Source organism: Zootoca vivipara, chromosome 10 (assembly GCF_965207765.1).
Source record: "Zootoca vivipara chromosome 10, rZooViv2.hap1.1, whole genome shotgun sequence".
NCBI classification, from domain to species: Eukaryota; Metazoa; Chordata; class Lepidosauria; order Squamata; family Lacertidae; genus Zootoca; species Zootoca vivipara.
The window spans coordinates 10,646,699-11,223,414 of NC_142593.1; the positions used below are offsets into that span (position 1 = coordinate 10,646,699).

The 576,716-nt window shown below is 44.6% G+C and overlaps 7 protein-coding genes and 1 long non-coding RNA gene across 22 annotated transcripts; 5 read left to right on the plus strand and 3 right to left on the minus strand.

Annotated features, from left to right (window-relative positions):
• The first annotated feature begins 70,430 nt into the window (after nt 1-70,430).
• On the plus strand, nt 70,431-86,238 carry S1PR3 (sphingosine-1-phosphate receptor 3). Of its 2 annotated transcripts, none has more exons than XM_035100262.3 (2): nt 70,431-70,670; nt 81,587-86,238. In XM_035100262.3, the coding sequence occupies exon 2, from the start codon at nt 81,748-81,750 to the stop codon at nt 82,864-82,866; it is 1,119 nt and encodes a 372-aa protein (XP_034956153.1). In that variant the 5' UTR covers nt 70,431-70,670; nt 81,587-81,747; the 3' UTR covers nt 82,867-86,238. The 2 variants fall into 2 exon arrangements, with proteins under 2 accessions (XP_034956153.1, XP_088508860.1); XM_088652734.1 differs by lacking the exon at nt 70,431-70,670 and adding an exon at nt 70,689-70,828.
• Nucleotides 86,239-90,917: 4,679 nt separating this feature from the next.
• Nucleotides 90,918-158,796, minus strand: SHC3 (SHC adaptor protein 3). Of its 2 annotated transcripts, XM_088652911.1 has the most exons (14): nt 158,673-158,796; nt 157,738-157,843; nt 136,862-137,718; nt 119,258-119,328; nt 118,262-118,325; nt 113,277-113,396; nt 109,916-109,969; nt 106,213-106,264; nt 103,440-103,566; nt 101,504-101,660; nt 98,971-99,067; nt 97,210-97,404; nt 95,230-95,519; nt 90,918-91,996 (listed from the first exon to the last, which is right to left on the minus strand). In XM_088652911.1, the coding sequence occupies exons 3-14, from the start codon at nt 137,381-137,383 to the stop codon at nt 91,868-91,870; spliced, it is 1,878 nt and encodes a 625-aa protein (XP_088509037.1). In that variant the 5' UTR covers nt 137,384-137,718; nt 157,738-157,843; nt 158,673-158,796; the 3' UTR covers nt 90,918-91,867. The 2 variants fall into 2 exon arrangements, with proteins under 2 accessions (XP_088509037.1, XP_060136104.1); XM_060280121.2 differs by lacking the exons at nt 157,738-157,843; nt 158,673-158,796 and having other exon boundaries at nt 136,862-139,262.
• Nucleotides 158,797-159,425: 629 nt separating this feature from the next.
• CKS2 (CDC28 protein kinase regulatory subunit 2) lies at nt 159,426-161,670 on the plus strand. Its single transcript, XM_035099985.3, has 3 exons — nt 159,426-159,585; nt 160,903-161,030; nt 161,245-161,670. The coding sequence occupies exons 1-3, from the start codon at nt 159,527-159,529 to the stop codon at nt 161,295-161,297; spliced, it is 240 nt and encodes a 79-aa protein (XP_034955876.1). The 5' UTR covers nt 159,426-159,526; the 3' UTR covers nt 161,298-161,670.
• Nucleotides 161,671-166,086: 4,416 nt separating this feature from the next.
• On the plus strand, nt 166,087-192,841 carry SECISBP2 (SECIS binding protein 2). 4 transcript variants are annotated; one of them, XM_035099938.3, is made up of 18 exons: nt 166,651-166,961; nt 170,101-170,246; nt 172,148-172,409; nt 174,245-174,350; nt 177,113-177,348; nt 178,522-178,585; nt 179,145-179,290; nt 180,984-181,139; nt 183,294-183,395; nt 183,854-183,994; nt 184,145-184,274; nt 185,879-186,048; nt 186,763-186,904; nt 188,593-188,752; nt 189,499-189,719; nt 189,927-190,081; nt 191,013-191,217; nt 192,547-192,841. In XM_035099938.3, exons 3-18 carry the CDS (start codon nt 172,221-172,223, stop codon nt 192,609-192,611), a joined length of 2,388 nt encoding a protein of 795 aa, XP_034955829.1. In that variant the 5' UTR covers nt 166,651-166,961; nt 170,101-170,246; nt 172,148-172,220; the 3' UTR covers nt 192,612-192,841. The 4 variants fall into 4 exon arrangements, with proteins under 4 accessions (XP_034955831.2, XP_034955829.1, XP_034955828.1 ...); XM_035099937.3 differs by having other exon boundaries at nt 166,651-166,769; XM_035099940.3 differs by lacking the exon at nt 170,101-170,246 and having other exon boundaries at nt 166,087-166,769.
• Nucleotides 192,842-197,622: 4,781 nt separating this feature from the next.
• Nucleotides 197,623-344,736, minus strand: SEMA4D (semaphorin 4D). 10 transcript variants are annotated; one of them, XM_035099543.3, is made up of 20 exons: nt 344,216-344,736; nt 327,529-327,571; nt 271,853-271,975; nt 249,289-249,668; nt 246,797-246,942; nt 246,005-246,067; nt 243,916-244,014; nt 241,738-241,831; nt 241,051-241,164; nt 240,158-240,309; nt 236,650-236,825; nt 236,403-236,559; nt 228,482-228,704; nt 227,462-227,577; nt 227,064-227,236; nt 224,695-224,741; nt 219,111-219,317; nt 199,755-199,958; nt 199,015-199,112; nt 197,623-197,908 (listed from the first exon to the last, which is right to left on the minus strand). In XM_035099543.3, exons 4-20 carry the CDS (start codon nt 249,377-249,379, stop codon nt 197,879-197,881), a joined length of 2,190 nt encoding a protein of 729 aa, XP_034955434.3. In that variant the 5' UTR covers nt 249,380-249,668; nt 271,853-271,975; nt 327,529-327,571; nt 344,216-344,736; the 3' UTR covers nt 197,623-197,878. The 10 variants fall into 10 exon arrangements, with proteins under 10 accessions (XP_034955434.3, XP_088509039.1, XP_088509040.1 ...); XM_088652913.1 differs by lacking the exon at nt 344,216-344,736 and adding an exon at nt 344,029-344,184; XM_088652914.1 differs by lacking the exon at nt 327,529-327,571 and having other exon boundaries at nt 344,216-344,393.
• LOC148684365 (uncharacterized) lies at nt 262,809-265,804 on the plus strand. The gene has a single exon (XM_088652915.1). The coding sequence runs from the start codon at nt 262,904-262,906 to the stop codon at nt 264,677-264,679; it is 1,776 nt and encodes a 591-aa protein (XP_088509041.1). The 5' UTR covers nt 262,809-262,903; the 3' UTR covers nt 264,680-265,804.
• A 50,927-nt stretch (nt 344,737-395,663) lies between the features above and the next one.
• LOC148684366 (uncharacterized) lies at nt 395,664-399,416 on the minus strand. The gene is made up of 2 exons (XR_015945978.1): nt 399,278-399,416; nt 395,664-395,872 (listed from the first exon to the last, which is right to left on the minus strand). It is a non-coding gene; the product is annotated as an uncharacterized LOC148684366 (long non-coding RNA).
• Nucleotides 398,533-400,735, plus strand: GADD45G (growth arrest and DNA damage inducible gamma). The gene is made up of 4 exons (XM_035100250.3): nt 398,533-398,797; nt 399,011-399,142; nt 399,331-399,544; nt 399,950-400,735. Exons 1-4 carry the CDS (start codon nt 398,745-398,747, stop codon nt 400,058-400,060), a joined length of 510 nt encoding a protein of 169 aa, XP_034956141.1. The 5' UTR covers nt 398,533-398,744; the 3' UTR covers nt 400,061-400,735.
• Nucleotides 400,736-576,716: the final 175,981 nt, after the last annotated feature.

Genomic DNA, 576,716 nt, shown 5'->3' on the forward strand with positions numbered 1-576,716 from the left:
TTTGCCGAGCCACGACTGAGCGGGAACCAGCAAAGGCAGCAGCCCGCCGCCGGCTTGGAGCTCGGCAACGTGCGCGCTGCTGCCTTTGCCAGCTCCCGCTCTGTTGGAGCTCGGCAAAGCGCCGCTGCTACGGTACCTTTGCCGGCTCGAGCTCCAAGCCGGCGGCGGGCTGCTGCTTCGCGGCTTCTCCTCCTCCTCCTTCTCCTCACTGCCGCCTTTTTCGGGCTCCAGCTCCTTCTTCCCCACAGGCTCCTCCGCGGAAGGCCCGTCCAGCAGCTCGGCCTCTGAGTCGCCGCTGCTGCTGCCGCCTCTTTCTCCTTCTCCGCCGCCGCCGGGCTCTCCTCCTCCGGGCCCCTCGTCCTGGGCGGGAAGAGCGGTGGCGGGGTTCTCGGCGGCCGCCAGGCTCTCCTGGGTCTCCTGCCTTCCCGCTCGCCTCACACGCGCGGCACACGAACAGGCAAGGCGGCGCGCTGGGCCGAAAAGGGGGAGGGAGGGGGGAGGGTGAGCGCAGACGCGCGCGCAGGGGAGGCTCCCTCTCACCGGGCCATGTGCGCGAGAGCGGACCCGGCGGCGAGTCTCGCGAGAGGGGGCAGGGAAATTGAGCGGGACAGCAGCAGCCCGCCGCCGGCTTGGAGCTCGGCAAAGCGCGCACTGCTGCCTTTGCCGGGTCCTGCTCATGTCTTATTTTTGGGGTATGCCTTATATTTCGCAAGGTCTTGAAAATCCTGCCATGCCTTATTTTTTAGGGATGCCTTAAAATATGAGAAACACGGTAAAGTATTTGTGTTCAATTTTCTTTTAATTAAACCATTTAAGTAAACAAGGAGTTTTTTTCTAGTCGGCTGCTACCGTGTTTCTCCAAAAATAAGACACCGTCTTATATTTATTTTTCCTTAAAAACACACACACTATGGCTTACTTTCAGAGGATGTCTTTTTTTCCCTCTCCTCCTCCTGCCGTGGCCGGCATTGCTGCTGCCCCTATCACTATGTCTTATTTTCGGGGTATGGCTTATATTCCTTGAATGCTTAAAAATCCTGCTATGGCTTATTTTATGACTACGTCTTAAAATAGGGGAAACAGGGTATACAGAACCTTGCAATGAGAAGATTAACGGCCATTTTCAAATCTCCGTTAAGGAGGGAACCTGTGAAAGCAAAAATAAGAAACGGAAAATAATGGAGGACCGCATGAATGCTCTTCTACCCTTACTTCTTCCTTGCCTCCTCCAAGTGGAAGAAACCTGGGCAGTGCTGAATGTCACATCCATTGCCAGGTGTGTCCTGCTGGAAACAGAAAAGGGCTTTCCCCTTGGCCTGCCTTGATATCCACTCAGTTGCCAAGGGCTTTTGTGACATCACAAGAAACCCACAGCCAATGGCAACAGCTGGTTCATTGCTTTGAACCTCACAATGGCAGGTGGACCTATAAATGATTGTGTGCTTGTTTATTCGGGATGCAGCTGGTGCTCTGGTCTAAACCACTGAGCCTCTTGGGCTTCCCAATCAGAAGCTTGGCGGTTCAAATCCCCATGACAGAGTGAGCTCCCGTTGCTCTGTCCCAGCTTCTGCCAACTTAGCAGTTCGAAAGCACACCAGGACAACTAGATAAATAGGTACTGCTGTGGTAGGAAGGTAAACGGCATTTCCGTGCACTCTGGTTTCCGTCACGGTGTTCCGTTGTGCCAGAAGCGGTTTAGTCACCCTTGCCACATTGTTGCCTTTGACTGAACTTAACCATCCAGGGGTCCTTTCCTTTTTTATATATATACCACAGCTCTGTTTACTCCTGCTGCAAATTGTGATCTGCACATGTTCCGTCAGTGCTTGATTTACAGGTGGGTGGCATAGGGGATCTGTTCCCATTTCCTTTGGTGATGGTTGTCCATTGCTACAATTTTTAGAAGGCTGGGGAACAACACATTTCTGTTATAACTGTGGAGGAGTCAGAGATGAGGCTTGTGGGTTTCATTAAGAGCTCAGCTATCTCCTGTCTCCTGGATTTTGGGAGCTACTACCGGTATGTGAAAGACATGCAGGAAGAGAGAGCCTCCTTCCCTCTGGATGAAACCAAATGAGAAAGTTGCAAGGAGCTGATTCATAGTAGACCAGTAATGGATGAACTTAGAATTTCCAGAACTGCTTAGCTGGCACCACAACCTCTGGCACCGCGTCAGTTCAGAGCTGTATCATTTTCTGTCAGGGTATCAAGTCCCAGCATGGTTCTAGATTTTTCTCAAGCAGATCAAAATAGGCCTAAGTTTTTCTGTTCGCCTCTCTCTCTATGTCTATAACCTTGCTAAGTAGCTTGTCTGAACATACAAATGGGTTCTCTGTTTCTAAAAAAAATATTTTGTTTAAAGGCAATTTATTTCTGTGGTTAAATTTCCGTCCACCTCATCTGCTTTTCATTAACAAGCTTGTAGCCTAAAGGCAAGATTACCTCATTCCAGTTGGGATAAAGTAAGTCAGGATCTTTCCTGGGATAAAGGCACAGGCTTATTAAATATAGTAACCCCCTCCCCTCTCAATGCATAGGTTATAAAAATGTGTTTGGATTTTTAGCTAAAGGGTGAAATCTACCAATAATTTCTCAACACTGCTGGAATGAGAGGCAGTGTTGAACTATTGAATTCATTGTCATAGGATGTAGCAATGGCCGCCCACTTGGATGTGGTGAATTTTTTCTTCATCTCTGATAATACTGGAATGGGTGGTCTCGTGAAGCTGAAGTGTGGGAGATTTGGGACAAAGAAGAGGGAACCTTCCTTTACACAGGTGCAGCACATATTAAAACTTTGAAATTCACTTCCACAAGATGTGGTGATGCCCATTGATGTAGGCTAGATTCACATGGCAGTTTATTCCATTTCCCTTACTGTTAATTTGAACTGTTAATAGTTGAGATTTCACACAACATAGACGCCTCTTCCAGAGAGCAATCTCAGCATTCATTTCTGTGTTGTATGCAAATAGGTGCCCCCCCCCAGAAGCAAACAACACATAAATGAGGGTCATATATCCCACAATATTTCTGAAAAGGACTTTAATGTTGTGGGAAAGCTCAAGTATAGTGGTACCTCTACTTATGGACACGATCCATTCCGGGGTGCCATTCATACCCCAAAAAGTCCGTAAGTAGAGTGCCGCTTCTGCACATGCACGTGACACGATAGAGCGCTCCTGCGCATGTGTGAAGCGCGCAGATCGTTACATGGAAAAACGCAATGTGAAGCAAACACAACTCGAGGTATGACTGTACAATGCAGACATTAACATATGGTAACTACACGTCCCCGTTTCCTGGGGACAGTCCCTGGATTTACAAATCTGTCCCCGGACAAAATCCATCCCCGGAATGTCCCTGGATTTCATTTAATGTCCCCGGATTTATATTTTAAGTGTAGATTTATTAGTAGGGAATGAATTTTGCGTGATTGGTTCAACGGCACAAGACACATCATAAGGGGACCTCCAGCGAAGCAAAATGGCAGGCCCCATGGCAGCGAGCAGCTCCTGAAGCTACCAGGCTGAGACTGCCGCTGCCTCTACCCAAGGGGAACTGGGGACGCCTGGCGCATCAACTGGGGGAGCCGCTGCCCCCTCCACGACCCAAATCAAGCCAGGAGCGATATTGAAATAATAAAGGACAGTAAGAAGTTTTTTCTCATCTTTATACTTCCTGGGCAACCAGCCGGGAGCCACTGACAGCATTCTGGGACCTCCCCACCCCACCCCGGCCCATGTGGATGTGCCCCAGGCACCAACAATCCATGTTATGCCACTGGTCAGTGGGGAATAACAGTGGAAGAGGGCTATTGCCTTCCTGTCCTACATCTGGGCTTCCCAAAGGTATCTGGTTGAGTACTAGAGAAAGAGGGTGCTAGACTAGATAGACTATTGGTCTGATCTGACAGGGCACCTCTTCTCTTCTTATGTTCGTTCATTCTACAGGTATATGGTGTAGGAATTGGGCTAATGAACTACAGCAGCAATAGAAGGCAACAAACCAGCCAAGCAGGTCCTTTACAGGTGAAACTCTACCACACCTTGCCAAGAATCCAAGTAGAGCTCAACTCTTACATGTTCTGTGATGAGATGTCCTGCCATTTTGGCTCCCTCTCTAGCCCTCTCTCTCCAATGCATCCTCACCCCAGGCTTGGATTTTTGCAGCTTTCGCTTCTACCCAGCAGTGGAAAAGAGACTCAGCTTGCCTCATCTTCCAGCACAGCTGGCTTTCCCATGTTCCAGTGGACTTAAATGGGCATAGAACTAGGCTTTCGGCTAGCTAAGCTTCTCAGAAAAACAAAAACAAACATTTCAGCTTTGGCAAGGCCACCTTGTCCCAAACCATGCCCATGTGTCACAGGCAATATGCGCTTCTGCAACAGGCAGGGTTATGATTATGGCATTCCTCACGTATATTTGAAGAAAACAAGCCATAAAATATGTTGGCCCATAGCACATATTGCCACAACAGTAATTATATGCATGGTAAGGTTGGGAGCAATTGCATTTGGTGTATGCCCACGTCTTCTAGAATAGGGAGTCCTGGTTTTATGCTAGAGTATAATTTCTTCGCAGGGAAAGTTTTATTTCTCTGAGCTGCGCTGCCTGTTTCTTGCCATCCTTCAGGCTGCAGCAATAGCTGAGCCGTGTGGGAAAATCTCTCTCGGTGTATGCACTGAACATACAGGCAGAAAAGGGGATTGCTAGGGACTTCAAGAACTTGGGGCACACACTCATGAGACAAATAAATAGATGATAGATGATAGATAGATACAGTAGATAAATGATAGATGATAGATAGATACAGTAGATAGATGATAGATGATAGATAGATAGTGTAAGGGGAAGAGAGTATAGAGAACCTCCCCCTCTCATCAGAAGCAGCTCCTCCCCAAGCAGCGATGGCAGCAAGGACGCTGAGGAGACCAGTCAGGAAGTGGGGAGAGAGGGCCAGGGCCCTGGCAGCACGGGAGAGCCCCTGCTACACAGGAGGGAGGAAGAGAGGGGGCGAAGGGGGGAGAAGGAAAACATGGAGCGTAGACCCTTTCCTCCGGTTCCGGAATTACGCAGGAGAAGGAGGGGAAGGAGGTTTGCTGTCCCAAGACTCTTATGTTGGAGGAAGTCACGGGGCGGTTCAGTGCCGGATTCTGCATCGTAATGAGCAGACATGCTTTTACACACCTGTCTCACTGTAAATAGACTGCACTAATAAAATATGTTTTCAAACCAGCATGTGGAACATCGTTACTCTAGAGTAGTCGCAAGAACCTCTGACAGATAGAGAGATAGATAGATACAGTAGATAGATGATAGATAGATAGATGATAGATGCCCCTGGGAAATTCAGGTGGCGGGTCAGTGGGGTATCACTAACTCTGCAGTGTGTCTGTAAACAAATAAATAGAAATTCAGTTTAAATAAGTGGGAGGGCAGGAAATCTGGGGCTCATTCCCCTTGGGCACCCTCCTAACAATGCCTCTGGCTCGTGCTTTGATAATATCTCTTTTGTCATTAGAAACCCCAGCTTTCAGAGAGCCTTTCGACACAAAATGAGAATATACAATATTGTCAGCATTTACTTATTTTTCTGCACCCCCCACCCCCCTTGTATTTTGTTGTTGCAATAGCACACATAAATCCACTGATTTGAATGTTGGGGTTTTTTTTTTTTTTTGCTATATCAGTTAGTGATATGAATGTATATTTGGGTGTCAGGTACAAAAATCTGATCCAGATTTAGTCCATATTATCTCCTCCTGCACATCAAACTTCTAGAGAGGCTGTGGAATGCTAGGCTTGAATCAACATATGTGGTAGACATGCCGGAAAGTGGCTCCGTTCTGGGAAGGAAGGATTTGTTGAAATAAAAGTGATTACCAGGCAATACTCCTCTGAATGTCCCCAGCTGGCGCTGTTCAGTTATTTTTACAGGACATAACGCTAACGTAGGGTTCAAACCCACAATAAGTTATCTTTTACTAGTAGCCAGACCCTTAATAACAAGATATTGGAAGAACTTGGAGGGTGTTTCTTTGTCAAATTGGTGCTATAAAGTATGGAGAACAACACTTATGTAAAATTTGACTAATAAAATATAAGTTTGAGGGATCAAGACTCTTTCACAACTGGTATTGCTTTATGAGGTACATGAATAAAAATGAAAAAAAGAGAACTCCCCTTACAGGGTAAAAGCTTTTGGTTACCACATATTGTCTTCTTTGCACAGGGTTGTCTGAGTCAGGAACTTATTGTTTTATTTGGATGTCATTTCTGAGGCATTGCCAAAATGTCATCTTCTAGCTTAGGGTGGTAAATTTGATTTAATTGGAGAACTGCATTGCAGAATTCGGAGAAGTGTCAATTTCAAAGGATCACTGTGTTTCAATTTGCATGTTGGCTCAAAAAGTGTGAATTAGGATTTTAATGAAAAAAATACCTATTTCTCTTCTCCCTCACCTCCCAGTTCTTAGGCACAAACACCTGAAGCCACTCAGACCTGGACTGGATCCTGCCCTGATCCTGCCCTGGTTCCATGTGTTGATCATTTAAGTAAATTCAGACTAGTTTGGGGGAGAGGGGAGAAGCTCAGACCCTCCAAGTGTCCTTATCCCTGATTTACAGGACATCCCTGATTTACAGAAGCCATCTGGGTTTCTGATTTGATCCCGGAATGTCCCACTTTCCCCTAGGATGTCCCTATTTTCATTTGAGAAATGTTGGAGGGTATGGAGTTATCTGACCCCTGAGCCATCTGAAGGCAAACCTATATAGGGAAGGTGGTTTAAAAAAAAGTTTAATGTTTTATTGTGTTTTTAGATATGTTGGAAGCTACCCAGAGTGGCTGGGGCAACCCAGTCAAATGTGTGGGGTATAAATAGTAAATTTATCATTATGGAATGGGACGTCCCTATTTTCATCAGAGAAATGTTGGAGGGTATGGAAGCGTCAATAAAATAATGTATCCTGCCATCCAGATCTTTATGGTGGCTGAAGCTATGATTTCATTGGGCATTGGTGGGAATCAGTGAAAACCCTGGGAACAGCATGATTCATCCTAAATCTAGCTCATGGTTTTAAGATCCCTATGATGAATTCAGTTCCCATCTGTGTGAGAACCAATGCATGGGCTTTAAAATGAGACAGAACTTGCACAAGGGGAAAATTGTACAAGGGGTGGAGGGAGTGGAGGAAAGGAATTGAACCTGGCCTGTTGGGAGTCGTATTACTAAAATTACTCCCTACCAGAGCACTCACTCAAAACAGCTGTCCTCAGAATTCCAAGGAACCGCATGTCTGCTTTCCGTTCAACAAAAGAAAAGGAATTCCCCAAAGGATTCAGAGGAATTCGTGATGTGTTTTCTTACTTCACATCTGAGCAATGTCCCTGTTGACTGCTGCTGTGCTGAAATGCAAACAGATGTATGTCTGAGACTCTATCCTAGATCTTGGTTGGCCTCCTTCACCAGCTTCAAAGGGATGCTGCCTCTCTTTGGAATAAGCAGAGCTGTCCTCGTAGGTAAAATAACCAGAAAAGGAGAATGGATCAAGTGTCTCGCCAGGTATTTGTTCCTCACGTAAAGGGGACTCCATGCAACAACATGAAAACACCAGTATCCTATCCATTGAAGCATGTCAGCTGTTTCTATAGTGGATGGTCAAAATGATGAAACATCTGTTATTGATAAAGAGGAATTATGTTACGAAAGCCTGGAGTTAAGGGCAAAGGTCATATACCTTTATCCCATAAAAATGCACCCCATAAACATAAACAAGCCAGTGCTCTGACACTTTCCTCTACAGTAAAAGGCTTCCCACAATGACTCCTGATTCTCCAGAGGCAAAATCACAAAATCTTGTCCTAAACCAACTTTTTTTAATGTATTAATTGCATAGAACAAGATTGCTGCTTATTTACAGTTTCTACAGTCCATCACCATGCCTGAAGAAACCTGTTATGTCAGCCTCTTATGGGAAGGAGAAGTTTAATTGGATTTCTTTTCCCCCTTTCCCCCCCTTTCCCTTTAAATAAATACAATATTCAGTCTAGGGCAGGCACCCCCAAACTGTGGCCCTCCAGATGTTTTGGCCTACAACTCCCATGATCCCTAGCTAACAGGACCAGTGGTCAGGGATGGTGGGAATTGTAGTCCAAAACATCTGGAGGGCCGAAGTTTGGGGATGCCTGGTCTAGGGCATTACCTTCAAGTTCATCATGAAGAATGTAATCTAAGAGAAGCATGAGGTCAAACTGCCCAGAGATATATTCTGAGGCAGCCTTCAGCCACTAGCTAGGGCTGATGGGAGATGCAGTCCAAATGTCTGGAGGACACAGCTACCTTCACTTGAGTTTAAATTCACCTATTCCTACTCAAACCATCTACAATGTTTCATAACAGCACGGAGAGTATCATTCCCTCAACTCCACCCCGAGAGTTGTAGGCTGGTCTAGTGCTCAAAGGATGGGGGAAGGGGTAGGAAGGCTGTATTAACTATTTCCCCCCTTATAGGTCCCAGTGTCAGGAATAAATCACTGGAGTAAGTGAAGTTAACGCTTTATTAGAGGAAACATGGTCAGCTCAGGAGTGCCAGCAACACTTCTCGGCAGTTTTTGCCTCTATGAGGCAGTTGTGAAGGCTGAATGTCCCCACCTTCTCACAGCTGGCTAAATCTCATTCCCAAGCAATCTGAGACTACGCCGGCGACGTGCCTGTCTCTGCTCCTCACTCTTCATGCCTCTTCTGGTTCTGGGAGACCAGTGGGGATGGGAGCTTGTTGCAGTAGGAGGGGGAGACACCCTGGCTTCTTCACCGGTCTGGTTCATCTCTGTCTCTTGACCTCCTTCCTCTCCTGCCTCTGATTCTGATTCTGGACTTATCTCTGCCACAGACTCTCCCTGATCATTAAACCCTGCAATGCCTTCAGCTTCTGGCACCTCCTCCTTCCAATCTTCTCCCTCTTCCCCCTCTGACCAGGTAGCGTTGTCCCACTGCCACACCCCAGACTCTGAGACTTCTTCCTTTGGGAGTTCCCCAGCTACTGCCTCCCACCATTCCTTTGTATTCAGCCAGTCCGTAACACCCAGCTATGTGGGGCAATAGCCACCACAATGCTTTCATAGTGAGAATCAGGTTCCGCAAACCCTTGTACAGTGGTACCTCTGTTACGAAGTTAATTCATTCCGGAGGTCCATTCTTAACCTGAAACCATTCTTAATCTGAGGTATCACTTTAGCTAATGGGGCCTCCCGCTGCCGCCGCGCCGCCGCCGCACAATTTCTGTTCTCATCCTGAGGTAAAGCTCCTAACCCGAGGTACTACTTCTGGGTTAGCAGAGTCTGTAACCCGAAGTGTTTGTAACCCGAGGTGTTTTTAACCCAAGGTACTACTGTAACTGTTTAGTGGGTGGGATATTCGTAGCAGCTGCGTGCACATCTAGTTTGGCTTTAAATATTTTAGCATATCCATTCATCCCGACGAGAAGTTCACAGAAAGAGCAAATACCAGTGTGTATGGGTTGAAAATAAAATAAATAAATGTCACTATCCAGAACTGCACTGACAAAGTTTGTGGAGAAACCAGATGTTCTTAAGGAGTCTTGCTAGAATGTGCCCAATTTACGAGGTGCAACAAGACATGACCTTGACTGTGTTATGGAAATAATTGGCAATAAATATTCAGCTAAACATTCCTAGGGCTGGTTTTAAGTGTGTGTGTGTGTGTGTGTGTGTGTGTGTGTGTGTGTGTGTGTGTGTGTGTATCTCCCCCAACAGGCATGAGAAAAGAGATTCCCAGCTTGCCTGCCCATTTAATGACATCAGCTAATATTTGCTGGCGGGCACTGAAACAATGAGCTCAGTGAGCAAGCACACAATTTACTGCTTCCATCTCTGGCCTCTCTGCTTAAAAGGATCAGGTACCAACTGATGGGAAAGATTCCAGCCTGAGAAGCTGGAAAGCCGCTGCCAGTCAGAGTAGGCCATATTGGGCTACAGGAAACCTACTGAGGGGCGGGGGGGGGGTGCTCCTGTGTGTGTTTGTTATCAAGACGGGTAGACAGCCGCTTCATGTTTCTTATGACTGATTCGAATTCCATGACTTTGCAGCGTGAAAATTCACAGGAAGATGCACACTCTCCCCCACATCACCCACTTGGTTCATTTATCTCCTCTGAGTGACGGTGCTTCTCCAGAGTCCTCAGAAAAGCCTTTCTCGTCTTTCTTTTAGAAGGCCCCTCCCCCCTCCAATCTGCATTTGGTTAAGGTAAACTGCGGCCAATGATATCCTCTTAATAATGCTGTTTCATTGTATGGCTTTGACTTCAGTTCTAGGGTGCTTTGTGAGAATCTCTGTCCCAGAAATAAAGAATGAAATTAGCAGATAACGAACAAAGGCTCAGAACCCAGGTGCAAGCGGGCAGCATCAAAGGGCACTTGCAGACAGGCTGTTTCTCATGTCAAAGGGTTGTTTATTTGCATACCATTTGGCTGTTATTTTGCACTTCCTAATGCAATTACTTTTCTAACCACGAAAAGGGCCAGTTAGAAACACGGTGTCAAATTGCTCTGGAATAACAACCACTAGCTGGCAATGTCATATAACCTTCATGCAAGTTTGTGTGTGTGTGTGTGTGTGTGTGTGTGTGTTCGTTCCTGTAGAACCGACTATTAATCTCCCACGTTTAGTTGTACATATTCGCACAACAAACTTCAGGCATTCCGAATCAGGAATGTTTGGGGGGGGGGGGCTTCTGTCACATCTGGCTTCTTTCCTTTAAGTGGAATACCTTGGCGTTGAAACCGATAACCTCTGTGAAACATCAATCAGAGGGCAAGGATCTCTGGGATTACAGGGAACCAGGCATGTGGAATTCCAACCTTTGACATTCTGTTTAGCGATGCCGAGGATGTTTTTACTTTGTTGCTGCCTGAAGATGGCCCCTGCTACTGAGATGTAAGCTACTTACCACTTTTCTGTTTCATGAGCATCCCATGAACAATATGAGGCAAAAAAAAAGCCTTCCTTGCCTCAATGCTTATAGTCAGTTTAGATGACCCCCAATGCATTCCATCACATGTATTAATTTTATTTATTCATTCATTTATTCATACCCCGCCCATCTGGCTGGGGTTCCCCAGCTGCTCTGGGCAGCTTCCAGCAAAATATTAAAATACAATAATTCATCAAATATTAAAAGCTCCCCTAAACAGGTCTGCCTTCAGATGTCTTCTAAAAGTCAGGTAGTTGTTTATTTCTTTGACATCTGGTGGGAGGGCATTCCACAGGGCGGGCGCCACTACCAAGAAGGCCCTCTGCCTGGTTCCCTGTAACCTCACTTCTCACAGTGAGGGAACCGTTAGAAGGTCCTCTGAGCTGGACCTCAGTGTCCAGGCTGAACAATGGGGGTGGAGAAGCTCCTTCAGATATACTGGGCCGAGGCCATTTGGGGCTTTAAAGGTCTGCCCCAACACTTAGAATTGTGCCCGGAAACGTACTGGGAGCCAATGTAAAAACATAAAAAGAGGCCCACTGGATCAGACCAAAGGCTTATCTAATGCAGAATCCTTTTTCCTGCAGTGACCCACCAGATGTCTACAGGGAGCTCACAAAAGGCATGAGGCCAACAGCATGCTTCCTCTGAATCTAGTTTAAAGATACAGCTATCATAATTAACAGGCAGAATTTTTGTCTGTGCAAATAGAACCCAACACATGCACCAAAACTACGTGGTCAATTACTGGAGTTTTTCTGGGGACCCCCCCCCCCCCGCGTGGATATGCATCTAGACCAGGCATCCCCAAACTGCGGCCCTCCAGATGTTTTGGCCTACAACTCCCATGATCCCTAACTAAGAGGACCAGTGGTCAGGGATGATGGGAATTGTAGTCCAAAACATCTGGAGGGCCGAAGTTTGGGGATGCCTGATCTAGACTCATTTTGAATGTTATGTTCTCACAGGGATGTGAAAGGACATCGGTAATGATGTGCTCACCTCCATATTATAGGTTATATTGTGGGGAGCACACTTATCATCCCAACCAGAACCTGCATAGCGGGAGAACTGTCCAGCAGGTTTCTCTAAATCCTAAATCCCAAATCCGAGAAAGTTAGTCTCGGCGACGTTTTCTGCGTCACATAGCTTTAAAAAGATCAGAAGCTCCTTCAGAGACCAGAAGCCAGTTGTTTAAAGGAGGACATTAATAACAAAGCATGTTTTACTTGCCATAATTCTTTGCTAAGGAAGAAACCTAGTCATTTCCCCCTTTTAAAAGTGCATATTTCTCTTTCCCGCATTCTTTCCCGGGGACAGACCCCGGATTTACAAATCAGTCCCCATACAATGTCCACTGAAGTTGAAAAGTGTCCCGGGATTCATTGAAAAAAATCTGGTAACCTTAGTATATGCCGTATCTGACTAAAACGGTGGTATAGATCTTTTCTTTTTCTTATTCAGATCATGCAAATCTTTTACTAATTGCTACTATTGTACTGAAAGTTGCTGCTATATGCTGCTGGTGTAGGAATGCAATTTTTATTCTAATGTGATTTTGCTGTTTTTTTAAAAAAATAAGCAATTGTATATTCTGTATTTGTTGATTTTATGTTGTGGGTCATTTTAGGCTTAATTTTGATAAAGAAAAAAAGTGGGTTAGGGGTTTTTTTAATCCAAAAAGCACCGCTGAATATTCGGATTGCTGTGAATATTCCAGTCTGCATTCATTTCATGTCAAGCAGTGCTTGCCATTGTTGATGTTTCCTTTGCAAAATGATGCAGGCCATTTGTTGAGGGTCAGGATTTACTTGCAACAGGACATGGCATGCATAGTTGATGTAGCTTTGATTTCCTGTGTGCTAAAATGTTTTGTTTTCTCAGCATGCCAAACATAATATGAAACTGGAACAACTCCAAGAAATGTTTCTTGTTCTTTGAAAGAAATGGATCTTGCCCTCTTTTTTGGAAGACTTTATTAAGTGTTCTTGTATGTCCATTATATACATTGTATTCTGGATAGTTCAGCTGGAACAAGACATTGCTTTGGAAGATGCATTCTAGGAGAACTCTTAAGATGGCATGAATTTCATGTACCAAATGTGATAAATTTACCATTGCGGCTGTGTGTTTGGCAGGTGCTTAAGTGGTTGAACTTAACCACCATATGGTTGCCATGTGAGCCCTCTTCAGCTATTACAGCCATGAATAGGCAACCAAAAAGTTCTATGGGCATGCCTTTAGCCTTCCCTTAGCATCATGCAGCTCCTTCCCAGTGCTCAACAGGGAACATTTTCTACTTAATGGAGCCCCCCCCCCCCCAATGCAATTCAGGACCATCATCTTCAATTGTTGTGCCTAGACTTTGGAATGCCGTACCGAGGAAGAACGGTTTTGCTCCTTTGTTGGCCTACAACAGCATTAAGACTTTCCAGTTTGGGAAGACATTGGCCATTAGTGGCCATTTTGTTATTGCTTGCCTGTCATAATTATACATGTTGTTGTTGTTTTCTTTTTTACTCCTACTGTTTTTAATTGTTTTATTGCTAGCTTATTTCTCTGCTTTTCCTTTTCTGCGTTCCTCTTCTTCTTCTTCTTCTTCTTCTTCTTCTTCTTCTTCTTCTTCTTCTTCTTCTTCTTCTTCGCTGCCTTGAATTATATAAGAAAGATGGGGTTAAAATGAATGTTTAAAACAGGCAATGAAATAAACAGATGCAGAGGGGAGCCCTTCTCTGTGCAGGGTGCTTTGGTCCACAGGAGCTGTAGATTTTCAAATTAGTTTATTTCTCATGGCACAATACCCCGTGGAGAGGAACCATACCTCAACGAGAGAGCATGTGCGTGCAGAGAATCCCAGGTTTAACTCTTGTTATCTTAAGGTACAAAAGTCAGGTAGCAGCTGATGAGAAAGGCTGCTCTGTCAGAGATCATGGAGAGTTGTTGCCTGCCAGAAGCTAGATGCACAAATAGTCCGACAAGGGTCCTGATGTTGCTGCACTCAAGTACTGTATTTTTCGCTCCATAAGACACACTTTTTTCCTACTAAAAAGTAAGGGGAAATGTCTGTGCATCTTATGGGGTGAATGTGTGGTCCCTGGAGCCGAATTGCCCAGGAGCTAAAGGCAGGTCCTGCTTTTTTTTTTTAAGAAAGAGCTAAAGGCTAACAAGAGGGAAAGAGGGGTGTTGAAAAGAAGCCGCTCAGCAGCTGATTGCAAGAGATCTGGGAGGGAGATAAGGGAAGCTAACTCTCTTCCCGGCTCCACCCCCTTGCCCAGGCCTCCATTGTTGAATGTTCTGCAGAGGGAGGCTATTTTTTTCCCCAGCGCCATGTGACTGGCTGATTGGATTATCTGGCTGATTAGATTATCAGAAGCTGCAGAACTGTGAGTTGAACAGGAGTTTTTCCCTTTGCAAAGTAAACTCAACAACTTTGAGCTGATCCTTTAAAAATGGGGCTTTTCCTCTTTGCAAAAGAAGCTGCACAACTGTGAGCTGATCCTCCAAAAAACAGTTTTCCTCCTCTGAAAACTAAGTGCGTCTTGTGGTCAGGTGCATCTTATGGAGCGAAAAATACGGTGCTGCTTGCAAACTTGCTACAGGCATCTGGTTGCCGACTGTGAAAACAGGATGCTAGACTAGATATGCCACTGGCTTGACCCAACAGGTTCTTCTTTGGTTCTTCGATCCCTCTTCTTGGTATTCTCTCACAGCACATTAAATACTCCCTGAAACATATGGAATCACTTTTGTACCAATGTACTCCCAGCTGCATAGGGTTAAAAGGTTTACCAGAGTGATCTTCTCAAAACAGAAAGATCTGGACAATCTGCCTCCGGAAATAGGACATAGGCTGTCGCTATTTTGTATGTAGGACTCAATTACATACTGGTTGTGCGCTTAAGGCGGACTTGGCTCTCATGTGCAACAAACCCACTTTGAAAAATAACACACTTTTCCAGTAAGGACAGTAATGGCAATAAACCACCTCTTTCTACAATCAAGCTGTACTGTACAGTATATGAATTTTATTGAATGAAATATGACCTCTCCCAAACAAATCAGAACGAATCCTCAATAAACAGGAGACATCATCCCATAGCTCCCAGCTGATTTGCTTTTGGCCCAGAGAGAGCACCCCGGCAAAACTGTATGGCGTCAGCAGCACAGTCCGTTGCTTTCAAGGGATTTAGCTCTGCGACTCATCTCTTACTGGATTGTGCCCCATTATTTCCTCAATAGGAGCAAAAGAGTTCATCGCTGGGATGTAAGCAAAGTGATACCATTTTCATAAACAAAGCTTAACATCTTCCACTGCCTCTGCTGATTCATCCGAGCCAGTGATTATTTCTGCAAAATGTAACCAGTTCAAAGGACATGGAGAAACGCGGGGAAGCGGAAATCTGAAAATGGTCAAAGATATGGATAGTCATGGCCTTATAAAGTAGTTGTTGCTAAGTGGGAAGGAGATGAATTTTGTGTGTGTTGGGGGCGGGACATTTTTGGGTTAATGCCTCATATTTGTTTTCCTCTACTGTAAATTGAACTCTGTTATTAAACAGCTGTACATCTTGCAAATTCTGAGTTAGCTTGGCTTACAAGGGAAATGAAGTGGTGAAACTCTGTTTACTTTAGAGAAACATTAATTTATTATGAGCCTAAGTAAAGGAAAGCGGATTAAAAGGAAGCATAGCTATGGTTCCTATTTATAGGTTACAGGTAGGTAGCCGTGTTGGTCTGGGTCGAAGTAAAATTAAAAAAAATTCCTTCAGTAGCACCTTAAAGACCAACTAAGTTTTTATTTTGGTATGAGCTTTCGTGTGCATGCACACTTCTTCAGATACCATTTATTCCTATTTATAGTTCCTATTTATAGTTAATGACATTGTATTGTAATTTTTGATGTTACAAGTCCTTGTCATCTTACATAGGTAAAGGTAAAGGACCCCCTGGATGGTTAAGTTCAGTCAAAGGCAACTATGGGGTTGCGGTGCTCATCTCACTTCAGGCCAAGGGAGCCAGCATTTGTCTGCAGACAGCTTTCCGGGTCATGTGGCCAGCATGACTAAACCGCTTCTGGCACAACGGAACACCATGACAGAAACCAGAGTGCACGGAAAAGCCATTTACCTTCCCACCACAGCAGTACCTATTTATCTAGTTGCCCTGGTGTGCTTTCAAACTGCTAAGTTGGCAGAAGCTGGGACAGAGCAACGGGAGCTCACTCCGTCATGGGGATTTGAACCGCCAAGCTTCTGATTGGGAAGCCCAAGAGGCTCAGTGGTTTAGACCACAGCACCACCTGCATCCCGAATAAACAAGCACACAATCATTTATAGGTCCACCTGCCATTGTGAGGCTCAAAGCAATGAAGATGATGCCTCCCCAGCTGTTGCCATTGGCTGTGGGTTTCTTGTGATGTCACAAAAGCCCTTGGCAACTGAGTGGATATAAAGGCAGGCCAAGGGGAAAGCCCCTTTCTGTTTGCAGCAGGCCGAGGGAGCTAGTGTTTGTCTTTTGCAGTTTTCTGGATCATGTGACCAGCATGACTAAATGGCTTCCGGCACAACAGAACACAATTACAGAAACCAGAGCGCACAGAAATGTCGTTTACCTTCCCGCTGCAACAGTACCTATTTATCTACTTGCCCTGGCGTGCTTTCAAACTGCTAGGTTGGCAGGAGCAGGGACAGAGCAATGGGAGCTCACTCAGTCACGGGGATTCAAACTGCCGACCTTATGATTGGCAAGCCCAAGCCCCACCAAACACAGCATCTTCTTAAAGTCAATGGACTAATTGTTATAAGGGATATCAATTAACTAGCCTCTAACTTCTGTAAGTTCATCTTTAAAATACTGTGGTGTCATGGAGTTCTGAGGTTTTCTATGTGCTCAGGGCGAATGTGGCAGCAGCAGAATGCAATCAGTGCAGTTTCTTGATGGAAGTATGTGTCGAGAATATTGCTGGATTTTGGGGGTGAGACCTTGCACACATAGTTGCCATGTGGAGCAATTTAAAACAATTGCTAGGTAACTGCTTGATTGTGTGCATTAGTCTTAAACTTATCAAATACCACAACAGACTTTTGCTCCTTTGAAGGCTGACAGAAGAGCTAAAAATAACGTGTGTGTCTAAACACAAGCTGACAAATCATTTGCCCAGAAGGGATCTGACCACGACAGGAAATGAGTACACAAAATTTACTCTGCACCAGTTCTTGGGTAACGCTTTCTTCCATGGGAGTGCATTTTGGATGATTCCTGTGGGAATCATCTGTGGAAAATGTTATGTGTGAACTGAAAGTCAACAGGATTTTATGTCATACAAAAGAGTTTATGCCTCGTAGAATCAGGGTTATGTCTCATGGATGTGCTGGAAAAGTACTGTATTGTGTAGAGTTTTGTAGAGTCTCTGCCTGGAGCTTATAGGAGGGATGTGCACTCACCATAAGATTTGGTTTAGTTTTAAAGTTTTAAAACTTACTAAGGCATGTGGTCTGTTTGGAGAGGTAGAAGAGAGGATGCTCTGTTAGCAGATTAAATGGGATATTAAAAGGTTTATCAGTCTCAATCCCCACACTGCACGGCTGTTGGGGGGGGGCATATTGATGACCCAACAACTAGGTCCCTGCATCCGCTCATGCTGCCTCATACAGATTCTGATTCACCTTTAACAAGACCAAATATCCCCTGAGACACTCCTCCTCGACTCAGGTTTACATGTCCATAGCTTATCCTTTTTTCATGGTGACAAAGATCAGAACTGAGGTCTAAGAGCACTAACAGGAAGTGGTCTGCATATGGCATGAGCCAATACTGGAAGGGACAGAAATGAGGTCAATGCCAGCTGCTTCAAATTTCATTCAGAGCATAGGAAGCATAAACACCCTTGGTCTGGTGCGAAAGGGTCAATCCAGATGCAGGAATGAGTAGGGTTGCCAGACTCAATAGAGGACAGGACTTCTGTGCCTTTAATTGCCCTGTTCTCTTTTTAGTCTGGAAACCTTAAAGAGAAACCAGCAGACCCTTTGCTTGGAAATTAAACAAAGGGTCTGCTGGTTTCTCTTTAAGTCTTGTTCTCTATTGAGTCTGGCAACCCTAGGAATGAGTATGAGAAACAGTATGAGAAACAGGGGAAGGAAGCAAAAGGCATACAGACAGAAAAAGGAGTAATATTCGAGGGCATGAGTAGAAGCTGCTAGACACAGACATCAGGCAGGAAGTAACACTAGACAAAAAAAAAACCAGGCAATATATCCTTTTCAGTCAGGTCAGGAGATTTAGGTCAGGTCAGGGGATGTCGGCAGACCCGGGTGAGTTTATACCCAGCATGAGAGAGCTGCACCCAAGCCCCTACCTCAGTGGGAGAAAGTCAAGCAAAGTAGTAGTGTAGCCATTAGCTTCAAATGCAAACTGAATCAAATTGCTCTCCCATAGCTCCCCAGGAGCTACATTGCCAGTGCATCCAGACAGTTTCCAGCATCATCCCACTCAAGCACATTGTTTATGTAAAATTCATCCCTCAGGGACCTCACTCTGCTGTTTGTGAAGTCATAGACCCCATGGAAAATGAGAATGAAGCCTGCCTACTGTGGTCTTAACCACAGAGCCTAGGGCTTGCCGATCAGAAGGTTGGCTGTTTGAATCCCCTTGACGGGGTAAGCTCCCGTTGTTCAGTCTCAGCTCCTGCCCACCTAGCAGTGCGAAAGCACATCAAAGTGCAAGTAGACAAATAGGTACCACTCCGACGGGAAGTGCGCTGCTCTGGTTCACCAGAAGCAGCTTAGTCATGCTGGCCACATGACCCGGAAGCTCCCTCGGCCTATAGAGTGAGATGAGCGCCTCAACCCCAGAGTCATCCACAACTGGACCTAATGGTCAAGGGTACCTTTACCTTTACACCCCATTGTGAGTTGGGTCAAGCTGGTTGCCCACAAGATTGTTAAAGAATAACCTGAGAAGCTGTGAAAGAAGCATTGGCCATAGTAGCAGGAAGAGAATATATGTGGGCTAGCCAAAAGTAACTAGAAAGCCCCTGGATACAAAAAGGTGGGCGCGAGTTCTGCTTTTGACTACCTTAAGAACTGAACTGTCAAATACCACTTTACTGCTGTCCAGTCATATTTATTATTGGAACTCATTTTTAATGTATTTATTACTAATTCTGTATATGGTCTTGTGACTGATTCGATATGCTGGATGCAACTGCTATGTGAAACCATGACTGCACATTGCAATACCTGGAGAGCTCAGTTTTTTGTTACTTTCTAATATGTATAGCCCACCCTGAACATTTTTCTTAGGTGGGAAAGGTGGGATACAAATCTTCTTAAGCAAAATATATCAGGAATGGGGAAGCTGTGGCCCTCCCAGCAGCCTCAGAAACCATGACCAATAGTCAGGGGTGGTGGAAATATTTGGAGAGTCTTTGAATTACATTAAGCATGCTTTGAAGAGGGACAGGAAGTATGCACAATGAGAGGCACTCTCTTCTTCAAGAAAAAGCAACCATGGCTGTGGTCCCAATTCAAATTTTAAAGATTAGGGATGGGTGCTCCAGGAAGAGGATTTATTTGCTTTCTACAACAGCATCCGGCAGAATATCCACCTCCAGCTGTTTTTTGCCCTCGTAGGTGCTGTTAGCAGTAAACAGCATCTTTGGAAGGAAATAGCAGTCAGGGAGGGGCAATTTCCATCTGGAAACTGGTGTGAGGAAAGGGTTAACTATCCTCCTCTGTATTCACTGAGATCCTGGTCTGTGAAATTTGGTTTAGCCCTTGGTTTCCTGAAAGAAGAGGCGGTTATGTGCAGTATATAAACAAACTGATATTTAGAGGAAACTATTCCGTTTGTTTTAAAACACTTGGATAAATTTATGAATTATGACTTTGGGGCTTAGGGAATGCTTTTGAACAATAATCTTGGGGAGTTTCTGCAAGCTTCTACTGGGTCATTGGGAGTTTCCATAACTAAAGACGAAGGATGGATTTTGCCTCATACAGAGGGGCCAAACGTTTTGGGGAGCCAGGATACTATCCATGAGTAGTATTTGATCCTGGGCTGCAAGGTGGCTTCTCTGTACAATCCCAACCACATCTGCTCAGAGGTCCGATTAAATTCAATGGGTCTTACTCCCAGGTAAGTGTATTTAGAATGGATTGCCACCTTGATCAAGTACCGTATTCTGGAGCAATATGTTCCATATATAAGGAGTATTGGTTTAATGCAGGGATGTGGTGTGGGAATGTTTAGGATAGTAGGAAAGGATATATTGAAAAAGTATTATCCTTCCTTCACTCACACTAGTAAGTGATGTAGTAGAGCAGATTCCCCTCAATATAGCTGGAAGCTAATTTGCAGATTTGTTTTAATATCTTAAAGGTAAAGGTAAAGGGACCGCGGATGGCTCTGGGGTTGTGGCGCTCATCTCGCTTTGCTGGCCGAGGGAGCCGGCGTACAGCTTCCAGGTCATGTGGCCAGCATGACTAAGCCGCTTCTGGTGAACCAGAGCAGCGCACAGAAACGCCGTTTACCTTCCTGCCAGAGCTGTACCTATTTATCTACTTGCACTTTGACGTGCTTTCGAACTGCTAGGTTGGCAGAAGCAGGGACTGAGCAACGGGAGCTCACCCCGTCGCAGGGATTTGAACTACCAATCTTCTGATCAGCAAGTCCTCTGCTCAGTGGTTTAGACCACAGCGCCACCCGCGTCTTAATATCTCAGTTAAGATTATTTCCTGGTGCCCCCTTTTATCCCCCCTAAAAGAATAAAGACACAAGAGTCTTTCTGAGTAAAGTAACAAAAAGTTTACTCACATTGCAGTTCACGATATGATCCCTGAAAGGCAGGCTTTACTTGGTAGTTACATAAAGAAACAGTGTGAGTTCGTCTCATAGGGAGACTGAGCTCATGTGCTGCTGGCTGAGAGCCAGCAGAGAGCAAAATTACATCAATATAACAAAATGGCTGCAGGGGAGCAGTATGGCAGCAAAAGAAGAGCAAACAAGTGAAAGACAAAACAGGCTGAGGAAATGGCTGCAAGACTGGGCTCATTTATGGAGTCAGCCAGAGACATGCCCACATCCCAGGTCACATGCAGGGAGAGGATGCTGCAGTCAGCGGATCAGGAAGTTACACTGACTGGGTGTCCCCCTTGCCTGTGCCCACTCCAGGGAAATAAGGAATGTTGCATTTGACTGTACCAGTGAATTACATTGCACATGTGGAACCTGAGATATTACTGGCTTCCTGCTCCTATCAGCCACAGCAACATGGCCAATGGCCAAGGATGAAGGGAGTTGCTGTTCACCAACCTTTGGTGAGCCCACGGTTCCCCATGCCTGCTGTTGGGATTCTGATATGCAGAAGGACTTGATTATCTTTTGGTCCTTTGAGATCAGTGATAAAATTATCTTGACCCAGAAAGGTCTGAAAGCCCTGAGTCAGTCAATCTGGACCTGAGCTGTACCTGGAGTGGAGACCACCTAAAAACCTCATGCTCCAAGTTTCTAAGAGCAAGGATGGGATTTTTAAAATACTAAATTACACAGTCCAGACATTTCTGGATGTATCTTCGGTGTTTTCTCTGAAGAGATGTGAAAGGGCTTACTGTTTATACAAATTTCCATCACATCTCATTTAGCACCCAGTGTGAGCAGTTGGTTAATACTCTCAATTTCCTTTATAGCAGCTTTATTCTACTTTGAAATTTAAACAGTCAGGAGACTCCAGCAGCAGTTTCTGGAAGACATCAGCCTGATGAGTCAATATTTGGCATTCTCCAAGCCTAGCCAGCATTTGTAGACCCTCAGAGAAAAGGGACGCGGAGGGCAGAACAGAGACAGAAGTCTCAAGGAAAAGAGACAGATTGCTGACCTTTACAAGGGCAAATAATGAGTAAAATATTGTGTATTTTCTCCCAAACCAAGTCAAAGTTGAGGGATTTTGCTCTTAGGAAAGAGGGTCACTGTGTCACTTCAGGGAATTGTAGCAAAGGGGTTCCGAAAGAGACAAAATTTAGGAGTAGAAGACGGCAATGCAAGATAGCTGTTGAGGGGTGAGTGAATAAGGTCAATCTGGACTCGGTCTACAATCATGTGAAGGCAACTTGCAACTGCTGCTTTCTCCTGTTTTCTGGCAGCACTTCAGTGATCAAGTTTTTGTTCCTACTAAACCAGGTTTGGCAAGCTCCATTCCTGGATATGCTTGAAGGAGATGATTTCAAGCAAAGCAGTGGTTAGGAAAAAGAACCCTCTCAGCCTTCACATTCCTCTCCCTCCTCAGATCTCTCCCTCTCTCTCACTTCCTATCCATATGTCTGTTGTAATCTTGCAACCTTGCTGGGGGGCCAAGATGGAGATAGGGAAACAACAAGCATCTGGTCGTGACAAGTGGCCCCTTAGGTTAAACATCTTAGCTATAGCGGTTCAGCCAAGGAGCAAGCTGCCTTTACAGAGAGCTTGGTTGCCAGCAAATGGAGAGAGGAAAGGCCTCGGGTTTCCTTTCTTGCCGATGGCCAGGAAAGGAAGGGCGCATGGCCAGTTCTGCCCACGCCAGGTGTTGGGGCTGCAGGGCAGTCTAGAGCAATTGCATTTTTATACACACGCACAGACGAAAACGCTGAGACAAACCATACATTAACAACCTATTTAAAGCACCTGACTTTCCACCAAGCATCATGAGTGCTGGGAAATGCAGCTCTGTGAGCGGTAAACTACAGTTCCCATGATTCTTTGGGGGAAGGCAGGTGCTTTAAACGTGCCATACAGTGGAATCTCGGTTTATAAACACCTCGGTTTATGAATTTTCGGTTTATGAACGCCGCGGACCCATCTGGAACGGATTAATTCATTTTCCATTACTTTCAATGGGAAAGTTCGCTTCAGTTTATGAACGCTTCAGTTTATGAACAGACTTCCGGAACCAATTACACCCATGCTTCAGTTTATGAACGCTTCAGTTTAAGTACTCCGCAGACCCGTCTGGAACGGATTAATCCACTTTCCATTACTTTCAATGGGAAAGTTCGCTTCAGTTTATGAACACTTCAGTTTAAGTACTCCGCGGACCGTCTGGAACGGATTAATCCACTTTCCATTACTTTCAATGGGAAAGTTCGCTTCAGTTTATGAACACTTCAGTTTATGAACAGACTTCCGGAACCAATTGTGTTCATAAACCGAGGTACCACTGTAAATGGAGATGGTTCGTCGTCTTCTTCATTGCAGAGGCTACTCTGAGGAAGTGCTGCAGAAAAACAACCAGCTGGCAAAAGGAATCAGGACTAGCAAGACCACAGCTGTAGAGTTACAAGAGGACAGAGATGGGGGGAAATGTGGTTGGAAACATTAGCACAGAATTGAAGGCTTTACCCAAACACAGGGCTGAGCTTGTGTCATGTTCAGTTGCTGAAGTTAAAGAGATGCAGAATGGCATGCAGAAAGCACTTCTTTATTGACCAGGCAAGATTAGGAGGGCATTCCTGTTCGTACCAGGTCTTCCGGAACCAATTGTGTTCATAAACCGAGGTACCACTGTAGTATAAACAGCTGAAAGGGAGTGGAGAGAGAACAGCAAGACTATTCCATTGCCTTCCTTGTAAATCATGTGCAGAGTTTGGTCTCATATTTATTCATTGTATAATAATAATAATAATAATAATAATAATAATAATAATAATAATAATTTATTTATATCCCGCCCATCTAGATGGGGCTGGGCCTCCCCAGCCACTCTGGGCTGCTTCCAACAGAACATTAAAAACATGATAAAACATCAAACATTAAAAACTTCCCTAAACAGGGCTGCCTTCAGATGTCTTCTAAAAGTCAGATAGTTGTTTATCTCCTTGACATATGATGTCAAGGGCGGGCGCCACTAACAAGAAGGCCCTCTGCCTGGTTCCCTGTAACCTCACTTCTCGCAGTGAGGGAACTGCCAGAAGGCCCTCAGAGTTGGACCTCAGTGTCCGGACTGAGCGATGGGGGTAGAGATGCTCCTGTTGTATTTATATCTTGCCTCTCCTCCAAGGAGGTCAAATTATCTAGCTTCACCCAGTGTTATCCTGTGGCCAGGTTAAAAGGCGATAGAGCGGAAATTCAGTGTTGTGCTAAGGTGATTTATTCTTGCGGAGTCAGCATTTTGTCTTGCCAGGTGGAAAGATTCCTCGCTCTCCTCTCCCTGTGAGTCATTCCAGGGGTTCTCCCAACCTCTCCAAAGCCAGTTTTGAGGGGTCTGGGGATGTGGTGGAAGAAGAGACCCATTGTGCAAGTCCTTGCTCAGGAATTCCACCAATGGGACTCAGGAGTAAAATCCCACTTAATGATTGGACCAAGGGCACTCGGTCACCTTTAGATCAGAGAGTACACACCCTAAGATACCCCAAAGCACATGCCTAGCAACAACTTGGAGACATGGAAGGTAAAAAGGGTAAAGGATCCCTGGAAGGTTAAGTCCAATCAAAGACGACTATGAGGTTGCGGTGCTCAGCTCACTCTCAGGCTGAGGGAGCCACCTTTTGTCCACAGACAGCTTTCTGGGTCATGGGCCATGTGGCCAGCATGACTAAACCGCTTCTGGCGCAATGGGACACCGTGTCAGAAACCAGAGCTCACAGAAACACTGTTCACCTCCCCGCCACAGCGGTACCTACCGGTATTGATCTACTTGCACTGAGTGTTTTTGAACTGCTAGGTTGGCAGGAACTGGGACAGAGCAACGGGAGCTCACCCTGTCTCAGGGATTCGAACTGCTGACCTTCTGATTGGGAAGCCCAAGAGGCTCAGTGGTTTAGACCACAGTGTCACCCGCTTCCCGAACAAACAAGCACACAATCACTGATAGGTCCACCCACCATTGGGAGGCTCAAAGCAATGAAGATAATGCCGCCCCAGCTGTTGCCATTGGCTGTGGATTTATTGTGATGTCACAAAAGCACTTGGCAACTGAGTGGATATCAAGGCAGGCCAAGGGGAAAGCCCTTTTCTATTTCCAACAGGACACACCTGGCAATGGATGTGACATTTAGCACTGCCCAGGTTTCTTCCACTTGGATGAGGCAAACTGGTGAATGGAAGGAAGCAATCCTCTGGCAGTGGGATGCTAAGGAGCAATAATAAGGCAAGTTTGCTTGCTTGAAGACTGTTGGTATCTGTGATTAGAAGCTGGCGAACGTCTCATGATGGACCTAACAGTAGCTTCTGGCACAATGGGACACAGTGACGGAAACTAGAGCACACGGAAATGCCGTTTACCTTCCTGCTGCATTGGTCCCCATTTATCTACTTGCACTGGTGTGCTTTCGAACTGCCAGTTTGGCAGGAGCTGGGACAGAGCAAAGGGAGCTCACCCCGTCGTGTGGATTCAAACCGCCAACCTAGAGGCAACTGTCTTATTTTGTCTTATAAGGCACCTCTGCCTGAACACGCTGCCTCCCCTCAATTACTTCCTCTATTTGAGAATGACATTTTGAGGGTGTGGGAAGCAGTTTGCTTGGTGTGAAAAGCAGGAGAGTGCTGTGTTTGTGACTTGCTTGCGGGCTTGGGCACTGTGGGAACAGAATTCTGGGCTAGATGGTCCTTTGGTCTGATCCTACAGAGTTCTCCTTATGTTATCCAACTAGAATATAAGGCAATATCTCATATCTTCGCCCATGCTCCTCAAAGGACTAGAAGTAAATTGCAGCCAGACTTCCTACCCTCCCAAACCACTAGGGTATTCTGTCCCAGTCTCCAGTATTATCTTGCATTGTCAAGCAGGTTGTATGGCAGGGTTTGGAGTTCCCCGTTGGCTGACTAATTCCTTATGCTCCTCACACATGGAAAAATAATAATCTTAAGTTTAACCTTTAATGAGAAGGATCTGGTGACATTATAAACCCAGAACAGGGAAAAAACCAAGAATGGGTTTCTTCATGTCACCACAACCTCAAAGATAAAATCAAAGCTTGCTTGGATGAAAGTTCGGCAAGCGGGGAAATAAAAAATGAGCAAACTGCTATGGCAGAATATGTGCTGCTCCTAGAACAGATTGTCACAGAGGACCATGGGAACATCGAAATATCCTGTATCCACTGATGTCATATTTTAAAAAGCTAGTATTCAGAACATGGCTATGAACGGAGATGGACATCGAACTGCAAATCTTTTGGCCCCCTTGAGCTGCCCTTTTATGCAGAGGCACAAAAATGCAGCCACGTCCAACGGATAGCTCAGTTGGTTAGAGTGTGGTGCAGATAATGCCAAGGTTGCAGGTTCGATCCCCGTATGGAACAGCTGCATATTCGTGCAGGTGGTTGGACCAGATGATCTTCAGGGTCCCTTCAACTCTACAATTCTATGATTCTACGTACCTGACATCTTCCAGATGTTGGACTACAGTTTCCATCATTCATTATCATTGGCCATGCTGGAGTCCAACAACATCTGGTGATCACTGGTTGGGGAAAGCCAGCACATAGCAAGGGCATCATGCCTGATGTTACAAGATATATTAAAAGTCAAGTACCTAATATGTGAGAGATTTTACTTTCTTGGGCTCCGTGATCACTGCAGATGGTGACAGCAGTCATGAAATTAAAAGACACCTGCTTCTTGGGAGAAAAGCAATGACAAACCTAGACAGCATCTTAAAAAGCAGGGACGTCACCTCGCCGACAAAGGTCCATATAGTTAAAGCTATGGTTTTCCCAGTAGTGATGTATGGAAGTGAGAGCTGGACCATGAAGAAGGCTGATTGCCGAAGAATTGATGCTTTTGAATTATGGTGCTGGAGGAGACTCTTGAGAGTCCCATGGACTGCAAGAAGATCAAACCTATCCATTCTGAAGGAGATCAGCCCTGAGTGCTCACTGGAAGGACAGATCCTGAAGCTGAGGCTCCAATACTTTGGCCACCTCATGTGAAGAGAAGACTCCCTGGAAAAGACCCTGATATTGGGAAATATTGAGGGCACAAGGAGAAGGGGACGACAGAGAACGAGATGGTTGGACAGTGTTCTCAAAGCTACCAACATAAGTTTGACCAAGCTGCGGGAGGCAGTGGAAGACTGGAGTGCCTGGCATGCTTTGGTCCATGGGGTCACGAAGAGTCGGACACGACTAAACAACAACAACACCTAATATGATGTACAGGCTTGAAATGACCTCCATGTGAGGTTTTTGGTAATCAGATGCATGCCAATGCCTCTAATGAATGCCACTGGTACAGGTCCCACAAGTCCCTGCAGAGCATGACAACATGTTTCATTTTTATGTATATAGGAAGATATTAAAACTGAATCTACTTTGTGCCTGAAATTCCCTACCCTATTCACAGTGTGTGTGTGTGTGTGTGTGTGTGTGTGTGTGTGAGAGAGAGAGAGAGAGAGAGAGAGAGAGAGAGAGAGAGAGAGAGAGAGAGAGAGAGAGAGAGCCTGGGGAGGTGTAGAATTATCCAGACATTCTGAAAACTGTTGCTTTCTAATTTTGGCCTTGCTCTAGTTTATTTTACAAGGTGACTTTCATTATGTAAAATACAAAACAGCAATCTCTACCCTGAAGTACAATATGGGAATATTTCATTCATTCATTTTTTGTCCAATAGTGGCTCATTAACCTATCTTAGAATTAAATATATATGTGTGTAATATGATTATGGAGACTTTAATTTTTACATAAATTCACAGGTGTTATTTGTGTTCGGATACCCATTGCTGGATATTGCAAGAGAGGAACGCTCTGTTGTACTCAAGTCCTACTAGCAGGCTTCCCATAGGCAGCTGGTTGGCCACTGTGAGAACACTGTGAGTTGATGGGCCCAGAGAACTGATCTTAAGTCCTGATGTTTATTTTTGGTGGCCCAAGTAATGCAAGTTGCTTATTTATCTACGTGCAGAAACAAAATTGTACTCCTTCATCTGTTTGAATTGTAAATAACTTACTATGTGATAAACCGAAGTAAAGTAGTATCAGAGTTATGAAAAAGATGCAGGCAAGTAAATAGGCTCAATGGAAATCTGGCACACTTTGCTTTGCAAAGTGTATTTAGCAACGTGTATTTAGTCAGTGTCGGCAATGTTTAAATAGTATTTTGCCTGACACAGAATGACTTGGAACTCATTCAAGTTGGCATGTTAGTCATGCAGGTTAAGAGGACCTATGCAGAGTTCACATAAAAAAATAAAAATAGATACATATACTCAAGTATTCATATGATTACTTCAGTATGTAGCTACCCAGCTCACAAATCCTCAACCTCTGTTTTCTGCTCCAACACTCAAGCATTTTGGCAGCTTTGCGGTGTCATATTAAACATGGCCCAGGGTGCAAGTAGCATACCTGGTAAAACATAAACTCAGAGCCAGCCATTTAACACATACAGTGGTACCTCGGGTTACAAACGCTTCAGGTTGCAAACACTTCAGGTTACAGACTCTGCTAACCCAGAAATAGTACCTTGGGTTAAGAACTTTGCTTCAGGATGAGAACAGAAATCGCGTGGCAGCAGTACACTGGCAGCGGGAGGCCCCATTAGCTAAAGTGGTGTCCCAGGTTAAGAACAGTTTCAGGTTAAGAGCGGACCTCTGGCTTCTACACCTGAGGATTCCTTGGTGGCAGGGGGATCTTTGGGAAGGGGGTGGGGGAGGGGGCAGTATAATATATGTAAGAAAAATTGAGTTAAGGATTGGAAAATATGATAAAGGATATTGCTAAAGAAGGTTATAAATTGAAGATCAGAAAGGGGGGAAAGGGGAAGTCTACAAGAGATAATGATTTGAAAAATTGATGTTTTAAAGTTTGTTTTTTCTTTTTTAATTTTTTCCCCTTTTTATATGTATGTGTTGGTGTATTTGTTATATTGTATGTTTATTTGCTTTATTATGTTTTAAAGAAATCCAATAAAAATTAGTATTAAAAAAAAGAAAAGAACGGACCTCCGGAACAAATTAAGTTCTTAACCAGAGGTACCACTATCCCCGTTCTTTCAGTGCTAATTTGCTTGCGCAAATTGGCGTTTAGCAGGGCAAAAATGGAGCAGCCTTCTACTCACGGCTTTGTGGATAAGCCACAGTGAAATTCGATCTTCACTGAATGAATAAATAAATAAATAGTTACCCTTCTGCTATGGAATTCCTTGCAAAAACTAGTTTTCCTATCATGTCCTTCAGTTTTCTGAATGTATGTCAAATGTAGCGTGGAAATCGTTTTCTCTGGCATTCTCACTGTTCTGGTGAAAAACAGATGAAGCGTTTCAGAATGCCTTTTGCTGTGGGGTCCTAGCTATATAGCCTGACATGGTTTAGCGCTGAGCTTTATTCAATTTCATCTTAGGCAGAAACTCAGATGCTAAGCAGATGTGCTCATAAAAGAGAGAGGAGGGGAGTTCTTCAACGATTTCCTCTGAGAGCGGCTCAGCTTGCGCAGTAAATCCGGACGTTTCCAAGAGTTAATTGAAAGAATCTTGCCATGCTAAGCTTTACTTCTTTGTTTAGAATATGTTAACAATGAATTTATGTGTGTCGTCAGCAAAGGGTCTGCTGGAGAAAAATTATGAATGTTTCCAAAGCATCTGAGCGTTTTGCTAGAAGAGACTCAAACACTGATCACCTATGACAGCACATCCCGGGCAGATTGTTTTAAATTATAACTGGATGTAAAATGTGCAATTTCTACACTTAAGAGAATCTGTGAGAACAGAGTCTGCTGGGCCGCTCTGTCTTTTAATGCCTCTGCAGTTCCCACCAGCTGCTTTAGGGGGTGCTGAGAAATATGACCGCATCGTCCTGCCTCCATCCCTCCTGCCTCCATCCTTTCCACCAGCCAGTCTAGGAGGAGGAAGAACAGAAATACCTAATATGATGTTCTCTTCTCTTTAAACATAGGAGCGCAGGGAGCTGCCTGATACTTGGGAAAGCCTGAAACTCCAGCTGGTAGCTGCTCTCCAATGCTACCAGTCAATGCATACTGATCTAAATGGACCGATCGTCTTACTTGGTATAAGATTCCTGCATGGAACCTGCTTTCACATGTGCCTCAATCTTGCTGTACAGTGGTGCCTCGCTAGACGAATTTAATTCATTCCACGGGTCTTTTCTTATAACGAAAAATTCGTCTAGCGAATCCCATAGGAATGCATTGAATTTTTTTTTGAATTTTTTCCCCATAGGAACGCATTAATTGAATTTCAATGCATTCCTAGGGGAAACCGTGATTCGCTAGATGAATTTTTTGTAAAACGAATTCGTCTAGCGAGGCAACCTACGCTTGAAAAATCCTTTCGTTAAGCGGAAATTTTGTTAAGCAGGGCATTCGTTAAGCGATGCACCACTGTATTATTATTTTATGGTTATTTATTGAATTTACTTACCGCCCTATACCCGGAGGTCTCAGGGCGGTTCACAAAAAAGATCACAATATATAAAATCAAAATGAAAACAATAAACCAATAACATTTCCCCCCCCCCCAAAAAAGAACCACATTTTAAAAGGGTATACGATGTCAATCAGGTCAACCAAAGGCCTGGTTAAAAAGGAACGTTTTTGACGGGCACCTAAGGTGTATAATGAAGGCACCAGGCAGACTTCCCTGGGGAGAACATTCCACAGAAGGGGAGCCACTGCAGAGAAGGCCCTGTTCTTGTGTTGCCACCCTCTGGACCTATCAAGGAGGAGGCACGTGAAGGAAGCCCTCAGAAGATGATCTCAGGGTGCGGGTAGGTTCATATGGAAAGAGGCAGTCCTTGAGGTATTACAGCCCTGTATCAGGTTTTGAATTGGTGTAATTTGACTGGCCCATAGGGGAATTTATGATAAAATATATTGATCACCAAACTAGACAATATACCAGCTTTTCTCAACATTGGATCCCCAAATGTTGTTGTTCTACAACCCCCATCATCCTGAGTGAATATTTTTAATATTTTGTTGGAAGCCGCCCAGAGTGGCTGGGGAAACCCAGCCAGATGGGTGGGGGTATAAATAAATTATTATTGCGTGTGTAGACCTTTTAACCACCCCCCGAAATGAATTCAGACAAGACTCAAATTTTTGGTTTGGTTTTTGGCAGAATTTAGGCCACAACTTTATGGATTACAATCAAGTGAGTGGTTGCATAGGCTCTGGTTAGACTAGCTCCCTGCACCCTTGCAGGCAGCGCTGACCCTGGGCACCAACCATAAGTCAGCCTCGGGTGAACACCTGGGACAGTGGCAAGCAGGAACCCTGCTAGACCTCTACCCAGATGTCCCCTGGACTCAGGCTACGCCAGGGCACAACCCCTCACAGGTAAGACCAACCATGAGTCCGTGGATTCCTTCTTAAAGGAATAACCAAAGCATAGGGATGGCTAGGGTGTCATGCCACCCCTATCACCTGAACCAGAGCCTATCCGCAACCTTACAAGTTGTGACAATTTGCTACGCAGCAGGTGAAACCCAAATGGGACCAGCCAATCAGCCAAGTGGGGAAAATTCCTGCCATGCCTAAGATGAAAATACTTTCCAGAATGTACAAATTGTTGCTAGAGTGGCATACGAAAGATGAACAAACAAAAAATGCAATGATTTTATGGGCAAAAGATGTGGGACATAACATCATGATGGAGGAATGGGAAAAATTGTGACATGACAATATTAAGTTTACTGTGTGTAGTTTATTAAAGGAAAATGTAATGAAGATGATGTATAGATGGTACCTTACACCAGTGAAATTAGCAAAGATATACCACAACTATGATAACAAATGTTGGAGATGTAAGAAAGAAATAGGCTCATTTTATCACATGTGGTGGACATGTCCACTAGTGAATGACTTCTGGAATAAGATTTATAATGAACTTAAGAAAGTGTTGAGAAACACATTTGTCAAGAAACCAGAGGCATTCCTAGTGGGCATTGTAGGAAAGGAGATTCCCAAGAAGAAGATATCTTTGTTTATGTATGCCACCACAGCAGTGAGACTTCTGATAGCTAAATACTGGAAGCAACAAACATTACCAACGATTGATGAGTGGCAGATGAAGATGATGGAATTTATGGAACTGGCTGAGATGACCGGACGGATCCGCAACCAGGGAGAAGAAGCGATGGAAGAAGAATGGAAAGACTTTAAATTATATTTTAAAAAGTATGCTAAAGTAATATTTTAGATTAGAAATTAAGAGGTAAACAAAACTGTGGACTAGGTGAAGATGTTATTTAGAAGGGGGGGGAAAGAGGTCTTTAAAAGGTGTTTACTTTGATATAGAATTTGCTATCTAGAAAGGTATATAAGAAACACAGGGACGGGAACCCGTGGAGGTCCCAATTTACACTGTGAGGGAGATAAGATATAAGGTTTTATATGTTTTTTTTTGTTTGTTTTTTCTTGTGTATTTTTGTGTATTTTTGTATTTTGTACTTTGTTGTTGTTCTTTCTTCTTGTTGTTCTAATCTTTGTTGGAAAACTAATAAATATTATATATATATAAAAAAAAGGAAGGAAGGTTTCCATTCATGCCAATAGAAAATTTCCTGACAATATAATTAGCAGGTGCAGGGGACTCAATGTGGATTGGGACCATAGCAAGAGGGCAGAGATTTAAACTCCTATACCCACTATCAGATCCTGACACATCTCTGACATGCAAAAAACCAACATCCGCTCAATTGCTAATTGCATGAATTGCATAATGTCTGATTGGCTCTGCGGCATCGAATCAAGCCTATACAAATGTCTTGGGGTTCTTCCTTAATCGTTTGATATGTTCAGCAAAAAATATTTTTGTGCATCCCCACATGGCAGTAGATAAAAAACGATTGGCAAAGTGCAGATGTACACATGTTGTTTTAATCCGGACCACTTGAACTGCTCGCAAACAGCACCTAACTATTTAGAAGTGTATGATTTCTAAGCAGCTTTAAGGACAATGTACACCAGATTGCAATATATGCTTGGCCACTTTCCTGTCACTAAATTACACACTACTGAATTCATGCTCTGTACTTAAACTGAGAATTATAGTGCTGTCTTACTGACCGGTGCAGGCAGAGAAGGGAACGAGACCAGATCTCTTCAATTGTTCCATTCATGTTTTTCGGCAACAAAGATCATGTCACCCTTAGTGATTCATTATTCAATTCTAAGTTATTTTTAAACTGGCAGTTTCTTAGAGAGCAGAGCAGTACAGAACAGCCAGAGAAGTATTAAACTGTCTCACTGTAAAGCAGAAAGCAGCAGGAACACCAGAAAACAGCACCAGAACCATACAGGTGCCAGATGTTTATTTACAGCCATAGGCCCATACAAAAAACACATAAATGGCAAACTTTTACAAAATAGATACATCAACAGAATATCATATTGCATACCACAATTGTCACAAATGATTTTAAAATAAACATACATTTACAGTAAAATTAAATATTATAAACGGGTTGTGCAATAATCCATTTCATCGCTTTGGGGAGAGAACAGAGATTAAAAACCTTGCCACTTGCAAGGTTGTATGAGTGTCATTGTCTTGCAAAATTAGGGCGAGGTGTGTCTCTACTGGGATACCAGCCAATTCCTGGATTCTTGGACCCAGTAGATTTGCCCGTGCCACGCTATGCAGAGGACAAGCAAACATTATATGCTGGAGAGATTCCACCGACACATTGTCGCAGACACATAGAGCAGAGACTTGGCCCTTGGAAAACCTATGTCTCAGAACATTGGAGGGAAAAGCGTTAAACCTCGCTTTGATGAAGGCAAATCTATGAGATGCAGTAGAGAGGGAGGAGAGGTAATTATTTGAACCATTATTCCACACCAAGTTGGAATAATGCCAATGTTCCGAGGTGAACAAACCATACAGGGTTGCCACTGAGTAAAGCCCCAATCCTACCCACACTTACCTGGGTGTAAGCCCCACTGAATTCAGGAGGAGTTACTTCTGAATAGACAGGGTTAAGATTGCACTGTGGTGCTTTGACTTTTTCCTCCATCTATAAAGGAGACTTCTCTGTGCACCTGGTAAGGCTCATCTATGCATGGAAATCTGTTTTTAACTTATGGACATGGATGAGAGCTAACAAACTGAAGCTCAATCCTGATAAGACCGTTAGTGGGTGGTTCCCTGAACTGGATGGAAGTGAGGTTCCTGCTTTTGACTGGGTTACACTCCCTCTGAAAGAGCAGGTATGTAGCTTAGGGTACACCTGGATCCTTTTTTAAAATAATAATAATAATTTTTATTAACTTTTTCCAAATAAACAAGCAAAACAAAACCAGTTTTTTATGCAATTCATCTAATATTCACCCATCTCAGTTCATTTCGCTCTGCCGAGCTGTGACTTCCCACCCTCCCGTCATTCGGCTTTATTTCTCACTCTTATCTCGTAGTTCCTTTTCACCCACAGTTCGTAGGATTTATTTCAGTCCTGCAAGTGTCTTTAAACTTCTCTACAGGTCTTCTCTATATAGTCAATGAATTTACTCCATTCCCTTTGGAACTTTGTCTCTCCCTGGTTGCGGATCCCGCAGGTCAACTTTGCTAACTCTGCATAGTCAATCATTTTCGTCTGCCACTCCTGAATCGTCGGCATCTCTTGTAGTTTCCATTTTTGGGCTAATAGAGTCCTTGCCGTGGTCTCCTTTTGCTATCTCCTCTCCCATTAGTCCCAATAGAAAAGCTTCCGGTTTTGGGGGAAAGGTATACCTAAACATCTTTTTCAATTCATTATATATCATTCCCCAAAATCTTTTTACTTTTTCGCATGTCCACCACATATGATAAAATTCACCATCCTTATCTTGACATTTCCAGCATGATTTGCTAGGGTACTCCTGGATCCTCGGCTGTCGCTGCCTCGGCAGCCAATATAATGTAAAGGGGATTTCATAAAATCAGTGCCTGTTGCTGCCAGGAGTGCCAACTGCTGGCATCAAAAGCTGTTCACTATGGCATCTTTCTATGCAGCAAACAACATTACATTACTGGCCTGAAGACTAGCCATGTCGGAAATGACAGGAGTGCCGGCAAACACAGCAAGTGAACTGGGTTTTGGTGCGAGAATTAGGTCAATTGTTTCTGCCAAAAAGGCAGGTCAGCATTTCCCACGATGCCAGCAACCACGGGCGTTGTTCACTGTGGTCACCAGCAGATGAGTCAGACGTGAGGCAAATTCTCTCCCAGAAGCTGAATGGGACATTTCCAACTGATGCACATTTCCTGTGGAAACCCCCCCCCCCCCGCTGCTTCACAGGGATGCCTTACAAAGAATTGCACTCAGATGCAAACTGTCCATAATAATAATGGAACTAAAAAATTTTTTTTTGCCACAATACACTTTATATACTGGGATAGGGAAAACATCTGCAGAGCATTTCTTGTTTGCCAGCATTGCAAAGTCTACAATTTTTCAATCACTGTTAAGTAACACACACAAATTCTCCAATTCTTTTGGGACGTCTTTGGCCGGCCGTTTCCATTAGCAATTTGGGGGGAAGTACAGAGTCTTTCATTGACAAGGGCTGCATTCCCATAGACTGTTCCAACTTCTATGAAATCAGTTAATGAAAATACGTCTGGCGCTAGCTCCCCAAATGGAATGGCTCTATTGATTACCAGACAACTACCCACTAAGACGAGGAGCCTTTCCTAAGGATTATATACCACAAACAGGCATAACAATGGTAACAGCAACCAGATGTCTGTAGCTGCAGAATGGACTGCTTAGCTCAAGTTAATATGGGATATTCTGCTCTACTGTGTCTCATTCATATTCTAGAATGTGTATCTAGCAATCTTTTGTTCCCTGGCCCATAGTCCAGAGCCCTCTAAATTTCCCTAGTGCACCCACTTCCTCCTACATCTAGGGCTGATCTATCCTTTTGCCTACTTACTTCTCGTATCCTTTTCTGAACTCTGTCACCCCATCAGTCATTGTTTCTTTCAGCTTTCTGTTTTTTTGACCCCTGCCTATTTTGACCTACTTTGTTTAGTCCCATTCTTAAGCACTTTATTTTCTTTTTTCCTTATTTATCCTTTGCAAGTTTATACATTTCACCAATTTTATACATTTCACTAATTTTACAATCATTTTGACATTTCAAGATGTGACTTCCTTCCCCCTCTATCTGTGGTTCCTTAAATTTGTCTTTAATATCTTCTGCATATCCAAATTAACTTAATTTGCTCATTTATTCATCTTTAAATATATACTCTTATAAAACCGCAGGTTATTACAATAATCCTGCCAATGTTTTTATCTGTTTATAATTTATCTGTAAATATTCAATAAACCATTTCCATTCTTTTATTTAAAAAAATTGTTACCTTGATTTCTTATTTTTCCGGTAAGTTTCACCATTTCTGCATATTCCGTAAGTTTTTGTATCCATTCTTCCTTTGCTGGGACTTCTGCTTCTTTCCATATTATTAAGCACTTTCTCGCCTCACTGAATTCTTCCCTTTTCCTCAAGTTTCATTCTCTACCTACCCTTCCTCCAGTTTTCTCTTTCTTACACTGCATCAGCAACTTTGTGATAGTCTCCCTTCAGATTCATTGACCTTGGTCTCTGCAGTCAGTTGCTTACCTGCCCTTCCAAGTCCTCAGCCATCCCCTATGGGAACTGTTAATTCCAGCCAAACTAATGACTTTCATGTCTCTCACAGAAATTGGACCGTAACAATCTCAGCTATCACCCAAGTGATAGGGCTATACAATATAAATGAAAACTGTAATGTATTACTTGGATTACATCACAGATGAAATGGGAAGTTTTATCTTTTGCACATCAAGATATGGAGGCAACGTGTGGGGATGGGATTTGCACATGATATCACTCTTTTCCCTTGAGACCACAAGAAGTCTTGGTGATTTGCTAGAAAAAGTTCCATTCCTGTACAGTCACGTTGTGCTAGTGACATAACGTATGCAAACACAATATTATTAAAATTGTTGATCTGTAAGAGTATCTCTGAACCACCAACTCATTCAAAAAAAGTGTGGTTGTGTACAATAAAATCATTAAAAAACATCACAAAATTATACAGCCATAAAACACAGAAGAAATGACCAACACTATATGAAATTAATTCTCTAAAAGCTCCTTTTCATCTGGTGGAGAAACATCACAATTTCAGTTGTTTAAAGTTACTTCTATATAAGGCCTCATTCACACTATACAGCTATATTGATTTCATACCACTTTAATAGCCAGGGCTTTTTTTAATAGCCGGAACTCACCAGAGCTTTCAGGTGGGTGCCATTGCCATTATAAGAGAACAAGAGAGGTGTTCATAGTGAGATTTGTAGATGGGATGATAATGCCTACATTGGTTTCCCATGGACTGTAATAAATTGTAATCCCATATTAAAATAGTTTTATGGATCATTTATGTAACAGATGGCCCCCCATAATTTATGCTTATACAAATCAAACCATCTATTCCAAGATGCAGCTGAAAACCCATGGCATTTGGGGAACTGAATGAATTTATTTTGCTTTGCTTGATGCAGTCCTTGAGAAATACACACTAAACAACTGCATCTGGAATCGGCACACCAACTCTGCATGATATGAAGACGTAAGACACTGAGAAGGCCTTGTGGATGCGGATAGCACAAGTTGTTCCTTTTCGTCTTCAGAGGGCTTTGAACTGCCTTGGCAGCAGTAGATGTTCCTCTGAGTGCTTCACCATATATGCATCAGAGAGAATTACGCTTCCCAATAAAGATGACAGGAAAAGAACATAAACAGATGCTAAGTGAACCAGGAAGCATCGTTGGAAGGGGACAGGGTGTGTACAGGAAGGGGAATTGCAAAATTGAGAAATTAAAGAAGTTCTCTTCCAGTGCTCTGCCACCGTGTGAACTATAATCCCACGAGGGAGGAGAGGAGGCTTAGGGGAGAAGTGAGTTCTGGCCCTCCAGTGTCATTCTCACTGGTCTCCATAAGTTAACCAGACAGCCTCCTCTCCTCTGAATTTAGATATCTTAACCAAGACATCACAAAACATTTAGCTAGTCTTTGCCATATGGAGGTAGACTTTTTGATTGTCAAACCCACACAGCCCTGCCAATCTTTACAGCAGGAAACCTATCATCAGGTGTCTGGGGCAGGATTCCTCTGAAGAACGCCATCACCAGAAGCCCTGTGTAAAGGATTCTGCTTGCACAACAGGGCTCCCTCCCTCCCTCCCACCTTTCCTTCCTTTCTCCACACCCCCTACCCCCCCCCCAAAAAGAATTGATGGAAGGGTTAAGAGAACAGTATTCATGGGGAGAGGGGGTCATTATACCCAAAACTTGTAATAGCACGAATTTAAATTCCACCCTGTGTCTTCTGAGAGCCAACAATGTGGAGAACGTGTGGCTCCTCCAGATGTTGTTGTTTTACCACTCGAACCATCCCTGACCACTGGTCATGCAGATGGGAGCTTGGAATCCAACATCTGGGGAGCCATGGGTTCCTCGCCCCCAGGGCCGGCTCTACGGCCAGGCTGGGTGGCGCAAGCCCGGCCACCCGCCCGTCGCGCAGCAGCGCCCTCGACGGCCACGCTGCGCGCTGAGCCTACCTGCCCGCCCGTCGCGCTGGATAACGGGGCGGCGGGGGGCAGCGGAGGGATCCATCGCACCACGGCGCCAGGGCACCAATGGTGCTTAAGACGGCCCTGCTCGCCCCTGTCATAGACAAGGCACATTGAGACCAGAAGGGGCACTGCCAGAATCTACCCTGCAAAAGTTATACAATGCCACCAGTACAGTACATGTGTGCTGTGCCAAGGGCAGGAGGAAGCCATTACTGAAGTGGGTTGTGCCATAGAAAAGAGGAGTTGCAGTAGTGTCAGTGAAACTGGCCATTGAAGTGAAGTATATGGTGCCATTGTACCACGGGATTTAAGTTCTATCCTGAAATGTGTTATCAGACTGGCATTCTTTGAGTGAGCTATTAAGAGACTGGGTGTGTGCATGAACCATATAAACCCTTTCAATTTAATTAAAACCATATTATATCTATTATCACTTTTAGAGTGTTTAATCACAAGTGAACTTTCTTGTGTTGCCAATTTTATTTGCAAGGTTCACCCCAAGTTTGCCAGAGTATTATTATATCATGTTTTCTCCCAGAATTAAAACCTATGAATCCTGTGCCATTGCCCATGAACTGCCTAGAATAAATTTTTGTGTGGGCTTCCATAGCAGCTGGGTGACCAGAAGGTGGCTAGCTTTCAATGAGTCACTTGCTTCTCTGGGAATAAGTCATCCAAGTATTCCAGTGTGGGTCATTAGGTTCTCCAGATGTTGCTGGATGACAACTCCCATCATCACTGACCACAGTCCATGCTGTTTGGAGCTGATGGGAGCAACAGTCCAATAACATCAGGATCCCTGCTGTCAATACAACAAATGATCACATCAACATCAAGAAGAGATTAGTGGTTCAGGCGTGTTATCTCTCCTCAGGTTACATTTGTTTGCCAGGTAAACAGCAATTATTGTGAAGCAATAATTTAATTACAGCGAAGTTTACAGAACTCCTACATTCCCTATTTGCAACAGAAAATAATGCATTTTCCATGGATGGTGTATGAATCATGTAGAACTGCTCTCTTCGGCTCTTTACTCCTACCAGTTTGGATGTCTTAATTTAATTCCTCTGACATTTCAGTTTTTCTGTTACCCATTATGTATGAGCCAAGGAACTCACTGGGGTGGCTAGTCAAAGAGCTGTTTCTCACAGTGATCTAATGCTTTGGTTGCAAATTCACCTCCCACTGATATGTAAATTTTGAACTAAATACAGCCAGTTAGATTTACAGCCAGGCTATTAATCCTGTTACTTCTCTAGACACACTTTTGACAACAACAAATATACTAACTCTCCTGCTACTCAAATGAGAGACAAGACTTGCCTCATCTCAGAATTAAAGAAATCCCACTGAATTCCTTCCAAAGAACTGGATTTTGATGGGAATATTGTTTTATGATTGCATGGTGGTTTCAAGAGTTACACTCCAAAACGTGGGTACACACACAAAAGGAATGAAACAGTTTAGGTTTAAAAAATTGGTTCATTTTTTAATTGATATTGTTTCATTTTATTAACTCAGTGGAAGGAGATAGGGTCAAAAGTTAGACACACAGCAGATACAGAAAGCCCCGAATTCAATCTTCAACATCCCCACCTAGAAAGGTCTCTGCTGGAGATGTTGCCAATCAGTAGACAATAATGGCGCTCAAGGACTCATCACGGTGTCCCGTTGCACCAGAAGCAGTTTAGTCATTCTGGTCACATGACCCGGAAAGCTGTCTGTGGACAAACAGCGGGTCCCTCGGCCTGAAAACGAGATGAGCGCCACAACCTATAGTCCCCTTTAACTGGGCTTAACCGTCCAGGGGTCCTTTACCTTCACCCTTCATCTCCTTGCTGCAGTCTGAGATGAGCTCTCCAGATAATGTTTTCACCAACATCTGCCAGCTTCTGTTAGGTTTGCCAGCTTCCAACCATGGATACCAGCAGCCTTTAAGCAAGCAAACTTGCCTTAATATCGCTCCCCAGCATCCCACTGCAAGAGGATTGCATTCTTCCATTCAACAGTTTCCCCCCTGCAGGTGGAAGGAACCTGGGCAGTGCTGAATGTCACATCCATTGCCAGGTGTGTCCTGCTGGAAAGAAAAAAGGGCTTTCCCCTTGGCCTCCCTTGATATCCACTCAGTTGCCAAGTGCTTTTGTGACATCACAAGAAACCCACAGCCAATGGCAACAGCTGGGGAGGAATCATCTTTATTGCTTTGAGCCTCACAATGGTGGGTGGACCTATCAGTGATTGTGTGCTTGTTTATTCGGGACATAGGTGGTGCTGTGGTCTAAACCACTGAGCCTCTTGGGCTTGCCAATCGGAAGGTCAGCGGTTTGAATTCCTGAGACAGGGTGAGCTCCCGCTGCTCTGTCCCAGCTCCTGTCAACCTAGCATTTCGAAAGCACATCAAAGTGCAAGTAGATAAATAGGTACCACTCCGGCAGGAAGGTAAACGGCGTTTCCGTGTGTTCTGGTTTCCGTCATGGTGTCCTGTTGCACCAGAAGTGGTTTAGTCCTGCTGGCCACATGACCCGGAAAGCTGCAAAGGACAAATGCCGGCTCCCTCAGCCTGAAAGCGAGATGAGCGCCACACCCCATAGTCGGCTTTGACTGGACTTAACTGTCCAGAGGTCCTTTACCTTTACTGCTCTCTAATGGCCTAAAGGGACATAGGTGGCCTAGCTGAGGGACCAATGGCTAAAGCTGCTTTATATGATCATAAAATAAACCCATTGTAACATATTGGAGTGTTGAGAATGAAACAGGGACAGACAGAAAAGCAATTAATCCTTCCTACTAAGCTAGCCTAAATAGTAAATGTTCCACCTGGCTGAACATTTGCCTCCTTCCCCACAGGGTCAATTTCCAACCCTTCCTTCACTAAGGGTCACTATTTAATCCAACCTCTCATTTCCTCCCTAACCTTACTTATGATGCCGCAAGTACATTATTGGCAACTGATCTTAAAATGTGTCCTAAATTTTCTACAGTTACCACCCATTACTCCGTGAGCAGAGGATCCCGGCGCTCCAGCACAACCACCGGCAAACCACTCCGTAGCGCACATGCGCAGCCCCTGTAGCGTGCATGTGCAGCGTTGCTATGGAGCGACGCATGCGTCGTACGGAGCACTGCTGTACATGTGTCGTACAGAGTGACGCTGTGCATGCATGCTACGAAGCAGGTTGCCACTCCGGGTGCCAGAGAGGCTTGCTACGCCACTGCATGGGGCTCTAAGATATGTGAGAATTTTACAATGACTTAAATTTTGTAATGGATGGAGATCACTCCTGAGAAAATGATAAAAGCAAGAATCAAGGTGAGCTGCGATTGAAAGAAAGAAAGCAGAAATTTCGGAGGAGCGCAGTTCATACTTTGAGTACTGCCTGAGCTAACATAAATCAAAGATCAATTCTCAGTGCATGAATATTTTACGCACCACTAAGTAGAGTCCTATTAGGAAATTAATGCAGCCTTCTCTCTTGTCCCGTAATTCCTTTCTGCCTCCAGGCAAGCGGGTGACACACAGGGGAAATTGCCAGCGACTGCCAACAGTGGATGTGTCAGCAGCATTTTATAGGCTGTAACATTGGTTATTGGTCTTTCATGGAATTATAGCATGAAAGACTCCCCCAGTTCTTGAGAAGCGTCTTGTAAACTGAATAATAAAAAGTATCGCATTGAGAAAAACTGCCTCATTGCTTTAAAAGCGTAGAACCTTTCTCATACCTCCCTCGCACTCACTTATCAAGATCCACATCCTTAAAAAAAGAACCATGTCATCATCTACAATGTAAGGTAAAGGTAAAGGGACCCCTGACCTAGGTCCAGTCGTGACCGACTCTGGGGTTGCGCGCTCATCTCACATTATTGGCCGAGGGAGCCGGCGTATAGCTTCCAGGTCATGTGGCCAGCATGACAAAGCCGCTTCTGGCAAACCAGAGCAGCACATGGAAACGCCGTTTACCTTCCTGCTGTAGCGGTTCCTATTTATCTACTTGCATTTTGACGTGCTTTCGAACTGCTAGGTTGGCAGAAGCTGGGACCAAGCAACGGGAGCTCACCCCGTCACAGGGATTCGAACCGCCGACCTTCTGATCAGCAAGCCCTAGGCTCTGTGGTTTAACCACAGCACCACCTGGGTCCCCATCTACAATGCATCTACATACATCTACAATGTATACAGCAATAAAACTTCTATGTATACAAGAGTATACACTGGTGATTGGTTACTCTGTCCTCAAATATTTCATTGATTATAAGCAAACATACTGTAACAGTTTTTCAGAATACATCATAGCTGCCAAGTTATCCCTTTTTTAAAGGGATTTTCCCTTATGCTGAATAGGCTTCCTCACGAGAAAAGGGAAAACTTGGCAGCTATGGAATACATAGGTAGGGGCCATGGGCGTAGCCAGGATTTATGTTATGGGGGGGCAGGATACTCACCTGTCATCATTGTCTGCCTGTCTCTGTCTCACAGATTCGGAATGAAATGTCTCAACAAGTTGTTTCCAATTATGTTCTTTTGACCCCAGGTGCTCAGAAAAATCTCTCCAAATCTTTCCTAGAATGTACCACAGCATCATCATCTTTTTCAGCAGGGGGCCGGTCCACTGTCCCTCAGACCTTGTGGGGGCCGGACTATATATATATATTTTGGGGGGAGGGTATGAACGAATTCCTATGCTCCACAAATAACCCAGAGATGCATTTTAAATAAAAGGACACATTCTACTCATGTAAAAAACACGGTGATTCCTGGACCATCCACGGGCTGGATTTAGAAATTGATTAGGCCGGATCCGGCCCTCGGGCCCTGGTTTGCCTACCCATGATCTAAGTGACCTCAGCAAGCATTTTGATTCCAAATATTCTGATTATTTCTACTTTTAGTTAAGTATTTTTATTTATTTACTTGATTTAGGGGGGCAGCCGCCCCCTGGCTATGCCCCAGGTAGGGGCAGGTCCAGCCCCATTATTAGGCAGCGTGGGGTGGCTGCCTCCAACAGCTGGTTTTGAGTGTTGCGAAAGAGTATAAAACTGTTATTTAATTTATTGGTACTGGGTTTTTGTTGCTGCAGAGAGGTGACAGTGGGATTTCCTGCCCCAGATCCCCAAATAATTTGACCTGACTTAGGGACGATGTTCCTCAGCTGTGGTTGGGGGACACAATCAGGGGCGGCTGCTCCATTAGAGAGAATGGGGACACAACTGGAATTTGTGGGTTCTGCGTGTCATTGGTTCTGGTTTTATCTACTGTTGACCTCCCTGCCTTCAACCCTACCAGTCCAAAAGGCACCAGCTACTCCTGGACATCATTTGCCGTTTTACTGCAGGTAGCAAAATGTGTTGGGCTAGCCCTGGGTGGGAGGTTTCGAATAAAAAGTTGAACATGTCATGGCCATAGCTGCCAAGTTTTCCCTTTTCTCGCGAGGAAGCCTATTCAGCATAATGGAAAATCCCTTAAAAAAAGGGATAACTTGGCAGCTATCGTCATGGCTGATTTCTTGGAGTGATGCATGTCTTAAAGCTTGTGGTTTTGAGTCCCTTCCCAATCATCATTTTTATCATCAAGGTTTTACCTTCTTTCACACGGCTGAAAAAGTTCACACAGCAATGCTACATATGTAGAAAGCAGCTGCAACGTTCAGCTGACTGATGTAGTTTCTTTTATAGGTAGTTCTGGAGCAGATTGGGACCAGACCCATGAGAAATCAGCTCCCACTCTGTGCTGGCAATTGTCAAGGAGAACTAAGATTCTCAGCAGTTCAACCAAAGGCCACGCAAATAATTAAGTTGGATAGCTGCAGTAATTCTTAGAAAGTAGCCTTGTATGAGCAAAAATGCGACCCGTTTTTGGAAACACAGTGTCGAATGTCACCCCAATCTCTGAGCGGTACAAAATTCCAAGGGTACCAGGGTTCAGTTTCTTCGAAACGAGGGACAGCAGAGACCGTTGTGTCTTTAGGATATATGGTTTATATAGACAAACTGAGTCTACGGTGGAGGGGCTCACTGCATGAACACCCCAAAAGGGTATTTTTTCTCCAATAGCTGCAGCCTTGGATTCAAACAGAGATCTGGCATCTCTCTCTCTCTCTCTCTCTCTCTCTCTCTCTCTCTCTCTCTCTCTCTCTCTCTCTCTCTCTCTCTCCCTCCTGCTTTGCTTCTAGGTCAAATCATGACAAAACTCATCTCTAAACTCAGGATTTTGCCCTTCGAACTATCTAAGAATTGAAGGAGGGCGCCCACCCATTTCCCCTCTTACCTTTGTTCTCCTAATGGTCCATCACCCAGGCAATCGCCTCAACAGGAAGCTAACCTGGCTTGATTAGATTTTGACCCTTGCTGGATCCAGGGATCAGAAGGCTTGATGAGATCCACAAACTCATAACAGCATTGTTAAAATAGCCTTTTCCCAAACAGAAAAAGCTTACATAAACTTCAGAACATGCTCTGCTTTAGATTCTGGCAGCCTTTAAATAGAAAAAAAAAATTTCAGAAGTGGGATGCAGGGCCCTTTAAAGATAAAGCCCAATAGTTTGAATTATGGTCAGATATAAATTGGGAGCCAGAACAGAAAAGCTCCATCTGCACTATCTATTTTAAGCATCCCAGCAGAAACAATTGTAAACCGAGGCTCCATCTTCCACCATTCATTTGATATTGAAGTACTACCAGTCAGGAAGAAGCCTCAAACAGCAAGGGTCACAATAAACTAAGGTGCTCGCTTGCCCATCACCCAAAAAGAGAACAAGAGAGAGAGAGCTTATTTGCATAAAATTATTATTTAAATTTGCATATGGCCCTCCATCTCAGAGTGGTTCACAACATAAAATGTGCATGTGCTAATTCATATGCAAAGCTGCAAATCTAGAAATTGTTACTGTAACTTAAATAGAAATACTATCCAACTCACCATAGTAGGAAAAACTGTGACCAGGTGACATGCGTTCAATCTGCCGCCCAGCATTGTTGATGGGCAACTTCAAAGTCTCCACTCTTCCTTCTTACAATTACCTTTAAATCAGAGATGTACTGGACAGCCCTTCCAAAAAGAGGGTACTTTCATATAGGAGAAATATCCTTTGACAGCCACTCAAATTAGAGGAGTATCTTCTATAAAGTAGAACACTTGGGCCACTCTACAATCAACTATAAATCACCAGTAAGCACAAGTGATTGGAATCTAAAGGCCTGTTTATCTTTACTGGGGGGGGGGGGGTGTTCTTATTTTCTAAACTCCATGAACTTTGAAGCTAACCAAATGACCACAGCTGTTTTTAGCAAGTACATTTCCTTCAGGCATATTGGCACTGGAGACCAAAGCATTGAAACCAAACATGCGGTCATTCTGATTGTTTGGATAGAAGTCATCCTGCAAGACATTTATTCATTAAAAGCTTCATCCTGCTGACCTATTCCTCAGAGAAAATTCTTCACAAGGACTTCACATATCCAAATTCCCTTCCTTTCCCTCTGTGTTCTTGCTTTGTAGTTTCGTGTCCGTGGCAGAGAAGCGATACTGGCATTGGTGCCAATTTCGGGTGAAATGTTGCCTGATTTGGGTGTGATCTCACCAAAATCGCATGAGATCTTGTATGCTCCACAAGATCTAAGATTACCTCACTGTCCTGCTGATGGGAACTCTCACTACTCAGAGAAATGGGGTAATATTAAGTAGGTGACTACGTATTTTAATCCAAATGCCAAAATCTAAATTTAAAGTAACATTTTAACCCAGCATTAGAAATTTACAGAGATGTGGTAAGTAAATGTTGTTTTTGGTGCATACTTCTTCTTTGGCGATCACTGGTAGCTGAGTAAGATTGTCTTCCATGAACACCGTATTAAAAGTGAGTCCGTAAGTGGCTGTGGAGGCCAGCTCTAGATCCAAACATCCTTCCACAGTGGGGACATAGGTTTCTGGGTGGGAGTTGATCACGGTGAAGGTTTGCCAAGCGTGCCTTCCTCTTAGCGCGCTTCTCCCTTGCATCCTGAGTTCAAGTGTGTTCAAAGCCCATGACACCTTTGGTAAAGTGTGTTCTCCAATTGGAGCGCTTGAAGTGCCAGTGTTTCCCAGTTGTGAGTGTTTATACAGTGGAACCTCGGTTTATAAACACCTTGGTTTACGAATTTTCGGTTTACTAACGCCGCGGACCCATCTGGAACGGATTAATCCACTTTCCATTACTTTCATTGGCAAAGTTCGCTTCAGTTTATGAACGCTTCAGTTTATGAACAGACTTCTGGAACCAATTACACCCATGCTTTGGGTTAAGTATGCTTCAGGTTGAGAACTCCGCGGACCTGTCTGGAACGGATTAATCCACTTTCGATTACTTTCAATGGGAAAGTTCGCTTCAGTTTATGAACGCTTCAGTTTAGGAACAGACTTCTGGAACCAATTGTGTTCATAAACTGAGGTACCACTGTACTACATTTTTAAAGATTTGCCTTGAGAGAGTCTTTAAACCTCTTTTGTTGACCACCAGCATTACGCTTTCTGTTTTTAAGTTCAGAGTAGAGTAGTTGCCTTGGAAGACGATCATCAGGCATCCGCACAACATGACCAGTCCAACGAAGTTGATGTTGAAGAATCATTGCATCAACACTGGTGATCTTTGCTTCTTCCAGTACACAAAGATACTGCAGGGCTTAACAGGGGATGGGGAGTGAATCCAGTAGAGGTGAAAGAGGCTACTTTATGGCAACACGTCCACTATATTGGCTGGGCTCCAAAGAGCCACTCCTGTATGCTGAGACTTCTCCTTTTATTTCCCAGCTGCAGCTTCTCTGTACTGCATCACAGATTCCTCCTTAAGGTCTCCCATACCCTCCAACACATCTCCAATGAAAATAGGGACATCCTATTCCATAATAACAACAACAATTTTATTATTTATACACCACCCATCTGATTGGGTTGTCCCAGCTGCTTTGGGCGGCTTCCAACATATATAAAAACATAAAAAAATAAACATAATAAACCTTCCCAGATGTCTTCTAAAGGTTGCATAATTACTTATGCCTTTGGTTCGGGGGGGTCACATAACTCCATATCCTCCAATGAAAATAGGGGTGTCCTAAGGGAAAGCAGGACTTTCCAGGATCAAAACAGAAACCAGGACAGCTTCTGTAAATCTGGAACTGCCCCTGAAAAATAGGGACAATTGGAGGGTCTGGTCTCCCGAATTTCTAGATTTGCTGTTAAATACAGCACAGGAGTCAAAGACAAGGCCAGAGTGGGGAAGAGTTAGCTCATGGCCAAACAGACTACCAACAGAGTCCCTAAGCAAAAGTCTTGAAGAAAGTGTTGCTTAACATGCTTTCAGATGAAAAGAGACCCATACAATAAAGAAATCCAAAGACAGAGGAACATTCAAGCCAAAACTGCCGTTTGAGTGCCGGCATGGCAAGCAGCAGATGCAGCCACTAATTAGTGTTAATTGCTTCTGTCTAGACACCATGTGAAGGCCAAACCATTGCCTTTTGTTTACCATTTCGAAGTTACCTATATCTGCCAACGGCATTTTTAGGACACTCTCGTTTGGATCGTTTCATTGCACCGAAATTACCTAAACCAAGAATTTAGCACATATGAATCAAAACTGTAGCAGTTCAGCCCAACTTTGAATCAGTTTATCTGCAAACTCACTAATAAAGCAACTAGAAAAATCAGACAAAAGGTATCTAAGAGCATTAAAAATCCAAAGCAAAGCCTTAAGGGACCTGCTAATTTTATTGGGGTCAGACACTGCATTCTGGTAAGCTTCTTATTAGGATGTATTAAGGAAGTAATTAACAGTCTGATCTTGTGCATATTTACATTAGAGGTAACCCTCTTTGCTCAGTGGGACTTGTTTGCAAGTGAATTACACAGGTTTGCATCCCTGACTACCGTATTTATTTAGTTAATAACCTACTCAATCCCAAAAGTCGAGATACCTTTAAAAAGCATGTTAAAACAAACTGATTATAAAATATATTAAGTGTAAAAGATCCCCAAATGTCATTTAAATCAAGCTGAACCTATTTGTCTTAATTAATAATAATTTAATAATAATAATAATAATAATAATAATAATAATAATAATAATAAACCTGACTTTGTATGCTTCCAAAATATCAGGCATTGGTTTTCCAGACTGCCCCCTGCAGTGAAATTGTCAGAGACAAATGTTCCATTTGTTTAATAGATACGGCAAGATGTTTCTAATGCTTGTTGTGAGACATCCCTGGGAAACCTCTGCACTGTTATTCACTAGTTCAAACATATGGGGCTCATCGGGAGAGCATGAGTTTTTAGGAGAAAATCCAAGAGACACCATACACACAAACACTTCATACACATACACAACACCCGTTTGCAACTGTATGTCTTTTTAGCATCAGCCCTTGCTTAATTCTGCAGGCATCTCTCCACCCCTCTTGTCACCTTCAGGCCTGTAGCAACAAGCCATCATCCGTTTTGGACCAAGTCCTCTGGAAGCCCTCTTATTTCTCTTTTCTCTCTAAAACAGCTTCAAACTTCAGAGTCCAAGCTCCTAGGGAAGGGGTGGAGAGCCTGTGGCCCACCAGATGTTGTTAGCTGGGCCTGGAGATGGAGCCCAGACAGTGGCGTGGTGTGAGGGATGGTTGCCCAGAGCACAAAATTGTTAGGAGCACAAAAGTTCAACACCCATGCTGTCTCAGTAAAGCTGCGTGTGTCCGTCACTGGGCTCTGTTGAAAACAGCTTCTCCAAGCGAACCAGGAAGTAACCTCTCCAGACAACAGAATGACTCTTTTTCTTATCTCTGCAGCTGTGATCGCCTTAAAAAATAATTATTATTTATACTTTTCAGGTTTATACATTTCACTAATTTTACTATCATTTTAGCATTTAAAAACTTGACTTCCTTCTCCCTCTTTCTGTGGTTTCTTAAATTTACTTTTAATATCTTCTGCATATCCAAATTAACTTAATTTGTTCATTTATTTGTCTAAATATATACTCCTATCAAACTGCAGGTTATTACAATAATCCTGCCAATGTTCTTGTCTGTTGACAAGTTGTGAATATTCAATAAACCATTTCCATTCTTTTATAAAAAGTTTGTTATCTTGATTTCTTAGTCTTCCTGTAAGTTTCACCATTTTTGCATATTGCGTAAGTTTTTGTATCCATTCTTCCTTTGCTGGGACTTCTGCTTCTTCCCATTTTTGAGCGAGCAACATTCCTGTGCATCTGTGATCTCCTGGGTGATGCGGATGCCATTAGACCAGTGGTTCCCAACAGGTGGTCCGGGGACCCCCAGGGGTCCGCGAGCTATGCCAGAGGGGTCCGCAAGATGCTATTAAAAATATATATTAAATATATTTCAAATGATAACAGATTTTTTGTTTTGGCCACTTCCCGCATGAGCAGGTAAAGGTAAAGGGACCCCTGACCATTAGGTCCAGTCGTGACCGACTCTGGGGTTGCGGACTCATCTTGCATTATTGCCCGAGGGAGCTGGCGTACAGCTTCCAGGTCATGTGGCCAGCATGACAAAGCCGCTTCTGGCAAACCAGAGCAGCACATGAAAACGCCGTTTACCTTCCCGCTGTAGCGGTTCCTATTTATCTACTTGCATTTTGACGTGCTTTCGAACTGCTAGGTTGGCAGGAGCTGGGACCAAGCAACGGGAGCTCACCCCGTCACAGGGATTCGAACCGCCGACCTTCTGATCAGCAAGCCCTAGGCTCAGTGGTTTAACCACAGCGCTACCTGGGTCCCTTAGCAGAGTCTAGCGCAAAACTAGAATTAGATGGAGGCAGTAGTTCTGCTGTATGCAGTTAGGTGGCACTTTACAAACACTACTGTTTTGCAAAGAGGCAGCGCGCACATTCTACTAATGCTCACCTCCCCAAGATGCTTTGCGCGCGTCGGCTTCATTTGTGCACTACTGCGCAGGTAGCCTGTCTTCTCCATTCCCTTCCCTCCTCCCTGGCGCGCGCTGCCTCTTTGCAAAACAGTAGTGTTTGTAAACAAAGTGTTGTTTTTCGCGGAAGCTACAGTTCGCGTAGTTAAAAATGGACCGTTGGTTAAAAAGTGGTTCATTAAAACGACAAAGGCCTACAGATGAAGAGGAAGATAATGCATTTTATGTTCAAGCAAGTAAGTCAGTGACTCTCGAACCAATCTTGTCAGTGTCCATTGAACCTAAATTGTCGGCGTCCCTTGAACCTAACCCTTCCAAGATCAGTGTTAAGCTTACTGGAAAAATTAGATTAGGAATTTGTAATTAGATTTAGGATTAGGAATTAATGGGGGTCCTTGTCACAATAGCGGCTCGATGAGGGGTCCTCAAATTTTTTTTGTTGGGAACCCCTGCATTAGACAGTTGAATGTGCATGTATACTCTGTCTATTTCCCTCCCTCCCAACTCCACCTCCACGCAGCCCTGGGCACTGGCAACCCATGCTATGCCACTGAGTCCAATAACATCTGAGTGGCCACTTCTGCTACACTGAGGAGAGTACTATTGTGGGATGTAATCCACTGGGAGCAGTCAAATACAACATTCCTTATTTTGCTAGAGTGGACATGCAAGGGAATGTTTGGTCCAGCCAGTCGAAACTTCTTGTTCCTCCTGGCCTGGAGCATCCTTCCTTGCATGTGACTAGTGGGTGGGCATGACCTTTCCAGATCTGGTAAAAGGCCAAGGCACGCTGCCTCTCTCTCTCTCTCTTTTCCATCTTCCTTTCGTCCTGCAAACTTCCCAGATTGCTAACTGCAGTCATTAGGTCAACCCACATATGGGGTAAACCTGTTTGTATATGCTTGTAACTTTAAGTCTTATAAGCCTGCCTTCAGGGATCAAACTGTGCTCTGCTTCATCGTGAGTAAACTTTCTTTTTATTGCTTATGAATAAGATTGTGGTGTCTTTATTCTTCTAGGAGGGATTCGAGGGGTCTTACCAGGAAAATATTAGAACACATTTCGATCTGGACAAGCCAGATTGAATTGCGTATTGTCTTAAGAAACTCACACGAGTTTGCAACTAGTTTTCTGCTGTGTAAAGGGGAATGCACTCTGCTAAGTACAGTGGTACCTCGGTTTATGAACACAATTGGTTCCGGATGTCTGTTCATAAACTGAAGCGTTCATAAAGTGAAGCGAACTTTCCCATTGAAAGTAATGGAAAGTGGATTAATCTGTTCCAGACGGTCCGCGGAGTACTTAAACTGAAGCGTACTTAACCTGAAGCGAACTTTCCTATTGAAAGTAATGGAAAGTGGATTAATCCGTTCCAGACGGGTCTGCGGCGTACTCAACCTGAAGTGTACTTAACCCGAAGCATGGGTGTAATTGGTTCCAGAAGTCTGTTCATAAACTGAAGTGTTCATAAACTGAAGCGAACTTTCCCATTGAAAGTAATGTAAAGTGAATTAATCCGTTCCAGATGGGTCCACAGTGTTCGTAAACCGAAAATTCGTAAATCGAGATGTTCGTACACCGACGTTCCACTGTAAAGGAACTTTCTAGCGCAAGTTAGGAAGGATATTAATAAACAATATATCTTCTCCTGCCACCCTGAACATTTCCACAACTATCACACACAGGTAATACTAGTGGGCTTCCCATAGGCTCATAGGTTGGACACTGTGAGCACAGGAAGCTAAACCAGATGGGCCCCTGCCATGACCTAGCAGGGCTCTTAACAAGGAATGTCCCCAAGCCATAGCATTTGAAGATCTGAAGTGCGTCAAGACTGGCAGCTATACGTTAAGAAATGTTTGACTACCATGCCTGCATTCAGCTGAAAAGTGTTTCCAAAATGATGACAATCTTTTTTGGCAGTGAAGGAAAAAACCTGGAATGGATTTGTCCAAGGTCGCACAGGGTTGAACTATCTCTTCTGGGATTGGGATGCAAATGTTTTTAAACCATAAAGCTGTAACGTTACTTGACAGCATGCTATGACAAATCATCTATAACCTATGTCATTTGAACTGCTGTATGATTTACAGCTTCTAGAGCTACACTGAATCATGTTGACTTGTGCCCCCCCCCTGCTTTGCATTCTGCTTAATTTTAAGCACAGTGGTTCGTATGTCATTTCTGAGATGATCTGCATTTGAAAATACAGCTACTAATGGCCCTTGCAAGTTTTTTAAAAAATGCTTATCTGAATACTGAGCTTGTCGTTGTCCATCTTGGAACTGAGAGTAAAAAACAGAATGAAGTTTTGCTAATGCTTCCGACATGAGAGAGCTGTATGTGATGTAGTTTTACAGAAACAGAAGTCAAGAACTAAAGTCTAATCTAGCATTTTATCTTGGTTATATTAAAATGGGGCCAGGATGCCACATGCTTCTTGATAGAGAAGCGGGGGGGGGGGGAGTTTGATAATACATATCTTAATATAAACTTCCATGAGGGTGTAAGTTTCAAAGAAAGCCGTAGAACCAGAGGTATTGGCCTTCGTCATGTCAGAAACCCTCTTGGTAAAATGGTTTCTTATTTTGCTTTCTATTTAAAGCTATTTTAAAATCTGCTTAATTTTTTTTTTAAAAAAAATTTAAAAAAAATCTTGCCCAAATCCCCCTGTACCCATTTGTCTGAAATTTGGCAGGATTCATCCCCTCAAAAGGGATGGCTATGTCTGCCAATGAATAACAGAGGTTTTGATTGATTGATTGTAAAAAAAAAACTTTGTCAGGTTTTAAAAACTCCTTGCACACACACAAAAAAAACCCCAACAACTAAGTGCCTGAAATTTGCCAGGCATCAAACTCTCCGATGATGTTGCTGTGCCTGAAAAGTTATATAAAAAATAAATAAAAATGTGATAGCCATTTGTTGATTTTCCTACTGAGAAAGACATCTGCATTGATTCTTAGCTGAGAATTCTCTCATAGCATTACATTCAGGAATGTTTGTAGCAAAGCTATCGTTACATCAGCAGCGAAGCATAGGACCGCGCTGCCCATGGCACGTGCGCTCCCGAGGGGGGTTGGGCACGGAGGGTGCCCTCCCAGGCGTAGGATAGCCGTTCGGGTGCACGGAGCAGTGTGCGCGCCCTGCAGCCAGGGGCAGAGCGAGCCGCCCACGGGCACAGAGCAAGCTGCTGATGGCAGACATTCGGCGTGCCGCCCACCTGCGACTCTCAAGCCTTCCCCAGCTCTCAAAATGAAGGGGGAAGAGGGGAATGCTGCTGGCAAAGTGGCACAGCTCCCCCCTTCTGCGTACAGCTTCCAGGTCATGTGGCCAGCATGACAAAGCTGCTTCTGGCAAACCAGAGCAGCACATGGAAACGCCGTTTACCTTCCCGCTGTAGCGGTTCCTATTTATCTACTTGCATTTTGACGTGCTTTCGAACTGCTAGGTTGGCAGGAGCTGGGACCAAGCAACGGGAGCTCACCCCGTCACAGGGATTCGAACCGCCGACCTTCTGATCAGCAAGCCCTAGGCTCAGTGGTTTAACCCACAGCGCCACATGCATGCAAAAATAGCCTTGTTTCATAAAGTCATTCCACAGAAGGTGCAATGAGTAACATTTGCCACCAGGGGTTGATTCTTCTTGCTCGTTTTCAAAAAGCTGTGTCAAAAAGCTAGATTTCCCCTTATCTGCTAGCCAAAACCCACTTCCATCTTTCCTATCTGATATAGCCAGTGAAAGTAAGCTGGGAAAGTCCTTGCTGAGATTCTAGCACCTGATCATATAAACTGCCATCCAGGAAGAAACTGGAATGGATAAGCCCTTTTTTTATCCAGAGTTGTTGAACTTTTTTGCTTGTTTATTTTTCAGGAAAATTGCCAAAAAACAACACTAAAAACAACATGCATCCGGATTTTCACGGACATTTTAGTGGTTTCCACCCAGCCGCTGCTTCCAGCTGCAGTATTCCAGGTATGTCTGGGAAATTCCGGACGTATGGCAACCCTATTAAATCTCAAAATTGCCTTCACATTTTAAGAGCTGATATAGGATTTGGGGGTTAGTTTGGATGCCTATGGATCCCAACCAAGTATGTGGTTTTGCATGCATGCAACTATGTATTCAACATCCAATGCATTCAACATCCAACTATGTATTCAACATCCAATGTAAATTTGGCTCAAAGCTTTCTATGAGTACACACAATCCATTTGTGGGGTGATGAGACTGAATGATACCCTTGGATTCCCCTTAATGATGTCTGTGTACAGTGGTACCTCAGGTTGCAAACACTTCAGGTTACAAATGCTTCAGGTTACAAACTCCGCTAACCCAGAAATAGTACCTCAGGCTAAGAACTTTGCTTCAGGATGAGAACAGAAATCGTGTTCCGTCGGCGTCGGATTAGCTAAAGCGGTGCTTCAGGTTAAGAACAGTTGCAGGTTTAGAACGGATCTCCGGAACGAATTAAGTTCTTAACCAGAGGTACCACTGTACTCAGGGCCGTCTTAAGCATAGCTGGCTCCCTGGCGCCCTGGCGCGAACTATCCCTCCGGCGGCCCCCCCCCCCCGGTTTTCAAGCGCCGGCGCAACGCGCAGCAGCACAGCCCCCCCTTGGTGGCCCGGCGCCCTGGCACCTTGCACCACCCAGCCTTGCCTTAGGGCTGGCCCTGACTGTACTACTGCAAGATAGAAATGGAATATCCTAGAGACTCTCTGAATATCCAAGCTTTGGAACTTAGCTGAAGTCAGGAGTCCTGAAACTTTATCATAGTAAATCACCCCTGGGGGAGGCGGGAAGTCCCCTTTGAAACGGTGTTTCTCCCAACGGTATGGGCATTTCCCATTTCCAACAGCCTCAGGCAGGAAATAGTTTGTATCTGCTGTGTGGGCAGCAGAAGTTGCCGCACTTCCTTGTTTTCAAGAACAAGACCATCTCATGGGACAGGCCTGTGTCAGAGAGAGCCAAAGGCAATGTCATGTTTCCCAGGCCAGGCACTCAAAACTACCTTCTCAGGGAAGGCTGAGAAGTTGTTATCAGCATCCATTGCATAATGGCAGTATTATCTTTTGGTAGCAGCTGAAATGGGGAAAGCAGAATAATGGCAACATTTGTTCAAAGAATATTAAGAAACTTCAGGGTGTGTGTGTGTGTACACACACGTTGGATTAAGACCTTTAGAAGCCCTAAAACAGGGGTCAGCAAACTTTTTCAGCAGGGGGCCGGTCCACTGTCCTTCAGACCTTGTGGTGGGCCGGACTATATTTTGAAAAAAAAATATGAACGAATTCCTGTGCCCCACAAATAACCCAGAGATGCATTTTAAATAAAAGCACACATTCTACTCATGTAAAAACACGCTGATTCCCGGACCGTCCGCGGGCTGGATTTAGAAGGTGATTGGGCCGCATCCGCCCCCCGGGCCTTAGTTTGGGGACCCCTGCCCTAAGATTTTTTGGGGGGCCCGTATATATCTAATTCAAAATATAAACAATAATAATAAACATTAATAAATAAAAATATTATTTTTCTGAAATGAAACAAAACATACAATAAGATGGCAAATGATGTTTATTTTTGTACATTTGTATAAATAATGTTTATTTTTTATTTACATGTCCCCCTTCCCAGTGTGCTTATTTTGCTTAATGGTTAATCAACACACACACACACACACACACACACACACACACACACACACACACACTGTATTTCCCAAAAATATATTGTGCTCAAAGCAATTCACAGAAAAGAGAGAGCTGTTATTATTTCTATTCATTTTTATTTATCAAGCACCACCTGCTTGTTATCCAAAGGTCTCCAAGTGACTTACATTGGGGGGGGAGTTAATATGTAAATGCATGATACCATAGAAAAAACACCTAGATTTTTATACTTGTTTGAGGCAACACTGTCCACTCTGAGAGCTAATGAAAGCAATGTTTTCATGCTGTGAATAAAGTATTTTTAGCACATAATTTCAATAAAGCTTTAAATAGCAATGGATGTGCTCTCAGGAAGTGCCCATGGGTATTTTTTTTAAAAAAAAATATTATAATGATCTTGGGACACAATAGATATTTAATAGCTTTTCGGGTAGGTGCGGGGGAGAGCAAAAAAATATATCTGTAGATATAGAACATTCTGTGTCCTTTCTATTGTTCAGTCCAAACAAAAAAGCAGACTAAAGGGTAGAGCTGTCTCTCTCACTCCAATTGGTTCTGTGCAGCAGCTGAGCCTGTCTTTCCCAGACGTTTAGACTAGGGGTTGCATCCAGCTTTCCGTTTTCTGGAGTTCTGTGGGCGCAACAAGATTTCCATTTCCCCTCCTCTTTTCTGCCTACCCCGAAGCGAACTTTAGGTTTTTTTGTTCATGTTTATTTTCCTATCCAAAGGCCAGGACAAACTTCTAGCAATTGTATTAATACAGTCGTACCTTGGAAGTCGAACGGAATCCGTTCCAGAAGTCCGTTCAACTTCCAAAACATTTCGAAACCAAAGCGCAGCTTCCGATTGGCTGCAGGAAACTCCAGCCAATCGGAAGCTCCGTCGGACGTTCGGCTTCCAAAAATAGTTTGCAAACCAGAACAGTCACTTCCGGGTTGGTGGTGTTCGGGAGCCAAAACATTCGGGAACTAAGCTGTTCGAAAACCAAGATATGACTGTAATGTAATTTTAAAGCTTCCATTTCTCTTCCATAAAGTGCTGAAATCCGGAAATGAGCAACTTTAGAATGAGCTGTTGGCGGAACCTGCTTTATAGTTGGAGGGGGAACCTGAGCTTTTTCCAAAGGGCAAATGGTCTCAGAACCCAGGTTTCTAAGAACCCAGGTCCTAAAGACTTGATCCAACAACAGGGTGATAGCGGCAAGTGGAACCAAACTTATCTTTCTGATCCTATGTCTATGATTTTCCAGTTCAGTCGTACCTTGGTTTTCAAACAGCCTAGTTCTAGAACATTTTGGCTCCCAAACGCCACAAACCCAGAAGTGACTGTTCTGGTTTGCAAACTAGTTTTGGAAGCCAAACGTCTGATGGGGCTTCCGTGGCTTCCGATTGGTTGCAGGAGTTTCCTGAAGCTGTGCTTTGGTTTTCGAACATTTTCAAAAACCCATTCTACTTCTAAGGTACGGCTGTACACTACACTCAGCAATGAATGTGGACAAAATGTTCTTCTTGAATTCCAAGGGTTTGGGGTATTCAATATCTCTCAATTTCTGCACACTGTCACATCTGATTGCAAGCAAGGGAGAAATGATTACAGCTGTCTTCTGCAGTAACCTGAAGGCTTCGCCTCCGATCAATCCCACAGGGGGTACCATGAACCAGGTGGAAAAGAACGCATCTGGGAAAGCAAACAAACGGTACTTAACATTCCCCACACGTGCATTCCCATAATCATTTCACATGCTCAAGTTCCATATTGTTTGAAAGATGGAGAACTGGATCAGAGAAGGGTTTTTTTCCCCCTTTTAAAAATGCATTAAAGTCCCTGAACACATGAGATTGATTAGGTGAAGTCCATTTGCCGGATTTTGTTTCCAAGGGAAATGTGCAGCGATTATGGTGAGTTCCTGCAGAGCAACATTCATCTAAAATTCTTCTCAGGCTCATTTATCTCCAAACAGCTGCTAAATGGATATCCCTGGAATAAAGCCACATTAAACAGCAGCTCTTAAGACACAGCATCATTTCCTTTTCTTCAGGGCTAGCAATTTTTATTTTTTATTTTTAAAAATACACTCGAATGCTGCAAAGAAATTGGTTGAAACATATTCTATTTTAAGACACACCACATCACCCTCATGTTGTTGTAGGGTTCTATAACTGATATGGCAGGTTCAAAAGTTTGACTAAACGCTCATGAAATAAGCTTACTTTATTTATATTGCTCATAAAGGAATTTAAGACTCTCTGGCTAAGGTCTTGTGAGCATATTACATTTTTGCAGTGATTGACAATGTGATAAATAGCATTTTCCCTGAGGGTCGTTGCCATCCTTTCCATAAATAAAGATGGGTTGCAGTTTCTTGGGGGGGGGGGTTTGCTTGGTTACAGTGAATTGCTTCCAGGTCCTAATTTGGACCAAACTAAACCAAATAACCTTATTGTACTAGCCATTGGCCTTGACAAATCTGAATCAAAAAATAAATGCACGTGAAGAAATGTAGTGCCACAAATAATAGTCTCTATTTAGATCTCTGCGTCTCCCTTACAGTTTAATTAGGACAAAAGGTATGTTTCCTTGAAGAAGAGAAACAGTTACTTCTTGGTGGAGCTACAAGAAGCAAACTCTTAATCAGAGGTTTGTAAGTGCACCAAAATACATACAGTGGAACCTCGGTTTACGAACGCAATCCGTGGCACGGAGGCATTCGTAAATGGAGGCATTCGCTCCCCGAAGGCATGCTTTTGCGCATGCGCGAAGTGCCGATAGAACACTTCTGCACACGCACGTGCTGCGCAGATTGCTTCTGCGCATGCGCAAGCTGTGCAGATTGCTTCTGCACATTGCGCAAGCTGCGCAGAAGCGATCTGTGCATCCGATGCCGTGGAACCCGGATGTAAACACTTCCGGGTCCGCAGCGTTCGTAAATGGAGGCGTTCATAAATAGAGGTAGTTGTAAACTGAGGTTCCGCTGTATAGGGACTTAAGGTGGCAGTCAACTAAATTTTCTCACTACCACAAGGATTAGTGCTTGAACAAGAGGATTTTCTGACCCTCTCCTCCCACCATGGGTGCCCCCAAATTTGCCCCAAATCGTCCGGTGAACCCCCAGAACAGATATAGGGGGTACAAAGGGAGAGGAGAGAGGCAGAACGTTACATTGTGCAAGAAATAAATCCTTGTGCTGATGGAACGTTCACCTTAGTACCTTAGCACTATATTGAATTACAGCCCTTAATTTAATCCACTTCTGCTAAAGGCTTGTGTTATTAGATCAGATCAGTACATCAGGCAAGCTGTGGGTTGAAGGATAAGCAAATACATGAGAAGTTAAATGCATGGCTAAGCATGAGCTAAGAGGTTGACCCAACAAGTTGCATGTCCCTGAAGCTTCCTTTTGAAGAGTGGGGCAGAAACAGCTCCTTGCATAGCAAGCAGCTGGTGTCCCAAGCTGGGCAAGCAGGCATGCCCTCCTTTGAGTGGGATGGCCCTGTGAGGCATGTTTATACTGGACTCTGGCATCTCCATGTCCCTGGAAATGGAGGCACAGTTGGGGTCAGCTCAGCACTAGGCTTGCTCTCAGTTGCCTCCTGTCAGGAATGAGCCAGCTCCGAGTGAAGGTTTGCAGCCAACTGCAGAAAGCAGCCAGGAACAGAGAGGCTTAGATGTTAGTCAGGCAGGGGAGAGCCGGCAGCTGCAGACTTTGGCTCTTCCTGACCTTGACGGACTGGCTGATAAGGCAGTAGCTGAGAGCAGGCTAGAACGCAGTCAAAGCTCACAGGAAGCACAAAAAGGCACAAACAGTCTCAGAGACAGCTTCTCAGAAAAGGAAGATGTGGGAGCTGATCCACTAAGTCTGAAGAGTCGGTGAATGGGAGGGCTGTTAGACAGGAAGCAAAACAAGAGACATAAGGGTCATAAGTTCGATATCTTCTGTCATTGCTGGAAGGAGTCTTCAGAAGGGTGATCTTGAGTAATGATGCCAGAGGCTTTGTTAGAGCCATCCGGAGCTATCTGTTTGTTTTTGCAATAAATCCTCCTTTTTAATTACCTATGCTTACTGTGTTACCAAGCGGGGAACCTGGACTCCTGACACCTCCCCTAAAAGTGGAGCCTCCTCACTCATGAGGAGGCATCAGTGTTCTTAATAATTTGTTGGGAGCTGCCCAGAGTGACTGGGGCAACCGAGTCAAATGGGTGGCATATGAATAATAAAATTATTATTGTGTTGGTGTTGGTGTTGGTGTTGTTATGGAAATGAATGGGTAGAATACTGAAACTCTATGGGAGCACAGGCAATACATTATTGAAGAAAATGTATTAGTGCAGATGTTGTACTCAATGAGTTCACTGAGAGTTGCAAGATAAAGTAACTGCCATTGGCCTGGCTGCTCTGATATGGAGAAAGGTTTCTTATAAATTCCAAGGTCCACAATCCGCTGACATAAAAATATACCGCAGCATGCTTAACTCTAATTAATGCATGCAGGGGTTAAGACCATAGAGTAAGCTGTCCTGCTAGGCTTAGCTAGGTCACACCTTGGGAGGAAGGGTTACTAAACTCTTTGTACAGTCATACTTTGGTTTAAGTCCACTGCGGTTTGAGTACTCTCGGTTTGAGTACTCCGCGGACCCGGAAGTGTTTACTTCCGGGTTCCGCAGTGTGCACATGTGCAGAAGCGATCTGCGCAGTGTGCACATGCGCAGAAGTGCTCTATCGGTGCTTTGCGCAGATGTGCTAGCGCCGCTCCATTTAAGTACTTTTCGGGGAGCAACCAACTCCCCGGAACCAATTGTGTACTTAAACTGAGGTACCACTGTACTCTTTTCCCTCCCACCATGTGAACCCTACCAGGAAGGACGTCTGGGCTGGTTGCTCCAAGTCAGGACCGCATGGCTTTAGCGAGCCATATTTGTATTTCTATACAAATATTTTAGAATTATAGACTCTTAGAGTTGGAATGGACCCAAGGGTCATCTAGTCCAACCCCCTGCAATGCAGGAATCTCAGCTAAAGCATCCATGACAGATAGCCATCCAACATCTGCTTAAAAACCTCCAAGGAAGGAGAGTCCACCACCTCTCATGGGAGTCTATTCCACTGCCGAACAGCTATTACTCTGAACAACCACAAGCAATATGTCGGCTAATAATATACTGACAATATTTTTATAACACTATACTGTATCAAAATTCATAAACAGGAGACATATAATATGTGCATGGAGTCACAAACTAATAAGAATCAGATAAATGTTCCATAACCAGGAATGGTAGGATTGGTAAGTCACTGTCAAGGATCACTGAAATAGAGGCAAAATGCCTTTCCACAGTCAATATCCTATCCAAAATATAGTTGGAAGTGAGTTGGAGCACAACACTACAAACATGAGCACTACATACAGCTCTTACTGGCGGAAAGCTTTTCTGAAGGTTTAGTCGGAATCTCCTTTATTGTAACTTGAAGCCATGGGTTCAAGCCCTACCCTCCAGATCAGGAGAAAGCAAGCAGGCCCCCCTCTTCCCTTTGACAGCCCTTAAGATATTTGAAGATGGCTATCATATCTCCTCTCAGTCTCCTCTTTTCCAAGCTAGACATACCCAGCTCCTTCAAGTGTTCCTCCTAAGGCTTAGTTTCCAGACCCTTGATCATTTGGTTGCCTTCCTCTGCACACGTTCCAGAAACATTTGCCATTTTTGAAACTAAGTTATCTGCCCGTCTTTTCTTCTTGCAGCTGTATAGAAAAGCACGTGAATCTGACCTTTGAAGAGTTTGTTGAGTAAGCCATTTCAAACTTACTAAACGTGTGGTCTCTTTCTAGGCTAACAGAAGTGGGTAACTTTGGAAGAAATGCAGAAGGGGATATTTTAAAGGTCTAGCGGTCTGTATTTCCAGGCTTTACTTTGCTGCATGTTTTCTGATTTAAAAATCTCTGCTGGGGTTCTCAAGAACACTTGCCCCAAAACCTGGATCTAGGCATCCTTTTATTCTTTAGCCAAACTATCAAAACCCAACTAGGCAGACAACTGTCTTAAGATAAATGGCAAAGTTAAGCACTAGCAAATTGGGCCTTGGAGAAATCTCAGTGTGTGCTGCTTTCTGGAACCCACAATGGTAGCTTAATTCAAGGAGCTGGAAAATGCATACCACAAACCACTTCATTTAGGACAGGCAATGTTCCAACAGTATCACAGCTCTCTAGATTCCAGTGCCAATTCTCTATTCTTATTCCTGTGTCCCCATTGCATTCTCCTATCTCCATCCAGATACTTGTCATTTGATTTTATTTCCTCTGTCCTTTGACTATACAGCTTTTGACTTCCTAAACAACTCCTATTTCCAACAATCACACGCTTCCAATGTAACATTTTGTACTCACTCACTGATCGATTGGCTTTTGTATCTCCCTTCCCAAAGAGCTTTTAGGAGGCTTTTAAAAGGAATGACACAGGCACCAAATACATGGAAATGTCACAAGGGAACTGTAACATTTCCCCATTGGATTCATACCTATGACCTTAGATTTCTGTCAGGCTCTGCCCTTTGATACGCACCAAAGCAGTTCAAAATGTAAGTGGTCAATGGATGTGGTGGTATGACCAGAACAAATAGTGAACTCAGAAAAACCAAGGCTGAAGAGGATTTGTGTACGTGTTGTATTTAGGACTCCCCCTTCCCTGATCTGATTAGGGGCCTGATCTGGGATTTCCAGCTGGGAACAGGTGTGTACAGCCAAAGCACAGTGTGGGGCTATTTGAAAGTCCTTTTGTCAACTGCCTCTCCTTCTCCCCCACCCACCACACCTGAGGGTGACCTGGGCTATCTCAGTCCAACTCAGCTGAAGCCTGATTCCACCTGAATCGGCTCAATTCTGTTCAGAATTCAGCTAAATCTGGTGCACAACCAGTACTATTTTTCTAGAAAAAGAGGTGCCAGAGCTCACCATGAACTTCTCCCTTGTTCTCTTATAATAGCAGTGGCTGAGAGGTGCCAGAACTGATTTCCGGTGAGTTCCAGCTGGAAAAAAAAAACCTGTGCACAACCCTAGATTTATTTGCCCAAGGCTCTGAACCCTGCTTTCGTCAAGGACTGGGGTTGCAATCATGTTAAGTAGCCTGGTGGAGAAAGAGGAAGAAAAGAGAATGGAGAATAATTTCATAGAATCATAGAATCATAGAATTGTAGAGTTGGAAGGGACCACAAGGGTCATCTAGTCCAACCCCCTGCAATGCAGGGATTTTTTGCCCAAGGTGGAGCTTGAACCCACAACCCTGAGATTAAGAGACTCCTGCTCTACCAACTAAGCTTGAAAACCTTCTCTCTCTTGAAGTGGGTTTTTGTGAGCCCCCGAGGCTCTTATCTGAACTAATAGCATTTCTCTGGGACCTTTCAATTAGCCAGGTTACTTAATACAACACCGGGCTGCTAGATGGAGCCATGCAGTATTCTGAAACACCCTAAAGAAAAATCAAGCTTTTAAAAAGGTGAGTTGCTGGAGCTCTTCTGCAGCTTCCCATTAATCTGCTGCTTGGGTGGGCTTCTGCAGAGGACATTTAAAGGTAAAGGACATTACGAAATGGCAAATATTAAGGAATAACCTTGCAGAAGGAAGGGAACTTGCAATTCTGTCGGAATTAGCTGCTTGACCATCTAGTCAAGTCCAATGCAATTAAACTGAAGCAATTTTAGAGATTTAACTAGTTTTTACTTTTGGGCGCTGCATCTTGTAAGCCGCTTACAGAATATTGTAGTTAAGCAGTATATAAATTGCTCAGATAGATGATAGATTAGATAGATAGATAGATGATAGATAGATTAGATATAGATAGATGATAGATAGATAGATAGATAGATAGATAGATAGATAGATAGATAGATAGATGATAGATAGATAGATGATAGCACAGTCTCCCCTCTATGCATGCAGGTTGAACTTGTGTAGCAACCATAGTGAAGATGGTCAGGGCCAGAGTTTCCTGCTGTGATTCTGCTCGCCTCTATGCTTCTTTACATTATGTGCATAGAAAGGTGCTCTGTACTCACAAATACCATTACGTCTTGCCTCTCCCCCCCCCCCCAATTACTTCCTGTGGAGACCAGGAGACAACCAGAACAAAATTCCTTTTTTAAAGGTGATGGGGAAAAGAGCATTTTATTTGGGATTGGAGATCCCAAAGTGGTGACTTATCAGGAAAATGAATGGGCGTGATTAATGGGTTGAAACATCATTTGTGCCGTACAATGGCCCAGCGTGTCCACACAGTAACACTCCCCCCAAAGGAGCCCTTTAGACAAATTCACACACTTTGCAGCCGCTGAGGCAGTGATGCATTCTGCTGGAACTGGTCTCACTGTGCATCTTTTCAGCCGTGCTGTCAGTGTGCCCGAAATCTGTGCAGCCTTCCCAGAATTCAGCGTCCCTAACACAGTCAGCTTGGCCTCTGGCAAGGGTCTACTGTGGAGTAAAAGTCAGAGACTAGCAGTGCATTGGCTTCCCTCTGAGGCTACTGTTTCAGCAACAACAACAGGCTAAAATAGCAGCTTCGCACATGGTATTTGTGCTGCCCCTATTGGCCCCTTGAGATATTTCAGTATAAATGCAAGAAGCAATGCTAAACTCAATGGAGGCAGCAGAAAAGTGCCAAGAATTGAACAAACTTTTTGTTCTGTTCTGGTGTGTGTGTGTGTGTGTGTTGTTGTTGTTGTTGTTGTTGTTGTTGTTTTAAAAAACCTATTGTAGCTATTTCTGATTTTTAAAAAACCAAAAACATTTAAATGGTTTCCTTTAGTTCAGGGTTGACTAAACTGCGACCCTTCAGATGTGGCTGAACTCCAGCTTCCATTGGCCCCATTCAGCATAGCTGATGGTCAGGGGAGATGTGGTCCATGCTTTTTAACCACCAGCTTAAAACAATATAAAGATGACCAATGCTGGCTGAATCAAACCAGATTCACACAGTTTTAACAGCAGCAGCTGGACCATAGCTGCCAAGTCTCCTGTTTTTCATGGGAAACCCCCGGATTTTAACCCGTTTCCTGCTGTTATCCCGAATAGAAAAAAATCCCGGAAATCCCCCGGATTTCCTACCTGCCAGGGAGGCTCCATTTCAGGTGCCGTTCTGCCCATGCCTGGGCACCGGAAATCGGGCAGAGCGGCACCGGAAGTTGCTTCTACGCATGTCTGGACATGCGTAGAAGCGACTTCCGGTGCCGCGCCGCTGCTGAGTTCGCATTTTTCAGTGGGAGACTTGGCAGCTATGAGCTGGACTGATTTGAGGCAAAGGTTTAAAGCAGGGGTGTCAAACTCAAATTCATCGGGGGCCGCATCAGCAGTTTGGTCACCCTCAAAGGGCCGGTTGTATCTGTAGGACTATGTGTCCACTCTTTATTATCATAAATTATTGTCACTGCATTCAATTATTGTTTTTTGTAATAATGTAAGTAATAACTAACATAGTCAGAATAATGGCAAGTAGATATTCAAATGTACAATTATTGTACAATTTATTGAAAAATGATTTTTGGTAACTGCACTGGGTGGTGGAGGCTCGCTAGGGTTTCATGCAGGAGCTTTGCAGAGCTACTGGTACCTGGAGATGCTGGGGTCCTTCTGCATGCAGGACAGATGTTCTGCCCGTGAGCCACCACCCTTCACCAAAGGGACTGGCTGAGGTTGACTCACTGGAGCTGTTCTCCTGGATCCAGGGTTTAAGGGCCAGAAGTATAAAGCAGCATCCTATGTTTCTGAGGAGAGGGAGAGGGAGGGGAGGGGAGGGAGGGAGGAAGGGAGGAAGAAAAGAGGGAGTGGGAGGGAGAGAGGAAGGAAGGAAAGAGGGGAGAGAAAGAAGAGTAGGAAATAAGGAAGGGAATCAAGAAGGAAAGAAAAAGAAAGAGGGAGAGAAGACAGAGATAAAGGAAGGAAGGAAGGAGAGGGAAAGAAAGAATAAGAACGAGAGAGAGGAAGAAAGAAAGGGAAGGGGGGTCTCTGCCTTGATTCAGTGCCAGAAAAGAGCGCGAAGGGACCCAAGGGACCCAAAAAGCATTTCCCGTGCAGCGTGAGGCAGCGGGTGTCCGTTTTAGGAGATGTGCGTAAAGCCTCAGAGTTGCACGTTCGTGAGGCTGAGCCGCTGCTGAGCTCACGTTCATGAGGCTGAGCCGCGGCAGGAGGAGGAGGAGGTGAGGCAAGAGGAGGAGGAGGAGGCGGCTTGCCGGTTCGGTGCCCAGCAGCGCCGTACGGAGAGTCCTGAGCCTCTGGGACGCAGCAGTGCTCTGTAGCACTTTGAATCCTCCTCCTCCTCCACGCGGCGCGCTGCTGGGTGCTTTGTCTGTGCTTCAGCAGCAGCAGCAGCAGCAGCCGCCGTTTCCAGGCGCCGAGCCGTGGCAGGAAGAGGAGGATTCAAAGTGCTACAGAGCACTGCTGCGTCGCTGAGGCTCGGGACCCTCCGTGCGGCGCTGCTGGGCGCTGACCCAGCAAGCTGCCTCCTCCTTCTCCTGCTGTGGCTCGGGGTGCTCCACGCAGCGCTGCTCCGGCCGCCTTTCTACCCCCCCAGGCCCCAGCTGTTTGTTGGCACTTTGTCGGCGCGGCGCTTCAGCAGCAAGGTCTCGCTGCTGGGTCCCACTGGCTGGGGCGCTCGGCGGGCCACATGACGAGGTCTGGCGGGCCGGATTTGGCCCCCGGGCCTTGTGTTTGACACCCGTGGTTTAAAGGGACCCAAAAGAGGTGTCGGGGAATGGAAGGAGGAAGAAGCATGGTGCTGATAATGCCAAGGTTGCAGGATCAATGCATATTCCTGCACTGCAGGGGGTTGGATTGGACCAGGCTTCCTCAACCTCGGCCCTCCAGATGTTTTTGGCCTACAACTCCCATGATCCCTAGCTAGCAGGGCCAGTGGTCAGGGATGGTGGGAATTGTAGTCTCAAAACATCTGGAAGGACAAGGTTGAGGAAGCCTGGATTGGACTCTACAAAATGAGGATGAGAAGAAGAAGAAGAAGAAGAAGAAGAAGAAGAAGAAGAAGAAGAAGAAGAAGAAGAAGAAGAAGAAGAAGAAGAAGAAGAAGAAGAAGAAGAAGAAGAAGAAGAAGAAGAGGAGTTTGGATTTGATATCCTGCTTATCACTACCAGAAGGAGTCTCAAAGCGGCTAACAATCTCCTTTTCCCTTCATCCCCCACAACAAACACTCTGTGAGGTGAGTGGGGCTGAGAGACTTCAGAGAAGTGTGACTAGCCCAAGGTCACCCAGCAGCTGCATATGGAAGAGCGGAGACACGAACCCGGTTCCCCAGATTACGAGTCTACCGCTCTTAACCACTACACCACTACACCACACTGGCTCCCTTCTAACTTCTCTTCTCATTATGAGGGAATAATGAGAAGAGAAGTTGGAAGGAGAAGTTCCAGGTTCAATTTCTGGCACTTTCAGTTTAAAAAGGAAGCAGGTATCAGAGGGTGGGAGAGACCCTCTGGGCCTGAGACTCTATTATCTAGAAGTTAAGATAGGCAATACTGAGCTATAGGACCTGCTACAAGACCAGTTCACGTTTCTGTGACATACTAAGCCAACGTTGCTTTTACATTAGATGGAGGTGCCACACAATCCTAATACTTTACTCGAGTTCAGTGCAGTTTATGAGCATCAGAAGATTCCTGTTGCATCAGGCCAAATGTCCAGCCTCATGATCTCACCATGGCCAGCCAAATGCCCATGGGAAAGCCAAAAGCAGAACAGGAGCACAATAGCACTTTCCCTTTCTCTGGTTGTGCCGTCCCAGAAACTGGTACTCAAGAAGCTACTTGCAACCTTCTCCCTAAATTTGTCTAATCCTCTTTTAAAGCCAGCCAAGTTGGTGGACATCACTGCCTCCTGTGGGAGCAGATTCCATCATGCCACACTATCTGCCGTGTGAAGAAGCAATTCCACCATGCATAATTTTACACAACCCTATCCGGTCTCCTAAAAAGCTTCTGATTGTGGCTACCTTTCCTCATAGAGGAGTTGCTCCAAACCTTGATCTTTCTGATTGCTCCCTTTTCAAACCTTCCCCAGGTCTACAATATCCTTTTCAGTACTCCAGATGTGGTGGCACCATAGAATTTCATAGCGATGTTATGATACCAGCAGTTTTATTTTCAATTCCTTTTCTGTGCCCCTGAAGGACCAGGTGCACAACCTGGGAGTCATTTTGGACTCACAGCTGTCCATGGAGGTACAGGTCAATTCTATGTCCAGGGCAGCTGTCTACCAGCTCCATCTGGTACGCAGGCTGAGACCCTACCTGCCTGCAGACTGTCTCACCAGAGTGGTCTAGTTATCTCTCGCTTGGACTACTGCAATGTATTCTACATGGGGCTACCTTTGAAGGTGACTTGGAAACTACAACTAATCCAGAATGCGGCTGCCAGACTGGTGACTGGGAGTAGGCACCAGGACCATATAATACCAGTCCTGAAAGACCTACATTGGCTCCCAGTACATTTCCGAGCACAATTCAAAGTGTTGGTGGGTGCTGACCTTTAAAGTCCTAAATGGCTTCGGCCAGTATACCTGAAGCAGCGTCTCCACCCCATCATTCATCCCGGACACTGAAGTCCAGCTCTGAGGGCCTTCTGGCGGTTTCCTCACTGTGAGAAGTGAGGTTACAGAGAACCAGGCAGAGGGCCTTCTCGGTAGTGGCGCCTGCCCTGTGGAACGTCCTCCCATCATATGTCAAGGAGATAAACAACTATCTGACTTTTAGAAGACATCTGAAGGCAGCCCTGTTTAGGGAAGTTTTTAATGTTTGATGTTTTATCACTTGATGATGGTGGCAGTGGGAGCCACCCAGAGCGGCTGGGGAAACTCAGCCAGATGGGTGCAGTATAAATAATAAGTTGTTGTTGTTGTTGTTGTTGTTGTTGTTGTTGTTGTTGTTGTTGTTATTGTGCTGCTGCTGCTGCTGCTGCTAATGGTCCATGCCTTTATCAAGCTAGCCCCTATGACCTGTTCCTGTTCTCATTCCTGGGCAGTTCAGACCCCAGGAACATATCTGTGAAATTAAGGGTTCATCTGTACATTTGTTTGACCCATATTTTGATTGTGCTGCGTACCAGTTGCTTTCCCCATTCCCCCATCCACTGTCCGAGAGCTTCTCTGAAACTGTGCCTTGCAAAAACCTGATATTACCTGTCGAATCAGATCCTACCGTATCAGATGCATGGGAAATCCAAAGAGAGATTTTGCTTTGCTGCACTTCAGTTCAACGGCGCAAGATTGGATTTTGGGAAGGCACAGTCAGAGAGCAAAATGGAAAGCCCTTGGGCCTGGGGGAATTCACTGGTACACAATATGATCCAAATGCAACTCAAGGAAAAGTGTGGATGAACCCCAAGATTCTTTACCCAGCCATGCGTCTTGCCTTTGCCATTTTACCTGTTCACATCTTCGTGCAACTATCTATTATCTTCCACAAACCATGAATTTGACAAATTCATGAAGGAAAGGGCTACCGAAAGCTACTAACCAGGATGGCTAAGATCTGCCTCCACATATGGAGGCATCAATGCATCTGAATCTTCTTCTTCTTTGGAGAACACTCTTAGCCGATTAAGATTGTCTTCCATAAACACGGTTTTAACAGTGAGGCCAATTCTGGAGGCCAATTCTGGATCCACACGTCCTTCCACAGTGGGGACATAGGTTTCCGGGCGGGAGTTGATCCTGGATGTTTAACTAGATGGGCTATTGGGTTGATCCAGAGGGCTCTGTTCTGGTCTTCCTAGAATCCTCTCTCCTAGTTAGTGCTTGCCAGCTCCGACCCCAAAAGGATTGCTCAGTCAGTGGAGCATGAGACTCTTAATCCCAGTGTTGTGGGTTCAAGCCCCACTTTCGGTGAAAAATTCCTGCATTGCAGGGGGCTGACTAGATGACTCTCTCTGGTGCCTACAGTTCTATAATTCCCTGGTTAAGTGTGCATGGGATTGCTGCCTGAGCTGGGAGAGCCTCGCAGGTAGAAACTTTTCCTTTTTGCACCCAGCCCCGCTAACTTGCAAGGGGGGCTCCCTTCCCAGTCCATGCGCCTCGGGTCCGACAGTCTTCTGGAACTGCTACGGATGGGAAACAAGAGAGTCGAGCGAGAGCGACGGGGGTGAGACAGGCGAGCAGGGGGTGGGCGAGATGCGATCCTGGGAGGCGCGTTGGAGGAAGGGAGGCTGGCCGGAGAAAGAATGTAGACGGAGCGCAGCAGGGAGCAGAAAGGGCCGAGATGGAGTGTGTGAAACAGGACATGGAGCGGGGGCGACCTCGGGAGGGAGGAGCCCGAGGAGGGGGCGGGCGGGCGGGCGACGGCGGCAGCAACAGCAGCAGCAGCTTCAGCATCTCCTCGCAGGCTCTCGGGGAAGTTGGCCACGCTTGCACGGGACGGCGGGGTCTCCAACAGCGCAGCGCCCGCGGGATCAACTGGATCCACGCTCTTGCCAACAGCCGAGAAGGGGGAAAGGGGGCGATCGGCCGGAAAGAGCGCCGGACTCCGGTACTATATAAGGCGCTCCGAACGTCCCAGGATGAGGCGCGCCGGGCAGGGAGCCGCGTCCGAGCGAGGTGAGCGGACTGGAGGCGCGCGGGATGGAACGCCGGGAGGCTCCGCGAAGTTTGGGGTGCTGTTTACACGGCAGTGGTCTGTAATCCGAATTCGTGTGACCCGCTTGGGGATGAAACGCCAGGGGACTCTCTGCTGACGCTTGGGGTGCCGTTTACATGTCAGTGTTCTGTCTTCCGAATTAGTGCTTACCGGTTTGGGATAGGGATTTTTTTGGGGGGGGGGGAATCGTGAGTCCTAGGGGTCTGGAGCGGGGCGATGGCCAGCTCAGCATTGCCCTCCTGCGATGTGACAAGGACTGACCATCCTTTCCCCGCAGAGTGCTTTTTATTGCCATTTGCCTCAGGAGTCTGTAAAAGTTTGCAGCGCTTCCCGGGGGGGGGGGGATGCCTCTGGATTCCCACCATCGTCAACTGCTGGGAGACTTAACTGGTGGCGGTGGGGCGGTGGTGATAGTTATAATAATAAACTACAAAGGGAGAGAAAGCAGGGGCCTCATCTAAAACTTTCCTCACTCGCTTTCTGCTGCTTCTGTCCAGTTTGTTCATTTGACTTGTAGAAGTTGAGTTGCATGCGCGCGCGCGCGTCTCTTTGGCTGCAAAGCTGTTTGTCTTGGAAGTTGGAAGACATCGCCACTGAAAGCAATGGGGATGGTGACTGATGGATCTCCAAATTACTTGAGATGCTGAAGAATCGCGCTGTTAAAAAGGATGAGGGAAGCCCAACGAGGCTTGCCCAGAGCTTTTATGTGTTGGAATGCCGAACCACAAGGAGAAGCAAAAGTAGCACCCAGTTTAGTTGTATGTTTAGTTAGGTAGTTGGGGGGATATCTGCTTCTCTCCTCCCTGCCATCCTGGAGCCTTTTGTGGCAGGAGGGGGCCTGTGGGGAGGGGGCACGAAGAAGGTGGAAATTGTTGGATAATCTGATTAAAGAGTAAGAATTGAATTTAAGAGTAAGAAACCCGCTATGATTAATATTAGGAAATTATGAAAGCCAGGAAGAAGGGATCTGAGGAAGTCACTAAAACAATGTTTAACAAAGTAAGAGATTGGAAAATGAGATATTTTAACTGTTTGTTTGGTTTTTTCCTTTTTGTGTTTTATCTCCCCCCCCCTTCTTTTTCCTTTTTCTAGAATTTAATGGGATTATATATAAATAGTTGGGGGGGACTCCAACCTGTATCTCTCCTTGTCATCCTAGGGCCTCTTGGTGGCAGGGGGAGGCTCTGGGGGAAGGGAGGGGGGTGAGGACAAACCCATCTATAAAATGGACTACATTTGACTCTCATCGTCCACGGGATTTCCTTGTGGCAGAAGGTGTCTGGTGGGGGGAGGGAGAGAATGTAGATGGATATGTTCTGTATGTCCTTGTTTTTTGTGTTATTATATAAAACCAATAAAAATTAATTTTTTAAAAAAAGTAGCACCCAGTTTGGTAGAGCATGAGACTCTAAATTTCAGGGTTGTGGATTTGAGCCCCATGTTGGGCAAAAGATTCCTGCATTGAAGGGAGGTTGACTAGATGACCCATGTGGTCCCTTTTAACTCTATGATTCTATGATTATTATTCGTTCCTAAAGGGTGTGCTGGATTTACATAGAAGCTAAACAAGCTATAGCTTAGGGCCCTCACTATTAATATACTTCTTAATTGTATTTCAGTTCAACAATTACTTTTATAAAATACATACAATGTTACCTCTGGATGCAAACGGGATCCGTTCCAGAGCCCCGTCCACAACCTGAGCAGTGCACAACCTGAAGCGCCGAATCTGTGCATGCTCACAGCGCAATTCGGCACTTCTGCACATGCGTGTGGCATCATTTGGCGCTTCTGCGCATGTGCAAATTGCCGAACCCGGAAGTAACCCGTTCCTGTACTTCCAGGTTCAGTGCGTTTGTATCCCGTGATGTACGTAACCCACAGTGAACGTAACCAGAGGTATAACTGTATTTTGTTATGTGCAAATGGCTTTGGATACCTATTAGGTCCATAAATTACCATATAACATATTTTCCACACAAGAAACAGCAACAATTTGTTGTTGACAAAGGACAGCTGGACATATGAAGGGCCCCCATTACCTTCAGTAGCTTAGGGCCTCATCAAACCTAAATCCAGCCCTGTTCATGGGTCATCACTATGGGTGCTGAGGTGTGCCCTCTGCCTTTGAGCTCTTTGCTCTCCTACTTTCAAGGCTTGCTGTGTTCTGGGAGAGGCGGGTCTGGAATGCTCTCTAAAGACACTGAGTCCGTCAGCTGTCTCTCTTCTTTTTCTTCTTTTTCTTTTTCTTCTTTTTCTTTTTCTTCTTCTTCTTCCTCCTCCTCCTCCTCCTCCTCCTCCTCCTCCTCCTCCTCCTCCTCCTCAAGGCAGCAGGAAAGGTTACAGCACCTCCTCTCTCCCCTTTTGCCCATAATCTTAAGTCCTTTTCTTCCTTTCTTGTCACAAGATAGATTCAATCACTAGAAGATCAAGGATGTTTCCTGTTCAATGAGTTGGGGAGTAGTTCTAGTTCATATTTGGTACCAGCATTTTTTTTGGGGGGGGTGTCTATTCCTACATATTTGTACTCCATAGCATAGAATGCATCTCTGGCCTTTTTCTTTCTTTCAATACAGGCAACGACCCATTTATGCACATCCAATTGATGTGTGACTGCAACCGCACATGTCACAGCAACCTGGAAATGGCTGGAAATGCGGTTGGAACAGGGGGCAGAACAGGGCAGAACAGGCTTATGCGTGCTCCACCAACATGTGTGGAGGTCAGGGATGTAGCTTCTCCACAGATTGGTCATTTCCTGTACAGTGGTGCCTTGGTTCTCAAACTTAATCCATTCCAGAAGTCTGTTCCCAAACCAAAGCGTTCCAAAACCAAGGTGCACTTTCCCATAGAAAGTAATGCAAAATAGATTAATCCATTCCAGACTTTTATAAACAACCCATAAAACAGCAATCTAATATGAATTTTACTATCTAACGAGACCATTGATCCATAAAATGAAAGCAATAAACAGTGTACTGCAGTCAGTCAATCAATCAATCAGTAGCTGAACTGGGTTCCACACTGTTGTTGTTGTTTAGTCGTTTAGTTGTGTCCGACCCTTCGTGACCCCATGGACCATAGCACGCCAGGCACTCCTGTCTTGCACTGCCTCCCGCAGTTTGGTCAAACTCATGTTTGTAGCTTTGAGAACACTGTCCAACCATCTTGTCCTCTGTCGTCCCCTTCTCCTAGTGCCCTCAATCTTTCCCAACATCAGGGTCTTTTCCAAGGATTCTTCTCTTCTCATGAGGTGGCCAAAGTATTGGAGCCTCAGCTTCACGATCTGTCATTCCAGGGAGCACTCAGGGCTGATTTCCTTAAGAATGGATAGGTTTGATCTTCTTGCAGTCCATGGGACTCTCAAGAGTCTCCTCCAGCACCATAATTCAAAAGCATCAATTCTTCGGCGATCAGCCTTCTTTATGGTCCAGCTCTCACTTCCATACATCACTACTGGGAAAACCATAGCTTTAACTATACGAACCTTTGTCGGCAAGGTGATGTCTCTGCTTTTTAAGATGCTGTCTAGGTTTGTCATTGCTTTTCTCCCAAGAAGCAGGCGTCTTTTAATTTCGTGACTGCTGTCACCATCTGCAGTGATCAAGGAGCCCAAGAAAGTAAAATCTCTCACTGCCTCCATTTCTTCCCCTTCTATTTGCCAGGAGGTGATGGGACCAGTGGCCATGATCTTGGTTTTTTTGATGTTGAGCTTCAGACTGGGTTCCACACAGTCACGCACAAAAGAGCCGCAAAAACAAAAATGCAAAATAAATAGCAAAAACAGGCAGACCTCAGCTTAACACTCAAATTGGAAGTGTGGCACTCAAATAGGAAGCATAACACTCAAAACAGAAATGTTGTGCTCAAAACAGAAGTGTGGCATTCAAATTGGAATCGTAACACTCAAAACGGAGCATGTTTGGCTTTCAAAAAAAGTTTGCAAACCAGAACACTTACTTCCAGGTTTACAGTGTTTGGGTTCCAAGTTGTTTGAGTACCAAGGCGTTTGAGAACCAAGATACCACTGTACTAAAATTCTAACTCAGAGAGCTGATCAGTTCTCTGTGAAATCCAAAATTTGAATAGGGTCTCTCCAAATGAGAGGAATAAACCTCTATTGGAACACTCTCCAAGAAACTGAGAGGCAAAGTGGATAACTGCGGTGTTTGCGCCTTTGCTATCAACAGAGAACTGGCCAGCTTGCTTTCTGACTACCTACCCAGTGTGCCTCTGGGGGCCTTCAGACTGTCTGAATTTTGTGGCAGGGATTCAAGTGCATACTGGAACTTTCCGTTTGTGTATTTTAAAGTGGATTAAAGGGCTCTGTCGCCTGAGCGCAACAATCCTCCCCCCACTCCACCCCCACAAAAAAAGCCCCAGACTTTTTGAGGTTTAGAAAGTGATGGAGAAATGCATTGAAAAGTGTAGGATGAACAAGTAAGTAGCCAGGAAGACATGCAAGGAGCCTGCAAGCAAAGCACGGTGAATGCAGGATGGATGTCCGTTGTCATATAACCGTTCCGCAAACAGATCAGAACGGATGCTCCCCAGGAACTGGGTACAATCTAGCATCCATGTAAGCTTTATGCAACAAATCAAAATGAATGCTCAATGAGCTGAGTATCTGGAAGGGGCTTGAGTCTTCAATGGAAATGCTTTACTTTGATGCGTATTGCAGTGGATTCCTGCCGGCTAGAGGAGTTGCCTTGGCAACAGCAGTGAACCACTTCCTTGCCACAAACACTGTCTATTCATTATTTTGGTTTACCACACAGTTCTATCTAGACTCACCAGCAGGTGCCCGAAAGCTAACAGATAAGTGTACTGTACTCTACTGTGGGTTAAACCACTGAGCCTAGGGCTTGCCGATCAGAAGGTCAGGGGTTCGAATCCCTGCAACGGGGTGAGCTCCCATTGCTCGGTCCCAGCTCCTGCCATTCGGGACATGGGTGGTGCTGTGGTCTAAACCACTGAGCCTCTTAGGCTTGCCGATCGGAAGGTCAGCGGTTCGAATCCCCCGCGACGGGGTGAGCTCCCATTGCTCGGTCCCAGCTCCTGCCAACCTAGCAGTTCAAAAGCATGTCAAGTGCAAGTAGATAAATAGGTACCACCCCAGCAGGAAGGTAAACGGCATTTCCGTGCGCTGCTCTGGTTCGCCAGAAGCGGCTTAGTCATGCTGGCCACATGACCCAGAAGCTGTCTGTGGACAAACACCGGCTCCCTCAGCCATTAAAGCGGGATGAGCACCACAACCCCAGAGTTGGCCGTGACTGGAACTAACAGTCAGGGGTACCTTTACCTTTACCTTTACTCTACTGAGACTGCCCAAAATTCAGTTCTGGAGTATTACAGTTGGTGCTGTGTGCTAGTGATGTTTGTCCTCTTTCTAGATTCACTGGAAATCCTCAAGACACCGAATGGTGTTGTGTTTTGGTCTAACTGGACCATGGCCATGTGAGGAATTAAAGTCTTCCAAACATCAGTAGCCATTTTATTTTATTTTATTAGCTACTATGGCTCAGCTTTATTCACCACCAATTCCCTTTCTTTCTCTTGCTAAGGGGCTCGTTCCTGGGACATTTCTTTTCAACATAAGCTCAAGGTTTTTTCTTTTCAATGTCATTTTTATCATCAGTCTGTTATCTTATGTGCCATGGTAAAAATTCCCAGGCTCCTATAAATCAGATAGCTTTAAAGGTAGGGTTGTTGCTATCAGTTCCCGGGATTTTAGATTTATCTCTCGACACAACAAGAGCTAGAAGGCAATTCGAGAAATAAGAATGACTTCAGGCTGTAAGATAAAGGTTTGCCTGCACTTTGATGGACTTCTAAGAAGGTCTGGCTAAACAGTTGTGGACCTCAGAACTTTTCTAGATTAATCCACTGAGAGCTTTATGACCATAAGATACAACTGTCATGCTTTGTTCTGAAAAGACCTTTGGATGTCTAGGTCACTGCAACCATCAGGGTGAGACCAGCATTAGGTAAAATGAAGCCATCACCTCTAGGAGCTGATTCTGAGGACATATCTGTTTTGTTTGTTTGTTTGTATTTTCATAAAATATATACACCACTTGTTTGTTAAAAAAACACAACCCACACCTCCAAAATAGCTTACATTTAAAGTACCCTTTTATCACTTTAAACAGTCGTGGCTTCCCCCCAAAGAATCCTGGGATCTGTAGTTTGTAAATGGCACTGAAAGTTGTTAGAGGAGACCCCTGTTCCCCTCACAAAACTACAACTCCCAGAGTTCCCAGGGAAGAGAGATTTATTGCTAAGCCACTCTGAGAATTGTAGATCTGTGAGGGGAACAGGGGTCTCTAAACAAAATCTAAGCACCTTTTTGAAAACTACAATTCGCATAATTCTTCATGGGAAGCCATGACTGAGTATCATGAAAGGGAAACTAATTGTTAGCCACTTGATTTATTCCCTTGTTGTTATTTTTTTTACTGCAAGGGACAGTGATTTTTCTGTCACAGGTGCTAAAATAGCCTTGGATAATATCTAACTTGACTTTGGGGTCCGGACTTGTGGCTCCCTCTCAGGGCTGTTCCTAGCAGCCTTGGGAACTGGCCAGTGATTAGAAAGAAGCCTGAGGAGAATGAAAAGGAAGCACTTATGACTTACATTACCTTGGCTAATACCACAACTAAAATCAGCTGATTTTAATTGTGAGAGTTATATTCTGGAACGATTGGCAAAACCACATTTCATAGAAGCCAAGACAAATAGCGGTCATCTTAAAAGATGCATGCCTTTTCTAAGAAATGGCATTTTGTGAGCTACAGTTCTCCAGATTTCATTTGCAGTCACAAAGCTATGCAGAGCGGACACACACAGAGCATAAATTTATAGCCAAAGCCAAGTCCTGTCCTAGACATTAATGCCACGGATGGGAACTTGACAGACTATACGCAATAACTCACCACTGAAGAACTCTTACATAAAATATATACGATGTTTGCTTTTTCACTTTAGATGTGCTTGCTTTTCTCTGGTCTGAAGATTGTCATTTATGGATCTGCTTCTGCTTATGGCCACCCACACACAAAAAAGAGGAAAGCTGAAATAACGTCCCGTTTGTCTTTTATTTGTTTAAGTTTCTGTGATGCTATGTGGAGTATTATAGCATCAGAGAGATGTGAGACTTGCTCCTGTTGTGTTCAACTGACAAAGAACCAGTTTCTCAATGGGACTGTATAATTTAGCATGACTCTGGCGAATGGTCATTCTGCCATGGGACTGCACAGTTAATATTTTCACATGAGTAACTTTTATTATTTATTCCATTTTTATCTCACTTTTCCTTCTAAGTGCTCTTGGTTTGCATCAGCTGTGTGTGGGGAGGGCAAATAACGGGGTGGATCAAGGTGATTCATGGATCTTTCCCTCATTCTGAGTCAAAGTGTGATGTTAATAACCTCCTCCCCAAGTTGGACAAGGGTCCTGCAATGCCTTGTGTCACTGCATTTTGTACCTTACAGCTCTATATTTTCCCACATCTATGTGTTTCTATAGGGCAATGAGCTCTCCAAAATATTGCCTGATTTATTTGTTTGTTTATTAAAGTACTGCAGTGGAGGCTTCTGTTAAACATTAAAAGCTTCATTTAAGATTTTTTTATTTAAAAAATCCTACTTTAAGAAAACAAAAAAATCCAGAGCTCTTCAGGACTCCACAGGCAATACTGTGCCCATCATCCTCTCGTAAGGCTTATTGGAAGCCTTTGTCACAGGACAGGCATGAAAACCAGAAAGAAAGGCTGCAAAAATTTTAAAAACATACAAGCAAGATGTACGTTGTGGGTGTGACTCAAGAGACAATCCCCTGCTCCCCCTCCCCCCGGATATTCCTTCTTCCACAAAAAGCCCTTGGACCTACAGTATGTCTACAATTTGTCAGTCTCCGGAGGAGTACCTGTGCCTTAAAATTTCACCCACTTTGGCCAAATAAGGGAAATGACTTCATAGGGTGGCTGTGGAGATAAAATGAGGATTGGAGAAATTATGTACATGAGAGATGCCCACAGATCTCAAGATTCACCCTGTATCTATACATCATAAGTAGGTTAGGCTGAGAGACACAGTCTCACAGTCATCCAGTGAGCTTTGGGGATCTTCCTCATCTGACCCCAACCCTTTGTTCACTACATCACATTAAATCTCCGTTGCTTATTCATTCTTGAGCCACTGCATCATTTTTTTGGCAGAGCAACAAGGAAGGTGGCAAATATTCTCCTCAACAAAATAGTAGACCAGTTGACAGAAGCATTATTGTTGGTGGTACAGTCATACCTTGGTTTAAGTATGCTTCGGTTTGAGTACTTTCAGTTTAAGTACTCCGCGGACCTGTCTGGAACGGATTAATCCACTTTCCATTACTTTCAATGGGAAAGTTCGCTTCAGGTTAAGTACGCTTCAGGTTAAGTACAGACTTCCGGAACCAATTGTGTACTTAAACCGAGGTACCACTGTATATGTAGCAATTCTTATATTACTGTGATTTTAGAAAGGATCCTTTACATCTAATATTTCTGCAGTGTGCGCCCAATGGGTGTTGATTAAAATGGATGTTGATTGTTAAAATGGTATGGGAGTGCTTCAAATGTACATTGTGGTTGTGACTCAAGAGACAATCCCTTGCTTCCCTCCCCCATAAGGGATTTTCCTTTTCTAAGATGAAAAGGTTTGATCAGTGATCACATAGCATTCCCTTGTTGCCGGATTCCAACTCCCATCAGCCCCTGCCAGCATGGCCAATGGTCAGGAATTATGGGAGCTGTAGCCCAGTGACATATGGAGGGCCACAGGGTCCCCACTCCGGTTTAAAGGCTTGCAAGTTAACTAAACATGCACAGCTGGTCAGTGTGAGATCGGTACCCACCGAATTGTAGTCATGGGAACGGATGCTAATTCCATGGACAGAAATGCCTGTGATTTGCCCTGCCTGTCCGGTTGCCAGTCTTTAAACATTACAGGAATGCCATGAGAAATATGCCTTCCTTTTGGGTTCCAGGAAAGTTGAAAGGGCACCTTAATGTGACAAACAGAGTTCGGAAGAATGAGAAGTTTGGTTCTTGATAGCTTGGCCACAAGGGGACAGATTTAACTTCTATATAAGCAAGTGGCTTTATTCCCCACCCTCAGCCCCTGTAAGGAAAGGACTGTGCTCTGTTGTGAGGGCAGCTACAGTTGAAATAAGACATGCCTCTGGCACTGTTACTATGGCCAGAAACTCCATGGATGGAAGAGGAAGGAGTGCCGTACTCCCATCTCTGAAGCCAACTTCAAGGTTGCAGCAATACCAAGGATGAGCAATACATTTCCGAGGCATACCTTACCCCAGACAAAATACCAGATTCAGCACAGGAGGTGGGAAGGATGAACGGATGCAATGCACGCCACTAACTCTTTCCCTGCTCCCATTCTGAATGCAGCTTCCGAATTGGAATAGACAAGCATTCCTTACATACCCTTCATGGCCCAGAGGCCACGTTTGGTTTTAGGGAACAGACTGAAAGGACAGATTTGAGAAATAATTCATGAAGATATTTATAGGCAATGCTGGTTTGAATTTATATGGTTTGTAATCTGTTGGGAGCCGCCCAGAGTGGCTGGGGAAACCCAGCCAGATGGGCAGGGTATACAAAATATAGTAGTAGTAGTAGTAGTAGTAGTACCGTAGTAGTATCATTATCATCATTATCATTGTCGTTGTTGTTGTTGTTGTTGTTGTTGTTATACCACCGACACATCAAGTGATTATAAACTGTGTCAAAAGAAATTTTCCTTTAGATGTTATAATATATTATTGAATACAAATCTTTTTACTTGTAATTTAGCCGCTTTGCTTCCGTTTTTTCCTCTAGAGAGAAAGGACAGGGCTTTTGTGAAGGCAGAGGAAATAATTGCACATTGCATTCATTAGCTTAGGTTTTACGAAAGAAGATTGAGTTTGAATCCAATTCTGCATTTTGGAAAATAGCCCACCCTGTTGTTGTTTTATTGATGCAGGATTGTGCCCAACAAAGTTGTCCCATTAGTGCAAAGTCTTCTGCCGGTGCAACAAGACTTCCTCTACTTCTCTGTCTCTGAGGGACCTTCCTATCACATCTCCACTTCCTGATCTATTCTGGAGGTTGGGGAAACTCCAGAACAGATTTTTGGGGGGGAGGGCAAGGGGAGAGAGAGGAAGTCCCATTGTACAGGCAGAAGTCCTTGCACTAATGAGATGACTTCATTGGATGCAACCCATGGCTTTTCTTGCACTATTTTCTTTTGTGCTGTTGACATTTTATCATTTGCTAACCTGCCGCCTTGGCATTTCTTTGGAATGAGAGGCGGCGTACAAATAATATAAATAAATAGACACCCTCCCTCGTTTTGTTTAAATGTACTTTGAAGAGATTTGGAAAGTGAAATTATTGGTCTATTTAAGGTAAGACTTTGTTGTTGCTTGTGATGAAGCTAGGGACAAAGGCTGTGGGGCTGCCACCAAAACAGGAGCCCATTCTCTTCCATGAAGAAAAACATTTGTCCAGATCACTACATTGTGTGTGTCTCCCCTTTCCTGTTGCACATAATTTGCTAATGACGATGATTTGAAAATATGGTGAAGTTGGGGGAGCAACTCAGTGATCTTACCTGTTACTAAATTTGGAGGGTGGAGATAGAGAAAAAACTTGGCAGAAGATTGTAGCTCCATGAATCTGGGAGCTTCTAGATCTGCCCTGCTGATCTCATTAGCTAAACATCTGCAAGAGCTCACATATCTGTTCTCTATTGCATTTTATCAGAAAATATGAGCTTGCTGTTTTTAATATGAAGTCAGGTAATTTAACATGTTGTCATTTGTTGCTGTTTTAAAGGTTTTGGTGGCAGCACGGCAGGCTTCTGACATGCGACCAGTACAGAAGCTGACCTTTTCTGGAGACGTCTTCTAAGAGGTGTGATGCGGGCTCCCCCTTGTGGGAATTAATTGGATCGAAACTTCCCTGATTTGAAAAGCGGGTCAGTCCAAAGCTGAGCCATGGAAATGGTGAGCACACAACCTTCTGTTCAAGAATTTGAAGGGATGGACCCTCTGATACGCCGCCATTACAACTTCACGGGGAAGCTCTTCCGAGGAAAAGAAAAAAGCCTGACGACCATTATCCTTCTAATTGTCTGCAGCTTCATCATCCTGGAGAACTTGATGGTGCTGATCGCCATCTGGAAGAACAACAAGTTTCACAACCGCATGTATTTTTTCATTGGCAACCTGGCCCTCTGTGATCTGCTGGCTGGGATAGTTTACAAAGTAAACATCTTGATGTCGGGAAACAAGACCATGAGCTTGTCTGCCCAGATTTGGTTTATCCGAGAAGGCAGCATGTTTGTGGCCCTGGGGGCTTCCACATTCAGCTTATTAGCGATCGCCATCGAGAGGCATTTGACAATGATCAAAATGAGGCCGTACGATGCCAATAAGAAGTACAGGGTCTTTTTGCTCATTGGAACTTGCTGGCTTATCTCAGTTTCCCTGGGCGCCTTGCCAATCCTTGGCTGGAATTGTGTTGCGGACTTAGCTGACTGTTCCACCATTTTGCCGCTCTATTCCAAAAGGTATGTGGCCTTTTGCATCACCATCTTCATAGCAATCTTGGTGGCCATTGTCCTCCTCTACGCCCGGATCTACATCTTGGTGAAGTCCAGCAGCCGCAACGTCACCAACCACAACAATTCGGAGAGGTCCATGGCTTTGCTCCGGACAGTCGTGATTGTGGTCGGGGTTTTCATCGCTTGCTGGTTGCCGCTGTTTATCTTGTTGCTGGTCGACGTGGCCTGCAAAGTGAAAGAATGCCCCATTTTGTACGAAGTGCACGGGTTCATTGCCTTGGCGGTCCTCAATTCAGCCATGAACCCCGTCATCTACACCCTGGCAAGCAAAGAAATGCGGCGGGCTTTCTTCCGCCTCGTCTGCGGCTGCTTGGTGAAGACCAGCGCCACCACGTCGCTGCCTGTCCAGCCCACCCCAGATCAGAGTCGCAGCAAGTCCAGCAGCAGCAATGCACAGAAACCGAAGGACGAACACCCACAGACTAACGGCTCGCCAGGTTTAGCGGAAAAGAACGAATCGTCATTTCATAATGGGAATTGCTGCAAATGAAGTCCGTCAACTCTGCAGGCCAAGGATTCTTTAACTGACTTTTTAAAAGAGCCAAATGGAAGCCTTTTGGTGGGGTTTCATGCACTTAAATCACAGGGAGAGACACTCCTCGTCAATGGCATAATATCAAGTGCCTTTTTTTTTAGCCCAGGCAGTTTTGGACTGGGTTTTAGTTCTGTGAGGGATGGACCCAGGAAGGCACTTCACTGCCTCTCCAAATCCTGTCAGTATCAAGAAAATTGGACATGATACAAAATGTATATGCATTAGGGAATCAATGCAGAAACCATGGTGGGTTATTTAAAACCAATAAATGAAACCCAATCTGCACACACATCCCAATAATATGCAAGTCGAGAAAATCTGGAGGTGCTGTGTACGTTTTTTATTGCCATCTGTTCCGTGCCTTTTGGGCCCGGCTGCTGCCTCACTTCCTTAGCCCCTTCCTTCAAGCAGCCTACCTTCTTGACCTCTATACAGAACACAATGCCTAGGAACTGTGGGAGACTTTCGCTTTCTCCACCCAAGTGGGATGGTTTGGCAACTGACCTCCTCCCCAGGAGTTAACAGTATTTATAGATATTCCGTGATATCACCGTTGCTCAGCCAGTAGTGCTGGGGAAGGGGGGAGAATCACATGGGCAAATGCAGCCAATGCTAGCCTATTGTGTGTGTGTGTATATCAGTCGGTTCACAGGAAACGTTAACATTCACCAAGCACTGCACACCCTCTGCAGGAATGTGTATCCGCTATATGCTGAAATTTAAAGTTATGAGAGAGATTGTTTACCTCCTCAGTGCTGCATTATTTTCCAACTTTTGCGTCTTGTTGTTATGTTAATGGATTCACACTACAAGTATTATTTGACGTGGCAGCAAATGCTTAGGTCTGATCGCTGTGCCACAAGCCATAAACTACCATATTATGAAGGCAAGGAACTCACACTGACATGAACAGATAGATGGATACTCCAGAACAAATGTTTAGGGTTGAGCTGGCAGCCTAATTATCTTTTTATTTATGCCAGTTGTGTGGCAAAAGTTTACATTATCTGATATTATCACCATGGTTTCCTGTGTAATATACCAGATCTTACAAGTACTGTGGGCAGGTATGTTCCAATAGTGGTGTTTTGTTTTGTTTTGTTTTGTTTTGTTTTGTTTTGTTTTGTTTTGTTTTGTTTTGTTTTGTTTTGTTTTGTTTTGTTTTTAAACTTCACCAACAAAATTTTGGAGGAGAGAAGTTGGATGCTACACGAACCCAGTATTCTGTCTGTAATTATCAATGCAAACATCCTGCGAGAATAGCTAAATGTGAAGGCTGGGACTAGAAGCCATTTTGGTTTTGTTCTAGGACTTTAAGAAAAATGTAATATTGGTTCATTCTCCTTGAATCTCTTTTTTATTTAATGTAGTTTAGTGCCCAACTGAAATATGTGTCTTGGCGTTTTATGCATAGCATGTATATAGATGTATATTTAATCAATTTTTGTTCTTTGAAAGATATATTTTTTAAAAAATGAAGGCCCAGCCTGTGTTATGGAAAGCCCAAACACAGAAAATTAGGAAGATCTAATGGATTGGTATGGTCTTCTCAATGTTATTTTGTACAAAACTACACATTTCCAGAAAACTATCCAGAGCTTTACAAAAATCACAAATTGCAGTTTAATGCTCAGACTTGAGTCAATTGCATGACTGGTGGATGTTTTTTATTCATCTAGCTCTAGAATTAATATTCTGTCATCTGGACTCGCTGACCACCAATATATTTTCCCCCTGATGGCTTATGCTGGAAGAAAGCGAGCAGAGAATAAATAGGATTCACCTTGCACTAGGCGCGGACTAAAGGAAGAAATTGGTCGTGGGGGGTGCATGTACCACGGGAAATAAAGTTAGCACGAGTGGAAGAAACAGTCAAAAGTGGTCCATGAGAACATCATACATGGTCCCAGGTACTCTGAGATTTTCAGCCAGCTTCTGCTTCTTTCACAGCAACAGGACTAATTTTGAACTGAACCATCCTCCTCAGCATCTGAAAAATTCATAAACCTCAAGCTGTGAAATTACTGTTTACAAGAGGCATTTAAAAGGGGGAGGGCATGCTATTTCGACCAGGGGTAGCCAATGGGGTACCACCCTAAAATTTTGGGATACAGCTCACATCAATCCCAGCCAGCATGACCAGTGGACAGACATCATAGTTGTAGTACAAAGCATGTAAAAGGCACCACATTGGCAAAGCCAAGAATTAAACATAAAATTATGATAGACATAAATGAAAGAGGAGGCTTTGCCATGCCTGATTTGCAAATGTATTATGAGGCAGCCTGCTTGCGCTGGTTAAAAGAATGGATTACACTGGATAATGCAGACATCCTGGACTTAGAAGGCCATGATTTAAAATTTGGCTGGCATGCATGTCTTTGGTATGGGAAGGCAAAAATCCATAAAAATTTTATGAACCATATTCTAAGGAAGAATTTGTATAGAGTTTGGGAGAAATATAAAAATCTGCTGGAAAGGAAAACACCTTTATGGCTATCTCTTATTGAGGCTATTACAATCAAGAAAGTTAATATGGATAGACAATGGTCAACTTTTACAGGGAATTGCTGCATTTCACAGACAGGAAACTTAAACTGAAATCAATGGAAAGTGTAAGAAGCCATGCTACGGACTGGCTACAATATCATCAGTTACATGAAATGTTTAAAATAGATGGGGGAAATGGTTTTTTGGAGCAGCTCACAATTTGAAAAAGAACTTATACAAAACAAAGAAAAACTTTTATCTAAAATGTATAATTTGTTATTAGATTGGAAAACAAAAGATGAGCTTGTGAAAGGCACCACAATGGCTATTCCTGTTTTAAACATTTCCTACTGCAGCTTCATTGAAAACCTGTGTCTAAGGGCAAAATCTTAAGCACATTTAAATAGAAATAATAGATGGGAATGACTTGCACAGAATGCCACCAAATCATTTTATCCCTCTGATAATGTAATGCCCATAGCAGAACCGCTCCTAGTTGGTATGAATATTTGTTATTTCAAGTGTAAAGTATTGTAAACATGTATATTAACTTTTCGATCTCTGTGCAAAATACAAAAGAGTATGCTGAAACTGTGAATGCCAAACAGTATAAAGGAACATATCAAATAATAAAAACTGCTGTAAGCAGCAAAGAGACATAGTCTTTAAGATGATCCTGGTTAAACAGCAAGGTTACGGACAAGGATGCTTAACCTGTAAATACAAATCAAGTCACGGATATATCCCCAGGTGCTCTGAAGAATTTCCTAAAGTTTTTATATATTAAATGTATTGTGTTGCGTTGTATGACATAATAATAAAGTAAAAGAAGATGTCCCTCGTTGAAGCATGTGGAATAACAGAATCACAAATCAGTGAATGATAACTTAGTGATTAAAGGCATATATCAGGTACAATAGGAAAATGCAAAATAATACAGAGGTATGTCTTGACGAAATAAGCAACCAAAGTATTGTTGTTCTCTATTCTCTTATTGTGTGGCATGCCACTTTAAATTTAAGAGGGATTGCCTGGCTATTTTTCTTGGCTTGCTTGGGATTCATTCTCCTGCAGTGAACAACTATCTCTGCTGCTTCGTTGTACTAGTAAAAAAAAACACTTGGGATGGGATCATACTAACCATTGCATGACTGACTGCAGCCCTAATAGATTGTTCTATATACCTATCTAGAAATACTGGGGATTGAACCTGGGACCTGCTGCATGCAAAGCTACAGCTCTTCACCAGTTTTACTACCGCAGGACTCTACCACCTAATACCATCTTCGTTCTGCTACATGGCTAGATGCAGACCTGTATTTCTCTGTAAATGTGATCAATAGGATTGGTTCGCATGTCTTCTAGATGGGCAATGCAGTGGTAAAAATGCCCCAAAGTGATAACGTCACGTGCTCTCATGATGTATTCTTTGATACTATCCACAATTAAAGATAAGCAATATGGTGCCTTCTAGATATGGTTGACTGCAGCTCCCATAATCCCAGGCCACAAGTCATGTTGATGGGAGTTTGAGTCCAACAACAGCTGGAGGTCACCCCATTGGTCACCGCTCTTGCTGTAGTAGTCTTTGAGTATCAGGGTGGCTCTAGACATGGGGGGGGGGGGGCGGGAACGCTATATATACAGTGGTACCTCGGTTTATGAACTTAATCTGTTCCAGAAGTCCGTTCTTAAACCAAAACCGTTCTTAAACCGAGGCACGCTTTCCCTAATGAGGCCCCCCGCCGCCAGTGCCCTTCCACCGTTCGGATTCCGTTCTTAGACCTGAAGGAGAGTCTCCACCCCCATCGTTTAGCCCGGACCCTGAGGTCCAGCTCCAAGAGCCTTCTGGCGGTTCCCTCACTGCGAGAAGCGAGGTGGCGCCCGCCCTGTGGAACTCCCTCCCACCAGATGTCAAAGGAAAAAACAACTACCAGAGTTTAAGGAGACTAAACAGGGAAGCTTTTAATATCTGAAGGACTATTGTATTTTAATATTTTGTTGGAAGCCCCCAAGAAACCCAGTCAGATGGGCGGGGTATAAATAAATAAATTATTATTATTATTATTATTATTATTATTATTATTATTATTATTATTATTATTATAAAAATGGGGGGAGACAGGGGTCATTTAAACCATAATGAAAGGGGGGGAAACACAGCAGTCATGGCTTGACATTTTGAAATATTGGAAAAGGAGCAAGAGGCCATCTGAGGAGGCCCTCTGCCCAAACCATCAGGCTGCGTAACCCACAGTGTGCCGCAATGATCAGCTGTGCTGTGGAAAGAGATTCAGAGAGCAAATGGCTCTGAATCGTTTCTGCAAGTCAAGCCAAGCCACGTTTGCTGCAATGGAAGGCAGGAAATGAACAAAACTTCAGGGTCAACAGACTTTCTAACCTGGGAAGGCGGATCCTTTCCCAACTTTAAATGCAGCATGTGAATCATAGCAGGAACAGTTCATATCGTACACCACCATGCGGATACCCTCTCTGGGCTCTGCTGGCTGGGGCTGATAGGATTTACAGTCCAACATACTGTAACTAGAGGGCAACAAGTTGGCAAAGGTTGAACTATTTTGCACCTATTTTTTTGCTGCCCATGAAATATTTGCTGAATGTGCAATCCAAGAGCTTAAGTGCCAGAAAAGTGCAGAAGAAATTCCAGTATCCCTATACTCTTTAAATCCAGGCGTACCTTTATGATTGAACCCAAATCTTAGTGGCACAAAACCTTCTTGAGCAGGAGACCTATTAACCCAATATTCATTTACCAATATTAAATTTAGTGAACAATATACCTCACCCAGTCCTTTTGAAAATCCTGCTGAGAAAGCAATGGAAAGGAAAGGAAAAGTTCAGCATTGTTTGGAAGACTTTTGAGGACCTTTTGATCCCTATTTTATCACCATTTAGGGGGAACAATGATAGTTTAATGCATATATTACACATCTTGGATCTGTTGTGCCAAACCTCATTTGCATTTTACTTTCCTTTTTATGAGGATATTTGATTCCAGCAAAATATTGTGTGACTGACAATTTACATATTCAGTGGCAATGGCTATTTTGATCCCCACTTCAGTGCCATTGATCTCGATTAGACGACAGCAATGAAACTGAGCTGTCTGTTTATGTGTACATTCTTGGAATGGAATCTGCTCCCACCAAAATGTGTGAGTTTTGCCACTTGAGTTAAAGCAAAATGTGAGAATTGAAACCTCCCTATGTATGGAAAACACCACTTACACATAATTACACCCACAAAACATTTTCCTCTCTTTAAATTTCCTTATGAATATATGGAATTTTGCTTGTTAGAAATTACTGTACGATGCAATAAGCATTTATGAATTCTCATGACTTAACAGCACAGCATGCAGATGAGTGCAAGGCAGAGAATATAATTCCATGGAGATGAGAAAGGGAAACTGGAACCAGACTGCTAGCGTATATTCCTCTATTTCTTTATGGGATGTTTTCCATTCATCCCATGCTTTCATATTTTGATCTTCTAATTTCTATTGCAGCTAAACTTCAGAAAACATATGACAGTCCAAAGGTCCTGGAAGCTTTGAGCTCCATTGTGACTAGGAAGTAATAATCCGCTTTTTCTTTTTAAAGTGAAGTCTGGTTATTTTTCTCAAGTGCTCGGTACCCAGGATCAAAAGCAGATTCTCCCATTATTATTATTTTACTTTGCATTTCAGCATTAAAACTCAGTTATTTAACAACAATAGCTGTAACTTGTGCAAAGGTGCACAAAGCAACATTGGGAAGCTGTCTCTGGCTAGGTCAGACCATTAGCCCATCTTCCTCAGTATTGTCTACAGACTCTACACTGACTGCCAGTGTCTCTCCAGAGTTCCAGACTGGGAACAATACCCAGCCCTTTCTGGAGATGCCAGAGATTGAACCTGGAACTTTACGCATGCAAAACAGATAATAGATCACAGAATTGCGGAGTCGGAAGGGACCGTGTGGTCCAATGCTCTGTTACTTAACCTTTCCTGTACGCAACCACTGAACAATGATGGGAGGAGATAGTACTTTGCACTGACTGCCACCACCACAGTGGCCAGAGTAGGGGATGTGGTGTGCTCACTTTACACACAGTGGACGTGGGTGGCGCTGTGGTCTAAACCACTGAGCCTCTTGGGCTTGCCAATTGGAAGGTTGGTGGTTTGAATCCCCATGACGGGGTGAGCTCCCATTGCTCTGTCCCAGCTCCTGCCAACCTAGCAGTTTGAAAGCACACCAGTGCAAGTAGATAAAGAGGTAGTGCTGTGGCAGGAAGGGAAACTGTGTTTCCGTGCGCTCGTTTCCGTCACAGTGTCCCATTGTGCCAGAAGCTACTGTAAGGTCCATAATGAGACATCCGCCAGCTTCTAATCACAGATACCAGCAGCCTTCAAGCAAGCAAACTTGCCTTATTATTGCTCCCTAGCATCCCACTGCCAGAGGATTGCCTCCTTCCATTCACCAGTTTGCCTCCTCCAAGCAGGAGAAACCTGGGCAGTGCTGAATGTCACATCCATTGCCAGGTGTGTCCTGCTGGAAATAAAAAGGGCTCTCCGCTTGGCCTGCCTTTATATCCGCTCAGTTGTCAAGTGCTTTTGTGACATCACAAGAAACCCACAGCCAATGGCAACATCTGGGGAGGCATCATCTTCATTGCTTTGAGCCTCACAATGGCAGGTGCACCTATCAGTGATTGTGTGATTGTTTATTTGGGACATGGGTGGTGCTGTGGTCCAAACCACTGAGCCTCTTGGGCTTGCTGATCAGCGGTTTGAATCCCCACGACAAGGTGAGCTCCTGTTGCTCTGTCCCAGTTCCTGCCAACCTAGCAGTTTGAAAGCACACAACCGCAAGTAAATAAATAGATAAATGGCAGGTAAATGGTGTTTCCGTGCGCTCTTGTTTCTGTCACGGTGTTCTGTTGTGCCAGAATCAGTTTAGTCCTGCTGGCCACATGACCCAGAAAGCTGTCTGCGGACAAACGCCAGCTCCCTCAGCCTGAAAAGCGAGATGAGCGCCGCAACCCCATAGTTGCCACCTTTCTGTTGCAACAAATGCTTACAAGACTACCACCAGGACAGGACTATTGTTTATCCCAACACCTGCCGTTCTGGTGTAGATGCTGCCTCTGTGCATGGATATTTCATTGAATTATCATAACTTATAGCCATTGATAGAGCATGTCTTCTATTGTGTTTATTTGCTTAAGCCATCATATCTGGAGGCTGCCCCCCCCCCAAAAAAAACCTTGTGGAAATGTATCTCAGGATTTATGAATCAAAAGATAAGACATTTATCAATTTTTGCCCTTCTGCTTAATATTTGATTCAGATGGGGACACATTTGGGATCAACTGGCTGTTACCTCTGATCAGTTGCCAGTGACGACTGTGGGACTGTGGCCAGTATGTTTAAAAATCACACACATGTAAATGTTCCTGGCATCCTCTTAGCATTATATTCTCTGCTACAAGAGCAAGTTACATGTAGAATAATCTTAAAACCGAACACTGTTTTTAATAAATCAAAGGTGTATCTTGAGGTATATTGTTAGAAAAAATCAATGCATATACCTCATACACAGAGAGATCACACCTACTCAAAGCCAAAACAAGTTACAAACAATTTGGAATAGCATTTATATAAGAATTTAAGTGGGACATCAGAAAGAGGGGAAAAAACGCTTTTGAACTTAAGAGACAATGAATTATGTTTTCAAAAGTTGCTTCAAGCTAACTTTTCCTGTTGAAATATTAGCTCATTGATTCATGTTACATCACTCGCTATTTAATCATTGGATCTTGTCTGTTTTCTCTCTGTTATTGTGCTTATTTTTATCATAAAACTACCCTTGAGATTTCCAGTATCAATTTTCTCAGGGAAACAAGACCGGATGTAAGTATTGTTTAATCTAGACCAGGCATCCCCAAACTTCGGCCCTCCAGATTTTTGGACTACAATTCCCATCTTCCCCGACCACTGGTCCTGTTAGCTAGGGATCATGGGAGTTGTAGGCCAAAACATCTGGAGGGCCGCAGTTTGGAGATGCCTGATCTAGACAATCACTCATTTCTTGTATCTTCAGCTAAAATGCTTTTTCTTTTCTTTTTTGGCCCATTATCTTCAGCAGACTGACTTCAAAAATATAAATATCTACCGTATTTCTATAGAATGTGTGTGTATGTACACGGTCAATATTCATATTAAGGAATCAGGAACACTTCGATTACATGTTTTGAAGAAAACCCATCCACCTGCTATTTTTGCCATTCTTTACCGACTCTGAAAAGCCACAAGAATGTTCTTCGTCTTGGCATTTCTTTAACTTACAGAAAACATTAACGGGTGATATTCTTTTTCTACGGACAAAAGTTTGCAGTTCCTTTCTGACTGTGGCTTCTGAGAGACACAGCTACATATCTTGCCATGGGGTGGGGAGGGGTGGAGTCACTGTTTTTTCTCTGCCGGCTGGTGGAGACAGAGTTCACTCCCGGAAGAAACAATCGGCAAATTGTTCTCCAGGTGGTGGTTGATGAGGTGGCTGATGCTGTCAAATATGCGGTCCTTTGTACGAACCTGGAAAACAGAGGATGCAAAGAGAAAGTTTGCATATGTTCCACAGAAATGGCGCAACAAAAAACCCGGCCATCAACATGTATAAATCTTTGTTATTAGAAAAGCAATTTGATATTACGGGTACTGAGGGAGGATTGGAATAAAGAATTAGAGATCTCAGTTTCGACCACACAGTGGGAAACTGTTTCAACTGCTATAACAAGGGTGTCTCTGGGTCTTAAATTGAGGCTCATACAACAGAAAAATAATATTTAGAATATACTGGACCCCATCATGTTGGTTTTAAAAAGGGCTGTCCAGGGTATCTAGCTGTTGGAGATGCAATGCTTCTCTAAAACATATGTTTTTTCATTGTTCTATATTGAAAGAGTTTTGGCAGAAAGTAACTGACCACCATTAACAGAACTGTACAGAACAACCTTACATTACAAAATATCCTCTTGAATTATATATACCCAGCACATGGAACCTTACAAAAAAAGGACAATACGAGTGGACTCTCCATGCCCTTACCACAGCAAAAAGACTGCACTGATGAACTGGAAAAATAAAAATACGGCTCCCTTCTACGATTGGATTGAAGACTTCTACAAACTCGCAACATACGAACAACTTGCATATACTTGCCATGGACAAATTCAGTGATATTTGAAGTCCATTCTTACAAATTCTGTAATAGGTTAAGTTCTGGTGAAGTACAGTAGCAACCTTGTAAAATATACAGTTTTGGATCTCCCCCCCCCCCTTCTCCCCTTTGTTTTCCCTTCTGCACGGGTTCTGTTTCTCTTTTTCTTTTTTGTTTGCAGCATCTCACCATGTCTGGTGCACATATAGTTACCGTATATACTTTTTGAACTTTCAATAAAGACCTTTTTTATTATATTAAAAAGAACGTTCCACAGAAATGGCAATTCTAAATAATGTGGGTTTGTAAAAAAAATGATTCCCCTTTTTATTGTATTGTATTGTACTGATCTAGTTCCTTTGTTGTTTGCTGCCCTGAGCTCCTTCAGGAAGAGGGGTGGGATAGAAATACAATCAAGCCACATTGATAATCACACATTAACCTTTAAACTAAGGACCAAACTAGCCAAATTAATTTTATCCATTATCCTCAGTCCAATACACATACAAACCCAATGAGCCACAAGGCCAGGCAAGAATTTCCTTGGTCTAAGCCCAATACTCTCTCTACTTCACTACGGTGGGTCAGCTGATATAAAACACGATGTAAACAAAACACTGTGCATTTTTATAAATCATTGGGTAGTGTGCCGGAACAGACCCATTGAAAATAGTGGACCAAACTTAGTCATGTTCATTAACTTCAATGGGCTTAATCTGATTAAAATTAATTGACCACCTATTATTATTATTATTATTATTATTATTATTATTATTAGGCAAATGATACTCTATTGGGGAATTTTGGGGGGGTGCATGCATCTTTCACCCCCTATTTAGTTTTCTTCCTACCCACGCAAGAGGCAGATCTCTCTTGCCGGAGGTCTGCTCTAATCACTTACAGAGGGCTTTTGAAATTAGCCCAAATCACTTATAAATAAATGAGTAAGCAAGCAATGGGGATAGCAAAGTGGAATTCCAACATCAGCGCAAGGATGTGTTTTGAGAAAGTCAGAGATTTGGAAAAATAAAAATAAAAAATCCTTCCAGTAGCACCTTAGAGACCAACTAAGTTTGTCATAGGTATGAGCTTTCGTGTGCATGCACACTTCTTCAGATACACTTTTGTATTTTGGAAGTCCATATTGGCAAAAGACTCACCACCTTTTTGACCCGTGAGGAACACAGACAGAAGCACACTTTTGAAATGAAATATCCTTTCTTGTTCTCATGAAACGTTTAGCTTGCTACAAACACCTCAGCCACCTCAGGCGAATTCTGCTCTGTTGGAAATAGTTCCAAAAATAATCTCTGACTGACCTCTAGTGTTAAGAGTGTGAGTTGCATTCATTGCTTCTCCTTTACCTAATACTTGAGGGGAGGCTGTGAGCCAGCCAGCAAAATATCTCTTGCACCTTATGAAAGCGTTGGATGCACTGCAGTGGCTATTCTGTTAAACTGTTACATACACCTTCCAGAAGATGTGACGCTGATGGGGGAGTTTCTGAATTTTGACAGAAAGAGATTAAATGTTGCTGGACTCCGATGGATCCCAGGTGTTGAGGAACTGCAGACGGAGCTCTCCTCACACCTCTGTCATGTCATTCAAAGATAAACAGGTGATCACTAAGAGACTATATGCATCCAATGTTCAACCCTCAAAAGGAAATTGGTTCTGCACGTAGAAAGTTGGCTGTGTTAGCCTCTTGTAGCAGTAACAACAAAACACAGCAAAGAATCTTGAGGCATCTTAAAGACTTGCTAGAAATCATTGTTAGAGGATTACAGGGGGCAGTGGGAGTCCGAATGTTGTTTTTAGAGTCCACTCCAAGCCTCTGGTCTTATATCTGTAAAGTGGGCTTCTGCTGAAGTGTTGAAATTGAACTTTTTGTTGTGTTAATGGATCCAGCCAGATTTGCTGTCTCTTTGCAGAGAACATATAACTTGTTGCTAATACTGCTAAGCTGGAGACGCTTCCAGGAAGAGGAGGAAAGGGAACAGGACTCTGCCCCACTCCACTGGCTGGAGGTTATGGCGTCTATGAGTGAAACAGAACAACAGACCTGGCTCCAGACTCACCTTGGACAAAACTGGGAAGAGACTTGCTCTCTGTGCTGAATTCAAAGCTTTGGCGTTGACGGTCCCACCTTCCCCAGCAACCTAATGAACAGGAAACGGGACTGTACGCCGGCTCCCTCGGCCAATAACGCGAGATGAGCACCGCAACCCCAGAGTCGGTCATGACTGGACCTAATGGTCAGGGGTCCCTTTACCTTTTATAGCAGAAATCATGATGTGTGTTAGGGGCAGGGCTGAGCAATATATCGTCCAAAACCTGTTTCAGTCCATATTATGAAATTGGTTTCATAATTTTTGACCTGGCAATATACTGCAAATTGTGACGTGTGTGCATGTGCTATGAAAACATCACAATGTGGGGGAAACTGCGAAGCCAGCCAATGCCTCTGCATAGCTCCATCCTTATTTCAGACATTGCGATACAGCGGTATATTGCAATTCTTACCTGGGGATAAATCACCAAATATTTGAAAACCAATATTTGAAAACCAGCCCCAATCTATTTCCCATAATTGGGGTCAAATGCTTACAGTTCCTTCGGGATCCACCAAGAGAAGGTGCTTGGCTTGTCCGTTGTGTAACCCAGTCAGCACGTACGAGCCTGGATTCGAGGTGCTTTTCCTAACCAGGAAGTCTCCGCATTTCTTTAAGAGCTGTTCGGCTTCTTTCCTGCTCATCTCCCCTTGATACCAGGGTTCTGTGCTCAGTTCTGCTGCTGCACCTTCTGCTCTGGAGAGAAGCGGGCTGGTACGTTCAACTGAGGTAGCCTTGTTCAAAATGGGCCCAGGGGTTTGGTTCTTGAGAGCATCTTCAAAAGGGCCTGTTAGTAAGGGTGGGTAACAAATAAAAATGAGTGGCATAAGTAGCAGGACAGCAATTCAGCGTAGTTCAGTGACTCTTCGCGTTTCCCTACAATAAAAGCGCTTGACAAAAGATATCTGGGTATCTTGCAGCAACCCGAAGGCTGGGGTCTCTTCCATTGGATCTTAAATCCTCTTAACTTCCTCTGGATTATATACCTGAAGGAGCGTCTCCGCCTCCATCGTTCTGCCCAGACACTGAGGTCCAGCTCTGAGGACCTTCTGGCAGTTCCCTCACTGCGAGAAGCAAGGTTGCAGGTTGCAGGGCCTTCTTGGTAGTGGTGCCCGCCCTGTGGAACACCCTCCCATCAGATGTCAAGGAAATAAACAACTAACTGACTATTAGAAGACATCTGAAGGCAGCCCTGTTTGGGGAGGTTTTTAATGTTTGATATTTTATCGGGTTTTTAATATTCTGTTGGGAGCCACCCAGAGTGGCTGGGGAGGCCTGGCCAGATGGGTGGGGTATAAGTAATAAATTATCATCATCATCATCAAAATATGTATTACACGGGGGAGAAATTGCGCTCCCACTGATCAGTAAATCCCATTGAATAAATTAACAGAGCAAATGATAACTGTGGTAAACTAAGAATAGGGATTTCTCCTTTGTCCCTAGATTTTAGCGCAGCAAATACATACCTCAGTAGGCACCCCAACAGGTATAGGATCAAAAGTTGCTGCTGTGGCAATTACAGTTTTCAATAAAAATTTCTGCCTCGTTTGCTCAACAGCAACAGAAACTGAGAATGATCTCCATTTGGCTAATAGAGTTATGGCAACAGGTTCAAAGGCTACATTCCCCCCCCCCCTGCCTGTTTTATAGCTTTGCTTTCAGCTGTCAGGGTTTTAATGTGAGAAAGTTGCCATCTTTCAGATACGTGAAAGGTGTAGGGTTTCAGTTCTTTCAACTATCGTTACTCTCTGGCTTATCTGGATCAATGTGCTGTCATTTTGTAGGGCATACGATTCTGTCTTTGTCACAGCTGGCAAAAAAAGACCTCGGCCCTTTTGAGAAAGTGCAGGAAGCAGGAAGGCAAGGAACTGCATCTGGGACAGATGGTAAAATTGTAAAAGGAGTTAAAGGAGAGACCATGGACGGCACTTTGTCTGATATATATGTCTGGGATCTTGTATAGTACACAGGTGGCGCTGTGGTCTAAACCACTGAGCCTCTTGGGCTTGCCGATCAGAAGGTTGGCAGTTCGAATCCCCGCGACGGAATGAGCTCCCGTTGCTCTGTCCCAGCTCCTGCCAACCTAGCAGTTTGAAAGCACGCCAGTGCAAGTAGATAAATAGGTACCACTGCGGCGGGAAGGTAAATGGCATTTCCATACCCTCTGGCACCCGTCACAGTGTTCCTTTGCGCCAGAACCGGTTTAGTCATGCTGGCCACTTGACCCGGAAAGCTGTCTGTGGACAAACACTGGCTCCCTCGGCCTGAAAGCGAGATGAGCGCCACAGCCCCATAGTCACCTTTGATTGGACTTAACCATCCAGGGGTCCTCTACCTTTTTTACTCTTGCCACATGTCCTGCCTAATACAACAGCTAAAGAAACACCCCTCCCTTACAGCTATTAACTGAATGACTGTTGGCAAAATACTGAATACTGAGTGATGCTTTTAGAGAATTTTCAGAAGGAACTTACTCATATCAAAAAGATCTTTTCCTGGGCTGCTGTCTTTGGTACTTTCTATTGTTCCACTAAACAGGTTTTCAGCATCTGCCTGAAGAGCCTGAAGGATTTCCATATTTATGTGTTGCGTATTCACATAGGCCGCTACCTCTCCTGGTGGGGTTACATTAGATTTTCCTTCCGGCAGGCTGTAAATGTCCAAAGAGCCTGCAAAAATCAATGCAACCTTTTTTTTGGTCCCAGTTTGCAGGAAAACAATTTAAAAGAGCATCCTTTGGCCTCAGGCTGTTTCCACACTAGAGGTGCTATGAGATGGGTGCCTATGGCAGGATTGGGGCTTCTTGTGCGTGCGGATGATGTTCTTTTTGTCAAAATGATGGGTGTGTGTGTCATCAGATTGATGATGGGCATAACATGCTGCATTTAATGAAATATGCTGCATTATTTCAGGAGTTAGAATGCTTCTGAATATGCAAGGTATGGGGATAAAAGTACGGTACTTCTCGTAGCCCAAACAGAGGGGATAAATTGCATCCCAGACATATTCTCATTATATTTAAGGGGGTTGCAGTAATACCATATGTATCAGAAGAAAAGGAGGCCCCAAAGGTCTCCAATTGCAACCATCTTCTCTATATATAGGGCTGGATTCAACCACCCGGAAGTTGGTGCAAGGATTTCTGCTTCCACAATAAGGCTTCCCCCCCCCCTCCTTCCACTGAGTGCCCCTGTGTCTCTCCCAAATCTACTCTGGGGGGTTATGAATACTTCCAGAACAGTGCATGGGGGAAGAACCATCTCCTTGTGCTATGCTGAATTCCACCCAGAATGTTTGTTGGCTTAGTTTTGCATTTGTCTCCACCTCCTTTCGCTCACCCATCTCCAACTTTGCCACCGCTGTATGGTGGAATAAACATCTTTTTAAAAAAGAAAGAAAGAAAGAAAGAAAGAAAGAAAGAAAGAAAGAAAGAAAGAAAGAAAGAAAGAAAGAAACAGCCATAGAATTTAAGTCTATGACTAAAACATGCTGAAAAGTATGCTGGAAATGTAACGGAAAAGAAGGCACCTTTTATCATATGTGGTGGAAATGTAAGGGAGTAAAATGATTTTTGGGAAATGATATAGAATGAGTTGAAAAAAATGTTTAAAATAACTTTTGCTTTTAAAAAAACCCTGAAGCCTTCCTTTTAGGAATTCTAGGTGCTGAAATCCCAAGGGATCAGAAAAGACTATTTATATATGCCACCACGGCTGCACGGACGTTATTGGCCCAGAGATGGAAAGAAGATAAAGTCCCTACCAGAGAAGAATGGCAGATGAAATGGATGGACTATGCCGAAATGGCTAAAATGGCCGGAAGAATCAGAAATCAGGAAGACCAAAATTTTCATAAGGAATGGGGAATATTTATAACTTATCTTAAAGACCATTGTAAACAGTTAAAATCGTTAGTTGGTTTGGAATATCACTTGAAATTTAATGGTGAATTTTGGACACAATGGAGATGTAAAAGATTTGGATCATCATAAAAGATGCAGGAGGAAATGATTAATAATAGGACCCACAAAGGGAAGGATGGAAGTCCAGGAGATTCATTGGAATCTTGTTTTTTATCATCTATGTTTGATACATGACTGTAAAATTTTAATCTGAAAAAACAAATACATTAATTTTTTTCAAAAAAAAAGAATTTAAGTCTATGACATGAAGTCTTCTACCAATCTACATCATTCTGTTTGCCTCTAGAACTCATGCAGCAAAAGTGCAGCTTACCTTGCCTACTGGGTCGCTGTTGCTGATCTTCGCCAAATAGGTCCCTTACGTATTGGCTCTGGTAGTATGTTTGCTCTCTTCCCATTGCTGATGCAGACTAAGGTGGCAGTAAAAATATTCTTCATGCAAACTCTACCTTTTAAAAACTGCAATGCATTTTCAGTGGGTCTTTTATATGATTGGTCCAGGTGCAATTCTACCCAAACCCAGTCTTCGTTCATTCATCATGTATGACACTATGACTGAGCATTATTTTATGAATGAGTTTGCGTAGGAGGAGGATGAGAGAAATGATGACCTTCGGGGAAATTGCACTCCTTTCCTGTTTTATTAACCCCTGTAATTCTAAATGACAAAGTAGGTATATTACATCTATAAAAGGAACCCCTCCAGTTCAATCACCCTTTCCTGGAACAAACTTGACAGCCTAATGATTTCCAATGAACTTTTACAAACACAGAGACACAGAAAGGATGCAGGACCATTATTATAATCATATGATGGCTACGTGTAAAACTTTGTTTCCCAATGCAGGGCTCATCCAGCCTCCCTTTTCTGCTGCATTTCTAGGCATTTGCCCCTAGAAAGTGTGGGGCAAAAGGTCAGTGTGGGTGAACCTGCAATTAAGAACTTTAGGGATGCCAAGTAGCATACCAAAGAACAAAGCTCATCACAGTACATTCCTTCCCACATTGCCATCTTTTTAGTAAATGTATAGTAATTGTTCATTCAAGGTGACATGAAGAATACAGAAAAGGACCGTGTATATGAAATCTAGTGCTATTCACTTATCTCACACAACTATATATGCATAGATATATATCAGGGGTAGGCAACCTAAGGCCCGTGGGCCGGATGCGGCCCAATCGCCTTCTCAATCCGGCCCGCGGACGGTCTGGGAATCAGCATGTTTTTACATGAGTAGAATGTGTCCTTTTATTTAAAATGCATCTGTGGGGCATAGGATCTGTGGGGCATAGGAATTCGTTCATTCCCGCCGCCCGCCCCCCCCCCAAAAAAATATATATAGTCCGGCCCACCACATGGTCTGAGGGACGGTGGAGCGGCCCACGGCTAAAAAAGGTTGCTGACCCCTGATATATATATTACAATAAATTTCAGTAATTCAATGAATGTTGCTTCCATATGAATGAAAAGCAACGCAAATATTCACCACAGCAGTTTTGCAAAAATTCCAAGATTCCTGGCACAACCCTCTGCAGCCTGAAAGTTTGAGGGAAGAGTTGCCCACAAATAAATTGTCTGTGGGGTGTGTAGTTTAGACTTCAGTAAGAGTCTAAAACAGCCTCTCTTGCATCGCTCCCCCAAACTCAAGTTCCTAGGAGTTTAAACAGTTTGGAGATTCAATGGAGGTGGCAACAGATATTCAGCAGACATTTCCTGTGTCAGCTTTTAAGTGCTGGTGAAAACTTTTCTACTCCTCCAGGTCTATGCAAGCAATTCAGAGTACATTCCCCCAACATTGGTCTATTGATGGTTGCTTTTAATTTCTTTTTGCTTTCAACTTCTTTTTAACTTTTTATTATTTTATTGTTTGGTTTTATGTTTTTATATTGTCGTAGACCGCTGTGATATATTTCCACGACACAGTGGTATATAAATATTTTTTATATAAATGAATGAATCCACAGAGTTACTTTTGTGAAACCAGCAGTTACCTTTAATCTTTCCCCCTCTCCTCTAAACTAGACTGCAATGGTACACGCAGTGATCTATGCAATTTGAAATCCAATGCGATAGAGACCAGGAGTAGCAAACCACAAGGAACTTCTCTCCTTCCTGTAGTGCTGAGAGCATACCTTCCGTATATGAATGTATACAGCATATCAGACATCCCCACATGGACATAATGTTTCACCACACTTATAAGATCCAATGCCTGTTAGACTAAACCACATTGATTTCATCTGAGATCTCAATTGTGCTGCTCAGACATACACATGTTGGGTTTTACACACAAGTTGCCGAAAGATTAGGTCCACGTGTGGATGTTCAGTGGCCTTGGAAATGGGACAGGCATTCCAGGGAGACATGAAGGCAAGGTCCAATCCATTCCCCAAGGAGAACAGTGAGGGATGTTATTGACCAAACAGAAGCAGGAGCCCTTAAACACAAAGAGAAGAGCTTCCCAGTTGTGGTAGAGATTGCTCATACACTTGCTGAACATCAATGCTCCTCGTTTGATGAACTAGCAGGTGCACACTCCTCAAACACACATAGACCAGGTGATGTGGAGGCCTATATACACTTAGACCCAATTTCCCTAAAAAGACAAAAAGAGTAGATGACACAAATCAGGACTATATGTGTATGGGCATCCATGTAAAGGGTCTGCCTTAAATATCCATCCACATGTTTTCGGTGAGGAGGACTGCTACCCAGTAAGGGTATGAACTGGCTCTTTCAACTGGTGCTTCAACACCTTTTGCTTAAAAGATCCATGATATGTTAAATAATTCTAGTTATTTTCAGTCCATTAAAATAACACCCAGGCTAGGATTCATTGGCCTACCTGAGTAGGATCTGAAACAGAGGGGAGCTTGGCTTTGAGCCTCGCATCAACCAGGCCCCCGGTCGGAGGTATTTTGTTAGGAATGTTGTTGTAATATGGATGCTCGGGTGCCGCCTCAACATCTTCTTCCATCCAAAGTTCATCCAAACTTTGCATCCTGTCAGAAAGAAGGTTTGTTACTTTGCTCCTTCAGTTTCTATTCAGCTGTCTATTTAATTGCCAACATCTAAAATGTGACAAATATATCCCCTAACAAATTCAGTTCTGTTATTATATAAACTATAGAATTCACCTTTGGACATAATCCAACAGTTTGAGGGATCTCTTGAATTGGCTCAATAGGTTCCCTGTTGACCAGCATATTCTCAGATACAATAATCACTTCTTTTAGCTACTTTGTTGCAGCACAATCCAAGACTGGGAGTTGTCAGGAGTATGGGCAGGAGTCAGGCTCTGGGGCCTGTAGTGCTTTGCAGGACTGGGGCCTGCCTCAGCTTGTGCTGGAGAAGCAAGGAGTGGCCACTCAGGTGAGGCCACTTGATAACTCACTGCACCTGGTGGCAAGAGCTGGGAGGGATAAAAGCTCAGCATTTCCCTTCAGCTCTTTGCCACAGCAACGCAACCCCTGTCTTGTTGCATCTGGCCGCCTGTTCCTTGATCCTTTGCCTTGCTCCTCAACCCTTGGACCTTCACCTTCATGACTCCTTGCTCCTCGACCTTCGCTTTCGTGACTCCTTGCTCCTCAACCTTCAGACCTTCGCCTTTGTGACACCCTGCTTCCCGACCTTCGGTTCTTTGACCCTGCGACTTCCTGCTGCTTGACCTGCAGCCCCACGCCACCTGGACTCCCGTTCCTGCTTCCATGCTGCCATCTTGCCTCTGGTCCTGACGTCCTGAGTCGGGACTGCTACCTCCCGCCAACCAGACTGTGACAGGAGTAAGGGGTCTTCCACACTTTCTCTTGACATGTATTTTTGTCGTATTCCACCAGGCCCAAGAGCTTTTCTTGTTGTTTTCTGGTTGTGCCTTTCAAAACTCCGATATTACCTGCTGAATCAGATCTTATCAGATGTGCGGAAAATTCAAAGGGAGGTGTTCCTTAACCGAGCTTCAATTCAGCAGGTATGATCGGAAGTTCGCAATGGGTTGCTGAAAGGACACTGTTGTTGCTTTCCCTATTACAGAGAGCAAGGGTTTGAGGTTGGCACCCAAGTTTGCTTCCAGAACGGCCTCCCCCAACATGATAACCCTCAGATGCTTTGGCCAAAAACAACCATCATTCTCTAACCATTGGACTGTGCTGGCTGGGACTAGTGGCCATATTCAACAAGATTTGGAAGACATCAAGTTGAGTGAGACTGCTCCAGTGATGTAAACCTTATTCTGTTGGATGGGGCAGGTGTCACAATAATCTGTTGTGGATGTTTGCAGCCAGTTGTTCCCTCATGCAAATTGTCACAGTCCGGTCGGCGGGCGTCAGGACCAGAGGCAAGATTGTGGTGTAGAAGCAGGAACAGGTGCAGGGCTGAGGGTCCAGCAGCAGGCAGTTGCAGGGTCAAGGAGCAAGGCAGAGGCAAAGGTCTGGGAGTCAAGGAGCAAGGCATCGGCAAGGCGAAGGTCCAAGGAGCAAGAGGCCAGAGGCAACAAAGGCAGGGATAGCGTTGCTGTGGCAAAGGGCTGAAGGGAAATTCTGAGCTTTTATCCCTCCCAGCTCCTGCCACCAGGTGCAGTGAGGTATCAAGTGGCCTCACCTGAGTGACCACTCCTTGCCTCTCCAGCACAAGCTGAGGCAGGCCCCAGTCCTGCAAAGCACTACAGGCCCCAGAGCCTGACTTCTGCCCATACTCCTGACACAAATGAACTCTCCTTTTATTTTAGCAATCCTTGAAGGAAACAACACTTCCACAAAAAAATAAATCCTGCTGTACTTGCTCACCTATCATGAAGAGCCGGGATCTTTGAGGGGCATTGCAAATATTGCTTAAAACGAAGTTCAAATGCTTGTCCTATACTGCTGATAATATCCTGGGCCAGGCCATCAGAGCACTCCAGGATATGACATGCTGAAAGGGACAGGGAAACAAGAAAAGTATTTTAGAGTCTAAGACTGAAGAAATCAATGCTGTAGTTTTACACCTTTGTCCTTTGTTTTAAGTTTATCTTTTTAAAGCAATCTATGGGCATTTTTTAAAAAACTTTGACAAAAGTAACATTTAAAACCATAGTTCTAATATATGGGACTTATTTTTAAAACAGATGTTTCCCATCCCCTACGTATAAGGTTGCGTTCAACTCAGTCCTACTCAGAGTAGAACCACTGAAATTAGTGAGCCTAAGTTAGTAATGCCTATTAACTTCAACAGGTGTGCTCTGAGTGAGATTAAGGTTGTATACCACCCCAGGCGTCCCAAAAGTTTGCTTTAAAAAATATCACTGGCAGCTTCTCTATGTGCCTCCCTATCTTTTTTCTAAAAATTAAAAGAATCTTTAAACACACACACACTTCTTTTTAAATAAAAAACGAGTGTCCCCATGGTCTCTTGCTTTGATACCAAAAGGGCTTTTCTTTTCTTTTCTTTTTCTTTTTGGTCACTCCAGACCACTCCAAAATTTAAAAGATAACTACCAAGTTGTCCATTCCTCATGGAGAAGTAAACTAATGGCTCAGTCACCTTCCAACTTAATCGTTTATAACCTTCTATAGCAAACTTGTACCTATTTCAATATGCATCATCTAAGAGGCTACCGTTTTCTGATTAATTACTTCTAGTTAATATAGCTGCAAGAGAAGAGTCTCACAAAGACTCTGAGGAAGTAACTGAGCTAGCAACTCAATATTCATTGAGTTAAACCTTGTCCTGAGTTTAGGAAAGGCACCTTATGGGTGCAAACTGAGCAGCTTCTCAGCCTTTCAGGTGAATTTCTATGCAGGAACTGAGGTTCAAATCAAATCCCCACTCAGCCCAGTGGATGGCTTTGACCAAGTCATTGACTCACTGGCAGACCTACTTCATAAGGTTCAAAATACAAATTTGAGGGCCAAAGTAGATGTAGGAATATAGGAAGCTGCCTTTTACCAAGTTGGACCATTGGTCAGGCTATCTCAGGATTGTCTTCGCTATGCTGACTAGCGGTGGCTCTCCAGGGTTTTAGAGAGGAGTCTCTCCCTGGAGATGGTGGGGGATGAAATTGGGACCTTCTAAAGTGGAAATGGATTGATTCAAAAAGGGTGGGTGGGAAGGTTTCTGCTCTCTGGCAGACCGCGCTGTGGAAGCCACATGCAGCCAGCCTTTTAAGCCTCACTGCCAGGCTCAGCAAGACAACAGTCAATGGCCGACCATCCAACGAGGCACCACCCTCCAAGTGGGGCCTCCAATTGGCACAATGAAATTTGCCCTTTGGTGGGAAGACCGCCCCTCGTTATCGCTGACCGGGGGGAATTCCCCAGCAGCAGCCGGCAAGCAAACAAGCATGCTCTTACTGCCGGGTCAAAGGCCAAATGCAATGGGGCCACAACTGTCCCCCCCCCAAATGTGGTGAGCAGCCATTATCTACTTCTGAAGTACAGCCCTTCCCCAAGAACAAGACAATAGAGATCTGTGTTCATCCCACCTCTTAACATTTTGGCAAACAGAAATTGTGTAAGGGGCCGTTTGGATCGGGACCACAGTCATGGTTAGTTAACCCTTTACTCCAGTATTGTGCCTGCCTACGCATGGTTTTCTTCTAACTGGTGGGAATAGTGTGGGATGTAATCCACTGGGATCAGTCAAGTACAACATTCTTTGTTTTCCTAGAGTGGACATGCAGGGGAATGTTTAGTCCAGCCAGTTGAAACTTCCTGTTCCTTCTGGCTGGAGCATCCTTCCTTTTGCATGTGATAGAAGGTGGGTGTCACCTAATCCATCCAGGTAACAAAAGGACGAATCACGCAGCAACTCTCTCTTTTCCATCTTCCTTTCATTGTGTGAACTGCTGGACTGCTAGCCTGCAGTCACTGGGATTATTCCCCCATATGGGGTAGATCCGCATGTGCATGTTTGGAACCAAGTCTGCCTTCTGGAATCCTACTGTGAAATGATGTGAGTAAACTTCTTTTATTGACTTTGAATAAGATTGTGGCATCTTTATTCTTTTAAGAGGGATTCAAGGGAACTTACCTCGAACGTACAATTCAATCTGAGACAGACTGAATTGTACAATAGTGAGAGGCTCACACGAGCCTGCAACCAGCTACCTGCTATGTGTTTAAAAGGGGAATGTGAAACTCAGCTAAGTAAAGGACATTGCCAGTGCAAGTTAGGAAGGATATTAATAAACAATATATCCTCTCCTGCCACCCTGGACATTCCCACTCATAGGAGCTCCAGGAAGGGCTCATGTGTGTGTTTTCCATATGGAGACGTGGCACCTAGGGGAAAAGGTTGGCTACCTCAGTCTCCAAACCCTGGAGCTGCTATTTTCCATAATTTTAAGAAACAGGAGATCCAATCTCAGAGCTCTGACCTCTCATCTGATTTGGCAACTGAGTTCTTTTGAAGCAAGGCAGGATGTGAATGTAAGAAATAATAGAATAAATGTTGAATATGGTGTGTGATACTGTTAGCGGAAGGGAAGCCATTATCAATAGAACACAGTGCCTTAATGAGAATCTGAGCAGCGTACGTTTTCAAAAAGAAGAGGAGATTGAATGTTAAGCAGTACTTTACCTCTGCGATTCACAGGGTCCTTAGCTACATAGGCAACATAGTCTGTTGTATCCTGTTGGCAGAGGGAGGGGAGATGGGGGGGCAGGGAGACAAACATCTACCATGAATATGTGAGTTTTCATTTTATGCTGCAACAAAGGTGCGCTGCTTTTCATCTGAGTGTTTGCAACTGGTTGCCTGTGCTTGGATGCCATGGTGACGAGTGTGTTATAAATATATCATCCAGATAGAGAGATTAGATTCTAGAGTAGATACATTAAGGCAGGAAGGCAGGGAGAACCTCTTGCACAGAAAACCCTGCAAAATAATATAGCGAGTCCTTTGTAGAAAACCATCAATTCAAAGGCTATAATACCATTAAAAACTGGGCCATCTTTTTCAATACCTATCAAAAGGTACCCAAGTTACAGTTAAAATGGCAAGCTCTATCTTTAGGAGGTGGAATTTTCTTAAAGCAACAAACCATTTTTGTTGTTACATCTGAAATGAGCCAATATTTTATAAGTGGGGAAATGTAATATTCCCCCCCCTCCCCTCCAAGACGGATTTTGTAACTTGTGAGTGGAATTTCAGGAGTGTTGTATCAGTGGGATCTTAGTTGAGAGAATGCCACATGTTCCTGCTGAGGAACATTGCAACTCTTTTTTTCTCCTGTGCTCAAACACAATCTGTACCACCTTTATAAAAAGGTGGGGAAAAAGCAGAGGAGGAAGAAGAAGAGGGAGAGGTACCGTGTTTCCCCTTTTTTAATACATAGTCAAAAAGTAAGGCATGGCAGGGTTTTTAATCATTTGAGAAATGTAAGACATACCCCGAAAATAAGCCATACTTCCACGACGTGCGGAGCAAGACCACCGAGTGCCCCAGCCAGCTAGTGGGACCCAGCACAGCGGCCACAACAGGAGGAGGAAGCCTGTCGGGTTGGGTCGGTGCCCGGAAGCGGCTGCTGCTGCAGCGCCGATAAAGCGTGCAGCAGTGCCGCACGGAGCACCAAGGGCACAAGCCAGCAGAACCCAGCTCCTGCAATGCCGGCCGTGGCAGGAGGAGGAAGCCTGCCAGGTCGGGTTGGCGCTCGGAAGCGGCGGCGGCTGCAGCGCTGACAAAGCGCGAAGCAGCGCTGCACACTCTGTGTGTGTGCGTGCGTGCGCGTCCGTCTCTTTCTCTGTGTGTGCGTGCGCGTCTCTCTCTCTCCCCGTGCGTCTTTCTCTCTCTCTCCCTCTGTGTGCGCGTCTGTCTCTCTCTGTATGTTTGTGATCGCGTCTCTCTCCCCCCCCCCGTCAGAGAAAAGGTGCCGCACAGGTTCCTCTTTGGCTCGTCATTCAGCTGCCCTGGCCTCCTCGCCGAGAGCTGCCGCCGCTCCTCTCCCCCTCCTTCCCTTTCCCCCCTCCCCTTCCTTCCGTCGGTCCCCCTCGCGCTTCCCTCATGAGCGTCTCGGAGCGGGACGGGTCCCAGCCTCCCTCCTCATTCCCCGGCCAGCGTGAGAGAGCCTGGGGAGCAGCCTCTATTCCTCCGCGCACGCACACACCCGGCCGCCGCCGCCTTCGAAGCCATGGCGGCGAGCGCCAAGCCGAAGCAGGAGGAGAAGCACCTAAAGCTTCTGAGGGAGATGAGCAGCCTCCCTGTGCTCCCACCCAACCACAAGTGCTTCGACTGCGACCAGCGCAGTCCCACCTACACCAACATAACGGTGGGCAGCTTCGTGTATGCCTCCTGCTCCGGCATCCTATGAGGTTTAAATCCACCTCACTGAGTGAAGTCCCCCCCCCCCCGTGTGCACGTCTGTCTCCTAGACAGGTGGCCACCCAGCCTCTGCTTAGAAGCCTCCAGGGAAGGAGAGCCCTTGATTCAGGATGGGGAGGAGGGGAAACGGAGACAATAGAAGAGGCAGAAAATGCGCGCGGAAGAGAGCACCAAGCGTCCTGAGCCAGTGGGACCCAGTTGTACCGGCACTTAAAAAAAAAGACACCCCCTGAAAATAAGCCACCGTGGGTTTTTTTGAGGAAACAAAGTTGTAAGACGGTGTCTTAAAAAAGGGGAAACACGGTAGCTAGGAATGAATATGGGCACAGCTCACAAATGCAATAATAATTCACACATTTGAGTCATCACTAGGGTCGAGGGGAGGGGAGCTGTGGCCCTGCAAATGTTGCTGGAGTATCACTCCCAAAATCCATGACCATTGGCCATGCTGGTTGAGCTGATCTGCTGGGCGACAGGTTCCCTAACTCTGGCTAAGGTCATGCCATCAATAAGCGAAGTTGTTTGTGTGATCAATCACAGATTGATCACTACAGCTAAAAATATAAGGTGAGGCCTGCTCAGCATCCTGTTCTGACAGTGGCCAAACAGATGCCTTGAGAAACCTCAAAGCAGGATTCAAGCACAACAACGCTCTCCCCTTCTGTAGTTTCCAGCAACCGGTTTTCAGAAAATAATAATTATTACTATTTTATTTTATTTTATTTTATTTATACATACCGTGCCCATCAGACTGGGTTTCCCCAGCCACTCTGGGCAGCTCTCAACAGAATATTAAAAAGAGAATGAAACATCAAACATTAAAAACTTCCCTAAACAGGGCTGCCTTCAGGTGTCTTCTAAAAGTCAGATACTGTACAGTGGTACCTCGACTTACGAATTTAATGCGTTCTGAACGCACATTCGTAAGTCGAAAAAAATTGTAAGTCGAATCCCATAGGAATGCATTGGGAGAAAAAATGTGTAAGTCGAAGCAACCCTATCTAAAAATTCGTAAGTCGAAAAAATACTATTTAAAGCACATCCAAGATGGCGGACGGAGCTCCGTTCATAAGTGGAAACATTCGTAAGTAGAGTTATTCGTAAGTCGAGGTACCACTGTAGTTGTTTATTTTCTTGACATCTGATGGGAGGGTGTTCCACAGGACAGGCGCCACTACCGAGAAGGCCCTCTGCCTGGTTCCCTGTAACTTGGCTTCTTGCAGTGAGGGAGCTGCCAGAAGGCCCTTGGAGCTGGACCTCTGTGTCTGGGCTGAACGACTGCTTTTTCCAATTGTGAACGCACAGCATAGTTGGGTGGAACTTTGATACCACCTGCTTTCAAGTCATGCAAAACTTTTCAAAGGGGGCAGTTCACGCATTTAACTGAGAGTCACCATAGTGAGAGATGCATGTGTAAATTCAGCCCTGTGTCACAACAATCATTGGAACTGGGCCTCCCCTCCACCCATCTCTTGTCTACTGCTTGCCACTAGGCAACTCACATTCTGCGAGCATTTCAGGAGCTGACACTCGGGTTACAGATAGAAACCCCCCCCCCCCGATAAATGTAGAGGCTAGAAACACCTCTGTCCCCAGCAGAAATTGCTCATAATACAGTCATTTAGACTTCAGACCACTATGGTATTGATAATACGGGTTCTTCCTTTTTTTTTTAATCATGAAGTTATTTTCAGAAAATATTGGCTTCATTTCATCTTTACTGTAACACCTCTGAGATTACCTTCATATATCACAGGAGTGTTTGAGTTAAACTGACTGATGATGCCTTGTTTTGAATTTCCAGAGCTTTCACTTAGAACTTAATGGCAAAGATCTAATTAGCAATATTTCCTGAACATGTTAAGGGATCAGTTGTGGCACAGTACCCTTACATCAGTACCACAGTAGGATTTCATCAGTTCCAAAATGAGAAAGATTCTAAATAAATGAATCAAATGCTTACCACATCTACTCCAGATGCAAAGGAAATAGACTGCATGTGATGGTTTGCTATAATCTGTAAAGGGTTCGGGAAAAGATTAGCATGAGTGTGAGATGCAGTCAGACTTTCCAGAGTCACATTCACACCATCTGTTTAAAGCACATGGCTTCCCCCAAATAATTCTGGGAAGTGTAATTCACCCTCTCCCCAGAGAGAGGCAGTCCCATGCACTTGTAGCAAACTACAGTTTCCAGGGTTGGTTTGGGGGGAACCATGAGCTTGAAACGTCCTCGAAAGCCTAAAAACAGAAACAATAACATCGAAAACAAATGTGCAAAGTCGTGCGTCTCCAAACCTTCCGTGACAGCATGCCCAGATGGCAACTCCCCAGGATCTCAGAGCAGCACACAGATGCTAAACCCAAAGTCCAGGAATATTGCAAGGCGGGCGGGCTTTTGGTGTGATCACAGTATGACTCTTGCCACACGGATCCTGCAGCCCACAGATACTGCCTTAGGCAGAGTGGGCAGGCAAGGACAGGTGGAAGCACAGCACGGAGTCACCTGCTTGTGCAGATTGTGGGAAGTCGTTTGCAACGAATGCGCATCCACCGAAACCCATTTGAAACCTCCATCTGGGTGCCCTTTGAGTCAGAATACCCTAAGCCAGTGTTTCCCAACCAGTGTGCCTCCAGATGTTTTGGGACTACAACTCCCATCATTCCTGACCACTGGTCTTGCTAGCTAGGGATGATGGGAGTTGTAGTCCCAAAACATCTGGAGGCACACTGGTTGGGAAACACTGCCCTAAGCATACTACCCAAATTGAAGAAGCGTACATGTTTCACTGCGGCTGGAGAAGGTAGCAGAAAGGGATAAGGAAATTCCCTCCAGTCACACTTATAGCTGCCTTATACCATTTTAGATAGCATAGAGTTAGATAGCATACAGTTCTGCAATGCAGAAATTGGTCCAGAATTTCTGCTAGCAATTAGCAGCTGCTCTCCAGGGCTTTATATAAATTATACAGGAGTCTTTTCCATTCTTACCTGGAGAGGTCAGGACAGGAATTAAATCTTTTGCATGCAAAGAATGTGCCCTACCATGGAGCTACAACCCATTTTTATGCTACTTTTATCCGGGGGGGGGGGGGAGAGAGAGACCCGTTTGCTTACTTTGTAGTCCCATTTTAGTAGGAAAATAGGAAGTTGTCTTATATTAGCCAGACCATTGCTCCATCTAGCTGTCAGGCAGCAGAGAATCGAAACACACACACACCCCATGGCTGGTTGCCATGAACAAGATAAAGTTCTTACCAACTGCTTTTTATTCAATATTCACAGAGAGATGCTTGGAAATGCAGCCTCTTGGAATAATGGTGTTGTCCCGAGTGAGTCTCCACCCCCTCCCTCTTTCCCTTCATGTGTCATCACTACGGGTGCTGAGAAGTGCCCTCTGCCTCTGAGCTCTTTGCTCTCCTACTTTCAATGTTTGCGAGGTTCTGGGAGGGGGACCCTGGAATGCTTTCTAATGAAACTGCGTCCGTCAGCTGTCCCCCTCCTCTGGTGCTTCTTCTTCCTCCTCTCCCATTATGTCCCAGCTTTGTCCCTCATCTGACTCTGAGCTGTGATCTCCCTCAAACCCCTGTTGTAATTCTGAACTGTCTTCTTTGTCTTCTCTGGAAGGGTCAGGCTGGGGAGGTGGTCTCCGCCATCCCTCCTCTGCCCCGTCCCTGACACTAACTCACTATTGTCTACAACAGGAGTGGGGCAGAAAAAGAGGCAAATGAAATGGAAGTTCTACCTTTGTGCAGTGGGCGAGTTTCTACGCATGTTCTCCATCCCCCAACCAGACAAGCAAGGGGCATAATAAGATTACAAGGACCTGTTCCACGCAGGCCAAAACATTTGGGCTTTGAAGATGGGCCAGTGCAGTGCATGGCCTGGGCAAAGTTCAGCTGACCAAATAGAGAGGCCATCCCTGGCCTGCATTTACCATCATTGCCTCCTCAGGGTTCAGGCAGAAAACATTCCCAGACCTACCTGGAGAAGCCAGGGATTGGACTTGGGGCCTTCTGCATGCAAAGCAGAGCTCTACTACATTTCCTTACTTTTTACTTAGTTTTCCTCCTCCTCCAAATTCTGTTTGAGAATAACAGCCCAATGGTAATGGCTTTTTAAAGAGGATGATCTCACACTCCCTGCCCCCAAAGAGGAGTTAGTCTGGTTAACATTTGAGGATGTCTGCAGATGAACTCTTCTGTTCCAATGCAATTTGTCTTGTCTCGAAAGCTTTAAGATCCAAATCCAGAAAATACACTATACCGGGGTTTCCCAAACTTGGGTCTCCAGCTGGTTTTTGGACTACAACTCCCATCATCCCTAGCTAGCAGGACCAGTGGCCAGGGATGATGGGAATTGTAGTCCAAAAAACCCCCCACGTTTGAGTAACCCTTCACTATTCTAATACTCATTGATGGTGCGCTCAGGCAGACACACCCTGATCTGCATGGAACAGAACAGCTGCATAAAATTGCATAAGAGCTTTGCTGAATCAGACCAAACGATCATATAGTATCATATAGTATAGCATTCTGTTGTCTCAGTGGCAACCCAAATGGAAAGCTCCAAAGTAGGACATGAGTGCAGCAGCTCTCTTCTGGCATTCAGAGGCATACTAAAGTCAACAGGGTTAGGACATAGCCATAATGGGTTGTAGGTAAAGGGACGCAGGTGGTGCTGTGGTCTAAACCACTGAGCCTTTTGGGCTTGCCAGTCAGAACGCTGGCAGTTCAAATCCCTGTGACAGAGTGAGCTCCCATTGCTTTGTTCCAGCTCCTGCCAACCTAGCAGTTCAAAAGCATGCCGGTGCAAATAGATAAACAGGTACCGCTGCGGTGGGAAGGTAAATGGTGTTTCCTTGTGCTCTGGCTTCTGTCATTGTGTCCCGTTTAGTGCTGCTGGCCACATGACCCAGAAAGCTGTCTGTGGACAAACGCCGGCTCCCTCAGCCTGAAGCGAAATGAGCACTGCAACTCCATAGTCGCCTTTGACTGGACTTAACCATCCAGGGGTCCTTTACCTTTTCACCTTAATAGGTTCTAGCCACGGATGATCTAATCCTCCATGCATTTGTCATCCAAGTTGGCGGTCATCCCTCCCTTTTCTGGAGCAAATCCCACATTTTAACATGTGCTGTGTGACGAAAGTACTTATTTTTGCCTGCCCTGGATCTTCCAGCATTCAGTTACTCAGACGTACCAGCAAATGCTAGTACTTTGCGGGCGTACAGGAGCACTAAGCACAGAAATAATCTGGCAGGTAGCAAGGAACAAGCACCAGGGAACTATTAAGAGCAGCAGGCAGGAATGAGAGTATACAGACCTGTTTGGAATCAGGCGTCATCAGATTTAAGCTGGTGGTAGAGATATTCAGAGTAATGCTCATTCCCGCGAACTGAAGGTTGCTCTTCCCCAAGATACTAGAGAGGGCTTTACTCGGCGGCTGTGAAAGCAAAAAATACCACACATCTCAGTACTCTATGAGCATCTGGGGACACCTGACTCCATGCGGCATAAATGGAAGCCTCTGGGGTTTATCCGTCAAGAGTGTGCCATTTTAATCAACGTTCTGTGGATGCTTTTATCCGAAGTTAGTCAGAAACACGCCGCATGTTGATTCACAAGGAAGGGAAAGTGCTACGAGGAGAGAGAGAAAATGCAGGTTTTTTCTAAATAGATAAGGAAAAATCGGTAATGATAAAATGGGCCCAAGATTTTGGATATAATGTCCTAATAGTAGATCAATGGGAAAGATTGTGGAAGGAGGATATGAAATTTACCGCCTGTTACAACTTAAGAGAGAACATATTAAAGATGATGTACAGGTGGTACCAAACTGGAGAAACTTGCCAAAATGTATAAAAACAAATCTTCTGCGTGCTGGAGGTGTAATGGAGAAAAAGGATCTTTCATACATATGTGGTGGAGCTGTCCCATCATTTGCAAATATTGGAATTTAATTTATGAAGAACTTAAAAAAATTAGTTACAGGTAGGTAGCTGTGTTGGTCTGAGTCAAAGCAAAATAGAAAAAAAATTCCTTCAGTAGCACCTTAAAGACCAACTAAGTTTTTATTTTGGTATGAGCTTTCGTGTGCATGCACACTTCTTCAGATACACTGTGTATCTGAAGAAGCATACATTTAGGGGGGGGAACCAGAAATATTTCTATTAAACACAATACCAGAGGATATCAAAACAACAAAAATAACATTGCTAATGTATGGGATAGTGGCAGCAAGAGTCTTAGTGGCCAGGAATTGGAAATGTAAAAGCTTACCCAGCATAACAGATTGGCAAACTTTAATGCTAGACTACATCCAGCTGGCAAAAACAACAGGAAGGATAAGAGGGCAAACGAGACAAAAAACACAGAAGGAATGGAGGATGTCCAAAACCCTAATAGCAGACTTAGGCTGAACCTGGTATAAATAGGAAGAAATGAAACGACAAGTAGATATTCATAAATGTGCAATAAAATAAGAAAAATACAAGCTACAGAGAGAATAATTGGAAGTGTTGCTTTTATGGTATTTTTTTCTTTTTTCTTACATCTTTTTTGTCATGTATCTTTAATTTTGTAATTTTTGTGTTAATTTTTATATTTCATATACCTTTTGTGTGTGTTTTTTCTTTTCCCTAACCCTGTTTTTGTATTTTAAAACATTAAAACAGTAAAGAATTTTTTTAAAAAAGGAAATTATAGTGATCTAAAGTGGTTGGTGTCATACTAGGGAGACCTGGATTCAAATTCCCCTTAAAGCCCCACCGGATAACCTTGCTTCAGTCACCATCTCTCAGCCTACCCTACCCCACAGGGTTGTTCTGAGGATGAAATGGGAGTGAGGAACCACGTACACCCTTCTGAGCTCCTTGGGAGAATGGGTTGCATATTAAACGAATGTAATAAACAGATAAAAAGAACCAAGAGGCATGAGATGAACATGTAGAGTGATGCTGAATTACCTCAAAGTGAGAAGTGTCAAGAGAAGCTTTTCTGTCATAGCTGCCAAGTCTCCCATATTCCCCGGGAAACCCCCGTTTTTCCAGCCGGTCCAAGCTGGAAAAACGGGTTTTTTTGTTTTTTCCTGGTTTACTTACCGGCCGGGGGACGCTCCTTCTGTGCATGTCTGAAGTTTCTGGACATGCGCAGAAGTGATTTCTGGCATGGTGGCCATTTTGGAACTGGGCGGAGCATGCTCAGAAGCTACTTTCAATGCTGCTCTGCCCAGTTCCAAAATGGCCGCAGCGCGACTTCCGGCACGGTGGCCATTTTGGAACTGGGCAGAGCAGCATTGAAAGTCGCTTCTGAGCATGCTCCGCCCAGTTCCAAAATGGCCGCAGCGCTACTTCCAGTCTGCCGATCCCTTATTTTTCCGGCAGGAACTTGGCAGGTATGTTTTCTGTAACAGCAGAAAACTAAAACCTATTAACTATAGAAACACTGAAAGATTTGCAATTATATCTGCTCACGAAAGCCACTTTAAATCACTCCATATAACTCACAGAGTTGAGTAATAAACCATTTGTGTGGATTCTCTACACAGTTGGGATAATTTGGGGCCACGAGCCCTTCCTTTAGGGTTTGCAAGCATGGAGGAAAGTGTTTTATTTCATTCAGGAAAAATGCTGTTACACAAGTATTAACAGGCGCACTGGCTGAAAAGAAGATAGGTTTGCTGGCTGCTGCTGCTGCTGCTGCTGCAGGGATTGTACCTGCCGCTTTACGGTAATAAGGAAATGCAATACAAGTATAAGAAAAGGCTTTGCAACAAGTACAATAAATAAATAACTACAAAATTTAAGGCCGGAAACATTCTCAGAAAGACACCTAAGTCTACCAACCATATACAGTATGGCATACTTTAGTTATAGTAAGTGGTGTCAGCTCCCAGTGAAAGTGAGTTCACACATGCTTTTGAGAGTCACCTGAGAGTCAGTAACAGATGAGACTTGAAGGGATGGTCCATGCATGTGTGACTCATTTATTAACAATTTAATTAAACTACCCATGGGCTGATTTAGGGCCTATTATTATTATTATTGCATCCGTGGGACGCAGGTGGCGCTGTGGGTTAAACCACAGAGCCTAGAGCTTGCCGATCAGAAGGTCGGCGGTTCGAATCCCTGCGATGGGGTGAGCTCCCGTTGCTCAGTCCCAGCTCCTGCCAACCTAGCAGTTATGAAAGCACGTCAAAGTGCAAGTAGATAAACAGGTACTGCTACAGCGGGAAGGTAAATGGCATTTCCGTGTCCTGCTCTGGTTCGCTTAGTCATGCTGGCTACATGACCTGGAAGCTGTACGCTGGCTCCCTCGACCAATAATGCGAGATGAGCGCCGCAACCCCAGAGTCGGTCACAACTGGACCTAATGGTCAGGGGTTCCTTTACCATTATTATTATTATTATTATTATTATTATTATTATTATTATTATTCCCAGCCTAGCCTTCTCTGTAACATGTGTTCCATGATTAAATGCTAAACTGAACACTAGCATTAATTACCATATTTATCCTGGTATAAGACAGTTGAATTTGGCTTGTGTTTGCCTGAACACACACACACTTTTGCGTTTTCTGCCCAGACACTGCTTCTGACTGCAGTATTCCAGTTATGTCCAGGAAATTCCAGACATTTGGCAATCCTAGGCAAGGGCAAAGGATTTAAGCTCTCCTGTATATCAGAAGCCACACAACTGCCATCTATTTTCCAAATTTACAAATGGTGCCCTCTCTAGCTCTGTCCTGACTCTGTCTACCTAGTACTTAGCTTGTTATGGTATTATCTTGTTGTTTATATAATGTTTTCATTTTGGTTTTTGCTGCTGTAGATTTTAAGCTCATTCATGAGATGTTATACCGGTATTCGATGGATTGGTCTGCAAACTACCCAGTGGTCTGTCGGACAAAGGACAGAGTGGACGTAAAAACAGAAGTAACTATTATAATAAATAATACTTTGGACTAAAAGGGAGTACGGTGGTGGAATCTAAGATGCGTTCCTAAGAAGAGGACAGGGCTTCCCATTCCGATTCACACAACTTTTGTTTGAAAACAGAACTACAGCACATCATTTGAAGGCTGCACAACTTTCTAACTGGCATAAGCCATGGCAACTTATCTACTATTCTTATGGCCAAACTTGATGTGACATGAGTATAAGCAAGTGTTTGATATATAATTTTGGTCTTTAAATGACAGAGGGGGGTGTCCTCCTGTGTCATTCAAGGAGGGGTTTGTCAGTTTGATTTTCTTAGTGCACAAAGTATTGATTTGATATGTAGAGATCTTTCCTATTCTGCTTAATTCAAGAGGGTTCTGGAAGCTTCTCTGTGTGAAAGAAGCAGGCGGAAGGTTCATGATGTTTGGGTTATTCTTCCAGGCACCGCCCCCCCCTTCGTACGCCCCTGGGTCCAGCCAGTCGAAACTTCCTATTCCTCCTGGACTGGGGCATCCTTCCCTTGCATGTGACTAGAGGTGGGCATGACCTTACCTGACCAGGTAACAAAAGGACAAGTCATGCAGCACTCTCTCTCTCTCTTTCACTTCCTTCTTCGTTCAACCAGCTTCTCGGCTAGGAATGCTCTGCTAGCTGCCAGTTAGCAGAAGCACTGGAATTATCCCTCATGTGGGATAGATCCACATGTACATGTTTGTAACTAAGTCTGCCTTCAGGAATCCAAGTGTGAGCTGTTGTGAGTAAACTTCTTTTATTGACTTTGAATAAGACTGCCGTGTCTTTATCCTTTTAAAAGGGATTAAAGGGAATTTACCAGGAACTTGCAATTCAATCTGAGTCAGACTGAACTGTATAATAGTGAGAGGCTCACATGAGCCTGCTACAAGCTATTTGCTGTGCATGTAAGAAAGGGGAATGTAACTCTGCTACATGAAGGAACTTGCTAGCGCAAGTTAGGAAAGATATTAATAAACAATATATCCTCTCCTGCCACCCTGAACATTCCCCCAAAAAATTCTGCACCCAGAGCAGTCGCCCCAGTAGCTCTGCCCTACCCACTGCTAATGTAGGATATCAGTGAAACATCTCACTCAAATAAATTATTTAGGGAAGGGCCAGTGGAATAATCTTTGTTGACCCCAAAAGGAGCGTCCGTATTTGTACTTGTATGTGTGTTTTTGGTACACAGGTAAAGGATGAAGTGCCTTTGCCATGGGCACAGTACTGCTTGGGTCCTCCCATGGCAGCAATTCAAAGGACAAAAATTGTACATATAAAATGCAAACATGGATTTAATGTCACATCCCATTTGGTCCCAATATGAGATAATATGATCACAAGGGAAATACCTTTCTTTTTTTAAAGGCTCCTTTGGCTGCCGGCACAGCTTCACAAACAAGGCTGATCGCTTCCCTGGACAGACAGAAAAGAACATTAGATAGCAAATGGCTTCATGGTGCCAGAAACATAAGGTTTGGTTACTCATGATGGCATTCAAGTAATGATCTACTGGGAAGTCTGCAAATGGACTAAAGCACTCTGATGCTCATAGCAAACCCAAATTTGCATTTGAAATATGACACTACAGTGGTACCTCGGTTTATGAACACAATTGGTTCTGGAAGTCTGTTCATAAACTGAAGCGAACTTTCCCATTGAAAGTAATGGAAAGTGGATTAATCTGTTCCAGACAGTCCACGGAGTACTTAAACTGAAGCGTTCATAAACTGAAGCAAACTTTCCCATTGAAAGTAATGGAAAGTGGATTAATCCGTTCCAGACGGGTCCGCAGAGTACTTAAACTGAAGCGTTCATAAACTGAAGCATGGGTGTAATTGGTTCCGGAAGTCTGTTCATAAACTGAAGCGTTCATAAACTGAAGCGAACTTTCCCATTGAAAGTAATGGAAAATGAATTAATCCGTTCCAGATGGGTCTGCGGCGTTCGTAAACCGAAAATTCATAAACCGAGGTGTTCATAAACCGAGGTTCCACTGTATTTCAATTACACTATCAAATATTACACTATCATAGGCTGTATCGAGTATGTTAAAAGTAAGAAAAGCAGGGCAACCAATCTCGCTAATTTTCTTAGGGAATTGTGAAGTTTTAGCATATTCAGAGCTGCCCACAGCTAAGGCTGAGTGAAGCAGCTACTTCAGTTGGTGCAACCACAAGAGGCAGCCCCCTGCCCAGCCCACAGGAATGTCCTGCTTTTATTCAAGTGTGAAAAGAAACGCACATATACTTTTCTGCTTTTGTTCTTCTTCAGATGGTACGTACTTATGCAAGGTAGTTCAAAAGATAGGTGCAGAAAAGTATTTGCAATACATCATCTCGTATTACCTTGTAATCTGTGTTCTAGTATTGAAGTCAAGGGATCTCATGGAACGCAAGACCTCTATACATCCCAAGTACTACAGGAAGGAGAAGAAAGTTGTAAATAAGCATAAGTGAGAAAGCTTTATAACAGGCATTTTAAAATGCAAAACAAAAGCACAAATCATTTCCTCCCACAAGTGCACACAAACAGATGGGAGAATGGGGCACACATAGGAATTTATTTAGCTTTATTTCTGCATGTTCTTATATGTCTCATTTTCACCAAGCAAGAGTCCCCACACAAACTGATAAAACAAATAAAAGTATAGTATAATAGTCCCCACAATATGGACAATATTAAAATTAATAATAATAATTATTATTATTATTAGTATTGGAGCTGAGGCTCCAATACTTTGGCCACCTCATGAGAAGAGAAGAATCCTTGGAAAAGACCCTGATGTTGGGAAAGATTGAGGGCACTAGGAGAAGGGGACGACAGAGGACAAGATGGTTGGACAGTGTTCTCGAAGCTACGAACATGAGTTTGACCAAACTGCGGGAGGCAGTGCAAGACAGGAGTGCCTGGCGTGCTATGGTCCATGGGGTCACGAAGAGTCGGACACGACTAAACGACTAAACAACAACAACAACAACAACAATAATAATAATAATAATAATAATAATAATAATAATAATAGAAGGGAGGAAAATCACAGCCCTTTATTGATGCAGAAACTGTTCCCACCCACCAGGTTCTTACATGGATGCATCACTTGGGAAGACAGGCGAACTAATATCAGTGTACTGGATGAAGTAAAGATCACCAGTGTTGAAGCAATGATTCTTCAACATCAACTTCATTGGACTGGTCATGTTGTGCGGATGCCTGATGATCGTCTTCCAAAGCAACTACAGTGGTACCTTGCTTTACAAACACAACTGGTTCCGGAAGTCTGTACTTAACCTGAAGCGTACTTAACCTGAAGCGAATTTTCCCATTGAAAGTAAAGGAAAGTGGATTAATCCATTCCAGATGGTCCGTGGAGTACTTAAACTGAAGCGTTCTTAACCTGAAGTGAACTTTCCCATTGAAAGTAATGGAAGGTGGATTAATCTGTTCCAGATGGGTCCACAGAGTACTCAACCTGAAGCGTACATAACCCGAGGTATGAGTGTAATTGGTTCCGGAAGTCCGTATTTAACCTGAAGCGTACTTAACCTGAAGCGAACTTTCCCATTGAAAGTAATGGAAAGTGGATTAATCCGTTCCAGACAGGTCTGCAGAGTACTTAAACTGAAAATACGCAAACCGAGGCATACTTAAACCGAGGTATGACTGTACTCTATTCCAAACTTTAAAATGGAATGCGTAATGCTGGTGGTCAACAAAACAGGTTTAAAGACTCTCTCAAATCTTAAAAAATGTAGTATAAACACTGACAACTGGGAAACACTGGCCTGCGAGCGCTCCAATTGGAGAACAGCCTTTACCAAAGGTGTCATGGGCTTTGAAGACACTCGAACTCAGGACGCAAGGGAGAAACATGCTAAGAGGAAGGCACGCTTGGCAAATCCACACCGTGATCAGCACTCGCCCGGAAACCAATGTCCGCACTGTGGAAGGACATGTGGATCCAGAATTGGCCTCCACAGTCACTTACGGACTCATTGTTAAAACCGTCCCACCTACCTCTTTCCCCCCCTTTCCCCCCTTCCTCATAATGTCTCAACAAGTTAAAAATTGATGTGTAAAAATGATGCATGAAAAAAAAAAAACCGAGACATTGCACTACCTTTGTAATCTAAGAAAATCTTTAATAAAAATAATTATTAAAAAAAAAAAAAAAAACCGTGTTTATGGAAGACAATCTTACTCGGCTATGAGTGATCGCCAAAGAAGAAGAAGAATGGACAAGGGAGGCCCTTCCTCACTTGACACAGAGAGATCAAGCTGCTTCATCTACAAAAAGCAAAACATCTCTTTGGAGGGTTGAAGAAGAGTGCGCAACTGGATCTATTTATTTGTGCAGCGGAATCGTTTTCACAAGAAACAGCTCTTTACAATGGAACTGTTCTTTATTTATTTTTTAGTGATGTGCTTTTTGTTTTTTGGACCAAGTAATCTTAAATTAATAAGAATAAAAATGTGCACCCCACCACCAAGACCATTCCATTGTAACTATCCAACCTCCCAAAATTTCAACACCTTTTGCAATGGTTTGACCCCTTTCCGTTTTAACAGTACAAATTCTACAAACACCTTCCGTATCTCCTCAAAATCATTTCCCCTGCATATTCCCCATCTTACCTTAATGGCACATGTTAATTTATCATTAATAGCTATATCCCACACCTCTTTATAATAATAATAATAATAATAATAATAATAATAATAATAATAATAATAATTTATTTATACCCCGCCCATCTGGCCGGGTTCCCCCAGCCACTCTGGGCGGCTTCCAACAAAACAGAAATTCTAAAATACAGAGATACATCAAACATTAAAATACAGAAATCCATCAAACCCATTATACCATTCTTCCATTTTATATTTTGCTTGCCCCTTCCACTTCCTGGCTATAATTCGCGCAGCTGTCAATAGATTTGTGAGCATGTCCTTCATAGCCTGCGAATCTTCCACCCCATCGTAAATTATAATAATGCTGCCTCTGGACTTTTGGTCAGCTTTAACCCAGTGAGACAATGGAACTGTTCTTTTGCTGTTTGCATAAGACATGCTAGAAACCTCTGGTTCATTCCATTCTGTTCTAGGTTCCTAAGGCGTCCTTGGATTCCCCACTTTCCAGCTTTACACCAGATACTCAAGGAAAAGTAGCGTAGGGTTCACCCAAATCTGGTTAAGCAAGAACTCAAGTAGAGAGCTGGGAATTGGATTGTTAAATCAGAGGAGGCACAGAGGTGAGGAGCGAAACTCCCCTCTGCAACTTCCCTCCTCGCAGCTTCTCTCTCCTCCAAGTTCACTCTGGCACCAAGAGGCCAGCGAGGAAAGCAGCAGCTTCTGGGCACTTCTCTTGACCTTCTGCTGTAAAAATTAGACCGCAGGTCCTGCTGTTATGTACAGAACACAGATTTACCTCCATCACATGCAGCCGGAGTTATGAACTCTCTAAACACGCTCAGCCCTGTAAAATGCAGCAGATCTACACGGGAGGTAGTGTAATGCAGGGGTGAGCCCACCCAACTTTCTCACACACATTCCTGCATGCACACACAGAGAACACACACACACACACACACACACAAGCAGACAGTCCTCCCTCTTCAGCTCATCCAGTTGCAAAGGAGGAGTATCGCCCTCTCTGCACACATCAGACAATTGACTCAGTGATCAGGAAGAGGGCAATTTGCACCCCTACCAAAGCACCAGACTCTGTCCAACCAGCACAGTGCCTACTTAAGTCCCTGTGGGAGTGATCCTGGTGTTGATGTCGGCAAGCCGCATCAAGCCTGGCAAATAGAGCTGTCAAATGTAAAAGGTTGTTATCGCGTACAATGCTGGCAAGCCACATTGGCACACACGCATCTGTAGGTTGGGTCATTGGGACAGAGCAGGGCAGCAGGTCACCACAGGACTGGACAGAGGTGGGGAAAACAGGATGGAACTGGTATGGGCAAGTTGTGTCAGGGGAAGCAGGTCCAAGCCAGAAAGGCTGAACCCAGGTCGGGAGGGAAACAATGGAATGGAGAGGAGGTTTTGGAAAACTACCAGTGGTCACAAGATTAAGAGGAGGGGGATGTGTAAAGAGTGCACATGTGACAGGGGGGGGTGTCTGAGGGATACATGAGGATCAGGTACTTCCCTTATGGAGGAAAATTTGGGTGTTGGCAGGATGTGACATGTAGGGAAGTACCACCTTTTCTGGGATGTCCTGGCTGTCATTGGAGGAAGACTGCACTGTTGGTTAATCATTTACTTTGTAACGAAATCTCAATAAAAGGGGGCTCCTGCTTCTGTTCTGTGTCTACCCCAGGAAATTACTGCCTTGTGTTGCGTTTTGTTTGCCACCACAACAAGTCCCACCCACCCACTCCCACCCTGTTTTTAGCTGCTGCTGCCAAAATTGTTTGGTCCTTGGAGGACAGATAATTTTGCAGTAGCGGGTTGGGCAGAACAGGCCCATGAACTGCGAGTTGCAACCCCTAATCAATCACCCACCAATGTGGATTAGATAGATAGATAGATAGATAGATAGATAGATATAGATATATATGGACAACCACCTGACATTGTATAAATGACAACTGGTGGAAGGCCAGCAAACAGAAACTGGACTCAGGCATGGGTCAGGAACTTCTCAGCCACTTCCCCCCCCCTGCAATTAATCTTAAATATTACCCATATAACCTTTGCTAAGAGTCCCCCGATCCCTATCACCCACCCAGCAGATGCTGAAATGACAGTTTAAATGAAGTATAAAAAATAAAGGTGCTGCAATGCGACCTTAGAAATATTTCACGAACAAAAATGTAACACCCCATCCCCTCGAGATTCTACGCAACGTCTGGTCAGAGGTGTACATTTTGATGATGCGAGCAGCAAAGTCATCTGCATTTAATCCTGGCGCAGAAAATCCCTGAAAATGCTGGTTGACAGCCAGCCCTCTATTAACTATTCTAAAAATAAGCCTGCAAAATTAGAAATTTCTTACTTAGGGAGATTTGAATTCATGGCAATCTGTCTCAGCGTCACATTGTAATAGTTTTAGCTGGGAAAGAGGAGCCTGCCTTCCAAAACTTGCCAAGATTTATTCATGTTGAACTGATTACTTGTACAGCAATGTGATGACACAAAAATGGCTTCATTTAAAATAATAATAATCCAGGGTGTTAATTGCACATGAGGGAAAGATATGAATATGTGTGTTTTCAGATATATTCATGTGTGAAAGAAGATCTCTTAATATGCAGTTCCCGTATCTGAATTATGTTCTAATGGGTGAGATTTGAGCACCGGAGAATGACAAGCAGTCATACAGATTTAAGGCTGCAATTTAATCTAATTCTTCAATCTCAGGGGGGCGTGGATGACAAACAAGAGAAAGGCATTAAATTTCTTTAATAGTTAACAGAATAGTTTGAACTAGTGTAAAGCTGGTAGGCTAAACATTTGCTTCGGAAAGGAAGCTGTACTATTAATCTGCCATTTAAGAAATAAAAAATCAAGAGCTCTGCGGTAAAAAGTCTCAAATCCAGATCCACCTTGGATGCTCATTGCAGCTTTTCACCAGTTCTGTGGCTCTGGGGGGGGGGGAGGAAATTTAGTTGCCATCTTGCCCTTCTTCTACTAAGAGCATTCTCAACATATACTATGAACATCCTAGGTCACATTGAGCAGTCTCGTTGTGATAGGATTGCCAGAGGCAACCCTAACTTCTGGACATATTGATTTACTAAGCTGAAATGGGAAGTCCTCTGTAGTCACTGTAGAATGTTAAGGTAAATGTAAAGGGACCCCTGACCATTAGGTCCAGTCATGACCGACTCTGGGGTTGCGGCACTCATCTCGCTTTATTGGCCGAGGGAGCCGACGTACAGCTTCCAGTCATGTGGCCAGCATGACTAAACTGCTTCTGGTGAACCAGAGCAGCGCATGGAAACACGGTTACCTTCCTGCCAGAGCGGTACCTATTTATCTACTTGCACTTTGACATGCTTTCGAACTGCTAGGTTGGTAGGAGCAGGGATCAAGCAACGGGAGCTCACCCTGTCGCGGGGATTCGAACCGCCGACCTTCTGATCGGCAAGCCCTAGGCTCAGTAGTTTAACCCACAGCACCACCCGCGTTACTTGCCCAAAAATAAAAAGAAGAAGAATGGATACAAGGACTTACGGAATATGCAGAAATGGCAAAACATAGTGGAAAAATAAGATTTTTTTTTTTTAAAAAAAAACCTTTTTATAAAAGAATGGAAATGGTTTATTGAATATCTACAAATAAACTATAAATAGATAAGAACACTGGCAGGTAATAACCTGCAGTTTTATAAGAGTATATATTTAAAGTAGATGAAAAAATGAGTAATTTAAGTTAATTTGGAATATGCAGAAAATATAAAAAACAAATTTAAGGAACCGCAGAGAGAGGGGGAAGGAAGTTGCTTTTTGAAATGTTAAAATGATTGTAAATTTATTGAGATCTATTAAACTGAGAATCATAAATAAAATAATAATAATAAAATGAAGTGGGAAGTTCTACTACAGGTTTCCTTGTGGGATCAGTGTTCATCAGGCATGCATGTTTTTGCAATGTCCATATGATGCCATTGACTTCAAAATGCCAGCCCAAATCCCACCCTTTCCTGTTTAATCTGGATTCACCCTTCCAAGCTGGGGATTCAATAAGTAAAAAAATGCTGCCAATAACTCATTTGCAATATCTCAATTAAGCCCCTCTATGGAAGCTCTCTTCACCTTCAGAGAAGAAAAAGCAAATGGTCTAGATGACCTGTTTATCGAGCATTCATTCTGATTTAACTGGAAGGAGGGTGAAGTGTGCCTTTATTATGATTTTATGATATTATTTACTGTGCCTTTATTATGATTTGTTTGCAGAGAGGACAGAAAGCAAGTGTTATCTGACATTTTCCAGTGCATTTTCCCATCACTTTCCTTATCGCCAAAAGCCTAATCTTCTTAGGAAGTGGGTTTGTTGCAAAATTCCTCCTGATCAGCTGGAATGCCACAGCTGAAATTTGCTGGTACTGTATGTGATTGAATTCACAAAATAGAGATTGTCTAGATCAGCGGTCTCCAGACTACGGCCCGGGGGCCACATACTGCCCCCGGGGACCCCCACCGCCCGCTGCCACCGCCCGCTCTTACCGGCGTGGTGTGGCGTGGCTGCCGACTTCCGACCCGGAAAAGCGACGGAAATAGCTTGTGCGCACATGCAAGTGTCATTTCCGGTGTACTTCTGGGTCAGAGGAGGCTTCTGCACATGCGCACAAGCTATTTTCGGGAGTGTGCCAGAAATAGCGTTTGCGCATGCGCATGGGCGCGCACAGCTGCGCACTCCCACGCACGCTCCCCCAACCTCCAGCCCACCACACAATCGGCGTGGCGGGCATCCGGCCCAAAGCCAGGTATGTTTGGGGACCCCTGGTCTAGATTCTAGAAACACCCCTAGACTGTGTCCATTGCCATTACCCATTTTCAATTCAATTTTCAGAAGCAAGATGCACATTACGGTCACAATTTCTTCGCCACCTCATTTTAAACGAGCCAAGACTACTTGAACAAAACAGATACTGTCCTTTAGGTTATGATCTCAATCTCAATCTCTCTCTCTCTGTATGTGTGTGTGTGTGTGTGTGTGTGTGTATACATATATATATATATATAGGCAAAAAAAGCAATTCTTTAAATGAAAACTGGGAGGCTTGCTGCAAGCTGCTAAATTTTAGCAAATCAATTCAGACAGATAATAAGAAAAGCAAGGTTAGCACATTAAAGTTTATATTTGTTCATTTCCTGAGCCATAGATAGTGCTCATTATAATACATCAAACTGCATGGCACAAGTTAATCAATGTGATTCATTTTAAAAAAAACAACAACAACCCAATGGCAATGTGCAAAACATTTAAAAATACCAAGATCCACTTCACCCACTGCATGTTGGCAAAAGATTTTCCTGCAGCAGGTGGTCGGAGCCAGTCACAGCTCCTTCTTGTAAATCACAGCATGAAACTGTCTGTGGTAAATAGGTGTTATTGCACGAACATATTGTGTCCGTGCACACATCACTCTTTCGAATAGTGAATTCAGACAGTGAGCGCAGAAAGGGTTGCAAGCCGAAATGTGGCTACTGAAAAGCAAGGGTGGGGTGTGGGTTCACATTAAACGGCTATAAGACCAACATACTTTAAAAACAGCAAGACTTAATAACCCTCTCAGCATATAAATAAAACCAACAGTTTTATAAGTAAACATTTTAAAAAATAGAATTACATATTTGAGTAGGCTTGAGACTGTGGATGTGGGAGAGGAGGGTTAAACTTTCCCCTCCATCTACTTTTTTTTCCAATCAGAGTGCTCCCCTAAAGCTTCTATTTGCCCCAGAAGCGGCGGAGGGGACACAAATAGGTGTCATATGTTTTGTTCAATGTGGCGAATAACAGCTGAAGCAGGAGCAGAGGTTATTATAGGAAATTTTGCAGGGGAAAAGGTTAAAACTAAGCAATCTGAATCAGGCCTCCTTTGGAGGCTATTAACACCCTCTGAAGTACTAATAAACAATGGTTATTCTCTTCCTACATAAAACACATCAGTAGGTGTATATTTGTAGGTGCAAGGGTGCAACTGTAGAAATTCAGTATTTAATATTGTTCTTAAGAGTATTAGAGTAATATTAATATAGTGCTCAATGCTATAATATCTCATGAAAGAGTGACCAAAGGAAGAAACAAAACAATGAAGATTTTTGTGGCACCTTAAAAGCCTATATATATATACAGTATATACTATGGTGTAACCTTTTGTGGACTGGAGTCCAATTCATCAGATGGAGTGGACTCTGGCTCGTGCAGACTTATCCTGTAATAAATTTGTCAGCCTTTAAGGTGCCAAAAGACTGTTGTCATTGCTGCAACAAACTGGCATGGCTTCCCCTCTGGAAATTGTTCTAACAAATCAATACCCCTCTAATGGCCATTTCTCATTATAGACCGTGCTTGAGTATGTGCCCTGTCCCGGATTTAAAAAGAAAAGGAGGAGGCAAAAGAGATGGGATGAAAAATTCTAAAAACATAAAGCACCACCCGGCAAGAATTTCCCTCCATAAATCCCCATTAAACTGAAAACGGAATTGCAATTGTTTATTGCTACGTACTTTACTGTTCAAAAGCCAACAAGAATGTTATGCTTTGGCTGTAGTGTCAACTCAGAAAAACAGCAACTGCTACAATCAAATGACATGGCATTGAAATGTTTTCAGGTTATTTTAATTTTCTGTCTACTGTTCTTTTCGTAATTGCTTGTATTAGGGCTTTCGGTATTGTGATACAATGTAAAAACAAGCAAACCAAAAACAGATATAAAGTAAGACAAAAGAAACAAAGTACTGGAAAGAGGATTACTGTATGTACGTACAAATATCCGAGACAATTGACTCACATGGAAAATACATTGAATAGGAATGAGAGGATGGAAAATGTGAAGAAGAGAGGGAGAAAATCAAGTAAGAATGTCTTATAGCTTAAACTACAGTGGTATCTCGGGTTACGAACTTAATTTGTTCCGGAGGTCCGTTCTTAACCTGAAACTGTTTTTAACCTGAGGCACGCTTTTGCTAATGGGGACTCCCTTCCGCAGCGTCGCCAGCACACGATTTCCGTTCTCATCCTGCGGCAAAGTTCTTAACCCGAGGTACTACTTCCGGGTTAGTGGAGTTTGTAACCTGAAGCGTTTGTAACCCGAGTTACCACTGTATATGCTTTTACTCTTCTCCTGTGAGGTACATCTAATTACATCAACTTGCCAGCTGAGTCCCAAAGCTATGAACACCGTTCTGCCGCTGAAACATCTACGTAGGACCAGTCACAACGGTCCCACCATGGACCTAATACCACAGTTCCTAGTTTTTCATTGGATCTGTTACTGACACTTTGTTCCTGCCCTGATGCAGTTGCACCAACATCATGCAAACTCTTTAAAACAGATGCCCAGTAAAGAGGTAAGGCGTTGGCAGAACCCTATCGGATTTTGTTGCATGGCATCAGAAGCCATTTCGGCACAGCCAATGTTGATGCGACGATTCCCCCTCTGTTGCTTATCAAGGACGTTTAGGGGCAACGCTAGTGGTAAACTGGGCTGAGAGGACAAATGGTACTCTTTAATGGATGAATTCAATTCCAGAAATGACTTCAAAAAAAAAAAATCAATCCCCACAACGCACACACGTTGTTCCCCTGCCTCCCCCAGTGCATTGGAGCTTTTTTTTTTTCCCCCTGGCATTTTGCAATGCTTGCGATCAACCCTTTGTCTGTTTGGTTCTTTTAAATAAATATAGCTTTTAACTAATTGGGTCATTGCTCAGATCGCTGCTCCAGGGAGCACAGTCCGGCGGCTCAAGCGCACAGCCCAGCACTGATGCCACGTCAAATCCGTATCCAGCCTTGGAATCACAGGGCAGCCTTGGACAGGATGAAGCCTTGGAAGAGTGAAGCTAGAACAGGCTCAAGAGAAAGAATGCAAAGCAATATGTGTACGTAGTAAAGAATTATTGCTGTAACAGCCAAAGCTAAAGAAAGGGATACCAGAACTGATTTGATTAGCACAGCAGAGAAAGGAAATGGTTTTACTGAATGCTACAGCAGAAACGGGTGTGTGTGTTTTAAAAAAAATGAAACAAATTTGTACGTACTTAAATATTGTGCTTCACCTATCACAAGATAATACCAAAAAAACAACCAAAAAAACCCAAGTTCCCATACACAAACACCAGGATGCATTGTTTTATACACTGTGCATAGAAACCAGGACATATTTTTGAATTCTACTGCGTAGCTATGAGTCAGTGTGTGTTATTTTAGGCTCCCCTTTAAATAGCACAAAAACTGTTTGCAATTAATTGCCTGATCGATGTCTGAGGCGGTAACGTGTAGCATTGCACTTCAAACACTTCTTAAGAATGCACTATAAATAAGTGATAGCAAAACCATAATAGCAACTATTGGACAAATAGTTGCGATGCAAAAGAGATGAGAGAATAGAGGCGGACAAGGCAAGCACGTGCAACATTCCTTTGTGCATCAGTTCAAAGTACAGTAGTTTGGATCTCGTGTCCAGGTCACTTAAGGAAGTTGGGGGTAGACTTGGACCAATTGACCTACCTTAAGAGGACCGTAGCAAGAATTAACCAAAGAGACAATCGGCAAAACCATCTGTGTAGAAGAGACATGCAAATGGTTTGCAGTAACAACTATTCCCATCCCTCTTTGCAAAGCCTTGCAAAGCATCTCTAGAGAGTGGAGAAGCCTTCTGAACCGTATGGAATGAGGTGCAAGGGCTATTGGAGATACTGAAAAGAGATCATTGCTAGTTTGGGATATGTTCAGAGCCCACACATCTGATGGCATAAAAAAATTGGCAAAGTCTTCTCAAGTTACTTTGGCCATTATTCCAGGTGGGCTTACATCTGTATTGCAGCCCCTAGATGTGTGTTTAAATAAACCTTTCAAAGACCGTGTGTGAAAGATGAGGCATGAATGGATGTCATCTGGTCAAGCCCGACTGACAAAAGTTGGAAATCTGATGAAGCCCGACATAGAATTGATACCAAACAAAAGGAGGCAACACGTCGACCAATTCCACGGGCGAAATATATCTGTTTTTAATCTATTGTAAACTGTAACAACATGCGAGACAGTGATCCAATGTAATCATACTGTTTCGGTTTGGTCTTCTTCAGTTTTTTAACTACAAAAAATAAATCAAATAAATATATATCATTAATTATGTCATACTATAATTGTTATAGTGATTTAATTTCCGACTTATTTATAGTGAAGGTTAGTTCTCCTATGTGTAGACCCACCCCTCATGTATTTAAATATTTTTTTAAAAAAATTGTTGGTCTTCATGTTTTAAGCAATATGTTCCTCAAATTCTCCCCCATCCCTTATTGTCTGCTTCGGCCAATTTCCCCAAAGTTTGTGTTTGTGATGTAGTTGAGATTCCTGCATTGCAGGGGGTTGGACTAGATGGCCCTTGAGGTTCCTTCCAACTCTACAATTCTATGATTCTATGTTCTGGGCAAGACATTGATTTTCTGAAGGAAGCCTTCATTCCTACAATAGCTTCCTTGACTCTGTTGGTGTCCTCTTGGACTGCAGAGCAGGGTTGGGGAGAAATTCAATTCAGTTCATACCTAAAAATGAATCTACCTAATTCCTGCTTTCTGAAACAAGACATAAATTGAAACACACCGTTCTCTTGAAAGTCATACTTCCTTGCATGCTGCAGTGTATTTCTCCAGTCAAGTGATGTATGCAAAAGTGCATAGACTAATGGAAGGTGTGCATAAAAAATGCACATAGTCCTGAAAACAGCATACAAAAATGCATTACAAAGAAGGGAAATTTACTTTGCAAAAATGTGTACATTAGGCAAAAATTGCACTAAAATCCCAATGAATTTGTATGTGGATGGATATATATATATATATATATATATATATATATATATATATATAGGCAAAAATTTTATGTGGATGTATATATAGGCAAACTGAATGGAATTTGAGATCTAAGAAACTGAAAGAAACTGAAATAGACTGATTCAATCATCCCTCCTGGAGGGCACATTTCCTAACACAGGTACAGTACACATTCTACCTGAGCTTTTATTATTATGATTTTGAATAACCCCATCCCCAATACTTTATGGAGAGTATTGGTTTAAAGAGGTTTAAAGACTCTCTCAAGGCAAATCTTTAAAAATGTAGTACAAACACCGACAACTGGGAAACACTGGCCTGCGAGGGCTCCAATTGGAGAACAGCCTTTATCAAAGGTGTCGTGGGCTTTGAAGACACTCAAACTCAGGACGAAAGGGAGAAGTGTGCTAAGAGGAAGGCACGCTTGGCAAACCCTCACTGTGATCAACTCCCGCCTGGAAACCAATGTCCCCCACTGTGGAAGGACGTATGGATCCAGAATTGGCCTCCACAGTCACTTACGGACTCGTTGTTAAGACCATGTTCATGGAAGACAATCTTACTCGGCTACAAGTGATTGCCAAAGAAGAAGAAGACTTTATGGAGAGATGTAGCCCTCTGGCCATTCTTTTCAGCTTCCTTTTTACCAATCCCTTCATTGTGAGTAAGCTGCCACTTTTGAAGTCAAATACAAATTCCTTGTATCTGAAGAAGTGTGCATGCACACAAAAGCTCATACCAAAATAAAAACTTAGTTGGTCTTTAAGGTGCTACTGAAGGAATCTTTTTATTTTACAAATTCCTTGGAAATTGTCCACTTACATATACTGTATATTGAATTTTATAGCACAGTGGCCAAGGGTGGTTCAACAATACCTACATCTCACAATACAGAGCAATACAGAGGATTAATACAGAGGATTACGGTAAATCCACATTCATGTCCAACAACTTTTAGGGTGAGCTGAGACTATCCTCCCCAACCGACTGTGAGAAGATGCAAGTCAAAGAAAATGTATAAATAGTCACTGGTAGTGATAGGAAAATCTGTTACTTTTGGTTCCTCTCAGTTTCTCATTTTTCCAATCTTAACTTCAGATCTTCATATATCCAAAACAGTTTGTGATTTCTTTTTAAAAAAAAAAAAGTCTTCATGAAAATTCATCAGCATTTTAGTGTGAATTTCTCCTAAATGCTGTTTTGCTTGCAACCTAAAAAGGTGTCCATTTAAATGGATAATTATTTGGCCTCTGTTTTGTGCACTGATTCTGTCATTGCTAATGAGCATCACAGAGAACATTTCTAGTGATGCTCAGTATGGTTAACATACATGTTTAGCATCCGATTAACATATTCATGCCACATAAAAAAAAATATGTGTCACAATCAGAGATAGTGATAATGAAAAATACTCTGCTTCAGTTCAAAACTCAGCCCGGATGCTAATTTCTAACAATTATCATTGCAAACCAGGTATTGCAATTTTTCTACTTCTTCTCCAGCATGGTTCATAATGTATGCTAATATGGATCTCTCTTCTTTGAATTTGCCTTCAACATGATATCCTGCCTCAGAAGTGGTATAATGTCTCAACAATGTGTCAGGCTTTTAAAAACCTTGGTTCTTAATCATTATATATTCCAGCTTCAGGCTGCAAGCCTATGTAGTTATGTGATTATTTATTTTGTCGACGGCTTGACATAGGGCTCTTTTTTTAATCCCACTTTTCTTTAATTAAAACACAAACATCTTACAGGACCACTGAAATCAGCAAGATGTATGTACACTTATGGTAACTGTGTAGTGGTCTGAAGGTAACTTGTTTTAAAATATCTCTAGCTTATCTCATTTGCACCAAAAGAAAGAAATAAAGCAGGAAGTTACACGCACAAACACACACTGCTTTTTTCAAAAAAAAAAATGTTTAGGGGTACTCTAATTTTGACTCAATAAAATCACCATTTTATAGTTCAAATCGGGGGAAATAAATACAATAAATGGACAAAAGTACAAAGATTTACAAAATGTTTAGGTGTATGCGTACCCCTGCATACCCCCCCAAGAAAAAGCGCACACACACACACGATAAATAGATAAGATGCCAAGCTAATTTTTATCCATTCTTCATTTGAAAGAAAGATGTGTCTCATACAATACGTGTGATTAGAAAAATCTTAATTTCAGCTCAGGTCCTGTCACAGGGAACCTCACACATAACAATTGGTGGCACACCCCCATTTTCATCATAAAGCACATCCACCCTGTATAATCTGGTCTGCACGAGCACCGGGATGTGGATGTATCTTCAAATGAGCATTTTCATTTTCATTGACTAGGTGCCTAGAAGGTTGATTCCACAAGTGGATTTCTCTTGTTCCCTTTTCCCTGTATACCATATGAACTAGCATCTTGCATTGCACAATGCATTTTGAATGTCTGATCAGAAAATTCTAGAATTGCTTGGGTTCCTCTTACCACTGAATTGTTGGGAACTAGTGTGTCGAACTACACAATTATAATAAAAAAAAACCGGTTCATTTTGCTATGTATCGTTTGCACTGACTTTGACACCGTTAGCAGATAGTGGAAATGAATCAGTAGATATTGGAAACGAAGGAAGATTTTCCCGAGAAAGTAGAAAGCCAACAGTGTAAAAGCTCTTATCATTTCACAGGATCAAAGGCTTGAAGAGGGGAACTAGAAGGGTCATGAAATTCAGCTTCCTCATCCTTATTTGTTCTGTACCTGGAACATCAGCACATCACACTTTCCCTTTACCTAATTCCTCCCATTTGCCACCCTTTAAACCCCAGCTTCCAGTCTCCATCTCCCAAAAGAACCATGCTGTACCCACAATATTCAGCAACAATGCCAAGACTCTTTATCATCACCATTTCTTAGAATTTCTATGAATTTTCAATTCTTTAGTGGACCAACTGAAGTCAAGCTACCCATGACTCCTAACAGTTAATGCCAAAGAAAGCATGCTGTTTCAGCCAAAAGCATATTATTACACTACCTTGTTACCACACTGGTATGAATACCCCTATCCTTGAAAATGGGTGGGTGGGTGAATAACATCTGTATTTTTAAGCTTTCCACTCTAAACTGTTTTGCAAGGGCCATCCAAAATCAAATACTAAACAGTCTAGCTATCTTTCAAAATGTTTTAAAAGCCAGGGTAATATGACTAAAGCAACTAAAAAGTTTTAGAGAATGACCACCTTTTTAATCTACTATGATTGTGTCTATAAATAAAGCACGGTGGACGAGACGGGCGAGGAATTATGAAAGCCTATTTGACGAGGACAGAGCATCATGTTGAATTCTCACCATTTCTATTGTTGATAAGAGTTTGCCATCTATTTGGCAAAAATTTATATCTTTCTGACAGGAGCCACCAAAAGTACTTGTAGTTTTTCTGTCCCCTGTAAAATTATAGCCGTGTTGATAGTTAATAATGAACTACCCTTTCAGTGTACCCTGCCTATGTGCTGGTTTTGAAATTTTGATTGGACAGAATCCCTAAAATACAAAAATGTTTTTTAACGTGAGAACTTCTATTCTCATGTGTATGAATGCTGCACTACCGGTAGTAGCTGAAGAGTCAGATATAATACGTCATCATGACATGACTTACATTTGACAGTTTATATATCCCTGGAATCAATGTTGTGACTTTTGAAAAAATATATTTCTTGTTTTCTTCTTAGTTCTCAAGTGATTGTGTCATAATCCATAAGCCCTTGTATTCACATCGTCTGTCTACCGACAGTGGCCTGGTACCCATCACCCTTTTCGAGGTTCTGTAAGTCAACATGCATGCTTAGAACCTACACTAACCACAGCTGGGTGGGAGCCATCCTCTCAAAGGTACTATTACCAGTGGTTGTTTTTCAGCCAGAGCTCACAGGAGCTCAGTTCCGGCACCTCTCAGGTGGACGCCATTGCCATTCTAAGAGAACAAGGGAGAAGTTCATGGTGAGCTCTGGCACCTCTTTTTCTAGAAAAGGGACTACCACCGCACTGACTGCCACCACTAGCAATCGTATCTTGCCAACCATAAAGCACAAATATTGCACAAGTTTCTGGAATCAGGTGAATTTTGTGGGCAGCAAAATACTTCTAAGGTATGAGATGACAGAGAACAGCTAGTCTGAAGTACAGTGTCAACTTACATGCCTCCCTCATCGTCAAATAGCACACAATATGTTCTGAAAGGTAGCGATGAAGATCTTATTTCACTTCATGTGCTGGGGTCATTTTAATATGGGGGGGGGACATTGCCCTTTTTAGAGATGCTTCCTAATGAACCCACTTGTTGTAATTGCCATCGTCAAACAATCCCCACACCTCTCATGTCTTCCAAAAGCGTGCAGTCAAGGTAAGTATTTAACAAGATATTTAATACAAAATTACAACCAGTGGGACTAAGGTTAAAGGTTTGCACATTATAGCACTACTTGGAATACTGTAGCTTTCCCATTTGAAAGCAACAGAGCTATCTCTCTCTCTCTCATTCTCTCTCTCTCTCTCCCCCGTATATAAAATTTTTGCTTAGTCCTTTAGGATACAACAAATTAATGTTGCTGAAAATCAGTACAGTTACACAGCAAAGAATTTATTGTTTGACAGAGTGATTTTTCAACCAGGTAACGGAGCTCACATTGACATCTCTAGTTGCTACAAAATACCGTAAGCCATCAGTCTCACCATAATGCCTTACATTCTACCTGGTCAGAGTACACTTTTAAGAACACTGAAATATGTCTCAGCCATATTGGCCTAGAAATACCCTGGGATTTTTGCTCTGCGCCTAAACTATCAGCGTACTGAAAAGAAATAATGTTAAAAGTAGCTGAAAGGCTGCTATGTGAAACAGGACTGCATTTTATCTGCACCAATTGGAAAAAGAATATTCAGGTTTGCTAAATATGACAAATACTGCAAGCTGTGGGTTTTTTCTCCACCAAAAAACCCAAACCACACACATACATTTGCAAATGAAACAGACACACACACTGAAGATATTTCATGCTTGAAATACTGCAAAGGATAAGCACAGGTTCAATATGCATAAACTCTTGCTTCTTCTATTAAAGGTTGCTCCCGACATGTGAGAAATCATGATGCACAATAAATTTGTCCTATTCTGGGGGAGAGGGAAACCGAAGACTTTTGCTTTAGAAATATTCCTTTCCCACTGTTTTAAATCATGTTAACTGCCAACGAGTCAGCATGCACGCTTCCTTAATTAAAACAAATTAACGCAGATTTCTGACAACGTCTTTCTGCTCTTAACCATCTTTGCCGTGCTCCCAGAAATGAAATGTGCCAAGAGAAAACCTTCCAGCCTGCCTACTCGGCTGCTGAAATAAGAAAATTTCCCCTACCACTACCCTCCAATTGATTAAAACAATAGAATGGAAAAGGAAACAGACCAACCTTCACAATGTACGTCACTCCAGGTCCCAGGATCTTCTCGTTCGAATGAAGCCACCCTTGGGAGACTTTGCTGGCAACATTGTTCCCTTGATTCCAGTCTTCGCCTCCCAGGTCCATTTCCTCTGACCATGTTTTTTTCCCCGTGTTCATCTTGCTCTTGTCCTGCTGAGAAGACGGAGTGGCAGAGGCAAGGTTACATGTGTTGTCTGAAGCCTCTGCTGCCGAGCTCCCCTGCAACTTGGAGACAGCAAGCTCCTTCACTGCAGATGAGAGGTTCTTGATACCCGAAAGGCTGCCTGAATGGGAGAGTTTCAGGTGGGACACTTTGTGCATGAGAGTGCAAATGGCGGTGGGTCCATCTTGGTCCTTCTGGAGAACCTCAGGAGAGACCAGGTACGGCGACGGTGTTGACGTTGGACCAATTGATGAGACCTTGCTGTTCATGGACAAGTTATGGATAAGATCGTCGACCGATGTCACCGAATCATTCCTGAAGCGGTTATATTTGGTACGTTGAAGCATTCCCTTCTATCACAAACCCTGCATATGTTCTGACAAACCAGGGAACTCCTGTGCTAACATAGCAGGTGATGCAGAATATCAGCGATGGATAGTGAACATTTGGCAACAGGGCAGGCTAGTAATAACAATAATAAAATTGTTAAGATTTTTTTTTAAAGGGGGGAATTTTTGCTTAAGGTTCCATGGTCAAGCTGGGTGCAGCGATAGTTTTCTGTGCAAGAGAACGATCCCAGTCCTGCTCAGAGCTGCCAAGTCTCTCACAGCAAAAGCATGACTCACACAAATGAGAAGGACCCTTTTCAACAAAAGGCTCAGTGAACGCTGCAAATCACTTCCTGTAGGGGGAAAAATCCACCCACTTACAACACACCACCACCAATCAATTCTCAAATTTCCTTTTCCTCTCTTAAACAGATTCTCCCCCCATCTTTCCTCCCTACCCCAATTTTGCAACCATAGGTGAGTGCCTGCAATAGTTCTAAGTATAACTGCGTTAACCTCCCCACCACCATCCAAACTACTTTTTCATTTTAATTCCCCCCCCCCTTCTGTCCTGTTCTGATGACTTTATACAACATGCCTTAGGCAGGAATGAAGTAACAATTTCATGAATAACGTTCAGGCAAACCTACCAGCATACAAATACACAGAAGGATTGCAAATTCTTCTGTGTGGGTTGAGAAATTTATATGGTAAAAAAAATCTAGTCTTTTTCTTTCAGGTAAGCATTAAAACTGTCCTCCTCTTCATCATAATTGCCACGTTGCAGTTTTTCTTTAAAAACCATAATGCCATTATGCTATTGCTTTTTTCGCTTCCAAGAGGAAAAATTTCTTTGGGAGGGTTTTTTAATGCAACATTACATTAAAAACTTTTGGCTGGGCAAAAAAAATGCTGCCAACCGTGTGTTTGGTGTGTGTTTGGTGTGTGTGTGTGTGTGTGTGGCAGTGGCAAGAGGCTGCTGAAACAAGGTTGCTTCATCTCTCACAATTTAATGCAAAGGAGATCTTAACCTTACCTCTCGATACTAAATTTCAATATTGAAAGCTAAGAAATACGAGAGGAATTATTCAAGAGTACTTAAGGCAATGAGCTGATGCCTAGCTTTCAAAAATGAACATGAATACAAAAGTAAATACTTCAATGCAGTCATAAAATGCACTTACTTGAAAAGACACATCACACCTCAACACACACCAAATCCCCTGATTTGTTGCAGGCATGCAAAATTTAACATTAGTCTGACAACCCAATATTAAACATACACTAAAGGACTGAGATTTGTTTAAGCAATGTATGAATTTCAGTTACTTATGCTGCAAGAAAACAGATTCAGAATGGCACCGCGACTTTTTGAAAAGCAAATAAATAAAACTGCAACATGCAAGTCAACAAATTTTTCCAGAGGATAGCCCACACTCCTTTCTCGTACTAAAGGCTTAAGTACGGAAAATGCATCAACGCAGTAGCATGCTTCACTGCAAGTATTCTATGAGAAGAATTCATGATACATGAATGAAGGCAGCACCTCTGATCCCAGTAGCGATGAATGAAAATGTCCTATTCATTGCAAAAGCAGGTTTCTAGTGATCTGCAGAGTAGCTTTTCAGCACACTGCAAACCTGCTACAACATCCAAACTGCATTCATTCCAACCCCCCCCCCCAGCTTCCTCCTGCTACCCTAGCAACAGCAAATATACATCGTATAGATCATTTCTGGTCTTGTGTTCAGCAACAAGCCGGAATCTCTGTCATTCAGAAATGATTCCCTTCATTAGAAGTAGATTTTCTTTTATAAAAAAAAACCCTGGAAAATGTGAATGGAATTCTGTATATCTGAATGAAAGAGCTGGCTAGCATAGCAGCATTTCTGTGAATGAAGCCCGGCCTTGCAGCCTCTGCCAGGCAATCCCTTGGATGCTAAGTATCTCAGCCAATAAGAAACAGTCTGGATGACTCATTCAACAAAGACTCTCTAAATAGTGGAGTCTTCCATTTCACACACAGGTAGAATTTATATATATTTATATACACCAACTTCAAAAGATATAAACATGATATTCAAATCAAAAATACATACTTGTTTGCAGAAGGTATTTCAAGGTATTTTATTTTTATTAATTTTTTTTACAATGTGCATTTGAACTGTTTGGGTGATGATGTATTTCACCCCTCAAATAGTCATTTAGTTGGTTTAGGCATCCTGAGGATAGGAACTGTGACCATACATACTGTACTTAGATGCCTATGAATTCACATCACCAGGTACACTGGGCAAAATTCGGCCATGGGTCACCTCCCATGTAAAGAGAAGCTAAAATGTTTGGTACTTTTCAGTTTAGGAAAAAAAGGTGGTTAAGGACAAAAGTGATGTTAATAAAAGGATGCTTGGTGTTGAGATAATGGATAGAGAAAAGTTTTTCTCCCTCTCTCATAATACTAGAACCTGGGTCATTCAATCAAAATGACTGGTCCAAGAATCTAGGCAGACAAAAGGAAATATTCTACATGGTACATTGTTAAATTATGGCATTCATTGTGTTGAAGGCAAGTCGTTTAGATGGCTTTAAAGTCTGGGATAGCTCACTTGGTAGAGTATGAGACTCTTAATATCAGGGCCAAAGGTTCGAGTCCCGCGTTGGGCAAAAGATTTCTGCACTGCAGGGCATTGGACTAGGTGACCCTCGCAGTCGCTTCCTCTCTACAATTCTATTATTCTAAAGTGGGATTAGAGACATTTATGGAGAATGTGGAAGAGCGATCTGAAGTTTACAGCATGTTATTCCTTGAAGAAGAACTACCTGAAAATGATTTACAGGTGGTATTTAACTCCGAGTAGACTTGCTAAGATGTATAAGACTGAATCAGATACGAGCTGGAGATGCAATGAGATCGAGGGAACATTCTTTCATATATATTGGACCTGAAAAAGGTAAAAGAGTATTGGGAAATAATTTATAATGAATTGGGGGAAAATGTTTAAAAGCACTTTTCCAAAACACACAAACACAAAACACCGGTCCTTTTTGTTGGGGATAATTCAGATGGAAATTCCCAGGTGGAATGGAAATGGAAAATGGAAAATGAGCGAGGTCCCAACTAAAGAAGAATAGCAACTTACACTGATGGAATATGCGCAGCTTGCAGACCTAACTTATAGAATAAGAGAACAAGAAGAACATACATTTAAAGAAGACTGGGAAATGTTTATTGAATATATTGGGGGGGATTGTGTGCACTTGAAACAATGGGCAGCATTAAGATAAATCCAACAGTGTAAATAAGTTTTAAAGGTAAAGGTAAAGGTATCCCTGACCGTTACGTCCAGTCGCGGACAACTCTGGGGTTGCAGCGCTCATCTTGCTCTATAGGCCAAGGGAGCCGGCGTTTGTCCGCAGACCATAGCTGCCAAGTTCCGGCCTGAGAAATAAGGGACTGGACCGGAAGTAGCAGACCGGAAGTAGCGCTGCCGCCATTTTGGAACTGGGCGGAGCATGCTCAGAAGCTACTTTTGATGCTGCTCTGCCCTGTTCCAAAATGTCCGCCGCACCAGAAGTCGCGCTGCAGCCATTTTGGAACTGGGCAAAGCAGCATCAAAAGTCGCTTCTGAGCATGCTCTGCCCAGTTCCAAAATGGCTGCCGCGCCAGAATAAACCGGGGAAAAACAAAAAAAATCCGTTTTTTTCGGCTGGGGACAGCTGGAAAAACGGGGGTTTCCCAGGGAATACGGGAGACTTGGCAGCTATGCCGCAGACAGCTTCCGGGTCATGTGGCCAGCATGACTAAGCCGCTTCTGGCGAACCAGAGCAACGCACGGAAACACCGTTTACCTTCCCACTGGAGCGTCATTGATATTTTGAGGTTGTTTAAATGAACGTTCTAAATTGCGCAACAGAACATTTAATAAAAATTATAGGGGAAATGCCTATAATTTTCCAATGCCTAAGCCAATACTGCTCACATTCTGTAACCAATAAAGTTGTGGCCTAAATTTTGCCCATTAACCTAATATACTGTGTACATGTGTCATTATTCTTCATGGGGGGAGGCCTAGGGGTCTTGACACGCAAGTGGTCCCCACTGGAGGACCCTATCCCCATCTGGGCATCAGACAGGAGCCACTCTTCCTGGAGCCTTTGAACAGGATACAATTGCCCCTCCAACCAAGACTAAGCTTACCCAATGCCTATCTGCCTTACACAGACATAACACACACAAAAATGAAATATTTTAGAGAGAGTGGTTTTTTAATGGTGGTGGGTCCTTTGTAGTCCAGAGAAAGATTGGGCTAGGCGCACACGCGCGCGCACACACACACACACACACACACCCTTTTTTTTTGCAAGGCAGATTATAGAACATCAGAGAAAATTAATCCTCTATATGGTTAAAATGTGCTGCCTCTCTGTATGGTGGCAAAATATCTCTGTCATTCAATTTTTGCCTTCTATGCAGCTGTTAAAGGCCCAGGCACTTTTCTGATATAATTCCCCACCCTTAAGATTGGTACATGACAACTCTCTAATAGGGTTGCCAGACTCATTAGAGGACAGGACTTCTGTGCCTTTAATTGCCCTGCTCTCTTTTGAGTCTGGAAACTTTAAACAAAGGGTCTGCTTTGTTTAAGAGAGCAGGGCAATTAAAGGCACAGAAGTCCTGTCCTCTCTTGAGTCTGGCAACCCTACTCTCTAAGTCAGAGAGTTTGGCCTTCCAGATGCTGCTGAAATACAACTCTCATCATCCCTGGTTGTTGGCCATGCTTGCTGTGGCTGATGGGAGCTGATTGTAGTTCAGCAACATCTGGAGGGCCATATATTCCCCATGCCTGCTCTAAGGCCTAGATGCCTCTCAACAATTACACTAAAGTTAATACCAATGAGGGAAAAAATTGGAAACCATAACAGATGGAACAGTGGTCCAAAAGATCAAGAAGCCAAACTTGTCTGTGGAAGAACTACTGTAGGTTCAGTTTCCATGTTGACAGCACCATAGATATTCAATATGTGGCCTTGGGCAAATGACAATCTGCTCAGCTTTGGTTTTCCATCTGTAAAAGAGGAAATGGCAGCACCTGCCTCGTAGGACACCTGTGAACACAATACTGGAAAGCGCTTTGCAAATGAATAAATAGCGCCGTTTGAGAGGATGGTAAAGGTGGTCATTGATGCATGAGGTTGCAGAGACTTCCCTGGCAAAAGGAAAAGAACAAGCAAATGGAGAAATATCACTATGAAGCTCTAATTCTGTCTACCTTGTAGGTTACCAAAAATTGATCTGCACGTCACAGTGGACAACTACTGAACATTTCAAAAATCGATTTCTTTTCTCTATGCCTTAATAAGAGCTGAACTATCTACCTGAGGCTCCTGAGCACTGGAAAAATTCTGGGGGGTGAGAAATGAGTGTTGACCATCATTGATGACTCCTGACTTTTAAGCATTTAGCAACATTTATTATTATTATTATTATTATTATTATTATTATTATTATTATTATTATTATTATTAATAAAGCGAACGCAAGCCCTCAGTCATTTTGATGTGACTATTCCTTTCTGCCCACGCACAGCACGTTTCCTCTGATACACATGCAAAGCCATGTGAATTTCCAAAGGCGAATCAGAGCCGCCATCGGCATCAGGAGAAAAAGCTGTTGCTGTTGGGCATTTTGATTCAAAGCATTCCTGAAAAAACAAATTCATGAATGGGCTCGCAGCATTCAGATTTCTCCACGCTGGACGTTTGGGCTTATTCTCATTGGACGAGAAGACACCGAAGAGTTCTTAGGCTATCGCAACAGCAAGAAGCAAGAAGAGGATGGGAAGACGACATTGCCTTTTCCTTGTTTCGCTAATTCAGACTTCTGTATTACAATAAAGCAGCCTTGCAGCCTCCCCCTTTATGTGCACTGTATCCATGGCAATTTTGTTGCTATGGGTGGGCCCGATACACACATCACTGCCTTATCTGGGTTGGGAAGTTGCTCCTATAAACGGACAGATTAGCAATAACTGCAGCACAAATGCGGCACAGAATCCTTAAATCTGGCCTTGCAAGCTGTTGTCAATGACTGCAAAGCCTTGCTGAGGCGTGTGCTCTGATTCCAATTCCTGGGAGATAAACCATCACCCCAACAAAGAACGCATGTGCTCCATTTTAACGCAATGGCTGCAACAATGGCCCAGAGGCTTGAAAAAGGACTTTGCCATTCATGTGGCAGCTCCAAAACAGGAAGAACAAGTGGGGTACACAGGCCTGTGGAACATGCTGAGACAGGGGCTTCTTACCCATAGAGCCTAGTGGTGCAGGGCGCCAGGGCGCCAAGTTCTGGAGTGTGCCAGGGAAGAGGAGGAGGCTGGACATGGTGCCTTCCGCTCGCCGCCCCTGCTTTGCACCACGGCGCCGGATATGCTTAAGACGGCCCTGCGCTAAGACTCACCATACATTTTACCAAGTTCCTTCTGTGCCACACTATTGTACCATTCAGGGTTCAACAAAGGAAACAGAAGAGCTTGTAGCTCCTAGGGCTCCATATGCACCGTAAATTTAAAGGATGTTTAAAGCACATGACTTCCCCCAGAGGATCCTGGGAAGTGTAGTTTACATTTCACTTCCCAGGATTCTTTGGGGGAAGCTATATGTTTAAAATGTATGGTGCACAGGCAGGAAAAGAGATGCCCCTGCCACTCTAAGGGGCAGCCTTTTCTGCCTTCTGGGCAACTGGGGATGGATTGAGTTGCACTATTTCCATCCTGCTCTAGATATAGGTCATCACAGTGCCCAAGGCTAATTTAGTCCCAAAATTCAGTTATGCATCCTTGCCATGTGATAAAAGGTTCCAGAACTGCAATCGTTCTTCAAACCCATTTCCAGCTCGTTTTCTGCATCTTTTACATCCAGTGCCTTTTTTCTTTCAAAAATGTTTAGGGCAGGTGTTGTCAACCTGGTCCCTACCGCCCACTAGTGGGTGTTTCAGGATTCTAGGTGGGCAGGAGGGGGTTCTATGGCACAAGCTGAATCCTCCTTCCGTCAAGCACTGGTGGGCGGTAAGGAAATTTTACCATCAAGAAAGATGCATTAGTATAAAAAGGTTCACTACCCCTGGTTTAGGGGTACATTTTGAAATGTTTAGGGGTATGCATACCCCCCACGTACCCCCAGAAAAAAATGCACTGCTTATATCCTTGCATCCTGATTGCTTCTTACCAGGAGGAGAGCAAGCCAATCTCTCCTGGGGGAAACACAGAGTTTGACTTGATGCAGGAGATTAACCGTCAAATTCCCGTTCACTTTTCAAAATCTTTATTAATTACATACTGTCCATATCCGTGTCCAGAGTCTACAAATTAAAACGAGCAAGAATATTAACTTAATTTGCATGCCATCAAAGGCAGGCGGGTTAGATCTCGTTAAAAAGAAAAAGGGGGCGCTATCATTTAGGCTGGCGTCCTTTCCAATAAGACGGCCTGCCACTTAGACCGGCTAGCATTTGATCCCATGAGGAATCTTTCTTTTTTTCAGCCCGCTTGGTATGAAAATGAAGCCCGGCGCTTGGAGGGTTAATCTGGTGAGTCGTGACTACTTGTAACTGTCAACTTCTCTCCCAGGATAAATAATTAAAGCTTCAGGAAGAACAGGCACACAGGAAGCAGTGGAGATTGGATGTACGTAGGTGTGGAAGCCATTCATTCTTATCCAATCAGTGAATAAAGAGGACATTATTCATGCAATCTGGTTCATTCACTGGTACGTGACCTGAACTACAATGGGCGAGAGAGAGGCTGTGGAGCTGGAAACACACAAAAGGAGGCAAAGAGGAAAGAATCCGAACTGTATCCAACGCAACGTTCCGGGCAGAAGAACAAAACACCGCACTGTCAATGTGCACCTTATGCCCGAGACAAGCTTTTGCAGAAAACATGTATTGCTGGATCACGAGTCAACCCCCCCCCCAAAAAAATCCCAAACTATGAGAAAGCTGCAAAAAGAAAGAAGCAGAAGACATATAATATGTGCCTGGAGTCACAAAATGAATAAGAATCAAATAAATGTTCCATGGACAGGAATGGGAGGAGTGGTAAGTCACTGTCAAAGATCACCGAAATGGAGGCAGAATGCCTTTCCACACAGACAATATCCTATAAATATGAGTTGATGGGTGCTCCAAACGTCCCGCTTGGACTACTGCAATGCGCTCTACGTGGGGCTACCTTTGAGGGTGACCCGGAAACTACAACTAATCCAGAATGTGGCAGCTAGACTGGTGACTGGGAGCGGCCGCCGAGACCACATGACACCGGTCTTGAAAGATCTACATTGGCTCTCAGTACGTTTCTGAGCACAATTCAAAGTGTTGGTGCTTACCTTTAAAGCCCTAAACGGCCTTGGTCCAGTATACCTGAAGGAGCGTCTCTACCTCCATCGCTCTGCCCGGACACTGAGGTCCAGTACCGAGGGCCTTCTGGCGGTTCCCTCGTTGCGAGAAGCCAAGTTGCAGGGAACCAGGCAGAGGGCCTTCTCGGTAGTGGCGCCCGCCCTGTGGAACACCCATCAGATGTCAAAGAGAAAAACAGCTACCAGAGTTTTAGAAGACATCTGAAGGCAGCCCTCTTTAGAGAGGCTTTTAATATGTAATCGATTATTTTTTTCTTCTGTTGGAAGCCGCCCAGAGTGTCTGGGGAAACCCAGCCAGATGGGCAGGGTATAAATAATAAATTATTATTATTATTATTATTATTATTATTATTATTATTATTATTATTATTAGAGTGCTCTGAGCACAGCAGAAGACAGAACAGTTCTTCCAGGATAATGAACTGTTTCAGTGATAATTCTTCATCAGCTGGCAATAATATAAAATGAAATCCATTACATTCAAATACAATACGGAGATTGAAATGACGGGTCTGCATATAAACAACCAAAGCCTCCTTTTCTCTCTCTTCTGCCAGTTTCCTGTGCCATGTATTAGCTCATTTTAAATTTACTTCCCACTTTGGGGTATAATCCCATCAGGAGCCTTCATGAGGCAGTTGGGAAGAGAGGGACACACACACACACACAGAGGAAGGGAGAAATATTGTGACAGAAGGCCTTGAAGTGCTTTAGGTTAGCTATGCATCATTCTTCATTGAGTTTGCTCTGCAGCATTGCTTTATAATGAACAGTTTACTCACACCTGTTGAGGTCCTCACCTCTTTCCTGCCCCCCCCCCAATCTATTGGTCTATCTATCGATCTGTCTATCTATCTACACACAGAGAGCGCGAGTCATAGCATAGAGCTTTCTAAATCACAATGAATGTTCATTTGAATTAATTCAATTAAAATTAAAAATTCAATTAACTCAATTAATTTCAATTCAATTCAAAACTCATAACTATGATGATAAACGGTATTTTTTTCCCCCTCACTGTTCGAAAATGAGCAAAAGAAGAGTTCAGGCAGGTGCCGTTTACCTGTGGAACAATTCAACACAGAGATAAGCAAATGCTCATCAGCAATGAATAACCAAAGCCCAAAGGGTAACAGTATTTGTAGTAATGCTTCAGATAAAGCCATCTTAAAGGGCTTCCTTGTGGGAAAACGAAACCTTTGCCAATGTAACTTACCGGTTCAAACAAAGTCATCCCTTTCTTGGAGCTGAAAGTAACTCCCCATGTTAAATGGGCCGTCTTCTTTTCAAATTCCCCTGGTAGATGTGCCACTTTTGCTATACAACCGCATCTTCTCTCCCTTGATCAGCATGCTCCAAGGAAGGCTTTCTAATTAAATGTCATTTCAATTACAATAATGGCTTGTAAGCTTTTTATTTATAAAACTGGAAGTTTTTTTTTTTAACTACCGTCAAGCTATTTCATCTCTGCCACAACTCAGTCTCTCACAGTCAGTTTCTTGTATTGGTGAAATGGCCTTCCCAGTTGTCACTATCTGTGAATTTGGGGGCACAACCAGTGCAGGATTTACATATAAGCTAAACAAGCTATAGATTAGGGCCCCCACTCTTTTGGCGGCCCCCAAAAAAATTAAAAGGAAAAAACTGGATGTACATTTCCAAAATGTAAGATAAAAAAGCAAATAAAATAGAACCTACATACAGCACATAGCTGTAAACTTCCACATTGAAAAAAAAGGGATCAGCAGACTCACCCAGCGGTGCGGCACTGGAAGTAGTTTCTGCGCATGTCTGGACATGCGCAGAAGTGACTTCCGGTGCCGGCTCTGCCCATGTCTGGGCACTGAAAGAAAATCGCTTCTGCGCATGTCTAGACTAGCTCACTTGCTCACTGCTCGCTCACCTGCCGAGTGCTGCCGAAAATCGCCTCTGCGCAGAACCAATTTCTGGTGCTGCGCGGCTCTGCCGTGTCTGGGCACCGAAAGAAAATCGCTTCTGCGCATGTCTAGACATGTGCAGAAACAACCTCCGGTGCCGGCTGCCCGTGTCCGCATGTCTGGACACCAAAATGCGCAGAAGTGATTTTCTTTCAGTGGAAAGGATCTAGTAAACCGCAAGCTTACCATGAGTCAACAGTGTGATGCAGCAGCAAAAAAGGCTTATGCTCTTTAAGCTGCATCAACAAAAGAATAGTGTCTCAATCAAGGGAATTGTTGTTGTTGTTGTTGTTTAGTCGTTTAGTCGTGTCCAACTCTCCGTGACCCCATGGATCAGAGCACGCCAGGCACTCCTGCCTTCCACTGCCCCCTGCAGTTTGGTCAAACTCATGTTTGTAGCTTCGAGAACACTGTCCAACCATCTCATCCTCTGTCGTCCCCTTCTCCTTGTGCCTTCCATCTTTCCCAACATCAGGGTCTTTTCCAAGGATTCTTCTCTTCTCATGAGGTGGCCAAAGTATTGGAGCCTCAGCTTCACGGATCAATGCCTTGTCGTGGCGAAGGGGCTTGAATAACTCAAAGAAGCTATGAGCTATGCCGTGCAGGACCACCCAAGATGGACAGGTCATAGTAGAGAGTTTTGACTGAACGTGATCCACCTGGAGAAGGAACTGGCAAGCCACTCCAGTATCCCTGCCAAGAAAACTCCATGGACAAAGACAACAGGCATATATGAAAGTTATGATGCTGGAAGATGAGCCCCTCAGGTCGGAAGGTGCCAACATGCTACTGAGGAAGAGCGGAGGACAAGTACAAGTTGATTCAGAGTTGATGAAGCGGCTGGACCAAAGCCGAAGGGAATTAATAGCGCTGCTCTATTTTGCCTTGGTCAGATGACATCTGGAATACTTTGGCCAGTTCTGGACACCACAATTTAAGAAGGGCATTGACAAGCTGAAATGTGTGCAGAGGAGGCCGACCAAGATGATCAAGGGCTTGGATAGCAAGCCTTATGAGGAACGGTTGAAGGAGCTGGGTATGTTCAGCCTGGATAAGAGGAAACTGAGAAGAGATATGATAGCCAGCTTCAAATATCTCGAGGGCTGTGGCACGGAAGATGGGGCAAGCTTGTTTTCTCCTATTCTGGAGGGTAGGACCCAAACCAGTGGTTTCAAGTTACAAGAAAGCAGATTCCAACTAAACATCAGGAAGAACTTTCTGGCGTTAAGAGCTGTTCAACAGTAGAACAGATTCCCTCGGTAGGTGATGGAAACTCCTTTGAAGCAGAGGTCGGTCATGAGTCATGGATGCTATGGTTGAGATTCCTGCATTGCAGGGGGTTGGACTAGAAGACACTTGGGATCTCTTCTAACTCTATGAAAAAATATATATCTGCCATGCTACTTCTATGTGCATATGAAATGAAATTCAGTCCTAAGATGGCAGGGTTCTGAGAATGTAGAATGGACTGAGGCGAATCACATTTTTGAAGGTTCCTTGCTTTCATGGTGAGTTCCAGCACCCTTTTCCCTAGAAGAACAGCATTGTGTGAAAGTATTTTATTTTGAGCATTACTTTTTGACTAATACAAAGTCAACTCCAGTCTCTTTAATAGCCGTGAAGCAGGAAGCAATAGAGAAAATATGCTCTGCAACTTATACAGGACAACAGTTACACGACAAGCACAAGCTGGATCTATCAAAGCACTCATTAAGGAACAAAAACCCTCTGGCAACCAGGATACGAGATCCATTTTCAAGGGTGAGAGGCTGAGAGCTCACATCTAGGGCTGTCTTGTACATTAAGATGTATCAGCTAGCACTTTGTACTTTCTATTTATACCATGGTCGCTGTGTGCCTTCTTTGTGCGCAAAGACCAACACCCAAGAGTCTTATGGCCTGCCAAAGCTTCAGCCATTATAAATGTGTTGATCTTCTGCAGTGTCACACGATTCTTCGCTGCAAAAGTCTTAACATGGCTACTCCTCTGTTGTTGTTGTTGTTTTAATGTGCATTTACTTTGGGTGTCTCCGCAAATGGAAACCTTGGGGCGAGAAACGTTTCCGAGTGTTTCTTTCTCCTGCACGAGAAGATAAATGCTCATTTTGCTTTAACATCCTGTCTCGCCCAAGGTGATGCTACTGCTGCCTTGATGTGAGTGGGCTAGCAATGTCACCATAGCAACGTGGACCTGTGGGTGGGAGATTTCAGATGGCATTGTAGGTGTTCCCCTTCCATTCCCCCTGTGGGTTAGTGATGATAAGAGTTGCTCCAGTATGGCTTAACATGAGAGGTATTGGTTGGGATAACTCGGAACTCAGCTGCCTTCTGCCTGTATGACTGTATGTATGTCTTTTGCACTGCATTCGTGGATATACCAGTAAGCTCTGTTTCATTGGCTTACCAGCTTTCAGCAAGGTTAAAAGGTAAAGGTAAAGGGACCCCTGACCATTAGGTCCAGTCGTGACCGACTCTAGGGTTGCGCGCTCATCTCGCATTATTGGCCGAGGGAGCCGGCGTATAGCTTCCAGGTCATGTGGCCAGCATGACAAAGCCGCTTCTGGCAAACCAGAGCAGCACATGGAAACGCCGTTTACCTTCCCGCTGTAGCGGTTCCTATTTATCTACTTGCATTTTGACGTGCTTTCGAACTGCTAGGTTGGAAGGAGCTGGGACCAAGCAACGGGAGCTCACCCCGTCACAGAGATTCGAACCGCCGACCTTCTGATCAGCAAGCCCTAGGCTCAGTGGTTTAACCACAGCGCCACCTGGGAAGGCAAACAGCATTTCTGTGCATTCTGGTTTCCATCACAGTGTCCCGTTGCACCAGAAGCGGTTTAGTCCTGCTGGCCACATGACCCAGAAAGCTGTCTGTGGACAAACGCCAGCTCCCTCGGCCGGAAAGTGAGAGGAGCGCCGCAACCCCATAGTCGCCTTTGACTGGACTTAACTGTCCAGGGGTCCTTTACCTTTTACTTTGATGAGTGTGTTGGGTAAAAGCAACGTTGCATGCCTCCAGTCAGAAGAGGGCAAAGTTGAGATTAACAGGCAGGCAGGGGAAACTAAACCTTGTGGGGGGGGGGTTCTGTCCCAAACTCCCAGGTTCCACTTCCCCCCCTCCCCTCTCTCTCTCTCTCTCCTGTATGAGGCAGCCATGAAACAAGTTCTCATCATGCAGACTTAGAATCCAAAGCCATCCTTTTAAATATGAAGAAATGAGCCTTTTTTTCTGTCACCAGTGGAACCTCTGTGTGATTTATCTACTCTTTTTAAGTAATGCTAGTCATGTGTGAATGAGACAGAACGAGTGGTAGGAATGGGAAACTCCAGCTTCTTGGCTTCTAAATCTGCTCTATAGAGGTGGGCTCGGGGGGGGGGGAGGAGGGAGGGGATAAACCCCGCCACAAAATAGACCACCTCTGACTGCTTGCTCTGCATGGGAATCTCTCGTGGCAGGGGGGGGGAGACTCGTGGGGGGGTGGTGGAAAAGGGTGGATGAATTTGATATGTCTGTTTTATTCTATTTTTGGTAAAATTAATAAAAATTATTTTAAATAAATAAATAAATCTGCTCTATAAACTATAAACCTATTTTATTTTGAAACCGAAAAGAGTGCTGTATCATTCTTAGATATATTTCAAATCTAAAGTAAAACAAAGGCAGCCCCCCCCACCCCAAAACGACACCCTTCTGCTGGATAACGACAGAGATAGGGAAAGTTGGAAACAGGAAAATGGCATACCTCTGGATCTGACACCCCCCCCCCAAAAAAAGCTTCGTGTTTTTCATAGTAAAGCAATGTTCGTTTTCTACGTGCAACCACAAGCTCACGCAGCAGCCCACCTCCTGACAAGCATGAGTCATCAGGAGCAATTTACGCCAGCTCTCCACTTTCTGCACTGGTTATTAGCAGCTTCTACCCAACATACTGTGTGTGTCCTGTCCTCTCTCCTATCGTAAACATGAGGATTAACTGAGAACATCTCCTCCGTAAGTGTACAGTCTGTATGCAGTGAGGCATGTCAAAAGATGTTCTTAGAGGCTGCCTCAGAACTGCAAACTCCCTTTCTTGTAGAGCTGCTTTCCCACGTTTGGGTCCTCATACGTTGTTGGACTACAATTCCCATCATCCCTGACCACTGGTTGTACTGCCTGTGGATGATGGGAGTTGTAGTCCTACACATCTGGGGACCCCCCAAGGTTGGGAAAAGGCTGCCTTAGAGGTTTGCTGAAGCTGTGCATCTTTCAAACACATGTCACATATTGGAGCTCACATCCCGACATATTGGAGCTTGTGTCTCGATGTTTCCTCCAAGGAGCTGTATATGGGATATCTCACAACAGCCTTGTGAGGCAGGTGACTGGCCCGAGGACAGGTCACCTAAAGAGTATGAGAAAAGGACAAGCCGAAATTAAGCCAGTGGAAAAACAAACGATGGAAGGAAATGAGGGGTTGGGCTTTGTTTTATATGTGTTTAAGGATGCTCCTTTCGAGATATAGGGTACCTTCATTCTGCATGGACTGGTTGCATGGCAACATGTGCAAATGGATTTAGATACCTATTATGTCCATAAATTACCATATAGCATATATTCAATATACAAAAAACAGCAACAATTTGTTGTTGTTGACAAAGGACTGCTGGACATATAAAGGGCCCCATTACCTTCAATAGCTTAGGGCAGGCATCCCCAAACTGCGGCCCTCCAGATGTTTTGGCCTAGCTAGCAGGACCAGTGGTCAGGGAAGATGGGAATTGTAGTCCAAAACATCTGGAGGGCCTAAGTTTGGGGATGCCTGGCTTAGGGCCTGGCTTAGGGCCTCATCGAATCTAAATCCAGCCCTGCTCTCATCTCACACAACAAACCTGCTTCCAAAAAACACATTATATCAAACTTTTTATGGTAATGAAAGCGATAAGGAACACATGGGGGGGGGGGTTCAGCTGGAACTCACTGGAACTCTCAGGTTACATTATATTGCCGTTACAGTATAAGAGAACAAGGGAGGTGTTCATGGTAAGTTCTAGCACCTCTTTTTCTAGAAAAATAGCACTGACTACTTGACACGATATTGCATAATCTCTGTACAAAAAATCAGGAGTGCTCAATAAACAAGTTGTCTGTTAATTACAAAAACAAGCTTTCAAGTACTGTTGGTATTCGTCTGCTTCAAGGGACAATGGAGTGCACCTCTGGGGGTGAAGTCAAAGTGCTGTGTTAGCAGCACTGATGTGACCTCCTCGGGGCCCAAGCTTTGGCAGTGTGTATGGCAGTCCAGGGCTGCCCAGACGACAAGACACAAAGAGACACACACACCCCCGCTCCCTCAACCTCGCTGATATAGTCCAAAGGAAAACAGAGCAATACGTTCAGCTTGGCTGCAGGAACTGCTGGAAGGAGGCGGACAAGGCGCTCTCCAAGCACCTTAGGGACTCCACTCTGGATTTGTGTAGGGCAGGGGCGTAGCGAGGCGCCACGACACCCGGGGTGGCAAACTGTCATGCACCCGGGGGCGCGTCGGCGCTACATAACGATGCATGCATGTTACATAACGACGCATGCATCGTTACGTAGCGCCGGATCCAGCGCGTGCGCAGTCAGCACGGGGTCACAGTGACGTCACGGTGACCCCGTACTGACTGTGCACGCGTTAGATCCGGCACTTGCGCAGTCCAATCGGGGTGCCGCTGGCCTGCGGCGGCTCCACAGAGCGCCGCTCACGCACGGCGGCCCATTTAGGGGGTGCTGTGCGGGAGTGGCATCCCGTGAGGGCTGCCAAGCGCATGCGGAACACCATGGAGCCGCCGCATGCCAGCGGCACCCCGAACAGACGGTGCATTTGCGGGCGGAGGCGAAGGGCGGGCCAGGGAGGCCGAGTGTCTGTCACCCCCCCCCGGGCGTCGCTCGGGGCAGACCCCCCCATCCCCGCTTGCTCCGCCCCTGGTGTAGGGTTGACTCCTTAGCCTTTTCTTCTCCTGTTTAGGATCAGAGTTTTCTTTCTCTTAGATGGGCTACCTTCCCAGGTTGATGAGTGCCATCTACCCCTCACTTCCCTCTACAGCATGTGCAGAACCCCCCCTCTCATTTTTATTAATTTTTCTGTTTTACAATTTAGAGTATTCATTTAAACAACTTTAAAATATCAATGACTCCCCTTCTTTTCTTTCCAGGATTCATTTTGCATAGCATAAATCCCTGCATATTTTATATAAACTAAACCAGGCATGTCCAACAGGTAGATCGTGATCTACTGGTAGATCCCTGGACGTCTGCGGTAGATCACTGGTAGATCACTTGATCACTTGCTCCCCCTAAAGAAGCTGAACAACTGTGGCTGCCCTAAAAAAAGCTCAACATCTTTGCCCTGCACCCCTAAAATGACCTGAACCACAAAAAACAGGGCTTTCCTTCCTAAAAAAAAAGCTCAACGTTGCTTTCTTCCCTAAAGAAGCTCTTTTACAAATTTTATGTGAACCCCCCAAAACAGGGCTTTCCTTCTTTAAAAAAAGCTCCACAACTTTGACCTAAACCCCAAAAAGGGGGTAGATCACTGCCACTTTTTAAACTCTGTGAGTAGATCGCAGTCTCTTGGAAGTTGGCCACCCCTGGACTAAACCATTCAGCATTCCATTATTACTTCCATCAAAACTTATTTACACTGCTAAATTTATCTTAATGCTGCCCACGTTTTCAAGTGCACACAATTTTCCCCATATATCCAATAAACATTTTCCAATCTTCTTTAAACAAATGTTCTTCTTGTCCTCTTATTCTGTGAGTTAGATCCGCAAGCTGCGCATATCCCATCAGTTTAAGTTGGATTCTTCTTTAATTGGGACCTCGCTCGTTTTCCATTTGGAGGCTAACAAAACACGGGCTGCCATGGTGGCATACATAAAAAAACCTTTTTAGACACCTGGGAATTTCCATATGAATTATCCCCAGCAAAAAGGACTCTGGTCTTTTTGGAAAGGTGCTTTAATTCCCCCCCCCAATTCATTATAAATTATTTCCCAATACTCTGTTATCCTTTTACAGGTCCACCACATACGAAAGAGGGTACCCTCGATCTCATTGCATCTCCAGCACTTATCTGATTCAGTCTCAAACATCTTAGCAAGTCTACTTGGAGTTAAATGCCACCTGTAAATCATTTTCAACTAGTTCTCCTTCGGGGAATAACACGTCTTGACCATTGGACCTGCTATCGGTCTCATCCACTCAATTCGCCAGAGCTTGTCTTTGCATGCAGGGGAAGAAACATTCAAGTAAATGCAGTAATTATTACCTAAGGCTGCAGATCTCTGGAATCCGATGAACCTAGCAGTACTTCTAACGGTTCAGTCCTATATATCTGTCTATGCAGAAGTTAAACCCCAGTGAATTCAATGGAACCTGCTTTCATGCAAATGTGCATAAGACTGCAGCCTAAGTAAACATGTAAACAAGTAAACAAGTAAACATGTATGGGACTGAGGTGCAGACGGGCAGATTGTTAGCTATATTGCCCTACAACCAGGCGTCGTAAAATGGGATCAGTGAGCCCTCCAGTGGTATTTTTCCATGTTACATGATGAGAAAGTAATACCAAAGAGAGTGTGTATACTGCAGTTGAATTGGGTTGCAGATAAGTATGGTAGTCTGTTTTAGTTTTACACAAATTCAATCTTTTGGAAGTTTCACGCAGCATCATTATAGAAAGCCAGTTTGAAGCTGTTGGAATAATCGCCACCCTTGGTACCATCTGTTCCCTTTCATCTGCCTCCTCATTTGAAAAATATATAAATTACAAAATCTAAACAGAATGTAAGGCATTGAACCCAAAATATTCATAGACCTGAAAAAAGACAAACATTTTGGCTGGCTTTGGGTTTGTTTGTTTTTAGCACAGTGAATAATGCTTTCAAAAGTGAGTGCTGAAGTTTTCATTTGAGTTAGGGGACCTTTGTTTCGTTTTCCTCTTTCTGTTTAGGTGATCTTCTGCACAGCCAACATGCTCTACATTTAACAATTATGGGAAGACTTACACCACTGTAACTAGAAAAATTATGAATATAATCTTTTAAATACAAATGACTGGTTCAGATGAATACACAAAGTTTATTGGGCCCTTGATGTTAATCCTGGGGATTATATAACATTTCAAGATTCATAGGAAGGTTTCATTACATTACTTAGCTGTGACTGCATGAACACTGTGCATTTAAAGCACATGACTTCCCCCAAAGAATCCTGGGAACTGTAGTTTGTTAAGAGTGCTAGGGTGAACTACTGTTTCCAGCATTCTTTAGGGGACCTCATGGGCTTTAAATGAACGGTGTGTACACAGAGTCTGGAACTGCAATCGGTAATCTAAAATCTTCTTTACCTGATCAAAAAGCTTTATACCAATAACACCTGCTGCATAAAAATCCATTCTGGAAATGAAATCACAACACCAGTCAGTATCAACAGAGGAGTAAAACAGGGCTGCGTACTTGCTCCTACGCTTTTCAATCTTTTTCTCAACGATCTAGCCCCATTACTAAAGCAGGTGGATGCCCACACTCCAAAACTCCAGGCCATAAACATTCCCATCCTCCTGTACGCGGACGATATGGTTTTGCTCTCGCGGATCAGAATAGGTCTAAAGTGACTGGTAATTGCCTGCATTGAGTACATGGCCAAAATGAACTTATGCTTGAACTTTGAAAAAAGCAAAATCCTGGTGTTTGGTAACTCACGCAAGAGTTATAGCTGGGTTTTTGGAGGTAAACCCATCCAGCAGGTCTTTAAATTCAATTATCTAGGAATCACCTTTCACCACAGGCTCCTCTGGTCTCCACATCGAGGTGCGGTGGTGAACGCCAGTAAGATATCCACGCAGGCAATTACGCGATTTTTTACAACAAGGGGCATCTCACATATCCCTTCTGCGCTCAAGATCTTCAATGCCAAGACCATTTCACAACTGCTCTACGGCATTCCAATCTGGATCCCGGGGTTCACCCAGACAGTAGAGCAAGTGCAATCAGCCTTCCTCTACAAGATTTTCTCTGTTCCAAGATGCGTCCCATATGCAGTTTTATGTTTAGAGGGAGCTCAACACAAGGTGGAATCTGTCGCCTGGGAAAGATTCCTTATATTCTGGCTGAAAATCTGCCTCGATTCTGACAGAGATCCCTTCCTCCAGGTAATGCTTTCGGACACCTTCCTCCCCCCAGGGCTGCAACACTTCAATAGGAAGGTACAGCAACTGGGGCTTTCAGTAGAACTCCTCCGCTCAATGTCCTTACAATCTGCCAAAGCCACAGTCATTACTAGGTTGTGGGACATTGAGAGACAGGATCTTATAGCGGCAGCAGGCACAACATGTTCCCCCCTTCTTTTCCACCTCCCGTGGGCTCATGAAACAAAACCTAACTATCTTGACTTCCTACTGAACCCACAAGAAAGAAGGGCATTTTCGTTGGCCAGGTTCAATGCAAATCCATCGAACCTCCTGTGGGGAAGATTCTCGGGCAGGGTGAAGGATGAGAGGATCTGTCCGTGTCATGACCCTCAGGTGGAAAGCCTTCCACATATGGTTTTTCATTGTAACCTTTACGTCGACCTTCGTCAACGGTTCCTGGACCGGCTCTGCATTCCCAGAGGGAGACCAGAGCGGGAAATCTTGCAGTTCCTCTTGCTGGGGAAGGACCCGGTCCTCACCAAGATGGTGGCTCAATATCTTAATTTACTATTTTCTCGGCGTTGTACTCTGCAGTCGTCTGAGTTGTCGGAAGCCCTATTGTCGTGAAAGCGGATGGCGGATTATTCCCTTCTCTCTCTTGGCACAGCGTTTGCCACAGTGACAGTTTTAATCTGTTATTATTTTGTATGCGAGTTTGTTTGATGCCAATAAAGGTTTTACATTACTTTACTTTACTAAAATAAAATAAAAACAGATTTAGGAAAAATTGAGTACCACACTATTATACCATCGAATACTGCATTAATAAAAGGAAAGTAGTTACTAAGGGGACAATATTCTAAATTACCAGCTCCAGTACAGAACAGGTCAACAGTGACTGCTTTCCAAATATTTCTGGGCCTTGCTTTATCTGAAGACTCCCAGGTGATGCATATTGGTCCAGGAACCAATTTCTGGAAGGAAAATGAAGGGCAGGTTAGATGAGCAGAGATGCAGGGATATGCATTCAATTCAGTAGCCCTTCTGGCTTAAACAACAGTGCCACAGACATCCTGGGATTGGTAAGCCAATTAACACATATAACGTGCTAAATATCTATATATGTTTCAATCCACAAGTGATAGATCATGAAAGCCATTGTGTCAAAATAAATTAATGTTCAAGGTGCTGCAACACTCTTTGTTGTCTTTCCTTGCAGAAGAATGACATGGCTACTGCCCTGGAAATGGATACTTTACAGTTATTATCAGGTCAGTGACACTTAGTGACTAAGGCATTCGAAGTAAACACAACACCAATCGGATGCAAACAATGCTCAGACAAGATAAGAAGACCCACTGGAAATACAACACCCTGACAAATAGCAGATAAGCACACCATGTCTCGTTTTGAGAAGGGGCTAGTAGTCCAGGAAGCAGATTCCCATCCATTGGCTAAATAGCCTTGTGCCACTATTTCAAGATCAATCAAGTGCCCTTAAAAAAAAAAAAAACAGAAGATCCAGAAGTCTGTTAAAAAAGTAACAATAATACCTTGAAGTTCAGAAATTCCAAGGCTGGAAGAATTTTACTGAGAACTAGAAACTGCAAATAAGAAAGTGGGATTTGGGAACAAACTTCAGTCTATACATAAAGCAACTCCCAGTGATTTGTGTGCAATCGCTCTCTCCTCTCCTTGTCTCTTCAGGGCAAGCATCCCCAGTAGGGCAGAAAGGGACAAGTTTCCCCTTTCTCCCCTTCTTATTCCCTTTCCCCTTTGTGCCATATATTTCAGATTGCATACCAGGAGGAACTGTCTTTATATGGGAATGTTTACAGCAGGGCGGGGGGATGCTTTAAATCCATGACACATCAAATGCAGATTACTTCCGTCGTAGTTGTGCAAAAGCTGCTGTCTCCAGTTTAGAAATAGTTCGGGGGTGGGGAGAGAGAATAAATGCAAAACTCCACTGAAGATGAAAGCATTGGTTTAGCAAACTTTGCACTTGGCCAGGAGCGATATAGGCTGCCATAATACCAGGTGGGAGTTTGCTTCAGTGAATTCAAAGCGGGCTTACTCCGGAGCAAGCAGAGAGCTCTGCGTTGTTTGCAATTCCAATGGAAAAGGATGCCGAAAAAGCCACCGAAATATCACGAACACATTACTGTATATCGCTCGCTCTGCAAGGAGGTAGCCAGGAATACAACCCCTTCCAGGCGGGGACAGGCAGCGGAAACAACCCAAGCGCGCTCCCGCGGCGGCGCGCAATGGGGTGGGGGCAGGGGGCGCGAGGGGAGAAACTCAAACTCCCACCCAAGTTAAGCACGGAACTCTCCCAGGCTAGGAGAGTGTGGGCGCGCACGCGCAGTTCGCGGCTGCCTTCCGGGGAGGAGAGGGGGGCGGGGCGGGGCGTGGAACCGAATCCCAACAGGCCCGCGACAGTCACGCGGGCAGCGCGCGCCCCGATTAGCCGTCCAATCAGCGTCGAGCTGACGGATTCAAATCGAGTCCGGGCGGGTGGACTGGCTTTAAGGGCGAGTTAGTTTAGCGCCGCCGCCGCCTGAGGTGGGAGAAGGAGGAGAGAGCGAGAGGCAGAGAGAGAGGAAGGGGGCGGTTTCCGTGAGGCGCCCGTGGTCACCGCCATCATCGTCTTCGTCATGGCCCACAAGCAGATCTACTACTCGGACAAGTACTTCGACGAGAACTACGAGTACCGGTGCGAGAGGCCGGGGGGTCCCGGGGCGGGTGGACGGGTCGGTGGGTGGGCCTCTTCCTGCACCTGGCGAGGCTGCGGCTGGGCCTGCCGCTCTTTCATGGCGTCCCTCGCCGCCCTCCGCTTTCCCTTTCCCTCCTTTCTTCCCACCCAGACTTCCTTCCCAGTACCTCAGGAGAGGGGGAGGAAAAAAAACGGTGGGCCTATTTTTTTCTCTCCTCCTTTCCCGCCGGCTGTGCGCGGGGGAAAGAAACGGCCTTGGGACAAAGGACGGCGCGGGGCGAGGCCGGAGGAGGCCGTTGCGCCTACCCGCTTCATAGGCCCTTTGGGGAAGGGAAAGCGCCGCGGAGGGAAGCGCCTGTTGCACCACGGCGGGGGCGTGTGCGTGTTTCGAACCCAGCTCCCTATCCCGCCGCCCCGCTCCATTGTAGCCCCGTGGTAACTGCTGCGCAAAAATCTGCCGCCGTTTAGTTTAGGAGGAGGGTTTGGGTCCGGGTCTCTCGGGCAGACCTCCATGGCCATTTCAGTACGTAGTCTGTTTTCGTAGGTTAACTTTGGGCCTTTCCAACGTTGACTTTGCGTTTTGCTAACGGGCATCTTGCTAGTGGCATAGCCTCCCAGCGTTTCTCCGACGAAAATAGGGACGTCCCATTCCATAATAATAATTTTATTATTTATACCCTGCCCATCCGACCCGGTTGCCCCAGCCACTCCAACAGACTATACTGTATAACAGCATAAGGAAATGTTAAGCTTTTTTTTAAAAAAAACCTTAACCTATACAGGGCTGCCTTGTGATTTCCTTGGCTCTGCGGTTGCTTCACTCCATACCCGCCTACATTTCTGTGATGAAAATAGGGACATCCTAAGGAAAAACAGGGCATTCCGGGATCAAATATAAAACTGGGACAGCTTCTGGAAATCTGGGAATGACCCTGGAAAATCTGGACACTTGCAAGTTTCTGCAGATAACACCATAAAAGTCACAGTTAGGATATTTATTGCCCAGTAGTAGGAGAGCCAACTTTTGTTTCAGGTTTCCTGCATGGATGTAACTTGCAAGAAGCAAATGGCACTTTACATGCCTGATGATCCTGAGTTTTCTTGTTGCATAGCATGCTGCCGGGTTTCTCTAAAAGGAGTTAAAAATCTAAAGTAGATACGAAAGAACACCTACAGTGCCGTTCGTTCAGCTTAGGCTATTATGTACAAATAATCAAAAATCACATGCTATAGAGTCTGACACAAAGCTTCTTTACGAATTGTACAGAACTAATTGTGGCTGTATAAATGTGACTTGATGTTTTCTGTCCCTGGCAGGCATGTTATGTTGCCAAGAGAGCTGTCAAAGCAAGTACCAAAAACTCATCTAATGACTGAAGAAGAATGGAGAAGACTTGGTGTTCAGCAAAGCCTTGGCTGGGTCCACTACATGATTCATGAACCAGGTAAAAAGAGACATTCTACCTAACAAGCTATTCCAGAAATATTATTTGTAAAGCTTTTAGGATGTCTTGACGTGGGAGAGGGAAAAAGTCACTTCATACATTAAGTAGCAAGGGCTAGACAGAAAGTGTTTACTGAAAACCATATATTATCAGCCATTAAGTGGGATGTCTGGCCACAGACTTATAAACAAGCTTCCCTTTTTTCTCTTTACAGAACCACACATCCTTCTATTTAGAAGACCACTTCCAAAAGGCCAGCAGAAATGAACAGCCTCTCTAAACTTCTGGAACTTTATGTATAAATGTATATATGTTGGTAGTATTCAGTGAATACTTAAGAAAAATATACAAACAAGTCATTACCTGTGCATGAGCTGTATTATTCACAGCAACAGAGCTCAGTAAAATGCAAAGTAGGCTGCTATGGTCTTGAATTCTTACTTAACAAGTTAACAAGTGCCTATTTGATTTTTTTCAGTTTTGTTCAATAAAGTTCACAACTTTCATGTATTGTGTTGATTATAAAAATCTTCAAAGATCTGTGCCTTTTTATTCTTAGTAATGAAGCTTCTTCCAACTGTTGAAGCAATTCATCCTGTGGCTTTTCAGCTGCTGAAATAAACATATTTTTAATGCTAAATCTATGCATTTAATGATTTTAGTTTACTACTGTCCACATTATAAAAGCCATCTATTGTTACTCTGTATAAAATTCAATACAGTACAATTGATGACAATAATAGAGGTTTTTTTGTAGTATTTATATCCCTTGCCTAGAGTTTGCTTGCTAGAATCATTTTACAAGAGGAGGAAGAAACAGGCTTAATGGCTCAGGTGAGCACTAATAAGAATGATCTACTGCCCTCATCCAGCTCTGTACAGGTCTGCTCAAGACAAAGATCCAGTAATGAGGTGCCTGGCTCCCACCTCTCTCCAGTAGTAGCTGGTCATGGCTGCTCTCCACTAGTGTGTCTTTTAGTCAGAGCCAGGTTGGGATAATAGGAACAAAATAAATAAAAAATCCTTCCAGTAGCACCTTAGACACCAACTAAGTTTGTCATTGGTATGAGCTTTCGTGCACATGCACGCTTCTTCAGATATGTAAGGCTCTCTAAGGTGCTACTGGAAGGAATTTTTTAATTTTGTTTTGACTACGCCAGACCAACACGGCTACCTACCTGTAACAGGAAATAAGAAGCATTGGAAAGGGGAGATAGCAATAGGTCCAAGTTCATTCTTTGGTAGAGGCTTTTTTACCCATGTCAAACTGTACTGAATAGCAGAATATACCCCCCCCCCCCGTTTCCTTCCCCAGAGGTTGAAGTTTAGGGTATGGTTGCTGACTTGTCGAAAGGCATTTGCCTATCACGTTTACTACTGCAGGGTCGCAACAGATTGTGGCTACTACCTACTTAGGGTGGTCAGAAGTCATTCTTGGGAAGCTTAATTTTGTACCAGTGCCACACTCTGTAAGGTACCTTGCTTGCTCAGAATGACCACATCCACATTACTTCTCAAAGCATTCCGTAATCACCAAAACTAATATACTCATAAGATATTCTGAAGACAATTGAATTGTATTTTTAGTTGTACTGTACAAGCATACAGTATTTTTAGTTGTACTGTACAAGCATACAGTATATAGATCACATACATTTCCTAATGTAATTTCTAAAATGGCAGTGCTGTAAAATCCAACTTCATTGTTGCCTCTGTCACTGTTGTGTTGCACCTTCACGCCCTGCCTTCATACAGATGCAGTGAGAATTCTCCGAAGCGCCCTCTCAGATTGTATGGAGCCCGGACAGCCCCGTGGTTTTCCCCGGCGCTGAGGGCAATGAAACAGTCGTTGAGACGGTTAGAGCGCCGGTGGCGGAAAACTCATTTTGAATCAGACCGGACACGGGCTAGAGCTCAACTTCGAGCCTACCAAGTGGCAATGGCGACGGTGAAGAGGACCTTCTTCACCGTCTCCATCGCATCTGCAGAAAACAGCAGCAGGAGACTCTTCCAGGTGGTTCGCAATTTAGCGGAACCACCTGCTCCATCCGGGCCCAGTACGGGCCACATGATCTCCTGCAATGATTTTGCAAAGTTTTTTGCAGATAAAGTCGCTCAGATTCGGGAAGAGGTAGACTCCACTGTGGGAGCAGGGCCGGGGCGGGGGAGTGCTAGAGTCCTGTCTAGTCAAGTTTTGTGGGATCAATTTCAATCTGTTACCTCCGAGGATGTGGACAGGCTGCTTAGACGAATGAAACCAACCACCTGTCTCCTTGACCCTTGCCCCTCCTGGCTTATAAAAGCTAGCCAGGAAGGGCTGGGCGATGGGCTTCGCGGGTTGGTAAATGCTTCTCTCCATGAGGGAGCCTTCCCAGACCCGCTGAAAGAGGCGGTTATTAAACCGCTTCTTAAAAAACCATCTTTAGATCCGGCCAATATGGCCAACTATCGCCCAGTCTCAAATCTTCCATTCTTGGGCAAGGTGATTGAGCGAGTGGTTGCGGAACAACTCCAGGCACGCCTGGAAGAAGCGGACCATTTGGATCCCTTCCAGTCGGGATTCAGGCCTCATCATGGGACTGAAACTGCCTTGGTCGCACTGGTCGATGATCTCCGGCGGGCTAGGGACAAAGGTAAGAGCTGTTTCCTTGTTCTGCTGGATCTCTCAGCGGCTTTTGACACCATCGACCATAACATCCTTCTGGACCGTCTAGAGGGCTTGGGAGCTGGGGGCACTGTCATGCAGTGGTTCCGCTCCTTCCTCCTGGGCCGTGTTCAGAAAGTGGTGGTGGGGGATGAGTGTTCAGACCCCTGGGCTCTCACTTGTGGGGTGCCTCAGGGTTCTGTCCTCTCCCCCATGCTTTTTAACATCTATATGCAGCCGCTGGGAGAGATCATCAGGGGGTTTGGGCTGGGTGTCCATCAGTATGCTGATGATACCCAGCTCTACCTCTCTTTTAAATCAGAACCAGTGAAGGCGGTGAAGGTCCTGTGTGAGTGCTTGGAGGCGGTTGGAGGATGGATGGCGGCTAACAGATTGAGATTGAATCCTGACAAGACAGAAGTACTGTTTGTGGGGGACAGGAGGCGGGCGGGTGTGGAGGACTCTCTGGTCCTGAATGGGGTAACTGTGCCCCTGAAAGACCAGGTGTGCAGCCTGGGAGTCATTTTAGACTCACAGCTGTCCATGGAGGCACAGGTCAACTCCGTGTCCAGGGCAGCTGTTTATCAGCTCCATCTGGTACGCAGGCTGAGTCCCTACCTGCCCGCTGACTGTCTCTCCAGAGTGGTGCATGCTCTAGTTATCTCTCGCTTGGACTACTGCAATGCGCTCTACGTGGGGCTACCTTTGAAGGTGACCCGGAAACTACAACTAATCCAGAATGCAGCAGCTAGACTGGTGACTGGGAGCGGCCGCCGAGATCACATAACACCGGTCCTAAAAGACCTACATTGGCTCCCAGTACGTTTCCGAGCACAATTCAAAGTGTTGGTGTTGACCTTTAAAGCCCTAAACGGCCTCGGTCCGGTATACCTGAAGGAGCGTCTCCACCCCCATCGTTCTGCCCGGACACTGAGGTCCAGCTCCGAGGGCCTTCTGGCGGTTCCCTCATTACGAGAAGCCAAGTTACAGGGAACCAGGCAGAGGGCCTTCTCGGTAGTGGCACCCACCCTGTGGAATGCCCTCCCACCAGAGGTCAAAGAGAACAACAACTACCAGACCTTTAGAAGGCATCTCAAGGCAGCCCTGTTTAGGGAAGCTTTTAATGTCTGATGGATTTCTGTATTTTAGAATTTGTTTTTTTGGAAGCCGCCCAGAGTGGCTGGGGGAACCCGGCCAGATGGGCGGGGTATAAATAATAAATTATTATTATTATTATTATTATTATTATTATTATTATTATTTAGACCACAATTGTAGCCAGGTCTATTCAGAAGCAAGCCTTATTCAATTCAATGGGACTTACTCCTGCGTAAGTATGTTTAGTATTGCAGCCTTGGACATTATCTCTGGTGTGGCACGACAGGAATAAAGCAGGCAGCTGTAGTTTACTATTATTTATATTGCACCCTTCCAAATGAGCCCAGGGCAATGAACAAAAAAAGCATTATAAAAATAGACATCTGACCAGTGATTTCAGGGGTGCCAGGAACAGCCATCAAATACCTGGGTAAACAGGAATGTTTTTAAATTCCTACTGAAAGCCAAATGAGGGAGGCATGCCTTGCCATAGATGAGAAGCTACCACTGAAAAAGCAGTCGTGGGTCAATTCCAGCCCCTAGTGTTGACACCACCAAACCCTCACCTACTGAATGTAGGGTCCAAGGTGGTTGACATTGCCATTTTGAGCTTAATATGCCAGAATTAATACCTTGAATTGAGCCTGGTAGCTCACTTCCCCAGATATTGGCACAAATGGAAACCAAAGCAATGAAAGGCTGTACACAAACTATTGTTTGGCTACGTATGTACTTCTGCAGTCTTAACAGGCTTTTATAAATTACTTTTAGGCTGTTTCATATTTCATCTTGGTGAGCAATTTTGAAAGGATAGCTTTGTGTTTTGTTTAACACTGCCCTAATGGAGTATTATTAATACAGCTGCTATCATTCAATGTATTTTGTAGAAAGACATTTTGGGTGGGCTACATCCAAAAATGCAGAATATAAATGCTTTTATAAAAAATAAGGATGTATGTGTGTGTTTTTATCCATAAAAATTATATATAATTTCTATGGGTAAAAATTTTTAAGAAAAAAATCCTATTAAGTTACAAAAATGTTTACCATTAGTAATGCATTGCTCATTTTTGTAGCTAGCAAGATATTGAAGTTGCAAAATTTGTTATACACACTGCCTATGCTGTGAAGCTAAAATTGATTTAACACATTTTTAATAGTATATAATGTTGGATAAGAAACAGGAAAGTGGTGTCTGTGTATTCATAGTGGTCACATGTGGAGAGAAGTAAGTCATGACTGTCTTTTAGACAACTGATTAAATTATGAGAAATATATTAGAAAATATTTGACACACACAAAAAGTTTGGACGTCTAGTTGTATTGCTTTTTATTGATTTTTTTGGTGCAATTGTAAACACGAGACACAACTTCAAATGCACAAAGTATGACTAAAAGCATTCAAAATACTGTATGAGACATAAAGTTCTGCATATACATGAAACCCACTTCCTATTTGAATTAGGTAAATTATAATGCACGGGTTTCCTATCATTGCTGCTGTTTTGTTACTGTTCCAACTATTTTCTTTATTGGAGGAATCAGGTGGTAATGGGTCGATAATATTGATAAGATATTGCTACAACCCAGATCATACCATTTGCTGAAATCACTTCCCTTCCGTGCGCTCCGTTATTCGTATATAAACAATAAAACCATACCAAGCAGCGTGAAAAACTGGCTGTATTACCGGTATTATGAACACAGCCCACCAGCCGCATTAGGAGACGCTAAACAGGTACGGCGGCCTTTTCCTTTTGCCCCTGGTGTCATGACGCCCCTGGTGTCATGGCGACGATCACGCGGGCCGGGGCGCGGCTGCTGATTGGCCGAGACCTCGTGTCAACCCTCGAGTCGCGCGCCTGCCGCGTCTTTTGTGCGCGCCGCCGGCCGGTGGTAGAAGGGCAGGGTGGGAGCCGCCGTTGGTGGGGCGTTGACCTTTTGTCGCCCCCCCCCCCTCCCGCGCCATGTCTTCAGAGAGGGAAGCGGGCAGCGAGGTAAGGCGGGGAAGCGGCGGCGGCGGCGAGGCCGGGTCTGTGGAGAACGGAAGGCGAAAGAGCAGCTCCCTCCAGTCTCCCCGCGCGCTGCTGCTGCTGGTTGTTATGTAAACGGCGGCCGGAGAGGTCCTGGAAGGGGAAAGGCAAAGGCGCTCTCCATTCTGATGGCTCCGCTGAACCTGCTCTTAACGTGTGGGTCTATGGCTCAGGTCCTGGCAGGAGACCTTGAACAAAAAAGCGGGGGGGGGGGTGCGCTTTAAAAAAAAAAATTCCCAATCACCCCGAAAGAAGTCTGTTTCTCTCTGCAGAAAGGAAAATGAGGCACAACAACACCAGAGAGTCAAAAACAAGCCTCCCCTCCCATATATATATATATATATATATATATATATATATATATATATATATATATATATATATATATGGCATGCTTTCTGCTGTTGCCATCGGGACAAGGCACTGCAAACTTTTTCTTCTCTTTTTTGCCGTGGAAGAAGTGCAATGTTGAGTATATTAGGCATAATTTTGTAAAAGGACTGGGTTTTAAGCCTTGCCTCTCTGCGCCCGTCCCCATCTCTTCTGCTTGCCTCCACCATTCTCTTTTCAGGACACCACTGCTTTGTTTTTAGTGTTTGAGTGATAGGGAAAGGAGCACCTGTTGAATATTTTTTCAACAAACATGCAAGTTTCACCTCCTGAACTGTTGTCTCCTTCACAGGCAAGACCTCTGACAGGGAAGGGGAATGGCAGCAGCTTGTTTTAAGAATACTGGCTGCGTCATCATGTGTCCTGGTCATCAACTTACTATTATTTTATTTGTTTGTTTAATTTGTATACCACCCTTCTTCTGAGGGTCACAGGGAGGTTTACAATATAAAATATTGTAGCACTTTGTGCACATAAAATACTTATATAAAAACAGATCACCTTTCTTGATATGGTAGAAGAAACCCAACATTACTGTTTGGCCAAATAGATTTGAACTAAACCAACTTAGTCAAGACTTTGTCAGTCATAAGGCTCTAGTTTGGGAAGCAGCTTTTTGCTTCCTTCAGAAATTGCCTCTTTCCCAGGAATAAAATTCCAGAAGTATGACAGTTTTGGGTGCTAGTGCTTTCCTTTCAGTGCAGATATATTTTACAAACAGTGAAAAAGGATAAATGCCGTGGAGCAGGGAAATGGTAGCAAGAGAAGCACCTCCCACAGCTGCTCCTCTTTTCACTCTCCTCCCCACAACCATAGACTTTGCAAGCTAAGCAAAAATAGTTGTTTGGTTACTATTATTTGTTTGCATGTAATGTGTCATTTTGTCCACATGATTACTGCTTTATTGTGGCATGGCCTAAGTTTTTAGAAGCAATTACCCATTTTGATAACTAGGATTTTGTTACGAATTTCATGCCAAATTACGTCTAGTAGCTTCAAGGATTACACATTATTTTTGCTTTGTTAGAGATGAATGTTCCCATAGGGAGAAGTAGCAAAATTTTGTTTTACACATGGAATTTGATAGGTTGGGCATACACTCCAGCATAACTCTTGACCATGTGTGCTTTGCAGAATAGCTTCAAATATATTCCTTTTCTGAATGCAGTTAATCAAAGTTTTTCACTCAGACTGGACTAGAAGTGTCCTGTTTTTACATATTTAAATGATCTGATTGAAACAAAAAAACGAACAATTTGCAGTTTTGTTTTGAAATCAGCGTGAAAGCTTCATCTTGACTAATTTAGTTTCACTTTGCTGAGGAACTGCTGGATTGGGGCCATCTCTGTTTATAGTAAGGAAGGCGAGTAGTAGAGCACTTGTATTGCATGCAGAAAATCCCTAATTCAATAGCTGTTATCTCCAGGTAAGGCTTGGAACTATTTCTGCCTCAAATAGCTGCCTCCTGGCAGCGCGTAGACGATATTGAGCTGGATCTTGACTCGGTATGAAGTAGCTTTCCATATATTAGCCATTATATAAACCTAAATTCTGTGTAATTAAACCATAGCATTAGCCTAATGGTAGTAGTGGGAAACCTGTGGCTGCCAGTTGTTGTTGGACTTTAGGCTCCAGCAGCCCCAACCACCATGCCCAGTGTTTGGGGATGATGCCAGTTGGAGTCTAGCAACATTGGGAAGCCACAAGTTCACCCTATATATGGGTGGTATATATATTGGGTGTGGTGGGCAGGTGCTGCTTTACCATAGTTAAACCTTAAAGTTTTTTAAATCTGATTCTAACATATTTTTGGGCTGTAGAATCTGAACACTCGTTCCTCATGTAATAATACAAATAGGTCAGGCAAATATAATAAGGTGTCCAGTAAACTCTGCATTTGTGCAACAATATGTACTTGGTTTCTATTTCTCTTCTATTATATTAGGGTACGTTTGCCAAAATTCTGGTCAACCATCTTTTTGCTGAGCTGAAGAACACAACTATTCATATTATGGACTAAACCTTTAGGCTTGTATTCAACTAAGTCCTACTCAAAGTAGACCCATTGAAATTCAAGAGCCCAAGTTAGTAATGGTCATTGGCTTCAATGGGCCCACTCTGAGTAGGTCTAGCATTTAATACTACCATTAGTGTCCAGTTGTCCCTCTGTTTCAAGTGCAAGTACAACCACCAGAGGGTGTTCAGTGAACAGACTTTTGACTGTCAGCTGAATGCTTTGTTTTCTCTTACATTCTTGTAGGGCCAGTGCAGATGTAATGCTAGTTGGTCATTAATTAGGGTTTTGGTATTGGGAGTGGGAAGCAGGCTCCTCTTCTTCTTTTTCATACTTCTCTCTACTTCCCTTTCCCCAACTGAGTGAACCCTAGCCTTTAGAACCAAGAAGCTGAACCTGGGTAAAGGCTTGTGTGTGTCTAAGAGAGAAATTCTTGCATAAGAGGGGAGAAGTTGGGGCCAGGAGGGTGCGCATGAGCCTGAAGCCTGCTTCTCATCTCCTAATCATTCTTAATAGCTGAACCAGCATTGCGTCTGTATTGTCTGCCTATAGTGTATTTCAGCTGTCATCAATGGAGATTAGTGCCCCCCTTTATAAATGCAAAATTGAGATGTTGCATGTGCTGCAGCCAGACACTCTTAGAGTTTTTACATTAAAAAGTAAAATGACACTTCTGTTCTGAAGCAGCAATTTGCTTAAGCACTAAAATTCTTGGTGCATTTTTAGTGTTCTGTTACAGATTTAATTTTTTCCTACTCGTTTTGGTTGAGCAGAAGAACAAGGCACCCGCTTTTCCTTCTTGTGTGACAGTTTGGTTCACATAGATGGGGCTTTTCACTTATTTTGGTTAATCTCCAAGTGCATGTAGCCAAAACCCATTTTGTTTCTCAGGGCATCAAGTTATCAGCAGAGGTCAAACCGTTTGTCCCCAAATATGCGGCAGTAACAGTGGCATGGCCAGAACCCTCAGAAGCATGTGTCTTCCCTAGATACTATGGTACATGCTACCCATATGTTCAAGAGCCACCAGTGGATAAGTATGTACCCTTCTACATCTCATTTCTTGGGGGACTGTTAACGTACCTAAGTCTTTAATTTAGATGCCTTAGCTGTTTGGCAAGTTAAGTGCATTTTGGTAATTAATTGGGTAAGCTCATTCAATGTTTTAGGCCACAACACAGGACACATTTCAAAGACGATGGTGACTTTGGGCTTTTGATCCCTAAACATTTGCCATCTCTCTTTGCTGCTTTGTGGGAAGGTGGTACCTGCACAGCTTTATACTGTCCTTATTGTTTGGGGTATACCTATGTATTGGGGGTTTGTTCTGGCACCTTTTTTCAATAATCTAAAATCCGCGTATTAGCAACCATATATTTAAATAACTACAGCTGAGCAGCAAGTGGGTTTTTTCCCCTCCTGTAAGAAAGAAGAATTTTATGTCTAATGCAGGCTTTCTCAACCTTGGCCCTCCATATGTTTTGAGACTACAATTCCCATCATCCCTGATCACTGGTCCTGCTAGCTAGGGATCATGGCTACTAAGGATGAGTAGGGGGTTGACTTATTTGAACAAATTAAATCAATTGCAGTACTTTCCCCAAGAACAAACCCCAAAACACAGTGTATTGGGTAGTAATAATACAATGTTCTTTGGTGGGGTGTAGAATCATGTTACCTTATAAATGGGGTTATTTCTCTGTGCGATAGAAGTCCCAGCCCACTACAGCCCCTAAGGCTTGCATACCTCGGAGGTATATCATAAGTTCTACAATGGTCATATGGCTACCATGCTTTTCTATGACATTTACCTAAAGCTCTAAAGGCTCGGAATGCAGTGTGCTCTTTTGCAACGTGGTGCTCTAAATTGTGTGTGATTAAGATATACGGTAGCTTCAAGTAGCTGGGATGGTGGGGAGCTAATTGACTTTCATTGGAAGCAATGGAGCTTCTTGGGGATTTCTAAATCTTTTTCCATTAAAAAAATATAGTCTACCAATCACCACAGGCAAAATCATGCTCTTTTAAAAGTTAACTATTGTGAAAGGGGAGCAGTCCCCCGACCCACCCCCAGGACATATTTTTGAAGGGCACTGGAGACTTCTTGGGAGAAGGAGAATCTGCAAAGAAAATTCTTTCCTCCTCTTCTGTAGTTAGTTGCCACAACTGGCACAACATCACTAAGATCAGCAATAGGATACAGTATCACCTTTTGAATATAATGTGCACCTATTTGAATTGCATCTGTTCCCCCTTGTCATTGTATTATTGCTTGCAGCTTAGGGAAGAAGTTCCATACCCCAAATTAGATGCATGCCTCTCTGATTTTAACAGATCAGCCTTACACCACATATTTTGAACACTACCATTTTATGCTTACTGTTTCTCAAAGGATGCTTGGGCTGCAATCCAAATGCCTGGTTGGCTGTGACTGGAGTAGCACCAGTCAGCGCAGAAGTGGGAAAGGAAACAATGCCCCTTCCCTGTACCAGCTCCCAGGCTGGCACAATGAAGAAACCTGGAGCCACACCTATTGCCGCCATGTGATGGCATCCCCTCACCCCTCACTGGCTGCTGATCGCTGCCAGCTTCTACCCACCTTTTGGGCGACTGCATGAAGTTCCTTGGTGGCAGGACTTCCTTCCCCCACCTCCAGGGGTGGTGGGGAAGTTGTCAGAGCTGAGCAGAGGGAGATTTTCATCTCCTCCAAGGCAGATTTGGGGTTCCTGTGTTAGTAAAATAAATTGGTTATTTTATTAGTGGGTGTATGCTTATGGGTTAAATAGAATTTGTTTTGTAATCATATGATAAATTCTGTTATAGCCCAAGCATTCGTTTTCATTATGTTTTTCCTTGTAAACCTTGTCATGTTTGTCATGTGTCCAACTAATAATAATAATAATAATAATAATAATAATAATACGTTTATTTAATTTAGACAACAGATACATACTCAAGATGCGCCCTGGGATACTGCCACCTCTCATTCTCAATATCGATCTCAGAGCCTTATGGGATGTAGTTCGCTTGGGGAGTATACCAGTTCTTCATATTCAATTAATGCTGCGCCAAATGTATATGCAGTTGCCAACTTTCAGTGTCCGAACAACAGCCCTAAGCTTTACAGCTCTTTGAAACAGCACAGAGACTCTGCCAAACAGACTCCTCTTATCCGAAAAGAGGCTGCAGCTTTTTGCCAGGTAAGTGAAGGCAGCCTAGTAGATAACGCCTTTCTGTCATGCTACAGCTTGCATCAGTAACTGGATTGCAGTAATAGCAGGCTTGTTTAGCGCTCCATTTTCACAGAGTTTGAGTACTCCCCCCCCCCAGCATTTCCCACCCACCCCCACACATTCTAGTGGGTCTTTCAGCTTTCATTGGTCCCTGCCAGCGCCTATGGTTAGTTACTAGGGATCTGTGTGGGACCTTCAGTGGTTGTGCACTGATCATAGCTAGCTTCTGATTCTCTTTTTGGACGGGGAGTGGGTGGGTTGACTCTACCAAACAGCGGCCACGGTCTCTACAGGATAAATAAACTGGCTAATATTATAAAGCTGAAACAAATGTTTCGCTATTAAAATTCATTGAAATATTCATAGCCCAGGTTTGTGTGCAGCATGGAGCAGCTCTGCAGATTCCAGTGGAACAGTGCTCGGGAACAAATGAAACCTTATCCAAGGCAGGGAGTAGCCTGGCCACCTTGCATTAGTCTAGCAAATACCCTGCCGCAGAAACATAGCACTGTTGAAGTAGCGGGCCTGAGTTTTCCCTCTGCTACTCAACAGTTCGTGAGAAACATGAGCTTTATAAAATGCTCAGCTGCTGAAGCAAGGATTGGCTGTCCTAATCAGCCAACATTCCTAGTGTGCGTTTTGGAGAAAACTGCACTGGAAATGAAAAGTCGACTAGCAATTTATGAGGATGCCCTTCCTGCTTTGAATGATCTGCACTTCTCCATGCTACAACAGATGGATCGGGAGTGTTTTTTTTTTAAGGGTTTTCTGAAAGATATACGTAAGCTAGGACCACATGCCTAGAGGAACTAGACAAAGTTAGCTGAAACCATGAATTTATCAGCAAATTCAATATTGGATAATGATATCGCCAGACAGGAGGACATAGCCCGCGTGAAATCTGGGATGTTTTTAGGGGAGCAGGTGTATCGGTCTGCACCAGCCCGTTACCTGGCGGATATCCACTACGTGGAATACCGCAGACTAATTACTGCGGCTAGACTGAATGTCCTTGATTCGGCGGTTTTGAGGGGAAGATTTGGAGGAGTCCCATACGGTCAGAGAATGTGCCATTGTGCCTTGGGTGAGGTAGAATCCACAGAACACATTCTACTGAGTTGTCCCTTTTATAATGATTTAAGGCAGTATCTTATAGAACCATATTTATCTCAGTTTAGTTCCCGACCAAGAGAACGGCAGGCAGCATATTTGCTAAACAAGCCCACTGGGAAAATAACCTTCTCAGTGGCTAAATTCCTCTTCCTGGCGCTCAAGTGTCGGAAACGTATAATCGAATGTCTTGATGTGGGTTATCTGTAGGAGGTTTAGTAGCGCAGTCATACCCCATTTATGTATCCCTCTGATGCCTTCAGTTTTATATTTTTATATTTTTATGTATCCCTCTGATGCCTTCAGTTTTATATGTTTATCTTTGTATTGAGAAATGTTTTGTTTTGTTTCTGACTATCGGTCGAATAAAGTATATTGATTGATTGATATTGGATAATAGCTAAGAGAAGCTCCTAGCAATGCTTCCATGGATGTTTAACGCATCTCCAGAGACAACTTTAACATGATTTGTATCTGGACTTTGAAAAGTGCAAAAAACAAATTGTACAGATAAAAACAATATTCCTTTTGCATTGGCTCTTGAGCAACAGATACCATTATGTACTACTTTTTAGTGTTTGTGTACTGAAATTCTGCTCTGATATAATTTGGAATATAGATATGGAGATGAAAAATTAAGCCTTTTTTTTTTAAAAAAAAAGATTGAAAGGTGGTGTTACTATTTTGTACAGAGGCGATCAAAAGACCATGAATCCAAATGGGAGAGTAAGAGACCTGATGGATCCACAGAGAGTTCATCTTACACAGCTCTGCATGGAAGAAATCCTATTAAATCAGGTACTACGATAACAATTGCAGTATTGCGCACATTGGTGTGAGTAGAAGTTCTGCAGTTGCAGAAAAAGCCAGTGTATGATTTAAGGCAGTGATGGCGAACCTTTTAGAGACCGACTGCCCCAACTGCACCCAAAACCCACTTATTTATCGCAAAGTGCCAACATGGCAATTTAGCCTGAATACTGAGGTTTTAGTTTAGAAAAACAACAACTCATACATTAACATCTTTTGTCTTAAAAGAAAAACACAATAACACAGCTTTCAATGATACAATTATTGAAAGGCAAAAGAGAGGGCACGCTTGCCGTAGGTTCACCACCACTGATTTAAGGTAATTTCTAGTTTCCTTACAGTTGATAAGTTGTCATAGCAGGCTTTTATCTAAAGAGCTCAATTAATTCTGGTGATTTCTGCTTTATGAATAAAATATTGCATACCCTTTAGCAATTAAAAGAATTTGCTTTGTGTCTCGCAACATTTTTTATTATTAAAAAAAGGTGGCCTCCACTTTTCTTGAAGGTAGCTAGCAGCCTCAATAATACAAACAATGAAACTCAATTACATACAGTGTGGATAAGCCTGGGAGTAATTTTCATTTGCACCCAGTACACTCGTTCCATTAACGCAATTATTTCCATTTGTGTTCTCCCCGCTATCCTCTTGCTGCTCAGCCCCCCCATCTGCTCCAGAATTTTTTTTGGGGGGGGGGGACCCAAAACACGTTTAAGGGCTGTGCCGGAAGAGAGAGTTTGAAAGGTCCTTGAGCTATACAACAGGAAAAAGTTCATTAAAATATTTGTTGAATGTTTTAAGGCAAAGGCCTTATGTAAATGAAAGGTCTTCGTAGGAGAGTGGGTAAGAGAAACCTCTCTCGGGAGGCCAAATTCAGACCGAAAGTGGTGTATTTCTGAAACTTGTACTGGATTAAAGTGCAACACTTTTGCTAGTTTTGTAGCTACACCCCCCCCCCCCGGTGTATCATTTTTACCCGGTTAGTTTTTATTGATCAGCACTTACTGATTATCTTTATATGTGGTTAAGATGTTGTTAACTTCATTATTTTATACTTGTGTAATATTGTTAGCTGTTTTCTGCTCTCATTGGGATATGAAGCAGGATCCAAGTATGAATGAGAGAGTACAGTAAATAAATATATTTTTGCTAAAAAGCATTGTGTGGTGTGTAATGATTACTACCGTGTTTCCCACATTTTAAGACACCGTCTTATATTTATTTTACCCAAGAAAACAAGCCTATGGCTTATTTTCGGGGGGTGTCTTTTTTTAAAAAAAAAAATACTGTACACGTTGCTGCTGCTGGGTCCCACGGACTCAGGGCTCAGGACGTGCAGCAAGCCTCCTTCTCCTTCTGCCACGTTGCTGCTGCTGGAGGCGGCCTGCCGGGTTGGCGCCCAGCTGCGCTGGCACTGGGCATCGGAGAGAGCAGGAGACTGATCAGCCACTGCGGCATCGCGCTGCCAGAGACTCGCAGCCACTGAGGAGCTCGCGGCACTGGGGCTTGAGGGCGGCTCTCGCCTTGCCGCCCTTTCTCCCGCTCCAGGGGGAGACACGGCTTCCATCCCCCGTTGCCAAGGAAATGGCCCAGGGGAGAGACGCCAGAGCGGAGGGGCCGCCCGGCTGTTGCCACCGCCGAAAACGGCAATGCTTAGGGCCGCCTCCTCCTCGCGCGAGATGAAGTAAGGCCCCTCGAGCGGTCCAGGGCTCGCTTCCGAATGCGCAGGGATAGGGCTGCGCCATTAAACTGCTTGCAAACTCCTTGGAAAAAAGAAACGTGTCCTGCAGAGCCCAGATCAAGGAGGTGGCCTGCGGGGTTGTCGCCGCTCAGCACCGCGCAGAGCGCCGGATTAAGGAGCTGGTCTGCAGAGTCGGTGCCCAGCAGCGCGGCGCTGGATTGGGGAGGCGGTGCTTCGTGCGGAGCTGCTGGGCGCCGACCCTGCAGACCGGCTCCTCGATCCGGTGGCCTGCCGGGTCGGCGCCCAGAAGCACCGCCCAGAGCACCGGATCGAGGAGCCGGTCTGCAGGGTCGGTGCCCAGCAGCTCCGCACGAAGCACCGCCTCCCCAATCCAGCGCCGCGCTGCTGGGCGCCGACTCTGCAGACCGGCTCCTTAATCCGGCGCTCTGCGCGGTGCTGAGCGGCGACAACCCCGCAGGCCACCTCCTTGATCTGGGCTCTGCAGGACACGTTTCTTTTTTCCAAGGAGTTTGCAAGCAGTTTAATGGCGCAGCCCTATCCCTGCGCATTCGGAAGCGAGCCCTGGACCGCTCGAGGGGCCTTACTTCATCTCGCGCGAGGAGGAGGCGGCCCTAAGCATTGCCGTTTTCGGCGGTGGCAACAGCCGGGCGGCACCTCCGCTCTGGCGTCTCTCCCCTGGGCCATTTCCTTGGCAACGGGGGATGGAAGCCGCGTCTCCCCCGGGAGCGGGAGAAAGGGCGGCAAGGCGAGAGCCGCCCTCAAGCCCCAGTGCCGCGAGCTCCTCAGTGGCTGCGAGTCTCTGGCAGCGCGATGCCGCAGTGGCTGATCAGTCTCCTGCTCTCTCCCATGCCCAGCGCTGGCAGGCGGCGGCATGGCTTATTTTCAGGGTATGGCTTAAATTTTACAAAAGCTTTCAAATCCTGCCATGGCTTATATTATGACTACGTCTTAAAAAGGGGGAAACACGGTAAAAGCAGTAAACTATTTACATACCGTGGAGAAATATGTTACTTTGCAAATCAACACTCTTTTTTATTATTATTATTAGACAGGCCCATTAAAGCAGCAAATGGGAAGTTCAAGCAAATTCCAGCTGCCGAGTGTCTTCCGGAACCTGCATTTGAAATCACCCTCTCCGATTTCCCAAAATTGCAAGGCTTGGGAAGTAGTGATCTGTTGGATATTAAAAAATGTGCGTGGGGGCCATTGGGATCGGCTGAAGGAGATAAGCTGCCTTCAAAACCTCCAGGAAAACCAGCCATTTCAGCTCTGGTAACCAAAGAGGTTAGCTATTTTATAGGCTTAGATGCTGAATGATAATGTGTTAACATGAAGCTACTTGCTGGATCAATATTTGTATGTTTAAAAATTGTGGAAAATGTGCAAGAGTAAATAGATACTTTTTCTTTTCAGTAGTATCACATGTTAGACTAGCTTTAGAACTGAATTCTTCCCAGTCAGATTTCCCCAAAGGCTACTTGTCCTATTAGTTTTGTAAGTCCTTGTTCTCCTTTTCTTAAAAAGGCGACCCTATATCATTCTGAAGATCATTTCTCCCCTGTAGCATTAACAGATAATCTTCCGAAAGGTCATCAAGAATATTATGGTGACTTATATTTTATACCCAAGGAAGGAACAATGGAACTCAGCAGGAAATCATTTTGGGCTACAGAGAGAGGTAGGCAAGGTTAGACCTAGGGTATAAAGGTACATCATTTTCTTTCTTTTTTAAATCTTTAGATTTTGTACCTGTTCCTATAATAATTCCTGCAAGTGGTGACTCATGGTACTATTTCTCCCTGCAGTAATTTCTGCAGTTCCCTCTTGGTGAGATCAGTACATCTTGTGCATGAATCAAGTGTGGTTTATATTCCCTCTGCCAGGAGGCACTTACCAAATGTTAAAAATCGTCCTTGTTGAGTACATGTTGTTTGGGAAGCCCAGAACCTATTGATCAAGCATGAATTCTAGTGTGTGTAAAAGTGCAAGGTGTATAAGTGCAAGGTGCAAGGTGATGGCCATGTGAATCAGCCCCTTGTTCAGCAACATATGGATAAAGCCAGGCTACGTCTTTCCTTCAAGGCAATTTTTATTGACTTGGTGAAATATAATAACCAATAAACAAATAAAGCAGTTCCTTTTCTCTCCCCCCCCTTTTCATTACATTTCAATTTATTTATTTATTTATTCAGATGAAATATGTCACAATTTTAAAGATGTGTTTCAGCTTTGGTAAATTTCTTTAAGAAAACAAAGGTTTTTGCACCTCCACTGGAAGAACTTTTTACATCTTTTATTGATATATAAGTTTAGGAGCCAAGGTAAAGAATTCAAACGTGAGCTCAGTTCCAGGAAGTTTAATACAAGTCTTGATCTTTTGACTGCTGCATGGATTGGATAGAGACAGAGCAGGTTGCTGCCTTGCTTTTGTACTAAAGACCGCAATATTCACTTTAGGGAGAAACAACTCTGAAAAAGCATTTCCCGGCAAGACCGTTAAGTTCTTCATCTGATCCTGGAGGTAAGGGCTATCTGTAGTAATAAATATTTCTTTACTGTTGATATAGCATTCTGTTCATTTAAGGTCTAAAGTCCACATTTCAGCTAAGCATGCTTAGAAAGGGTAGAGAAAAGGTATTGGCATGTATCCAGCTAAGTTCTAACAAGGCCTACTAAAATTAGTCACACCCATGAATTTCAGTGGGTCTACTCTGAGTAGGTCTTAGTTGGCAACAACCCTATTATTCTAGCTGAAGAAAATCCTTTGGAAGTTAGAGTGTGTCTGGATTGTTTTGAAATCATTGTTTAAACATTTGTTTGAAGCATGTCTCATACAAATCTTGGACCTAAGTAAATTTTTTTTTAGATTTCAGCACATAATACAAAAGCAAAAAGGCCAATATTTTATCATTCAGATACCTACATTTGAAAGATCAATATAGTATGTTGCTGTTTATTGTATATCTCTCAAAATTGCACCTTTTGTAATGGAAAAAAAATTCCTGTGAACATTTGGCACAGCCCCACTAAAGATTTGTCTTAGTCCCATTCAGTGAATAGTTTGTTCTGTCTAACATCAGTTCCTCAGGTGTCCCCTTGGCCTGCTGTGTCTTGGGCCACCGTGCTGTCGCAAGCTCCCAAGAGAGTTGTTTCGACTCCAGTGACAGTTCCTGCCGGTAATAATTCTGGCAGTAAAGGAGAAGATGATGTTCCCAAAGATCATAAGGTAGGATGATGGTTTTTCCAAGCCACTGTTCTGTTACTGTCTTTTGGAATAGCAGCTAACCAGAGTCTCAGACTCAGCTCCCTAGTGGATTTATTTGAAAAAGTAATATATTGAGAGAAAAGGATCTTATGGGACAGAAAGAACAAACATCAATTCTTCCTTTGTCTTTTAAACCCTTAATTCACTGTAGCACCCTTCATGTCCATTGGACTTCACTCTTTCTCTTGAGTCAGTCTAAAGTTTCATATATATATATATACCTGTGTTTCTCTTTTTCCTCATTGCTCATTGCTGCTTTCCTGATCATTTCCAATGGACTTCTACTTTGTATCTCAGTTCATGGTCTTGCTCTGTTGTCTTCCAGCCTTTTAGTTAAAATCTCTTGCTCCGACTGTTCTTCCTTTTTAGCTCCTATTTTAAACTCTTCACATGCCTCTTGCATTTACCCTTCTTACTATGCTTCTCTCGCTTTGGGGTGGAAAACAAGCTTCTTTTGACTCTTTTTCTAGCTTGTCTTATTTTTGTGTGTTTTGTTTCCGTTCAGGTGTTCTTGAACATGTTATTTGATGCCTTAATTTGCTTTCTGTTTAGATAATTTTTAATCTGGATTCCATTCTTGTCGCTTCACTGAACCTGCTCTGACTCCCGTTGTTAATAACCTCTTGCTTCTCAAATCACATGGCAGTTTCCAGTTCTTTTAGTTGATTTCTCTTCAGCTTTTTTATTATTACTCATAACAACATTAACTGAATTGAGTTTCATGTGCAGTAAATATGGTGTGTAAATATATATGTATGACATATTTTTAAATTTTAATTTATATGTTAGTTTGTGGTATGAATGGATATGAGATTTGGAAAAGCTTTTGGCTGTCAGTACTAAAGTTTATTGGGACCCAGGTGGCGCTGTGGTTAAACCACTGAGCCTAGGGCTTGCTGATCAGAAAGTCAGCAGTTCGAATCCCTGTGACGGGGTGAGCTCCCGTTGCTTGGTCCCAGCTCCTGCCAACCTAGCAGTTCGAAAGCACGTCAAAATGCAAGTAGATAAATAGGAACCGCTACAGCGGGAAGGTAAACGGCGTTTCCATGTGCTGCTCTGGTTTGCCAGAAGCGGCTTTGTCATGCTGGCCACATGACCTGGAAGCTATACGCCGGCTCCCTCGGCCAATAATGCGAGATGAGCGCGCAACCCCAGAGTCGGTCACGACTGGACCTAATGGTCAGGGGTCCCTTTACCTTTACCTTACTAAAGTTTATTACTCCCCTCTCCAGAAAGTCCCCATACCCTCTGAAGGTACTTTTGATTGATTGATTGTATTTATATCCCATTCTTTTTCTCCAAGGAGGTCAAGATCTCCCCTTTTTCATTTAATCCCCACAACAACCCTGTGGTGTAGGTTATGCTAAGAGGCAGTGACTGGGCCAAGGTCACCAGTGAGCTTCATGGCTGAGTGGAGATTTGAACAGTCTGAAACAGACAGTAACAAAACAGACCTTAGGGAGCAGAACAACGATTTTGTGGACAGATATTAGGGGGGTGTTTTCATATCCTATAATTCCAGAACAGAGGCTTATGAGAAAAAGATAGAGTTTGTATTCCATCAGCTTTAGTGTCTTAACTTTAGCTTTCGTTGCTATGCAAGCTTAAGTGTAGCTTTTCAAAATCTTGTATTGTTTTACTCTCTTTGCAATAGTCAGAAACAAGAGGGAAAGCTAATGACCATGAAGCTGAAGAAATGGCAGATAAGAAGAGGAGAAAGAAAAAGAAGAAAAAGAAAGAGAAACTAAACAGTGAAGTGGAGAAAGTTCAGAGCAAAATCACTTTAGTTCAAGAACCTCCAAGAATTGAGGTACCAAAGTTGGTTGCGTCAAAGCTTTGTGTGTTGGCCATTAAGCAAACTGTGTATCAACTTGAAGTTGCAGGTATTTAGGAGTACCTATGCTTGGTGCTCCAACACAATGTCTCTTTTTATATATCAAATAGGTGAATCATTTTGAAAGGTTACCATAAGGTCTAACAAGTCTACCTGGGCTGCACTGCATTTAACAATCCATGTCACATAATGCACTTCCAGATCACGTTTTTTTAAAAAATATATATATTGCAAGTGAGGATTAGTGATGTGACCCCCCCCCAAGGCTTCTCTGATGTCCCACCAACCCTTACCTACCATTGGCCATGACGTGTGGGCCTGGGGGCAGTTGTGTCCAACAACATCAGGAAAGCACCACCCGCACACTAGTAGATCTGACTTAAGAGTTGAAAGTTGCTGTTTTCCTGTCTCTACTATTAGATTGTAAGCTTCACGGAGCGGGGATCTTTCGTCATCTTTCTGATTACTGTCTGCAGTGCTGTGTATAGTGATAACCTTGTATAAATTACAGGCATTCGTAATTGTAATCTGAATTTCAAGATACAAGGACTCTCACGAGTCTGGTAGTCTTGAATGATATACGGTACCTTAAGTATATTTTTGTAGGGTACATCTTCTTTGGATCACTACAATCCCCATCACAGACTTTAAATAAACCAAAAAATTTGTCCACATAAGGATTTGTTTTTTTCCAATCCAAATATGTAAATTCAGATTTTGTTTTTTGTTTTCTTTCCAAAAATAGTAACTTCTTCTGTCTCGTTTTTGCACAGGTCAGTTAGCTTAGCAAGCTGTAGCAGCATTTCATATAGTATCCTACAACTGAAATGATTTGTGTTGGCACTGATCAGAAGTCCCAGCCAGAGATTATCACATTTTCACTTCCAGTGGGATAGGGTAGTACACATTTTTAATTGTTCAGTCGACAGAATGGGACTTGAAAGTGCTTAGCATTGGCTGGGTCATGCTCGTTGTTAATAAAAAATAATAATATTGTAATTGTAATTAAGAGTGCTCAGCATATATATTCTGCTTTATAACATTAAGAGCATTTCACATACATTACCATATTGCACTCCTTACCATAACCCTGTACGGTAAGATAACATTCATATATTCATAATTACTGATAGTGGGAAGGTGCTCTAAGGTCACCTAGTAACTGCATGGCAGAGGAGAGGTTCAGAGTTTGGGAGTTCCTTATTCTTAGAGCCTGGGGATATTGGCTGCAATCCTAACCCCACTAAACGGGACTAAGCCCCACTGGCATGACCAGTACTTACGTCTGAGTTGACACGGTTAGGATTGCGCTATTAGCTGCTCTGCTGCACCAGCTCCCAAATATGGCAGGTTCTTTTTACAAGTCACAAATAATTCAGGGGTCATATGTGGTTTTCCAGCAACTCCCCCCCCCCCCAAAAAAAATCAATGAGAAGGGAGAAGCATAACAATATACAGGTGAAACTCGGAAAATTAGAATATCGTCGAAAAGTGCATTTATTTCAGTAACACAACTTAAAAGGTGAAACCAATATATGAGATAAGATGCATGACACGCAAAGCAAGATATGTCAAGCCTTTATTTGTTGTAATTGTAATTATTTGTTGTTAGGCGGGTCACTTATAAATGGAATGGAATTAATGAAATGTAATAGGGATGTTTATTTTTGTATTATTGTAACTATTTGTTTTATTACTGTGGAATTCCCAAAAGAAAGCATTTGTAAAAATTAAAAGAAAAAGAAAAAAATAGTAAGTTGCATTACTGAAATAAGTGCAATTTTCGATGATATTCTAATTTTCCGAGTTTCACCTGTAAAATGTTTGATTTCTTTTCTTTAAAAAATTAAAGATCTAGAACAGTGGTGGCAAACCTATGGCACACATGCCAGAGGGGGCAATCAGCATTCAGGTTAAATTGCCATCTTGGCACTTTGCGATAAATAAGTGGGTTTTGGGTTACAGTTGGGGCACTCGGTCTCTAAAAAGGTTCACCATCACTGATCCAGAATATGAAGGATGTACAGGAATGCTAGCACATCAAATAGTGCCGTGGTGCTGAAGTGGGGAAGGCCACTTTTAAGCTAAATTGTGTGTATATAGCATAACACTTTATTTCTGTTTCTTCAGGACGTTGAAGAATTTCCAAACCTAGCAGCTGCCACTGACAAAAAATACAGGCCCGCTCAAAAGCAGTGTTGCTCAACGCCACTTACCAGGGAGCAAATTGAAGTAAGTAATCTTCGGTTACCTTGGTCTCTATTCAACTTTCCCCATTTATTTTCCCTTATTGGCAATCCTCACTCTTCAGCCATTTCAGAACTCTGCAACTCTATCAAATTTTAGATTATGGCGTGGCAAAAAAGCATAGTGTCACTGGCAAGGGGGCGCGGAACGTTTCAGAAGTGAGAGTGGCAAAAAAAGTTTCCACATTTTAATGTTGCATTTATTTATTTTGAATTTTGTGTCTGATGCTGCAGCTATGCTAGAGCACACAGAGATCTGAAATGTGAAGTCCTTCTTGCCAGAGCTTGTTTTCTGCTGTAGCACCTGGCTACTGTCGGAAGTGGTGGGTCTGTGCAGCAAAGAAACTCCAAAAATCTTCCCCTTAAGATGTTTATCTGAGTGTAGCTTCCGCACATCTCTTTGGTCATTCATAGCATTTGCCTTTGTATTTCTGTACTTCAAAGGGAAGAACAAGGGAGTCTGGGTTTGAGTCTCACGGTGGTCCTCCTCAAAATGAATTGGTGGCTCCCAGTTCAGACACGTCATTGGCAAGAAAAGCTCACAAGCAGGTGCCGTCCACTCCAGTAGAAAAAAGGAAAATGCAGGTAAAATGGTTCTTTCCGCGCTACGTTGGCTTGCTTCGAAACAAAAGTAATATTTCTGAATGAATTATGTGCACACAAATTTTACTGACTAGATAAAATGCAAGGCGAAGGGGGAAGAAACGTGTCTGTCTCCCTTTTTTTCTCCTGCAGCAACCACCCAAGAGCAGCGGAAAGAAGAGTCAGGTTCCTGTGCGGCTCGATTTGGGAGGGATGCTGGCTGCTTTGGAACAAAAACAGTATTCGGAAAAATCAAAACCGTCAAAGCCTGTGGTGCTTTCAGGTAGAAGTTTTGAGAGTGCTTTCGTTATGTGATGCTTTTTCAGAGTACCGTTCCCCCCCCACACACACACACAATGGCCATCTCCTGAGGTAGGCTAAACATTGCAAGAATTCACTACAAATTGTGTGGAAAAGTTCCGGAAGAATGAAAGAGAAGCCACCTTTGTGAAGTAAAATAAAAAAGATGAACTGCAAATTTCCTGAAGTCTAGGAGAGACTAGTGGAAGTGTAACGATTTCGCTTCGACTTTTTCTCAGGTAGTGGTTTTTATTTATGAAGATTAAGGATGCGATGGTTAGTTTTCTACAGGTTTTTTTTTTTTTTTTTTTGTAATTCAATAGCTGGGAGAGTGTTTTATCAAAATGACTGGCTGTAAATAGGTAACATTGTCAGATTTTACATGCTATACTTTGAAAACCTTAGTCTGGAGTCCAAGTCCACATTTCAAAGGAATAGCCTATCTTTTGAAGGAATATTTTATTCATCTGGCAGAAAATCCAACTACACTACAAAGTATACTGCAGAAGCTCCCATTGCTAATCACAGTCTGTATAATAAAGTATATAAAGTTATGCTGATGGAAATTCTTTACCATTGCTTTTCAAAAGTGGTGGGGAAATAGTGCTTAAAGGGTTATGGATTTTTCAGTGTTCACAGAATTCAATTGCTATCAGTATAGAAATTGTCAGAAGATGGCATGCATCCATATGGAGGATAAAACAGCTGTTAAATCAGCAAAGAGTTTGTGTAACCACTTCTAATGTGCCATGCAAGTTGTCCACAATAAATCATGTCAGACTTTGTTCACAGATCTGAAGTGCACTTTGGGAAAGAATAAATGCAGCACATATCTCCACTGAGATAAAGTGCTAATGTGCAATGATTCCTCTAAGTATTAAGTCCATGCAATGCAACTACAAAACTGCTTTGCAACACAATAAATGTTATCAAGGATTGGGCTTAAGCACATTCTGAAAGGAGAGTAACGCATGGGTGAAATAAATTCCAAGAGAATTTAGTAGCTTTTGTCCAGAAATAATTCTAAACCAGACTATTTACTACTGAATACTTTCAGTAACATCAAGAGCTGTGTTATACTGACTCAGACCATTGATCTAGCTAGCTCACACTGACTGGCAGTGATTTTCTAGAGTTTCAGACACTTGCTGCCCTATTTTGGACATTTTGCATGCAAAATAGATGAACTGCCACTGACCTCTCCCGAGTATTTGCCGTATTGTACTGTATTTTTCAGATACATAAATAAGAATTGCTTGTTTTATTTAAAGATTATAGTAGATTTAAGTAATGAAGTATTTTACAAAAATGTAGCATTCACAATAAAGGTCTGGTGAAATCGAAAGCCACACTGATGAAGCTAAGCACACTTCGCAATGCGCTGAATCAGGAAAGGAATGCATTCTTTGTATACCTGGGTGTCTGTGTCTCTTGTTTGCTGAGCTGAGTGCTAAAACCGAGTTATGCTCCAACATAACATATTTGTTCAGAAGAGTCCCAATTGATACGGATTGTGCTTGCTTCCAGTTAAGTATGGATTTCAGACTTGGCCATTGTCACCTGATAGCAGGTTTGCTTTTGTTTTAGTTGGTGGCGCAGTAACATTGCATCCCAAGGAACCCGTGACAGTAACAAAAAGTCAGCAATTAAACCAAGGGAAGACCCCACATAACCCGTTGGACTCGAGTGCACCCTTGGTTAAGAAGGGAAAGCAGAGAGAAGTCCCTAAAGTGAAGAAACCAACGTCGCTCAAAAAGGTACAACAAGCAATAATCCTTTATCAAAGTTTAGTGTAGCTGTTGCCTTTTAGAATTTAGCCAGACCGGTATTTCGTACTTTGGTTTGTGCCTGGGTATAACTTTATCTTTTTAATAATAATAAAAAAATGCGAAAAAGTGTGAAGTTCTTTCAGATTGTTGCTGTGGGAAAGGACTAATTAAACTATGTAATCTTATCTAATCTCAGAGGTGGGAGGGAAGTGAGCCGATCTAATTTGGGGTTAATCCATTCCTTATAAGACTAGAACAGCCCAAAGGTGGTTTGAAAGGGTAGCTTGCAGTGATTATATTAATGTTTTCTACACTAGCACTCTCATGCGATCAACCTTTTAGTTTGCCAGTAGAACTGTCATGTATTGATTATATGAACAAAATTTAAAAATGAGAATGTTTTAAGAGCGTTTTCATCAGTTTGATTTTTTGAAAGAGGTCTCTCCCTAAATGGCTGTTAAGTGGAGATGCAATTAGCAACTTGCCTGCTTATCAGTGGTGTAAAGCAATTGCCACAGAGAAGCAAATTGAATGATAACTCAAAATTGCCACACTCTAAAAATTAAATCGAGCCTTCTCCCACCTCCCATGGAAATGTAAACATTAAAGGCTGTAAAGTACATACATATGTGCCCAAAAAGTATTTCAGAAATAAATAACTTTGTATGGAAACTATATTGCAGTGAAGTGTTTCCTTTTCAGATTATTTTGAAAGAGAGAGAACAGCGGAAACAGCAGCACCTTTTAGAACAGACGGCGATACCAAATGAGAGTGATGCCATCCTGCAGGGTGCAACTTATGAGATGACTGAGAATCAGATATTTTCTGAGGACACCAAAGCAGGTACCTCTTGAATCAGCGATGCTGCTCATTTTAATTTCTGACCAGGGGTCATCTAAGCAGGGAAATGCTGATAGAGTTGGGTGTGCTATTTTAGGTGGAGAAAGTTAATTTTTGCAAATTTTTTCATTGAGGGGGCTCTTAAAAATTGGTTTTTGTGTGTGAGGAATTCAAATCTGCTATTTTTTTTTGTCACTGGACAACATTCAGTTTGGTAAATCTATGATTAAAAAGTGCATAAACTGATCTCAGAAAACCAAAGAATTTTATCTTTGAAAATGTCAGGTGACACTATAAAAATAGTTTCTCCACATAAAACATACCCTACTAAGCATACAATGTTATCTTGTAATCATAAAACGATATTAGAAAGTAATGACATCATTTAATAATAAATTTAATCAACTTGTTTCAGCAAGTATTGCTTTTATTAGTTTTTTGACATCAGCCACCAACTCCTTGGCCTCTGATGTAGCCGTTACGTTTCTCATGGGTATACATCCTGTCTGTATAATTTAGCAAAGCTACATTATATTAATTTAACCAAAACATCTTTTGAATTCCCAAGTCATGTTACAACTTTTTAGCATCCCTCATTTTTGGAATTCGGAAGTTGAAAAATTCAACACTCTATTGCTGGATAGCTGTTGCAGTAGTGTTTTCTGAGATGCAGCTGCCACAGTAACGTAAAATAAAGGCGAAAATGAGCTGGTTGCAAACGATGATTAAGTGAGACTACATGGACTCCTGGAGAGGAGATCACACCCATTGTTCTCCTCTGCTGTCCTTTTTACTGCTGCACTGAGCCTAGGTTTGGCTTTAACATGTTGTCTGAACCTCAGATTCATGGTAAAGCCTTCCCACTAACTACAAACTCTAACCAAGACCAAACCTGGGATTGTTCTCTACCAGTTTTATTCTTTAAACCTCCAAAAGATTAACTGAGTATTCTTGTTTGGGACTGGGATTGAATTTCCTCCTGAACAAATGCCTTTTCAGAAGAAGTGGAAGTTTGAAATGGAGAGGTCTGCCAAGTCACAGGACACCTCTTCCTACAGAGTTTGCCTTGTCTAGTTTATTTGCTGCAACATCCTATGGGAGATTTTGCCTCCCATTGGCAGAAATAGCTGTCGAGCGATTTCTCTGCACAATTGGCTTCAATCCCTTTATTTCATGTATTGCTCTACATTGTGTAATGATTTGCTTGTATGTTTTTAATATGCATTTTTAAGCCCTGTGGTCAAAAGAGTGAATGAGACCCTATTTATCATTGGAATAGCTCTCCGATAGTCTTAAATAGTTTGTGTAGTTATTACAATTTTTTACTGCTAAAACTGACATTCTGCCTACTTTAAACTGCAAATCATAAATATGGAAGGCATGCCATGCTCTTTTGTTGTCTAGCTGTTGTTTTTCCCTAAATCTAAAAGTTGCTTAAACTGTGAATGGATATCTGTAAAAACAGCCACACTGCCCTAGGCCAGCGCCTTTTCTGTCTTCTTTGCAGTTGTCCCTTCATATATGTTCAGGGCTCTTTTTTCTGCAGGGCTCTTAAGCACATTTATTTCATGCCATTTTCATCTTGACCCTGGGCTGAAGCTGAAACAAACTCCTAAGGTTTCTAATAGTGATCTGAAGTTCCTGTTCAACAAAAATAATCCCTTTTGTATTCAACTTTCCTTTGTATTCAGAAAGCGCAGATGAAGCCCCTACAGATCCTGCAATTCCAGCCCAAGATAGTTCAGAAGTGTCCCTGGAATGTACAACATTGAGTGGATCCATGCATAATTCCCCTGTCCCAACACCGCCGAATTCCAACCTTCCCAAAATCCACAGCCGAAGATTTAGAGAGTAAGTATTCTGGTGTTGGTCATGCCAATCCAGTCCGTGTATTTTTGTTGTTGAGCTTAGTGGGGTGCCTCTCAGTTTCAATGTGATATCCTAATGCAGGGGTCAGCAAACGTTTTCAGCAGGGGGCTGGTTTGCTGTCCCTCAGACCTTGTGGGGGGCCGGACAATATTTTGGGGGAAAGAATGATTCAAGAGCACCACGAGCCCTGGTGGCTGCTTACCTGTGTCTTGCGAGCGGCAGAGACTGGCGGCGGCGGAGGGACAATAAGTGGCATGCGAAAGGGCTCCGGAGGGGGGCTGCTTAAAATGGTGGCGGCTCTAGCGCTGCTGCTGGCATCAACAAAGCCCAGCCCCCTTTCTCTAGGCAGGGCGGGGAGAAGCCAGGAGGAGGCGCCATCGCCGCCATGTGAGGGGAGGGAGAGGGAAAGAACACACACGCTGGCGTTCCATGCGGCGATTCCCGGACCGTCCGCAGGCCAGATCCAGAAGGCAATTGAGCCTAATCTGGCCCCCAGCCCTTAGTATGCCGACCCATGTCCTAATGCGTTTACGTGAAGGCTTTTGACCCTTAGTCACACATGGATTTCTCGACCTTCAGATATCAAACATGCTAATTACTTCTGGATATAGTTTGCTATTTTGTGTGTGTGTGTGTGTGTGTCTTTGGATAGAGTAGATGAGAAAGAAAGGAATGTGGGGAGAATCAGACACTTGCCCATAATACTGAAACATTGGTTCATTCTTTAGTTACTGCACCCAAGTACTCAGCAAAGAAGTTGACAGCTGCGTAACAGATCTCTTGAAAGAGTTGGTGCGCTTCCAAGACCGCCTTTATCAGAAAGACCCAGTCAAGGCCAAGACGAAGCGCAGGCTTGTTATGGGGCTCAGAGAAGTGCTGAAACACTTGAAGCTGAAAAAGTTGAAATGTGTCATCATTTCCCCCAACTGTGAAAGAATCCAGTCAAAGGGTGAGCCTTTCTATTAAAAGTATGGCAAACACTGAAGCAAGCACAGATCAGATTTCCGGTGGAGGGGTGTAGTTGAGGGAACGAGCAATGCTGGTTTTCTCTTAAGATGTATCTGGGCGAATGAAGCCCTTTTGCCAGCAATGCTAATGAAAGTGACCAGTTCTGATGCCTCGTCCTCCTTTTAATCCTCTCTTTGTTTTGCCCCAGGTGGGTTGGATGAGACTCTGCATCTCATCATTGACTCCGCTTGTGAACAGAACATCCCATTTGTGTTTGCTCTCAATCGCAAAGCTCTCGGGCGTTGCGTGAACAAAGCCGTTCCAGTCAGCGTGGTGGGGATTTTCAGTTACGATGGCGCTCAGGTGAGTGGTGCAGAAGCTGCTGTTGCACATTGTTCTGCAATATGCATTTCAGTTTAAATACAGTGGTACCTTGGTTCTCGAACTTAATCCGTTCCAGAAGTCCATTCCAAAACCAAAGTGTTCCAAAACCAAGGTGCGCTATCCCATAGAAAGTGATGCAAAATGGATTAATCCGTTCCAGACTTTTAAAAACAACCCCTAAAACAGCAATTTCATATGAATTTTACTATCTAACAAGACCATTGATCCATAAAATGAAAGCAATCAACATACTGCAGTCATACAATCAGTCAATCAATCAGTAGCTGGACACACAGTCACAAAAACAAAACAAAAATAGCTGCAAAAACAAAACACAAAATAAATAGCAAAAGCAAACAGACCTCAGTGTAACACTCAAAATGGAAGTGTGGCACTCAAAACGGAGCACGTTCAGCTTCCGAAAAAAGTTCCCAAACTGGAACACTTACTTCCGGGTTTGCAGTGTTTGGGTTCCAAGTTGTTTGAGTACCAAGGCGTTTGAGAACCAAGGTACCACTTTAGAGGCTTTAAAAGTCTTTGGCAGCTAATGCTGAAATGTTTAAAAATATTAAACATCCTTAATTGTCTGGGTGGGAGTACCGTGTCCTTAAATCACCTTAGCCCTGGTGAGGTGTTCTGTTCTTTACTTTCATGCTAGTGCCCTTCCCATCACCCTCTGCAAGTTGGAGGGCAGTTACCTGAACAAATAGAGCTTAGGGGGAATCGACAAATAAATCCTCAGCAACGTTATGCTGCTGGGACCACTGAAGAAGAATTTTGGGATCTCCTGTTTCAACATTAATGTGAAATAAAATTGTGGAGCACGTTATCTTCTTCGTGTGTTTGTGGAGAAAATGTGAAGCACCAACCCAAAACCCTATCTTAGTTTCTCGCTGCCTTTATACCCTAGGACTATTTTCACAAAATGGTGGAACTGACAATGGAAGCGAGGCTGGCCTATAAGGAAATGATTGCTGCATTGCAGAAAGAGTCGGCTGAAGAAGAAAAGGAAAGTGACTCTGCACAATTGAAAACCCTTTGTAGAGAGCCCAGTCCACTAGATGGTGGTGAAGCACCCCTTCTTCCAGAGTCTGATGAGGATGTCCCAAATTACAGTGAGTTGTGTGTGCGCATGATTTAATGTGGGCAGTCTTCTCTTTTGTATTAATCGATCATCTTGACTGTTTGGGGCATGAATAACCCGCAGTAACTCTTTAATTTCTGGTCTTTCTTGATTTGTCAGATACGCTGGTGCTAACTTTGCTCACTTCGGGGAAAAAGAACAATCTGACGTCCATGTGTGTTGCCTTTTGTGCTGCCGAGTTCAGTGACTTCGGCCACATAAATATGAGTGACTGCCCCCAGCCACTCTCTTCTGGCTATGAAATTGCTGTAGCAAGGCCTCTTGGGGTGGGTGGGTGACTAGCACAGTGTGCAGGGAGCTCTATGATACCCATATGCAAAGGAGCCTGTGTGAGAGGGAAATAGAAAATGGTGTTGGCCTGTCTGGGGAAACCAAACCTGACAAGCAAAACAAGTGTTGCTTTGTCCATCTCAGTTGTTGTAGTGAAGGCTGGCATTATGGTAAACACTCTCAGCCTGCCGACCTTCTTGCCCATCATCTTTGGGTACCAAAATTTTTTATTTTATCGTTTTGCTGCATTTGACCGGTCAGGGGAAATATTGATGCGAGGCAGGATAGCAACCACCATGTTTATTTTGCAGATGCCAAACATCACTTTGTGAGAGCATCACACTTCCTCTACAACAGGATAAATCCTTCACTGATCTTTCCAGAGTTCCTGGGGCTCAGAGCCTTGTGATTGTTTTCAGATGGAGGCCTGCCTGTCTGACTGTTGCCTGTCTGTGTCTCTAAGAGAGAGAGAGAGAAAGTGAGCTGTTCCTTTCTCTTGAGTCAGGGAACATATGGAGCTGTTCATCTCGCTTTGCTGCCCTCTGCAGCTTCCAGTGTGAGCTGCATGCTCTTTTCTAATTTCAGCTGATAAACTTGGCTTAAAACGATAGATTCAACTGGGCATTATAAAAGTTTGTTTGACCTAGAGCTCTCTAGCTTATGCTTTCTTTCATAGAAGAGCATAACTAAAAGCAATACAAAATAGATAACTGACAGTTGACAACAAATTAAGCAGAGCTCTTACCGCATGGAGCCTCTTTCCTTCCCCTGCTTTAAAACTGGCCCAGTTCCGCTGCCTAGATTAGCTTCAGTTTCCTGCATAAGGAGGCTATCCTTGTGTCCTTGAATTATCAAGTGTTTGGGGATCTCAGTGCCTGATAAAGCAATTTGAAGGTTTAAAGTGTGTGTGAAAACATTTCCAAGGCTGTGGTGCAGACAAAGCATTGCATCCCCATCTTTTATAGCTGTCCTTGCATTTGTTAGTCTGGGGAAAAATATGTAACACTAACCTTCATACATTTTTTTCTAGTTAAAATCTGGAAGCGGAAGCTTGAAGAGGAGTATAACCCATACACACTGGAGCTGGAAAAGTAGTCAACTTCTGAAATGTTGACCTTGGGTTTTGAAGAACCTCAGTAAATCAAGACTACCTTATTTGGCCTTATTTGACTTTTTTTTAATTCAAAAAATTAAGTGTATGTATATATAGATAGATATGTAAATAACTAAATTATCTATGATTAATTATCCAGCCAATATGGCTTATAATGTTAAAAAATTGTCTTATGATTGTATTTGGCAAATAATCACAATGGAACACGCCATTCTGGAAACGTGGTTTGTTAAACCTTAAAAAGCCAGCCCGTTGCTGACTTGGTTGTTTAAAGGTTCCTTAGGTTCTTTAGTGGGTTTTCTGAGATTATTCACGGGCTCTTTGATGCCAGAGAACTCAGTGGTTTCATTCCTCCTGCACTGAAGTTGGTGGCCTATGCTAGTGGAATGAAGGAAGCGGACCTATTTAGATTACCCTCCAGCTGTAGAAAAGTCCTTTAAGCCCAAATACATGATGCCGGCAGATCTCACCAGTTACACTAGTGAACTTGGCTTTAGGCAATGAGCTGCATCGTCATCCATGGAATCAGCTCACTTTGTGACCATGTGACTGGGTGAAGGAGAGGGCGGAGAGAGGAAACAATGACCGCTGTAGCCTTTGTACTTTCTCCATCTGTACTTTTCAGTGTATAAGATTATTATTTTTTTACTGCAAAAGAATGCTAAAAATGGGGGTCATCTCATACACAGATAGTGCAGGGGGCGGCGGGCGTTTGGTTGCTGTCGCGAGCAGGAGCTTTTAAGCAGCGATTGGGTGGGTGAATGGTGTCTTCTGCAATGGCTGCTTTGGATTGGCGGCTGCGGCGGCGGCAATTGTGTGTGTGATTTGTGGCTGCTTGCGGCGAGCTGGCAGACGCTCGGTGGGTTATGTTGCATGTGCGATTGGTAGCGTCTGTCTGTCGATTGAATGATTTTCGGCATTTCACGTCCCGTCCCCCCAAAAAGCTTTAAATTGTAGTCCCCCAAAATAGGGGGCGTCTTATACATGGGGGCATGTTATACACAGAAAAACATGGTAGTAGTTGCTGTTTCGATGTGCAGCAGCCGCACCACTTATGTGAAGGTTCAGTTTTGGGGGTCCACAGGGAACTGCAACATCGAGCAAAAGCAGAGACCCCTGGAACAACCCACTGGCGAGGTGGATGCTTGCTTGCCAGGCTCTGGGAACATTGCAGGACGACTCAGGGGTGCTCCCAGAGCCAGCTTAGCAAGGAAAACCTACTGGGTGTGCAGGTGGTGGTGGTGGTGGTGGGATAAATGGAGAGTGAGAAATGGCAGGTTTTCTCCACTCTCCATTTATTTATTTTCCTGCACCTGCGATTGGTGTACACCTTCCTCAGCCCCTAGCTCACACTTCTCAATATAACCCTGTGTAATTGCAGGTCAAAGCTCTCACGTATGAGGTTGCTTTCCGATAAGGTGTGGTTTTTCGTTTTAATGTTAACTTTCTCTCTACTGATAAGAGTTGGGGTGTTGTAGAGCCTCTTTACAAAATTTGCAACGCCCCACAGTTTAATGCTTTGATGGGGTTGCAGTTACCATAGGGGTATCCGAGACCTCCAAGTAAAGGGCGGTATATAAATTCAATAAATAATAATAATAATAATAATAATAATAATAATAATAATAATAATCGGGCAATTTGGTGCGTAGATCAAATATTATAGACAAGCTTATTACCAAAAAAAAAAAGCCCTAGGCTTATTTCAAATATAATCCCACCTTGTAGAGCATTCAGTTGCTTATTAAACACTGATAAGTGGTATTCAGAAGTATGGAAGACTTTTAAAACTAATTTCTTCAAAGTCCCTAAAAAGATTGCCAGGAAGAAAATGGTTAACAAAAAAAAGAACTGTGATGACATGCGATGGCATTTAAGAAGACTGATGATGAACTGATTTGTCTTTCACAATAATATAACAGAGAGAAGTACTGAGAAATTGCTGTTCCTCAGGTTCCACTTTGGCATAGCAAGAGTTTTGACCCCACATGAACTGGAAGGTGAGAGGCATGGGGTGAAGCTTGGCTTGGGCTATCGTCAGGCCTCCTATAGTGACAAAAGGCTTTTGATTTCAGCCGGGAGCACCAACTGCTGTGGAGGAGTTTGGCACTCACCTCCCAAAAATGTTCAGCTGCTCATATTCCAGCCAGAGACTTACTTGGAGGACTCCTGTCCTTCGCTGACTGTTTTGTACTGTCCCTTCCCGAACTTTTCTGTGTCTTCAGCCAGCTTGGTTTATTTGGTAACTGTAAAACAAAGCTATTTGCAGTAAATAGCTTACAACATTTGTGCTTAAGTAATAGATGCTCTTTCCTGGTACTGGAGCCAGACTTTTATTGCAGGGATCAAAAGGCTGTTTTTGCTTTTGCTGTATCTTGTGTCTTTCTGGACACATTTCTTGTCCATTCTTGTAATTCAGAAACATTGGGTTCTCTCCCGCCCCCATTGTCCTGAACTTAGCAGGTGCTGTTTGCCCTTTTCATAGTGTTGCTTTTACGTAAGACTTAAAGCAAGAGACTAGGTGTTCATTCATAAAGCACATCCTGCAAGGTTACATGTCAAGGACAGGACTGGGGAACACTGATTTCTCCTGGCCAGTTGCCAGGCAGTGCCTTAGTGCCAGGTAACTGATAGGTGGTGCTGGAAGCTGTGAGATAGTAGAGCATGAGGCTGTTAATCTCAGGGCCATGGGTTCGAGCCTCACATTGGGCAAAAGATTCCTGCATTGCAGGGGGTTGGACTAGATGATCCTAGTGGTCCCTTCTAACTCTACACAACTTGGTGGTTATACTATGCAGGGTCAGTAGCAAGGGCATTTGGCTAACTATTTGTAGGACCCGCTTTAATTCCCTAAAACTCAAAAGCCTGGATACAGTACTTAATTTAACAAAACCTGCTACCATAAAATGTGTCAGCTGGCTTAATATCCTGTGACAAGCCTATGACGGAACACTTAAAAGCAGCACATTATTAATACTTGAAACAATAGTGGAAACTTATTTTGAGGGTTGGCGATAGTGTTACACAATAGCAGTGGGCAAAGCTGTCCAACAAGCCTGGTTAACGGAAATTGCAATTGATCCCATTTATCTGGGAGTAAGCTCTATTAAAGTTCTTGAGACTGCCTTCCAATTAGATATGTACAGGAGTGTGATGTGCAGAACTTTCTCCGTTGAATTTGACCTGGTTCATACCAGTGTTCATACAGCGCGGCCATTGCCTTTCACAGATCATGAAAGCAATTGTTTCCATCCCGGTTTCATTTATGTTGTTAGATCTTGGCTTTCTAACAGGAGAAGTGGATAGCTGCAAGTGTTTACCACAAACGTATGTGGATTATTGCTAGTACAACAAAAGGCACAATTTAAAACCAGATGTGGGGGAACACAGACACACTTCTCAGGGAGGGCTCCGGGCTTGGCATGTGTGTCCAGCTGCCTTTGCGTGTTCATTCATAACAAGGAACGATAATCACTGGCATTATCCTGCAAAAGTAGGTGGTGCCGTTGGGAGTATACAAGCTGCCATCTGCCCTGTAACAATTCTGTCGAAATGCTGACCCCATTTCAGCTAATGAAACATTAAATCGCAATCAAACAGCAAGCCTTTCTCACTTTCACCAAGTAATTCGTCGATATATATTTTTTTTCTTTGGCGATCACTCGTAGCTGAGTAAGATTGTCTTCCATAAACACGGTTTTCACAATGTAAGTGACTGTGGAGGCCAATTCTGGATCCATACGTCATTCCACAGTGGGGACATTGGTTTCCGGGCGGGACTTGATCACGATGTGGATTTGCCAAGCATGCCTTCCTCTTAGCACATTTCTCCCTTGCGCCCTGAGTTTGAGTGTCTTCAAAGCCCATGACACCTTTGGTAAAGGCTGTTCTCCAACTGGAGCGCTTGCAGGCCAGGGTTTCCCAGTTGTCAGTGTTTATACTACATTTTTTAAGATTTGCCTTGAGACAGTCTTTAAACCTCTTTTGTTGACCACCAGCATTACGCTTTCCATTTTTAAGTTTGGAATAGACTTGTATGCTCGGCAAAAATGCTCGTGCCCAATAATTCCCCCCCCCCCCGTTTCTCCTTTTGACATCTGTTTAAGAAGAAGTTGCGAGTGGGTGGGGATGCTTGTGAAAGGGAAATGTAAACAATGTTGGGCATTCAGATCTGGTATGCACATATCTCTGCCATATGACGCAAGAGTTTAACTTGATGAGTCTTTGTGTGTTTAAAGGTGAAAGTAGGTTTTTTAAAAAGGAATTTTGTGGTAGTGGAAGACTTCTTAGGCTTTGGTTTTGGTTGCTATATATTTTAGCTCAGAGATGGAAAACCTGTAGCAGCCTCCTAGCCATTGGACCACAGCTCCCATCTTCGGTTACCGGATGGACTTGATGGAAGTTGGAGTTCAATACAGTCAGGTAGTCCCTATTTTACCATTAGTTTTACAGGAAAGTGAGGTGACCAGTAGGAATGGGCGATATATCGATACATCGTCCAAAACCGCTTTGAAGCCACATCAGTTTCGCAGTTTTTGACCTGGCAATATATCGTGAATCGTGTGTGTGTGTGTGTGTGTGTGTGTGTGTGTGTGTGCTGTGCAAAAATCACAATGTGGGGAGAGCCGCGAAGCTAGTACGTTGTGATGTTTAGCTGGTGGGGCATCACAATGTTGAAAGCCAGATATCGCCCAGCCCTACTGACCAGAATTGCCACAGTCTGAGTATGAAACTGTATTTGCACAAATGAATTCTCTGGGAAGGTCGCAACTACCGGTATTTGTTTCTACGGCACTCCTTGATGAGGGAAATCGATCCTGTGTACAAATTTAGAGGGCTGAAAGCCTTCAGCCACCTGCTTTGCAGTAGGCATTTTTAACAATATTTTAATCGATGCTATGCAGTGGTGAAATTTAATTTACTATAGCCCATAGTAGATTGAAGCACAAGAGACGCAGTATTCATGGTCTGTTTAACAGGCTGAGACAAAAGTCAGGGATGTGGAGTTTATAAACAACAAAATACCAAACCTCATATACTGTATTCATTCTTGTTTTCCTTTTGATGGTGGAGATAGATGAGCCTAATTGCAACACACTGTTTTATATATATTGTTCAAGTCAGTCACAAAACAACAGATAGGAAGCAGTGTTCTTCAAAGCAGCGAAGAGACTGTTCTGCTGCCAAATGTCACAAGGGCTCTTCCATCGTAAGCTGTTTCCAGTTCTCAGCCACCACTTCCTGCTTCTCATACTGCGCCTTTCCTATTGCAGCTTTCCTGAATAAGAATGAATCGGGGGGGGGGGGAAGCATTTTAATTCTCCCATGCCACTAGCCTATATCATATGTCGCTTTCCATGAACTTAGTAGTTAAATTACGAATCTCATTTTCCACTGATAATCAAGAGCCACGCTCCCGATTGTATAATCAAGACTCTGCACGCTCTCCATAATTTGCACTGCACTGTAATACCTTATTCAGCCTCATCGCTGTGTTTCCCAGTGAATTTCAGCCCACCACAACTGATGGAAACTGACAGCAGTTCTGTTCATTCTGCTCAGAAAAGAGAGGAGTGGTGGGAAGAACAACAACTGAAGATTGGTATCTCACTGATGTGTGCAAAGCACAGTTTGGCAATAAAGCACATCTTAGGAAATCTAAATTTTATTTTAAAAGGACTTCCATGAGAAAGTACAGGTCCTCAAAAAACTTTTCTGGGGAAAGTCTCTTCCATAAAGCAGGGAAATTTGGACTGCCTGCAGGCTTGGGTGCTTACCGTCTCATAAGCCAGGGGCATGGGGCCTTCTCGTTCAAACACGGAGCGAGGCTCTAGCTGTGTTCTGAACTATGCAATTTGTGAGAAGTCACAGTGTGCCTTGAAGGGGCTGATGCAGACGCCAGCTTTCATTCTTGGGATTGCCTTGGTGTGTGTGTGTGATGCTTTTGGTCAAGAACGCCAGAGGCATGTAAGATCAGGCAGGACGACTAGTGGGGAGCATTGCTTTAGCAGCTGTATGTGTCCCTGATGGGTCTCGCATCTCAGCATGGCTATGTAAGCAACACTCCCATCATCTTTGATGTGGAATGAGCACATGACTCTAGCTATTGGAATCAAATGTGGCGATAAGAGGAAAGGGGGAGGTTGGTCTGCCAGGATGCCACAAACCAGTACCAAGAGATACGCTGGGTTTGATAGTCGCTGCTATCTCCAAACCATTGTGGGGCGCATGTGCGTGCATATTAACACTTTATAGACGGAGTGCAAAAATGCCAATGGTCTCTTTTCTCCTGGCCAGGTAACAGACCTCAAATGCAAAGCGCCAATTTTCTCCAAACTGGGCAGCAGAATGTGGGTACGTGTTTGCCCGTTTTATACCACCTACCCAAGTTTTTTTCCAGCTCTCCATCATTCTGTCATGCTTGCTGACAACGCTTCTCCAGTTAGCAAATTCTTTCGACCAGGTATCCTGATAGCTGCTGCCTGCAAACAGTAAGCAATTAAATGACAAAGCTGGCGCCTGTTAAGTAAGAATTCAAGCACTGGTTTCTTAAAAAAACATCATTTCAAAGTGCCATAACTGGGACTTCCCTCCTAAACATTTGACCCTTTCCTATACTTAGCATACCCGAGTAGCAATCGTGGAAAACCAAAACATTCGTTCAGCACGGCAACATTTCAGGGCATGCACACACAAGCACACACCTCACCCCTGCAAATACAATCAACTCTTGTGCAGTTTGCAAAACCTAAGAAGATGAATATGAGTTTCACATACAGAATGGATTGTGTGGTACTAAGAGCCCATATGTGTGGACCAGTGTTTTTGCTTCTTTTAACCTGCCCAGCATCAGGATTCCAGCTTTCCCCCCAGTTCACAACCTCTGCGGCCTTCTGTTGTGACCACAACCGATGGCTTGCATAGATACGGATATGCTTGTGGCAAAATGAGTCTGTGTTTTTAAGTGCCGCTAACCTGTATTTCACAAAAGGGAGTGAATCGAAATAAAGAGGCATTCTTGCGCTTCTCTGGGTTTACGCCGCCTTTATAGGTGACACCAGATCTGAAGTTCTGCCTTCTTAAATTTCCCAAAACATGTCACTCCTCGACATTGCACCCATTACCTTCAACAGTGATGTAGGATGTGGAGGTTTTGGTTCCAGCTTTGGAGATCACACGGCAGCAGTATTCCGAATCTTGCACTACAGCATCTTCCACCCAGCTTAGAAGATGCAGTCTTCCATCAGCCAGAGCCTGGGTCTGCTGGCTCACAGACGCATCCATTTTCTGTCCATTTTTTTCCCAAACAAAGTATGCATCTCTGGGCCCTGTGGAAAATTGCAGTTGGCTAATTACTATGACAGATGGTACACAAAGTCCCTTTAAAGCAGGCATTGGGAACTGCAGGTGACGATGCCTCACCTGGACTTTTCTCCCAGCCACACTCACCTAATGTCACATGATATATTACTACAACTAATAAGAATAGGGCCTCACGGATATAAAACAAAATACATTTTAAAAAAAGAAACAACAACCCAATAGCCGCCCCCCCAAAAAAAAACATTTTAAAAGGGTATAGGATGTCAACCAAAGGCCTGGTTAAAAAGGAACGTTCCCTGGGGAGAGCATTCCACAGACGGAGCCACTGCAGAGAAGGCCCTTTTTTGTGTTGCCACCCTCCAGATCTCTCATGGAGGAGGCACACAAAGGAGGGCCTCAGAAGATGATCTCAGGGTCCGGGTAGGTTCATATGGAAAGAGGCGGTCCTCAGAGTATTGTGGTCCGGAGCCATTTAAGACTTTATAGGTCAAAACCAGCACTTTGAATTGGGCCTGGAAACTAATTGGCAGCCAGTGCAGTCAGACCAGGATCGGTGTATTATGCTCAAACTGTCTTGCTTTGTTGAGCAACTTGGCTGCTGAATTCTGCACTAGCTGAAATTTCCGAACCGTCTTCAGAGGCAGACCTTTGCAGTAATCTGACCTTGAGGTTACCAGAGCATAGTCAACAGTACTGTATTTAGGCTATCCCTGTCCTGATAGGGGCGTAGCTGGGCCACCATCCGAAGCTGATGGAAAGCACTCCAGGCTAATAATAATAATAATATAATAATAATAATAAACAACTACTTCATTATTTGTGCCCCTCCGACTGGGTTCCTCCAGCCACTCTGGGCAGCTTCCAGCACATACAAAAACATAATAAAACATTGAACATTAAAAACTTCCCACTACAGGGCTGCCTCCAGATGTTTTCTAAAAGTTGTCTAGTTCTTTATCTCGACATCTGATGGCAGGGCGCTCCACAGGGCGGGCACCGCTACTGAAAAGGCCCTCTGCCTGGTTCCCTGTAACCTCACTTCAGCTTCGGCTGAACGATAGGGGTGGAGATGCTCCTTCAGGTATATATAGCCACAAAGGAACAATGCTGGAGCTTGGAGCACACTCCTGTTGGTTCCTTTGCAAGCGTAGCTTATGTTCACTGTCTTTTTCAAATGTGGAAACAGCTGTGTAACTTTTCCAACTCTCCTTAGGAAATGGAAGCATTTTGCAGTTTAGCAAAAACACCCTTTTTTGAACCTGGAAACTCATCTCTTTCTTTTTTATAATGAGATGCAACACTTCTCCCTTCAAAGCACTGGTCTCTTTTTGTGCACTCCTGTTTCATGTGATGCCTTTGGTCCAGCTTGTAAACATACTGTCGCTTTGCTATGGCTAGCTATCCTTTTATTTGAGCCCTTTAATTGAGATCATGATGTGAGCTGCCATGCTGTTTGGCAGGGTCAGCTCACAGTTGTACCAGGTTTTATTGGGTCTGTGATATTTTAGGGGTGTCAACGAAGCATACTGCACAGATCCATCACAAAATGTGTTATTCCCCAACACAATCTATGGCATTTGCAAGGGATTATGGGGTGAACTCAGATCACATGACACGGAGCAGCAAAGTGCGTTGAACACATAGGCCAAAGCACAGTACTCTGTAAACTCCTGCCTAATTTCCCATTTATAGCAGTAGGTGGAACAGGAAGCTATTGGGGAGATGTGTGTACATACAAGCAGAGGGTTAATACAATCTGCAAGGGGTGGGTGGGAAGGGGGAAGAATATGAAGGAGCTGCTGGATCAAATCCATCGCTCTGCAATTCTAAAGACACTATTGTCTCAATATTTTTTTTTTAATTTATTTTTATTAAAGGTTTTCTCAGTTTACAAAGACATGGGCAGTGTCTCTCATAGCATTTTTACAGATCAGTTTCAATTGTTGAGACATTGGGGAGGAAAAGGGGGAGAGCGGTAGATAAGTTTTTTTCAAAACGTCAGTCCTCTTGGAAGCCAGTCAAAACATATAATTCACACAACTCATTTTCCAAGCAGACTACCCAAAAGAAACAATCTGTTCCGATATAGCCTGCAGATAACTTCAGCAACCTACAATCTTTTTGGTGGCTTCCCAATTATGGACAGGCAATCTGGGGTGTGAGAGAGTAAGTGCTAGCTGCGTTGCTTTGCTGCTTTTCCTGTGACTGTCTCAGGAAGCAGGACTTGTCTCTCTCCTCCGCTTCCTCGAGCACAAACTCTAGATGTGTATTCATTTATTTTACGCAAAACGAAAATCTCGGTTGCAACACGCAGGTCTTTTGCTGAACCCTCTTGGTTTCACTTTATGGAAGGAGATGAATATTTCTTGGGGCTGTGCATGTACAAAGAATCCAATTCACAGCATCCCATAAAAACCTACCCTTTCTGTTTGTAGGAATGGAATGCTGCTAAACATTTTTATCTTCCTGACACCTTCAACTGTTTCTTTCTGATGGGCAAGGGAGCATTTCAGTGAACCGATATCATTTGCTCCCTCTCCCTGCAGCGATCTCCCCATTCATTCCAAGGGAAGAGACAATTCAGCACGGTTCCTTCATGGGCATGAATGGGGCAGCAGAGACCCACAAGCACAGCTGAGTGCAAGCAACATCTCTCAACCTTTCCGAAGATATCAAAGATCTCTGAAATACACATATTTTTTTCCGTATCAGTGGGCTAAGAAGCAACTTCAAGTGCATTGCCATTTTTATGAAAGTGTTGTTCTACTTTAAAATATAAGAGCAGCAGTTCTGGATGTACGAAAGGTGCAACTAATGCAGCATCTTGTTCCATAAAGAAGCTAATTATAATTATAATTAATAATAATAAATGCCAACCACATGGCTCTAGGAAACTGACATGGAAGGCATGAATGAAATAGCCCTCTCTTGCTGCTACTCCCCAGCCCATTTCAGTTCCTTGTATGCTTGATCTATACTTGCTCTATAGTGTATCACAAAATGCTATTTGTATTTATTTTTTAAGTGGGTGCAACATGAAATGGGATGGGAGGATAGCAGCATCTGGAGCCGCTTCTGAGCTTTTAACAGGTGCTTACTCTGACCTAAAGATACACAAGGTCGGTGAGATACGGGTGTTGTTGTTTTTTTAAAAAAGAAGAAGCGTGTGAAGCAAAGAATTAACAAGATCCCATACAAAGCTGTTATGAGGAGTCATTTCAACTACAGTTATGACCTCAGCAATTGCAATCCACAAACCAGCAGCCCCAGTTTGGATCGCAAGGGTCTCTACAGTCCGTCAAGGAAACAATCAGAACATTTTGAATACTTACGTTCCACTTTATCTCCTCCTTCTGGATGCTTGAAGGATCAAAGAAATCAAAAATTATAGGGTGCGTCAGTTAAAAGGCATGCAAAAATAATTAGTACATTGGGATCGATAAGGTATTCAGAAGAACATACGCTGCCAGCATTTTATTTTTTGAAAGTACAGAAATGCACAAATCACCAAAGAATTGATGCTTTTGAATTATGGTGCTGGAGGAGACCCTTGAGAGTCCCATGGACTGCAAGAAGATCAAACCTATCCATTCTGAAGGAAATCAGCCCTGAGTGCTCACTGGAAGGACAGATCCTGAAGCTGAGGCTCCAATACTTTGGCCACCTCATGAGAAGAGAAAACTCCCTGGAAAAGACCCTGATATTGGGAAAGATTGAGGACACAAGGAGAAGGGGACGACAGAGGACGAGATGGTTGGACAGTGTTCTCGAAGCTACGAACATGTTTGACCAAACTGCGGGAGGCAGTGGAAGACAGGAGTGCCTGGCGTGCTCTGGTCCATGGGGTCACGAAGAGTCGGACACGACTAAACGACTAAACAACAACAGAAATGCACAAAAGGGAAGGAAGAAATAACCTATCTGGAACTTGGAGACTTTGTGTGTGTTTTCCAGAGTTTTGCAGGGCACGCACCTTCTCTATGAAAAAGGCCGGCCTGTAGCTATTTCCATATGGAATCAGTATCTGACCCAGGAGACAGCTGCCTCAGTGTAAAATTCTATGCACCTCCGGTGAACACAAAGAATTCAAGTGACTTCAGCCACTTAGTGAGCCACTACTAAGCTTTCTATCAGGGTTCTGGTCCACCTTTCACAGTATTGTCTACTACACTGACTGATGGTGGCTCTCTGGGATTTCTGCAAAGGACTGAACTTGGGAGCTTTTGCATGCAAATAAGATGCTCTACCATGGAACAACAACCCTTCCCCAGGCATAGCCCCCATAAGAAACCCCCCATACAGATGCAATTTGGATTTGCAAATCTATGCACAAGAATAATACAAGATTAAATCCCACTGGTCACAATGGGACATACCGCAGAGTAGATTTGTATAGGATTATGTTACATTTCTTCCATTCGCTCAAGGCTCTTAATGCAATTATATTTTGCAAGTGCACAGCTCCCTCCTTATCAGATTTATCATCCTGTTTGCTATTATTCACACAGTGCCATCAATGTAATTGGCATTTCACAAAGCCGCCTAAGCAGGGAAAGGGGGTAGCTGACATGATTCACTCCCTGCCTCGCTTGGTTGAACACTACTTGTGTCTGTGCTGCTAAGGCATGTTGGAGAAAGGTTCCTGCCCCCTAGGGGTTAACTTAGGGATACAGGTGGCACTGTGGACTAAACCACTGAGCCTCTTGGGTTTGCCGATCAGGAGGTTGGTGGTTGGAATCTCCACAATCGGGTGAGCTCCCGTTGCTCTGTCCCAGCTTCTGCCAACTTAGCAGTTCTACAGCACGCCAGTGCAAGTAGATAAATAGGTACCGCTGTGGCAGGAAGGTAAACTGTTTCTGTGTGCTCTGGTGTCCGTCACGGTGTCCCATTGTGCCAGGAGCTACTCTTAGATCCGTCATGAGATGTCCACCAGCTTCTAATCACAGCAGCCTTCAAGCAAGCAAACTTGCCTTATTTTTGCTACCCATAGCATCCCACTGCCAGAGGATTGCCTCCTTCCATTCACCACTTTGCCTCCAAGTGGAAGAAACCTGGGCAGTGCTGAATGTCACATCCATTGCCAGGTGTGTCCTTGCTGGAAACAGAAAAGGGCTTTCCCCTTGCCCTGCCTTTATATCTGCTCAGTTGCCAAGTGCTTTTGTGACATCACAAGAAACCCACAGCCAATGGCAACAGCTGGGGAGGCATCGTCTTCATTGCTTTGAGCCTCACAATGGCAGGTGGACCTACCAGTGGTTGTGTGCTTGTTTATTCGGGACGCGGGTGGTGCTGTGGTCTAAACCACTGAGCCTCTTGGGCTTGCCGATCAGAAGGTTGGCAGTTAGAATCCCCACGACAGAGTGAGCTCCCGTTGCTCAGTTCCTGCTCCTGCCAACCTAGCAGTTCAAAAGCACGCCAGTGCAAGTAGATAAATAGGTATCGCTGTGGCGGGAAGGTAAACGGCGTTTCCATGTGCTCTGGTTTCCGTCACGGTGTCCCATTGTGCCAGAAGCGGTTTAGTACTGCTGGCCACGACCCGGAAAGTTGTCTGCGGACAAATGCCGGCTCCCTCTGCCTGAAGGCGAGATAAGCGCCACAACCCCATAGTCACCTTTGACTGGACTTAACCATCCCGGGGTCCTTTACCTTTTACCTTAACCATCTGACCTGAGAACTTGGGAGCGCACCTTGCTGCCATTACAGGACAGGCATTCCTTTCTCTGCAAGACTAACAACCCTGGAAAATCAGACTTCTAAAACACAAGTGTGTTCACCCTCCAACCACTGAAGGGGTCAGGTAAGAGCACTCCTCTCCCTCCTCCACTTTATGCTAATTGTGCAGCACCAAAAAACAGCCTCTCCGTGGCAAATGCTCTCTGTTGGGCCTGTAGTGTTTGAAAGGATTCACTATGTGGCTCACCCACCCCTGAATGAAGTTCCAGGCACATTTGGTATTGCAGTGTTTCATCTTGTAATGTGATGCAGGTGAGCACTTTGGGATGCACCAGTCCAGGTCAGAATGCTAGTTCCAGGAAGAGATTACTTTAGTGGCCTATTTGTACCTATTTTCTCCCTCCACCCCACCCCACCCTTTAAAGGAACACTATTAAAACCAGCCCCATTGTTGCAGGGCATGACATTTTCTCTAGCTGAAACTCTGACAATATGGCTGGGGGAGGGGAACGAGATTCAGGCCACTCCGCATGAAAGGAGACTTGTGTACAGTCATACCTTGGAAGCTGAACGGAATCCGTTCCGGAAGTCCCTTCAACTTCCAAAACGTTCGGAAACCAAAGCGCGGCTTCTGATTGGCTGCAGGAAGCTCCTGCAGCCAATTGGAAGCCCCGTCAGATGTTCGGCTTCCAAAAATAGTTCGCAAGCTAGAGCAGTCACTTCTGGGTTTGTGGTCTTTGGGAGCCAAAACGTTCTAGAACTAAGCCGTTAGAAAACCAAGGGACTACTGTGGTCCTTTGTGTGCCGCAGCTCACCAACTAGATAAGAGACCTGCCAAGTAGATTCTCTTCCCCACACCCATTCATGGCCTTCATGTGTCTGCGAAACATTCCTTTGGAGGTGCTGAGAAAAGCACATGCTAGCAAGCTAACCTACATGGTGAACCAGTGGACATTGATTTCTTGGGAGTTGCCACCAAAGCCCAGTAGCCTCTACCACTGCACAGTGCAAAGCTGTCCTTAGAAGAGAGGACCAATGTCCCTCCCAGGTGGTGAATTTCCTCCCACCTGCTGCTCCTAGGCTGACTTGGATCTTGGAAGCCTCAGAAATGTGTATCGTCAAGATTCATGGAGAACCTTGAATTCCAAGTGGATCCAAGTCTCAGGAGACTGAAAAATAAATTAATAAATGACTGCATGTTGAGGAAACTGGTTAAACCTGTGTATTGTTCCAGGAACCCAAGAAGAATTGCGGAATACTGAATGCTTGAAGATTATCTACTTCCTGCTACTATTGGGCAATAGCCAATATCAGTTGTACCCACAGCAGACCTGTTGAAAATGATGCCCTTAAATCCATTAATTTCAGAGGGTCTACTCTGAGTTTAACTTTGTTGTTTAGTCGTTTAGTCGTGTCCGACTCTTCGTGACCCCATGGACCAGAGCAGGCCAGGCACTCCTGTCTTGCACTGCCTCCCGCAGTTTGGTTAAACTCATGTTGGTAGCTTCGAGAACACTGTCCAACCATCTCGTCCTCTGTCGTCCCCTTCTCCTAGTGCCCTCTATCTTTCCCAACATCAGGGTCTTTTCCAAGGATTCTTCTCTTCTCATGAGGTGGCCAAAGTATTGGAGCCTTAACTTACAGGATATTTATTATTATGATTCATATAAAAAGCTTCCTTGGGTTAGTAATAACACTGGGACTGAGCAGAAGTGCAGATGAATGAGCCTTCTGCTGTAAAACTCTCGTTTCCAGAAAGTAACCCCTCTTGCCACAACAAACCCAGCATAGGCAATATCACATCACCTAACGAAAGCTTTGCAAGTCAGAATAAACCAAGAGGCGGCCAACGCCATCCTTCAAATTAATTTACTGCCTGCCCTATTTCTGGAGCTAATCTTAGATGAGGTCTCCCTGAAGGTCACTGGAAATGAGATTATCAAGGATGGAAATCAAGGAGAGAGATGTGAGTAGTGGCGAAGAAGGAGTGCCAGGTAAGCTGCCAGGAAGAATAAAGAGCTTAGAGAATTGCTGTTGGGCTGCGGAAATCTTCAGTTGGGTACCAATTCAGTGACATTAGCTGTGATCACCATTCGTGTGGCACACAAAGGAGCACAGGAGCCAGACCAATGGTCCACAGAGCTCAGCATTGTCTAAAATGACTGGCAGTGGCTATCCAAGGTTTCTCCTGGTCCTACCTGGAGATTGAATGTGGGGCTCTTCTGTAAGTGCCATCCCCCAGAGCTATAGCCCCTCCACATGTCAAAATAGAAGACATTTGGGCCAATTTAATAAAAATGCCTCAAGTTCAACCGGTGCTTATCACAGTCCATCAGGGGAAATAATTGAACCAAGACTACCCTATCGCCAATTCCTAATAAAGTTGTAAACAGCAAGATTTTCTAATAACTACTGTTATTCTAATAAAATTTTAAAAAATCCTTCCAGTAGCACCTTAAGAGACCAACTAAGTTTGTTATTCTAATAACTACTGTCCGTCTGTCGATGCATCATTTTTATTTTCTGTCGCAAAGGAAATCTTATAGACGAAGGCTCCAGAAGCACGGAAAGTGTGTATGTGTGACCACAGTAAAATTTAATCTCGGAAACGAATGCAACATCTGGCAGAATTCCCCCATGTTGAGCTCTGCAGCTTTGCTGTGAGCTGAACACGTAAGGATTTGCAACGCTGTGACTTTGAAGATCCTTTCATGCAAAACAAGCATTTGCTATGGCTTCTTGTAGCCCGGGCAGGAGGGAGAACTGGCAAGCCACGGCAGATCCCCTAAGTGGTGGGCAGGAAGTGTTTTTCCTGTGATCCTGCAAAGGCACGCCCGTACCCAGTTGATGCTTGGGATAATCTGTGCAATTGCAGGATAGGCTGCAAGTTGTTGTTCAGAAACCTAGGGCAAGAACCAGAAGAAACCAAGGGCCCAAGTTTTTTTTTAAAGAGAGACTGCAATACAGAGGGAAACATTTAAAACTCTCATTCAGCACACTCTGTGACTCTGTGGGAAGACAAGCACAAGCAAACATCATAAGGAGCTGCAGCAGGAGGCGCTCTGCTTGGCTGTGGCTTGAGATAACTGAGGAGCATTAAAGGGCTTCTGCCATGTCAGCTCCTGCCAAATCCAGCACGAGGGGGAGATGGCCTGTGGTCTGTGGGGGATTTCTAATGAAAGATTCTTGGACTCGAGCTTCCCTGCCTCCCCACCTCCAGATGTGCAATGACAGTCTTGGATTGCTGAGTGGGGAGGAAAACACTTTGCACAGCAGATGCTTGCTGGTCCTCTCATTTATTGCACAGGAAAGAATGAATGAGCCCAGGCATTAAAAATATGTCCTGGCCTTGGTCTGTGTGAAAGAGATTGTACAGTGGTACCTCGCAAGACGAATGCTCCACGCTATGAAAAACTCGCAAGACGAATGCGTCTTGCGATTCTATGGGTGACTCGCAAGACAAATTCATTTTGTGAAAAATCCGCCTTGCGAATCGCGGTTTCCCATAGGAATGCATTGAAATTTAATTAATGCGTTCCTATGGGCAAAAAAAGAAATTTCAATGCATTCCTATGGGAAACCGTGATTCGCAAGGCGAATTTTTCGCAAAACGAATTGACTCACGGAACGAATTAAATTCGTCTTGCGAGGCACCACTGTATCTCTTTGAGGTGGAACATGGCCAGTATTTCCAGTACTCAAAGTGTCCCTGGCTCGCTCAAGCTGGCTAAGGTGGGTTGCAACTCCCCTTCTCCTGCACCCCATTATTTGAAGTGGCAGCACCATCCTCCCCTCCATTCTGCCCCCTATGTCTCTTACTACTAACTTGCTTCTTCTTGTTGTTGTTGTTGCTTTTGCTGTTGCATTCTTCTGCTGCTCTCCACCCTCCTGGTGAACAGCAAGCAGGTCCTTCCTCAGGGTGAGGAATTGTGGGTATCGCATCTCAGAGACTGCCTTGTGAATGCTATCGTGAGCTGCCACGGTGGAGAAACACGCTCTTGTCCAGATCCTGCCTCGGAATTCCTCACTCTGTGGAAGGACCACCTGGGTCCCTCCTCATTGAGGAGGTGGGGTGTGGGTGTGTGGCAGAGACCCTTGCCTTGCTGGGTAGCTGAAGGCACCAGGAAAAAAAAAGGTAGAACTGGAGGCTAACAATGAGGTGAGCAAAGGGGTCAAACTTGCTGCCCAAAGACAACGGTGTCGTTCTGTGTACCCAGGCTCCCTTGTGCCCTTGGCGAGGAGCTGTATTGGCACCTCCAAAGTCGGGAGAGGCCATGTACCAGAGACCATGTTTCCTTTTGTGCTCCACCAATGACTTCCTCTGCAGCCGCCAGTGTGGTGTAGTGGTTAAGAGCGGTGGACTCGTAATCTGGTGAACCGGGTTCGCTTCCCCGCTCCTCCACATGCAGCTGCTGGCTGACCTTGGGCTAGTCACACTTCTCTGAAGTCTCTCAGCCCCACCCACCTCACAGAGCGTTTGTTGTGGGGGAGGAAGGGAAAGGAGAATGTTCGCCACTTTCGAGATTCCTTCGGATAGTAATAAAGCGGGATATCAAATCCAAACTCCTCTTCTTCTTCTGCTCTTCCCCATCATCTCCTTCATCAGTCCATCTGTCTGCCTGCTTAACTCCCTCCCTCTGCTGGCTGCTTTCTCTTCTGCCTCCATCCTCCCTCCCTTTTTCCTCCTCCTGCTACTCTTGCCGGCTCTTTCCTCCCTCCAAGCCAAGTGCTTCTAATAGTGCCACTGGCCCACTGGGGAGGGGGCCCCACAGGGCTGCTGCAATGCTCCTCACCAGCAACTAGATTCCTCTACCAAGGCATCCAGAGGAGCCTCGGTGCTTTGCCCAGCCTCCCAGAGCAGCAGAGTTGCCTGGGAAGCACGTGGACGGGCTCCTAGCCACTCGTGAGCCAGAGTGGAGAGGCAAGATTTCTCCACCATTGGCAGGGCCCAACTTACCCAGCCCCTACAGGTAGCTATGCCCTTGAATCTGCATCCCGATTGGGCCAGTCCTGGTCACCTTGTTCCAAATGGTTATTTATACTCCATGTCAGAAGGTTCCTTCTCTCCAGGGAGTTCCATATTTAGAGATAGAAAAAGAACCCAGATAACATGGAATTGGAGGTATGTAAGGCCCACACCAGACCTACAGAGCCTTGATTTTTACAAGAAATGTCACAAGTCCACTATTTTGTCCATCTCACATTCCTAAGAGCAAGAGTTGCAAGATTCTTACTCCAGTTCAATGAATCCAGAATTCACAATCCTAGACAGGGACTGAAATGATGACTCCACACAAAGAAGCAAGAGAAAGATTGAGCAGAGAAGTGCATTTAAGGGCTAAATTCTCTTTTGAGGCATCTGCCTTACGAGCTGAAACTGATAATTAAAACATGACAGAAGAGCTTTCTTGAATGCCAGGCAAAGTCAAGAAGTGGCTAGTATGAAGTCTAGGTCACTTGTACCTGCTGAAAAGCATTTTTTTTTTAAAAAAAGGTGCATTTCACAGGATGAGAAAAACTTATGGCTACAATTCTGCAAGGAGGAAGACGGCCACGTCAGCAAGTTTCAGACTATGCAGAAGTTCCATTTTAATCATTGCCTCTTGATATCCTTTTCAAAATTTTGGCCGAGAAGCCTAGCTGATACTGTGTTTTCTGAGTAACCCCCTATCTTAAAAGAAACAAAATGAAAAAGTAACCCGATTTTGCACAGTGAGCTACTTTGTTCAATTGCTTGTTATTTTGCAAAAAACTTAAGCAGGAATCAGATCTCTCTCGACGATAAGCTGCTTTGTGAAGGTTATAAACCACAAGCAAGCCGGGAAGAGTTGCCACAGCCTCGTTCAGGAATGTGAAACTCCACAGATAAATCAGGATAAGAAAACACAAGACTTGAGAAGCAAAGAACTCTGCTGGATCAGATGAAATGTCCACCCCCAGCCAGCTGCTTCTTCTAGAAGCGTGGAGAGATGGAGGCTACAAGCTTCTTCCATTTCTTCCCCAGCAACTGATATTTAAGGGCATGCTGTACCGGTGTACCCTCACTGCTCATTTCCTTCCGCTGTAAAGACTCTTTTAACTCTTCCCTTGTGTTTCCAGTTCTTTGATCAATTACTGACTTATAACAGGCGTCTGACGTCTTGTCCAAGGTCTGCCAGGCTTACTCAGGAGCCTCTAGTGAGGGACTTTATCAAAAGTTTGTTTGAAGTCTATGGATATGGTATCTACTGAATTACCTTGCATCTACATGCTTGATGCTTTCATAGAAATCCATTGTTTGTAGAGGCAGAACTTCCTCATGCAACAGCTACGCCAGTTCTTTTTCAGAAGTCTGCTGTCCCAACTCTTCATCCTGACTTACCCCCCCCCAAAAAAAACCCTGAAAAAGTAGTCTTAAATTGCATACCTTCCAATTTCCAGCAGAGACTGATTTTACTGTCAAACTGAATTATGATTAGAATCTAGTTCTCTAAGGACTCTTTGCTATCAGGGTTCAGAGATTATATAGTTTTGTAGCAAGTCCACTGGACCAGTGTGAGGTCTAGGTTTTGGGGGTCCCTCAGACAAAGTCTACGCAGCCTTTCTCCCTTCAGTTTGCCATTGCTAATGTCTGCTCACTCGCCCAGACAACTAGCTGGCAGACAAGGCATAAGTGAGGAAAATGAATATCTGTCGCAGATGCTTCCCAATCAACACGCTTTGATTTTATTTTTGCTTTCTTACACTTGCTTTCTTACATCTTGCTTTTTCACACTGACGTTAAGTCTCCTTGCAAATCATTTTGGAAAGAAAGGCAGGACGCAAACACTTCAAATAAAATAAAAACCCCTAGTTGCTTTTATGCATGGGTTTATGGGACCCAGGTGGCGCTGTGGTTAAACCACTGAGCCTAGGGCTTGCTGATCAGAAGGTCGGCGGTTCGAATCCCTGTGACGGGGTGAGCTCCCGTTGCTTGGTCCCAGCTCATGCGAACCTAGCAGTTCGAAAGCACGTCAAAATGCAAGTAGATAAATAGGAACCGCTACAGCGGGAAGGTAAACGGCGTTTCCATGTGCTGCTCTGGTTTGCCAGAAGCGGCTTTGTCATGCTGGCCACATGACCTGGAAGCTATACGCCGGCTCCCTCGGCCAATAATGCGGGATGAGCGCGCAACCCCAGAGTCTGTCACGGCTGGACCTGATGGTCAGGGGTCCCTTTACCTTTATAAATAAAATGTGTATCATGCTCTTTGACGCAAAGGTTCAATAACAGTTGGACTTGCTGAATGTTAAGAGCAAGAATGCTGCAACAGCTGGTGGCAGAAAATGTGCCTGTTTAGATTTATCTAATCCTTCATTAAACAAATTCACTTAAAATGGAGTTTTGGACAGAGTCTGAAGGAGTTTATAGAGGAAATTAGAATTTAAGAGCAAGTTTAGTTGTTGCATTTTTCAATCCCCGTTGGCAATGCAGGCTGTCAGCTTGTGCTTGTGTTTATGCCTGCATTGTGCATATAGGTACCAAGGAAGCCCTGCTCTTCTTCTCCGGCTTCTGTAATCACAGCAGCTGGAGAAAGCACTCAGAAAAGTCTGAAATTGCCTGAGTATCTTAACACGTCCTTGGCATACTTCTGAAGTTGTGCTGCTTCAGGACAAGACTGGATGTGTATCCTAAGCTACATTTTGCAATTCTTAGTTGTGAAATCCAGCTGATGAAGCAAGTGTTTTTGTTCTTCTTCTAAATGAGACCTTGTAGAAATAATTAACTAGATCTCTGGGAAGACCGGGGTTGGGGGGGGTACTTTTATTACCACAAGAGGAAGGAAGGGAAGTACCAACCAAGCAAAGAAAGCTGTATCAAACTAAACATAGTACAAATGCGCATCTGGTATTTGACTACATCAATGGGCCAACTCCAATACTGCACCTATAAATTGAATCACAAGAAGGAGAATAGCATAGGTAAGATGTTTCTTGCCGTGCAGATGCAGGAAAGAGTGTGATCCACACAATATTCTACATTCCCATTCAAGGGCGTAGCCAGGATCAAAACTAGGGGGGGGCAAGCCATGATCATTCAGGGGCGGGGCCACAAAGTGGGAACGTGGGCGGGGCTACAGGGCCAGCTGGCCTGACGACATCGTGGTGGCGGCAGCGGCGGCAGCGGCCACCTTGTGCTTCTGGGGCTGGCAACGGCGGCGGCTACCCTGCTTGGCTGGAGAGGACGGGAGGGTCGGGCAGGCAAGAGGGGGTGACAGGGTGGGCGAGGGCAAGGGAAGGCACGGCCGCATTCACGACGGCTCCGAGGCGTTGCTGCATATCAGCATAATATTTCAACCATGTTGTGGGTTCAAGCCCCACCTTAGGAAAAAATTCCTGCATTGCAGGGGGTTGGACTAGATGACCCTTGTGGTCCCTTCCGACTACAATTCTATGATTCTATTGATATATTGCCATAGCATATGCATCATTCTGCTTTCTTGAATTGTCCTACTCCTAGGCATAGCAGCCAACTCCTAGAGGCCTAGGTGCCTCCCCCCCCCCAAATACTAGCAAATACCGTATGTGAAAGAGTCATCCCCCCCATGTTGATGGGCTTTCTAAGTGGGGCTTATCTGCCCCCCCCCATATTTTATTAAGAATGGAAGAGGGAGGGAAGGAAGGAAGAAATAGAGAGAGGGATAACTCATATTTGTGGGTGCCTCTGGGTGACGCTGTGATGCTGGAACTCTGCAGCAAGAGGACGGGAGGGTCGGGCAGGCGAGAGGGGGTGGCAGGGCGGGTGAGGGCGAGGGAAGGCACGGCCGCAGTCACGACGGCTCCGAGGCGTTGCTGCATATCAGCATAATATTTCAACCATGTTGTGGGTTCAAGCCCCACCTTGGGGGAAAAATCCTGCATTGCAGGGGGTTGGACTAGATGACCCTTGTGGTCCCTTCCGACTACAATTCTATGATTCCATTGATATATTACCATAGCATATGCATCATTCTGCTTTCTTGAATTGTCCTACTCCTAGGCATAGCAGCCAAATCCTAGAGGCCTAGGTGCCTCTCCCCCCCCCCAATTACTGGTAAATACCGTATTTGAAAGAGTCACCCCCCCATTTTGATGGGCTTTCTATGTGGGGCTTATCTGCCCCCCCCCCGTATTTTATTAAGGATGGAAGAGGGAGGGAAGGAAGGAATAATAGAGAGAGGGATACCTCATATTTGTGGGTGCCTCTGGGTGATGCTGTGAAGCTGGAACTCTGCAGCAAGAGGATGGGAGGGTCGGGCAGGGGAGAGGGGGTGGCAGGGCAGGCGAGGGCGAGGCAAGACAGGGCCGCAGTCTCGATGGCTCCGAGGCGTTGCTGCATATCAGCATAATATTTCAACCATGTTGTGGGTTCAAGCCCCACATTGGGGAAAAATTCCTGCATTGCAGGGGGTTGGACTAGATGACCCTTGTGGTCCCTTCCGACTACAATTCTATGATTCCATTGATATATTACCATAGCATATGCATCATTCTGCTTTCTTGAATTGTCCTACTCCTAGGCATAGCAGCCAAATCCTAGAGGCCTAGGTGCCTCTCCCCCCCCCCCAATTACTGGTAAATACCGTATTTGAAAGAGTCACCCCCCCATTTTGATGGGCTTTCTATGTGGGGCTTATCTGCCCCCCCCCAGTATTTTTTTAAGGATGGAAGAGGGAGGGAAGGAAGGAATAATAGAGAGAGGGATACCTCATATTTGTGGGTGCCTCTGGGTGATGCTGTGAAGCTGGAACTCTGCAGCAAGAGGATGGGAGGGTCGGGCAGGGGAGAGGGGGTGGCAGGGCAGGCGAGGGCGAGGCAAGACAGGGCCGCAGTCTCGATGGCTCCGAGGCGTTGCTGCATATCAGCATAATATTTCAACCATGTTGTGGGTTCAAGCCCCACATTGGGGAAAAATTCCTGCATTGCAGGGGGTTGGACTAGATGACCCTTGTGGTCCCTTCCGACTACAATTCCATGATTCTATTGATATATTACCATAGCATATGCATGATTCTGCTTTCTTGAATTGTCCTAGGCATAGCAGCCAACTCCTAGAGGCCTAGGTGCCTCCCCCCCCAAAAGAAATTACTGGTAAATACTGTATTTTAAAGAGTCCTCCCCCCCCATGTTGATGGGCTTTCTATGTGGGGCTTATCTGCCCCCCCCGTATTTTATTGAGGATGGAAGAGGGAGGAAAGGAAGGAAGAAATAGAGAGAGGGATAACTCACATTTGTGGGTGCCTCTGGGTGACGCTGTGATGCTAGAACTCTGCAGCAAGAGGAAGATACTGGTACGCCTGTACAGGAGCCTTGCAAGCAGCTTTCTCTCTGCTTGATTTACAGCAGGCACGTCCAACAGGTAGATTGTGATCTACCAGTAGATCACTGGATGTCTGTGGTAGATCACTGCTAGATCACTGGCACCCCTAAAAAAAGCTCACCCAAATTTTTCCTCCTCCCTAAAAAAAGCTGAACTATGACCTGAAGCCCTAAACAAAAATGGGCCTCCCTCCCTCCTAAAAGAAGCTCAACAAGTTTGACCTAAACCCCCCAAAACAGGGCTTCCCTTCCTTAAAAAAACTCAACAGCTTTGACCTGAACCCCCCAAAAGGGGGTAGATCACTCCCAGTTTTTAACTCTGTGAGTAGATCAGAGTCTCTTGGGAGGTGGCCACCCCTGATTTACAGTATACAGATGCAGGAGGAGGGGCAGACTGGAACACCAATGCTTTTTATAAACATCACTGTGTCTATCAAAGCTACAGCCCCCCCCTTCTTATTCACTTCCTTTTAGCCTTGCAGGGCCACCTTAGTCAAATTGAATCCTCTGCACCCTCATTAAATCGCCAATAGAACTGTTAATGCGATCCCTGAATGCCCATTAACAACTCCCACTGAATAACAATAGGGTGAATAGGGTGGACCTTGCCTGAAGGGATATTCTGCTCCATTGTCTTAACTGCTTAAGTACTGGTAGCCACTTTGCTTTATTTATTTGATGTGTTTTTGTTACAGCTGTGTTCCCGCCCCCAGCAAGTGGAGAGCTGCTCTTGCTAAAGCAAAGCCCTTTCCACTTCAGTTTTTGGAGGGGCAAAGTATTGGTTATGGTCTGTAAAATACAATAATTTTTTGCTTCTAGGGGGGGGCAGCTGCCCCCTCCTGCCCCCCCTGTCTACACCCATGTTCCCATTGCCCAATATAAGACTCACATAACCTACTTCCTTTGGTGTGATAGAATCTACAGGTGTTAAACAATATATTTTTTAGCAGAGTGTATTATTTTAACTTCCCTTGTGCAACGTCTCAACCCTTGCACAGTCAAGAGTTTGCTAGACCCTTAAAAATGTAGTATAAACACCAACAATTAGGAAACTTGCCTGCGAAGGCTCCAATTGGAGACCAAAAGTGTCATGGGCTTTGAAGACACTCAAACTCAGGATGTAAAGTAGAAATGTGCTAAGAGGAAGGCACGCTCGGCAAATCCACACCGTGATCAACCCCTGCCTGGAAACTAATGTCCCCACTGTGGAAGGATGTGTGGATCCAGAATTGGCCTCCACAGTCACTTACAGACTCTTTGTGAAAACCGTGTTTATGGAAGACAATCTTACTCGGCTACGAGTGAAGAGACACTGGAAGATCCCGGAAAAGGTGAACCAGGCCGTGGAGAGTCTTGACCTGGGAAACATCTAACGATTCTAATCATTCTGCAATACCAATTCCACGCACCATTTCCCAATGAAAGCATCAAGCAGAACTTCAACAGTAGTGTCCATATGCTTATATCGTAGCAGGAAGTGGTAATACGATGGAATCACCATGAGCAAGCAAACAACTGCAAATAGAACCTGGGACGAAGCAGGAAGCAGCATTACGTTTGTAATCTGATCAGCTGGATAACTAGCAGGACTAAGTCATGGCGGCACCTGATGAGCTATAATAAATCACATTAAGCAGCCCAAGGGCAGTTCTTACCAATGTACTTACGGTGCTAAGCCCTTTGGCCTAATTAGAAGACACACAACAGCTACAGGGATGCAACATTATTTATTTCATCAGCTTGGTATATTAAGAGTGAGCCAAGTTGCGGGGTAAATCTTCAACACAGATTCCAAGGTCACAAACAAGATGCATATAGAAATGGCAGAAAAAATCATTTAACAAGATTGGAGTTTGAAGGGACAAGAGGTCATGTTGTTCAGCGATGGAATTGTACATTCTATTCATTTAAAGAATTCAGTTTTATAGCTTTGTTTGGATTGCCATGTTCCAAAAATTTGATTTTTATTCAAAGCAAAGAAAGGGAAATCGCCTAAACCAGGGTTTCCCAAACTTGGGTCTCCAGCTGTTTTCAGACTACAATTCCCATCATTCCTGACCACTGGTCTTGCTAGCTAGAGATTATGGGAGTTAGTAGTGAAAGAATAGCTGGAGAGTCAAGTTTGGGAAACACTGGCCTAAGATTTAGAAAGTGCCACTGTGTTACTAAGATAAACTCACATACTGTGTGCATTACTTCCTACCAAGTTTGTATTTTCTGCTGGTCAAACAATGAAATGTTTTATATTATTAAAGCATTAACAAATATCTATCCCTAACCGTGTACTTCGTATTCTGCAAGATTACTATAATCTACTGGTGAGATGGCTTACTTGGAAATTGCATCCCTATCCTGAAAAGTGTAGATCTGAAGAACTGTAAATAAAAAGCTGGATTATTTAAAGAACCAAAACTAAAGATAACATCCCACCAATCCAATGATTTTTTAAAACACAGATCGGGAGACATACATCAACACAGCATTGATTTCTTGATGGAAAAACAGTGTTCTAGCCTTAGTATGGTTAAATCCCGCAGATTGGGGGTCCGTTCGCACCCTGAAAAATTATGTAAATAGAGGCACGCTTCTGCGCCTGCACACACGGCGAAACCCAGAAGTATACACCTCCGGGTTTGCCGTGGCCGTAACCTGAAGATTCTGTATCCAGAGGGATACATAAGTAGAGGTAAGACTGTACGCACTCAAATATACAGCACAAATAAACCAAAGTTTGGCAATATATTTTGATCCGGAAAATGTTTCCGAAATGTCATTAAAGCTGTGGTAATGCTCATATTTCCTGTAGCCACGTACGAAAGAAAAGACATTGGGGACTGATTCTAATGACTGACGTAAGAGAAGTTGCTAGAAGGGCTGGTTTTAAACCCTGTGTGCACAACTTGCAGGATGTGTATGGCTCTTGCAGGCTTCCATGCCGACATCACTGATTTCTGCTTCCAGTGCGCCCCTTCACCCCCCCCCCCAACCATACAATGCTGCCTGTGATGGGAGGAAGGCGCGCAGTTTCCCATCCTCAACACAAACCTTTTTGGTGTCCTGACCTCTCTTGCCATTCAGCTCCTTGGGCTCGTGCACAAAAGTTGTTGAAGCAAACGCAATTTGGTGAATGCAACCTGCAGGAATGGATAACAGCACCCTCTGACTTACCCGTAGCTTGGCAGAAGAGGAAGAAGGTGGTCTGGGCACCCACGCGCCGGATCTGGTCACTTAGGAATGGTGGCATCAAGGTGACTGTGGCAAAATCTGCGCTAGACCAAACATCAGGCTGGGGGCTGATGGATGGAGGACGTGAGTCACTTTCCATACAGGACAAAGAAGAGGAACCAGTAGGAGGGAAAGTTATGGGAGATGAGGCTGTGGCAGAAGAGGACAGAACAGGAAAAAGAAGAAGAAAAGGGCACTAAGGAAAAAAGTTCTAAGAACATGCCAAAGAAATAATTTGCAAAGGAGGGGGGAAATGAGCAGCGAACATTTAATCAAAAGAAAGTTCCTTCTTATTTCTGTTTTGAGACTATAAAAGCAGGAAATCACACCTGTTCAAATCTTACAGCAAGAAAACCCGCTAAGGCTTCTGGGTTGTTGTTTTTTTAAGACAAGTTATTATTGCTCAAGGACAAGGCTGAAATACAATGAACTTCAATATTTATTTCCTTATTTTTTCATATATACAGAATCAAAGATAGAAAAATAAAAGCAAAAATGAACCATACAAAATCTAGAACACTTTACACGAAGATCGTGTGCTAGGGAAATATTTCAACAGGAACAAAGAAAAGGGGAAAAAAGGAGTTTTGGACATGTTGCCTACTCAGTCGTCTCTATTTCTAACCATATTTACATGAGACACAAAGACAGCGAGGGACAAGGATTTTAAAAAACTGTACAGCACAAAGGACTTTTACAGACAAATAGTGCCGTTGTTGAGTCCCAGGAGAGATAAAAGTGGTTGACCCTTTGGGCAGTTTTCTGCTCTCCTCTGGTTTCTTTTCTCCAGTTGCCTTTTTGGAAAACATTGGTGGAAGTTGTGAAGAAACAGTGAAAATATTTGGCAAAGTTGATTATGGGGGCGAGAGAGGCTGGAGCCCTATTGCTTCCCAACTGTGGGGAAAAGTTTCAAAATGCATGACATCCTCAACAGTCTCTTTTGAGAGGTCCATCGCATCTTTGCCAAGGTCTGCATTGTATCTCTGAAACATAAGCCTCTCACACTGCTGTGGTACAGTGACTACTGTTTGTCCACAATGATCCCCTTTTTAAAACCTTAAAACAAATCCATAAAATCAGTTACTGTGGCAGTGGTCCAACTACATCTTTTTAACATCTTTTTTCTAAAGCTAAACTCCCCACAACCCAAAAATGAACATTAAGCTCTCAAAATGATCACCACATCAACGCCTCTAAAAAAAAGGGGGGGGGAGACATTTAACCGAAGCTTATCCCTGAGAACCTTATGCAACTCTAGAATTCATCATATTCTAAAAAGGTACACAAACAGTTTTGGAAAGATCCAACATTTCTTTCACCAGCTAAAACTACCAGACAAATGCATTAAAATCACTAGATGCAAAGAAATGTCCCAATCTGGACAAAAAGGCTATTATTTACCAATCTGATAAACTAAACATCATTTCCAATTTGGAATTAAACTGAAATTAGATTTTTAATGGCAGTTAAATACGTGCAGGCAGGTGCTACTGAAATCTTTTTTGGTATGGCTCTGCAACAAGAGTTAATTTTACCTTCTATGAAAAAGAGGGATTAATCAAAATAGTCAGTATGTGCAAGTGTTAAATTATCCTTGGCTGGGGAGTAGGGGGAGGGAAGCTTAGAAGCTCACCATGTGAAACCGTAACTGGCCATTTAAAATAAAAAAAGAAACACATTAGAAATAAGTGTGAAACAGAACCGTTTTCAGAAAATTCGAGATCTCTCTCTGCTCCATCCAGGTGTGAAATGACAATGTGTCACTTAAAAAAAACTGAGAACACGTAGCCCTTTCTGGCCCAAATCTAAAATGTTTGAAAACAAACAATTCAGAATGACAGTACTTTCATTAGGGAAGGTGGGGTCTTTCTCCTTTAATCCCCCTCAGCATCTGAGTCAGCAAATTTGAGTTCGCACTTAACATCAAAAGGTTTGTCCTTGACTTCTTTGTAAGACTGCGAATGGTCCTCATCGTGTTGAACGTGACCGTTTCCATAGTCGGCTTCAGTCTCATATCCCGTGTCATGTGCTGGTTTTGGGTGCTCCCCGCTTTGGGTCAGCAGACTGCCTGGCTCCACCAGGGTCTCCTTCACGCTTTGCTCACAGTCAGAGAAATCGGCCTTGGGCTTCTTCTTCCCGAGTAACATAGCGGAACGGAACTTCAAACACTGTTCCGGTAGAAACCCTTTGTAACAGTTGTAGGCAAACAGGCACAGGAAGAGCACAAAAAAGAAGAGAAAGAGAAACATCAAGAGGGAGTTATCGTTGGACTTCAGAAACATGGTCTTTGCAGAGACCTCAGGAGGCGAGTTCAAGAGCTCGACGTCAGGTGCAGTGCTCATTAGGGCGGGGAAAATGGGATTTGTCACTATCCTGGACGTTGTGACTGGTACAACCGGGCTGGTGGAAGTGTGAGCGGCTGAGTCTTGGGTAGCGACAGTCGGCATTTCGGCTGCTTCCGCGTTGCGTTCCGTCGGTGTGGTTGTCTGGGTCGGGCTCAGCGTGGTGTGCTGGACTTTCCTCAGTTCCAAAACATGTTTCGCCAACACCTGCGAGAACTTCTGGTTCTTCACTTTTTCTTCCGACAGGCACTGATAAACGCCGCTGTCGCCCTCGGACAAATTGAAGATCAGCAGCGCCTTCTCCAGCAGGCGGTACTTTGGACTTTCCAGCTTTAGCACATCGTCCTTGAATTTCCAAACCACCTGGGCCAGGTTGGACTTCTGAGAACATTTTAGCTCTGCAGTGCTGCCATGCTTGAAAATGTGCTGCAGAGAATGCTCTCTTACTTTATCTGGAACAGCAAAATAAATGTAAACGAGAACAGAAATGAGTTTTCTTTTTGGTGTGCAGCGCAGGCCAATTCAGCCATGCAGGCATATACTGGAAAAAAAACTATCAGCTCACAACAAGTGTCACGCTAGCCTGAAACAACAACACTTATATACGCATCACAGGGTACAACCTACAATGGATGTGGCAAGCTATTTGTCTAGGAGAAAGTGGTGGCATTCCTAAGTATCTATGGAACTGCTTGCTAAGTTGCTGTATTCCAAAGATGGAGTGCATCTTGTGCAATAAGCATATGTTTTGTGCATGGGGGTGAGGGGAGTAACACATGAATGGTGCTCTAAGCCTTAAGTGTTAAAAGATTATGTTCAGTCATCACAGGTACACAGGCTCATTCCAATAAAAGAAGCACACGTGAAATTGTAAGGGGGGGGGGGCAAACCAACCCAGAAAGTGTGAAAGCTCAAAAAATGAATGATCCGAAGAGTCATAAACACTGCAGAAATATTTAAGTTCAACTACCTTTCATCTGAAATACTGCTTTGCGTTTAAATTCTTTTGCAAGAACACACAACCGCCTGGTTCACACAACACAGTAAGCCAAACTATGGTTTTCTGAGACCATAGTATCTTCTGAGTCTGGCAGGATTCCATGTGTGCAACAGGGATTGCCAAACAGCTTTCTGTAACTCACACATGGTCTTTGACCGTAAGAAGCTCTGAGTCTATGAAGCTTTAGATCATGTGCCCATTGCAAAGAAAATACTTGGGAGTTCTACTCCACCAGGCCTTTTTGGTGGTGGCTCCCCACTTATGGAATGATTCCCCAGGGAAGCATGCCTGGCACTATCATTGGCTACTTTTAGGCACCAAGGAAAAAAACCTTTACAGTCAGGCTTTGGGCTTTAGATAGTCTCTTTTGGTAGACGTCAATGCCTTTTTATGTATATCACTGCTTTTAGCTTTTATTTGGTTTAACTCTGCACTGGTTTTAATTTTCGTATTGTAAGATGCTTTTCAGCTTTCCCTTTCGTTAAAAAAAAATTACTAAAAGCCCAATAAATAAATAAAAAAGACCAGAATCTCTATTCAATGTATTCACACCATATTTTTTTCATTAATATGGCAGCAATAGCAACAGCAACTCTTTGCAGAAAATGTGCTGTTATGGCAAGAAATCCCACGTGTTGCAGCCAAACTGCTGACTGGGGTTGGTTACAGGGAACACTGTTACTCCCTCATTTAAAACAACTTCACCGGATACTGGTCCATTTCCAGGCACAATTCAAATTGCTGGTTATGATCCACAAAGCCATATGTGGCTTGGGCCCAGGCCACCTGAAAGATCGCGTCTCCCTGTGTGAACCTGCTTGGGTGCTAATACCTTTGGGTGAGCGCCTTCTCTCGGTCCCATCAGCATCACACCTAGTGGTGACACAAGAGATAGCCTTTTTTCTGTGTCTCAAGAGAGGTTGGACTGGCTCTTTTGGCCAGTTTTCTCTTTGTCCTATTCAGACAGGCATTTAGAAAGTGGCATTTTGTCAGCACAAACTGTTTTAACTGCTGGTTCTAATTGTGCCCTGATGTGTTTAAATTAATGTTTCTATTCTATAACGTTTTAAAATGTAGGGCACTTTGAATCCCAACTTGGGGAAAAAGGTGGGATATCACTATGTAGTTGTTGTTGTTGTTGATGATGATATTCAATGGTTTGAGGCATCATCTCTGGGCATGCAAAACTTGTCCTTTTGGAAGGCCACACCCAAAAGCATTTTCAGTCAGAAACATAACTTTAGACATTAATATAGTGGCACCTCGGTTTTCGAACGTAATCCGTTCCGGAAGACCATTCGAGTTCTGAAACGTTCGAAAACCGAAAACTCAATACTGAAGCCTCAATACAGGAAACTTAATATGGAAGCAGTGTGGCATGTTCAACTTCCGAGGCGTGTTCAAAAACCGAAGCATTTACTTCTGGGTTTACAGCGTTCGAAAACCGAAGTATTCGTCAACGGAGACGTTCGAAAACCAAGGTACCACTGTACAGTCATACCTCAGGTTGCGAACGCTGCGGGTTGCGTGTTTTCGAGTTGCGCTCCGTGCCAAACGTAAGTACCGGAATGGGTTACTTCCGGGTTTTGGTGCTTGCGCAAAATGACACCACGCGCATGTGCAGAAGCGCCGAATCGCGTCGCATGCGGCAACGTGGCGCTGCAGGTTGCAAACGTGCCTCCCGCATGGATCACGTTCGCAACCCGAGGTATGACTGTACTGATTTTATAAACCCCATGACAATTCAAGGGCATAAAGAGTCTTTTAAAAGGCAATTTACTAATTACAATAACAGCTACCAGAGGGGTCACCAACATGTGCCCTCAGAGGCCTTCTCTGAGTTCTGGCCCCCTGCCCCTCCGTCCTTCTCCTGAGAGAAGCCTCCTTGAGCCAACAGAATACTTTTTTGAAGCCTAATTGTGGCATGGAGGAAAGGTTACAGCTAGGGAAGAGTTGCGGCACATGTGAGGTGGCCATAGACTGTGAATTGGCCCTATTTGGGGGGGGGGAGAGAAGGAAAGCAAAAACAAGCCAAAAATAAAAAGTTTTTTTTATTGTAACAAAAAACTACACATTAGATAGAAGCGGTGATACTGAACCAAGCAATTGTGTGGAGGAGCTCAGCCCAAATGTTTATTACGCTTATTATTTCCCCACCTCTTTTGGAAAGAAAGAAAAAGCTTACCAGCAGTACAAGAAGAAGCATCACCACTAATATTCTGAATCCAGTCCCTACAAAAGTAAACAGAGAGTGCAAGAGTCAGTACATTTATCATCGTCTACCCATCCAACCCTCTGTGTGCAAATCTCTCCCCACCTGCAAATCTGTTATCTGCCTCCCTCCAAATGCCTGGAAAGGCAGCGCTGGCAGGATTTGATAATATCCAAACAAGTGACGCAGGAGAGGGGGAGAGGAAGGAGCTCAGAAGCGGTTGGATCGCCTTTTTGCTGAAGGACAGCATTCCACAAAGTGACAAACAGACCCTTTATTTTAAATTAAAGAAGTTCTGCATGTTTGCAGCAGTTTGGAACCGGGGCCCAGTTCTGCTGTTCATAATGTTATTATTCCAGGGCTCCCTACAAAACCCCTTGAGAGACCCTCCTTAAGCATCCCCAGGAAGCTGGGCACAAAGACCAGGCTAGTACAGGAGCTGCCTACCAATAGCACCCTAGGCTGACAGCTACACAGTATTTGCAAGTCAGATCATCTCCTACTTTGCACCACTCCTCTGTGGCTTACCAATTAGGTGATCTGGCCTGCGGATGGAACTCCACTAGAGTTGGGGTGCGTCCCTAAATTCCTTCTTAAACAGAGATACTTTTGTTCTGTTAACCGCCTTGAGACCTCCGGGTATAGGGCGGTATATAAATCCAATAAAAAGTAATAAATAAAATACAGGAGGTGGTGGTGAGGAAGGGGCCTTTCCGCAGTGGGGTGTGCTACTTCAATATCCTTTGGGTGCCAGGTAACCTTTTCATTTTCCCAGGCTTTGAAAAAGTGAAGCCATTGCTCTTAACAGCTATGGGCGTCCCTTTTAAAAACCCGGCTGCAGACTGGAGCAAAGTGGCCGCCATGCTGGTCCACGCTCCCAGTAAACCTGCACTCAGCTGCCTGGCTAGAGAGTAGGGTGCCCCTGTGGACAATGTGACCGGCCGACAAGCCTGCCAATTTCATCAGCAGCCTCTTCCAAAATGGGCGCTCCCATCGGGAGAAGCTATCATTATCTTTGTTTTGGCTTTATGTATGCCACCTGAAGTGTTTTAGCAAGTACCGCTTAAAAACTATGAAATAAATATATAAAAGCAATACAAAGATGGGGTAAACAATGATTACAAAGATAGTTATCTATTGCAGTACCGGTATGCTCTGCAATGACAAAATATCTGTAACTATGGAGTTTCTGGTTGTTTTTGTAAGAACAGTAAGGGCAGGTTCGCATGGTTGGAAGATGAACAACTGGATATGGATCTAGCCAGCGGTGTTCTGGCTTGGGCAACTTGTTCTTTCAGAGCCTATGTTTGTGAACTTGTTTTCTTACACTTATATTCCACCAGTCTTCTACATTTCTTACATTTATATTCTAGGCCTGCTTAGCTTCAGCAAGGAGCCTTTCATGGGACCATGGGTTTTTCATACGTAAAGTAAAAATATGTGTAGATTCTGTTGGTATGCAGTAGTTATTATATGCTGGTTTTGAAAGGCAATTCAAAGTAGCAGCATTTAATTTGGGCTGTGTATTCTCTGTGCTGTGCCCCCCAAAGCCTGAACTCTGCACAAATCTATTCTGCATTATTTACTCTGCCCCTATTGATCATGCTAAGTGGCAAAGAACTCTGCCCTCCATGATTCAGTAGGAACTTTTTCAGAAATCACTTCTCCTTCTCCCTACAGATTTTTGAGATTTCTCCAAAGATTGCCCACACACTAGAAATATTAATATTAATTTATTATTTATACCCCATCCATCTGGCTGAGTTTTCCCAGCCACTCTTGTGGTACCGTGTTTCTCATATTATAAGACATGTCTTATATTTATTTTTTCCTCAAAAAAACACACTATGGCTTACTTTCAAGGGATGTCTTATTTTTTTTCTCCTCCTCCTGCTGCGGCCGGCATTGCTGCTGTGCCTATCACTATGTCTTATTTTTGGGGTATGGCTTATATTCCTTGAATGCTTAAAAATCCTGCTATGGCTTATTTTATGGGAATGTCTTAAAATATGAGAAACAGGGTACCTGTTTAGAACAAGAAAGATGACTTGTGAAAATCCTATGCATGTTTACTTCAATGCAAGTTCCACTGAGTTCAAAGGATCTTATTCCCAAGTAAACATGCATAGGATTGCAAGAAGAACAAGGAAAGCGGCAGAGGATTCTTCTCAGGGGGCTGCATTTTCTACCAATTTCAGCTGACAGTGTGCTCTTGCAATTATAGAATACACACAAAGAGAGAGAGGGAGAGAGTTTTGCATTCCTTAGTTGACCCACGTAAATATATACATTCCTCTACTTTGCAATACATCGGTGATTAGCAAACATCTCAGTGCTTTTACCTTTCGGTCTCCCTCTCTTTGAAGATATTGACACAGAGAGAGGCACGGGGATTCCAAGCACAGTACGGATCTCTTGCCAGGATGCAGTCCACACAGCTGGTGTATTTGTCACAAAACGCAACGGAAGACTGGACTACTCCAGCGTTGGACCCGGCATAGAGATACTGCTTGCCCTGCAGAAAACACAAGGGGGGTGACTTACAACTTTCTTTAGCATCTCACAGGAACAGTGCCTTTGGGACAGTCCAGAACAGGCTATAAAGCTCCCAGCAGAAATGACTGAATTCAACAGCTGCTTTCCCCACACCCCAACCCAATGGCAGGGTTGGGTATTCTTGCTGTTCTGGTATCTCTCCCCACCCCACCTCCCAGCACAAATTCTTACTCAGTCCTCCTACCTTTTTCGAAGAAAGCAACAGAGTCTGAATGGGCTCGAAGTTTGCGAAGAGTTGCGTTTCTTCAATGATATGCATTCCATTTTCATAGCCAATGGCTTTGTGAAGGGCTCCTCGGTCTGAAACAAAAGGGCCACAATTTGGTATATGTAAAAATCAAAATGAAAAACCAACACGCACATACTATAGTCCAGGGTAAGCAAGGCTTACCGGGCATGGTCCGGATAACTCCCGCGGAGATCCTCTGTGTTCCGGACCGGCGCAGCGCAATGCCAGAAATTGCTTCTGCGCATGCCCAGACGCCAAAAATCGTGCCTGCGCAGAAGGGATTTTTGGTGTCTGGGCATGCGCAGAAGCGATTTCCGACACCGCGGACATGCGCAGACGCAATTTTCGGCATCTAGGCATGTGCAGAAGCGATTTCCAGAGACACAGAAGAGAGTCCCTGCACCTTGCTGGTTTAGTGCAGTGCGTGGGGACTCGCTGAGTGAGCGGGCAGCTCATGGACCAGTTAAATGGCCTCTGTGGGCCACTTCTGGCCCATGGGCCTTAGGTTGCTGACCCCTGCTATAGTCTGATGTTTTCACCCTAAGGCTCCTGCCTGCTTCGCCTCATGCTTTTCATTGTGTGTTTCGCTATTCAGCTACCCAACCTTGAGCATTTTCATTCTCAATCCAACTTTCATTTCACCCTTTAATTCCATTTCCTCTCCTAAATTGCAGTCGTTTCACCCATTCTGAGCAGTCTGCTACCAGTCAGGTGAGGCAGTCATAAATGTATCCAAGTCCTGGGCCATTTGGAGCCTCAAAGGTTTAAAATGCAGGACTCTGATTTGCAAATATATGTTACGAAACTAGCTGGCTAGAGATAAGCCCCGATGTCACAGCCAATTCTTGCCAGTCTTAGAATCCGGGATGCTCTGAATTGCAACAAATATGTAGCCCATAAGCCTGGCTCAATGAGCTGAAAAGCCACCTTATCATAGTGCAATGTTGTCCAGTTCTCAGAGTGCGGAAAACTCACCTGTGCTGATGAACATGACATCATACAAAGTGCCATTCAGGGCTTGGACTTGGTCTACCACAATCTGTGTATATTTCACATCTCTCTTCACCAGTCGGGGCCGGTCTCCAATTGGGGTCACAGAGTCATCCATCAGAGGGTGGTCTTTGACAAACTGCAGGGTTTTGTCAGGTAAGTTGAGCGTAGTCGTGATGTTGTCTGCTCTAGCCTCCCTGTTTATACACTGTCCCAAGAAGAATGTATGTCACATGATTAGTGAGAGCTTTAAAAAGGAAGAGCAACAGGTTACTAATAAGCAAGATAGGGAAGCAGTTCTAAAACACTTAAGCATTGTTTAAAATAAAAACATTACAGCTGCTACCTTTTAAAATATGTATTTATTCACCGTGGGATAAGCCAGATTCTTATCTTTCTTTTAAGCAGAGGTGTGCTCATTCCATTGACAATCAAGAAATAAGCAAAGCGTCTGCGAAGTTTGTGCAGTCTCCTTCCATGAAGCCTCTGTTACTTGTCTCAAACATTATCTGATTGTATGAAGCAACACCCATGTATGGCAAAAACGTTAACAAGGAGGTTCCCACAAGTGGATGAAATTTTCCTAAACCATGCAAGTACTCTTTTGCGCAAGCTTTCACTTTATCTTGAAGTGGAAGAACGCCTCTGTTCTCAGTGGCTGAAATATATTTTGATGATGGAATGCAAATACCTTTATAGGGAAATTACACGTATTTTGGTCTTCTTGCATAGTGCAGTTGTTTTTTTTTTTTTTTGAGTTTTAAAAACAAACTTTATTGAATCTTCCATTAAAAACATTACAAATACATAAAAAGAAAAAATATCTGTACAACAAATCCACACATATAGGATCACTTCCCAACTCCTGACGTACTGCTTGATTCTCATATTCCCCTTAATCTTGTGTTGTCATTTCATTACAAATATCATAAACATATTACTTTCTTCATATCTTATAGCTTCTTTAAAACAAATCCCTGTACTCCTCTAGCTAAGACAGACCCTTAATTCCGTTTTAACATTCTTTTTTTTAAAATATTCCTCTACATATTCCCATTTTTTTATCAATTTTTGCTTCGATGTATTTCTTATAGCGGCAGTCATTTTGTCCAAGTTCATAAATTCGACTAATCTTATCTGCCATTCTGTTATTCCAGGAATCTCTTCTTTTTTCCACTTCTGACCTATCAATAAACGTGCTGCCGCACACCCATAAAGGAAGATATCTCTTCTATCCTTAGGAAGATTATCCGGGAGAAAACTTAACAGAAAATATTCCGGTTTTTTCTTAAAGGTGACCTTAACTATCTTTTTTAATTCCTCATAAACCTCTCCCCAAAATTTTTTAATTTTAGTGCAACCCCACCAACAATGCATATAATCTCCTAACTCACCACCACATTTCCAACAATTTCCGTCGGTAGATTTATATATTTTAGCTATCTTATCCGGAGTAAGGTGCCAACGATATAGCATTTTCAGCATATTTTCTTTAATTCCTTCGCAGGCTGTAAATTTCATTGTTCTTTTCAATAATTGTTCCCACTGGGCTATATAAATTGGTTTGCCTAAATCTCGTGCCCACTTAATCATAACACATTTTGTCCCCTCATCCTTTAATTCCCATTCCAGGAGATATTTATAAACCTTGGAAATTTGTTTGACCTTATTATCAATTATTAACTCCTGTAATTTGGATTTTTCTTTGGCAAATCCTTTAGCTTTGTGTTCCCTAAATAAACTTTGGATTTGCATATACTGTAACCAGCTAGCACAATTTGATTTTAATTTCTCATATGACTTTAAATTTAATTGGTCTCCATCTATTTCTATTAAATCTTGATAAGTTAGCCAATTCCCCTTTTTGTTTTTACCTCCCAGTGTTGTCATTTCTAATGGGGAAGCCCACCACGGGGTTTTAGGTTCTATCAAATCTCTGAATTCCAGCCAGTTTTTAAAAAGGGTTTTCTTTAACACATGATCCGAGAATTTTTTAAATTTGCTCTCCTCTCCCTGAACCAGGTAAGTGTGCCATCCAACCGTATTTCTAAATCCTTCCACTATCAAAATCTCTTCATCTTCTAAAGTAAACCACTCCCTGAGCCAACAGAGGCAGGCCGATGCATGATACAATCTGAGGTCCGGGATCCCCCAGCCTCCTCTTTCTTTAATATCCGTAAGTAATTTAAATTGAATCCTCGCTTTTTTCCCCATCCAAATAAATTTACTTAATTCCTTTCTCCAATTATTAAAGATTTCTTTTTTATCTACTATGGGAAGCATCTGAAATAAAAATAGCATCCTTGGGAGTATTGCCATTTTAATTGCTGCAATTCTCCCTGAAAATGAAAGTTTCAATTCTCTCCATCTCTCAATATCTTTTTTGACCTCCTTCCAAACTCTCCCATAGTTATTTTCAAATAAATTTATATTATTTACGCTAATTATAATACCCAAATATTTGACCTTCTTCACAATCTCCCACCCTATAACTTTTCCTAATTCTTCCAATTCATTTCCTTTTATATTTTTAACCATCACTTTAGTTTTTTTCTCATTAATCCTAAGCCCCGATATTTCCTCAAAATTTTTTAGAATTTCTCTCAGCTCTTTAACCGATTCTTCTGGGTCTTCTATCATTACCAACATATCGTCGGCGAAGGCACAAATCTTAAATTCCTTCCCTTTTACTTTGATTCCTTTGATTTCCTTGTCTTCCTTGATATCTATTAGCAAAAACTCAATTGATAGAACAAACAGCAATGGGGAAAGGGGACACCCCTGCCTTGTTCCTCTTCTTATCTCAAATTCCTTTAGCACTTCCCCATTTAGAATTAATTTTGCAGATTGACTTTTATATATCGAATTGATTCCCTCATAGAATTTCCCCCTTATGCCATATGAATCTAACGCTTTTCTCATAAAATTCCAAGATAAGGAATCAAAAGCTTTCTCGATATCAAGGAAGACAAGCCCTGCCCTTTTCCCCGGGGACCAGTCTAAATACTCTATTAGGTCCAAAAGAATTCTTATGTTTCTGGACATCGCTCTTCCTGGTAAAAAACCCTGTTGATTCTTATCTATAATCCTAATCAGAACCCTTTTCAATCTACTGGCCAGAATATCCACAAAGATTTTATAATCTACATTAAGAAGGGAGATTGGTCTGAAATTTCCAGGTTGTCTGAATTCCTCATCATCTTTCGGGAGCAAGGTCACATATGCCTCCTGCCATGTCTTTGGCACCGATCCACCTTCCAGGATTCCATTCACCAGTTTTTGGTAAACCCCTCCTATTTCCTCTTTAAAAGTTTTATAATGCAAGCTTGATATGCCATCTGTCCCAGGGGACTTACCTAGTTTTGATTTTGTGATAGCCTCATAGATTTCCTGCAGCGTCACAGGGTTATTAAGTGTTTCTCTTTCTTCTTCCGTAATTAATTCTCTTCCTCTCTTCTCAAAATAGCTATTTAATTTCCCTTCATCTATCCTACCTTTGTCATATAATTTTTTATAATATTCAGTAAGGCATTTTTGGATATCCCCTAATTTTGTTAACTTTACTCCCTTATCCATAATTCCGCTAATCGTTCTTTCCTTTTGGATTTTTCTTAATTTCCAACCTAACAATTTCCCTGCCTTATCTCCCCATTCAAAATTTCTTTGTTTGGCCCACTTTATTTTATTTTCTATCTCTTGACCTATTAATACGGAAAGCTCCTTCTGTAAAATTTGAATTCTCATCCTCGCTTCCTCATTTTTTGGGTTGGACACTCATTTTTTCTCATTCTTGCCAATTTCCTTCTTTATTTCTTCTAAATTCCTTTCTCTTTCTCTTTTTATTCTGCTCTTTTGTTGAATATACAAACCCCTAACAAAGGCTTTGCCCGCGTCCCATACTGTTGTCGTATCTACCTCTTCTGATATATTATTTTGATAAAATTCTCTCAGCAATTCTTTCACTTTCTTTACAAATACCTCATCATTCAAGACTCTCTCATCCATTCTCCACCTTTTACATTTAATATTGTTTTCCTTGATTTTGGTCATAATTGGATTGTGGTCCGTAATTGATTTAATCATTATTGCACTTTTATTTGTTTTCTGAATTAGTCCAGGTGTTAGCCAAATCATATCGATTCTTGATGCTGATTTGTTAGCGTTGGAAAAATAAGTAAATTTCCTTTCTGCCGGGTTATCCCTCCTCCAAACATCTTCTAGCTCATAATTCTTGATCAGATTTGAAAAATTTTCTGGTAGTTTCCCTCTAACTTTTTTACCTTCCTTTTTCTTGCTTCTGTCTAATTCTGGTTGCATTACCCCGTTAAAATCGCCCAGTAAGATTATCTCTTCATCCGAAATGTATTCTCCCATCTTGTCTCCCAATTTTTTAAAAAAATCTTTTTTACACCCATTTGGTGCATAGATGTTAATCACTACTATCTTCCTTCCTGGTATAACTAGTCTCACTCCCACCATTCTGCCCTCTTCATCCTGAAATAGTTTTTCCGATTTGATATTTTGTTTAACATAGATTACTACCCCCTTTTTCTTCTTATTATTACAAGAAATAAATTCCATTCCTAATCTTTTATTAATTAATACTCTCTCATGTTTTTTAGAAATATGCGTTTCTTGAAGTGCAATAACATTCCAGTTATTCTTCTTTAATATACGCTCTATCTTATTTCGCTTACACTTATTATTTAATCCATTAATGTTCCAAGAAACAATATTAAAATCCATTACTTTATTTAATTTCACAAATAACTTTCAAAGATAAACTTCTACTGAGAACGCAAAAGGGTGGGAATTTCGCTTTCAGAACAGCTTTAAGACAAGAATATCAAATTTCAAGAGGGTAATTTTGATCCTAGGTAGCACACTGTTAATATTCTCAGGGTTATTATCTACTTGAATTAACAAAAAAAAGAAGAGGAGGATTCAACAGATCAAATTTATAATCAGCCACTCGGTCCTTCAAGTTCGTCTCCTCCTTCCTCCTCTTCCTTAAAAAGTTCTTTTCTATTTCTATTGCAAAATTTCTCCGCTTCACCCACCGATCTGAATGTTTTTTTCTTGCCTTTGAATACGAAGGTGAGACCCTCGGGATACTCCCAAGCAAACCAGATACCCTGCTTTGTGAGGGCCTCTGTCAAATTTTTGTACGCCTGTCTTTTCATCCTAAACCTTTTGGGCACCTCCTTAAATATGGCTATTGACCTCCCTTCAATGATTAAATTTTCTTGCTTCTTCTTCTGGAAGATTTTATCCTTCAAAAAAACGGAGTTCAAAATTACCATACAATCTCCCGGCCCCTTGATGTTCTTTGCTCTATCAATTCTTATTCTATAAATTTTTTCAATGTCCATTGCTAAATCCTCTTCCTTCACTTGCAGCCACTCCGCCAATCCTTTTATTATTTTCTCTTCCACATGTTCGTTCGCAGTCTCGGGCACGCCCCTCATCCTTAAATGCAGTTCTTTCTGCTTCATTTCAAGCAGAGCAATTTGATCCGCTAAGTCCTCCTGCGTCTTATTCCTTTTTTGAGCTTCTGCTTCGTCTTTTTCTCTGGCTGCTTTCAACTCTTTATTGTCCATTGTTACTTTCTTCATAGCTTCTTCCTGTTTAGTCATTTTTACATTTAAGTCTTTCACAGCTTTATCAAGTTCTTTGTTTTTCCCATGCAATTCCTTCATCTGGGTAGCCAGGTCTGTAATCATTTTGGAGTTTCCCTCAATTTTCGATTGCAGGTTGTATTCTACAGCGTCTAATTTCTCGTTTAGAGACTTGTTCATTTCCGTTATAAGCTCCTTTATGTCAGTTAGAGCATCGTTGTCACTTGAATTAGCCATAGATTGTCTCCTTTGTTGGCTTCCCGCCGTCGCTGTAACTGCTCCTTGTTGTTCTTTACACTTTTTCAACGGCATGCTCTGCTACAATGTCTTTTTTCTTCCCCCCAAGTCTCTATCAGAATCTTCCCGTGTATTTTACCTTCCTAAGTTTGACAGAGACCTTTTTATTCTCTTTCTTGGGAGCTCCTTCCCCCACCTTTTAAGAAGTCATTCTTTTAGATCAGTCCACTTTTAGAACGGGAGTCTTTCAGCGTGCAGGGGGGGGGGAGGGAAATCTCCTCAAAGACGGCTCTTTGTTCTTTTATGGCTGCTTGTCAGGGCGCTAGACTGTAGCACTCACTCCCACTCTCTTCCTTCTAAGCATGCCGTGCGAGCTGTCACGTCGCTTTCCCTTTCTTCTTCCCTCCTTCCCTCCGTCTTTACCCCCTCTTCCTCTTTTCTGCTTTAGAAAGGTCTCTTAGCAAACCCTGGCATTCATCCAGATCTCCATTTTGAAGCAAAGTTCTTAACTCCTTTATATGGGGATCGATCTTTTTAAATGTAGCTTTCTTCTCACTCTTCTAATATCCCCAACAAACAGTCCAGGGTCTGAATCACCAAGATTTTGTCAATATACCACAGGGCTCTCTGGTCGCAAGTCTTTAGCGGTACGTTAAAAAAAGTTCCTTCGACTCTTCTCCCCCACCCGCGTCGTACGTAATGCCCTCTTAAGATTTTACTCTCTCAACTCACGGGTCGGTGTTCCCTGTTTTCCTTCAGCCGAAGAGCTCTGGTGCTTGCTAGGTGGATCTTTGGGGCGCCGCGTCTGCAGTTACTCTGTAGCGGCCGCTGCTCTTGCCGCCGCCGCCGCCGCCAATCTCGCGCCTGGCTCCTCTCCGCCGCTTTCACCGTTTTTGGGGGTGCCGCGGCAGAGTTCCGCCAATCCGCGCTGCTTTTGTTGCCTCAGCAGGGGCCCCGTACCTCTGCCTTTGTCGTCGGGGGGTTTCAGGCGCAGATCACCCCCGCCAGCTCCACTAACTGCAGTTTTTTGCTCCGCTGTTATCGGAGCTCCTTCACCCAGCTCCACTCGCTAGCGCACCTTCACCGGAAGTGTACATAGTGCAGTTGTTTTGTGCACAATGGTTTTGTGTGTACAGTGGTACCTTGGTACTCGAATGGCTTGGCTCCCGAACAAATCAGCTCCTGAGCACCACAAATCCGGAAGTGTTCTGGTTTGTGAACCTTTTTCAGAAGCCGAACGTCCAACGCAGCTTCTGCTTGACTGCAGGAAGCTCCTGTTGCCAATTGGAAGCCCCCACCTTGGTTTTCAAACGGTTTCAGGAGTCGAACGGACTCCCGGAATGGATTAACTTCAAGAACCAAGGTACCACTGTAGATTGCATTCCGGTTTTACTATTCAGCACATTTTATTACTGGATTCTGAACTGTGTAAGTAGCTTGGAACCAACTGTTAAGTGTGAAGACCTCCTTCCATGGTTCAGGTCACTCCTAACCATGCCTGGGATTCCCACCCCAGGGAACAATTTGCCCTGCATGAATAGAATCATAGAATCATAGAGTTGGAAGAGACCACAAGGGTCATCCAGTCCAACCCCCTGCCAAGCAGGAATAGGATTGGTTCAAAACACAGGGGCCATCATTTACACCGATAGCTTTGTAGGACTCATGCCATGCAAGTTGGGGTCCCAGAAGCATCCACACCGCACAGGGATATGTGAATGGGGCCGCTGGCAAGCGCCCCAGCACCTGCCGCTAGGGGATAGAGGAAGCTGCAAATCTAAACTAAACTAGCCAACCCATATTCTCTATGGGTGTGCTCGCAAGGAGCTTCCTGCGGCAAACCGTAAAAGAGGAGTATGTCATGGGAGAAGCCATTACTGGCATTGGGTTGTGTAGGCATCACGCACCTGCTGTGTTGGTCCTCTTCATTTGCTAAGAAGGGATTAGCACAACTGGGGGGGCCCAGAGGCCCTGAATAAGTGCATGTGGCACCTGAATAGCTGCTTATTATGAACAGGATTGTAACCAGCCCTCAGTTTATTCAGACTTACTGCTCCAGGCCGGGGTTTAGGAATCTCTCCGTTGTATCGCAACCACTTTGTGTGGGACTGCTCAACGGTCGCGATTTGCATGTACTTCCCTTTGGCAAAAACATCCTCCACTGTAGAGATGTTGTAGGCACAAACAGCTGATAGCCCAACGTTGTTCCTTAAAAAACACACCAAGGAAACCAAAATTAGCAACTTGTTTCACACTTCCTCGAAAACAAATACTTCCAAATGTTCAAGCCTTACTTACAATTGTGGGGAGAAAACCCCGTAGATCACTGGCTCCTTCGAACCTGGAGTCTTCAGGATGAAGACATCATTGACAACGTTGAAAAATAAATTTTTATCTGGTACAGAGCAAAGCAACCTGGCCTTGAGATAGGATGTCCATTTTTTCTGTAAAGTTCTGTGTCCACCTTGATCCCCCTTTAAAAGAAAAACACATTTAAAAGTAAGCAGATTCCTCTTCTGAAGTATACGCCATAATCGTCACAATTACAACAAATAAAGGCTTGACATATCTCGCTTTGCATGTCATGAGTCTATCTCCTATATTGGTTTCACCTTTTAAGTCGAATTACTGAAATAAATGAACTTTTCGGCAATATTCTAATTTTTCGAGTTTCGCCTGTACTTGCACTTTGACATGCTTTCGAACTGCTAGGTTGGCAGGAGCAGGGACCGAGCAATGGGAGCTCACCCCGTCACAGGGATTCGAACCGCCGACCCTCTCATTGGCAAGCCCTATGCATTAAACATTAAAATACCAACTGTGCAGCTAATGCAGGGAGTTTTTAAAATACCCCTGCTCTCCCAACTTTTGCCTTGTCTGCACTTTTCGAAAAAAGCAGATGTCTTAATATGAAATGCATTTGAGGTAAGCAAGGAATTTATTTTCCACCGAGGCAGTTTCAAAATAATGGTAGGCAATTTATTTTCCTAAGTAACCAGAAAATGCACATATTTTCCTCCTCCAATCTATATATAGCCCCATACAAATCATTTAGAATGAGAATCCAGTCACTTGACTGTAATGCTGCCGCTTAAAAGCAATGACAGACAGTCAGCAGACAAGAGGACCATCGCAACCATGCCAAAGCAGATTTGCTTCAAACTACTGAGATCTCATAAATCTTTAAGACTGTATCAGGTTCTGTTGCTTAATTACATCCAATAAGTTTTTAAGCACCTGGTTTTAAAATGCAACCTCACTGCTCCTGGAGATATCTATCTATCTGTCTGTCTATCTATGGCAGACAGTTTGCTCAGTAAATTTTTCTGGAATTTTTGCAAACATTTTGAAAATGTAACCTTGTTTCACATCGAGAGGTTTCCCCCAAAGCCAGGCAGCTACTATTATGTTTAAAAGGCTTGAGAACGACAGAATTAGGGCTGGTTGCAATAGTTTTCTTCCAGGCTATGGCAGCTAGCCACCTGCCACATCACAGTCAAGCAAGAAATTTTCTTGGTGTGAGAAAAATGTTGGCTTTGTCTGGTACCCTTTAGAAATGCGTCTGGCATAGCACAGGCATCCGGCTTCCCTTGAAATTACGATGGCTAGAATTCAATCGACAGCTTATGAGTGATGCGTGAAGTGAATGAAGCGGGAGAGTATAAAGAGTTCTTAGTCTCTCTCTTTTTTTAAGCTAAGAAAATTAATTTCCACCCTCATTTAATAATGGGAGCAACTTGGCTTCCCTTACTGACACAGAATCAACCAGTTTTTGAATGCAGAATGCAATCTTGAATCCTTTTTCTTCTCCTGAAGTCTTGATAAAGCTATATCCACATAGAAGCATCCAACAGTCATGGATTGGAGATATGGTGCTCCATGGGGAGCACTGCCAAAATCTTGAGGAAAGGAAAGACGGAAAAAGCTCTGGACGCACAAAGGAGACACAGAACCATGCAGACTGCACTGTTCATGCTAGTTGTGGGACATGAGCAGTGAACCCAGACCACCAGGGCAAGGGGCGGGGAAGCAATATAAACAACATGACATCTTGCGATCGAAAGGGCCACAATTTTATTCCTTATGTCAGACGGCTTTGGCGTAGGCACTGGAGAAGTGTCCTTAATCAGCCAACCCAATTGCTGGCTGATTACTTCACCAGGGCGATCCTGGGTTAAGGATCCCTCGCATGACACACATCAAATCCAGGATAACATTTGAAGAGTTCTATGGCCCATTCGGACAGAGTCCTTTTCCCTGGAGCCCTTTAACTTCTTGATGAGGAAGGAGGGAGTTGGGCTCCTTGCCACCCAATTCTGTTTAGACCAAGGATCCATGCCAATGACTTTATCTGCCAGCAAGCTGTGACCATTGCTGTGAGGTGGGCAATACCTTCAAATGTGGTCCACTTTGTCCTGAGGCAAATTCCTTCCTGGCGCCAAATATAATTGACAGAGGAAAAAAGGTAAAAGCAGTGCTTCTTTCTAGGGGGATGCATACCCCCTCAACATTTTGTGAATCTAAGTTTGGCCTCATTGAGGGGCAGTATTTCAATATGAGTAGGAAAATGAGAGTACCCCTAAACATTTTTAAAGAAAAAAAGCACTGGGTAAAAGGTAAAGGACCCCTGGATGGTAAAGTACAGTCAAAGGCGATTATGGGGTTGTGGCACTCCTCTCACTTTTCACGCCGAGGGAGCCAACGTTTGTCCACAGACAGCTTCCTGGTTCATGTGGCCAGCATAACTAAACCACTTCTGGCGCCACATGCAGCCCGAATAAACAAGCACACAATCACTGATAGGTCCACCTGCCATTGTGAGGCTCAAAGCAATGAAGGTGATGCTTCCCCAGCTGTTGCCATAGGCTGTGGGTTTCTTGTGATGTCACAAAAGCACTTGGCAACTGAGTGGATATAAAGGCAGGCCAAGGAGAAAGCCTTTTTCTGTTTCCAGCAGGACACACCTGGCAATGGATGTGACATTCAGCACTGCCCAGGTTTCTTCCACTTGGAGGAGGCAAAGTGGTGAATGGAAGGAGACAATCCTCTGGCAGTGGGGTGCTAGGGAGCAATAATAAGGCAAGTTTGCTTGCTTGAAGGCTGCCGGTATTTAGGATTAGAAGCTGGCAGACCTAAGAGCCTAAGAGTAGCTTCTGGCACAACAGAACACCATAACAGAAACCGGAGTGCACGGAAACACTGTTTACCTTCCCACCACAGTGGTACCTATTTATCTACTTGCACTGGTGTGCTTTCAAACTGCTAGGTTGGCAGGAGCTGGGACAGAGCACCAGGAGCTCACCCCGTCACAGGGATTCGAACTACTGACCTTCCGATCAGCAAGCCCAAGAGGCTCAGTGGTTTAGACCACAGCGCCACCCGCGTCCCCTGAGTGACAGAGTAACTCCATAGCAAGGCCATGCACTGCCTGCCTACCTTCGGGCAGGGCCATAACATGTAAGGTGAGTGAGTGGGATGCCCACTACCAATTGTGCTGCTGGAAGCAGCCTGTTAAAATACACTGGAGACAGACCTGAGTGATAGCTGTGCTTCAGCCAGGTATGCCTCAAAAGTACCACCCCTTAACTTGGCTGTGACTGGCCAGTTCGAATTTAATTGGTAGAGGATCCCGCTGCCAAAGCAGCAAGCGGTCTCTCTGTAAGCCTGGACGTCTGGAAATATAGATCGCACATCTGGACTACAGTGATTGGGGGGAAACTGCTAGCATGCAGACAGTGACAACTTTGTTTGCTCTCATCCCAAAATGATAAGGAAACAAGGGGGAAATGGTTCAGCTCATTCTCACCTTACAAACTCTGGCTATTCTTGGAATCATCAGCTTGCCAAGAAATTCATATTCCACAGAAACCTCAGTGAAAAAGAAATACACTTTGTCGTCATCCTCATTGGCACTGTTTGGATCAGCTCTTATCACATCGGCAAAAATGAAATTTGGTTCTAGAGAAGTGAAATACAAAATTGCTTAATTTTAATAATTCCCCCCCTCAATATTTCCTGTTAATTACACATTGTGGACACTTTATATACGCATACGGTAGCTGTTCCTTGGTCCTAATAGTATATGATAACCTAGATCTTTACTGTAGCAAACTCTTCAATAAAATTTGTATTTAAAAAAGAGCTATTTTCACAAATTAAACATAGTGAGATCAAGATCCAAACACACTTTTAAATTGAGAAATCTGCTCTACAATTCCTTGAATTTCTGGTGCAAGTATTTATACAGCCACAAAAATAACAACACTGCTCTTATGGAATAATCCTTGAAGGAATCCTGTTAGTTATTACAATTCAGCACTGACTTACAAGAAGGGGTTGTTAGTCCATATTGCATTGTCATTTTCCCCACCCCTCATCCCCTTTTGAGAGCATCCCTAAAGTCGTCTGATAATCCAAAATCAAATAAAGGATAAACCAAACCACAACACAGTTTCTTCAAGCTGCTTTAATGGATTTCATGAACTAAACCAAAGCTGTTTACAATTTTTGTTATTTCAAGATGCGTATTGTCTCCAACTCAGACAGAAGACTGAAACAATTGTGTATTTATTGGGGAACAGCAGCAGAAAGAGATATTTTTGGCTTTGGAAACATACAAAAGGGGGTACTATTTTGGTAAAGAGATTACTAGACAGTACATTTTAGGCACATTCCAACAAATGTTTTACCAAATCTTACCATTAAGCCAAGGAATTGCATATTCTGTCCGTAAAGGATTTTGCAACGAGTTCCTTGAAATAATTGGTTCACTTCCCAGGAAGTTGTAAGACGTTCCAGAGTAAAGATCCCCATCTTTGCAGCAAGAAAGAATTACATGGATTAAAAATATATAGCAGTAGTTAGCAGTATTTTTTCAAACTGAATGACACCATACACTCCTCCTAGTATATCTTTCATCCCCTCCCAACCTCTCCCTCCTGCCTGTCACTTGCTTGCAAAAGCCCTGCAGTAAATTGCTATATTCCCAGCTGCCAGGCTCCAACACACCTCTCCTCCCTCTCTTAATTTCAATGAGCTAAGTCAAATTACCTGTTGTGTATGGTCCCCACTGTACCATTATTAAGATTTAATTCAAAAATTACTCCACTGGATAGGCATAACATTTAGAGCTGACCCAAATGACACTGGTTCAAATGGCTTTTAACCGAATTTGATAGTTTAAGAAGCAGAGGACACGATGGCTGACATCCAAAAGATTATGTGGTCTGGTCATAATGGGAGGAAGAGCTTCTAACAAAATACTGGGGTAAATAGGAGCGGCTCAAGAAAAAGGAACTCAAGATACTAGTACTAAGCATAGGATCTTCTATGGATCCCAGTTCTTCCTATAACAGAATACAGAAACAGCAGAAGGTTTGTACTTACCAACCATAACTGATGTATAACTTTGTGCCGGATCAAATGGACATCTTCCTTTGCCATCCTCGTTTCTACCCACAAGTTTGAATGATGTCTGGTTCTACAAATCAAATCAAAACTTCTTCTTTACTTTCCACGTGGAATGCAAAAAACCACAACTCAGCATATAGCTCTGAATGCTTCGAACCAACCCTTTCAGTACAATTAGAGATACAAACTCATGCAACCACATTCAGTTCTCTCTCTCTCTCTTTCTCTCTCTTACATTATAAAGTCAACCTGGTGGAATAACTGCAATTGTTACATGATGTTTCAGCTTATTGCATTCAGGCCCATGACTTAAGCAGCAGACGGGTGAAATTCAACCTTTAGACATGGTGAGGGAATTTATGGGCCTGGTTCAGTACACAATGCTTTCTGCACATCAAAATGAAGCTGAAAATAGTTGTGAGAATCAGCCCTCCGTCCCTTTGTCATGCATAAGTAGTATGCACTTATAAAAGAAATGTGCAAAATATAATGCTTGTGATCGGTGGTGGGGAGAGACAAGTCTATGGCAGTTCCAATGAGATGAAATTAAGGGTGTGCTTAATTAATGCTGGACTGTACATATTTTTAAACGAAATATTTATCAGTGGCATGATATTGCTATACGAATGAATGAATTAAAGCATAAAGTGCCAAAGATTATGATTTGGTGACATAGGAAAAAGTTTGTGTCTCTGTAACACAAAGAGTTTGCCTTTTAAAAAATTATAACCTGGTGCTGTTAATACTCCCATTGCACATACAGGCACATATGCATGGAAGTTGTCCCCGGAAACATATGTGAGGATACCATGGGATTGTGGGGAATGGCAAATGAGGACAAATGAGGGATGAAACAAATGAGGTTACCCTGGTGTGCTAATACATACAGAGAAGCCAGCAGGAGGGAAGGAGAATGTGGAGGTAGGAAGACAACACAGTTTAGAATGATAGCCAGACAGACACTAGGAAAAGAACAGAGAGGTCAAGCAAACAGCAGAAATAATGTAGATTGTGCCATGAAGAGTGACTGCCCTTGGACAATCTTCTATTGTCTGATTAAGCAGTTTTATGCATGACCCTTTCACCTGCAAATGCCTTTGTGCCTTCTATTGAGGTGTGCACCACTGAAACCAGGAAGTCACTAATTGGCCTAATTGTTTTCTGAAATTTAAATTTAAAATTTAAAAGGATGAAATTTAAATGTCAAAAGCTGCCCCAAGTGGTACATTTGCACAAGATGGGGAGAAATAAAATAAATAAAATAACCATCGTTTCAGAATTTGCACAAATTGGGAAACTATGGTTACCAGCTTTGATCTATTAAATCAGTTTGAAGTTAGTTTAATATTGTTCCGAAGGTGGTGCCGCAGTGTCCGAATTTGGATAAATGGGAAAGTTCCTGGTTTAATCATGAACAGATATGTGAAAACACCACACATGGGGGAACATGCTTGCGCCGAGATATGGGCTGGTTGAATTGGATGGATATACCGATGAAGAATTCTTGAGTGCCAGAAATGTCTCCAGGAAAATGAAAATGAGAAAAAGCCAGTGTATAGGTGGCAGTTGAGAGCAGAATAGCCTTTCTCTTGCCAGAAAGTGCCAGTATACTACCCAAAACAGCAAAGAACTATTTTGATGGAAGATAAGCTTTTTAAAAGGATGAAATTGTAACTGGAAAGTGATTAATATGTAAATAAGGAAGCCGGCTGTGGCAAGGACATGGCCAAGAAAGGACAAATTCTGGCAACGTTGTGGAAAAGATGATAGACAGACTTACAGATAAGGGAGACAAGAAAGTTTCACACTCTAACATCAAAAATCCTGTTCTTGGGAACAAAGTAAGGTCCGAGTGAAAGGAGAACGATGGTAGAGTCAAGAGACATGGAAGGTAGACAGAGGTGGATTTTTAAACACAAGGATGACTTCATTCTGAAGTATTCAGGACTATGAGGCTATGGCATAGCCAGGAGCTGACAGAGACAAGACAGGCAGAGAAGGGAATCAGAGTATTTAGGGAGAGACACAAAAGGGATGTCAGTCACACAGGAAAGTTTGAAAACTTATGTACATGTCTGTGTCCTTTTCATCACCCAGCTCAGGAAAACTGCTTCTGCAGTTGCCCCTAAAAGAAAATGTGTTCTTCCCGCTTACCAGATGATCACAGATGGGCTGAAACGCGTTAGTTCCACATACATAGAGTGAAGTATCATCCAGCTGTTGTAAGACACGGACGTAGTTAAGGCACTCTGTCTGTAAAAGAGAAAAGGAGGAAGAAAATACAGAGATTTTCAGAAAGTGCAATGAGAATAAGAAACCCTATTAGTGACTTGCATGGCTTCAGACCTAGACACACAAACAAGGTCAAGCCTTGGTTTAATTAGAAGAGATATCACGGCTCTGCATGCAACTGCTTTGCTATTCTCTTGCACAAGTGAGCAAACCCCGGAAATATCCCATTAACTACAGTTTCCTGTTTCGTCTTGAATAGGAAACTGTGGTTGACGGCTTCAGAACAAGCCATTGTAGTAAACCATGGTTTCAAGTTTCCTTAACATCCTGGCTTGTTCAGAAGCTGTTAACCATAGTTTCAGAGTTTTGGCAAAATGGAAAACCATGGTTAATGGAACACTTCTGGTTTTGTTTGCTAAAGGGGTTGTAGGCAACAGGTTGTTCATATTTTGGCTATGGAGGTTTGAGCATGGCCGAAAGTTCACTCAAAACCCTGCTTGTTTCTCTCTAAAGCAGGGGTCCACGAACCACCAGTGGACCATGAACTTCATACAGGTGTTTAGCAGAGTGTTTGTAAAAATACAATTTAAAATCATATAGTATCTAGCACAGGACATTGAAATTCCTACGACAGGCAGAAAAATAAGTGGCCCGTCAAGACCCTCAGCCTTGATCAGGTGATCAGGGGTGGGGCAGAGTTCGTGAACCAATGCTCTAAAGCAGGGGTGTCCAACAGGTCGATCACGATTTACTGGTAGATCCCCGCAAGGTTTTGGTAGATCGCAGTTGATCTCTGGCTCCCTTTCCTTAGCATCGCTAGAACTGACTCCTGCCCTGCCCCCTCGCCCCACCCTCCATTGTTATTTGATCTCTGGAAGGGAAGACGGAGCTTTCTCTATGCTGCTGTTTTCATCCATAGCGATCTTTTTGTAAGTGACTAACCCCCCCAAAAAAACCAAGCCCCCCCAACCTTTCATTTTAACCCCTAAAAGGGGGCTTTTCTCCTCCCCCCAAAAAGCTGGACAACTTTGAGTTGAACCCCCCAAAATGGGGCCTTCCTCCTTCTGTGATCGACAGGTAGATCGCCGGGGTGCTCTAGGTTGACCTTGGGATTTTAAAAAGGGATTGCCTGTGTTCTCCTGATTGAGCATGCCTTGCCCCGGCCCCAGCGCTCTGTCCCATTGCCACCACCGCTGTGGAAGCTTGCCTTCCGTTATGCGGCTACTTTGTGGGTGAAGGAGTGATAACTGCGGACTGTTGTGTGATCAACTCTTGCCAATCCTTCCGAAAACTCTGGGCATTCCCCCCTAAAAGAAGCTCAACAACTCTTGCCAATCCTCCCCCCGCAAAAAAGCTCGACAACTCTTGGCAATGACAATGGGTAGATCACTGCTAGTTATATTTTACTGGGAGTAGATCGCAGTCTCTAGAGAGCTGGACGTGCCTGCTCTAAAGCAACAGCAACAAGGAGAAAAGCTAAATAAGCTAATCCATCAATGAACTGCTGCTTCCCATCATCCATAACTTCAAATACGTTGCAGCACAAAGCCAAGGCTGCTTGGAGTTATGGGAAAGTTTGGCTCTTTTTCATACTTGGTACTGCTGCATTTGAAGAAGAAGGGAAGAAAGCAGCACTGCCATGCGGCAAACTACCAGCTCTACTTTTTTTTATCACACACATACTGTACAGCAGTGTTTCCCAACCTTGTGCCTCCAGCTGTTTTTGGACTACAACTCCCATCATCCCTAGCTAGCAAGACCAGTGGTCAGGAATGATAGGAATTGTAGTCCGAAAACAGCTGGAGGCACAAGGTTGGGAAACACTGCTGTACACAACCGTTCAGCATCATGACTTACAGGAACTAACACAGCAAAAGAGACACATTAACTCTGCTGAAGGTTTAATTAAAGGGGCATGGAAAATTAATTACTTCTGCTATACTACTAGAGGGGGGGGGGACTTTTCTTGAAAGTCAAGCTGATAAAGAGACAAGCGACAAACTCTTTTCACCTGTTTGGATTTGCCCTTTTCTGCACATTTCGTCTTCTTGTCTTCTGTGACCTTCCAAAACACCTGGAGGAAAACAGATCCAGGGTGAGAACAAATCAAAGGACCTTCTTAGTGCTCCCACAAAGAGCAATTAATAATATTACAGCGTCCAAAGCCATCCTGAGGCAACTGCAAGCAGCTATACACCTCTTTTTTAAAAAACCCCACTTTCTTGGAAATGGGACTTTTCCAAACACACCTGCAGTACTGGAGCTGGAGAACTTTAAGCACATGTGTAAGATTAAAGCAGATTACTTCAAATTATTAATTATGCTTCCCATGAATTAGATTTGCATAGGAACTGTTTACAGTTTATAGGGCAAATGACAACCGCTCCCCTTCCATCCAGCCATTTCCCAAACTGAGAAAACAATATAAGCAACAGGAAAGCAATAATATAAAATAATCTTGCATATTAAAGACTAGAAAATGACTGACAGGTTTCATCTGGTAAAAGCAACTCTCTAGCTTTAAGCATGAAAGCAGCAAGGAGATTGCATTTTGAAGTCCTACAACAATGCATATTCAGATGTGCTATAGTTAACAGGGTAATAAATCACATTACTTTGAGCGTGCATGTTTAAATTAATTAATTAATTCTTGATTAATTAAATTTTTTATTATTTATACCCCACCCATCTGGCTGGGTTTCCCCAGCCACTCTCAGCGCCTTCCAGCACATATAAAAATGCAATTATGTTTGGGCTTGGGCTGCTGATCATGAATATTTAGTATACAAAACAGCATACTTACCTCTTTCTTTTTTTCAGTAATGTTCAATGCATTTAGCGCAAATATCACTTCTCTAGCTCCTACGTACAAAACATCCTTATCTTCACTTAGCAACAAAGTTGAGTAGTTAAATGTTTCGGGCTCTTGAAAATATACTAGATGAACTTCTGTTAAAATACAATTAAGTTTCAAGGCAAACATTAGTTCAAAATGCATTCATTTCAAGGCAAACTTTATTTACAATTGACTGAATAGTTGCTTGATTTCAAATCCTGGCCTAGATCATTGATTTTGAGATCGTTAACTAAAGTAGCACAACCTAATGGCTGGACATTAGTAGAATTGAAGGGAGAGAGAGCAGTCCAAAAGCTTGAGCACATGTAAATTCGCTGCCCTGGAGGCCAGAATTGTACAGTCATTGGAATGTTTGAAATGGGGTTTTTCCTGAATGGGAAACAATGAAAAAAATTGAGGGGGCCCTACAGTCAAGTGATATGCAGAAGGCACAGAATGATAATGGCTTTTATTAGGACCAACCCAAATTTCAAAATCTATGTAAGCTTCCCATATCTGTTCATCAGGCTGGAAGTTGATCAAAACTTGGGAAAAGGAGGGAAGAAACACTGACCGTGTTGTCACCCAAATTCTACAATCTGAAGATGGAGGCAGGGGGAGCTATGCAGGCGTAATTAATTAGCTACATTAGGTGCCTAAGTGATTTCAGGATGTCTTGTAAGATGCTGGGGAGGCGGCCTTTTCCTTTTTTTGAAAATGTAACATTGAGTAGACTGAACCAGTATGAGGGGCAGACCGCGATGGCGGCTTCGCTCAAAGGTATATCGCAGGTGAAGCTGCCGCTGCTCGACTCCCTCCAGCAGGGGGACTCAGAAGCAGTGGCCGTTTCACCAGAGATACACCGTTGAGTGAAGCCGCCATCCCACTCTGCCCTCATGCCGGCGCAGAGGGAAAAACAAGTTGGATCAGCAAGGCGCCAATACAGCTTGTTCCTCCCCCTGCTTCTTTAAGCTGTTCGGCTGAGGAGTGCATGGCTGCCCTTGCTTCAGCCAAGCAGTCTTACAGAGCCCCCAACCCATCGCCAGCTCGTGTGAGCCAGTGTATCCATCCTCCAGCTGAGGGAGCCTCGATACTTCTCCAGCTCACTTCCAAGCCGGAGAAGCATGGAGCTCCCTGAGTTGGGGGGCAGGAGGCTTTGCGCTCCCCAGCTGAGTAGCCCTAATCCTTTTCCGGCTCAGCTGGGGAGCAGGGGGTAGGGGGTGCTTCTTCACCGGCGCAGAGATGAAGCTGCCTTAGTGATTTCCCCTTGATGCCTCGCAGCACTGTGGTAGGAAGCAGGGTTTTGAACATTGCAATGTAGTAGTAGTATAATTTATTATTTATACTCCACTCATCTGGCTGGGTTTCCCCAGCCACTCTGGGTGGCTCCCAACAGAATATTAAGAACACAATAAAACATCAAACATTAAAAAACTTCCCTAAACAGGGCTGCCTTCACATGTCTTCTAAAAGTCAGATAATTGATTATTTCCTTGACATCTGACATTCTACTGGGCGGGTGCCACTACCGAGGAGGCCCTCTGCCTGGTTCTCTGTAACCTCACTTTTCTCAGTGAGGGAACTGCCAGAAGGCCCTCGGCACTGGACCACAGTGTCCAGGCAGAACGATGGGGGTGGAGACGCTCCTTCAGGTATACTGGTATGACCAGATCATCCAAGTTTACTGGGCAATACATTGCAGTGATGAAAATTTGACACTGACCAGCCCTACTACACAGGTGGGAGCTCAGGATTTGGCTTGGCCTGTGTGGTTGACCACTTGACCTCCCCCCCACCAATCATCCTATATGTGGCAGTGATGCTGCTGCTGAGGGGAAGCAGCAGTCCCACCGTGCCAACTGCTTCTGAAAGTAGTGACTCAGTCAATCCAGAAAATAATAGTTCCTTGTGAGGCACAGAGAAACATAGGAAAACAATGATTGGTAACTAACAATGAGGTAGTTGTTCTTCAAGGTCTCCTCATTAAATGCCAAGGAGTAACCAAAGGTGTAAATGCAAGGGTAGCAAAAAAAAAAAAAAGTTGTTTACTATACAATGCCAGACTTCTGACTCTTGCTAGAACGTTCCGAGTAGGTCTTCCACTCCCATTATTTCACTGAGTTGCTGTGCCAATTCTATAGATATCAACACTATTTTGCATTGGCTATACCAGGGTTTTCTGAACGTGGGTCTCCAGTTGTTGTTTTTTTGGACTACGATTCCCATCATCCCTGACTACTGATCCTACTAGCTAGTGATGATGGGAGTTGTAGTCCAAAAACAGTGAGAGACCCAAATTTGGGGAACCCTGTATGGTGACGTAAATACAAGCCTTTGATCTACTGCTATGTAGGAGTTTGTATCAGAACTACTGATACTGTATTGTACTACAGCACAAAACTACTACCGTACTCATTTATTTTATGAATCGCTATCCTTACCGTAAGCTACGCTCTTACCTTTGTGGTCCCAGGTAATCCGGGGCACTGGACCAAATCCTGCTGCCATTCCAAGAAATAAACTCACAGCCCCATATAGTACAAGAGCCATGTTAAGTGTCCTTAGTCTATGAACGCAGATGAGCAACCACAGCAGCAAAAGTTCATTTGGCAGAAGAAACTTCAGGGGGTCTGTGAAGATATGGACGTCTTCATACTAAACGCATGAGCCGTTGGTTCCTTGCGAGGGTGCTTCCCAATGCCTGCTATCTGACAGATCACTTCCCCCAGCAGGCATGCATTTGCCACAGCAGAGAACGGAAAGGATTTCTAGAAGGAGCCTCAGCAAAACCTCTGCTTCTTAAGCACATGCTTCTGATCCGTTGGGTTGGTGTATAAAGCTGCAGAAATAAAAGGCAGAAGGAAGGAAGTTGTCAGGGGTTTTCACAGTGGCTAATGATTTCCAAGCTACACTCTTTCCTTTGTTAAGAAACATCCCTACAGCAAAGACTCTGGTTTTATAAAAGGAAACAGTGGCTCATTTTCAGAAATAGCCACAGGAAGCTATTAACAACCATAATTTTCCATGAGCTCTCATTATTTATATCTGCCATATCAATACTTGTAGAAAAGCGTTTTTGGAGATATGGAAGGGAGATGTCGCATTTTTGAAGTTCAAGGTGTGTTTTAAATATTTTAACAAAAGCCTAAAATGGAACTATATATTGCCATGCAGTGGTTTCGGGAACAGGCATCTCGAGACATTTTTGTGCAACTCATGGGCTTTCTGTGGGAGTTGTATGAATCCCAGGCTTTTGCTTCAAAACTATGAAGCACCCAGAATCTTAGATTCCCATTTTCAAATACCATTTTTTTGGGGGGGGATCTTGAAGGTCATGAAGAGAGCTTTGTGGCTAAGTGAGATTTGTGGCTCCCTCATACTCTTCCCCCAACCCCATCTCTTTTAATAAGAAAGGCAACTCCGAAGATTAGTTGCCAAATGCGCTATAATCTACTGGATTCAGTTTCTTTGGAATTGCAATATTTCACCGAATTAGCAAATTCAGTCTATGACTCTAGACAGCGCTACACATTTAGCTGAATGTTTTGCACGCCAATTCTGTGCAGAAAATGGTACAGAACAGGCTTGCGTTTGAACGCATGCAAAACTGTCCCTATTTTCTAATTCAGGGGTCAGCAAACTTTTTCAGCAGGGGGCCGGTCCACTGTCCCTCAGACCTGGGGTGGGGTGGGGCAGACTATATTTTTTTAAAAAATATGAACAAATTCCTATGCCCCACAAATAACCCAGAGATGCATTGTAAAAAAAAAAGAGGACACATTCTACTCATGTAAAAACATGCTGATTCCCGGACCGTCCGCAGGCCGGATTTAGAAGGCAATTGGGCCGCATCCAGACCCCGGGCCTTAGTTTGGGGACCTCTGTTCTAATTATTTCAACCAAGCACCTTTCAGTGCAACTCTAGGCATCAGAACAACAGGAAGTCAGCACAGGTGCATAAATATAAAGGATGGCAACTTTAATGAGTCAGCTAATATTTATTGTGTCTCGGCAAATTATGTAACTTCTTTGTTCTAGCTATTCGAGTTCAATTTCTCATTTTCTGTCTACATAAAAGGTGAGCCAGCGGAAGAATGTAACCATGGCAACTAATAAGCACCGAGGGATTCTGACATCAAGCGAGATGCTTACCAATACCTTTCCTGGGCCTTGTATCTAATATATATATAGGAGATTTACAGTTTCACTCTGAAGATCCCTCCACTGTGGTTCACTGGAGGTGCATCCAGACCAGACAAACTTGGGACCGAGTTTGTTTTGGATTTTTTCTCTTAAAAACCCTACCATTTTCTCTTCTGTGTTCTCTTCTTTTGTCATGACCTGGGCAGTCTTCTATACATGGACACTATACCTATTTTGGACTGCACTGAGCTCTGTATTTGCAATTCTGAGCTTATGAATCAAGGTTGACAAGTCATCACAGCTATTGAAAGCCACTCCTGGCTCTATCTAATATTCCACCAGGATAATCCTACTGAGTCCATCTGGGTGACCCATTTTAATAATACTTGATAACAACTTAAGCCTCGCTATTTGCTTAGTTCTCAATTTATGAATATTTAGAACTGTAATTCCCAATCGTAACAATCGTACTTCCCATTATTTAGGGAACATTCTTCTGCTTAGTAACTGCCAACCCTCATTTCTTTAAAATTCTGATCACTTGGAATTCTAGTAAATGGTCTTGCTCATTATCTTTTATACTCTTGTGTTTTTGAGCAAATATTAAGTTATTCAATGCACTATTTTCTAAAATAAGAGAATTGTTCGTGTGTGTGTGTGTGTGTGTGTGTGTGTGTGTGTGTGTGTGTGTGTGTGTATGCCTTAAATAGTATATTGGAATAGCCATTTACTGTTATTTGAAGCCAAAGACAAGTAGTGCTTATTTTATACAGCGTATCTTTTCACAGACTACAGTCCTACTTCTTTAGATGCCAGAGGTGGTGCCGGAACTGTGCCTGTATACTTCTAAGGAGTATAAAGTCAATTTATTTTAATGACTATTCCAACTAATTAGTTTGCACCTTTGTTGAGGAAATAAGTAGCGTACTGATGGGATAAGACACTACACAGAGGCCAATTTCTCATACAGCAGCAACTCAGAAAAGTTCATATACAGTTGTACCTTGGAAGTCGAACGGAATCCGTTCCGGAAGTCCGTTCAACTTCCAAAACATTCAGAAACCAAAGTGCGGCTTCTGATTGGCTGCAGGAAGCCCTGTCAGATTTTCGGCTTCCAAACAATAGTTCGCAAATCGAAACAGTCACTTCCGAGTTTGCAGCGTTCGGGAGCCAAAACGTTTGAGAACTAAGCTGTTCGAAAACTAAGGTACGGCTGCAATTCCTCTTTCCAAAATCATGGCTAGAGTAAAAGGAGAGAAGTCGCTCCTACTGTCGCTTGCAGAGACGTGAAACAGTGGAATCTAGCTAGAGGAAGGGCAAACAAACAAACAAACCAATGGCTAACCCTTCAACAATTATCATCTTTTTGCTTGGTTCCCTGTGAAGGCCTTCCCTGAACTTACTTTGCATTCCATTTCCCCTCTAGAGTCTACACTTGGGATTGATATCTGAGGATGGGAGGGTGACGAGGGACACCTACCTTCCAAACCACCCTGGAAACAATTTATTTTGTTGTCTCTGTTGACTTCATATGAATGAGCTTGGGTAGTATTTATGGACTGACTGTATGTACCTTCTCTAGAGGTGGGCTGGATACCTTTTTCAGCCAAAGAGCTGCAACTCCACTTCTGGTGGCAGCGTGGCAGTTTCACAGAGAGAACAATTGACCCGGCTCTGGTTTAGGCTGCAAAGCAGCCCCAGCAAATGAGAAGGAAAAGTGCTGATAAACGAAAGACCTTCCTCTCAGTACATTTCCAAGCACAATTTAAAGTGTTGGTGCTGACCTTTAAAGCCCTAAACAGCCTCAGCCCAGTATACCTGAAGTAGCATACCCACCCTCATCATTCAGCCTTGACACTGAGGTCCAGCTCTGAGGGCCTTCTAGCAGTTCCCTCCCTGCGAGAATTGAGCTTACAGGGAACCAGGCAGAGGGCCTTCTCGGTGGTGGCGCCCTCCCTGTGGAACGCCCTCCCACTAGATCAGGGGTGTCAAACTCAAATTCATCGGGGGCCGCATCAGCAGTTTGGTCACCCTCAAAGGGCCGGTTGTGTCTGTAGGACTATGTGTCCACTCTTTATTATCATAAATTATTGTCACTGCATTCAATTATTACTGTTTTTTGTAATAATGTAAGCTCATTCCCGCCCCCACGCGGATCACATTCCTGCGTCATGGCGCATGTGTGTGAGGGGATGTAAACGAGGGAAATTTGAACAAAAGGTGGGGATCGACGGCTTCCCGGGGGGGGGGGGGCTCAACTAAACCTTCGGCAGGAAGGAGAAAGCCACTGCTGGGATTAAAAACCTGCAGATGGAAAGAGGGCTTCCCTCTCCCGCCCTGCGCACACCCAAACCCCGCTAGGCAGGATGCCACACGCTGCAACCCACCCCATGCTTTGGAGAGGGGCAGGAACATGCGGTGCAGCGCCAACTCCCTGCTTTGCTTTTTCATCCTCCCTCCTCAGCGCCAGAGTCCCTTCCCCTCGCGCTGAGGGAGGGCAGCGGATTTCCCGAGGAGGAGGGCGGTGGCAGCCCCAGCGGACGTGCATCTTCGCCTCAGAGCTGCTCTTCCCCCCACCCGCGCTGTTGTCGTCTTCGCCGCCGCCTCTCCCTACCGGGACTGCAGGCAGAGGAGGCTTGAAAACCTCCCCCCCCAAAAAAAATCCCCTCCCACCTACTCAAACCGCGAGGCGACTCCATCTGGAGCCCTACATCACGAGGGTCTGAGAGGAGGCGGCGGCAGAGCGGGAAGAGCAGGAACCCGTGCCGTCATCACCGCCTCCCTCCCGGCCGCCCCCCGGGGAGCAGCTCCGCCGGAACCGAGAAGCCAAAGGGCGGCTCGGGGGTGGGGGGCAGAGCAAAAGCCAGGCACCCTCCCGAGTGTCTATGAGGAGAAAACGGGGGAAGAGGGAAGAGAAACCCGGCTCCATCAAGAGAGCGACTGTTGCGCTTCGCCTACTTCCCCCTCAGGCTCACTCCGTGTCCCTTTCGCCCGCTCGCTCGCCCACCTACCGGATGCAGCCGAGGAGAGGAAGGGAAGCGGCGGGCGGCGGCTCCCCAGTGCCGCCTCACTCACTCTCGGAGACAACAGCAAAGCCCGCCAAAAAAAAATCCAGCGCTGCTCCGTCCCAGCACCAACTTTGCCGGCGGCGCCTGTAGGGCTTTCCTACCTCCTCGGCGGGCTTCCTCCTCCTCCTCTTGCATCTCACTTCCCCGTCTGGCCGCTGTGCCACCGCCTCCCTCAGCCTCATTCGAAATTGAAATTTTAATGGCGGCGGCTACGCGGGCCACATGACGAGGTCTGGCGGGCCGGATTAGGCCCCCGGGCCTTGTGTTTGACACCCGTGCACTAGATGTTAAGGAAAAGCAGTCCTGTTCAGGGAAGTTTTTAATGTTTGATGTTTTATAGTGTTTTTAATATTCTGTTGGGAGCCGCCCAGAGTGGCTGGGGAAACCCAGCCAGATGGGTGGGGTATAAATAATAAAGTTGTTGTTGTTGTTATGCATGTTGTGTGATGGGAGGACAAAATACGGTACATGCACAGGTAGGCTGAAATTGCTTGTCCTTGATCCTGTTTCCGCTTCTGCCCCAGACCAAGGGAGATAAACTTATTTCTTTTCCTTGCCCAAACTCTTTCTGAGGAAAGGACTGGTGGCCTCGAACCCTCAAGTTGGGGTTTTATAAGTGGCATCAGCATCAATGAGGAGGATCTTTGTAATGGGTATAATGTGCACTTCACGCAGACAGGAGGGTCTGTTGCCATCAACAAGGAGATAAGAGGAGATTCTGGACAGGTGTCTAGTCTAGTGCCCTAATCTGTGAAATCATTCCATTCTGGTGGAAATTGATAGTAGTACACAATTAAACAAAAGATTACATGTATGAGGTTGGACACACAGACTTGCAGTCAACATGAGGAAAGAAACCAGAAAGAATTCGTGTTACTTGAAGTTCTATTTGCAACAAACAGAGACATTTAGACGATCACTTACAAAGACACCCAACAGAAGGATAATTTTATGACAGGAATTCTGTTACACTATATAATCACCTGCCTCACATAATTAGAAATCAGACAGATGGATGCGCACTGTGTATATTTCTCTCTCAAAAATACGCTTATATTTATTCTTGCACACTGGTTCAATGGCAGCACTAATAATCTTTGTGCCGAGAGAAATTAGTATGTGTCACCAGAACATACAGCTGGTGCAGCCAGCAGCACTATGTTAAAAATGATATAACAGCTTCCAAAGTAATTGGGGGGGGGAGAGAACAATCACACAGGCCAGGCCTTCTTATTTTTAAAGCCACTTGCTAAAGTCAATTTATGACATAATGTTATGTTTAAAAATACCATCCTGTGGCTTGAACAAAATACTAATGGGTGGCAGATATGCAATGGCCACCATTAGGGAAACTTACATTGGTTTCCTGCTGGAGTAGCTCAAGAGCTCAACTGAAAGAATGCAAGAGAAGCCCATCTGTTTCAGGGATGGACGTCCCTGTTATTGCACTCCAACTCCCACCAGCCCCAGCTACCATGGCCAGTGGTCAGGAATGATGGGAGTTGTAGTTCAACAACATCTGGAGGGCTAAAGGTTCTCCATTCTTGGTCTGTCTATTCACGGTTCCTGTTTTCTACAGTGGTCAAGAAAATGCCTTTGGAAAGTCCACAAGCCGAGATAGGGCTCTCCTCAGCAGCTGGAATTTCGAACTTCTGAGCCGGAGTTCCATATAGCCATCATAGCTACTTAGCCACTGGTAGACCTACCCTCCATGAGTTGGTGTAATCCTCCCTTTACAGCCATCTAAGTCATTAGCTGTCACCACTGTGGTGGTGAACTCCTTAAGTCAGGCATGTCCAACCAGTAAATGGCGATTTACTGGTAGATCACCGGCTGTTCCTGGTTGATTGCGGGAAAATGCGGGACCCTTATTGATCGTGGGATCAAATAAAGTTTACCAAAAGTTAACAAATAAAAGCTGAAGAACTCTGGGCAATCCTACCCCCAAAAAAGCTCAACAACTCTCAGCAATAAACCCACCCTGCGCACGTTCCTCCTCCCTCCAATGACAATGGCAATGACAATGACACTGCCAGTTCTTTTATACTGGGAGTAGATCGCAAGTCTCTTGGGAGTTGGATGTGCCTGCCCAAAGCCATTCATGCTTTGGATGGAAGTAGTTGTTTTGCATTCTGAATCTATCACCAATCAATCTCATTGGATGAACTCTGCTTCAGCTATTATGGAAAAGCAAGAAAAAAACGCCCACTTTCTCAACGCCAAACCCCTTTCATCCTTAGCTCTATCGCACATGCTATACAGCTTACAACTGGGATCTTGACACCACCACAAAGGTACACAAGCCTCACCGTTCTGCACTGGAAACCGTTTCTACCCAATCCCTGGAAGAAGAAGCAGTAGCAGATATTGGGTTTTCTACGTGTTAGCATTCTGCATGCAAAGAATTTTTGAAACAGAGATGGGATGTGGGTATTAAAAAACACAACACTCCTCCCGCCCGCATTCTCAATTGGCCCCAGCCCGAGGAACCTTGCAGGGTCTATGCTTAGCCTGCAGGTATGCTCTGGGTTCGAGAAACATGGCCGTGCACAATTTGTAGCTAGCCAATCAACGAACAGAACCCAATTCCAACAGATTTACCCTCTGCCTGTAAAGAATACTGCATATTTGCAGCAAATGTAAACAATACGATTTAAGCATTCAATCCGACAGTTGGCTGCTGCTTAATAAAATCCATCCGACAAACCATTTCTCTGCCAAGAGCTCGTTTAATGTGCCCCTTGGGGATGCGGAAGTACTATTTCTCAGGTATGCGCACCAAGCCCTACTGATGCGATCTGGGGCAGAAAGCCAAGAATATGCGCTTCACATCCAGTTCCACTTGGCTGCTAAGGAAAAGTCTTTTGCCTGCTACAGTTATGCGAATACAGATAATAAGAGAACCTGGAATGCTTCCATCACGCCTTAAATGCACGGTTATTTTACTGAAAGGGTCTTTTGTGGAAATGGGTGTGTCTCAATGTACATCCCATTTCCAGCACTTGTTTCCAATTAAGCAGCAACATTCGCTTGCAAACAAAGCATGCTGAATTGGGTGAGAATGAAACAAATGTAAATGAAGATTAAGGTTGTATGTGACTGTATCACAGCATTTAAAGCCTGTTTATACACAAGCCCCATAAAAAAATTTATCTACATAAGCATCATTCCAAATGCACCAAATAGTTTAAAACTTATTATTCTTATTATTCTATTATTATTATTATTATTATTATTATTATTATTATTATTATTATTATTATTTTCATTTCATTTCTATATTTTTAAGAAAGAAAAATCTCAAGGCAGTTTACAACCTACATTAAAACATGCACGTGTTTGAAAAAAATGTTGCTGATTCATAACTGGTACAATTACGCATTTCCATGTATTTTCAAGCCCTTTCGGGCCAAGATACTTTATATGCCACCTTTCAAGTCGTTCTCAGGGGAACTTATAGATATAAAACAGTATCACATGTACAAACAGCCTGTAACAGAATTTGCCAATAGTAGTCGGAGCTGTAACAGAACCTAATTTATCAACCACTGAGAGCCTGTGTGAACATCATTTTAATCTGGTAGTTAAGACATTATCGGATTATGTGCCAGTTCATATTGACTTATATGGAAGGGACTTCAAAAAGGGCACCAGTACAGAGAAGGCACCGCTACTGGTAACCAACTATCTTACTTTTGAAGGCTTCTAAAGAAGACTTTAACAGCCAGATAGGCATTTGGTGTTTCTAATACACTTTTTAGGGATTTATAGATCAAAATCAGTGAGTTTCAACATTAGCCATATTTAGAGCAGGTTTGCCCTGATCCTCAACTAATCGCAAAGCAGTCCTCTCTCCACAACTGACTGTGACCACATTTCTATGAAGATGAGAAAGATTGGATATTTCCGTAGAGATTTCTATTCTGAGATGGTAGCCCTCTGTCTATGCTGCACAGCCACAGGCAGCTCACTGAGGTTTTAAAGACTTGACTCATTTTTGTATGGAAAAACATTCAGTCATACACATCCCTGTCTGCATTCTGAAGACTCTAAGATTGAACACTCCTCCAAACAATGGATAGCCCAGACACAGCTTTACCATCCCAGTGAGAAAAGGGTCTTGCATTAGATCCAGGGTGGATAAAAATAAATGATTTTTTAAAAGATTTTTTTAAAATGGATATTTTTTTAATTTTAATTGTATTTTTCATTTAAATCGGATTTGTAAAATAAAATGCTTCTGGAGGAAAAATCTTTCTAAAGAGTTTTCTATTTAAGTTACATTATAAGTCCAAAGGCTATTTATCAGGAAATAAGGGTTTGGGGGTTTTCATGTGTGCTAAAACTCAGTCTAAGTTTTTTGTTTTTTTTTTAAATCGTTTAACCACATCAGTTAACAAACATGGATACATATGCTATAATGTTATTGCTTTAGTTAAATAAATTGTTTAAATTGTTACTAATGATTGTTTTTCTCCTTCCAATAAAGTACAGCAGAAAAGTTGTCCAAATATAAACTGTTAACTTATTAAACCTCACAATAATTTCATAATTATCTGTCTATATATTTCTAATAGTATAACCAAATCACTAATTTTTGATATCACTGTAAAAACTACTCTGAAAATTTAGTATTTAAAAAATGAAACTTTCATCTGGTTGTAAATATTAAGATTATACCAGCAAGAATGAGTCTTTCTTTTTAAAAAAAAAAAAAATTAAATCAAGTCTTACTGACTAGTGATTTAAATCAAGTCTTACTGACTAGTGATTTAAATCATGATTTAAATCGTGATTGATTTAAATCAAATCGATTTAAATCGCGATTTAAATCACATCCACCCTGGTTGGATTGATTCCCCCCTCTCAGAGGGCAAAAATGAAGTTAGATTTACAGCAACCTTTTCCAACAACCAGTTGATCCAACTCCAGTATTAAACTTCATCTGTTAAATGCTTCTCCTCACCCGTGTGCTGCTTGACATCAAAGCCTTAATCCAATTGACAGTGTTGAGACAAGGGTCTGCTCCAAAGCCTGAAACCTGCAGAAGCTCCACAGTCTGCCCACCCCAAGCCAATAGTCTTGACAACATGAGTCAATGAAGTTTAATAGAATCTGCCCAGTAGCTGTCTATGTCTAGTGCTGCTGGTTCAACAGCTGAGAAAAGTCAACTGCCACAGCTGAGAAAAGTCAACTGCCTGGAATACCATCCTTTTTTTCAAAAAAGATATTGTTTGCTGTTGTGGGCACCATCCGTTCTTGAGTTGTTATGCAGACATGGCTGATTGAACATGTAACCAAAAAGGTGTGGGCAAGTGAGAAGGTGGCAGAAAAGGGAAGCAGTAGCCACATGCAATGAGAAAGAAGACCCCTCCTCTTCAGAGAGGGGGGGATTTGCGGACGGGACCTGCTCTACGCAACAGGCAGGGGGCGGGATCCGCCCCCTGCTCCACCTTTACCTGCCGCGCTCAGGGCTGGCCAATAGGGCCAGCTGAGGGGGCGGAGCTAACAGGTCTTTAAAATAGCGCGGCAGGCTCCAGATCGCCCCTCTTTGCCCCTGCACCACATCGGATCTTCGTCGCTGGATCTTCGTCGTTGGATCTTCATCGTTGGAGTCACCGCGTGGCGCAGGAGCTCTCTTCCTTGTTCTTCCCCTTAGTTGCCATCCGCAGCTTCGGCCGCCGCCACTTCAGCCGCCGCCGTTGGGACTGCTCCTGCCGCTTCTCTACGCACACCCGCCTCTCAGCTGTTCAGCACAAGCTGCTGCGTTGAGAGCGGGAGCCCAGAGTGTGTTGCTTTGGAGCGCAGCCGATTGCTTTGGAGCGCAGCCGATTGCGCTCCCCCCCCTTTTTTGTCTCAGAGACCCTTAGGTACTGCCTTCAGGTCTCTGCCACCAGCGGATCAGCTGGCCGGGTGCCTGTTTCGAGCGCTGCTGATCGCGCTCCCCCTTGCCAGCCCCAAGCCGGGCAGCACAGCGCTCCTTGCTTCCTCTTCAGCACACGCCCGCTCACCAGCTGATCGTCGGAAAACAGACGCCGGGAGACGGGCTCCTTAGCGCGCTGCGCTTCCCACAGCCGACTCAAGCCTCTGTTGCCGCTTCCTTGTTGTCTGCCGGCTCCCCTTTATTGTGCCTGCGTCGCAGCGCTGCCTTGACGGGGGAACCCCTGCTTTTGCCGCTGCCGCGTGGATTAGTCGCGCCCAACAGCCGCTTCCCGCTGGGATCTCGTCGGTCGCCTCAGCGCTCCTCAGGAGACCCGCGTTGGATCTGAGCCTGCCGTGATCGCTGCCTGCTGCTCCGCGTTAGGACGTGGTATCGTTACCTGTGGGGACTTTGTGCGGGGGTTGGTTAATTTCCTTGCTTGGGGGCCACTTCCAGTCCTGGGGTTTACACGCGCCCGACCCCTCGGCTGGTTGCCTAGGTTACGTGGGGACGCCATTTAATTGGACCACGTGTGAGGCGCCATTTTGAGTGCCCTCCTTAGTTTGTTGTGGTTGCCATCTTGTGTGTGGTTATTTTGAATCAGTGGCCTGCTTTAAACTCGGCGCCATCTTGAGAGTCCCCACGTGTGCAGCCCCGGGCAGCCATTCTGAGTGTGTCTCTTGGTGTTGTTTTGCAAACCCAGCGCCATCTTGAGCGCCATCTTGAGTGTTCCACGTGTGCAGCCCCGGGCAGCCATTTTGAGTGTGTCTCTTGGTTTTTGTTTTGTTTTCTTGGCATTTCTCCCCCTCTCTAAGATTAAATAAATAAATAAATAAATAGTATAGACCTTTTTTTTCCCCCCCCTTTAAACCCGGCGTTCTTTGCCAGGGCACTGAGCAGGCCTATTCATTGCCTCTCTTTGGGGGCTGCTTAGTTACTTAGTTGAGGTTTTTCTTGGGCCTCGAATAGATACATAGTGTACCTTTTGTCCTCTAGCACAGGTAATTGCTTCCTTGGTGTGTTTTATCTGGCCCATTGCTACATTTTAGCTTGCCTTCCCTGATCTGAGATTCAGCTTGCCTTTGCTGGTGCCTGCTGACTTGGACCCCCTGCCTGGTTTTTGCTTGTGTTAAGGCCAAGCCCCTGCATATAGTAGTAAGAATAATACAGTTTAGATTGCCTTTGCTAATTTAGCTTGCATTTGCCGGTCTCCTCCTTTAATAAATAATAAAGAATAATAATAAGAATAATAAGAATAATAATAATAATAGCAACAAAATAAATAAATAAATAAATAAGGAAAAATAAAATAGAATATATATATATATATATATATATATATATATATATATATATATATATATATATATAATTATAGCATAATTAATTAATAGATTGTTTGGACATATACTGTTGTCATTGTTGTTGGTTTCCACATGGAGTCGGGGAACAAAGTCGCCATGGACGTGCAGCCACCAAAGGATGTGGAGTCGGGAAAGAAGCCCGCCCATGTTGACGCTGCCTCTAACGCGAGAGGACAGGTAAGCAGCAAGCCGCGGGCTCCTCGTAAGAAGAGTGCTCCCCCAAAGGTGGTGACTCAATTCTTTAGCGAACTAAAAACCTTTATGTTGGGTTTCGAGGAACGCATGACTAACCCTTCTTCTAAGGAATATAGGTCTTCATCGCCCGATATTATTCCTGATACGCAGCAGGACGATCGGCCGGGCACGTCAGCGTCTTTGTGTCACGGTCCACAGTCAGGTAGGCAGGACAGGTCCCCGGTCGCTGCCTTAATATCTGCAGCATCTGTGGCTAGGGACCAAACTGTGCAGGCTTCCCTCCGTGACTCATCTTTGCCCCAGTCTTCCTTGAGCATTCCACAGGGTCACCGGCATAGCGTTCAGCATCCCGGGGCCGATATCTCTTCCGGAGGTGAGGAAGCACAGCCTCATGCCCCGAGGAGCCAGCAGCCGGGTGGAAAGCGGCGTGCCAAGACGAAGCATATCCAGGAGTCCCACACCTCTTCTGATGGGGAGGATGAGCAGCGTCAGGTCCGGAAAAAACACCAGGCAAGGCGAACAGGCAGTTCCGGGGGTAAGCATGTACAGGACTCCTATGCCTCTTCTGGAGATGATGAGGATCACAGGGACAAGCCAGCACGAAAGAGACATCATAAGAAGAAACATGCCTGCAGGAAGTCGCGTTCGCACAGTTCAGAATCAGGTACGTCATCTGATTATGATAGCGATGCATCTCTGGAGTCTTACTGGGGGAAGGCTGAAGGGATTTCTGGCCTTCCGGACTGGGCCTGGCGTAGGAGGGCTAATTCCCACCGTAAGAAATTTGGGGGTGCGTTGGAATGGAAGGATGGGGCCCTAGTAGCGGATGTTACTTCCTCCACGCACACTGAATCGGACACAGTTCCTGGTGACCACCTTTCCCCTAAACTGAGGGAAAAGGTATTGAATGGGGAGTACGTAGATATGTTCGATTTGGTCCCACCTGCTGAGGAGCTGGGTAAGGGAGAGAAAAAGCCTTCTTACTCGAGGCGTAGGGGCAAGCCGAGGGTACCTAGGACCTTCGAGAACTGGCTGGACGGCTACCAGGCATTCATGGGGGCCGTAGTGGCCGCATACCCCAAGCGGGCCCTGCATCTGGTGGCCTATCTGACCAATATTAGGACAGCCTTTTCCCTAGCCGGTGAAGCGGCGGCTATTAGATATGACGAGAAGTTCCGCAGGAAGGCTTCTCGCATTCCTAATGCGCGATGGGACAAAATTGAGAGTGGCATCTGGAACGTTGTGGTTGGCCCGTATGTGGAAAAGAAACCGCAGGAGGCCTACCGCTTGGGCCGGCCGGATGCCAGGAAGGAGGTAAGGCGAAAACTGCTGTGTTGGGAGTACAATAAAGGTGTTTGTAACAGATCTGTCTGCAGGTACTCGCATGAATGCGAAAAGTGCGCAGGAGCTCACCCAGCAACGTCATGCCACAAGGGTAGGCAGCCCTTTCGTGGGGGCCGGGGACACTACCAACAAGGGCCTAGAGGTGCCCCCGGCCCCACCAATGCAACAGCAGGGATCCGCAATTGACATGAGACCGCAGGAAACCAACAGGGAACCGGGGCTGGCGTGTTCCCCCATTAAGCTTGCCCCATTGCGTCTCCTTCTAGATATCTATCCTAACAAGAAAGCCGCTAATTATCTCTGGCTAGGTTTTTCACAGGGTTTCAGGATTCCTGTAGCGGGTTCACTTACAGCCAAGGATTCCCCAAATCAGAAATCCGTCAGGGAAATGCCCGAGGTCGCCATCAAAAAAATTGGAAAAGAGATTGCAGCGGGTAGGGTGGCAGGCCCCTTCCCTGACCCCCCACTTCAAAACCTACACATCTCCCCTTTAGGCATTGTCCCCAAGAAGTCCCCGGGGGAATATCGGTTAATTCACAACCTTTCCTATCCAAAAGGAGGCTCCGTTAACGATGCGATACCACCCGAGTTATGCTCAGTCAAATATGCATCTTTTGATCAGGCAGTAAAGCTAGTTAGGGGACATGGGCCGGGTGCCCTCCTGGCAAAGTGTGACATTGAGTCCGCCTTCCGGCTCTTGCCAGTTCATCCGAGGGATTTTCATTTATTGGGTTTCAGGTTCCAAGGAAATTTTTACTATGACAAGGCCATGCCGATGGGTTGTTCGGTTTCCTGTGCTGCATTTGAGACCTTCAGCACCTTCCTGGAATGGGCCCTGCGGTTTAGGACCGGCCTGTCAGGGGTGTGTCATTATCTGGATGATTATTTACTCGTGGGAAAACCAGACACAGCAGAATGTGCTTTTCTTTTAAATGCATTTGCGTCCCTAGCCCATGAATTAGGCGTTCCCCTGGCTGCCGATAAAACGGAGGGTCCAGTTCACTCCCTCACCTTTCTTGGCATTGAGCTAGATACCATTTCTCAGTCTTCCCGCCTACCCCGAGATAAAATCCGCGCCCTTAGTGATACCATACGTGAGGTCCTTCCACTTAAAAAGCTTACCCTTAGGCAGATCCAATCCCTCCTTGGCCATCTTAATTTCGCATGTAGGGTAGTCTCCCCTGGCCGCCCCTTTTGCTCGCGGCTGTCTAGATTGTCCGCCGGCCTCAAGCTGCCTCATCACAGGGTCCGCCTCCCAAAGTCCGTCAAAGCAGATTTGGAAATGTGGTTAAAATTTTTGAAGCATTATAATGGTATCTCATTGTGGCAGGACACCTTGACGTTACATGCAGACTTTCAGGTCCAATCTGATGCGGCGGGGTCCCTTGGGTTCGGCGTCTACTTCCGAGGGCGCTGGTGCGCTCAGCGTTGGCCAAAGAGCTGGCAAGGCAAGGCCATCACTAGGGATCTCACTTTTCTTGAGTTTTTCCCAATAGTGGTTGCAGTGCACCTGTGGACAGCCGAATTCCGGAACCGCCGGGTTTGCTTCAGGACCGACAATCAAGCTGTGGTAAACGTATTGGCCAAGCAATCCTCACGTTCTGATAGGGTTTCCAGTCTACTGCGCTCATTTGTGCTGCTCTGCCTAGAGTGTAACATACTGTTTTCAGCCAAGTTTGTGCCTGGGATAAAGAATGACATAGCGGATGCTTTATCTCGATTTCAGATGGACCGCTTCCGGTCACTGGCACCTCTGGCTCAGCAGTGGCCAGAACCCTTCCCGGACCACCTCTGGAGCCTTGGAAACGCAACGTGATTAAGGGAGTATTGGCCTCCGTGGCCCCTTCTACCCTCCGTTCATACAATCAAATCTGGGGTAACTTTTTGGACTACCGGTGCAAAGTTCTAGCCCTTGCACATAATATCCCTCCGACCACAGATCACGTTTTACAATACTTGGAGCATCAGTACACTTTGGGGCGGGCAGCAAAAACTTTAAAAATACATACAGCTGCAATTACTTTCTTCAGTAAGTCTATGTTCTCCTTGGACCCTTGTGCGGACTTCATCGTCCACAGGGCAATTGACGGTTGGGGCAGGCTTCAGCCCAAAAAAGCCGAAGGGCGTAGGCCAATAACTTACGAATTGCTCTGCCTGGTTCGCCAAAAGTTAAGGTTAATTTGTTGGTCTAGATACGAGGCACGTTTATTTTCTGCAGCCTATGCCATCTCCTTCTTTGGGGCCCTCAGGGTCGGAGAGATAGTAGTGGAAAAGCACTCAGACAATGAATATCGTGGCCTTCTTTTGAATGACATTCAGTTGTCCAGCGCAGAACTGTTAGTACATATCCGCAGTTCGAAAACTGATCAGCGCGGCAAGGGCGCCTGGTTAAAGTTAACAGCTTCTGACCATCGAGGTCCATGTCCTGTGAAGGACACTAGGCGTTATTTGTGCCTGAGACCTGCTGGCGCTGGCCCACTATTTATTCATGAGGACGGTTCCCGGCTGATGAGGCACCAGTTCACGCGGGTCTTGCGCATGGCAATCGACGCATGCGGGTTTCCAGCAAAGGAATATGCCGCACATTCTTTTAGGATAGGGGCTGCTACCACTGCAGCACATTTAGGCCTCCCTACAGACAGGATTAAGGAATTGGGCCGCTGGAAGTCGAACGCCTATAAGGGGTACATTCGTAAAGATCTTTAGCTGGCAGCCACTTACCTCCCCCCTCTCCTCCCTTCATTCCGCAGCTTCATCCTCAGTACGAGTCTGGATTTGTGGGCACAGCATCGTGCACTGGGCACGAGTGCGGGCGTGCGATCGGGGCCTTGGCAACAACCTGCGTTTGCCGGCTGACGTGTGCGTTTCCTGGATCTCAAGGCGTGGGATGCGTTGGGAAGAGCTGATGCCTGCTGTGACAGCTCGAGCTGCTGCTTGCGGTCCCCCTGATATCCTCATTATCCAGCTGGGGGAAAATGATCTTGCTTACAGAAAGAGCGTGGACTTATTGCTCCATATAAAGAAGGACTTTGATGGACTTGCTGCCTTGTTCCCGGCTACTACCTTGTTTTGGTCCACACTGCTCAAGAGGAGAGTGTGGCGCGACAGTCATAACCCACGGGCCTTGGAAAAATCCAGGAAACTGCTGAATCGTGTTTTGGCACGCAAACTGCGTAGCATGGAGGGCAATGTTGTGGAGCACCCTGAAATCAAGTTCAGTGAGGTGGCTCTCTACCGTGATGATGGCGTGCATCTTTCAGATCAAGGAAACGACATCTGGCTGGCTGATATCACACGAAGCATTAGGGCTTGGTTACAGCGGTGAGGGTATTGGCGGCGAGCCCCTTTTGGGCTCGGGTGGCGGTAGGCATTGGAATATGGAGTTGTCTGGTGTGTTCGAGGACTGGTTGTGGCCATCATCCAACCCTCCTCATATAGGGGTATCCCCTTAAGGGATCCGGCGGTCGTGGATCCCGTCCGACGCCCTGCGGGTGGCTAGGGCCATGGCACGACCCCGGTGGCACCAGGGGGAGCTTTCAGTTGTATTTGCATCAACAGGCTCCTCCCTTGGGGTGTTAACCTGATATGACCCCCCGCCGAGCGGGGTGGAGTCACGCTTGCTAGGGAGTCCAATGCCTAAGCCAATACCTCTCACTTGCTTTAACCAATAAAGTTGTGGCCTTATTCTACCCATTAACCTTAATACCACGTGTCACTGTGTCTTTATTTCTTGCGGGGGGGCGGGTCCTCGAACCGCAAGACCCCTCCTCTTCAGAGAGGGGGGGATTTGCGGACGGGACCTGCTCTACGCAACAGGCAGGGGGCGGGATCCGCCCCCTGCTCCACCTTTACCTGCCGCGCTCAGGGCTGGCCAATAGGGCCAGCTGAGGGGGCGGAGCTAACAGGTCTTTAAAATAGCGCGGCAGGCTCCAGATCGCCCCTCTTTGCCCCTGCACCACATCGGATCTCCCACCCACCCGCCCTTTAGGTCGTCCCTTAGTCAGGTACATTTCGACCTTGCTATGGACTTCGGTTGGTCGCCTTTGGGTCGCCTTTGGTGGCCCAAAGGGTCCGGGTAGGAGTTTTTTCTCCAATTGGCTAATTGGCACCGGCCTCTTGGTTTTTTCGCCTACCTCGTAGCAATTCGTCACAACTTCTTCTTCGGTATTTGGCGGTAGGCATTGGAATATGGAGTTGTCTGGTGTGTTCGAGGACTGGTTGTGGCCATCATCCAACCCTCCTCATATAGGGGTATCCCCTTAAGGGATCCGGCGGTCGTGGATCCCGTCCGACGCCCTGCGGGTGGCTAGGGCCATGGCACGACCCCGGTGGCACCAGGGGGAGCTTTCAGTTGTATTTGCATCAACAGGCTCCTCCCTTGGGGTGTTAACCTGATATGACCCCCCGCCGAGCGGGGTGGAGTCACGCTTGCTAGGGAGTCCAATGCCTAAGCCAATACCTCTCACTTGCTTTAACCAATAAAGTTGTGGCCTTATTCTACCCATTAACCTTAATACCACGTGTCACTGTGTCTTTATTTCTTGCGGGGGGGCGGGTCCTCGAACCGCAATGTGTATGCATGGAGGTCATGTGCCTATCGTCCAAAAGAACATGGAGGTGCTCCTAGGTCAGCCTTCACCAGCCTGGTACCCTCTAAATATTTTGGACTACAACTCCCATCAGCCCAGCCAGCATGGTCAATGGTTAGAGATGTTAGGAGTTGCCTGGAGGGCAACTGACTGGTGAAGGCTGCCCAGTGTATGAACAATGCAAAAGTATTGTTTAGCTTTAAGGAAATGGGCAGGGATACAGACTCTGAAAATGGCATTACAGTGCTCACTCGACTTACGAATTACTCGACATCTATAGGTTTCGACTTACGAACGGGACAAATGGCCGCACGCTTACGAATTTTTCTACATCCAAACGGAAACCGTCGGCGGTTTAAAATGCAGTTTCCTCGACCTACGATTTTTTTTGAATATTTTTTTTCCTATGGGAAACCGCATTTCAACTTACGAACTTTTCAACCTACGAATGTGCATTCAGAACGGATTATGTTCGCAAGTCGAGGGACCACTGTACAACCTTTCTGCCCGGAAGTCATTCTGCATGCTACTTCAAAAGCATCTAAAATATATTTTTCTATCAATCCAAGGGATATAGCATTGGACAACTGTTGCAATTAGCCAGTAGTAATTTAGGTGGCGCTGTGGGTTAAACCACACAGTCTAGGGCTTGCTGATCAGAAGGTCGGCGGTTCGAATCCCTGCAACGGGGTGAGCTCCCCTTGCTCGGTCCCAGCTCCTGCCCACTAGCAGTTCGAAAGCACATCAAAGTACAAGTAGATAAATAGGGACCGCTCCGGTGGGAAGGTAAACGGCGTTTCCATGTGCTGCTCTGGTTCGCCAGAAGCAGCTTTGTCATGCTGGCCACATGACCCGGAAGCTGTCTGCGGACAAACGCCGGCTCCCTCGGCCTATAGAGCAAGATGAGCGCCGCAACCCCAGAGTCGGACACGACTGGACCTGATGGTCAGGGGCCCTTTAATTTAGCAGTGGCAGACAACTGCCATTTGGATTCAGTTATTTGCTAAACAGGACCACTGGCCTTTAGCCATTCACAAAAAAAAAGCCTTAGCCTTCCTAAGAGTTAACAGAGTGTTTCAACAATCATTCCTTACAGGGTTCAACATGCTGTGAGGGCAATGGAAGAAGCTAGATAATAGAGGAGAGAAAACAACATGCACTCATACCTATTTACAGAGTGGAAAGTCCTGCAACAAGGGCCTCAGAGTTCTTGGGGAGATGCTTGTCAAGATGGGTTAAGAGGTCTCGAGTTAAGGATCTCATCCTGACAGACATTAGTTGCCGAGAAGTATTATTTAAGTCATTCATTACTGTGCAAGTACTACAGCCTTTCCAGACAAGTGACTATGCAGGCTATTTTACCAAATGAAACTCCAGCTCTATAATTGTTTAATTATATGGTTGTCAAAGCCACAAATAGCTTGTTTGAGGAGTACAAAGTTCAATACACATAGACAGAGAAGTTTTCATGATGTTTAGCTGAACGGCTTCCGTTGGCAGAAAGAAAAGCAGTATTTTTCATCTGTCACATGAAATTACTGTTCATTTTCTTAGGAAAGTTCCCCTACCCCTCCCTTACCTGGTTCATTCCAGACATTCACATTGTACTAGTTCGTTTTCCTGCAACTTTAAGACACTGATTCCCAAAAGTGGTGTGTGCTTTTTTTAAAAAAAAAACCACAACAACCCACAAAAATGCCACACAGGTGAATTGAGATACCTAAGAATATTTTGGTTTGCCAGACAACTGGCTGGTCAGGATTAACAAGTGAAACATGCCCTGATCTTGGAGTGGGGGTCCTTAAGGGACCTACCTAAACAATTTATTTTTATTGCTGGGTTTAAAACAACAACAAACCACAACTAAAAGTTGTAATAGAAAACATCAAGGAAGGTAGGTTCTATTAGTTATAATATCCAATTGTATTAGAAGTAAGATAAATTCTATTCGTATTAGAAATAATATGCAACTTCAACATGAAAAGAAACAAGTTTTTCATTGCTAGAGAAAAAAGGTCAGAAATTAGCATCCATATAATGCCAATGACACTAGTTTACTGATCTTTCCGATACATAAGCACATAAGCACATAAGAGGTTTTCTGCAGTGAAGAAAGATACCCAGTATATCAGAAAATTCAGCTAACCAGGCCATTTTACTTTGAGACTATGGTCGGGTCTATTGCTGTTTGTTTGTTTAATTCATAAAATCTATATACTACTTCATTATAGAAAAAACCTCAGAGGTTCACAAAAAAAACCTGTTATCTTCTCTAACCAGTATTATATTATTGCTCGGTTGTTTTAATGTGAACTGATATGTATTAGTTATGTAAATGCATGCAACCTTTATGATCTATGTAAATAATTTGTTATCTGTAGTTAAATTGTAAAGGCCAAGTAAAACAATTTCAGAAAAGAAAAGTCAGTTGACAACGTCAATGGCAGATCCTTTTCTGCACTATGGACTACTTGGATTTTTTTGTTGGGGGGGGGCAGAAGAATCCATAAAGTGCTTGTCCCATAAAATTAACATCACAGAGCCCAACTGAGGTTCATTATTGTATCGCTACCACAGCAACAAAAACATTTCTAACACAAAGATTTGCTTATTTTTAAAGAGAGAAGTAAAGGACTATTATGATTCTTGACATAAAAAGGGGGTTTTGAGTCATACATTTCACAGCGCTATCCATGCGCCAATGAACACTTTTAAAGATATGCAAACAAAAACAGGGGAAAGGGGAAATGTAGAATAGTAGAGCCACTGGGGGGCGGGGAATGAACAGAAAAAGAAGCTGGCTAGAATCCACTCTGTAAATCAGTAAACTTAACAGCAAATTAAGCTGCGAGATTCACTGTGCTAAGAGTCAAGTTGTTGGAAGAATCTGGATCTAAGATTCTTTCTACCGGGCAAATATCACTACATATGTTAGAAGACATAACATTGGTAGCATTGTCAGCAACTGAATTTGGGGTGGAGTAAAAAAAGATATAATCAGAATAAGCCACACAAAATGAGCTCTGTTTGTACATGACTTGTATTCAGAGAAGGGTGAAAGGTAAGAATAAAAAGGAGAAGCGACTGGAGATCAGGAGGGATGAACACAAAGTCAATGTGGGACCCAGGCGCTCTTTCTACAGAATACTGGAATATCTGGAACACTGCCTGTGTGATTTGAAGCATATTTCTGCACCAGGAAGGCAAAGACTCAAAACTCAACTGCCATGAAAAGTTCATTGACTGCAGAATTGGACTAAGATACAATTTTTATTGTATCCTTTGTATAGTATGCACACACCTTCAATGTGGTGAAATCTGATGTTTATTTGCTTGAGCTATATATAACTTGTCTTACCCCCCCCCCCCCATCACACAACTCAAGATGGGGTTTCCAGGATATCTTTGAATTCAGGCACCAACTAGTCCCAGGCCTGTTTAGCATCAGCAAAGCAGGTACCTCATGTTCCCTCAGAATAAAGATTGCTGTTTATCCATACAGGATAAATACCATCTCCCTTAGTGTGTGAGGGCCCATGCAAACGAACAGTGAAATCTGTGAAACAGACATAGGGGAAGCCTTGTGGGGATTTAAAAGGTAAAGGGACCCCTGACCATTAAATCCAGTCAAAGGCAACTCTGGGGTTGTGGTGCTCATCTTGCTTTATTGGCCAAGGGAGCCGGCGTTTGTCCGCAGACAGCTTCCAGGTCATGTGGCCAGCATGACTAAGCTGCTTATGGAGAACCAGAGCAGCGCATGGAAATGCCATTTACCTTCTCACCAAAGCAGTACCTATTTATCTACTTGCACTGTGATGTGCTTTCAAACTGCTAGGTGGGCAGGAGCAGGGACCGAACAACGGGAGCTCACCCCGTCGCGGGGATTCTTCTGATCAGCTAGCCCTAGGCTCTGTGGTTTAGACCACAGCGCCACCTGCGGATTTACTCCATGTTAAAATCAGACCTAAGGCTTTTGAGAAAGTAACATTATGTCAGGGTTGGGTACCTGTTGCCTGCAGGTCAAATTAGGCCCAGCAAAGGTTCCCAATTTGGCCCGTGAAGGCGTTTCCCACAAATCCAAACTGCACTGGGAAGAGGACAGACCAGCTGATTGGCAGCTACACCAAATGTCTTGGAAGTTTTCACCTGGCGCCATATTGACATCAGATGACTGACAGGTGAGGGTCTCCGCCCATCTGTCAAAGGTCTACATCTCTATCCCTGCTTTATATGTAATGGGGAGAAACATCAAGAATAAGGGTAAGAGTTCAAAAAAGAATCCCCACTGAAAGCTCCTAACCATCAATTAACTTACTTTGACAGATCTGTGTGTAATATTAACACACACAAAGGGTGGGGGAAAATGGAAGTGAAATTGAAAAGATTATATAATACAGTACCTGTCACCATTTGGATGTGTGCGTTTTTTCTATTTTCCTTCCCACGAATTAACTCTTTAAGTATCTGTTTTCTTTATGGCATAGTAAATGAGGTCCAGCAAGGTAGCCCAGAAATCTTCAGTACTGTTAAAGAAAACAAAATATATATATAACAACAACAATAATAATAATAATATACCCCACCCATGTGGTAATCATGCAGGGCAACCTAAGACGTTGCCGTGCCAATACTAGGCCTAAACACCGATTGAATTTGATCTAGAAAATGGTTTTCATGCAATACAGCCTAGTCCAACAACATCTGGAGAGCTTCAGGTTCCCCACCTAGCTAGGCAGAAACTGGAAATGTGAGTGATACACAAATAAAACGCAGCCTGTATTGGCTCTGCCACGGTCCCAGTCTACATGCAGATAATCAGGAGGCACAATGGTTTCAATTCACAATGTGCAGGGTTGTGAACCGCCCTGAGACATGGGTATAGGATTATATACAAATTTAATAAATAAAATAAAGAAATAATAAATATTCTGCACAGGTGAACAACCCCCTACCCTCAATGAAGCTCTACACTGGTGTAACTTGACAATCTTATTTAATACAGGGTTTCTGATATTCAAGCTCTGACGTCTTCCGAAATAATTTTTAGGACTCCCAAATGGCAGTACAGTGGTACCTCTACTTACTAATTTAATGCGTTTCCGAACGCACATTTGTAAGTCGAAAAAAAATTGTAAGTCGAATCCCATAGGAATGCATTGGGAGAAAAAATTCGTAAGTAGAAGCAGCCATATCTAAAAATTCGTAAGTAGAAAAAATCCTATCTAAATTGCATCCAAGATGGCGGACGGAGCTCCATTCGTAAGTAGAAACATTCGTAAGTAGAGTTATTCGTAAGTAGAGGTACCACTGTATTTATATGCAGCCGATCACCAATTTGTCATTGGTACCACACACAAACCATTTCTGGTACAAAAGCTGAAGTACGACACAGGCGAGTGGGTAGGCCGTACCATTTGATATTTACATTCAAAGTTAGTAGGCTCGTAAACCTGACAAGTCTACAACCGTGACAAGATATAGCGGCCAAATGTTTAGTACTCAAGAAATGAGAGGCAGGCAAGAAAGCAGTATGATGAAAGCCTGCGCCCAATAAAAGCAATAGCAATTCCTCTAGCAACTCAAATGGATTCCAGTTGGAAGTTCATTTCAAGTGGGAGGAATCCCAGACAACCCAAGAAATGGGTGAGCAAAGTGGATAGTCAGCTGTGATCATCTAATGTAGCAAAAGCCATATTAAGTGCAGGGTGCTTTTTCTGCCAAGCTGCTTTTAGGAAAAGCAAATGCTTAATTCACACTTTAACACCCCCTCCCCCCCCCTTGGTGGCTTTTAAACATATTTAAAAGGGGGTGAGTGGAATCAAAGCACTTTTGCAGCTATTACACAGGTATCTCAGCTTTTGAAATAATCACACCGTTAAGTATTCCAAGGCTTTCTGGATAGTCAACAATAGTATCGAGTTGCATTAATTCATGACAGGGTTGATTATAAATGGCATGAAACAGCTGTTGCCAGAGGATTTAACTCTGTAGTGTTATAGAGAATTCAAAGAACAAAGGCTACAAAAAAGAAGCAGGAGAAGGAATGTAGGAAAGCTTTTCAGAAGGGAAATGTCTTGCTAAGAAACTTTGCCCTGGTTACTCTTTTGGGTCCCATCAAATGCAACCAGTAATTTAGAAACCGAGAGAAGGTGCTTCCTCTCTAAGGCTGCAATCTTATACCCATTTTCCCGTGAATAAAACTTACTCCACCAAGCAGACATGCATATTGCACTGTAAATTATGAACAAAATTTGAAGTGTCTTTGTGCACACGCAGGCACACATACACACACATGTACTACACACATGTTCTAGCATTATCTGAAAATGTTAAATGTTTTGCTGCTTCTGTTGCTGTTTGACAATATAATCAGCAGTTTATACCTCCAACATCTGATTTGCAAGACAAAGCTCTACTTACAATGGAAGTTTACAGTCTATATTACTGAATGATTACTCTAGCTTCTGAGACTCTTGCTCAGCAATGCTACTGAAAACTTATAGCTCAAAACACAATTTTAAGATTTCAAACTGGTTTCACCAAAATACAAGATCTTTTTGCATTCTGCAATACATTTGCTGTTCAGTCGTACTTTTACAAACACTCGTTCACCCTTGCCACAAAACGACACTAATATAGGCACAGGTGTTTAAACACTGTTAGCCACATCAAATGTACTTTCGCAAGAAATTTCAGTCACATCTTCCTCTGGGCCTACAACCCCACAAAGCAACATATATAGGTATTGTAAGGTGTTCCTGGCCAGCAGCTATACTGCCTTTTAAAAAAAAATAGTTTGGCAACCTTGAAAACTGCACGCACTTCAAATTCCATGTTTCAAGCAATCTACAACCTAGTGAAAAACATTTGCTGAAGAACCAAATGAGAGACTCCCACAGCCCAAATAGGCTTCGTATTTTCATCTCAAATCCTCCCACCAGACGCAGTATTGCATGTTTATTGCAGCTGATTTTACAAGAGCTTTAAAAAAAACACCACCTACATAGACAATTTGAGTCTACGCACCCTGGGCTAAGCTAACAACAGTAATAGTTTATGAGATGATAAATAGCAACCAGCAACACCCACCAACATCTATGCCATTTTTGTATATCCTGTAGTTCTTACAGGGCTGCAATAAACAAGTCCTGCACTAGACCAGTGAAGAGTGCTTCATTGATATGCAGAAGGCTGCCCAGCAAGGCTATTTCCATCTATTACCCCTGGATGGACTATTTCAGATGGTTACTAAAAAGTCGTTTGTGGGATTACTACATGTTAACTTTAATGGGCCTGCGGCAGCAATCGTTCCCCCAATGCCAAGCCTGTGAATTGAGAACGCTGCCCTCAGTTCAAATGAGTGCAAGGGAGGATAGGCTCTATTATTACACGCAGAGCTGGCCTTCCAGCACTTAATATCAGCCATTGGCTTCCTGCCTGCCCAGAAATCAAAACTGTAGAAATAAATTGCTATTCACAGCGTGCCAGGAACTCTGACACAGTTACACATATAAGCACACTGGGAAATGAATCTCAGGCCGTCAAGACAACATGTTGCAAATAAACTCCAAAGAAAACCCCCTTCATTTATCCCTTTTTAAGCCACGTCCGCCTAGAGGGAGAGGTGTGTGCTTGGGAATAGTCAACCACTCTGAGGTAGTGACGGATGAACCACTCCATCTTTATGATCTGCATAAATGTTTGTTCAGAAGTCCGCATGTCTCGTTCCCACATTTCTCTACAGGCTCTTTTCGCAAAAGTCCATACTAAGGAACGGCTGCCCAGCGGCAATGGTTGCTGGCTAAAGCCGTGCCGGGCATTCAACTCGCTGCTGACAGCGCCAACACTCGAGAAATGTACGAAGGCATGAAGACAGGCTTTGGACCAACTGTCGGGAAAACGGCATCAGTGAAAACATTGTCTGGAGAGCTCATCTCAGACTTCAGCAAGCAGGTGAAGGGTAGGTAAAGGTAGAGGACCCCTGGGCGGTTACATCCAGTCAAAGGCGACTCTGGGGTTGCAGTGCTCATCTCGCTTTTAGGTCGAGGGAACTGGCATTTGTCCATGTGGCTGGCATGACTAAACCGCTTCTGGCGCAACGGGACACTGTGACGGAAACCAGAACGCACGGAAACGCCGTTTACTGTCCCGCCACAGCGGTATCTATTTATCTACTTGCACTGGTGTGCTTTTTTTAACTGGGTTTAGAGACAGGAGAGAAAGAGTTGGGAGTCAACAGCGCATAGGTCCTATATACAGTGGTACCTCTGGTTACAAACTTAATTCGTTCTGGAGGTCCGTTCTTAACCTGGAACTGTTCTTAACCTGAGGTACCACTTTAGCTAATGGGGCTTTCCACTGCCACTGTGCCACTGCCGCACAATTTCTGTTCTCATCCTGAGGTAAAGTTCTTAACCCGAGGTACTACTTCCAGGTTAGCAGAGTCTGTAACCTGAAGTGTTTGGAACCCGAGGTGTTTGTAACCCGAGGTACCACTGTACAGGTGCACAAACCAGGTGCACACTTACCCTAAACTTTAAATCTCTTCATAACTTACAAAGATTTAATTAAAAACTTTGAGATTTTTCACCACATGAGGGTTGTTCTTCTTTGTCCTTTTAGATGCACCTAATCATGGGCATTGGTGGGACGCAGGTGGCGCTGTGGCCTAAACCACAGAGCCTAGGGCTTGCTGACCACAAGGTCGGCGGTTCGAATCCCTGCGGCGGGGTGAGCTCCCGTTGCTCGGTCCCAGCTCCTGCCAACCTATCAGTTCAAAAGCACATCAAAGTGCAAGTAGATAAATAGGTACCACTCCAGCGGGAAGGTAAACGGCGTTTCCGTGTGCTGCTCTGGTTCGCCAGAAGTGGCTTAGTCATGCTGGCCACATGACCTGGAAGCTGTACGCCGGCTCCCTCGGCCAATAACGCGAGATGAGCGCTGCAACCCAGAGTCGGTCACGACTGGACCTAATGGTCAGGGGTCCCTTTACCTTTACTCATGGGCATTACTCTACTGTAGATCAGCTTTCACCTACATGATGCCTCTTCAGATATTTTGGACAGCAATTCCCATCAGCCTTGGTCCATTGATGTGTAAAGCATATTTTTATAATACAGCTGTGACTGAAAGTTGCACGTGTGAGCCAAATTACAGAAGTTTCATGTATAAAAGCAGCTCGTAATAGCACACACAACCAGCTGTCAAAGCACTCACAGAAACTAATTTAATCAGCCATTTAGATACCAGCAAAATCCTGGGTAAGCACCATTTTAATCAGGTGCTACTACCGGTAGCAGGGGCTCTTGGGAGTTGTAGTCCGGGAAAAGGACTACAACCAGGTTGACAAAGGCTACTGTAGATATTGAGGTCATGTGACCAACCACACAGCTTATTATCACTGAAGAAAAACAAACCACTAATTATTTGGGCAACTGCATCACACCAACAGGGAATGGGGGAAATCCATTTGAATATGAATGACTGAAAGCCTGGAAAAACTTAAATAGAATAGCATAATAGTGATCTTCAAAGGAAACTTAAGTTTTCTTAAGGCTCTGTTATATGAATTACAACAACGTTCTAGATTCATTATAAAAGCTGGAATAATTACACCTTTGCAGTGCAATGTTCAAAGCGTCCAAATATATAAAAGGAAAAGAAACTCCAAGATGCAATTACAGCATTTATAAACCTCTCTCTTTTTTGCTTCCTGTTTATGCCTCCTTACTAGGAGACACAGGCAAATATCCAACCCCTAAATCTAAGTGCTTGTAAATTTCAAAACCCTGCCAAAATAAAAGCTCTGGGGGAAATTAGGCATTGGGGAAAGAACAGCCTCTACCCCCCCCCCAAACACTAAAATCCTAATACAGTAGTGAATACATACTCTAGAATGCCCCCCCCAAAAAAATTGCATAAATTTATTTATTGTTTGCAATAATCTCGTGGCAGCTTTCTAGGGGAACCAGTATCTAGGACACATTCATTCACTTTTAGTGAAGACAGATAAAAAAGTTACATAGCCGCCTTTTTCACATTCCCAGTGTAGTTCTCCTAACTTGATGAAGGACAGTGAGTGCAAGTTTGCAATGCACTTAATTGTCGAAGGTGGGAAAAAATCTTCCAATATCAGGCATTTTGCTGTGCCCCAGAGATTCCATAGCTCATGAGCCATGGGATGGTTCCAGAAACTTAATTCCCAAAGGGGGCAATAGCAGAGCAAGTTGGACAGGAATCCACACCTCCAAGAGATATAGTTAGGCGACCACATCCTTACAACAGAGGCCACCGCCGTGTCTATTAGGTCTGAAACGACAGGGTTTCGTTGAGGCAAACTTATTTCAAGGTTCACAGAGGATGCAACAATAAAACCTGCATACACTTAAAATGTCCTCGTAAGGCTTGCAGCCCCAAACCTCACTAACTATAAATATGCACGTATGTGTTGACTACTACTGCTACCGTTCTAAAAATGGTAGCCACAGAACCGTCCTGCGCACGCTGTGCTTAAGCATGAAAGTAAAGTGAGAACATCTGCGAAAAGAAACTTCTGCCAGGGAATGAAATGCTAAACCACAAAAATCTGCATTTCGGTCTGCTGTGAGTAATATGTTCCTTGACACTTAAACCTGTTAACTTAACACTCCCATATTTTTTTTTGTATTTTTACAATAGGCTTAACCGTGAAAATAACCACAGGGTTATACTGTACGGTAAGGCTACTATTTCTTTTTCTTATCGCACCGGACCCTGGGACCTAAAACGGCCATCAAGTGGTTCTCCGCTCCTGCCTGAGAGGCCTTCATAGCGACTTGCTCAACTGCTGTTCTGCCATGGGGTGTCAATGCAGTCCAACTATATGGGGCAAACCACAGCAAGAGAATACTAATGAACACAACTTTTCCGAGGTAAGTGAAAGGCAATTCTGTTAAATTCTGTGTCTTGCCTGCCCCGCTGCCTCCAATGGAGAAGGGGCGGCAGCTTCCCGCGAGATCTCGTGCGCCCCGTGAGATCTTGCTGGTGTCATGGGAGTTCTACTTAATTTTGATCCACTTTTCAAAATAAACCAACAAGAAAAATATGGAATAAAAGCCCCCCCCCTCCGGTGTGCTAATTAGATCTAAAGATCTGTTAAAACAAGATTTTGAGTCACATACCAGAGAGTGACAGACTGATAAGATGAAGATGGGCAATTAGAATCATGAAATTGCAACCAAGAAGCAAGAAAGCAGAATACAGTGGTACCTCGACTTACGAATGACTCTACTTACGAAGGTTTCGACTTACAAAGTCGACAACCCTTGAAGTCTTTTCACCGCACATGCACAGAGGTGCAAAATCTCGCTCCACGCATGCACAGAACGGGCGCTTTGACAACCGAAGACTTCGACTTACGAAGACCGCCGCGGAACGGATCGTCTTCGTAAGTCGAGGTACCACTGTATCAACAAACAATATTGCCTCTAGAAACCAGGACATGGGGAGTCCCCCGAAATTATTTGAATTTGGAATATATAATTGGTGGTAATGTATTTGGTTTGATTTGATTTGTTAATAATTGGAAGATTTTTATTGGAAAATGAATAAAAATGAGAGAGAGAGAGAGAGAGAGAGAGAGAGAGAGAGAGAGAGAGAGAGAGAGCAGATTCCATAGTTAGCAGAGTAAAAACTTAAACATATTACAAGATTCCCAAAAGAATAGGCCAGAAGCAATTGCATTTCATCCAGCAGAGCTTTACTGCTACTGAAGGCAAATGAGCATAATGGTCACAAATCCAAAACATTCAGGATTGGCACCGTCCATAAGAAATCCAGTTGCAGCAGACTTAACTTAAACTTACAATAACTTATAAGAAGTCTAAACCTGAACGCTAAGCATACTATGTACTGTACAGCACAGCACACCAGAAGGAAAAGAGATAGAAAGTGAAAGTGAAACACAGGCTCCTTCTGGCCTTATTATTATAGTCAGCATGACCTTGACAGAAGAGATAACAGAACCCGTTTAAGCCAGCTGTCCTCAGCTTCTCTGAAGGAATAACCCAAACATCATGAGCCTTCTGCTTGCTTCTTTCACACAGAGAAGCCTCCCAAACCCTCTTGAATTAGTTAGAATAGGAAAGATCTCTACACATCAGATAAATACTTTCTGTACTAAGAAATGCAAACTGAGAGCTGGAACCTGCCACACAACCCAGGAGTGGAAGGCTTCGGTGGGGATGGGACAGTGGCACATGGTGCCCCTGGTTTGGGGACAAATGGAGGGGTGTTTTTTTCCCGTTGGCAGAAAAGTAAGGCAGATTCAGACAGAGTCTCTGGGCAGGCAGGATTTCGCCCCCAAATGTCCTCTCTTTTCGCCGCCACCTGCCACATTCCATAAAAACATACTCAATGGTAGTTGACAGTCATACACAGGGCAGACCCATTAAAATCAATGTGCTTAAATGAACCTTATTCTTTCCATACATGCCTTCCTTGACAGGCCTGACCCATGATCAGCACAAGTCACACCCACCGGTGTGCGGCCCAAGAACATCATCAGATGGGGAGACGGCCCACGTGTCCACCTTACATAAAGGCAATAGACAGACAAGGATGTTTTGCATTCTTTTCTTGTGCCAGCCTTCCATGACGGAATATGTCCACTTAGCAAAGAACATTCTTCTCTATATTAAAAAGTCCGCATGGCATCGTGGCATTCACGAAAAGAAAACAAAGGTAGTTTTGAAGATCTGCCTACTTGTTTGTTTTTCATCCTCCCTTCCACACAAAAAAGTTCTGCATATTTTCCTGAAGGCAAAAGCAAAGAACAGGAAGAAAACTAAAAGGAAAAGCACCCCAAGGAGGCTTCGCTCTCCTTATAAAAACAAACAATAGGGGGGGGGGGGAAGAATACTACTAAACAGAATACAGGGGAACGTTCTGGAAAGGCTGCAAACCTGTTGTCTTTCTAATAACTCCAAAGAATTAATACAGATTATATAACAATCAAATTTAATGCTACCAATGAAGTAAGAATGAACAATTTCCTTGAGGCCAAATCCTTCTGGAAACATTAACAGCCTGTGCTTTGAAAGAGAGCCCAGATCAGAAACAGGAATGGATTTTATGGATCAATGGTCTCGTTAGTTAGTTAAATTGCTGTTTTCGGGGTTGTTTCTAAAAGTCTGGAACGGATTAATCCGTTTTGCATAACTTTTTCTGGGAAAGTGTGCCTTGGTTTTTGAATGCTTTGGTTTTGGAACGGACTTCCAGAACAGATTAAGTTTGAGAACCAAGGTACCACTGTAATTGCGCCTAGATTAGGGCATAGAGCCATACATTTGCTCTGCAGCATTTTAAACACCGCAGAGTAACACAAGAGTTAAACAGTGACATGAGTTTGCTGGAAATTTTCGAATTGCAAGCCAAAAAGCCTTCCTGTGCAAATTTAGGGTAATTTACATTTATTTATTTCAGTCTGCATCAGAAAAGTGATATAATTTAGCATGTTTACTGCATTTGTGTTTAGTGAACAAAGCTTTAAAAAAACCAGTGAAATGCTCAAACTCATACCTGGGATTGGACCGGAAGTAGCCGACCGGAAGTAGCGCTGCCGCCATTTTGGAACTGGGCGGAGCATGCTCAGCAGCGACTTTTGATGCTACTCTGCCCTGTTCCAAAATGGCCGCCGCACCAGAAGTCGCACTGCAGCCATTTTGGAACTGGGCAGAGCAGCATCAAAAGTCGCTTCTGAGCATGCTCCGCCCAGTTCCAAAATGGCCGCCTCGCCAGAAAAAACCGGGGGGAAACCAAAAAATCCGTTTTTTCGGCTGGCAACAGCTGGAAAAACGGGGGTTTCCCGGGGAATACGGGAGACTTGGCAGCTATGCTCAAACTTGCCTAATATTTATTTACAATTGGAATCCATTGGTTGTTACTAATGAACTTATAAAAGCGGAAGATTTCCCTTAAAGAAATAAAGTTTTAGGCCCCGCGTCACTGGAGCAAGGTCCCTGGCTCCAAGCAGCTTACAGTCCAAAGGAGCCTAGGACTGGGGCTAATTTGACTCAGCTAATTTGATCTGCAAAAAGAAAGGAATGATTTACAACAGCAATTGGCTGAGTGTGTGTGTGTAGGGAGGGGAAAGGAAATCTGTATAAACTGTGGGGATTCGTTATGCAATTCAACACCATTATTTTTTAGCGGCAGGCACAGAGCAGAACAGAATTGCAGAGAGCAAATTGTGAAACAAACCTGTACTGCCATGTTTTATAAATACTTTTTGGTTCATGTTTTAAATGTATCAGCTCAATTAAGCAGTAACGTAAAAATCACAACACTTTTTAGACAGCCCTGTTTGTTCCTTCACACAAAGCTTTGGGTTGGCATGAAGTATAGGTCACTTTGACCTTTATGCTAATAACTGGGTATCAGAAATCTACTGCATTTTTGTACCATATAACTTGCCTCTGTCCTCTGTTCACAAACCCAGGTGCAGATCTTTCAATACATGCACTTCAAATTTCATATCAAGTTGTGCAAGAGCATGCCTGTGTGGGGATTAATGGAAGCTCTACTTGCACAACAGCCTCACTGGATTTTAACTCCTGCCAAGCCTAATACGAGCTTTCCCCCACCCAATCAAAATGAAATACAGTGTGAAGAGCCATTAGGACAAGCTGATGATGAAAAAAGAGGCACATATGAAAAGTAGATAAAAAGAATTTTCATATCCCAAGACTCTGCTGCCATAACTATTAAGAGTCATGCTTACAAATGTGTGTTTCATGCATAAAGTGATGTGGCAAGACAGGGAGGGGAAAAGAAAACTGAGACCTGATCCCAGATGCATCATAGAAGGGTGTTGATAGCTTTGATCCCAGATTCTGCTACTGGGAGGGACAGGTACTGAGTCTATTATTTCACCCTCACAAACACAAACTCAGAAGCTCCTGCAGATCTGGTTACAAGAGCTTCAAGTTTCAAGGTGCAGAGTCCAGTTTTGCTTGAGAAATTGAGAAGCAAAACGGCACAGCAAAAACACTCAGGTCACACATAAACTGCAAATATGTGGCCTACCAGAACGGAGGCCATGGCTGCTTCGCTCCTCCTTTAGCTATTCTGCTGCTGTGCTGACGTAACCCATGGTTTGGCTTTGGCTGCTGTCCAAACCTAGGCTAGCTCTCCCAGTCAAATCTTGAGCTGCAAAAACACAGGACAACCTTTGGTTGCAGCTTGTGGTTTGTGATGGCTGAGCCCAGCTCAGCAGCAGAATGACTTGAGGAAGAGCAAAGTGATCAATATCTCTTCTCCAAGAGAGTCTGCATGTTTATTGTGATGCCGTGAACTGGTTTAGCGTTATGTGCAAATGAAGTCATTCTCACTCGCCTATATAATTCACATTGCCATTCTACTATATACAGTGGTACCTTGGTACTCAAACGCCTTGGTTCTCAAACACCGAAAACATTCCAGTTTTCGAAAGCCAAACGTCCGATGCAGCTGTCGGGTATTATTTCTGGGGCGCCTGCCCTAATCAGAAGCTGCAGCTTGGTTTTCGGACATTTTGGGAGTCAGATGGACTTCCAGAATGCATTGAGTTTGGCTCTTTCATTTTTGCTATTTATTTTGCGTTTTTGTTTTTGAGGCTTTTCCAATTAATTTGTTTTTGTGAATGTGTGGAACCCAGTTCAGCTACTGATTGATTGACTGTGTGAATGCGGAAGTGGGTAAAAGTCCCCCATCCAAACAATTTTAATTTTGATTTTTATCACCTACAATACTGTCTTATTTATTTTATAGTGCAGTACATTGATTATTGCTTTCATTTTATGGATCAATGGTCTAGTTAGGTAGTAAAATTCCTCTTAAATTGCTGCTTTAGGGGTTGCTTTTAAAAGTCTGGAATGGATTAATCCATTTCGCATTACTTTCTATGGGAAAGCGCGCCTTGGTTTTGGAACGCTTTGGTTTTGGAACGGACGTCCAGAACGGATTACGTTTGAGAACCAAGGTACCACTGTACATATGACAGAAACTTGAATTCCAACTGGTCCATAATCAAACAGATGCAACCAGAGCTTGGCTTGGTGAAAGTTGGGCTCTTTACCTTGTAGGCTTTAGTTTGCAAACAGCAGGACTTTGACGGAAGACAAAACAGCTGCATTAAGCATGTCCATTCAGTGCATTGTAGTTGGCAAAGTGTTTATCATTTACCTGGGTTTTGCAGCCACAATTAAGGAACGCCCCACAGCTATGATGTCACAAATGACAGATGGAGCCTGACAGTCCTGGGAGTCAGAAAGTACAGACCGCAGTTCACGGAGCTCCCTGCGCTTTTGCTCATTATTATTGATTAAAGCTTTCAAACAGAGAGGCTGGATTCAGCATTCAAGAAGAAACAAGTAAGAAGAGATTCACCAAAAGGGTATGAGCAACAGCAGTGCCACAGGGAACAATTACACAGACACTCACTGAATGTAAATATTCTCAGGATGCCTTATACAATATATGTATCACAAGATAGTTACAAGATTAAAAAGCATACAAAAGTGAATAAAAACCCTGTGGTTTTTATTACATTTTATTAAATTAAAAAGCATAAAAGAGTGAAGAAAAACCTTGTGGTAATAAAATCATCCGTGGTGTAACAAGTAGGGAAGTTTAGGGAAGTTTCTAATGTGTGACATTTTAATGTATTTTAATTTTTGTTGGAAGCTGCCCAGAGGGGCTGGGGAAACCCAGATGGATGGGGTGGGGTACAAATAATAAACTATTATAAACTATTATAGTTAAGCTGAGAAAAAGTAATGTTTTCACCTGTTTCCAACAAAAGTAACAAAGTAGGCAACCAGGTGAGCTTCCCTGGGGATAGAATTTCATGAACGGGGTGTCAGCAATGATAACGCTTTCTCCCACTGCCACCCACCTCACTTCTGATGGTAATGGTGCCTGGAGGACAATGTCAGATGATGATCTAGTGCGGTCTTCCCCAACCCTGGATGCCCCGATGTTGTCTGAGCGCAATTCCCATCATCCCTGACCATACTGGTTTGGATTGAGAGGAGTTACAGTCCAACAACACCTGGGACTCAAGGTTGGGAAGCGATGATCTGAGGTGTGGACAGGCTGATATGGAGCACATATTCCTTCGGGAGGCAGGTGTTTCCTCAGGTAACCCGAGCCACATAGGGCTTTAAAAAGGTAAGCAATGGTGCTCAAAACGAACCAGTAACCAACGTGCTTTTGGCCGGGTTGGCCTTCAGTACCGATTAACAATAAATAAAATGTATACAATCAATAGGACGGCAGGACGGCGTGACTGGGGCTGCATTGTTCTCCTGCCTTCCTAACAACACACATCACTGCCGCTAACCAAAAGGTCAAGGAAGGTAGTGGGAGCTCAGTGCAGGAGCACTGGAGGGACTGGTTCATTTGATGAGTCTCCACCATGAATAGCTCCTGCTACCTTGACCTTCTCCTTCTCAGTAAGAGGGAGGGACATGTGGAGAGCAGAGCAGCCTTGGCTTCTACTGTGCACTGTATCAGTCCAATTTGCATAGTGTAGGAGAGAAATAGAAGACTCCTTGATTCGTATCTTCCTAACACTTCCCCTCAAATCCTTCTTCTCGGAATTATGAATCCAGATGATGTCATATAGAAGCTGCTATCTGCGAACACCTGTTTCTACAGCAAGGTCAAGACATACTAAAGAGTCAGGAAATGAAGGATTTGTGTTTTGAATTGCACCACTGCTTAAATTTCGTAATCATGTTTTTTGCATGAGAAACCAGACTGCGCACTTCGTCTTTTGAATAGGCGTAACAGTTTGGGTTGTTGCTGTTTTTTGCAAATGCAAGTACAGTAGTGAAATGAATAAGGAACTAGCTTCAAACAACCACATAAATTTATGAATTTTTTTAAAATTTGTGCCTTCCAACATCTGAAGTCTTCTCCACCCAAGACTCGCGTCACTACTTTCCCTAGTATCAGAAAGCAAATGCAAGGAGCCTTTGGAATAAAAAAGCACCACAGCAGCACTTCTTAGCATATAAGGAAGATGTATTATTTCCCTTTTACATTCATTGTTGTTTAGTCGTGTCCGACTCTTCGTGACCCCATGGACCATAGCACGCCAGGCACTCCTGTCTTCCACTGCCTCCCGCAGTTTGGTTTGACTCATGTTCGTAGCTTCGAGAACACTGTCCAACCATCTCGTCCTCCGTCGTCCCCTTCTCCTTGTGCCCTCCATCTTTCCCAACATCAGTGTCTTTTCCAGGGAGTCTTCTCTTCTCATGAGGTGGCCAAAGTATTGGAGCCTCAGCTTCAGGATCTGTCCATCCAGTGAGCACTCAGGGCTGATTTCCTTCAGAATGGATAGGTTTGATCTTCTTGCAGTATTGGAGCCTCAGCTTCAGGATCTGTCCATCCAGTGAGCACTCAGGGCTGATTTCCTTCAGAATGGATAGGTTTGATCTTCTTGCAGTCCATGGGACTCTCAAGAGTCTCCTCCAGCACCATAATTCAAAAGCATCAATTCTTCGGCGATCAGCTCTCACTTCCATACATCACCACAGTCATACCTTGGTTTACGACTGCAATTCATTCCGGGGAGCCAGTCGCTCCCCGAGTATGTCGTAAACGGAGCAGCTCTTCTGCGCGTGCGCGAAGCGCCAATAGAGCGCTTCTGCTCATCTGCATACTGCGGAACCTGGGTGTAAACACTTCTGGGTCCGCGGCAGTTGCAAACCAATCGGTCGCAAACCGCGGCGGTCATAAACCGAGGTATGACTGTACTGGCAAAACCATAGCTTTAACTATACAGACCTTTGTCGGGAAGGTGGTGTCTCTGCTTTTTAAGATGCTGTCTAGGTTTGTCTTTGCCAAGAAGGAGGCGTCTTTTAATTTCGTGACTGCTGTCACCATCTGCAGTGATCATGGAACCCAAGAAAGGAAATCTCTCACTGCCTCCATTTCTTCCCCTTCTATTTGCCCGGAGGGGACGGTACCAGTGGCCATGATCTTGGTTTTTTTGATGTTGAGCTTCAGATCATATTTTGCGCTCTCCTTTTTCACCCTCATTAATCATAGAATCATAGAGTTGGAAGAGACCACAAGGGCCATCCAGTCCAACCCCTTGCCAAGCAGGAAAAACCATCAAAGCATTCCTGATGCTTTTAAATGGTTCTTTAATTCCTCCTCACTTTCTGCCATCAAGGTTGTGTCATCTGCATATCTGAGGTTGTTGATATTTCTTCCTGCAATCTTAATTCCGGCTTGGGATTCATCCAGTCCAGCCTTTACATTAATTAGCTGGCCTAAATATAGTAATCACATGAAATGTCACATTTAAAAAAAAACCAAAACCATTGGCATGCCTTATTACCACATGCAACAAGCAGAGTTTCTCTTCACAGTAGTTGCAAAAAAAAAAACCAGCTTGGGCTATGACAGAACTGGGCTATGACACCAACCCAGCCTAGCAAAACAAAGACCAGCTAAATCCAGACTGCCATTTCTCCCAGCACTTGTTGCTAGGAAACCTTTCATCCGCTAGCTCATTTGTCGATTATCATTTATTAGGCAGAAGTTTAAATCATTTTAAAACACAGGCTTCATTTTAGCTTTGTTCAGAGAGAGAGAGAGAGAGAGAGAGAGAGAGAGAGAGAGAGAGAGAGAGAGAATATGCATGCGCACACAAACTTTTATTACCCATCAGTTGCAGGGTCACCCTGAGGGCAGATTTTGAAATAAACGTTTGTATTGTAGCTTCTGTAGGAACCAAAAGAACCTTTTTGGTGAGCTGCTTGTTCTGAACACCTCACAGCATGTGTAAGGTATTTGTCATAATAAACCATTTCTTCCATGACTGAACTAAGCTAATGTTCTAATATTGCTCAAGAAAGGAAAGTATTTATGACATTCTGCTATTAAGCTTTTTAGCTTCAACTCATTTTTTAAAATTAAAATAAAACAAGTTATTTTTAGCTCCGATATTGCTTAAAAGATTAGCAGCCTGCCCTCAGCATCACGGCAAATTGACTGCTAGCCATTATGCTGCTGCACTTGCAATGACCCCCATTTTCAAGATTTCCAGCATGCCCTTGACAGGATTGGAGGCCATTTGTTAATGTGGCTTGACACCGCATTTTTAAAAGCAAAAGGTGGCGGTGCCAGGCTAAGCTTAGCGAAGGGGATCCAGCTACTCACACTTCAAAAGCTATCTGCTTAAACTAAATGCAAGCCATCAATCCAGTGCCCGAATATTTTGTTCCAGTCATTCAAGTTCCTGTGCAGAGATCATCCAGAGGAAGCTTAGTTCAGCACGGAATTCCCTTCCAAAACCAAAGCGTTCCAAAACCAAGGCGTGATTTCCCATAGAACGTAATGCAAAATGGATTACTTCATTCCAAACTTTAAAAAGCAACCCCTAAAGCAGTAATTTGACATGAATTTTACTATCTAACGAGACCATTGGTCCATAAAATGAAAACAATAAACCAGGGGTCAGCAGGATTTATCTTGCCTGGGCTGGATCGGCCCCGTGGAGATCCTGCCGTGGGCTGGATCGCACATGCGCACACGATTTTCGGCGCTGTGGAAGCAAGTCCCCGCGCCACGCTGCGCAGGTTTAGCGCAGCGCACGAGCGGGCAGCTTGGCTTGGGGGCAGCTTGTGGGCCAGTCAAACGACCTCCACAGGCCGCTTCTGGCCCATGGGCCTTAGGTTGCTGACCTCTGCAATAAACAATGTACTGCAGTTACACAATCAGTCAGTAGCTGAACTGGGTTCCACAGTCACAAAAAAGCCGCAAAAACAAAAATGCAAAATAAGTAGCAAAAACAGACAGACCTCAGCATAACACTCAAATCGGAAGCCTAACACTCAAAGCAGAAGTGTGGCACTCAAATCAGAAAGTGTAATACTCAAAACAGAGCACGTTCGACTTCCGAAAAAAGTTCACTCGCTTCCGGGCTTGCCGTGGTTGGGTTCCAAATTGTTTGAGTACTAAGGTGTTTGAGAACCAAGGTACCACTGTACTGCCCAAGGTTGCCAAACAGAGGCGTCGCATGGCAGGTGCCGTGGCCCTGGTTTCAATTTTGAGAGGTGGCACAAACAGGCGCCCCTGCAGTTGGTGCCTTCCTCAAAACCTGGCTCCGCGTCAGAAATAGCTGCGCCTTGGCTGCGGTCCTTGTGCCTGGCGCAGCTCCGCCCCCTGGTCAGGCCTGTCCCAGCGGCAGAGAGTGGGCAACAGCTTCCTCGGCCCTCTCCTAACCCTGAACTGAGGCACGTGGAGGGAGCCCTCCGCACCCCATAGCCCCTTGGGGGGTGAGCCCTACACGCCCGCCCCGGGCAGCGCAGGGATATGCTCCGCCGCTGTTGCCAGATACCAAAATAGCATATTCTGCACCTTCTAGCACTAAACGGCAGCCCTTCAAGTACACCCAGGCAATTATAGCCACTTAGCCAGCTAAGAAACTCCCATTACATCATTCTATACAAGGATTAATGGACATAAATCTGACATCAGGAATCACAAGATGGAGAAACCAGTAGGAGAACACTTCAACCTCCCAGGACATTCTATGCAAGATCTCAAAGTAGTTGTCTTATTACAAAAGAATTTCATAAATAGACTGGAAAGAGAAGTTGCTCAATTGCAACTTATTACCAAACTTAAAACCATTGAGAGACCTGGTCTGAATAGAGACATTGGATTCTAATCTCATTATACATGACAAAGCTATTTTTAGCCATCTCACCCCTTGCTTTTTCCTGTAAGACCAATTGCAGTTGTTAACAGTCATCAACAGGTTTACCACACCAATTACCCATTTCCACCACCGTTCTGAGTAATATATATCCCAATATATATAAGGGTCTGGTGACTTCTGTTTCAGTGTATCTGAAGAAGTGTGCATGCACACGAAAGCTCATACCAGTGACAATCTTAGTTGGTCTCTAAGGTGCTTCTGGAAGGAATTTTTTTATTTTGTTCCCATTATATCAGTAAGAGAATTTTTGTTTTTTTTAAAAAAGAACTTTTCAGGGGACTCAAGGAAAAAGTATCTCACAACAAGAAGACAGAATGATTCCTACTGCTAAGCTCTTGGCTTCATTCACAATTCCTTCAAGCTGCGAACAGAAGCTTGTCTCCCTTTTCCACAGGAGAAAGTGACTCATTTCTAAGTGGGTAGTTCACTTCAAGGGAAAAAAATCCATCCCCACTTCCCACTTCTACTATTGTTATCAGTGATGTGTGGGAAGTTTTGCAGTGGAAAACTAGGGTGATTTGCATCAGAAAAAATCTGAAGCCCCATGCCTAGCTTTGGCTAACACTGTCAATTGGCAACCAATCATTGTTACTAAAAGAATATTTTAATGTGGATAAATAAGGCACCTGAAATGTTTCCATTGTACATACATCACTGTTTGTTAAATATTATTTGTATAGCACTTGCAATTGAGGCTAGCTGCTGGCAAATGAAGTAATGAGACACAAAGAGGGAAGTTTAGACAGAGAAGAAAGGCAGGAAGATTGGACTCTGCAAAGGTACTGTAATCTGTAATTAATAAAACACAGCACCTTTATTAAAACAAATAGTTGCCATTCCAAATTGGCAACAGTATCAATTTTTTTAGCTTTTTAAAAAACACACAGACACAGGAAGTTTTTAAAGGCGAGAAATAAAGAACTGTATGTGGCCTACAGCAGAAAAGAAAGAATCTAAGACACAAGGAGAAGTGAAATAACAGCAAAAGATGACCAAGGAAGTGTCAAAAGGAAAGCCAAGCAGCAGAAGAACAATAGGAACAAAAGTGCAAGAGATCGCTTTACTTGCAACACGGACATTTGAATTTAATAACTGTATTATAAAGATACCGGATTGTTGCATCAAGCACTTAATATTTCCCCTAGTGAGAAACTAGTTTTGCTCAACAGCCACTTTTACTTTTTTTTGTAAAGGGCTTGCTGCCGTGGCAAAATAACTAGGCCGCAAGTACCAACTCTAGCCAACTTTGGCATCTGGACTGGCAGAACTCCTTTGAAGACCACATTTGACGCAGAGGTTGCCAGTCGCTAACTCCTAACTTAAATGCACAATTAATGATGTGCATGCACGCTGCATTTTATGTGCAATTTATCCAATTGTATGGGATAACCATATTCGACTGATGAGCTACTTTATTTACTTCCACTGAGAGCCAAAGTTATGCAAGTACAAAAGAATCTTCGCTACATAATTCTTAGGAAGTTTAGTAAACCTCTGGATTCGTTCAGTTTGTCTGCCACACCCCTTTGTTTCATTTTGTTCTGCTAGGTAACCAGCTACTTCCTTCTTGATCCAAAATATTATGGTTCCAATACTTCTAGAGCAGGGGTGCCCAAACTTTTTTCTAAGAGGGCCAGGTTTGATGAAGTGAACACGTGTGAAGGCCGGCCAAAGTTGTTAAGCTGTTTGTTTTTGTTTTGTTTTTTACAATTTTACCCCAAAGTTTTTGAGCTTTTTGTAGGAGTTTTACCCCAGGATATATCCTGCCATGGGGGCCAGATCAGCTGGAGGGCTGGATTAGGCCCCCGAAACGGACTTTGGACATGCCTGTTCTAGAGAGTGACAGACTGTGTTTTTCCTGAAATAGCCACTACTGTCCAGTCATTAGTACCATAGCTGCCAAGTTTTCCCTTTTCTCGCGAGGAAGCCTATTCAGCATAAGGGAAAATCCCTTTAAAAAATGGATAACTTGGCAGCTATGATTAGTACTAGTTTATAACACTGATATATTTGCAAAAAGGTACCTAAAATTCAGATGAAAAAAGGTCATTCTGCTGCCTAGATCAACTGACATGGTTGTGTGAGCGCTTGTGTATATTCAGAAGTTGAAATCAATTCCAGAAGCATGGGGTCAGGGCCAGCAACATAAAATCCCCATTGTCTTCCAAATTATTGTTACACAGAGCCAGAAATAGAGCCAAATAAATGGATTATAATTACATACTTTAGCAGGGAATAAACAGCAAAACCAAACAAAGGCATCTTGAATCACCAAGTGTGGTATCCCTGAAAAAGTATCTTATGTCAACGTTTAATCAAATTAGATGTTTGTTCATGGATTTGAAACAGGTTGTATGATCAAGAAAGCTCTTCTGCTAATGCTCATCAGGAATGTAAGAACATGATGAACCAAGTTTATTTATAAAATATTTAACAGCTTACAATGCAACAATCATTTTCAGAGAAACAACATATTCAGTGCAGCCTGGAAATTTTAAGCGATTCCTAGGTACTGTATCTGGTATGCAAGGACTTAAAGCAAACCACCTAATATTTTGAAAAGCTGCCATAACCTTTCAGGTTACCTGTGCCACTGAACTCTTCAGAAGTTAGAATGTACTGTAATACTAAACTATAATGAAATTTTATTAGTATGCATATCAAAAAGAATTGCTCAGTGGTTGATACTTACGCATATAAAGCACAACCTGCATTTCCAGTTGAAACAAAAAGATGCTGTCTTTCACCACTGCCCAGATTGACTTGAATGCAGAACACAAATTACTTCCAGAATTATAAACAACCGAACAGGAGCCTACATAATGGCAATTCTCTCTGCATTTGTGGGCAGATGCCAAAAGTTAGAATAAGCAGGGTGAATTTGTTTAATCATAACCACTGTAAGCTGCTCATCTTTGTAGGAGAATGCCATTGATTTGTAGCTGGAATTCTACTGCGTGAACTGGTGGAAACATTTGCTCAGATAAGCTGGTTAGATGTAATTCACCCCAGATGTCTAACGAGGCTACCAGTCTTTATTAGATGAGATTTCCAAAACACAAAAAGCGAGAAGGACGAGGACGATCATGCTATGTACATATTAAATTCAGATTATATACAAGCATTTGCCTCCCAACTGCAAACAACTCACAAAGTGAAAAGCCTATATGAGTTCAGTTCTGGTGCCGAAAGCAAATTCCTAGCCTGAGCATATGCTCAGAGACACCCTGTTCCCCAATTCTAAGTGTATATCTGTCATCCTAAGTCACTATTTTGCAACCAGCTTCAGTCGGTGCATCTTCGGATTCTAGTAAAGATAAATAAATTCCACAAGTTCTGCGTACCCCGGGTTTATGAAACAAATAAACTTCAAGCTGTGGTTTATGAAGCTGGCTTGCTTCAATATACAGTTGTACCTTGGAAGTCGAACAGCCTAGTTCTCGAATGTTTTGGCTCCCAAACGATTGAAACCCAGTTTTTGAACGTTATTTTGGAAGCCAAACGTCTGGCAGGTCTTCTGTGGCTTCGATTGGCTACAGGAGCTTCCTGCAGCCAATCAGAAGCCACACTTTGGTTTCCGAACATTTTGGAAGTCGAACGAACTTCCGGAACAGATTTTGTTTTACTTCCAAGGTACGACTGTGCCACAGTTAAAATTAACTCTAGCAGCGATGTCCAACGGGTCAATCTCGATCTACCGGTGGATCGCCAGTGTGATCCTGGTCAAATGTACAGGATCCTGGTCGATCGTGGGGACATTACTGCCGATGTTATCTCCCTCCTTCGGCGCTGCAGTGAATATTCTGGAACACGGAAAGCGAAAGTAGTATTTGGTTTAGCGCTGCGTGTTATCGGCCTGGCTGCACTTTATGGTAAGTGGTTAATCTAATTCCCCCTAAAAAAAAGCTCCACAACTATGTGCCCTCCCTCCTAACAAAAAGCTGAACAACTCTGGCCAACCCCCCCCCCTAAAAAAAACTCTCCCTCCCTCCAATGACAATGAGTAGATCACTGCCAGTTACTTATACTGGGAGTAGATCGCAGCCTCTTGGGACTTGGATTTGCCTGAACGATAGGAATTGGACATTGTGCTACCGTATCTGAAGTTAATTGAAATCAGACATGAGAGCTTTCAATACCGTCCTCACAGCTGCACCAGAGGATTGTACAGAAGTCTGAGGCTTAGTCATTTAATTCTAAATCAGTTTGTGGCTGCATCTGTAACCCAATTTGCAGGCAGCAATGTGTGTGGACACTTGAAAAGCCACTTGCAGCAGCTCTGCACAACAAACTGTGTGTGTGAGAAGTACCCCTCCCCAAAACAGCACACACAGATCCAACTGTTGAAACTAGTGGCGGCGTTGGCAGGTTTAAAAAGCATATAACCCACTTGGAAAGCGGCTTTACAGAAACAGCTGTCCGTGAGGTTCTGCCCCGATGCAGTCCGCCTGCAGATATAAGTTGGACCTGAGCCAGGTTCGTTGAAATTAATGGAGCGATGTTTTGCTGACACCCCAGCATTGTTCTCAGCTCAAGGGAACAAATCTGTGCACCGCAGTCCACTGATTATATATTAGCGCTGATTATATTTATTCAATGCCTTGGGAAAAGAATACACCAAAAGAGATATCAAAGTGAACATAAACACTTTAAAACATTTTCTCTGTTTTTAAATTGTAGTTTTAAAAGACCTAACACTAGAAAAGATGACAGACGCCAGCAGCCTAGGAGTCCAAAGATATCTGGGTGAGGATGGGGTCATTTTGTAATAATGGGGTCAGTGGTATAGCCATCCAACACAAGGTCATTTTCCTTTCTCCGAATGTAGAGTTTATTGATTGTAATTAAACACAGCCTCCTGCAGCAAGAGTAGCTCATGTGGCGTCTGGGTCAAAGAGTTTATGGAATTCGTTGTACATGCAACAGTGCAATTCTACCCTTTAAACAGCAGGCAGCAAAATATTGCTTTCTATACTGCTCCCACCACAACCCCCCCTCTAGTTGCAGGAGCATATAAATTGTGGGTTTCTCGACTGGAGTTAAAATAAATATTCTTATTACAGAAAGGTTACGCACCAATGTAGGCACTTAGCTAATTTTAGGGCTGAACAAGACATAGTATAAGCAGTGGTGGCAGGTGAAACAGTTTGGTGTGCCACAATTAGCACCATCTATTGCACACAGTTGCTGAGTGGACACTTAGCCCTGTGCAGGCTGCCGATATCAGCAGGGCAGCTATCCATTCAGCAACCATGAACTGCTATGTTGTCGGCTGCTGTGCTTCTGCACAGCCACCTCCTGGTTCCAAAAGCTAAGAGCTACACTCTCCCCACTCGAGTGCCACACATCAGCTACTGGTGAGCCACTGAACTGGCTATTTCTGTGAGTAGGATCTCCCAGGGGGAATCGTGGGGCTTGCTTTGTTGCTGTTTTTACTAGTTCTTATCCCCAGGCAGCCACTTTGAAGAATGGGGAGGTGCCACTCTGGCAATCCTTTCCCCAGTCAAAATTGCCCCAAGCTTTTTACGAGCTCTGGAAGGGGGAAAAGATAGGTTTCTCCCTCTGTAACTAACCACCTCTGCAAGGGGAAACAGTAAAAGCCACTCTAACTAACTTTGGGGAGGGGTTTTGGAATGGGGAAAGGACAAAAGAACAAAAGACTAATTATGCTCTTCCCAAGCACAAACTTTCTCTATCTCAATGGAATCACTAATTAGTTTAATCCACGCAGAAAATCCTGAATGTACATCTCCTGTGTCCCATATGGGTGTTGCCCTTAAAGCTTAATCCTGTCATATTCACTTGGAAGAAATTCCCATTTGCCACATTTGCACAGAAGACTAAGCCATGGTTAGTTACCCAGGGCAGGCTTGGGCATTCAAACTATGGCTTGCTTTTCTGCAACAAACCACAATTTGAAACAGTGATTGGTTGTTGACTTACATATTTGTAAGTCTATGGTTTGTCATTACATCAAAACTGAGAATCCCGGCTTAATTCTGGTTTGCTCTGATGCATGAGGTAAATGTGACTAGAAATCTTCTCCTAAGGCTTCCTTCCCTAACTTTTGCTGGTGCTTTTCCAGAAGCAGTCCTCTCTTCTCTTTCTGCCTAGCGATAAACTACTTTCTCCACTTCTTCCTGACCAGCTCGCATCATGCCAACCCACCTAGCTTTGTGGCTGCTTTGTGAAAGAAAATTTTAAAGGGACATCTTTTTAATTAACTTACATCTATTCAGTACTACATGTTGAAAATGCAGAATGTATTTAACTTGGGTTACCACTACAGAGTAGTGTGCTGCATAGCAAAACAATGGGAATTTTATGTGGGGTGTTCAATAGGTCATGACCCGTTCTTGCTTACTAGGTGGTCTCTGGGAAATAATTTGGTAAAACTGGTTTTTCTGGAGGCTTGGAGCTAATTGGTGGTGAATATCCCTCAAGGCTGGTGAGGGATGTTTTGAGAGTCCATGAGGGAAAGTATGATTATTAGGCCTGGGCGATATATCCATATATCACACAGGACCAGTATGAGAAGCAGACTTCAATGTCGTTTTCACTTGGCAGTAAGGTAAAGGTAAAGGAACCCTGGTTAGTTAAGTCCAGTCAAAGGCTACTATGGGGTGTGGCGCTCATCTCGCTTTTCAGGCCAAGGGAGCTGGCGTTTGTCTGCAGACAGCTTTCCTGGTCACATGGCCAGCATGACTAAACCCCTTCTAGTGCAACAGAACACCGTGATGGAAGCCAGAGCGCACAGAAATGCCGTTTACCTTCCCGTCGCGGAGGTACCTATTTATCTAGCTGCCCTGGTGTGCTTTTGAACTGCTAGGTTGGCAGGAACTGGGACAGAGCAACGGGAGCTCACCCCGTCGCAGGGAGTCAAACTGCCAAACTTCTGATTGGGAATCCCAAGAGGCTCAGTGGTTTAGACCAGTGGTCCTCAACCTTGGGCTCCAGATGATTTGAGACTACAATTCCCATCATCCCTGACCACTGGTCCTGCTAGCGAGGGATCATGGGAGTTGTAGGCCAAAAACATCTGGAGGCCCAAGGTTGAGGACCACTGGTTTAGACCACAGCTGCCTCCACCCATGTGCTGAATAACAAGCACACAATCACTGATAGGTCCATCTGCCATTGTGAGGCTCAAAGCAATGAAATGATGCCTCCTCAGCTGTTGCCATTGGCTGTGGGTTTCTTGTGATGTCACAAAAGCACTTGGCAACTGAGTGGATATCAAGGCAGGCCAAGGGGAAAGCCCTTTTCTGTTTCCAGCAAGGACACACCTGGACATGGATGTGACATTCAGCACTGCCCACTTTTCTTCCACCTGCAGGAGGGAAACTGATGAATGGAAGGAGGCAATCCTCTGGCAGTGGGATGCTAAGGAGCTATAATAAGGCAAGTTTGCTTGCTTGAAGGCTGCTGGTATCCATGGTTGGAAGCTGGCAAACGTCTCATTATGGACCTAACAGAAGCTGGCAGATGTTGGTGAAAACATCATCTAGAGAGCTCATCTCAAGCTACAGCAAGCAGATGAAGGGTAAAGGTAAAAGATCCCTGGGCAGTTAAGTCCAGTCAAAGGTGACTATGGGGTTGCAGAGCTCATCTTGCTTCAGGGTGAGGAAGCCGGAGTTTGTCCACAGACAGCTTTCTGGGTCATGTGGCCAGCATGACTAAACTACTTCTGGCGCAATGGGACACCGTGACAGAAACTAGAACACATGGAAATGTCATTTACCTTCCTGCTACAGCAGTACCTATTTATCTACTTGCACTGGCATGCTTTTGAACTGCTAGGTTGGCAGGAGCTGAGACAGAGCAACGGGAGCTCACCCCGTCGCCGGGATTCGAACCGCCGACCTTCCGATCGGCAAGCCCAAGAGGCTCAGTGGTTTAGACCACAGCGCCACCTGTGCATTTAAGTGGTCCCTGCTCCTCCTTGCGAATTTGGCATCATGGCTTTGCCTGCCTTGCTCCTGAAGCAGAGTTCGAAATTAGCCAGGCATTTTGCACCTGGCTTTTGACCGCTTGAGACCAAGTGAGGATGCCTGGGCGCCAGGATGGCACCTGACATCTCCACCATCTGGGGATCAGTGGATCTGGACAGTTTTCACACACCACTAAACCATCTTGTAGAATTGTATCTGCTATATTTTATTTGCACAATCATAATGAATTTCTGGAACCATAATCCTTTTTCTGTGTAGCCTCAGCAGGAGCATTCACCATTAAGCAAAAGAGGTAGGAATAGGCCAAATAGAAGTTGACTGTCCCTGAATCAAGTGACCTTTCTTCTTTAAGTTCTCAAAGTTCTTAACCTAGCTCAAGGATGTCATCTGAACTAACCAGATGTTTAACTGAGAATCAATCACAGTCAGTCGATCATTTGAAAAATAAGACTTTAGAGCCATCTTACCCAAAAATGGCAACTAGACATTCCGTTTTGGTGACTACAACCTTGTTTTAAGGAGGCATTTGGCTCCTTATATATCTGCATTTGTTATACAGTGGTTCCTCACTAGACGAATTTAATTCGTTCCACGGGTCTATTCTTATAACGAAAAATTTGTCTAGCGAATCCCATAGGAATGCATTGAAAAAATTTTTTTAAAAAATTGCCCATAGGAACGCATTAATTGAATTTCAATGCATTCCTATGGGAAACCGCGATTCGCTAGACGAATTTTTCGTAAAACGAATTTGTCTAGCGAAGCAACCTCTGCTAGAAAAATCCTTTCTTTAAGCGAAAATTTTGTCTTACGGGGCGTTTGTTAAGCGAGGCACCACTGTATATCTGCATTTCTAGCACTGAGAAGGACAGGGCATGGTTTGGACTTTTCCATGCAAAGAGTGAAACGAAGTTCTGGGAGGTCTAAGTAACCCCACGGGCCGAAGGTTTCCTACCAACAATAAACTCAGTAGCCATCAACCTTCTCAGAATTGGGATCCATTCTTTAACTTGAACATGCACTTTAGGACCCACTCCTGAATGATTTGTTCCCATACATTTGTATGGTAGCAGTAGCACTGCCAAAGAGTGAGACCCATCCCACAGCTGAAAACCGATGATCTGATTTGCCATCAACTCCTGCTTCCTTGGAGGCAGAGAAGACAATGCAAGTCACTTCCTCCCAATAACTTCATCCTCTCCACGGATGCAATGTTCCTGAGTGAATCGTCTGCGGCACATCAAACACCGCCAGATCAGTATTTGAAGTTTAAAGGCAATGCACATAATAGAGGTAAGGAAAAGGAGTAAGTATATTTATTGTGCACAAAACTGCAAGCAGTACATTCCAACACACAAGACACAGCTCCCAGGCTTTTCAGCAGAAATCCAAAACAATTGGGAAAACAGAGAAACTGTTCCCTGGCAAATTATCCAGGGATAAGCAGCCAAAAATAAATCTGTCAGAATGCATTATCTCCTTTCACACTGCACAAGCCGTGTGCATCAGTGCAATGGAAGAAAGAGGCTCCAGTCTTCCCAATTTTGCATTTGAAGCCACAAGTCACTCACGGTCGTCACTCTTCTTCTTCTCTGCATGCTGTCCTAGTTCTCTTCCTCCCAATACAACAACTTTTTTTCTTTTTACGACTGTTGTATGGGCAGACACACATGCACAAATATGCTTGGCACTGGTTGGTTTTCACCACAGAGGCAAGACAAAACTGGAGTGGCGCACAGCCCTGAGCTTCTGGGTTTATTTATTTGGCATATTACGCAAAGGTTTCTGAGCAACCTACAGCATAATTAAAAGCATAAGCAGGTAAAAAAATACATTAGAATATCAGCATACTCAAATAATGGTCATCGGAAAAGCCAGCTGTTTGTAACGCGTGGAACGGAGTGCTCTGCTATATTTGGCTAGAGTTGTTCACCCTTTGCACAGTGGCGCTCAATCTATGACCAGCCTACAACACTGGAATCCCACTAAAGTTTTGCATCTTTCACATTTGTCTGTGGATGGGTGCTAGAGTCACATTAAGTTTCAGAAATGAAAGTCGTGAAATGTTTCAGCTGGGCATGCCTCGCTTTCTATTCCTATTTTCCAGCAGCCTTCCAGAGAAACGAGAGAATGAAGAGCAGGACATAGCATTGCTTGGCTGAAGAAGCTACAAAGATAGCTTTCGGTTTTCCTTCTCCGGACACATGAACTAAAGCTATAAATAAATACGGAGGAGGAGGAAGATGGCAGAGGTTCTTAAGGTCAGGTTGTCCGAAGAGCCCTCTTCCTGTAAGCAGCAAAACATTAAGGATATTGATTTTGTTTAATTAAAGCAAATTAACAGTTAAGTGACAGCGAAAGTTAATTGCTCCTTAAAAGCCATTCCCATTTCTCTTGATTTAAATGAAAGCAGCCTTTGTATGAACAAGGAAGGTTGATTTTCCACCCTTCACAAAAGCATTACCAGAATAAGAGAAAGGGAGAACAGAAATTCAATTCATTCTGTCTTTTTTTGGTACATTAATAATTTCCTTTGACATTTCCTGTTGCTGCTTTTCCACATTTGCAGAATTATATAGATGTCCGTCCGTCCCCCACCCCACTTAAAAAAGCATTCATGCAGCTCTATTATCTGAACAAAATACAACAGCACTTTCAAGAAGGGAAACCTGCCCTACACACACCTTGAAAGGTAAGGGGAATCTGCTTCAGAAAACGAACCTTAAATTCTTCCTCTTTTTCTTGAGGGGAAGCATGCAAGCATTGAAGTTGATTCCTAAAGGGAGTCGGGCATCTTACTCCAGCACAACTTTGCTCTTCCTGAGCATACTTGAAGCCCAGTGGAAGGAGCACAAACAAATTCAGGAGGTGCTGTGCAGTTTGAATTCCAGTTCTATACACTGTATAGAAGAGGAGGCGCATCAGCAAAACATGCCCTATTTAGATGCTTGAATGCTAAATGCTTCCATCCTAAACTCACTTAACCTGGGAATAAACAATACGAAATATTATTGCTTCTATACAAGGGAATGGTTAATATCTGGGGTCTATAATGATCCCAGAAGTACAGAAGTGAAAGCTGGAAGGGGGGGGAGACAACATGTTACTCCTCTCCCCCCCCCCACTATTTTTAAGTGGGAAAGAAACTGGAATTTTTTAATTAAAGAAATGTGTGCCTATTTTTCTTCTTTGGAATGGTGAGCTGAAGTACAGTTGTAAAATATGCTGCCGCAGACAAATTACACTGCTGCAGAACTCCTAGCTAAAAACATTCGGAGGCACTAATGTCAATATTGATAATACAGAGGCCGCAGTTATCTGGATTACTGAACAGGCAACACCAGTGGGATCCAATTAGGAGCCTGCTAAGCACATTGCTCCCACAGAATAGTGGCAAGGACCTTGCACAATACAAGCTCAGGGCCCCTTTGCTTCCTATCCATACATTTGCTCAAATTGAATGCTCCAGAAGACACACCGCTACGGAACACAATTTAAGAGCTGAGCACCTTCTTTTTATTCACGGAAACCTTCCATTTCCATTTATGATCAAACCATAAACTGGGTTTAATCTCTATCTACAAAGCAGGGTTGTTTCCTGGTTCCATATCCTGGGTGGGGCATAATGTTAGCTCCCCCACTGCTCAAAGGAGAAATGGGACAGATGGATGTGTGTCTTCCGAAACCTCTTTCAAAGCACTATCTTGCCCAGCGCTTTGCAAGGGGCTTGTGAAGACCCAACCATCAGCTGGTTGTCATTGTATGGTCTCAAGCAGGGGTCAGCAAGCTTTTTCAGCCGTGGGCCAGTCCACTGTCCCTCAGACCATGTGGTGGGCCGGACTATTTTTTTTGGGGGGGGTGAGGTGAACAAATTCCTATGCCCCACAAATAACCCAGAGATGCATTTTAAATAAAAGGACACATTCTACTCATGTAAAAACACGCTGATTCCCGGACCGTCCACGGGCCGGATTGAGAAGGCGATTGGGCCGCATCTGGCACCCGGGCCTTAGGTTGACTACCCCTTGGTCTCAAGCATTGGGTATGTGAGGCGTGGTTTGGGCAAAATGAGGAGGCCTGGCAGCCCATGGGCCAGGGGTTCCCCACCCTGGTTTAGGGTATTATTCCTGAGGCTCAAATCTACCAGCAAATTTCCTTTTTGTCCCTGTCCAAATGCTAGCTCTGAGAAGTTCATAGTGGTTCTGTATGGGGTGGATTTCATTCCAAAGGGGGGGGGGAATCTGCTTGGCACAGAATCAAATACAAATTATCGGCCTCTCATGAGCCGCCGCAAAACTGCAAGTTGGAACACTTTTGAGCTTGGAATCTGATTTCTGCAAGTCTCAACATTATTCATCTTTCAGACCTGGTTTTATCACACAGGTCACACACAACACTTCAAAGTTCAAAATGTTGCACCGTCACATATTCAGCCTTGAGAGCGTTAATTTTTTTTCCTCCAGGCATTTCTCACTGCATGTAGTCAAGCCTCATCATGTCCATAAACAGCCTCTCCCCACAAAATAGGATGGAAATGATGTTCTTGCAATGCCCTTTGCACTACACTGCAATTCAGAGCATTTAACGCACTGATGCTTGTCTGGTCTTATGTACGTCAGAAATCCAAATAAAAAATAACCACTTGAGGGCTACTCCACTTATTTTCCAAGTGACCAGAACATGATGCCAAAGCACATCCAAAGATTCTTTGAATCTACTATCAAGGGGAAGAAATGGAGGCAGTGACAGATTTTACTTTCTTGGGCTCCTTGATCACTGCAGATGGTGACAGCAGTCACGAAATTAAAAGACGCCTGCTTCTTGGGAGAAAAGCAATGACAAACCTAGACAGCATCTTATAAAGCAGAGACATCACCTTGCCAACAAAGGTCCGTATAGTTAAAGCTATGGTTTTCCCAGTAGTGATGTATGGAAGTAAGAGCTGGACCATAAAGAAGGCTGATCGCCGAAGAATTGATGCTTTTGAATTATGGTGCTGGAGGAGACTCTTGAGAGTCATTGACTGCAAGAATATCAAACGTACCCATTCTCAAGGAAATCAGCCCTGAGTGCTCCCTGGAAGGACAGATCCTGAAGCTGAGGCTCCAATACTTTGGCCACATCATGAGAAGAGAAGACTCCCTGGAAAAGACCCTGATGCTGGGAAAGATGGAGGGCACTAGGAGAAGGGGACGACAGAGGATGAGATGGTTGGACAGTGTTCTCGAAGCTACCAACATGAGTCTGACCAAACTGCGGGAGGCAGTGGAAGACAGGAGTGCTTGGCGTGCTATGGTCCATGGGGTCATGAAGAGTCGGACACGACTAAACGACTAAACAACAACAACAATCACGCCTCTTAAGCAAAAATTTAGCCAAGGGGTTGGACTACTCAGATGGTTGTACAATAAGAAAAGAATGACCATGTAACACAACCGAAGATTCCTGTGGCATGTTAAAGGGCAACACATTTATTATGGCACAACTCTTGCAAGCAACAGTCTGGGAGTGGCTTTCAATTTGACAAAGATGCTTGTACGTGAGAAGAGTTCATGCCACAATGGACACATTATTGCCACCTTAAATACATTTTTCTACTGCGACACAACCACTGGAATCTGGTGTGTAAAATGGGAGGTTGTGTCATCAGAAGTCATGGGAAATGGCATTACACTGAGACCATGGTCCACCTAGCTCAGCACTGACAATACTGAATGGCAGTGACTCTCCAAGATTTCAGGCAGGATTCTCTCCCAGCCCTACCTAGAGATGCCAGGAATTGAACCTTGTGATTCAACACTTAAGCATCATTGCCCTGATGAAACAGTTCTTAAGCATGACCACGCCAAGACCCCATTCTGATGCAATGCCTGTTTGACCCTTTACCGGCTTAAATTTGCAAAGTGGGGCAGTGCAGTTGATTCATCGTCTCAGTCAGGAAACTTGACAAGCAGAAACAGCACATAGTCTCTTACTGGCATGTCGGGTGGACTGACTAACTCCAGGTGTTAGCTCAGACTAGCTGTCAGAATAGTGAAATGTGACTCATTCAGAAAAAGTGTTTACTTGTCAGCTAAATCACTGCAGACGTCTGCATGGATATGGCCATATCTGAAAATGGTTATCCTCCTAGGATAGTTGAACAGAATCCGTTCCACAAGTCCGTTCGACTTCCAAAACGTTTGGAAACCAAGCCAATCAGAAGCCATGGAAGTCGCGTCGGACATTCGGGTTCCTAAGAACGTTCGAAGACCGGAAGAATCACTTCCAGTTTTCGATCGTTTGGGAGCCAAAACGTTTGACTCCCAAGGCGTTTGAAAACCAAGGTACGAATGTACTGCTAATAAAGACTGAGGAAGGCCAAAAGGTTGTGAAATATTAAAGCAACCCACTTTGAACGACTGCATTTGGAAGCCCACAATGGAGATGAAATGATGATTTTTCAAAATGCCTTAAAGACCTGCTTGCATTAACGTATTATATATTTCCCAGCACCATTTGTGCAAAGATTATAGATTTTTAAAGAAACTGGGTCGTAACCCTTTGGGGTTATAGCTGAGGAATTTATTTTCTATCTATTCTTAGGGGAGAAAGGGGAGGGGGATTCCCCCCTCCTACCTTTCATTTCAACATTATTTCCCACAAGACAAGGCTAATGCATAAAAAATGTATCAGGGACCCCACCCCACCGCAACTCTGACAACACTTACATGTTCCTCTGACAGAAGGGGGGGGCGGGAATCCGAATAAGCAATTTGACCTGAGCAATTAAGCTCATTTCTTTTGTGAAACTTATAATGAAATGGATGGAATTTCCTTTTCAATACAGCTGCCTGTTCTAGTAATTGTCAAGGTAAATTGCACAGAAATACCTAATTTATTCACAAAAAGCCGCTGTGAAAGGGGATACTTTAGAGTATAAATGTCTCCTGGGGTTCACCACTTAAGATTTAAAGTGCCGAGGTATTTCTTGCTCATGAGATGTAACACCACAGGGCATTTTTATGGTAACTGGGAAAGGAAACATCCCAACTCTGTAATTTATCAGCAATAGTTTTGCCTGTACATAGGAATTTGTGGCCATCTCACTTTTGAAATGAGGTCTGTAGCATCTAATTATTAGTTATAAATATTAATAAGGGTTTTTTTTAAAAAAAAGGAATTTCCGTTTCTGAAAGCCAAGTCTTCTTTATAAAATATCCATTGGTCTATTTGCATGGCTGGAAATTTGACTAAAAATTATGTTAAAAAGTAAACTGCTCCAATCTCAATGTTTTAACTGTTTAAAGATTGGTTAGGCAAAAGGAGAATAAAAGAATTTTTAAAAAATGGGTCGAGTGAGGGCTTTCTGAATCCAAAGAAAACTGTGGCTTATTTCCCAACAATCAAATCCGTTTCACACATACTTTGCAAATATTGTACCACAATGTCCAAAGTGGCAATGACAAGCTTTGCACGTATGTTTTGTGAAAAGATTCCACGGGACTAATTTCTCAAGACAGAAAGGAGCTCTGCAATGGTTTGTGTGTCATGAGCAAGTACTAGCATACAGGAGAGCTCTCGGGGTCTCAGAAAAGGAAGCGACTGCTAGGAAGAAGCAAGCTAAATAATGCAAAGAGAGAGAGAGAGAGAACGAGAACATGTCGGGCCTTGGCCAAGCTCCAAGATGATGCACAACTGGAAGTCCAGTTCTAGTGCCAAGTCGCAAACGGGAATGAGGCAGGTGACGTTCTTTGAAGGCAGGCAGGTGAGGTGGTCATGGGTTGAAGAAAATAAAAGGAAGCTGCCTTGTCAGACCAATGGTCCATCTTGCTCTGTAGTGTCTACGATGCCTGGAAGCAACTCTCTGGCATTCAGACAGGGACCCTTCCCAGTCCTAGAGGGAGATGCCAGGAACTGACTCTGGGAGCGCTTGCATACTCTACCACCGAACTACAGAAGGCAAGATCACCTGCTGCAGGGTGAGGCCAGGTCTGTGTGGCTACAGTTCGAGACAAGGTGCTCTGCACGACGAACGGGACTTGGATGTTAACTGTCATACAAGCTCTGGTCTGTCTCAACCAACTTCTGAGATCAATAGTCAGGTTGTGGTGTGTGTTGGCTATATTCAGATTGGTGTGGCTGCCTAGAAGATGCCCTTGCTCTGTAGAGGTGTAATTTGCAAGGTTTGTGGAGCAAGCATTAGCATCAAGTGTCACAGAAAATAAGGAACTATAGGAAGAGTCCTCATACCAAGTCAGAACAATGGTCCATTCACCTCAGCACAGTGGTACCTTGGTTTGCAACAGTTTTGGATTAAGCTACAACCGCATCAAACCCTGAAGTGTTTGTCCCAATTTTTTGGATTACAACCCATTGTTGTTGTTGCTGCTGCTGTTGTTGTTGGAGGCCCCATTGGCGAAAGCGTGCCTTGGGTTACAGCCTGTTTTGGTTTACAACTGGACCTCCAGAACGGATTATGGTTGTAAACCAAGGTATCACTGTATTTTCTACCATGATTGGCAGCAGCTCTCCAGGGTTTCTCAAAATCCTACCTGGAGGCACCTAGGAATTGATCCTGACACCTTTTGCATGCAAAGCAGATGTTTTACTATTGACCTACAGCCCTTCCTCCTTGGAGACTCTCTGCTTGAACTCTAAAACATTTTGTTAGAAGAGTGGGAGAGGGGAAATGTAGCTGGTCAACTGATATAACTAAGCAATGATAGTACAAACAGGAGACATCCCCTGTAGACATCTAGGCAAGTCCTAGATCTTCCTGCAAGAACTATCATTCTCTAAAGTCTTCTCCCAAAATGGAGACCACTGTAGGCTTGTGCTTCTGGCTATTGCTACCTAAAGGTGATCTGCACTATCCCCCTTGGCCATTTCGCCAGCACTGCGACTCGACTCAACCCAGTGTGTTGCAAAAGCAGAGCATCGCCACATGTTTAAATCTTGGGCCAGTCACTGTCTCATAGCCCAACTTACTGTATCTCACAGGATTGTTTTCAGGATAAATGGGGAGGGGGGAAACTAAGTTTCTTGGAGGAAAGGCAGGATATAAATGTATGTATGTATGTATGTATGTATGTATGTATGTATATCCTTCAGAATGCATTATTAGGGTTCTAAACATTTGACCATTTTAGCTATGCAAAAGAGGGTTGTTGTTTTTAAGTATTTCTTCTCCATAGTTCAAATATACAGTTCAACCTATTCAAACTTATTAAGGGACACAAAACACATTTCTTGGCGTAAAGAGGACTCACTTTAACGGGTATTGTGAGGGACAGGGGATATCGCGAAGTCCCTCCCCTCCTGAGTTCAAGCCCGTCCCCGAGCAAAGGGGAAAGCAGGGAGAGTTCCGATTCCAGTGGGGAAGCAGGAAGTCGTGTCCGAGGCTCAGGCAAGGTAGAGGAGCCAGGGTCCCAGGTGGGACAGGAAGGGGCAAGTAAGGGGGGAAGACCCATCCCTCCAACTCCAGAATTACGCAGGAAGAGGAGGGGCAAGAGGATGGGTCTGCCAAAGCTTTTGTGTTGGAGAAAGACGCGCCAAAAGCCATTAGGAGGTTCTGAAACCGACTGACAACATCGCTCCGTGTAAATAGTAATGACTTGAGCACTGTAAATACGCAGCACCAATAAAAGAATAAAATGCAGAGCTGCGTAGCGTCGTTACTCTGAAGTAGTCCACTCCGGCCACTGTGACAGCAACCTCCTAATCATTTTTGGGCTACTTTGGAGTTGCCGGGATGAGCGTGTCAGAGGCGGAGAAGTGGCGGCAGATCGCTGAGCAAGCCCAGCTAGAACTGCAACAGCTGTCGCTGCAGGCGCAGGGAGAATTGCAGGCAGCTAAAGAGGAGACTAAGAAGGTCCAGGACGACCGGCTACAACTTGCGGAACAGGTGAGAGAGCTCCAGGAAAAAGAGCAGCATTTAAGGGCGGTGGCGGTAGACCTCCAAAACAAGCTGGATGCAGAGAAAAACAAGGCGGGAGGGGCACCCCAAGTCCAAGTGCTGCCAGGAAGGAGAGCCGGGACCCTAGTAAGCAAGTTCAATGGAGACCCGAAGGAGTTTCAGGGCTTTGAGACTGAGATTGTGTATGCTCTTGAGCTGCACCACGATGAGTTCCCTGATGATGAGCACAGAGTAGCGTTTATTGTGGAGCACCTTACAGGGGCGGCCAGGGAGTGGCTAAGACCGTTAATTGCAACAAGGAATCCTTGCATGAAGAATGTCAAACTATTTCTAGAAGGTTTGAAAACGATGTATTCGTCCGATAGTCATATGGACCAGACTAAGGAGGAACTTCATAATTTACGCCAAGGAAATATGACAGTTCGCGCGTATTGGGCGAAATTCACCATGCTGGTGCACAGATTGGGGTGGGATCTGGAGTCTGCCCCAATGCAAGCGGCGTTTTACTTGGGGTTGCATGAGGAGGTGAAGGATGAGCTCTCGAGAGGTCCAAAGCCCAGTAATATGGATCAACTGAGCAAAGCGGCTCTGGCGGTGGGGGTGAGGCAGGAATCCAGATGGAGCGACAAGCAAGCAACGCGCGCAAAGCGGGCTTGGTTCCCACGGTCGCAGGAGAAGCCACTCCCTCAACAACCCTTTCAAGCCACGCCTGGGGCCAGTCAGGACCAGGAACCCATGCAGATTGATAGCGCGCGCGCGCGGGCTTTTCAAACCCCAGCGGCGCCAAGACGCAAGGAGGGAAGGGGTGGGAATTGCTTTCTCTGCAACTCCCCCCAGCATCTCGTCAGAGACTGCCCACATCGCAGGGAGTGGCAAGGAAAGGCGGGAACGGTTGTGCCCTCCCCCACTGACGCAGCACCACAGCAGGGAAACGGGAAAGCCTGGCTGCAGGAGACAAGGGGCGGCAGCCAGGCACAGTCAGCAGACAACAGCCCCAGCCCACCCACCCGCACAGAGAGGAGCAGAGCCAGCCCACCCCTCCCAGAGCAGGAGTGGTTCTAGAAGTGACGCTCACGCTCCCAAATGGCTATCCATTGACGGTCCTCGCCCTAATTGACAGTGGTGCCTCAGCCAACTTCTTCTCGAGAAACTTTGCAGAAGAGCACCAGATCCAGCTTCTGCAGCTGGATTTTCCTCTGCACGTGGCAACCATTGACGGCAGAGAGCTGCTGGGAGGGGCCATCACTCATCAAACCCCCCCCATGAGAATGACGGTTGGAAGGCACTCAGAGACACTGGCATTCAACGTCACCACCATCTCAGACCCCCCAATCGTTTTGGGCATGAGCTGGCTGGCGCGCCACGACCCCTCCATAAGTTGGCATCAGAGATGCATCACTTTTGGATCGGACTTTTGCCTGGAACATTGCATGCAGCACCAACCAGGGGAGGGGCCTCCGATAGCCACGGTGGCCACCATGCACGTCAAAGGGGGTGAGGCGATACCCAAACCATACTGGGACCTGCAGGAGGTCTTCAGTGAAGCGGAGTCCGACCACCTGCCCCCACACAGGCCTTTTGACTGCCAGATCAACCTGGTGCCTGGGGCAACTATACCCCCAGCCAAGCTGTACGCCATGTCAGATCAGGAACTGGAGGATCTGCGCGCTTTTATCGACAAGAACCTCAAGCGGGGGTTCATCAGAGAAAGCAAGGCAGCAGGGGGCAGCCCGGTCTTCTGGGTGGACAAGAAAGACACGCAACAGCGCCGTCTTGTGGTGGATTTTAGACGGCTGAATTCGGTGACAGAGCCAGTGGCTTTCCCCATGCCCAGAGTGGATGATCTCCTGACAGCGGCACGCAGAGGCAAGATTTTCACCAAGCTAGACCTGAGGGGGGCGTACAACTTGATCAGGATCCGGGAAGGCGATGAGTGGAAAACCACGATGTTCACGCCTCTGGGCTCTTTTGAATATCTGGTGATGCCCTTCGGGTTGCAAGGGGGCTCAGCATGCTTCCAGGCCTTCATGCACCACGTCCTGGGGTCCCTACTCTTCAGGAAATGCTTGGTCTTTCTGGATGACATCCTTATTTACTCCAACGACCCAGTGCAGCACGTGAAGGACGTCAGGGAGGTGTTACAGCGCCTGAAGGAGAACCACCTGTATGTGAAGCTGGAGAAGTGCAAGTTTCACACCAAGGAGGTGGACTTCCTGGGCTACAAGCTGTCAGACAAGGGGCTGGCAATGGACAAGGACAAGGTGCAGACCATCCTGGACTGGCACAGCCCCAGGACGCGCAAAGATGCCCAACGCCTACTAGGCTTTGCCAACTTCTACAGGAAGTTCATCAAGAACTTCTCTCGAGTTACGGCTCCCATCACTGACTGCCTGAGAGGCAAGCAGAAGTTCAGGTGGACACCAGAGGCGCAAGCAGCGTTCGAAAGCCTCAAGAGGGTGTTCGCCTCAGACCAGAACCTGTTCCACGTGGTTCAGGACGCGCCCCTACGCATTGAAACAGATGCTTCTGATAAGGCTGTGGGCGCCATTTTGTTGCAACTGGACGCCAACAGAGAGTGGAGACCCTGTGCCTTCTTCTCCAGGAAGTTGACCCAGCCCGAGCGAAACTACACAGTTTTTGATCGGGAACTTCTTGCGATCCACGCGGCGTTCCAGCACTGGAGACACTTCCTGGTGGGCGCCAAGCACCCCATCCAGGTGTGCACAGACCACAAGAACCTGGAGTTCTGGAGAACTGCCAGGGTGCTCAACCAGCGGCAGATACGGTGGGCGGAGTTCTTCTCGAACTTCAACTTCTCCATACACTACATCCCAGGAGAGCAGAATGTCAGGGCGGATGCCCTCTCCCGCAAGCCAGAGTACATGGAGGAGGAGGCGCCACCAGCCCCAAGGCACATTTTCCCCCCGTCGGCATGGTCCTGCGGAGCAGCAGTGGTGAGCGAGGCAGAACTCACAGCACTGACGGCAGCGGATGAATTTGCCAACCGCATCTTCAGAGAACTGAGAGGGGGGAGGGAGCAGGCAAAAGACTTTGCAGAACGCAGAGGGCTGCTTTTCTACAAGGGTGCGCTGTACCTACCCACCACCCAGCTTCGACGTACGGTCCTCAAGCAGATGCACGACAACCCTACAGCGGGGCATTTTGGAAGGGACAAGACCACTCACCTAGTCATGAGACACTTCTGGTGGCCAGGGGTGAGGGAAGATGTTCGAGACTATGTAAGGGGCTGTACCACCTGCCAGCGGGCGAAGGTGGTCAGAGCAGCGCCACCAGGGTTGCTGGAGCCCTTAGCCACACCACACAGGCCGTGGGAAGTGGTGTCCATGGACTTCATCACAGATCTGCCTTCGTCCAGGGGTAAGACTGCAGTGTTGGTGGTGGTGGACCTCATGTCCAAAATGTGTCACTTTATACCGTGTGCCAGGGCAGTCTCGGCAGAAGAGACAGCCAAACTGTTTGTTGATCACATTTTCAGACTGCATGGATTACCTTTAAGGGTTATTTCGGATCGTGGCCGCCAATTTGTTTCCAGGTTCTGGCGGCGGCTCATGAACCTCCTGCAGGTGGAGGTCAGCTTGTCGACGGCTAGACACCCGCAGACCAACGGACAAGCGGAGAGGGTCAACGCCATTCTGCAGCAGTACCTGAGATGCTACGTCAGCCAGCGGCAAACGGACTGGGTGGATCGCTTGCCACTAGCAGAATTTGCCTACAACAATGCAGTGCACGTCTCCACAGGGGTGTCGCCCTTTAAGGCCAATTACGGGCGCGATCTCAGATCTTTCCCAGAGAGGGAGAGGGAGGAGGAGGAGGAGGGCCCACAGGCTGAGGATTGGGCAGAGGAACTGGAGACGGTGCACCAGCAGCTCAGAGAACACTTGGAGAGGGCCAAGGAAGCGTACAAAAAGGGGGCAGATCGCCACAGGCGACAAGGGGAGGTCATCAGGGTGGGGGACAAGGTGTGGTTGTCCTCGGAGGGCCTTCCCACCAGAGGGAGGTGCAAAAAGCTGGCACCCAAATGGCTGGGCCCCTTCACGGTCACGCAACAGGTCAACCCGGTGGCATACAGGCTGGCACTGCCAGAGGACATGAGGGTGCATCCAGTGTTTCATAGATCGCTGCTGTCGCCGTACAGGGAAAGCAGCAGGCTCAGAGACAGCGAACAAACCCCCGAGGGAGGGGGGGAGAGGGAAAGCAGGGAGCAACTCAATGAGGCCACGGCCATCCTGGATTCAAGGTGGGGGGTGGGGGGCCTGGAGTACCTCATGGCATGGGAGGATGCTCCACCGTCCCAGAATGAATGGGTTCCCGCCACTCAGATACAGGAGGAATTCTTGGTGGAAGAATTTCACGCCCTCTTTCCCCACAGACCCAAGCCCTGGCACATGGAAAGGGAGGGGGAGGAGGAGGAGGCACGGGAGAACAGCTCACCATGGCGCTGGGAAGCGGAGTTTGAGGAACCAGAGGATGAGGTATGGGTGTCGCCAAGATCCACCCAGTCAGAGGAAGGAGCAGATTGGCAAAACATTTTTACCCCCACCAGCTCTGACGCCACGGACTTTTTGGGATTCCCGTCCTCCCAGGCGGAAGGGGGGGGCTCGCAGGACTGGGGGGAGGTGTTCACACCAACGGGCTCGGAGAGCACCGAGTTTTTAGGCTTCCAGTCGTCACCGACACATGGGGGGGGCCTGGGGAGGGGTGAAGGAGAGCTTGGGAGGGGGGTGGATGTGAGGGACAGGGGATATCGCGAAGTCCCTCCCCTCCTGAGTTCAAGCCCGTCCCCGAGCAAAGGGGAAAGCAGGGAGAGTTCCGATTCCAGTGGGGAAGCAGGAAGTCGTGTCCGAGGCTCAGGCAAGGTAGAGGAGCCAGGGTCCCAGGTGGGACAGGAAGGGGCAAGTAAGGGGGGAAGACCCATCCCTCCAACTCCAGAATTACGCAGGAAGAGGAGGGGCAAGAGGATGGGTCTGCCAAAGCTTTTGTGTTGGAGAAAGACGCGCCAAAAGCCATTAGGAGGTTCTGAAACCGACTGACAACATCGCTCCGTGTAAATAGTAATGACTTGAGCACTGTAAATACGCAGCACCAATAAAAGAATAAAATGCAGAGCTGCGTAGCGTCGTTACTCTGAAGTAGTCCACTCCGGCCACTGTGACAGGTATTTTCCCACCTTCTGACGTAAATGACAAGCTTAAGTTCATTCTGTCATTGTTTTCCTATTTGATTAGCCATGCTAATTATGCCTCTGACTTTCTTTCTTTTTTGCCAGAATCATGAAACAATGGCAGACATTTTAGAGAGTAAGAAGCATTGTCTCAGCCTTATGTGTGCCAACAGAAAAAGTTGCATGGCCCTGTAATTACTTTCAGAGATTTCCTATACAGTGGTTCTTGGTTCTCAAACTTAATCCATTCCGGAAGTCTGCTCCAAAACCAAAGCGTTCCAAAACCAAGATGCACTTTCCCATAGAAAGTAATGCAAAATGGATTAATCCATTCCAGACTTTTAAAAACAGGGGTACCTTTACCTTTAAAACAGCAGGTAGGTAGCCGTGTTGGTCTGAGTCGAAACAAACAAACAAAAAAACAGGACAAACTGATATAAAAGAAATTGGACAAACAGGCCAAACCCTACGCCAAAGGATAAATGAACATAAATCTGACACCAGGAATCACAAAACAGAGAAACCAGTAGGAGAACACTTCAATCTCCCAGGACATTCTATACAAGATCTCAAAGCAGCTGTTTTATTACAGAAAAATTTCAGAAACAGACTGGAAAGAGAAGTTGCTGAGCTTAAAACCATGGAGCCACCTGGTATGAACAGAGTCATAGGATTCTTATCTCATTATACATGATCAAGCTTTCCTTAGCACCTCAGCCCTTGCTTTCCCCCCCCCTGCCCCGCAAGACCAATTGCAGTCATTAACAGTCATCAACAGGTTTACCACTCCTATCAGCCCATCACCCATTCCCATCACCCCCACCCTCTGAATATACATAAGGGTCTGGTTACTTCTGTTTCAGTGTATCTGATGAAGTGTGCATGCACACGAAAGCTCATACCAAAATAAAAACTTAGTTGGTCTTTAAGGTGCTACTGAAGGATTTTTTTTATTTTCTTTAAAACAGCAATTTAACATGAATTCTACTTATCTAACAAGACCATTGATTCATGAAATGAAAGCAATAAACAATGTACTGCAGTCGCACAATTAATCAATCAGTAGCCGAACTGGGTTCCAGAAAGTCACAAAAAGAGCCACAAAAACACAAAATAAATAGCAAAAACAGACAGACCTGAGCATAACACTCAAAACTGAAGTGTGGCACTCAAAACGGAAGCGTAACATTCAAAACAGAGCATGTTCGGCTTCTGAAAAAGGCCCGCAAACTGGAGCACTTACTTTCGGGTTTGCAGTATTTGGGCTGCAAGTTGTTGTTGAGTACCAAGATGTTTGAGAACCAAGGTATAGGATCACACAAAATGCCTGCTGGTTTAAGAGAAGCCATCTGCAGGCACTTACACAGGTCTGAGCTTCTCATGTGCAATCCTAAACAGAGTAACACCTATCTGCTAAACCAGGGATTGGGAACCTGAGGCATTCAGTATGCTATCGAGAGGTAAAGTCCAATGGTCAGGAATGATGAGAGTCTGGTAGCATCTGGAGACCCATCTGTTCCCCATTCCAGCACTAAACCCCTTTCCTTGGAAATAATCACAGGCCTGCAGTGCCAACCAGTGTTATTTAAAAATGCACAAAGGGGAATTTCAGGATCACATTTTAACTGCAGTGCAAACCATTTCTATATCTACTAACTTAATTTTCTGGTTTTCTGGAGAGTACCAGCTTTACATGAGATTAATCCCAAAGCTCTACCATAAAGAAGAATCATTTCACAAGTAAGATGAATAATATAAGCTTTCCAGCAACAAAAATTGCTGAGCATTAATTCCTATTGTTCAACAACAGCAGTAAATGGGGAATATGACTCAACAAAGAAATGCCACTAGGATCTTAGAAATCCACTCTATATGAAATTAAGAACGCTGATCATGACCTTTTTAAAATCCGTACGGGGAGAGCACAGCTGATGCCAGCAGGCTGACAGATAATTAGATTAAAAGGTTGCAAATTAAAAGCAGACGAGTTCAACCTAGAGGGAAATTACACATTTTTAAAAACTGTTGAAAACCACTCTCCATTAGAACAGCAGGTCAGGACGGCATGAGTGGAAGCTTTAAAGTGCTAGCTTCAGAAATTACTGACTGGAAAATTATAAAGGCTCTGTTACAACAGAATGTCAGTTTAAAAGGGATGTCAGCCTCAGATAAATATTAGAGCACCTTTTCTTTGTCTTCCATTTTGTACGTGTTATTGTACAGTTTAACCCCCCCCTCTCTGCCAGTAAAAATCCACATTTCCTTCAGATACTGGAAGGGATCTGAGCAAGGGTTTTTGCTCCCCCCCCCTTTTTTTGATGGTTTTGGTGTTAAATGACCAAGCGCCTCTGGCTGTCACACTCCCCTCTGTCCCTGCCCAGCACACAGATTCGCTCAGCAAATTCCCGTTTATCACAAACCAACATTTGTCCTTACATCCAAATGAGCAAATGAGTTTGCGCTCACCCTCCAAGGCAGAATTGCAAGCACCATAAAAAACCACGGTTTGGGATTCTGGTACAGATGGACCACAGTTTAATAATTCAGCTCTAAGGGCAAAGGCGCTAAACTTTCAGGGAGGAAAAGGTGTTAGAAGGAACGTGTGAGCCCAGGGCTTTCTAATGTATGTAACTTCAAATTATAGTCTGGTTCAGTGATGGGCAACATTTGAGCTTGGTGTGTCAAAATTCGCCAAAAAAACCGAGCATAACTCGGGTGGTGTGTCATTTCGAGAGAAAAAACCATAATGTCACGATATTTATAGTTTAAATAACAAAAATGAATAATTGTAATATATAACTGTATTTAATAAACCAAAAACTAATTATTTAACCAAACCAAACCAAAAACCCCTTATTTATCACAAAGTGCCCAGAGTTGTTGAGCTTTATGGGGGGAGCTGCTGACCAAAGTTTTGGAGGTTTTTTTGGGGGGGGTGCAAAAGTTGCTTTGCTTTTTGGGGGGAATGCCCCAAAGCTGCTGCACCTTTGGGGGGGGGGGGCAGAGAACAGAAATAAATGACGAATAATACATTCGCTGGAACTGACACGCAGCACAGACATAGTCTGCCAAAGCGCCAAAAACCCCAGCACAGAACGGGTTAAAAAACAAACACTGTTACACCCAATTATAGTCTGCCAATGCGCCAGAAAAAAACAGCACAGAAAGGGTTAAAAAACCAACCTCTGGCTACCAGCAACAACAACAAAAAAAGGATCCGGGTTTTAACAGCTGAGACAAGCTGTAGGAGGAGCGGGAGAAAAAATGGGGGGAAAACAACAACAACAACAACAACAACAACAACAACAACAGCAACAGCGCGAATGGGCCGATGGGGCGTGTGCCAGCAGCGAGGGCTCTGCGTGTCACGTCTGACACGCATGTCATAGGTTCGCCATCACTGGTCTGGTTTTATATGCATCACAAGCTTACACAGGATATGATCCAGCATCAGGGCACTGCCAGATTTCTTTAGAAAGGAGAAACAATATTTGTTTGTTCAGCGCTGATAACGCATTGCACAGGAATCCCTCCCACACTAAAATTGTGAAAAGCAAAGGCGACGGTGATAAGAATAGGAATGTGATGGTAATATTTGTCACGTGTGAGAATTACAAAGAAGCCTGAAGATGGCATGTGTCCTAATACTGTATGTAGATTCCATTCTGAAGGTAGACTGTAAGCTCTGCAGAGCTTAAGAAAGGTGACTTGGTCTCAGTTATCCACCCTCTGGTAACCTGCAGTGTGCCTTGGAGATGTTGGTAATCTAGAAACTGCATTCAGTACTGATGGACTGCATGCTATTACCTATAAAATGTAAACTGCATTGCTTTCAAAATGTTGGCTTTTATGTTTAAAGCCCTTGACAGCCTAGGACCAGGATAACTGAAGAACCACTTTTCTCCATACAGCCATACCTTGGAAGTCGAACGGGAATCCGTTCCAGAAGTCCGTTCGACTTCCAAAATGTTCAGAAACCAAAGCGCGGCTTCTGATTGACCGCAGGAAACTCCTGCAGCCAATCGGAAGCCACGGAAGCTGAATCGGACGTTCAGCTTCCAAAAGAACATTTGAAACAGAAACACGTTCGGCTTTCGATCGTTCCAGAGCCGATTTCTTCGGGAGCCAGGGTGTTCGACGTCCAAGGTTTGCCTGTATATACTTCCCTTCCATTAAAATATTCTCTTCCTGCATTCCAAGGTAAAGTCAGTGGCTACCCTGAGAAGTGAGGGGCTTCTCAGTGGTAGCACCCCAGTTGTGGAATGCCCTCCCCAGTGAGGTTCATCTATAGCACCTGCTTTATTGCCCTCAGCACCAGGCAAATACATTTTTATTTTAGATGCAATGTTAATACTGCTATTTATGCTGCTGTTTTTGTTTAGCGCATTTCAACTTTGTTTCTCCCCATTCACATTTCTGTTGTTTTGACCCTTCTGTAAACTACTCTAGACATACACTATCACAAATAAGACTTTTGAGGGGAATTCAACATCATGCAAGGTGATCGATAGCACATGGAACAATATCGCCATATTCCTCCTCCTGTTCCAGAGATTTCCTCACCCCTCCGGCCAAATTCAGGGTGGGGTGTGCAGGGGCTCGTCACACAAGCAGAAGCTGACAGGACTCACTAGCTGAATCCCAGCCTTTCCTACAAAGTGCTGTAGAACTTTTCTCAACATGACTTTTCATCCGTTTGTTTCATTTTGATCCCAAACCTTCAGCCAAAGAGCTCAAGGAAAAATATAAAGTTCCCATTCAGATAAGTGTTGCAGCGAGGGGCAGTAACTGAAGAACAGCCAGAATACAAAGACAGGTTTACTGGTACATTTTTAGTATGCAATTGGTAATAGGGCACCTATATGTTTTCCCTTATATCTGCACAAGTAAAGGTACTAGAGAGACATACTACTACTTCTCATGTGAGTTGAAAACTCAGGAGGCACACCGATTATCCCTGCTCCAAAGGCCACTCAATGAAATTCAAGGTCCAGATGGCGTCTGAACCCAGGTTTCCCTAGTAGAAGCCTGACAGTCTTTGTGTGAAATCAGCCAGAGACTATTTGTAGCATATAGTTTGTACTTGTTTTGCAAATTAAAAAACAAAACAAAACTGGAGGCAGAAGGAAGAGACATTTTTTTACTCTCTATAAAAACCTCTTAGCAGCAAAGCAATAGCTGAACGTTGTTGCTTTAGAAGCAAATCAATTTGACTCACACCATATATTCTTTCTCTTTCAGTGCCAATGTTCTAACAGGAAGGCTGAAAGTCTAACAGGAAAAGCATGCAAGCAATAGGAAGAAAAATGTTTGTATGTTTCACACCAATTTACATCCTGCCTTTCCACAAAAAACAGCACTCATGGCAGAGTTTCTCCCTATAAATGGCCTAACTCAGAGAGCATTCCCCTCCTATTTGCATTGATGGCACTTGAAAGCAACTTCCTTTTAAGTGAGCTACACTGTTCAGACCCTCTTTATTTCCAAGGAAAGCAGGCAACAGCATTTATTGCCCCAACATCAGGTCTTCTCATATTTTAATTCCAAGAACTCCTCAAGAACCACTCATGCAAGCTTCCTCAAAACAGCCCCCCAAGAAGAGGTGGGGAACTGTATTTCTCTCTAAGGCCACCTACTTCAAGGGTAACCTGTCATTATGGTAGTGCATGGACCAGAATCACAAACAAGTTTTTTCCACCCTTTCCTTGCCCTGCTCTTGCCCGAGGCCTCCACTTTCTGCCCTTTCAGAAAGCTTCCCTCCGCCTCCTAGTCCTTCTGTTTCGGCTCTCCTTTAAGCCACTTCCCTTCCTCAGTTTCCCCCAGGCACACGAGATTCGGCTGAGGGCCACGTGCAACTCTTGGTCCACAGATTGCCCAACTGCTCTGAATGAAAGCTTCTCAAGTTTCCCAGGCCTAAGAGGGAAAAGCCTTGATTGCCAGTCAAAACTACTTGCAGTCCGAACAGAGAGACGTCAGCAGGGGAAGTGATGAAGGCATCACAGAGCAACACCAGTCTTAGGCAACATTAAATACGGTACTTTCATCTATGTGCCCTGCACAAATTCATTGCACTGGTGCTAGATTTTAGGACGCAGTGCAAGGAGCTGTGATCTCAACCTGGAAGACTGTTTGCGGCACCAGATACTGTACATAACACCTGTGAATACTTCTAGACTCTGAGCTTTATTTCTTTTTGACGTATCTAGCTCTCTTTAAAAAAATGAAAATATGCAGGTACCTTCTAAGCAATTTTTCAGACATGAGATTGGTGTGGCTACCTTGCATATTTTGCTCCCTTCTATTGTTAAGACAGCAACAGCATTTCACAGTGTGTATGTGTGATATTCTCAATAGGACCAGCAGAAGGGATGCAGTTGGCGCTGTGGTCTAAAACACTGAGCCTCTTGGGTCGGTGATTCAAATTCCCTTGACCATGTGAGCTCCTGTTGTTCAGTCCCAGCTCCTGCCAACCTAGCAGTTCTAAAGCACGCCAATGCAAGTAGATAAATAGGCACCACTGTGGCAGGAAGCTAAACGGTGTTTCCGTATGCTCTGGTTTCCGTCACGGTGTCCCATTGTGCCAGAAGCTACTGCTAGGTCCATCATGAGACGTCCACCAGCTTCCAACCACAGATACCAGCAGCCTTCAAGCAAAAAAAACCTTGCCTTATTATCACTCCCTAGCATCCCACTGCCAGAGGATTGCCTCCTCCAAGTGGAAGAAACCTGGGCAGTGCTGAATGTCACATCCATCACCAGGTGTGTCCTGCTGGAAATAAAAAAGGGCTTTCCCCTTGGTCTCCCTTGATATCCACTCAGTTGCCAAGTGCTTTTATGACATCACAAGAAACCCACAGCCAATGGCAACAGCTGAGGAGGCATCATCTTCATTGCTTTGAGCCTCACAATGGTGGGAGGACCTATCAGTGATTGTGTGCTTGTTTTTTCAGGACATGGGTCTAAACCACTGAGCCTCTTGGGCTTGCTGATTGGAAGGTCAGTAGTTCAAATCCCCATGACAGTGTCCCAGCTCCTGCTAACCTAGCAGTTCAAAAGCACACCAGTGCAACTAGATAAATAGGTATCGCTGCGGCAGGAACGTAAACGGTGTTTCCATGCGCTCTGGTTTCCGTCACGGTGTCCTGTTGCGCCAAAAGCGGTTTAGTCATGACCCGGAAAGCTGTCTGTGGACAAATGCCGGCTCCCTCAGCCTGAAAGCGAGATGAGCACCGCAACCCCATAGTCACCCTTGACTGGACTTAACCGTCCAGGGGTTGTTTACCTTTTTTACGTAGGACTAGCAGGACACTGCTGACTTCCCACAGTAAGCATAAAGTTGTTGGGGTAGTTGTCTCTGCAATTTTGTGTCATGCACGTCCCTTCCATGGCAGAAATTTTGTGACTGGTGCCTCCAGAACTCTTATCGAAATTCAAAATGTGCCCACTCGTCCAAAAAGGAAGGCAACCCCTGATGTTTGGCCTCAGAGCAATGCCTGCTAGAATCAAGTTATTAAAACCAATGTTTGATATCCTGATTCCCAGCATGGAATCTACCTACAAGTAAATGGTGGGGGGAATCACAGCTATGTTACTGGAAAGCAGAACCAGTAAAATCAAATGGGATTTTGCTTCCAGATAAACCCATTGGGTTGAGTTCCTTACTCCTGGCTTGGAAAAATATCTCAGGAGGCCAGTGTTAATTTAGACAGTACTGTTTTTGTTTTGTTTTTAAATCTCATTGCTTTCTAAGGAGAAGCTAAATAAAATGCAATCCAGATCTTAGCTGCTTCCTTGCCTGCACTTATGGAAGCTAACGTGACCAGATGACAATGGGAGTAGTATTTTACAAGCCATTTTCATAATCAAAGCCAGCATGTACTATTGGATCTTGCTTTGGCATGCTGTGCTTTACAAGCCCATCTGGTCCTGTTTAAACCAAATGATAGAATAATCCGCCAACGTTTGGGGATTCTTTCAAAGGGGAATCACTACTTTCACAACGCTTCTTGGGAGCATTATTTGATATAGACTGAAGCAAACACAGGCATCGTGGGAAGAACAATGGCTACTCTGTCTACATAATAAAATACCCAGTGAGCAAGCTGTCTGGCCCATTTAGACTGCTGAAAATATTATTCCCCCCCCCCCCCGGGTGGAAGAATTAAATTTACATTTTTCTCCCTGACTTACAGGACGCTTAGAAAATCCAACAAGTGAAAAATACTTAGGGCCACCACTGCTAGTAACTGTCACGGTTTATTGGTGTTTCTACCATCATGGTCACATCAATCACAGAAAAAATATATATACACACTAATCCAATATTAATGAACAGAATCAACTCAAGTACATCTTTACATTAAAATGTAGGCAGCCAATGCAAATTTTACAGGATACATAGCTTGTTTTATCTGTTGTTTGATTCCCCCCCAAAAAATATTTGTATATTTTTGTTGTTTTCACGAACTATATAGGCCAAAAATAAGTCAGAGAGACTTAAGGGGCTATCCCTTAGCTCACACTGGAATCCCCTATGACTCACTCAGCCAGCTTGCAGGTAAGGGCAGTTTATCCTATTTTTAGCATAAGGTGGGGGATTAAAAATCAAAGCTCACCTTCAGAGCTGGATCTGAACCTAGGACACTTAACTCATCCTCCAACTCTACTGCAGACTCAGTGTATGAATTTGGGTGTTTGCTTCTAACACGGAATTAATCTCTATACTGGGGGTAAAAATCCACACTATTCTCTGTGCAGGTGAACGTTACACAGAAGTGCCTATATTGCTGTTGATGAACATGCCACCAGCACCCTAGCTTCCCTACAAAGCCACATGTAGCAACTTAAACATTCTTCTAAAATGATGCACATCATGGGTGGGTAGGCAAACTAAGGGCCAGGGGCCGGATCCGGCCCAACTGCCTCCTCAATCCGGCCCGCCAACGGTCCGGGAATTGGCGTGTTTTTACAAGAGTAGAATGTGTGCTTTTATTTAAAATGCATCTCGTGAGTTATTTGTGTGGCATAGGAATTCGTTCTTCATTTTTCAAAATATAGTCCAGCCCCCCAAAAGGTTTGAGGGACAGAGGACTGGCCCAGTGCTGAAAAAGTTTGCTGACCCCCGATGTACATGTTCAATATTTTCCTGAAGAGATTAATCCTGTCTTTGCATCCCATTTGTTAAAGAAAAAAAGTATTGCAATGGGAAAGGTAACAAGGTGTTACGTTCGTTTTCTCTAACAAGGTGCTCCCATATATATAAATTATCACCCTAGCACAAGTGCTATAACTCAAATTCTAAAGACTTTCAAAGGGATTATAAAATGTCTGCATCTCCAAAGGATTAGGTCACATGCTGAAGCCTGCAGTTTTCAACTATATTCATGGCTTTCAGGCAGAAAGATGGAACAGCTGCATGAGGCATTCATCACGAGAGACAGGGATTCATTTAAAATTACTTGGGGGCAGGGTGTTGGGGTGAAAATCAACTTCTCTCTATTCATGAAAGCCATGAGCTATCGAGTCGACTGCATGCCCACAGGCATTACCAACCCTCAGGATACCAGCCTCTTAAATCAAAACAATTCATCCCTCTGGACAGGTAATATTGTGTGACTAAGCAATACAATAAAGGACAGAGACATTTGCTTTCACAAGAGAAGCAGACAGGAAAATGACTTATTTCCTGTTAGTCCCCCTTACTCATATCCCCCTTGTAATGCTACTGTTGCAAGGCACCTGAGCAAAAAACAAAACACACATTCTGAACTAAGGGGTGTACCTTGCTCACCTTCTGCACAGATGCTTCATAATTCACAAATGCATTGCTTCCACGTTTTGCCCTATTTTACCCCTCCACCCAAGATTTATTTCGTAGCTGAGGTTAGAGTACAGTATGTGCATATTAAACAAAGGGACATGGGTGGTACTGTGGTCTAAACCACTGAGCCCCCTGAGTTTGCCGATCAGAAGGTCAGCGGTTCGAATCCCCATGATGGAATGAGCTCCCGTTGCTCTGTCCCAGCTCCTGCCAACCTAGCAGTTCAAAAGCACTCCAGTGCAAGTAGATAAAGAGGTACCACTGCAGCGGGGAAGTAAACGGCATTTCCATGCGCTCTGGCTTCCATCAAGGTGTCCTGTTGCACCAAAAGCGGTTTAGTCATGCTGGCCACATGGCCCGGAAAGCTGTCTATGGACAAATGCCGGCTCCCTCAGCCTGAAAAGTGAGATAAGCACCGCAACCCCATAGTCACCTTTGACTGGAATTAACCGCCCAGAGGTGGTGGTTGTTGTTGTTGTTAAACAAGTTAATACGCAGAGGCAGAAGTAGGATCACAACCACTGGACCCCAACCTTTCCACATTTGCAGCAGGCATAAAATCAATTATAGGAGTGTGTGCTCTCAGTACGCCTGAGCATGCAGATTCCAAAGCATGCAGAAGAACCTCTGCACATATAGCTATATGTCCACAGAGCCCTCTCACACCTTCTACTGAACAAGCGGTTGTCAGGACCAGCAGGCAAAAACTTACTCCCCTGCCCGCAAGCTTTCAATACATGTGGGAAGTGAACAGGGTTTGCATCGCCTACAGCCTAATGATCACACGAATATTAGTGAGCCACAGTTGAGCCCGAATACCTTGACCTAATCAAATATAGTCTCATCGAAGAGCTAAGTATTCCAGTTTTTAACTGGCATACAATTCTGCACAAGGGCTGGGGAGTCCATGTGTCACAAACGGCGGCTCTTCTTTTTTGGTCATTTGCACTGACAGCAAATGTCACATAGCCAAAGAAGAGCCCAAATGTCTTAACTGAATTATAGTCAGCTTGGATTGATTTAAAATCAAGCTGAGGGCTGCTAGGGCTTCGTAAGGAAATCTGCAAGAGATGGGGAAGTCACACACACACACACAAATGCCATTGATCAAGACAGAATTTAAGTTAATGAATGTTTCTTCATCACGGCATTTCCGAATAAAGTTCTGCCTGCCACGCAGCTGTTAAACGCACAGAGCTTTATTTTTTTTAAAGACACCACACTTAGATCATAGTAAGTCACAGTGTTTCCAGAAACAAAATTATGCAGAACGGCGGGTTATATTTCTGAAAATGGTTTTCGTTAGAATACTCTATTCCCCTCATCCCCAAAAGGATGACGTTTTATTTTTATATGTCGTTCTACCTGTAGTCAGTTTCATCGCTGCACAGGCTTAGCCCCGCTGCTAGAGATACAGTTCAACCATCCACATATAAACTAAGGTGTACTAAAATTAACACGCTTAAAAATAGAAAGGCTCACACTGGTTACTCAGTATTTATCTGCAAGCTCTGCATGAGCTGCCACATAAACCAATAGAAACACTTCCCCCAGACCCACATGATAGAAGAGAAGAAGAAGAGTTTGGATTTGATATCCCGCTTTATCACTACCCAAAGGAGTCTCAAAGCGGCTAACATTCTCCTTTCCCTTCCTCCCCCACAGCAAACACTCTGTGAGGTGAGTGGGGCTGAGAGACTTCAGAGAAGTGTGACTAGCCCAAGGTCACCCAGCAGCTGCATGTGGAGGAGCAGAGACACGAACCCGGTTCCCCAGATTACGAGTCTACTGCTCTTAACCACTACACCACACTGGCTCTTGCTACTCAAAGCATGCTACACAGGCTGGAGGGGGGACGGACGGATTGACAGTCATTAATAATAATAATTGCCTAATACAGGGATAGAACCTAAAAACCTTTCACATGTTCCTATAAACCTTTCTCCATTAAAAAACAACAACCCACTTATGTCCTGATACATGGGGAAAAGTGATTTATGATTAAGATTTCATTCATAACATCTTTTTTCCGTTTTGGATTAAAGACATCATCTGACGATTTATTTATTTTTTCAATGCCACTGCATTTTGGGGAGAAGTCCTATTTTCAAGTTCTGCCAGCTGAAGGAGCTCTTAAGTCCTACAGCAGGGGTGGGGAAACCTCTGGCTTGAAAAACAAGCATGGCCCTCCAGGAATCCCAATTTTGTGTGTGAGGCTGCTGGTTGCTTCTATGTTTCAACAAAGCGAGCTCCTGCCCCACAACTGATGGTTGGGTGGGAGCACATGTTCAAATGCCCCTGCACATCTCCTTCAACTCCCTACTTCTCCTTTACACCTCCATGCTTGGAAGGACAGAATCACAGAGTTGGCAGGGACCCCCAAGGGTCATCAAGTCCAGCCCCCCCGCAATGCAGGAAGGAGAAACATTGGGGGGGAGGCTTTTGAAGGTGTACCTTCTCAATACTTTCAAAATCCCCCCCCCATGTCTCTTCTTAAACCCAACACACACACACCCTACAGAAAGCCCTGCTGTTCCAGGATGTTTGCCTGGAACCAGGGAACGCCTGCTTTTAAAAAAAGCTGGAAGAGTTCCCCTGGACTAGGGCTCCTCCTGTGGCTTCTGTCCACCTGACACCAAGAGTTGGGTGTCAGACTGGAACAAAGTGAAAAAGAAATGCAGGAGTGCCAGCTTGGCCCCGAGACCGTGGCTGCCCAGGGTGCCATGCAGCATGCCCGGCCCTGGAACTGAAATGTGTGGGTGCTGAGCCCCTTCCTGGGAAATTTTGTGGGTGCTCAAGCAAGAGAACAGCATATCCAACTGCTGCCTGTATTGTGAGTTCAAGTTCCAGGGGCATCCTGCTTTTGTCCCTGTCGAAACATCTTTTTCCAGGCATCTGAGAGGGGCATGTTCTTCCCTCGCCCCTGAAGGGACTCAAACTCTTGTCCTGCTTGCCAAGCCCACACCCTGTGCAGTGAGCCACTGGAGGCTACTGCGGCTGCCCTTGTTGTCTGGCCTGGCCCCGTCTGCTCCTTGGCTGCTCAGAAACAGTGTCTTTCCCTCCCTGGGTTAGATCTTGAACCCATTGCAAAAGGAGCATGTGTCCAGTGTATGTTGTGTGTGCTGGGTTCCTAACACAACAGTTGTGCGTGAGAAAGGAGATTCAAACTCTGGCCTGTCATGATGCCTGGAGACCGTCTATGCCACCGGGGCCCTTGAAGCAGAGACGCTCTGCCAATGTTACATGTGCTGTGATGCAAGGAGCATGTCCCAATTGATACAAATCATTCGCTGCCTCTACATGTGGGCCGTGTGTGAATTGTAATGGTTCTTCCAGGAATGTTGGAGGCATATCTATTGTATTTCTGCTTTTGTATTTTCTTCTCGGATGTTTCCCCGCTCCAGTCCAGGGATAGGATTCAGCGGCCATTCTGCCAGTGTAGCAATGGCTTATCTATGGTAAGGTAAGGGACCCCTGGACAGTTAAGTCCAGTCGAAGGCGACAGTTGTGGTGCTCATTTTGCGTCTCAGGCCAAGGGAGCTGGCGATTGTACACAAGACAGCTTTCCGCGTCATGTGGCCAGCAGGACTAAACCGCTTCTGGCACAATGGAATACTGTGACAGAAACCAGAGCGCACAGAAACGCCATTTACCTTCCCGCTGCAGCGATACCTATTTATCTACCTGCACTGGCGCGCTTTTGAACTGCTAGGTTGGCAGGAGCTGGGACAGAGCAACAGGAGATCACCTCGTTGGAGGGATTTGAACCGCCAACCTTCTGATCGGCAAGCCCAAGAGGCTCAGCGGTTTAGACCACAGCGCCACCCGCGTCCCTGTGCTTATCTATAGACCCAGCATAATGCAAGTACAGGGTTGCTCAGTTCAAACCCTCCCTCTAGTCACAGTTTGTGGTTTACACTGACACAGATTCTTCAGTGCTTTACTGAATAAAAAGGAGGATAAGATCACTGACGAATGAAGGATAAAAACACTAGGAAGGAAACACCTTCTTTTTAAAAATGTATGCAGACCAAGTAACAAACACATCTTAACCTGGTTCTGAAGAATCTTTGTAATTGAAAATGCAATCCATGTAAACTCAGCTGTTTAGAGGGCAAACAAAATAAAAAAAGGAATGGAGGATTTTTGATTATTATATTAAGATATCCAAAATCCAAATGGCAGAACATAATTGAACCCAAATTGAAGTTAAAGGAAAGATAATAATGTAAATAGAATAAGAATTGTGCAATATGGTAAGGTTAATGTTTGTAAATTACAGAAAGGAAAATTGGAAGTCAATATAGAGAAGATGTAAATGATTGTTTAATTAATGATTGTTTTTTGTCTTGTTTTTTGTTTTTTTTGTTTTTTCTACTTTTCTACTATAAATGATTCTTTTGTATGTAGAACTTTTTTTTCCTGTAAACATGTTGTGTGCTAACGTTTTTAAAGAAAGAAACCAATAAAAAATCTATTTAAATAATAATAAACTCAGCTGTTTTGTAAGACTTTTTTTTTGGCCGTATCAATTTAGTAGGCACATTTTTCCATGCTTGAGCAGATCGTGAAAACCTATGCATGTTTATTTATAAGTAAGCCCCACTGTGTTCAATGAGGCTCCTCCCAGGTAGGTGTGTATGGGATTACAAGTTTGTTAAAACTAATGCTTTTTTTGTTTGCTTATTGTAGTTCAAGAGAGCAAAGAAAGTCACACCAGGACTCTTAAATGTGCTGGAATGCACTGAACCTTGTATCCTTGATTTGCATATGGCTGCCTGCTTCCAAAGCCTCATTTGGTTCTTCAGAAAAAGGAACAGATTCTTGCAATCGCTCTGCTCAAGCAGGAATTCACAAATAACCAATGCCTTCAGTTTCTCGTACAGTAAGAAACTGCAGAGTCTCACACTATTGTTTACACAGTCTGAAGCAAAAAAACCCAACGCCTTCCGTGGTTCTAGGCAACGGTGAGAGATTTGCTGTCAAGTGGAAAGTCCTTTGAGAGAAGAATGACAGCATTCTAAAGCCGGCCGCATTTTTAAATCCCATGCAGCCTAAACTGGATTTGAGATCAATATTACTTTCTTTAAAACAAAACAATGGCAACACTGGGAAAGGAAGGTGAAAACACACAGTGAATCCGTAAGGGCGACAGCACTTTGCTTCCACTTTTCATATATTATGATGCAAGATCTGGCGAGCCATCAATAATTTTAAAAGTAAATACAGTAACTGTACGCTCATTGGGTCTCGCCAATCCAAAGTACATTTTTACCTGGTAGCAGGCCTCGTGGAGTTCAAGGGGCATTTCTTACAAGTGACCATATCTAGGATCACAGGCCGATGGCATAATCCTATGCGCTCTCTTTTTTTAACTCGGAATTAAGTCTCATCGAGTTCAGCGCAGAAGTGTACCTAAGATTGCAGGCTACATCTGACATAGGGAAGTAACCATAAAACTACTCACCGTGAAGATCAGAGGGTGGTTTATTATGGGACTCACTGTATTCCTGTAGGGAAGGGAATAGAGAGTTTAATTGGTCTTCATTCTGTCAGTTTGTCGTCGTCCCCCCTCTCAGGATCTGTATCACAATTACACTCTTTCTGGCTGAAAATGATTCCTTGGGACTCCCACTGGAAGTAGTCAATGTCAGTTGCTAATCATTGGCAGGGGAGGTGAGTGATGGGAAGTACTTTCACCTTTTCCCTTGGGGAAGGATCCTGGCTCCATGACATGGAACTACGTGTCTAGAATTCAAATGAATCCTTAACATTGTATTCACCTCCAGGAAGGGAAATCAACACTGCAACAAGCAAAGAGAGAGAAACCCACTGGGCATTCGCAAGACTGCTCACCATTTTAAGCTAGTTATCAAGGATTGCCAGAAATCCATGCTAATATATGAAAGTTCATACTCGATTACAGAGGGAGAAAGAAATGTGATGCAACAAAACTGCGGCTCTGTTCCCCACCTGGTGAATATATTGCCATGTATTCAGGATTTGTGCAAGAGTCTGCACCATGGAGGACATGCAAACAATATTAAAATACAGGAAAAAGTTTAATGCACACGCACACAGAATTTAATAAATATACAGAACAAAAAATAGTTTGCAAGTACTTGTAAAGCAGCACAGAAAATGCATTTCAAATTGTTAAGGCCCAGTACCAATTTTTAGATGTGACCTATACAGTATGCAGAACTGAATATTTCAGATGAGAAGGAGCAGAGTTGGATTTCTGGACAATTAGTTAATTAGAGCACCTGGCAAGTTAGATTCTAAACAGCAAACACCCTTCAATTAATACAGTATTTGTGAACTGATGTCCAGTTAGGGCAAATTGCTGCATACTGCAAACAATGCACTTTAAGGAGAAGAGAAATGATGTGGGAACTCCAACAGGAACTTATAACATCAGTATCAGTGTTACGTAACAGCATCATTGTTCTGGCTACAATGAGTCTAATTTCTCCCAAAATCTTCCTCTGCTGATTTTGATTTCTGATATATCTGTTCAATTACTTGTGAAGCTGATCTGACGTGCTGAAAATAATTTGCTTAATTCTTGGAAATACTTTAGAGCACCCATGAGTTTTGAATTGCTTATGAAAATACATGCAAATTATTTTTTCCATAACTAAATGATGAGGAAATTGAAAAGCAACCCGATTTTACTTAGTAATTCCAGGTATATGAATTGCAAAGAACCGCCATAATCAGAAAAAAAACAGGGATTGAGTAGAAAAAGATGCTTTGCTCCTCCACACAACAGCACTGCTCTTAAACTGTCCCATGAGAAACCATATCTAAACATTTCCTCCTATTATCCTGTTAAAGTAGGAAAAATAAAGGCAAAATCTGGATGATACGGACACTTGTTTAACTGGCAAACATCCATTAATAGTAAAATGTGCAGAACAAGGAAACGCCTCATAAAAAACAATCAATGACCACAAATGAGAACTGGAAGACACAAACTAATGTGAGAAAATATACTTCCACTATGGCATGGCTGGGCTTGTGACAAGACATATGACTGGGTCAAATCTGTGCAAGCAACTAGAAACAATTTCTCCTAAATTTGACAACAGACTAGAAAGGGCTGTCATTGTATGGTGGTACCTTGGTTCTCAAACTTAATCCGTTCCAGAAGTCCATTCCAAAACCAAAGTGTTCCAAAACCAAGGCACACTTTCCCATGGAAAGTAATGCAAAATGGATTAATCTGTACCAGACTTTTGAAAATAACCCCTAAAACAGCAATTTAACATGAATTTTACTATCGAGACCATTGATCCATAAAATGAAAGCAATAATCAATGCACTGTACTATAAAATATATAAGAGATTTTTTTTAAAAAATCTTATTTGCACAGATGATAGTCATTGTTTGGATGGGGGGGGGGGGGGGCTTTTATCCATTTCCGCAGTCACACAATCAATCAAACAGTAGGCCAAAACATCTAGAGGGCCACAGGTTGGGGATGCCTGGCCTAGAATGTAAGACTAGCACCAAGACAAAAGGTTCAAGGTGTCATTCAACCACAAAGCTGATCAGGGACAATCATTCTCTCTGCCTAATTGATCTCAGAGCTGTTGGGAGGATAACAGGGGAATGAGTTAAATATGGTACCCAGAGTTTCTTGGGGATAATAAAAATGAATACAAACAATTCATTATTGCTGTTGCTGCTTATCATCATTATTATCATTGTTATTAGTTAGTGACACAGTCTTATTCTAATACAGTGGTGCCTCGACTTACAAATTTAATCCGTTCCGAAGGCACCTTCGTAGATCGAAAAATTCGTAAGTCGAAAAACGCCATTGGAAACACAATTTCCCATAGGAATGCATTGGAAACGGAAAAATTCGTAAGTTGAAGCAACCCCATCTAAAAATTCGTAAGTTGAAAAATCCCTATCTAAAACCGCCATGGTTTGCTTGGGATGTGGAGACATTCATAAGCTCATGGCCATTAGCCCCATTCGTAAGTCGAAAAATTCGGTTGTCGAGTCGTTCCTAAGTCGAGGTACCACTGTAATACCTTTCTAATCTGTTTTTAAGTAATTAGCTGATGTACCAAACCTGTCCGCGATTATTTCCTTTGCTCTTCCCATGATGTTCATGCTTTGAGAATATTTCTCTCGGCAACGGACCCAATCTTTTTAGGCTGGTCAAATGCTGCGCGGAGCATTTAGACCATAAACACAGAGATACCTCAGAGGTGCTGTGGGTTTGGTTCCAGACCACCGCAATAAAGCTAATATCACAATAAAGCGAGTCGCACAAGTTTGTGGGTTTCCCAGCGCATATGAAAGTTATGTTTTCACTATGCTGTAGTCCAGTGGTTTGCAACCGGTGGGCCGTGGTACCCTGAGATGCCTTGAATGATGGCCAGGGGTGCCGCGGGCAACACTGGCCTCTGTCCCTCTTACGGGACCGCCTCTCCCGGTATGACCCACAGAGGACATTACGGTCCACAAATCATAACATATTGGAGATCCCGAGTCACAAGGTGGCTAGGCTGGCCTCGACCAGGACCAGGGCCTTCTCAGTACTGGCCCCGACCTGGTGGAACGCCCTGTCCCAGGAGACTAGGGCCCTGCGGGATTTGTCATCTTTTCGTAGGGCCTGCAAGACAGAGCTGTTCCGTTTGGCCTTCGGACTGACGCAGTCTGACCCCACGGTTACCCTCCCCTAAGGTTTTATTTTATAATGGTTTTATCTTATTCGTAGATTTTTTATTTTTTATTTGAATTTTAACATTGTATTAATCTGTGTTTTAACTGAATTGTTTCTTTTATATTTGTGTTGATATTATTTGTTGTTAGCCGCCCTGAGCCCGGTCTTGACTGGGAAGGGCGGGGTATAAATAAAAATTATTATTATTATTATTACCTTCTCCACCTCCTCTGATGCCCTCTCATGTCTCTGCCTCCCAAAGGCTTGCAGCAGCCCTGGCTACAAGCTCCCCAGGCAAATGCTGCCTCTGGGGCTGGCCAGGCAAGACCTCTTTTGGGGGGCAGGAGGCAGCTCAGAGAACCAGAGGCGGTGGCGGCGTCTGCCCCAGAGGACTCCCAAGGAGAGGGGAGAGGAGTGGGGGGTTGAGGGAACAGTGCACAAAGGAGGGTGTCCGAAAAGGGGTGAGGGGATGCTGGTTCTGCAGACGTAACTGGGCACCCACAGGGGTGCTGCAGAAAGAGTGGAATTGGTCAAGAGAGCCCAGGACTCAAAAAGGTTGAAAACCTCTATTAAGCTGCAGGAGCAGGAGGTGAAAAAGCCAGCTGAACCCACGCCGTCCTAAGCAGCCATATCTGTGGAGCGCATTAAAGTAAAGCGCAATAAAACAAGGCGTGCCTGTCGTTAGATTCTCCTCTCCTGTTTAAACTCCTCTCCTCTAGTTCTCTGGCGCTACTACAGCTATCACCGAAATAGGATTTTGGACGCTCACATTTCAGGCTTTTAGTTTTGTTGTTCTGTCTGCCTGCCAGGGAGCTAAGCAGAGCATTAAGGTCAAAGTCCAGCGGATCTATAACGAAGATTTAAGTAGAATTAATGACATTTGATATGTACATACCGTGGGTTCGCTCCTGGAAAATGAGTAATTTAATTTCAAGGAGGACTGCTGTTAGTTTCATTAAGGAAAGGAAATAAATGTACCCCTTCCTTCCACTCCCCATCCTATAATCGTAATATATGCACTGAAATCCCTGTTACATTTTCACAGCATGCTCCATGATTGGAACAAGGCTTGTAGAGTACCGTGTTTCCCCTTTTTTAAGACACCGTCTTATAACTTTTTTTACTCAAAAAAACACACGGTGTCTTATTTTCAGGGGATGTCTTGTACCTTAAGGCCTCCACGGAGGGGCCAGGCCACTGGTTCGGGGGTGCTGCTGGGTGCTCTGCGCGGCACCGAGGCGGCAGGCTGCTGGCTCGGCGCTCCGCCCAGCACTGCTGGGCGCTCCGGGTGCTCGGCGCTGCAGACCGCTGGTTCCGGCGGCGGGGGGCAGGCCTCGGGCAGCTCTCCCCCCAAAAGAAGAGGCCAGGCGCTGCAGGGCGCTCCATGCGTTCTCTGCAGCAACAGCCAGTTCCAGGCCCCTCTGGCTGGCTGGGGCGCTCGGCGGTCTCGCATGGAGGTATGTCTTATTTTCGGGGGGTGTCTTAGATTTCACTAATGCTAAAAATGCTGCCATGGCTTACTTTCTGACTACGTCTTAAAAAAGGGGAAACACGGTACAGGATCAAGCACTTAAAGACACCTAGTGCCAGCACAAGATGTCTCAGGTAGAGTGGTCCCTTGGTTCTCGAACTTAATCTGTTCCGGGAGCCCGTTCGACTCCCAAAGCCGTTCGAAAACCAAGGCGCGGCTTCCGATTGGCTGCAGGAGCTTCCTGCACTCAAGCAGAAGCCGCGCCGGACGTTCGGCTTCTGAAAAAGGTTCGCCAAGCGGAACACTTACTTCCGGGTTTGCAGCGTTCGGGAGCCGATTTGTTTGACAGCTAAGCCGTTCGGGAACCAAGGTTTGTCTGTGGACTGTGGAGAGTGGGTTTTTAAAGCCAGGGAAGGGCCTCCGCTGAATCTGCACAAACCTGTAACAAAAGGGAGCTTTTCTGAGTTTTTAAAGAAGCAACCCTGGGGGGGGGGACAGGACAGCTCCCCATCGTACAAGGGTGGGGTCACATTCTGAGTCTGGATAGCAAGGCTCCTTGAGAGATCATTAAGAGCTGCTCTTTACCCAGGATCTTCTCATTCACCACCAAGCTGGGCTTTTGCAATGAGCTTGACTTAAAGCAGGCTACATGGTGGAGCAGAGAGCAAACGGTACTGAAATCTCTGTGCAAAAATACAACGGAAGAGGCAAAAAGTAGCCCTGAAGGGCTGAGCATCCCCACTTTGACCCCATGTTTGTTTTCATACAGTGGTGGTTATATACCGTACACACCTGCGAACCGGCTCCAAAGTCCCCAAACAAAATACTTCGCATTTCTTTGTGGATTGCTCGGGGCTGCCTTGAGCTTATGTTTTTTAAAAAAATAATAATAAATAAATAAAAACCAAATTGCTTTGTGCAAACCAACGTGCTCATAACTTTGCAATAACTTGTTTCATAGTTTTCTGAAAAGCTTTTTTAAAAAAATAAATAAATAAAACAATTAAAATAGCTGGCGTTCTATTGCACATGAGCCAGCGAAGGAAGTGGACAGAGCCACTTTGACAGAGGGATGCGAAGCTCATAAAGAGAGCAATTAAACGACAGAAGGCAGAACTCACTGCTTTTTTGAAGGTTGCTCCCACCCCACACCCACTTCCTGTAGAAAGTTTGATAGCGGAGGAAGTGTTAGAAATAAGTCTCAGAGGAGCGCTTACAAGGCCTATTTACTGAAGTGTTAAGAAAGAAGCTTGGTTTTTTTTGTTGTTTTTTTTTAAAGCGAGGGAAAGTGTGAGGCAAACCAATCTTTTCTTTGATAAACCACACACAGGGGAAAAAGTAAGGTAGAGTTTAGAGATGCCACGTTAAAAAAAACCCCAGACAATACAGCTCTGCTCTTTTGTCTTTAATAGGTTATCTAAACTATAGCTTGATTTGCATGATTCTAATCTGTATGATTCATTATGTGCAAATCTATCAGATCCAGGTCATCAGGGTGCTTGCAGCTATAAGAGGTGTGTGTGTGTGTGTGTGTGTGTGTGTGTTTCTGTAGTTATAAATTTAAAATTACAACCTGCCTTTCAGCCTTAACACACACTGCAAGGCAGGCTACAACAACTGTCTATTTACTTTGGCCTATTTGAGGCACTGATAAGATTTTATCTAATAATAATTATTATTATTTATTTATTTATTTGTGCCCTGCCCATCTCGCTGGGTTTCCCCAGCCACTCTGGGCGGCTTCCAACAAAAGATTAAAAATACATTAAAACATCAAACATAAAAAAAACTTCTCTAAACAGGGCTGCCTTCAGATTTCTTCTAAACGTCAGATAGTTACAGTATTTATTTCCTTGACATCTGGTGGGAGGGAGTTCCACAGGGCGAGTGCCACTACCAAGAAGGCCCTCTCTGCCTGCTTCCCTGTAACTTCACTTCTCGCAGTGAGGGAACCGCCAGAAGGCCCTTGGAGCTGGACCTCAGTGTCTGGGCTGAACGATGGGGGTGGAGACGCTCCTTCAGGTTTACTACTGAAAGGACAAACAGGGAATACTACTGAGAAGGAGTGCAGGAGCATTTAAAGACTAAGATACCCTTTACAGTGTCTCTGCATGAGGATGGGGAACCTGTTCCTGCTTGCTCCTGAGGCTGCTAGACTGCAACTCTCATCATCCCCAACTACTGACCATGCCAACTGAGCTGATGGCAGTTGTAGTCTAACAACATCACAGCTGCAGGTTCCCCATCCCTGCCCTGTGGGAAATCTAGGAGCTGTAAGTAGCATACTATACGTCTGTAGTTTATGCTACCTACAGCCAAGCAGTGTTAGAAACACGGATATATAAGCTAGGGGACAAATGTATCCTTAAACTAGGGTTGCAGGCAGCAAAATGGAATGTCTAGTTGCCATTTTGAGGCCAGACGGCTTGAAAGTCGTATTTTTTCAATGCAACTTTTGGCTTCCTGAAACTCGTTCTGATTGTGCAGGTGAAATAATGCGGGTAGAATTCTACTGGGTGTGTTGTTAGTGTGTGAAAACAGGCAAGATGCAAGGATCCCCAGAAATGCACCTCTAGATGGTGGTGATGTTATGGCGCCTGGGCATCTTAACCTGGTTGCAAGTGGGCAATAGCTGGGTGCAAAATCCACCCAAGTTTTGAACGCTGCAGTCAAGCATCTTACATATGCTGATCTATAGTTGGCGCAAGTTTGATATTTGTCAACGGTTGGATTAGGAGTATGTTAGCTGTAGGCAAAGGCCAATTTTTCAATACAGCAAAACAGAGCAACAAGTATGGGTAGAAAATCCTAGCGGGGTGCGATATTCCTGACATCAGCTTCTCTTTGTGTGTGTTTTAAAAGAAGGAGGGCAGGAGTGGGAATGAATTCAATTCTGAAATTTTTTCGATACTGATTGCTACCCACAGTGCTCAACACAATATGGCCACAGCAGCAGCAAAAATTGGAACTACATAAAATGTTCGGTTTTTCCAACAGCGTGCGTCATTTTAATATGCTGCCTATTTTGCGGCACAGAATGTCACAGTATGGAGATGTCTTCTATGCATTGGTATAGATCATGGGTCCCTGGGGCTGGATCCGGCCCAATCGCCTTCTAAATCCGGCCTGCGGACAGTCCGGGAATCAGTGTGTTTTTACATGAGTAGAATGTGTCCTTTTATTTAAAATGCATCTCTGGGTTATTTGTGGGGCATAGGAATTCATTCATTTCCCCCACCCCCCCAAAAATAGTCCAGCCCGCCACAAGGTCTGAAGGACAGTGGACCAGCCCCCTGCTGAAAAAGTTTGCTGACCCCTGATATAGATGCATCTATACCTGGTATAGATGGCAGCCAGAAAAGGCATTCTTGGGCCACACATTTATTAGAACCGCCAGCATGTCATCTGCAAGCTTTAATAAGTGATAATGCATGGGCGATTTTTCATGCAAAAAGAGACGAAGAAAAAACAAATTGCGACAAGACATTACAACACTAAAGGCTACTAACATTAAATGGTCAGTATTTCCCTAACCCAGAGCTTTCCAAACTTTTCATGTTGGTGACACACTTTTTAGACATGCGTCATTTCGCGACACGGCAATTCAGTTTTACTAGCAAACTAAAGCCTTTCCAGCCCCAGCATGGGGAGCATTTGTGCGACACACCCACACACTGCAGCTGATACACAAACATGTCGCGACACACAATTTGGAAAGCTCTGCCCTAACCCAAAGTGTGTTTGCAAAATGCTTTGAACAGGAGTAGTGTGAGATTTTCGTATGTGATTCCTAAGGTCATAAATCAGTTTTACTTAGACAAGAAGTTAGTTACGGAAAAACCTGAAAATCTAGGAACAGCTGTCGTAATTATGCATTTCTAACCAATACAGGAACAAATAAACAAACATGAGAGGAATTTCTATGGCTCCGTTAGTCCAGGTAGCAGAACAATATTTAGGCACCTAAGGGCGAAGGCAGGCAGACGTTCTGAAGTTTGTTGAAAGGGGTTCAAAACGCAGGCTGCCTACCGTAAGCAGAAATCAAATGCCTCTGAGTTCAGGAAACTTATTCTAACACACTTCTAAAAGTATATGTCTACTTAAGGATTAACAGCAACCAGTAGTCTCTAATAATAATAGACTCCATCTTTCCAAGAATGTACATAGAAGAAACCATAACATCCACTGGCATTTGTAGCCCCGGCAGGATGCGGTATGTATAAAATAGCTATGTTGCCAACCCTAGGAGAAACTAGATCAACATACATGCACAATTCATGGTATGCATACGCTTAAAGCTACTTTAAAATACTTAACTGACGTTCTTAAAAATTAAATATGCTAGCCTCTATGCTAACAACTATCTCTTTCCATTTTTATTTTTATTTAAATGCAATTCTGTAGTTAGATATCTGTTTGCAAGGGTACTGCCAATGGCTTGAAGGTCAGCAGGCACAGAATTTTGGACTCACTTCCATGTACCGCAGGAACACTTGAGGAAGCCTTTTACATAGTTGATTGGGCACTTTAGCCAATGCAAACATTAGGGACTTTTCCACATGGAAAGAACTTCCATATGGCCGGTGTGGGCGGTATCAAATCTGAGTGCACCATTATCACCACGTGAAAGAACGGCCACCCGCACCATCCGCCCAAACACCCCCAATAATCTGAAATCTTAGGCGCCGTACTGCGCCCAGAGCTCAGAAACTGGTGGCGCTAATAAAATTCCCTGTCGCAAAAGGCGTCTGGAACAATGGGAGTTTTGAACGCTGGGTCCAGCACAAGAAAGCTTGGGACGCCTGTGCTTGATCTATAAGAGCAAAGCAGACAAAGTGTATCAAACTTCACATAACTGTAGATCAGGCTGCAAATGCTTAAATAATTCAGCTTTGTAAACATGTGGGATACTATTGAGTTCCAACACTCAATTCCCTTTACATCACCACAATTGGTTATTTTCTGTTATGAAATGTTCTTTTCTCGCCCTCTCGACTCTTTCCCCATGCAAAGCAGGATAAATAGGTTCTGGGCTAAACACGAGGCGTTATGAATTTAGCCACTTTGACAACGATCACCTATATTCATAGTTTTTCTGCTCTCCCAGACATTCCAATAGGAGAACTGATCTTAAGAACTGTATGACTAAAAAGAGCATTCCCCCCCCCTGAATTAAGGAGGGCAGCCCCCCAAACACCTCACCATGGAGTTGTGGCAGTGTTCGAAATTAGCCCGGTGCCTGGCGCATTTTGCACCTGGCTTTTGACTAACATCTCCACCATCTGGAGCAGTGTTCGAAACTCCCATTGTTCTAGGCCAGGGGTCGGCAAAGTTTTTGTGGCTTGGGCCGGCTCACGGTCCCACAGACGCCACGGTGGGCCGGAGTGTGTGTGTGCACACACATGCATGCGCAAACGCTATTTGCAGCGCTCCTCCTGGCGCGGAGGAGGCGTGCACAGCTTCCCATTGGCTGCAGGAATGGGAAGCCAGCCAGCATCGCAGAAGGCGGTCCCCACTCTGCTCCCTGCTGGTTTAGCACAGCGCACGGGAGCCAACCGAGCGGGCGGTGGGAGTTCCCGAGCGGGCAGCAGGGGTCCATGGGACAGTTAAACAACCCCCATGGGCCGCTTGTGGCCTATGGGCCTTAGGTTGCCGACCCCTGTTCTAGGCACATTTTGCGACAGGGAATTTCATTAGCGAGAGCAGTTTCTGAGCCCTGGGTGCAGTTCTGCGCCTAAGATTTCAGATTAAAACTGCACATTGGAAGGAAAGGACCTTTTTCTGCTTCCCCACTTCCAGCTACTCTCTGAAGACTGGAGAAGAGAACCTCTGAAGAATATTAGGGGGGCTGGGCAGGGAAAGGACTAGACCAGGGGTCCTCAAACTAAGGCCCAGGGGCCGGATGTGGCCCGATCGCCTTCTAAATCCGGCCCATGTTTTTACATTAGTAGAATGTGTCCTTTTATTTAAAATGCATCTCTGGGTTATTTATGGGGGCTGCCTGGTGTTTTTACATAAGTAGAATGTGTCCATTTATTTAAATTGCATCTCTGGGTTATTTGTGGGGCATAGGAATTTGTGCATAGTCTGGCCCCCCACAAGGTCAGAGGGACAGTGGACTGGTCCCCCCCCCCAGACTATATTTTGGAAAAACATATGAACGAATTCCTATGCCCCACAAATAACCCAGAGATGCATTTTAATTAAAGGACACATTCTACTCATGTAAAAACACCAGGCAGGTCCCAAAAATAACCAAGAGATGCATTTTAAATAAAAGGACACATTCTACTCATATAAAAACATGCTCATTCCCGGACTGTTCGCGGGCCGGATTTAGAAGGTGATTAGGCCGTAGCCGGCCCCCGGGCCTTAGTTTGGGGACCCCTGGTCCAAACCGTAAATCAGCCTGGAATTTACTTGGAGGTAAATTCCACTGAGGTCCGAGGCTCCTAATAAGCATACTTAAGATTTCGGCTAGGCAGTACAATCTGAAACATGTGACTCAAAATAAAGGCCTTCTGATTCTAACTACTGTAGTCTGACTCCCACCTAAGTGCACATTAGGACTGCAACCGTAGCCATCGTCATAAGTAGCTGCTTTGGGTATCTATAGAAAAGCAGTTGGCTGGAACATCTATTAAATCTTCTTGAAGTCATATAGGGTGGTACCTTGGTTCTTAAACGCCTTGGTACACAAACAACTTGGAACCCAAACACTGCAAACCTGTAAGTAAGTGTTCTGGTTTGTGAACATTTTTGGAAGCCAAACATACTCCGTCTTGAGTGTTACGCTTCCGTTTTGAGTGTTATGCTGAGGTCTGTCTGTTTCTGCTATTTATTTTGCGGCTCTTTTTTGTTTGTTTTTGTGACTATGTGGATCCCTGTTCAGCTACTGATTGATGGTGTGACTGCAGTACATTGTTTATTGCTTTCATTTTATGATCTCGTTACGATAGAAAAATCCATGTTAAATTGCTGTTTTAGGGGTTGTTTTCAAAAGTCTGGAACAGATTAATCCATTTTGCATTACTTCCGATGGGAAAGCGTGCCTTGGTTTTGGAACGCTTTGGTTTTGGAACGGATTTCCGGAACAGATTAAGTTTGAGAACCAAGGTACCACTGTAAATAGGTACCGTCCCCAGAATGCTACCTTCCAAATCTGCCCCCATATCTCGATCACAACCGCTTTTCTTTCTCACAAGGGCGGTGCAATTCAAATTGTGACATGTACTTTTCCCTCTCCTGCTTGCCTAAGGCCTGAGGCTCACAGGACGCACCATACTGCGTTAAACAACTAGAAACACAGCATGGGCTCTGAAAAATAACAACTGATGCAGAACCTTTCTGCACCAACATTGGGAAGATTGCAAAATAAGCAGCCTCTGTACAACCACCCTATGGGAACCAGAGCTTGATGCGAAGCCACCGGTATTTTTTAACTGCTGTGCACGAGCAGCATATCCTGTTGCCAAACCATGCAATCAAGTCTCTAGCTCACAATCCATGTACGTGCCTATTACCGGTAATAAAAACATGAAACTTTCATCAACTGCATCTTCGCTGTGTTGCACAGCTGCAGATTTAGTCAACAGGTAAATCAACAGGTGGGTGATTTCTTGCCCAACTTTCAGAAGTCCCCGGATTTGGCTCTGATGAAACTCATGCTAATGATTTAAGACGTCCACTCTGTTGGATGCCTACTGAATAGCAATTAAGTTTGCTACCATACATACACCAGGGGAAGGGAGGACAGAGAGAGAATTAGATATTGCATCTTGAAAATAGATCTGCAAACAAAGGAAGGGTATTTTGTTCTTCATCGATGAGCATTTGTAATAGGAGATTTATTTAATCTCCTGTTCAGAAAAATCGCACAGCTCACTTTAACCCTCTCTTCGTTACCTATGGGCCTGGTGCTATTTGAAACATGATGGGGGCGGGCAATTTTTCTATTCAGTGCTACTGTCAAACATACATTGCTAGAAACACCACAGAGAAACTAGGACAGCAAGTTAAAGAAGCTTCAATATTGCAATACATTTTGCGTTCCAGAGAATATTATCAGGGAATAAGGCATGGTCTGCGACTAAATAGCAGAAGAATAGCATCTTTCTTTCAATGTCCAGGGCAAGCTTTGTTTCTCAATTAAAAAATGTTTCACTGTCTTACATTTTTGGAACGCAGCACAACATGTGCCTTTCTGGATTCCCCCTTATAGTGGAAAACTATCCTTCCTATCAAATCAGTCAGGAAATCAGCTCTTCTCACATGACCAAGCTCCAAACTGACAGAGACTGCAAAAATTACAGTTTCAATCCATTGGAAAACGTTCTTCATTCATAAGGGCACTATTGCCCTTAGAATCAAAGCCTTCTATTAAGAAAAATCACTGCCTTTCAGATAAAGCAGGAAGCTTAGTATTGATAAGGCTATGTGACTTCTTAATTAAAAAAATACACCCCATTAAAATTCAGAAGAAGTGCTGTTTTGACTTGTTCCTTCACTGCAAAGAAGAACTTTATATACCCAGGATAAATGCAAAATGAGTCCAAATAGAAATCAGAGGAAAATGTGAACAGGGAAAAGATAATGGAAAGAAAAGCAGCAATGGATAATTGCATGGGGTAATCTACAATTTCTTAAGTAGTTTGCAATTGGATTACATAGACAAGAGAGATATTTACTGGTCCACTATCAGGCCCACCTGAACAGACCATCGGGTGATAAGACTGCAGGGATTTGAAGGGCTGGGTGGACTGGTCTAATCCTTGGGGGAAATAATGTGTACATACATCTCTAGAAGTGTAGGAGACAGAAAAGCCTTTAGATTTTTACTGAAAAAGGTGGAGGCTACATATAGCCCAGGCAAGGAGAGTCTTTGGTGCCTCCTCTAACTACTCAACCTTTAAATACCATCTTTGTTGTATTTACACCCCATTTCACAGTTCTGGTGCAGAGTTTTCCTGGGCGATTTATCCCCATTAACATAATAATTTTGCATGAACCTGATATGCACATCATGTGAATGCACAGTGACCTTGTAAAATTTGCATGCATAAAAGCCACGCTAGTCAGGTCCGTGTCGCCAGGTCTGCGAGTGAACGGTTTGCACAGTATGGGTCTCAGCTGTTGAGAAAAATGGCGAGAACACAGCCCCCAGTATACCTGAAGGAGCGTCTCCACCTCCATCGCTCTGCCCGGACACTGAGGTCCAGTGCCGAGGGCCTTCTGGCGGTTCCCTCACTGTGAGAAGCCAAGTTACAGGAAACCAGGCAGAGGGCCTTCTCGGTAGTGGCACCCGCCCTGTGGAACGCCCTCCCACCAGATGTCAAAGAGAAAAACAACTACCAGACTTTTAGAAGACATCTGAAGGCAGCCCTGTTTAGGGAAGCTTTTAATATTTAACAGACTATTGTATTTTAATCTTTTGTTGGAAGCCGCCCAGAGTGGCTGGGGAAACCCAGCCAGATGGGCAGGGTATAAATAAATAATAAAAATAATAATAATAATAATAATGCATCTCTCCACAAAGCCCTCTAACTCAGGTCTCCTATCACTAAAGCCCTCTAGCTCAGGTCTCCTATCCCTCAACCTGGCTAAGATGGAAGATGTACTATCCCAAAAACTCATGTTCATGGGCAAAAGGGCTCCAAGGCGGAACTCTCCGCCCAATGTTATTCTTGTCACTCAGTAGTATCATTGCGGAGTCAGTGAATTTTGAGTGTCCTCTAAAGCTGCTGTCAAGAAGGCTCTCTCATCTTCAGCCCATCCCATGGCACAACAGCATATAATAGTGCCAACCACATGTTAAAACCCTTTTATCATGCATCCCTTTTGTTGTGGTTTTTTTAAAAAAATAAAATAAAATTGTGTAATATTACTCTGCTGTGGGCACACCCGTTCGTGAAGCACAAAACCCCAACATGAAAGCTGCACGGTGTCTTCAGACCACAGTCCCAAATAACATGAAGGCAGGAGAGAAGCGCCCCACATCTAACCAGTTTGGAGGGAAGGAGGGACTGCCACAGGCCACCTGGTGTCATCTCAGCTCACGCCTTAAAAACAACAACACAGCGTCACCGAAAAGGGGTTGTCTTAAAACCCATTAAGGTCAAAAGATAATGTTTTGAAAAAAACGTATGTATACACAGAATTAAGTTTTGAATGACTTAATGCTAAGAAAACACACGTGCACAGTTTAAGCTCAGAAATAGCCCCCAAGGAGCTCTTTGCAGTGTTAGATTTATCAAAAAGCAGGGGGGGGGGAAACCAACTCCTGTATCTTTTCCATGTTTACACTGGCAATCATCAGAGAGCCCAACGGAGAACAGGCGCATGGAGAAAACAGGTGCACTGCGGTCCCACTCAACATCTCCTCAACATCTCCTTCTCCAAAACTCTCTGTCCATGACCTGAAGACACACAGACTCAGATTCCTTGCCCTAACCCACCCCAGTTTCCGGAGGGTATTACTACTGCCCCTATTCCATTGGACAAGATGTACAGCACTCTATATTGCCGCAGGGAAGGAGCATTCTGAGGACTTGCCAACAGATTTAGGAGAGGAAATTTATCAACCTGTCAAACCACACCGGGTTCTTGTTTTGTTTTTTAATACTATCCAGAGCATCACCGGTTATTTTCCACTGGGTCAGTTCGGGCCCATAAGTACCTGCTATTTTTAATTCCCTTAGCTAGTGGCAATATACTTCCCCATAAATACAAACATTAACATTAATGATAGGGGCAAGACAGCAGCCACTCAACCCGGATTAAAATGGAAAGCTAATGATATTGCATCCGTTTCCAGGGAAAAGTTTAGCAGATTAATTCTTCTCTCCCCCGCGCCCGCCTTCCTTCATTTCTTTCCACAGCAACTCCATTATTGCAAAAGGCCCCTTCCCTTCAGCCTTATGTAAAATCTCACCGGGGAGGCAGAAAAAAAAGACCTTTCAAACGTCCTCACCAACCACCACCGCCAGGCGGAAGAAACACAGACACAGCCCCCTAAATCATGACAGGGCAATAGTGGAAGCCCACCTCTTCCCTTGAAGCCTGCACACAAAGAGAGGCTGCGTTGCCCCCATGGATAAAAATAAATAAAAGGGCGTCGGGGAGACGAGGCGGATTCACCGGAGCGTCTGCGCAGGCAGGTGAACATGTTAGACACCGGTTGCAGAGGATGCAAGCATGCATGCACTCCGGCTGCAAAGCGCCCAAGCGGGGAGCCGCTGGGTGGAAGCGATGCAGCGAAAGAACGCTGAAATGCAAAACGTCCAAAGCGAGCAACCCAAATTACCTTTGGATGGCGAAACGGTTTGGGGTCTTTTTTTTTTTAGCACGTAGCATATGGGAGGGGGGTCTGGAGATGGGCAGCCGTCGCCACGCCAGTTTTCCCCGTATCCCACCCCCAGCCCGCGATGGCAAGGCGACCACCACTCCCTGCGCGCCCACCGGAGCAGCAAGCGGCGTCGATCGAGACGCCGCGCAACCCCCGCCAAGTCCTCCCGCGCAGGGTTTGGGGCAGCCCCGGTCCTTTCCACCACCACCACCCCGCCTCCCGATCGGAAGAATTATGACTGCAGCGATTACGATGGTGATGGGCTCGCCGCTCGCCCTATCCCCAAACACACGCATGGACAGACAAACAGAGAGGAGAGAGTGCCTTTCCTCCAGCAACCACCGGCGTCCATAGCTCGCCCTTGCGCTCCCACCAGCAAAGCCCCGCAAATCGCATTCCAGCGCCGCCCTCTCCCCCGGCAAAACAACCGCCTCCTCTCTCCAGCGAAGCCCCGTCTTTGCAAACCTGCAAAGGGAGAAGAAGCGCTTCTTCCTCCGAGCCCGAGATCCTCCAGCGGCTCCGAAGGGGTTTGCAGAAGACGGAGGCTGCTCCTCCCGCACGCCGCCTTCTCCTTCCCCTTCTTCTCCTCCTCCTCCCTCCCCGCCTCCCGCGATCCGCTGCAGCATGCAAAAAAAAAGCAAGCGCCCTTTACCTGCTGTTGCTCTCCAACTTCTTTATCCTCTCTGTTATTTTGTTGCGTTGATCCCCAGGAACAGGTTCGCGGGCCCTTCGCTGCGCGCTCAGCAGCAGCAACTGATGGGAATGGCAACGGGGGCGGCCAGCAAAGGAGGAGGAGTTGGTGCCAGTGTGTAACAAGTTTGGGTTGCCCCGCAGTATGGCGGCGGAGGGAGGAGAAGGAGCAGCAGCGCAGCGGCGAGGCGCGCTCCTGCCCTGCAGCCAGCCAGCCAGGGGAAGGGGCTGGGGGGTGCCCCGGCCGGCGTCGAGGGGCGGGGAGATTCAAAAGCTTGGAGCTTGTCGGGGAAAGGAAGAAAGGGAAAGCGCACGGCGGCGCTGCCTGCGTTTTGTTGCTCTGCTGATCACGGCAGGGAGGCGCTTCGCTTTCCCCAACGTCTCTCCACGTGCGCCTTCCCCAACCTCTCCACTTGCGCCCTCCTCTCGGAAGCGAGAGGCAAACCTGGACGTCCGAGACACACAAACACACGTAGCCCTCCAGCCGAGATTGGGACACACACCGATATGCACATTTTCTGTCCACGTGGTACTGGGCTTTCTGGGAACAGGTTGCATCAACCTGCTGGGCAATTGGATTTTTAAGAGGGGGCAATTCGAGAATGAGTTACTTAACAGTGAATGGCCTTTTAGGCTTCTTCCACGTGAATAGGAATAATTTTGAATAATAAGAAAAATATGTCACAGGGCCCAGGGCCGGATTTACGTATAAACTAAACAAGCTATAGTTTAGGGCCCCACTCTCTTGGGGGCCCCCCAAAAAATTAAAGGGAAAAAGCTGGATGTACATTTCCAAATAAAACAAAACCTACATACAGCAACAGCGTTTTGTGTTGTGTAGGCTCCTATGATGTAAGTAAAGGGCCCCGCCTGCTAGCCTGCTCCCTAATATATCACTGGTTTCCTATTATTATTTCATGTTATAGCAAGTTTCTAGAGACTATGAGTCTTTGTAATTTGTGTTTCTAAAGGAACTTGTTATTGCCAAATGCCAATGTGTTTGCATTATTTTGTTATGAATAAAAATCATTTTAAGTTAGAGCTTAATAATTATTTCACTATTAATATACTTCTTAATTGTATTTCAGTTCAACAATTATTTTGATAAATACATATTTTGTTATGTGCAAATGGCTTTAGATACCTATTAGGTCCATAAATTAACATATAGCATATATTCAACAACAACAAAAAACAGCGACAATTTGTTGTTGAAAAGGAGAGCTGGGTATATAAAGGGCCCCATTACAGTGGTATCTTAACTTACGAAGGTGATCCGTCCCGCGGCGCTCTTCATAAGTCGAAACCTTCGGATGTCGAAGTGTCCATTTTGCACATGCGCGAAGCGCAATTTTGTGCATGCGCAGACCGCATGTGCCGCTTCTGCGCAGGCGCAGAATGCGCACGTGGCGAAAATACTCCTGGGTTTGCCGACTTTGTAAGTCGAAACCTTCGGAAGTCGAGGCATTCGGATGTCGAGGTACCACTGTACCTTCAGTAGCTTAGGACCTGAGCGGGCATCAGGATTTTAGAGATGCTTAGGAAGCTGTCTGCGGACAAACGCTGGCTCCCTTGGCCTATAGAGCGAGATGAGCGCCGCAACCCCAGAGTCGGACACGACTGGACCTGATGGTCAGGGGCCCCTTTACCTTTACCTTTTAGGTGGGGCATGGCCAAAAAAAAGGTTGGGAACCACTGGTGTAAATGGATACCACAGAGCTCCGAGATGGCTTTCTTTTCTTTTTTCTATTTTTTTCTATTGGATTTTCAAAGGTTTTTAACCAGTTTACTTCATGTACAATATACCGGTACCTGTGGTTCCCAGTTAGCTAAGGACTGCAGACCCCCTGTTTTTCAAAAGCCAAGCCATGGACCCCCTACTTTTGAAATTTATGATACCTCTATGGTAGGTTTTGTTATGTGAAGGGTGTCACAGACCCCCTGGACCTCCAATTGTGAGCCGCAGCAACATATCATTCACTTATATATTTTTTCTTTTTGACTTCCCATCACCCTCCCACCCTGATGTTTTTATTCTTATCCTTAGTTGCTGATTTATACTTGTTGCTAAACCCCGTCTTATCTTTTTTTCTGCCTCTCATATCTTGAATCCTGCTCACGATATCACTAAAATACTGTGGTTTTCCATAAACAGTTCATCAATTTGATGATGGCTTGTTTTTCGTAAGGGGAAGGTGTGAGTATCCTGCTTTTTTGTTGTTATATTGAGCAACAGTCTACATTTTAATGTGCGTCCTTTTCGTGCTTCAGAAGCAAAATAGCCATGCAAATTATTTGCCCCACATTAAAGGGTCTCATAAAATTTTTGCTCTTTTTGTCTAACTTCTCGTATAAACTGAAGGAAACAAAGCGCAGGAGAGCTGATAGTGATGAAAGGAACAATCATGGAGGCATGAAGAAAAACTAATTTAAATATGTATCATCACCCCCATTGGTTGTTCTAGGATTTGACTGCAGATATGGGTGGTGGTGGTTTTGTATAATATTGGTTTACCCATTGCTTTTCAATTCATTATATATCATTTCCCATTAAGCTTTAACCTTAGTACAAGACCACCACATATGATAAAAAGAACCTTTTCTCTTTGCATTTCCAACACTTATTTGATTTGGATTGATACATTTTTGCTAACTTACTTTGTGTTAGGTACTATCAATATATCATTTTTATATCATTTTCTCTTAGACCGTAACATGCTGTAAATTTTATATCCATATTCCACAATCATTCCCATGCTTCCATATCTATATTATGACCAATATCTATTGTCCAATGTATCATTGAGGATTTTACTTGCTCATCCTTTGTCTCCCATTCCAGTAATATCTTATACATTTTAGACAACACTTCTACAATACATTCCAACAGGTCTCTCTCTAGTTGTGCTATTTGTTCCCCAAACCCTCATATCCTATTTTTCTTAAAGACTTCATTCAAATGATGATATTGTATCCATGTTAATTTTCCTGATAATTCCTTAATTTCTTTTAATTTATACTGTCCTCCCTCTTGTTTTACTTAAATTTCTATAAGATGTCCACCCTTCTATCATATTTTTTTCTTTACCACTGTAGCTTCCAACGGTGAGAGCCAAAGTGGTGTTTTTACCTCTAACAGATTTTTGTACCGGTATTTATCCCATATTCTATATAATTTTTTCCTAATTATATGATTTGTAAATCCTTTATGTACTTCCACCTTTTCATACCATAGATAAATGTGCCAACCAAAAATTTTATCATGACCTTCTAAGTCTAGAATATGTGAATTCTCCAATGTCATCCATTCCTTCAACCAACAAAGACAAGATGCTTCATAGTATAATCTCATATCCGGCAGGGAGAAACCTTCTCTCTCTTTTGCCTCTATCAATATTTTATATTTTATTCTCAGTTTTTTCCCTTGCCAAATATATTTAGAAATATCTTTTTGCCATACATTGAAACAATCTGCCTTGCCAATCACCGGAATTGTTTGAAACAAAAATAACATTCTAGGCAATACGTTCATTTTTTTTGTCAAATAATGGTTTATCCATTAATTTTGGTGGGTCAGTTCCAACGTGTTCAGCAACTTTATCCCCTTATATTCAAATAATACCTTTTAGTGTGGAAAGCTCATGAAATGGGCGAAACTATTTGAAATACCACTGGTTTCTGCCCTTGGCATTATGTGGTTTCCTATTACAGTACTGTATTGGAAACCAGAAGACAGAAAAATCTGGACACTGTAGTTTTGCCCGCTCTCAAGCAATTTCTTAGAATTTTACCTAAAAACCACTTTGAGGTTGTTGCTTTTTATAATCAAGCAGTGTATACATTTTATGAAATAAAGTAAATAAATTATTATTTACCTTCCAAGGAGCTCAGTTGGGTACCTTTGTCCCTTCCTTTTATCTTCATAACCCCCCTGTGCGGTGTATTAAGCTGGAAAGAAATGACAGAGGAAAGGTGAGCTTTGTGACTGAGTGGGAATTTGACCCGACTCCCCAGCCGATCCTAACCACTGTACCACACCGCCTTGCTTTCTGCTCATGCACTTTCCCCTCGGTCCCTCATGCACAATAAAGGAATACATCGGTTTGAAACCTAACTCTCTTCCAGCTTTCAGAAAGGAAACAGTTAAACGATGATACAGCCTGCCTCTCTTATATGCAGCTGCTGCTAATTGTGTTTATTAGTCAATGAATGATTATATGACTATGTCAGCTCAGGATAGCTGAGCATTTATTAGTATAAAGAAGAACAGGGGTTGGTAGTATCTTCAGGAATCACTGCGCGATGCTAATGACTGCTATCATAAATAAAGCTCATCTTTTGTGGGGGGTGGGGGTTTGCTGTTAATGGCATTCTTATTTTTGTATGCCATCGATGGCATTTTGTCTTGTTCTCTAAGTCTAAGCTATTGGGCCACTAGTGCAGAATCTTGTAAATAAGTGGCCTGTGAGTTTTCAGCGCAGAAATTATAAGAGAGAAAAACAATCACTGTAATTTCACAGCATGGATCCATGTAAATTTGTCCATCTGAAAAAACGGGGAAACAAGTTTATCACCTCTTCCTTCCCCAGACTGCAGATACGCCAGAGCAAACCAACTACATTCTGTGTCATTTTGTAATGGAAGCCCTATTCACAGAACCTGAATTACATCCTTCAGACGGGCAGACAATGCGTGGGTGGGAAACAGCAGCGTGAGATGCTACATTTATGACCAAAGATGCTTTTGCTGATCTGCTGATGAGCTATCGATCACCATCATGCTCATTTTGCAGGGCCGCAATGGCTACTTGGTTTGCAATATAGATTATTTAACTGCTTATATATGTGTCTACTGTTTTTTCCCTCCTCGACAATATGAGAAAATACTAGCATCAGTGATGCCTAGTTTGGCTGTAAAGCTTGAAGTTGGCGTGATTGAAAAACAGTGGGCATTTGCATTTTTGATTAAAAAGCATTATAGTACAGTGGTACCTCGGTTTTAGTACACAATTGGTTCCGGAAGTCTGTACTTAACCTGAAGCATACTTAACCTGAAGTGAACTTTCCCATTGAAAGTAATGGAAAGTGGATTAATCCATTCCAGACCGGTCCGCAGAGTACTTAAACTGAAAGTACTCAAACTGAAGCGTATTTAGACCGAGGTATTATTTATTTATTTATTTATTTATTTATTTATTTATTTATTTATACCCCGCCCATCTGGCTGGGTTTCCCCCACCACTCTGGGCGGCTTCCAGCAAATACCAAAATACATTTAAATATCACAGATTAAAAACTTCCCTAAACAGGGCTGCCTTTAGGTGTTTTCTAAATGTCAGGTAGTTTTTTATCTCCTTTGACCTCCGATGGGAGGGCATTCCACAGGGCGGGCGCCACTACCGAAAAGGCCCTCTGCCTGGTTCCCTGTAGCTTTGCTTCTCGCAGTGAGGGAACCTCGGCGCTGGATCTCAGTGTCCGGGCTAAACGATGGGGGTGGAGGCGCTCCTTTGGGTATATAGGACCGAGGCCGTTTAGGGCTTTAAAGGTCAGCACCAACACTTTGAATTGTGCGCGGAAACGTACTGGGAGCCAATGTAGGTCTCTTAGGACCGGTGTTATGTGGTCTCGGCGGCCACTCCCAGTCACCAGTCTAGCTGTCTCATTCTGGATTAATTGCAGTTTCCGGGTCACCTTCAAAGGTAGCTTCTAAGGTAGAGTGCATTGCAGTAGTCCAAGCGGGAGATAACTAGAGCATGCACCACTCTGGTGAGACTGTGGGCAGGTAGGGTCTCGGCCTGCGTACCAGATGGAGCTGATAGACAGCCGCCCTGGACACAGAATTAACCTGTGCCTCCATGGACAGCTGTGAGTCCAAAATGACTCCCAGGCTGCGCACCTGGTCCTTCAGGGGCACAGTGACCCCATTCAGGACAAGGGAGTCCCCCACACCCGCCCGCCCCCTGTCCCCCAAAAACAGACCAGGGAGTCCCCCACACCCGCCCGCCCCCTGTCCCCCAAAAACAGTACTTCTGTCTTGTCAGGATTCAACAGGTATGACTGTAATTGAAAGCAGCTGAATTTTAAAAGTGGATCACAAACCAGGAGGCAATAATAAATGTCTTTTGCCCGGTTGGCCTCTTGCCCCCTGAATGCCAGAAATTTACTTCAAGTCAGCATTAGAAACAGAGATATGAAAGTTAGCAGCTAAATGGCACCTTAAACCCAGGTTATGGGGTGCAACAACGGGCAGTCTTGGTGTGCTTTCTTGTAACAAGAATACAAAGCTAAAAATGAATGAACTGCAGCTAAAATATTATGTTCATTTTTCACATAGTCTAGTCTGTCCCCTGCTCACCCCCCTAATATTCTTCAGAGGGTCTCTTCTCCAGTCTTCAGAGAGTGGCTGGAAGTGGGGAGGCAGGAAAAGGTCCTTCCCTTCCAATGTGCAGTTTTAGTCTGAAATCTTAGTCGCAGTACTTCACCCAGAGCTCAGAAACTGCTCACACTAATGAAATTCCCTGTTGCAAAATGCGCCTAGAACAATGGGCGTTTCAAACACTGCTTCAAGTAGAAAACAAATACCCCAAATGATAACACCTATCCTGTCACTCTCGTAAAAAGTTTATTTGCAGCACCAGCCTAACCATGTCTATTAGTAAGTAAGTCCTATGGAATTCAGTAGAGCTTACTCGCAGGTAAGTGGGGTTAGAATTGCAGCCTTACACAACATTATTTTGGAAGCAATATGTTAAATTAGGGGGGAAGGAAGGCAATAGGCTATATAACTATTCACCACTTATATTTCTTACTAAGAACCACTAAGATGTATTATTTTATGTGCACATTCATTCATTAAAAAGACTTCTGTACTGCTTTTCAGGCAAGACTGCCTCTCAAAGAGTATTGCAATCAACCAAACAGCAGCCATTTAAAACACTTGCAATGCCCAGTTACATCCACTCAACAACATTTGTGTCTGGATTTTGATTGTTGAAATATGGCAACCCTACTTAAACCAAGGTTACAGTCACTGAAACAGAATGTCTAGTTGCCGTTTGGGGGCAAGATGGCTCTAAAGTCTTGTTTGTCGAATGATAGACTGACTGTGATTGATTCTCTGTTAAACATCTGGCTAGTTCTGATAGAACACAAAGATAGACTTCTACAGAATGGGGTGTTAGTGTGTGAAAAGAGTCCAACATTCAAGGATCCTCAGGCATACACCTCCAGATGGTGGAGCCATTCTGGTTGCCTAGGCATCTTCACTTCATAGAATCATAGCATCATAGAGTTGGAAGAGACCACAAGGGCCATCCAGTCCAACCCCCTGCCAAGCAGGAAACACCACCAAAGCATTCTTGACATATGCCTGTCAAGCCTCTGCTTAAAGACCTCCACTTGGGTTGCAAGCGGTCGAAAGCGAGGTGCAAAATGCGCCTGGCGCCTGGCTAATTGCAAAGCCTGCAAATGCCTAATGATTGGGCATGAGAGGCGGATGCACAACAGGCCTGGACAGCATGTGACCTGCCTGCCAAGCTGAAGGTAGAAAACCAGCTACATTTTTGTGGCAGCCTCTATCTTTTCCAGCCCACATTTTAGCAGATGTAACTGATGGCCTGTGCTCGGCTGTTGCAACATCTGCAAATGGTGTCTGTTGATGTGTGCCCCGCGGCTGTGTTGCTGCAAGCGCTTCCCTGCAAGGGTCTCCGCTGGCACAGCCTAACCAATCCTGAATCTTGTTTGTCTGTCCGTACAGTCGGGAGGTGCACCTTAAAAGAAAACTGTGAGAGCTGCAACCTTGCACATTAAATCCAAACATGTCTCTCCGGCCCTTCTGCTCTGTGACTCAGCCAGCCTCTGTCCTGTGAGTAGTGACAAGATCGCTCATAATGTGTGACGTGGAACTGACTACCAGATGTTTATTTGCAAACCACAAAACTTGTGGGAAGATTAATCATGGCTAGAGTCTAGAGCAGACCAGTCAGGCTGAAGACTCTGCTTCTTTTTTGCAGAGTCATCCAGACGCATGGCCTTGAAGTTAGGTTGGTTAATTTAGGTTATAGTAGGAGCTGTTGCAGAGTGGTTTTGAGTCCAAAACATACAAGACGTAATTAAACACCATTATAAGCCAAGCACACCCTTTTAAGTAGACATGAATAAGTACCTCAAACAAATATTCAACTCTGGTTCAGTTTGAACATATCTGCTAATCTGATGTTGCGTTCAGAGGAGTCCTATGCCCCAAGGCATGACCCCCCCCATATATATTTTTTAATTAAAAAATGTGTTTCTACAACATCAGAAGGAAAATAAATTAAGAACAGAAAATCGAATTCAAGTGACATGTAAATACTGTTCCTATTCGTACACAAAAATCATTTCACTCTCACACAGTAAGAGCTACGGATTAAAAAAATTAAACAGAGCAGCACACGTAAGTTAACTTTAGTCAGCACTGAGGGTAGAAAGCTTTTTGCAAGAGGGACTGCATATACTGTTTACGGTCGTACCTCAGAAGTCGAACAGAATCCGTTCCGGAAGTCCTGCAGCCAGTCAGAAGCCATGGGAGCAGCGACGGATGTTCGGGTTCCAAAGAACATTCGCAAACTGGAACAATCACTTCCGTGTTTGGGAGCCAAAACGTTTGTCTCACAAGGCATTTGACTTCCGAGGTATGACTGTACAGTGGTACCTCTACTTATGAATAACTCTACTTATGAATGTTTCTACTTACGAACGGAGCTCCGTCCGCCATCTTGGATGCGGTTTAGATAGGATTTTTTCTACTTACGAATTTTTAGATAGGGTTGCTTCGACTTACGATTTTTTTCTCCCAATGCATTCCTATGGGATTCGACTTACAATTTTTTTCGACTTACGAATGTGCGTTTGGAACGCATTAAATTCGTAAGTAGAGGTATTTGCAAAAGGGAAGAGCAATGCAGGTCCCCACGAGATGTCCTTTATATTACACTGTGCATTTATTCTGTTTATTTCTTGCATTCGTATAGTACCTTTGGCTTCAAGGAGTTCAAGGTGGTGTACATCAGGTGTGTCAAACTCAAATTCATCGGGGGCCGCATCAGCAGTTTGGTCACCCTCAAAGGGCCGGTTGTATCTGTAGGACTATGTGTCCACTCTTTATTATCATAAATTATTGTCACTGCATTCAATTATTACTGGGTTTTTTTGTAATAATGTCAGTAATAACTAGCTCTGAAAGCAGAAACATAGTCAGAATAATGGCAAGTAGATATTCAAATGTACAATTATTGTACAATTTATTGAAAAATGATTTTTGGTAACTGCACTGGGTGGTGGAGGCTCGCTAGGGTTTCATGCAGGAGCTTTGCAGAGCTACTGGTACCTGGAGATGCTGGGGTCCTTCTACATGCAGCTCCACGCGGCGCTGCTGGGTGCTTTGTCTGTGCTTCAGCAGCAGCAGCCGTTTCCAGGCGCCGAGCTGTGGCAGGAGGAGGACGGTTCAAAGTGCTACAGAGCACTGCTGCGTCCCAGAGGCTCGGCACTCTCCGTGCGGCGCTGCTGGGCCCTGACCCGGCAAGCTGCCTCCTCCTTCTCCTGCAGTGGCTCGGGGCGCTCCACGCAGCGCCTTTCTAACATCCCCAGGCCCCAGCTGTTTGTCGGCGCTTTGTCGGCGCAGCACTTCAGCAGCAAGGTCCCGCTGCTGGGTCCCGCTGGCTGGGGCGCTCGGCGGGCCACATGACGAGGTCTGGCGGGCCGGATTTGGCCCCCGGGCCTTGTGTTTGACACCCGTGGTGTACATGATTCTTCCCTTGCTCCTTTAATCCCCAAAGGAACCTGTGAGGTAGGTTAGGCTAAGAGGCAGTGACTGGCCCAGTGAACTTCACGGCCAAGCGGGGATTTGAACTCTGGTCTCCCAGGTTCTATTCTGACACCCGAACCACTACACCACACTGGCTCTCTTACTTGTGCTCAGATGGTATGGGGACAGTTATGCACCTTCCCACTTTCAATACTGTTTGTGCCTGCACATGTTTTGGGGTGGACATATTGCTTCATTTCCTTTCAGTTCATTTCTTGTAGCTTCCTTCTGAAATCCTGTGACATTTTCTGCTGCAAATGTTGCGGTGGGGTTTTTTTTTGTTCTCCTTTTGGTTGCGTTAGATTTCAGGGGTGCCCCTCCAGATGGCAAAAATGTGGTGGCATCGCAACCTCACCACAAAACAACAGATAATCTGTGGACACTCCAATATAAATCCAAAACTATTATTGCATCAATGGCATGTTGCCAAATACCCTTGCAAAAACAGGGGGGAGGTGCCCCTAAATGTGTTATGGCATTGCTGACAAAGAATATAAAAAGCATATACAGTAGATCAATAGGATAATAGTTGGATGGACAGCAGGATGATGATGTGAAAGAACCAGGTACTTTGCATGAACAGGAAAAAAAAAAAGCTTAGCATATAAGTTCCTGACAAGCGTATAATTTCAAATTTGTAATTCCTTGACAAATACCATGCTGGTAAATGAGGCCATAAGTGACACATTCGCTCAGTTTCCTAAATGAATGAAGAAGCAACGTTGCCACTTTTAGCAGAGGGCATAATTAATTGCACAAACCTAAATTTCAGTTACGCGCTCAAATCCCTCTTGCAAAATGCTGTCAGTCTGGAGGCACTTCAGTTTCCTCCTCTAGTTAGTGGCTCATTCACATGAGCAGCGAGTACAAAATATAAACTCTCAATTGACAGAATGGAGCCACAGTCACTTTATCCTTGAAGCACACCTGGAGCAAGGTAGCTCTTGCTATATCATGTGAATGGGCAGAGGCGGAGCTAGCTGCCCCGGCACCTGGAGCAGCGCACATGCTGTGCACATGGGGGCAGGGCAATGGGGGCGGGGGCGAGCCGCCCATGGCGGGCTGCTTCTTGGGCAGGGGGGGGGGGAGGGAAAAGTGCTGCTTTGTCAGCAGCCTTCCCTCTTCCTTTTGGCAGCTCAGGGGAGGCTCCCCCCTCGGAAGCAGCCCAGGAGTGGGGGGCAATGGCGCACCGCCCGCCTGCGACTCCCAAGCCTCCCCCGAGCTGTCAAAACGAAGGGGGAAGGGGAAAAGGCCACCGGCAAGGCGACGCAGCTTCACCCCTTTTCACCCCTTCCCCCAATGGCTCAGGGTAGGCTTGGGAGTTGCCAGCAGGTGGCATGCCAAATGTCACCCCCCTCAGTGATGACACTCGGGGCGAGCTGCCCCCACCGCCCCCTTCCTCTGCCCCTGCGAATGGGCAGCTCATCCCACACTCCTTGCATGAGTAGACCACTGCACTCCTAACTATGAGGGCTGCCTCAGTTACTGCAACAGAAGCAGTCAGACCACTTGCACATGCGTTGGCGTGCAAGCATGCAGACTGGCTGCCTTTACTGCAATGAATGGGACAACCTGGAAAAGCAAGGATGGAGAAGGAGGGGCAGAAGGGCCATTTGGCCTGGGGCCTCAAGCTCAAAGTGGGCCTCAGATTCAGCCACATTAATTTTTTGCCAGTTGAAACGTTTCACTACCTGTTTTTATGAGCATCAGACCACATTGTGACATGCTCTCTCAGCTTAGAGCTGCAAATTGAAGTAAGTAAGAGGTGCATTTTGGTAAGAGCTTTTTATGACTGTTGTTGCTAACTGAGACAGATTTCTCGTCATATGCTTTATTATCAACTGCAACATTGCATAAAACTGAGGTTTCACCTCGATAATTAGTGCATTTGCACACAAAAAAGGCCAGGGAAGTATTTCCTAAAAAGAAAATTCAATTTTTCTCACTCTGTTTCATTTTCGTATTTTATCGTTTTTTGTTTTTATTGTGGGGGGGGGGCATCTGAGAGGGCCTGACACCAACACTCGTGGTGGTTGAGGCCCAAGATCAGGACAATCGCGGAAGATAAGAAATGCCAGAACTGATGGGGTGAGGTGCACCATGGGAGATGGTACAAACAGGGAAAATTAACAGAAAACCTGCAATCCCTCTGTGGTTTCTGCTTCCCCTAAAATGTGTGTGATCAAGACATCCTGAGGCTGTCATTTAGCAGAAGCAACATTAATTAGGAATCTTGCTGCTGTCATGGCAACATTAAGCACCGTTGTTACGTAAGAGTCCATTGCCTCAATATATATGCCTACTCCTTTCTGTACTGTACTACTACTTACAGACCCTCCAAGTGTTCCTATTTTCCAGGGACATCCCTGATTTAGAGAAGCCATCCCAGTTTCTGTTTTGATCTCAGAATGTCCCACTTTTCCATAGGCTATCCCTATTTTCATTGGAAAAATGTTAGAGGGTATGGAGTTACCCGACCTCCGAGCCGTCTGAAGGCAATCCTGTGAAGGGAAGATTTTTGTTAATGTTTAATGTTTTCTTATGTTTTTATATTATGTTGGAAGCTGCCCAGAGTGGCTGGGGTGACGCAGTAAGATGTGTGAGGTATAAATAGTAAAAATATCATTATGGAATGGGACTTCCCTATTTTCATGGGAGAAATGTCGGAGGGTATGTACTTATGTTCTATTACTTGTTCTATTACTTCATAATCACCAGTAATGAATTATGTGCTTTCAGACTGTTAAGCCGTTCCTGCATTTCAAGGTACTGAAACGGTGCCATTCATCAAGATGGATTGATTCGGAAGGCATTAATAACTAACACTAAGAATGTTTGTGAGTGCCCTGGCATAGCAGTCAAGCCCCATTTCTTTATTGGACGCAGCAGTCCTTAGGAATGGAACGGGGAGAGAAGTAAAAGTGTGGTATGTAATACCGTTCTTGCAGCTGCTTCTCTAATTTCCCTAGAGTCAATTGAGGGCGAACAAAGCACTGCTCCACCAACCTCAGACTGCCCCCAGCCAGTCCCAACCACCCTGCCTCTATACTTTCAACCAGTCTTGGGTTAAGGGAGGCTGTGGCTGTCACTATCTTTCCTCTTTAATTTCAGTATTGTTCTTGTAGGGAAGAGGATGGGGACAAAACCAGACTGAGTTGGCCTTGGCCACCATTTTCTCTGGCTTTGCTTGTCATTGGCTCCCGCGCTGCCTTAGGGTTGCTCTATTTCAACCAGAACTTTTAAAAAAGAAAGACCCCAAATTTGTTGAGCTTTTTAGAGGAAAACCCAAAAGTTGTTGAGCTTACTTTAGACAAGCTACAGGGAAGTTACAGGGAACCAGGCAGAGGGCCTTCTCGGTAGTGGCACCCACCCTGTGGTACGCCCTCCCACCAGAGGTCAAAGAGAACAACAACTACCAGACCTTTAGAAGGCATCTCAAGGCAGCCCTGTTTAGGGAAGCTTTTAATGTTTGATGGATTTCTGTATTTTAATATTTTGTTGGAAGCTGCCCAGAGTGGCTGGGAGAACCCGGCCAGATGGGCAGGGTATAAATAATAAATAATAATAATAATAAGCCGTGATTTTCCGTTACGTGATTTTTCCATACACGAAGATCCAGGACAACCCGCTGCCTTCCGGGTTGTCCCCAGACGTTACTTCCGCCTTTAAAACCCCAGTAATGTCTAGGAAAATTGAGACGTATGGCAGCCCTACTTCCATGCTTTCTCTCCCAGTTCCATGGGGCACCAGCCGCCGCTGACTCGGGCTTGAACTGTTGCAAAAGCTAAGTTCCTGTAATGAATCTGTCCAGCCAACCGCCGAACCACAAAAGAAGAAGTCATCGTCTAGAATAATCCCATGAATGAAATGAGAAACGAGACACTTCCTTTTCATCTGTTCCTTTCTCTTAACTTGCCTTTGTTTTACTGGCAGGATTTCACTTGCCTATGATCTTTGTCCTTCTCAGTTTATAAAGGCAGGCGAAGACCTGATGTAACTTGCTGCCCCGTTAACTGAATCCCTTTTACCTAAGCAAAACCAGGCCATCCTTCCCCGAAGGATAGAGTTTCACGGGCTTTTTGGTTGTTTCTTAAATTATCATTACCCGCTGTGCAGGGAGACTTAACATTCCCTCCACTTGCACCTATTGGATGTCTGTTATTTCAAAAGGGCAAACAATCGTGGATGATCTGATTACCTCTCAAGCATCAATTGAACAAAAGGCTACCAGGTAGTTTGGTGAAGGGTGCATTTTTTTTTTTGAATAAACATTTTCAACAAACACCACTGCTGGGAACTCTGTTCTGTCTTCCGAAGAATGAGACACAGACTCATAAAGAATAGACTGGAAGGATAAAGATCAGGGATGTCCTTTGATAACGGGCTATTTAGAAGTATAAAAGAGCATTTTATTGTGGCATAAAATGCAGAGTGGTTTTCAGTCATGCATAGGAGATGAAGAGAAAAAGGCATTGGAAATTCATACAGAATTTATGGGTCAGCCATTAAAAATGTGACTTGCTCAACAAGTTCAGTTGCACAAGCAGGGTTTACCTTCCTCTGTGCGCTTTGTTAGACTTACCAGTTGTCACATGCTAGGCCCAAATACTGATCACAACCCTTCTAATCATGGAGAGGAAGATCACCCAGGTCCAAATTCCCTGACCTTAAAAGGGCAACAGCACTGAATGCTTATTCAGGAGTTAATTTCTTTATTTGTTGTGCTTCACTGTTTGCCCCTGTTTTTACCTGTAAAAATGTTGCAAGGCTTGTGCTAGAGTTTCTAAGAAAAGCTCCAACCTTCACATAATTTAAATCACCACCAGGCTATTTAACTAAAGCTTTAGGTGATACATTGTTCATGGTCAGCTGTAACTGGTGTGACTGTGAGTCAAAATACCTCACCAAAGACTCCTGATTAAACTTCTTGTGAATTAGGAATTAGTTAAGTAAACCACAGAGCCTAGGGCTTACCGATCAGAAGGTCGGCGGTTCGAATCCCCGCGGCGGGGTGAGCTCCCGCTGCTTGGTCCCTGCTCTGAGGGCCTTCTGGAAGTTCCTTCACTGCAAGAAGTGAGGTTACAGGGAACCAGGCAGAGGGCCTTCTCGGTAGTGGCGCCTGCCCTGTGGAATGCCTTCCCATCAGATGTCAAGGAAATAAACAACTATCTGACTTTTAGAAGACATTTGAAGGCAGCCCAGTTTAGGGACGTTTTTAATGTTACTACATTGGACCATGAAACTGAATTCCTGTGAGGATTGTCTCATAGCGCAGGATTATTACACACCTAGCTCGAAAACAATGTTTGAATGGAGGGCTCTTGTCTTCTAGCTTGCCTTCCTGTAGTTCCTGTAGTTCTTCCCATAGCTGAATCTTTACCTGGCATGGAAAGCAACTGCAATGTTCAACTGCAATGTTGAGGATGGCCAAGAATGCTTAGGAATAGGCAGGCAGTAAGTGCCTTGGAAGGTAAAGGTAAAAGGGACACGGCTGGTGCTGTGGTCTAAACAACTGAGCCTCTGGGGCTTGCCAATCAGAAGGTCAGTGGTTTGAATCCCCGTGATGGGGTGAGCTCCCGTTGCTCTGTCCCAGCTCCTACCTACCTAGCAGTTCGAAAGCACACCAGTGCAAATAGGTAAATAGGTCCCACTGTGGCAGGAAAGTAAATGGTGTTTCCGTGTGCTCTGGATTCCGTCACAGCGTCCAATTATGCCAGAGGCCACTTTTAGGTCCATCATGAGATGTCCGCCAGCTTCCAATCAGATACCAGCAGCCTTCAAGCAAGCAAACTTGCTCCCTAGCATCCCACTGCCAGAGGATTACCTCCTTCCATTCACCATCCATAGCCAGGTGTGTCCTGCTGGAAATAGAAAGGGGCTTTCCCCTTGGCCTGCCTTGATATCCACTCAGTTGCCAAGTGCTTTTGTGACATCACCAGAAACCCACAGCCAATGGCAACAGCTGGGGAGCCTTCATTGCTTTGAGCCTCACAATGGCAGGTGGACCTATCAGTGGGCTTGCCAATCAGAAGGTCAGCAGTTGAATCCCCATGACAAGGTGAGCTCCCATTGCTCTGTCCCAGCTCCTGCCAACCTAGCAGTTCAAAAGCACACAACTGCAAGTAGATAAATAGGTGCTGCTGTGATGGGGAAATAAATGGCATTTCCGAGCGCTCTGGTTTCCGACATGGTGTCCCATTGCGCCAGAAGCGGTTTAGTCATGCTGGGCCACATGACTCAGAAAGATGTCTGTGGACAAATGCCAGCTCCCTCCACCTGAAAAGCAAGATGAGTGGTGCAACCCCATAGTCACCTTTGACTGGACTTAACTGGCCAGAGGTCCTTACCTTTAAAGTGCCTTGGAGCAGGAAGAGCAAATCTTAGAGCCACAGATGAGATATGTGAAAGGAAATCACATTATCCCAATTGCAAGGAACTCCCATCAATTCCCAGCCCTTATGCTTCAGAGCTGTTGTTTGAGACAACCCTTACTTTTTCAAAGGTCCCTCCAGAACAGACAATTGTCTAAATTCCCACCTTTCTTCCTTCAGAAACTCAAAGTGCCACACATAGCTAGAGCATGGATGCAGCAGAGAGCCAGGTTCCATATCTTGCAGAGACGATGTGTATTTTGCACCCTTTAAAACAAGAAAAAGTGAGGCGAAATATCTTTTTTAAAAAACTTGTAATACATGAACAAAGATAAAGAAGAAATAGGTTAATAAAAATAAACTAAACAGGCTTGAAAATCACCCCCAACATTTAATTTTACAAAATAAAATAAAATGCCACAACTTTCATAGGGATTTTTTTTTAATTGCCAATGCCCCAATCCTGGATTGTCATCTGTCATAAGGGTGTTTTGTATAACCCAGCTGCACTGTAACAAGCAAGCAATGTTTGCCAATGATATAATAGCTGCCAGCACCCATTTTTTCCTTTATATAAGTGAACAATTGCTGGGCTTTGTTTTTCCAGCTATTTGCACTGTTTGTTTTTTCCTCCCTGTTTCCAAATTTCATTGATTTTCAAAATGGGCAATACAATAAAACAGTGATTTGAAGCCCTTATTTGTGGCCTTCCCTGTCTCCCGTTGTTTCTGCATATTCTGCATATTCTTCCATTGCTTCCATCCTCCCACCCTTTGCCTCTCGTGTCAGAATTATATTATAGCCTCTGAAAAAAACGCTGACCCAAGCCCAGTGGATATTTTACATGCCACATCCTGACCTTTGGTATGCTACTGAAATTTCGCTCTCAAAGAATGATTTTTTTTTTGTCTAAAGCAAAGGCGATTGTTAAATGCTGACATTGCATCATACTCCTTATAAAAGTGTGTGAATCAGCTGACCGGCGTGTTGCTTCCTTGTCAAACAGGCGCTACATTTCATGGGGCCAGTTACATGCGCTATCAAAGGTCCCGTTTACCATTTCGTGGGGCATCAAAGGACCATACAGTCATTAAACTGATCAGTCCATGCCCCGAAGTGGTCTATGGTATAATGTCACGATAGCATATCATGCACAATTACGGCCTGAACCATGTCTAACATTGCTGAATGCTCCGTTTATCCCTTCCTCGCCACAGCAGAAGCGAAGCAGATTGCTGGGGGAGCAGGGGGAGTTTGCATCGAAATGCTTAATTCACCAAGAATGCTGCCTCCTGATCAAAGGATGGTGGCGGTAAACAGAAGATGTACCGGTAGCTGTTCCACCTGATAAGCGTTTTGCATCTCAGAGCTTAATCCCAATATTCCACCCCACCCCCCATTTGCTTTGGGTTTAGACTAACACATACCACATGTGGAAAGAGAAGCTTTTTAACTCTTGCCATTTGCTTGAGGATTGCCTGCTCCCTTAAAACTCTTCTGGATTTTCTTCTCAAAATTAAGTGCATTACTTCACAGAAGAGCGACTGTTTCTGTGTGTTGGCATCTTTGTCTTCAGCCAATTGCTGCGTTCATCTGCAGTTCTTTTTGTCTCCTCCCTCTGGAGAAAAGAGCCTGGACTATGTATCATCCCAGGATAGAAAAGACCGACTCCCTGCTTATACACACATACAGTGGTACCTCAGTTTATGAACACAATTGGTTCTGGAAGTCTGTTCATAAACTGAAGTGAACTTTCCCATTGAAAGTTACAGGTAGGTAGCCGTGTTGGTCTGAGTCGAAGCAAAATAAAAAAAAATCCTTCAGTAGCACCTTAAAGATATCTGACGAAGTGTGCATGCACACGAAAGCTCATACCAAAATAAAAACTTAGTTGGTCTTTAAGGTGCTATTGAAGGAATTTTTTTTATTTTCCCATTGAAAGTAATGGAAAGTGGATTAATCCGTTCCAGACGGGTCCACGGAGTACTCAACCTGAAGCATACTTAACCCGAAGCATGGGTGTAATTGGTTCCGGAAGTCTGTTCATAAACTGAAGCGTTCATAAACTGAAGCGAACTTTCCCATTGAAAGTAATGGAAAGTGAATTAATCTGTTCCAGATGAGTCCGCGGCGTTCGTAAACCGAAAATTCGTAAACCGAGGTGTTCATAAACCGAGGTTCCACTGTACTGCAACATATCCCTGATTATATTGTACCTTTGTGCAGGAACACTTTGGGTCATTTTGGGAGCAAATGTGGCTGGGGAAAAATTGGGTATACTGTATATAACAACTTCTGTTCAACAAAACAAAATAAGGCACCAAAGAGAGGGGGGGGGGTTACAACTTTTCTGTCAAGCGTACTAATTGTTGAGGGAGAAAACCTCACTTTCATGCCACAGCTCATATGACAAATCTGTAATTGGTTAACGAAAGAGAAATGCCTTCTACCATATCATAAGTCTTCTTTGTTTGAATTTGCAGCTCTAAGCCGACAGAGTGTGTCACAATTGGGTCTGATGTTCATGAAAGCAAGTTGTGAAACATTTCAAATGTCAAAACAGTAGCACGTCTCCAAAACGTGCCCTGGGCCAAATGACTTTCCTGGTTGCCCCCTTGTGGCGGACCTACCACTAACCACCAGTTAATAATGAGCTGGACTCACCCCGCTATCTGCTCCCAATTAAATAGCGTACCACATCTCACGGCATCCTCTTCCCAGGCTCCTGTGGGGCAGTGTGAGGGTGCACCTCTCTTTAGGGCAGGGGGTGGTGGCTCAGAGACCAGCGGTGGCAGCCTTGTGGACTCCAAAGGAGAGGGGAGAGGAGAGGAGGCAGAGGGAACCCACCACAAGGGAGGTTGTTCGAAAAAGGGTGAAGGGCTGCTAGCTCTGCAGGCAAGGGGTGACATAACTGGGCTCCTGAACCCCACAGGGGTGCCGCAGAAAGAATGTAGTTGGCCATGGGAGCTGTGGACTCAAGAAACGTTGAAGACATCTGACATTCTGCTCCCCCGTGCAACTACTATCTCACTTCAACCCATCGGCTACCATAACTGTTATGCTGGTTGCGTACTGTATCTCAAGTTCTGGTGATGTAGAGCAGTTCCATGAGATCCTATGGCCCTTGGGATTGCACCTCAAGACCTTTTTATGATCATCCTTCTCCTTGGTATTCATTTCTTTAACACGACTTGTCTTTCCTGCTTCACAGCAGGTATTTCACAAGTGTGTACGTGTGTGGCATCCGATTTGCCCAAAGTACAGGTAATATTGCCAATAAAAAACCATCTTTGGCCTTTGGGTGTGGTGGCATCTGAAACAGCTTCTCCTCCAAAGAAGAACGGTTTACAGTAATCTTTTTTGGAAGATTGATTTGAAGCTTATGTAAAAATATCAGGCTACATTTAGTCTCCCTCTAGGGCCTAGATCTTTCCTCACAGCAAAACAAAATACAAAATAGTTATGCTCAACATGGCTGAAATCTGTGCCAGCCAGCAATCTGCCTTCACATACCGTAGATACATGTATACGTGCACAGGGAGTTTTTTTGTCTTATTAAGTCTGAACTATAAATCTGCAATGATATTACTGAGTGCTTGACATCCAAATATCAAATGTTGGAAGAACGAAGAGGGAGGGTGAGGCTGGTGATGAAATAAAAACCATTTCAACACTCTGAAACAGACAGTTGTTGTTGTAATGGGAAGGTGATAATAATCTTATATAGGGCCATTGTATTAAATTTGCATTAATTAGTGAAATTGTTCTACATTTAGCAGAGAATTAGCCGCTTTCTCATCCTGCCCAAAGCAGTATGTCACTTGAAAGTCTGAGTAATCATATATAAGATATATATAATCATATATATTGTGTAATCATATGTAAGATATATATTACAAAAACAAATGGCGACAGTTTGAACAGGGAGAACGTTATTACCATTTATTCTATTGAATAAAAGTGTTTTGGCTTAAGCCTGTCAGAATGTCATTGCTGTCTTATCCTTCATTCAGAAGCCATTAAAAACCACAACACACAAATGTCTGGGAACTAGGGATGTTGGAGAATTATGACAGAAACAGAAGTGGAAATTCCCCATGTCAGCTTATTTGTCCCATGTTTGGAACAGAAATCAATGCAGCAAATATGATCCATATTCACTCTTGTTGTTGCTTTTAATCCACAAAAGATATGTACAGTACTCTACTTTTCCTTTTCCATGTATAAGACGAGGTTTTTTGACACCAAATGTTTAAAAACTGGCCTCGTCTTATACATGGGTAGTTCCAAGGGGGGGCAATCCTCCCCCCCCAAAGCTCAACAACTCTGGGCAATCTCTGCTCATTTTGTAAATTTTTAGTCCCCAATATACAAGGGAGTGTGTTATACAATGTAAAATATGGCAATTGATTACTCCCACCCATTTGAATGACGTTTATTTTGCATTGAAATGAATGGGGTAGAATAACATAATGGCAATGTGACTGCTGTAATTCACACAATTAATGACTGTACGTATGTTATGTAAGTTACATAATTTTGCCACAGCAAACAGTACGACAAACTGTTGGCAGAAGACGAACTGCAACGGAATGGAAACAATGCAGCACACAACAAATGGAGGGCAGAATGGAAACAGATGCCTTCTTATATCCCAATTGGGAACTGACTGGTGATTCATTTCTGGTATTAGGAAATGCACTTATTTTACAATGGTGGAATTGCTTCTGAGTTCCCAGTTCCTCATTTGCATGAAAGTTCAAAACCCAGCTCAGTCAGAAAAATAGCCCAGGTTAACTGACCATACAAAAGTCCTGCTGGGTCAGCCCAAAGGCCTGCTCTCACCGTGGCCAAACAGACATTTGTGAAAACACCACAAGCAAGACCGAACAGCATTCTTCCCACTTGTGAGAGCAACTAATATTCAGAGGTATCCGGCAGTGGAGATAGACTATCATACTCTCCAACATTTCTCCAATGAAAATAGGGACGACTCATTCCCTAATGATAATTTTACTATTTATACCCCACACATCGAACTAGGATGCCCCAGCCAGCTTCCAACATATATAAAAACATAATAAAACATTTTTTAAAAAAGAACTTCCCTATACAGTGGTACCTCAGGTTACAAACGCTTCAGGTTACAAATGCTTCAGGTTACAAACTCTGCTAATCCAGAAATAGTACCTCAGGTTAAGAACTTTGCTTCAGGATGAGAACAGAAATCGTGCTCCGTCGGCACAGCGGCAGCAGGAGGCCCCGTTAGCTAAAGTGGTGGTTCAGGTTAAGAACAGTTTCAGGTTAAGAAAGTATCTCCGGAATGAATTAAGTTCTTAACCAGAGGTACCACTATACAGGATTGCCTTCAGACAGCTCGGGGTTGCACAACTCCATACCCTCTAACATTTCCCCAATGAAAATAGGGACAGCCTAAGGAAAAGCAGGACATTCCAGGATCAAATCAGAAACTGGGACGGCTTCTCTAAATCAGGGACGCCCCTGGAAAATAGGGACACTTGGAGGGTCTGGAATATGCACATAATGGCTGGGAGCCATCAATCTCCTTCTGTAACACAAATGCATTATTATCCCTTTATTTTGATCTAACAGGCACCCTCACTCAAATTATGCCCTTTTTATTTGAAAGAAAGTAAACAAAACCACACCTTTTTATTCTAGTTTCCTGGCCCTGCTATGGCTCCTCACCCATCACTCTTTAGTTACAGGTGTTGGTCTGCCGTAATCGAAACAACAACAACAACAACAACAATGTCTGAAGAAGTGTGCATGCACACAAAAGCTCATACCGATTACAAACTTAGTTGGTCTCTAAGGTGCTACTGGAAAGATTTTTTTTTTATTTTCTTCCATCACTCTTTGTTAGACAGCATCCTAAATCTTCAGTGTTGCGGGATTTTTTCATATCCGTAGCAATTTCACCCACATTCTGATTTGAACACAATCCTCAGCGGACCACACACAATCTACATACAGAAAGCACAGCACTCCGAGACCCACTCTGTGCCAGAAAAGAAAAATGTAGAATTGAAAATACATGTGGCAGTGCGAGGGGGCAGCGATGCCAGAACAGCAGCAAAACAACACAGAACAATTAAATATCATTTATGGGGAAACTCCCATGAATTCCATTATGGAAACAGACCTCTTGTTTTGAGAGCTGTGCACTCTCTTGTTTTCTTAATCGCTGGGAGATATTATCACAGTTGCCAGTGCAAATTGGGAATTTCCATAAGCAGGTGGCTGGCTGTGAATCAAAGTGACATGTGAAACTGTTCTGTTTGTGTGTGTATCTATAGTAAATGATCTCTGCAAACTCCTCATGCCTTTTTCACTAGGATGGTTCTGTTGCACAGAGAGGCAGATTACTTAACACAGAGATCTGCTGCTACCTGCCTGATTTGAGAACCACGGCTGCTTAAAAGGCCTCAAATCACTCAAGTGGTTATCCAGAAAATCAGGGAGTCTGCGCCCAAGCTGCACAATAGTCCCCAACGCCCTGTTTGCTTTTTGAAAAATGCATCTGCCTAGACTGTGGGCAGGCATTGCTGCTCAACCCATTTTAATCATTGGAATAAAATAAATTTAAAAGCAAGCAAACACAAAGCAAAAAGTTCATGGAAGAATCAGATGTTGCAGAGGTTATGAAATGCTTGTTCAAAACATTTATGTTCACTGCTTCGGCTTAGCAACCCCCAGTCATTATTACATCCAGGCAGTCCAGCACAATCTGGTACCCTCTAGATAATACTGGACAATATTTCCCATTATTCCTGGCCATTAGTCATGCTAGCTGGGACTTACAACTCCTGAAGACCATCAGTTGGCTACCCCTGCAATACAATGGGGAAGAGTTTTGCCTGTAAAGACTTTTTAATAATAATAATAATAATAATAATAATAATAATAATAATAATAATATCATCAAATGGCACAAGCATGGAATTGGTAGGGAATATTTGCATTGCTTGTCTCCATTTACAAGTTTCCCAAACTTGGGTCGCCAACTGTTTTTGGACTACAACTCCCATCATCCCTAGCTAGGAGGACCAGTGGTCAGGGATTCTGGGAATTGTAGTCCCAAAGCAGCTGGAGACCCAAGTTTGGGAAACCAACCGCTTGCATTCCACACAGCGATAGTAATAGCAATGAATACGCTATTTGAGGGACGGCATAATTTTTCAAGTACAAAATACAGTTTTCAAACAGTGAAAGCAAAACCTCTGCGGGGAAAAAAAGCATCGTCTGGAGACAACACCTGGACCATGAGCAACAAATAATAGATATACATTCATTCGCATGCATGTACAGTGGTACCTCGGGTTACAAACGCTTCAGGTTACAAATGCTTCAGGTTACAGACTCTGTTAACCCAGAAATAGTACCTCGGATTAAGAACTGTGCTTCAGGATGAGAACAGAAATCGCGTGGTGGCAGCGCAGTGGCAGCAGGAGGCCCCATTAGCTAAAGTGGTGCTTCAGGTTAAGAACAGTTTCAGGTTAAGAACGGACAGGTTAAGAACGAATTAAGTTCTTAACCAAAGGTACCACTGTAAAAGGTCCCAGGTCCAATCCCTCAGGGGGAGTTAATGGATAAAAGGGGAAATCTCTTTTGTTCGTGACTGGCTGGCTCTGGCAGGTTGCCCCCTGCCTGGTTTTGCCATGTCTTCCTGCTGACCGTCTGAAGGCGGAAAGGCTTGCTACAATGTGAATCTTTGCCTATGGCTGCGTCCTGCTGATGGAAACTACGTAGCCGAGTTACTTTCCTATTCTGGTGAGATCAATTGTTACTCAGTAAGGTTTTGTTGTTTTACTTTTGTAACCTTTCTTGTTGTGAGAACTGTTTTATGTTTTATGCTTATGCTTAAGCCTATGTTTGCTTGTTTAAATCTTTTACTTTAATAAATAGTTAAATGCATTCTGCGTTTGGTTTTCCTTTTCTCTGGCGCCAGAGCTAAATCTAAGTCTGGCCGCTAGACCACCCTACCGGGTCAAAGTATAGTATTGGCGGGTTGCCTCTGAGGAGGAACCCTGGTGGCAGCGATGTTACCCACAGGACGGAGCGGTTCCGCCTGTGTAAAGCCCTAGCCACACACTGCGTGTTCTTGCCAGAGCCCAGTGTGCCCTCGGAGAAGGGGCTGGGGGGGGGGTAAGTCCGTGACTGAGTGGTGGCTTGGGGAGACGGCACATCATGACAACTGGTTTAGTGCATGCACAAGAAATTACGAGCTGCTCCCAATGAAGTTTCCAATTTGCACAAGGACTTCCAGTTGTGCAATGGAACTTCCCCTTCCTCTCCTCTTGCACACTCTTGGATGTTGTTGTGGAGGTTTCCCCAACCACCTGGAGCAGATTGGGGGGAGGTGGGGAAAAGAAGTCCCATTGCACAAGCAGAAGCCCTTGGCGCCAAGAGGATGTCTTCATTGGATACAGTCCTACATGATCGGGCCACATAGAACTACAGTAGCTCACAGAATTCATCGCAAAAAGATGTGGATATAGACACTAGCTTAGATGGTTTTTAAAATGGATTAGATGGACTCTTGGGTTATGTCTATCAAAAGGCATTGGCTTTGACAGCTAAAATGGAATCTCCGTACACCTCTGAACATTTAGTTCAGGGGAGGACTTGGTTATTATCTTCACCATCTAGCTGTTCGCTGGATTCTAATCTAGTTAAAATTTCGTTGGAATCTAGACAGGCAAAGGGTACCTCGGCTTTGGCATGGAGGACATACAGTACTTGGACCTTGAATCCTTCATCAACTTCAAAATTGGTTTCATACAAAACCAGTGTCCCATTGCATATACCAGCAAAAAGAAGGATGGCAGAAATAAGAATGCTTGAGGAATTTGATCTTTGCAAATTTAAATAAACTAATACACAGATTGGGTGGTTGGTAGCCTTCAGATTTCATACTTCTCTGAATACTGTTCCTGGTCCCCCCCAAAAAGTACCAAAACACATACACAAATGCATATTTCAGCATTGAATACATTAGGAAATGAGTATTTTGAGCTAAAATACTTTTTAAAAAAATGCACACTTCAATATAATTTTTTGTGTTGATTAAAAAAAAATCACAGATTGATGCTGAAATTGGATGTAATGGACTAGTGAAGGAACATGTGCAAAGATAATGTGGAGATAACCTTCTACATCCATTCCTAGGCTGAAAGCACAATTACCAACCCATTTTCAGGTAATATCTTTATATGTCAAAACAGACTAATTGGTTATCATTATTCCTAGGAAATAATGAATTTGAGCAGGAAATTGCCACATAAATTCTTCCAATTAACGCTACAGTGTGAAAATTTGCAGCCTTCCTAGCTATTCCCTCCCAACACACTTAATTATATGTCCTGTTAATTTGGGAGGGTTTAAAAAACTGAGAAGGTTTGAGCAAATTGGTAAGATTGTTGTCTTAAAAGTCATTACCAAGATGAAGGTTTTTTACTATGCCTCAAGGTCAAATTCCAACAGTGAAATCTGAAATGGCTTTAAAAGTAAAATTTAAGTTTTAAAAACCAAAGCTTGCTCCAGCCTGCTCCTCGCCTGCAGCCCTTCCCCAATCGAGACACACAGTTTAAGTCTCAAATATTGGAAGTGAGCCTGGCTAGCATTAAAACTCCAACCATAGCTGTCAAGCCACCCGTTTTTGGCGGGAAACCCCCGAATTTAAATCCTTTAAATTCGGGAAACCCCCGAATTTAAACCATTTATCTGAGTATGATAAATCATTACTTGAGGTAGCAGCCGCTGCTACCCTACTAAATTTTCTTTGTCAGTTGCTCTCGTGAAAGAAAATCCTTATTCTGGAGACATGAAGTGATTACTGCCTGTGATGATGCCAAGTAGTTATATTCCAAATGTGTTGGGTGTTACAATAAAGAAAACACAGGTGCTTTTAAAATTTACATCTTCATCTACCGTGTTTCCCCTTTTTTAATACGTAGTCAAAAAGTAAGCCATGGCAGCATTTTTTAGCTTCAGTGAAACATAAGGCACCCCCCGAAAATAAGGCATACCTCCATGCCGTGTAGAACGAGACCGCCGAGCGCTCCAGCCAGCCAGCGGGACCCAGGCAGCCAGAGGGGCCTGGAACCGGCTGCTGCTGCAGCAGCGATCGCACGGAGCGCCTGAGCCAGCAGCCTGGCCTCTCTTCTTTTTGCCTGCTGCCCCGCCACCGGAACCGACGGCTGCAGAGCGGAGCGCTCCGCAGCGCCGTGCGGAGCGCAGCGGCCTGGCCTCTTTTTTTCTTTTTTGCCTGCCGCCCCGCCACTGGAACAGGAAGCTGCAGAGTGGAGCGCTCCGCAGCTCCGAGCGCTCGGAACGCCCTGCAGCGCCGGGCGGAGCGCAGCGGCATGGCCTCTTTATTTTTATTTTTTTTGCCTGCCGCCCCGCCACCAGCAGCTACAGAGCAGAGCGCTCCACAGCACCGAGCGCTCGGAACACCCTGCAGCAGCCTGACCTCTTTTTTTCCTTTTTTTCCTGCCGCCCCACCACCGGAACCGGCAGCTGTGGAGAGGAGCGCTCTGCAGCCCCGAGCGCTCGTAACGCCCTGCAGCCCTGGGCGGAGCGCAGCGGCCTGGCCTCTTTTTTTTCTTTCTTGCCTGCCGCCCCGCCACCGGAACAGGCAGCTGCAGAGCGGAGCGCTCCGCAGTGCCGAGCGCTCAGAACGCCCTGCAGCGCCGGGCGGAGCGCAGCGGCCTGGCCCCTTTATTTTTATTTTTTTTGCCTGCCGCCCCGCCACCGGCAGCTGCAGAGCAGAGCGCTCCGCAGCGCCGAGCGCTCGGAACACCCTGCAGCAGCCTGACCTCTTTTTTTTCTGCTGCCCCACCACCGGAACCGGCAGCTGTGGAGAGGAGCGCTCTGCAGCCCCGAGCGCTCGTAATGCCCTGCAGCCCTGGGCGGAGCGCAGCGGCCTGGCCTCTTTTTTTCTTTTTTGCCTGCCGCCCCGCCACCGGAACAGGCAGCTGCCTTGGTGCCTGGAACCGGCTGCTGCTGCAGCGCCGCACAGAGCGCCCAGCAGCACCCCGAGCCAGCTGCCTGGCCCCTCCGAGGCGGCCTTAAGGTACAAGACATCCCCTGAAAATAAGACACCGTGTGTTTTTTTGAGTAAAAAAAACAATAAGACGGTGTCTTAAAAAAGGGGAAACACAGTAAGTGAACTTCCCCTCTTTCCTTTCCCCTCCCCCTTTGAGGCTCCCTTCACATTTAAAGACATAAGTCTGCAGCCCTCACAAGTTGCTTGCATCTCTTGTCTAAAAACGTCTTGAAATTCTCAGCAGTAAATTAAGCTTAGCTTCACATTAAATTAAACCAAATATCCTGAGGCCAGGGAAGAAACCGGAGAAGGGGGAAATATACAAGCAAATGCTGGCTTGGCTCTTATAATGAATAAAACAGAGGTGAAAAAATATTGCCTCTGAGGAAGAGACAAATATATAATGTACAAAAACACCGCCTTGGGGGGACATTAATGATCAGCTGTTGAACGTGTTCAGAGGAGTCACAAAGATACATTTTTTAAAAAACCTCGCCACCAGAGGAATGTTGCACATTTTCCCAACTTCTCCCCAAATCCATAGGCACTGAATGAGTTGCGGGTAATTTGTTTGTCATTACTTTTCAAGTGCTCTGGATTTTATGGAGTACTCAGTTTTCCCCCCTCTGCCATCTGGAGCCTGCTAGAGAAATGAATGCAGCTGAGGATGTTTTGCAAGTATACGTTATACATTTAAACTCATGTGCGTGCACACACACACTTGCCCAAGGCAAGCTGAAACCACATACCATTTTTCTAACTCTAATATTGACAAGCCTTGGGAAATTACAGTCATACCTCGGTTTAAGTACGCCTCGGTTTGAGTATTTTCAGTTTAAGTACTCCGCGGGCCCGTCTGGAACGGATTAATCCACTTTCCATTACTTTCAATGGGAAAGTTTGCTTCAGGTTAAGTAGAGTCTTCCGGAACCAATTGTGTTTGTAAACTGAGGTACCACTGTATACCAAAGCAGAGCAACTTGGACCCCCAATCATAGCTGCCAAGTTTTCCCTTTTCTCGCGAGGAAGCCTATTCAGCATAAGGGAATTTCCCTTTAAAAAAGGGAGAACTTGGCAGCTATGCCCCCAATTCCTCTCTGCAAATGGAAAGATTAATAATAATAATAATAATAATAATAATAATAATAAATTAATTATCTATACCCCATCCATCTGGCTGGGTTTCCCCAGCCACTCGGGGTGGCTTCCATCAAAATATTAAAATTACATTAAAACATCAGGCATTAAAAACTTCCCTAAACAGGGCTGCCTTCAGATGTCTTCTAAAAGTCAGATACAGTAGTTGTTTATTTCCTTGACATCTGACAGGAGGGCGTTCCACAGGGCAGGCGCCACTACTGAGGAAGCCCTCATGCAAAGAGGAAGAGTTAATTTATTTCTCTCTGGCTGCAGCCCAGCCAGAGAGGTGAATAAAACTTCAGGTGAATAAAAAGATCCTTTGGAATAGTAGCTTGTGAATCCAGTGGAATTCCAGCTGAAATGGAATCTCTCACACAAGAGGGAAGGTTAAGAAGAACTTCAAAAGCAATTGACAAATAGTTACTGAAGAACTCACTTCCTTGTCAGGCCTAAGAAGTTATAAAACTGTTTTCTTCAAAGCAAATGGAAGGGCATCACCTTTCCTAAATGTTCATAGCAATATAGACTTAATGGTGGGCGTGTTGTGTGTGTGTCATTGTCCTTTTAACTTGAATAAATCTGAATTTCCTCAAATGCTCCTCATGGCTTTGTTATTTGTATTGCCTTTCAGTAACCTGAGCGTAGTCCTCCACTGTTAGTTTGTAAAACAAAACAGGCTAAGCCTATGCATCTTTACTTGGTAATAAATCCCATTGAGTCCTGTGGGCTTTAGTCTCCAGCAATTATGCATAGTATTTTGCCCTTGGTAGCTTATGTAAAACAACAACAAACAACAACAACAACAACAACACAGTCATACATTAAATCCATCATTTTGAAAATGTTTTTGTACCTATTCCGTCATCTGTAAGAAATATATTCTAACAGTTCTCAAGAGAGTTTTATTAATAACCTCCAGTCACATTCTATGCATATTCTGACTGCTGGTGTCTTCTCCAACCTGTTCTTATCTTAAAAGTTTTCTGGATCAGACCAAGGGCCCATCTAGACTGTTCTCACAGCGGCTGGTCGGATACCTGTGGGGAGGAGCTGAGCAGAATATCCCTGAATCTCATAATTAACAGAATACAACATCTGTATTATATTGTTGCATAATAGTTTTTAGTCTGCAGCCCTATATATGATTATCTCATTGAACTCAGTGGCAATTACCTCTAAGTGTGCTCGTACAGGTTTGCACAGCTAGCTTCGCAGTCTGTTAAATCCCATGAAGCACTTATTAACTTATTTAAAAAATTCACATAATGGCATGAGGAAAATTTAGAACGTACCCCGCCTTTATCATTATGACGCCTTGTGTCAATGGTGCCTAGGGTTGCCAACTATTTTTTCACAATAAATAAAAAAATTTAAAAATTGCCCCATAGCACCTTAGAGACCAACTAAGTTTGTTCTGGGTATAAGCTTTCGTGTGCATGCACACTCCTTCAGATACGTTGATGGACTTCCATTTAATGCAGCTCAATGTGGTGCTTTCCACGAAAGCTTATACCCGGAACAAACTTAGCTGGTTTCTAAGGTGCTACTGGACAATTTTCTAAAAATTTATTTCAACTACGTCAGACCAACATGGCTTGTTGTTGTTTAGTTGTTTAGTCGTGTCTGACTCTTGGTGACCCCATGGACCATAGCACGCCAGGCACTCCTGTTTTCCACTGCCTCCCACAGTTTGGTCAAACTCATGTTTGTAGCTTCGAGAACACTGTCCAACCATCTTGTCCTCTGTCGTCCCCTTCTCCTTGTGCCCTCCATCTTTCCCAACATCAGGGGCTTTTCCAGGGAGTCTTCTCTTCTCATGAGGTGGCCAAAGTATGGGAGCCTCAGCTCCAATCTATTTTCTAGAATCTATTTTCTCACAGTCTGTTCTTCTGCCTCTAACAGCAGCTTCCAGCTCGATTTGCGTATCAATTTGCGTTCTGTGCCACCCTTCCTGCAATCTGGAGCCCAGGGCAGTGAATGGCATCAGTAATAAAACAAGCATATGTCAGTAAGACATCATTAAAACCACAGAATCAAATGAAATACAGTGCGGCCCGCAGTGATAGCACCTGTAGGACCGCACCCTGAATGAGTAAGAGCAAATTTGGAGATATTAGCCGGTGATAACGCTCATCTCCTCTGTGTCTTGAAAAGCTTCACTTGATGATTTGGGCATGCTAAGTTGAATTCCACCCCCACCCCCTTTGTTGATAGCTGGTAAATCTGAACCATATCCATCGAATCAGCTCGCAAATCTAAAATAGTTTATTTTATTTTTTGAAATCATTTTTATTTGAGTTTAGAAAAATAAGTTTGTAACAAAATCAAGTACCGTACATATCCATATGGAGAGATTTTTTCTGAATCTCAAGACTCCCCTCCCCCTCCCCCGTCCCCTCCATGGGTCCTCTCCATTGTCAACATTTTCAGCTGCATATTATTTCATAATCTCCATTTTAAATCTAACCATATCGTCCGTAGTATTTGTTACATTATAATTTTCCCCCATTCTTTCTTGAAGTTTTTGTCTACTGCAGGGGTGGCCAACTCCCAAGAAACTGTGATCTACTCAGAGAGTTAAAAACTGGCAGTGATCTACCCGCCTTTTGGGGGTTCAGGTCAAAGTTGTTGAGTTTTTTCAGGGAGCAAGTAAAATGTTGAGCTTTTCTTAGGGGAGCCACAGTTGTTCAGCTTCTTTGGGGGGAGCCAATGATCTACCAGTGATCTACTGCAGACATCCAGTGATCTACCGGTAGATCACTATCTACCTGTTGGACATGCCTGGTCTACTGGATCCCTGAGCTTTCCAGTCAGTTTTGCCATTTTGGCATAGTCTAACAGCTTGATTTGCCATTCCTGTCTGGTACAGACTCTTTCTTTTTCCCCTCTCTGAGCTAATAGCATCTGTGCTGCTGTTGTCGCGTACGTGAAGAGTCTTTTCTGTTCCTTTGGTTTATTTTCTTCCACCCACCATCACCTCCCCCGGTCCAGAGCATGGCTCTTAAATAGCAATTCCGCATCTCTGTGGGAATGTGTGCGTAACTATCCCCTGTTCTTGCTGTGTCATGTAAAAGTAAAGGGACCCCTGACCATTAGGTCCAGTCGTGACCGACTCTGGGGTTGCGCGCTCATCTCGCATTATTGGCCAAGGGAGCCGGCGTATAGCTTCCAGGTCATGTGGCCAGCATGACAAAGCCGCTTCTGGCAAACCAGAGCAGCACATGGAAACGCCGTTTACCTTCCCGCTGTAGCGGTTCCTATTTATCTACTTGCATTTTGATGTGCTTTCGAACTGCTAGGTTGGCAGGAGCTGGGACCGAGCAACGGGAGCTCACCCCATCACAGGGATTCGAACCGCCGACCTTCTGATCAGCAAGCCCTAGGCTCAGTGGTTTAACCACCTGTGTCATGTAAGGCAATGCAATTGGCCTCGTTAACTTGGCCTCTTCATATGGTACCAGATGGCACCAGACACAGATCAGGGGCAGGGATGGGAGTGCCTCGGCAGCAAGCAGTTGTCTTTGCTAACATGATTATAACCTGCACGCGGGACCAAAATATATGCTAGGAGGGAGTTAGAACCCTGCAATGTTAAACAACTACACTGCAAAGGCAGTCAGTTCAAGGCTGTCATCTGGTGGGTAATAACCACTTTCCTTCCCCTTGGGGAGGGCACTGCCGTCAGGACTCCAGCCTCAGGAGGAGAGGCGGTTTCTGATACAAAGATTGCTCACTCTGCAAATACAATGAATGGGGGTTAGCCTCTGCATCCTTTAAATATAGGAAGCATAAATTATTCACTCAAAATCAAAGGCTCGGAGGAAAAGCGGATCAGAACTAGGATGCCTGCAATTGCTTGAAATCAGGCTGGTGGCTGGCTGCACAAAGCAAGCCAGGCTTTGGTCCCTCAGGGATGGGCATGATGACCTAAGTGTCTATTAGCGTTTCTCTGATTCTATTAGGCTAATTGCAAGAAGGCAGATAGATCTTTTGCTAATGGAAACCCATGTGACTCCATGCCGGCAAATCTCCATTTATACCAGCCGAGAGGGTCTGACCTTTCAATCACACCTATTTAAAAAAGGGGGGGAAAGGAAGATAGGCAGTTTCCAAGAGAACATGGGAATTGTAGGGAATCCAGCCTCCTTTCCTGTAACATCATGCAAGGACAGATGGAAGCAGCAAATGTTGGAAGAACAAAAAAGGAAAACGGCCAGCCACAAGATTTTTCTAAAATAACCAAGGGACCCAGCACTCTATAATATAAAAGTTGTTGTTGGCTGCAAAGGAAAACCTCTCTAGGCATTATGCTGCCCAAAACATGGTATTTAACTTTGCAGAAAGAGGAAATGGAGCAAAAAAAGCCTGAATATGGGTAGTCAGTCAGGGGGATTAAGAAACCAGAGAGGAATGTGTGTTGTCTGGTGGAATGTTTCAGTACGCCTCTCCTAGCTTTATGGATTCAGTCTGAATATATACAAAAAGGAGCATCAACAAAGATGAGAAATTGATTACACTGGTACCTTGGTTCTCAAACTTAATCCATTCTGGAGGTCTTGTTAGATAGTAAAATTCCTGTTAAATTCCTGTTTTAGGGGTTGTTTTTAAAAGTCTGGAACGGATTAATCCATTTTGCATTACTTTCTATGGGAAAGCGCTTTGGTTTTGGAACGCTTTGGTTTTGGAACGGACTTCCAGAATGGATTAAGTTTGAGAACCAAGGTACCACTGTATTTGAAGGTGTCTCCTATTAGAAGGGCTGCCTATTCCAAGTCCACTTCCGAAGACTGTTCGAGTTCCGAAACATTCGAAAACCGAAAACTCAACACGGAAGCCTCAATACAGAAAACTCAATACGGCAGTTGTGTGGCATGTTCGACTTCCGAGGTGTGTTTGAAAACCGAAGCATTTACTTCTGGGTTTACAGCATTTGAAAACCGAAATGTTTGTCAATGGAGACGTTCAAAAAACGAGGTACCGCTGTATGCATCCTTTCACTCGTTTATAAACCTTTTCGGTTTTCAAGATTATTTTAAGTACAGTAACATCACAAATAAAACATTACAGTTAAGCAAATGCTTGATTTAGGGACCCAGGTGGCGCTGTGGTTAAACCACTGAGCCTAGGGCTTGCTGATCAGAAGGTCGGTGGTTCGAATCCCTGTGACGGGGTGAGCTCCCGTTGCTTGGTCCCAGCTCCTGCCAACCTAGCAGTTCGAAAGCACGTCAAAATGCAAGTAGATAAATAGGAACCGCTACAGCGGGAAGGTAAATGGTGTTTCCATGTGCTGCTCTGGTTTGCCAGAAGCGGCTTTGTCATGCTGGCCACATGACCTGGAAGCTGTACGCCGGCTCCCTCGGCCAATAATGCGAGATGAGCGCGCAACCCCAGAGTCGGTCACGACTGGACCTAATGGTCAGGGGTCCCTTTACCTTTACCTATAATGGGAAGCAGAACAAAATAGTTTGTAAACATAATTTTTTGCACTTTATATAATCACAATATAAAACCCACTTCTGGAGACGTCCCTTCATTGCTGAAGCCTTGTTCTTCTTCTCCTTAAACAAAACAAAATAGCAAAACATATATCAAATTCAAATATTGGCTAAAATAAATGTTAAGTATTTTTAAAGCATTCATATGTGCTGACACACATACATTTTACATACATTGTTTTCCAAGGTTCTCCCCACCCCTCCTAATGGACTGTAACAATAAAACACAGAGTCACCAAAAAGGAGAGACGGAAAATGCCCATTAAAGAATTTTCTTGATCCTGTGCCATTATAGGATTATTTTTACAGCATAATGTTGAGAGCTTTGTCTAGACTAGATTTACAGAACCCTGTTAAAACAGCGAGGGCTTGCTTTTTTGCCCATGATAAATTCTCACGTGCTTTGTCCCAGTTCTTCACTCTAACTGTACTCACCTTTTCCTCTCCGCTTAATTCTCATCCTCCTCTGGCCCCTCTTCCTTTTCTTTTGTTTTAACTGGCCTTTGTTATCATTGCTAATGTTAAAACTGCCTTTGCTACGGTAGTTCTAATAGTTTTATGGTTTCGTGAGTTGCCTTGGATGAGCTGTGCTCCAAAAGGTGGCCCAGAAGTAGTTTTATAAATACAGAGAGCTGTCACTTAAGTTATTTGTGAGCAGTCATTATAACACGTATTTCATTGCCATCAAACTGCACCTGCGATGACAGGTGAGAAACCTCCTTTGATTTCTCTCTGTGTGTGTGTCTGTGAGAGAGATATGTGTATATATCACATTCTGTCAACTACAGCAAGATCAGTTTCTTTTCCAATATTATCTTTCCTCCTCTGTTAGCCCTACTGGATTTCTAGCAACTGGTATGGGGAAGCAGACCTTGCAGAATCAGCAAATCTCAACACACACACACACACACACACACACACACACACTCACACACTCACACACACTCTTCTGGTTGACTTAGCCAAAGTGTGGCCGACACCTCAGGCAATAAATACTTTAATTGCATTTTGTCTGGCTCTAACAAGATGGACACCCAATGGGTGGGGTAGGAAATGATTTTAATGATAGAACTTGGTACCTGGCTGTCTTGGAACTATAATATTTTGCTGCTTCCAAGAAATAGTGTGTTCGCCTCGGGCAAGTTTATACTTGCTGGCTCCTTCTTCTTCGGCGATCACTCGTGGCCGAGTAAGATTGTCTTCCATAAACACGATTTTAACAATGGGTCCGAGTCAGACGATTGGTCGAGCACATAGTGCTGTCCACTCTGACTGGCAGCAGCAATCCAGGGTTTTGGCAAGGCTCTGGGACTGGGCAGCTCCCAACAGAACATTAAAAACACAATAAAACATCAAACATTAAAAACTAAACAGAGCTGAGCTGCCTTCACATGTCTTCTAAAAGTCAGGTACAATGGTACCTCGGGTTAAGAACTGAATTCGTTCTGGAGGTCCATTCTTAACCTGAAACTGTTCTCAACATGAGGTACCACTTTAGCTAATGGGGCCTCCCGCTGCTGCCGTGCCGCCAGAGCACGATTTCTGTTCTCATCCTGAAGCAAAGTTCTTAACCTGAGGAACTATTTCTGGGTTAGCGGAGTCTGTAACCTGAAGCGTCTGTAACCTGAGGTACCACTGTAGTTGCTTATTTCCTTGACACCTGACAGGAGGGCGTTCCACAGGGTGGGTGCCACTACCGAGAAGGCCCTCTGCCTGTAACTTGGCTTCTCGTAGCAAGGGAACTGCCAGAAGGCCCTCGGCGCTGGACCTCAGTGTCCAGGTAGAACAATGGGGGTGGAGACGCTCCTTCAGGTATACTGGACCGAGGCCGTTTAGGGCTTTAAAGGTCAGCACCAACACTTTGAATTGTGCTCGGATATGTACTGGGAGCCAATGTACGGTAGGTCTTTCAGGACCGGTGTTATGTGGTCTCGGTGGCTGCTCCCACTGTTCTATGGAGTGATGTAGCTCCATGTTGTGTGACGGTTCATATTATGTGCGAAAAATGACACTAAGCTACGGCAGATTCTGTATGCTACAATGTCTATGGTTCCTACCTGCACAGGAGCATGTAGAAACAGCCCTGTATCCGCTGACTGGGCCTAAGTCGATGCTTGAATTGCTTAGTTTTCCATGATAAAAGACTGCTTGTGGTCCGCTGTGCAGAGCAGGATACAGAACTTGTGGCCCTACAGATACTGCAGGTATCTCCGAGCACTGGAAGTTGAAGTCCAGTAACATCTGGAAGCCACAGGTTGCTCACTCCTGCCATAGGGGACAGAAATTGGTAAATGGGGAGCACTGGACTAACTGGATACTCAGGTGAAAGTGACAGTTAGGGAACTGGCTGCTCCATTATAAACATGGATGTCTCATTGATACATGGATAGAAGAACGTTGGGAATATTTACAGCAGAAACAAAAAAAATGGGAAGCCTTAAAAAAATGAGCCAAATGTTATGCATCTTGTCAGTTAGGGACTTCCTGATTTTTTTTAAATGGAAACTCTACAATATAATGATAGCAGTTTATCAACCTAATTTTGCCCCAGACAATGGGCTTTGTTTTAAAACATGCAATTCTTTTAAAAAGCCGCTTTAAAACAAGTTCTTGAAATACATTAAAACATTTCCCTGTTCATTTATAATCTTATAACATGGCATAATTTTCAGCTGGGCTTGCAAGAACAAAAGAATGAAATCATAGGATCCTTAAGACATTTTTATGGAGAGAAAACCTGTTGATTACATCTAATTGTAGGGATCTGAGACTTTCTGACTGCTCTTGGGATGTGAATAGCCTGCTAATGGCTTTGGCGGGATGTGTCAGAAAACTCCTCAAAAATTCCTTTGGGAAAAAAAACACACCCTAATTCTGGCAAGAAAATTTCTAATCTGTACTGCCCCTTTTGCCTGATTTAATGTCATTTGATTAAATTATGTAGGTAAACATCTATAACACATACAAAACATTTCAATTTTTTTGTGCATCTGAAGAACAACAATGCTTTACAAAATAGATTAACCTCATGCATTACTTTTAAACAACTGCAATGTGTTTACAAAAGTGATGACAAAATGAATGATCTGTTATTGTACAGAAAAGAGGTGGGGATCCTTTGTTGGGAAGGGAAAAGGTTATCAAGTCTTCATTTGGAACGACATTGCTTTAGGGCCGCAACAATGCACAATGGGTGGTCATTTGAGCTTTTGCAAGAGAAAAATCCTGGGGCTCCTCTGCCATCTAATGGCCAAAAGTATACCTACGGCATTTTTATTTTGCACAGAATGCCTTGCTGCAACTCAGATCTATTTGCAGCAGAGGATGAATACGCCTCGACATTTGTTTATAAAAGCGTTTGTAACTTGCCAGTTCATACAATATAACTAGATGCGATGCAGAATACACAGGTGGTGCTGTGGTCTAAACCACTGAGCCTCTTGGACTTGCCAATCAGAAGGTCGGCGGTTTGAATCCCCACAATGGGGTGAGCTACTGTACCTCTGCAGCAGGAAGGTAAACAGCGTTTCCGTGTGCTCTGGTTTCCGTCACGATGTCTTGTTGTGCCAGAAGCTACTGTTAGGTCCATCATGAGACGTCTGCCAGCTTCTAATCACAGATACCAGCAGCCTTCAAGCAAGCAAACTTGCCTTATTATCGCTCCCTAGCATCCCACTGCCAGAGGATTGCCTCCTTCCATTCACCACTTTGCCTCCTCCAAGTGGAAGAAAACATTGATAGGTGTGTCTTGCTGGAAACAGAAAAGCGCTTTCCCCCTAGCCTGCCTTTATACCCACTCAGCTGCCAAGTGCTTTTATGACATCACAGGAAACCCACAGCCAATGGCAACAGCTGGGGAGGCATCATCTTCATTGCTTTGAGCCTCATAATGGTGGGAGGCCCTATCAGTGCTTGTTTGTTTTTAAATATTTAGGTAAAGGTACCCCTGACCATTAGGTCCAGTCGTGACCGTGGTCCCTTAGTGTGCTTGTTTATTCAGGAAGCAGGTGGCACTGTGATCTAAACCAGTGAACCTCTTGGGCCTGTCAATCAGAAGGTCAGCGGTTCGAATCCATGCAAAGGGATGAGCTCCTGTTGCTCTGTTCCAGCTCCCGCCAACCTAGCAGTTCGAAAGCTCAACAGTGCAAGTAGATTAATAGGTACCCCTGTGGCGGGAAGATAAAATGCCCTTCCGTGCACTCCAGTTTTCATCACGGTGTTCCATTGAGCCAGAAGCGGTATAGTAATGCTGGCCACATGACCCAGAAAGCTGTCTGTGGACAAACGCCAGCTTCCTATAGTTGCCTGTGACTGGATTTAACCGCCCAGGGGTCCTTTACCTTTCTTTCTTTCTTTCTTTCTTTCTCTTTCTTTCTTTTCTTTCTCTCTCTCTCTCTCTCTCTCTCTCTCTCTCTCTCTCTCACACACACACACACACACACACGCACACACACACTGTGCATATAGTGATTTAAATCTCTCTTAGTATTTTAGCTTTTGTATGTTTTCAAGCATGGTCGTGGGTTTTTCTCAGTTTTATTGTTTGCTCTTTTTGTAAACCACTTTGAGGGTTTGGGGGTTGTGGTTTTTTAAAATTATAATTAAGCACTGTATACGTTTCATGGAATAAAATAAATAAACAAATCTAACAACAATAATTAAAATGATTGGCTGATCAAAAAGCCTAAACATTTGCATCATGGGCATTAAAAAATAATAATGATCCAACAAACACCTGAAAAGCAAAAGTGAGGGTTCCTGCTGAATCTCTCTTGGAAGAGGGCTCCACAGCAGGAGATCGGCGACACTCAATGCCTCTTTTCTCTAGCAGCAGAGGTGGCTGCCTCCTCCTGCTCTCTCTCTCTCTCTCCCCTCTTCCCTCGGCCTGTGGGAATATTAAGGATGATACTTATATATTGAATAAGTATCCTTCCCTCATTCATGCTAGTGAGTGACGTAGCAGAGCAAATTCCCCTCAATATAGCTGGAAGCTAGTTTGCATGTTCGTTTGAATCTCTTAGTTAAGATTATTTTCTGGTGTCCCCTGTGATCCCTCCGAAAAGAATAAAGACACAAGAGTCTTTCTGAGTCTATCAAAAAGTTTACTCACTTTATTTCAGTTTACGATATGATCCCTGAAAGGCAGACTTTACTTGGTAGTTACACAAAGAAACTGAGTTAGTCTCATGGGGAGACTGAGCTCATGTGCTGCTGGCTGAGAGCCAGCAGACAGCAAAATTACATTAATATAACAAAATGGCTACAGGAGAGCAGCATGGCAGCAATAGATCAGCAAGCAAGAGAAGAGAAAAACAACAAGACTGCAAGTGAGAAAGTGCAGCTCTTTTTGGAGTCAGCCAGAGCCATGCCCATCTCCCAGGTCACATGCAGGGGGAGGATGACCCAGACCAGTGGAACAGGAAGTTACACTGACTGGGTGCCCCCCTTGCCTGTGCCCACTCTAGGGAAATAAGGAATGTTGCATTTGACTGCACCAATGGATTACATCCCATTGTCCTGCCCCGCAGACATGGAAAGAGCAAGCAGAAACAATATTGTGAAATATTGGGGAACTGTAAGGGGGAGGGATTATAGAGAACCCTCCCCCCTCATCAGAAGCAGCCCGTCTCTAAGCAGTCATGAGAGCAAGGGGTCTGAAGGGTTGAGTCAGGAAACGGAGAGGGAGTGCCAGGGCTCTGGCAACATCAAAGAGCCCCTGCTCCATAGGCAGGAAGAGAGGGAGGCGGAAAGAGTGGACGGGAATAGGTCGGACAGAAGACCCGTCCCTCCGATGCCAGAATTGAGAAGGAGGAGGAAAGGGAGGCGCTTCTCAGTTCCGAGGCTTTTATGCTGGTCCTGAACACGGAAGCAATTAGTGCAGGAATCTGACTCGAGCGGGTAGACATGAAATGAGCAATCCGTTACACTGTAAATAATGTGCACCAATAAAAACGTCTGAAAGACAAGCATGTGGTTGGTCGTTACTCAAGAGTAGTCAAAACAAACCTTGACAGGAACACTGGGTATTAAGAGTGCTAACATAAATCATATACCCTAGTTTCCCAGTGGCCCTTCAAAGTACGCTTCACACAGAGTTCATAGAAAAACAAAATACGCAAACAGAAGTTGACTTGGCTAAAATACACCACCAAGAGTTTAAAGATTTTTCCCAACCTAGCATGCAACTCCTGACTAGCAGTATACCTGTTTAAAGTATACAGAAGAAAAACAAAAGGTTGGCTTTCTCTAACAGGAAAACAAACTGACTCAGAAGAGACTTTAAACTAAAGATAAATGCTCTCTCTCCCAGCAACTTTACATACCCACATTCCAACCCTTCAAACCTCTCCAACCACCCCCCCACCATATACTACCACACGAAATGCTTTCCAACAGAGCCTTATATACATAGAGTAGAGCCCACGCCTGTGAGCAATTAAGCAGAAATTATCGGCACCTGTTTTTCTTAAACAGACAGTATTGACATTAGACCGGCTCAAAAGCGACTTTGATTATTCAAGAAACCCAACAGACAAAAGGGTTGCAGCGCTTGCGCTTGCCGCCCAGCCCCTCGCAGTGCAATGAGGCGGCGGCACAGCAGACAGTGTGTCCAGGGGTAGAGCACATTGCGGGGCAGCCAAGGGGGAATGGCACAACTTGTTGACTGACAGCAGTCCCAAACAAGGGCCTCTTTTCCCTCTCTGCTGCCGCACTCCCCACCTTCCATTTACTTTATCACAAGGTATTTTTTATGCTGGGGGAAGGTGCCGGTACTCTGTACCTCTGAGTACTGCCGGAAAAGAAAGGCCTAGATCAGAGCAATCGAGGCTGATCCATCTCCCTCCCTCCCTCCCTCCCTCTCTCTCTCTCATATTTATTTGGTTTTTCAAATTAAAGTTCTACAGTCACATATCCAACATACATCACAAAAAACAAGATTCCAGAGAATCTCCTGGACTTCCCTCCTCCTCTTTAAGGGTCCTATTGTTAGTCATTTCCTCCTGCATCTTTTATAATAATCCAAATCTTTTACATTACATCCAAAATTCACCATTAAACTACACGTGTTATTCCAACCCTACTAACGATTTTAACTGCTTACAATGGTTTTTAAGATAAATTATAAATCTCCCCCATTCTTTATTAAAATTTTGGTCCTCCTGATTTCTGATTCTTCTTGTCATTTTAGACATTTTGGCATAGTCCATCAATTTAATCTGCCATTCTTCTCTGGTTGGAACTTTATCTTCTTTCCATCTCTGGGTCAATAACATCCACACAGCCATGGTTACATACATAAATAATCTTTCCTGCTCCATTGGGATTTTGGCACCTAAAATACCTAAAAGGAAGGCTTTGGTTTTTTTTTTTTTAAAGAAAAAGTTATTTTAAACACACACACCCCTTCATTAGAGGCTAATCTGTCTCCAGACAGGCCCCATCTTGCCTGGAGAACCGCTCTAGTGAACTTGAACGATTAATCACTACCTTGTAACATTATAGGCACTTTTTATATAGGTAGAAACTCTGTTGCTGTAATTATAGTCTTCACTCATAATTATATTTTCTGCGTGGTTGCGGAGGCAGCGAATAAAGTCTTGCTTTGCCAGCCACCATTGCATTCTCTATTAGGTGTCCTGCGATCCTTTTTAGGGTGATGAGTGCTGTAATGAAAGCTCCAGGTCTGAGACCATCACTGCCATGTATCCTGCTATGATGCGTTTGAGGGACGATTCCAACAGATTCCACACGAAAAATGCTTATGTCCCCGTGGAGATGGCAGTACCGAATCAGTGGAGCATGCCCTTCTGGCTTGCACTCTGTTTTATAAAGACTTGAGGAATGAGATTATCACCCCCTTTTATTGTCCATTCCAGGTTGCCCAGCCACTGCCACAATGTCCTTTCTCTTGACAGATCAAGATGAGAAGTTAAGAGCCAAGGTCCTCTTTGATCTCTCTTTGGCTTTCAACACCATTGTCTACAGTGCCACAGTTTTATAAGTTGCATATCCGTGTTTCCCAATTTGATCCTTTTACAAGGTTTTGTATGTATCATGATATTTTATGCATTGCGATTTGCAGTTATTTATTATTTGCAGCTCTATGAGGCGAATGTGGCCTTCTAACAACCAGAATACCTCAAGGAACACCTCTTTCCATATGAACCTACCTGGACCCTGAGATCATCTTCTGAGGCCCTCCTTTGTGTGCCTCCTCCTTGAGAGGTCTGGAGGGTGGCAACATGAGAACAGGGCCTTCTCTGCAATGGCTCCCCATCTGTGGAATGCTCTCCCCAGGGAAGTTCGCCTGACACCTTCATTATATACCTTTAGGCACCAGGCAAAAACGTTACTCTTTAGCCAGGCCCTTGGTTGACCTGATGGACACCTTACCTTTAAAAACATGTCTTTTTTCATGTGTGTGTGTGTGTGTGTGTGTGTGTGTGTGTGTTATTGGGTTATTGTTCTTATTTTGATTTTATATATTGTGATCTCTTCTGTGAACTGCCTTGAGACCTCCGGGTATAGGGCGGTATATAAATTCAATAGAATTTTTTTAAAAAATAAATACTCCCAGCGCCCTCAGCAGATTATTGCACCCAGATTTGGGGGGGGGGGCAAAGCCATGACTATTTAGAGCAGGATCCTAGCACTCCATGGTGTGAATGTGGCCTTAGTAGGGGTGCAGCGGCAACTCAGCAGCAGGGATCAGGCCGGTCTTTCCCTCCTGATCTTCCTCCTCCTCCTCTTCTCCTTCCCTCCAGGGGCTGTAGGTTTGCCCATCTGCAGGGTTGCCATATGTCTGGAATTCCCCGGACACACACGGAATACTGTAGTCGGAAGCAGCGTCTGGGCGGAAACAATCAAAAAGTCCGGGAAAATCCGGACATATGGCAATCCATATGTCATATCCGGACATATGGCAATTCCCTTAAAACTAGCTCCAAAATGTCTTCTTTTTTGCGATTTTGCAAAAAAAGCGGAACACCTTCACCCCCCCTCCAAAAAAAGCTCACCTTTTCGAAATGCGGCAACTCTACCCATCTGCAGAGCCCAGGGAGGGAGGCAGAAGAGACCGGATTCCTTGCTGCAGGTGAAGGAGAGACAGCAACACCACCAATGCTGGGAGGGCAGACTGCGTGGATGGAAGCAATGGCCTGGGAGGAGTCAAAAGAGGTCAATAATGTGGGAGTATGGAAGAACATTTACCTTGTACTTTTCCGTGTATAAGATGGTATTTTTTCATTAGAAATAATAGGCAAAGATTGCGGGTTGTCTTATACACGGATAGAAGGGGGGGGGACGACGACAGGCGATTGGTGGCAGCAGGTAGCAGGCAGCAGGAGATTGGCAGTGGCGATAGGGCGTGTGATTTGTTGCTGCGGCAAGGCCTGATAACGATTGGCTTTTGCTGCGGCAGTTGGGTGGCCGATTTATGGCAGCGGCAAGGCGTGCGTGTAATTGCCCGTGTTTGCGTCGAGTGGGCAGGTGGGCTTTTTGCGGCAAGCATGCAGGCGATTGGTGGCTGCGGCGATGCATGTGATTTGCAGAGGCAGGACTGAGCTCCAAGCTCAATAACTGAGCAATACCCCCCCCCCCCTCCATAGGGGTTGTCTTATACATGGGGGCATCTTATGCACGGAAAAATATGGTATATCCAGAACCGCCCTGAGACCTCCAGGTATAGGGCGGTATATAAATAATAATAATAATAATAATAATAATAATAATAATAATAATAATAATAGGAGGAGGAGGAGGCAGTGCAGTTCACATCCACACTGATGGTTCAGAACAAATCCACAAATTCGGTTTAAATCCACGCTGAAAGCATAAAATGCTTCTTGCCTGCATATACTTGCAACAGAACACCACTCTGGAAGTGTCCTTAGATTCCTGATAGGACATCTGATAAACGTTTAAAATGGTTTCTTTCCTGCTTTATAAAATGCTTTCTTCCCCACTTTATGGACTAAAAGGGTGGGAGTGGGGAGTTTTATGTTGCATCTGATGAGCAGTCCAATCATACAGTACTCTGAATACTGTACTCTGGGTGAAGAGGCAGAGTAATTTCCAGGAATTTCCCAGTGGGACCAGTAGGTGTCGCTTTTGTATGGCTCTCCCTTTTCACAAAGCCCTGAAAGGAGGGTGACCGACATACAACTTTTGTATTAAAAACTCTGCTTCAACAATGGGGAAGCTGTGGTCCCCCAGATGCTTTTGGAACCCAGTTCTTATAATGGCAAGTAGTCAGAGATTACGGAAACCGAAGTCCAACAGCACTTACTTTCTGCACCAGGAGTTCAAACATCTGCATGCTTTTTATTCTAGAATCAATGGCAACTGGGTACTCCCCCCCCACGTAGTCCACTCACACAATCTAGATCTATTGAAAAAAATGTTTTGCCCTTGAAAAGTGCTTCTTGAGAACCTGGCATCATTCAAAAAAAAAAATAAAGCTCATTGCAGATTGATTTGGCATTATGCTGCAGCGCATCTGTCTGAAAACAGATACAGAAAACAGATACAGGTGGCCCTGGCAATGTAGAATGCAATCGCCCAGTGATGTTGTGTGATGTTCTTCACCTGAAGAAAAGGCATGAATATCAAAGGGAGTTTCCCCCCCAAACATTCATCAAGTAACTTGTCCTTGTGGACAACAGGATCTGGGATCAATCTAGATTGAAAGCGTGTTGAGGATGAGCATGAATGATTCTGGATTGAGACAAATGACATTTCTGTGCTGCCAATGGATTGGTGTGAACACAGCCTTAAAGGAGACCCCACTGAAATCAATGGGAATTTGTTCTTTAAAGGTAAAGGACCCCTGGACGGTTAAGTCCAGTCGAAAGCGACTATGGGGCTGCTTTCAGGCCGAGGGAGCTGGCGTTTGTCCACAGACAGCTTTCCAGGTCATGTGGCCAGCAGGGCTAAACCTCTTCTGGCACAACGGGACACCGTGACGGAAACCAGAGCACATGAAAATGCCATTTAGCTTCCTGCCACAGCAGTACCTATTTTTCTACTTACACTCGCATGCTTTCGAACTGCTAGGTTGGCAGGAGCTGGGACAGAGCAACAGGAGCTTACCCAGTCGCTGGGATTCGAACTGCCGACCTTCTGATCCGCAAGCCCAAGAGGCTCACAGCCCCACCTGCATCCCATGAGACTTAGGATAGTCATGACCCATGAAAATCAATGGGTTAGTCACAACTAACCTAGGTTCCACTGATTTTTGCTGTAAAAATGTCCAAGTATGGATCTAGCCCAGTGTACGCATCAAGAGTTCTTGAATTTACTCTTCGTTGTGCAATGCTTGGCTTAGAACCAGGGAGACCTATGTCCACTTGGCCATGAAGCTCAACGGGTGGTGAGTCTCCGGCCAGTTGTTATCTCTCAGCCTAAAATACCTCAGGAGTTGTCATAAAGAGACAATGGAGCACAGGATGGTGGAGAGAACTATATTTGCTGACTCTTTAGAGGAAAGGCAGGATACAAAAGGAGTATGTAGAAATAAATAAGGTTATAATCTTTCTTCAAAGTCATCAACACATAAATCCAATTTTTTGAAGGGGTCTACCCATGGATTCATGATTTGCACCTGAAGAGAAGATGATAGAATTAGAGACAGTCCCTGAGCTAGAGAAAAACAATGAATGATGATTATTTTTTTTTGTGTGTGTGTGTGTGTGTGTATAATTTATATTACATTTTCCATTTTACAATTAAAAAAATTCATTAAACAACCTTGAAATGTCAATGACTTCCCTTCTTCTCTTTCCATGGTTCAATTTGCATATCATAAATCCCTGCATATTTTACATAAACTAAACCATTCAGTATTCCATTAATACATCCATCAAAACTTGTTTACATTGTTGAATTTATCTTAATGCTGCCAACGTTTTCAAGTGTACACAGTTCCCCCCCATGTATTCAATAAACATTTTCCAATCTTCTTTAAACATATGTTCTTCTTGTTCTCTTATCCTATATGTTAGGTCCGCAAGCGGCGCATATTCCATCAGTTTAAACAGAATGATTATTGTTTTCCATCAACTTTTAAACTTAGAAAAGGAGAGAAATCAATGAAGAATTAATTTTTTTAATGCAATGTTTCGCTGCGTGTTTCTGAAGCGTTGCCGTGGCTGTTCATTCGGTGTTTCTTGACCCGATTATCCCCTCTGTCCTCATTCCGGGAAGATCTCCTTGAACTCTTGACAAACAAATGTGTTTTTAGCAGTCACCGCATTCCATGAAACGGAGTGCTTCTGTGATAGGAAATCAGGAAAGATCCCCCTCCTCACTCTCAAGAGCAACATCTGTGACCTCACCTTCAGATGAGTTTTCTGCAAGCCAGCAAACACACCAGCTGAAGCTGGTTCAAGGAGTAATAGAGCCTGGTAATATTGCCAGAGAGAGGCGAGGGATAGGAGGAATAATCAGGGCCCTCTAGGAAGGCTGCTCCCTCTCCATAATGCTCAAGGACTTCCAGCTGAAATCTTTCTAAAGGCAAATGACTTTTAAATGTTTTCCCCACACCATCATGTGTGACCTGATATTCCAGGCTAGAGATTATTAAGAAAGGAAGAGAACCTGTCTGCATTGCAGTGCCCCTTATTCCAATACAGTGGTACCTTGGTATTTGAGCGTCTCGGAAGCCAAACGTTTTGGTTTTCGAACGCCGAAAACCCAGAAGTAAATACTTCTGTTTTTGAACGCGTCTCAGAAGTTGAACGGCTTCCGCCGAGTCCCCCCCCCTCCAATTTTCTCCATTGAATTTGCAAACCACCCTTTGCGGTTTTCGAATGCTTTGGAAGTCGAACAGTCTTCCGGAACAGATTACATTTGAAAACCGAGGTACCACTGCATATGGTGAAGCCAAACTCGGAGCGCTGTGCACAGTTCCATTCTCGGTGGCTGTGCACACATGATACATTTCAAGCACACGTCTTCTCCCAAAGAATCCTGGGAAGTGTAGTTTGTGAAGGGTGCTGAGAATTGTGTGTGTGTAAACTAGAGTTCCCATGATTCTGGGGGGGTGGGGAACGTCATGTCCTTTAAATATATTGTGCGTTCACAGACCATCTTTCAAAAAAGATATTGCTGGAAAAGGTCCAGAAATGAACAAGCAAAATGGCCCATAAAAGGCTGAAATATTTAGTTTATATAATTCTTAGGTTTATAAAATGATTCCTGGTGTGAATAGCTCTTCTCTCTCTCTCTCTCTCCCTCTCTCTCTCTCTCTCTCTCTCTCTCTCTCTCTCTCTCTCTCTCTCTGAGATCGTCCAGTGAAGCAGAATAATGGGATATTCATGACAGTTGAAACGACACACTGCCTTTCTACAGGGACGTCCTAAGGAAAAGCAGGACATTCCAGGATCAAATCAGAAACTGGGATGGCTTGTGTAAAACCAGGTCTGTCCCTGGAAAATAGGGACACTTGGAGTGTCTGGTTCTGAGCTCCAGTTGACCCTTTGTCCAGCGTAGGCAGCTGTTAGGGGTTGGCTTAAAATGGGTACCATGACATGTGCATTGGGCCTCGGGCTTCGGATGCTTTCTAATGTTTAGGCATGAGCTCCAAAGCAGTCACAGCACTGAGGTTAACAGACAGTGAATTATGCCACATCCAGTAGTTCAGCCTTAGCTACAACTGCTAAATGAGGCAATGTGTTGGACTTCTCCCTCCCTCGACAGTTGGGAAATAAATAAAAATAAGGGCGGCGGCTCTGATTTGAAAGGCACACTTCGATTTTAGGCTGAGCAGCTGGCAGATTGCTCAGAGAGCGCGCGCTTTGTCTGACCTAAAACAGATGACACAAAAGTGAGCTTGCAAAGGTCACCAGATTATGTTTGCTCAGTTGGGCACATCTCTCGCCATAAAAGTTCCATTAGTGAGTGTCTTCTGGAGATATGAGAGAGAGAGAGAGAGAGGCCATCTATAATCAGGCAGGGCCACACATCCCGCCAGCATCTGGGTTAAAAAAAACACACAGAGAGAATTCTTGTTTCATTATGACAGAATGCATATTGGAAAACCAAAGGCCCATTAAAAAGACTGAGAAACATCCCAGCCGAAAAAAGTGACAATAATGCTGGATTACATCCCTAACCTATTAATCTGCAATTCACTTAACTTTCAGGGTTTTTCCCCCAGCTGAAATAGAAAGTGCACATTTAAAACTATGTTCATGAAGTCATGCAAAAGTGACCATCTGTTGAAAACAATTTGGATACCTGCAGAAGTCCTAGAATGCATCTGTACCAGTACAGCCCTACCCTACCGATTGTTCCGTTTTGCAAACATTCTTTGGAACCCGAATGTCCGACGGGGCTTCCGAGGCATCCAATTGGCTGCAGGAGCTTCCTTTCTGCAAGGTTAGGGCTGCGGTTCCACCCCCCTCTCTCAGAGCGTCAGACACAAACACCTGACAGGAACCCCCATGATGGTCCCACAAGTGGGAATGCCAGGACAGGGCACCCCTGATATGTGAGAAAGGGAAGGGAGGATATCACTAAAAAACGAGATGAGGGTTAATTATCATTCCGTCCTCAAGATGGCATCCTTCAGTTGTAAATATTACTTGGACAAAGATCAGTAACAGTCCCTCCATTCTTTTTTAAAAATAAATCAAAGAATATTTTAACTCTGATAGGTTTAAAATTAGGAGAGAATGCTTTTAAGGACAAATGGGTCTAAATTGCTAAGTGTTTAAAATGGATCCTGTTGCCCTTAAAAATCACTAGCACACAGCTTACCTCTACAGATGTGCCTTTAACAAAAGAGGAATGAGCAAAAGACGGAGGAGCTGCTACTCACAAGAGCAGCTGGAAATCTGCTTTACGAGGAGCCATAAAAAAGAAACTTGGAGGAACAGACTCTGGCCATGTCTGTCCTCCGTACAATAACTTTATTGCTGACCAATGCCGAATTGAAGTAGAATCCACCATCAGCTACTCTGCAGCATCGATGCGGAAGAAAGAGCCGGCCCTACCCTTAGGCAGCTGTCACGAGGGGGCAGCGAATAGTGATCAAATGTATTAATATTATATCCTTACTGACCAAGAGGGGGAGTGGCATGTGTAGGATTTTGGGTGCCAAAGCAATCTGCTCTTGATTCTATGTATGCACAGCATTTGCAGTGGAATCTCAGAGCAGCGGAATGACCCTTCTGGTAGTCAGACAGCCTTCCATGGTCACTAGGCATGCTCAGGCCCCAGTGGGCATGTCCCGTATGCCTTGGAAAACCAGTTCCTGGGAATAACAGGTGGGCTTTCCGGGAGGGTGGCGTGGTGCTGGTGCACCTGCGGGTGCAAGCCAGCCCTGCCACCAGTGTACTCACAACCATGCTGCCCTCCCCACCACCTTGCCCCTCCCAGAAAGCAAGAGCAACACACCTGCCAGGAAGCAGGAAGAGAGGGTGATGCTGCTCTCCGATCCCGCTTGTGTGCTTCCTGTTGGCACCTGGTTCACCACTATGAGAGCAGGATGCTGGACTAGATGGGCCGTGGGTCTGATCCAGTGGGCTCTTATGAAGTTCTCCTTTTTGTGTGTGTAAATCTTTATTCAATTTTTAAAAATACAAAGATTCACACATACACAAAATAAAAAGAAAACACAAAAAGAAAGAAAAAATACAAAAAACCACTTCCCATCATTTATATATCGCTTACTTTATATTACTTCCTTCACTTGCTATCCCTCTATACACAATTATATCCATACCTTCACCTTAATCTATATATCGATCAATCTAGACATATCACTAAATCTGTTTTTATATTCTCTTTTCCCAAAAATTCTTCTACATATTTCCATTCAGCCTTTACCTTTTGCTTTGGTGTGTTTCTAATTATCGCCATCAATTTTGCCATGGTCATAAATTCTACCAATTTAACTTGCCAATCCTGAAGTGTATTAAGTTCTCCTTTTTGAGGGGGGGGGAGTTCTTCCTCTGAGGACAACTTCTCACACTTTTTGTTTCGTTTTGTACTTTTGCAAACATTTGGGTCCCCACCCCAAAAAATCCTGCTGATCATAGAATCATAGAGTTGGAAGGGATCATCTAGTCCAGGGGTCAGCAACCTTTTCCAGCCGTGGGCCGGTCCACTGTCCCTCAGGCCATGTGGTGTGACGGACTATATTTGGGGAGGGGGGGTGAACGAATTCCTATGCCCCACAAATAACCCAGAGATGTATTTTAAATAAAAGGACACATTCTACTCATGTAAAAACACGCTGATTCCCAATCCGTCTACGGGCCGGATTGAGAAGGTGATTGGGCTGCATCCAGCCCCCGGGCCTTAGGTTGCCTACCCCTGATCTAGTCTGACCCCCTGCAGTGCAGGAATATACAGCTGCCCCCCCCCCCAATACAGGGATTGAACCTGCAACCTTGGCATTATCAGCACCACGCTCTAACCAGCTGAGCTATCCAGGCTTCCTGCTTGGCGTACGCGTTGGCTGCTTAGGCACAAACACGCAGACTGCTGAGATCATTCCAATATTTTTACTTAACACCCTTCTCCAAAGTGTCTGAGGGCAAGATGAAAATGAATTTGTGCAATGCAGAAATGCAAGCTAGTTCTTGGCTAGATGTGCCAAAGATGTCAGAAGTGCCCAATTCCATATCAACACTTTTCTACAATAAACCCTGAAAGAGTTGCTTCAATCTGTTTGAATCACATGGGGGTCACCAAGCTCTAAGATCGAACAAGACCTTCCCTCCGCAACTGAGTCAGTTTAAGGAAGATATACACGTCCTTATCTTACTCCTGCATGAAAATGGGAGAAATGTGTTTTGTTTTTTTTAAATTCTGAGGGAAAGTTCCAAAGTCGACTGATATGAACCTGTTCATGACGAAGCCTTGCATATGGATGTTTGCCTGCAGCCTACAAGCTCCTTGAAAATGCACAGTGCTGTGAGCTTTCTATTCTGCTAAGAGTTAAGGGATGGAAGATTTTCAGAGTTCCATGCCTACGTCATTTTCAGATTTATCTCAGCTGTTGTGCATCCCACATGATTCAGGTGGATGATCAAATCTTCCAGCATGAAGCTCCGATGTGACTGGGTTAGCTAACTTCCATTTCAACATGTGGTTCAATCGTGTGTAGTAAAGTGCTCCTGGGTCTGTTTGCTTTTTGGTGCCGTAGGGTTAAATAATGTAAACAAGGCATCCAGGTATTGAAAGTGTGTTCTTGGCCGCAGGGCTTTTTATGCATGAGATTTTCTGCAGAAAGTGGGGAATAGAGGGCGGCATTTTGATGCCAACGTCTTGTGTGGACATTGCAAAAGAAGGTGGAAAGCTTGTATGCATGTGGAAGCAGCTGGCTCACAAGAAAACTGGAACATACTCTCCAACATTTATCCGATGAAAATGGGGATGTCTCATTCCCTAATGATAATTTTACTATTTATACCCCACACATCGAACTCTGGGCAGCTTCCATAATAATAATAATAATAATAATAATAATAATAATAATAATAATAATATATTATTTATTCCCCGCCCATCTGGCCGGGTCTCCCCAGCCACTCTGGGCGGCTTCCAACAGAAGAATAAAACACAATAATCTATTAAACATTAAAAGCCTCCCTGAACAGGGCTGCCTTCAGATGTCTTCTAAAAGTCTGGTAGTTGTTTTCCTTTTTGACATCTGTTGGGAGGGCGTTCCACAGGGCAGGCGCCACCACCTATATAAAAACATAATAAAACATTTTTTTAAAAAGAACTTCCCTATACAGGATTGCCTTCAGACAGCTGGGGGGGGGTGGATAACTCCATACCCTCCAACATTTCTCCAATGTAAATAGGGATGTCATAAGGAAGAGCGGGACATTCCGGGATCACATCAGAAACAGGGGCTTTTTCCAAATCAGGGACGTCCTTGGAAAATAGGGACACTTGTCTGCTGAAAGTACCAAGAAGCCACAAGGTGGCGCACACGCAAGTACCATTGCGCTCCTTTCAAAGAGTAAAATATGCAAGAAGCAGCTGCCTCTGTATGCCAGGACAAGCCGGCTTCAGGCTTCCAGAGAGCGAGCGGAGAGAATTTGCAAAGGGATTAGCGCGCAACACATGCCCTTTCTTTGGCTTGCAAGCATGTTCTGCAAGGGCCCACCGCTCCCCACTTAGAAATCTTGGATCTTCCCGCACGGAAGTTTATACCCGTAAATATGCTCGTCAGCATCCAGTAGGTAGCGCTCCTCGTCCAGAATTACGCATCCAGGGGTGGGGGAGGGGGAGAAACACCACGAGGATTCTAGGATGCTCGAATTTTAAAGCAGAAGAAAATAAATAACAGATCGTGATACGCGCGGTTAACTGGAAAGCGGGATTCCGAGCAATGCAATGCACAGTCTGCGTGCCCAAGGAGGGAAAGTGGCGCAAGTCAGAAAGAGCTGGGCGCTCCTGGTCATTTGCACATCCCAGGCAGGAACAAGCAGAAACTTGATGACTCCGGATTGGCCTGGCCAAGCTGGCCACATGCCTAGGCCGCCGGGGCCGTGTCCCGCAATGTAGCGAAGCAGCGTCGCGGAAGGGTTAAAACAAAGGGAGAATGGGGGCCCCTTTGGAGAAAAGGAGACGATCGCGTGCTTCGATAGCCTCCAAATTCAATTGCACATTGGAAGCGTGCGCCAGTGGAGACATTCATCAGCAAGAACAGATTGGGCGACACAAGAGAGCCAGGCCATTGTGTGTCCCACCCCCCACCCGCCCCGCTCTTCGCCGCCGCCTTGGGCCAAAAGCAAATCCGCGCCCCAGTGGCAGGTGGACAGTGCAGCAATGGGGAGAAAGCGGCGATTGTGTGCGCTCCAAACTGCCACACGCCAGACCTCGCCTATTGTGCGCTTCTCCATAGAAATGCAAACGAGCAGCGTGTGCCATCCACAATCTGCTCCGCGCAGCAGCTGATGAGGCAGGCGCAGGACGGGTCCCCCCCCCTCGCCTGGGTGAACTTTTCAGGACCCCTGCTTTGTGCCTTGTTTGCTGGCAGATAGGCACGCTTTGGGGGGGGGGCGCTCTGCAGAAAAGAAAAGAAAATAATAAGGCTAAAGCAGATAGCATGGCAGTCGTGAGCTGCAAAAGTAGAAACTCGGGGGAGCAATTCCTAGAAACCACATTGGGGATGCATTTTCAGTAAAATGATTTTGCTTAGGCCCCCTTTTTTGCACAAGTGGAGTTGCTGCGTTGCTTAAGCTCTCCTCGTATCCTGCCACATACACCCAGACAACACCATTACTGGCCCCAACAACATCCAACATACTATCTCAGGACTATTTAATTGCTCATCCTCTAACATTGTGTATGCCATCAAATGCCAACAGTGCCCTTCAGCTCTCTATATTGGACAAACAGGCCAAACCCTACGCCAAAGGATAAATGGACATAAATCTGACATCAGGAACCAGAAGACAGAAAAACCAGTAGGAGAACACTTCAATCTCCCAGGACATTCTATACAAGATCTCAAAGTAGCTGTCTTACTACAAAAGAATTTCAGAAATAGACTGGAAAGAGAAGTTGCTGAATTGCAACTTATCACCAAGCTCAAAACCATGGAGGGACCTGGTTTGAACAGAGATATCGGGTTCTTATCTCATTATACATGATAAGCGATCTTCAGCCATCTCAACCCTTGCTTTTTCATGCAAAACCATTTGCAGTCGTTTGCGGTCATCAACAGCTATCAGTCAGTCAATCACCCATTTCCACCACCCTTCTGAGTGATCCCCCCTCCCCATCCCCACCCCTCCCCACCCCTTCTCTACATAAGTGCCTGGAAACTTCCATTTCACTGTATCTGAAGAAGTGTGCATGCACACGAAAGCTCATACCAAAATAAAAACTTAGTTGGTCTTTAAGGTGCTACTGAAGGAATTTTTTTATTTTACTCGTTTCAACAGTTTGCAAAAAGCTACATACATACATACATACATACATACATACATACATACACCCCCCCAAAAAAGATGCACATCTGAAGCAACACCCCCCCTTTGATTTCCCCACCCCCTCTAAAAGATCAAGCATGTCCCCACCCCCTCTAAAAGATCAAGCATGCAGTCTGCCTAGTAACATCACAACAAAAGCAGCAGTGGCAGATTTGAGGCATTGTAATCCCCCTCACGCCCCTCGCCCCGTCCCCCTCCACCCCACAGCTACGGTCTCTCTCTTTCTCTCCCCCCCCTCTCCCACGTGGCCTCCTGGCACGAGCCGGCTTCTCCCCAGCGCCTGCTTAGCATAACAATACACCCCTAGCCTGGCCAATCAGCGCCGCCGAGATTCCAGCAGCTGCCGGCACAGAAGCTCGGCAGCATATAAATAGGGCGAGCGGCGCTCCTGGCAGCTCACACTTCGCTGGGGACTTAAAGAGTGAACAGAGATCGGGGAGCTTCGGTGCATAGCTGTCTATATTTTCCGATCGCTTTTTTCCCGGAGAGATCTTTCAGCCGCCGACCAGAACCTTTTCCTTTGTGTGGATAATTTTGGGTGCCTGAATTTTGTTGTTGTTGAAACATTTCTTGTTTGGGGCTTATCGCTTCTTGCCTGTCTCGGACCATTATGACTTTGGAGGAAATTCACGGTCAGGAGACGATGCCGGAAACTAGCGACAGGTAACTATCCGCCGGGCAGAGGCTCAGCCCGGGATGGGGAAGGTGGGGTGGGTGCTTGAGGGTCGAGGCGGCTTACGGTGGAAGGGTCTTGCGCGGAGAGAGGGAGGCAGGCGCGCGAGTTGGGTACCGCCGGATGGATGGAGGGCTGGGAATGCAAGCCGGGAAAGGTTTCCCCGCGACTGACGGCACTTGCCCTCTTCTTGTCGTTTGCAGTAGCTCTAGCAGCGCCGCCGCCGGCAACCGGATGCAGAAGGCCGGCAAAGCTTTGCAGGAGCTGCTGGTTTCGTCGCAGCGCCGCGGCTGCCTCACCGCGGGCGTCTACGAATCCGCAAAACTGATGAATGTGTAAGTATCTGGGCATTTGAACCGCGCCTGTTGTTTTGCATGCCTTGCGCAACTCCAGGAAAAGGGAGGGAAGGCCGGGAAGAAGAGTGTGCAGAAAGTGCACAGCTCTTTGTTTGTTTATTTATTTGCACCAACCTCCGCTTTTAAAGTGTCTAACCGCAAGCTCTCATCCTTCCTTCTCTCTGCAGTGATCCCGACACGGTCGCTTTCTGCGTGCTGGCCGCGGACGAGGAGGACGAAGGCGACATCGCCCTGCAGATCCACTTCACCCTCATCCAAGCCTTTTGCTGCGAGAACGACATTGACATTGTGCGCGTGAACGACATCCAGAAGCTGGCCGCGATTGTGGGCGCCAGCGAGGAGGCCGGGGAGCCCAGAGACCTCCACTGCATCCTCATCACGGTGAGTTTTCAGAGCCGTGTAACTAAGGGGCAAGTCCCACTTTTATTCTGTGCAATGCCATAGCATGCCATGTCTTTCTTTAACGCTTGGGCATTGGGCAGGATTTTCTCCTGTGAATCTTTTCGAGGCAGCACATTGGATAGCAAAATAGTGCCAGAGCAACTTTAGCCCAGCAAATAACTGCCACTGGCATGATTTAAGTGCTTCTGCTGTTGGCCCATTCCCAAGGAACCACGTCTCATAAAGTGCGTTTCATTGCTACCTCAGGAATTAGCAGCCGTGTTGTGGCAATTTTGGACATATAGCCTGCCTTATTCTCCATAGCAGTGAACAGATTTAGTTTCCTGCTGTATTGTGTCTTGGACTGTGATTTTCACTCATGTATCTTTGTCCTCTTTATTGCAGAATCCCAATGAGGATGCCTGGAAAGACCCAGCCTTAGACAAGCTGAACTTGTTTTGCGAAGAGAGTCGAAATGTCAACGACTGGGTGCCAAACATCACCTTGCCCGAGTGATGTCGATGGTGTTGACGAAGCTGGTGCACAGGAGAGGTTGAAACCTTTTTGTTGCATTATCACCTTGGAGCTGCACATCTGGGCGACCCAGCGAGTGGCTGATTCTGGAGATTAGCCTGGTCAACTGCTTGGATTAAGTTGCTCAGAGACGGCACGTGGTGGATTCTTGTGGAGAGAGAGAAAAAAGAGAAGCAAAGGAAGAAGGCGAGTGGATTGTACCAACAGTGAAGTCTCTCTCCGCTATGCTGCAGCGCTGGAGAAGCTGGCATATCCGTGGAGCTGGAGAAGTACTGCAGCTTTTATTTTAGGAGCAGAAGAAAAGAGAGGGCGGAAAAACTGTGGCAGGTTTCCGGGTCAGGTGGAATGTCCATGTTAGAAAGCCAGAGTGAAAGTTGAAAACTGGACATAGATGAAAGGGCAGGAATGGACACAGTATTGTAACACGAAACTGCTGGCGGGGGGCATCCAACCCCTTCCCCAAGAGACTGGAAGCTTAAAAGACATTGGTACTATTGCATTTCTGCAAAGATGTTGATGCAGATTGAGCTACCAGAGGAGGTCTTTTGGACTATATTCTGCATTGATAACCAATCTTGCAATAATTCTTTTAAACTGAAATTCATGCTGCTATTGAAATTCTTAACACGTTTATAATAAATTTTTTTTGATAACTGACTTTTGTGTGGTGGTGGTCTTGCTTGCCAGCTGGAGAGGGAAGAATCCAAAACAACAGTCAATGGGGTAAAACATATAAATGGGCTGTAAACAGAATGCGGAGAGGACTGTTTAAGACATCTTAAAGGTATTGCAGGGAGGCAATGCTTTGGGTCCCACACAGTTATGTGCACTTGAAGTGGACTTAAGCACAGTTGCCTGGGTTTTACAGTTGCGTGTGGCTTTATCTACAACATGTGCTGGCAAAGGCACTTAACGGTTGATGTGTAAACCATAGAAATCATCACACTTCCATGGTCTGCCTTTCTGCAGTTTACGCAAGTTTGTCATTAAAAAGATGCATATGGTTTAGCTTGAGCAGGTAATAATAAAAATGTACTGGTCGAAACTACAATGTGAGTGGCCCCCACAGATCTCTTATCAGCTGAAAATATCTGATAAGGCTGGACAAAAGGGTATATGGCTTCTATTTGAAATGACTTGACCTTTCACCCGGCCCATGGCAACAGCTGTTTATCGCAACAGCTTGCAAGACTGAAGAGCTGCATGCTTAATAAGCTCTGTTCTGGGCAATGGTCTTTTGTCGTGCACTTAAAAAGACACAGCACATGTTCCTAGGCAGCTGATCATTTAAAAGCTGAAATAATAAAAACCACAAAAATAGTTGCAGAGTTTCAGATGCTTTGCATTGGTATTAAAGCTACTTGCCTCTAACATTCAGTTGCTATGATTAGAAGTTTTGGGAGAAACTATGTATTTCACAAGCCACTGTTACATTTTGTTCAGCCACTTTCTACCCTGTACAAGTCTAGGTTTCTTTTTTTTTCTTTTTCTTTTTAAGATCCAGACTTTTCAGCCTCAAACCCCAGACACAATTGCATTGGAAATATGCAGATGGAGTGCCAATAGCTTGCATCTGCCTCAAGCTGTCGGCTTCTTGTCTGTCTGCCATATGCTGGAACAAAAGAAGCTGTCATTTCAGTTTCCCAATTGTCTGCACACACTATTTCAATGAATAAAACAGTGGGTTCCCCCCCCCTCTCAAAAGGAAGGGGGAAAAATGTTGCTAAAAGTAATCTGTGTGGTCACTTGGATTTCTGGCAAAAAAGTAGTCGGTTTGCATTTGCCCTTGGTTTTGAATCGGATAGCCACATTTGTCTGCAATAATTCATTTTTGTTTTTAAGTCCTGCTGCAGAAGCAAAAGAACAGCCAAGTGGCAGCGTTAAGAATATTGTCAAAGGCATATGTGGCATTAGGTGCCTGTAAGGGAATGGATGGCACAAGTTGCCTTTTCAGTTCCACACCCAATCCAGCACAAGAACACTGTGATACAGACATCTGAGACATTATGATATCACTTGCTGCTCATGCCTTTGTTTAGTGCTCAGAGCTGAAAGGCTGCTTGCATTTTGGAACAAGGATAATTTGCTACCCAGCCAATGGAATTTGAAACATTCTGTTTCCAAGCGTGGTCATGCGAATGACATTCCATAGTGGCTCTTGGTATTTGCTTTAACTGTATAAGGCATGGCAGAGGCAGGAGGCACTGACCAGGCAAAAAACCTCTTTCAGTGTTGCTTTTGACATAGCAAGAGTTGGCTACGGCCTCCTCATACACACAACAACTTAGAGGCAAAAGTTGGTTGTGTAAACACATTCTGCTGCACTTGCTACTGCAGCTATGCCCTACAAACGATGTGTGATGGCAACAGGAGTTAATATACATCAGTGAAATAACTTTGCTGTAATGAAATCTCTGCTGATTATTGACACAAGTGCTCAAGCTACGTCGTAATCAACTATTACTGAATCAAGTTTTCTGTGCAGAGCTTTCATACCCTCCAACATTTCTCCGATGAAAATAGGGACGTCTCATTCCATAATGATAATTTTACTATTTATACCCCACACATCTTACTGGGTTGCCCCAGCCACTCTGGGCAGCTTCCAGCATACAGTATATAAAAACATAATAAAACATTAAACATTTAAAAAACTGCCCTATACAGGATTGCTTTCAGATGGTCGGGGGTCGGATAACTCCATACCCTCCAACATTTTTTCAATGAAAATAGGGACGCCCTAAGGAAAAGTGGGACATTTCAGGATCAAATCAGAAACCAGGACAGCTTCTCTAAATCTGGGATGTTCCTGAAAAATAGGGACCCTTGGAGGGTCTGAGCTTTGTGTCAGTGGCTATGTTCGAAAATGAAAGAGGTTGAGGCTTGAAATCATGTGGAAGCCTTTTCTGCTAGTACCAGGTATTTCCTGGGCTTATGGTTCATTTTGGAATAAACATGCTTAAGATTGCACTGGATTCATTAGTTTAGGCCAGGCATCCCCAAACTTCGGCCCTCTGGATGTTTTGGACTACAATTCCCATAATCCCTGACCACTGGTCCTCTTAGCTAGGGATCATGGGAGTTGTAGGCCAAAACATCTGGCGGGCCGCAGTTTGGGGATGCCTGGTTTAGGCCATGCATTAGGTGCATTTAATCTAAAGAAATGGAGAGTATTCTGTCTCTTTGCATTTTCAAGGAATGCACAGAGCTCTCTATCTCAGGAACCTTGCACATTCCACCTGATCAGTTCTTCAGCCAAGGACCATACGAAAACAAGGCCGTATTCCGGTGCTATCCTAGAATAACTTTTCTGCAAAGCATGAGCTATAAGCTATGACCTCGAATAACTTAATAAACGGTTGAGCCGATAAGATGGACGCAAGTCCTTAAAACAAAGCACACATATTGTATTATAATCAGAGAACTAACGTGCCCAGTTTGTCCAAATTGTTGTGTACACAAGTTATAGTTGTCAAGAGAAAAGTTACACTTCATTCTTCTAAGCAGGAAAGCAAAACAACATTCCAGGCGCTATTTGCCCCGAAGTGACATTGTTTCAACCACGTTGCAAGATGCCCTGTAAAATAGGTCAGAGAATGAAGCAAGATCAGGTCAATGTTTTGTTTTATTTTTTTCAGGCAGTTCACTCCAAATTTTACTCACACCCTAATCCTACGGCACACTTGCTTGTTCAGAATTCCAGATAATGGTATGAAGGTGCCTTCTGTAGTATTGTCTCTGAAGCTCATCAGATCTCTTAACCTGGATCCTCTCTAGAAAAAAATGCCCCAAACTGCATGTGTCAGTTGTAAAAGTGACACTCTCTGCAGATGATCTGTGTTGGGGTATCCTCTTGATTTGGGAATGGTGGCTATTGTTTTTGTAACCTTTAAAGCCCTAAACAGCCTCGGCCCAGTATACCTGAAGGAGCATCTCCACCCACATCGTTCAGCCCAGACACTGAGGTCCTGTGCTGAGGGCCTTCTGGCAGTTCCCTCACTGCAAGAAGTGAGGTTACAGGGAACCAGGCAGAGGGCCTTCTTGGTGGTGGTGCCTGCCCCATGGAATGCCTTTCCATCGGATGTCAAGGAAATAAAGAACTACCTGACTTTTAGAAGACATGTGAAGGCAGCCCTGTTGAGGGAAGTTTTTAACGTTTGTTGTTTTATTGTGTTTTTAATATTCTGTTGAGAGCCACCCAGAGTGGCTGGAGAGGCCTGGCCAGATGAGTGGGGTAAGTAATAAATTTGTTGTTGTTGTTGTTGTTGTTGTTGTTGTTGTTGTTGTTGTTGTTGTTGTTGTTGTTGTTATGCCAATTGAATGTCTATGCCATGCTGGCTTTCACACTCACATACTATAGCAGGCTTCCTCAACCTCGGCCCTCCAGATGTTTTGAGACTACAGTTCCCATCATCCCTGACCACTTGTCCTGTTAGCTAGGGATCATGGGAGTTGTAGGCCAAAAACATCTGGAGGGCTGAGGTTGAGGAAGCCTGTACTATAGCCTACCTTTGAATGTATTTGTGACTCTTGCAGAAATCCACTCTAATGCTTGCAGATGACCTTTTCATATTAGCATTCAGTAGTTGAGGTAATATGGTTTGCTATCCAACTGGGAAAGGCAAAATCCAGTTAATACTTAATACATAACTACACCATAACTACGTCACATGACAAACCCACCCCCCCTGCCCAAATAATGATGACAATGTAGCTTGAGTTTCACAGGACAGGGGTGCAAGACTAACTGCATTCCTGTAGCTTAAGCAGATCCAGAGGAGAAGGATTTAATTTTTAGTTAGCCTATGCATGCTAGAGGCTCGGCTCATATGGTCTTCAGTTGTACAGTACATATATGGCAAATATTCTAGGAGGGAGGCACAATTCCAATAACAAGTTCGGAATGGTGATGGTATAGCAAAGCTAATGTAGGCACCCTTTTGGGGTCATGGCAACTGGTCCTTCAGATGCACTGGTATCTCTTGGAACTGAAACGCCACACCCAGGTTCCACCTGTGTTTACTATGTCCTCCCTTCCAACTAGGATGAGATGAGCCATTTCTTTCTGCATATGACAGAACATTAACAAGGTGAAGGATGCACCCCAAATGTCAGGTCATGGTGCCTTCACCATGCTATTGCAAAGTTGTTCTAAAGGAGACTAATTTTAAATGGGGAGGGGGTGGATTTGGCACCCAACCCCCGTTAAAAGACATGGGGCCCCAAACTGCATTGAGATTTTTGGGACCCGTTTTCAGCCATACAACACTACTGAGCAGATATGTGTAAAAGCTGCTTGCATTTCACACACACACACACACACACACACACACACACACACACACACACAACCTTAAAGTATCAATGACTTTCCTTCCTCTCTTTCCATGGTTCATTTTGCATAACATAAATTCCTGCATATTTTACATAGACTAAACCAGGCATCCCCAAACTGCGGCCCTCCAGATGTTTTGGCCTACAACTTCCATGATCCCTAGCTAAGAGGACCAGCGGTCAGGGATGATGGGAATTGTAGTCCAAAACATCTGGAGGGCCGAAGTTTGGGGGTGCCTGGACTAAACCATTCAGTACTCCATTACTACATTCATCAAAACTTATTCACACTGTTGAATTTATCTTAATGCTGCCAACATTTTCAATGTACTGTACACAATTCCCCCCATATATTCAATAAACATTTTCCAATCTTCTCTAAACATATGTTCTTCTTGTTCTCTTTTTCTATATGCTAAGTTCGCAAGCTGCGCATATTCCATCAGTTGAAGTTGACATTCTTCTTTAGTTGGAACTTTGCTCGTTTTCCATATTTGGGCTAACAAAACATGGGCTGCATTAGTGGTATACATAAGTAACCTTTTTTGACACCTGGGAATTTCCATCTGAATTATCCCTAACAATATGGATTTCTTAACCACTTGAATGATGGCCAATGCTTCCCTGTGATAGGATGCTGGAAGTTCTACCATGTTCTGAACTGTGCTTGGTTTCCACGGAGTCCATTGCAGGGAATAGACTTCTTCTGTGCCTAGGAATTTGCAGGCATTCCAACTCCAGTGCAGCTCTACCGGTAATTGTGTGCAAACAAAAGGGCAGCGCCTGAATGTGTATGCAAAGGCACCTTGGAATGTACACAGACTGCAAATCCACCCTGGTCTGCATTTGAATGCATATGCGAATGGGCATTCGGTTTGGGTGTGCTGTTCCCATTCCAGCATCTGATATAATCAAGTAATCTTGTTTACTCATATGCATATCCTATTCTAGATAAGGGCAACTTTCTGCATAGCAGGAGTCCTGATTTTGCTGGCGTTAGATGCCATAGTCCAGGGGTCAGCAAACTTTTTCAGCAGGACGCCGGTTCACTGTCCCTCAGACCTTGTGGGCGGCTGGACTATAATGGTGGGTTAGAGACTCAAGGTGTACCTCTGCAGGTAGTTGCCACAAACATGATCTTGGCCAGGTGCACATCCATATGTCCCCCAAAGGGGTAGACAAAATGGCATAAAATAGGGCATAGGTGCACACAGTTGCAAGCCTCCTGCTCTCATTTGGCATGTAGGTAAAGATAAAAGACCCTTAGACGGTTAAGTCCAGTCAAAGGGGATTATGGGGTTGCGGTGCTCATTTTGCTTCAGGCCGAGGGAGCCAGCGTTTGTCCACAGACAGCTTTCCGGGTCATGTGGCCAGCAGGACTAAACCGCTTCTGGCGCAACGGGACACCGTGACGGAAACCAGAGTGCACAGAAATGCCGTTTACCTTCCCGCCGCAGTGGTACCTATTTATCTACTTGCACTTGCATGCTTTCGAACTGCTAGGTTGGCAGGAGCTGGGACAGAGCAACGGGAGCGCATTCTGTCGCAGGGATTCGAACTGCCGACCTTCTGATTGGGAAGCCCGAGAGGCTCAGTGGTTTAGACCACAACGCTACCCACGTCCCATTTGGCATGTATATATATATATATATATATATATATATATATATATGTGTGTGTGTGTGTGTGTGTGTGTGTGTGTATACATATACATATACATAAGCACATGTGCAAAAGTTCCATGTTTGATCCTAAGGTGTGCATGTTCAGGCAAAGTCCCTTTTTATAATGCTTTGTTCCACTTGGTTGTATGCTAGAGGGCTATGGTCAGGCAGATGAAAGAAACCAGGCTAGGTTCACTAAGTTCATGGCTTCCCAGCTCTCAAATCCCCTGGTCATCAAATATCAGCGGCAGAAGTGCAGTCAGATTACATACTGTCTCAGGTTCAGAATATATAATATTACTTGGAGCCTGTCTGATGACCTATATAATCAGGAATGAGATGGGTCTGGATAGTATCTCTGCATTGTACTCTGCATGGATGCATTCATACAAAGATCAACAGCCTGGGTACAAATGGGGTCCTAAATCCAGTGAATATGTTAAAGTAGCTGTGACAAAACCCCACAAGGACCAGTCTAAAGGAGACTTGTGCAAGAAATTCACTTTATTCTTTTGAGGTGTAATCAAATGTGCCAGTGATTCATTTCACTTTTCATATTTTCAAGATCAAGGCCTCGGGCGCCTGTTGATAGAAAGATGAGATATAAATAATTGTGTTATATAATATAAATAAATACATGGAAATAATTTATGGACAGAAGCATTAATGGGTTGATAACCCCTAACACACACCAATCTGCAAAGGGGCTCATTTCATTGATCTTCAGTACAATCCAGGAAGGTAGATCAAAGGCTACCCAGTGCGCCTCATAGCTAAATAAAGCTCCGAGTCTCGACCAAAGTGACATATTCACTTTCTCCCTGGGAACATGCCGTTTCAACTTTGCGCTTATCCAGTATTGGTGAACTGATTCACTTGGCACTGAAGATACCATTGGTTCGGAAAGCCCAAACAGAAGGCTTCTGTTGCTGGACAATATCAGATAGCTCACCTGGTTAGAGCATGGTGCTGGCAACGCCAAGGTTGCAGGTTCGATCGTCATATGGGACAGCTGCATATTCCCGCATTGCAGGGGGTTGGACTAGATGATCCTCAGGGTCATCTGTTCCAACTCTACAATTCTTTGATTCCATTATCATATTAATCTGCAGGGACATGAAGGATCTATTTTCTGATTACTCCCAGAATATACTGAACTAGCGTGTCGAGGATGCTAACATGCTGGTTTCCTATGAGCAGAGTTAAAATGGCTATTATTATTATTATTATTATTATTATTATTATTATTATTATTATTAAAAATGGGACTATACAAGGATTTGAACATTCACCTACACTGGCTTCCAGTATGTTTCCGAGCACAGTTCAAAGTGTTGGTGCTGACCTTTAAAGCCCTAAACGGCCTCGGTCCTGTGTACCTGAAGGAGCGTCTCCACCCCCATCGTTCAGCCGGGACGCTGAGGTCCAGCGCTGAGGGCCTTCTGGCGGTTCCCTCACTGCAAGAAGCAAAGCTACAGGGAACCAGGCAGAGGGCCTTTTCGGTAGTGGCGCCTGCCCTGTGGAACGCCCTCCCATCGGAGGTCAAGGAGATAAACAACTACCTGACATTTAGAAAACACCTTGGGCGGGGTATAAATAATTAATAATAATAATAATAATAATAATAATAATAATAATAATAATTCACCTGCTGTCAAATGCCACAAATGATTCAAGTGAGGCTACTGTATCATGTGGTTCGTCTTTCATTGTTGAGTTTCCATAGCAGGTTTATTGGTGGTTGTTCAACCCGGTAAACAGCAAAAGTATGCTGTGGTGAGGAATCACAAGCTCCTCCTACAGGCCTGTGCTTTGTCTTTATCCACCCACATACCTTGCATGCTTTTGGATTGTAAAAGAATGACACACTCACAGGAGAATAATGTCTCTTTGAAAAACTGCTTTCATGTGTGTGCAATGCACTCCCACTGTCCCACAAAGGAGATCGGGTGTGCACAGCAGGCAAAAACTCCAATAAAAACTACTGCTTATACTATTCACTTTCTCCCCACATTTTGAAAGACAATCGGCTTAAGTATGAATTCTTTGTCCACTGCAGATTACTCTGGTATTTAGCATAACAACACCTGCCCTTCCAGACAGGTGCTGCTAGCCTTAAGAGGTATGTTGAGCCCACATTTGGGGCTCCAAAGCCATGTGCTTTCCATACTGAGGCAGTAGGATTGTAGGTCTTTACCAGCAAAATGCATTTTTTTAACCCTTAAGATACTAGCCTGGCCAGTTCTATGTACAATTCCCCTTGATGGGCATGACAATTCTCCACCTTAGACTCCACCCTTTGCATGAGCATCATCCATATTTAAGTCATGTTCCTGTCCCATGCAATTGCCATTCCCCTTGTACCCCTGATCTTGCGTTCCGGCTCCCCTGGCCTGTATACCTGACAGCCATCTTGACAATTTCTGACGTTGGTCTAAATCGTGTGCATGTGCAAACACTTGCTATCTAGATCTGAACCCTGACCTGGTTTTCTTTTTTATGTTGGCTATCTCTGATGAAGCTCTCATCCGTTCTCGCAAACCGCTCTTCCGTGGTTCACCAGGACCCTCTGAAATGGCAAACTTTGTCTCCTCCAGCCTCCAGCCAGCATGGCCAATGGATGATAGAAGCAATAGGCCAAAACAGGTTGAGGAAGGCTGGTTGAGGCATGCCCCCTATATATATATATACTGTAAAGGGTGTTACAGGCTTCTAAACAAGGTAGTACTTTCTGTCTCCCCTAGTAACACAACAGGGAATCACCACACCCCTCCAACTGGTTTGGGATTCGTCTCTTTCTCCAGAAGTTCTTTCCCCCTTCTCACTGAATGGAGACCCAAATAGCGTGTTCCCTACTTCACCTGTCCCCAAATCAGCTTCCCAGTTTTCCTCTTGTCTTTTGTTGTTTAGTCGTTTAGTCGTGTCCGACTCTTTGTGACCCCATGGACCATAGCATGCCAGGCACTCCTGTCTTGCAATGCCTCCCACAGTTTGGTCAAACTCATGTTCGTAGCTTCGAGAACACTGTCCAACCATCTCGTCCTCTGTCGTCCCCTTCTCCTAGTGCCCTCCATCTTTCCCAACATCAGGGTCTTTTCCAGGGAGTCTTCTCTTCTCATGAGGTGGCCAAAGTATTGGAGCCTCAGCTTCAGGATCTGTCCTTCCAGTGAGCACTCAGGGCTGATTTCCTTAAGAATGGATAGGTTTGATCTTCTTGCATACTCCTAAAAAGACACTAATCACTGTCTTTAAAACTAAGCTCAAAGACTTCATTCTCTGGCTACAGATATTTCCCTCAGACTGGATTTTACACACACTGCTCAGGAACTACTGTATATCCTAGCCAGGATAGCTCAGCTGGTAGAACATGACTCTTAATTTCAAGGTCATGGGTTTGAACCTCATGTTGGGCAAACGATTCCTGCATTAGGGAGAGGTCTAAATCTGACAAGTTTTGGAGAGTTTAATTAGGCACCTTTGGACAAACACGTTCCTTTTTAACCAGGCCTTTGGTTGATCTGATTTACATCCTAGGCCAGGCATATCCAAAGTCTATTTCGGGGGTCTAATTTGGCCGGCCGGCCGGTTTAATTCGGCCCCCGTGGCAGTTTATATTTCCTGGGGTAAAATCCTTAAAAAAAACCTCAACAACTCCAACTATTAAAAAAGCTCAACAATTTCAACCCTAAAAAAAGTTCAACAACTTCAAGGCTCAATAACTTTGGGGTAAAATCCTAAAAAAAGGTTAACAACTTCAATCCTAAAAAGAAAAGTCAACAATTTTGGCTGGCCCTTTGGTCGGCCCTCACAGCCCTTCACTTCATCAAATCTGGCCCTCTTTGAAAAAAGTTTGGACAGTACTGTATACCTAGGCTCCTTAAAAATGTGTTTTGTGTGTGTGTTTGTGTGTGTGCGGGGGGGGGGGTGCTATTGGGTTGTTATTTTTATTTTTATTAGGTATTTTATGTTTTTATATCTTGATTTTATTCTGTGAAGCTCCCTGAGACCCCTGGGTATAGGGTGCTATAATAAAAACCGCCAGTATACCTGAAGGAGCGTCTCCACCTCCATCGTTCTGCCCGGACACTGAGGTCCAGTGCCGAGGGTCTTCTGGCGGTTCCCTCGGTACGAGAAGCTAAGTTACAGGGAACCAGGCAGAGGGCCTTCTCGGTAGTGGCACCCACCCTGTGGAATGCCCTCCCACCAGAGGTCAAAGAGAACAACAATTACCAGACCTTTAGAAGGCATCTCAAGGCAGCCCTGTTTAGGGAAGTTTTTAATGTTTGATGGATTTCTGTATTTTAATGTTTTGTTGGAAGCTGCCCAGAGTGCCTGGGGGAACCCGGCCAGATGGGCGGGGTATAAATAAATAATAATAATAATAATACATATATAATATATAATATATAATAATACAATAATAATTATTGTAAAACCACCATCAGCCCCCAAACTTGCCAGGGTTGGAGCCCCTTTCCACCCCTGAAATATATTGCAGAATTGATGTTCCAGTACAGCAGCCTTCCTCAAGCTGCTGCTGCAGCATCCTGAACATTTATTTATATTTTGAAGGAAGTCCCACTGGATTCTGTGGATGTGACTCCCAGACCCACAGCACTCACTACTTTTTAGACCAGTTCTATCAATCAGGGACAAAAATCTACCCCGCACAACTGTGTTTAGAAGAATGTATGCCTTTGGCAGGGAGGAAACTGGGATTCCCAGTGGAAACACAACCTCGGTTGCCCTCATACAGGCACTTACGGTAGTTCCATATGTTCTCTCTGTCCTTCACATTGTCTTTTGCAAAAGTTGCACATTATTTCAAACTTCTAAAAACAGCAGCAGCAAATAATAACAACCAAGTCTGCATGACTTGTACTAAACAATTAAATTATAGGGGCATGTTATACGGTAGTACACAGACTGTTCTCTTCGGAATTAAAAATCAGTCTCCTAAATTCACTCCATAGTTTTTTAACCATATAAAACCCCCAGCTTGGCTTGCCTGGCTTTAAAACACATAGTGCCTTGTTTTATATGAGAAAGAGAGAGACTTCTACCAGAGATTTTGATCCCCAAGGCATCCATGTATTATAGTGGCCACACTTTCAGGGCTCCCATTATGTATCAAGACTCAGTGATACATAATGGAATCTCTCTTCGGCAGATTTTATGACATTTACATATTATATTTATGTAAATGGGACTCGGGACAATGTACATTGTTCTCCCTGCCCCCCACAACCCACACACAACAACTCTATGAGGTAAAGTAGGCTGAGAGCGTCATGACCATGTGGGGATTTGAACCGCACTCTCACTAGTTCGAATCCAACCCTTTTCACTAGGATTCCATATGTTGAGACTTCAGCTCCCATCACTCCTGACCACTGGTCTTGGGAGCCACATGCAGTGGCGTATCGTGGGTTGCCAGTGCTCAGGGCCGCGCGGAAGGGTGAGTGGATGAGAGGGAAATGGACGGAGTACGCATGTGCGTTCAACTGCCTCACCCAGAAGATCACAGCCACGGAGATAAGAAGAAGTCTGGAGAAGTCACTGGTCCATATGTAGAAGCCATTTTCAATGGAGCCCAGTGATGGAAGTGCACAGCTGTATTGAGGCAGCCCCAGGTATTGTGATTTTGCATCCCCTAACAATTTTGCACCCTGGGCAACAGCCCCTGTGCTATGCCACTGGCCACAGGTTTCCTATTCCTGGACTACATCATGGTGGCTCTCACTCATTTCATGACTCCTCCTTGAACCTATTGACGGACTGCAACTTTGCAACTTTGGATATTGTTATGAAATGGTGTGGGCAGGCTGTATGCCTGAGCCGCCTTCCAATTCCTGGGTCCAGTATGGATTCAATTTGTGGAATAGCCAGGCTAGCTTCCCGGTGAGGTGATGGTCCTGGGCCATTAAGGTATCAAAGGAAGTGTTTCTGTGCCAGATGACAAGTGGGTAGGCCCCTCTCCTTCGACTCACTGGTAGACAGAAAGGCAAAGGCAGAGCGGAGAGTTGAGTTATGTGAGCAAGAAGCTAGAAGCTGCAGGCTGGGAAGCCACAAAGGCAGAACCATGCCCGATTTCTGTTGGAAACCAAGGCAGTGGCTATGGGAAAAGCAGGGGCCCCTTGGGGTGTTAATGCTGTGAGCACCTGCATCGTAGGCTCAGGATGTAATAAAGGAAATATACTAAAGGTACCACATTCTCCATGGTCCCTCATCCCAAAGGAAACATGAACCCTAGGGATCTCACACCGGGGTTAAATCTCACACCGGGGTGGTGTACAACAGTATGTTAACACTGTAGCAATGGTGGAAGAGATACTTACAGGGTCATAAATTAATAATAATAACAACAATCCAAAATTTTGCTTTCATATATGGAAACAAGTCTTCACATAAACAATTTGCACTGTTTGCCCAAAGGGTCTGTGTAATAACTTTGAGAGACCCAAAGATCCAAAATCTTCAGGAGCCCCACAAGGAAAGAGAAGACAACTTGGGTTAGTTCTTTCCATCAGAAATGAGCAATTGGCCCCATCTCATATAGCTATTGCAGCAGGATAAGGCTATGAGCTGCAATAGCTATATTACTTCCTATATCAGAGGCAAGATATCTTTGAATATCGGTTGTTGGGAGTCGCCGGAGAGGAGAGCATGGCTCTGCTCATGCCCGGTTTTGTTGACTCCCCATAGACAGTGGGTTGGCCCCTGTGACAACAGGATTCTAGATTACTGTAGGTGAGGCTTTGGTCTGGCCCAGCGGTGACAAAAATGCTTTGTCATTTTAGCTGAATGGCAAGAGGTTTAAATCAGCCGTAGCCGTAGCAGAAACAGACTGCAACCACAAATTCACATTTACCAAATGCACTTACATAAATCTCCCCCCTGCTCTTCACAGCAACTCCTAGAAAGGATGGCAGAGAAATGGCAATTTCTTTATTCCTCTTTGGGGGGCAATTATGCAACATAATTGCCTTTAAGAGTCCTGTTCTTTCCATGTGTGCTGCTGCCAGCAATTCTATTTTTTTCTCCAGGAGCATTTCCCCTACCAGATATGGTTTCCGAATATAAAAATATATCAGGCCGATGGGGGGAAATATGCCAAAAACTCTAAGAGCATTTGACACCTTCCCACTTTTGCTACTATAATTATTTCAGCCAGCTTCTGGAAGGAGTGACAACGGCAGGTCAATGATCAGCAAACACTTGGCTTCCAGAAAACCCCAGCCTGTTGCTGATTCATAGGCTGGCTGCTTTCTACCAGCAATGCTTTCGTACCTTCAGCAGCTGGAGAACAGGCTGCAATTCAACCAGTGAACATTCCCCCAGTCAGTGTGGAGAAGGCAAAGGTATCTCCTCATTAATGTCTGACTGTTGTGCTAGAAAAATAGGGGCCCTGCCAGAATAAATGGATGGTTAGGAATATCAAAAGCTGCCTTATATACCAGACTCAGGCCATGCCATTCTAGTTCAGTATTACCTACGCTGTCTGCTGCAGCAGGTTCCCAGAGTTTTTAGACACTCTTTCCCAGACCTAGGTGAAAATTGCAGGGATTGGACCTGCTATTGATAGCAGGAACACCAAAGAAAACCCCCTGTGCTGCAAAACATAACACTGAACAACAACAAGCAACACGTCGGCCAATAATATACTGACAATATATTGATAACACTATACTGTTTCAAAATTCATAAACAGAAGACATGAAATATGTGCCTGGAGTCACAAATTAATAAGAATCAAATAAATGTTCCATGAACAGGGATGGTAGGAGTGGTAAGTCACTGTCAAAGATCTCTGAAATGGAGGCAGAATGCCTTTCCACACAGTCAATATCCTAGAAATATGAGTTGATGGGTGCTCTGAACGTCGCAATAGGATGCTCTGAGCACATTAGCAGACAGAACAGTTCTTCCAGGATAATGAACTCTTTCAATGATAATTCTTCATCAGCAAATTAATTGACCCCAAAAGGTACATCAAATGGCTATGGATCAGTGATCACATAATAATAATAATAATAATAATAATAATAATAATAATAATAATATTTTATTTATACCCCGCCCTCCCCAGTGAAAACCGGGCTCAGGGTGGCTAACCCCAATAAAATTACAATAAAACATAAAAAGCAATTGATTAAAATACAGATTAAAATACAATATTAAAATTTAAAATGCAGCCTGATTTTAAGTAGTCCATAAATCCAAGCCATGAGGGAGGAAACCACAGGGGTCAGACTAAGTCCAACCCAAAGGCCAGGCAGAACAGCTCTGTCTTGCAGGCCCTGTGGAAAGATGACAAATCCCGCAGGGCCCTGGTCTCCTGTGAAAGAGCATTCCACCAAGTTGGGGCCAATACTGAAAAGGCCCCTGGCCCTAGTAGAGGCCAATCTAGCCACCTTATGGCTCGGGATCTCCAGAATATTGTTGTTTGTGGATTTTAAGGTCCTCTGCGGGGCATTTTAAGGTCCTCTGCGGGGCATACCAGGAGAGGCGGTCCCGTAGGTACGAGGGTCCCAAGCCGCATAGGGCTTTAAAGGTCAAAACCAGTGTAGTAAGTTGTAGTAAGTAAGTGTTTGCAGAAACAGCATGTGCTTGGCCACTGAGCTATGGTTCACCCTCGATGGTTGTACAGGATTTCATTCATGTCTTCCTTTTTATCTCATTTTTCCTTCTTGGAGAGCAAGGCAATACACGTGGTTCTTCCCTTGCTCCTATTTTGTTTTCACAGCAATGCTCAGAAATGGATTAGGCTGAGAGATGAAGACTGGTTCAGCGAAGCTCATGGCTATGTACAGATCATAGCTGCCAAGTTTTCCCTTTTCTCGCGAGGAAGCCTATTCAGCATAAGGGAATTTCCCTTAAAAAAAGGGATAACTTGGCAGCTATGGTAGAGATTTCAACCTAGATCTCCACATGCATCCTAGCCACTGCCCCTCTGCCCCTGTCTAATGTGTGAACAGGGAAACATAAAGGCTATTTGAATGATTTACAGCAGGCACCCCCAAACTGCGGCCCTCCAGATGTTTTGGCCTACAACTCCCATGATCCCTAGCTAACAGGACCAGTGGTCAGGGAAGATGGGAATTGTAGTCCAAAACATCTGGAGGGCCAAAGTCATAGCTGCCAAGTTTTCCCTTTTCTCACGAGGAAGCCTATTCAGCATAAGGGAAAATCCCTTAAAAAAAGGGATAACTTGGCAGCTATGCAAAGTTTGGGGGTGCCTGGCTTACAGCCTCTTTTGATGGTCTGCAGCATCACAAGAAAATCCAGTTGTAGCTTCTACCCCTCTACTCATCCTAACTGTCCCCACCTCTTGGGGGTAGAAGAAGTCCTTCTTCCTTGTATGGAGGGCAAACCTCCCACAACTCCCACCAGCCCCAGCAACCATAGCCAATGTTCAGGCATAATGGAAGTCATAGTAAAAAAACAAATAAATGCAGGCTATCTAGTTGAGGAAGGTTCATGCAAGGAAATGCACACCATTACATTTAGTGAGTCATTTTCAGAAATCCCTAAGAGCTAGTTTAGAAAACACAGTGGCTCCTTTAAACCAGTCCTTAAGATGGCTATGTGAGCCATTTGTAAGCAGCTGTTTCCCATGCAGGAAATGTGGCTTTCTCTATGCTGGGTGCACCTGTAACAATATGGGCACGGGGACAATCAGCTGCATACGACCCTCCTAGGGATTGCCAGATTGCAACCCAGAGATTCACTTTTTATGTTTAAACCCATTCATCCAATGGAATAGGAAGCACCTGCCGCTTTTTCTGCTGCTCTTCCTCGGTTCCTGTGTCACCTGCATTGCATTGTTCCTTTAATTCAAGGATGAGAAACTGGTAGCCTTCCAGATGTTGTTGAACTACAGCTCCCATCATCCCTGGTCGTGAACTATGCTGGCTGAGGCTGATGGAAGCTGGATCCCATTGAAAAATGGAGGTTCACAGGATCTTTGTCCCTGTTTTAACTCTTCCCGACTTTGCAGTTTGACTTCTTGCCTGACTGTCAGTTCAGCAGAGATTAAGCTTGTTGTGACTCTTGGCCTCCCGCGAGTTAATTTATAGCTATGCATATATATATAAGGTTAGCTTCTCCTTCCTCTAATGTGTGGTATTTCTGGAGTTCTCACTACAACAAGCCAGTGGGGTAAATTCAAAGCACCAACCTTCTGATCAACAAGCCCTAGGCTCTGTGGATTACATGCATGACTTCAAAGCTTGGAGAGATGTCCCCAAATGTTCCAGGAATCCACTGATAAACGTTTTGAGAATGCCAGCACAACACAAACTTCATCTCCAGAACAGGAGATGGAACTGAAAGCCCCCCCCCCAAATGTAAAATTGCAAAATGGTGAGATTGTTTAGTTAAAAGGAAATCATTCATTTGGACAGTAATTGTCTTTTGGTGCAACGAAGAGTATATTCCTACATATTTCAGGAATCGATTTGAAATATTTAGAATGATGCTTTTACCCTCCCTCATTAATAACCTTCATCAAAAAAGGTCAAAACCTTGACACATATCTGCATAACCACAGGGCAATAAGCAGTACATATTTTTATTTGTGTATTTGTTTATAGCCTGGGGGCAAGCCTTTTGCTCTCAGCTTGTCCTACTCTCACAACAATGTTTTGCAGATAAAGGAGACTTGCCAAAGGGAATATTTTGGGCTTTGAGAAGGAGACAACAAAGTGAAGCCACATCAATGATTATTGTACTGTAGTTGCCATGCAAAGTGTAGGCATGGATCAATATTTCTGCATGCAATTTTTAAAGGGCAAATTGCCTCCAACTCTCTGTCATTTTGTACTGAAGCGCAGAGCACATGGAAAGCAGCCATACTGATTCTGTTCAATCCAGTGTTGGTAAACAAGCTCTCCTCCACTGGGGATTTGAACAGAAAGCAGCTGATAAGGCTACCACAACATCAGGTTTCCACTCTCTGAAAACACAGAATGTTATCCAAGGCCCTATCACCTTACTGAGCTCCATGAACAGCATTTGTCATCATCACATGATTCTTCGCTCCAGGGCAACAAACAAAACTATACAGGATTGACTCCAAGGGGGCTATTATTGAGGTCCTGGAGAAATACGTAACAGGCAAGACTTCCTACGAGGAAGTGGTCTTGCAGACTCCACTGAGAGCAGTTCTGTGCCTCATTCATTTCTCAACGTATATTGATCTTCATTCTAGAAGCAGAACATACTGAATTCTAGGGTGGCAAGAATGTCCAATAACTAGATTGCAAAAGCCACAGGGTATTTTTCTTTCTTTCTAGGTCGTTTTTCAAGCCTGCTAATTAAGAAACGCAAAGGATGCTGGTGAAGAAATATTAAGTTTTCAGGAGCTGAAAGAATCTTGGTGCCTTGGTTAGAAACTCCATCATGGTTGTATTTCATATGACGAGATACTGTTACTTAGAACAAAGAAAAAGGAGTCATTGAACGAAGATTTTCTGATTCTTGACTATTGAAGCTGCCAATTTTGCTTTTGGGGAAAAAAGAATGGAAGGACATTGTAGTAGAGCTGAACCTGCTGCCTGTAGGTAGTAGGCCAATCAATTCATATTCTTTTTGTCCTAGATAAGATATCGGAAGTTACACACCCACAAACACCCACAAGTTGCATGCCTTTGGAACAGTGTATCTATCAATTTCTCCACTTTTGTACCCCACCTTTCACACCTGTAGTACAACATGGCTAACAAATTCCATAAAATGACAAAGAACAGTAGAAGAAGGCAGTATCTGTCCTTTGGTTAGACTTCGAACCCAGTCTTGATGCATGTAGTGAAATGTTCAACAGGCTTGAAGGATGGAGAACCCACACTTCTTCCTCCAGGGGCTCCCTGGTATTGGTTATTTTGGTCCCAAGATAAGGTCCAGCCTTCATTGTCTACGATATGCTGAAGTTGTACCTCTTTACCCTAGCCTTTGGACACCTGAGATGCATGTTCTTAGGACTCACCCTTTTCTTTTGATTTTAAATTGTTTAACTGTTTCCAAGAGCTGTATCTTTTCTCTTGTTGTAACCCTTCCCTCTCAACCTTTTGTTGAAGGGATGGCAAGAAATCTAATAATAATGCAGGTGGAATGCTTTCATCTCACACCTCAGGCTACCAGTAATGGTTTCTTTATACAGGTATCTATGTAGTGTGAGGTAACTCTCACAGGAACAAGAGCCATACACCTTTAAAGATGTATCGTGTTTTACAAAAGCTCAGGCCATGACAAAGCTGTAGTCATTGGCACCACAAAGCTCTCTGGAATGTATACAAGATAATTATCAAAAGCTGAAAAAGAAGGGTAATTGTTGCAATGCTATGTTCTGCTCAACTTCAGCCCAATCCTCAAAAGCTCCTGGTAGACAACACTATTATGATACGTGGCGGGTATTGTGAGGAACAGGGGACTCACTGCACAAGGCTGGCCAATATATGGTCATGAAGGCCTGAATGTGAGTGATAAACCTTTAAGCTCATCATATATGTTGCAGCCTGGAAGGAGACAGATTGGGAGTTCATTGCTGAGTCAGGAGACTATCCAACAGAGCTCACTTTCAGTTATATTTATTTGATGTTTTTGTACCCCACCCTTCTTCCAATATGAAGCGCAAGGTGGCCCCAGATAGTAAACATTAAGACAACCATGTGCAGTAGTAGTAGTAGTAGTAATAATAATAATAATAATAATATATTTATACCCAGCCCATCTGGCTGTGTTTCCCCAGCCACTCTGTGCGGCTTCCAACAGAAACATTAAAATACACTAATTTCTTAAAGATTAAAAGCCTCCCTAAACAGGGCTGCCTTCAGATATCCTCTAAACGTCTGTTGTTGTTGTTTAGTCATTTAGTCGTGTCCGACTCTTTGTGACCCCATGGACCATAGCATGCCAGGCACTCCTGTCTTGCAATGCCTCCCACAGTTTGGTCAAACTCATGTTCGTAGCTTCGAGAACACTGTCCAACCATCTTGTCTCCTAGTGCCCTCCATCTTTCCCAACATCAGGGTCTTTTCCAGGGAGTCTTCTCTTCTCATGAGGTGGCCAAAGTATTGGAGCCTCAGCTTCATGATCTGGGAAAAGCATAAAAGCATCAATTTACAACGTAATGCAACAGAGGCAACAATAGTCTAGGGGATTGCTCTCCTAACATGGACCGTGCATGATCCAAATGCCTGGATGAACAAAAATGTATTTAAAAGTATCTCAGTGATGGAGACAGACTGAATATCCTTCAGGAGGGAGTTCCATAAATGGAATGCTGCCTCTGAAAATGCCCTTCATTGTGTCCCCATCCTGGCTTCCACCAAGGGCAAGCTGAGAGACGTCTTCTGCCAATAATAGCAGCCTGGAGATGCTCCCTCAGGTACCTGGGCCCCAAGCCATTCTGATCTGGATCTTAGCAAAGAACGTAGTCAGAAATAGTCCCAGTTGCTCCTCTGTGCCAAATTGGGAGCCCCTGTGCCCATATCAGGGTAGAATGCTTAAGAGTGACCTTGCAGGGCCTTTATAATAGGAGCTTGGTAGGGCCAATGAACTAAATAAGTTGACCACTGTTGAGGGGTATAGCCTCAACCCAGAAAGGAAGGCACCTCCTGGGGGATGAGGTGCAGGCATTGCCTCACAGCTTCTTTTCTGCAGCTCTTGGCCTCTCATCTACAGCTGCATTCTGGTCCTGGGGCACAAGGTCTTCATATTTACACTAAACTATAAATACAATTAGTTAACAGCAATAAAACAGGAAAAAAATCCACTAACTCTTCAGAGGTTCTTGTCTGCTTCTTAGGTGTGATTTGAATGAGACCCACCATGCAGTTCTGCAGTTTTGTTATTTGGGACCAACTCCCATGTTCCTCCTCCTTGCGTTACAAAAAATGCAAAAAACCAGAAGGCGGCATCCAAAATGAACCCATAGCTGCCAAGTTTTCCCTTTTCTCGCCAGGAAGCCTATTCAGCATAAGGGAAAATCCCTTTAAAAAAGGGATAACTTGGCAGCTATGTGAACCCCCAGACAAAGGAGAGTGTATCTCAAGATGCTGATGAATTACGGATTATATTTTCAGTCCAAACCTTTGGCCAATTATTGCTTAGAAAACAATCTTCAGGGGCTGTAAAAGCATAGCCAAAACCTCTCACGACTCATGCAGCACAGTTAAAAGCACCGTGAGGTAATGTGAAAATGTATGTGCATGTTGGGATACATGCACTGGCTTCTTAGTATGTGGGAGAAAACAAAAACAAAGAAAGCGCAGAAAAAATGACTAGGTGGTCTGTATTATACCTCAGCTGGGACCTCCAGTAACAAAAAGTAACAGAAAGTAACAGAAACAAGATCTGAAAGCTTTGTTGTAGTTTCATTTTTTTTGTCTCTATCCTAATCCCTTCTCTGGAGTTACAGCCTTGTCGGTACTGTATATCTTTTGCTTTTTGTCATCCTCCTTCTCCTCCTTCCATATTTAACAAATACCCAGGGGTTCAGCTAACTCCTATTGCTAACTAAGCAAATATTCTGGGAAATGTTTCTTGAAAAACAGAAAGTTCTTTCTGACCACAAGCACACAGAGCTGCAAATTCAAAAAGCAGCCGGCCTCATTATTTTTGTCTTGTGAGCAGAGGGATGTCTGAATGTGGCGAGGCCCTTCGTAGAGATCTGTTTACCAGTAGTTAACATAAGAAAGCGAGGCATGCTATGCTGTGAGGTATGAAAGAAAGCCGTATTTATTTCCATCTCCATATTTCCAATGCCATTCTCATTCCAATGTGCAGCAAGTGATCGGAGGGTTTAGCAAGGGGGCATAACTTTAGAAATGTGGAGCACAGAGTTTGGAATCCCCTCAGAAAAGCGGACAGCTCCAGTTTGTTTTGGAAAGCCGGAATATTGCTCCTGCATTGTATGTATATTCCCTGAGTGTACAGAGGAACCACCCTAGCAATGAGTGGCTAAAAACGAGCTTTTATGAGAGGTCAAATGGACTTCAGAGGTTGCCTGAGGTTGTCTCACAAAAATACGTGCTGGCTAAATTATTTCAGGAGCACATGACAGACTTAGCAGCCGGGGCTTCAGTTCAAGAAGTGCTTTGGGATTCAGCCCTGAAGTACACTCATCTGGGGGAAAGCTGTGTCTCAAATGACTGAACTTGGTCCCCCTGCTTAAATGTATGTTGCTTTTGGCCCCTCCCCATTAACCCTCCACCAATGGTCTGGTCCACAACTGAATATACCAATATATCTTTCTTGATTGATTGATTGATCAGGGTGCTCACACATTGCATTCAATGATTGGACAATATATAATTGGGCTATACATGTGCACAGTTATTTACAGGTAACAATGAGTGTACCGTCCGTGTACACGATAGCTGAGCTGTGCAAATCAGCAAGAATACACTCTTTTACAAAAATAATAACAACTTGTATGTGTGTAGAAAGAGTGTTAAGTGCAACATGTACTGTAAACAAAGCTCTATGATCTATCTATATCTATCATCTATCATCTATCTATCTATCTATCTATCTATCTATCTATCTATCTATCATCTATCTATCCAGGGCCAGCTCTAAGGCAAGGCTGGGTGGCGCAGGGCGCCAGGCCGCCGGGCCGCCAGGGGGGCGCCGCACGGCTGTGCCAGCCCACCAGCTGCACTGGGAAATGGGGCGGGTGGGGGGCGCGCCGCGCCGGAAGGATCTTTGAGCCAGGGCGCCAGGGCACCAGATACACTTAAGATGGCCCTGTATCTTTCTTTCTTTCTTTCTTTCTTTCTTTCTTTCTTTCTTTCTTTCTTTCTTTCTTTCTTTCTTTCTTTCTTTCTTTCTTTCTTTCTTTCTTTCTTTCTTTCTTCTCTCTCTCTATCACCTATCATCTGTATGAGAGCTCCTTAGCAAAGGGGAGAGATTCCAATGTGCCTTAATCAAAGATGTTTAGATTCAAGTTTTCAAAGTGCTGCATGACCTATTTAATTCTCTGCTTCCTCAAGGAGGAATAAAATATTTCAACTGCTCCTTTAGCGATGCCACTTAATTTAAAACAGAGCAACAGTCAAAAAGTAGCTGGGTACTAATCCTTGCTTGCTTTGCTTGCCTTATCTTCTCCCTGGGTCTCTGGTTCTCCACTGAAATTTATTTGCTGGAATGAGCAAAAAGATGACCTTCAGTTTGTTTCATCTGAGGTCATCACTACTACGGTATGACTTCAAAGAGGCACTCAAATATCCGCTTCCTGGTTATTTCTTTCCCCAATCATGATGGATCTAAACACTTTCTAAACCTTTAAGACACATCCAGTCACTAGAATGAGAAAGCACAATCTTTAGAAGTCAGCCTGGAAGTGTTTTATGCTCTTAGTACTTCAGAGAAGGTTTAGTTTCGTCACACCTCCAAAAATCTACATCCAAGGTCAAAATGTTTTTATTCGCTGTGCACAATGACAGTGTTTTGTCCCCCCCCTCTCTTTTTGGGTGCTCAGAGAGAATGTTGTTCTTCAGACGGTAGGAAGTAAAATATCTTGGCAAAACTTGAGTACAATTCCCATCACTTGTATTTTCAGTGCTGTGTTTACTGACAAAGAATCCAGTGTTTTTATGCTTTTGAAAAAAGACACAATGTATTTTTCAAGGTCTCCCAGGGAGACTTTAGTGATAATTCTACATGAAGCTTGTCGAGGAGGGAGAAAAAAACCAAGGGCAAAAGAATCAATGAAGTGAGAGCAAATAAGTAGTTTAGGTTGACTAGTTTTGAAAATCATCCTGGGTTATCGCAACCTTTTCTTTGTTATCCTTTCGGTAGGCCTAAAAAATTGGCAGTGGTCCCTCTTTTTCTAGACCAAACTAAAGGCAAAGTTAGGGTGACCTTTCCCATACATTGTATGCCAAGCTGGGTGGCATACATTGTATGCCAGCTGGGTGTTTGGCCCTTCTGCCACTGCCTGTGGAAATGTCTTGTGGTTTCTTTGAGACAAACTTGTAAAGCAGGGGTGAGGGGCCTGTATCCAGATGTGGTTGGACACCGACTCTAATCTGCCCCAGCCAGGGCCGGATTTAGGTTTGATGGGGCCCTAAGCTACTGAAGGTAATGGGGCCCTTTATATGTCCAGCTGTCCTTATCAACAAGAAATTGTGGCTGTTTTTTTGTGTTCAATATATGCTATATGGTAATTTACGGACCTAATAGGTATCTAAAGCCATTTGGACATGTTGCCATGCAACCAGTCCATGCAGAATGTAGGGACCCTATACCTGTATATAGAAATGAGCAAAGCAGTGATGTTAGGGAGCAGGCTAGCAGGCGGGGCCCATGACTTACATCATAGGAGCCTACACAACACAAAATACTGTTGCTGTATGTAGGTTTTATGTTTTTCATCACATTTTTTGTTTTACAATTGAAAGTACTCATTTTTACATCCATAAGATAACAATGACTTCCCTTCTTTTCTTTCCGTGGTTCATTTCACATATCATAAATCCCTGCATTTTTACTATACTATACCATTCAGTATTCCATTATTGCATCCATCAAAACTTATTGACTGTTGAATTTATCTTTTTTTTTCTTGATTAATTTTTTATTAAGATTTTCAAAATTTGAATACATGCTGCCAGCGTTTTCAGCTGTACACAGTTATTTCCAGGGCCGTCTCAAGCAGGCCAGGTGCCCTGGCACCATGGCGCACAGATCGCTCTGGTGCCGCCGCTGGTGGGCGGGCGCAGCGTGCAGCACGGCTCCGCTGCGCAGCGCCCCCTGCCGGCCCTGCACCCTGGCGCCTTGCGTCACCGGGACTACCCCTAGAGCTGGGCCTGGTTATTTCCCATGTATTCAATAATTTTTTCCCCAATCTTTTCTAAACGTATGTTCTTCTTGTTCTCTTATTCTATATGTTAAGTCTGCAAGCTGCGCATATTCTGTCACCTTAAGTTGCCATTCTTCTTTAGTTGGGACCTCGCTCGTTTTTAATTTTTGGGCTAACAAAACACGGGCCGCAGTAGTGTCATACATAAATAATCTTTTTCGACACCTGGGAATTTCAGTGTGAATTATCTCCAACAGAAAGGTCTCTGGTTTTTTTTTGGGGGGGGGGAGGGAGTACTTTTAAACATTTTTTCCAATTCATTATGGATCATTTCCCAATACTCTTTTACCCTTTTACCAGCTTACCACATATGAAAGAATATTCCCTCAACTTCTTTACACTAAAGTAATTCCATTGGGGCTTTGCTTCCATCCATAGGATTGCAGCCTAAGAAAAGAGCTGTGCAAATCAGATCTTTCCAAACTTTTCATGTTGGAGACAGACTTTTCAGGCGTGCATCGTTTCGCAACGATGTTAAGTTATTCAGTTTCACTAGCAAACTGGAGGTCAAACTGACCCCTTTCCATCCCTGGGAGGAGCACGACGAGCTCCTATACACACCTACACACTGCAGCCGACACACTAACATGTCGCGGCACGCAGTTTGCTGCAGAGCGTGTGAACAGAATACAGTGGTACCTCGACATACGAATACTTCAACTTCCGAAGGTTTCGACTTACGAAGTCGACAACCCCGGAAGTCATTTCGCCCTGCTGCGCTGCCTGCGCAGAAGCGTGAATTCGCACTTCGCGCATGCGCACAATGGGCGCTTCGACAACCGAAGACCTCGACTTACGAAGAGTGCCGCGAAATGGATCGCCTTCGTAAGTCGAGGCACCACTGTGCAAGTCTGTTGCAGTCTATACTAGTAAGTTCAGGGCTATTCACCATGAAGTTGCTACAGTAAGTGCCACATTTTAACCAGTGCTTTTCTTCTAGAAAAAAAAGGATACCTTTGAGCAGTGTTTCTCAACCTTTTTTGGGCCACGGCACACTTGTTCCATGAAAAAAATCACGAGGCACACCACCATTAAAAAAGTTAAAAAATTTAACTCTGTGCCGCCCTATATTGACTATATAATTATGACTGTAAGAAACACTTGCCAATTGCTGTGTTGGTTGCAATCTCCTGTAATAAGGCTTCACAAGCCGCTGATTTCTCTGCCAGCACAATCCTTTGCTCAGCAAGTTTCAGGTTGAGCTCATCCAGCCAGCTTCTTTAAGTTTGTCTAAAACCACCCTCCCGTGGTGGTGGCTGTTGAGAGCTCCGCTCGCCCCGCGTCGTGACCCGCCCGGCTTCCTTTCCGGCGGGTCAGTGTAGATTATTGGCGGCCGCCAGGCACGTGACAATGCAAATCGCCCTTCTCGTCGCCGCACGTCGCGGCACACCAGCCAGCGTCTCGCGGCACACTAGTGTGCCGCGGAACAGCGATTGAGAAACGCTGCCTTTGAGTACCCCCCAGGAAAAAAGCACCGAGTAAGTCCCATGTCTTGACTTCCACCAAGGGCAAGCTGAGAGATGTCTTCTGCCAATAATATCAACCTGGAGATGCTCCTTCAAGCTACCCAAGTCCCAAGCCATGCTGGGCTTTATATCCCAGTGGCAAGGTTTCCTTGACTCGGACTTGGCAGCTTACTGGCAGTCAGGACAGAACTTTCTGGATCTGTGTGTCATGATCGCTACAAGGTGCATCTGTTCACTCACAATCTAATGGATATGCTGCAAAACGAAGAAAGCAATGGGAGGGGGGAGGGGGAAGCAAATAATGTAGTCAGAAATAGTGCCAGTTGCTCCTCTGTGCCAAATTGGGAGCCCCTGTGTACCTATCAGGGTAGAATGCTTAATGGCGACCTTGCAAGGCCTTTATAACAGGAGCTTGATAGGGCCAGTGAAGTAAATAATTTGAGTTCTGTTGAGGGATATAGCCTCAACCCAGAAAAGAAGGCAGATGTGGATTTTGTGTGTGCAGGAAAAGGAGGCTGTGTCATCAAGATTACCGTACAATCTCTCCCTCCATGTGTTTATTGACCAAGTTCATGCTAGAAGCCTATCCCATTAAGCAGATATGGGGCGCAACAACCTAGCAAAAGGTATTTGTGCCTAAGGGCTCATCAACGCTTACCTTTCCTCTGCACTTCCCAGGCACAAGTCTATGTGTTAAAGCTCCGTGTGAGCACGCTTCATTTGTTTATTTTGCTCTAGAGCTTCCCCCACGAAAACCGTCTCTTTACCCCTGGATTCGGAGCAAACAGCAACCTGTGGGGAACCTGAATTGCTGTTTGTTCCGCTTCAGCTTTAAAGAGTGAGTTTTTGTGGGGACAGCTCCAGAAAAGAGTGCTTGGACACAGAGCTTTAAAGTGCAGGCATGTGCCTGGGATGTGCAGGGCAGAATGTAAGTGTGGATAAGCCTTCCCTATGTCCCATTGTAATTAATAGGATCTAAATAAGTTGGGACTAAGGATGGTATTCAAGCAATTATTATTCAGAGTAGGTCCACAGAAATTGACTTGATCATGTTTATTAATTCCAGTGGGTCTGCGTTGAGGAAAATGTAGTTGAATACCACCCTAAGTTTCACACCACCCATTTCAATAGGACCTGCAGTGTATTCCTGTGCATATTTATTTAGAAGTTCAATTGGACTCTGTAGGTGCTTTATTTAGACGGCAGCCACACAGCCCGATCTTGAAAAGTTTCCTGAAAAGTAAGCCTGGTCTTGTTTGATGAGGCTTACTAGCAGGTAAGTGCTAAGAGGAGTTCCTCAAATAATGCTTGGTTTGGGGACATGCAGAATTCAACTCTGCAAAACCCGGGAGAATGATTTACACACTAGACATGTGAGAAATGTCCGAAGAACATAGTCTAATGAAACAAAGGATCACTTAACTACCTGGAAATGCTATTAAGAAGGGAGTATCTTCTGTGCACAGTTTGATTTGGGTCATCTCCACCTGACCTACCCAGATTAAAATTGTGGGTTTGGTACTGTTTCGCTAGGGATTACTTTCTTGGGTTTGGTCCAGGGAATTGCCACATACCTACAGTCTTATTGGACAGTTTCAAGAAAGGTTCGTGTGTGTGCCAGAGGAGGCAATATTTAAGATGCCTTCAATCAAAAGGAGTTGTTCAATTGTAGGAGATTGCTACTTTTCTGGTGATTGCAGAGGTTTTTAAGCAGAGGTTGGGCACCCTCTGTCATGGATGCTTTAGCTGAGATTCCTGCATTGCAGGGGGTTGGACTAGCTGACCCTTGGGCTCCTTTCCATCTCTACAATTCTATGATTCTACGAGAGCAGGCTTAAAAAAAAAAAAGAGGATGTGTGCATCTTCTCTTCAACTCCACTCACAAGCTCCACCATCAAATGGTGAATGATATTTTGTACATGCTGACTCGCAGGAGACCTGAGCCATCTCAGAAACATTCCAGCTCATGGAAAGAGCATGTGGTTGTTCTTTTGTTTGGCAAAGGAACCTGCAATACTCCACTGCCCGGTGCATTCTGTTCTTGTGCTTGGTCTAGTTATGTATGTGAAAATCATTGAAATGGAACAGAGAACTGTCAGTTGCTTTGCCTGGGCTCTCTGATGATGAATGACTCAAGTGGAGTCCCTGGAGCCTGACATTCACCTGGCACACTTTTTGACCTTCCAGCCCTGTTACTCTTTCAACTATTGTTACTGTTGGTAGATTCAGATTATAGTTTGTGCAGCAGCAGGGCCACTTCTTTAAAAATGCAACATGCCACGGTTGTGCTTCTGCAGAGAGCCAGCTATTTGTAGCCTTTTGCCAAAATGAGTCTCACATTTAAAGTCCAAACTCTGATTGCCGATTGGTTGCAGAGGTATGCCCATTTTTGCCTCCCTTCTTGGCTGGGCAACTGGTTCTCTGCATGTGGTTTCAGTCAACATAATAAGGAGTTTACAGCCTGCCAACATAGATTCACCTGGTTTCTCTTTAAAAGTGTTGTGATTAGGAATCAAACATTAGTTGTTGTTACAGGTAGGTAGCCGTGTTGGTCTGGGTCGAAGTAAAATAAAAAAATTCCTTCAGTAGCACCTTAAAGACCAACTAAGTTTTTATTTTGGTATGAGCTTTCGTGTGCATGCACACTTCTTCAGATACGATTAGTTGCACACTTCTTCAGATATTTGCACACTTCTTCAGTGCAAATATCCGATTAGTTGCACACTTCTTCAGATACTTTTATTTTGGTATGAGCTTTCGTGTGCATGCACACTTCTTCAGATACGATTAGTTGCACACTTCTTCAGATTAGTTGTTGGGAATCATTGAAATGGACGTGATTTGTCAATCCTTTCTTCCCTTTCTTAACAGAACTGCTTAAGAGCTCACAATTTCACACTGAAGTTGTCCAACACCAGAGAGTAAGAATACTTCAAAGCCTTCAACAGTCCTCCTGAGAAAACCCAGGATATATACAGTTCTGTAAGGGGACTGGAGATCTCGGACAAATGATTACTTAGCATTGTCACCCTCCGGTTTCTTAAGAGGCACACCATGGCAAGGAAGTTGAAAACAGGTTTGAATCTGGAGTGTAAATGTGCTGTTAAGATTGCAGCGACATTCCACTAACTAACAGACAGAGAGCACAACTCCCTCCCCTCCACCCCAGAAAGTGGATTTGATAGCACCCTTGCTAGCTAGCAGAACAAGATGAGATGACCTCAGTGTAGGGTTAGGTATTAGCAAAGAGGCAATAACCTAAAGGCAAGTTACTGGCAGAGACAAGCATGAGTCTTTGACACGCGAGACTTGCACAATGAATACAGCAAATAAGTAGCCAAATGAGGGTGGGGAGTGAGACGCCTGAATAGATTTGTCCATGGAATATGTTACTCTCATTTAGATTACAATTCCCAGGGCCCCTTAATAGTATGGGAAGACTTATCTGTTGATTGCATTTGAAATCTATACACGTCATCCTGGCGGGCTTTGCAGAGTATGTCTCAGAGTATGGCCTGAAAACATGTGAGGTGGTCTTCTTGCTGAAGCTAAGGAGGTCTGGGTCCAGTTAGTGACTGGATGGCTAACTACCAGGGAGCTGCAATGTGGGATGTACAGTGGTACCTCTAGTTACGAACTTAATTTGTTCCAGAGGTCCGTTCTTAACCTGAAACCATTCTTAACTATAGGCGTGCCATCGGTAATGGGCCCTCTTGCTGCCGCTGCGCCACCGACACACGATTTCCATTCTCATCCTGGGGCAAAGTTTTCAACTTGAGGTAACTCTTCCAGGTTAGCGGACTTTGTAACCTGAAGTGTTTGTAACCTGAGGCGTTTGTAACTCGAAGTACCACTGTAAATGCATTAAAAAAAGGTGCTCTCTACCTATTCTGAGAATACAACTTTCCCCCTCATTCCTCCATCAACCAGCACCAACTTAAGCAGGAGAGTCTCACTTGATCTATACTGTACCAGTACTATTTTACCAATCACAAATGACTAATATATCCCAGGGAGGGAGGAAGTCCAATGTCAGGTGGAGCCAACTAATTCCAGACCCTTTCCTCTTCCCTGCTGAGTTTCTTGAGGGCAAAACTGAGAGTAAAGGAGGAGGAGGACAACCTGGACATTCACAGGGAAACCAAAATGCTTGTTTACAAAGCTATTGTACTACAAACCTTACTGTATGTTTGTGAAACATGACCACTTATAAACGCCATCTCCAGCTCCTCAAAAGATTCAATTAACGATGTCTCCGAAAAACTTGGGAAGACAGGCAAACTAATGCCAATGTACTGGAAAAAGCAAAGATCACCAGTGTCGAAGCAATGATTCTTCAACATCAACTTCCTTGGACTGGTCATGTTGTGTGGATGCCTGATTATCGTCTTCCAAATCAACTACTCTGTTCCAAACTTAAAAATGGAAAGGGTAATCAGGGCCATCTTAAGCATATGTGGCGCCCTGGTGCTGTGGTGTGAAGATCCCTCCGGCGCCCCCCCCCCCGTTTCCCAGTGCGGCTGTCTGGCGGGCGCAGCAGCGCGGTGCCCCCTGGCAGCCCGGCGCCCTGGCACATTGCGCCACCCAGCCTTGCCTTAGGGTCAGCCCTGAGGGTAATGCTGGTGGTCAACAAAAAAGGTTTAAAGACTCTCTCAAGGCAAATCTAAAAAAAGTAGTCTAAACACTGACAACTGGGAAACACTGGCCTGCGAGTGCTCCAACTGGAGAACAGCCTTTACCAAAGGTGTCATGGACTTTGAAGAAGTTTTAACTCAGGACGAAAGGGAGAATTGTACTAAGAGGAAGGCACGTTTGGCAAACCCTCACCATGATCAACTCCTGCTCGGAAGCCTATGTCCCCACTGTGGAAGGATGTATGGATCCAGAATTGGCCAGCACAGTCACTTACAGACTCACTGTTAAGACCGTCTTCATGGAAGACAATTTTACTCAGCTACGAGTGATCGCCAAAGAAGGTGGTTGTAAGTAAGGAGGTAGACAAGTAGGGCTGGCTGGGGCAGACTGTGGGTGGTGTGGCAGTGACCCATTTTCCCTAATGGATCAGCCTCCACTGACTGGTTCAGATCCTACCTTTATGTGCCAACCTGGAGGCTTTTGAGAAGTAGCTGACTGGTCATCACTGGAAACAGATGGGTGGAATAGATGGTGCCTTGGTCTGTTTTATGTACATATGTGCATGCTGGAATCAAAAGGAAATATGAACTGGATCTAATGCAACCAGTAGGAGAACACTTCAATCTCCCAGGACATTCTATACAAGATCTCAAAGTAGCTGTCTTACTACAAAAGAATTTCAGAAATAGACTGGAAAGAGAAGTTGCTGAATTACAACTTATCACCAAGCTCAAAACCATGGAGGGACCTGGTTTGAACAGAGATATCGGATTCTTATCTCATTATACATGATAAGCGATCTTCAGCCATCTCAACCCTTGCTTTTTCATGCAAAACCATTTGCAGTCGTTTTCGGTCATCAACAGCTATCAGTCAGTCAATCACCCATTTCCACCACCCTTCTGAGTAATCCCCCCTCCCCCTCCCCACCCCTCCCCACCCCTTCTCTACATAAGTGCCTGGGGACTCCCATTTCACTGTATCTGAAGAAGTGTGCATGCACACGAAAGCTCATACCAAAATAAAAACTTAGTTGGTCTTTAAGGTGCTACTGAAAGAATTTTTTTATTTTACTTCGACCCAGACCAACACGGCTACCTACCTGTAACTGGATCTGATGCATCAGTTATCATTGGGACTTACTCCCAAGTAAGTGCATACCTATTATGGTGTCAAACTCCTACACAGTGAAAGTGAGGCTGTCAAGGCTTCACTATTCGGATGTTTGCTACGTTCCCCTAAAACGCTTGAAAGGGGCCCTTGTGTTTTGATGGCCACCTGCTGTTTCACACCTGACATCTAATCATTATTTTTGATATTCATTTTAGGCCCTCCTCTTTAAAACAAACATGATATCCAATCATAGGACCAAGGAAGCTCTCCTGGCTTAGATGGCTCATGTCAACAACCATAACAAAAAATAATGAGCAGCTGGAGTGAATGAAGCCCAGCCCATCTCTAAGCTCATGTTTTGTTCACATGCAAGGCTATTGAGCAAAATAATGCTGGAAAGGCAAAGACCTTTGTGGAAAGCGAGATCAATTCATGAACGAGATAAAGAGCTAAATTTGCAACATATGTTATTTGCAGCAAGCCAATTGGCCTCTCTAATCAGAGGGTATTTGTGATGCAGAACAAATACATGGGACAATCAGTTTCCCCTTTCATAGTCCATTTTACTATTGACTATTCACAAGGTTCCCCCCCCTCCACCTTGTACTACATGTTGTCATTTAATGCAAAAACAAATGCTATGATTAACTCCATAAAGCGTGCAGGCATTGCTGTTCTCTTTTATCGCAGCCACAGGTAGTGTGACCTATTGTGCAAAAGATAGTCCCCCATTTGAAGAGCCATGTGGTCCAAGTCCAGTTTAAAGATAAAAGAGCAGGGGTCTGGAAGTTGCCTGTAAGCAGTTAGCACTTACCAAGAAGGTATGCAGATCACCTTCTTCTCCACTGCAATGAGATGTATTTCTCTTTAAAAAATTATGGCGATTTCCTCCTATATTTGCATTTATACATATAAATGAGCACATGTGCATTTTAATTTTTGCAAATTGACACCCACTTTTGGGGTGATGCAACAGTGGACATCTGTTCCACTTTGTTTTTTATATAAATAATTTTTATTTGATTTTACAAATTCATTCATATTCAAAATCACAAATAATAAAAATTACACAAGATTCTTCCGAATCTCAGGACTTCCCCCCTCCCCTCCATTTTGCTCCAGTTAGCTACCGGTAACTTTTTCAACTGCATACTATTAATCCTCCTAATTATCATTCCTCCATTGTATCGAAAGTCTATGTAACATTACAAGAGTTATTTAAGACCTGCAAAAGAGTTGTCTGTCAAATATAATGTGAATTTCTCCCATTCTTTGTTGAAGTTTTGATCCTCTTGATTTCACCTGTTCCTCTTTGGTCCTCGAAGGGATCTTTCAATATACTCTTGTAGTCAGCTTTGAAGTTCTGGCTTACTCTGTCTGTTCTACTGAGAAAGTTTCAGCATTTCAGCACCTCCTAAGAGATGTGGCGAATCCATTGGGCAACACAGTGTTGATGAGGCCTTGGTCCCAGGGCTAAGATGCATTGGGACTTGGGGAATGGGCAGTCATGATTTATACTTCTGCAGCACTTAGTTCAAAATCAGCATGGGTTGTGGAGAAGGGTCGTCACACATGCAAAAGGACCCAACCTCTCCAGTAGACCCTTGTCTGAAACCCTGGAGAGCTGCTGCTTGTCACTAGACAGTACTGAGCTTTGTGGGCCAGGGGTCTGATTCACTGCCAAGTGGCTTCCTATGTTCCTGTTCCAACAGAAAGGTCCACATTTGACCTGTGTCTTGGGTGTCTTCACCTCTATTCCCATGGCCACGAAGGAGAGGACACACTATGCACGATGACTTTCCAAATTGCCTACCCTAATGCCAAGAAGAGTCAAGAGTCAAGGCGACTTCCAGAACAACAAAACAACTTAGCAACTTGGGGGCTTGCTGTGAAGGTTGTGTGAAGGTTCAGTAACCAACACAACCTAACAAGTTCTGACTGGTTCAGGAAGAAAACTGCCCACTCCCAAAGGGGGAAGGAAAGCTTCTGTTACAATCCAGGCCTAATTCTTAAAAAGAGTCAGGCCATACATGCTATATATAGAACTGGGATGTGTTCAGTGCCAGACTTATGAATAAACTAAATAAGCCACAGTTTAAGGCATTAGATGATGCAGAGCTTCTAAATACAACCCTCACTCCCACTAAAATTCAAATTTTACATAATCGGTTAAACAGAATAGGATAATGCTTTTTTTTTTTTTAAAGTAATGTTATGATGACTGTTAAACCTGGCATCGTTCAGGACCTCAGCATGTTTTAATCTGGTCCGGAATGTGCTATTACTGTAGCCCCTAATAATTGCTCAACCCATTCCTGTAAGTTCAGACATAACTCATAGTTTTAGACCTTGGCCTGCCAATCTAGTTTTGCCCCTTACCACACTCTCTACTATTCCTTTGTAGCACACAACTGGAGTCCTTCTTGCATTAGCAACTCTCTGCAGAATTATTTCATATTTATTTATATTTCTACAGTTATGTTCAGAGGACACCCCATGGATGCAGGTTCACAATGGGCTGTATCCACGAAGCTGTTCTAGTCGGTGCAAAGACGTCTACCTATGCAACAGGATTCCCTCTCTTCCTAGATGTCCCATGCCCTCCAAATCTGTTTTGGGAGCTTCCCCATCCCTCTGGAATAGTTTTGGGGGTGTATGAGGTGTGGAGAGGGAGAAGAAGCAGGCAGAGAAGCCTTTGCACTAACGGGATAACTTTGTTGGATGCAACCCACGATCATAAATGCACAATGAATGCAATGATCTAAAATAATCAAAAGCATTAACAGTTTTTGAAGCAAAATAAAAAAATTCCTTCCAGCAGCACCTTAGAGACCAACTAAGTTTGTCATAGGTATGTGCTTTCGTGTGCATGCACACTTCTTCAGATACCTGTGCACGCACACGAAAGCTCATACTTATGACAAACTTAGTTGGTCTCTAAGGTGCTGCTGGAAGGAATTTTTTTATTTTGTTTCGACTACGTCAAAGCAACACGGCTACCTACCTGTAATTAACAGTTTATGTTATTTTTTAGTGGCCAGCAAAAATGGTTGGAAACACAAATAAAACTAAGACTCATGTTTTGTAGCAAAGCTCTGCAGAAAAGAAAAAAAGCCTTTAGGATGGGTTTTTCAAACCTTGTTAAAAATGTGCAGCATGTATGCCTCTGATGGGAGAGGGTGATACAGTCTTGGAGCTGTGTTTTATCAATTTATTTGGTGCACTTTTAAAGCCACTCTTCAGTATGAAAAGAATTGATTGATAGGGTCAGTCAGCCTGTTTATTGAGCATTCACCCTGATTCATTTGCTAGGAGATTAGACACTGTTGTGTCTAGACTGGTTAGACTGCTGAATGGGAGTGGCCGCCGAGATCATATAACACCGGTCCTGAAAGATCTACATTGACTCCCGGTACGTTTCCGAGCACAATTCAAAGTGTTGGTGCTGACCTTTAAAGCCCTAAATGGCCTCGGACCAGTATACCTGAAGGAGTGTCTCTAGACCGTGAGGTCCAGTGCCGAGGGCCTTCTAGCAGTTCTCTTGCTGTGAGAAGCCAAGTTACAGGGAACCAGGCAGAGGGCCTTCTCGGTAGTGGCACCCGCCCTGTGGAATGCCCTCCTGTCAGATGTCAAGGAAATAAACAACTATCTGACTTTTAGAAGACATCTGAAGGCAGCCCTGTTTAAGGAAGTTTTAATGTTTGATGATTTATTGTATTTTTAATGTTCTGTTGGAAGCTGCCCAGAGTAGCTGGGGAAACCCAGCCAGATGGGTGTGGCAAATAAAAAAATAAAAAATAAAAATAATAAATATTATTAGAATGAGCATTTGCTCAGATTTGTTTGTGGACAGGTGGAACAATTTTTCACCAAGCAAGTGCCACCCAAAACTTTCCAGTGCATCTTCCCATTGCTTTGCTTATTGCAATAAAAGTCAGATCATTTGGAGGGAAAGCAGGGTTTTCCCGCAAGAGTGCCAAATTAACTTTAAGTGGAGCACCTGGATTTGCCAGGATGAGATGGAATCCTGCCTGAAAACACAACAGGCTGAAAGCACCCGATATGCAACTGATGTGCAACTGTCCATCTTATTGCCTGACTTACTAACTGAAACTAGATTCTTGAAGCTGAGGGGAAATAGATCTTCTCGCGTGTGCATTCCAGAGGGTTGTATACTCCAACAGAAACAAGTGAAGACCTTGGGAGGGGACCCAGCCTTGAGGCATTTCTCTAAAAAACAAAAGTCTGAGCTGGTGGAATCCGCTTGGTGGATTTACCTGAAGAGAGTGATTCATGAATTCAGTCGCTGTCTTCCAATAATAGCAACAAAAGGGAGGGGGAAATGTGTTATGTGCTATTTCTGAGGCAGGACTGGGTTCTTGGCTCCCCCCCTCCTCCTCCTCCTTGTCTCATTATTATTGACTGTGGTGTTCTGTGTACGCAGAGCACATTCTTCACATTCCCACCATCAGCCATCAGGCCGAGTTCTTGGAGCAAGCGCCGAACTGAAACCAACATGGTGGAGAGCAGCCAGTTTCTTCTGAGATTTGTTATTTTAGCTCAGGCTGCACTCCCTTCGCAGGAAGCCTCCTTCCGAGGAAAGCCTGCAACCGGCTCAGCCCACATTTATCCTGCTGTGTATTTAACCACTGAGATACATGCTGTTTCTCAGATGTTGGTGTCCATATGGGGCTTTTAACAAGTGATACAATGCCAATATTTGCCAAAGTTATCACGAGCCTTTATTAAAACTGTGAGCGTGGAGATGTTCTGCGGAGGGTAATCAATGCAGTGTCCCTGCTCTGGCTTTGTTTTTCCTTTTAATCACCTCGGAGATGGCGAGAAACAAAACCTTCCGTAGCTTCAGGTGGACATGCATGTCGATAAAACAGAGCGTGCCTTCCGTAACCCAATTCTGGAGGGGGAACAAAAGCGGTTAAGATAGATTCAAGGAGCCGTTTGCCCGGTGGCATGCATCAATATCTGCCACTGCCCTTCAGCTGACTTCCCAGCAGATCTCAAAATTAGGTCAGCCTGAGACTTTACCAACATTGCGTCCTGTGGGTGTAATAACCTCCTTTGTTTTGGGACAGACTTGGAGGTATTCGTACCGAATTGACACAAACCCTATGTTGCCATTCCAGGAGCAATTCTCCAATGACATGGCCAGATGTGTAGAGCAGATTAAGCTTGGGTTGCCATACGTCCGAAATTTCCCAGACATAGCTGGGATTCAGCCATCGGAAGTGACATCCGGGCAGAAATCCCTGAGATCTCCAGGGAGATCTGTACGTATGGCAACCTTGTCGGAAGTGTAGATTTTTAAAAATAGCTCAAAAACGTCAGCTCTGTTTTTGAGATTTTGCAAATCTCTTTTTTTAACCCCCCCTACCAGTTTTGATATTAACATTATTTTCATACACGCCAAACATTTTTCATATATACAGCACTGGGATTATACAGGACAAACCCCTCAGACTTCCCCCCTATCTCCCCTAGTTTCTATATTTTACCCTTTTTTCTTGCATATTAACACATTCTATTTCACCTCCTTATTTACTACTTTAGTTCATTATGCTTCATACTTTAGTTCATTAAAGTATGCTTCATACTTTAGTTCATTATGCTTCATAAATCTTATATCAGTTCTGCTAACGTTTCTAAGTAACTACAGTGGTTTTTGAGGTATTCTACCATTTTTTGCCATTCTTCGATTAATTTTTTTGTCATCTTGGTGTCTGATCTTCATGGTCGTCTTTGCCATTTCGTCTTTGCCATTTCGGCATAGTCCATCATTTTGGCAATCCGCTCTTCTTTTGTTGGGAACTTCTCTTCCCTCCACTAAAATGATTTTGCAAATCTCAACAACTTTGGCCCCCAAAATAAATAAAAAAATGCCGAACAACTTTTGGTTTTCATTTTTTGAAATATGGCAACCCTAGTATAAACCTCACCCTTCTAAGGGCAGGAATGATTTAAAGGTCTTAGCTAGACTTGCAACTTGCGCCACCCAGTTGACCACTAACCATGAATGGCAGCCCACCAAGGTCTTCATAAACCTACCTCTGCCCCATCTTTGCTGCATGCTTGGGCCATAATATATAGCTTCATGGCTCACAAGGAATGCAGGCCTGCTCTAATTCTACAAATTGCTAAGGACTCCCCAAAAACGCTGAAGAAGAAGTTGCTCTGCAGACATGCCTGAACTTCAATCAAGCCTCCTGAGAAAGAATAGCTTGAGAAATACCTGAGCCTGGTCCAGCAGCAGCTTCTGTTAGCTTCAGTAGATACTTTGATCCAGCAGAAGGCTCTCCTCCTGCCTGTGTCTTTCTCCATCCATCTTGAGGTTTTTAAGAGATTCTCAACGCTGGCCTGGGCTGCTGAGCAATTGTGCCAAGAGCACCCATTGGCTCATTGTGTTTTGCAGTTGGTAGGCTGAGAGCATTAGAAAGTTCCCCGCATTTTGGAATGATAAATATCTCCCCCCCAACCTGATTGATATATATTTTTTAACAATAACAGATCAACAGTGCTATTTTTCTAGAAAAAGTGGTGCCAGAACTCACCATGAACACCTCCCTCATTCTTTTAGAATGGCAATGGCACCCACCTGCAAATAAACAATATATAGGTAAAGGTAAAGGGACCCCTGACCATTAGGCCCAGTTGTGACCGACTCTGGGGTTGTGCGCTAATCTCGCATTATTGGCCGATGGAGCCGGCGTACAGCTTCCAGGTCATGTGGCCAGCATGACAAAGCCGCTTCTGGCGAACCAGAGCAGCACACGGAAACACCGTTTACCTTCCCGCTGTAGCGGTCCCTATTTATCTACTTGTACTTTGACATGCTTTCGAACTGCTAGGTTGGCAGTTCGAAAGCATGTCAATATATAGAACAAGCATATATGTACATTTCTTAATTTACCTGAATGTGCTTATATTGATGTTTTGTTTCTTGCTGCAGATGGTTGAGAGTCCAACTGTGTTGTGACTCTATGGGCCAAAGATTTTAGCCAAAGATTTTCTTGCCCTATTGAGTTGGCAGAGCAATGGCATTGCCCCTTTTGTTATTGAGTTGTGCCAGAATGCCACAAACGTCTCTGGTTTGCTTTGCCCCTGTGCCAGATGCAGCTTGTGTTAACATCTCCACAGGGGCCAAATTTTGCCATGCCAGTAATCCACAGAAACTCCTTTTAAGGTCCCACCAAAACCAGGCTATTGTAAGACAGACTGCTCTATTCAGCCAGCACAGCATTAGATTCAGCTCGAGTCGCAGGATGCTCATAGGATGTGAGTGGGGAAAATATTTGCCAAACACTTTTCCCCAAGGGAGTGCTACCTTTTTTTTAAGCGAGTCGTGAAACTGCCTGTGTTTTACTTGCTGTTCTCAGGGCCAAAGGGCTGATGGAGAGACCTGCATGTGAGATTTACACTTTTCAACTACATGAGTCATACATTTGGCGTCCAAAATGGCTGTTCATTTTGTGGTCAGTGTGAAACCTAACTGCTTATTCTGCTTCTGAGAAAATTTGTGTTGTGGGAATTTCAATGAAGTCCCAGTTAAGCAAGTCACATAATTTTCAATGTGTGGGAAAGTGACTGCTTAGCATGTCAGAGATGATGTTACCAGTAGCATTCCCTAGTTTGTATTCTGGATGATTCTGATATTGTGATAGACATTACTTAAATGACCTAACTCTAGTTGCAAAGGTCACAGTTGTGGATGGGATGCACGTTTCAAAACATACAACTAATGGAAAACAATGCAGTGCAGACAATGGATGTCTATATTTGTATGTACATTGAATCTATGGTTCCTGTTCTAGAAGCAGAAACTTCCTTTTGCATGCAGATCATCCCTATGTGGATTGCGGCAAGTGGATATAAACAGATGCAGGGAAAACAACATTTTATGAGTTAGTTGCTTGCAGCAGAACATGGCATTCTACCTCCTGGCATATAGAGTTGTATCTAGCTAGCTACTTCTCAGAGTAGACTCACTGAAGACAATGGAGTTAAGTTAGTCTATTGATTTTTGGTGGGTCTACTCTGTGTAGGACTTAGTCAGCTACAACCCACAGCTTGTCTGCTAGCAGCATAGATGCCCAAATTTGAGAGTCACTGCCAGTTAGTGTAGTTGGATCAAGCCTGTTTTGTTGCAGAAAAATCCATCATTGTGAATTCCCACAACTTCTAAGAGTATTGATATACTTTTGGATGCATTTAGTTTCTACTGGCTCTTCGCTGTTCTCAACAGGCACAAGAGCAATTCCTTTATAAATGTTCCCATGCCTTTTCAAGCCAAAATGTAGTTTCCTTTTCACTTGAAACCCACTTACGGTATATTCATTCCAGGTTTTTTTTTTAATAAAAAAAGTTCTTCAGAATTACAAGACAACATTTCCACTCCCTGTTTTCAAGCTTTTAACCTTTTGTTCCTCCACCCTTTTGCATCTCCCAAAGGCAGTTTTAAAAACATACAACATACAAAACATTCTTCTTCTTCTTCTTCTTCTTCTTCTTCTTCTTCTTCTTCTTCTTCTTCTTCAAAAAAGATTGTAACAGGTAAAATAAAGCTGTACTGCCAATTAAAAATAAGATCCAGACAACATTGTGAAAAGCCTGGCAACATAAGGATCGATACTATATGTTATTATATATAGTATCATAGAAACTTAGAGTTGGAAGGGACCCAAGTGCTATCTAGTCCAACCCCCTGCAATGCAGGAATCTCAGCTAAAGCATCCATGACAGATGGCCATCCAACCTCTGCTTAAAACTCTCCAATGAAGGAGCATCCACAATCTCCTGAGGGAGACCCTTCCACTGCCAAACAGCTCTTCCTGTCAGAAAGTTCTTCCTGACATTTCCGTGGAATCTCCTTTCTTGTAACTTGAAGCCATTGGTTCGAGTCCTACCCTCCACAGCAGGAGAAAACAAGTTTGTTCCCTCTTCCATGTGACAGCCCTTGAGCTATTTGAAGATGGCTATCATATCTCGTCTGAGTCTCCTCTTTTCCAGGCTAAACATACCCAGCTCCTTCAACCATTCCTCATAAGGCTTGGTTTCCAGACCCTTGGTCATCTTGGTCTCCCTCCTCTGCACACCTTCCAGCTTGTCAACATCCTTCTTAAACTGTGGTACCCAGAACTGGACACAATATTCCAGGTGTGGTTTGACCAAGGCAGAATAGAGTGGTACTATTCCATCCCTTGACCTGGACACTATACTTCTGTTGATGCAGTCTAGAATAGGATTAGCTTTTATTTTTTTGCTGCTGCATCACACTGTTGATTCACGTTAAGCTTGTGAACCACTAAGACCCCCTAGATCAGGCATGCCCAACCTTCGGCCCTCCAGATGTTTTGGACTACAATTCCCATCATCCCTGACCACTGGTCTTGTTAGCTAGGGATCATGGGAGTTGTAGGCCAAAACATCTGGAGGGCCGCAGGTTGGGCATGCCTGCCCTAGATCCTTTTCACATGTACTGTTAGTAAACCAGGTGCCCCCCACCTTATATTTGTGCACCCGGGTCTTCCCGTTTAAGTGCAGAACCTTATATTTGTCCGTCCTGAAATTCAGATACTTCTGTGAGCGTTGCTCCTGTCTCTCCAAGCCAGTTTGCATAAGCCAAGTTCACATCCATGCGGTGAAATGCAGTCATGTGAGTCTTGGGCTGGCTCCACAAATCCCATTGCAGCCATCGGTCCTGTGAACTCTACCTGCCAGCATCCACGGGGCAGCAAACCCAGAGACATATATAATCTACAGCAGCCCTTTGCTAGCCAAAAGGACAGGCAGTTCTTTGATCCCTTTTGTTTACTTTCAGCTGGATTGCGCAATTCAAACCAAGATACGGTCAGCTGCGTGTTTATACTCTTGTTTCTGCGTCGCTGCCTTGGATTCGCCTTCTAGGTCACATCCCAGCTAGGGAGACGGATGCCAAAGGAGCCTGGCACACACATTGAGCTGAATGTTTTTGACTAGCATAACATCTGACACTGATCTTGCTGTGCAGAAGTTGCATGTTGATCTGAAGCAAAGGAAGGAATACATACTGTACAGCACAGGCTGAAATTCACGAGGGAGCCTGATAAGTAATGGAGCCGTCGGCAGCTTGTTCTCCCAAGGCAGGGAAGGCAAATCACTGCTCAGTGACTATATGTTGCAATGCTTTCCGTGCACTTAGAATGTGGGCGAATGCCACTGTCCTCTTTCAAGGGGGGGAAATGCATCTTTGGTAGGCTTGCCATAATTCTGGAATTTCCCAAACATATCCGGAATACTGCAATCGAAAGCAGTGTCCAAGTGGAACTCGGCTAAATCCAGATGTTTGGCAACCAATGTCATTTTTGCCGACCCCCCAACCCCCAAATATCTCAAAAATGTCCATTTTCTTTGCGTTTTTACAGGGGGGGAAAGCTTAATAATTTTGGGTGAAAGTAAATAAAGCTCAACAACTTTTCCCCCCTCCCAAAGAGACTTGAGGTGAAGGTTTGTTTTTCTTAGAGAGAAAATTTCCAGGCTACCACCTTGACGGTTTTAGGCATCAGATGGATCTTTAGTATCCCATTTGTTAAGTACTGTTGCAGGGAGTGGAGTAATTTTTAATTATCTACTTTGAACTGTTCTAAGAACCTGTTCCAAGAACAGCTGTTCAACTGGCTGGCAGGTGTCCTCCGGTGACTTCACCTGTGGCATATTTTTCCTTGAAACATGGCTAATCTAAAGATTGCTTGCTTTGCAAACAATGCAAGGAATTTCAGTGGAGATCTTTCCTCCCAAAACCTGCTGTTCTAGCTGGAATGATATAGTACATTTCTGTTATTATTATTTTTTAACACACACACACAAAACGCCTGCAAAAAAAAAGGGAACCACATTATTTAACCAGTTTGATAACTACAAAGGAAAGCCTAGGGCTTGCTGATCAGAAGGGCGGCGGTTCGAATCCCCACGACGGCGTGAGCTCCCGTTGCTTGGTCCCAGCTCCTGCCAACCTAGCAGTTCGAAAGCACATCAAAGTGCAAGTAGATAAATAGGTACCGCTCTGGCAGGAAGGTAAACAGCGTTTCCGTGCACTGCTCTGGTTCGCCAAAAGCGGCTTAGTCATGCTGGCCACATGACCTGGAAGCTGTACACCAGCGCCCTCGGCCAATAACGCGAGATGAGCGCCACAACCCCAGAGTCGTCCGCGACTGGACCTAATGGTCAGGGGTCGCTTTACCTTTTTTAACTACAAAGGAAACATTTGGAACTGAATATTGAAGGAAATGAAGCCTCATGCTAATCTTTCACGATTGGTCAGAAATAAATGTTGCATAGCAAACTCATATACCCAACCAAATGAGAGTTATAATTTCCTAGAGGAATGCCTGCCTTTGGAGAACACTAAATACTGCCATGGATGAATCGTTGCTTTGACTGTGTAAGACTATCCTTTTAGTCTTGGACATTACAGGCCTAATGCCAGTATGAGATTAGATAATGCATGTCATTGAAAATATACGTCACAAATGGATGCAATTAGCGAGGATAAAATTCAGACATGTGAAAAGTCATCAGCTACACAAAATCATGCCATCCGCCTTAAAGAGCAACAGGGGCAGGCTGCCCATCCATATATGATACAAGTATGCATTTCTGCATCTGTTGCAATTTTTATGTAATGACTCTTTGCAAATCTTTTCTCTGCATACATAAGAGATGTCATTATTAAATTGCATGGGCTGTTCCAGAGAAGTGTTGGGAAGTGTTGGGAATGCGTTTCAAAGGATCTGAAAGCCGTTCTTGGAAACTGATGTGCTAACAGTGAGAAACTGCCTTTCCCCACTTCTCTAACCATGTTGCGTTGCTTTCCATTGCTGTTATGTATTTTGTGTGCCAATTTCAATATGTTGCGGAAGAGACCCCTTGTATAATGGAGGATGGGGGAGTGTTTTTATGTTATTACATATTGTTATAGATTTAAGAGGAGGGGATCCCCCCTGAACTGTAGAAATTAATAAATGCCAGGGTTTTGATTAACTGGGATAGGAGTTACAAGTGCAAAACTGTGCCAGATACGGAATTCAGGGAATTTCTGGGCTTGCTTATGCAAACCAGTTAACATGACAAAAGGTGCTGATACCGGTAGGCATTGGGGAATGAGATGTTACCAAGGTGATGGGGTGTGTTTGAGAAGACAGGAAAAGGGAGTTTTTGAGCAAGGGTTGCTGGGAGGAAGAAGGAGGGGAGGAAGGGCTAAGGTCCATCTTTGGGGGAGGCGGACTGAAAGCTGCCTGGACTGCTGCCTCTTGAAATTACCATGCAGCAAGACAGAGCTTTCCAAACTTTTCATGTTGGTGACAAACTTTAAAGACATGCATCATTTCACGACACAGTAATTCAGTTTTGCATCATTTCATGACACAGTAGTTCAGTTTTACTAGCAGACCGAAGGTTAACCCAACCATAGCTGCCAAGTCTCCCGTTTTCCCCGGGAAATCCCCATTTTTCCAGCTGTTCCTAGCTGAAAAAATGGATTTTTTTTGTTTCCCCCCGGTTTATTCTGTGTGGCGGCCATTTTGGAACTGGGCGGAACATGCTCAGAAGCGACTTTTGATGCTGCTCTGCCCATTTCCAAAATGGCTGCAGTGCGACTTCTGGCGTGACGGCCATTTTGGAACTGGGCAAAGCAGCATCAAAAGTCACTTCTGAGCATGCTCCGCCCAGTTCCAAAATGGCGGCAGTGCTTCTTCCGGTCTGCTATTTCCGGCCCGGTCCCTTATTTCTCTGACAGCAACTTGGCAGGTATGAACCCAAACCCTTTCCAGCCTGGAAGGAGCATTCGTGCGACAGACCTACACACTGCGGCCAACACATTAACATGTCGCAGTTTGGAAACCTCTGCCGTAAGATCTGGACCCTCTCCATGCAGACTGAAAGTTTTAACAAGTGAAGAAACCATATTTCTTAAAGCCACAGCAGTCTCAGTTGTGTCTTCCATTCTCCAAAGGGGCACATATCCTGTGGGGGCGCCTAGGCGCGTAGGCAAACTCAGGGGCCCAATCACCTTCTCAATGCGGCCCGCGGATGGTCCAGGAATCAGCGTGTTTTTACATGAGTAGAAAGTGTGCTTTTATTTAAAATGCATCTCTGGGTTATTTGTGGGGCATAGGAATTTGTCCACCCCCCCAATAAATAGTCTGCCCCCCCACAAGGTCTGAGGGACAGTGGACTGGCCCCCTGCTGAAAAAGTTTGCTGACCCCTGGGGTAAACCTTCCAGCATTTATCTCAGGGGGACTAGGAATGTGAGCAAACATGATGTTTTTCCATTTGGATGGATTTCTCAGTAGCCACCAGAACAGTATCCTAAAAACTGGAACAAAAGAAATTTATTTATCCCTGCCCCCCCCCGCCTACTAAGTTCTCCAGGCAGCACCTTTCAATATAGCCCTGTTCAGGGAGGCTTTTAATGTTTAATAGATTATGGTGTTTTATTTTTCTGTTGGAAGCCGCCCAGAGTGGCTGTTGCCACTGCTCGGCAGAGAAAGGGGTAGGCACCCAACTTTTCTAACAATATGAACTTCAGGGTCTGTTGGTACCACTTATCACTCCAATAAGACTCCAATAAGACTAGCTATGTATCAATCAATCAATCAATCAAAACCTTTATTGGCATCATCCACAAACATTCCAAACAAATAGGCCAGTATGATCACATCGCCATATCATCGGTATAGTGACTAGCTATGTAGTGTACAACTTCTGGCAAGGATGGGGTATATATGTACCTTGTTTTCTTTTTGTGTGTTGCAAGCCTGCTAAGATCACTTCAAGTGAACAAAAACATGTTTATTTGCCTGCATGCTGAGAGAGAGAGAGAGAGAGAGAGATACTCTTCTATATTTATGAACAAGAAAATATTTGTCACTTCTTTCTTCTTAACAGTGCACAAAGGAGAAAAACAGCTTCCCAAAATAACTCTGTCATAGGGTACAATAATAAGGCCTTAAGTCTTTGATTAAAACTCGGCTGGTTTACAAAGTCAGCAGCTAGCAGTGACTGTGATTCAGCTGAGTCATGCAGTAAAATCATGACTCTGCAGATCTGCGGGGCAATTCCCCCTCTGCTCCCATTCTTCTGGCTGCTGCCAGTGTAGGTGATAAGTACCTCCACTCTCATATCATGGACCTTAAAAAAAAAAAGAGAGAGAGAGAGAGACTTCTCTTTGTGCATTGGGTCAAATATTTAACTTCTCACAGATTTAGCAGTTGTGCCAGGACACAGTTCTAAAGCTTTCCTCTGGCCTCTCTGCTTGCCCTTCATTCGTGACGTACATCCAAGTAACATCAAACGAAGATTCTCGAATGGTGCTGCAAGACTCCCCAGCATATGGCAGGCTATCTGAATCTCCAAAAGTGAAAAAAGTAAGACTGTGCTGATTCTTGCCCATGGTCTGTCTGCAGGAAGATCAAAGGAGTGGGCTGCATAAAAAAGTGACGATGCAATTCTATGTATGCCTACTCAGAAGCCAGCACCATTGAGCTTAATAGTATATGCTGCCAGGTAAGCGAGCGCAGGATTGCAGCCTCAACCACATACAACCACATAAAGGTGGCGCTGTGGTTAAACCACTGAGCCTAGGGCTTGCTGATCAGAAGGTTGGCGGTTCAAATCCCTGTGACGAGGTGAGCTCCCGTTGCTTGGTCCCAGCTCCTGCCAACCTTGCAGTTCGAAAGCACATCAAAATGCAAGTAGATAAATAGGAACCGCTATAGCAGGAAGGTAAACGGCGTTTCCATGTGCTGCTCTGGTTTGCCAGAAGTGGCTTTGTCATGCTGGCCACATGACCTGGAAGCTGTGCGCCGGCTCCCTTGGCCAATAATGCGAGATGAGCGCGCCACCCCAGAGTCGGTCACGACTGGACCTAATGGTCAGGGGTCCCTTTACCTTTAACCTTTACGGCTAGGTTGCTGCTTTTACGTCCTTTGCTATGAGCTTTCTCCTCTGTCTTGAGTGCACACAAACTCCACTTGCTGCTGCCTCTTGGCAGAACATCCTGTTATGACACCAGATCAAATGCAAACCTTTTGACACCGTCACCAGAGTTATTCAATCGCATTACCTTCGCTGTTTGTTATCCCGGGAAGGGCCCTGGAAATCACACTTGCCCTTATTAAAGGTCTCCACTAATATGGAGGGGAGGGGAAAGAAAAGATTGCTGAGCAGAAAAGATCTGTTTGCATTTAAACAAGTAATACCAGTCGGCTTGGCTCGTGTGCAAGATCTTAAATAGGTCCTGTTCCTTAGCCCTTTCCGTCCCCCCCCCCGCCCCCCCCGGCCGCTGCATGCCACTGCAAAAGAAGCTCTCAGCAAAAGTTTGCAAGCTATGGTGGCAGGGTGGGGGAATCTAAGTTAGGAAAGTCCCCCATGAACTGCATGACACCAAAGCTAAGTTCAGCTGCTTCTTCCCCAGTCCAAAGTGAGAGTAAACAAGAAAATTATTTCTGCAGAGAGAGAGAGAAAAAACAATTCCCTACTCTTCACTCCTACCCTTTCTGTGAATTGACGAGAATGACAATTAGTGGTGACATTTATCCCTAAATTTGCTCCTCTTGAGCTATGCAGGACTATCTACATAATATGAATATGTGTTTGTGTGTGTGCAGATATCACGTGTGTCTACTATTTGTGAGTTACAGCAGGGCAGATGGAAGGGATACTTTGCAAATGACACAATCTTTGTCCTTGCAGTTGGAATTCCTGGGAAAACAGCGTCTGCTGACGGTCACAAGAGAGGCTGAAAAATAAATGTAGGTTTGTTGTATCTCCACGGGCGGCTGCTGTTGAAACCAGGGCTTGTTTTGTAACTACCTGGCTTCAAAACAGCCCTCTGTAATTACTAACAGGACTGGACTCGGCCAGTGCTCAGCTCTCATAACTTGGCTCCAGCGTCAACTGCTATCGGGCGAGACTCTCCGCAATCACATGCACACATAATGCCGAGCAAGAACTGCACCCTTGTTTTTCCTCGAGTTGCCATTTGCTGGCCGGCGACCCGATGTTGTTTACCTGGTGTGGACTGTATTATGTAAGGGGGGGCATGATTACCTCGTGCCTGGGAGTAAAGGGGAACTTTGCAGCTTATCCCCCCAAGGCTCACTGCAACTCTCTGCTCAATTAGAGTTATAGGAGAGATTAGCAGGAGTTTTGCCACTGGGCCAAGTGCAGAAACCCTCCTGGAGCCCAAGAGCTCATTTATTCTACAGAAGTCCACAGCACCTGGCGGTAAAGGCACATCACAGCCCCTCTCTGCAGGAGAAAATAAACGCAGGCACCAGAAAACAGCCTTTCCAGAAGTATAACTTGGCAAACTGTATAAAGCCAACATCCTTGAGAGCACTAGGTTTGGTGGGGCTTATTTCCTAATAGGTGTTTGTAGAATTGCAGCCTTGATGGCTTCTGTTAAGTGAGGGGGGGGGGAAGTGCCCTAATGTTTCCCATGCACATCTCCTCTGCGGATGCCTAAGTAGGCATGGCTCCTTGATGTTAATTTATTTGCTGCACCCTCCAGGCTCCATCTGCCACAAAAGCATGTTCTTCAAGCCATGCATGCAAATCGGCACATGTGCAATGAGTAAGGAGTGCAAGGATTTACATTTCTGAGGTTTGGCAGAAGCTGCAGCAGGGACCGAAAAATCTCCTTTGTCGCCGCTCTAGCTGCATGCGAGGCCAACGCTCTGCTGTCAATGAGTTAAGCCGGTGTAAATTCAGCATCTTGCCTTGGCAAGAATGGGATTCTTTTTCAACAACAGAGATATCCTAGCCAGGGATAGTGACTGTACATATTGTGTGTATTCCTTGGCATACCAGCCTCTGCATATATCATACAAAGCTTTCCCATACTGAGATATATATATATATATATATATATATATATATATATATATATATGTGTGTGTGTGTGTGTGTGTGTGTGTGTGTGTGTGTGTGTGTGTGTGTGGATGGATATTTAAAAGAGTGCACATGTGATTCTGCTGCCTATAAATCTACTAGGTATATTCCTGAAACTCTGTCAGATTCATATAACCTTCCCGGCTACACATGATATTTCTCTCTAGGAAACTGGCTGTTGACTTCTAGGAAAATGAGTTGAGTGTTTATGACCTTTCAAATACTAATCTCCCTCCAGCTTGCCTACATACAAAGTAGGTAAGCATGGCTGTTTAGCATCCATTTATTTATAATATCCACCAATGGGCACCTGCTCATTGCTTTTCTCTCCCAGTCTTGATTAAATATGCCATATTCTTCTCTTTCTCCTTTGAAAACCGGTAGCTTTTTGCCAAGTGTCTTATGGGCAAACCTAGAATGGCTTGTGTGTGTGTGTGTGTAAATATATAAATTTGTTTTATTTGATTTAAAAGCAGGTACTTTATTGGAATGGGCAGAAACAGTCAGATCTGCACTATACCAATTTAAATCAGGAAACAGCCGAGTTTAAACTCCCCCTGCCCCTCTGGTCCATATCCAAATTGGGCCCAGCTCACAGCTGCTTTAAAATGTAAAAAGCGGTACATGACAGATCTTATCCATGGATCTCCCAATCACATCTAGTTTGGCCTGTAGGCTCTGTGATCAGCTCTCCTGACTTTAACAGCCTTCCTGTCATGGTTTGGGATAGGGGAAAGGAAGAATGTATTTCACATACCATCAAATGGTAGCAAGCTAAATGTAGTTCTGTAATAGTCACATTTTGTATTTTATCCATATAACACTTCTACACCAAAAAAGACCCCCAATAGCATCTTATACAACAATGAAATATCAATGAAATAATTACAAAGAACAATTCAAACCATGATAAAACAGATTAACACAACTGTTGCTAGATGCACATTAAAAATCTGGTGGAACAGAAAAAGAAATCTGAACTAGCTGCATATTCCAACATTGCAGGGGGTTGGGCTGGATGACCGTCAGGGCCCCTTCCAACTCTACAATTCTGTGAATTCCAATTCTACAATTCTGTGTGTAATTTGCAGTAAACCCACCCAGATGACAACAGAGCATGGGCAAGTCTAACCTCCCATTGGAGATACCCTGTAATTCACTGGCTGAAGTTGTCTTAGTGACAGAGCAAGATTTCCAAAGATGACCATAGTTGACAGGCAAGTTCATGAAGAGGTGGTCTTTCAAATATCCTGGTCCACAGCCACTGGGGTTTTATAACTAGCACCTAGCACCTTGATTTGAGCCCAGAAATGAATAGGATGCTATTACAGTTAGGATGCTATTACTGTAGGGACGCGGGTGGCACTGTGGGTTAAACCACAGAGCCTAGGGCTTGCCGATCAGAAGGTCGGTGGTTCGAATCCCCACCACAGGATGAGCTCCCGTTGCTCGGTCCCAGCTCCTGCCAACCTAGCAGTTCGAAAGCACGTCAAAGTGCAAGTAGATAAATACAGCGGGAAGGTAAACGGCGTTTCCGTGTGCTGCTCTGGTTCACCAGAAGCGGCTTTGTCATGCTGGCCACATTACAACAACAACAACAACAACAATAATAATAATAATAATAATAATAATAATAATAATATATTTATACCCCGCCCATCTGGCTGAATCTGGAAGCTGTACACCGGCTCCCTCGGCCAATAACATGAGATGAGCGCCGCAACCCCAGAGTCGGTCACGACTGGACCTAAAGTTCAGGGGTCCCTTTACCTTTACCTTTACAGTTTAAACAGGACCAGTATAATATGGGCAGAAGAGTACACACCAGGTATTATTCTGGATGCAGTATTTTCTACCATCTGTTGTTCCCAAATCCCTTTTAACAGCAGTCCCATGAAGTGTGTATTGCAGTTATCTAATCTGGATGCAGCAGAGGCATGGGTAGCTTTGTGTCCAAATTTGCTTTTTCCCAGGAAGGGGTGCAACTGGCAAGACCAATCCAAAGTGGGCCCCATCAGTCACCTTACCACCCAGAAAAAACAACAACACTAGGTCCAGGAGTGTCTCCAAAACTATGAACTTCATCCTTCAGAGGAACTGCAGTCCTGTTCGCCACAGGTTGTACTTTCAATCCGAGGTCGGAAAGTCAACAAATGGATTGACTCAGTGAGTCAACAGACACGGGATTTGCCTCAAATTGTTTCTGTACTAGATTTGAAATGGTTGTTATATACGTCTGGGATCCTTTTATGCATGCTTTTACCGCTGATGGTTTCTATTGTTAAATCACTTTGACATATTTCCCATGAAGCAATTCTTACGAAGAATGTAATAGATAAGTAGGATTTTGTTGCCAGTCCACATCCTCTGGCTCTTCAGGTGCAATTGTGGTCTGTCAAGCAGTTCTTGAGTAAGGGCGGCTGGTTACTACTATAGGGTGCCTGGGAGAAAGGAGAGAAATAGAATTCATCATGCGAAAGGCTGGACTGGATGAATCCCAAGCCGGAATTAAGATTGTCGGAAGGAATATCAACAACCTCAGATATGCAGATGACACAACTTTGAAGGCAGAAAGTGAGGAGGAATTAAAGAACCTTTTAATGAGGGTGAAAGAGGAGAGCACAAAATGTGGTCTGAAGCTCAACATCAAAAAAACTAAGATCATGGCCACTGGTCCCATCACCTACTGGCAAATAGAAGGGGAAGAAATGGAGGCAGTGAGAGATTTTACTTTCTTGGGTTCCATGATCACTGCAGATGGTGACAGCAGTCACGAAATTAAAAGACGCCTGCTTCTTGGGAGAAAAGCAATGACAAACCTAGACAGCATCTTAAAAAGCAGAGACATCACCTTGCCGACAAAGGTCCGTCTAGTTAAAGCTATGGTTTTCCCAGTAGTTATGTATGGAAGTGAGAGCTGGACCATAAAGAAGGCTGATCGCCGAAGAATTGGTGCTTTTGAATTTTGCTGCTGGAGGAGACTCAAGATTCCCATGGAGTGCAAGAAGATCAAACCTATCCATTCTGAAGGAAATCAGCCCTGAGTGCTCACTGGAAGGACAGATCGTGAAGCTGAGGCTCCAATACTTTGGCCACCTCATGAGAAGAGAAGACTCCCTGGAAAAGACCCTGATGTTGGGAACGATGGAGGGCACAAGGAAAAGGGGACGACAGAGGATGAGATGGTTGGACAGTGTTCTCAAAGCTACCAACATGAGTCTAACCAAACTGTGGGAGGCAGTGGAAGACAGGAGTGCCTGGCATGCTCTGGTCCATGGGGTCACGAAGAGTCGGACACGACTAAATGACTGAACAACAACAAGTATTGATGGAGGCAGGAATAGGGGCAGGGGTGGGTTGTGTCTCAGAGTCAACACCGTGCCAGAGAACTGTTTCACTGAATTCTGTTGCTCCACTGACCGAAGCTCTGGTCCATGTGAACCTTGGAAACTGAGTGAGCACAGGGAGTTCCCAACAAGATGTCCTAAACAAATACTAGAAATGATCACCCAACCTGTCACACTTTAACTTAGGACTACCTTACGTTCCACCTCTTCCCCCTGCCATCAATAAAGCTGCCTGATCGAAGAGTGTCAGGAAGGCATCCACTCGCGTGCTTTGACTTTGTTCCCTTCACCCTCTCTGTTCTTTGGCATATTTAGCAAATTCAGACTGGTGGGTCAGAGAGCAACGCTTTCATGTGCCTGATGCACGAACTCGACCGGCAGGAAGTTTCCAAGAGCCCAACTCTTAGAATACAAATGCACGACCGTTAGATAGTTTGTCTGGATGATCCAAGTTCAGTAGCAAGCAAAATCTTTCCAGGAAATCTGTGTTTACAAGATGTGTGTGTGTGTGTGTGTGTGTGTGTGTCTGCGGAGGGGGAGGGAATAGAAGTTTTGCCACCCTCTTTCTTAGCGTAGGTTGAATCTGGGGATTATCACAACTGGGAGGAAACTTGCTGGATTCTCTAAACAGTCTCTGTCGTGAATGGCATTGGAAACCAGCCAGTTGGCTGGCTGCTGCTAAGATGACGCCAAGAAAGAGTGTGGAAATGGTGGCATATATCTATATCTATATCTATATCTATATCTATATCTATATCTATATCTATATCTATATCTATATCTATATCTATATCTATATCTATCTATCTATCTATCTATCTATCTATCTATCTATCTATCTATATCTATATCTATATCTATATCTATATCTATATCTATATCTATATCTATATCTATCTATCTATCTATCTATCTATCTATCTATCTATCTATCTATCTATAAAAGTTAATAACCCAAAGTTATCCCAGGAGGTTTCTTCTTCATTAAGCAAACTGCAAATACCGTAAGTGTCAGTTAATCCTGATAGGGATTGTTGTTCTCCAGATGAACATATTAAAAGAACGACAAGCCTTAGGATAATGCAAGCGCCCCCTTAGAGGATCTTGGTGATCGAGGGAGAAGCTAAGGAATTAGATGGTTCTCTTAAGATGCTGGGCTGTGTGCTAAGGGGGTGCCCCAGTCACTGTGAGTTCATTACCACTGTGTGTGGATGGCATGTGGTGATCATTACGGGAATTGTTTTGGGGCACCCGTGGCGTTTCCAGGGATGCCATGAGCACACCTGCCCTTTTTGCGATTTTGGTTTGGGATTTTGTGATCGCGTGCTTCCCCTTGCCTTGAGAATCTGAGTATGCAAGGGGCTGGGCATGCAAAGTGTAGTGACCATTTTGCTGGTGCAGCAGTGGATTATCTCTCCTACTGGCTTTTAATTTTGAGCATAAGCTTGTTTTGTCATAGGACGAATCATTGGCAGAGGTGACAGTCTTAGTTGTACATTAATGCAGCCCATCAACCACATGGGGGCATGGAGCAGGTCTGCACCAGGTTGCCCTGTCTCTGACGTTGCATGTTCTACCTCTGACATCCGCACATCTGTGCAGAGTGTGCACATCTGTAGGGATGCAATAGGCTCTGGAGCCCCAATCATTCAGGGTTACAGATCTGGGGATGAATGCCTCCCCCACACCCTCCAACATTTCTCCACTGAAAATAGGGACATCCTATGCTGTGGTGTAAACCACTGAGCCTTGGGCTTGCCGATCGGAAGGTCGGTGGTTTGAATCCCCGTGACGGGGTGAGCTCCCGTTGTATGGTCCCAGCTTCTGGCAACCTAGTAGCAGTTCAAAAGCATGTCAAAGGTACCGCCCCGGAGGGAAGGTAAACCGTGTTTCCGTGCACTGCTCTGGTTTCACCAGAAGCGGCTTAGTCATGCTGGCCACATGACCCAGAAAAATTGTCTGTGGACAAACGTTGGCTCCCTCGCCCAGTAAAGCGAGATGAGCACCACAACCCCAGAGTCGTTCACGACTGAACCTAACGGTCTGGGGTCCTTTACTTTTTTTTTAAGGAAAAGCAGGGCATTCCAGGATCAAATAGCTCAGTTGGTTAGAGTGTGGTGCTGATAATGCCATGGTTGCAGGTTTGATTCCCGTATGGGGCAACTGCATATCCCTGCACTGCAGAGGGCTGGACTAGATGATCTCCAGGGTCCCACCCAACTCTACATTTCTGTGATTCTATGAAATCTGAAACCAAGCTGGCTTCTGTAAATCTGGGACCATTCTAGGAAAATAGGGACCTTGGAGGGTCTGCTGCTGTGTAGTTCAACATGGAAACTCTTAATTCCCCAACAGAACAAATTCCAGTTCGCTCTCCAAATGGCTTACCAAAATCCATTCAAGCGATGACAGCATTTTGGAACTCAATTTGTTTCATCTGTACTTTCACTCTCCTTTCTTTCTCCTGACATTTTCAGTTCAGCTTGATTTTGTATGTGTGTGCCTGCACAACATGGTACTGTATATGTGTACAGGAAATTTGGGGGTGGGGGCAGGTATTGATATATAACCTAACGGAGTAAGAAAGCAAATTGCAATGTCTTTGGCAAAGCGTGAATGGATAAAACTGGGGGGGGGGGAGAAACTCCACAAAACAATCCATTGGATTATTATTATTTGCAAGTAATGGGAATTGTATCAATTAACTTGGTAATTTTCATTGCTGTCCTTGCTGAGCTAAAAGCATTCGAAAGGGCTCCGAAACAAAATGCTTGGTCGTTTTACTACCAGGGTATCTCTTTTTCAGAAACACCCCGCCCCCGCCCCAGTCTTGCTCCAGGACTCCAGAATTCTGCCCAGCAACCAAGCCACACTCCATCTGCTGCCTCCCATAATGAGCTAAGCCAGGATCTCTGGCACAAGCCAACTTTCATTCTTCTATTCACTCGGATTTACCCTTTCAGCTTCCCATTGTTCTCTGCTAATGGCCTCACAATGGCCCTCCCTGTTGCAGAGCCCCGGCCAAATTGGGGGGTGGGGTGGGGGAGAGCAGAAGAGGTATAATCTCTGCTTCAAAATTTAAAGGGATTGCTCTGAATGAATAATGCAAAGGGAGCGGCTGCCAGGAATGTGTATAATAGGGCTGCCTGCAAGCAGAGGATGTATAGCACTTTTCAGCCATCAGCTGCTATGATGTGTTGGGCCTCCGAGTGTCATGTCCCAATATTTCATTCCAAGCCTCCTTCTCCTTCTCCCCCTCCCTCCATCCCTTGCATGGGGGCCACATGGCCTGCCTTGCATCATCTTTTCAAGCCTAGCGTCAATCATGCGGCAAAGATGCCCCAGATAGTATGACAGATGGGGCTACCTTAGTTTAAGGCTAGATCATGGAGGCCTGAGGGCATGCCTTGATAGCTCAATTCCATGCTGAGGAGCAAGAGAAAGAGGGAGGGAGGGAGGCAAAGCTGCTTTAGGAGGCATCATTTCACCCTGGCTACTTGTACAGCAGACAAGAAGAACCCACCTGTATCTGTTTCTTTGTTCGCCTGCCAGGCGCACTTGAACTGTACCAAAGCAGAGTGTTGTTGCAGCTTCATAATGCAGTGGAGGAGAACACACACACACACACCCCAATCATAGAATCATAGAGTTCGGAGGGACCAGGAGGGTCTAGTGCTTGGGTAGGCAAACTAAGGCCCGGGGCCCAGGTCCGGCACAATCGCCTTCTAAATCTGGCCCGCAGACAGTCCGGGAATCAGCGTGTTTTTACATGAGTAGAATGTGCCCTTTTGTTTAAAATGCATCTCTGGGTTATTTGTGGGGCATAGGAATTCGTTCATCCCCCCCCCCCCCAAGCTCCTCACAAGGTCTGAGGGACAGCGGACTGGCCCCCTGCTGGAAAAGTTTGCTGACCCCTGGTCTAGTACAACCCCCTGCAATCCAGCAATCTTTTGCCCAATGTGGGGCTTGAATCCGTGACTCTGGATCATGCCATCAACTGAGATATCACATCTCTCATACATATTGCACCACATGCGTATTGCTTGTGGAAAAGAGGAAAGAAAGTCGAGAGAAAACATGCTTCGAAAGAGCAGTCTGATGCAACTCAAGAAACGTCATGGAATTTGGAGAAAGGGTTTGAGAGACAGGGTGGTACAGTATAGGGGTTAGAGCATCAGACTAGTACCGGAGAGAGCCAGGATCAAATCCCTACTCAGACACTGAAGATTCTCGTGTGATCTTGGGCCAGTTACTATCTCATGTCATGTGGTTGTTGTGAACATAAAAATGAGGCATGGTATAAATGATTTATTATTATTATTATTATTATTATTATTATTATTATTATTATTATTCTCACAATGCCTCGAGCTCCTGGGAGAAAAGGCAGAATATAAATGTAATAAAGTAAGTAAGCATTTTTATTATTATTATCATTTGGGTCACTTGTACATGCCATTGGCTATGTGCATTTTCATGAAGGAGTTGTACACTGACAACATTGCTGTAAAGGCTTATTGAACAATAAATAGTAAAGTGTGTTAACCTGTTGCATCAGATCATTTTGCAACGTCACGTTCCCCCACTGCTTTCCTTGTGCAACCCAAACTTGAATCCTGCAAACACACCCTGCAAATCTATCAACATGAGATCTCCTCTGGGCAGTTTTGTCACGTGGATGTCTATGCACGAGCATTTGCAAAAGAAAGAGAAAAAAAAGCACACAATAATTTCTCTTGATTCCCGGTGAAATATTGACATTTGGGCAAAAATTCTATCTACAATTTAACAAAATGTAAAACATTTAGACCCCGACACACTGGTACAACTCTTCAATGTATGTACAAGAAGAACCAGAGTAAGCAGGAGTCACAGACTTTCTGTATCCTGTTATGCTTGTTCAAACCCATTAGCTACCAAAGGGCAAACCTTGCCTCTATGCAAATGTGAGCAAGAATCGGCCCACATTCCTAGCAGTTGGTCTGCAAAAGCTATTTGCAGTTAGGATGCTTAGATTGAACCGGGTAGAGAAACTGTTCCTGTTCCAAAAATTTGCCGAGCAGGCAGAGGTTGCAGGAGCTCATTGAGAGATTTAGGGTTATGACCACAAAGTCAAGTAGAGGTGTAGACTTCATCTTGGCCAGTCTCCTATCTGGGCTATTGGCCCTCCCGAAGGAGTTAATAACACACACACCCCTGGCCCACATTTCGGAAAAGCAAATCAGGACACCCCACCCATAGGAAAGCATATGAGTTGACATCTAGTGGTGTGCATGGATAAGAGAGAACCGAAGAAAATAGACTTCTTTCCTTTTCAGCAGCAGGGAGCTTCTGTTAATAATAATAATAATAATAATAATAATAATAATAATAATAATAATTTATTATTTATACCCCACCCATCTGGCCGGGTTCCCCCAGCCACTCTGGGCGGCTTCCAACAAAACATTAAAATACAGAAATCCATCAAACATTAAAAGCTTCCCTAAACAGGGCTGCCTTCTAAAGGTCTGGTAATTGTTGTTCTCTTTGACCTCTGGTGGGAGGGCATTCCACAGGGTGGGTGCCACTACTGAGAAGGCCCTCTGCCTGGTTCCCTGTAACTTAGCTTCTCGTAGCGAGGGAACTGAAAGAAGGCCCTTGGCACTGGACCTCAGTGTCCGGGCAGAAAGATGGGGGAGGAGACGCTCCTTCAGGTATACTGCTGAAGTCCTGTCCTGTGTGTGAGCAAGAGGATAACTCAGAATGCAACACATCAAGTTCAACAGAACTTTAGGGCCATTCCGGGTATGTATTTTGATACAGTTAGGGAAATGGGCAAAATGTCCAGGTTTTTGAAACAACTTTCCTTAAAGAAGCTCAACAACAACTCCCCCCCCCCCAAAAAGAGCTCACCACCTTTCTTTGGACGATTTCCCAGAAAATTATGTCCAGGTTTTTACTCCTTGAAATATGGCAACCCTAGACACAGTAATAGTCTGCTAGTTGGTGGATTTATTCTGCTTCAGTTTGTTCTGCGATGAAGGCTACAGCATGATCACTGTCTGGAGGGGCTATAGCATAACAAAAGCGGGACAAAAATAAACCGGAACAGTAAAAAAGGGATGGGATTTCAGCAGGAAGTTGTGGGGTATGCACTGATGGCAAAGCAGTGTGACCCCCCCAACAACTTTTGCAGGCACAAGCAGTATCGAAAGGGGGGCTGTGCAGGACTGTCCTGATAGCATCGTGAACACAAATAATTATTAATGCACCCAAAAAAGATATATGGGTGGGTGTGGGGCTTGACGGAATAAGTTAAAGTGATTCAGTTAGGTAAAGCAAATGAAGGTGCTTAAATCACTTTGCAACCTGGAAGTGCTAGAAACTGTGGAGAATGATGATAATAAACTGCAGTGTAAACCTGCCTTCTCAAGCAGATTCCTGTGTGAACGAATTCCACCAAAATGAGTGAGATTAAGGTTGCAATCTTATCTGGGAGGAATAACCCTTGAGCTCAACGATGCTCACTTTTGAGTGGACTTTTATGGAACTGCCTTTTCCTATCGATAAAGGTGAAGGGACCGCTGACCATTAGGTCCAGTCGTGACCGACTCTGGGGTTGCGGCGCTCATCTCGCATTATTGGCCGAGGGAGCCGGCGTACAGCTTCCAGGTCATGTGGCCAGCATGACAAAGCCGCTTCTGGTGAACCAGAGCAGCACATGGGAAAGCCGTTTACCTTCCCGCTGTAGCGGTACCTATTTATCTACTTGCACTTTGACGTGCTTTCGAACTGCTAGGTTGGCAGGAGCTGGGACCAAGCAACGGGAGCTCAGCCTCACCCCGTCACAATGGCTGACCTTCTGATTGGCAAGCCCTAGGCTCTGTGGTTTAACATCCTCTCGATAGCCTGGTTTAAACCCTGTTCTGTTTTCCATCTGATTTTTGCAAGGAGAAACCTCCCCGCAGAGCCTCTTTTCCTTCACCACCTGCACCACTGATATTCAGAGCCTCCTGAGCTATTAACCTTAATATTCCATGCCCAATAGACATCTTGGCGTGCAAATGCTGGTTTAATAGAAGAGCTGCCTTCTCTGTGTGTGTGCATGCAGACGTGTGCCCTATCTGTACATTTGTCTATGTGATGGATGGCCTCTCCCTGGTCAGCTGCCCCCCCCTCTCCAGATCGGCTCTTCCTGGACGTCTGCGGTGGAGTTGTTCACAGTCCAGGCGCATGGCTGCAGTCCGGCATGCAAATGAGCTGAAATGCCTTTGCCCTCTGGCCCTTGGAGCTGCAGGCTCCCGCAGAGCCATTCAGCAGGTGCTAAGCAGAGAGGGCAGGTGTACTGTTCGCCATATGTTGCACTCGGGAGACGATTTCCTTAAAGTTCTTGAAATTACAAGCCAGGTGAAGAGGAAGCAAGTAAAAACATGTGCGCACTTTGCAGAGCAGAGCAAGACACCTGCTTTATACAGACTGGCAAGGTTTGCTTGTTACAAGTCGTGCTTAATATTGCTCCATACTGAAATGATTTCCTAAAGGGAACAGCTGTGGAAAGGAATCCTTTTCTCATTTGCTCCCTTACCTGGCGTACACATTTGTTGTGCACACTTATTTTGGGCTTGCCTCTTCACAAGCACTGAAATATCCCAAACAGTAGCATGCGGCGGAATACCATGGCCCCATAACACTTCCCACAGAGGCACTTAAATGGTGTGCGGGGTTTTAAGAGAGCCACACTTACGCTATGTCATAGAAGCTGAAAAAGGGCTGCTTGCACCCGAGCGTTTTGTCTGTTGAGTTTGTCAAACAGCCATGCTCCAAGTCCCAAAAGGAGACTGGTTGCTGAACGGCGTGCTTACCAGCTTTTCTGAACAGAACAAAACTGAACCACTGAAGCAAATGTGTCGGGTTTTGCGTACCGTACTTTCCACACCCTGCAAGCTGAACTGTCCCGAAGGCTCAGGGGAGTCTCCTTTGATCTTTGCGCAGCTGCTCTCAGTGGCTGCCAACCCAGAGCTTGACAGAGACAGATTGCAGAAAAGCCACATAGAGCGCCTTCTCTCTCTCTCTCTCTCTCTCTCTCTCTCTCTCTCTCTCTCTCTCTCTCTCTCTCTCTCTGTGTGTGTGTGTGTGTGAGAGAGAGAGAGAGAGAGAGGGAGAGAGAGAGAAAATGCATATTAAGGCTGAAATCCTGTATCTACTTACTTGGGAGTAAACCCTATTGAACTAAGTGGGATTACTTCTGCCCTGCTAAAAGCTTCCTTTGAATCATTAGCCTTTGCTTTCTTGCTTACTGCAGCTTTCAATCGATGAGGTTCCAGCCCTATACAAACTTTTACCAGGGAGTAAGTCCCACTTACTTAATGGCACTTGTTTCTGAATAGACATGGCTGGTATCAAAATAAATAAATAAAATAAAATAAAATAAAAAAATTGTCCAATAGCACCTTAGAGACCAACTAAGTTTGTTCTGGGTATAAGCTTTTGTGTGCATGCACACTTCTTCAGATACTTGCTATCATTACTGTTGCATACCCTCCAACATTTCTCTGATGACAATAGGGAAGTCCAATATAAAACAACAACAATAATTTTATTATTTATACCCCGTCTATCTGACTGGGTTGCCCCAGCCACTCTGGGTGGCTTCCAACATCTATAAAAACGTAATAAAACTGTGAGGGACAGGGGATATCGCGAAGTCCCTCCCCTCCTGAGTTCAAGCCCGTCCCCGAGCAAAGGGGAAAGCAGGGAGAGTTCCGATTCCAGTGGGGAAGCAGGAAGTCGTGTCCGAGGCTCAGGCAAGGTAGAGGAGCCAGGGTCCCAGGTGGGACAGGAAGGGGCAAGTAAGGGGGGAAGACCCATCCCCCCAACTCCAGAATTACGCAGGAAGAGGAGGGGCAAGAGGATGGGTCTGCCAAAGCTTTTGTGTTGGAGAAAGACGCGCCAAAAGCCATTAGGAGGTTCTGAAACCGACTGACAACATCGCTCCGTGTAAATAGCAATGACTTGAGCACTGTAAATACGCAGCACCAATAAAAGAATAAAATGCAGAGCTGCGTAGCGTCGTTACTCTGAAGTAGTCCACTCCGGCCACTGTGACAGCAACCTCCTAATCATTTTTGGGCTACTTTGGAGTTGCCGGGATGAGCGTGTCAGAGGCGGAGAAGTGGCGGCAGATCGCTGAGCAAGCCCAGCTAGAACTGCAACAGCTGTCGCTGCAGGCGCAGGGAGAATTGAAGGCAGCTAAAGAGGAGACTAAGAAGGTCCAGGACGACCGGCTACAACTTGCGGAACAGGTGAGAGAGCTCCAGGAAAAAGAGCAGCATTTAAGGGCGGTGGCGGTAGACCTCCAAAACAAGCTGGATGCAGAGAAAAACAAGGCGGGAGGGGCACCCCAAGTCCAAGTGCTGCCAGGAAGGAGAGCCGGGACCCTAGTAAGCAAGTTCAATGGAGACCCGAAGGAGTTTCAGGGCTTTGAGACTGAGATTGTGTATGCTCTTGAGCTGCACCACGATGAGTTCCCTGATGATGAGCACAGAGTAGCGTTTATTGTGGAGCACCTTACAGGGGCGGCCAGGGAGTGGCTAAGACCGTTAATTGCAACAAGGAATCCTTGCATGAAGAATGTCAAACTATTTCTAGAAGGTTTGAAAACGATGTATTCGTCCGATAGTCATATGGACCAGACTAAGGAGGAACTTCATAATTTACGCCAAGGAAATATGACAGTTCGCGCGTATTGGGCGAAATTCACCATGCTGGTGCACAGATTGGGGTGGGATCTGGAGTCTGCCCCAATGCAAGCGGCGTTTTACTTGGGGTTGCATGAGGAGGTGAAGGATGAGCTCTCGAGAGGTCCAAAGCCCAGTAATATGGATCAACTGAGCAAAGCGGCTCTGGCGGTGGGGGTGAGGCAGGAATCCAGATGGAGCGACAAGCAAGCAACGCGCGCAAAGCGGGCTTGGTTCCCACGGTCGCAGGAGAAGCCACTCCCTCAACAACCCTTTCAAGCCACGCCTGGGGCCAGTCAGGACCAGGAACCCATGCAGATTGATAGCGCGCGCGCGCGGGCTTTTCAAACCCCAGCGGCGCCAAGACGCAAGGAGGGAAGGGGTGGGAATTGCTTTCTCTGCAACTCCCCCCAGCATCTCGTCAGAGACTGCCCACATCGCAGGGAGTGGCAAGGAAAGGCGGGAACGGTTGTGCCCTCCCCCACTGACGCAGCACCACAGCAGGGAAACGGGAAAGCCTGGCTGCAGGAGACAAGGGGCGGCAGCCAGGCACAGTCAGCAGACAACAGCCCCAGCCCACCCACCCGCACAGAGAGGAGCAGAGCCAGCCCACCCCTCCCAGAGCAGGAGTGGTTCTAGAAGTGACGCTCACGCTCCCAAATGGCTATCCATTGACGGTCCTCGCCCTAATTGACAGTGGTGCCTCAGCCAACTTCTTCTCGAGAAACTTTGCAGAAGAGCACCAGATCCAGCTTCTGCAGCTGGATTTTCCTCTGCACGTGGCAACCATTGACGGCAGAGAGCTGCTGGGAGGGGCCATCACTCATCAAACCCCCCCCATGAGAATGACGGTTGGAAGGCACTCAGAGACACTGGCATTCAACGTCACCACCATCTCAGACCCCCCAATCGTTTTGGGCATGAGCTGGCTGGCGCGCCACGACCCCTCCATAAGTTGGCATCAGAGATGCATCACTTTTGGATCGGACTTTTGCCTGGAACATTGCATGCAGCACCAACCAGGGGAGGGGCCTCCGATAGCCACGGTGGCCACCATGCACGTCAAAGGGGGTGAGGCGATACCCAAACCATACTGGGACCTGCAGGAGGTCTTCAGTGAAGCGGAGTCCGACCACCTGCCCCCACACAGGCCTTTTGACTGCCAGATCAACCTGGTGCCTGGGGCAACTATACCCCCAGCCAAGCTGTACGCCATGTCAGACCAGGAACTGGAGGATCTGCGCGCTTTTATCGACAAGAACCTCAAGCGGGGGTTCATCAGAGAAAGCAAGGCAGCAGGGGGCAGCCCGGTCTTCTGGGTGGACAAGAAAGACACGCAACAGCGCCGTCTTGTGGTGGATTTTAGACGGCTGAATTCGGTGACAGAGCCAGTGGCTTTCCCCATGCCCAGAGTGGATGATCTCCTGACAGCGGCACGCAGAGGCAAGATTTTCACCAAGCTAGACCTGAGGGGGGCGTACAACTTGATCAGGATCCGGGAAGGCGATGAGTGGAAAACCACGATGTTCACGCCTCTGGGCTCTTTTGAATATCTGGTGATGCCCTTCGGGTTGCAAGGGGGCTCAGCATGCTTCCAGGCCTTCATGCACCACGTCCTGGGGTCCCTACTCTTCAGGAAATGCTTGGTCTTTCTGGATGACATCCTTATTTACTCCAACGACCCAGTGCAGCACGTGAAGGACGTCAGGGAGGTGTTACAGCGCCTGAAGGAGAACCACCTGTATGTGAAGCTGGAGAAGTGCAAGTTTCACACCAAGGAGGTGGACTTCCTGGGCTACAAGCTGTCAGACAAGGGGCTGGCAATGGACAAGGACAAGGTGCAGACCATCCTGGACTGGCACAGCCCCAGGACGCGCAAAGATGCCCAACGCCTACTAGGCTTTGCCAACTTCTACAGGAAGTTCATCAAGAACTTCTCTCGAGTTACGGCTCCCATCACTGACTGCCTGAGAGGCAAGCAGAAGTTCAGGTGGACACCAGAGGCGCAAGCAGCGTTCGAAAGCCTCAAGAGGGTGTTCGCCTCAGACCAGAACCTGTTCCACGTGGTTCAGGACGCGCCCCTACGCATTGAAACAGATGCTTCTGATAAGGCTGTGGGCGCCATTTTGTTGCAACTGGACGCCAACAGAGAGTGGAGACCCTGTGCCTTCTTCTCCAGGAAGTTGACCCAGCCCGAGCGAAACTACACAGTTTTTGATCGGGAACTTCTTGCGATCCACGCGGCGTTCCAGCACTGGAGACACTTCCTGGTGGGCGCCAAGCACCCCATCCAGGTGTGCACAGACCACAAGAACCTGGAGTTCTGGAGAACTGCCAGGGTGCTCAACCAGCGGCAGATACGGTGGGCGGAGTTCTTCTCGAACTTCAACTTCTCCATACACTACATCCCAGGAGAGCAGAATGTCAGGGCGGATGCCCTCTCCCGCAAGCCAGAGTACATGGAGGAGGAGGCGCCACCAGCCCCAAGGCACATTTTCCCCCCGTCGGCATGGTCCTGCGGAGCAGCAGTGGTGAGCGAGGCAGAACTCACAGCACTGACGGCAGCGGATGAATTTGCCAACCGCATCTTCAGAGAACTGAGAGGGGGGAGGGAGCAGGCAAAAGACTTTGCAGAACGCAGAGGGCTGCTTTTCTACAAGGGTGCGCTGTACCTACCCACCACCCAGCTTCGACGTACGGTCCTCAAGCAGATGCACGACAACCCTACAGCGGGGCATTTTGGAAGGGACAAGACCACTCACCTAGTCATGAGACACTTCTGGTGGCCAGGGGTGAGGGAAGATGTTCGAGACTATGTAAGGGGCTGTACCACCTGCCAGCGGGCGAAGGTGGTCAGAGCAGCGCCACCAGGGTTGCTGGAGCCCTTAGCCACACCACACAGGCCGTGGGAAGTGGTGTCCATGGACTTCATCACAGATCTGCCTTCGTCCAGGGGTAAGACTGCAGTGTTGGTGGTGGTGGACCTCATGTCCAAAATGTGTCACTTTATACCGTGTGCCAGGGCAGTCTCGGCAGAAGAGACAGCCAAACTGTTTGTTGATCACATTTTCAGACTGCATGGATTACCTTTAAGGGTTATTTCGGATCGTGGCCGCCAATTTGTTTCCAGGTTCTGGCGGCGGCTCATGAACCTCCTGCAGGTGGAGGTCAGCTTGTCGACGGCTAGACACCCGCAGACCAACGGACAAGCGGAGAGGGTCAACGCCATTCTGCAGCAGTACCTGAGATGCTACGTCAGCCAGCGGCAAACGGACTGGGTGGATCGCTTGCCACTAGCAGAATTTGCCTACAACAATGCAGTGCACGTCTCCACAGGGGTGTCGCCCTTTAAGGCCAATTACGGGCGCGACCTCAGATCTTTCCCAGAGAGGGAGAGGGAGGAGGAGGAGGAGGGCCCACAGGCTGAGGATTGGGCAGAGGAACTGGAGACGGTGCACCAGCAGCTCAGAGAACACTTGGAGAGGGCCAAGGAAGCGTACAAAAAGGGGGCAGATCGCCACAGGCGACAAGGGGAGGTCATCAGGGTGGGGGACAAGGTGTGGTTGTCCTCGGAGGGCCTTCCCACCAGAGGGAGGTGCAAAAAGCTGGCACCCAAATGGCTGGGCCCCTTCACGGTCACGCAACAGGTCAACCCGGTGGCATACAGGCTGGCACTGCCAGAGGACATGAGGTGCATCCAGTGTTTCATAGATCGCTGCTGTCGCCGTACAGGGAAAGCAGCAGGCTCAGAGACAGCGAACAAACCCCCGAGGGAGGGGGGGAGAGGGAAAGCAGGGAGCAACTCAATGAGGCCACGGCCATCCTGGATTCAAGGTGGGGGGTGGGGGGCCTGGAGTACCTCATGGCATGGGAGGATGCTCCACCGTCCCAGAATGAATGGGTTCCCGCCACTCAGATACAGGAGGAATTCTTGGTGGAAGAATTTCACGCCCTCTTTCCCCACAGACCCAAGCCCTGGCACATGGAAAGGGAGGGGGAGGAGGAGGAGGCACGGGAGAACAGCTCACCATGGCGCTGGGAAGCGGAGTTTGAGGAACCAGAGGATGAGGTATGGGTGTCGCCAAGATCCACCCAGTCAGAGGAAGGAGCAGATTGGCAAAACATTTTTACCCCCACCAGCTCTGACGCCACGGACTTTTTGGGATTCCCGTCCTCCCAGGCGGAAGGGGGGGGCTCGCAGGACTGGGGGGAGGTGTTCACACCAACGGGCTCGGAGAGCACCGAGTTTTTAGGCTTCCAGTCGTCACCGACACATGGGGGGGGCCTGGGGAGGGGTGAAGGAGAGCTTGGGAGGGGGGTGGATGTGAGGGACAGGGGATATCGCGAAGTCCCTCCCCTCCTGAGTTCAAGCCCGTCCCCGAGCAAAGGGGAAAGCAGGGAGAGTTCCGATTCCAGTGGGGAAGCAGGAAGTCGTGTCCGAGGCTCAGGCAAGGTAGAGGAGCCAGGGTCCCAGGTGGGACAGGAAGGGGCAAGTAAGGGGGGAAGACCCATCCCCCCAACTCCAGAATTACGCAGGAAGAGGAGGGGCAAGAGGATGGGTCTGCCAAAGCTTTTGTGTTGGAGAAAGACGCGCCAAAAGCCATTAGGAGGTTCTGAAACCGACTGACAACATCGCTCCGTGTAAATAGCAATGACTTGAGCACTGTAAATACGCAGCACCAATAAAAGAATAAAATGCAGAGCTGCGTAGCGTCGTTACTCTGAAGTAGTCCACTCCGGCCACTGTGACAAAAACATTAAACATTTTTTTTAAAAAAAAACCTATGCAGGGCTGTCTTCAGATGTCTTCTAAAAGTTGTCTAGTTCAGGGGTTCCCAACAAAATTTTCTCGAGGACCCCTCATCGAGCCGCTATTGTGACAAGGACCCCCATTAATTCCTAATCCTAAAATTAAAAAGTGAGAGCCAAATTAAGAGTCTTTTTATATTTTATATTTATACGTTTTTTACAGTTACAACAGAGTACTCCATCAGTATACAGTTAGTTTTAATTTTCAGTTCTTAATGAGATGAACCGCTTTTTAACCAACGGTCCATTTTTAACCACGTGAACTGTAGCTTCCGCAAAAAACAACGCTTTGTTTACAAACACTACTGTTTTGCAAAGAGGCAGCGCGTGCCAGGGAGGAAGGAGGGGAATGGAGAAGACAGGGTACCTGTGCAGTAGCGCACAAATGAAGCCGACGCGCGCAAAGCATCTTGGGGAGGTGAGCGTTAGTAGAATGTGCGCGCTGCCTCTTTGCAAAACAGTAGTGTTTGTAAAGCGCCACCTAACGTCATACAGCAGAACTACTGCCTGTATCTAATTATAGTTTTGCGCTAGACTCTGCTCATGCAGGAAGCAGCCAAAACAAAAAATCTGTTATCATACAAATATATTTAATATATTTTTTATTCTAATAGCATCTTGCGGACCCCTCTGGCATAGCTCGCGGACCCCTGGGGGTCCCCGGACCACCTGTTGGGAACCACTGGTCTAGTTGCTTATCTCCTTGGCGGGGATTCGAACTGCCAACCTTCTGATCAGCAAGCCCTAGGCTCTGTGGTTTAACCCACAGCGCCACTGGAAGGGTATGAGGGAGCAAATAGGGTTTGAAATGGCCCTGACTCTGCAGAATTACAAATATAAATGACATTACAGTATATCAAACACTGGGACTTTGTTGTTGTTGTCCTAGGCTGGATCTAGACACGTCAAAGAAGCGATTCAGTTAAACGCATTGTAAACCCATACAGGGAAATCTGGTAGGGAAAGACGGGACTCCACAGCACCATCTGGTGTCACAGTTTTATATCGCATATACAATGCATATAAAACACTTTTTCTTTTCCAATCTAGCTGAGTCCCTAGGAGCCTCACCACCCAGACAAGGAGAAAGTGCAAACCTTGAGATGATATTTATGCCCAGCCTCTCTCACTGCACCTAATTCTGCCACTTGTAACTGAAGAGTGTGACCGGAGGCACAGGATAAAGGCAGAAGTGAGCACACCCCTCAATCTACTGGCTACTTGCCTCCACCCTACCCTGTAATCTTTGCAGTTGATCATTTTGGTGGAAAAGGGATAATAGAGCCGAGGCAGGGTGCCCTGCCCTTTGAAGCCCAAAGTGTTATTTCTCCTGCTTCCCTTTCAGGGAAAGTTGAAGCGAACATGCCTGCGTGTGGCAAGGGGTGCAGGGAAACCGAGTGCCGTGGGGGTCGGATTGCTGGACAATGAGGCGTTGCAGAGCACGTGCTGCCAACTGTTGAAAATATACATAGATGTATATGTTATGTCTCCTCCGCTTTGCTCCTTCCTTCCTTCCCTATTGTGCAGCCTGGGTAGGCAGCAGGTCCCAGCTGACAGCTGTGCCCTGTGCGGTTCATGAACAGCTGCTTTTTCCTGGGGTGAAATTAAAAGATTAGGGGGATGTGGGCACGTGCTGGCTTCTGGAGCCCTAGACAATGCTTGATTTAGGGTGGAACTTGTCTGCAGCGGCTGACAAAAGGGGTAGGTTTGCGCTAGCCGAGGGGTCAAAGGGGGAGCACGCTTTGACAGAGACAAAAGGCCAGGAGGGAGAGAAAGAAAGAAAGAGAGAGAGAGAGAGAAGGGGGGCCCTTCAGTGAGCCTCTGAAAAGGCCGCTTTAGCTCCAGCAACAGCTGCTACTGCACAAGAAATCTGAGACACTCCTTTCACAAAACACAAGAGGCTGGAGAGAGAGAGAGAGAAAAGAAGTGGAGGCCACACTTTGCTCAAATGCAATTGTCTGGAGTTGAAAAGGAGGGAGTCGAGAGCTTCTAGCAGTATGAAAAGTTTTGCACCTTAGAGGGCTAAGAGGAGATCAGCAAATATAAGCCACAAACAGTGGAAAAGTGTGCCACAGACTACAATGGGAGGGGGGGGGAGGAGAGAAGTGATCCTCTTTCCTGCAGTGAAATGTGTTCACAGCAATGATTGTTCATTACCATAAATGTCTAACTATCTAATTTTATTTTGCCCGTTTATTGATGATGCAGGGCTTGTAGGCTTGAAAACTGGTACCACCATGCTAGTAGAAGCTGGCCTGAGGAAATGTGCATTCTTAGTTACCCTGCTTATATTTCCTTACGGCAAATTAGATGTCTCAGGTTTGCAATTGGATATATCCCTTATTTGTCATAAACACGCCTGACATTATTTAAGCAGAGCGTTTAAGGGTCACTTCTGATACAGTGGTACCTCGGGTTAAGAACTTAATTCGTTCTGGAGGTCCGTTCTTAACCGGAAACTGTTCTTAACCTGAGGTACCACTTTAGCTAATGGGACTTCCTGCTGCCCAGGGCCAGCTCTAGGGGTAGGCTGGGTGGCGCTGCACGGCGAAGCCGCACGAAAGCTACACTGCGCCTGCCCACCAGCCGCGGGAAGAAACGGGGTGGGGGCGCCGGAGCGATCTGTGCACCACGGCGCCTGGGCGCCCGACCCGCTTAAGACGGCCCTGCTGCTGCCGCTGCACGATTTCTGTTCTTATCCTGAAGCAAAGTTCTTAACCTGAGGTACTATTTCTGGCTTAGCGGAGTCTGTAACCTGAAGTGTCTGTAACTTGAAGCGTCTGTAACCTGTACAGGTGCCACTGTATTCCTTTGTATAGTTAGCGGTTGGTAAATGGGTTTGGTGTTTTGTTTCATTTTCCCATCCATTGGGGGCTTCATATTGGCCATAGCAGTGCTTATCTGATAAAGAGCCAGCAGAGGGGTGTCATTAGGCAATACACAGAATGATGGTCAACACTAAAATGTTGATACCGGTAGTCATACAACCGGTTAATTTTTCTCAATTTGGCCAAGAGGTGTTTTTTTTTTTTTTTAAAAAAACCTAGCGTGCCCTAAGAGTGCCCCAGCCCTGCTCTGGCTTAGACAAAACGATGTTAAAGGTATGACATGGGAAATGGGAACAAATAAGGAGAAAGCAGTTGAAAGACTTTATAATCCACATACGTTGTGCTTTTCATAAGGTGCTGCTCAGTTATCATAGCTGCTGAGTAAAGCTGAAACGGACCCCACATTTTAACCGATTTCAAGTTCTTGGTGCTGCAAATGTGATTGTATGAACTTGCAAAACACATAGCACATAATGTGTATTTTTAAAGTTCTTTAACCTTGGCATGCATTCTACCTGATGTCAGAGTTATTCAAGTAGTGGAGAAAAGGCAGGTGGAAAAGGTATAGTTTAGATAATGCACATAGCACTCTGTGCACAGTATTCAAGCACAAAATTTTATACTGGGCAGTTGATGGGGTGTACCCTAGAAGTGATGAATGGTGTTTGTGAATAATTGTAGTATTTTGTTCTCCAGTTACAGAAAACTCGCCTTGTTCAAAGGAACAGAACTGTAGCTGCAAACCTAAAATCAATTTCTTTTGTGTCATTTCCATGGCATTTAGTGAGATCACAAATGGCATCAAGGACAGCAGCCAGATATGAGGAATTTTATGAGGGCAGCTCAAAGGATGGCAACCATTAGGAATGTTTACAAGCTCCCAATGGACAAAAATGGGATTCTTAAATGTGGATAAACAAGATTAGTTTAATAAAGCAACTTCCTTTCCTTTTGCATGAATTTTACGACTCAAGCTGCTCCACCGTTAAAACTGTTCCTGGCGCCAACCAGTTCCAAGTGCCATCTTGTTTATTTTCTAAAAGCCCAACCAAAACCAGACCCATATTTTAAGTTTAGAGTACCCGGCCTATGCCATCTTAATTATCCTATATTTGTCACTGAAAGTACTGGAGGAGTCAAGAATTTCTCTTTACTTGAGAGGGATTAAAGCAGAGCTTTCTGATGGCATGCCTTACGTTTGATCTGACATTTGCAGAAGACCCAATGACGACATTTTCCTGCAAGCCAGAGCTAAGCAAGGTGAACAGAACGGTGCATTTATGTGCCCCTTTCCTTTTTCACTCCTACCATCCTTGTATTATTCCCCCTGATACAGTGGCTTTGGCCCAATGCTGGGAGACCAAGCCTACCTAAACAACCCTTTGCATGTCAACAGACTGTTGGTGGTCCTGTCTTCCTCTCTACACCCCCTCCCCACTTTCCTTTCTCCTTTCCTACCCCAAGACAGAACGGAGCGGAGCTGGAGGAAGCACAATAGCACCAGCTGCTGCTGTGTCTGCAAATAACAGTGTGCGACCCCCCCACTCTGCAGAAGTTACTCAGTGCCTTCGCATGAGCCTTGTAAGGTTGGCTTGCTAGCTTGATTAACCCGGAGCCATTTGCTCTACACCAACATTTCTGCAGTCAGTGCAAGGCATAGTATCAGGGCCGGATTTAGGTTGGATGAGGCCCTAAGCTACTGAAGGTAATGGGGCCCTTTATATGTCCTTTGCCAACAACAAATTGCCGCTGTTTTTGGTGTTGAATATATGCTATATGGTAATTTATGGACCTAATAGGTATCTAAAGCCATTTGCACATAACAAAGTATGTATTTTATCAAAGTAATTGTTGAACTGAAATACAATTAAGAAGAAGTATATTAATAGTGAAATACAGTTAAGAAGTAGTTTTGGAATGCTTTGGTTTTGGAACAGACTTCTGGAACGGATTAAGTTTGAGAACCAAGCTACCACTGTATGTAGAAATGAGCAAACCAGTGATATTTTAGGAAGCAGGCTAGCAGGCCATTACTTACATCACAGGAGCCTACACAACACAAAACACTGTTGCTCTATGTATAGGTTTGATTTTGTTTTTTTATCTTGTATTTTGGAAATGTACATCCAGTTTTTTTCCCTTTAAGTTTTTTGGGGGCCCCAAGAGAGTGGGGCCCTAAGCTATAGCTTGTTTAGATTACACGTAAATCCGGCACTGCATAGTATGAATTGGTCTGTGCAGGGCTGATCTTTTCATCCTAAAGCAGAGGTTTTCAACCTTTCTGAGTCCCTTGAACAACCACATTCTTTCTGCGGCACCCCTGTGGGGCTCAGGAGCCCAGTTATGTCACCCCTTGCCTGAAGAGCTGGCAGCCTCTCACCCTTTTTCGAACACCCTCCCTTGTGGAGTGTTCCCTCGGCTTCCTCCCCTCTCCCCTCTCCTTGGAAGTTCTCCAGGCAGCTGCTTCTGCCACCCCCGGTCTCTGAGCAAACCACCCCTGCCCCAAAGAGAGATGCCTTCTCACACTGTCCATTCCCAACAGCAAGGGCTGGTGGACTGGCTGGCTGGGCTGGGCTCCCTCGCCTGCTTGCTTGCTTACTCCGAGGCTGCCTCAGCTCCTGGTAACCACCCCCCCATTTAGCCCCAGAGACACCATTCACCTGGGGAGCTTGTAGCCAGGGGGGCTGCAAGAAAGAGCTGCATAAGCCTTTGGGAGGCAGAGACACAAGAGGGCATCGGAGGAGGGGGAGAACGAAAGCGGGACAGAGGCAATGTTGCCTGTGGCACCCCTGGCCATCATTCAAGGCACCCCAGGGTGCCTTAGCGCACCGGTTGAAAACCACTGTCCCAAAGGATTCTTTGATTTCCCTCTCCCTCTGATTTGATGATGAAGCAGTTAATCAGCAGAAGCTCATCTGTACCACAGGACAACCCTAGAACGGTAGCATTATAGATTTAGGTCTGGTGCTGAATCAGAACTGGCATTTGCCTTTTGCACTGCAATTAACTGGAGGGCTAGGATGTGGGTGTTAAGCAGTAACATCACTTAATGTAGGAGCTGAACTGCCTGTTCCACCATTGTCAGTAATTTATAGATGAGAAGCTGCACCCGCGAGCAAGCAGGCTTACGCTATGTACAAGCACCCTTTTATCGTCTCATTACCCCAGCGCACAGACTTTTGGCAATGGCTGGTACTTTTGCATTACTGCTCCAAGAAGCCCAATCCACGCCGGTAATTAAGAACGGGGAGTTCTCTTTGCAACGCAAGGCAGGAGGACGCAAGGAATCTGCCGCTGACAGTTGCAAATTGTGGCTTTCTCCCTTTCCAGCACAAAAGGCAGCTGCCTACACCAGTTCATCCATGTGGGAATCCCATTTGTTTCTGCCTGCCTCCTGAGTGTCTCACTGTGGAGCAGGTGACTACCAGCTGGCTAGAGCTGCTTGACCTTCATGCCTTGCCCCAAAGGGGTCTCCGTTGCCAAACGACACTCGTACCTCTTTTGCAGTCAGGTGTGGGTGGATGAAATCTGGAAGGACTCCCATCTCCTCCTGCATAGGGACCAGGCTATGTTTTTAAACATCTGGAGAGATAAAATGATTATTGCTTTGGCCATCGCAAGCTCACTAGCGCGATAAAGCACCCAAATGCAGTGGGGTGGGATTCCCATTTCTCTCCATTTGGTTTCAGAAAGAAACTTGCTGATCTAGTTCTGCAAAACCTCCCACAGTAGCATACTGAGCTCTCCAAATTCCCCATAAATAGGCATCATTATTTTTCCGCGTAGCCCTCGTGGGGACGTGTCTCAAAGGCAGTTTTATTATGGCTTCAAGTCTCTAGCGCCTCCTCACAAATAATATTTTGGAGGCTTTTGACAGGCAGCTTGCCTCGAGGCAAAGGAAGATGGTGCATAATTATAAAATGGAGGGCAAACTTTACATCCTTAGCAAAGTACTGGCTTCCTGGGCAAGAAAAAATTAAAGCAGAACCATCTTCTGGGGTGGGGAACTCAACCAACTGTCTCTGCTGTTGACATAACTTGAATGTGGATTTACACTTCCGGTGTTAATTGAACACAAATCCCAGGCCAGGTTAACATGTTATGTCACCCGTATTTTCTCTTTAGCGGTCACTATCTTTTATATATCAGCCTAATCGAAAGGAAGAAAGTACTTCACTTGTTGTTGTTTTTTTATATCCATCCCTTTTGTTTCCCTTTCATTGCTTTTGTCTCCACCTGCCAAAACGTTCTGTTACCAAATAAGGCTCACAAACTATTCGATCAGAGAAAGAGAGCCCTAAAATCACCAAAATATTCCAGATGCCACAAAATCTGCACCCGCTCGTCTCTTCCCCTATTTAGATTGGTGGCATTCTGCGGTTTGACTGCCTGTTTTGTTTCCCACTAGTTGCAATAATCTGCACATGTCCTAACCCTTAATAACATTTGCCTTTCGCTTCTTGCAAAGCCTCAATCTCTGCAAGCGGACCAGGGGGGAAAGAAAAGCCCAAGGCTGCTTTGGAGAAGGATACAGACCCTGTTGTTGTAGTAACTTGTGAGTTACTGCAAGAACCCCCCCCCCCAGTAATGCCTAAACTGTTCTATCAAGTGACTTAGCAGCCTTGACAGCAGCGTAGTGAATGGGGTGGGGGTGGGGGTGGGGGAGCCATAATTCATCAGCAGTCCTTTAGAGCTGTGATGTTATCTCCTTCTCCCCCGCACAAAAGCCACAGCTGTCTGGTGATAACATCAGAGAAAGAGGAGATCCCATCTGTTTCCACCTTCCTCGCTGGGGGAGCAGGTGACTGCCAGCTGACCGATTCGGCTTGACCCTCTGTGGCTAGCCCCTGGAGAGGCACAACTCACAGCACCAAACAATGCCTTGCTTGCCACCCCAATATGTCTGAATGGCCAGACAAACCCCAAATGTGGAGACTGCAAACATTAACAGGGATTGTCAAGTTCTATTCAGTGGAGCGCTCCTGTGCGTCCCCCTCCCCATACACACCCGGTATGTGCCAGGGTGACAGGCAGAAGCTCATCTGGTGATTTCCCTCAAAGTGCAGCAGCGATCACAAAAGCAACGCCCCACAAACATCCCCAAGGAACTAGTATCCCTGCGGGACTCTGAACAAGACTGTGATTGCATTTGCTTCTCTATAATCATAGGCCACATTCCCATAGGCCATACATTTAAAGCACTACGATGCCACTTTGTACAGTCATGGCTTCCCTCAAGGAATTCTGGGAGATGTAGTTTGTTAAGGTTGCTGAGAGTTCTCAGGAGTCCCCTAGCCCCCTTCCAGAGCTTCAGTTGGTTTAGTTTGTTTCCAATGCAAAGGCTCTAGTCCAGGCATCCCCAAACTGCGGCCCTCCAGATGTTTTGGCCTACAACTCCCATGATCCCTAGGTAGCAGGACCAGTGGTCAGGGAAGATGGGCATTGTAGTCCAAAACATCTGGAGGGCTGAAGTTTGGGGATGCCTGCTCTAGTCTATGAAAGATGAAGCAATAATGGCAGAAATGCTTGGGCCTTGCAAAACCACTGGCATTTATTTATTTTTGAGCATTCGGTTCATCAAGTCCACCTTGTGTACAGCGGACTCCAGACACACTGTTTTCTGTCTGACAAGGAGGCAGAATGACCTTCTTTAGCGGTAAAACATCAGGTGTGAGTCTGGAATACTAAAGTACCCTGGAGATAACTATGGGTAAATTGCTTCAATCAGCCTTGCCCTGATTGAGCAAATATATATATATTTCCCAGTCGCGTTTTTAGTTTGAATTTTGTTCTTCTCGGCATGCTGATGGAGTTTAAATCTAGATTTTAAACCCAGTCAACCTGTTACATAAGGCATAGACGGAGACCTTGAGGAAACAACAGTTGCTCTGAAGCTTATTTATAGCCAGGGTAAAATTTAATATGACTACAAAGAGAACAATTCTGAGGCAGGGCTTGAAAACAGGGAGATGGAGCAAGGATGAAGATGGATGTTTTTTAGCACGACGGAAGTGACACACGCAGACTTTAAACCCTTTCAGACATTTGAGAGATGTCCTGTCTTTGCGGAATAGAATCCACAGGCAAGTTGAGAGGGTACAAATTGAGCAAGAAGTCTGGAGGCGAGATGAGGCAGGAAAGAAGCAGGCGGGTTAGGGTGCCTAAAGGGAAGGAACTTCCAGAACAGGCATCCCCAAACTGCGGCCCTCCAGATGTTTTTGCCTACAACTTCCATGATCCCTAGCTAACAGGACCAGTGGTCAGGGATGATGGGAATTGTAGTCCAAAACATCTGGTGGGCCGAAGTCTGGGGATGCCTGTTCCAGAACCTCAGACTGAGCTCAGGGAGCAGACAACTTGTTCGGAGCTGAGCCTTTATATGATCTCTGAGGCTGCCTAGACTTCTCTAGTTCCACCCCATGGCTGGTGAGTGGGAAGCCTTGAAGGGGCAGCTGTTTGCCTGGAGCAGGCATAGGCAAACTCCAGCCCTCCAGATGTTTGGGACTGCAATTCCCATCATCCCGAGCTAACAGTACCAGTGGTCAGGGATGATGGGAATTGTAGTCCCAAACATCTGGAGGGCCGGAGTTTGCCTGTGCCTGGCCTGGAGCCTATTGCTATGCTTCGTTAACCTGCCTAACAATTGGACTTAATATTCTGTACCAGTCCCCCCCTTTGTTTATTAACCTACACATGTGAGTCTGTAGAGGATTAAATATAATTAATATATCCTCTTACCAATTCCCATCAGTGCCTAGCTTCTGAATAAATGCCCAATGGAGGCAGTGTTGTTCACCACCCAGGAAGATACAATTTGTCACAGCGATAGCTCACATAATGAAAAATGCTTCAGTCGTCAAATGTCGACAAGAGGTTCTCCATACTAGCTCTGTCAACTGCTCTTCACCAGAGTAAACGGACTTTTGTTTTAGAAGGTTGGATATCATTTTCCAGCAAATAAAGAGCTGCGTTTACACCTGTTGCTATCTTCTGCTTAATTTTTTTTTGTATTTGGGTGTAGCTCCAGTTTGATGCATTTCTAGAACCTTAGCATTGATTTTATGAGGCATAGCTGCCAAGTTTTCCCTTTTCTCGCGAGGAAGCCTATTCAGCATAAGGGAAAATCCCTGTAAAAAAGGGATAACTTGGCAGCTATGTTATGAGGGTGTTGAGCTGTTGCTGAGCACAGAAGCTAATCCACTTTTGAGAACTGAAATGTGTCAATCTAAAACCACTGATTTTCATGACTTTCAGCAATTATCTTAATATGGGGAAAGTATGGGCGAAACGAGGTTGCTATTAGCCATGTTAGGCAACAATCGCCTGTTGTCCCCAGTAATAAATGTCTCCAACCCCAAAGGTTTGTCAAGATGTGCTGAAAGTTATTTAAGAGAAGTTTTGCTGGAGAGTCCTGCTTGCGTCAAGGCAGTTTTTTTCTTGAGGGAGGTTTAGCTGTCATTGTGAAGGGAAAGCCAATAAAAATCTTAATCTAATCCAGCCCAAGGGTGGTGTCTTAAGGAGGCCAATAATTTCATTCTTTACTATTAAATGGACCATTTCTGAATCAAAAGCAGGAAGAACCAATGAACATTTTTATTAAAAAGCCTGTAACGACTGTGGCATATGAGAACCACAGTAGCTATTGGGTTGTGATCAACTGAGCCCTGCTCAGAGTAGACCAATCAAAATTAACAAAACTATGTTAGCCATGTTCATTATCTTCAATGGGTCTGCTCTGAGTATTGGGTAGATGGGACATTTATCATGGAAGAGATCTCTACCATGCAGCCATGATGTTTAGGGTTGCCACCATTTTTGAGCTTATATATGTTGCTATATGTGGCAGAATATAGAGCCCTATATTACACTGATCTTGGTCCAACTGCACTGGCTACTAATTAGTTTCTGGGCCCAGGTTAGGTTTTGACCTATAAAGCCTTAAACGGCTCAGAACCGCAATACCTCAAGGACCGTCTCTTTCCATGTGAACCTACCTGGACACTGATATCATCTTCTGGGGCCCTTCTTCATGTACCTCCTCCTCAAGAGGTTTGGAGAGTGGCAACACGAGAACAGGGCCTTCTCTGCAGTGGCTCCCTGTCTGTGGAATGCTCTCTCCAGGGAAGTTCGCCTGGAGCCTTCATTATACACCTTCAAGCACCAGGCAAAAATGTTCCTCTTTAACCAGGCCTTTGGTTGACCTGATTGACATCCTATGCCCTTTTGAAATGTGTTTCTTTGGGGGGTATTGGGTTGCTGTTTTTATTTTTATTAGGTATTTTGTAGTTTTATATGTTGATTTCATTCTGTGAACCGCCCTGAGACCCCCGGGGATAAGGCGGTAGATAAATTCAAATCATCATCATCAGGAAGTTAATTCAACAGCTATGCTTTGTTGCCACAGTTGCAGGTGCCAATGCTTCTGAAGATCAGTTGCTGGAAACCACAGCAGGGGAGAGGGCTCCTCTTCTTGGGTCTTGCTTGTTGCAGGCATCTGGCTGGCCCCTGTGAGAACAGGATGCTGGACTACAAGGGCCATTGGCCTGCTCCAGCAGGCTCTTATCTTCTTAAAATGACTTGAAATGGTTAAAAATACAACAGAAAGGCACATTATGCTTCAGGGGTGCACGATTGGTCTGTGTATGGCCGTCTTTCCTTCACCTTTCCCCCCTCCAGTTCATGATATAGTCAGGATTGTGGGGATTGTGTCACTATATAGTTTAGTCACTAGGAGGGCTCACAGTCCTGCCTTTTTAGGACTGTGGGCACATTTGGAGTTCTGATCAAATGCCATGGGTACCATCACCAACCCAGGTCATCCCTTCCGCCCCCCCTTAAAAAGACAGAACCAGAGAAAGCACCACACACACACTTTCCTCCTTTTCTGAATAAGCGTTGGCTCCAGTAGAATTAATTTGTGCCTTAGAAAAAAGGGTGTAATTCTTCCACTTTCAGCACGATGTCTTTTTTTTGGGGGGGGGAGTGTAACCGTACTAGTTGCCACCTCGTGAGCAAGGGGGCATTTAGGGGAAAGGCTTTGAGGGTGCCAGGGCAAGATCTCAAGCGTGTCATTACATCCATGGGCATCTGTGTGGTGTAAGGTGGAGTGAAGTGTTCCTTTTTGCTGTTCTGTTCTTCTTTGTAGAGAGCTTATAAAGTCTGCTTCCTGACTTGTATCATACCTGCCAAGTTCCTCTCTGAAAAATAAGGGACCGGACCGAAAGTAGCATACCGGAAGTAGCGCGGCGACCATTTTGGAACTGGGCGGAGCATGCTCAGAAGTGACTTTTGATGCTGCTGTGCCCAGTTCCAAAATGGCCGCCGCACCAGAAGTCGCGCTGCAGCCATTTTGGAACTGGGCAGAGCAGCATCAAAAGTCGCTGCTGAGCATGCTCTGCCCAGTTCCCAAATGGCCGCCGCGCCAGAATAAACCGGGAAAAAACAAAAAAATCCAGTTTTTTTCGGCTGGGGACAGCTGGAAAAACGGGGGTTTCCCAGGGAAAACGGGAGACTTGGTAGCTATGACTAGTATGGCTTCTGAGACTTCCATTACAAGGTTCTAGGTTCTTCCCTTCAGAGGGAGAGTGGAGAAAGAACAGCAGGTGCATTCAAGGGGGGGCTGAGGAGAAAGACACAAGTCTGCAGTAGCAGCCACCATTCCACTGATCTGCAGATTCCTCTGGCTTCTGACAGTTGATGACACAGTCCAGATATCAGGCATTTATTTGCTCATTTATTGACCACCTTTATCTTCCAAGGAACTCAAGGTGGCGTACGTGGTTCCTCTCCTCCTCATTTCATCCTTCTGACAACCCTTTGAGGTAGGTTAGGCTAAGAGATGGTGGCTGGCCCAAGGTCGCCCAGTGAGCTTCATGGCTGGGTGGGGATTTGTAAAATAAATTATTGGGTTTTTCAAATTAAAGTTTTTCAATCACATATCCAAAATACAACATACAATCAAGATTCCAAAGAATCTCCTGGACTTCCCTCCTCCCCCTTTGTGGGTCCTATTGTTAATCATTTCCTCCTGCATCTTTTATAATAACCCAAACCTTTCACATCTCCATTATGTCCAAAATTCACCCTTAAACTACAAGTGTTATTCCAATCCTACTAACGATTTTAACTGTTTACAATGGTTTTTAAGATAAATTATAAAATTTCCCCATTCCTTATTAACATTTTGGTCTTCCTGATTTCTGATTCTTCTGGTCATTTTTGCCATTTTGGCATAACCCATCAACTTAATCTGCCATTCTTCTCTGGTTGGGACTTTATCTTCTTCCCATCTCTGGGCCAATAACAACTGTGCAGCCATGGTCGCATACAGAAATAGTCTTTTCTGCTCCCTTGGGATTTGAACCCTGGTCTCCCAGGTCATAGTCCAGTACTCTAACCATCACACCACACTTGGAAGCGAGGGGAGGTGACAGCAGGTGCTGTAGGTCAGGCATAGGCAAACTCGGCCCTCCAGATGTTTTGAGACTACAATTCCCATCATCCCTGACCACTGGTCCAGTTAGCTAGGGATGATGGGAGTTGTAGTCCCAAATCATCTGGAGGGGTGAATTTGCCTATGCCTGCTGTAGGTGGATTCAGAGACAGGTTTATGTGTGATGATAAAATGGGCAAAATATTTTGGGTATAATATTGAATACGATGCGTGGTTGAAATTGTGGAATCACACATTGAAGTTTACTGCATGTACTGCCCTGAAAGAGAATGTGTTAAAGATGATGTATAGATGGTATTTGACACCAGTAAAATTAGCTAAGATGTATAGAATGAATAGTAAAATATGCTGGAAATGTAAAGAGAAGGATGGTGAATTTTATCATATGTGGTGGACATGCGAAAAAGTTAAAAGATTTTGGGAAATGATATATAACGAATTGAAAAAGATTTTTAAATACACCTTTTCCCCAAAACCGGAGGCTTTTTTATTGGGATATATAGGACAGGAGATTGTAAAAGGAGACCAAGTATTATTTATGTATGCGACAACCGCGGCCAGGACTTTGTTAGCCCCCAAATGGAAAACTCAGGAGTTACCGACGATTGAAGAGTGGCAGACGAAAATGATGGACTATGTGGAACTAGCAAGGCTGACTAGCAGGATCCGAAACCAGGGAGAGGCAAGGTTCCAAAAAGACTGGAGTAAATTTGTGGACTATATGAAGAGGAACTGTAGAAGTTTAAAGACACTTGCAGGACTGAAATAAATCCTAAGAAATGACTTTAAGTAGAGGGAGTGAAGGAACTGCGAGACAGGAGTGGATAAGAAAACCGAATGAGGGGAGGGAGGGAAGTCAAAGCTCGGCAGAGCACAGGGGATTTAAGATAGTTGAACAGATGCGTTGAACAGATGCTAAAGGGAAAAAAATGTGTTTGTTGTGTGTGGTTGTGTTTGCTGTTTGTTGTTGATTGTTTTGTTATTGTTCAATGGGTTTATTTGAAAATTTAATAAATTGCTTTAAAAAGAGAAAGAGAGAGGTTTATGGTTAAGAAGCTGGGAACTGCATGAGGGTGAGAGTGCTGTTGCTCTCAGGTCCTGTTGTGCATGACGTGGTTGGCCACTGGATATTGGACTAGATCACCTGATCCAGCAGCTGGTGCAGATTCTCCTACTGCAGAACTATACCCTGTTTGAAAGTAGGAACTGCTACAGCAAAAATGAAAGCAATGCTCTATCGGCACTCCTCTCTCTCTCTCTCTCTCTCTCTCTCTCTCTCTCTCTCTCTCTCTCTCTCTCTCCTCCATGTGCATTCATTTGGATCCCAGCCTTTGCTTGGCTGTTTTTAATCAAGCCAAACCATGTTGTATATTCAAGTTAGCTTCTACCCATCTAAGGATACCTGGGATAACATTATGTAACAATCTAATCACATCACGGCTTAAAGAGTCCTTTCCAGATTGTTGACTCAATCGATAGATTTCCCCAGATGGCTATTATATAATTAACTCTCACTGGTATTATAATTAGCATTGTGAAAATGGCAACCTTACTTTTCAGCAGATTTTCTATGGCTTTTTAAAAAGAGTATTCAAACGCACAAACACAAAACCCCTTAGTGGCCTCAGTGGAAGTACATTTAGAATCCCCACATCCTCTGTGACACTTTTTTTTTTTTGCTTTGGTTGAGTTAAACACACACTATATCTTTGAAGCATATTCAAAGTCCATTCCCCCCCCTCAAAGAATTCTGGGCTCTGCAGTTGTTTTAAGATTTTATGTGACAGGTAGACTACAAGAGCAATGGGTCTCACATCTGAGATCTGTTCAAGGCAACATTAGGAAATATCAGTCAAAATGTAAATTGTGCCACATTGAATTGGAATGTTAATGGGCAAAACGCATCAAATCTAGTGGACATTGTTCTTCAGCTCACATAGGCAAAGTCAAGTATGAATTATTGTTTTGTTTGCTTGCAGAAAGAGAAAAGTAGTATTTCTATTAAATTAAAAAAATATGTGTCAACCTGCCCCCAAACTGGCAAAATTTTGCACGTGTAAGTGTCCTGAGAGATGTAAAAGCAGCTTGCATTGTGTTTCTTAGCTCTACAGTCTGAATGAACAGAATCATTTAATGGGGAGTGGGGAAAAGCTCCTTCCCAAATAGCTCAGAAAGACACAAATAAAATTGTCACAATCCTATCTATGTGGCAGTATTGGAGAACACGCAGAACTTTGAAATAATAGTTGAACTGGCTGTCCGGCTGTGAAAGAGCCATACATTTCTAATATTGAAATGAAAAGAACACCGAACGATCATTTCACCGTGGGTGGCCTTAAAGTTGGATGCCACAACCACAGAAGGAAATTCATAGCAGTTCATGTCAGGTCAGTACCCTGCTAGAAATATATTGTTACAAAAGTTGGGGACCTCTTGTTCTCTCTGCCGAGAGGCAACAAGAACCCATTGGGTTCCAGACACTCACCAAGCGTTGCCGTTCCTTTGGAGAACTGAGACATGGTGGAGACTGTCGTAGCTTTCAGAAATATGGTTTATTTACCTATTCATGCCTTCAGTCTGCCTGAAGGGAGTCCGGATCTTACAGCATGATCCTTTCGAGAGTGGCTTGTCCCCCACAGAAATGCAGCCCTGGAATCCAAGGCATTTCTCCCAGCCAGCTTTCAGCCAGCCTGCCCAAGATGGATCCCACTCTCTCCTCTTCCTTCTCCTTCTTCCCAGAACACCTTGCTAAAAAAAAACAACCCCTCTCTTTTCCTGTCACCTCAGACACACACGCCATCAACTTGGCAACACCTGTCTCCCCAAACACAAGAGATCCGAAGGCTGAGAGACAGAAGCTTATTCAAAGTTATTCCACTGGGTTGTGTCATTACTGAGATTTGAATGGCGCCCTGGCATGTTTTGTACCATTAAGCCATGCTGGGCCATGGGTTGATGTGCTGTACATCAAGAGCAATTCGCACTAAATCGCCGAATTTTTTTCATGAGGGTTTTTAAAACAAAGAAAAGAAAAACCTGCAAATCTCCGCTGCAATGTGGAGAACTGAGAAGCAAAATGGGCAGATCCTGCCATCCCTTAAAATAAAAAGTAATATATCAAAAAAGGAGAATAATAAAGCAAAAGAAAAGAATGCTCATGATCCTTAAAAAACACAATTGTATAAAAAAGAGAAAGAAAAAAAGAACAGAACAGAATAGGAAAATAGATAAAAGGAATACCCTATCTGACAATTATCTGTACATAATAACAATTATTCAGAGTTTAACATATGCACTCCAGAATATTCCCCCCCCCTCTTCAGGATGTAACTTTCCTCCAAATTTCCCTCCTAAGCCCAGCCTTTCACTTTTAGTCACAGCACAATATGACTATTCTAATGTCCTTCTAATAATCCAAATTGATATCCCTTATGTGATCTTGCTTAGGATCAGCCTACGGCACCCATAAAATGGGATTATTATTTTTTGTCTCTTTCAGTCAGCAGTGGCCAAGTGTACAACTAAATGGGGCAATGCCAGGGATTTGGCTCATGGGAGCTGGATGAAAAAGGCACCTGGAAGGAGTGGGAAGGACGGGAAATGCAGAAATTACAGGGTTCAGGAGGAAGAGATACACAGCCAGCCTCTGTCCAAGTCGCTGTTGATTAAAAGCAGCCTTCCTCTTATTTTTATTTTGTGCAGGCATTCTCCTTCTTGGTCTCTCTTTCTCTCTCACACACACATACACATCACAGACGCACACCCATTAACTAGTCATTAGGGAAATTGAATTTCCTAGTGCATTTGGAAACAAACTGCGGGCCAGCAATTAGCAGTTCTGAGTAAAACAGCGCAGGGTTTTTCTGCTCTGTCATTGCTCACTTGCATATTACATATCCACTCATTGTCACAGTAACCTACTATCTGACAGAAGGCAGATGACGTTGCACAGGAAACTGAGATATGGAGAGGAAACGTTTTGCTGATAGGCCACCCAGGCATGCAGGCCCTACATGGACTGGCATGCTGGAAAACTGCTGCCCAGAATGGAATGTTCCAACCGAGGGATTTTTCAGTATTGTGAGATTCTCCTGTGCAAAGGGGAAAGGTGCATTCTTTTTTTAAAAAAAATTGCTGAAAACATTTCTAGGCCACTTTCCCATACTTGCTCAGCAAGGGGTTACACTGAATAACTGCACAGCTAAAATAACAATAAAAAACACACAATCCAGTTTTAAGGTGTTTCAATTACCCCAGGCATTCTAATTTGTGTTATGCTTTTTGCTGCTGCTTCACATATTGTTGTTAATGCAATTGTTCCATTGCATATTTCAGTGCAAGGGTTGGCCTTCTGAACGGCATTGGGACTCCCACCAGTTGCAATCAGTGTGGCAAACGGTTAGGAATTATGGGAGCCTGGAGTCCAACAACATCTTGAGGGCCACAGGTTCATCATTCCCAGTCATGAACTGGCTGGACACAGAAGAATGGTGTGAGGCACCAGATGGGGGAACCCCCAAGAGAAGAAGGCTCAGAGCCGGGAGATTGGGGATCTCATGATGATGAGTCAGTGTGGCATGTAAAACTGCAGTCAAGTACAGCGGTACCTTGCAAGACAAATTTAATTCGTTCTACCGGTCAATTTGTTTTACAAAAAATTCATATTGCAAAGCACCGTTTCCCATATGAACGCATTGAAATTTAATTAATGCGTTCCTATGGGCTCCAGGGGACTGGTGGCGGTGGCGCTTGCTCGCTTGGCTTGGGGAAGGCAGGCAGGCAGGCAGCAACAGCCCCAGCAAGCGCCGCCGCCGCCAGTCACCCGGAGCCGAAGCGCAGCGGTGCGGGGGCTGTCGCCGCCTGCCTTCCCCTTGGCCTGCTGCGCTTCGGCTCCGTCCCCCGGTGCTGGGGCTGCCACCGCCGCTGAGGCGAGCGGGAGAAAGTGGGGCTGCCGCCGCCTGTCTTTCCCTTGGGTTGGGGAAGACAGGCGGCGGCAGCCCCGGCACCGCCGCGCTTCAGCTTCGCGCTTCTTCCTTTGCCACCTTCCCGCACTACATTTTATGGCCGCGCTTCGCAAGACGAAGCGACAGCCATAGAAAACCTCGTCGTCTTGCGAGTCCCTTGCACAACGCAAAACTCTTTCGTCTTGCGAGTTTTTCGTTGTGCGAGGCATTTGTCTTGCGAGGTACCACTGTACAACATTCCTACAGTGGACATGCCAGGGGTGAAGGAAGGTGTCATGACACCTGGGGCAGGCGTCACTATGTAGGGCACATGTGTGGCATCACTACAGACGGTGCATGTGCTGTACGTAGCACCACCACTGCACGTGTGCTGTATAGCGGTTTGCAGCTGGCGCCACTCCAGCGTCGTACGGATGGTGCCGGGATCCCTCCGACGCCGCTACAGAGAGGATCCCAGCACTGTCCGTTTGGTGCTGGAGTGGCGCTGCCAGCAACCCGCTATACAGCGCATGTGCGACGTCGCTACATACAGCGCATGCGTGCGATGCCGCACATGCGCTGTACTTAGCTGATTGCTGCCAGCGCCAGGATCCTCTGCTCGTGGCTACAGCCACAAATGGAGGATCTTCCAAAGGCACCTGCGGTGGTGCGAGCTCCCGCAGGGTGACTTCTTGTCACCTCCATAGACATGGAACCCAGGGCGTCCCACGCCCCCCGTTGCAATGCTACTGTGGACGTGTTAGGGGATGTTTTGTACCACTCAGGAGAAGACTTCCTGTTTCCTCCTGAGCTGGGACATACTTCCACTACATGTACTTGCAGAGGGTGTGGTCTGTTGTATTTCAATGGAGGCGCACACGGCCTCCATGTTCTGATCAGTGTGTCTTTTCCATTTTGTACGTTGCTGTGTATTTGGAGAAGTGACTGCTTAGTCGCAATCACTCGGGACTAACTTCTTTATGGAATAGTTCTAGTTGTTATGTAACCTAAGCCTGCCTTCAGGGATATGTCTGTGAACCTGAATGAATCTGTGAGTAAACTACTTTTATATGAACGTTAATCAGATTCTTGTGTTTATTCTTTTTAAGAGGGATTAGAAGGGATTTTTACCAGGAAGGAATCTTTAATAGTAAGGCTCAGATGAGTCAGCAACAACCTGATTGCTGCGTAATTTGAAAAGGGGGATGTTTGGAACTCTGCTAGAATAAGGAACTTGCTAGCGCAAGTTAGGAAGGATATCACTAAGTAATATATCCTCTCCCGCCTCCCTAATCATCCCCACAGTCAGAGGGAGAAGAGGGAGATGACTGGGGGGAGGAGGTGGCAGAAGCTGAAGGAGTAATAGGGCTTAGTGAGCTAGGAGAGTCTGTGGCAGAATCAGAGGCAGAAGCTGAAGCAAGAGAGGAGGGAGACCAAGAGGCAGAGATGAGTCAGGCTGCTGAAGAAGCCAGGGTGGCTCCTGCTGCAACAAGCTCCCCTTCCCCCGCCCTCCCAGGACTCACAGAGGGATGAAGAGGGAGGAGCAGAGACAGAGGCATTGGCATAGCCTCAGATTGCTTGGAAAGGACCCAGGGGAGGAGGAGATTTAGGCATCTGTGAGAAGGCTTCAGAGCAGAAAGAATGGTGATGGTTCTTTTCATAACATCATGAAGAGCGTTGGAGAGTTTTAAGGTCACAGTACATGGCTCCTTCCTGGCTCCTTTCTTGTCTTTCTGCTAACAGGTGAAGACTTTCTTGATCCAACAGGCTTTTGGGAATGGACTGCTTTTAATTAATGGGCTGGTGCCATGCTGTTTTTATTGTGATTACTGGTGTGGTTCTAATAGAATTTTTTATATGTATATCATTTCAATGTTTATTTTTTAAAATGATTTTTCCTACGTTTTTGGCATTTTTTTATTTTTATCTATAAGCTACCTTCAGTCCCATCACAGTATAAATACATTTATCCCCCCCCTCTCATAATCTCCAGGTTTTCTCTTGAACTTCCATATGCAATGGGAGAATAAACTGGCCCTTCTGCAAAGGGTCTATAATGATGCTATAACAAATGTGATACTTAAACAAAATTATGCTGTAATGCACATGTTTTGCTCACTCAGCTCTGCCTTTGCTGCTCACTAATCAATCTGATCTCTCCCCTTCTCATACTAAATACATTTCTTTAGATATGTACCAAACACAAGGGTATCAATTGTAATATTTAGCAAACATTTTCACTGCATTCTTTGCTCATAGGCACCCCACAGTGCCAAACTGCAATTAAGAAGCCATAATACTCCATCACAGCATATTCAAAATAAATGGAAAAACAAACAAACCATGCTGTAACAGTGGTAGTAACTGCTTTTTTCTTTAAAAATGTTTAGGGGTACTCTCATTTTGACTCAAGAAAATCACCATTTTATAGTCCTAATCGGGGAAAATAAATACAGTAAATGGACAAAAGAACAAAGATTCACAAAATGTTTACCTGCATCCCCCCCAGAAAAAAAGCACTGGGTAGTAATAAAAAAACAACACAAAGTTCCACCCAGCTGACATAAAAAAACCCCTGACCTTCAGACAGAACTGTTACTCAACTATAAGCACAAACATTAACAACGAAAAAGGGAATACGATTCACTTCCCATACTATAGGTTTATAAGGTCAACCTGATTTAGTTAAAAGGTACAATTATGTTCATTCCTGGAATTCAGCTATAATAATATTGCCTGCAATAAAGAGGATTCTACAGCAAACACATTTTAAAAATGACCAGTGATTTCCCCCCTATTAATTCGTGAGGAATCCTATGAGGAATCCTAAGATGTCCTGAAAACAAGCAAGCAAAAGGCAACCCCCCAAACCCTTCAATTAGAAGGGGGTGGGTGGAAATCCATCTCTTTTCTAAAGACTTTTAAAGCTTTTGAAAAAGGGGGATTGCTTTATTATGATATATCCAGGGGTAGTTTGCAGCTCAGATAAAAGCTTATGAGCCTCCGAGTTTCCGCATCGTATTTTTACTTAGTGTTTCTAAACCTCTTTGTCCATTTCCGCATCACCAGCTACTCAAAACAGCAGCATCTGTCCTGGGCCACCTGGTGAGAGGGTCGGCCTATCAAGCAGCTGCTGACATGCACCTTCCCTTGCTCACGCTGCCAGGATCGTGCCCTGCTCCTTTCTTCTGTGCTAGTTTCAGCAAGCTTTTGATGTGGGGTACTTTTAATGAAAGAAAAGAAAAGGGATCCCCAAACCAGAATGTAAACCAGAAATAGTAGCACGGGTGGGTGAAAAAGTAGAAAGAGATGTTCAAAAAGGTACTAACTTCCTGTAATGGCAAGCTTCTGTGTACACAAGCCCACTTAAAGAAGAGATTTTATAGACTGGAAAAGACTTTGAAGAAAGCATTCTTTATTTTTTTAATGTTGCTTTCTCTTCCTCCGAGTAGTAACCACATCCTCCCTTCCTTCGTCTCTCTCTCCAGCTGCTCTCCTTCATTTGGGTTACGCCAAGTGGGTCACATGGGTTACACGACCATTCAGAACAGCAATGTGTCATTTGGCAGTTAAAGAGGAAGTGCTTTCTGATGACCTCGCTATTGGTAAATGCGGAGTAATTCATCATTTTTTAAAAAGTTTGCTCAGCTGTTAACTTTCAGTGCGCATGCTCCTTTTCAGCCTAATTCCGTTGAAAGCAAAGAGAACACATCAAGATATCTACATCCATCCATCCATTGATTTTTACATTTAGGTAGATAGATAGATATAGATACATAGATACATAAGGACACCACTGAGCCTCTTGGGCTTGCCGATCAGAAGGTGTGAATCCTCATGACGGAGTGAGCTTCCGTTGCTCTGTCCTAGCTCCTACCAACCTAGCAGTTTGAAAGCACACCAGTGCAAGTAGATAAACAGGTACCACTGTGGCAGGAAGGGAAACTCCATTTCCGTGTGCTCTAGCTTCTGTTACAGCGTCCCATTGTGCCAGAAGCTACTGTTAGGTCCATCATGAGACGTCTGCCAGCTTCCAACCACAGATACCAGCAGCCTTCAAGCAAGCAAACTTGCCTTATTATTGCTACCCATAGCATCCCACTGCAAGAGGATTGCCTCCCTCCATTCACCACTTTGCCTCCTCCAAGTGGAAGAAACCTGGGCAGTGCTGAATGTCACATCCATTGCCAGGTGTGTCCTGTTGGATATAAAAAAGGGCTTTCCCCTTGGCCTGCCTTTATAACCACTCAGTTGCCAAGTGCTTTTATGACATCACAAGAAACCCACAGCCAATGGCAACAGCTAGGGAGGCATCATCTTCATTGCTTTGAGCCTCACAATGGTGGGTGGACCTATCAGTGATTGTGTGCTTGTTTATTCAGGAAGCAGGTGGCACTGTGGTCTAAACCAGTGAGCCTCTTGGGCTTGCTGATCAGAAGGTTGGTGGTTTGAATCCCCGCAATGGAGTGAGCTCCCATTGCTCTGTCCCAGCTCCTGCTGACCTAGCAGTTCGAAAGCACGCCAGTGCAAGTAGATAAATAGGTACCACTGCGGCAGGAAGGTAAACTGCTTTTCTGTGCGTTCTGGTTTCTGTCACGGTGTCCCGTTGTGCCAGGAGCGGTTTAGTCCTGCTGGCCACATGACTGGGAAAGCTGTCTGTGGACAAACGCCAGCTCCTTTGGCCTGAAAGCGAGATGAGCGCCGCAACCCCATAGTCATCTATGACTGGACTTAACTGCCCAGGGGTCTTTTACTATTTACCTTAGATACATACCACTCCCTTTGTGTAGACATAAATATAAAATCTCAGATCAGGATCTTTTCTTCTTTTTATTTCTCCTAGTAGTATGCTGACCCTTCTTTAAGGATTTCCCCCATTTGATCCTTAGAACAGATTTACATAGCCCTGAACCACTTAGGTCCAGGTTTACCTCAGGGATCACCTGAAATCCCAGCTTGATCACTGAGATCATTGCCAGTAAAATTTCTCATCAATCCTCTAGCTGGTGAGACTAATTTGACAACAACGAGAAACTGAGCATTTAGTGTGTGCCCTACCACTGAGTTGCGGTCCTTTCCGAGTGAATAGTTCAAAGTGAATTTTGTGGCTGAGGAGAGACTGTAATTCAGCATCTCTCTGGCCCAAGTACAGAGCATTATCCAAATGGCTCTCAGAAAAGTATCTTAAAATGACTTACAGCAATTCTACATGCTAGCTCTTCCATGGCTACCCAAACCTATTATGTTATAACAGCTACCGTATGTGGCCGTTTTTCCTTTCCATTCAACATTTTTCCAGCACTTTGCAGACTCCCCAGCTGTCTGTGCTGCCTGATTTGAAAAGCCCCATGGGAGAAGTTACCGCCTTGCCCTGAGCTTTACTTGAAATGTGGGAAGCCAGGGAGACTGGCTAAAACACACTTGAGATTGGTGCAGCCACTGATTTTGTGTTTAAGGAAAGTTTTGGGTTTTTTTAAAAGCATTTCTTCTCTTATTTTTAAAGCAAAAAGGCTTCACTTTAATAGAACAACAACAAAAACTGCTAGACAAACAGCAGAAAGAAAGCTCAGTTGAGACTCATGGGGTTTTCAGGAAAAAAAAGGTAATCTATCACAGCACTGCAGAAGAAGAAAGTCGCAGCAGTACACCTGGCTTAAAACTTTGTTCTGCAAGTTTGTATCAATATCAGTGTCCTACCTCAAGGATGATTAAAGCACAAGCTCTGGGCTGCATGTGTCTACCAAGACCTTTCCGTGCTTTTTATCCATTGGTTATTAGCATTTTTTAAAAAGTAAGCTGCTAGTCCTTATGTTTGCAGAAATGTATTACAAAACGAGGCAAACTTTTTTTAAAAGTTTCAAATAATTATTCTACAATATCATATTTATATCAAAGAATCCTTCCAGATGGTTGGATATTTTTGATTTTGCAAGTGATATGATTTGTCATTTTTCATACTGCTAATGCTTTTACCGCTGAAAGTTAGTGTTATGAATTTCTGAGTGCCAGACCACTTTCATCCCAGGATCTAGCAAGTGTTAGAATTTAATTAAGGCTTGAGGTGCTGAGCTGTGTGTTGGACACTGATAGTCTGTGGATCTAACAAGTGTTAAAAGATAACTAAGCCAGGCTAGCCTCTTGTGATGAGGTGATTGCCTAGGTGATGGGTTATTAAGAGAACATGGGATCAAAGGGACTTGGCGTGAGATGGCAAACTGCCCATAACAGATAAAGCCAGAGCTTAGAGGAGAGAGAGTTAGGAGCAATGTGAGTTAGAACCTTAAAGTTAGGAGTTAAGGGGCCGAGAAGCAAAGCAATAGGAAGAGCATGATTCTTGATTTCTGTTTGAATCCAAGGCTGTGGGCTATGGGAGAAGCAAGACCCTTTTGGGGTATTGATGCTGTGAACCCCTTCGTCGTAGGCTCAGGTTGTAGATATGTGTAAATAAACCATATATCATAAGGACACCACAGTCTCCGCTTTACCTCCTTTCCAAAAGGAAACACGGACCATGGGTTAGTGCCTGGAACCCTTGAAATCTTGCACTGCTTGGAGACTGGGGTTGCATGCAAGAGCATGTTTAAGAACACCGTGGCAATTTACCTGATGGGTAGGAAGAATCCTAGGAAGATCAGAGGCCACTGGTTTTTATTATTTGCAAATCCTGAAGCAGCATCTCCACCCCCATCGTTCTGCCCGGACACTGAGGTCCAGCTCCGAGGGCCTTCTAGAAGCTCCCTCCCTGCGAGAAGTGAGGTTACAAGGAATCAGGCAGAGGGCCTTCTTGGTAGTGGCACCCGCCCTGTGGAACGACCTCCCATCTGATGTCAAGGAAATAAGCAACTATCTGACTTTTAGAAGACATCTGAAGGCAGCCTTGTTTAGGGAAGTTTTTAATGTTTGATGTTTTATCGTGGTTTTAATATTCTGTTGGAAGCCGCCCAGAGTGGGTGGGGAAACCCAGCCAGATGCATGGGGTATAAACAAACAAACAAATATTATTAAAGTTCTAGCCTGGCTTGACATTAAGTAAATGAACATGAAATCTAAATATATGAAAATGGCATGCATAAAATATGCATCTATAATGGCAGCCCTTCAAATTCGGATATGTTTACAGAAGGTAGTCCTTGGTGTAGAACAGGTTCCCTGACCCTGACCTGCTGGGAGTAGGAAATGGGACTAAATACAAATCTTTAATATGCCCTAGGTCTTGGCATGCAAAATGTAGCATTGGATATAGAAAATCTGAAGTAAGCTTTGTAAATAAGCAACATCCTGCAATTTTCTGCTTTTGAGTCATGTTGGACTCTTTCTCTCTTTCTTCCTGAAAGCAAGCTCCTTCTTTGAAATCTGTAGTGGAAGGGAAGAAAAATCCCAAATGCTGTGAAGGTTATTTGCATAGCTGCTAGTTCTTGTGAGTAATCTCCCCACATTAGAAGGGAAATTATTTTTGTGGTGATTCAAGGGATATTCTGTCTGTTTTGGTTAAGCACCTCCGTGTGTTTTTCCTTTCAAGTCTCAGGCTTTTTCATGAGCTCACAGGTGTTTTTTTAAAAATGTATCACTTCCTTTCAACTCCCCCCTCCATCACCCATCTATGAAGAAAGGGAACCTAGAATCTTTTCTAAACAGCAGTTAAAAAAAATAAGAAGAAAAGCTTGATTATTATTTTTTTGCCTGAAAAAACATAATTAAAGACCGTTTTGGGTACATACTGTATTTGGCCGATTGCCTTCTGTTGGAAATTCCAAGTACTGTTAATGGCTGAATGCAACCTTTTTCTTGATAATGTTTACAGGCAAAATTTAATAGTGCTCCTGAGGGAAGGGGCAACTTCAGGTCCCAGGATTAAACCCTTACCTTTCTGTTGGTTGATTTTCACTTCTCCTTCCAGGAAAGCAGTGTTTGCCAAACTTGGGTCTCCAGCTGTTTTTTTGGACTACAACTCACATCATTCCCAGCTAGCAAGACCTAGGGCATATTAAAGATTTGTATTTAGTCCCAGGGTAACTTGTTCCACACAAAGGACTACAGTACCTTCTGTAAACATATCCGAATTTGAAGGGCTGCCGTTATAGTTGCCTATTTTAGTTGCTTGCCATTTTCATATATTTAGATATCATGCTCATTTACATAATGTCAGACCAGGCTAGAGCTATAATAATAATAATAATAATAATAATAATAATAATAATAATATTTATACCCCGCCCATCGGGCTGGGTTTCCCCAGCCACTCTGGGCGGCTTCCAACAGAATCTTAAACACGATAAAACATCAAACATTAAAAACTTCCCTAAACAGGGTTGCCTTCAGATGCCTTCTAAAAGTCAGATGGTTGTTTATTTCCTTGACTTCTGAAGGGAGGGTGGGTGCCACTACCGAGAAGGCCCTCTGCCTGGTTCCCTGTAACCTCCCTTTTCGCAGTGAGGGAAACACGAGAAGGCGATCAGAGGTGGACCTCAGTGTCCAGGCTGAACGATGAGGGTGGAGACGCTGCTTCAGGATTTGCAAATACTAAAAACCAGTGGCCTCTGAAACTTCCTAGGATTCTTCCTACCCATCAGCTAAATTGCCACAGTGTTCTTAAATGCACTCTTGCATGCAACCCCAGTCTCCAAGCAGTGCAAGATTTCAAGGGTTCCAGGCAAGGGTTCCAGGTCAGGAATGATGGAAGCTGTAGTCCCAAAGCAGCTGGAGACCCAAGTTTGGAAAACACCGCAGTAGAGGTATGCACCATTACTGCTTCTTAGACTTTGGGGTTGATCCCAGAGGAATTAAGTCATGGTTTTGTGGTCCAGTAATTTCTATAAAGCTTTCTAGGCATTGGGGTAAACGATAAGTTCATATGAGAAATATAGAATCATAGAGTTGGAAGGGACTGCTAGGATCATCTAGTCCAACCCCCTGCAATGGAGGAATCTTTTGCCCAATGTGGGGCTCAAACCCACAGCCCTGAGATTAAGAGCCTCATGCTCTACTGACTGAGTTATCTCACAGCTTCCAGCACCACCTATCAGTTACCTGGCACTAAGGCATTGCCTGGCAACTGGCCACAGGTATAGGACAGGAGAAATCAGTGTTCCCCAGTCCTGTCCTTGAATTGTAGCCTTGCAGGATGTGCTTTTTGAATGAACATCAAGTGGATAAGTATCTTGCTTTAAGTCTTACGTAAAAGCAACACTACGAAAAAGGCAAACAGCACCTGCTAAGTTCCGGACAGTGGGGGAAGAAACCCGATGTTACTGACCTACAAAAATGACTTGCGTGCTAAATAAAGGACAAGGAATAGCTAATGAACAGATCATATTGTGCCATAGGTAAGGAAATGGAGGTCCAAAGAACACAGTATTTGAAGGAAAGAGAACGTGCAGTGCAATGCTGTGTGCTATACATATTTACTACAAAGTACCGTAAGTCACACTGACGCGTAAAGTAAGTCACACTAGGGCTTGCTGATCAGAAGGTCGGCGGTTCGAATCCCCGCGACAGGGTGAGCTCCCATTGTTCGGTCCCAGCTCCTGCCCACCTAGCAGTTTGAAAGCATGCCAAAGTGCAAGCAGATAAATAGGTACCACTCCAGCAGGAAGGTAAACGGCGTTTCCGTGGGCTGCTCTGGTTCGCCAGAAGTGGCTTTGTCATGCTGGCCACATGACCTGGAAGCTGTACGCCGGCTCCCTCGGCCAATAAAGCGAGATGAGCGCCGCAACCCCAGAGTCGGTCACGACTGGACCCAATGGTCAGGGGTCCCTTTACCCTTTACCTTTAAGTCACACTGAAGTCCCTTTGGCTTACTTTTTGGTAAATGGTGTAGGATTGCAGCCATCATTTATGACAAGCTGTTATATCCTATAGTGGGAGTCATGGTCATTACAGTCAGGCAACTCCCACTCCCCCAAACTGGATTTTTGGAATGTTATTACCTGGTCCTTCAACATGAAGCTTGCATCATTACCTGCTGATTTTTTATTTTTATTTTTGGATCAACTATGCATTAGGTACTCACGCTTTTGCATTGGTTCTTTATTTAGTAATATCTCCCCCCCCCCCAATTATTATTATTTTTTAAGTTTGTGCCACCTTTTCATCCCCCAAGTGTTGCCCTGGAAGCTGTCTCTGAGAGCAGCCACTGAACAACAGGTTATTAATCCTGCTGCTGTTAGTAGAAAGCGATCCCTGGAAGGTGGGATGGTTTTCAGTTGGATTGAGTCAGGAAGTTGCCAGGAGATCTGCAAATGATGCCTAAAGTGGAAAGCAGCTGCAAGAGTCAGGAGAATGCTGCCGGGGACTCTTCAAATATTAGAAGAATGCCGGTGAGGTCTAAGCTACTTGGTCTTTTCCAGCTAATTTGCGGAAAGGGCATTTTCGGCAGCCTCTCCCAGAGGCCCTTTGCTGCTTCATCTGGCAGCCTTAAATGGCTTTCTGGCAACTATCCAGGGCCAGGGCAATTCAACCTGGCCACCTGGATTCTGTGTTCAAGGGTAAGTGGGGTGGAATTCTCCCTGAGAAGGGTTCAGCCTGTAATGAAAAAAAGAGAGAAAAGTTTCTTTGCCCTGGGGAATGAAAGGAAGTACAGTTCAGATGCAGCTGCCTGAGAGCGATGGGTGTCTGCAGATGTAGCCATGAACTCATTTGTAATGATCTATGTAAACGCTCCCTGCCCCTGACCCCATATCTGTATGCTTGTAAAAAAATCCATGTGGCTTGACTCCATAAAACAGAGGTGACAGTGTTGTCATGATCTCTTAAGCCAAGGCAACAAAGAGGCGTGTTGTTGTTGTTGTTTAGTCGTTTGGTTGTGTCCGACTCTTCGTGACCCCATGGACCATAGCACGCCAGGCACTCCTGTCTTGCACTGCCTCCCGCAGTTTGGTCAAACTCATGTTCGTAGCTTCGAGAACACTGTCCAACCATCTTGTCTTCTGACGTCCCCTTCTCCTAGTGCCCTCAATCTTTCCCAACATCAGGGTCTTTTCCAAGGATTCTTCTCTTCTCATGAGGTGGCCAAAGTATTGGAGCCTCAGCTTCACGATCTGTCCTTCCAGTGAGCACTCAGTGCTGATTTCCTTCAGAATGGATAGGTTTGATCTTCTTGCAGTCCATGGGACTCTCAAGTCAAGAGTCTCCTCCAGCACCATAATTTAAAAGCATCAATTCTTCGGAGATCAGCCTTCTTTATGGTTGTCATTCTCTCTTAAGCCAAGGCAACAAAGAGGCGTGAATTACCGAAAGGGACTGCTTCGATCACCCTTACTCACAGTGAATCACACTTCACTTCAAGTACAGTAGCTGGGGGTGGGGTGGGGGGTGGGGAGAAACCCCTTTGATTTAAATGTCTGACTGCCCAGATTGCATCATAACGGAGCATGCTGGGTGTCCTTGGTGAAAAACCCTGTGGGTGAAGTCAGTGTTAAGTTGCTGAAGGGCACCTTAGCTGCATGTCTGTTGGTCTTCAAGGGGATCCTTGTCTTTTGCTGCAGTGTCCTTTGTAAACAGCTGCTATGACACTAGCGAAGCTCTACTGACTCAGCATAAGTGGGAACAGCGTCTGACTCAGGCAGATATGACAACTGTAACTTTAACAAATGAGAGCTAGGGGCACTCTAAATGCACGCCCCCCCTCCCTACAATGGTAATGTTTCCAATTATTATTATTATTATTATTATTCAGTTTATATACCACCCTTTAACAGAAAATCCCAGGGTGGTGTACAAAATTAAAAACACATTACAGAGCACCAACGATCAAAAACATAATAAAAAGCATACTGAAATAATAAAGTAGTCATCATAATAACAGTCCTCTCCCCCATGCTTTCACAAGCCATAGATTACTTAATAGCCATAAGGCCTGGGTAAAGAGGAATGCTTTTGCCCGGCACCTAAAGATATGTAGTGATGGCGCCAGGCAAGCCACTCTGGGGAGAGCATTTTGCAATCGGGGAACCAGCACAGAAAAGGCCCGTTCTCTTATTATTAACATTTATTAATATAGCACCATCAAGGTACATGGTTCTGTACAAAATTTTAATAATAATAAATTTGCAGCTTTTTTAAATAATTATGTTTTATTGAAATAATTTCAATTATAAAACATAAAGTGATACAGAAAAAAAAGAAGGAAAACAAAGGTGTGTATAAGGAACACACACACACAAAGGTACACAAATGCAATCTAAGATACTCCCAAACATTCTTATATAAATTGACATGTTATTATCCTAATTTTTATGTACTGTAGATGTTAACAGCCTTCTGCATTCTGTATTAACTCATTCCAAATATGTATCCAAACAAAGTCGTGCCTGTAAGCAGTCTGTTCATAAGTTGTGAGTGTTGTCATATTGTCAATCCATTGATTAAAGGGTATCATATCTTTCAATCCATCACACCTGTGATACTGGGATTCTGAAACTGCTATCAAAATGGCCTCTATACACGATACTTTTGTCTTTGAGACAATAATCGTTCCAAAGCAGCTATTATGTGTGATAGCTAGCAAGTGTGATAGATGTGTTTCTTCAATTATAAAATCATAGTTTCCCGATTAACAAAGCAAGAGGTCATTACATTATGAGTCAAAATGGCATCATTAGGATTGCTAAGTGTTGTCAGTAGGATGACATCACAGAGCAAAACCAGAGGTTAAGAAGCATTGCTCTTATTCCGAACAGGATTTTTGGAAAGGCTCCCTGAAGGTGGCATGAAGCCAATTTGATATGGCTATGTGCTAATATCACAGAATCAAATCAGAGTGAAGGAAGTGCTTCCTGTTTGCATTCTAAATCAACCTGTGAAAAATTGTCAATTGTACATTCCACGGGGCGTGATTTTTTTAATCGAATAATGTCTCAAACACACACACACACACCATTTGGCTCAGCCCCAATCACCACTACTGAGCTATAAACAGGAATCAAATCATAGAACGGAGCAGAAAACACCAGATTGGTTGTATGCCAGACGCAACTGGCAAAAACGTACTTGATGTCCAGGTTTGTCCAAGCAGTGTACTGTTTCAAACGACAGCTCTGTATCCTTCCACAGATTACCAGTAAAAAGAACTTGTGTGTCATGGCACAGCACTGTTAACACAGTTTAATCAATGAAAGTGCTCAGAAAAGCCTGGTGGTTATTTAATCCATTTGCTACTCCTGCACTCTGACTCAAAAGCAGAGGATAGGAGAATTATAGTCCATATTGATCATAGATCAGTGTCGGCAAATGTTAATGACTATTAAGCCCCTATTCAGCCCACAAAGGTGGCTCTCAGCAATTCTTCTTGATGAGTAAAAGCAGGAATCATTGATTACCGTATTTTTCGCTCCATAAGACACACCTTTTCCCTCCTAAAAAGGAAGGGGAAATGTCTGTGCGTCGTACGGAGCGAAGGCACTGGACGGCAGCAGGATCCCTCGAGCAGAGCTATGCCTCTGCCGCTGGAGCCATGGCTCCCAGTGGCGGGGGAGGGAGCAGCAGCCCGAAAGGGCTCCTTTTGGGCTGCTGGTTCCCCCTCCGCAGCCGCAGCTTCCATATCTCTCTCCCTTCCTTCCTTCCTTCCTTCCTTCCTTCTCTCTCTTCCCTCCCTCTCTCCCTCTCTCCCCTTCCTTCCTTCCTTCCTTCCTTCCTTCCTTCCTTCCTTCCTTCCTTCCTTCTCTCTCTTCCCTCCCTCCCTCCCTCCCTCCCTCCTTCCTTCCTTCCTTCCTTCCTTCTCTCTCTCTCTCACCCCTTCCCTCCCTCCCTCTTCCAACTTGAATAAAATATTGGGGCGGGAGGTAAGCCCCACCTCACATACCATATCAGCCTTTCTCAACCTGTGGGTCCCCAGATGTTGTTGAACTACAACTCCCATCGCCCTTAGCTAGCAAGGCCAGAGCTCAGGGATGAGGGATGATGGGAGTTGTAGTCCAACAACATCTGGGGATCCACAGTTTGAGAACCGCTGCAATTGATCTCAAGACAAAGTGCATGCACACTATATGAATGACAATGCCCATCAATATGGGGGGACAACGACTTCTTCAAATATTTATTGGGGGGGGGGCGCGCGAAGGCACTTGGCCTCCAGGAGTTGGCTGCTATGCCTAGGACAATTCAAGAAAGCAAAATATTTTTTTTCTTGTTTTCCTCCTCTAAAAACTAGGTGTGTCTTATGGTGAGGTGCGTCTTATGGAGTGAAAAATACGGTAAATACATGAAGGCGCAGAGGGTCCTTAAACAAGGAACAACATTTCATTAGAGACCCCGGATAAGTCATTTTCTTATAATGACTTTTATTAAGAAACTCCACCCATTCCTTCTCGTTTGCTGCTGGAATAAATACAAGAATAAGCATTCACTGCTTGGCTAACTCATTCTGGTTTGAATGTTGCTCTGAATCACACTCTAAAAGACATTGCAAGTTTGAAATGAGCCCAAGCTACTACTTGGAAAGAGGCAATGTTGTGACCGGTTCCAGCAGGAGATGATACAGTACCTGGTTCTAAACTGATCTGTATTCTTGGCTCCAGCTTTCTTGTACATGCACAGGCAGTGAAACAGATGCATTGGGCATGAGAATATGTGATCTTCTGCACACGCTGGGGAACTTTTATAAGCCGGTGGGCCACATTTGCTCATAGGCAACTTGCCAAGGGCCGCATGCTAGCAGTGGGTGGAATGGAGCCCAAGCAATGGCTGCGAGTCTTGTTTTTGCAGACCTTCCAAGTGTCCCTATCTTTCAGGGATGTCCTTGATTTAGAGAAGCTGTCCTGGTTTCTGATTTGATCCCAGAATATCCTGCTTTTCCTTAGGATGTTCCTATTTTCATTGGAGAAATGTTGGCGGGCATGGAGTTATTTGACCCCCCCCCCAAGCTGCCTGAAGGCAATCCTGTATTGTTGCTTAGTCATGTCTGACTCTTCGTGACCCCATGGACCATAGCACGCCAGGCACTCCTGTCTTCCACTGCCTCCCGCAGTTTGGTCAGACTCATGTTGGTAGCTTCGAGAACACTGTCCAACCATCTCGTCCTCTGTCATCCCCTTCTCCTTGTGCCCTCAATCTTTCCCAGCATCAGGGTCTTTTTCCAGGGAGTCTTCTCTTCTCATGAGGTGGCAAAGTATTGGAGCCTCAGCTTCAGGATCTGTCCTTCCAGTGGGCACTCAGGGCTGATTTCCTTCAGAATGGATAGGTTTGATCTTCTAGCAGTCCATGGGACTCTCAAGAGTCTCCTCCAGCACCAAAATTCAAAAGCACCAATTCTTTGGCGATCAGTCTTCTTTATGGTCCAGCTCTCACTTCCATATATCACTACTGGGAAAACCATAGCTTTAACTATATGGACCTTTGTCAGCAAGGTGATGTCTCTGCTTTTAAAGATGCTTTCTAGGTTTGTCATCACATTTCTCCCAAGAAGCAGGCGTCTTTTAATTTTGTGACTGCTGTCACCATCTGCAGTGATCATGGAAGCCAAGAAAGTAAATCTCTCACTGCCTTCATTTCTCCCCCTTCTACCGGTATTTGTCAGGAGGTGATGGGACCAGTGGCCATGATCCTAGTTTTTTGATGTTGACCATATTTTGTGCTCTCCTCTTTCACCCTCTTTCACCCTCATTAAAAGGTTCTTTAATTCCTCCTCACTTTCTGCCATCAAGGTTCTATCATCTGTATACCAGGGATTTTTTTCGAAAAAATATTTAATGTTTTATTTTGTTTTTATATATGTTGGAAGCTGCCCAGAGTGGCTGGGGCAACCCAGTGAGATGTGTGGGGTATAAATAGTAAAATTATCATGATGGAATGGGACGTCCCTATTTTCATTGGAGAAATGTTGGAGGGTATGCTTTTGGACAGTAGGCTACATTTCAGCCGTGCAAAAGTTGGAGGCTTACATGCGCCTCTCCCTTCAGGCGAGGAAGAGGAAATGTCACATTCTGAATGGGTTTGGTGATGACACATTCCTGCTGGCCACAGCACCCAAGGAGAGGACTAGTTGGCAAGGGGAGTGGCCTGGGAGAGTTCTTAGGGTCAGGTGGAGAGCCGTCTCTCCCATTGGGCTTACTGGTGCATTGTGCCAGGGCGCCGACCTCTCAGGGGTGCCCCAGCAAGTGGGGGAGCTGCGCGGCTTTGCCAGCGGCCTCCCCTTTCCCTCCTGCATGCCTGCCAGCTGTGCCCCGCCAACTATATGGCTGGCGGGCGTGCAGCTTCCTTCCCAAGCCCCCTTGGGAGGAGAGCGATACTCACAGAGGCTTGGGAAAAGGTTGACAACGCTGGGGTGGGGCACCGGAGGGATCTTTGCACCACGGCGCTAGATATGCTTAAGATGGCCCTGGGTCTACATTCAGCTCCCAGGCCTGAGGTTCCCTACCCCTCGTTTGCTTTTGCGTTTTAAGTCCACTCATTTTACTTAACTTCTGCTTAACTATGTTTTGACCTAGTTTACTATTTAGAAGCTCTGTCACCTGTCAAAGCCTCCTCCTGCCTGCAGCAGCCTCATTATTACTGAGTTTCTTTTGTACAAACATAGGTGGGTATGAAGAGTGGGGGATAATTAAAGATGGTGCGCATGGAATTATGTGAGTGGACTCTTTAAGAGCCCCAAGGCTTTCCTCCCTGCCTGGTTCATTAATAAAAAAGCTTGGGTTGTCCATGTGAAAGCTGGCTAGGCACCCTGCTTGTGTCTTAACAGCCACCCCAGCTTGGTTCCGCAAGCAATAAATAAGTACGCAGGCATTTGGGTCACGACAATGAACCATTCATATAATCTGTACATGCAGCACGTCAATGTTTTCTATGCACTATGAAATCACATTGCATGAGCAGAGTTGGCAAGTGTCCCCCAGATTGTCTCGGATTGCCTTTCCATCCACTGGGAAGTTCTTCTGTGCATTAAAGTGAATGGGAGCTGTATCAGAGAGCACTTCCCAGTGCATTTTGGTTATTATTTCCTCTGTGTTGCCCTTTTCTCATTCACGATGCCAAATCCATACGGTCTGAGTGTAATTCTCGAACGCAGCTTTAACCATCAATCCATTCAGTGTGGAATATAATTCCAAGAACATTTTTATTATTATGAAAAAACCCATTTAATTAACACTCTTGACAAACAACGCAACAGGCTAATTGGGATTAAACACTGTGAAATAAATTTAGTGCAGGAGATTTCACAATTCTCAGCCACGGGTTGTCAGCTAATTTATTCGGTAAAATAGCAAATGGCATGAATTAATAGGCACTTGTCTTCAATACTTACTCTGTGGCTGCTTCTTTTCTGCTACTGTATTCACTGGAAAATTGGAGCAGTATTGTTACTGCATTCACCAAATGATCACCTACAACTGCTCAGCTCCTGATTGCTGTCTTAGGCTCCAGTCCTATGCACCATTATCTATTAAAGCACTATTGTACTCAGTGCCAAATTAACGTATAAGCTAAACAAGCTATCGCTTAGGGCCTCACTCTCTTGCCCCCCAATCACTATTAATATGTTGTTGTTGTTGTTTAGTCGTTTAGTCGTGTCCGACTCTTCGTGACCCCATGGACCAGAGCACGCCAGGCACTCCTGTCTTGCACTGCCTCCCGCAGTTTGGTCAAACTCATGTTCGTAGCTTCGAGAACACTGTCCAACCATCTTGTCCTCTGTCGTCCCCTTCTCCTAGTGCCCTCAATCTTTCCCAACATCAGGGTCTTTTCCAAGGATTCTTCTCTTCTCATGAGGTGGCCAAAGTATTGGAGCCTCAGCTTCACGATCTGTCCTTCCAGGGAGCACTCAGGGCTGATTTCCTTAAGAATGGATAGGTTTGATCTTCTTGCAGTCCATGGGACTCTCAAGAGTCTCCTCCAGCACCATAATTCAAAAGCATCAATTCTTCGGCGATCAGCCTTCTTTATGGTCCAACTCTCACTTCCATACATCACTACTGGGAAAACCATAGCTTTAACTATACGGACCTTTGTTGGCAAGGTGATGTCTCTGCTTTTTAAGATGCTGTCTAGGTTTGTCATTGCTTTTCTCCCAAGAAGCAGGCGTCTTTTAATTTCGTGACTGCTGTCACCATCTGCAGTGATCAAGGAGCCCAAGAAAGTAAAATCTCTCACTGCCTCCAGAGAGTTTTGACTAAACGTGATCCACCTGGAGAAGGAACTGGCAAGCCACTCCAGTATCCCTGCCAAGAAAACTCCATGGACTATTAATATACTTCTTCTTAATTGTATTTCAGTTCAACAATTACTTTGATAAAATACATATTTTGAATTGTATTTCAGTTCTACAATTACTTTGATAAAATACATATTTGGTTATGTGTAAATGGCTTTAGATACCTCTTAGGTCCATAAATCGTGGGTGGTGCTGTGGTCTAAACCACTGAGCCTCGGGCTTGCCGATCGGAAGGTCAGCGGTTCGAATCCCCGTGACGGGGTGAGCTCCTGTTGCTCGGTCCCAGCTCCTGCCCACCTAGCAGTTCAAAAGCACAGGTACCACTCCGGCGGGAAGGTAAACAGCGTTTCCGTGCACTGCTCTGGTTCACCAGAAGCGGTTTAGTCATGCTGGCCACAGGACCCAGATGCTGTACGCCAGCTCCCTCGGCCAGTAAAGCGAGATGAGCGCCGCAACCCCAGAGTCGTCCATGACTGGACCTAACAATCAGGGGTCCCTTTACCTTTAGGTTGATAAATAACCATATAGCATATATTCAACACAAAAACAGTGACAATTTGTTGTTGACAAAGGACAGCTGGGCATATAAAGGGCCCCATTACCTTCAGTAGCTTAGGGCCTCATCAAACCTAAATCCGGTCCTGATTGTACTCGAACTTACTTCCAAGTAAACATGCCTAGGATAGGGATGCCCTCTCCCCCTTTGGTCAACATAGAATAACCTTGAGCCGCACAAAATCTGTTTTGTTAGGATAGGTCTGGCCTGCACTGGACAAGCTGATAGCCTCATAAGCTGAAACTTTTTAATATTGAGAGAGCTTTTCTTTCTCTGGTGACAACATCATTGGACCTGAAAAGGTTGATGTACAAAAGTAGCAGTTAGAAATTTAGTCCACTGGTCGATTAAGATGTTCTTTCTCCAAAAGACTAGGCTCTTGTGACCATAGAAACTATCCCTGTGACATCAGCATGGGTGAAAGGGGCCAGGAACATCTTAGCATCGCAAAGGTACATCCTTTGTTTCCTCTTGCACTCTTAATTTTGATTAGCGAGGCAGGACCAGATAATGACAAAATAGCAAGACATTTTATTTTGCACATGTATCAGGATTAAAAAAGCATGAACAGCAATTTATAAAATCCAGAAGCTCACACTATATTTTTGCAACTCTGCCAGTACTGTACGTAATTATACTAGAAAGGGAGGCAGAACCATGCGAGACACAAATCTCTTAAAAATTGATTCGGCACAACCCCCCCCCCCAAAAAAACCCAAACCACCCACTTCTTTAAATACTATTATTATGATGCTTCTTATGTACTTTTGCCTCTCTGGCAGAATTAAGTAGGATAATGGGCTATCTGCTAGATTTTCTGGCAGTAAAGCTCAGTGTTTAAGTAAAAAAGAGGAGATTTGGTTATGGCATTCCAACAAAGAATATCCTTCGATATTCATAAAAGCTATTTCATTTCTAGTTCAGCTACGGTGTAGAAGAAGGGTGATATTTTCTTCATTTAAAGGCAACAAAGTACCTTTCTAATAAGTATTAATGCTCATCCTAGGCTTTAAGACTGCTTCATTTAGAATGAAAAGCAAATACAAGAATAGTTGACCAAGTCTCAAATCTGCCAGGATTCTATGCTTTTACTTTCTTGATGGCATGAACAGCAGTAGCAGTAGCAGCAGCAGCAGCAGCAGCAGCAAAAAATTAAAATTCAATAGTACAGAGACAGTTGCCTTAAGTGTGGGGTGTGTTTATGGTATGCGGATGGTGATCTTAGATCCCGTATTGACCTGAATATAAGCCTCATGCTCCCCCCCCCATTCTGACCGTGAAAAGTTTAAGTGTGGCTTAAATTCACGACCTTACAAAAATTGGCTTTTACAATATCGCTGCTGAAACAGACATACAGTAAAATGGAATGGGTGTGAGTGCCTGCGGAATTTTAAGGGAGTGGCTCATATCTGGGTATTCTCTCCCCCCAAAAAATTTTTTTTAAAAGGTGTGGCTTATATTCAGGCCAATACGGTATGTCCAATAACTTTGGTGTACCAAGTGGGATTTTTGACTTTTTTTTAGAAGTATCCAATGCCCTTTCAGGAGCTGCTGTTTTGAAGGCCTCCTCAGCTTCAACCACAGTTTCACAGGCAACGTGATAAGAAATACTTGAAATACAATTTGAAGGCCCCCTTGAATGCATGAAACTAGCTGTGTGGTTCTTGCTTCCCGGTATTCTAAGACCCAAGCCAAGACTGATTAAATGAATTAAACTCAACTAATGAATTATCAAAAGGGTGGACTTGACAAAATATATCCTCCTCATTGAATGTGCATCTCCAGCTGTTCCCAAATGAAATACTGTACAGATAAAAGCCTTTCTCTGCCATTCAATGTGTGCTCAGGGTTCCAGCGCATTGGGGATGACCTACAAACTTCTGATAGGCTGCTGTCCTCCAAACAAGCTGTCAAATGCATGGATAACACTGGGAAGAGGCAAGCACAGATAATGGAAATGGGTGCATGGACATCGCCAGAAGGAGGAACCCCCCCCCCCCCGGCCCCGGAAACAGCCCTCCCCACTTCCCTCCTCAATTGCTGGACTCCTGTCCTTAATGTATACTATTATTTTTCTTTGCAAGATCATAACATGTGGGACACAACTCACTCACCTGTAAATAAAATTTGCCCTTCTGTGCCCCTCATTTTTCTAGTATGGCCACTGGCAGCAGCACCCATCAGTTTCTAGTATTATTATTAGTATCATTTTAAAGAAGAGGAAGAAAGTGGATGAGAGCAGCAGGATAAAAAGAATCAAGGAGAGGAAGTAGGGAAAAAGAAATAGAAGGGGGGCAGTGTAAAAATACTAAAAGGATGAGACTGAACGTAGGTAGAAGGGGGGGGGGTTGGAGGAGAGGCGGAAAGAAGAGCTAATTTGTCCATGGCTAGGGGCGCAATCTGGACGGTTCTGTCAGGGGTGCAAGATCACCTAGCAACGGTTCTGCTGACATGAGAGGCAGGTGGTCCAAGCACCCAGCAAAGGTAAAGGTAAAGGTAAAGGTAAAGGACCACTGGATGGTTAAGTCCAGCCAAAGGTGTTCATCTCGCTTTCAGGCCAACTAGGTCATGTGGCCAGCAGGACTAAACCACCTCTGGTGTAACAGGACACTGTGGCGTAAACCAGAGCGCATGGAAACACCATTTACCTTCTCGCCACAGCAGTACCTATTTACTTGCACTGGCGTGCTTTCGAACTGCTAGGTTGGCAGGAGCTGGGACAGAGCAACAGGAGCTCACTCCATCATGGGGATTTGAACTGCCAATCTTCTGATTGGGAAGCCCAAGAGGCTCAGTGGTTTAGACCACAGCACCACCCACATCCCGAATAAACAAGCACACAATCACTGATAGGTCCACCCGCCATTGTGAGGCTCAAAGCAATGAAGATGATGCCTCCCTAGCTGTTGCCATTGGCTGTGGGTTTCTTGTGATGTCACAAAAGCACTTGGCAACTGAGTGGATATACTGTAAAGGCAGGCCAAGGGGAAAGTCCTTTTCTGTTTCCAACAGGACACACCTGGCAATGGATGTGACATTCAGCACTGCCCAGGTTTCATCCGCTTGGAGGAGGCAAAGCGGTGAATGGAAGGAGGCAATCCTCTGGCAGTGGGATGCTAAGGAGCTATAATAAGGCAGGTTTGCTTGCCTGAAGGCTGCTGGTATCTGTGGTTGGAAGCTGGCAGACGTCTCATGATGGACCTAAGAGAAGCTGGCAGATGTTGGTGAAAACATTATCTGGAGAGCTCATCTCAGACTGCAGCAAGCAGATGAAGGGTAAAGGTAAAGGTGAAGGAATTGTGGACGGTTATGTCCAGTCAAAGGTGACTATGGGGTTGCGGAACTCATCTCGCTTTCAGGCCGAGGGAACTGGTGTTTGTCCACAGACAGCTTTCCGGGTCGTGTGGCCAGCATGACTAAACCGCTTCTGGCGCAACAGAACACCGTGATGTAAGCCAGAGCGCACGGAAACGCCATTTACCTTCCCACCAACAGCAGTACCTGTTTATCTACTTGCACTGGTATGATTTCGAACTGCTAGGTTGGCAGAAACTGGGGCAGGGCGGGCGAGCAGGACCAGCACCTGTGGAACCAGCGCAAACTGGCTGTGAGGAGAACCGCCTCGAGTGCGGTAAGGACCAGCGGAGGGAGGGCCAGAGGGAGAGGGGGAGGCCTGCCGGACGCCGCCCACCACTGCCTGCTGTGTCGCCGTGGTGCCGCCTCATATCCCTCCTGTGCGTGCATGCGTCGTGTGTTGTGACGCGCGGCACATGCATGCGACGGACACCCCACCCCCTGGCGGACTGCCTTCGGATTTGCCGCCCTGGGCGGCCAGGCCGCTGCACCCGCGTCTCCCAAGCACCCAGCTTATGTTAGCCTTATGTAACCCTTATGTTAGCTCTTCACTTTCAATTGCTGGATACCAGGCTGTCATCGTACTGTACACACATATATATATTGAATAAAGTGTATGAAGAGGCAGCCAGTCTATGACATACTTACTGGGCATGTGACAGGATTTAAAGTGTTACACAATATCTGTGTCTATTCCTGCTGTGCTGTGTTGGACAGAATGATCCTGCCTTGTTATCGCGAAGGCTTATCAGAAGCTTCCTCTGTTCTGTTAGCTAATTAGCAACCTGGCCAGCAGCACTGCACATAACTTATTGGGATGTACTGAAATGATTTCATTGTGCAGAATGCTCTGTTCAAGCTGCCGTGCTGAGATGTGTCACTTCCCCCTCTTTTAAAGAATTGCCGCTACTCTAGTCGAAACTGGGAATTTCACCCCAGCAGGAACCCCCAAAATTTGTCATCATGTTTCGCTGGAGGCTAAGTTGGGTGGCAGCTTAAGGAGGCAACAAATGCTTGGCATACGGTATTATCACTTGCCTTATCAAAACTCTCCCCCCCCCCTGCTTCTTTAGGGTAAGGTTGCCAGATTTTTTTTCAATGAATCCGAGGATACTAAATAAATAAATAAATAAATAAATAAATAAATACTACATGTTCGGGGCGTTGATGCTGCAGCGATGGCGGTGGCAGAGGGGCGGCGGCCACCCTGACCTCAACAGCCACGTTTTCCCTTCCTCCAAGGGTTCTATCCATGGAGTTTTCTTGGCAGGGATACTGGAGTGGCTTGCCAGTTCCTTCTCCAGGTGGATCACATTTAGTCAAAACTCTCCACTATGACCTGTCCATCTTGGGTGGCCCTGCATGGCATAGCTCATAGCTTCTCTGAGTTATTCAAGCCCCTTCGCCACGACAAGGCATTGATCCATGAAGGGGTGCTGGAGGAGACTCTTGAGAGTCCCATGGACTGCAAGAAGATCAAACCTATCCATTCTTAAGGAAATCAGCCCTGAGTGCTCCCTGGAAGGACAGATCCTGAAGCTGAGGCTCCAATACTTTGGCCACCTCATGAGAAGAGAAGAATCCTTGGAAAAGACCCTGATGTTGGGAAAGATTGAGGGCACTAGGAGAAGGGGACGACAGAGGACGAGATGGCTGGACAGTGTTCTCGAAGCTACGAACATGAGTTTGACCAAACTGCGGGAGGCGGTGCAAGACAGGAGTGCCTGGCGTGCTATGGTCCGTGGGGTCACGAAGAGTCGGACACGACTAAACGACTAAACAACAAAGGGTTCTATCTCCTTTCTCCATGAGCCTGGGAAGCCCCTGAGTTGTGGGTTCTTTAGTGGTGGTAGTGGGGAAGTGGTGAGCAGTAGGTCAGGCACGGAAGGCAGAGGAGGGTTGAGAGCGGCGGCAGCAAGGCTTGGGCAGCGCGATGCCTCCCTTCCCATCGGAGCAGCCCCAATCCCATTCCTACTTGCGTGCAAGCAGGAGGGGGCGGGGATCCCTCAGCTGGGAAGGGAGGCTTCCCGTTGCCTAACTGAGAGATCCCTGCCCCCTCCTGCTTGCACGCAAGTAGGAGTTGGGAGGCTGCTCCAATAGGCAGCATGAAGCCTCCCTACACAGCTTAGTTGCTGGGCTCAGGGAAGGTGGAGGCAGCCTGGAAGCTGCATCTTAGAGCCCCTGCGCCACCATCATATGGGGACTTCTGAGCAGCTCCTGAAGCCAGCCAGAGCCAACTGCTCCGGGCTGCTGAGACTGCCGCTGCTGCGTTTCCCGGGGACATGAGATGAAATCCGGGGACATTCCGGGGATGGAATTTATGTGGGGACTTATTCGCAAATCTGGGGACTGTCCCTGGGAAACGGAGGCATCTGGTAACCCTACCTTAGGGTGCATGATTCATGCTCTTGGATTTGCACCAAGCAGTTATAAAGTGAAGGTCTGAGGTGATTTCCTGCAAGGAACTGGTGGACAGGCAGGGGCCTTCTTCCACCCACATTTCCACCCAGGCAGGTGCATGATGTGACCCATGAGGGCAGCAAAACAGCAGAAGCAACAACAACAACAACAACAACAACAACAATGATATGATGGTTTTATTTATACCCCACTCATTTGACTGGGTTTCCCCAGCCACTCTGGGCGGCTTAGAAGACATAAAAAAATGGCAAAACATAAAAAATTTCATAACACAGGGCTGCCTTCAGATGTCTTCTAAAAGTCAGAAAGTTGTTTATTTTCTTGAAATCTGATGGGAGGGTGTTCCACAGAGACAGTTACATCTGAGCAGCTATCAAGCTATTATAAACTCTTGAGTGCTACCGTAGATCATAGCTTGTGTTTTGGGAGCAGTAAAGGGAAGCACACACCTCAGACAAACAATGGCTTGCATGCTCAGAGGGATTATCTGTCTATATCCTTGTGTTTAAAAGGTGCTTCTCATTCCCTTATTCTGAAAATGCTTAAACTCTCACTATAACTTCTTCAGAGCAAGGTATTGGCTGCATTCACATAAACCAGGCATAAGCAACCTTGGCTCTCCAGAGGTTTTGGAACTACAACTCCCATGATCCCTAGCTAACAGGGCCAGTGGTCAGGGATCATGGGACTTGTAGTTCCAAAACCTCTGGAGAGCCAAGGTTGCCTATGCCTGACATAAACTGTGGTTTACTGGGCACAAGCTTCGCTCTTCCGCACCCCTCTCAGCTTGCACTTGGAGGAAATAAACAATCACATTTGATTTATGACTTACTGTGGTGTACAAACATGACCATTTTCTTCTTTTTATTTATTTAATATATTTTCTGATAATTCTTCCTTTAGTATGGGAACACTTTCAAATGCATTCCAAGGTGGGAAGTACTTTTGGATCAACAAAACTCTGTTTACTCTGTATAATCAAAAGATAAATAAAAAAAACTTTATTGAAAAAGAAAGAAGTATAAAATTATAAGTGCACAAAGTAAAATAAGACATGAATAATAATAATAATAATAATAATAATAATAATAATAATAATAATAATAATAATGTAATAAATCATAAGACACCAAATTCAGGGCGTAGTCAAGCCAGGCCTCACATTTTTGAATTGATGGTTCAGGAAAAATTCTTAAACTTTGTCTAGGACCAGGCACTTTGATTCCTCTTTCAGTTGACTGTGGAAATGTTTTCATATGGGAACTTCATTCAGATTGTTAAAGGTTTGGGGCCATTTTCAGATTGAGGCTGTAATCCTAACCCCTCTTGCCTGGAAGAGAGCCCCATTGAACTCAGCAGGACTTACTTCTGACAAGAAAAGATTACAATTGCACTACAAATGTATGGCTGCCTGGTTTGTGACTTAGCCCGTATCAGTGTGCTTTGAGGCAGAACCTCTTGAAAGTTGAAATGGAACTTAATTTTAGGAAATCTGTAAAAAGTACAAAGGGAATGTAAATCTTCCCCTTCCTTAACCAAATGTGAATAGGTTGCTCAGTTGTTTAGAGCATGGTGCTGATAGAGCCAAGGTTGCAGATTCAATCCCCATAGTGGACTGCTGCATATTCTTGCATTGAAGAGGGCTGGACTAGATGATCCTCAGGGTCCCTTCCAACACTACAATTCTAGGATTCTGTTCTCCTCCCCACTATGTTTCCATTAACCAGTTTGCCTCCTCCAAGTGGAAGAAACCTGGGCAGTACTGTACTGAATGTCAAATCCATCGTCAGGTGTGTCCTGTTGGAAATAAAAAAAGGCTTTGCCCTTGGCCTGCCTTTATATCCACTCAGTTGCCAAGGGCTTTTGTGACATCACAAGAAAGCCACAGCCAATGGCAACAGCTGGGTAGGCATCATCTTCATTGCTTTGAACCTCACAATGGCAGGTGCTTGCTTATTCGGGACACGGGTGGCACTATGGCCTAAACCACTGAGCCTCTTGGGCTTGCTGATCGGAAGGTTAGCGGTTCAAATCCCCGTGATGGAGTGAGCTCCTGCTGCTCTGTCCCAGCTCCTGCCAACCTAGCAATCCAAAGCACGCCAGTGCAAGTAGATAAATAGGTACCACTGCGGTGGGAAGGTAAACGGTGTTTCCGTGCACTCTGGCTTCTGTCACAGTGTTCTGTTGTGCCAGAAGCGATTTAGTCATGCTGGCCACATGACCCAGAAGCTGTCTGTGGACAAAGGCCGTCTCCCTCGGCCTGAAAGCGAGATGAGCGCTGCACCCCATGCCTTTGACTGGACTTAACCGTCCAGGGGTCCTTTACCGTAACCTTATATTTTCAGTGATGAAATTCAGTCCGCAGTCGCTGGGAGTAAGCTCCATTGAATTAAGGGGCATTTTCTGATTATACATACGTAGACGCGGGCTGTCTGTGAACTGGACTTTTGATTTCCACCATGACAGCAGGCAGGACCCAACTGAATGTATGCAGGCATAAGCAACTGGGAAATAATTGTGGAAATATTTCACAAAGATGCTGAGGTAATAGTTACACAGGGCCTTCCACCAAAATGAAATACATTTTGCTCCAAATAATTGTGCTACATGTGAGGGCTCCTGCATCCTTTATCATTCTGTAGAGGTGGAATTTTCAAGTGATGTCGCTTTCCATGCTAACTACGCCTGCTGAAATTTCCTGTGTGAGCTCTTTTGAATCTGGTCACTCAGTGCATGTGTCCTAATGTCCTTGTAACCTCCAAGAAAGTTCTCTGGACTACCCAGTTCAGAGAAATGTCTGAAAATGAATTCTCTGTATCCAATCTAATAGAATGCACCCAGAGTTCTGTGAAACTCAATGTGCGAAGAAGGCAAATGTGAAATGACTGAAGATGGGATGCAATTAAAACGAGATAAGACACACCGCCCAATTAGTGGTTGTTTCCAGGTACTCAATTTGTTGGAAGTGAATGCAAAACGTCAGCCTGGCTGGTACAGGAGGTCTTTTTAGGGCTTCTCAAGTTCTGTAATTGCTGTAGTCCTTGTCTAATGCTAGCAGGGCAATATTTTGTTCTCCTGTAAAAGGATGTGAGGGGGTGGCTATATATTAAAAAAAAGCAGGAGAGATTTGTGCTTCAGCCCCAAAGATGCAGCATGTTTAGCCTACAAGAACTGAATATGAAAGCAATATGAAGGGACTCAAGATGTTTAGGGGTAAATGCAGCAAGGGAACAGATAAGCTTGCTAGTGTTTAAAGGGCTACATCCATGAGAGTTTATGCCATTGTGTGGTCAGTTTTGGGAGCAATAATAGCAATTAATAATGCAGTTTAAAAAGCCAGTGGCAAAATATGTCAAGTTTTCTACAACGGTACTACCTGAAGAGAAGATATTGGGACAATCAGTGCCAGATTTACGTATAAGCTAAACAAGCTACAGCTTAGGGCCCCACTCTCTTGGGGGGCCCCCAAAAATTTGAAGGAAAAATACCACTGGATGTACATTTCCAAAATATAAGATAAAAAACAAATAAAATAAAACCTACATACAGCAACAGTGTTTTGTGTTGCGTAGGCTCCTATGATGTAAGTCATGGGCCCCGCCTGCTAGTCTGCTCCCTAAAATACCACTGGTTTGCTCATTTCTATATATAGGGTGCCTACATTCTGCATGTGCAAATGGCTTTAGATACCTTTTAGGTCCATAAATTACTATATAGCATCCATTCAACCCCCCCAAAAGTGACAATTTGTTGTTGACAAAGGACAGCTGGACATATAAAGGGCCCCATTACCTTCAGTAGCTTAGGGCCTCATCAGGCCTAAATCTGGCCCAGGGGACAATGCTTCAGAAACAACTGAACTAAAGCTGCAATCCTTGGCAGTACCCTCTGGATGCCTTAAACTACATCTCCCATCAGCCCCAGCAAGCACATCCACACTGCCTGGTGCTGATAGGAGTTGTAGTCCAATACCTCTGGAGGGCACCAGGTTGGCTCTACAAGGGAGTAAGATCAATTGAACCGGACTTCCTTCTGAACAAATCTGCATAGGGTTGAGCTTGTGCAAAAAGAAAGTGGAACATGTTTCCTTAACAGGACCCTACAGATCAGCATAGAGTAAAATGATATGAATTGGACATGACACACCTTATTATTTATCTTTTAAAATAATGGCTTGTTTAAGATAGTTACACCTCACCCTCCTGCCTTAATAAGGTGTCCACGGTGGCTCAGAAGCCATAAACTAATAAAAAATACAAAAACACATCCAACCTAAAACCAACAAAATGAAAGCATTCAGCAAGATTAAAACACAACAGAACGTTATGTTCCCTAAAGTTAAATTAGCTACCTTGAATATCAGTCTTCCCGACAAACATGCCGAACATTCAAACATACATATTAACTACAGAGATATGTTTTACAGGAAGGGCAAATGTTCAACAGGTAGAATAGCAATGGCTAAATATTTGTGATCTTGTAGAGCTTTGTTTATCTGAGTGGCTTACTGGTTAGGTTCAGTGAAGTGCAGCCCAGGGGGTGCCATCTAGTAGCTGTAGTAGCATCCATCACCCCTAGGTCATAGCTGCCAAGTTTTCCCTTTTCTCACGAGGAAGCCTATTCAGCATAAGGGAAAATCCCTTTAAAAAAGGGATAACTTGGTAGCTATGCCCTAGCTAAAGGTAAAGGACCCCAGTCAAAGGCGACGATGGGGTTGCAGCGCTCATCTTGCTTTCAAGCTGAGGGAGCCGGCGTTTGTCTGCAAACAGCTTTCCGGGTCATGTGGCCAGCATGACTGAACCACCTCTGGCACAACGGGACACCGTGATGGAAGACAGAGCACACGGAAACACCATTTATCTTTCTGCTGCCGCGGTACCTATTTATCTACTTGCACTGGTGTGCTTTCAAACTGCTAGGTTGGCAGGAGCTGGGACAGAGCAACGGAAGCTCACTCCATCACGGGGATTCAAACCACCCACCTTCTGATCGGCAAGCCCAAGAGGTTCAGTGGTTTAGACCACAGCGACACCCGTGTCCCCTGACAGTTGACCAAGCAGCCTGGGGCTGATGGGATTTAGGTGTCCAGATCATCTGGAGGCAGTGGAGAAGAAAGCCATAGGAACCCATCCCGGATAAATGTTGCAAAATGGAATCTGAAGAGGAAGATGCAGGAGATATGCTAGCCCTGGAAGACCTGCTCCTTGATTTACAGGCCTTTTCCCACCTGGCCTGGAAGGGTGGGGCCCTGACTGACTCCAGCTACAAAACTGAGGCTGCTAAACAGACTCTGGGGTTGGGGTATTGCTTATGGGGTTATGCTGGGGACAGGGTTGTTGTTTTTGATGGTCCTTTTTGTATCTTTATTTTAGATCTTATTATGATGGTTTATTTATTGCTTATGACTGTGTGTGTGTGTAATGTTGTAAGCTGCCTGGAGCATGGTTTGGACTTTGGAAAGGTGGCATACAAAAATATATATATGTATGCATGTATGCATGCATGCAGGGTGGCACAACAACAACAACAACAACATGCCATCCCATAAAAGGTAAAACTATTGAAACCAGTCCTGGGTAAGCTTTACATAAACTGTGATAACACCCAATAAAATCCTGCAAGTCTACCACCTAAGAACCTAAGAGTACAAGAAGAGTCTGTTGCATCAGGCCGGTTGCCCAGGTAGTCTCACGGAGGCCATCCAGTGATGCCTGTGGGAAACCTGCAAGCAGGATCTGACCCCAAGAGCACTCTCCCCTCTCATGGTTTCCAGCAACTGGTATTCAGAAGCATATTGCCTCCAACAGTGAAGGTAGAGCCTAGCCATTGTAGCTGGTAGCCATTGTCCACCACTTTCCATTTTTTTTGGAGTGAAGAGCTCGCCCAAGATCACATCCAGCATCTGTCAGGCGTCAGAGGATCCACACACCCCGTAGGTTGCCAGGAACGGATAAGACAAGGAACGTTCTTACCAATGCTTTTTATTCAATCTTCACAGAGAGAGGCTTAGAAATGCAGTTGCTTGGAGTAATGGCGTTACTCTGAGTGAGTCTCCACCCCTTCCCTCTCTCCCTTCATGTGTCATCACTATGGGTTCTGTCTCTGAGCTCTCTGCTCTCCTACTTTCAAGGCACGCCATGTTCTGGTGTGTGTGTGTGTGTGTGTGTGTGTGTGTGTCTGGAATGCTCTCTAAAGACACGGAGTCCATCAGCTGTCGCTCCACTGGTGCTTCCTCTCCCTCCTCTCCCATTATTTCCCAGCTTTCCCCCTCATCTGCCTCTGAGCTGTGACCTCCCACAAACCGCTGTTGTAACTCTGAACTGTCTTCCTGTTCTCTAGAAGGGTCATGTCAGGAACGTGGCCCCCCAGACCGCAGCAGAAGTCAATCTCTGAAATTGAGCTAAGCAAGCAAGGAGCCAACTCTGCAACTGAGAGCTGTCTGTCTGAGTTTAGAGGAGACAGCCCAGCCCCCCTTCTTCCCAGGCAAGACACTGTTAGCTCCCAAGGAGAGGAAGAGTTGGAAGTCGGCCAAAGCGTTGCCAGGAAACCAGCAGATAAGCCAGAATCAGAGGATGTGTCTTCTGGGGAAGAGACAGGCCAGCCGTGCAGTCCCAGGACAAGGAGGAGCAACGGAAGGGAACTAGAAGAAAGGCGGGATACAGGGGGGGGGCTTTGGGGGCAGGGGAGGGGGAGGAGGACAGAAATCCAACCATAAAATGGACCATCTCTGACTGTTCACCTGCGTGGGATACTTCTGTGGCAGGGGAGGACCCATGGAGGGGGGTGGGAAGAAGGTGGAAAAGGTGTTCATGTATGTACCGTTTTTTGTAATTTGTAAAATCAATAAAAATTATGTTTTTAAAAAAAAATAGAAGAAAGGCGGGATTTTGGCATCCTTCCTGTTGCGGGAGGGACGAGGAGTCAGTCTGATGTGTTTTTCTTGTAAATAAATTTACATAAAATTGATGGAGAGTCCATGCTGCTTATTAGGCAGCCTGCCTGCCAGGGAGGTCAGGCCAGGGAGGTCGACTCCACCATTCCTCCTCTCCCTCTGCATCATTGATCATATATAAGTGAAAAATATTTGTCCTGGCTTATGGTCTGTATCTATTATCACAATCACAGCTGAAGTCTAGGAAAGGCAGTGTGTCCCTTATCCCACCAATTAAAGCAATCCAACATCTTCCTCCAGATCCACACCTTAGTCACATTTTACACTGTGTAATATTCAACTAACCTTTACCTAATTCCCTCCTGATGAGGCAATGGCTTGAGAGAGCTTCGGTCATGTTTAGTAAATACCCGGCAGCTTCCCTTAGACTGATCAGCAAAGAATACCCATGGATGAATGTGTTATGATTTTGCTATAATTATTTGAATGCAGAACTGATGTAGCTTCTATATAAGGTCTACGACAAGAAGTTGAAAGGAGAGTATTCTGCTGCCAGGGAATGTTTCTGCAGAATATGCATTTGTCATTCCAGCCCTATGCCATGTGTGCATGCAAGCATGTTAACCTAAGAAACAATATTTTACGAGAATGGCCTTTAAATATTAACGAAGTTTACCAGGACCTGAAATTTAAGCCATTCTGGATAATTTTCCTTACCAGCCAGGTATTTTATTTTGTTTCGACAGAATTAAATTTATTCAAGCCAACACTATTGCCCCCCTCCTCTGGGGAAAAAGTTAACAACAAACTAGCAATGTTCCAAATATTTTACGCAGTGCTTGTCACTTTATAGACTTCTCTTTTTTGATTATATGTATTGTGGTTTTTCTGTTGATTTTTTCTGTCAACTGCCCTGAGACCTCTGGGTATAGGGCAGTCTATAAATTCAACAAACAAACAAACAAACAAACAACAACGACAACAACAAATCCTCTTTCTCCACATGGGTTGCAGATTACGACAACTCTCAGACTTGTAAGTTTTGTGATGAGGGTGGCAGGCGGTTGGGGGGGGGGAGAAGAGATGGCAGATGAGGTATTCATCCTAACCCAAACCACTTCAGTCAAATTGTTCTGCTAGCAGCTTCACAGGTTTCACTGAACACAGAAAGTTTTCCTATTGTGCCTGTTGCTCGCTCAGCCTTTGTGCTATCCAGCTGTCGAAACAGCAGCCTCAGCCCCTGTCAGCGCTGACACCAGGCCTGGCAGTAGCAGCAGCAGCAACAACAGCAGTTTATCTCCGAGTCATTTGTCTCATGTCAAACATGTGTTTGTGTCTGCTAAGCTGAAGCCAGGCGTTGCTGGCGGGCGGCGAGAGGCTTAATTGCAAGAGATCTTGTTCGGCAGCCTTCGCCGTTACAGAAAGACTTGTGCCCTTTTGCCAGCCCCCGCATGATAGGAAGGGTGTTGTGTAGTTGGGGGGGGGGAAGACTCCCTCTAACAACAGGACCGCTAGCTGCTTTCTGCACACTTCGTTGTGCCTCAACACAACCCTCCCTCCAGCCAGCACCTCCAGCTGCTGTGCACTTTTACAGAGACACATGGCCTTCCGCAAGGGCTGAGGTTGGTATGGCAACAAAATTCTGCATCACTGCCTGATGCCAGTTCAAACAGGAAGAAAACTTTTGCTAACCCATTAATTTTTTCTTGTTGCTTAAATCTTTAGCTCCATTCTTTTCTAATGCCATCTCCTCTTACCTATATGCAGGGCAGGATATCGGCTGTTAATAGGGATATATGTGTGTACCATATTTTTCTGTGTATAAGACAGCCCCATGTATAAGACGACCCCTATTTCTTTGAGCCCAAAATTAAGAAATAAATAATTGCAACATTCCGTGCATAAGACGACCCCCAATTTTAAACAAAAAAAAAATGGGGGAAAATATAGTCTTATACATGGAAAAATCCAGTATTTCCCCCCCCAAAAGATGCCATGATAACTAGTCTATTTGTACCTCGGTCTGATAGAGATATTTGGGTTCGGGGAACATCTCCTTAATGAGATTACCAATGAGCATAGTTGCTTGGATGCTTTGTGCCTAGGAACTGGGCTACATAGCTTCCCCAAAGCTGTTGATCATTAATTCTGCAATTGCTATACGGAGATAAAAGGGGAGAACCTTTAAAAATGAACATTTTGCTCCCCTTGAGAGAATATTTTTTAGGTCAGCAACACAAGGATCAAGGAAATGGACGGCACTCTTGATGGACGAGGTTGTTGTTGTTGATAACATTTTATTAATTTTCAACAATAACAAAGATAAAAACCATAACAATACAAAATCAAAACAAAACAAATTGACTTCCCCCTAGTCCCTTCCTTGGTTCCATTGTTTATCAACATACTACATGTCCATTGTAAAGTTATTGATCATTTGAATTACTCATTGTCCATTCATAATTGAATTACAAGTATTTTCAAAACCCTGCTAATGTGCTAACCTGTATACATTGCTTCTGTATATATGCAATAAAGTCCTTCCCATCTTCCTTAAATTTGTTGTCATCTCTTGCTCTTAATTTCACTGTCAATTTTGCCATTTCTGCATATTCCATTAATTTGATTTGCCAATCATCTTTAACTGGGACACCTTCCTGAGGTTGTTGTTGTTTTCTAACCAAGATTCCTTGCGCTCCCCTCTACCTTTCTTCCCATGCAAGGCGGCCCTGCCCTCTGTCTATCCCACGTCATGCAGGGCTGGGCCTCTTTTGTGGCAGCCTCTCCTCCTCCTTGCCTGCTCTCCAGCAGCCGCTACGAGCTGCCCAAAGGAGGAGGCTAGCAGTGGAAGCCATGGAGAGGCAATGGGATGCTCCCTCACAGACACCACTCGAGACAAGTGCCAGCTTATGCTCCTCCCTGAGCCCACTGGCGGTGGTACTGGGGGTGGGAAAGGGGACATTCCAGGATAAAATCAAAAGCTGGGATGGCTTTCACAATTCCAGGACTGTCCCTGCAAAATCGGGACACTTGGTGGGGGGTATGATTGAAATCACAGGCCCCCCAAGTGTCCCTGTTTTCTAGGGACGTCCCTGATTTAGTGAAGCCATCCCAGTTTCTGATTTGATCCCAGAATGTCCCACTTCCCCTATTTTCATTGGACAAATGTTGGAGGGTATGGTAGAATGTCCCTATTTTCACTGGAGAAATGTTGGAGTGTATGGAGTTATCCGACACCCCCCCCAAGCCATCTGACGGCAATCCTATACAGGGAAGAGTTTTTTTTTTAAAAAAAAAGTTTAATGTTTTATTATTTTTTAAATATATATGTTGGAAGATGCCCAGAGTGACTGGAGCATCCCAGTAAGATGTGTGGGGTATAAATAGTAAAATGATCATGATGGAATGGGACGTCCCTATTTTCAGTGGAGAAGTGTTGAAATGTATGAAATCACAAAGAAACCTGGGAACTATAGCTTGCCCTTCAAAGAACTTCAGTTCCTGACACCCCTAACATACTACAGTTCTCAGGATTCTTTGGAAGAAGCCCTGTGCATTAAATGTGTTTTAAATGTACATGGAGTGGATCTGACCACAGTGCAAAATCCAGCATGACTTTCTTAAGGAAAGGGAGCAATAGGCTTTGCCATCTTGCTTTCACACTATTCTCTCTCTCTCTCTCTCTCTCTCTCTCTCTCTCTCTCTCTCTCTCTCTCTCTCTCACACTTTTTTCTAATTTACATTTCAAAATATTCATTAAGACAACCTTAAATCAATGACTTCCCTTCTTCTTTGCATACCATACTTCCCTGCATATTTGTCATGAACTAAACCATTCAGTATTCCATTGTTACATCCATCAACACTTATTTACACTATTGAATTTATCTTAACTCTACCAGCATTTTTAAATGTGCACAATTTTCACCCATATATTCAGTAAACATTTCCAGTCTTCTTTAAACATATGCTCTTCTTGTTCTCTTATTCCGTATGTTAAATCTGCAGGCTGTGGGTATTCCTTCAGTTTAAGCTGCCGTTCTTCTATGGTTGGGACCTCGCTCGTTTTCCATTTTTGGGCTTGCAAAACACGGGCCGCAGTAGTGGCATACATAATTTCACAATGTTTAAATTATTATTAATTTTACAATTAATAATCTTTTAATTGTACTGTTCTCAACCAGAGCAGGAGCTCCTGTCGTTGTTTTGGCAAAGCCAGCAGTTAAACAGTGCGTGGCACTGTTTTTGCTCAGATTGGCTTTTGGTGGCATAAGCCAGAAAGTGAAACTTGGTTTACTTAGAAAAGCACCGCTCCACAAAAAAAAGTTGGAGGCGGTAAGCCGGGAAGCAGTCAATAGGATTTAGAACCAGAGAACAAAGCCAGAGAAATGAAACCTATCAAAAGGACAGCCTGAGGGAGATTCACTTGCTCTGTCAGATGGGACTTGTCAAATGTAAAATGGCCCCCTTTGAGGTGGAAGGAAGAAAGCAAGCTGGGAGGAGGGGAGGCTGGAACCAGCAGGCCATATGACACCTGCAATGTGAACAGGTATAGGCCTCAACAGCTGGCTTCTCAGCCCCATTTCGGCTTCCCATCTGGCCAAAAAACTTGACATGAAAGGTTGGTGGGGCGTGCGTGCGTGTGTGTGTGCGTGCGTGCGCACACACACACAAACACACACACACAGTTTTATTTCTGATTCATAACCCCAGAGGACTGAAAAACAATCTAAGCAGAACAGGACATAGATTAATCATCATGGAGTGACTTCAGGGTTGGTGCGCATAATCCCTGAAAACAATTAATGAGTGTGAGAGAGCAATAGCAGGTCACACTGGCATGATTTAAGGGGCATAGGAACCAACTTCTAGGGCCCATGGTCCCTTCGGCCTCTGAAATAAAATATTTGAGGGGACAGGGCCTCAAATATTGTTGAACATTGCTGAATATTGTTGAATATTGTTGAACATTGCCACCACGTCATGGGAGCAATTTTGCAGAGCAGAGCTTAATTGCCCCCCTCCCATATTGTATTCAAGTTGGCACCCCTGCTAAGGAGCAAAGGCTGCCACAAAATTGCCAAGTGTCTCATGCTCTAAGGCAGCGATGTCCAACCAGTCGATTGCGATCTACAGGTAGATCGCCTGTGTGATGCTGGTAGATCGCTCGGGATCCTGGTCGGCCGTGGGGACATTACTGCCGGCACTAGGTCCGTCCTTTGGCGCTGCAGTGATCGTTGTGTAATTTGGTGTAGTGCTGTGTGCGATCGTCTTTGCTGCATTTAATGGTGGGCAGTTTTTCTCATTCCCCCCCAAAAGCTCAACAACTCTGGCCAACCCCCCTAAAAACCCAATGACAATGGGTAGATCACTGCCAGAGATTTTATCCTGGGAGTAGATCGCAGCCTCTTGGGAGCTGGTCGTGCTTGCTCTAAGGCAATGCTTGTGGCAGGATAAGGAAAAGTGTCTACTGTCATAACAACCTAATAATGCATGTACTCACCGACATAAATTCTAAACTTCCACAAGCTCTTCTCTCTCTTTCTAAATTAATCTCTCTCCGAGGTTAAGAGAACACTCAGATGCTCTGTCTCGTGATGATATTGATACAATTCTGGTTACATCATAAATGACATCATACGGCTATCTAGATTCCTGGGAGCACCTGACACCTAGTTAAAGCAGCAATAGAGACAAATTAATCGCGAAGAGGAAATGAATGTCATTCTCAGCCGTAACTTCAGTGAACGGCAGTCATAAGATTTCATGGAGACTAATGTTTGACTTTGCCAGCAATGTAAATGTTTGCTTTAAGAAGATATGTGGCTATCAATATATGTTATACTCTTATTTGAAGACCACCCCCGTTTTTGTTTCTTTTTAATCGAGGTTGTGCATATTTAGATTTCACTTGTGCTCATCACATGAGTGAAGCAAATAAATTTCGGTCACCTGAGAATGTATGGAGAAACATTGAGACTTGCGTCTCAAAGAAAGGTCCAATAAAAAGCTATCTCAAAATGGTTATCACTGTGCAGCAATGAATGAAGGACGGCATTTAGACACTACTGGTTACTGTGTATAGATCTCATGACATGCAACATTGTACAACTACGGGTGTTACTGTTCAACCAAAACAGTCTTTTATTGAATTTCTTTTTTGCTGACTCACGTTTGCTTGCAGTTTGACTAAGGGAGCCCACTTACTGTCTAGCCTTCCCTGGTTCCAGTATCTGAAGCTTATTAGCTGCACGGTGGACTGTACTAATTCCTCTGCAGATCGTGTAATTAAATCCACAGCTGCTTGAAAGAAAAAAATAATTAGCACTAGAGAGATCATCTGCGAATCTATCAAACCATGACCTTCTCCAAGAACTCGGCTGAACTCAACTGAACATCCAACTGATGTTGCAAGTTGGGAGAGCGACCACCACTGAGCACTGGGCTCTACCTGCAGGGCGAAGGTCAAGAGAAATGTAGTTATTCAGTAATAAAAGCCTTTGGAGATCCAAGGGTATGTGATTCTGAGCCTTGTCTTCCAAGGTTGTACCTTTGAAAAATACAGATTTCTCCTGAGGAAGGTCTATCTTTGACTTGAAATGCATGGGGTTTTCCTTGGGAACCCTGAAACTAGTGACTCCCCCCTTCCCAAATCTCAGTGCCCCTTCATATCCTTCCCATATCATAATTAGACATGAAAACAGATTCCTATTGCAGCAACTCTGGGCAGCTTTCCAGCAAAATATAAAAACACAATAAAACACCAAACGTTAAAAACTTCCCTATGCAGGGCTATATAATGCAGCTGTCAGGTGTTCAGAAGCTTTTGCTTCTAATTTAGATTAACCACAGTGCCCCATGTAGTCTCAACCTGGACATGCTGTTGTTGTAAAAAGTCAGATTCAAACCATATAGTTATTTAAACAACTATAACTATAGTTAAGATTAGCCACAGTCCATGGTTTGGACAATATGCTAAACCAGGGGTCAGCAAACTTTTTCAGCAGTGGGCCAGTCCACTGTCCCTCAGACCTTGTTGGGGGCCGGACTATATTTTGGAAAAAAATATGAATGAATTCCTATGCCCCACAAATAACCCAGAGATGCATTTTAAATAAAAAGGGCACATTCTACTCATGTAAAAACATGCTGATTCCCAGACCATCCGCAGGCCGGATTTAGAAGGAGATTGGGCTGCATCCGGCCCCCGGGCCTTAGTTTGGGGACCCTTGTGCTAATTTGTCGGTAATCTAAAGCAGAACTGGAAGCTTCTAATTTCCTTGTGGCCGCATTGTTGCAAGAGACAGGGGAGGTGGGGAACTCTGCATGTCTGAGACTTTCACATGCTCATTCTTGTGACCCTCAATAGCAGTCAGGGGCGTCTTACCCATAGAGGCTAGTGGTGCAGGGCACTAGGGCGCCAGGTTCTGGAGGGTGCCAGGGAAGAGGCGAAGGCTCGCCCGCCCTCGCCCGCCTCCGCCATGCCGCGCCGAAGCAGCACTGCACCCAGAGCCTCCGTCTGCTGTGGCCACCGTGGCGTGAAGCGGCCAGCTAAGCCAGGAACTGCCGCATCCAGCCTCCGCCTCTTCCCCGCCAAGACGGCTCTGATAACAGTCCTGCAGTCACAGATGCCCTCGTCTTGTATAGCTGCACGATAGCTTAGCCTTTAGCATTGCATGCAAAAGCGGCCACTGCAAACTGTGTTTTCAAGTGGAAGCCCAACTGGATTTGGCTTGCTTGAGACATTGCTGAACAGACATCAAACGGAGCTATAAGCGGCTTCTTCAACAGCCTTCAAAAACAAAGGCACACCAGGAGCTCATGCCTTACAGCAAATTATGAAATAAAAGTGGTAACTCAAATTATGAATTACAAATGCTGTGGTGAGACTTCAAGGGGAAAAACAGGAGGGCAATTTCACTATGTTTAAAAGGTGGTTTGCCTTTGGCAAAAGATCAGAAAAATGTTGGTTTTCTGCAGTGTTTGAAAGGGTTTTCTTCCGACCACTTAAAGCTCATTGATGGTTTATGACCTGTTGCTTACAGCCATCCTAAAACTAACAATCTTCAGCAGTGGCTGGGGAATGTACTTCCCACAATCAACAGGAGGCTTGAGAATAGGATCGCAACCTATTTCCTGCGAAATAAAAAAATTCCTTCAGTAGCACCTTAAAGACCAACTAAGTTTATATTTTGGTATGAGCTTTCGTGTGCATGCACACGAAAGCTCATACCAAAATATAAACTTAGTTGGTCTTTAAGGTGCTACTGAAGGAATTTTTTTATTTTGCTTCGACTCAGACCAACACGGCTACCTACCTGTAACTAGAACTATTTCCTGCGAGGTAGAGAGGAAACTCCTAGATTCCACAGGGTTGATAGGTATTAGAAAATTGTTAGCAGTGGAACCTCTTTGTGGCCCCACTGAAATTTTCTGGGTCAGGATTGAGAGTTACAGATGACATAATAATAATAATAATAATAATAATAATAATAATTCATTATTTGTACCCCGCCCATCCAGCTGGGTTTCCCCAGCCACTCTGGGCGGATTCCAAAAAACATTAAAAACTGGGCACAAAACTGGGCAGGGTAGCTAATGCCTCGGAAGACAGACTCAGGATTCAAGATGAATTTAACAGACTGGAGAACTGGACCAAAACTAATAAAATGAATCTCAATAGGGACAGATCTAAGGTTCTGCACTTAGGCAGTAATAATCAGAAGCACAAATATACCGTAGGTTGAAGAACACCTGGCTTGACATCAGTTTTGCCACCACATTTTAAAGAAGGATATTGACAAATGGAATGTATGCAGCTACCAATATGAAAAAGTGTCTGTAAACTTTCGTATTGACCCGAATATAAGCTGCACCCGAATATAAGCTGCACTTTTAATATTTAAGGTAAAAAAAAGACAATACCCAAGGGGAGCAAGGGCCGAGGGGAGCCTTCGCTCCAGCAGTAGTGGGCAGCAGCGCTTCAGAGAGGGTCAGCATCACCATGGCCCCCCAATGGAACGGGCAGAGAGAGGGGGGCTGGTGGGACTCACACGCCCCTCAGTGGGCTAAAGCCAGGCAGCACCTCGGGCTAGCACCAGTTCCAGCACACCGACTGCATCTCCTGTTCCTCCTCCTTGCAGACCTTCTCGCTCTCTCGCTCTCTCGTCTGTGCTCCCCCCTCCCTTCCTCTCCTTGCCGCTTTCTGGCTCCCTCTCAGGGACCCTCTCACTGCAACACCATCTTGGCAGCTGACCCGGCCGAAACCAGGCAACATCTGGGGACAAGCCCGCTCCAAGCCAATTTTTGTAATGTTGTGAATATAAGCCACACTCAGGGGCAAACGAAGGCTAACCAACACCTGGGATGGGGCAAATCACCGGCTGCACATGTGTGGCACCGTTATGTACGGTGCATGCATGGCGCTGCCCTGTATGACGGATGCGTGGCATCGCTATGTAGGGCGCATGCATGGCGTCGCTACGTATGATGCATGCGGTGTACATAGCAACGCCGCACATGCGCCATGTTTGCCACCGGCACCGCTTAAGTGCCGTACGGACGGTGGCGGGATCCTATGCTCACGGCTGCAGTGGTGGCGGAGGGATTTTTTGCTTGTGGCTGTAGTGGCGGTGGAGGGATCCCACCACCGTCTGGATGGCGCTCAAGTGGCATCGGCGGCAAACTGCTATATACAGCGTATGTGCAGCATCACTACGTACAGCACATGTGTGCGGCACCGCGCATGCGTTGTACATAGCAGTTTGCCGCCCAGACCGCTTGAGTGCCGTATGGACAGTGGCGGGATCCTCTGCTTGTGGCTGTGGCAACATGGTGGCTGCTTACACCGCCGCGTCCGGGGGCGGCGGGGTGAGCACCCCGCAGGGTGCCTTCTTGTCACCCTCCTGACATGGCACCCAGGGCGAAACACCCCCCTGTCCCCTTTCTATGCCACTGGCTGCATTGTGGGGGGGGGGAAGAGTGCGGCTTATATTTGGGCCAATACGGTACGTCGGAAGATGTTGGACCGAAAATCTTCCTTGGAGATTTTCAAACAGAGGTTGAGTGGCCATCTGCCAGGAATTCTTTAGCTGTGATTCCTGCATTGCAGGGAGTTGACCCATTGGGTTTGCCTCCAACTCTACCTTGCTGTGATTATATGATTCATATACAGGTTTGGACTTTGGAACACATCTTTACTCAAGAAAAGGTTGTACGGCTCATTCTCCCTACTTGCCAGAGTCACAGTAACATTGAAACAGGTGGAGTAACATGATAACCCAGCCCAGGACACTTGGAATTCCAGAGTGTGTGAGTCCTTTGGCTGTTTGCTCAAGGGCTGTGTCCCCCTCCCCCCCAAATGATTCATTTTAAAACAAAATACATGATTAATTACACGAATATCATCCTCTGGGAGGAGGGCTGTTTCACTATGACTTGAAGGAGAAGCATTGAAAATGGTTCATATTTCAACTATGATCTTTGGTGCCAAGAGTCTCTGTGCTCTGAATGATATCAAACAACGAGGATTTTCCTTGGAGTGTGTCTTGGAAACCTGATCTGTTCTCTAAGGCATTGATATCCCACTTGCCCCGACATCCGTTATAGTGTTTTATGACATCTTTTGAGTCTGTACCTTCGTATAGTAGTAAGCTTTGGGTTTTAAGGCCTTTGAAAGAGATCAAACTATTTTCCAAGCAGCTGCTGTCAACTGATGTCTGGCATATGGGCTGTGGATAGAGTTGCCAGTTTGCAAGTGACTCGGAAAGCCCACAAATGCCCTCCAGCCATGATAATACAAGGAGAGAGATCGAGGGGGTGGGGGCGGGGAAAGATGAATTTAGCTCAAGTTTCTTTTGTTTTGGAATTACCCAGTGCTCTAGCTGATTTGCCCCCCCCCCAGAGCCCTTTGGAAAATATCAGGTTAATTCTTACAGTGCTACTATTAAGCTACATATATAAATTAGAATCCTCTATATACGGTTAATTCAGATTATGAAGAATTTACCTTGATGGGAAATAATATTAGATATGGGATTATGGAGCCTAGTAGGATGCAAACTGGATGAATGGGTTGGAAGTAGTTATGATGGGAAGGACAATAAACACATCATATGGCAACAAATATATGTACAGATTACATATTGATCAGCTTATTGGCACTTGCCTTGCCTACGAATTTTAGAAGGATCCAAGCTGTTTTATTATAGCTGCTAAGGTACCAAGGTTCTCCAATAAGTGACATAAATGGATAACTGCTTCCAGAGTAATATGTTGCATTGTGAGATTTTGTATTAAAATATGCATATTGTAGGCTGAATAAGTGACGTTTGCTTTGTGCAAAATAGAGAGAGGGAGGATGCTGCAGTGACAGTGTGTTTTGTTTTGTTTTAATTTAAAAATACTTTCTCAAGTGGGATCCAGAATTGTTTTAAAAGGTACTTCATGTTTTTCTGATGCTTTCAAACCTAAAATAACCCAAGCTGTTCAGAGCTTCTTCTTTTTTATGGTGGGCGTGTAGAATCTTTCTATTAATATGATTTATAATTTTTCATCAAAATTCTTCAGGATTGTTTTGGGCCCTTTCCTGCTCCAAATCAGAACAAGTGCAGGCCCTAAATAAAGATGTGATGTCAGGCAAGAGTTTAATAACTATTCTAAGTGCCTTTAGAAATGTCATTTGTTTTAAAATGCCTGCTGATCTCACCTTGTAGATTGGTTTCATAGCAGCACATCTGACCCGATTCTGTCTTTACGCTTCCTTTTAGAAGGATTTATCTTCAGGTAAAAAGACTCCTCTTTACATTTACGAGCACATTCTCCCAAGTTCAACATCACTTGAATTAGCCCTGAAATAGATGTCAGAAACAGTGTGAAAATATGGAGATTGAATTTCAGCATTGCTTTGAAACAACCAGCTGAGTCTCTGACTTTTAGTTTCTAGTTTCTTTTGATGGGAAGGAGAGGCACATGCTTCAGTTTCTTGTATTTAATCATTCTGCCTTAAATATGCTTAACTCGATGTGTTAATTGATTTGCTGTGATTAATTCATTAATGTGCCCTGTCGTGCTATCCAGCTACCACTAGCAACACACTCTTTCTCTCTTTGATCCAGAAAGTAGATCAACAAAATGAGCTCAACAACTTTAGGCACATTTTTAAAAAGCCAGATTTTCACTTTTTGGAATATGGCAGCTAGGGTTGCCAGACTCAATAGAGGACAGGACTTCTGTGCCTTTAATTGCCCTGCTCTCTTTTTGAGTCTGGAAACCTTGAAGAGAAACCAGCAGACCCTTTCTTTAATTTCCAAGCAAAGCGTCTGCTGGTTTCTCTTTGAGGTTTCCAGACTCAAAAGAGCAGGGCAATTAAAGGCACAGATGTCCTGTCCTCTACTGAGTCTGGCAACCCTAATGACAGCCCTATCATATGTGTCTTCTCTGGAAAAGACCCGGATGTTGGGAAAGATTGAGGGCACTAGGAGAAGGGCACAACAGAGGACGAGATGGTTGGACAGTGTTCTCAAAGCTACCAACATGAGTCTGACCAAACTGCGGGAGGCAGTGGAAGACAGGAGTGCCTGGCGTTCTCCGTTCCATGTGGTCATGAAGAGTCGGACACGACTAAATGACTAAACAACAACAACAAATCATATGTGTGTGCATTGACAACATACATATGCAGGCAACTCCCAATTTATGTGGAGGTTATGTTCCAGGTTACTGCGTGTTTAAATGAAATCGCATATATTTGAAACACCATTAAAAAGGCTGCAAAGACCAATGTTTTTGGGTTGCTTCTGGGTTTAGTGTGATGCGCATATGCACAGTCGCACACATATTGAATGTGTGTAAATGGGGGGGTTGCCTGTGTGTGTTTCTCTCTCTGTGTGTACACACACAGGCTGACATGTCTTCAGCGGCAGAGGTGGTGTGTGTTGTCTGTTATGAAACTCCACTTCACAGACAGTGTGGCAGGATGAACTTGCATTACTGACCCAGAAAAGAATGTGACTCTGGTGAAAACTATTCGCTTCAGCTTTAAAGCTAAGCATAATTGCAGGATAGAGATGTTGGAGAGGTTTTTAAAAGGAACATATTGAAAAAGAAACATGGATACGGAGCCGAGCCAGAGGATTCACTCTTTGATGGGCTGCTGGAGTAACCATTTTATTCTGAAAATGGATAGGCAATGCCGTTCGTCACGCATCAGCACAAATGTGAAAAGGCTTTGAAGACTGGATATCTGGTGCAGGTACACTCATCGACAACGAAGTCAGTAAGTTTTGAAAAAGTCTGGAAGCAGAACAAGTTCAAGTATGAGGATGCACAATTTTTAATATGCTCCAGATGAGCTTCTTTCCCGGAATTTGGCTTTACGCTTTCTGAGATTTCTCACCCAGGGCGGCTGCTGTTGCTGGAGTCTTCTGGCCCCTTTACAGTTCTCAGCTTTGAAGCTGTGCAAGACTCTGTGACTTTCTTCCAAGTTTGGGAGCATGACTATAAAAGGCTCAGTAGGTCCCAAGCTCGTTATATAAATACAGGAAGCAAAAATGAGGTAGAAATATGATTAAAACATGGATGAGTGAAGTTGTATTGCCTAAGAGATTTAGCATATTTTGGTGTCAGGGACTGGACATCGGAAGAGGAACGGTGGAGACAGCCCCCCTCCTCCTGAACTTTCCCGAGAAGAGGAGGGTAGTATCGATTTACAACGGTGGTTTGCAGAAGTTCGTGACTCTGGGACAGAAGAGGGAAAAAGCTGGGAGATAATGGAAGGGAAGGGGAGAGTAGCAGAGCCGGAGCGCCTGGCTGAAACATTATCATTAGAAAGCATTCCTGAACACCCCCTTTTCCTAGCAGTGGCGAACGGTGACACTTGGCTGCCTGGGGTGGCAAACTCCAAGGCAGGGGGCAGGGTTGTCCATAGCGCGCATGCGTTATGCGTCATGACGCAGGATGTGTATGTCACAACGCATGACACGTGCTTCACGGTGCACCACACATGCGCTCTACGGAGCCATACAACGCGGCAAAACCCGCGAGCAAGTGGCAGAGCGAGGTAGCCTTGCTCCGCAGCTTGCTTGCAAACCGCCGACGGACGCATTTTGCTCTTGGGAGGGGCGAGGCGATGCTCCGACATGCCACTCAAGAGAGTGGTGGGCGTGGCCGCACGTGGAGCTCGCTGGGGGCCCCACCCTCCAGACACAACAAACTCCAGAAACAGGCAAAAATGGCCGAGTTTTGACAGGCTCGAAGAAGCAAAACAAAACCAGAGGGGGCAGGATGTGCAGAGGGCGAATCAAGGAAGCCCTTTCCCACAGTCTACTCGAAAGGAGCCTTCCCTGCTTTGCACGTGTAAGGGGGAGGGCTTATAGAGAACAGCCCCCCCAATCAGGTCGAGCTCTTTGCAGAGCAGCAAGTCCAGTAGCGGATCGGAATACAGGAATCAGGAAGTAGAGAGGGAGGTGAGAGGCTCTGACAGCATGCGAGAGCCTCAGCACCACATAGAGAAGGAAGCACCTGGGAAGGAAATGATGGGATTGGCCACTGGAGAGCAGTCAGAAGGACGGCCCTTCCCCCTGATGCCTGAATTGAGGTGCACGGCATCCCGTAGGGTAAGAGGGAGGCGCTTTGGGGTTCCCAAGCTGTTATGTTGGGCGCGAAACAGGAAGAAGCCATTGCGAGGTTCTGACTCAGATTAAGCAGACATGTTTTCCAGACTCTTTGCACTGTAAATAATATGCACAATAAAAACACCTTAAAGACAAGGAGGTGTGGAGCGTCGTTACTCAAGAGTAGCCACAAAAACCTCTGACAGCGTGCCTCACTGCTTTCCTTGGCAATCCATGGCTGTTTTGGAAGGGGTGTTTTGGGGAGGGAAACCTTCTAAATGAGAAAGAGAGAGCGTTTAGATCTTTCACATTTTCGCGGCTTAATAATCCCACAGAAGGAGTGCGCAATTCTTTCTCAGAGCTGCTTCTGCCTGACGGTTGTTCCCTCTTTCCATCTAGTCCTGCCCTCTCTGCTGCCCTTTCTTTTATAATGCTCCCTCCCTCCTAATTGGACATTTTGCATGAGAGCTACGCCGAGCCCCTCAAATTAGAGCCCTCTTTGGGGCAAACAACAGAAACAGTAGCGTGCCTTTCTCTTGACTTTTTTTTTGAAAGTCAAGATCTATCATCTAGAAAGTGTGTTTAGGATCGTAGCTTTAAAGAACATTTAGAAAGAGGGTCTTTCCTTGACGAGCGGGCATTGATACACTGAGTATCGCTTTTTAATAATTATCGCGTTGATTTCTATGCTTTATCAAAGCATCGCTCGCAGCGCCGTAAAAGGACAGGCTCCCACATTGCCTTTTACAGCGCTGCGCCCTGCCGCCCCACCCCACCCCAACAAGCTTCACGCAGCGAGCTGCCCACCCCGCTGGGCATGCCGGCCACTCTGTTGAGTGGCGGATGGCTACGCCCCTGCAGCCAGGAGATCGGGGCTTCTCCTTGATGGCGTCGGCCGCGTCGTGCGTCAGCGGTGCAGAGGGTCACTGCCCCCCACAGAGTTTGCTGCCCCTCACAGAGTGGAGCTGGGGGCATCCCGCCCCCCCATTGCGACGCCCCTGCCGCCTGGAGGATGCGGACCATTTGGATCCCTTACAATTGGGATTCAGGCCTCATCATGGGACTGAAACCACCTTGGTCGTGCTGGTTGATGATCTCCGGCGGGCTAGGGACAAGGGTGAAAGCTGTTTTCTAGTTCTGCTGGATCTCTCAGCGGCTTTTGATACCATTGATCATGTCATCCTTCTGGACCGTCTAAAGGAGCTGGGAGCTGGGGGCACTGTTATACAGTGGTTCCGCTCCTTTCTCCTTGGTCGTGTCCAGAAAGTGGTGTTGGGAGATGAGGTTTTTTTTGAAACTCAAGATCTATCATCTGGAAAGTGTGTTTGGGACCGTAGCTTTAAAGAACATTTAGAAAGAGGGTCTTTCCTTGACGAGCGGGCATTGATACACTGAGCATTGCTTTTTAATAATTATCGTGTTGATTTCTATGCTTGTGGGCTCTCACTTGTGGGTTGCCTCAGGGTTCCGTCAGATGGGCAGGGTAGAAATAACAACAACAACAACAACAACAACAACAACAACAACAGAAAGCTCAGAGGCAGAAAGCAGAGCTCAGTCGGCGCAGGGATGACGTACAATAGGAGACACAGCGGGGGGTGGGACTTTACTCTGAGCAACTCCATTACTGGAAAGGAGAGGCACTTTTCAAAGGCTCTCACTGTGGATATTGAATAAAGGACTTGGTAAGAACTCTTCCTGTTACAGTGGTACCTTGGTAGTCAAACACCTTTGTTGTTGAACAAATTTGCTCTCGAATGCCGCAAACCTGAAAGTGAGTGTTCCGGTTTGCGAATGTTTTTTGGAAGCCAAACATCTGACGTGGCTTCTGCGGCTTCCAATTGAGTGCAGGAAACTCCTGCAGCCAATCTGAAGCCGCGCCTTGGTTTTTGAACTGTTCTGGGAGTCGAATGGACTCCCGGAATGGATTAAATTCGACAACCAAGGTACCACTGTATCTGCTTCTTGGCTGTCCACTGGGGGAGGGATTGGTTTCCCTGAAGCCTGACATTTGGTGAAGAAAACCATAAGCTTTTGTTTTAGGACCTGGACAGCAACACTTGGGTTGGTGGGAGCTGAAGTCGATACTTCATCATTGCTGCATATGGCAACACAGGACCACAACAACGCAGGACATCTCTGTTGGTCCCAAGCACTCTACCCTCCCCATCTTTCATGGTTGATAGTAATTTGAAAAGAATGGGCTAAGCATGAAAAATACTCATTTCTCTTTACCAGATAAGTTAAAAGCAAACAAACATTGCCAAAGCTACAGTTGGGTCCATTATCCTATCTGTGTTTCTTACGCTCGGCTATCTCTAGGCTTGGGTGGTTCTGGGGAAGGAGCAACGCTTGACCTTCCGATGGAGGTTTAATGCAGGATACGTTAGTTTTGTAACTGTTCACGTGAGACACAAATGTAATTGCTGCTCTCATTCTTCATCCAATCTCTGACATATTTTATAACTGATTGGGGCATGACTAGAAGATTACAGCTTTGTAAATACGTCCACCTCTTTTAACTATTCTGTATTTATTTTAAGTTATACATTAATTTTTTAAAAAATGCAAACACATAATGGAAAGAGGGGGGAGTTAACAGAGTTGATTATGCCACTGAATGCTTTTTTAAAATATGTAATTTAAGAGTAAAGAGAATTTTGAAATTTCTGTGAGAGAGAAGCCAGACTTCAATCGAGTTTAGATATCTTGGATTTTATTCTTCTTCTCCAGCATCCTGGATGTTCCGACTGCTGGTGGTCATCCATCGTTAACTATTGTTATAGATTTTGGGAAGATCCCCTCAAACCCTAGAAATTAATAAATGGTAGCATAGCTGCCAAGTTTTCCCTTTTCTCGCGAGGAAGCCTATTCAGCATAAGGGAAAATCCCTTAAAAAAAGGGATAACTTGGCAGCTATGAATGGTAGTGTTTTGATTAATTGGAATAGATGCAGAGCTTTGCCATGCAAGGAATCCCTGGGCTGGCTTATGCAAACCAGCCTGGCTGGCCTAGCAAAGAGCAAATCAGTTAACATGACAAAAGGGGTTGGTGGGCCACCTGAGAGCAAACCTTTGGCCCATGGAGACAGATGTTCCCAATGGTGTTTTTTTGGGGTGGGTGTGGTGGAAAAGAGAGTTTTTCAGTAGGATGTTCTGGGAAGAAGAAGAAAGACAATCTTGGGCAGGATAACTGCAACAGATGCCTTGGATTCCAAGGCTGCACTGCTGTGGGGGAGAAGCCCCTCCTGAAATGCTGTTAGATCCGGACTCCCTCCATGCAGACTGAATAAACCACGTTTCTTAAAGCTACGACAACCTCTGCTGTGTTTCAGCTCTTCAAAGGAACACAGACCTTGGGTGAATGCTTGGAGCCCCCTGGGATCTTACAGAAAGTGGGGGTGGCACCCAACTTTTGTAACACTATCATATACTGTAGTTAAGGATTCTGTGAAAGTGTATTCTCAGAATACATGTGATAGACACTAATGCCATTACTTTTCAGCGCAAAATATTTTTTGGCCTGGCCGGTAGAACCCATCATATTGTTGCAGGTACCTGAATCTCCAAGTGGCAAGAGACTCCAGGGGTACCTACACTTTCCCAGAGTTCAGTTTCCTTGGACTGAAGGTCAACAGAGCCCGTGGTGTCTTTAATATATATGGTTTTATTTACGCATACCTACAACCTGAGTATAGAATGGAGGAGCTCAACACTCCAACAAATCTTCCTCCGTCATTAGGTTTCCATAGAAATCCCAAGTCCCAGCTTTGGGTCCAGCACAGAGCAGTCATGTCCAGCACCCACCAAAACTCGCAGACAGACAGCCCCTGCCTTAGCCTATTTCCCCCCATCCTTGGATGATGTGGCATCCAGCCAGGTGAGATCAGGAGAGGCACACCCATTTGTCTCTATGACAACCACTTAGGACATGTAAATGGTGGTACTTAACTGGCCAGCCAAGGCCATTACCTTAACAAAGGAAACTGGTTTGGCTGGTTCAGCAGGTTTCCTATTATCCATTCCTACCCTCATAGATTCAGGACCATAGGTTTGAAAGGGCTATATAGGTAAAGGTAAAGGGACCCCTGACCATTAGGTCCAGTCGTGACCGACTCTGGGGTTGCGCGCTCATCTCGCATTATTGGCCGAGGGAGCCGGCGTATAGCTTCCAGGTCATGTGGCCAGCATGACAAAGCTGCTTCTGGCAAACCAGAGCAGCACATGGAAACGCCGTTTACCTTCCCACTGTAGCGGTTCCTATTTATCTACTTGCATTTTGACGTGCTTTCGAACTGCTAGGTTGGCAGGAGCTGGGACCAAGCAACGGGAGCTCACCCCGTCACATGGATTCGAACCGCTGACCTTCTGATCAGCAAGCCCTAGGCTCAGTGGTTTAACCACAGCGCCACCTGGGTCCCCAGGTTATATAGACATCATCAAAGACTGACCTCCCCAACCCATAACCATCCCTGAAGGGAATCTAGTTCACATGGAACTCCCAGCACAGTGATAGCAATAATGTGAATAACTCCTTTGTCTAGTTCAGGCATCCCCAAACTGTGGCCCTCCAGATGTTTTGGCCTACAACTCATATGATCCCTAACCATAGCTGCCAAGTCTCCCGTATTCCCCGGGAAACCCCTGTTTTTTTTTCTAGCTGTTCCCAGCTGCAAAAACGGATTTTTTTGTTTTCCCCCAGTTTATTCTGGCGCGGTGGCCATTTTGGAACTGGGTGGAGCATGCTCAGAAGCGACTTTTGATGCAGCTCTGCCCAGTTCCAAAATGGCTGCAGTGCGACTTCTGGCGCGGCAGCCATTTTGGAAACTGGGCAAAGCAGCATCAAAACTTGCTTCTGAGCATGCTCCGCCCAGTTCCAAAATGGCGGCAGCGCTACTTCTGGTCTGCTACTTCCGGTCCGGTCCCTTATTTCTCCCACAGGAACTTGGCAGGTATTTCCCTAGCTAACAGGACCAGTGGTCGAGGGAGATGGGAATTGTAGTCCTAAACATCTGGAGGGCCAAAGTTTGGGGATGCCTGGTCTAGTTGGTACTCCTTCTGTGAAGATGTTTTCCTCACCAGTTTGGAAAATGCTGCTCAAGCACATCAAGCTACTGCGAGCATTGCTATGCTAGGGTGAGGGATGAGTACTCAAGGATGCAAAATCCCAGTTATTAAAGGCAGTTTGGCAAAAAAAAAAAAAAAACATGCTGAAAACATCTGTGCCAGCAGGCAGGCAGTGCTTACTACAAGGTTCACTTAGCAGTCCGGTTTTGTAGCAGTAATGCTGGAATAATTTAAAAGTATTAATTAAAATAGTATTAATTTAATTAAATAAAATTATGAGCGTTGATGTTTGAGGAGCATCCCACTTCTGTCCTTCTGCAATGCAACAACATTCTTTCTTCCCAGATGGCTGAATGTCAACAAGTTGGCAATCCTAACTGTAGGCTAATGTTATGTTGCTAAGTCAAAAGGAAATGAATGAAAAGGCAATTAAGTGCACTTCTTTATTCCCGTTTCCTTCAGATTGAACGGCTTCACATCAATAAAATTCCTTCCAAAGAGCATTCTCTGTTTTGGCAATTACTTTATTTTTTACTCAAAATTCATGTTATATCACAGTTTGTGGAGGAAATTATTTACATTTTTTTTAATTAAAAAAAATGGCTTCAAGTGACCCCTGCAAAAAATTAATTTACAGCCATTGTTTTGGTAGGTTACAACTTCGAACTCCTCTTCCTCTTTGAAACATTGTACTGGATTGAAATTGTAATCATAAGGAGCAGAAAATGACCTATCCAGACAATAAGACGGTTCACTCTTTCTACTCTTTATATTTCCATGTTTCTCCTCTTCCCCTCCCTTTCTAGCCATTCAATTCCATTCTATCTTCCTTCTCATTGTCCTCCCCCCCCCCAGTCAATCTACTATGCTGTTGTATTTATGGGGCTGTTTTGGGCGTTCCCCCTGTCAGGGTTTCCACCTAAATATCCCCCCCTCCAGTTCTGCAATACTCAGGATTCTTCTAAGTGTGTGTTACACACCCTTTTGAGAACCAGTGCTGCTGTGTTGCCTATATAACGGTGGGGCCTTTCCTCTGAAATTTGGAAGTTAAGAGAACAGTTTTATACGAAAGACAGTCTAAGACATCTGAGAACCATGGATAAACATATAGATTCTGGTCTCGGCAAATTGTTTCTAAGATCTTTTTTGACTTTCTGAATGCATATTTCTTTTCTCCACTCTTTAGACAACTAACCATACAGCATTTACAGAGTGTCTCGAAGCACACACCAACTCACTATCCTTACAACAACCTCCTAAGGTGGGTTAGCGTTGCTACTGGCAGAAAAAGCTCACTGTGGTGCACTTTGCTAGCTTTCCTAGCTTCCTGGCAGGTGTGTCACTGTTACTTACCAGGAGTGAGTGGGGTGAGGTAGCAGAGAGGTTAGCACAATGGACATGCATTGGCGAAGCCTACATTGTGGTCCTTCTGGTGCATAGGTGCCAACTCCCAGATTGAAAAATCCGGGATCGGCGTGGCGTGGCACCTGAAGTCGCACTGTGGCCATTTTGGAACTGGGCAGAGTGGCACCAGAAGTTGCTTCTATGCATGCTCTGCCCATTTCCAAAATGGCTGCTGTGCCAGAAATCGCTTCTGTGCATGTCCAGGGACTCCAGACATGTGCAGAAGGAGCCTCCCCAGGCCGGTAAGAATCCGGGGGTTTATGGGGTTTTTAAAAATCCGGGCTGCCAGCAGGAAATGGCTGGAAAAACGGGGGTTTCCCGGGGAATACGGGAGACTTGGCAGCTATGTTCTGGTGTGTTTGCACCACAACAGCCTTCATACCATCTCACTCCTTCTGATAGGCAAAAGTGACCCACCTGTTGAGCAATTAGTGTAGCAGCTTGGCTCAATATAGCAAGCCATTTCTGGTTATGTATCCAGAGTAAACCTAGTATGTCTCTAAGTTACTCATGTTCATTAATTTCAATGGATCTACCCCAGGTATGACTAACACTGGATACAAGCTATGATATCTTGATTTATTCTTAGATTATGGTGGGGCAGGGGGAGACAGTGACCCCTGCAAGGTCCCCTGGTATGAGGAGGGAATGGAAAAGTCACAATTTGAAACCATCTGTGAAAGTCTAAGAGGTGTTCACAATCTGTTAAGAGTCATTTGATTTCCACTTCCTTGTCTGTAAAGGCACAGCGACCACAAATAAAGGCTGGAGAAATACGCAGAAGATGCAAATAAATTATAGAAGCTGCTTGTTTACCCATGATTCAAGGTGAAGCTATTTCTCTTTTAATGAACCAAAGAGCATATCTAGTCATAAACTGAATCGGAAGGTTGCAGTTCTTTTTGCATAATTAAATACATTGCTGTGCATTGCTACTTGACTGTACTTCACTGTTGAAAAACACCCTGCTAGCTACTTTATATCCTCTCCTGCTTTATAAGAATCAAGGTCCCACTGCGAAAACAAACCTGTTGTGAGAAGCAACCCATCATACCCTCAGGTGGTTGGGGAAGATGGATCAAGGTCTCTGAGGAGGATCTGAATGTACCGAGAAGCGTATATGGAGGGATCTAACATGGTTTGTACATTGGAAAAGGAAAAGGAAAAGAGAACAAAACACACTGTTTCTAATTAGAGCCAGAAAACAACTAGAGGCCAATGCAGGAAAACAGTTGTAAAACTGCCATTTTATTCTCTTGCAACTTTCAAAATGCGAGTCAGTTTTCTTGCATCCATTCACTTCAGCATTAGCACCTATGTGGGGATATCCTTGTGGCCTTTATCTAAATCTAAGGTAAAGGTAAAGGGACCCCTGACCGTTAGGTCCAGTCGTGACCGACTCTGGGGTTGCGCGCTCATCTCACATTATTGGCCGAGGGAGCTGGCGTACAGCTTCCAGGTCATGTGGCCAGCATGACAAAGCCGCTTCTGGCAAACCAGAGCAGCACATGGAAACGCCGTTTACCTTCCTGCTGTAGCGGTTCCTATTTATCTACTTGCATTTTGACGTGCTTTCGAACTGCGAGGTTGGCAGGAGTATCTAAATCTAGCGCCTATCAAAATGGGTGTTGTCAATCTCTATTGGAAAAGGAGAAATCAGGAGAAACTGCAGGACAGTAAAACTGGGTGTAACCCAGTGCTGGGTTGGAGGCTTAAGATAAGGTTACCAGATTTTTTCCCCAATGAATCCAGGGACACTTTTCAGTTTCAATGGATTTTGTATGGGGACTGATTTGTAAATCTGGGGACTGTCACTGGGAAACGGGGACGCCTGGTAACCGTAGCTTCAGACAGCAACCACCCTACATGGTTTTGGACTCGATACAGTACCGGTAAGGTTTCAAACGGCTGCCATAGGTAAAAGGTAAAAGGGGACCCAGGTGGCGCTGTAGGTTAGACCAGAGCCTAGGGCTTGCTGATCAGAAGGTCAGCGGTTCAAATCCCTGTGACGGGGTGAGCTCCCGTTGCTCGGTCCCAGCTCCTGCCAACCTAGAAGTTTGAAAGCACGTCAAAATGCAAGTAGATAAATAGGAACCGCTACAGCGGGAAGGTAAACGGCGTTTCCATGTGCTGCTCTGATTCGCCAGAAGTGGCTTTGTCATGCTGGCCACATGACCTGGAAGCTTTACGCCGGCTCCCTCGGCCAATAATGCGAGACGAGCGCGCAACCCCAGAGTCGGTCACGACTGGACCTAATGGTCAGGGGTCCCTTTACCTTTTTACAGTAAGGTTTCAAACGGCTGCCATAGGTAAAAGGTAAAGGATCCCTGGAGAGTTAAGTCCAGTCAAAGGCAACTATGGGGTTGCAGTGCTCATCTCACTTTCAGGCCAAGGGAGCTGGCATTTGTCCACAGACAGCTTTTCTGGGTCATGTGGCCAGCATGACTAAACTGCTTCTGGTGCAAAGGGACACCATGACGGAGGCCAGAGTGCATGGAAACGTCGTTTACCTTCCTGTTGCAGCGGTGCCTATTTATCTACTTGCACCTGCATGCTTTCATAACTGCTAGGTTGGCAGGAGCTGGGAACAAGCAACAGGAGCTCACCCCTCACATGGATTTGAACCGCCAACCATCCGATCGGCAAGCCCAAGAGGCTGAGTGGTTTAGACCACAGCGCCACTCGCATCCCATATGTGTTTCACATGATGACAGGTGACTGCCTCATCTGGAGTTAGACCTTTGCTCCCTCTAGCACTGTTCCATGAGCTGTGGCCCTTCCTCTTAAGTTCCTCCATGGACATTTCAACAAAGTGTCAAATGGCCATTGAAGAACAAAATTAGCATTTGAGTCTACACATTGCCACCATAGCTGCCAAGTTTTCCCTTTTCTCGCGAGGAAGCCTATTCAGCATAAGGGAAAATCCCTTAAAAATAGGGATAACTTGGCAGCTATGATTGCCACACACAGAGGACTCTTTGGGGGAGGTGGGTCGATGCTGCTTTTGTAATTTGCGGCTAATCTTGTAAAATACGAATGCTATTTGGATGGGCGGGGAAAACACCATTCGAAACTAAATCAAGTACTGTACCTAGGTTGTTCTTAACTGTTTAAGGAAACTGTGACCACAAAATGACTCAGATAAAAGCTAAGCTACAATCTCAATATAATAAAAACCTGGAGAGAAATTAGGTTGCTCACACAAACGGCAAAACAAATAGGATTTTCAAGTGTTTTAAAGCTTCTCTTGCAGCACAGTGGTTCTGGGAGGCCTCAGGTAAACCTATGCAAAGGTGACTTAGACGGCCTGTAGGCCATCAAAATAATAGGTTGTTACTGCCACACCAGTTTCTTAAGGCTCGAGTTATTACAATCCTTGTAATTTCCAGTAATTGGGCTTAATGTCGTAAGAGGGATTCTATACATTTTATTTGGTCCAAAAAAGGACAGCTACTGACTTTTATGTGCTAATGACATCTTGGGGCACAAGAAAGTGGTTATATGCCTGCAAGATGTGTGATAAGAGTATTAATGTAAGCACTTTTGGACTGAATTCTGACTAAGTTAATTGAACATAGGTCCCACTGAAATAAATGGCACAAGCTAGTCATGGCTTTCCCCATTAAGTTCAATGGGATCTAAGACTGGGGTCCTATACATACATTTAACTGGAAATAAGTTCCACCGAACTCAATGCACCCGACTTCTGAGCAGGCATCATACGAGAACACTGTAAGCTCAGCTAATTTACAGTGCCAGCCTAGCCCTGTCTACTCAAAAGTAAGACTCATCTAATTCAGTGGGGGTTACTCCAAGGGGCTTGCTGGGTGGAGCAGAACTGCTATGCCAGATTCCCAGCAGATGGGTTGCTGTTGCCTACTGGGAGCAGAAGCGGTAAGGCAGGGGGAAGGTTAGTTTGGTGCAACCACACCGGCAGAGCCGCTCTGACGCTCTTTCCAGTGCATTTATAAATCAGAGAATTGTAGAGTTGGAAGGGACCACAAGGGTCATCAAGTCCATTCACCTGCAATCCAGGAATCTTTTACCCAACATGGGGCTCAAACCCACGACCCCGGGATTAAGAGACACATGGTCTACCAACCGAGTTATCCCAGGAGCCACTCCATGTAACCCCCTCCCTGCTGTTTTGCCCCTCCTCCTCTTCTCCCTCCTGTTAAGCAACAGCAACCCACCTGCCTAGAATTTCAATTCAGGGTGGACCCAGGGCTTCCCCCTCCCCAGCCGGAACTTACCAGAACTCAATTCCGGCACCTCTCAAGTGGGTGCCATTGCCATTCTAGGAGAACGAGGGAGGTGTGTTCATGGTGAGTTCTGGCACCTCTCTTTCTAGAAAAATAGAAGAATAGGTAGACCCATTAGCATTTATGCCCCTAAATTACTCAGATCCATTAATTTCAATGGGTCTACTCTGAGTATGACTCATGCTAGATATAAACCACAATTTCTTGATTAAAATCTTAGACAAGGGTGTGGAGGAGGTAGATAGCAGCTGTTGCAAATCCCCCTGGTATGATGAGGGCAAGGAAGAGGCAAGATTTGAATCTGATGGTGTAGGGGGTGATCAGCTTACCGTTAGAGATGATATTTTGGTTCATTGAAAGAGAAATAGTTTCATCTTGAATCAGAGAAGCTTCCACAATTTCTTTTCACCTTTTGCCTATCTCTCTAATACTTATTGAGTTTCTGGCCACTGCAGATTTACTGACAGGTAAGTAAAAAACCCCAAAAACCTCTTAACAGGTGGTAGGGTCGTTTGATTTCAGTTTCCTTGTCAGTAAATCTACACAGTAACTACAATTACAAGATATTTAAGGGAAATAGGCAGAAGGTGCAATGAAATTATAGAAGCTTATTCTCTGCCTATGATTCAAGATGAAACCATTTCTCTTTCAATATATCATATCTCATGTGAATTGAGTCAGAAGATTATAGTCCTTGTTGCAAAATTAAATACGTACAGCTCTGTGCATTGTTACTTGACTGCTGAAAACCACATTCCTTTTACAGTGGACGCTCGGGTTGTGAACGTGATCTGTGTGGGAGGCACGTTCGCAACCCACAGTGTTTGCAACTCGCGCCTGCGCACGCGTGGGTTGTGATTTGGTGGTTTTGCGCATGCGCGCGCGACGAAACCCAGACGTAACCCGTTCGGGTGCTTCCGGGTTCGGCGCGGGATGCAAGCTGAAAAGACGCAACCTGAAGCATACAAAGGAGTTTATTTAGAAGAAGCTAGAAAAATGTGAATGGTCCTCTGATCATTCGGAACTTTAAAAGTAAAACAAACCAATATGAACTAACCGAACCACACTCTTTTCTCAGTGGAGGCTAGAAACCAGCTAGAGACCAATGTAGAAAAACAGTTGTAACAATGAGATGTTATTCTCCTTGCAGTTTGCTCTGTTAATAATCTGGTGACCACATTCTGTCCTCTCCCACTCAATAAGCAACAACAACCCACCTGCCCAGGAGGTGGTTTGGTGGTTCTGTCCCTGTCAGGGACTGGGCAGAGGAGGAATGGTGGAAACTGCCTCCCCATCCTGACTCTTCCAGGGAGGAGGAAGAGGAAGGCAGTATAGATTTACAACAGTGGTTTGTGGGAGGTCACAGCTCAGAGGCAGATGAGGGAAAATATGGGAAATAATGGGAGAGGAGGAGGCAGAATCCGAGCGGCAGCTGGCTGACATGGGATCATTAGAAAGCACCCCAGACCCTCCATTTCCCAGAACCCGGCGAGCCTTAAAAGTAGGAAAGCAAAGAACTCAAAGACGGAGGGCACGTAACAGTACCTGTAGAAGTGGTGAGTGAGGAAGTGGGAGAGATGGGTGTGTGTGGAGATTCACTTGGGACAACACCATTATCCAAGAGGCTGCGTTCTATAGCCTCTCTCTGTAATATTGAAATATAAAAGGATGGTAAGAAACTCTTCCTTGTCTTTATACTTTCCTGGGCAACCAGCTGGGAGCAGCTGACGGCATCCTGACAGTCCCACCCATTGAACCACATCTAGGGGGTAGCAACATTGATTTCATTGGTCTTAACTGAGCTCAAATGTATATAGCAAGGACCTAGGGGTTGAATGTGGACCTCCAGACTTGTCTATCCAACTCTCAGGACCTGCATCTTCCCAGTCCTTCTCTGTGTATTCCTTGAGTGCAAATCTTCCATCATGCTGAGTGCAAATCTTTCATCATGCTGAGTCCAAAAACCGGGAGGCACATCTTTCCGGACATGCTTCTCATGTGACCTGCGTGAGAACACGGAGCCCAAAATGCAAGATCCTATGCATTTTTTTAGATCCGTGATCTTGTGCAAGAGCACAGCACCCCAAACCAGGATGCCCCAGTTTAATTGGGGCAGTTGAGGGGTATGGGGAGTGGGTCATTGAATTCTGATGATGCCTCTTGTGTGCCTAGATGGAGACGCGTTTGTGCACAGAGACACCTGGCTTTTGTGTGGCTGGAACGTAGTCTGTTGTGCAAATGTAAGTGTCACATGCATCATCCCACCTACTTTTGCCTCTGACCCTGGGGAGGTACTGGATTTTGGGGGAAACGTCTGTTTGGGGCTCATGGATGGGTGGTTGTGTTAGAGTTATGCTAACACATCTAGAGAAGGAGGGTGTGTTAATGTTCTTTTTTTTCCTTGCAAGGTAAAGGGGCCCCTGACCATCAGGTCCAGTCGTGTCCGACTCTGGGGTTGCGGTGCTCATCTCACTCTATAGGCCAAGGGGCTGGCGTTTGTCCGCAGACAGCTTCCGGGTCATGTGGCCAGCATGACAAAGCTGCTTCTGGTGAACCAGAGCAGCACATGGAAACACTGTTTACCTTCCCGCCGGAGCGGTCCCTATTTATCTACTTGCACTTTGATGTGCTTTCGAACTGCTAGGTGGGCAGGAGCTGGGACCGAACAACGGGAGCTCACCCCATTGCAGGGATTCGAACCGCCGACCTTCTGATCAGCAAGCCCTAAGACTCTGGTTTAACCCACAGTGCCACCTGGGTCCTTGCCGAATCTCCTAATTTCTTTTGCTGAGTACCTTAGTGTTTACTTAGAATTACTTTACTTCACCTGAAACATTTATTGTCTTCCAGGTACCCAGTTTTCAGGCAACATTTGGGCCCTTAGATTGTTCACCTGGTGGCAAAATGACAGGAACTTCCTTTTGTTTGTTTGGCCTCCCTTTGCTTTGGGACTAGTTACCAAGCAACCATAAACAAGTGGAAATGCTTGCCTTTTCTTTGTTGTGGACTGTGCTGACTGCAAGTGCGTAAGGAGGAGATATCACAGATGATAATCCTGTGATTTCAAAGGACCTTTGGATAGGTTTCTCCGGAGAAGCTCTGCAAAAACCATGTTTATTTACAGTGAAGCCTATTTATTTAAAAAAAAAAACTGCATTGTACAGGGTTACACAACAAAGGCCACTTGCTTCAAATAAGACTTTTCATGGAGATGTCTGAACACTATAAAATTTATGCCGGAAATAATCCACCACCTTAACTACTACAAATACTTGCTTGGTTTTAAACATGTGAGCACTCCTGGTGATCTAAATTAAGATGGAACCATAAAGATGTTTGCAAACTTGGCACACGCTTCCATGTCATGTAACCAAACACCACATTGATATATTTTAGCACCAAAATGTTTTGACATCCATGAAGCTCTTCCCAGCCTGTTTGTGCATTCTCTTGCCATCCATATTTAGCGACTGAAGGATCCGACTGTGGTTTTCTACATCACTTATGAAACAGCACAGAAAATGAAACACAAAGCGGAAAGGCGTGCTAAAACCACAGCGCTTAGTGCAGTTAAAACCAATCTTTCCCGTCAATGGTAGTAGGTTCTGTTAGAGGGCTTCTGCTTCGTGAACCAAATCTTTGCTTTCATCTCCTGAAGTTTTGCCACCTTTCAATAGCTGAGAACGGACTGGATTTTTATAGCATTATCAGTCACCATGCACTGAAGATCTGTTAGTCATGCAGAGTGATATTTTGAAGGACTTTCCCTGTGGGTTCTAGAAACATCCATGAAGTGCACTTATTGACATCCTTACCAGAAAATATTGCAATGGGTAAACCAATACACATTTCACTATTGTATGGGGGAGGTATTTCCCTGACTTCAATTCTTTCCTTATCAGCAGAATTGATTCTATCAAGGCAGTGAAACTAATTAACTATATATATATCTCTCTCTAGTTCTGTGTGGCTCTGGAATGCAAAAGGACTTATTTGAAATAAAGTTACATTCTGAATTGACGGATCTGCATTTCTTTCTTTGTTTTGTTTTATTTGAACCTCTGGATCAGTGCTTCCCAAATTTGGGTCTCCAGCTGGAGACCTAGTAAGACACAGAATAATTCTGAGCCCAGGAATTTGTTGAAGTACTAGAACTGAATTCAGTTCTCCTTCCACACACACAAATCCACTCCTGGTTATCCCCCACCCCCACCCCCCCAAAAATCATTTTGACCATATGATGTAACAGATGCCCGTTTTATTGCTGCCATTGTTAATAACTAGGATTCAGAAGTCCTTGCCAATCTACCTGAAGCATACAGAGATCTATCAATACATCTTGATCTGCCTTCTCCTAATATACACATTTTTGTATGGAATTCCCTCTAATATACCTATATATTTTTTTTTGCAAGGCAGCCTTCCCAAATGTAATGCATTTTTGTATTTTGTTTTCACTAATTTATGCATTGATATGAAAACTTCAGTAACTTCAGTTTTGTACATGTTACTTGGCTGAATAATTGCAATGTGAAATTTTGAGAGCAGAGGGCCAAATTTTGAAGAATGGCTGTGTTTTGTTTTGTTTTGTGTGTTGCTTCGGAAAATGTGAATTAAATAGGTTCACTTGTACATTGAAACAGAATCAAATTTCTCCAGCATCCCCAGTTTAGATTATTAAGGAATCCCCTACCAAAACAGGCTTTGCTCGTGTGTGTGTGTGTGTGTGTGTGTGTGTGTGTGTGTGAGAGAGAGAGAGAGAGAGAGAGAGAGAGAGAGAGAGAGAGAGAGAGAGAGAGAGAGAGAGAGAGTTGCAGCCACAGCAATGGGTAAGTGGCTGAAGAGGAAATTATGTACAAATTTAGAATATTCAGAGAAAAACCATTAACCAGGGTTGATCATAAATGCTATCCCCATTCTAAATCAATCATGCATCAAATCTCTAAGAAATTTCACTATAATATGCTAAGTAGGGCAAAGTGTGTCTGGGTAGCAACTTCCTTCCTTCCTTCCTTAATTTATTATTTTTCTATGCTGCTTTTCACTCACACGAGTCCCCAAGCAGCTCACAAACCATAAATAACAGAACAGAGCATCACAATGGCAACATAAACCATATACTGTAGAAGAATTAATAATCAGTAAAACAATTACAAATCATAAATAAAACAGCTACCTTCTATAAAACACTATTAACAAATCAACTAAAAAATTAAACTAAACAGTGAGAGTTCCATGAAAAATAAAATATTGTTCAAGGAAGAAGCAGCTGGCTAGAATAGGACTGATAATAGTCCCTGACTTTTTCTCTGGTGGGAACTAATAGCAATCAGGAAAAGGATCAATATGCTTTAAGAGTGGCTTGCAGTTTCACAATGACTAAGGGTTCTTTTTTTAAATCTTCATGCATGTCGCCTGGTTGTCACTAGAAGCAGAAATCATGTGGGAAGCCTGTGTGGAGGAGTTCCCCGCGTGGTAGGGGCAAAATTAATCCATTTAGCAAAATCTCCCACAAAGATCTCCATCTGGAGAAATGCCTGAAATCGCCCCCTGTACTGATTCTGGGGCTACCAGTAACTACCTATGAATCAGGGGCGTGTGGAAGCTGAGGCTAGTGGCGTGCAATGGGGTGGGGGGCAGTGCAGAGCAGAGCAGGTGCCATGTCTAAGGGGTGACAAGAAGGCACCCCGTGGGGGCAACCCCGCCGCGGCAGCGTGAGCCGCCATCGCGCCGCCGCAGCTGTGAAGGATCCTCCATTTGCGGCTGCAGCCATGAGCAGAGGATTCCGGTGCCGGCGGCAAGCTGCTATGTACAGCGCATGTGCGGCATCGCATGCATGCGCTGTATGTAATGAAGCCACACGTGCGCTATACATAGTGGTTTGCCACCGGCACTGCTCGAGCGCCATACGGATGGTGGTGGGATCCCTCCGTCGCTGCTACAGCCGAATGTAGAGGACCCTTCATTTGTGGCTGCAGCCGCGAGCAGAGCATCCCAGCACCGTCCGCAAACCGCTATGTACAGCGCACGTGCGGCGTCGCTATGTACGCCGTATGCGCCGTACGTAGAGATGCCCCGCCCCGGGTGTCACAATGCCTTTGTTTGCCCCTGTCTATAATGATAATAATAATATAATAATAATTTATTATTTATACCCTGCCCATCTGGCTGGGTTTCCCCAGCCACTCTGGGCGGCTTCCAACTGAATATTAAAACAGTACAGCATTAAACATTAAAAACTTCCCTAAACAGGGCCGTCTTCAGTTGTCTTCTAAAAGTAAAATAGTTACTTATTGCCTTGACATCTGCTGGGAGGGCGTTCCACAGGACGGGTGCCACTACCGAGAAGGCCCTCTGTCTGGTTCCCTGTAACCTCACTTCTTGCAATGAGGGAACCGCCTGAAGACCCTCGGTGCTGGATCTCAGTGGTGGGGCTGAATGGTGGGGGTGGAGACGCTCCTTCAGGTATACAGGACTGAGGCCATTTAGGGCTTTAAAGGTCAGTACCAACACTTTGAATTGTGCTCGGAAACGTACTGGGAGCCAGTGTAGATCTCTCAGGACCAGTGCTATGTGGTCCCGGTGGCCACTCCCAGTCACTAGTCTAGCTGCTGCATTCTGGATTAATTGCAGTTTCCGGGTCACCTTAAAAGGTAGCCCCACGGAGAGCGCATTGCAGTAGTCCAAGCGGGAGATAACCAGAGCATGCACCACTCTGGCGAGACAGTCCGCGGGCAGGTAGGGTCTCAGCCTGCGTACCAGATGGAGCTGGTAGACAGCCGCCCTGGACACAGAATTAACCTGTGCCTCCATGGACAGCTGTGAGTCCAAAATGACTCCTAGGCTGTGCACCTCGTCCTTCAGGGGCACAGTTACCCTATTCAAGACCAGGGAGTCCTCCACACCTGCCCGCCTCCTGTCCCCCCAAAATAGTACTTCTGTCTTGCCAGGATTCAACTTCAATCCGTTAGCCGCCATCCATCCTCCAACCGCCTCCAGCCACTCACACAGGACCTTCACCGCCTTCACTGGTTCTGATTTAAAAGAGAGGTAGAGCTGGGTGTCATCTGCATACTGATGAACACCCAGCCCAAACCCCCTGATGATCTCTCCCAGTGGCTTCATATAGATATTAAAAAGCATGGGGGAGAGAACGGAACCCTGAGGCACCCCACAAGTGAGTGCTCAGGGGTCTGAACACTCATTCCCCACCACCACTTTCTGAACACGGCCCAGGAGGAAGGAGCGGAACCACTGTATAACAGTGCCCCCAGCTGAGTCTTATGGGATGCATCAGCAAACTTCAGCCTAATTTTACGCAGGGGAGGACCTGGAAGTAGTGGAACAGGGCTGGGGCAGCGATCCAGAAATATATGGATCGATGGAAGGACGATGGAGACAAGCCTTCTGCAATGATCAGCTCAAACTTCTGGCAAGAGCAATCTGTCCATATCCTTGCATCCCTCTGGATGGGTAGGAAGGGAGAGCAGAAATGGAATGAGACAAAGAGAGAGAGAGGGAGAGAGAGAGGGAGAGAGAGAGAGAGAGAGGAAAAGGTGGCCTTGTTCACTTTTCTCTCAGTCTTTCCTAGGGACAGGGGAGAAATTCTATTGAGTTCACATTTAAAGGTGAAGCTCCATAATTTGCAGTTTCCAAAGCAATATGAGAAGTAGAACACAGCCATCCTTTGAAATATGCACTTTCCTGAATTTTGCAATGACTTTCTCCAGCCAAGCAAATGCTAACATAAAGTGTGAATAATAATAATAATAATAATAATAATAATAATTTATTGAATTTAGATACAGCCCTATACGCTGGGGGTCTCACAGTTCACAGAATAAAATCAAGATATAAAACCATAAAATACCTAATAAAAATAATACCTAATAAAATAGTAATACCTAATAAACTGCGGGAGACAGTGGAAGACAGGAGTGCCTACCATGCTATGGTCCATGGGGTCACGAAGAGTCGGACACGACTAAACGACTAAACAACAACAACCTAATAAAATAAAAAGACCTAATAAAACCCAGTAGCACCCCCCAAGAATGCAGATCTTACTGAAAGCAACATACAAAAATAGCAAAATACAAAAATGTGTTATACTAGGGGGAACTGCTTTCCAAAATTCTGTATATTAGGGGGAAATTGCATATAAAACGTGTATATTAGGGGGAAAATTGCTCTGAAATGCTGCTGAATTTTCACAAGAACATCTTTTTTTATTTAGAAAAATTGCAAACTGATTCGGAAGATGTGGAGAACTGAATCTAAGATGGAAAAATAAGAAATTGAGAGGAACTTAAATTTGCCCCACCCACCACTATCTTAAGCTAAGTCCTGTCCATCACTAGCTGAAGCCCATTCCCAATCATCAGTTATCCCCAAGGCAATGTAGCCATGTGCATCCACAGGAATTTTCGAGAGAGAAGGGGAACAAAGCAAAACACTGAGAGGAGATGAGCAAGCTCATTTCTCACAAAAATAGATACTAATAGTACCTGTACATTTTGTTTCAAATCTACAAGTGCTAGAAAAGTACTCCTTTTTTTAAAAAAAAGTGCTGGGAATCTGGAGAGTATGGTTCAGGGTTCAGCAACCTTTTTCAGCCGTGGGCCAGTCCACCATCCCCTCAGACCATGTCGTGGGCTGGACGATATTTTGAAGGGAAAAAAATGAATGAATTCCTATGCCCCACAAAGAACCCAGAAATCCATTTAAAATAAAAGCACACGTTCTATTCATGTAAAAACAAACTGATTCCGGGGCCATCCGTGGGCCGGATTTAGAAGGCGATTGGGCTGCATCCGGCCCATGGGCCTTAGGTTGCCTACCTCTGGTATGGTTCATTACAGAGGAAACAACTGTCCCATTCTCTCCTCATGGGTGCCAATGAATATTGCCCTCAAGGGGGAAAAAAAGATTCCTCTTTCCTGCTATAAACCAGATTTGAAGAGGAAGAGGGACTATTAGACCAGAGGGACATGCAGACATGACCCGTATTAAAAACCTACGGTGGCTTATTTTCAGGGGATGTCTCTTTTTATTATTATTAAGTATGGTACAGTTTAACCTACAAGGTTAAACTGCCTGTCACTATGGCTTATTTTTGGGGTATGGCTTATTTTTGGGGTATGGCTTATTTTCGGAGAATCACGGTATTATTTGAATGTATATAGTGCCCTACATCCAGAGGTATCAGGGCAGTTCACAGAACAAAATCAAAATAGAAAACCACATTATATATAATAAAAATAAAAATAAACACAATACCCCCCCCCCCAAAGAACCACATTTTAAAAGAATGTCAATCAAGTCAACCAAAGGCTTGGTTAAAAGGTAACGTTTTTGCCTGGCGCCTAAAGGTATATAATGAAGGTGCCATGAATGGCAGAACACCCTTATTTTTTTTTATTTTAAAAATCTGCTATATTTGCATGCACCATTCTGCGTCTACCACAGACGCCCCAAGGATTGTGAGATTGTGGGAAGCGGACTCATCCTGCGATAAAAAACCCTGCTGCCTAGTGGCAGTATGCTGTTGCAATTATGGTAGGAGCCAAAGTGCTCCACTCAGGGCCGGCCCACCCATGAGGCAAGGTTAGGTGAGCGCCTCAGGCGGCAGGATCCACAGGGGCAGAATGTACATCTTTATCCACCTGCGAATACATAGAGGGAAGCAGTTCTTCTGGAGAGCACCCGGGAAACATTGGAACCTAGGGCACGATCTGCACAGCATAATGTAGACTTTGTTTGCTCAACACTTCAGATCCTAGTGGCGTCATCTCACAAACTTCGTAGCCGCAGCAAATGTGGCTGAAGAGAATCTAAAAATAAAACAGGGAAGCAATAAACAAACAATGGGCCAGCTAAAGCCTCCAGGAAGCTTGGTGTCTGAGGGAAATGATGTGGGGAACTGGGTGAAGTGGAAACAAGGGCCTGAGTGTGCTTGTACCGCTTTGCTAATGGAGCCGACTAAAAAGACGAGAGAGGAATTAAGTGTTCCTGTCATAAGGGGCTCCGTTTTTAAACTGGTGTTGCGGCACACTTTGCATGAGACTGCCTTTGTTTGAAGACAGTTTGGAAACTGAAGTTAGTTGAGAACAATGGGGCCAGGTGAGGTTGCTAACGGGAACTGGGTGAGGAAATCCTACCTTGCAGGTACTGAAACGATCACACACACTTCCAAGTAAGTTTCCAAGCTCCATTCACAGTGCCTCAGGCCATGGTTGGAATAGACATACTACTTAGAATGGTGCTATTGTCTGTTAGTTACTCTGGAAACAACAAAACCACAGTGGTACCTCTGGTTAAGAACTTAATTCGTTCTGGAGGTCCGTTCTTAACCTGAAACTGTTCTTAACCTGAGGTACCACTGTAGCTTTTAATGAGGGTGAAAGAGGAAAGCGCAAAATATGGTCTGAAGCTCAACATCAAAAAACCCAAGATCATGGCCACTGGTCCCATCACCTCCTGGCAAATAGAAGGGGAAGAAATGGAGGCAGTGAGAGATTTTACTTTCTTGGGCTCCTTGATCACGGCAGGTGGTGACAGCAGTCACGAAATTAAAAGACACCTGCTTCTTGGGAGAAAAGCAACGACAAACCTAGACAGCATCTTAAAAAGCAGAGACATCACCTTGCCGACAAAGGTCCGTATAGTTAAAGCTATGGTTTTCCCAGTAGTGATGTATGGAAGTGAGAGCTGGACCATAAAGAAGGCTGATCGCCGAAGAATTGATGCTTTTGAATTGTGGTGCTGGAGGAGACTCTTGAGAGTCCCATGGACTGCTAGAAGATCAAACCTATCCATTCTTAAGGAAATCAGCCCTGAGTGCTCACTGGAAGGACAGATCGTGAAGCTGAGGCTCCAATACTTTGGCCACCTCATGAGAAGAGAAGAATCCTTGGAAAAGACCCTGATGTTGGGAAAGATTGAGGGCACAAGGAGAAGGGGACGACAGAGGATGAGATGGTTGGACAGTGTTCTCGAAGCTACGAACATGAGTTTGACCAAACTGCGGGAGGCAGTGCAAGACAGGAGTGCCTGGCGTGCTATGGTCCATGGGGTCACGACTAAACGACTAAACAACAACAACCAACCACTTTAGCTAATGGGGCCTCCTGCTGCCGCTGCACCTCTGGCACACAATTTCTGTTCTCATCCTGAAGCAAAGTTATTAACCCAAGGTACTATTTCTGGGTTAGCGGACTCTGTAACCGGAAGCGTTTGTAACCTGAAGCATTTGTAACCCAAGGTACCACTGTATGTGCAAAGTATGCGATATAAATGATGTAATGAAAGGATTATGTAATGAAATAAATTGAGAAAAGGGATGCCAAACAGCATAAATAAGAGCCATCTGTAAACTGAGGTATGAAGGGCCCTTGAAGTTATTTTTCAGCCAGGCATGTTTGCTCAAATTGCAAATTCAACGCGGTCATGTCCCAGAGGCCAACCTTTCAGAAATTGAAGCCAAGGAAAAACGGTTGCCATCTGGTCTCCCAAAAGGCAGCATGGGGACCTGTGAAACAGTCTTAACACACACACACACACACACACACACACACACACACACACACATTTGGCTTAGACAGATGATGTAGATGATGTTTGACAGTGGAATGGACTCCCTCAGGAGGTTGTGGGCTCTCCTTCCTAGGAGGTTTTTAAGCAGAGGTTGAATGGCCATCATCTTGGGTGCTTTAGTTGAGATTCCCGCATTGCAGGGGGATTCCACTAGATGATTCTTGGGATCTCTTCCAACTCTACAATTCTATGATTCTATAGTAGGAACACAAAGATTGAGAGAGCATGGGTAGAATACTAATAGCAAAATGCTGGAAAAGCAATACCAACGAAAGACTAGTGGCAATTGAAGTTGTGCGAGTACCTCAAACTAGCCAAACAGAACTAGTAGGAAATCACTCAGGTGACAAGGTAAAAAAAGGAATGGGTTTGCTCCCAAAACTACCTGACTAAATATGGTTCCAAAAATAATACTTGGTTGTGCTTAGATTAATTTCACAGATATACACATAATGGGGAAAAATGGTTTTGAATGAAGGAATACAGATTGTTGGTAACCAATGAGAAGTGCCGAACATAACAGGGATTCAAGCAAGTTTACTGGAACAGAAAGCAAGTGATTGTAAGGGAAGAAAGAAAAGAAGAAATATAAATGTCATTTCTTTCTGGGAGCCTTTTGTGTAGAATATTCAAATTACGGTTTGTATCCATTGAACAATTTTGGGTATCTCATTAATTCTCTCCCCCCCTTTATTATTGTATTTTTTCCTTTTATCCTTTTCTTTTTCCTTTTCTTTTTGTGTATTCAGGTATAATTTTTAATTTAATTTAAATTTATTTTTTCTCTGTAATTTTCAAAAAATGCAATAAATAAATAAATAAAAACAAAGATTGAGAGAGCACTCAAAGTCTCGAGTCCGTGTCGTATGAAGCAACTGAGAATGCAGGTGCAGCTTTACCAGATACAGAGAAGTTATTTCATTTATTATGACATTAGCATCTCGGACGGCACAAATGGAACTGTTGGGATATTAAGTGTCACTAGGGTTTTAAAGATGTGGGTGGAAGCTGAGATTCCCGAAGCTTATGTCAATCGGCAGAGTGAAAAAAAATCCAATTTAAAACAGAGAGTGAGGCCTGATCTATAAACTGGGTGCTATTCAACTAACACATCCCATTAGCACAAGGAATTCCACTTGCATCTTGGGACTTTCTCCCCCTCATCCCATGTGAACCCCCCTTGTCCTCCCAAAATCTTCTCCAGAGGGTTGGGGAAACCTCTAGAACAGAGATTTAGGAGGGGAGGGGAAGGAGGAGAGGGGAAGGACATTTTCTTGGAACGTAGTGCTACTTTGAATACAAGCCAATGTATATGCAAAGTAAGGGTTCTGTATGTGCCCTGTTAGATTTAAACACACTTATCTTGTATGCTGACCCATTCGCTCATAGCATTTTGGTGGCATCCTAAAGTTATATGTAAATAGGCCAATGAATAGTACTCATCTAAGGCATAGCTGCCAAGTCTCCCATTTTTCGTGGGAAACCCCCGTATTTAAACCCGTTTCCTGCTGTTATCCCGAATAGAGAAAAATTCCGTAAATCCCCCGGATTTCCTACCTGCCAGGGAGGCTCGTTCTGCGCATGTCTAGACATGTGCAGAAGCAATTTCGAGTGCCACTCTGCCCATGTCTGGGCACCGGAAATCAGGCAGAGCGGCACCGGAAGTCGCTTCTACGCATGCCCGGCTGCTGATCCCGGATTTTTCTTACCAGGAGTTGGAGGGTATTATCTAAGGTAAAGGTAAAGGACCCCTGAACGGTTTAGTCCAATCAAAGGTGACTATGAGGTTGTGATGCTCATCTCGCTTTAAGACCGAGGGAGCCGGCGTTTGTCCACAGACAGCTTTCCAGGTCATGTGGCCAGCATGACTAAACACTTCTAGCACAACGGGACACCATGACAGAAACCAGAGCACATAGAAATACAGTTTACCTTCCTTCGGCAGCAGAACCTATTTATCCACTTGTACTGGCATGCTTTCAAACTGCTAGGTTGGCAGGAGCTGCGACGGAGCAATGGAAGCTCACCTTCTCACGGGGATTCAAACTACTGACCTTCTGATCAGCAAGCCCAAGAGGCTCAGTGGTTTAGACCACAGCATCACCCATGTCCTGAATAAACAAGCACACAATCACTGATAGGTCCACCCGCCATTTTGAGGCTCAAAGCAATGAAGACGATGCCTCCCTAGCTGTTGCCATTGGCTGTGGGTTTCTTGTGATGTCACAAAAGCACTTGGCAACTGAGTGGATATAAAGGCAGGCCAAGGGGAAAGTCCTTTTCTATTTCCAGCAGGACACACCTGGCAATGGATGTGGCATTCAGCACTGCCCAGGTTTCTTCCACTTGGAGGAGGCAAAGTGGTGAATGGAAGGAGGCAATCCTCTGGCAGGGGGATGCTAGGGAGTGATATTAAGGCAAGTTTGCTTGCTTGAAGGCTGCTGGTATCCATGATTGGAAGCTGGCAGACATCTCATGAGGGACCTAGCAGAAGCTGGCAGATGTTGATGGATGGAAGCCAGTGGCTTTTGGATTCGGAAGTTGGTGGAGGCTACAAGGCTAAAGCAGACTGATATTTGTGGATGCTGGCTGATGGAAGTTCACCTTTGGAAGCCAGTCAACAGAAGCCAGTGGATATTTGTGGACTGAAGCCAGGGCACGAGCGTGAATGGATGTCATGTTTTTGGATGTCAGCTGGTATATGTTTGTTTGAGTAAATGGGAGGTTTCAAATGTGGTTGGGGCAGAATTGTGTTTGCATGTGCACTAATGTGATGTGTGAAAGGTAGATATTCATAAATAGATGGAACCCATTGGAGGGGGGGATATTGATTTCATGTAATCAGAGAATCAGGGAATCGAGTTTGGGAGGGACCATGAATGTCATCTAGCCCAACCCCTTACAATGCAGGAATATTTTGCCAAATGTGGGGCTCAAACCCACTGGCATGCTTTAGAACTGCTAGGTTGGCAGGAGTTGGGACAGAGCAACAGGAACTCACCTTTGTCGTGGGGACCTTCCAATTGGCAAGCCCAAGTGGATCAGTGGTTTAGACCACAGTGCCATCTGCATCCCTTGTGTAATGCTTCAAAGCTTAAGAAAAGGCTTTACTTTGTAGTTTGCATTCTGTATAAACCCTGTCTAATACTTTAAAAACAACAACTGGGTGATGTAGGAATAGGTTTTTTTGGTATGCACATGTCTGGCAGAAACCAAATAAGAATAAATTATTCAAATGTTCCAAAAGTAGATGCACGAAAGGAAGTAATTCTGGGGGGAAAGCAGCAGAAATCTGAAGCAAAGGTGACTTTAGAAAAAAGTAGACCGGGAGAGCTTTCACCAGTGGTGAAAACTATTATTACAGGAGCAAGAATTCTGCTGTTTATGGATACTTTATCAAATTCAGGAGAATGCTGTTAGTAAGGTAGATGATGTTGAAACTAAGCTGGCCTGGGTGAGGTCACTACCTGGTTGGGAGACCACCTGGGAAGCTCACATATGCCTATTTGAGCTCCAGGCTGGAAGACAGGTGAGATATAAATGTAGTAAATAAACAAAAATATCTATTACCTTCTCAATAAAGCTGGATATGACTGCTCTTGGGAGACTTAACAAATCTGCCTACAATTCTCTTTAGACTAAGAAACTTTGGCAACTCCTCTCCCCACATCCAATAGCCATGACAGCTTGAGCCCCTTTATATCATCTTTAACCCGACAAGAGCAAGAAAATGTTCTTTGGCATGCAGCACACCATATAGGAAAACTCACACATATCTTTTTATTTTCGAGCAGCTGCACCACATTGACAGCCTTGGATTTCTGTTCTTCATAGTGTTTAATTGCTTTTGTTCCTGTCGGTCTCCGTTCTGTCTATATCACGCCTGTAGTGTTCTGCAAGTGGTTTCAATTTTAAAAAGTCAAGGAAGTTCTCACACTTTGCTTACGCTAATTGACACCAACTAGAACAGCATTATTTCCCAAAGATCTTCCTTAAAACTCTCCAGTTAGTCCGCAAAGCACTGGCGAAAAAGGGAGCATGTTTTTCGAAGTCTACTTTATCTAAGAGATGCTGTTCTCCCCTTGATACTCCTTCAGTCAAAATGTACTTCTTGAGCTTTAAATGAATTTTGGGGCATACATGGAGATCTCTCCATTGCCATTTAGAGGCAAAGGCATAAAACCACACGAAAAGCAAATGGTTTCTAAGCCCTCCCACAAATCACTATGATTGGAGGGCTAATCCGCATGATACATTTAAGACACACCCCATTCACATTGGGAGCACATCCCAAACGATCCTGGAAACTGTTGTTTCCCTTCGCAGAGCACTAGTTACAAACACCTTCAACAAACGACAGTTTTCAGGGTTCTTTGGGCGAAGTCATGTGATCTGTGATGGGGTCAAAATGATACTTAAAAGCAACTGATGGTTTTAGTTTATGACCCAAATCGTATTTGGCCACAAGTGTCTGTATTCCCCTATAGCCAATGTTTAATCTGCATTTCATCATTTTCTCACAAAAGTTATGGTATCGATCTTTGACTTGGCAGAGTTGGCAGCTTGCACTTAACGGCATGTTTCTCTGTTCTGAACGGCTAGTTTTTGAAAACAAGCCTTTACTGGCTTTATCTTATTATTGAGGTCTTGTGAGAGTGTGCAGGCTGCCAACAGAGTTTGCAAATTGAGTAATTCTGTAGTTTCATAAAGAATATCACTGCATAGCCCAATCCGCCGGCAATCCATCTGCTTACAAATGACCTTTGTACTGCATTTGTGCAGAAACAGAATGTGTGCATGACCCGAGAAGGCAAAATGCCATGCTTTTATTGCTCTTGTGATGCTGGAAATGCTTGTGTTTGCTTTAGAGCCTGTTGAGTTTAATTCTTTGAAGGCTGACAGGTGTGTCTCCATTCTCAGTATAGAACCATAATGTTGGAAGTTCAGATGGGCCTGTGAGGACGTAAGACCATGAGGGCATGCCATGAGCACATGCAGTTAAAGAGTCATACTGAAGCTGCTCAGTTTGCTTCTGATAAGCGGTGGAATAGGAGACTCTCTGAGAACCAGACATATGCTGCCTAAAGTTTCACTGTGTAAGAAAGGAGAGATATAAGTATTTTCCTAGACCTAGTCTCATAGAGTTGGAAGGGACCCCAAGTATCACCTAGTCCAAGCCCTTGCAATGCAGGAATTTTCATTAGTACTGATTCCTCTGCTTCCTGACATACTATTGTTAATGCTATACAGTGGTACCTTGGTTCTCAAATGCCTTGGTACTCAAACAAGTTGGAACCCAAACAATGCAAGCCCTGAAGTAAGTGTTGTGGTTTGCGGACTTTTTTCGGAAGCCGAACGTGCTCCGTTTTGAGTGTTACGCTTCCAATTTGAGTACCACACTTCTGCTTTGAGTGTTACGCTGAGGTCTGTTTTTGCTATTTATTTTGCGTTTTTGTTTTTGCGGCTCATTTTGTTTTGTTTTTGTGACTGTGTGGAACCCAGATCAGCTACTGATTGATTGATTGATGGTGTGACTGCAGTACATTGTTTATTGCTTTCATTTTATGGATCAACGGTCTCATTAGATAGTAAAATTCATGTCAAATTGCTGTTTTAGGGGTTGTTTTTAAAAGTTTGGAATGGATTAATCCATTTTGCATTACTTTCTATGGGAAAGCATGCCTTGGTTTTGGAACGCTTTGGTTTTGGAATGGACTTCCAGAACAGATTAAGTTTGAGAACCAAGGTACCACTGTATGTTTGTTTGTTTATTCATAGAATCATAGAATTGTAGAGTTGGAAGGGATCCCGAGGGTCATCTAGTCCAACCCCCTGCAATGCAGGAATCTCAATTTTATTACATTTCTATCCAAGGATCAATAGAAAAATACAAAAATGTACAACATAGTAACAAACAAAAGCAATACACCCCACCTCCTAGTATTATTTATGTTGGCATAATTTGGATTTGGGAAGTCAGAAAATTCCATTGAAAAAAGAATCCCACGATTGGCATGTTTGTCTAAGGTCAGAAATGGAAATCCATGCAAGCAGAGATAAGCAGCGTTTGCTAAATTGTTTGTTTTTTGTTTGTTTGTTTTTATTATTATTTAGTCAACAAATGTTGGATTTAAAATTGCACGATTTTTCTGCAGTTTTTTTTAAAAAAACATCTCCCTTCCCCTGAAACACACTGAAATATTTATGTGATTAATCATGTAAGTTTCGGCCATGGCGGGATCACAAGATGAATCACATAGGTTTTAGCAGAAGCTGAACTGCAGGGGAATGGAAACACTGCTGATTGGGATGAACCTAGAGTGGGGGGAAAGTCACTGCCAGCTTACATTCCTTAGGCTACTTGATATGGAGTCTTCTAGACCAAGACTGTCTCCACTGACTAGGAGAGGTTCTTCAAGGGCTCAGGCAGCCCTTGTACTTGAGACCCTTTGAAAATGGAGGCACTGGGGACTGAACCCTGGAACTTCCGAATGCAAACCATGTACAGTGGTACCTCTAGTTACTGACTTAATTCGTTCCGGAGGTCCGTTCTTAACCTGAAACTGTTCTGAACTAGAGGTGTGCTTTTGCTAATGGGGCTTCTTGCTGCTGCTGTACAGCTGGCACACGATTTCTGTTCTCATCCTGGGGCAAAGTTCTCAACTCAAGGTAACTCTTCCAGGTTAGTTGAGTTTGTAACCTGAAGTGTTTGTAAGCTGAGGCATTTGTAACTCAAGGTACCACTGTACTCTGCTGTTAAGTTATGGTCCCTCCTCTATACAGAAAATCTTCTACTGTCCTGGGAGTGTCCTTTGATAGGAGGAGAAGCCACAGTGACACTATCTCCAGCTTTGTCTGCAGATCGATGAAAGGGACAAGTAGAATCTCTCGATTTCAATTATAGTTATTATAGTTCGGACATGGACAAATATGCCCATTTTGGTTTCTCTCTCTTTTTCACTTCCCTCCAATCTTAAATTCAGGTTGCCACATTTCTGCATCAGTTTAAAACACTTTAGAGCCTATTTCTCTGCAGCGATCCATTTTTGTATGCAATGCTGCCTGCTATAACATTTTTTGTGAGCAATTTCTCTGAATATAATTCAGTAATATATGCATTTCTACAACACATGTCCATCATTTTGTGCATCAGTTGGAATAGATCCATCTCCATGATTCCTTTTTGGGAGCATTGGGCTTGTTCCTCCACGTGGAAAGGAAATATAAAAATAGCAGCAATGAGGTTGTCCAAAATGTGAATAATCATTTCAAGGGCCGTTTTTGAAAAGGGAAACAAAAACAACATTCCAAAGGCTTATACATTTCAATCCACGTGGAAGGGGGAATTCTTGTGCCCCCCAACTCTTGAGAGTTTCTGAAAGGCAGTATTCAGTTGCATCAGAACTGTTGCCTTATGCAACCTAATGTAAAGCAAAGTAATTCATTCAGACTGATGTAACCAGAATGACTACACAAGCAAGCAATACAGCTCATGGAGGCTGATGTAATAAGAAGGAGTGCTCCAGAAATGTGGATGAAAGGAAGCACATGCCTGTCAAAAAAAACAAACGAATCCTGTTCACCTTTCACTTCTCCCCCCCCCCCCCGCTCCCAGAACTGCTGCTAGAAAAAGCAAAATATGCAAATACGGCAGTAGCTGAGTTTTAGCTCAGCCAGCTGAAACTGGTGCTGAGAAAGTGGAGCAATTAAAGGACTCCCAGAAGGACATCCCACTGACGGTGCTGCAAAATTGCTGCTGGGCTATCAGTCTAATCACGGGACTGATGATCAGGAGGCTATAAAACTGAACTTTAAAAAACCCTACAGAGTTATGTGAACTTTGGTCACAGACAACTAGCACTAGCTGTTTTGAACCTGTATGTCCATCAGTATCACCCGGATCCACCAGTGTTCACCTTCTAAAAAGGGACGCTGGTGGCGTTATGGTCTAAACCACGAATCCTCTTGGGCTTGCCGATTAGAAGGTTGGTGGTTCAAATCCCCGCACCGGAGTGAGCTCCCGCTGCTCTGTCCCAGCTCCTGCCAGCCTCGCAGTTCGAAAGCACACCTCAAAGTGCAAGTAGATAAATAGGTACCGCTGTCATGGTGTCTCGTTGCACCAGAAGCAGTTTAGTCCTGCTGGCCACATGAACCAGAAAGCTGTCTGTGTACAAACGCTAGCTCCCTTGGCCTGAAAAAGAGATGAGCGCCACAACCGCAGAGTCGGCTTTGACTGGACTTAACCACCCAGGGTTCCTTTACCTTTTGCCTTGCATTATTGGGCATGTTGGATAAAAATATTTCAAGGTGCAAATCAAGCCCAGTGCAGACCACCATTTCCTCCATGTCTGTTGCTTGGCTATTTCAAACTCTCCAAGTGTCCGTATTTTCCAGGGGGAGTCCCGGATTTACGGAAGCCATCCCGGTTTCTGATTTGATCCTGGAACGTCCTGCTTTTCCTTAGGACATCCCTACTTTCATTGGAGAAATGTTGGAATTATGTGACTCCTGAGCCAAGGAGCTAAGTAACTGTACAACTTTTGGAAGTTTTTAAAATAAATGTTTAATTATGATTTTATATATGTTGGAGGCCGCCCAGAGTGGCTGGGGCAACCCAGTCAGATGGGCAGGGTATAAATATAGTCACCATCATCAAATAGGACATCCCTATTTCCATCAGAGAAATGTTGGATGGTTCGCTATTTAGAACATGCAGCATTTATTCTGTGGTTTGGGCAAGGCTTTGATGATAATAATACAGTGAATTATTCCAGCATTCATTTGCTTGTTTCTATGAAGAGTATGCAGGGTCAAAGTACGGAGGAAGCATGCCTGGCTAAAAGAGGCAGTGGGAGGTAGAAGATGAAGACCCCTCTCCTCACTCATGTCATACTGTTTGACTTTGACTTTGTGCCAAATATTCTCTCCATGCCTCTCTTAACTTACAACCCTAGTACTGCGCCTATGGAGATCTTAAAATATTATTGTGGTTACTATTGCCAATCATGAATCGCACAGGCTTTTCTCAAGGCTAGCCAAAGTTCAAACTATATATTTAGCCTCCTTTCTATGGGAATCGCCACCATTTCCAGGACTGCATAAAATATAAAATGGGCAGATTAACCATTCCTGCATAATGCATTAAGAACTCTACGGACCGAGTATGGCTGCCAAAACATACCTGCTGACTCAGATATTCCATCAGATAGCATGTTCTACGGCATGCAAGTTTTTTTTTAAAAAAATAGCTTAGGCAGAATTGCACCCCAGATAAAATAGAATTATAATTGTTGAACTGTATGGTGGGTTTGACCTTCTTATCTTGTCTGTAAAATCTACTCATTTGGAGAAAACTGTTGTGGACACCATAAGCAACTTCACAGAAGAAAAACTTGTGATGTTCAGAAACCCAACCTTCAAAACAGCCCCCCCCCGAAAAAAACCCATTCAAAACAGAGGGAGAAATCAGACCCCCCCCTCAAAAACGGGCAAACCTACAAAATCAAAAGCCCCCCCCATTCATTTAAAATTGGGAGATATGTGGGAAACCGTGTTGGGGACCCCAGGGCTAAGGGAAGATTCTATGTGCACGTGTACATAACACAAGAAGATGGGTCTCTGCTTCCAGAAACTAACAAATGAAAAGTAGACACAAAGGAAACAACAGAGGAAGAGGAGAGAGGCAAGGGTAAACAGGGAAGCAATATTGATTTGTTTCAGTTACATCAGCTTATTGCAGAAGACAAGGCATTCATTCTGCAGCCAGTGACCTAGACTTGGGATCCATTACGTCCTACTGCACTCCCAAGACTCTCCGATCTACTCCCAGTATTTTAAAAAAACTGGCGGTGATCTGCCCATTGTCAGAGTGGTTGAGCTTTTTGGGGGGGAGGATTGCAAAAAAATCGCTCATCAAAATAACGTATATAATGTATGCCCAATTGCCAGCAGCATGTCATGTATGCCCAAAATAACATATGCCCAAATGACCGCCCACTTGACACTGCCGGAAGGCAGAGCCGGGCGACATTCCTCATGCTTGATGCATGACCCAACTTCCCCAGCTGCGGCGGCAGTGGAGGAGGGACGTAGCGCTGGGGGCGGGGGCGGGGGGAATGCAACACTCCTTGCCCACTTTCTTTAATGCCGACCAACCAGGATCACCACGGCAATCTACCTGTAGATCGCAGTCGACTGGTTGAACCTGTCTGCATTGCAAGAGAACCAAAGCCAGTCCCAAGAGTTTGCTGACCACAGTGTTCTTCTGGAAAGCCCATTACGCTCATGGAGGGTAGTGAGGGTTGCAGACGAGCTCAAAAGAAATCTGGGAGGGGGGTGGGCTGTAGTTAGGCTGAGTCATGGGGCGTGCCTCTGATTTTGATTGACAGCAGCATTTTACTTAACGCCAGGTCGGTTTCGCTTTCCCCCTCACTCTTGGCAAGCCTTCGAATCTCCCACCCACCCGCCCGCTGCTGCTTTTAGGCCTAGACGACACTGCTTGCCCGTTCGCGGGGGTCGCCTGTATTCAGGGGCCCAGTAAAATTTTTGCCACTTGGCTGATTGGCTGTTGCCATTTGGTTTTTGCCTACTGACAAGCAGTTTGTCACAACTTGTTAGGTTGGCCGTTAGGCTTTGGTTAAAATTGGTATAGGAGGGGCATGGCATAAACAATGCCTACCCCCCTATCTTGCTCCTTATAGAAGTATTCCGTTAAAGGAATCCTGGGGCTCAGGGACTCTAGTCCATTCATCCTGCCATAGGCAGGATGGTGCATCCATTACAGAGCCGAGCCCTGGGGAACATTCCTTGGGGGAGGAGAGTGCCTGAGAACAGTTCCTCCAATCCCTTGGGGTGTTTACTCGACTTGCCTACCATTAGGTAAGTCGGAGCTGGTCCTGACCAAAAGGGGTCAGATGGAATTGGTCCTGCCCAACCAGGGCAGATGGAATGGTCCCGACCCAATGGGGGTCAGATGGAAATGGCCCTTTCCCTTAGAGTGGACAGATGGATTTCATTAACCAAAGCCTAAGCCAACACTCAGAATTAATATGTATTTTAAATAAAGTTGTGCCCAAAAAATAATGCCAAAAACCCAAACCTAAAATATCGTGTCAGTTGTGAGTTATTGGGATTTCTGGGAGCTTCGTCACGCAATCAAGTCATTTCATTAGGATAACTTGTCCCTTCTATTCATGGGGCATCCACTTTCTCTCCACCCTTTCCCCCTCAAATAAGAATACCTGTGCAGGTGAGTAGTTTGGTCAGAATAGCAGCACTGAAGATGGAAGATGCCCAACACCATTTTGTTCAAGAGAATTGTCCCCCAGGCTGCTGCTTGCCCCACAGGTACCGTATTTCATTTCCCTGCAGCCCCCAGCTGAACAAATAGCAGCCTGCCGTTTTGATCGTGAAAAATGACATGGGAGAAAGCGTTTAAAAAAGATCCTCTCCTGCAAGCTGCTCTGACTATTTCATTAAATTTAATCTATTTGACCATAGATATCCCATGCAACATGCAGTTCAGCCCTTCCACCCACCGAATATACACAACTGCAACCAATATTTAACTATAATAATAATAATAATATAATAATAATAATTTATTATTTATACCCCGCCCATCTGGCTGGGTTTCCCCAGCCACTCTGGGCGGCTTCCAACAGAAAAATAAAACACCATAATCTATTAAACATTAAAAGCCTCCCTGAACAGGGCTATATTGAAAGGTGCTGCCTGGAGAACTTAGTAGGCGGGGTGGGGGGGCAGGGATAAATAAATTTCTTTTGTTCCAGTTTTTAGGATACTGTTCTGGTGGCTACTGAGAAATCCATCCAAATGGAAAAAAACATCATGTTTGCTCACATTCCTAGTCCCCCTGAGATAAATGCTGGAAGGTTTACCCCAGGGGTCAGCAAACTTTTTCAGCAGGGGGCCAGTCCGTTGTCACTCGGACCTTGTGGGGGGGCCAGACTATATTTTGAAGAAAAAAATGAACGAATTCCTATGCCCCACAAATAACCCAGAGATGCATTTTAAATACAAGCACACATTCTACTCATGTAAAAACACCAGGCAGGCCCCACAAATAACCCAGAGATGCATTTTAAATAAAAGAGCACATTCTACTCATGTAAAAACACGCTGATTCCCAGACCATCCACGGGCCGGATTTAGAAGGCAATTGGGCCAGATCCGGCCCCGGGGCCTTAGCTTGCCTACCCATGGTTTATTTACACTGTAAACCACAAGGGAATCGTAGCTTGTTACCTTGGGCAGAATGAATGATTTCCGTTTGATTTGTATAGAGTTGGATTGGTATAGAGATATGGGGTAGCTACTTTAGCATGATTTAGGTAAAAGGTAAAGGTAAAGGGACCCCTGACCATCAGGTCCAGTCGTGACCGACTCTCGGGTTGCGCGCTCATCTCGCATTATTGGCCGAGGGAGCCGGCGTACAGCTTCCAGGTCATGTGGCCAGCATGACAAAGCCACTTCTGGCAAACCAGAGCAGCACATGGAAACACCGTTTACCTTCCCGCTGTAGCGGAACCTATTTATCTACTTGCATTTTGATGTGCTTTCGAACTGCTAGGTTGGCAGGAGCTGGGACCGAGCAACGGGAGCTCACCCCATCGTGGGGATTCGAACCACTGACCTTCTGATCAGCAAGCCCTAGGGTCTATGGTTTAACCCACAGCGCCACCTGGGTCCCTTTTAGCATGATTTGTATGGAGTCAAATTTGAAAATGAAGGGGAAAAAATAATCACCTGGGGATAATTTTCTCCTCCAGGGTATTGGTTGTAAACCTTGGGACAGATGACCTCACGGTCAGTCATGTGCCTTGTGTCAAGAGGCACAGTGATGCATTTGTTCCCGCCTGCTCCTGTCCAAAGATCACATACCTTTTCCAAGGCAGCGTGAAAGAGTAAAGTGCAACACACGATTTCAAACTGAGCAATGAGCATCTCTTCTGTTTGCCACCTGGTGACAAGGAAGGTCTAATCTCTTTGACATGTGGGCAGACGCTAACTTGGAATGACACCTGGCTGCTAACAAACACCTGTGTTTCCACCCTTCAACACCTTTCAGCTACTTCAGGTTACCCTGACATGGGGAAAGACATCTGTATATATTTAACTCTTCTCATTTTAGGGGATCCATTTCCACTTTGTGTTTACGTGGGAGTAGAGTGTATTCATGCCTGAGGCAGAAAATCCCAGTGCAGCTCCAAGCATATAATAATAATAATAATAATAATAATAATAATAATAATAGTAGGAAAGTGCAACTTTTTGAAGCAGAAGTCCCAGCAAAGGAAGAATGGATACAAAAACTTATGGAATATGCAGAAATGGCAAAACTTAACCAGAAGAATAAGAAATCAAAATAACATTATTATTTTTTCAAATAAAAGAATGGAAATGGTTTATTGAATATTTACAGACAAGTTGAAAACAGATAAAAACATTGGCAGGATTATTGCAATAACCTGCAGTTTCATGAGAGTATGTATTTAAAGAAGATGAATAAATAAGCAACTTAAGTTAATTTGGAAATGCAGAAGATACTAAAAAAATAAATTTAAGGAACTGCAGAAAGAGGGGGAAGGAAGCCGAGTTTTGAAATGTCAAAATGAGTGCAAAATTAGTGAAATTTACAGTATAAACCTGAAAAGTATAAATATTTTATTTTATTTTGAAAAAGGAAAGTGTCCCCTTTCACTGCCTGAAGCAGCAGCCTTATTTTGCATCCATCTCAGGCTGCGGATAGTCTTTGCATTTTTTGTATGCACACTATCCCATAACAGCGTTTTGGTTATGCAGTTTTGGGTTGGGGAACCGCAATACAAAATTGAAGGAAATGTGAATTTTAAAAGGCAGCTGCATTGTTTAGAACAGTGTTGCTCAGGAAGTCCGTTCGCCCGTTCATGGGCGGGTGCGTTGGTGGGCGGGCCCCGGGCCTCCAGTGTGAACCGACATATTGCAGGCTGAATCGTCCTTCTGCTGCCCAATCGGCCAATGGCAGCAGGAATTTGGGGGTGTTGCCCTGGTCACGGGAACAACCGACCAATAGTGATGCTTAGCTCCATGCCCAGGAAAAGGATAAATCCCTGGCCTGTGGGACCTTTCACCCTCTCTCTCGCTGCGCCAGTTCTTGGACTTTTGGATTTTGGTGGATCACCTGGGAGCATCTCCTACCATAACCAGTTGTCATGGCCCCCTCATTTCTTCACATTCCTCGCTTGTTTCTTTGTCCTGCTGTACATCTTCTACCATCACCGCTGATCAGAACAGTGCTGTTCAGAACCATGTGGTTCAGGAGGTGCAAATTGGGCAGGTTTGTGCTAAGATGCAAACCAAACCAAATTTCTCGTTCAACACTATTTACCTATGGCATTTAATCTTACCTTCCAAGTCCCGGACTGCAGAGTCCGGGACCGGCAGCTGTGTGACACCGGAAGTTGTGTCGACAAAAAATGGCCACCGCTGGCTTCAAAAGTCGCATCTACGCACGACTGGAAGTGCGTAGACACGACTTCCGGTGTCGGCGGCGGCCATTTTTGGTGCCCATAGATGGACGGGGCGACACTGGAAGTTGCGTAGAAGCTACTTTTGAAGCCGCCGCCGGCCATTTTTGGTGCCCATAGAAGGGCAAATCAGAAAAAATTGGCCGCCGGCAGGAGAAAATAACGGAGAAAAACGGGAGACGAAGTGATATGGGGGACCGCCGGGAAAAGGTAAGTAAAAACGGGGGTTTCCCGGGGAAAACGGGGTACTTGGCAGCTATGCATTTAATGGCATCACAAATGCACCACGAAGCTCCAACAATTGTCCGAGTTCTCTGCACACTTAGGTCCTGCTTGGCTATTGTGAGAACAGAGGGTGAAAGATCACTAACACCTTCTTTCTCTCCCCCTCTTTCCCCTCAACCTCACAATGTCTATGACAGCAATGTCTCATGCTGTGTGTAACTGACCTGCAGAAGGGACTCCATGAATCGAAAACATTGTGTTGTATGTACCCTTGTTAACTATGAAAATCCTTCAATAAAAACAATTTTAAAAGCCCATTGGACTCAACAGGTTTTTGGCTTGATCCAGGAGGGCTTTTATTAGGGTTGCCATATTTCAAAAAGTGAAAATCTGGACAGGAAAGTTTTGCCCAAAAGTTGTTGAGCTTTTTTTTTTTGGCAAAAACCACAAAGAAATTGGATGTTTTTGACCTATTTCTGAGGAAAATAGGCAAAAACGACTCTAATGACATGGGCGCCTGCATTTTCCCGGACATTTCGGCAATTTCCGCCCAGACACTGCTTGCGGCTGCAATATTCTAGACACATGGCAACTGTACTTTTATGCTTTTGCCATTTCAGAAGTGACAAAGGTGCAAGAAGACTCCTTTCAAAATGACTGCAACTAGTCCTGCTCAGAATAGACTAACTTTGTTTGTTGCTGTTGTTGTTGTTTAGTTGTTTAGTTGTTTAGTCGTGTCCGACTCTTCGTGACCCCATGGACCAGAGCACACCAGGCACTCCTGTCTTGCACTGCCTCCCGCAGTTTGGTCAGACTCATGTTTGTAGCTTCGAGAACACTGTCCAACCATCTCATCCTCTGTCGTCCCCTTCTCCTAGTGCCCTCCATCTTTCCCAACATCAGGGTCTTTTCCAGGGAGTCTTCTCTTCTCATGAGGTGGCCAAAGTATTGGAGCCTCAGCTTCAGGATCTGTCCTTCCAGGGAGCACTCAGGGCTGATCTCCTTCAGAATGGATAGGTTTGATCTTCTTCTTGCAGTCCATGGGACTCTCAAGACTAACTTAGGTGCATTATTTTCATTTGGTCTACTCTGAGTAAAAACTTAGTGGGAGAAAACTGCGTAGCAGTGGCTGCAGAATATGCTGCTGCAGAATATGCTGCAGAATAATGTGAGAAATGACGTGGCACTTTATTGGGGGGGGGGGAATTGATACTCTTGAAAACGCCACACAAAAATTAGTAAAACCCCAACAGGTGCGCAAGGAACTTAGATACCGTTTCTTAGTTAACAAAGCCAAATTTGACTCATCTATCTCTTAACCGTGAGAACTCCAATATTGCTATATTGGATAAAGCCACAGAACATGATGTCTATTTTTTTTGGAGAGTTTTGTGAAGAAATCATATACCTTGATGACTGGTCCAAAATTGAGCTCCAAACATTCAGAAGCAAGTGGGAGGGTGTGTGAAAAGAGAGAAGGAACACCCCCCGCAGTATATTTAGCAGGGATGTGGGGTTGTAGCTTCAAGCTGTTGCCACAACAAAGTCCTCTTGATAAACAGCAGATCTCTGCTTGAAACAGAGCCAAGGCTGCACTCTGGTGCTTGCCTGAATTTGGAACGCCTTCATTACACAGATATGATTCTTAAACGGAGTGCAAAGTAAAATATTTTCAAAGCACGTAACGAGGGCTGCCTAAGAGGGTTCTCATTGATTTCCAGCACTTATTCATCGCAGCTGGCTGATGGGTGTCCTCACGCAACCCTCCGACATTGTCAGGGTAATTCATCTCCCGTCCCCTACAGTATGATTTCTTTCAGATGTCATGCCAGAGGTTCATGTACAGATCCATCTTGCACATTGCAAGAAGCTTCAAACGTTTGAGGCAGATTGGAAATGCATGTGCACCCATTTGCCACCAATGGAGGGAACAGATGTCTTTTGGTCGCAGGGAGACTGTGACACACACAATGTGTGGCTCAATGGTACCAATGTCGAGCTGGTTGCGTTCAATGTGTGTCAGAGGGACTGCATACAATGGCTTCCAAACAGATGTCTTTGGGCAAAATAGAGAACTCTGCCATTTCAACACATGGTGTACGTGAACGCGGGTGGGGCTGTGATCAAAAGGTCAGCGATTTGAATCCCCACGACGGGGTGAGCTCCTGTTGCTCTGTCTCAGCTCCTGCCAACCTAACAGTTCGAAAGCATGCTAGTGCAAGTAGATAAACAGGTACCGCTGAAGCAGGAAGGTAAATGGCGTTTCCATGCGCTCTGGTTTCCGTCACGGTGTCCCATTGTGCCAGAAGCGGTTTAGTCATGCAGGCCACAGGACCTGCAAAGCTTTCTGTGGACAAACGCCAGCTCCCTCGGCCTGAAAGCGAGAAGAGTGCTGAACCTCATAGTCGCCTTTGACTGGACTTAACTGTCCAGGGGTCCTTTATCTTTACCTTTTCGTAAGCAAGTGTACATGGAACACATAGGGAGAATCAATACCAGGCCCTGGTTTTGGGAGATCATTGGGCAAAATGGCCAATGTTCCCTGAATGGACCCACCTGCTTTTTACCACACAGCCCTGTCCATTACTTGTCCTCTCTCTCTCTCTGGACCCAAAGACTCCATGCTGCGTACTGCAGGCATAGCCAACATGGTGCCCTCCAGATTGTGTTGGACTCCAACTCCCATCAGCCCCGATGTTAGGGACTGGCTGGATGAGGAGAGTGGTGGGAGCGGCCTGCCCAAGAGTCCCCCACCCCAAGGGAGGGCCCAGAAAATGGCCACTAAAGTGTCGGATCCTTGTGGTGGGACACTGAAGAGCAATCTGCAGAAGGGATGAGCTGGGAGGTGCTAGAAGCAAGGGGACTGAGCGATCAGAAGGCGTCAGGAAAAGGAGGGTATTCCAGGACAGGGTTAGAGACTGAGAGCCACAGTGTGGCAGGAGGGATTGGCCCTGCCACACAGCAGCAGGACAGTCCCAGTCCCGTTGGATCACCTCCCCCTCTGGCATCTTAGTTGAGGAAAGTTCTGCACACTCCTGAACAATGGTCCAGACAAGCGCAGAGAAGGAGCTCGCTTCCTTGACACAGCCTTCATCTGCTTGGGAGGGATCCAGAGTGAAAGGCTGGGGGAGGGGAAGGTGGAGCTAGTGGTCAGTTTCAGCAACATTTTAGCTGAATTAATACGAACCAGAGGACTCTGTTGCGTTGTTAGTTTCTGTTAATAAAGAGCTAATTGCATTCCGTGGCTCCCGTGTGTGTGCCTGCTGACCCATGGTTGACCTGTCTCCTTGACAGCTTCTTGGCCAATGGGCGTTGTAGCCCAGCAACATCCGGAGATGTGCAACTGACCAGAGGAGGAAGGCAGGATAAACAGAGGCTGCCGCTGCTGCTCCTGAGCTTTGCTTCTGCTGCTATTCACTTGCTCGGAGATTGCAGGTAAGCAGGCAGCAGTGCAAGGAGAAAAAGCCATAGAGCTAGAGAGGTCCAGGGGTTGAAACTCAGCCATCAACTTGAGTATGGGCCCTTGCAAGCGCTTGAAGATGTTGAACCTTGGTGCCAGCCCTATTGGAGCCAATAAACGAACTGACCTAATTTGCACCTCTCTGACCAAGGGTTCAACCACATTTTCGATCGTATTGTGTCAGTGGCATAGCGTGGGTTGCCAGTGCCCAGGGCTGCACAGAGGTGGGTGGGTAGGAGGGAGGGAGGGAAATGGAAGGAGTACACATGCACATTCAACTGCCTAATGGTGTCCATGTCACTCAGGAGATTGCAGCTGCTGAGATAAGAAGAGTTGTTCCGTTGTCTGGAGAGGTCACTTCCTGGTGCACATGGAGAAGCCATTTTCAATGGAGTCCAGCAACAGAAGTGCCAAGCTGTTTTGAGGCAGCACCAGGTGTTGAAACTTTGCTCCCCTAAGAATTCTGTGCCTGGGGCAACCACTATTGTGCCGCCCCCATGCTCTGCTACTGCCAATACAGTTATTTCAGGGGTTGGATTAGGAGGTTTCTTCTCTCTATGTTCCTCCCAGCATGGATGCACAATCTTGCTGCCTGTCTCCAGGCACTGTGGATATCAGCAAAGGAAGCCAGTGGAAGACTTTGCCCATCTTGGAAGCTTTATGAATCCTTGGATATTTCCATTCAGGTTCAGAAGCAGAAACAGTTTTAAACCAGAAAGGGATGGCTCATCAATTTGGGATAAGTCTGGCATTTTGGATTTGCTTGTCTCTTTCGAACCTAGTTCTCAGCTCTTTTTGACGTGGTCTCCAGCCATCCACAAAGTGTTTCAATGTGTCCTGTAGATTTTGTTTTATCTTTCTTTTTTTAAAAAGTAATTCTAATGAATTGAACAAGGCCGGTGGTACCCTTTCTTGTGCTTGCCTAGAAACAAAATGATACCAGAAGTCAACATGTCCCAATGTCTTTGCTTGGACCTCCATGTTGCATTTACGCATCTTTTTGAAGGGGTAGATTATTGGTTCAGTTCAACTCAAGCTCACTGTCCCCTGAAAAGTGTCTCTGATGCTTTCAATTAATGACATGTTTTTGGGTTTGTTTGTTTTTTAATGTAATGAGTTTCAGTAACAGAATCTCAGTGTGGGTGTTCCGACCACAGTTTGTGTTGTAAATGGTGTACATTTGGGGTTCGGCCTCTTAAGGCTGTTGCCAGCACAGCTGCTAGCTGCTTCTTTCTCTCTGAAACTCTGCAGCAGGAGATGTGGAATCTCTGTCCCTACAGACATTTTGGAATACAACCCCCATCTTCCCTGACCATTGGTCATGCTGGCTGGCGGTGATGGGAGTTGGAGTCCAGCAAGACATGGGAGGCTGTATGTTCCCAAGTCTTGCTCTCCAACCTAGTGCTCAAATTCAACAACCCCTTGAATTTCCCGCTGCTCCCATGCCTAACAATTTAAATAAATAAGCAGCAGGAGATTTTTTCAATGATTTTTTTTTAAAAAAACAGCAATTTCTGACAGCAAAGAGAAGGTGGTGTTTGTAACTCCACAGTTGCCTCCTTGCAACTTTAGGAATAATTACCATGTAAGACTAGTCAGTGGTAAACCTGACTGTGTCAATGCAAAGGCCCTGAGTTCACTTGGCCATTATTCATATCCACAGGTAACTTACACACGGCTCCTGCTCGCAGCTTAAATTCTCAGCAAAAGGACTCTGCTTTCCTTAAGTGCTGGTCTGAACAACATATGAAATGAAGAGCCCACAAGCTTTCCCATGTGCTGCGATCTGCCTTCCTCATGGTGTAACAGGTGCTCTGAATTTCCAGGTCAAATGAGATAAGATTAGCAGGGAAGCCGCACAGCAAACACACAGCTTGCAACATGCATCCCTCTTCCTTCCTCGTTACTACAAATTGCCTCTCTGGAGGCGCAATGAGCTTCTCATTGAATCTGCTGACAAGGTTGTCATTGATTGTCATGGAACTGATTCAAACCATTCAGCAGCACCCCCCCCCCCCCCCCGGAAACAGCAAAGGCAGCAAAACTTCAAGTGAATGAGCTTGGTGAGGCTTGGAGGTGCGATCATTTAAGAGGCCAAAGAAGCACTTGGAGCAGCGAGTGGCGACAAAACTGATTTCTGAAAAACACTCACCAGTATACTGAAATGCACATTTCCTGGGCATTCTGGACACTGGCCAACTGGGTGGAGATTGTGAATTTTGAGGATATTATTATTAGTATTAATTGGATTTATACACCGCCCTATACCCAGCGGTCTCAGGGCAGTTCATGAACAAAATAATAATATATAAAATCAATTTAAAAACAATAACCCTTTTTTTAAAAAACAACAACAACCCCAAAAGAGCCATATTCTAAAAGGGTATTGGATATACCTTACATTCATTCTTTTTCTTCTTCTTTGCTTGGTGCAATGGAAGTTTTATTCTAACGGGCAAGAAACAGAATTGCCCAGACCAAACAGGTGGTAGCATGTTTCAGCAAACTAGCACGATGGCGGAGAGAGGGCTCGATGACCCCCCCGCGGAGACAAAGGACGAGGTGGAGAGTGGACTCTTTCTGGATGTTGTAGTCGGAGAGCGTGCAGCTGTCTTCCAGCTGCTTCCCTGCATAGATCAGGAGCTGCTGATCAGGAGGGATACCTTCCTTATCCTGGATTTTCACCTTGACATTCTCGATAGTGTCGCTGGGCTTCACCTCAAGGGTGATGGTCTTGCCCGTCAGGGTCTCCACAAAAAATTGCGTCCTGGCAGTCGAGCGTCACCCTCCACGCGGCCCTCCTGCTTTACCTCCCCTACATTCATTCTGATTTGTACCTCACCTATGTTTAATTTTGTTTTAGCAAAGACCAGCTACACAATTCTGCCTTGCATATACCGGTACTTCCTTGGGGAGTTTTAACTGCATTGTATTTGCTTCTCTTTTGATTTGATCCAGTTCAACACCCCCCCACCCCAATTCTTGCTGACGACAAGGGGCGCAGCTCAAAATTTCCCATTTTAAAATCGTGCCCTGCATGGTGTGCTTTGCTTCTTATACCACCATCAGTAGCGTAGTGTGGGAGGGGCCACAGGGGCAGTTGGCCCGGGTGCGAAATTATTAGGGGAGCAAAATTTCAGCACCCGATGCTGTGCACTTCTTCTGCTGGGGTCCATTGAAAAGGCAAACCAGGAAGTGACCACTCACCCCAGAATTGCAGAGCAGAAAGCTTGTTTGGCGTGAATGGCTTTTTAAAAGTAAATTTCAGTGGGGGGCGGGTTCCAATGCATTTCCACAAAATCTTTCTTTTTTATTTTTCCCATTGGGTGTGCATTCAGCGTCTTTTAAAATTGGTGCCAAGTACAAGCCCCATCGGGATCTTACCCCAAAGCAGGGCTTGCTGTCAATTCTGATCAGCTAATTGCCACTGGCTGCAAACCCTGCTGGGATTGGTTCTGGAGTGAGCTGATTCGTGCTGCAAGTGGGGCTTGCAACCACCTCGATGCAGATCAGTGCACTAGAACCAGCAACTCTCAGAAGTTCCTCATTGGACACTCATGCTGACCTTGGTGCTTTCAGAAGAGACCTGCCTTTATGGCCTGGCATGAGTTGAAGCTGGACTGCAAAGGGGAAACGTCTCTTTCAGGGGATGTTTGAAGCCATGCCTGCAAAGGAAGAAAGGGAAGAATTGGGTGTGCACTTAGAGTGTGCTCCCAATTCTTGCCTTGACCTGATGTCGTAACGACATCGGATAATTGGCAGGTGGGCAGCCATGCCACCTGTCAAAGTGGCCCATGTAGGGTGGTGGAGGTCAGAATCTAGGCTGCCCACCTGTCAATCACCTGGTTTTTGTTTTGTTTTGTTTTGCCTGCCCGGAGAGTCAGCTGATCTTTGGGGCTTGCAAAGCACTGCGCATGGGAGATATGCAAGCCCAGCTCTTTGTTTTCACTTGCAAAACCCCTTTTGCTCAGCTGTGTCTTTATAATGTCAGATGGAGGGCAAGTAGGTTTGGCCTAGGCAAAATCACCTTGTGGGTCAAATGGGGAAGCTGGTGGACTAATTAGGTCTGTGGCCCAAAGGTTGTCCACTTCTGGTGTAAAGTAAAAAGAAAGCATGTTGCAGTCACAACTGCTGATATGACATGGTCATTGGATGCGGGAGTCTTCCCTTGGGTTGCAAGATCCTGGTTTTGTACCCCATAGTACATCGCTAGTGGCACCACTGGGCTAGCAAAATGAGCTTTGTTTTCATGAAGAAGTTCTCATGGCAATTGTGAAAATTCGCAGTATCCTAGGGAAGAGAAATACATTGGTACCTCTGGTTACAAACTGAATTCGTCCCGGAGATCTGTTCTTAACCTGAAATCATTCTTAACCTGAGGTACCACTTTAGCTAGTGCGCAATTTCTGTTCTCATCCTGAGGCAAAGTTCTTAACCCGAGGTACTACGGTACTTCCAGGTTAGCGGAGTCTGTAACCTGAAGTGTTTGTAACCCGAGGTGTTTGTAACCCGAGGTACCACTGTATGACTTAATCAGTAATTGAACATAGTAATGAACTAAACATGATGTCTGGAAAATCTAGCATTATCATGCACATAGGGTTTTCTTTCAAGTTGCGAACTGAAAGCTTGTAGCCTTATATTTTCACTTGAAAAAGGAAACACCCCTCTAAAGACCAGTTTCCTATGTGTTGCAAAAGAGCTTTGCTGTAATGTGCAGCAGCATTACAGAGCAAGAATGTAAAGTATTTTGCTTGCAAGACTGCCAGAGACAAGGGACACTGCAGAACTGTAGTGTCTGGTACATGGCGAGCATTAGAATAGGAATGTTCTGAAATGAAAACACGCCCATTACAACTTATAGATCTGCCAAGTGAGGGCTGTGCATTATGTTCTCTTGGCTTGCCAAGTTCAGGACAACTTATTAAAATAATGACCCTTAAATTACCTGGTGACTGAATTGCTACAAAGCATAAGAACATTCAACAGGGAGACTATATTG

Excerpts from the sequence above, each read along its gene's own strand:
- S1PR3 (XM_035100262.3), top strand. The coding sequence starts at position 81,748 with ATGGAAATGGTGAGCACACAACCTTCTGTTCAAGAATTTGAAGGGATG.
- SHC3 (XM_088652911.1), bottom strand. The coding sequence starts at position 137,383 with ATGCTTCAACGTACCAAATATAACCGCTTCAGGAATGATTCGGTGACA. Across the intron at positions 106,265-109,915 it reads TTGCATCTGGAGTAGATGTG|GATACAACAGACTATGTTGC; the intron begins GTAAGCATTTGA and ends CTCTGCCAACAG. Across the intron at positions 99,068-101,503 it reads CTGTTTCAGATCCTACTCAG|TCTGCATCAGCAATGGGAAG; the intron begins GTAGGCCAATGA and ends CTGCCACCTTAG.
- CKS2 (XM_035099985.3), top strand. The coding sequence starts at position 159,527 with ATGGCCCACAAGCAGATCTACTACTCGGACAAGTACTTCGACGAGAAC. Across the intron at positions 159,586-160,902 it reads GACGAGAACTACGAGTACCG|GCATGTTATGTTGCCAAGAG; the intron begins GTGCGAGAGGCC and ends TGTCCCTGGCAG. Across the intron at positions 161,031-161,244 it reads CTACATGATTCATGAACCAG|AACCACACATCCTTCTATTT; the intron begins GTAAAAAGAGAC and ends TTCTCTTTACAG.
- SECISBP2 (XM_035099940.3), top strand. The coding sequence starts at position 166,561 with ATGGCGACGATCACGCGGGCCGGGGCGCGGCTGCTGATTGGCCGAGAC. Across the intron at positions 183,995-184,144 it reads TAGAAAAAAGGAAAATGCAG|CAACCACCCAAGAGCAGCGG; the intron begins GTAAAATGGTTC and ends TTTCTCCTGCAG. Across the intron at positions 191,218-192,546 it reads TGAGGATGTCCCAAATTACA|TTAAAATCTGGAAGCGGAAG; the intron begins GTGAGTTGTGTG and ends ATTTTTTTCTAG.
- SEMA4D (XM_035099536.3), bottom strand. The coding sequence starts at position 249,379 with ATGGCTCTTGTACTATATGGGGCTGTGAGTTTATTTCTTGGAATGGCA. Across the intron at positions 241,832-243,915 it reads AGCCCATCTGTGATCATCTG|AACCAGACATCATTCAAACT; the intron begins GTAAGCGGGAAG and ends TTTGATTTGTAG. Across the intron at positions 227,578-228,481 it reads TGTCATGTTCATCAGCACAG|ACCGAGGAGCCCTTCACAAA; the intron begins GTGAGTTTTCCG and ends CTTTTGTTTCAG.
- LOC148684365 (XM_088652915.1), top strand. The coding sequence starts at position 262,904 with ATGAATGCGAAAAGTGCGCAGGAGCTCACCCAGCAACGTCATGCCACA.
- GADD45G (XM_035100250.3), top strand. The coding sequence starts at position 398,745 with ATGACTTTGGAGGAAATTCACGGTCAGGAGACGATGCCGGAAACTAGC. Across the intron at positions 398,798-399,010 it reads ATGCCGGAAACTAGCGACAG|TAGCTCTAGCAGCGCCGCCG; the intron begins GTAACTATCCGC and ends TGTCGTTTGCAG. Across the intron at positions 399,545-399,949 it reads TCCACTGCATCCTCATCACG|AATCCCAATGAGGATGCCTG; the intron begins GTGAGTTTTCAG and ends TCTTTATTGCAG.